We start from the raw sequence: 490,686 nt of genomic DNA, 5'->3' as shown, positions 1-490,686 counted from the left end.
CCAAAATAAAAGTTACAAATTATTTGTGTATCAAATAATATTTAACCTGGCATCAATGTCCCAAGAAAAACGTTTGTTTGTGCCATTCATATAAACAGATGGCAACCTATCTTATTCTGGGGGGCAGGGATAAAAGGGTTCTCACTACCAAATCCTAAAAAAATCCAATATATACACCAACAAGTTGCATTTTTTTCTTTTATAAAATGAATGACTTAATAGAAAATAAAATCTTCTGTTGATTCACTATACAACTTCTTAGCAGATGATTCACACCTTCTCCAGGCTCATCCAGCTTCCTTTCTCTCAAACCTTGGCAGATGATCTTGTTTCTAGTTTTACTGGGAAAAAAGAAAAGAGGAATGAATGAATGAATGGAGGGAAGAAGGAAAAAAGGAGGGAAGGAAGGAAGGAAAGAGAAGAAAGAAAGAAAGAAAGAAAGAAAGAAAGAAAGAAAGAAAGAAAGAAAGAAAGAGAAAGAAAGAAAGAAAAGGAAAAGAAGAAATGGCTTTATTTGTTATTTATTCCTTCATCTACCCTGCCTTCCAGTTCAACATTTCTCCATCTGTGGCAATACCTCCTCTGCCCCGTCCAGGAGGGCAATTAGTCCTGCCCCCTTTCCAGGACAAATATACCACTGAAGTTCTTGGTCCCAGTCATTTTGTTTTTTTTTCTTGTTTTTCATTGCTTTAACTAGCATCTTTACTGTTTCTATTTCCAATGGGCCCTTCTGCTCAGCTTCAAACACTTTATGTTAATCTCTATTTTAGGGGGAAAATCCTCCTTAAATTACAAAATCTTTTACAAAATCTTCTAGTTAACATTCCTTTGCTCTCTTTTTCACTGCAAACTTTTTTTTTTTTTTTTTTTTTTTTTTTTTTTAGAGAGAGAGAGGAAGGTAGGGAGGAGAGAGAGAAACTGATTTCTCGTTCCACTTATTTATGCATTCATTGGTTGATTCTTGTACGTGCCAAGGATTGAACCTGCAACCTTGGCATATCTGGATGATGCTGTAACCAATTGAGCTACATGGCCAGGATCACTGCAAAGTTTTCAAATGAGTGATCCTCACCCACAGTCAATAGTTCTCCACAGCCTTGCAATCTGACCTAGGGCCCTTTAAACTTCTTTCTTGAAGATCACCAGTGATGCCTTGATTTAATGGTGGTTTTACTGCATTTTTTTCTTCTGAGTCTTAATCTTAACAGCTTTGAATATTCTGGGCATCATCATCATCATTTTCTACCTCCTCTTGACTGCTTCTCTATCCCTATTACTGTCTGCTCTCTCTACTCCAACTTCCATTGTAGCTCTCCAAGGCCAGTCCATGGCGTGAGAAGGAAATCAGTCCCTCACACTTAAAAACTGGTTTGACACTTCCAGCAAGGCGATGGTGTTTTTTTATTTTTTTAAATTTTTTTTAAATTTTTTGTATTTTTCTGAAGCTGGAAACAGGGGAGAGCCCGCATGCGCCCCACCGGGGTTCACCTGGCACGCCCACCAGGGGCGATGCTCTGCCCACCAGGGGACGATGCTCTGCCCATCCGGGGGGTCGCTCTGTTGCCACCAGAGCCACTCTAGCGCCTGGGGCAGAGGCCAAGGAGCCATCCCCAGTGCCCGGGCCATCTTTGCTCCAATGGAGCCTCGGCTGCAGGAGGGGAAGAGAGAGACAGAGAGGAAGGAGAGGGGGAGGGGTGGAGAAGCAGATGGGCGCTTCTCCTGTGTGCCCTGGCTGGGAATCGAACCTGGGACTTCTGCACACCAGGCCGACGCTCTACCACTGAGCCAACCGGCCAGGGCGGCGATGGTGTTTTTAGGAATCCATCTGGCACTCATTGTTAGGCCTAGGTGTTCTCCTGTCAGACATAAACAATTCCACTGAACTCCAGCAATAGGCAAGACCACTTTATAACTACAAAGAAATGAGACAAAAAGAAGACGACTTTGAAATTTTGTCTAAACACATTGTAAAAACGAAGTCACTGCAACTCACAAAAGTAGTAAACATTCCCCCATCCTAGTTAATACCGACAACTGCTGCTTCTTTATAAATTATAGCTTTAGCTTTTTTTGTTCTAGTCTTCCCTCCTAGATAAGTTTCTTAAGATTCCCAATCATGAAATTACCCTTACAGCATCCTATTCAGCATTCCACCTTTTTGAACCATCCCCCAAATCACCTAACACAAGCCCAATTCTCTAAATCCTTTCCAACACGCTCATACTGAAATGTTACACAGTTTCCTGTGGTACCTGGTCTCCCTTATCTGCAATAAGCAATTAACTTGTTCTATTATAAGTATGTCCCTGAATGTCTTTGGCTAGAGGATGTTGATAGGCCCTTTGTTCTTTGGTTTCATGGCTTGAGCTATCATGTACCAAAGTAAAAGTTCATCCCTATCTTCCAACAAAAACTCTCATCTTATGTATATACCTGCCTAAAAGTTATTTCCATAAATATATGCAATATGTTTAAATTACAGCTACACATTTATTTAAGTTACAAGGCATACCTCCTACCATCCATATTTTTCTTAATCTCTTCATCACCCAGACTTGAAAAGTCCTATGCATCAATGCCTCATCCCTTTTATTGCCCATATACCTGCCTGCAATTAATGGATATACCCTATCAATACCTCCATTGCCCCAACCTTTCCTTTATTGACATTCCAAAGGTCACAATTTTAGCCCACACTGCCTACTACCTGTTGAAATAGTCTCCAAAATCTCTAACCAATTCTTGTCTGCATACCATTTCTAGACTAATATTCCTGAACAATAGCTTTAAGTGAACACATATTAATCCTAACCTTTTGAAGCCAGAGTCTTCATGAAGGTTAAGTTAGGAATTGCATATGAATAAATTGTGTGATGTGCCCCCTCCCAAAAGATAAATGACATTGCTGCATGCATGGTATGGGGAAAGCGAGAATGCCCTTGTAACCACACTGTTGTGTTTTATGCGTTGGGATCTAGTCTTTGAGAAATATAGGGAAAGTGAGATGCATTTAGAATATTCTGGATTAGATAAGAGCTGGAGCATGCCTTGTGAAGAATGGCTTACACTGGGATGTTTGGCTAAAAATGAACAATTTCTGTTACATTGGAGGATACCATAGTCATTTCAGGCATGTGTTAGAGAAATTAGATTATTTATTGCAATAGAATAAAGGCTAGAAGGTAGAAATTTGAGAGGATTACAGATTACAACTCACTATAAAGACTTGTAGCACAGTTATAGAGTCGATACCTCAGGAAATACTGAGTATCATCATTGAACATTCAAGTGTGGACTAATGATCACTTAGGTAAATATTTCCCTCAAGTTTGTGCCTTATTTAAATAGTTAATATTCACTTATCTTAGCTTAGACATCTGCCTTTTCTGGTACTCTCTGTGTTTTTACAATTAGCATGATTTCATTGATTTCACTTTTTATTTGCCTAATCAACTCCCTTTAGAATTTGTTTTAGTGGAGTTCTGTTTTGTGGTATTCTGTCTCTTTCCATCTGTCTTTCTCTTTTTGGCTGGACATTTAATTCTATCTTTTTACTTTAAAGATGTTATTTCATTTTATTATGGTTTCTGTTTCCCTAAGAAGTTAACTGATGGTCTTATTGTTACCATTTTAAAATTAAAGTCTTTTTAAAATTCTTCTCTCTTCTCTCTCTCTCTCTCTTTTTTTAGTCACTAATAATTCTAACATCTAGGTCATCTCTGGGTCTGGGTCTGGTTCTATTGACAATATTTATTATTCACACAAGTTTTTTTTCTTTCTTTAAAAAAACTAAATGTCAGATATCATGTGTGAAAGAACAATAGGAACTGACATTAAATTCTCAAACTCACTCTCTTATTCATATTATATGGTTTGGCATATATTTGAGGTCATGTTATAATAGAATTTATTTTTCTGTAAATTTTGATTGATTAGTCAACAAATATAATCTTGTTAGATATTGTAATTCTAAAGAGTTAAATTTCTTGGTACTCTTTAATCTAGTATATCTGTTTTATCTAAAGAGCAGAAAACCACAGATTAATGATTATAAAGAGCAAATCTTCAACTTAAAATAGAGATAAGTATACTGAATTTCTATTAAAGTTTATACCATTTGGATTAGATAATTTCTTTAACAGAGGAGTTTCATAGAGAGGCAAGTTGGATAAATGCATATTTGATTCAAATTAATATAGTAGTTGAACAATATATAGAAAATAAGTACAATAATACATGAAGCTAGTTAATCAAAAACACCCCGAACATAGATTTTAAGCTGGGTTCTCAATAGCTGGAGTGAGAGTGAACTCTGCTGATGGAAATGAAGAGGAAGTGACATTTTCAGCTAACAATTGTTGGCAAATAGCAAGAAGTTGGACATGGAAGTGTGTTAGCATTAAACAGTTTTATAATATGTAAAGAATAAATTTAAAAAGGAATATTATCTGAATTGATATTCAAAGGTAACTCATGCTGGATGGATTGAAAGAAGGAAGTGATGGGAGCTGAGTGATCTTTTAAAGAAGGAAGTTGAAATATGGTCACCAGATAAATGAGGCAGTAATGGAGGTCAAGTGAAAGGATTTGATTATTACTATAACTTGTGGATTCTTTCAGTGGAATAGATGGAGATGAAGACAGAAAAGAGTTTAAGAGAATAAATACAAGGAAGCCAAATACCATCTATTTACTTTTAAACTCTATTTTAAGACAATTTAGTTGAGGAAGGGACAAATTGTATTCTTGCAGATAATGGTAGGAGGGAACTTTATGGCAGTAAAGATAAAAGACTTGGCTGCTATCTTTGTCTTATTGAATTTCAGGGATAAATATCCATCTAAGATTAATTCACTTATTAATATAATAAGCACAATTGTTGAATAATTATATGTGTAAAGCATTCTAATAGATACTTATAGAGCTATCTTTGATGATTCTCAATCTTAAAGAATTTAAAGTTTTATAGGAGTGATGAGACAAAGTAGTAATTCAACTGTGGGAGAAAAGTAGAAAATGGCCATTTTTATTTCTGGCACGTAATAGTTGCTCAATAAAGTTTTGTTGAATGAATGATGTCACAGAGAGGCACATATAAATACTAAGAGTTGAAAAAAAAGTTATACATGGAAAGATCAAGAAAGGCTTTTATGCAAAATATGATAACTGAGTAAGACCATATATATCAGATACATCTAGATATGAGATTGCAGGGAGGGGATAATTACTGGTGGAGGTGAGAGTCCAGGAAATGAAAGCCAGAAAGTTCAGATGCATAGAGGGAAAGGTAGAGTTGAAGCGTGAAAGAGGAGGCTACAGGAAAATAAAGCTGATAAAGGAGTTCAGAACAAAGATCTGGAGGGCCTTGTAAGGTGTAAGGAACTTGGAGTTTATTCAGTAGGTAGTATTTAGCATTTGAAAGGTAAGATATGGCCTGACCTGTGGTGTGCAAGGGATGAAGCTTATTTTTAAATTATTATTATTATTATTATTATTATTATTATTATTATTTTATTTTTCTGAAGTGAGAAGCAGGGAGGCAGAGAGACAGCCTCCTGCATGAGCCCAACCAGGATCCACTTGGCATGCCCACCAGGGGGCGATGCTCTGCCCATCCAGGGCATTGCACCGTTGCAACCAGAGTCATTCTAGCACCTGAGGCAGAGGCCATGCAGTCATCCCCAGCACCCGGGCCATCTTTCCTCCAATGAGCTTTGGCTGTGAGAGAGGAAGAGAGAAATAGAGAGGAAGGAGAAGGGGAAGGGTGGAGAAGCAGATGGGCGCTTTTCCTGTGTGCCCTGGCTGGGAATTGAACCTGGGACTTCCACACGCTGGGTTGATGCTCTACTGCTGAGCTAGCCAGCCAGGGCCGGGAGTAAACCTTTGACCTGGAATGCTGAGGTCACTGGTTCAAACCCACAGGCTTGCCTGGTCAAAGCATATACGAGAAGCAACTACTACAAATTGATGCTTTCCACTCCTCCAGCTGCCTTTCTCTCTTTATCCTTTCTCTAAAATCAGTAAGTAAAATCTAAGAAAAGAGAATGGTAAGGTATGAATAATAAAATATTTAAATCACTTGAGGATATATGGTTAAGGTATAAAAAGAATTATTTTTAAAAAATGGAAGAGAGGAAGGAAAGAGAAAGCTTCATTGGAGTATACTTGGCAACTGAGACTGTGGAGGTCCAGAATAGGAAAGAAAACTCGAGGAATTCAGGATCAAAGGTATTTATAATGCAAAGGTGCAGATATAACCCTCCTTCGAGGGTAAGGCTCTTGCTGGAAGGATTTATGTTATTGAGCTTGTACAAGTATTATGCAATTTATTCTCTAACGCTTAAAAAAGATCCATTACTATCATTAGACTTAATTATGTTTTACAATGTGATATTCCTTATTAAATTTTTTTCAGAATCAGCAAATAAGAAGAGATAGCAGATAATTTCCTGGGAAAAGTAGTCTGTATTCACTTCCTTTGTTTCTATACTTTTCATTCAATCACTACCTAGTTCCTTGCAATCTGGATTTTGTCTCTCATTGCAGTAGAACTGCTTTCATTAAAGTCACCACAGACACCTTAATAGCCAATCCCAGTGGCACTGGGCTCAGCCACCATCCATCTCCTCTGGGAAGCCTTCCTTAATCTCAAAGAAAGGGCAAGATGCCTTTTCACCTGTTCTGCCAAAGCATTCTGAATCCACTTCTATTATAGCACCTACCATACTGTATGATAATTATGTACAGTTACATCATTTTATTCTGGACTGTGAATTTCATGAGGGTAGAAATTATGTTTTATTCAACTTTGTATCCCCAGTACCTGGTATGATGTTGTCTGAATTGTTGACAAATACAAACAATAAAAACCACTCTATTACCTCTTTCAATTATATCATCTAGATATACTTTTAGAAAAATACTGGAGACTTCCAAATGTATCAGAAAGAAACTTTTCCTCTGAGAACAGTACTTTTAGCTTCACTGGCACTGTACATATTGTAAACCATTAAATGATTAATATATGAATAAAGTTTAGATGTTTTACAACTGATTTTCTTGTCCCCTACCCTCACACATTGCCACAGCCTATTATCCATATATATATTGTGACTCTATTATATTGTGATTCCATTGGGTAAGAACTATTTTTTATTTAGCTAAATATTTTAAAATTATTTTTATTTTATTATTTATTTATTTTAGAGAAAAGAAACAGAGAGAGAGAGATAGACAGAGAGAGAGAGAGAGAGAGAGAGAGAGAGAGAGAAGGGGGGAGGAGAAGAAAGTATCAAATCTCATATGTGCCTTGACTGGTCAAGCCCAGGGTTTTGAACCAGTGACCTCAGCATTCCAGGTCAATGTTTTATCCACCGCCCTACCACTGGTCAGGCCCTTAGCTAAATATTTTTAAGTGTTTCTCATGTTCATATGTCTAGTTAGTGCTGGAGAGACAAAGATAAATAAGAATTAATATAAATAAATACCTTCTTAAGGGATTTATGCTAATAATTTTTAATAATTTAAAAAAATTTAATCTAACATAATTTTGTCTACTAATATAGCTCATAGTAAAGATGTTCAGCATTTTATTATTATTATTATTATTTTTTGTATTTTTTCCGAAGCTGGAAATGGGGAGGCAGTCAGACAGACTCCCGCATGCACCCAACCGGGATCCACCTGGCATGCCCATGAGGGGGCGATGCTCTGCCCATCTGGGGCGTTGCTCTGCTGCAACCAGAGCCATTCTAGCACCTGAGGCAGAGGCCATGGAGCCATCCTCAGCACCCGGGCCAACTTTGCTCCAATGGAGCCTCGGCTGCAGGAGGGGAAGAGAGAGACAGAGAGGAAGGAAAGGGGGAAGGGTGGAGAAGCAGATGGGCGCTTCTCCTGTGTGCCCTGGCCAGAATCAAACCCGGGACTCCTGCATGCCAGGCCAACGCTCTACCACCGAGCCAACTGGCCAGGGCTGTTTTGCCACATCTTTACATCTTTCAATTTATTTATTATTTTTTTACATCATGAATTTTAATATATGAAGACGACTATTGTCTTCATTTTCATAAACACACACACATGGCATGCCTACTCTCTCTTATCCAATTTTACAAATACTTTGAAAATTACCAGAATCTATATATGTGATAGTTTGGAATTACCTTTGGTTCTTTACTTTATTTCAGTTTTTGCCAAATTGTTTTTTTTTCATCGTCTACAAACTTCACACTTTTCATCCTTTTCTTTGACAAGTGGTAGAGCTAAGCTTTCGTGATTCTCACATAAAGACTTGGTTAGAGAAGAACCAAGTATAGGTGGGCTGAGGAGTAGAACAATGATGCCTCGATTTGATATTACTTGTAATATCCTAATGTCTTAAATGTATTATGTATATGTTTCATATTTCAATAAACATTTATCAAATTTCAAAAATATAGCTTAAGTGAAACACATTATGTAATAATAAAATACGTGACCAAAGGAATCTGTAAATGTATTGCTGTAACTTTTATTTTTGCTAAAAAAATTTCAGTTTAATAGTGCTGAAGATAGTTATTTTGAGTAAAGGAATTGAGTACACATCTATTTAAAAACATTTCTCATACTTATTTTTTAGAATAAATGAATATCTAAGCTTATATTAAAATTTAGTTTGTATATTTTCTTACTGTAAGAAAAATCAGTGAACAAAATTCATTTGGTTAAAGTTAACTTAAATATTGTTTTTGGAAATAGTGTCCTTGGTCCTTGGGAACAACTAGTCTGTTATAATGGGGGTAGCAGCAATGGAGGGTTGGGTTTTGCTTTTAAAATGGAGTGTTGAAGCATCTATGAACTAAAAGCTTAGAATGACTGCAACAGACTGAAGTAAAACAGGGATCAAAAATTCGTCTCTCAAACATACCTCATCCTAATATACATTTCAAACATACAACATTCCTTATGGAAACTTTTATTCTATTCATTCTCTACTTCTAACAAAGTAGAAACTATGCATACATGACAATGTTTACGAGTAAGAGAATCTTAGAAACGATTATCAGGAAATGCAATTTTAGGAAATACAATATTCTTTACCATGTACCATTTGTTAAAACAACCAAATTAACAATAAAATATATCAGCACAGCTTGGCTGTACCATTTATTTAATTAAGAGGATCTCAGAATTAATATATTACACAAAACCACTTATCCTTGCAAGTAAAGCATAACTGTTTGTCACAATTATTCTAATATACTTCTCTTCTAAGGGAAATTTTTAACTCAGGAAAGCAAGGTTTGGCATGGAAAGAGTTAAGAAACATGAAGCAACAGTAACCCCATTTAGATAAGGGGATAGATGGGTGGAGCAAGGGAACAATACACTAAAGTGCTTTTCTTTCACAGATCTTGGTTCAAATTAAGGTTAAATTCCACAGGAGGATGTGTTTTCCCCATATGGAGTCTTAAAGGACATGTCTTTGTTTCCAACTTCCCAGGGAAGATATATGTTAACACAAACAAAGCATTTCATAATAAATTTAACTTTTATAGAGTGACTAATGCCCTGTGGAGATAAGGTAGACTCCCAGTCACCTGTGTTTAATCCAGGCTGAAGAAATTATGCCAAGGGCACACTGACAAAATTTTATTCCTTGGCGAAGATGGCAGTAACTTGGTAGGCACAAGAAAGGGTCTTGGTTTTAAAAAGCCTCATTGGAATGACTCTCCCTTCCTCACTGTGAACACAGTTTAGCATTTATGTACTTTGGAAGGACAAAGAGGTGAGGTAAGCCTGCCAAAATTTGAACTTGTGTTTCTGGGAACCTGTTAGTAGGTCAACTGTTGCAAATGTATGAGAATCTGCAGAGGAGCAGTGGCTACTAGAGATCTGGGAGTGGGGCTACAAATAGCTTTACTAAAGTGTGCATACTGTATCTTCTTCTAGATCTCAAGAGATGACAGGATGTTTAAAATGTGACAGAGGATCACTATTATTCAATCAAATCTGGTTTGGGGGGAAGGGTAGGCATGGGAGGTGAAACAACAGAGGAAGAGACATCTTTTCCACTAGAAATATTTACTGTACCGTTTATAGATAGAAAAAGTGTCTTAAAATTTTTTACCTGGAGTCTTGTTAACCATAATTTATTAATGTATCTCTTCTTCTCAAAAGGAATAATTATTTATGTAAGTAGAACTTTCCCCCATTTTTTCTTTCTTTCATCCTTATTAACTAGAGGCTTAATTCTTAAATTTTTATGCTTGCAAAATGTCCCTGAACTGGTGGGTAGGTAACTCACTCATTGAACACGTACATCCCTTTCCATGTGCAGATTTCACTGACTTCAACTGAAGATTGTAAGAATCAGCCTGTGGCATGTGAACGGGTTCTTTTTTTAAGAGAGCAAAACCAAAACCTGTTTTGTATCTGTCGTGTCGGACATACCAGACTATCCAAGATGTAAGGTTTGAGATATATACACACACACACACACACACACACACACACACACACACACACACACACATAATCATTCTGACAACAGGAAGGAAATAGAAAATCTATTAAAATTTAAATAAAATAGAGTAGCATTTACCTCTCTTCCTGCACTTACTTCAAAAGAGGACACTGACATAGAAGAAACTTGATTTTAAGTTTATGAGGGTTTTTGAAACATCTCTTTAGTGTATCAGTCTGCAGGTCTCTGCTATTGATTCTAGATAAAATATCATTATTTATTCCAAGATATCTATTTCTTTATAGTCCTAATTTTCATCTTGTGCTCTGAATTAATTTTTTTTTAAACTTTCACTTTTTTATGTTAGTATCTAACAGAAGAAACTTTTCTGACCTTAGACTATTAGACAAGAATCATGACATTTCTCAGGCAAATCCAAAATTCAAAAAAATCAATGAACTATTCCAAGAGGAACACCACAAGGGGGCAGGTGAATCCAGGCTAGGTCCTAGGGGGAGGGTCTCAGCAGTGGGGATTCTGGTCAGAAGAGGGGAACGATGAGATGAAAATCAGAAACAACTCTAGAGATAATATTTCTTCATGAACTTAAGCATTTTATCTGGAACATCCAAGTGAAATTTTATTTAGAATCTATCCAAAGGCATTAATTACACAATATACAAAAAAAAATAGATGAAAGAGAGCAAACCAATGTAGCCCTAGTCACACACTGGCAGCGCTCACTGTATTTACAAGGCCGCTGGAATGTTTCTGGAAAAGGGAAAGGCTGCTGAGAAGGGAGCCAGGGTCTGCTTTGAATGCGTGGTAAGTATCACATAATTAAAAGATATGTGAGAAGGTATTTTTGTTTCAAAGTGATCCTAATAACCAACAATTTCACAACAGAAGTATAAACTTGGAATAATGGAGCTATATCACTTTCTTTTCTCACACAAAAAATTGAGAAATTAATTGTAGGCATTTCAGGAAAGATAAAAGCTACTTCTTTAAAAGGTTACTGAAAGGGTCTGCTTTCATTTTCATTAGAAATTAAACTTAACCTACCAATAAGAGGCAAAAATTGATATTAAAATGACTTCTTCTACAAATATTTTAAAATTGACACCAGACATCCTCTGTACAACTGTCAATGACCGTATCATCAATGACCAACACATTGCTACTTTTTATGCAAAGTGGGCAGGATTAATTCTATTTGGTAAAGCTGGAAATTCGCACCGGCCTTCCTCTTATATGTTCACAAAGGAAACACATTTAATTACTTGATGTGGTAAATAGGATATTATTTTATTTTTTATAAATTAATGAATTAAAATGCATAGGCATATATAACAATATATAGTATAATATAATATTATATATATTATAAATAGTATAGTATAATAAGATAATATTATACAATATAGTATAATTAAGTATACAAGTTTTGTTTCTTACTGGTAATTTTTATATAGTTTCTAATAACAATTAGAATCTTCAAAATGAACTTTTAAATAGTTTCTCTTATTTATGATAAAATTAACTTCTTATTTAGACCCTACAACAATTTTCTATAGTAACAACATAAAAATCACTCTTATTATAAATCTATTGCTTGATGAGGTCATCTCTTAATACACTTTAGAAAAAGTTAGGTTTTAGAACTTAGGGCACCAAGCTGAGTAATGTTTCTGTTACACCATTATATATTTTGGTATCATGGTACTGTAGGACTTAACATTAGTTGAACTATTAAGCCCCTTTTACAAGGAAACTTCTGGACTCAAAAGTAAATGCCCATTCTTAATGATTTTAACACTCTGTTTTTCTCAAATTCACTCATTTTTTTCTGTGTATATATGTATATACACACACACATTATACTATACACTCATACATATCTACATATGTACACACACACACATACTTGGTGCAATCCATCGATGGTGATATTTTAGGATAGTCTCGCTCCTCTTTTTGGTCTGTGAAGTAGCTTTTTCCTCCTTGTCTTTCTTTATCCCAAATAACTTCAGGGTCCCAAGTAACTGCAGGGTCCTCACATAAAGGACATGGAGACAGCTTCTGCAATGCTTGAAATGATAATGCTTTGATTTTTCAATGTGCAAAGTTGGATGGCTTTTAAAAGCTGACCAGTCCAGGGCTATTTGCACATAGTAGACATTCAATAAATATTTGTTGATTTGATTTATTCTAGAATAAAGAACTGGGTAACAACTCTTTTTTCTCTTCACTGATGTGCTATGGTTGAGCCTGTGTACAAACGCATTTATAGGTAAATATTAATAGTCATGGTCATTGAGAATGTTTTAGAAGAAAAAAATATCTAGATCTGCAGGCTATTAGGAATAACAATGATTGGGAGCATGTTTAATAAAACATTCTAAGTAGTTATAAAATAGTAGATGACAGACACCATAAAATAGGGTCTAACAGAAGAACATGCTGATAAATATTTGGAAACAAATAGCCACCCCATAGTATTTGAATCAACCACATGCTGAGGGTTTAAAGTTTTTGATTCTGTATACTAAGACAAAGGGTCTTTTCATTAAAAAAAAAATAGGGATAATATTTTGGCTCACTAAATTATAAAATTTACTGAGCATATTTAAACCATGTAACATTTTCTTTGGTACAGTCTCCCTTGTAATATTCACAAAAGTGTTTGTGTATATTTTATTGACAATTGAGAGGCTTTGAACATGCAACATGAGAATTTCTTCCAAATTTCAAATAATGTGTAACTTTGAAAGAGTTAAACTCTGTACTCCTACCATTCAAAAGAGCATAATTGATTTATTTCCTTTTCTGGTCACTAACAGTAAAAACTGTTTCTAAGCTTGCAACATGTTAAATTTTGGCTCAAGTAAAATTTACAACAGCAAGGTTTATGATAAAATCTGTCAAAACATTAACCACGAGGGCACAAATTTCAGCTCTTAAAAGAAACAGGGAAGCAGGAGCTTAGGAATGAATACACATTTGTACTTCTACCTCTAAATATGCCTGCTAATGTCACATTATGACAGTTATCTAATTCTTTGCTCTCATTTTACCAAAATGTGAAAGTTTCATAAGGTGACTATGTGTTTTAATTAATTAGTTTCAAAAAGATGAGATATCCTAATTCTAAATAAAAAAAATTACTAGCTAAGAGAACTTTAGATGTTCAGAGGAAAAGCTAAGACTCTATAGCATTTTCATTTCTCGCCTGATAAATTTCAAGAAAAGTTAAGTCTTTTTTTTTTTTTTTTTGTAAGTGAGAGGAGGGGAGATTGTGAGACAGATACTTGCATGCATCTGACAAGGATCCACCTGGCAACCCCATCTGGGGGCAATGCTTGGACCAACTGAGCTATCCTCAGTGTTGGGGCCAATGCTCAAACCAATGGCTGCAGGAGGGGGATAGAGAGAGAAGGGGGAGAGGGAAGGGAAAAGAAGCAGATGGTTGCTTCTCCTGTGTGCTCTGACCAGGGATTGAACCCAGGACGTCTGTACACTGGGTGACACTCTATCCACTAAATCAACTGGCCAGGGCCAACAAAAATGAAGTCTTAATGTAGGTAGTGTCTTAACACTTTTGCTACTGTAAGACAAAGATGGTTCATTTGGCTATGTGCCAAAATGTGAGCACTATTCATTAAGATGATTTTAATTTAAACAATGTTGGCAGTTCTGGTTTACTGTTGCTTGATGAATAAAAAAACTGTAGTTCTTAGAAAATTACAAATACTGTCATTGAAGGTGAATCACTCTGCTGGCAATCATTTGTAACCAAGATAGTGAAGAAGTACATGCTAGAAACAATTTTGGAGAAGGACATGCTATCCCGAAATATCATTTGATTAGACACAGCCAGGACAGGTTAATGAGAAAAAACTCTTCTTTAAGGAAATTAAAGGTGTTAATGTCATACGAGTAAAATGCAATGGCTATTCTATGCTTGAGTGTTTCAAAAAGCCTTTGATATAACTGACCTATGTGTTTATGTTTTTAAGCTTTAGGATTTTCATTCAGCAAGTAATGTGATGAGAATTGGTGGAGACTAAAGTAGAGAGGAAATAAAATTAGTAACTAAATATTAGTTTTGGAAGTTGTTGCTTGGTGGGTAATGTTCACGCACAAATTATGTTTACTCTCAAATATCTTATAGGATAGGTCAGGTATTGAAAAAATGATATAAAGCCAGAAAGTAAAATCTCAAGAAAGTTTATTAAAATAATCAGAATTCATAAAACTTTTGTTATTTTTTGGAAATAAGGAATCATTAAATTATGAACTAAAGTAGATTGAAGCACTATCAGAAGGCACCCAACCACACCAGCCTGGTTTATATATTGCTTTCCTTATTCCTGTCTTTGCCTGAACTTAAAATTTTGACACACTTAGTTCCAGAAGGCAATTTAGTTATTACCATTGTTCAGTAAAGATTTACATGGCAGATTTTGTGGTCTGGAGATTTTGTATAAACTTTCCAAGACAATGAAGCCATGTCTTCACTTTATCGTAGAATGGAATTTCAAACTTTAAACTGTGTGGAACAGCTACACAAGAAATTCTGATTTCAAAAACTAAATCTAGTTAAACCAAACCAACCAAACAGCCAAACAACCAAACAACCAACCAAACAAGCAAACAAAACCAACCAAAAAATCCCTAAGCCCACAAAACTTTTCACTTTAAATTGATTACAGTTAAAACTTAACATCTTCAGCTGAGCACAGTGTTTTACCTGCTATTGTGTCAGGTGCTGGATAACTTGGTATAATTGTGTATTTTAATACCACTGTTTGAGGAAAAGAGACTCGAATCTTAATCATTTAATGCCAGATACTTTTAGAAAGAGAGGCCATACAAATATTTGTAAAACAAAACTCTATTTTGAAAATTCAGGTTTTCATCATTAACAAGAATGATTATTCATCTGTGAAAAGAAATATGAATGAGACAATTTCTGATGTCCAGAGGCTGCCTTCTGCTGAGAGGTAGCACAGGAATACTGAAAAAGGGGGAAACGGAACTGTTCTAATAAGAGACAAGGAAGGGGCTACAAGCCATAGAGAAGAGATATTAACTGCAATTTGGCACTGGAGTCGGGTGGGGATTCAGAGAAAGCTCCATGCAGGGTCACATGTAAGTATTCTTGAAGAATGAATTTAAACACATGGAGGTGAATTTGATGGAGTAAAGGATATAACACACAGCAATGAATTAAATGAAGAAAGCACAGGGTAAGAACTAAAACGCAAAGGACACTTGAAGCATACAGGGTCTAAGGTTTTAGTAAGAATGAAATTTGCTTTTATTAATTTTCTTGCCATTCTTATAAAAACAGAATAACATGCCAGAACTTAAGTGATGATTTGGGCTATTGGTTCTTCGGGAAAAAAAAAAATCTAACCTAGGACCAGAAAAATCTTCTTAAAATCTAAAAAATAAAAGTACACACATTCCATTCTCTGATTCAAGAGCTGATGAAGTCACTTTTTGTCTTACTGCAACTTAAAGATAATATCTGCAATATTTAAACTTGCAGTTCACAGGATAGATTTATTTCTTGAAAATGGTGCCATTTTTATAAAAGCAGAGATAAAGATTATTTTGGTATGATTGAGGACTTGAAAGGAAACTTCTGATTTTAAAAGTTTTTCCTCACTTGTATTTGACAAACAAAATTACATACTTATATTCCTCTATGTCACCTAAATAAAAGTATATAACTACTCTTTATAATATACCAACAGTTTAAGAAGATAAGATGCAAAAAGCAACTTTAATTTTGCAAAGGGATAAGACTCTGATATGACAGTAATAATCAACGTACCTTAAGTAAAGCAGTAACACTGAGACACTTTATGTCAAATTATTTTATCACTGTTAAAATTATATTTGAACTGGTTTACGACTTGGAGAAGAAATTCATTCTCCTTAGTTTCAGTCACCTGGTTTTTGTTTCAAAACAATATGTTTAGAAGCAAAATGAGGCTGAGAGATTTAAAGTCAAAACTTGTCTTTAGCAAGCCAATGTGTACATAATCCATATGGGTTGAGAAACATTCTTTGTGACATTATCTGGAGGATCTCCCTAAGCAACCAAAGCTGTTGACTTGGAAGAAAAGGGCCACATGAGACAAAGTACATTTTCCAAGTGGATTTGGCAGCCCTCACCTTTTATGTAATTTTGGTTCTACGTTAGGCAAAGTTCCCAAGTCTCAAAGCAGGCACACATTTTGAAGTTTCTGTTACAATAGGTATGCTTTTTTGAAATGAGAGTCACCTCTTAATTTGAGCTTTCTTAGGTGCACTTTGGTTTGCTTCTTTAGTTTTCATAGTGTCAAAACTACTTTTTTGGGAATACCTGGACTAGACAGGCAAGAGCGTCTTACTTGCCTGAAGACCTATAAATTATATGGTTTTAATGCTAAAACCAGGAGTGTTGATTGTTACTGTTTTCTACGTCTTGCTTTGCATGGAGCCAGTGTTAAAAGTTTGTTAGCTAGAGCTTAGCAAACACATGGCTGAAAGAATGGAGTTACCATACAAGTGTTTAAATTCCACCACGGATCCCTAGCTACAATGGAGAAGAAAGTTCAAAAAACAAAAACAAAGTTGCAAGGTCTGAACTTGTGTGTCACGGATTCTTCTTACTCATCACCAGGCAGCTCTTATTCAGGGCAAGCAGGCCCTCCCAAAGCAACATGGTTAACTGAATACGGATCTTGAACATGTTGGCTGCAGATAAACCAAAGTGGCACATGGCTCATAACTCAAACATTTCATTTTGGGCAGCTGTTAGTTTTCTTGCCCAGGCTAATTTGGATTATTCAATCATAATTCTTTTCTCTAGTGGAAAATTGCTTGTAGTTACTGGTGGGGACAAAGAGCTGCAATTATGCCTCTTGGAAGATAATTTTATTATCTATTCATTTTCATCAGACACATAAGTTATATTAAATTGGGAACTAAATTCAGAACATTTTATTAGCAATACAGGTGTGCGTGTATATGTGTGTGTGTGAATTTAATAATATTTCACCCTGACTGCTGTTTCCTGCTAGGATGGACCTGGACTTGATAAGCAAGTAAAAATGCTGGTCAGAAAATGACAAACATAGTCTCAAATGCATCAATATGTTGGTAAGTTGGTAACTTGGAGAGATCAAAACCTAAGTAAAACTGGGAATCCTAAATGGTAAATGAAGCACAGGGTGTTTTTTTTGTTTTTGTTTTTATGTATTTTTCCGAAGTGAGAAGTGGGGTGGAGGCAGTAGACAGACAGACTCCCGCATACGCCTGACTGGGATCCACCCAACATGCCCACTAAGGGGCGATGCTTGGTCCATCTTGGGCATTGCTCTGCTGCAACCAGAGCTATTCTAGTGCCTGAGGTGGAGGCTTCCACATGTTGGGCTGACACTCTACCACTAAGCAAACCGGCCAGGGCCTAGAAGGTGTTTGTTGTTGTTTTTTTACCTTGAAAGCATTTGCCTTATGCTAGGGGTGAAGATGAGCTTGGATATTTATACTCTTCTACTGGAGCAAGGAATAAGGACACAGTCCAGCATTCACTCAAAAAGAGAATTCTTTAAGACAATATACAAAGCATTAAAAAAATTCCCTACTATATATATTTTTAAGATTCCACATGAGAGCATGCATTATTGGTCTTTCTCTCTTATTTCATTGTCCTTCCATATTGTTGCAAATGGAATGATTTTATTATTATATTTTTGAAGATTTTATTTATTGATTTTAGAGAGAGAAGAATGAGAGAGAAAGGGGAGAGGAGCAGGAAGCATCAACTCATAATAGTTGCTTCTCATATGTTCCTTGACCCGGCAAGCCCAGGGATTTGAACCAGCAACCTCAGCATTCCAAGTTGATACTTTATCCACTGCACCACCACAGGCCAGGCTATTATTTTTTATGGTTGAATTATATATATATATAATCACAGCTTCATTATGCATTCACCTTTTGATGGACACTTAAGATTGTTTCCATGTCTTGGTCATTGCTAATAAAGCTGCAGCAAACATGGGGGGGGGTGCAGATATCTTTTCAAGTTAGTATTTTTGTTTCCTTTGGATAAGTATCCAGAAGTGGAATTACTAGATCATATGTTAACTCTATTTTTAACCTTTAAGTATCCTCCATACTGTTTTCCATACTGTACCAGTTTATAATCACACCAAATTGTACAAGGATTTTCTTTTCTCCATACCCCCACCAGCATTTGTTTTATCTTTTGTCTTTTTGATGATGTCCATCTTTAAGAGGCATGAGGAGATATCACATTGTAGTTCTGATTGGCATTTCCCTCATGACTAGTGATGTTGAGCATTTTTTCATGTACTTGGTCTTTAATATATCTTCTTTGGCAAAAAAGTCTATTTGGGTCTTTTGCTCATTTTATTTTATTTTATAATTTTCATTCAGTGATAGGAGGGGAGGCAGTGAGGCAGACTCCTCTACAAACGCCCCAATCAGGACCCACCTGGAAAGCTCACTAGGGGGCGATGCTCTGCTCACCTGGAGCATTGCTCTGTTGCTCAGCTACCAAGCTTTCTTTAGTGCCTGAACTATAGGAACCATCCTCAGCACCTGGGGTCAATTCATTCCAATTAAGCCATGGCTGCAGGGGGGGGGGAGAGAAAGAGAGAGAGAGAAGCGAGAGAGGAAGGGGTAGGGAAGCAGATGGGGGCTTCTTCTATGTGCCCTTACTGGGAATTGAACCCAGGACACTCACACACTGGGTTTATGCTCTAACCCCTGTGCTGAGTCATTCCCCAAATCTAAAGTGGCCATTTTTCATGGGAGAAGCAAACTAGCAAAGGGAAGCAATTACCCTGCCCACTTAGAAGCAGGGGGCACATCAGGGATACAGGTTTTGAGTACTGAGGTCTAAGCTACACTGCCCCCTACTGCTAATTACGCACCAAAGGGCAGGCCTGGTGGTGGTGGGGGTGGTGTCCATGCCCAAGTGCCTGAGCAGGTGGTGGCAGCTGTGGGCCAGTAAGCAGACAACACATTGGGAAAATAGAGGCCACCTCTACTGGCCAAAAGTAGATAAAAGCCAGCCTAGGAGTGCAGTAGATATTTACAATGGCACCTGGGCCAAGTAGAGGCAGCCACAAATTCTGGATTGCCCGTAACTCCAAGAAGGTTGCTAAGGGCCAGTCATAGGGAGTGACCCCCCCAACCCACTGGTTTACACCAGGTTCCGGCCAGGGATGTCCAGGGATCCAGTGGCTAGATACAAAGAGCATCAGTTCAGGACCTAACAACCCTTGTTAAAGTGGTATCTTAAGAAAGGGCTCCTCACACCTGACCCAATTAAGGCATAGAAAACGCCAACACAAATAGCAAAAAGAACAGTAGCAGCAGACAAGTAGCCCACAGCTGATTACAAACAACAGCTGATGCCAACAAAAGAAGATCTAGAAACAACACAATGGGAAGCAGGAGGCTGACAACACCAACCCTATACTCAGCTAGCTACACAAACAGTACATCCAAAAAAGGAGTTTATACACAGACAAAATGGGAAGACAGAGAAATGCAATCCAAATGAATCAACAAGAGAAATCCCCAGAAAAAGAACAATGAGATGAAAATAACCAAGTTACCTGATGCAGAGTTTAAAATAATGATTGTTAGTATGCTCAAGGATCTTAGAGCAACAATGGATGTACATATGAGCACCTAAATAAAGAGATAGCAAACATCAAAAATGATATTCAAATCATAAAAAAGAATCAGTCAGAAATGACAAATACAGTATCAGAAATGAAGACTACACTAGAAGGAATTAACAGCAGGCTGGATGAAGCAGAGGATTGAATCAGTGATTTAGAGGACAAGATAAACAAAAGTATGGAAGCAGAACAGCAAAAAGAAAGAGGCTCAAAAAGTCTGAGGAAATTCTAAAATAGCTTTGTGACAACATGAAAAAAACAGCAACATCTGCATCATAGGGGTTTCTGAATGAGAAGAGAAAGAATAAGAAATAGAGAATCTGATTGAAGAAATAATAGCTGAAAACTTCCCTAAATAGATAAAGGGAAAAGTAACACAAGTTCAAGAAGCACAGAGAATCCCATTAAAGAGGAACCCAAAAAGACCTCCACCAACACACATCATATTAAAATACTAGTTAAGAGATAAAGAAAGAATAAAAAGGCTGCAAGAGAAAAACAGTCAATCACCTACAAAGGAACCCCCATAAGGATGACATCTGACTTTTCAACAGAAACACTTGAGGCCAGAAGAGAATGACAAGAAATATTCAAAGTAATGCATAACAAAAGCCTACAACCAATACTTCTTGATCCAGCAAGGCTATCATTTAAAATTGAAGGAGAAATAAAAAGCTTCCCAGGCAAAAAAAATAAAAAGTAAAAATAAAACCTTAAGAAATTCATTACAACCAAACCAATGTTGCAAGAAATGTTAAGGGGCCTGTTGTAAACAGAACAAAGGGGGAAAAAAATCTAGAAAAAGAGGAACGTATAATAGATTTAAGGAATAAAATGGCAATAAACAACTTCATATCAATAATAACCTTAAATGTAAATGGATTAAATGCTCAATCAAAAGACATAGAGTAGCTGCATGGATAAGAAAACAGGACCCATACATATGCTGTCTACAAGAGACCCACCTCAAAACAAAAGATATACATAGACTAAAAGTAAAGAGATGGAAAAAAATATTTTATGCAAATGGAAATGAAAGAAAGCCGGGGTAGCAATACTTATATTTGACAAAATAGACTTTAAAACAAAGGTTATAGTAAGGGCTTAATAACCAAAATTTATAAAGAACTTGTAAAACTCAACACCAGAAAGGTAAACAATCCAATAAAAAAATGGGCAAAAGAAATGAATAGACACTTCTACAAAGAGGACATACAAATGGCCAATAGGCATATAAAAAAATGTTCAACATCACTAATCATTAGAGAAATGCAAATTAAAACCACAATGAGATACCACCATACAGCTGTCAGAATGGTGCTCATTAATAAAACAATGCACAATAAGTGCTGACAAGGGTGTGGAGAAAAGGGGACCCTCCTGCACTGCTGGTGGGAATGCAGACTGGTGCAGACACTGTAGAAAACAGTATGAAGATTCCTAAAAAATTAAAAATGGAAATGCCTTTGGACCCAGCTATCCCACTTTTAGTAATATATCCTAAGAATACCATAGCACTGATTCAAAAGAAGAAATGCACCCCCATGTTTATGGCAGCATTGTTTATAATAGCCAAGACCTGGAAACAGCTCAAGTGTCCATCAGTGGACAAGTGGAATAAAAAGAAGTGGTACATATATACTATGGAATACTGTGCAGCCATGAAAAAGAAGAAAATCTTACCTTTTGCGACAACATGGATGGACGTGGAGACTACCATGCTAAGTGAAATAAGCCAGTTAGAGAAATAAAAATATCATATGACTTCACTCATTTGAGGAATCTAATGAACAATGTGAACTGAGAAACAGAATAGAGGCAGAGGCGGGTTCAAAGGTACCAGAGGGAAAGTGATCAGAGTGAAAGGGGATGAGAGGATGGGATCAGAGAAGGGAAAGAGATTAGTGAAATTATATATAATAACAGCGTTATAGAGAGCAGGACAGCAAATCCTGGAGGGAAGGGAGGAAGGCATTGGGGGGAGGGGCCAAGGGGGGTGTTGAGGGGTACATGGGGGGAGAGATATATTTGGAGGGACACTTGAATCTATGTAAACACAACAAATTATAATCAATAAAAATAAACAAACAAAATATCAGATATATAGATAAATGGAAGAGAATAGAGAGCCCCAAAATAAACAAACCTACACCTATATAATCACTTAATATTTGACAAAGGAGGGAAGAACATATTGTACAATGAGGTAATGGTACTCTATTCAATAAACAGTGTTGGGGGCCCTGACAGGTTGCTAAGTGGATAGAGTATCAGCCCTGCATATGGACATCCCAACGTCCATTCCCAGTCAGGGCACACAGTAGAAAAGACCATCTGCTTCTCCCCCACTCCCTCTCCCTCTTCTCCTCCTGCAGCCAGCGGTTCAATTGGTTCAAGGATGGCCCTAGGTGCTGAGAATAGCTCAGTTGGTCTGAGTGCTACAGTCTCAAGTGCTAAAAATAACTAGGTACTTGAACATTATCCACAAACAGGGTTGCCAATTGGATCTTGGTAAGGGCACATGCGGGAGTCGGCCTATCTCCCCTTGTCTCACCTAAAAAAAATGGTATTGGGATAATTGGATAGATACATCACAAAAAAAAAGAAAAGAAAAGAAACTGGACCACTTTCTTACACCATACACAAGAATAAACTTAAAATAGATTAAAGACTTAAATGTTAGATTCAAAACCATAAAAATCCTAGAAAACAGGCAGCAAAATCTCAGACATTTCTTGTAGCAATATTTTATTCTGATTTTTCATTTCAGGCAAGAAAAATAGAAAATCAGAGCCCTGGCAAAATAGCTTGATTGGTTGGAGTGTTGTCCCAGAGCATGGAGGATGCTAGTTCGATTCCCAGTTAGGGAATACAGGAACAGCCTGATGTTCCTGTCTCTCTAAATAAATAAATAAATAAATAAATGAAACAACTGGAAGTACATCAAACTAAAAAGTTTTGGCACAATAAAAGAAACCATCAACGAAATGAAAAGGCAGCCCATTAAATGGGTGAACATAACCGCCAATACATCTGGTAAGGGCTTAATAGCCAAAATTTACAAGGAACTTATAAAAATCAAGACCAAAAAGACAAATAATCTAATTATGATATAAACATAGGATTATTTTTTTTCTACTTCTGTAAAATATGTCATTGGAATCTTTTTTTTTTTTTTTTGAGAGGAAGTAGGAGGGACACACACACACACACACACACACACACACACACACAGGGAGAGAAGCATCAACTCATTGTTCCACTAGCTGTGCCATTGATTGCTTCTCATATGTGCCCTGACTGGGGCTCAAACTGGTGACCTTGGGCTTGAGCCAGAGATACTGGCATCCAATTGGCAATTTCAGTCTGCAGGAGGACGCTCTACTCACTGTGCCACTGGCAAGGGTTGCCATTGGAACCCTGATGGGGATTACATCAAATCTATAGACTTTTTTCTGTAGTATGTACATTTAAAAATATTAATATTTTCATTCCATAAACATGAAATTCGCTATCAATTTTTTTTTAGTTTTTTTTTTATTTATTCAATTTTCAGAATTTTCAAAATTCCTTTAAAAAAATTATTTATTGATTTACTGAGAGACAGAAATATCAATCTGCTCCTGTATGTGTCCTAAGGAATGAACTGGCTACCCCCGCTCTTCCAGATGATGCTTTAATGAACCGAGTTATCTGGCCAGGGCATAAATTTCAAATTAAGATTTTAAAAACACTCTAAAGCCTGTACATGGTCCCAGGTAACCGGCAGAAGCAAATGCAAAGCCTCTATGGGGGAAGCCACCTTATACCCAGGCCTTGAAAAGTCTCATTGAGGATAATTCTAAGAAAGAGAAGCTCAAATTCATGAATCACCAAACCTCCAAAAAAGTAGGCAACGTAAATGTAGCTAGCAGAAATAATACATAGCAAAACTGGAGCAGTAAATACTTGAGAGATTAAACTATTCAGAAATTAACTATAGAATAAACACATTTAAAATGTATAAGGAAATTAAAAACGGGATTGAAAATGAGATGGGAGCAAGAAACCATAAAAATTACCAAATAAATGGGGGAACGAACAGACTATAACCTCCAGAAATGAAAAATGTAACAGAAATGTAAAACTCACTGGAATTCTGCTTCCAGACACAACAGAGTAGTAGTTTGTGGCAGACCAATGCTCTTGCCAAGAACAACTAGAAAAGCTGGATAAAATACAAAATGTATTTGTTTAAAAGTATTATAGAGGAGCTGAAACAATGACAACGGGAGGGACTCAGATTCCAGAGAACACAGTGGTAAACTGATCTGCAGCTGCTCTTCCCTGGAGGCATTTGCTGGTTTTGAGTGAAGGTGACAGAATGATAATCTGGGCTCTGTCCTGGCAGAAGACTGTTGCTAGGGACAGAGACACCAGCAGCATTTTGGTAATCTTGAAGGGCTGGAGTGACAGACCTGGAGAGTCAAAGGGCCTGAAACACATGCCTAGTTTCCCTTTCAAAATACTTGGCAAATTCTGAGATGTCCTGAGAAGGTTAAAAAAAGCTTAGGTGAGAATAGCTAAAAGGGCCCCAGGGAAGATACCACTTTTATTTTTGAAAGCCCTGGTGAGCTATGCAATGGGAAGAGAGGCTAACCAGAGAAAGCTGAGCTTTATTCAAAATACAACCCAGCATCACTGGCACAGTAATTGACTGGATTAAGGTGACTCACTCTCACTCAATCTTCCCAATAGAAGAAAGGCTAAGTCCTCTTTGAAGGAAGATAAAACCATTGGAAGGTTCAGGATGTCTTACATTCAGTCAACAATTAAGAAGCATGCCAAGAGACAGGACCATGTATCTAAACATCAAGAAACAAAATAGACAGTAGAGGAAGACCCACAGGTGAGTCAGATAGTGGAGTTAGTAGACATAGACTTTTAAATAACCATGACTCAAATGTTCAAGAAAACAGAGGCAAAGTGGGGACAATACATTTATTTTAAAAGATGAGTATTTCACAGAATCTGAAATTAAAAATTAAATAAATGGCTTTAACAGGATTGGTGAAATGAAAGGTAATTTTGAAAACTCAAAACTAATGTACATAGAGTAAAAAAAGAACAACACCGAAGAAGGTGGAAACGATATATGGGAACAGGGTGAAAAAATACATATAATTTAAAAAAAGTACAGCAATGCCTGACCAGGCGGTGGTGCAGTGGACAGAGTATTGAACTGGGACACGAAAGACCCAGGTTCAAAACGCTGAGGTCGCCGGCTTGAGCACAGGCTCAAAAGCTTGAGTGCAGGGTCGCTGGCTTGAGCGTGGGATCACAGACATGAACCCATGGTCAGTGGATTGAAGCCCAAGGTTGCTGACTTGAGCAAGGGGTCACTCAGTCTGCTGTAGCCCCCCAGTCAAGGCACAACTTGAACAGCAATCAATGAACAACTAAGGAGCCGCAACAAAGAATTGATGCTTCTCATCTCTCTCCTTTCCTGTCTGTCTGTCCCTATCAAAAAATAATAATATATTATATATAATATATATTGTATAATCTCACAAGGAGGGGAAAAAGATATTGACCAGAGATTTCCTAAAATTGACAAAAGTTATCAAGTCAGTTTTAATAAGGTCTATGAACTCAGGCAAGAAATATACAAAGATCACATCTTTGCACACAGTAGAAGTGCCAAACAACAAAGAAACGGGAAAAAAAAATTGGAGAAAACAGAGACTTGACTTTAGGAGAAGAACATTAAGATTAACAGCTGATTTCTCAACAGAGAAGAGGGAAGCTGGATGTCCAGAGGATGACATTTTAAGAGAGTTATAGGAGGACAAAGGGAAATATCTTTAAAGCAGCCAGAGGACATATTATGTACAGAGAACAAAAATAAGAATGACAGCAAGAATAAAAACACAACCCAGAGATGATAGAGCAACATCTTGAAAATACTAAGAAAAAAAAAGGTTCACCTAAATTTCACTATCCTGCAAAAAATGTTTTCCACAGAATGAAGGCCAAAAATAGAGACATTTTCAAACATACAAAAGATGAAAGAATTCATTCCCTGTATTAGTATAAATGATAAATACTTGAGGAATAAGGTAAATAATAACAGGTAGAAATTTGGATCTACAAAAAGAGTACTGGAAATGATAAATATGTGGTAAATAGAAAATGTGTTATTTTAAAATCTCTAAAAATAGTTGACTGCTTAAAACAAAAATAACAATATTATTATTGTGTACCTATGTATTAGAAGTAAAATGTATGACAATAAGATTACGAGGGCCATACATGCATGGTGAGACATTGCTTTTATACGCTGTAATGATCATTATTACCAGTTTATAGACTCTTTGCCCTGATGACTTCTACTGCCCATCCCACCCTGGTTCTCTTTCAGCCACATACCCTAAGCTTTAAATTCTAATTTCAGTACAGGTGATGGTGTTACATAGTCTGCTTATATTTATCTTATGATTGAGTGATCAAACACAACAAAAGCAGTTTTTTGTTTTTTTTTTTAATTTCTGAAGCTGGAAACGGGGAGAGACAGTCAGACAGACTCCCGCATACGCCTGACCGGGATCCACCCAGCACGCTCACCAGGGGCGATGCTCTGCCCACCAGGGGGTGATGCTCTGCTCCTCCGGGGGGTCGCTCTGCCGAGACCAGAGCCACTCTAGTGCCTGGGGCAGAGGCCAAGGAGCCATCCCCAGCGCCCGGGCCATCTTTTGCTCCAATGGAGCCTTGGTTGCGGGAGGGGAAGAGAGAGACAGAGAGGAAGGAGGGGGGTGGAGAAGCAAATGGGTTCCTCTCCTATGTGCCCTGGCCGGGAATCGAACCCAGGTCCCCCGCACGCCAGGCCGACGCTCTACCGTCAGGCCGACGCTCTACCGCTGAGCCAACCGGCCAGGGCCAACAAAAGCAGTTTTTAAGAGTTCAACTGTTGGTTCAACAATAAGTAGAGGTGCTTTGTAGTAGACTTCTATCACTATTATTTTTTAACTAGAATTTGATCTTTCACCTTAGGTTTTTCTAAAATACTTACCAAAAACAATGTTTCTCTTTAATATTTTATTACTATAACTTTATTTTATATCTATGTAGTTTAGAAAGGTTCCTAAGGTACAAATTTTTCATATTGACTTTTATCTTTATTAAACTGGTTAAGGAAGTCAGACACAGCTTCCCAGTTTCACAGTGAACTTAATGTTTTCTTACTGCAATATACTTTATAGTGCATATCAAGTACAGTGTCTTCAGCATTATACACTTATAAATTTGATTAAGATCAATGTATAATAATTGCACTGAAATGTATAGAATTTGAAACAGGAAATTTTATGTGAATAAAAAGTAAATATATTTTAGCCCTGGTTGGATAGCTCAGTTGGTTAGAGCATAGTCTCAAAGTGCAGAGGTTGCTGGTTTGATCCCCGGTCAGGGCACACACAGGAGCAGCTAGATTCCTGTCTATCTCTCTCCCCCTACTTCTCTTGCTAAAAATCAATAAATTAAAATTTTTTTTAAAGAAGTAAATATATTTTAGATATTTGAGTTTGTGCATTAAAATGCACATTTGATAATAATTAAATAGTCAAGACACTGATGGCTTCCAAAGTACCAGCATACTCTAAAACTGTATTTAGAAAACAGCAAAAAAATAACAATATGTGTATTAAATTTCTGCAAAGAAATATCAATAGTATATATGTTAATAACTCTCAAAGATATATTTATCATTGTCAAATTCTAAAATTTTACATTAAAAATAGTAACTTCAACATTTATAAATTTAACTTAAACTACATAATAAAAAAGAAAACTTTTTGGAAAGGCTATTCTAGTAAAAGGATTACAAGTTTGGTAACTTGAGATGCTCTTCTGGAATGTATGCTACTAGTTCAAATGTGCAAGCTCCAACTTAACAAATGTTTAAAATATTTGAGTTTTTAAAACAGTGCCAAAATAAACCACGTATTTTCTAGAGATGACATATTTAGCTAAGCACAAGCAATATAAATCTTTCAACCATTCCATGTATTTGTTTAAAAACCTCAGAAACCACATGCATTTCTAATAAAATATAAACAAAATACTGAAATCACTGGAGCCTAACAGTTGACTTATAAATCAATTTTTTGAAAAGGCAAGTGCACTTTTTTGTGTGTGTCTGTGTGAATATAGATATATACATGTGGCATATATCTATGTATATAGATATGTATTATACATGTATGAAGATATGAATAGGCAGTTTAATTGTAAATAATAGTTGTCAACAACACAATACTTAATGTCTTGTGAACAATTTGTGTTCCATACACACTATATGAGGCAAGACAAAATGTGTAAGCCATGGTTATTTTATTATTACATTATGACACATTAATCACGAGTATTTGAAAATAGAAACTTTAAAAATAGTTATATTTAAAAATACTATACATAAAAGTGCTTTTTATGCAACTAAATCCAATCTAAAAACTACACATTTTAAATATTCTAACACTTGTTTTGTGAAAAAACAAAAACAATCTAATTCTGTCAGTAAGGAACATAATAAGAAGAGTCTTCAGTTTATTTGAATAAGGAAATATAGAAGGGCTCGTTTCTCATTAAAAAGAGGAAGATATTTTATTAGGTAAAATATTTATTGTTTTTATTTTTATAGAGATGCAGGGAGAGAGAAACAGAGAGAGAGAGAGAGAGAGAGAGAGAGAGAGAGGAACATCGAGCCACTCCTGTATGTGTCTGACCAGGAATCGAACCGGCAACCTCTGCCCTTCAGGATGATGCTCCAACTGAGCTGTCACCCAGGGTTTAGGTAAAATATTTTAAATAATTTTATCATATGACTCATTTATTAAAGTAGAATGAAATTTTCTCATTTAAAAATAATTAACTATTGAGTTCACTGTAACTGCTTATACTTTGCTTATAACAAATAATCTTGCTTAAAACTTGCCTATAACTGGTTTTATGTCTAGCAGCTGCTCCGAGGTAGAGCGAAGCCTTGAAGTTCAAACCTCTGTTTGATAAAATTACACCATCAGAAAAAAAAAAAATTACACCGTCAGGTCTTAGCAGAAGGCCAAATTAAATAGTAAAAAGCAACTCAAAGTTATTTTTTATTAACAATTAATTGTGACAATATTCCTAATTTGTGAAGACTAAGACAAAGCGTGTTACTATTATACCCCTATAGAGAACTCTTTACATACACGTGACTCTTTACATACATGTGATGCTCTTTACATACATGTGCAGTTCACATTATTATATTTCATTGAAAGAAATGCATACAATCTTGACTTTTTAGAGAATTCATACAAATGTGTTTAAAAGAAATGATACAATAACAGAAATTGTAAGAGTTAAAATCTTTATTAATTTTTTTTAATAGAAGTGTTTGGAGACCTATGGTTTGCCTGGAGTTTTAGTCGTAAGTCCTCAGTTGTAAGTCCTTGCCAGGCGTTGGCAAGTTCATAGCCTCCCTGGGTCTGCTTCTTCATCTGTAGAATGTATGTACTAATAACAGCAATAACACTAAAATTATCATTATCATGTGGCTAATATATGTATATAATAATGATAATAATATGGTTGTTAATAGGATCAAAAAGATAAATGTGAAAAAAATTTTGCAAATCATCAGGTGCTATGCATGTTTGTATTATCTTTTCTGCCTTTCTTCTGAACTACTTATTTTTACAAGAAGTGATTTCTCATGTTACTGTAGGAATTAGACATGATGTTTAAAGCAAACTCAAAGAAACATTTCTGGGTATCTTCAAATACTTCTGAAGTTGTTTTATTATTGAATATGTGATCTTCAGTGAGCAAGGTTATTCCTTCATACAAAAAATAAAAGACAATTTGAAAAACTGTTGGTGGACATTTTTAAGTGTAAATTTTAAGTAATTTTTTAATGATAATATCTGACTAAAATATTTAGCATATGTAATTTTGTAGACATTCACTTTCAAGGGGATGTGCGAGACTTTGGGGTGATTACCCACATTGAACAATAGTAGATGTTCCAATTGTTTTGTAAATTTAACTTTATAATATCAAATTCTACGAAAGATTTGGATATTGATAACAGGAATTGCTCTAATCTGATCATTTAGATTTAGAAAGAAATGTTTGGAAATTGTAAAATGCTACACTTTGTTTTATAAAAACACAATTTTGCAAAATTACTCTAGAAAAATTTCTCTCTTCTTTAGGACTAACCTGAAAATTCAAGTTTACTTGTTTTTGTTTTTTTATCATTTCTTCCTTTTCTTTGAATTTATTGGGTGACACTGGTTAACAAAATTATACCGGTTTCAGGTGCACAATTCTATAGTGCATCATCTGTACACTGTATCCACCACCCCAAGTCAAGTCTCCATCCATCACCATTTATCCCTCTCTCTTGCACCTCGACCCACTGTCCTTCCCCCCAATGGCATATGTAAGAATGGTGCATAAATGACTCTGTACTTGTCTTGAAAATAGATAGTGGTAGATAATTTAGTTTACTCTTAAAGATGAATTAAACAATTGTAGGGACTTGAGAAAAATTTTCATTTGCCAACAAAATTTTTTATGAATTCAATCTCTACTTATCTTTTTCAAAATCACCGCGTTTTCCGTGTCCATGAATTCTTTCTCCCTTTTTTGCTCAGTCACACCACTCCCAACCCCCACCCTCCTTACCCAGACACTGTCAGCCTGCTCTCTATTTATGAGTCTGTTTCCATCTCCCTTGCTAGCTGTGATTTATTTGAGGAGGATTCTGGAACGGACAATTTTGTGACAAGATCTGTTTCTCTTTACTTACCTTCATGACGTGAAAGGTGTTGTTGCTTCACATGTGCATGTTGCAGGTAAAGCCCAAAGAAAAGACTCCATGTATGACCAAATTATTTAAAATTTCTCTACTTATATAGTCACTAGTTTGTAAGAGGCTATACTTCTCTTTAGGACTATGGAGTAGATCGAGGTAGATTACTTTTAACTCCTGTTGTTCTTTATTTTCTAATTTTCATACTATAGTTTAAAAACTAAATAAAAGCAGGCAACATTAGTAAATTCTAAACTTAAATTCAACAGATGATTCTAACTCTTTATTAATTTAATGGATTTAGTAAGGAAGAAACTGAGTTGTTAGCAGTATGATTCTCTTGTTGCTCTGTGATAAAACACCTTACATCTTTCCGCAGAGTAAACAAAGTTCAAATGGATAACCTCCAATGGCATATGTAAGAATGGTGCATAAATGATTCCGCACTTGTCTTGAAAATAGATAGTGGTAGATAATTTAGTTTACTCTTAAAGATGAATTAAATAATTGTAGGCACTTGAGAAAAATTTTCATTTCCCAACAAAATTTTTTATGAATTCAATCTCTACTTATCTTTTTCATCCAGTTCTAGACATAGTCATTTTTTCTATAGGCTTCTCACCTATTCAATCTAAAAGAAAGATAATTTTCCTAGAGTCATATATACAAATCTTCATTTTACTAATAATTTCATATGGTTGGTTAGAAGTGACTGCTATGCTCTATTTTAAGTTATCTCTTAAATAATATAGGTAACCTGAATAAAACTGTAGGTTTGCTTTTTTCCAAGACCATATATTTTTACATTATAATTTTATTGCATATTACATATTGGATTCTCTTCTTCCACAAAAAAAATTTAAATGGTAACCTAAATGAAGATAATTAAAAAGAATACTTAACATGTCAGATGGCCTCTTGCATGCTGGCACAAATTTTCAAGCCAAAAGCATCCCAGTCTACTAGACAGACTTGGCAATATGTACAGCGTAAATAAAGTTTAGATAATTATTCAGACCAAACACGAAAAAGTATTGACAAAATGAATTTACATGTGCACATTAACAGTAACCTATATCCTCTTTTTATTGAAAACAGTCTGCATTATTTTTATGGAAACAAAAATCATGCCTTGATTAATGTAATTTTAATGTATCAATCTTTTATTAAAAATTATACATTTAATTCTTAGTACCTATACTTAATATTCTTTAATACTAACAAGTATTACATGCATGCACTGAAGGAAAACTCTATACTTATGTCTGAGCTTCTTACATCAGGTAAGAAATAAACTCTATATGGAAAAATGCATTTATCTAAAAATTTGACCTAACACAGTAGATTAAGGTTTGGACAATAGTGATTCTGCTGCATTTTGACTTGCAAAGGGCCACATGTGAAGATATGATCCTGACTAATTTCCCAATGTTTCTATAATAGTCTTTCAGTTAAAAAGAGTTACATTAAATATAGTGAGATAGAAAATAGTCACAAAATAAACTACAATTTTATAGCTACCCATTGGTAAAAGTTTGTAGTCAATATATTTAGATAAATAACTCAAGTCAGCAACAAAGTGGTTAAACATTTGTGATTTGATTTTATCTCAGCTTGGAATGTGGTTGGAGTGTCCCACTTCTAACAACTGTTTGCTAAGTTAAGGCTTTAGTGTTTACACAGTGTTGAATGAAGCAGCCTGGTCACCAGATGTGACTGCTTCCCAGACTGGCGTTTTGTTCAGTCAGATCACTGTCCTCACGGTCCCCATTCCAACCTTCTTCCTCAGGACGTCCACCAGCCTTTCCAACCTAATCAGAGGCAAGGAGGTGGAAAGGGAAAAAATGAATATAAGAAGTACAATTATTTTAGGACTGTTTTGGCTGAAAGTGGACAAGATTTGCCTGTGACCTTGAGTCCTGGTAGTCATGTTAAGAAACAAAGCATTACTGAAATCAAGAGACACTGGTACAGAGTGCCAAGTATTTGAGTTAAAAAACCCCAGCAACAACACAAACTTTAACCCAGATCTTCAGATTATGTCATCATTAGATGGTGTTTGAAAAATATACGCTATTCATTGCCATAATTATCTTATTTGCATTAAGGTTGTGAATCAATCATTTATTATGCAATGACAGGATAGCATATTAAACGTAAAGCAGTTTCAAACCGATTTTTACCTAAGAAGTACTTATTTCAATTCAGAAATACTAGCAGTCTTACACCTGCTACTTAGCTAAATAAATGACACATGGGTAGACTGTACAATTCTTATGCATTAATTTTTTTTCCCCACAGAGTCAACTGATGAAGATAAAGCCAGGAATTAGGTGGCTAGGGGGGAAAAACATCATGTCTCAGTGTTACAAAAATCACTTAAATAAATACAAATAATTTGATAATAATAAAACCAGACCTTCTGTACTACATTTAAAACTTTCTATTCCTGAGTAGTATAAATAAATAGGCTAGAAATAAATAATTTTTAGTTGATTAAAATTCACCAATTATACTGAAAATAGAGTGAAAAGTTCAGAAGCTCATTCTGTAGCATTTTTGGCTATTCTATGGGCGGGTTATCACATTCATGTGGATCAGTGAAAGTTTTGTTCGACAAAGGATGACAGAATCAGACCATTAATTGTTTTTTCTTTTATTTATTTTTTTACTGAAAGTATAAAGCGTAACTAAACACTTGCTTGATGTTATACACAGAGGAATCTCCATTATAAGCGAAAATCATGCCCAGCAGTTTTCATGTACACAATTTTCCCTCCTCGGAGACCGCAGAGACAGAGCCCAGTCTGCTCCAGCCTGCCTCATTTATATGGATCCATGCATGAGGGTCCTCTGCAAATAAACTTAGTACAGAGCTAGACATGAAAGGAATGAAGGTATTCTTAGTGTCATTCACTGGTTCAGATGGACTCATCAGTTGCATCCAACACTGAAAACCAGCTCAAGGTTATTGGATGACTCTGAATATACTGACTTTTGTAGAAAACAGGAATATGACATGAAAGAATTAGGTTCATTAAAACCTTTGCTTTTAGAAATGCGGTAATAATCTTAGAGTGAAAATGCAAATTTGTCTATTTGTTACTATAAAATTCTCAAATGTAAGCTACCCATAAGTATTATACATTCACTAAAACAGCTTCAGCTTAGTGGTGCAAATATTTAAACTAGAAGATTCACTGGAGAATTCACTCTATTCAAAGATCATCTGTATAAGTTGGACTAGTGATAAAAACTAGTGCTGTCTTAGACACTGAATATTATATATGATTCATAGGATTACATAAATCTTCTAATTAAGACAAAATTTCACCAACTTGAATTGTGCAGGAGGGGGAAGAAAACTGCCAGTATGAAATTTAAAGTGTATTGCTAAATTATGATAGTGACTTGAATATTGTTAACCAACAGTTGCCAGTTAAAACCCTGAGAAGACATTAAGAGCTTATCTCTGCATATATTGTAACAAGTCAGGAAATAATTACTTTCAAGTTGGTTAAATATAGACTTCCTCCACAAAATCATCTGCACTATTAAAAAAAAATTCCTTAGCTCTGGCTGGATAGCTCAGTTGGTAAGAGCAATGTCCCAAAGTGCAGAGGTTGTGGGGTCAATCCCCGGTCAGGACACATACAGGAATAGATCGATGCTTTTTTCTCTTTCTCCCTTCCTCTCTCTCAAATCAATTAGTAAAATAATAATAATTCTAAAAAAAAGAAAGGGTATTAAAGCCCTGGCTAAATAGTTCAGCTAGTTAGAGTTTCATCCTGGAGCGCAGAGGTTGCCAGTTGGATCCCTGGTCAGGGTACATGCAGGAACAGACTGATGTTCCTATCTCTCTCTTCAATCAATCAATCAATCAATCAATCAATTAAAAAATAAATTTCCTCATAATGTAAAATTAAGCTCTTTTCTGCATAAATACAGTGTGTCCGTAAAGTCATGGTGCACTTTTGATGGGCCACAGGAAAGCAACAAAAGACGATAGAAATGTGAAATCTGCACCAAATAAAAGGAAAACTCTCCCAGTTTCATACCTATTCAGTGCAGCTCCATGTGGGCTCACGCACAGATTTTTTAGGGCTCCTTAGGTAGCTATCCCGTATAGCCTCTACAGACTCATCACTGACTGATGGCCTACCAGAACGGGATTTCTTCACCAAACTGCCAGTTTCCTTCAACTGCTTATCCCACCGAGTAATGTTATTCCTATGTGTTGGCGCTTTGTTATAAACGGGCTGATATTCACGTTGCACTTGGGTCATGGATTCGAATTTAGTGAGCCAAAGAACACACTGAACTTTCCTCTGTACCGTCCACATCTCGACTGGCATGGCCATGGGCTGCTCCGCTGTATACATGGTGTTACGTCATCTGCACATGCTGCCACATCATCCTACAGAAACTGGGAGGTTTTCCTTTTATTTGGTGCAGATTTCACATTTCTATCGTCTTTTGTTGCTTTTCTGTGACCGGTTAAAAGTGCACCATGACTTTACGGACACACTGTATACTGCTTACAAAAATCAGGGGATATTTCAAAATGAATATGAAGCTATAAAATATCCCCTAATTTTTGTGAGCAGTTTATTATTATCACTATATATTCTGAATCAACAGAATCCCAAATTCCTGAGACAAATCCGTGAGTACTCCTTTTGACTTCTCCTTTACAGATAACCTCATCCTACTTTTGTTTCCTTTTTTATTCATTAGGACGCTTTCCCATTTAGAACTAGTACATCTTGCTAAGGGAAGAGGTTAGGAGGAAGTACTTAAATATCATGTTTTGCAATGTCTTTACTATATTTCAACAATTACCAGATCAACCACATTCTCAGTTCATCCAGGTTGAATGATTTATGAATATTCGATCTCAGAAATGAGAAAATGCCAATTACTTAGTTTTGTGAAAGCTTACCAATTTATGAAACACAATGAAGCACCTATTCCTTCCTGTAAGAAATGAAATGCACCTGCCAGATGTGGGCCATGCCAGCAGGAAGGGAGGCTGCGTGTCTGTTGAAGCACCTTGCAGGATGTGCCTGCAGGCTATTCTTTACTGTCCAAATCAGTAACATCTTTTCAAAAATGATGCTGCTTACTGAAATAGGCTTAACTTCTTTACATTTTACTAAACGATAGCTTCCCAGGGGCTTCATGAGATAGGAGAAAGGTTAGAGCTAGGATTAGCATTTCTCCATTTTAAATATGAAGAAATTAAAGTACAAATCAGGTTCTGTGTAAAACAGGGAAGCGCCTGTTCAAAGCCACTTCTGCTAGGGTTTGGGCTCCTGGAGAAGTGAACATTCAGATTCTAGGTCAATGAATTGTTTGTCTTAATAGTTTCATTACAATTTTTCCTCAAGTTCTTAAGTCAGGTTGGTGTATTTCATCTTCTATTTTAATAATACATTATAGAAAAGTAAATTATTAAATGACACCTAATTAGGAATTAGTTGTTACAATCTATTTTTGTTTTATTTTCTATATAAACTTGAAAAGTACCGTATTTTTCGCTCCATAAGATGCACTGTTTTACCCCCAAAGGAAAGGAGAAAATGCCCATGCGTCTTATGGAGCAAAAAATATGGTATTTTATTAAATATTTTAACACACCATTTGGTTCAGAATACTTTTTTCCTTATTTTCCTCCTTAAAACCCTAGGTGTGTCTTATGGTCAGGTGCATCTTATGGAGCAAAAAATATGCTATATTTTACATAGAAATCCTATTTTGCAATAAACATTATTTTTATATTTTCTATGTATCTAATAAGTATATAATACAATGAAATACATAATTTTAATTTTAATTGAATTTATTGGGATGACATGGTTCACAAAACCATGCAGGTTTCAAGTGTACAACTCAATAAAACACCATCTACACACTATCTCAGGTGCCCATTGCCCAAGAAAAGTCTCTTTCTGTCCCCATTTGTCCTCCCCCTAGCAACCTCCACCCAGCCCTTTCCCTCTGGCTGTCACTTCACTCTTGTCTGTGTCTCTGGAGATACATAGTTTCCTATCAAGTAGATGAACTATAAATTATTTACAATATTCCTAATAGGTGTAGTTCCAATATTCATTCTTAGAGATTATTGTGATATATTTTAAAAGGCAAAATACTATGTGCCAGGAACTATGAGAAATGATTTATGCACATATTTAATTTTCATTATAACTCCATGACAAAACCAAATGTAATTTGATCAAAGCCACACTGCTACGGAGTTCCAGACATGATACTAGGTTAATTGCCACATTCCTCATCTATCTGGTGTGCTATGCCATTTCCAAAAGCACGGTTGACTTTTAAGGTTTATTTTTAAATTTTAGTGGGCTTAAGTTACTCTTATTGACTTGATAATATTGTTGCAAAGTGAGAGAAAGGAATAAAAACAGAACAAATTCCTCCTCATCAACTATAGATTATATTTTTGAGAGTAATTTTTGTATTTGTCAATGTGAGAGTAGCATTCTTTTTTTTTTATTTTTTATTTTTCTGAAGCTGGAAACGGGGAGAGACAGTCAGACAGACTCCCGCATGCGCCCCACTGGGATCCACCAGGCACGCCCACCAGGGGGACACTCTGCCCACCAGGGGGCGATGCTCTGCCCCTCCGGGGCGTTGCTCTGTCACGACCAGAGCCACTCTAGCGCCTGGGGCAGAGGCCAAGGAGCCATCCCCAGCGCCCGGGCCATCTTTGCTCCAATGGAGCCTCGGCTGCAGGAGGGGAAGAGAGAGACAGAGAGGAAGGAGGGGGGGGGTGGAGAGGCAGATGGGCGCTTCTCCTGAGTGCCCTGGCCAGGAATCGTTGGCTCAGTGGTAGAGCGTCGGCCTGGCGTGCAGAGAGTAGCATTCTTATTGGCTACACAATTTTCTCCAGAAAAAAATTCCTATAATTTAGGCAATGAGGTTACTCCATCAAACACAGTTGACTAAATTTTTTTTTTTTTTTGCTTCAAAGAGAAAGAACAAGGGAAATTCAAGGGAGGAGATGAATAAAAATCATCCTCCCAGCAGAAGAGGCAGAAAACCCATGGAAAATGCCATCCTTAGAGTTTGTCATTAGTATAAAACATCTTGCCACCCTCTTTCAACCATGGCTGAGGGGTGAGAAGACTTTAAATGTATTTTATCATCTTTTCTTTATACTTTTTATGATTTACTCAAGAGATGTTATTTGCTCCCTGATTCCACTTCAATGCTCTGACTTCCAAATGCAGACCGCCACCTCCAAACTCTCTTCTCCACTGTCTTAAACGCATCTCCTCTTGCCCTTTCCAAAGGCCCTTGCTATGCAGCAGACCTAAAAATTTACCTTGCCTCCTTCATCAGTTTCAGTATTTCTTATCTTGATTAATGTTGCTATTCATTAATTCACTCAACCTTGAAGTTAAAAAAATTTAGGAAAACTTAATACATAAAATTATTTTTTTTTCTCACTTTGGCTTGGGCCTGTGAAAACTTTGTGATGGAACCACTAATGTAGGCTGTGGGAAGCAATGGAAGAGTTTGAACTCATTTGGTACCATTATTTTCGTTTTAGAAAGGTCATACTGGCAAGAATGTAGGGATGGGATGGAGGCAGTTTAGCTTATAGGAAGGAAGTCCAGATAGTTCCTTATTAAAATAATCCTAAGCAAAACAAGGTGAATGCACTTAAGGCCACAAAACTGTACACTTAAAAAGACTTAAAATAGTAAATTTTATGTCATGAAGTTTTAACACAATTAAAAAAATAATCCTAGTGAGACCTGAACCAGAGCTGCAGCAGTGTAGATGGGAGAAGGATACATCTGAAAGATTTCTAGAGTATAGAATCACAAGGACCTAGTGACTTTAGAGGGTAAAGTGGGGTGAGATGGAGTGGCCAGGAAGAGTGTTGTCTCTCAGGTGACTCCACAGACAGCAATACAGTGACCCAGACAGTGGAGAGGAGCAGCTTTGTGCTGGAGAGGATGTGTATGAGGAAGATGACTTCAGTTTGGTACATACACATTTGAAATGTTGATGGGACAGTAAGTGAGGATGTTAAGTAGGCACTGTGCATAACAGTATGTGTTAAAGAAAGAATTCCAGGTTTATGACACAGATTACAGTTCAATCAATAAGCATTCATTCTGTAATTCCAGGTATTGTTCTAGGCACTAGTTATTCAAAAGACAGAACATGGCCCCTGCCTATAAGGGGCAGTGAGGAGGGAAAGTAGATCTTTATATGGATCAGGTCAATAAGTAATGGGTAAATGCTATAATAAAAGGATATGCACAGGCGTTACACAGAAAGAGAAAGAGAAGCAGGGCCTGTAAAAGCTTCTGGTAATGCCTGCGTTAGATATCGAAGGAGAAGGAGGACAGAGGCACCTCGAGAAGGGCGGCACAGAGAGGGGCAGGTGAGCATTCCAAACAGAACAGGACACGTGTGAAGGCACTGAGACATGAACGCATGGTGTGTCGAGTCCTGGCAGGAAGGTGGTTCCTCAGGATCATGAGTAGAAGGTGGAGAATGGCAGGAATCAGGCTAGTGACCAGATATTGCTCTAGGTTGCAACTAAAAAGCCATGGAAGTGGAGGAAAATGTTTAAAGAGAGAAATATTAAAAGAGAGGTGAAGTGGGAAGAGGATGAACTATAATGAAAACAAATATTTATAGTTAAAGAGATTGATAAAAGAATTTGAGAAAACAGGGAAGTAAAAAATGGATCAAGAGTAGGTGTTGTAACAGGACCCAGACAAGAGAATCTCAAGAAGGGCGTGATCAACAGGGTTAAAGACTTAAACTAGATCAAAGTGAAAAGTGCCCATCTGAATAGGAAATGACAACATTTTCAGTGCAGTTTTATTTATTTTTTATTTTTCTGAAGTTGGAAATGGGGAGGCAGTCAGACAGACTCCCGCATGTGCCTGACCGGGATCTACCCGGCATGCCCACCAGAGGGCGATGCTCTGCCCATCGGGGGTGTTGCTCTGTTGTAACCAGAGCCACTCTAGCGCCTGAGGCAGAGGCCACAGAGCCATCCTCAGCGCCCGGGCCATCTTTGCTCCAATGGAGCCTTGGCTGCAGGAGGGGAAGAGAGAGACAGAGAGGAAAGAGAGGGGGAGGAGTGGAGAAGCAGATGGGCGCTTCTCCTGTGTGCCCTGGCCGGGAATCGAACCCGGGACTCCTGCACGCCAGGCTGACGCTCTACCACTGAGCCAACCGGCCAGGCCTTCAGTGCAGTTTTAATGGCATGATAGAAGTAGTAGAAAACCTGAATGGAATGTGAAAAGGTACAGAGTCATTGTAGGTTGTTTTCTAAGAGCTTGGTTAGGTCAGTCAGTGCACACAGGAGAAGCGCCCATCTGCTTCTCCACCCTTCCCCCTTTCCTTTCTTTCCCTCTGTCTCTCTCTTCCCCTCAGGCAGCCAAGGCTCCATTGGAGCAAAGTTGGCCCAGGTGCTGAGAATGGCTCCATGGCCTCCGCCTCAGGCCCTAGAATGGCTCAGTTGCAATGGAGCAATGGACAGAGCATCACCCCCTAGTGGGCATGCCAGGCAGATCCCAGTTGGGCACATGTGGGAGTCTCCCCACTTCTCACTGCAGAAAAATACAAAATAAATAAATAAATAAATAAAAGAGCTTGGTTAGAAAGTAAGAAGGAATGTGGTTATAGGAATGGTACGCTGAAGAAGTTTTTAAAGAAATGGATGGATGGCTATGAAATAGATTTATGGGCTATGAGAGAGGAGACTATAGGAAAACACTAAAGTATAAGGGATGAAATGATACCTTTTTAAGTAGGGTCTCACCGAATGGGATTATAAGCACAACTTCCAGTATAATCACTGAGAAGTAAGACTAGAGAATTTTTCCTTGGAGACTATAAGGGGAAGAATACAACTGTAGGATAATTTTGTAGGCATAGAGGAAATTAATTGAAAAACCTTATGCCTGTTAGATTCAGTTTTTCTCATGTAGTAGGAGGCAAAGTTCTCTGCTGAAAGCATAGATGGATAAAAAAAAGGCTGGAGGAGAATGGTGACAATTTAATGGGACAAGGGAGGTGATTTTGGGTGTGTGAAAGGAATGATACATGAAACCGATGATCCAGCTACAGCTAGACTATAAGATGTGTAGGAGACATCAATCATCATAGTAGTATGACCTTTTTCCTCATTAGCTGTATACTTTGGGGGTAGACGTGGGAAGGGAAAATTATAAAGAAAGAAGTAACATATAAGTATGACTTACAGAGCAAGTGGGCTGAGAAAGACAAGGTTATAAGAAGACTGTCTTGGGGAGAAACTGATTAAACCTAGAATCCAGACTGGGTGGAGAAGAAAGCAAGTGAAAGGGGCTGTTAGCTTAGGAAACAAATGCAGGAGTGAGGAACTGAGAGGTTGACTTGATTTGTGCTGAAACTGAACAGCAAGAATAGTTAAACTAAGGTTGCAGTTATTGTCAAAGAAGCAACTTTGCTCTTAGGATTTCAGATGGAGAAAAGTTCTGAGTGATGACAACAGCCAAGGTAGCTGAAGTGGAGAAGTAAAGGTCATTAACGTTCAGGAGGTAAAGAACAGGACAGATGATTGATATTGATACTGACGTTGCTTAGCATGAATGCAGAAGTTGGGGAAGAGAGGGAGAGATAATGAATCAGGTCCCTAAAACTCACATTAAAGGAATGGCACTGATCAGGTGATATCACTGAAGTGGAGAGATAGAGAGTGATAACGCTCAGTGTTCTAATCTGATCTTCTGTGGCATGGAAACAAGAGTTTCTAGGCTGTGATGATACTTGGCAAATATGGTGTTCGTAGAACACTGCTTGCTGAAGTTGATGTCATGCCTAATATGGTTTACTGCCCATAGCACTTACTCTATTTTTAAATTAAAATTTAATGATTGTTCTATGTTTCAACATTTAAGATATATTCACTAAGAAGTTTATGCAGTAAACAATATGTAGTTTTAAAGCATCATTACTAACCATTGACTGTGAAATTAGTTTGATTTCTACCATAAGTTTCACATTAACAAACATAATTCAATCCTTTTCCCAAAACTATTTTGCTGTATAAAAATAGTTCTGAGTTATTAGAATAAATGATATAAAGAAATTATATGGATAGATTAATTTGGCTTCTCAGATAGTCCATTATATCAAATGTTATCATTCATTAATTCAGAAATATTTCTTGAGTACTTATTCTATAAATGCCAACTTCTGAACAGCTGCATCCTAAAAAGTTTTTAGGTGTGCCCACTGTAGATATATGTAACACGAAGTCTCTTTACAAATACAAAATCCTCAGTAAAGATGGACTGTAAAAAAATTCTCAGCTATAGAAAGTTATAGTGATCTCTAGGTTAAACCTTTTGAAAATAGTTCTAAGGTTTTAAATTTTTTTTAATTTTTATTTATTCATTTTAGAGAGGAGAGGGAGAGACAGAGAGAGAGAGAGGAGAGACAGAGAGAGAGAAGGGGGGGAGGAGCTGGAAGCATCAACTCCCATATGTGCCTCAACCAGGCAAGCCCAGGGTTTCAAACTGGCGACCTCAGCATTTCTAGGTTGATGCTTTATCCACTGCGCCACCACAGGTCAGGCAGTTCTAAGGTTTTAAATACTGTGAACAAGATGGTGTGTTCCATAGGAAGATGATGAGGAAGTGGAAGTCTGCTGTACTAGGGTATCACAATTCCTGGGTCACTGTATTTACTATACTTTGTTTTGCTTTACCTTTAGACTTATATTAACATCAAGAAATTGCTTCCCACCTAGAAGTTAAGCAAGCCACTTGGATTTATCTTTGAACTTGAACAGAACATAGGAAAAGTCAGTATATGGATATTCAGATGTGCTGTGATTAGAAATATGACATTCCTGAGAGGGAAGATGTGACCAGGAAAGCAGTCAGGGAGAGAGAGAGAGAGATTGGAAAAAGGCTATTCAGCTGGCTCTGAAGACAGGGAAAAGAGCCATAGCCAAGGATACAGGTGGCTTCTAGAAAGAGATCCCCCTCATTGACTCCAGAATGGAGGCAGCCCATCAATTCCTTGACGCTAGCCCCGTGAAAATGATTTTGAACCTCTGATTTTTCAGAACTATTAAGATAATTTATACTGTTTTAAGCTCCCTACACACAAAAGAAATATGACATTCCTTATTTTTTTAATGGCACTAATATCTAAGGTAGACAGGCACTGAAATGTTACATATATATATAAATATATATTTTTTTTTACAGAGACAGAGAGAGAGTCAGAGAAAGGGATAGATAGGGACAGACAGACAGGAACGGAGAGAGATGAGAAGCATCAATCATTAGTTTTTCGTTGCGACACCTTAGTTGTTCATTGATTGCTTTCTCATATGTGCCTTGACGGGGGTGGGGGAGGGGGCTACAGCAGACTGAATGACCCCTTGCTTGAGCCAGCGACCTTGGGTCCGAGCTGGTGAGCTTTGCTCAAACCAGATGAGCTCACGCTCAAGCTGGCGACCTCGGGGTTTTGAACCTGGGTCCTTTGTGTCCCAGTCCGACGCTCTATCCACTGCGCCACTGCCTGGTCAGGCAAAATTTTATTTTAAACAGACTAACACTTGCTCTCTTTTATGCAACCTTGAAAAAAAAAACCTTGGCATTTTTTTCAGCCTCATTCCATTTAAAAATCAGAACATGGAGAAGGATTAAAACTATATTTCCTTCTTTACATATCTCTAAAGTAATTCTTTAGATAACTCTAAGTTTTAGATTATAATATAGTGACTCCAGTATAATCTATCCCAAGCTTAATTAAGAGTTTGTTAGTAAATCAGATGTCTAGACAGTTTGCTGGCTTCCAGTGAATTTATGGCAGCATTAGTGCAGTGGCTAATGCTATTAGGACAGTGTTTATAGGCCTTGGCAGGGTAGCTCAGTTGGTTAGAGAATTGTCTGGACATGCCAGGGTGATAGGTTTGATCCCTGGTCAGGGCTCACACAGGAATTAACCAATGAATGCATAAATAAGTGGAACAACAAATCGAGGTTTCTCTTTCTCCCTTCTTCTGTCTCCTTCTAAAAAAAAATCAGTAAATAAAAGATAATTGAGTTACTTTGCTAATGCCCCTAACTTAATAGCAGAAAGTGACTGAGATAGTAGGATGAATTAAGATCAAGTGACAATTTTTCGGGCTCTTTCACTTTGTCTGTCAGAGGATATTTACATCATGTAAGATTCCCAAGAACACTCAACACCAGTCACAAGCCCATGAGGCTCCATGAGGTCAGGGACAACGTGTATTTGGTTCATCACTGTATTCTTGGTTACTAGCAGAACAGGGTCTAGAACATCAATAAGATACTGTTTACTTGTTTATGAATAAATATCACACACACGTATACTGGGAATTAGGAGTAACTTCAATTACAGTTTCAATTATAATGTAATGGAATAAAATAAAAACAACCATTTTCCATTGATTTGAAAGAGAGAAGGGAAGGGAGAGAGAAAAGCATCAACTCGATGTTCCACTTAGTTGTGTCCTCACTGATTGCTTCTCACTGGTGCCCGAACTGGGGATGGGACCCATGGCCTGCGTGCGCTGGTCCGCGCTTTATCCCTTGAACCTCACGGCTCGGGACTAATGTAATGGAGTGAAATTCTGATGATGAATCCTAACAGCAGGTTTCAAGAATAAAGAAAGAAAATTACTTCTTGTGAAGATTTTCAGTAAATATTTCATTTAGTCCAGGGCCTTTGCAGAAGCACATCAAATGATAAAGCAATTATGTAAAAAGAATAGATTTATCCCACTTTAAATGGAGGGAGTTTAAGGGCTTGTTGGAAAATATGTTAAGTGAAATTTCAGTCTAAGTGAGAACTAAGTCAAAGTTATCCTTTTTGTATCAGTAGGAATTTAGTTAATGTGATAATAAATGACTAATTCTTAAAATCAGTATCTGCAGCCCTTCTTTTTGATTTCATCACGTCTCAGGAGGAGAAATGAAGCATACAAAGGACACTATGAGTTGCCATAGATGTGAATTACTTATGCATCTTCTGCAGGAGGGGCATCAGAGTCAGAAACAAGCAGGCTCATGCCAGAGTATGGGAAAAAAGTTGTTGAAAAGCACCACCATTTTAGTTATTCCATTCAAAACTCTTGATTTCTAAGAATTAAAACTGGTTATGCTTGTGGCATTTTTAAAAAGAATACAGATTAGTGGAAAGGTTTCTTTTTTTTTTGAGTTTTGCCCTGCTCCATTGCTTGAAGAACAGTCTGCCTAAGTTATACCTGAAGTCACATAGATCTTCATTTCCTTTAGCCTGAAATAAACTGTTTTTTTGGTTGTATCATAGTCCTATTTAAAATATAATTTTTACTACAGTAATTTTGTTAAAAATCAAGATTAAGTCGTTTCCTTTTTTTTTTTTTTTTTTAGTGAGAGAGAGAGAGACAGGGACAGACAGGAAGGGAGAGAGATGAGAAACATCAACTCAGAGTTGAGGCACTTTAGTTGTTCATTGATTGCTCTCTCATATGTGCCTTGATGGAGGGGGCCTCCAGCAGAGCCAGTGACCCCTTGCTCAAGCCAGTGACCTTTGGGCTCAAGCCAGCGACCATGGGGTCATGCCTATGATCCCATGCTCAAGCCAAGCCGGTGAGCTCAAAGTTTTGAACCTGGGTCCTCAGTACCTCAGGCTGATGCTCTATTCACTGCGCCACTGGTCAGGCATCAGGTCCTTCTTAAAGAAGTTTGAACATTGCTAAATTATACTGTACTAAAAGTCCTCCCCCGCCATGGAGAACTGATCTTTGGTTTTAAGATAAGGATACAGTAAACAGAAGTCTGAAATTTAGTCTCACTCATAATATTTTTAGACTGCTAGGTTGTCACTGCTTCTTTCTGGCAGTTTAAAATTGAATGTAATTGGACTTAAATATTTTACATAAAGCCCCACATTATTTGATGTGAGTAAAATAATCTTTCTAAAACATTAAAATTTAGTTAAGTAATATAATCACTAAAAGGCAAATTTCCCTAAGAAGTTTATGAGATATACTAGTCACAGAACATACATTACTTCATTAGAATCATTGTCACAACAATATAGAAAAGGTAAAATGTTATAAAAGTCTATACCACATATGAAGAATGAAACAGCTCTTATAGTTTATACATTTCAAAACTAGTCCATATTCCAAACATACACACGTTTTATACATTATAGAGGAGGAATTCTGCATGCACAGAAAGGCAGGCATTGGTGACCGAGTTTCATTTCTTTGTGATTTCTGATTTTTATATGCCAGCTGTAAATGCAATTTCCATTCTTAATACCCATTCACTTTACAGTTAATACTTTTCAAGCACCATAAGAGATTTGAAATTAAATCACATACATCTTTCTTTTATGTGTTAAAAGTGTTAGTGTTAAGGATTAATGGGCTTTATTCTCAGTATCCAGCGTAGATTATTCACTAGTAGTAAATTAGTGACATAGGAACACATTAACTCTTTTGAGCTGACAGAACACTATTTAGTAAATTGCTTTAGGGGACTGAGTTACAGTGATCTTAATTGTGAATTACACTTAATTGTGTGCAAATTTATTTACAGTGAGTAATTTGCTCACTGATATGGCTTTTTTCATATCATTTCCTCCAGGCTTATAATATTTGCACTCTAGAAACTACCTTAAATTTGGCAGCAAAGAAAACAAAGAAGGCCGCATATATTTATAATGATTATGATTTACAGTGTACTAGGTGGCATTCTGTAAGGCCAATGAAAACTATTCTTTTATCTTAATTGGTACAGCATTCCTATCTGGGTAGGAAGAATACAGTGTGTCCGTAAAGTCATGATGCACTTTTGACCGGTCACAGGAAAGCAACAAAAGACGACAGAAATGTGAAATCTGCACCAAATAAAAGGAAAACCCTCCCAGTTTCTGTAGGATGATGTGGCAGCATGTGCGCATGCGCAGATGATGATGTAACACAGTGTATACAGCGGCCAGCCTACGGCCATGCTAGTCGAGATGTGTACGGTACAGAGGAAAGTTCAGTGTATTCTGTGGCTCACTAAATTCGAATCCGTGACCAAAGTGCAACGTGAATATCGGCGCGTTTATAACGAAGCGCCAACACATAGGAATAACATTACTTGGTGGGATAAGCAGTTGAAGGAAACCGGCAGTTTGGTGGAGAAACCCTGTTCTGGTAGGCCATCAGTCAGTGACGAGTCTGTAGAGGCTATATGGGATAGCTACCTAAGGAGCCCTTAAAAATCTGTGTGTGAGTCCACATCGAACTGCACTGAATAGGTATGAAACTGGGAGAGTTTTCCTTTTATTTGGTGCAGATTTCACATTTCTATCGTCTTTTGTTGCTTTCCTGTGGCCCATCAAAAGTGCACCATGACTTTACGGACACACTGTAGAACCTTGTACCTGCCTCCTCATAAAATTGATAAAATCTTAAAGGTTTTTAAAATATTCTATAATGCATGATATCCTGGAGTTATAACTTAGTGTTATTTTCCCTTAGCTTGGTTTAGGTTTGGGCAACATGGTAGTAGTGTTTACACCTTCTGGTACACGTTTCATTAGATAAACTTGGTAGAAATACTTCTTTTGATTATATAACCTAGATGATATTAAGGAATAATTGCTATAAACCTTTGCTAATAGCCCAGCCTCAGCATGTGCCTTTTAAAATAAAATAATTATAAAAATTCTTTCTCATGCTGCTTTCAGCTGCTTGTATCTGGACTTTTAGACATCCATTCGCTCTCTGGTTTAGATAGTTCCTCTCGATGACATCGTCTCAGGAACCCATCTGCTGTTTGCCCAGGAGAGGAGTAATAGACTGCCTTTTAAAGAAACACTTCAAACCAGTCTTGACACTTGGCCTGTCATGAATGACTTGAGATATAGCTCTGAAGAATAATCTTTATCTATGAAATGACTGTAAACATTCTGACTTTCAGCACTAAACTCTACAGAAAAAGCTTAGTAATGTGGGAAATAGGGTCATATAATCTAAATTGCCATCATCCCAAAGATGTTCTCATGGGTATTTCTATTCTTCCCAGAGAAGAAGCCTTAGCAGCCCTTCCCTTCTTTTGCTCTTCAGTTTCTGGAAGCCAATTTTGATGAGTTTTATGTCTGTCATCACACAGCACTGTTCTCAACCTCAGTATCTTTTTCTCAAAAGTTCATAAATTAGGGTTACACAGAAAGAAAAATAAATTAGTTTTTAGCACTGAACTAAAGACATTCTGTTAATGGCACTGTGTTATTCCTATGTCTTAGGAAGAAATACTTTAAAATAGCAACTACTTCTTTGCTCCTCACATCTCTTGAGTCACCAGAGCATATGTTTTTCTCATTCGCATTTCTGATATGGATCCTTTCCTTCCATGCTTATTGCCACCAGCCTACACCAGCACACCAGTTGTCTACTCTACTATACTATATTATTATGATGGCTTCTTAGCTAGTACCGCATCCTCTACCCCAAACCTGCTTCAATTACTCTCCACAATGCTAAGTGAGACTGATATTCTTAAAATGCTATTCCCATCAATTATCCTTTGCTGTTTACAAAACTCTACAACAGCTTCTTATTCCTTCACTCATGAAATCTAAATGCCTTTGCCTGCTCTTGAAGGCACTCAGTAATTAAGCCTACCCTAGACTATCTGAGGTCATCACGGAACTGTGGCTGCTGCCGGGCTGACCTGGGGTCTGTCCTTCCTCAGAACCTCTGCTTCATTTATGCCCTTTCTTTCCTCTTTGCACTGTCTCCTTTCTTCTCTGCTTACTCTATCTCACCCGCTCTATAGCCAAGTTCAATTTCCTTGAGTCTTCCTTTTCTTTGCATTACCTGCATTGAATAATTAACAGGTTATTCATTACCGCTCTATTCTATAAAATAGGGCAAAATATCTTTATTTTTGAAAGTGAGGGGCAGGGAGATAAGATTCCTGCATGTGCCTCAACTGGGATCCAACTGGCAATCCCCATCTGGAGCAGATGCTCAAATCAACCTAGCTATCCTCAGTGCCCAGGGCCAACATTCGGACCAATCGAGCCACTGGCTGAGAGGGGAAGAGAGAGAGAAGAAGGAGAGAAGCAGATGGTCACTTCCCATATGTGCCCTGATCTGGAATCAAAACCAGGACGTCTATATGCCCAGCCAATGCTCTATCCACTGAGCCACCAGCCAGGGCTGGCAAAATATCTTAATAGTATATTACTAGCATTATATTAGATGCAAGATGTTAAATATTCTTTTACTCAACAATTCCACTTCTAGGAATTTGTGGCTTCTCTAAATATTTAGATACACTTATGTAAAATGAAGTAGTATTTGGAAATAACTAAATGCCAATGCTCTAAACTTATTATGGGCAAGAGCCATATAGCATACCTTTTATTGATTCCACCAAATTTAATAGAGAGCTAAGTACTTAGTTTTTTTGTGAGTTGTCTTTATATCTTATAATAACAACAGAGATGAAAACATAATCCCAACTTACTGCTTTTTCCCCCTAAACTGGTCCATATTTCTCACTAAAATATTATATATTTCCAATTTTAACTCCATATAGTATGTAGTCAGACTAACAAGGAACTTTTTGTGTTAGTGATTACAATGAAGTAGGAGAAGAGACACTTCCAACTTAAATGTAACAAGTAAAAAGACTTCATCTTATTCATATTTGTTACCCTTTTGCCAAAACGTTTCCATAGGCAGCGTGCCTCTAATGCTATGTACATATTCTCACAGGCTTAAGTCACTCATATTAATCTGTCAAAAGTGCTGGTCCACTCCTTTGACATGCTTGCGAGAACACAGGATGGCTTTTTATCCTCAGTGCAAGCTATTAACTCCTGTCAAAACTGTCTCTCTCAATCTGAACTATTCTATAGGGCCATTCTTTGATGGGAAGCACACTCTGCCTTTTTCTGCTTTACATCATTCTACTCTTATTATGTGCCAGTGTCTTTGAAGGGTATAAAAAAGCCAAATTAAAAAAGGATAGAAATTTTGAATAAAAGCTCACAGTTTCTGTACTGTAAGAAATACATCTAAATTAAATTCTAGCTATTGCTATATATCCTTATATACACCACTTTTATAATTTAGGACATTCTTATTATACACAGTATTTATGATAAAGCAATTGATAATTAGAGGGCAAAATGAAATACTAATCTATATAATATAAAAACTCCAGCACCATATACCCAAAGAGATTTAAAATCTGTAGTTTTTCAATTGCATCTTTAAAAGGAGTCTAATTGTGTTTCTAATTAATAGAAACCTTTTCTAACAATTCTAAGTAGTTCTTAACTCAATAATTCCACTTCTAAGAATTTGTGTACCCTGCAATAACTGCAGATATAGGCAAATTTTTAGCTGTAATTATGTTCATTACAGCTGTATCATAAAACAATGAAATAGTAACAATAATGAATTAGTTAAGTAAATTATCCACCATACAATAGATTTAAAGTCATTTTAATTATTTAGTAAAATAGTATCATAATGACATGGAAAGTTATCAATAATAGTAAATGAATCAGGTATTGTATGTGCTATAATGTTTTATAAAAAATTTTGAAAAACAATTTTGTAAAAATTCCAAGTTGCTTAGCAATAATAAAATTTTTTCTAAAATACATGTATCTTGTCTTATTAACTTGCAGAAATATATATTGTGGTTAAAAAGCATGTTCAGCCCTGGCCGGGGAGCTCAGTTAATTGGAGCATCCTCACAATATGCCAAGGTTCCCTGGTCAAGGAACATACAAGAATTGACTAAAGAATGCATAAATAAATGAATGGAATAACAAATCCGTTTCTCTTTCTCCCTTATATCAATTAAAAAAAATTTGAAAGAGCATTTTAAAAATGTTTGTAATATCAAAAACAAGATTATTTAATATTTTTTTCAATAAAGAGGAACACGTGTACTTTACTAAAGCAAACAACAAGGCATCTGAAAGAGAAAAATCCAGCCTCTTTCTCTTCCCATTCTTACTTACTTTTTGTTGAACTCTCCATAGGTTTGGGGATTCTATGAGGCTAACGGAAAGCCCAAGGCTTAAAAGTTACACGTGGCTATCAAGTATTTATATTCACTATGTATACTACACGTCTTACAGTTCTACTTAATAGCTAGAATTATTCTAGAGAAATAAAGAGGATCTATGGTACACAAAGATGAAAGAACTATGTATTTTGTTGTTCTTAACATCATGAATCCAGGCTGCACAACTTTACTAATTAAGTTTTGCAAATAAGACATGATGTGAACTGAAAGAGACACTTCCTTCTACAGCCAAAGCTATCGCAGGTACTTTCCTTTAATCTCCCACACCCAGATGTGGCCAATTCAGCACAGGAGAGTTCAAACCTCTTGCTGCGTTTTGATCCTGTTTGTTCACTCCTTGCAGGATATTTGCTTTGGAAGAGGAGATTTATGGCTGAGGAACGATGACTAAATAGCTTATTTACTAAGATAAACCACCCTGAATTAGCGTCAAGGTATAAAAACTATTATCCACTGAACTTCTGACTAATAAAAACAAGCTTCGGGTTAAAAGAAAAAAGAACACAAAGACCAAGTTTAAAAATAGTTTTCATACTTTTTTTCGGCACTTTAATTATAAATAAAAATCTCCAATAGGCAAATCAGAGAAGAACTACCTCAGTTATCCTAAAATGCCACTGTTCAACAAATAAACCTGACAATGTAAAAGAAAAATAAATACTTCTGTTTAAAAAAAAATAGGCAGAATTTTAAATAGGGATAAATGTTTATAGTTTATATAAAAAACAATAAAAAGTGAATTTATTTACCACCCAGAGTTTATATTAATCAATAAAAATTAACAGTCCAATATAAAAATGGAAAAAGGTCATGAACAGGCCGGTCACATAAAAAGAAAAATATATTGTAAATAAAAATATTGATATAAAAACTGCTTAACTTTATTCATAATTTAAGTTAAATAAGCATATTGAAGTGAAATATAATTTTTCATCTTTCTGACTAGACAGTTAAAAACTTTGATAACAGTAGACAGTGGAAAAGTTTGGGTAATCAGCTTTCTCATAGATTATCAGTTGTTCACATAACTTTTTAAAAGAACATTTTGATAATGCTTGGAATTAAAAAAAAGCACACACTTATTGAATCTTAAAATTTTCATTTCCAGGAATTTATCCTATAAAACTTCAAAAAATCATGTAGAAATATGTTTAAGAAAGGTTGTTCATTTGTAGCATTGTTTGTAACAGCAAATTAAAACAAAACCCAAGTAAACAAACCCCAATTTTTTTCTCACAGACTATGTACTCTAGTCTACATAATTTTTATGTATAATAAAGAGAGAGACAGAGAGAGGGACAGATAAGGACAGACAGGCAGGAAGAGAGAGAGACGAGAAGCATTAATTCTTTGTTGCGGCTCCTTAATTTCCTTAGTTGGTCACTGATTGCTTTCTAATATGTGCCTTGACCAGGAGGCTACAGCAGAGCAAATGACCCCTTGCTCAAGCCAGTCACTTTAGGCTCAAGCCAGTGACCTTGGGCTTCAAGCCAGAGACCTTGGGCTCAAGCCAGCGACCATGGGGTCATGACTATGCTCTTACGCTCAAGCCAGTGACCTCTCACTCAAGCTGGTGAGTACTTCCTCAAGCTGGATGAGCCCACACTCAAGCCAGGGACCTCAGGGTCTCGAACCTGGGTCCTCCACATGTGAGTCTGACGCTTTATCCACTGCAGCACCACCTGGTCAAGCTATGTATAGAGTAATTTTTTAAGATTGAAATGAAAAGTTTACAGTGTTTTGTACTGGCTGGAAATTAAGAGTCAGTGCTTATATCTTAAAAAGTCTGTAAAAAAATTGGTAATATATCAGAGGCTGAAATTTCAAAGTTTTCTTTAGCACTATTAAGATAGTTGGCACATCAGTATATATTCTTATTCATGGGTGGGCAAAATGCTTTGTTTAAAACAGAAGAGATTCACAGAAATGTGAAGAAAGAGATTTTAGGTGGAAGATCAAATCAGCTTGAATTTGGGCTAAAACTTGATGCTATAAAATACCTTTGTTTCTATAGTTAGTCCTCTCTTCTGTGGCCCATCCCTCAAAAGTGATCCTAAGGCTGTCATAAAAGAACATCTTTTCTAGAGAAAAACCACAAGTCTCTGTTTCAAAAAAATCCTTATGTGCGGCATTTGACTTTTTTTTTTTTAATTAACCAAACTAATAGGTACTTATGAATCTCACTAAACATAAAACAACCTTTAACAACAATAGAATAAAGTTTTGGGAAAATGATGAAATATACAAAGCTTCCACTGTGACAAAATCCTTGAAATAATAAATTCAGCCTAGATCATTAAGTTACTACGCTATCTGGTATTATAAATCAGCATACATCATACATACAACACTTAACCCTGACAGAGGTTTGACATATATTAGTTTGAAGAAACCATTATTTGATAAAGTTATTAAAAGACTTACTTAAAAATATTTATCACTCTTTTGTGAGTCTTCTGTCCCTAAAAAGTAAATTTTGATATGCCATAATCTCTTAGAAATATTATGGTAAAGAAGCGATTAGAGGAATATCCTCTACTTTTTCCCATTAATTCTCCAATCACTGAGGAATAGTCAATATACCATTATAGAGGAATGACTGAAATCTTCCCCTTAATCTCAAAGATTGATACTATAAGCGAAAAAATAATCTCAAGTCTTTATTGGGGAATCCATTTGTTTATTTGTCAGGTCCAATTACCTTTTTATGGGGGAAAAAAAGCTAGCTTCAGAATCCTTTAATATACAATTTCAAAATTTAGAAAGCTCCGAGAAAACCAGAAGTAGTTTTATATAAGTTTGCTGCAGATTCATGTAGCAGCTGCAGTCTGATCTAGGGTGACAATACATATATTTCACAGCAGATATATTCCTGTGTTTGGATATTAGGTGCTTTTCTAGAACTGAGGGTGTTATGCAAGAAAGAGAGTAGACATCATATTACCTTTATATACTTTTTTAGAAATTCTGAATTCTGAAACACATATAGCCCCAAGGAATTTAAATGAAGGATGTGTACCTGATTAGGTTCTGTGTTATTTCCTTAGGTGAATGTTGTACATATGCTATAGCATAATCCATATTTTAAAATAATAATTTAGGGAGTCTTGAATCTTTAATTTGTATTTTTACATACTTCTATTGAATTTATTGGGGTTACACTGGTTAATTAAATAGGTTTCAAGTGTATAATTCTGTAATACATCATCTATATATTGTATTGTGTGTTCACCATCCACGGTATAGTCTTCTGCCACCGTTCATCTCATTACCCTTTTATATCCGTTCCCTGACCCCCTTCCTCTGGTAATCACCATATTAATATTTGTGTCTGATTTTTTTTTCTTAATTCATTTACCTATTTCATCCAGCATACCCACCCTAACAGCTGTCAATCTGTTCTTTGAATCAATGAGTCTGTTTTTATTTTGTCCATTAGTTAATTCTGTCAATTAGATTCCGCATAAAAGTGAAATCACATGCTATTTGTCTTTCTCTGACTGGCTTATTTCACTTAGTATAATGCCCTCTAGGTCTAGCCATGCTGTTGCAAACAGTAAGATTTCATTCTTTATTTCAGCTGTATAGTAATCCATTGTGTAAATATACCACAGCTTTTTCATCCACCATCCACTGATGCGCACTTGGACTGCCTTTGCATCTTGGCTATTGTAAATAGCACCGCAATGAACTCAGGGGTGCATATATTCTTATGAATCAGTGTTTTGGGTTTCTTCAATTCCCAGAAGTGGTATCGCTGGTCATAAAGCAGCTCTATTTATAATTTTTTGAGGAAACTCCATACTGTTTTCCACAGTAGCTGCCCCAATTTGCATTCCTACCAACAGTGAAAGGTTCCCTTTTCTCTACATCCTTGCCAATACTGTTAATTTTATTTTGTTTTGAGAGAGAGACAGAGACAGGAAGGAAGATGAGAAGTATCTCAACCCGCACTCAAACTGGTGACCTCAGGGTTTCAAACCTGGGACTTCAGAGTCCCAGGTGAACATTTTATCCACTGTGCCACCACCAGTCGGGCTGTTCTTTGTTGGTAGCCATTTTGACAGGTGTAAGGTAGTATCTCATTGTGGTTTTAATTTGCATTTCTCTGATTAGTGACATTACACATCTTTTCATGTCTAATGTCAATCTGTATGTCCTCTTTGGAGAAGTATCTGTCTATACAGTTCCTCTGCCTCTCCCTTTTTATAAGACTATTTGTTTTCTTGGTGTTGAGTGGTTTGAGTTCCTAATAAATTTCGGATATTAACCCCTTATCAGATATAACATTGGTGAATGTGTTGTCTCATTCAGTGGGTTGTCTTTCATTTTGTTGATGGTTTGTTTCTTTTGCTGTGCAAAAGCTTTTTAGTTTGATGTAATCCTATTTGTTTGTTTGTTTATTTATTGTTTCCCTTGCCTGAGGAGATATGTGAGAAAAAATATTGCTATGAGAAATGTCTGATGTACTATCTCTGTTTTCTTCTAGGATTTAGTGGTTTTGAGTCTTACATTTAGTCTTTAATCCATTTTGAGTTTATTCTTATGTATGGCGTACAGAGGTTGTCTAGTTTCATTATTTTGCACATATCTGTCCATTTCTCCCAACACCATTTTTTAAATATACTATATTGACTCCATTATATGTTCTTGCCTTCTTTGCGAATATTAATTGACCATAAAGATGTGGGTTTATTTCTGGGCTATTCTGTTCTATTCATCTATATGCCTGTTTTTATGCCAGTACCAGTCTATTTTGATTACTATGGCTTTGTAGTATAGTTTGATATCAGGTAACATGATACCTCCAACATTGTTCTTTTTCAAGACTGCTGAAGCTATTCAGGGTCTTTTGTGGTTCCATATAAATTTTTGGAATATTTTTTTTCTAGTTCTTTGAAATATGCCATTGGTATTTTGACAGAAATTGTGTTGAATCTATAGAAATTCATAGTAAATACAGTCCTACCTCAAGAAGCAAGAAAAATCTCAATCAAACAATCTAACATTACACCTAATAAACTAGAAAAAGAACAACAAACAAAGCCCAAAGTAAGTAGAAGAAAGGAAATAATAAAGATTAGAGCAGAAATAAATGATATAGAGACTAAAAAATGAATATAAAAGATCAATGAAACCAAGAGCTGGTTCTTTGAAAAGGTAAACAAGATTTACAAGCCTTTAACCAGACTCATAAAGAAAAAAAGAGAGAGGACTCTGAATTTTTAATTTTAGACCAATTTTTATAACATTCAAGATTCCTAGCAACACAATCCACAGGGTTAACAGAACAGACATACTTTTCACAACTATGAAACTTCCCTGACTGACTGCAGTCTGAGAGAAGCATCCTTCCTAAGTACTTCCACAGTGCCACACACACACTCCCCTATAGTAATAGTCAATATTCCTTGCTAGATTTTAAGGTCAGTGATGGCAGGCGTTACCTCTTTATTTTTTCTTCTTAACCAGTAATTCCCAGAGTCTAACTTAATATTTGGTAATAGTACCTACTTGATTAAAAGAAAAATTGAATTAGAGAGTGGAAGATACAAATTTCAAATACATGTTCTAAGTACTTTCAAGTAATTCAATGTCCTTAGAAAAGGAGCGGCACTCTTCCAATCCAACTTTCATCTTTTCATTATTTAAAGCTCTTTTTGGTCTTATTTTACCAAACTATATTAACACCTGTCCATTCACTGACATTTCTATTGTGGTGATAATCATGTTTATTACTATTACTATTATTATTATTATTATTATTATTATTTGTATTTTTCCAAAGTTAGAAGCGGGGAGGCAGTCAAACAGACTCCCGCATGCATCTGACCAGGATCCACCCGGCATGCCCACCAGGGGGCGATGCTCTGCCCATCTGGGCATTGCTCTGTTGCGGCCGGAGCCATTCTACCACCTGAGGCAGAGGCCATGGAGCCGTCCTCAGCGCCCGGGCCCACTTTGCTCCAATGGAGCTTTGGCTGCAGGAGGGGAAAAGAGAGACAGAGAGGAAGGAGAGGGGGAGGGCTGGAGAAGCAGATGGGTGCTTCTCCTGTGTGCCCTGACCAGGAATCAAACCCAGGACTTCCACTTGCCGGGCTGACACTCTACTGCTGAGCCAGCCAGCCAGGGCCCATGTTTATTATTTTAACATATTTTTTGGAAATCTTTCTGGTCAATGATCAAAATTATTTCTTCTTTTAAAATAAGCACTAGTGTTTAAGTATTTACATTTGATAACTTAATATTTTGCTGAATTTCCATGGCTACAAAGTTAAAAAAAATTATGCTTATTATTAATACCATCAATATCAACCACAAAGAGTTTTGAAATAGCAATAAAATTGCTACACTTCTTTATTATATGCGGCTTAAGTGTCTGTTTGTCGCCGATAGCTTATTGGTTGCTTGCGTAACTGTACTAGCCAATGGGGTGAAGTTGCCACGGCTGAACGCAAATTGAGCGGGTCAGGGGGAAGGTGAACATTTGTTTGCATTGGCAATCATCTGTTTTACATAAAACTACGTTTAACGTAATTTCTTTTAAGAATGCCTCCTAGAAAATACAGCACTGAAGAGGAGAGAAAAGGAGCTAAAGCTGCACAAAAACGGCTTTCTCAACAAAAATAAACCACTGAGCAGAGAAAGACAAGGATTGCTTCAGTCGCAGAGCAAATGCGTCTTTCTCGGCAAAATGAGACTGATGAGCATAGAGAAACAAGGCTTGCCTCAGATGCAAGACAAAAAAGCCTGTCTCGACAAAATGAGTCCCTTGAACAAAGGCAGGAGAGAAATGCAAAAAAAAACGACAGAGTAATGCTGACCGAAATGCAAAAAGGATTAAAACAGTTTCAAATGGAGAAACTTTAATTTTTGAGCATTCCTCTGGTGACATGAATATTAAATGTGAACACTGTCAGTCCTTAAACTTCAAGTTAGAAACTAATCGATTTGACCGTGGCAAGAAAGGATTTTCTCAATGTTGCAAGTACAGAAACATTGTAAAAAATGATGGAAAGATCTACACAAGAAATGTTGTGTACAAAGAGATCTTTGACATGTGAATTAACATTTTATTATTTAAATCACCTTTATTTATTGAGCTAGCGGTGGCTCTTAAGAAATGTACCACCAGTGGTTTCCTTCATTGCACTCTACTTTAAGCAATTAAGCAAGTAGAAGGGGGAAACCCCGTGGGGCACTAAGCAAAGGGGCGTCCTTGCCGCCTGCCCTGGGTAATTCAGTTTGAATTAGCAGACACCTTTGCACAAATCATTTTAATTACAATTCATAATATCTAGAACAGCAGTCATTTTGTATGATCGCCAGGCTTTCTAGCCAACATATATTCAAATAATATTGACTGACTTTCCACATTCACCTCAGCTGAGCACTCACTGGCTCCCCCTAACCCATCACTCATTATTTTTGTCATTTTTACTAGTAGGACTGGTTTAAATCTTGACTCAGATTCTCTGTATTCATCTTGATTTGGAAGAGGTAAAAATCTAACTCATCCTTCCTTGTTTCTTCCAGTAGCTAGAGGCACATTGAACTTTACAATTCAAATTTATAAGTAGAAAGCTGGCCAGGACTGAGAGCAACAGAGAGATCCTGCTAACTGCCCTGTTCATGATCATTAGTTTCTGAATATGCATGATTCTTGGTAATTAATTTTGGCTCAGGCTTTCATTTCTTTAGAAGGTTTGACTCTGCCATGACCTTTGGTTTCTTTAGACAGGATCCTGTAGATTTTCAGAGGACTGTGATGGTATCCTTAGTTCAGACTGTGGTTGTCCATTTTCCCACAATTGTCCCTGCTCATGAAACAATCTAATTAACTGAATGTCTTACAGACCACCAATTTTCAGCTACCTAAGGCTTAATAAAACTAACAACTTTAAAAAACTTTGTGGGAGGCAGTTTCTAATTCTAAGCTGGCAATGATTCATGCCTGCTGGTATTCACAACACTGTGTGACCCCTCCTCGCTAGTGTGGACTGCATCTAGTGACTTGCTTCTAATAGACAGAACATGGCAAAAGTGACTGTCACTTTTATGATTGGTAACAAAAGGTTCTGACTTCCATTCTGCTAGTTCTCTCTCTCTCTCTCTCTCTCTTTCTCCCTCTCTGGCCCTCCTGTTGCTCATTCCAGTGAACCACCAGCCATGCTGTGAGATGCTGTATGGAGAACCCACACAGAAAAAAACCAGAGAAGCCCTTGATACCTTGAGTGTAAGAAGAGTGGAGGCTTTAGTCTAATGGCCTGTGAAAAGAGAATCCTGACAACAACCATGTGAGTTATCCAGAAAGTTCACCCTTCCCAGCGAGGCCTGGAGATTACTACATCCTATGAGAGACCCAGAGCCAGAGGACCAGCTAAGCTGCACCGAGATTCCAGATCCACAGAAACTGTGAAATAATCATAGCTGCTTTAAGTCACTAAGTTCTGGGGTAATTTGTTGTACATCAATAGATAGCTTAAACAAATGTAAACCTCAAAAGCAAGACAGGCCCTGGCCGGTTGGCTCAGTGGTAGGGCATCGGCCTAGTGTGCAGGAGTCCCGGGTTCGATTCCCGGCCAGGGCACACAGGAGAGGCGCCCATCTGCTTTTCCACCCCTCCCCCTTTCCTTCTTCTCTGTCTCTCTCTTCCCCTCCTGCAGCCAAGGCTCCATTGGAGCAAAGTTGGCCTGGGCACTGAGGATGGCTCTGCGGCCTCTGCCTCAGGCGCTAGAATGGCTCTGGATGCAACAGAACAACGCCCCAGATGGGCAAAGCATCGCCCCCTGGTGGGCATGTGGGGTGGATCCCCGTCGGGCGCATGCGGGAGTCTGTCTGACTGCCTCTCCGTTTCCAACTTCAGAAAAATACAAAAAAAAAAAAAAAAAAAAAAGCAAAAAAAAAAGCAAGACATTCTTTGTCCTAAAACAAAATATGACATAAAATTATGGTTTCAAATTATACTCATCTGATTAGTATGAATCTTTTGGTATGATTCGAGTTCATTATTAGCAGGGAAAACATATAGCAAAGGAGAGTTCTGATACAAAATGTTGACCTATATATGTGAATTACAGAGTTTCAAAACCTAAATTGATTCTTGGCAAGATGAGTCAATGAAAACTTTTTTGATAAAAATTATCTATCCTAGTTGTAGAAAAAAATATACTAAGTAGTGTTGTTACATTATGCTTTCTATTGTAGACATTAAACATTATGGGATGTTATCTAGCCTCCTCATATATCCTAATAGTACGGTTATCATGCAAGAGATTGCAGGTTATCCTCTTTTCATGAAAATATTTTACAATAGATATAATAAAAACACCAAATATTTTTATTTATTTATTTTTATTTTTTATTTTTTAATTTTTTTAAATTCTATTTATTTATTTATTTATTTATTTATTTATTTATTTATTTATTTATTTTGTATTTCTCTGAAGCTGGAAACAGGGAGAGACAGTCAGACAGACTCCCACATGCGCCCGACCGGGATCCACCCGGCACGCCCACCAGGGGCGACGCTTTGCCCACCAGGGGGCGATGCGTGTCACTCTGCCACGACCAGAGCCACTCTAGCTCCTGGGGCAGAGGCCAAGGAGCCATCCCCAGCGCCCGGGCCATCTTTGCTCCAATGGAGCCTTGGCTGCGGGAGGGGAAGAGAGAGACAGAGAGGAAGGAGGGGGGGGTGGAGAAGCAAATGGGCGCTTCTCCTATGTGCCCTGGCCGGGAATCGAACCCGGGCCCCCCCCCCCGCACGCCAGGCCGACGCTCTACCGCTGAGCCAACCGGCCAGGGCCTATTTTTATTTTTATTCATTTATTTTAGTGAGAGAGGAAGGGGGGGGGAGAGAGAGAGAGAGAGAGAGAGGAACATCAATCTGTTTCTGTACATGCCCTAAATGGGGATTGAACCGGTAACCTCTGTGCTTTGGGTGGATGCTCCAATCAACTGAGCCATCTGGCCTTAAAAAATTTAACAATTCTGTTAATAATTAATAATTCTGTGTCTTCAAAGGACCTATTAACAACTCTGAAGGGTTACCTGTTATAAGTATAAATCTTTGAGAAACTAAAATAGCGATATCTATTTAAATGTTTTGCATACCATTCAAATTTTACTCATTAAAAATGTCTTTCCATGTCAACTCTCTTTATCTCCTAGTCTTCCTAATCTCAATAAATGGTATTTCCAGCTATCACATTGCTCAAGACAAAAGCCTGGAAGTTCTTCTTAACACCCTGCATCCCATCTAGGAAGTTACTGCCTGGATGCCGTGAAGATTCCATGTCTCACTATTTCTTTCCATCTTAATCCAGGTCCCAGTCCTCACAATTTCTCCCTAGTACTATTCTTTCCTAATGAATCTTTCTACTTCTACTCCTGTCCCATTCCAATTTATCCCCCATACAGCAGCCAGGGTTAAGCTTTTAAATGCAAATCAGAACATGTCTCCTGATTAAAATCTATAAACTACTTCCACTGCTTGTAAGATAGTGTTAAAAAACAAAAACTAAAAAAGAAAAACCTTACTAAGGGTTACAGAGTCCTTTAAGACCTGACTCTGCATTTTATACCAGCTTCCTTACTTTGTTCCATGCTGGCTTTCTGGCCCCAAAGATATTCCTTCAGTTTCTGTGATGTGCCCTGTTCTTTGATTTGGCTTCCACATGGCAGGTTCCTTCCCTCTGGCTAACTTCTACTTATATTTCTGGTCCCAGCTTAGAAGAAAATATCTCCTCCTAACACAAATCTATATTAGATCTCCCTGTTATATTCTCTTTTTAGCTCTTAGGAATTTTTCTTTATGTCATTAAACACAATTTGTAATTCTATACTTATTTGTATGAATATTTAATACTTGTCTCTCCCAAAAGTCTTGCTTCATGAGGTCAAGGAACAGCTTGATTTTATTCACCAGTGCTTGTTTTTCTGCCTAACACACAGTACATTAAATATATATATAGCCTGACCAGGCGGTGACGCAGTGGATAGAGCGTCTGACTGGGATGCAGAGGACCCAGGTTTGAAACCCCAAGGTCGCCAGCTTGAGCGTGGGCTCATCTGGTTTGAGCAAAAGCTCACCAGCTTCAACCCAAGGTTGCTGGCTCGAGCAAGGGGTTACTCAACCTGCTGAAGACCCGCGGTCGAGGCACATATGAGAAAGCAATCAATGAACAATAAGGTGTTGCAACGCGCAACAAAAAACTAATGATTGATGCTTCTCAACTCTCCATTCCTGTCTCTGTCCCTGTCTATCCCTCTCTCTCTCTTTCTGTCTCTGAAAAAAAAAAAATATATATATATATATATATATATATATTTGTTGAATACAGACATGAATAAAATTGTTCAAGATCCTGCTTACTGTAATCATAATTGTAAATACAGTTAAATCATGGCCTTTTTTGTCTATTAGGAATTTTCTCATCTTTTTAGATTTAAAATGAAATACATTTGTTTTGGAGATATCTGGCATGGCTATTATAACTTATCTATTTACTTCTTCAATTAATTCAACTGTAATAATTTTTACTTATTTTGTTATTTTATAATATGTGTTAAGATGTGTTACTAATAACACATCTATGTCAACCAATTGTAAATACCAACAGTCACTTTCTAGTAGTCAAAAGGGCTATTTTTGAAAGTGATAAAATGTATCAGGAAAATGATATTAAAGCTATGTTATATCATAGGAGTGGAGTCTCATTAAAGAATTGGGCAGATGAGTTAGTAATTTTTTTTTTTTTTTTTTTTTTTTTTTTACACAGTCTACACGGATTTTGATGGTGAGCACAGGCCGGTGGGCCGCGGGGCGTTCCAACGGCGGTAACGTCCGCAGTGGGGCGTGGGGGGGGGTCTGGTTACTGTTGAGGCCGCGCATCCTCTCGGGCAGGTTTACGTAGTAGGCACCGAACCGGGCATACCGAGCTGTTCTGAGGTGGGTAGGGGTAAGGGGCTGGCTCGAGACAGCCCCCTCTGCCTGTGTTGGGCGCGCCTGAGGGCCGAGTTAGTTATTTAACACTTGGTCAAATTCTTGAGAAGGGGCAGTAAAGGGTACTGGGGTCAGAGATTATTAGACTTTGGGTGATAGGCACACAATGCAATATACTACTTGAAATGTATATCATCTTATTAACCAATGCCACCCCAATAACTTTAATAAAAAAAGAAAAATAACATGCCTGTACAAACACTTAAAAAAGAAGACTTGGTGAAATTTTAATGAGTAATGAAATATTACATTAAGCAGGAATTATTTTAAAATGAGCAAGATGGCATGATTGTTAAATAAATTCTTTGATGCATTCATTTTTTTATCCCTTTCTAAATACATTTATTTAATCAATGTAGAATTTACTGTGTTTAAATTATTGCTTAAATGTTATTTAAAACCCGACCTATGGTGGTGCAGTGGATAAAGTGTTGACATGGAACACTGAGGTCACCAGTTTGAAACCCTGGGGTTGCCTGGTCAAGGCACACGTGGGAGTTGATGCTTCATGCTCCTCCCCTCTCCTCTGGAAAAATACATAAATAAATTAAAAAAATGTTATTTAAAAGTTTTTAATGCATTTTTTGCTATCTATCATGATATAGAAAGTATAAAAGTCAATTACTAAGAATACAAATTTTAGTAACAGGTCCCAGTTTCACTCCTTAAATAAGAAATATAAACATGATTCATATCCATTAATTTGTTCAAAGATACACTAACATGTATCTCTTCAGAATAATTTTTTTTTAAAAGTGTACTCCTATGACATAAACATTTTTGTTTTACTATTCACTGAATTTATTATTCACAAAATTATGAGCAATACTATAACTAATTTTTACCACATAATAAATGATGTATTCTCTGAAAGGCATATGTTTTTAGAGTCACTATAATCACAACATATCTTTTTTGAACTCGTGTTCACTTACAGTTTGCTAATAACTGCTCCACAGAGCTAGGCATTTGTACATTACAAAAAGGTCTTATTGATTTATTAGTTATGAAATATACTAAGTGTACTCAGTAAACTGGAAAGGCTAGCTCTGGAGCAGGTATCATATAACAGCAAGTTGTAGAATATTTCAGAGCAAAATCAGAGTGCTGGCACAAGAAAGATAAACGGTATAAACTGGACTAGCAGAGACTAATATTTGTTAAGTTCGCAAACACAAATCAGGTCTTAAGGGTTGTACACTTTGCTCATGAGAAAAATATCTACTTAGCATTTTAAAAAAAGTCAATTATTCTATAATAAACTATAAAATTTTCTTTTTTGAAAATGTTCTTATTTCAAGATAAGTAAGAAACCATTAATATTTATTTAATATACTCTAACATACTTTTTCTAGCAGATGATTCCTTTCTTTCAATAACATTTCCTAATTTAAATAATTCAGGTATTTGGTTTGATTTTAATGTGTATTCGTGGGGAAACTGGTTAATAAATAACAAAAGTATTTTAAAATATGTTTTTGAGAAAATAAATATCTTTCTCTAATTTTTTAAAGTTTGTTGATTTTTAGAGAGAGAGCAGGAGGAGAGGGAGAAAGAGAGAGAGAGAGACTGAAAGACAGAAACATCAATAAATTCCTGTATGTGCCTTGACTGGAGGTTGAACCTGCAATGCCTACACATGAGGAGGGATGATTCTCCAACCAACTGAGCATCTGGCCAGGGCTTGAGGATATAAATATTTTTAAAAACTATATGTGTTAAAATCAACAAAGAGTAGAAAGGGATGCAAAACTATATATTGAAATTCTTGCAGGCATCATTTTTTCATTTTGTAATTTAAAAATTCACAGATGATGTAGCCAATGGTAGTAACATCTGTTCTGAGTTCTATTTTTAAAAAAAGTTTTCCATTGAGAAAGACAGGTAGGGAGGAGGGAGAGAGGCATCTCCTTCTCCACTTAGTTGTTCCATTTGTTGTATACTCATTGACTGCTTCTCACGCGTGCCCTGACTGGGGGTCCAACCCACGCCAGGATGGTCAGCTTTCTCCCCTGAGCCAACCCATCCAGGGCCTGAGTTCTATTTTTTTTTTTGAGCCAAAGCATAAAATTGGTATTAAACATTTTTCCTTTCCTTTTTATACATTATGACTTTTAAAATACTCTAGTTTGAGGACTTCTGAGTGTATATGAATGAGCAGAGAGGATGTTAAATGAAGTTCAGCATAGCATGTTCAGGACTATATCTCAGCTGACTTATCATTCAGCAGAACATACATGGTCAACATATTGCTGTCAAGCACATTTTTTTTTTCTTTCTCAGTTATAAGCTGGTTTTTTCCCACCACTGTTGGACCACTGAATACTTAGAGGAAACAAAAGTACACTGATGTTGAAATACAATTTAATAAAGGGTATAAAAACAAGTATGTAAATTCACCTCCAGATTCCCTTCAGCAGACCTCTAAATTGTGTTCCTTTGATCAAATTACTCACATCATTAATTTAGTAGCTGTTACTTAAAAAAAAAGTTAAAGAGAAAAAATTGGAGTAGTAATAATACATAAATTTAGTTTTATATATATTGAAGTAAAACCCCAAAACACCCATAATGTGCTATTTGTGGAAATATTCTAGCAAGTGAATGCTGAAAAACTATTTTCATTTTAAATGTAAAATGTTAAGAACTTCAAATATCATTTCACAAGCAGTTATTTAATGTCATAACATATTATTAAATTTTAATCAACTTTCTTATATGTATTGGTGCCTAAGTCAAACTTAATACCATTATAAAACTTAATAAATTATGCTTTTTCTTTTTACAACTGAAGGCAAATGCCATACAATGTTACATATTATGAATACCAAAGATTGTATTTTAATAAAATTTACAAAACACTCAATACAAATTAATTTCTTTATCTTATACCAATGCAAAAAAATAATGCTTAAAACTACCTAGGAATATGTATTACTATCAAGGGATTCACAAGTAAAAATAGGTTGGGAAACAGTGTAACATTGCTGAGGTCTTTGATCATTTTAAACCCAGAAAAAATTCAATTAAGGATAGAGAAAGTGAGTCACTGATTTTTATCCTGCCGAGTGAAATGCAGCAAGCTAGAAGAGCTGCTTAGTTTTATTAAGGTATCTTATTAAGATGGCTTACTAAGCTACTCACTATTGTTTTCACAGGGCTTTAGGCTGATACTAAACTTTAAAATGTAGGATTCTTTCCATCCTAACTTCATAAAAGTTATATATAATTAGCACTGAATGAAATTTTCTAATGTCAACACTTCAAATTTTGATTAACAAGGAATACAAATCAACCTTATTCAAAATTTATTTAAAAGACAGGCAACATCTTTTGGGAGACCAGTGGAGTAATATATCAAGGCACCTTCAAACTTCACACAAAGCCATGGGCCTACAAAGTAAAAGTAATATTCAACTTATTAAGCTGGCATTGTTCTCTTCTAAAGATTTATCTTTGATTTATAAAAACCATATATTCTCAAACTGAAATTAACATTAGGTTCAATAATACAATTACAACCCTACTGTTGATAGAAATGATGACTGATCTATGCAGGTAATGGAAATAAAAGCAAAGCAACAGTTGACAAAAGTGCAGGTAACGACTGTGAAGAAAGAAATTCAGACACTGGTAGGCTTTCTGGACAGTGTATCAGTAAAAACCCAGCCAGGTTCCACAAGGTGAGAACTCCATACATCACTGTCATGTCTGAACAGGAAACACCCTTCAGTAGAAATCATACAAGGCAGGGTTACTTTCCACTGTTATTGCTTTTTAAAAAAAATTAATTGTGTTTACATAGATTCTAGGTCGCCCCGAATGCATCCCCCCTCCTTTGTATTCCCCTCAACATCTCCCTTGCCCCCCTCCCAACAGCTCTCCCTCCTCCCTTCCCTTCAGGTTGATCCCATCCTATCATCCCCTTTCCCTCTGTCCTCTTTTCCTCTGGTCCCTTTGATCCCTCCTCTGTCTCAATTCCATTCCTCAATTCTCACTGTTCCTTAGATTCCTCAAATGAGTGAGGTCATATGATATTTTTCTTTCTCTGCCTGGGTTATTTCACTTAACATAATAGTTTCCAGGTCCATCCATGTTGTTGCAAAAGGTAGTATTTCCTTCTTTTTCATGGCCCCGTAGTATTCCATTGTGTGTATGTACCACTGTTTTTTAATCCACTCATCCACTGACAGACACTTGGGCTGTTTCCAGATCTTCGCTATTGTGAACAATGCTGCCATAAACATGGGGGTGTATTTCTTTTTTTCAGTCGGTGATATGGTGTCCTTGGGGTATATTCCTATAAGTGGGATAGCTGGGTCAAAGGCAGATCCATTTTTAATTTTTTGAGGAATCTCCATACTGTTTTCCACAGTGGCTGCACAGTCTGCATTTCCACCAGCAGTGCAGGAGGGTTCCCCTTTCTCCACATCCTCACCAGCACCTATCATGTGTTGTTTTGTTAATGATAGCCATTCTGACTGGTGTGAGAAATTTGCATTTCTCTAATGATTAGTGATGTTGAACATTTTTTCCTCTGTCTATTGGCCATCTGTATGTCCTCTTTGGAGAAGTGTCTATTCATTTCTTTTGCCCATTTTTTTTATTGAATTGTTTGTCTTCCTGGTGTTGAGTTTTACAAGTTCTTTATAAGTTATAAAGAACTTGTGATTGCTTTTGAATAAGGGTAAACTAGGAATGTTTCTTCCTCCATTAGTGTTTCTTTTCATCTTTTATAGAGTATTCAGGCTAGAACCAGGGAGAGGTGAATTAGGCACTAAATTTTGATGAAAAATTTAAGGGGATGTATAAAACCCCTCATTAATCAATCTAAATAATATCTTAGTGCAACACTGTAAAAATAAAAATTAACACAAAAACACTATAATAAGCAAAATATTAAAATTTAAATAAAAGATCAGTACCTAGTCTAATATTGATCAGGTCTCATACAAAACTTCTTTACATTGTCATAAGTTTCTTTAAAGATGAATTTTGATAAAAGCCTTAATGGTTTAGGTCTATCTGCTATTATTTACATAAGCACATATATTTGAGTAAAAAAAATTTCTAAAGTAAATTTAATAATAAATCCCTAAATATTGTTCAAAGGCATCTGATATCTTAAATCCCTATGTCTAAGCCCTCTTTGATTTTAAGCTTTAAATTCCCTGGTATATGCTAAGTAAGTTTTCCCAAACAAGACTGAGTGATTCTAATGCCAAAGTAGCTTCTTTTAACTCATTATGTGGCTGATGGATGGTCTTTGCTTGAATTGAGACTGAAGTTTATCAGGTGATTACCCTATCATTCTATCACAGATATTAACTGCCATTTATTCTGTACTAAAGGGGTTCTTCTTTTCCATCCTGCATCTTTTTTTAGTATCTTTATAGAATCTAAGAGGTAACAAGTAAATATTCCATAATCAAATACAGTTTAAAAAAAAATAAGTGAGAGCTGGGGAAGCAGAGACAGACTTCTGCATGGCTCCAACCAGGTTCCATCTGGTAAGTCCCCTACCAGGTGATGCTCTGCCTATCTGGGGCCACTGCTCTGTTGCTCAGCAATCGAGCTATTTTAGTGCTTCAGATGAGGCTATGGAACCATCCTCAGCACCTGGGGACAACTTTGCTCAAAAAATTTGAGCCATGGCTATGGGAGAAGAGAGAGAGAGAAGAGAGATGGGAGAGGGGTGGAGAAGCAGATGGGTGCTTCTCCTGCGTGCCCTGACCAGGAATCGAACCAGGACTTCCACATGCTGGGCCGATGCTCTACTGCTGAGCTAACCAGCCAGGGCTACAGTTTTTTTGTTTTATTTTTTTTATGCATAAGTTGTCCCAAATTTGGTCAATGGGAAACTTACCTAGCTGGTTGCCATGCTTTTTGAAATAACCCTATTAGTCTTTGAGTACTTCCTTGCTTTCTGGCACAAAAAAAAATATTCTAGATTCACTGAGATTTCCTTGCTACATAACTGAGACCTCTTTCATGGAAAATGTATTTAAAAACTAAAATCTGCATATTTGGTGTATCCATTGCTTCTAAGGCCTTTCAATGGATAGTGCTAAGAAAAAATACATAGTTATAAAAACATGAGTTCACACCGAATGGTTTCAATTCAAATTTAGTATTACAATTTCTTTGTCATAATGCCATTTATTTTATAGTGAAAACCTTGGCTTCTAATATTATTTATTTACTTAACTGTTCAGTCCAACATAAAATAGCTTCAAAATCTTAATAACCAGCTCAACTGAGTATGAATATACTGAGCAAAGTTTAAGATTTCTTTGCATTTCTTTTTGTCCATATCTTGTCAATTTGATATACAGTTAAGTATATTTATTTTTATTTGTATTCACTATCAGAGTTTGTTTTTATATTTTATTTTACTTTAATTTCTGAATATTTAAAACATATACACGGTTCAAAAGTCAAAACTATACAAAACAGCATAATCAGAAAAGTTGTACTCCTATCCTATGCCTGCACCTATTTCTCATCTACTTCCAAAGGTAACCATTTCTATTCAACTTATTCTGGTTTATACTTCCTGTTCCTTTTATTCTTATTTCTCATATAAAAAGTAGCATATTATAGGTACTAGATTTTTCTTCCAGTTAGCAATATGTTCTAGAGATCATCAATATCAGTTTATAGACATATTTTTCTTTTTTATAAATAAATTTTTATTTTAATGGGGTGACATCAACAAATCAGGGTACATATATTCAAAGAAAACCTTTCCAGGTTATCTTGTCATTTAGTTCTGTTGCATACCCATCACCCAAAGAGAGATCGTCCTCCGTCACCCTCTATCCAGTTTTCTTTGTACCCCTCTGCCTTCCCCTCTCCCTCTCCCTCCTTCCCTCCCCCCACCCCCCGCAACCACCACATTCCCGTCCATGTCTCTTAGTCTCACTTTTGTGTCCCACCAATGTATGGAATCCTGCAGTTCCTGCCTTTTTCCGATTCAGTTATTTCACTCCGCACAATGCTATCAAGATTCCACCATTCTGCCGCAAGTGATCCGATATCATCATCTCTTCTAGCCGAATAGTATATCATGGTGCATATGTGCCCCATCTTCTTTATCCAGTCTTCTATTTTTTTTACAGTGATTAAAAGCCTTTAAGCAAACTCGTGGCCAATACAGCAAGAATCCATAAAAGAGTAGTGTCCTTAACATGTTCACCAAGTCCAAGTTGGCCCCAACACCATGCCAAATCCCTGAAAAATGCAACCCAACCACAGTTCAGTCTGTAGGATCTGTCACAGGGAGCAGGAGTCCAGGAAAAGTCCACCTCCAGGAAAAGTCCGCATGGCACTGGAATTGTTGTCACCATTCTATACTTTGCAGCTCATGTCCAAGTCCCAATGACCGCTGCTTCTAGCTGGTAATGATTCAGGTAGACTGGAAAAGCCATTTGCAGCATGCGTGGATATGGAGCTTCTGTTCTCCTCTGCCTGGAGAGATGAGACCAGGGTGCTTTTCCCTGGAGCTCTGCGACTGTGGCGTGGTAAAGAGAACCTTGGGATACCCTACGCTGGGTGGCAAAGGTAGATTCAAAATAGAAGTTGGCAAAAGGGGGAAAGAGAGCTCTAAATTAGGAGTAGGTCCCAGCCTGAAATATGAGTGGGGCACTGAGGTAGGAGGGATAAAAAAACCACTATATATTAAGCAAAGTCACAGAAAATAGGATTATCAACACCCACAACAGAGATCTTTGAGGGAAGAATAGATAACCTGACTATTCAGGCAAAACATAGTTAAGTGGCCCTTATGCAAATGAGATCAGTTTACCTGCTTCTTGGAAGAAATACCCTAGGCTTGTCCACAGTGTTGTAGATGGGGCCTACGGCCCTGGGCACCTTCAGCCTTCAGTGGCAAACCCCAGCATTCTGGGCAAGGTTAGGTCATAGGTGGCTGGAGCAGGGCTGGGAAGAGACTGAACCCTCCCTTAGAGGAGTGAGGGGGAAGCCTACCTTCAAGTGTCCCTGTTTCCTCACAGCAGAGGCGTGTAAGCCTGGCAGGCTTTAGCTCAATGACCTTCCTTTCCACTATTGAAGCAGGACCCAGATGGCATCCTATGAGACCCCTTTGGGGCGTTGGAGCATTTAAGGGTGTATCCTAAAAGCTGGTAGTTCCCCTGATCTCTATTGGGCTTTTTCTGCCTCTAGGTATCTTAAAAGCCATGCTCAGAAGATCTCGCTGAGGGGTTTGAGGATCCCCATCCACCTATATAAATCTTTTCCATATATCTGGAGCTATTTGGAAAAAGACAAAACAGTGTTGTTAGCTGGATCTAATAAAGAAGGTAGTAGTTTGCAGGCAAAAAAGATTTGGTGTCTCCTGTTCATCAGCATTCAAAAGAAATGTAAATTTTTTTTTTTTAAGTAAAAAGCATGATATGGTAGACCCGTAGGAGTTCCAGGATATGACTACCCCCTTTAAAAAAATTTTTTTTTAAATTGACCTTAAAATGTTTGCTGAGTACACTTTAATAATACCTTAACTTTAAAGATTGTAAGCATGACAAAATACAGTAAATGCTTTTGCTCCATATGCAGGAGCATTTTCAGTTTAGCCAGTTTAGGAAATCCAATAATAGAACAATGCATACAGACAATGAGCTATAACATGCTTAGCAGCCTCTCCTGTTCTGACAGAGGTTACTATAGATCCGGAATATGTATCCACTATAATGTGGACATACGACTGTTTGCCAAATGAAGGTATATGAGTAACATCCATCTGCCAAAGTTGTCCTAGTAGGGACAACTCCAAATGAGGGTTAACTCCAAATGAAGGGGCAGTATAGGACCCCTTGGACAGGATTTCCCAATCTGCCATGATGCTTCCCGAGAAAGTTGAAACTGTTTACACTGGGCTGAAGTGTTCTGGTGATGAATAGTATGAGACTGACTCGCTCGGTCTGTCATGGTTGCTCCATATAATTTTCTTTTGGGTAGCTTGATCAACAAGGGCATTCCTAGGCCCTGGCCGGTTGGCTCAGTGCAGGATTCCTGAGTTTGATTCCCAGTCAGAGCACAGAGAAGAAGCGCCCATCTACTTCTCCATCCCTCCCCCTCTCCTTCCTCTCAGTCTCTCTCTGTCCCTCCCGCAGCCAGGGCTCCACCGGAGCAAAGCCACCCCGGGCACTAAGGATGGCCCCATGGCATCTGCCTCAGTCGCTAGAATGGCTCTGGTTGCAACAGAGCAACACCCCAGATGGGTAGAGCATTTCCCCCTGGTAGGCATGCCGGGTGGATCCCGGTCAGGCGCATGCGGGAGTCTGACTGCCTCCCCATTTTCATCTTCAGAAAAATACAAAAAATAAATAAATAAAAGAAAAAAATACAACAACAAGAAAAAAAAGTAAAGAAAAGAGAAAAAAAGAAAAGAAAAGAAAAAAAAAAAAGGACATTCCCTTGTGCTAAAGCTCCAGGGAGCATGGAGTGAGCTTGAGTATGTCCTATGAAACATGGAGCTCTATGTTGACATACAAGTCTTTGAAGAAGGAGGAACTGCTGAAATAGTTCATCAGCATTTGTCCCTAAGACAGCAGTCTTTATAGTAGAAATACCATAAGTAAATATTTGCTGTCTGTCTATAGATTAAAGGGGGAATATGGCAAATGCTGAAAAGCCATGATCTTTGTGCCTCTCCCCTCCCCCAAACTCCTCCCTCTCCTCCCCCCACCCTGTACCCCCAACACTGTTGTCCATGTCTCTGAGTCTCATCTTTATATCCCACCTATGTATGGAATCGTATAGTTCTTAGTTTTTTCTGATTTACTTCTTTCGCTCAGTATAATGTTATCAAGGCCCATCCATGTTTTTGTAAAAGATCTTATGTCATCATTTCTTATGGCTGAGTAGTATTCCATAGTATATATATACCAAAGCTTTTTAATCCACTCGTCCTCTGATGGACACTTGGGCTGTTTCCAGATCTTTGCTATTGTGAACAATGCTGCCATAAACATGGGGGTGCATTTCTTCTTTTCAAACAGTGCTATAGTGTTCTTGGGGTATATTCCTAACAGTGGGATAGCTGGGTCAAAAGGCAGTTCGATTTTTAATTTCTTGAGGAATCTCCATACTGTTTTCCACAGTGGCTGCACCAGTCTGCATTCCCACCAGCAGTGCAGTAGGGTTCCCTTTTCTCCACATCCTCGCCAGCACTTATTCTGTGTTGTTTTATTGATGAGCGCCATTCTGACTGGTGTGAGGTGATATCTCATTGTGGTTTTAATTTGCATTTCTCTAATCATTAGTGATGTTGAACATTTTTGCATATGCCTATTGACCATCTGTGTGTCCTCTTTGGAGAAGTGTCTATTCATTTCTTTTGCCCATTTTTGGATTGGATTGTTTGTCTTCCTGGTATTAAGTTTTACAAGTTCTTTATAAATTTTGGTTATTAACCCCTTATCAGATGCAATGTCAAATATATTCTCCCATTGTGTAGTTTGTCTTTTTATTCTGTTCTTATTGTCTTTAGCTGTGCAGAAGCTTTTTAGTTTGATAAAGTCCCATTTGTTTATCCTGTCTTTTATTTCACTTGCCTGTGGAGACAAATCAGCAAATATATTGCTGCGAGAGATGTCAGAGAGCATACTGCCTATGTATTCTTCTAAGATGCTTATGGTTTCACGGCTTACATTTAAGTCTTTTATTCATTTTGAGTTTATTTTTGTGAGTGGTGTAAATTGGTGGTCTAGTTTCATTTTTTTGCAGGTAGCTGTCCAATTTTCCCAACACCATTTGTTGAAGAGGCTGTCTTTACTCCATTGTATTTCCTTACTCCTTTGTCAAATATCAGTTGTCCATAGAGCTGTGGGTTTATTTCTGGGTTCTCTGTTCTGTTCCATTGATATATGTGCCTGTTCTTATGCCAGTACCATGCTGTTTTGAGTACAATGGCCTTATAATATAACTTGATATCCAGAAGTGTGATACCTCCTGCTTTATTCTTCCTTTTCAAGATTGCTGAGGCTATTCGTGTTCTCTTTTGGTTCCATATAAATTTTTGGAATATGAGTTCTATATCTTTGAAGTAAGTCCTTGGTATTTTAATCGGTATTGCATTGAATTTATAAATTGCTTTGGGTAATATAGACATTTTAATGATGTTTATTCTTCCTAACCATGAGCACGGTATATGCCTCCACTTATTCGTATCTTCCCTGATTTCTTTTATAAATGTTTTATAATTTTCCAAGTACAAGTCTTTAATCTCCTTGGTTAGATTTATTCCTAGGTACTTTATTTTTTTGGTTACAATGGTAAAGGGGATTGATTCCTTGATTTCTCTTTCTGACAGTTCATTATTAGTGTATAAAAATGCCTCTGATTTCTGAGTATTGATTTTATATCCTGCCACCTTGCCAAATTCATTTATCAGGTCTGGTAGTTTTTTGACTCAGACTTTAGGGTTTTCTATATACAATATCATATCATCTGCACATAATGATAGTTTTACTTCTTCTTTTCCAATTTGGATGCCTTTTATTTCTTTTTCTTGTCTGATTGCTGTGGCTAGGACTTCCAGAACTATGTTGAATAAGAGCAGTGAAAGGGGGCACCCCTGCCTTGTTCCTGATCTTAAGGGGATTGCTTTTAATTTTTGCCCATTGAGTATGATGTTGGCTGTGGGTTTGTAATAGATGGCCTTTATCATGTTGAGGTATGTTCCCTGTATTCCCACTTTGCTGAGAGTTTTGATCATGAATGGGTGCTGGATATTATCAAATGCTTTTTCTGCATCTATTGAAATTATCATGTGGTTTTTCTCCTTTCTTTTGTTTATATGATGAATCACATTGATTGATTTGCGAATATTGTACCAGTCTTGCCTCCCAAGAATAAATCCCACTTGATCATGGTGTACGATTTTTTTCATATATTGCTGGATCCGGTTTGCTAATATTTTGTTGAGGATTTTTGCATCTAAGTTCATCAGGGATATTGGCCTATAATTTTCTTTTTTTATGTTGTCTTTGCCTTGTTTGGGAATCAGAATTATGCTCGCCTCATAAAAGGAGTTTGGAAGTCTTCCTTCCTCTTGAATTTTTTGAAATAGCTTGAGAAGGATAGGAGTTAGTTCTTCTTTGAATATTTGGTAGAATTCAGTTGTGAAGCCATCAGGCCCAAGACTTTTCTTTTTTAGGAGTTTTTTGATAGCTGTTTCAATCTCATTTGTTGTAATTGGTCTGTTTAGGTTTTCTGATTCTTCCAGATTGATTTTTGGAAGATTTTATGATTCAAGGAATTTGTCCATTTCATCTAGGTTGTCTAGTTTTTTGGTGTACAGTTCTTCATAGTATTTTCTTACAATATTTTGTATTTCTGTTGTGTCAGTTGTTATTTCTCCACTCTCGTTTCTAATTTTATCTATTTGAGTCCTCTCTTTTTTTCTTGGTGAGTCGCATTAAAGGTTTATCGATCTTGTTTACCTTTTCAAAGAACCAGCTCCTGGTTTCATTGATCCTCTGTATTGTTTCTTTATCCTCTATGTCATTTATTTCTGTTCTGATCTTTATTATTTCCTTCCTTCTACTAGCTCTGGGCTTTACTTGTTCTTTTTCTAGTTCTTTTAGATGCAGGGTTAAGTTGTTTATTTGAGCTTTTTCTACCTTCTTGAGGTATGCCTGTAATGCTATAAACTTCCCTCTCAGGAGTGCTTTTGCTGTGTCCCATAAATTTTGAGTTGATGTAAGCTCATTATCATTTGTTTCTAGGAATTTTTAAATTTCTTCTTTGATCTCAATGTTAACCCATTCGTTATTTAATAACATGCTATTTAGTTTCCAACTGTTTGAATATTTTTCAATTTTTGTATTGTGGTTGATTTCTAGTTTAATGCCATTGTGATCAGAGAAAGTGCTCGATATGATTTCAATCTTCTTAAATTTGTTGAGACCGCTTTTGTGCCCTAACATGTGGTCTATTCTAGAGAATGTACCATGAGGACTTGAAAAGAATGTATATTCTGCTGTTTTAGGGTGAAAGGTTCTGAAGATATCTATTACATCAAGTTGATCTAATATGTCCTTTAAGTCTGCTGTTTCTTTGTTAATTTTCTTTCTTGAGGATCTATCTAATGATGTTAATGGGGTATTGAAATCCCCTACTATTATAGTATTGCTGTTGATCTCACCCTTTAAGTCCATCAAAGTCTGCTTTATATATTTAGGTGCTCCTATATTAGGTGCGTAGATATTTATAATGGTTATATCTTCCTTTTGGATTGCTCCCTTTATCATTATGTAGTGACCGTCTTTATCTCTAAATATGGTCTTTGTTTTAAAGTCCATTTTGTCTGATATAAGTATTGCTACCCCAGCTTTTTTTTCATTTCCATTTGTCTGAAATATTTTTTTCCATCCTTTTATCTTCAGTCCGTGTGCATCTTTTGATTTAAGGTGTGTCTCTTGTAGACAGCATATGTATGTGTCCTGTTTTCTTATCCACTCAGCTACCCTATGTCTCTTGATCGGATCATTTAATCCATTAACATTTAAGGTTATTACTGATACGTAATTGTTTATTGCCATTTTTTTCTTTAAAACTGTATTCCTCTTTTGCTATATTCTTTTTTTCCTTTGATCTGTTTACAACAGGTCCCTTAGCATTTCTTGCAGCCTTGGTTTGGTTGCAGTGAATTCCTTGAGTTTTTTTTTGTCTGTAAAGTTTTTTATTTCTCCTTCAATTTTAAATGATAGCCTTGCTGGATAAAGTAGTCTTGGTTGTAGGTTCTTGTTCTGCATTTCTTTGAATATTTCTTGCCATTCCCTTCTGACCTCAAGTGTTTCTGTTGGGAAGTCAGAAGTCATCCTTATGGGGGCTCCTTCGTAGGTGATAGTCTTTTTTTCTCTAGCAGCTTTTAATATTTTCTCTTTATCATTTAGCTTTGGTATTTTAATTATGATGTGTCTTGGTGTTGGTTTCTTTGGGTTTCTCCTTAATGGAGTTCTCTGTGCTTCCTGAACATGTGAAATGTTTTCCTGCCTTAATTGGGGGAAGTTTTCCACTATGATATGTTTGAACAAAGTCTCTATCCCTTGTTCTTTCTCTTCTTCTTCAGGAACCCCTATGATGCGGATGTTATTTCTCTTCATGTTGTCACAGAACTCTCTTAGAGTTTCCTCAGACTTTTTGAGTCTCTTTTCCTTTTTCTGCTCTGCTTCCATGCCTTTATCTATCATGTCCTCTAACTTGCTGATTCGATTCTCTGCTTCATCCATCCTGCTTTTAATTCCTTCCATTGTATTCTTTATTTCAGATATCGTATTTGTCATTTCTGACTGATTCTTTTTTATTATTTCAATGTCCTTTTTTATATTTGTTATCTCTTTATTTAGGTTTTCATAATGGCCATCTATGGTTGTTCTAATATCTTTGAGCATCCTAACAATCGTTATTTTAAACTCTGCATCTAGTAATTTGGTTATATCTGATTCACTTAAGTCCTTTTCTGGGGATTTCTCTTGGTTTATTTGTGTTGTATTTCTCTGCCTCCGCATTTCCTCTTCAGGGGAGTGGCTGTGATCACACGCTCGAGTGCACAAGCGTTGGTGGCCTTGGCCTTTGCCCCGCCCCCGTGTGTGACGTTATGCACGGTTCTGAGGGCACTGGTGAGCACCTTTGCTTAGCTGCAGGTCTCCGCCTGTTTCCGGGCTTTCGCCCTGCCCTTGCAGGAGGAGCCCACTCGAGGAATGGCTGCTAGCCTTGGCTCTACCGCCGGGCAGGACTGCGTGCCCAAGCTCAGCTCAGTAGCGGAACTCTGCCTCTTCTGGGCTTTTGGCTCCACCCCAGCGGGAGGAACCAGCTACCAAGTCAGACCGCAAGCCTGGGTTGCATGGGCGGGGCAAGGCTGTGCTCCTGTGCCCTTGCTCAGGGGCTGGTCTCCACCCTTTCCGGGGATCCCGCCCTTCTCCCGCAGGCTGGATTACAGGCTGCCGGCAGCTGAGCTTGACCGCTTTTGCATGCCCCCTTCTCCCCAGCCAGGCAAGATTGAGCTCACATCTGAGCCCAGTGGTGGCCAGCCGGCTTCCACCCCTGCCAGCAGAACCACGCTTTTGTCTCCCGCTGCCCCCGCCCTCCGGCGAGCCCTCACCCGCGTGGGTGGGGGCATTGCAGCTTGGACCCTAAGACTCACTACTGTAGACCCAAAAGCTCCCTCCTTCTATGCAACTCTGCTCTGAGTGCCGCGGGGGAGCTTGTTTGGCTGCTCTCCTGCTTCCCTTTGCTGGTATTGCTGTTTCTGGGGGAAATATTCACTTCAGCTTTGGGGAGTGACTCGTCCCAGGGGTTAGGGTGGCTATCTCCCAAAATGTTTCTCCCTGTGCCTCCTAGATTACACTCTCTTCCTGTTACTCTGGTCCTCTCCTCTCTCCCCATCCCTAGGAGCCCCGGGTGAGTGGTTGTGAGAGAGATGTTCTGCGCGGTCCCTGTAAGAAGGATCCTGGGTCTGAGAAATCAGGCTCTTTCTCACAAACAGTATCCTGACTTGTTTCCAGCTAAATTCTGTCCTTATGCCTCTTCTGGGCTCTGGGATGCAGGCTGGGGCTTTGTTCATGGGGCTCAGGACCCTTCCCCCTCTGCTAAACTCACTTCCCGCCATGTGAGTCTCTCCCTGCTGCTGTTAGCTCCGGGGAGCTGGGCAGTCCTCTCTGCATTTCTGCTTTTCCTACCAGTCTCGGTGTTGCTTCGTCAGTATTCCTTGGTTGAAGAGTCCTCTTAGTTTAGTCCAAAGTTGGTTTTTCCAGATGATAGTTCTTAAAATTAGTTTGTAATCCACTTTGGTTCTGGGAGGTAGATGTTGGTACGTCCGCCTACTCCAGCACCATCTTGTCTCCATATTTTTCTTTTTAATTAAATCTATTAGTGTGACATTAATAAAATATATAGGATTAAAGTGCACAATTCTCTGATACACCATCTGTATGTTGCATTGTATGCCCACCACCAAAAGTCAGATCTTCATCAATCACCATATAGTTGACCCCTTTATCCTTTACATTGCCCCCCTTCTTCCCTCTGGGAACCACCACACTATTGTCTTTGTAGAGACATCTTCTTTAGTCTTTTTTTTAATGATTGCATGGTATTCCACTATGTGAATGTGCCATGCTTTATTCGACTACTCTATTTATTTGAGTTGTTTCTGCTTGCTATTAAAAATAACAGTATAGTTCTTACATTGTTTAATATTCAGGATAGATTCCTAGGAGTGTTTTCCTTAGCCAAAGGGTAAATACATATATAATTTTGTTAGATATCATCAAATTCTTCTCTTAGAAGAATCATTTTACATTCTCACCAGTAATGTATAAGAACAAATAGAAGCCTCTTTAATTCCAGTTTCCAAGATCTATGTGAACTTTTCCAAAGTTATATGGTATTTACATTATGTCTCTGAGGCTAAAATATTATTTTTCTCATTTACTATTTCTGGTTCCAATGAGGTGATTATATATTTTATTTAAATGTGTAAGTAGAAGGTATTCTTTAGCCAATGACATATTTGTAGAGCACATTACACATTGCAAAGTACTTTTCAGCATATGCATTCTATCTGATCCTTGCAGCCATGATTTGCAGTAAATAGGGCAAGAATATCAGTTCTAACTTCCAGATGAGGAAACTGAAAAGAAAAACACAATTTAATGACTTGTACATACCCACTTTATGACAGTCAATGTTCTTGTTAATTCACTGATTACAACTAGATATTAAGTTGCCTCCCTTTTAACTTTCAATTCTAGCCTTTTAATTTATTATATGTTAGTGTCACTAGATAACAGTATTTGGAATTCAGACTTACTCATCATTTTCGCTTCACCCATAATAGAAATACGAAAGCTATTAAGTTATTTAAGTTCATATTTTAAACTTACTTTGGATAAGCTTAATTTGTTTGGGTTTGTCTCAAGAATTATACAAACTATAAAGTGCTAACCAAATCTAATAATAAAATTTATTCTGGAAAAATATAACGTGTTTAATTTAAAGGTTCAGTTATGCAAGCATAAGTAACAAGTTGAATACAGTAAAATGCCTTTTAATATATAAAAATTATAAAATTTCAAAATCTTAGAAAATCAAATGCTGTGTAACAAAAATGTAATTTCAAGACTGCATTAAAGTTCAAAGGTTACCTTTGCACTAAATAAAGTCTCTGTATTCTCAAGAGGGGTAAGAAAAAAAAATCTATGCCAAGTATAAAATACTTTGGCCTAAATTTTTAATTAGATTAATTCATCCTTGAAAATAGCAAGAGATATTTATCCTATCACACGAGCTTCAGAAACATATTAAAGGAGAACATTAACAAACATAAATTGAGAATCCTCAAATAGAAGCAATGAAATCAATGAGAGCAACTAATAAGCCCTCATTTTCGTTCCTTTTTCACAATGTAAACTGTTCTCCACAAAACACAATCTGTACCTTTGTCATTTATTTTTGAAGATGAATGTCATTTATTTTCCAAGTTGAAAAATAACAAAAAAGACTTTAGACCCACATTAAAAAGTATTCTTTTTTTATCCTTTCTGAGACATTGACCTGTATACTCATTTAAAAATGAACACCACATCTTTACGTTATTAAATCTTTGTTTTGATCTATTAGTATTCACCAAAGTGCCATTTTATAAAACCTCACACTGAATAGACAAGGCTGGAGGTGACCATCTGCAGCTTTAGAGTTCCCGTTTGAACTGATGAAAAGAGCTTTGTGCTTTCATTGCCAAGTTTGATTCTCCCAGTCATTAGGCATTCCTCTCAGACCCCATCAATGAAGCTGTGCTCTTACACCCATGTGTTAAATTCTCTTCTCCTCACAGTTTCCTTTGCCAGCAGCTACTCAAGAATGACTAGTGGGTCTTAGCCACATTCTTCTCACAGCTGTGTTAAAAAAGAGCATCAGAAAGTCTTCCCAAAACCCATATGTGTATCTGGTCACTTCTCTGTCTCAGGGTCACCTCACATTGTGGTGTGATTATACAGAGATTTATTCTTGTTCTTAAACTGTGCTACTCCCATCATTCTGGGAAAGATTCGGCCCTCCATTCAGCAGCAGAGAACTTCTTGGAAGACTAATGAAATATACACATAGTTCAGAAGGACTAGTTTAAGGAAGAAGATGTTTCAGGATTTTAAATATGTTTATATATTATTTTTACCACTATGTAGCTTGTCAAATGGCATATGGTAACATAGAGATAACATATGCTTTCACATGCTTTGAGAATACTGTTAAATGTGGCAAAGGAAAAAGTCAAATGATGATTATGGTCTTAGAATTATTAGTTTGAATGATATAAATGCAAAAGCAATTAAAAATTGAAATTAGTAAGTTTAGAAAATATTGTTAACTAGGTAATATTTGGAGTTTTATTTTTCACTTTTACTCAGTCTTTCTATAAAAACACCTGACAAAGTAATTTACACTATCAAAACTTTTTTTTTTTTCCCCTGAAGTTGGAAACAGGGAGGCAGTCAGACAGACTCCCGCATGCGCCCGACCGGGATCCACCAGCATGCCCACCAGGGGGCGATGCTCTGCCCATCTGGGGTGTTGCTCTGCTGCAACCAGAGCCATTCTAGCACCTGAGGCAGAGGCCACAGAGCCATCCTCAGCACCTGGGCCAACCTTGCTTCAATGGAGCCTTGGCTGCAGGAGGGGAAGAGAGAGACAGAGAGGAAGGAGAGGGGGAGGGGTGGAGAAGCAGATGGGCGCCTCTCCTGTGTGCCCTGGCTAGAAATCGAACCTGGGACTCCCGCACACCAGGCTGATGCTCTACCACTGAGCCAACCGGCCAGGGCCACACTATCAAAACATTTAAAAAGTTATACTCAGATTAAGAACTGAAGAAAAATAACTATACCTATTGAGTTGTTCAAGAATATAGGTGTGGGAAAAAAGTAGGTTTATGGTTGTAATACAAAGAAATAATGAAATAATTAATAATAATACAAGAAACGTTTTATGCACTCACAACTGTAAACCTACTTTTGCCCATTCTTGTACATAACAATAAAGGAAGAAAGAAAAAGCATTTCAGTTGCTATTATATACTACATTGTCATAGAGTAATTTTTTCTCTTAATGTAAATGATTAAGAATAAAGTTGATGCATGGACAATGTTTATGATTTCACTATCAGATAAAGTTACACTGTCATAAGCAAATGATTCTTTCCTTCTATATTTATCAAGGGCCAAATGTGCACATGGGCAAATCTCTGCCCAACTGAGGAGAAGTAAACATGGAGTCTTAGAATCCAGGTGAAGTTTGTATTTGTACTTGCTCTGGGGTACAATTTAGTTTTTTTCCAATTATATTTTGAAAGACAAACCTATACCATGGAAGGAAGTGTCCATAGATTTTAGGTGAATATACTAAGAATTTATTAAATGTAAAAAGACCCCGACTTATATAAACATGTACACATTTTCTACATTAACAGATACCTACATTATATTTGATCTTCTATGTGTTTAAGAATAGAGAAAGCAAAGGAGGAAGTTCTCAGTGATTTCTCAACTATAATGAGGTTGAGCAACATCCAAGCAAGAATTTATGAAAGCTTCTAAAAATCTAATTTCTATAATAGCTTTTTTCTCCTCCTTACTACAACAAAAGTACTCCTTTAAAAAATATTTTAAATTAATTTTAGTGAGAGAGGAAGGGAGAGAGAGACAGGAACATAAAGCCGTTCCTATATGTGTCCTGACCAGGGATCAAACCGGCAACCTCTGAACTTCCGGACGAAGATCTAACCAACCGAGCTGTCTGGCTGAGGTCAAAAGTATTCTTAAGTACACTAATGGTTAGTGCTATCATTACCTGTCCTGGGAAGTTTAAATCACTTATCTCTCTCTCTCTCTCCTTTTTTTTTTTTTTTATCACTTTTAAAACTATTCTCAGGTAAAATGGATGATCTCTCCTATATTCACAGAAGTGCCCAGGAGCTATGTAGCCTGCCAGCAGTTAAACAGTAAGAAGGCTTTAACTGGAGCTGAGAATAGAACTAAGGAAAGGACACTTGTTCAATTACAGGCCCACTCTAAGAATCTTGCATTGCATTTATATGTGTGAAAAGCACATATCTGAGGTACTATAAGAAAGAACTCCTGTTGTATCTTTTTAGCCTTGACTAGTTAAAATGTACCTGATTATCATTAGGTAGATCCTATAATTTCCCTAAAATTATAGGAACTCCATTTCTGATCCTTATTACTGTACCACTGAGGTTGATGAAAAACAACAAAACTTCCTGCATTTCATTTAGTTTTAAACCTAAAAAGTCATGGATCTCTTTCCTGTTTTAATCTTTTGGTTTTTTTCTCTCATTCCTTTCCAACATGTCTCAGCTATGCTAGCAGGCAGATGGGTATACTAGCCAAAGTCTAGGTCATCTACTAAAAGTTTCTGACAAAGAAGCAGATCAAATGTGAGAAGCCATGTGGTAATTTAATGTTTCGCCTCCACTTTCATGCTCTTTGTGAGGCATTCCATAAAGTTAACTGCAAAAGGGAACTTATCAGGAAAGGTGCTGATGAAAAAAGGGTAGCTTGGGGTCCCCTTTCTTCTTTAGCCTGGGTCCTTCACTTTCCCCACTGTGTTGGAATTTCTCAAATTCTGGTTTAGGCTCCAATTTTCATAATCCTATGTTAATCCTTCCTTGGTAGAAAGGAATGAGCTAGACAATTAAAACTGTTTCTTTTCATGTCAAAGTGAGATGCTTTCTCAAGCAAGGTGTAAACCCAAATTCTTTCGTTTTTATAAAGAAATGAATATAATTAAATATCGATCAAACAAGGTAGGTATTTCTATATAATAAAAGTAGCTCTTCAGAGACTCACTTTATATACTCGATGGATGAGAAAGGTGATCCACTATACAAATATGTAACAGAATTAAATTTGTAATAAAATACAAACTTATTTGAGAGTACAAGACATTTTCTAAGATAAATAATCCAAAGACATGTGTTATGATTTACAAATCTAGCATATTATGTTCTTAAATGGGTATCATTGTTCAAGAATAAAAATTAAGCATGTTAGATGTTGTACATCTTACAATGATTGCCTAGCAGTCTTGGGAATCTATCTTCCATATATAAATGACAATAAAGCTATTGAAATTAGATCTAGATTTAGAATGTATCTTCTAAAGCTGATTGGGATGTTCACTTGTATATAAATTATTAAAATAAATGCACTATTTGAGGAATTATTTGCTGAAGTATGTTTCATATTTCATAGAACTTTTAAATCTCAAACACAGTAATTTTTTGAAGACCAATTTAAGAAGAGTTCTAAATCCTCCATTTATTAGTAACACTAATAAATCAAAGTCAACTTTCAATATTATATTAAATATTGATTTAAACTTTATGCTGAGTTGAGAATTTATGAAACTTATTCTTTGACTCAATCAACAAGTATTTACAAAATGTTCAGACACATTTAAAATAACTTACAATCCAACCAATAATTTATAGGAAAAATATCACAGGTAATGTTGACAAGAAGCAGAATAATTTTAATGAAAAGACAATGCAATTACAGTGGTACCTTGAGATATGAGCAGACCAACATACTTTTTTTTAAGATACAAGCTATGACTTGGTTCATATTTTTGTTCGAGATCTGAGCGAAATTCCGAGATATGAGTCATGATTTGGGAAGCTGCTGCTAGTTGGCGCATTGGCGCACGGTTCCACTATTGGCAGCACAACACCAGCATCTCGTTCTTTCTCACATGTTACCCGCAGAATCAAGTCGAATCTCGTGCGCTGTACTCGTTCTTGCATCATTTTTGCATGTTTTACTAACTTTTTTTGTGTGCTATCAAGGGGCCAAAGAAAGTGAGTGTAAAGGACAGTGGTGAGAAGAAAAAGAGAATGATGTCGATAGAAGCAAAGCAAGAAATAATAGAAAAACATGAGCGTGGTGTACGAGTGATTGAACTAGCAAGGCTGTAGAACCACAATACATCTATAATTTGAACCATCCTTAAACAAAAGGATGCCATCAAAAGTGCAAATCCAGTGAAGGGAACTACAATTCTGTCCCAATTAAGGACAAATATCCATGAAGAAATGGAGAAGCTTCTGCTGGTGTGGGTGAAAGAGAAATAGCTGGCAGGAGATACAGTGACGGAGACTGTAATATGTGAAAAGGCACATATTATTTACGGCAACTTGAAGAAGAACCATCAACCTCAAAAGAGGCAGCAGAAGATACATTTAAGGTAAGTCACGGCTGGTTTGAAAGTTTTAAGAAGAGATCTGGCATCCACTCGGTGGTGAGGCATGGTGAAGCTGCGAGTGCTGACGTTAAGGCAACTGAGGAGTACATTGCACGTTTTTCTGCGCTTATCGCAAAGGAAGGCTATATCCCGAACAAGTGTTCAACTGTGACGAAACAGGATTGTTTTGGAAAAAAATACCCCAGAGGACTTTCATCACTGCAGAGGAAAAGAAGCTGCCAGGCCATAAACCTATGATGGACCTGTCTGACCATTACATTGTGTGCAAATGCTAGCGGTGATTGTAAAGTAAAGCCACTGCTAGTGTATCATTCCGAAAATCCTCAAGCCTTTAAGACTCACAAGATTCTTAAAAAAAAACCTGCAGGTTATGTGGCGCACCAATGCTAGGGCATGGGTTATGCCAGTGGTAGTCAAACTGGTCCCTACTACCCACTAGTGGGTCTTCCAGCTTTCATGGTGGGCGGTAGCAGAGCAACCAAAGTATAAATAAAAAGATAGATTTAACTATAGTAAGTTGTTTTATAAAGATTTATTCTGCCAAACAGCGAAAATCCGACATAAAGTACTTGGTAAGTAATTATTATTATATGCTTTAACTTGCTGTAACTCTGCTTTATAAACTTTATAAATTTTATAAAGTTACTTCCCTACTTTATAAATCACCATTACCGTGGAACCGGTGGGCAGTTAAGAGAATTTTACTACTAACAGAAATACAAAAGTGGGCGGTAGGTATAAAAAGGTTGACTACCCCTGGGTTATGTGGCAGTTTTTTTATTGAATGGGTAAATCTCGTCTTTGGTCCTGCAGTGAAGAAATATCTTCGAGAAAATAAACTCCTGATGAAAGAATTACTAATCCTTAATAATGCTCCACAGCCCACCCACCTGGTCTTGAAAATGACATTCTTGATAAGTTCAAATTCATGAGAGTCCTCTACCTCCCACCCAACATGACTTCAATCTTGCAACCTATGGATCAGCAGGTCATTTCCAACTTTAAAAAGCTTTACACAAAGTACTTGTTCCGGCGCTGCTTTGAGGTAACTGAATACACTGCTAACCCTTCGAGAGTTTTGGAAAGATCACTATAACATCGTGATATGTTTACACATTATTGACTTGGCATGGCAAGAGGTTACAAGAAGAACCTTGAACTCGGCATGGAAAAAGTTATGGCCTGATGTTGCAGACAGGGACTTCGAAGGATTCGAACCAGAGACCGAGATCGAGGTAGAAGTGTTGGAGGAGATTGTGTCCCTGGGAAAGTTGATGGGTCTGGAGGTAGATGAGGGTGATGTAAATTAGCTCATCAAGGAACATGAGGAGGAACTCTCAACTGAGGAGTTGAAGGAGCTACAGACGATGCAACATACGGAGCTTCTGCAAGAGATTAGTAGTGAGGAGGAGGTAGAGTTGGAGGAAGTGATTTCTACAAGTGAAATTAAAGACATGCTGGCAATGTGGGAGAAGCTTTCAAGTTTCATTGAAAGAAACACCCAGAAAAGTTTCAACTGGTTGTGCTTCAGCACTTTTTAATGACACCTGTTTGTCATATTTCCGTAACATTTTAAAAGGCAGACAAAAGCAAACCTCTTTGGATAGATTTTTATTCAAAAGTCCTGCAAGTGAAAGTGCCGAAAGTACAGCCAAATTAGGCAAAAACAGGTGATGATTAAATGAAAAATACGTAATGTTAAGCTTAGGTTAAGTTTAAAGTTAAGAAAGTGCATTTTTTTTACAATTAAGTGTTTGTGGTTTCATTTTAAGTAAAAAAAGGGCAGTTTTAGTTTTGTTTAAAGTAAAGAAAATGCAGTTTTAGTTTACATTTAGTGTTAAGAAAGGGCAGTTTCAGTTTACGTGTCTACAGTGCCTGCATCCCTTCCTCCCTCCCTCCTCCTCCACCATTCACCTCTGTTAGCCGCATTCATCTGTCTCCAAGGTAAGAATATAATACTAAATAACACTTTTTTCTTTTATTTTATATATTTTGCTATGCATTGGTAAAGTATACATGTGTATTTCTTAATTATGTGTGTTTCATAATTTAGGATGGTTTGGGGATGTTTCACAGGGCTGGAATGGATTAAATCAATTTCAGTTATTTTAAATGGGAGAAATTTGTTTGATATACAAGTTGACTGACTTACGAGCTGGGTCACAGAACAAATTAAACTCGTATCTCAAGGTACCACTGTATAAAGAATTCGCTGATGGCCTAACCAGGCGGTGGTGCAGTGGATAGAGCTTCGTACCGGGACAGGGAGGACCCAGCTTCGAAACCCTGAGGTTGCGGGCTTGAGCGTGGGCTCATCTAGTTTGAGCAAAGCTCACCAGCTTGAGCCCAAGGTTGCTGGCTTGAGCAAGGGGTCACTAGCTCTGCTGTAGCCCCACGGTCAAGGCACATATAAAAAAGCAATCAATGAACAACTAAGGTGCCACAATGAAGAATTGTTCCTTCTCATATTTCTCTTTTCCTGTCTCTCTGTCCCTGTCTGTCCCTCTCTCTGTCTCTCTCTGTTACAAAAAACCAAAAAACAAAAAAAGAATTCACTGATGGCTTTCATATTAAACTATATAAGAATATTTTAGCACAGCAATTATTTTTCATTATGGTTAAAATTAGAGTTTGGAACCAGCAACAAAACTAAAAATTATGGCTAAGTCTTTTGATGAAAATCATTTTTTTTTTGGCAAGCTTTATTTTCTTTTTTAAATCAAGAAACTGTAGAAATGCTCTGTTCCCTTTCCCTTCACCCAGAGCCATCCACCCTCCTTTATAATTCAATCTGCAAATAGATTAAGCAGCTGAGTTTGTGGAAAGTGTCTGCTCTCCGCTCAGAACTCTGGGTGACACTGTGGCAGTTCCCCTGACACCTCCGAGAGAGCTGCAGACCGCTCTTACCCAGCAGCAGGAAGCCAGGCTGAGAGCCCACCATCTCTATAACCTCAAACACTTCATAGAAGTCACCATTTGGCCAAAAGGCAAGAAAGAGTTTTTGTTAGCTTAATATGTCCTTCTTCATTTATTTTTTCTGTCAATATCACTCAAAAGACACAGTTTTTTTCTTGAAATTTTGTTTTAAAAGTTTGCTATTTTTTCCTACATAGTTTTTCCTATATATTCATTATCTGGTTATAATTTATGAGGGAATTTGAATCATTTTAGTGTAACTCTGGCCCACAGTAAAGATGGCATGTGATAGGAGATGTTTTATTGTGAAATCTAGATCTTTGATGGATAGTTTGACCTGATAAGCCTGGCTGCAAATATTTTTATTTTAAGTAACTATGTGTGGCTCAGACACGTTAAGTATAGTAAAATGCATTTTAAAAATCCTTTTGAAAACTTTTGTTCTACATAAAAATGAGACTAAGAGACAAGGACAAGAGTGTGGTGGTTACCGGGGGGGGGGGGGGGGGGAGGGAGGACGCGGGAGGGAAGGAGGTAAAGGGTTGGGGAGGGGCACAAAAAAATCTAGATAGAAGGTGACGGAGGACAATCTGACTTTGGGTGATGGGTATGCAACATAATTGAATGACAAGATAACCTAGACATGTTTTCTCTGAATATATGTACCCTGATTTATTAATGTCACCCCATTAACATTAATAAAAATTTATTTAAATTAAAAAAAAAAGAAAAAAAAAAGAAAATTTTTGTTCTAGGCCACAAGAAGCCTACCTATAGATGGAAGGCCAGACAAAATATAATACAGTATATAAAACCATAGAGTTTTAAATCTCTTTTGATGATGAGAACATCAATTAATGAATTGGTGTGTCAGTATTCTCTTTAATGAATGAGGTTCATGAATGGTCTTTGGAAAAACTACTAGGAGTTCCTGTACTTGTAACCTGCTCTTTAGTTCTTTCTATCTCCATGTAATTCTCCCTAACCATGTGTACCCAGGATCAGCAAATAACCATCTAAAAGCTAAATCACAATGGTCTCTTCTTCCATAGCATATATATTCTTTCTTTTTTTTTTTCTTTTTCTTTTTTTTTTGTATTTTTCTGAAGCTGGAAAAGGGGAGGCAGTCAAACAGACTCCTGCATGCACCCGACTGGGATCCACCTGGCACGTCCACCAGGGGGCGATGCTCTGCCCATCCGGGGCATCGCTCTGTCGAGACCAGAGCCACTCTAGTGCCTGGGGCAGAGGCCAAGGAGCCATCCCCAGCGCCTGGGCCATCTTTTGCTCCAATGGAGCCTCGGCTGCGGGAGATGAAGAGAGAGACAGAGAGGAAGGAAAGGGGGAGGGGTGGAGAAGCAGATGGGTGCCTCTCCTGTGTGCCTTGGCTGGGAATTGAACCCGGGACTTCCGCACGCCAGGCCGACACTATACCACTGAGCCAACCAGCCAGGGCCATTTTTTAAATATTTTTCCGAAGTTAGAACCTGGGATGCAAACAGACTCCTGTAAGTGCCCCACCAGGATCCACCTGGCTTGCCACCAGGGGGCGATGCTCTGCCCATCTGGGGCATTGCTCCATTGCAACCGGAGCCATTCTAGTGCCTGAGGCAGAGGCCATGGAGCCATCCTCAGTGCCTGGCTAACTTTGCTCCAATGGAGCCTTTGGCTGCGGGAGGGAGAAAGAGATAGAGAGGAAGGAGAGGGGGAAGGATGGAGAAGCAGATGGGCACTTCTCCTGTGTGCCCTGACTGGGAATCCAACCTAGGATTTCCACATGCTGGGTCGAAGCTCTACTGCTGAGCCAGATGGCCAGGGCAAAGCATATATATACATTCTTTAAAGAGACATACATAAGAGGAATAACCTAATGGAATAGATTGTCGCTGGTGAAACTTTAGGCTTTATGACACCTGGGCCAAGAAGTTATTTTTGGATAATGAGCTCTGGCATTTATTATATTTTACTCTATAAGTGACTATCTGCCTATTGACTTATGGATGGTAATTGTGTACAACTTTCCTTTCCGGTAAGACTCCTATAAATTAAAACATTTAAGATTTGTTTTGATTCTGAAAGGAAATAAGATATAAATGTAAATTTCTACTATTATTAGAAATAGTATACAGTCTCTCTCCACCATTACTAAAGATTTCAGGTATTTTCAATGTCGTTAAACTTGATGGAAGTTGGTGGTTAGAAGAAAAGTTCAAAGCTGGTCACTAGTAAGTACGAGACCCTCACTGAGGTGAGAGAGAGGCATGGAGGTGCCAGTGAGGGGATGGAGGCGTCAAGCACATAGTTCCTTATGAAACTGGTCAGCACTGGATACGGGGCTGGAACAAAAAAATTTTATCTAGGGCTTAAAGCAGATGAGAGTACCCCGGAAAATTTCCTGAATCGACCTGGTTTCACTTTGTTCCATCATTCTGTCACCCTATCGAATTGTCCTAGTTCACTGGTACAGAAGCATTTATGAGTGCTTACTTTACAGCAGGCCTTGGTGCGAGTGTTTGGAGGAGACGGCAATAAAAAGATGAACGGAGCAGTGTCCATGCCATGGGAAAGCTCAATGATGACTAATTTTGCAGAGCACAGTTAATAGGAAATAGATATAAAAAATGATGATTGCATGTAGATGATTAAGACCTCTAATAAATATATGAACTAAGTACTGTCACCACAACAAATAATGAAAACTAAAGAAACATTTTAGGTGAACATTTAGGCTGGACATTAATGGTAACAAAAATTTGGCTATGTACTGAGAGGGAGGCGCATGCTCTCAGAAAGAGAAATAGTCTGAGCAGAGATATTGTGATAAGGTTATGGGAAGAAATACTAGAAAAATGTTCATGCTTTAATTTGTAGGGGAGGAAGAGCCCCTGAAAGTGTTTTTATTATTATTATTGTTATTATTATTATTTTTTTTAATTTTAAGTGAAAGTAGGGGAGATGCAGAGACAGAATCATGCATGTTCCCCAACCGGGATCCTGCTGTCTAAATTATTAAATTAAGAAATTTTTGCTAAAAATTCGCTGGTATAGCCGTCAGGGCCTGGACTTTTATTTTTGGGGAGGTTTTTAATGGTTTTTTCTATTTCTTCTCTACTAATAGGTCTGTTTAGGCTTTCTGCATCTTCTTGACTCAGTCTAGGAAGGTTGTATTGTTCTAGGAATTTATCCATTTCTTCTAGGTTGTTGAATTTAGTGGCATAAAGTTTTTCATAGTATTCTACAATAATTCTTTGTATATCTACGGTGTCCGTGGTGATTTCTCCTCTTTCATTTTGGATTTTGTTTATATGAGTTCTTTCTCTTTTTTCCTTGGTAAGTCTTGCCAAGGGTTTGTCAATTTTGTTGATCTTTTCAAAGAACCAGCTCCTTGTTCTATTATTTTTCTATCGTTTTTCTGTTCTCTATTTCATTTATTTCTGCTCTGATTTTTATTATCTCCTTTCTTCGGCTGGTTTTGGGTTGTCTTTGTTCTTCTTTTTCTAGTTCCTTAAGGTGTGAAGTTAAATGGTTCACTTGGGCTCACTCTTGTTTGTTCATATATGCCTGAAGTGATATGAATTTCCCTCTTATCACTGCTTTTGCTGCATCCCATAGATTCTGATATGTTGTATTGTCATTTTCATTTGTCTGTATATATCTTTTGATCTCTGCACTTATTTCTTCTTTGACTCATTCATTTTTTAAAAGTATGTTGTTTAGTTTCCACATTTTGTGGGATTTTTTTCCTCTTCTTTGCGAATTTTATCAAACATTCAAAGAAGACTCGATTCCTATTCTACTGAAAGTCTTCCAAAAAATTGAAGAAGAAGCAATACTTCCAAACACATTTTATGAGGCCAACATAACCCTCATACCAAAACCAGTCAAGGATGGCACAAAAAAAGAAAACTACAGACCAATATCTCTAATGAATACAGATGCTAAAATACTAAACAACATACTAGCAAATCAAATACAACAACATATTAAAAAAATAATACATCACGATCAAGTGGGATTCATCCCAGAATCTCAAGGATGGTTCAACATACGTAAAAACGGTTAACGTAACACACCAGATCAACAAAACAAAGAACAAAAACCACATGATCTTATCAATAGATGCAGAAAAGGCTTTTGATAAAATACAACACAATTTTATGTTTAAGACTCTCAACAGGCCCTGGCCGGTTGGCTCAGCGGTAGAGCGTCGGCCTAGCGTGCGGAGGACCCGGGTTCGATTCCCGGCCAGGGCACACAGGAGAAGCGCCCATTTGCTTCTCCACCCCTCCGCCGCGCTTTCCTCTCTGTCTCTCTCTTCCCCTCCCGCAGCCAAGGCTCCATTGGAGCAAAGATGGCCCGGGCGCTGGGGATGGCTCCTCGGCCTCTGCCCCAGGCGCTAGAGTGGCTCTGGTCGCAATATGGCGACGCCCAGGATGGGCAGAGCATCGCCCCCTGGTGGGCAGAGCGCCGCCCCATGGTGGGCGTGCCGGGTGGATCCCGGTCGGGCGCATGCGGGAGTCTGTCTGACTGTCTCTCCCTGTTTCCAGCTTCAGAAAAATGAAAAAAAAAAAAAAAAAAAAAAAAAAAGACTCTCAACAAAATGGGTATAGAAGGAAAATATCTCAATATGATAAAGGCCATATATGATAAACCATCAGCTAACATCATATTAAATGGCACAAAACTGAAGGCTTTCCCCCTTAAATCAGGAACAAGACAGGGTTGTCCACTCTCTCCACTCTTATTTAATGTGGTACTAGAGGTTCTAGCCAGAGCAATCAGACAAGACAAAGAAATAAACGGCATCCATATCGGAAAATAAAAAGTAAAAGTATCACTTTTTGCAGATGATATGATCCTATATATCAAAAACCCCAAAGAATCCACAAAAAGACTACTAGAAACAATAAGCCAATACAGTAAGGTCTCAGGATACAAAATTAACATACAGAAGTCAATAGCCTTTCTATATGCCAACAATGAAACAATTGAGAACGAACTTAAAAGAATAATCCCCTTCACGATTGCAACAACAACAAAAAAAATACTTAGGAATAAACATAACAAAGAATGTAAAGGACTTATATAATGAAAACTATAAACCATTGTTAAGGGAAATCGAAAAAGATATAATGAGATGGAAGAATATTCCTTGTTCTTGGTTAGGAAAAATAAATAAAATCAAGATGGCCATATTATCCAAAGCAATATACAAATTTAATGCAATTACCATCAAAATTCTAATGACATTTTTTTAAAAAATGGAACAAAAAATCATCAGATTTATATGGAAATATAAAAAACTCCGAATAGCCAAAGCAATCCTAAAGAAAAAGAATGAAGCTGGGGGCATTACAATACCTGACTTCAAACTATATTATAGGGCCACGACAATCAAAACAGCATGGTATTGGCAGAAAAACAGACACTCAGACCAATGGAACAGAATAGAAAACCCAGAAATAAAACCACATATATATAGTCAAATAATTTTTGATAAAGGGGCCAACAACACACAATGGAGAAAAGAAAGCCTCTTCAATAAATGGTGCTGGGAAAACTGGAAAGCCACATGCAAAAGAATGAAACTGGACTATAGCTTGTCCCCCTGTACTAAAATTAACCCAAAATGGATCAAAGATCTAAACATAAGACCTGAAACAATAAAGTCATAGAAGAAGATATAGGTACTAAACTCATGGACCTGGGTTTTAAAGAGCATTTTATGAATTTGACTCCAAAGGCAAGAGAAGTGAAGGCAAAAATTAATGAATGGGACTACATCAGACTAAGAAGTTTTTGCTCAGCAAGAGAAACTGATAACAAAATAAACAGACAGCCAACTAAATGGGAAATGATATTTTCAAACAGCAGCTCAGATATGGGCCTAATATCCAAAATATACAAAGAACTCATAAAACTCAACAATAAACAAACAAACGATCCAATAAAAAAATGGGAAGAGGACATGAACAGACACTTCTCCCAGGAAGAAATACAAATGGCCAACAGATATATGAAAAGATGCTCATCTTCATTAGTTATTAGAGAAATGCAAATCAAAACTGCAATGAGATACCACCTCACACCTGTTAGATTAGCTATTATTAAGAAGACAGGTAATAGCAAATGTTGGAGAGGCTGTGGAGAAAAAGGAACCCTCATACACTGTTGGTGGGAATGTAAAGTAGTACAACCATTATGGAAGAAAGTATGGTGGTTCCTAAAAAAGCTGAAAATAGAACTACCTTATGACCCAGCAATCCCTCTACTGGGTATATACCCCCAAAACTCAGAAACATTGATACGTAAAGACACATGCAGCCCCATGTTCATTGCAGCATTGTTCTCAGTGGCCAGGACATGGAAACAACCAAAAAGCCCATCAATAGATGACTGGATAAAGAAGATGTGGCACATATACACTATGGAATACTACTTAGCCATAAGAAATGATGACATCGGATCATTTACAGCAAAATGGTGGGATCTTGATAACATTATACGAAGTGAAATAAGTAAATCAGAGAAAACCAGGAACTGTATTATTCCATACGTAGGTGGGACATAAAAGTGAAACTAAGAGACATTGATAAGAGTGTGGTGGTTACGGGGGGTGGGGGGAGAGGGAGAGGGAAAGGGGGAGGTGGAGGGGACAAAGAAAACTAGATAGAAGGTGACAGAGGACAATCTGACTTTGGGTGATGGGTATGCAACATAATTGAACAACAAGATAACCTGGGCTTGTTATCTTTGAATATATGTATCCTGATTTATTGATGTCACCCCATTAAAAAAATAAAATTATTAAAAAAACAACAACAACTTTTGCTTCTGGGGATTAAGTAATTTGCCCTGAACCTCACAGGAAACAAGTAGAAAAGCAGAGATTCAAACACAGGTCCGTCTGACTGGATGGCAAAGCCTGTCTTTATCCCCTATACTGCACTGAATCTCTTAGGAGTAAGTTTCTCACGGGGGTGGGGGTGGGGGGAGAGCAAAAGGCTCAAAGCTGAGGGACCACCCTGGCCGGTTGGCTCAGCGGTAGAGCGTCGGCCTAGCGTGCGGAGGACCCGGGTTCGATTCCCGGCCAGGGCACACAGGAGAAGCGCCCATTTACTTCTCCACCCCTCCGCCGCGCTTTCCTCTCTGTCTCTCTCTTCCCCTCCCGCAGCCAAGGCTCCATTGGAGCAAAGATGGCCCGGGCGCTGGGGATGGCTCTGTGGCCTCTGCCTCAGGCGCTAGAGTGGCTCTGGTCGCAACATGGCGACGCCCAGGATGGGCAGAGCATCGCCCCCTGGTGGGCAGAGCATCGCCCCTGGTGGGCGTGCCGGGTGGATCCCGGTCGGGCGCATGCGGGAGTCTGTCTGACTGTCTCTCCCTGTTTCCAGCTTCAGAAAAATGAAAAAAAAAAAAAAAAAAAAAAGCTGAGGGACCAATGTATATAAAGGCATTCAGTCTTGAAAAGACAGTGCGCTTCTGAAAAAGGAGAGAGTGCACTGTGGACCTTCAAAAATAATTGAGGGAAATTAAAAATGAAATATAATGGATTGAATATGAAAAAAAAGCCTAATAATATTCCGTCTAGGTCTTTGTTAGATAGCTAGAAACTGGAATAAAAGATTAAACACAAATTCAAATTTAACATTTAACTCATGCAAATGACATAATTGTTGCACTTCAACTCTATCCATGAATTGATGCCATTCCATTGAAAAGTTTTGATCTGTTGTGGTTAGATGTGAAAAATAAGGACAATATAGTATGCATCTTAAAGGTTAAACTTACTCAATTTAAACCATTATCTGATATGATGTTATTTTTACTTCTTGGTATATGAAGTTATTATTATTTTTTTTACAAAATGACAATGATAGTTGATGATAGCTAAGAAAATAAAGGTTGATACACATTTCTAAAGACTTTTTTAGAAATCTAATTAGCCCTGGTTGGTGGCTCAGTGGATAGAGTGTTGGCATAGCATATGGATGTTCAGGTTCTATTCTGGGTCAGGGCACACAGGGGAAGTGACCATCTGCTCCACCCCTTCTCCCTTTCTTCCCCTCCCATAGCCAGTGGCTCCGTAAGTTTGAACATGGCCCAGGCACTGAAGATAGCTCCATTGAAATGTGATAGACTCAGGCCTTAAAAATAGTGCAGTACTGCCTGACCAGGCGGTGGCGCAGTGGATAGAGCGTTGGACTGGGATGCGGAAGACCCAGGTTCGAGACCCTGAGGTCACCAGCTTGAACCCAAGGTCGCTGGCTCCAGCAAGGGGTTACTCGGTCTGCTGAAGGCCCGCGGTCAAGGCACATATGAGAAAGCAGTCAATGAACAACTAAGGTGTTGCAACATGCAATGAAAAACTGATGATTGATGCTTCTCATCTCTCTCCGTTCCTGTCTGTCTGTCCCTGTCTATCCCTCTCTCTGACTCACTCTCTGTCTCTGTAAAAAAAAAAAAAAGCTCAATACTCAGCTGCAGCCCTAGGCAAGAGGGGAGGGGGGAGGTGGTGGTGGGGAGGGATGCTGGGTGGATCAGGGTTGGGTGCATGCAGGAGTCTGCCTCACTATCTCACCCCCTCCCACCTAAAAAAGAAAAAAAATCTAATTGCTCTCTGGGAAACACTTGTAGGGAATTTTAGCTATTATAGAAATTAAAGGATTCCATATAAAGTATTATCTAAAAATGTAAAAATAATTGCACTTGAAATTTGTAATTATTTGTAGACTTTAAATAAACAGAGCTAAATCAGATCCTGTCAAAAATTACTGATCTACATTTTACAATGGAATAAAATCTAGCTATGTTAGTGTTCTTAGATTACTGATGTACATTATGAATAACTGATATGGTTTTTTACTGAACATAAACCTAATCTTTAAATCTACAGAAAAATATAATACCATAAATCACAAGTTTCTAGGCACACTGATAGTAAAGATTAATATGCATAATTTCTAATCTGTTTTAAAAGAATCTCGACTTAAGATTTACCTGACTATGGCTAATTACTCAAAATATAATTTCAGAAACATTGGGAGAATGGTTGAGAGGACTTATTTTTAAATAAAAAGTGGTAAGAAATAAGAAACCTTAAAGTTAGCACTACTTTTTCATATTATATAAAGTATATCCTGGAAATTGAAGGCAATTAGTTATGTGAATGATGTAACGCTACTAACAGTACATAAAGAAAGGCTCAGTTAGAATGATAAATTCTATTACATTAAAGCTGCCTTAGGAAGAAAATTCTGCTAGGATGTTCAAGTCCTATAGGTTAACAAGTGACTTTTTTGTTGGATAAATTATTTTGCTGGCTATCATAAGGACTGATTTATTACACAGCCTCATTTAAATTTTAATAAAAATGCAAAGATCACTGAAAATAAACAAATACAACTATGCACTGTGAAAAGCTGCACTGAATACATCAGAATAATAATACATGAAAATTAATTACACTGTACCTTATACTATGTCCCTAGAGGTCTCAGATTACAAGGTCACAGATGATCTGAACTCAAGCAGGATTACTGTGAGGCGAAAAGAGTCAAATTGGTCACTTGACTGCCTCTTCCCCTTGTTAATAACTTTATCTGTTACCTATGAAATTATTTTAATAGTATGGCTTCTGTGAACTGATGAAGATCAGATACCAAATAAAAATGGTTTGCCCTAAACAGCAACCATGATTCCCAAATTAATGGTTTTCTGATTCCAAATGTGGATATGATAAACAGTCTAAAGAAAGTTCACTTGGCTCAATGAACTTCTGTCTTAAACTATTAGTAGCATGAATAATAAGTAATATACTATTTAGTTGCTCAAAGAAAGTGTTTTTGTTTTGTTTCATATGTTTGAAATAGTGCAAGATCATTTCACTCACTTCTGAACTTTGTCACTGGCCGCCCGGGCAGCCTGGGTGGCGTGCTGGAGCTCGGACTCCAGGCTCGCTCGGTCTGCCAGAGCCTGCTGCAGCTGCGCCGCCAGCTCCTCGTTCTGCTGCTGAGTGAGGGAAACTATGTTCTCTCTGCTCTTCAAGGCTTCCTCGTAGGTACTGAGGGTATGCTTAAACTGATCTTTCAGATGCTCTTCCTGGGATAAAGACTGGTGCAAACTGGGGAAATAAAAAAGTAAATGATTTAGATATCAATATGTGGGCTGGCTGACCAATAAATTGTTGAACAAAAAATCTCCGGTAAGAAATACATATTTCTAAAGATCAATAAAGATATACTTAGTTAAGTAAATAAAAATGGTTTTTATATCACAATAGCATACACAATAATTATTCCATTTTGGTGCTCCTAGAATGAAAGCCACCCAGACAACTGATTATTGATGCTACCAGAGCATACCAAAACATGCTGCAAGATAGCAATGGAATTACACTGGGTAAATATTACATTCAATTTTCTTTAAAAGAAATAGCAAAAAATTGAAAAATAAAGTATATCTAAGGTAAATAGAATATCATAAGCTGAATGTAAAGAAGTGAGTAGTAATGAATGGGCATCAACAGCTGAGCAGATCCAGGGTCCATTCGGCTGAGCACGTAATGAGAATGAGTGAGTTCTGTACAGATACCAATTCACTTCAACAGCATTTTCTGCGCATCATAGTTGAGATATAAATGAAGTTAAAATCACTAGTCAGACAGTACAGAAGTAATACATATTCGGATATATTTTCTTTTTGTTAGTGAATCTTGTGACAAATATATCCATTCATTGTTATACAAAGAAATAGCATATAAATTAAGTCCAGATGAATACAGAAGAAAATGCAGACAAATAGAATCCTAAAATGCTAAAGGTCAAATCTTTGGTATGTCATTACACCCACCACCTGAGGTTATTTTGAAATGGCACCAAGCACCTCACTCAATTAAATAAAGACATTTTGAAAATATAAATATTTAATAAGGGAAATTTAAAATCCACACAGGAGATGTTCTTTTTTTATTAAATAAAATCATTTCAGTATATGAATACAAAAAACTGCCGATGGGCAGCTTAAAGTAAAACAACCTAACTATATAATACAGATTGATCATGTGAAAGGAAGTAATAAATTCTTGAAGCTGCAAAAAGCTAGTCAGAGAACTTGAGCACTAGCCGAGTAGTACCTCGTCTGATACTTTATCTAAAACTGTTCAAACTAAAATAATTATAAATTTCTTCTTCTTCTTTAAATAACCTATAAGCCTCAATAGTGTGCTCTTTTTGGAGAAGGTGTCACACACAAGTCAGAGGAACTTGAAATGCAGTTAGCATTCCCAAAAAAATCATTTCAGGATTCAAATTAGTTCTTAAGAGGAAATACTGCTGCTAAAATGTGGTCAATTGATTACTACATATAAAATAAGAATGGTGCCTCATTTATAGAGTGCAAAAAACTATAGTTTTCACCGTATTTATTTCATTTCATTTCCTCTAGTTCTTTCTATTAACCCACATGTTTAAAGACACCTGTCTCCTGTCCATTTTCATATTCTCTGTTCTTCACACTTTCTGCATCCTTCCTCTTCCAGCTTCAATTTCTGACAGCCCACCCTTTCCCTCTGAAAGATCCAAGAAAGAAACTAAGAACAAACAAAGCAAAAATACCTTTAAAAAGACAAGTATGTTTATGCTTTTTACCTTTAAAACATTATTAATTACATTTTAAGTGTTAATTATATTTTAAATCATATAAAGAGCACAAATTTAAAGTATTCAGCATGACAAAGTATAAAGAACAAAGCACAGAACAAACCCACCCGAAGGCTCCTGGCATTCCCTCCCTGTCCATTCCCTTCCCCCAATGTAAGCACCAGTCGACCTCTATAAAGGTTCCTATTGCCAGTTTCTGAACTTTTTGTCTGGCTTTCTTGCTTCACATTTAAGGTTCATGAGATTCACCATGCTCTTGCGTGTAGTTTGTTAATTTTTATTGCTACAAAGTATTCTGTTATAGAAATATCCCACAACTTCTTTAATCATTTCACTATTGTTGCTATTAATATTCTTGTACATGTCTTTTGATGGACCTAAGGACTCATTTTCCCTCTGCTTTGGCTGAGATATAACTCATAAAAATACTCCTCTCTGGAAAAGAATTTCCTCATAGGGTTCTGTGTGTGTAGACTTCGTGGATGCTACACACAGTCTTCCAAAGTTGTCCTACTAATCAAGATTCCCATCAGCAATATATGGGAGTTCTAGTTGTTCAAACAGCCTCCCTTAGAGCGGGACTGCCAGTCCTTTTAACGTTAGCTATGCTAGTAGGGGTGCCGTGACATTTCATTCTCTTAATATTGTATTGTGATGAATGCAAGTTCTGTATTTTAATGAAGTCCGACTTACCACTGTTTCTTAATGGCAGTGCTTTTTGTGGCCCATCTAGAAAATCTTAGCCTACCCCATTCCTTTATATTTTAACCTGCTGTACATGGTCTCACTTAAAACCCACTGTGGGTCATCTTAGTTTGGGACCTCTGCATTTATCTATGATATCTAAAACACTAGTTGATATACTCTAACCAATTAAATATTAAGAATCAATAATTCAGCTTTTAAAATTTCATCATTACAATCATGGGACCCCGACTTAATTCTCTAATTGTTCTTCACCTCCCATCTTCTATCATTTAATCTTATCTTTGGGGAAAATTTATACCTCATTTTAATTTTTCTCTCAGATGAACCTGTGACTTGAATGCTCAACAAGTTACTCATTATTCAAAATGCCTTGGAAATCTTTAAATTCCCATCAGAACTTTCACAAACAGGAGCAGTAGCCAGAGTAATCGTTGAAAAGAGAAATTAGATGATGACACTTAAAATTCTGCAATGGCTTTTTATTTCGCTCAGAATAAGTTTCTAAAAATGATAACAAATGATGTATTTTCACTCACTAAACCTCACAGCCTATGAGAAATCCTGTCAATGTTATTTTTTATTGATGAAGAGATTAAAACAAGGAGAGGTAAGAAACTGAATCAACCTCACACTCTTGGCAGAGCGAGAATCTGAACGCACAGCCCTTCTCCCTGGGCTGGAACACTCCTCTCTACTTGCCACGAGCTATGGGGCCTGTGTAGCTCTTATAATCAAGACCTTCTCACCTTATAGCCAGACCTTCAGTTTCTCCTATGCATCAAGCTTTCTCCTCCTGCTTGAGGCATCTGTTCAGAATGCCTTTCCCTCCTCTAACTGACAAACAAGGTCTCAGTACAAATACTGCTTTCCCAAATAAACTTTCCATCTAAATCTTGACATTCCCTCTCTGTGATTCTGTCTCATTAACCACAATCTTTTCTTTCTTAGAACTTATAATAATTTGCAGTTCTTTTTCACTTTCCACTTGTGCTTTACTTCCCAATTCCAATATTAATACTCCATTTACACAGGGTGATTTTATTGTATGGGAATAAAAAAACTTGTTCCTTAAGAACTTCAATAAATCAAAATGTTTACATTTCTTAAAAATATTTCCTTACAGGGATAAGGTGAAGTGCAGGATATATTCACAGCGGATATAAATCTATAACCAGTGAAGAATGCTTCTGTTTTAGTGCTTTTTCTCCTCAGAGTTCTCTTCCCTAAATTAACAACAGGGCTGCATTGTTGAATTTTTTCAGTCATATCCTATTTAACTTCTTTTCAAAGATGTTGCTCTTCAGATGTATTTTCAGTGTGATGACAGCAACATTCAATTTACTGGTGCTTATGTGATGTTGACTAGGGAAATCTTTTCAGTGATAGTGAGATATCATGATAAAACAACATCAGGAGAGCCATTAAATCACTTTCAAGAATTTCCAAAGCATGTAACCCTGTGTGGCTCACAAATATTGACAAAGGATGGTAACTTTGATTATCATGAAGGAAATGAGGTCATGGCATAAAGTTTCAATTCACTCTTTTAGTTTTTAAATTATGTAATTCTTAATAATCTTAATTTTTTTCTACTTTAGTATAGAAAATAAGATTTAAAACTATTCTTACTTGGTACTTACACATCATACCATACCAACAACTTGTTGGTTCTAACCCATACCACCCATACCAGGAAGACTGCACAGCACGTCCTGGGCTGCTCACCACAGGAACCACAGCAGGCCACGCAGGAAATGCTCTTCCATGGGCATTATCAGGTGAGTGGACTGGGATAGGTTTACCTTCTGAAGTGTGTCAGTGTCTCCCGGTCTGTGCCCTCATGTCTGTGGCTCTGACTATCTCCCTGGTCCCTGACTCTACCCTGTTTTAGCTTAAAATATCTTGGACTTTTCAGGTATATGACCCACTTTCCTGTTCTGCTTCAAGATACTTATGTTCTTCTCCACTTGTCTGCTAACTGGCTTGTGGAACTCTCTCACAATTGTAACGTCACACATGAATTCAGCTTATTCCTGCAATTAGTACTTTTCCATGTATACTGTCTTGATGTTACTTTTCCTGGCTCCCTTTCTTGCCTCCACGACAAAGTATCACTTAAGTCCTTGTATGAAATCACTTTACTCACCATCCCACAATACGCAATGACTCTTCTGCTTCATTTATTTACAGCAATAGCTAAATCAATACTGAGTCTATATAGATTGTTTTTTTTCCTTTTAGTAAGTGAGAGGTGGAGAGGCAGAGACAGACTCTTACATGAGCCCTGACTGGGACACCCAGCAAGCCCCTATTAGGTGATGCTCTGCCCAGCTAGGCAGCAGCTCTGCTGCTCAGCAAACAGTTTTAGTGCCTGAGGCTGAGGCTATGGAGCCATCCTCAGTGCCCAGGGCCAACTTTGCTGGAACCATTCAAGCCATGGCTGCAGGAGGGGAAGAGAGAGAGACAGATAGAGAGGGGGAGGCAGTGCAGAAGCAGATGTCACTTCTCCTGTGTGTTCTGACCAGGAATTGAACCTGGGACTTCCATACACCTTACCGATGCTCTACCGATCTAACTGGCCAGGGCTGTTTTTTAAAAATTGAATAAATGTTTTAGATTAAAAATTTAGAGGTAAGGTACTATAACATAGACCAGCGATTTTCAACCTTTTTCATCTCATGGCACACATAAACTAATTACTAAAATTCAGTGGCATACCAAAAATATATATTTTTTTCCAATCTGACAGAAAAACGGGTATAATTTTGATTCATTTACATCGAATGGCTACTGTGTTGGTTGTTGTCATTTTTTTATTTGACAATCTAAAAGAAAGAGGTCAGTGCCCCTGACTTAATAGTCAGGTATTGAATGTTTTAAAACTCTGTGCCATGGCATACCAGTTGAAAACTGCTGGTATAGACCAATAGTTTTTACCTAGGAGTAATTTTGTCCCTCAGGGGCATTTTGCAATATCTGGAGACATTCTTGGTTGCCACATCCCACCCTCTGGCATTTAGGGGGTAGGGGCTGTTAAACATCCTGCAATGCAGAGAATAGACCCTTACGACAAAGACTTATCCTATCTATGTCAAAAAGTCCAAATCTGATGTAAATGAAAAGATGCTGGATTTGGACTTTGAAGAAGTATTAATAGATTCAAATTTCAGTTTTGTCATTCACTTTGTATAGCTTTGAAAAAAATACCCATCTGAGTTTTAATTTCCTCAACTCTAACATAATGAGAAAAATCCCATGGAGTTAATATGAGAACAAAATGAGATAATATTTCTATGTGAAAATATCTAGGCTAGCATAATACCTGATAAAGAACAGCCATTCATACCTGCATACTTTTTAAAGGAAATAATTACCTTTGTATAAAATCTTATACAATACTCAGGCATTTTATATGTACTTTGATGAAAAATAGTTGCCTGTTTCTACAGGTTTTTTATGAATTGGGAAAGGTAAACTAGTTTTCCTAACCTTTATCACTCAACTGATAAAATTCTTAAATCATTCTGAAAAAATTAATAGGCAGGTTTGGCTTGTTTTTACTGAATTAAAATAAATAAAGACAAAGTAAGTATGAAAGGCAGAAGTATGCGCGACCTTGTCCTAGGTATACATTTTCTGAGACGACAGTCTCTGTTTTCATTTCCTGGTTTACCGTATCAATTAATTTGATCTCGCTTTCTGACCTATGAGATTTGCCTTCTCTCTGAAGAACTTCTTTTAACATTTCTTGCAAGGCAGATGTACTGATGCCAAATTCCCTCAGTTTTTTTTTTGTTAGAGACAGTATTTCTCCTACACTTTTAAAAGATCAGTTCACTGGATATGGAACTCTAGTTTGATGTCCCAAGGTTAGCGTGACATTCCAGGTGCTTCAAAATGCTGTTCTCTTTTTCTTTTCAGACTTCTTCTCATCTACCCTATGAAAAAATTTTATTCTAGCTGACTGGAAATATAAACTGCTTTTTTAGATGTCCTCATAATTTTCAGTTTGGGTTACTGCTCACACTGATGCCTTCAGACGAACGCTCTTTTCCTCTCCCTCGTGGATTCCTGTACTAGATCCAGGTGAACTGCGACAAGCATTACGAAGTCACATTCCATACCCGGCCAAAGAGATACACACCTTTCTCTCAGCTCCCTCACCCTTTCCATATCCCTTAAAATAGACTCATCACTTGATACTATCCTTTATCACTACCATGTCCCTGTTTTATCTTCCCTACTAGAATTTAATCCTGTCAAAGGAAGGGACTAGTATTGACTCTTCTCTGCTTCCTTCTAGGGTCTAACACAGTGGCTTCTCTGTGGGAGGCATAAAAGAAGTTTTTATTGAATATTGCTGCTTAAATGCTCCATTTGAACAAGTGGGCTCTGGTATTGTAAAAGAATCACGTGAATCTGAATTTTCTTCCTTTTCTTCTTATCTTCACGTGCAGCCTCATGCAGCCTGGTCCAGGCTCCACTGCTTTCCCTCACCCACATTTCATTCTGTTACATCTTTGGAGAATATTTTTAAAATACACTTTTTGTTGCCTTGTTTGTTATTTTTTCTTTGGTCTCCTTCGCCCAAGGAGATAACTGAGAAAAAAAATATTGCTACGAGAAATGTCTGGTTTAATTGCTGCTTATGTTTTCTTTCAGAATTTTTATGGTTTTGAGTTTTACATTTATTTTTAATCCATTTTGAGTTTGTCTTTTTTTTTTGTGACAGAGACAGAGAGTCAGAGAGAGATACAGATACGAACAGAGGGACAGGAAGGGAGAGAGATGAGAAGCATGAATTCTTTGTGTGGCACCTTAGTTGTTCATTGATTGCTTTCTCATATGTGCTTTGATGGGAGGGGGGGCTCCAGAAGAGCTAGAGACCCCTTGCTTAAACCAGCAACCCTGGGTGGGCTTCAAGCCAGCGACTTTGGGCTTAAGCCAGCGACCATGAGGTCATGTCTATCATCCCACGCTCAAGCCAGCAACCCTGCAATCAAGCCGATGAGCCTGCGCTCAAGCGAGCGACTTCAGGGTTTCAAACCTGGGTCCTCTGTATCCCAGTCTGATGCTCTACCCACTGTGCCACCACCTGGTCAGGCTTGAGTTTACCTTTGTTTATGGCCCAGTTTCTTTCTTTCTTTCTTTCTTTCTTTCTTTCTTCCTTCCTTCCTTCCTTCCTTCCTTCCTTCCTCCCTCCCTCCCTCCCTCCCTCCCTCCCTCCCTCCCTCCCTCCCTCCCTCCCTCCTTCCTTCCTTCCTTCCTTCCTTCTTTCTTTCTTTCTTTTTTTTTGCATACATTTGTCTGATCTGCCCAACACTATTTACTGATTAGACTATCTTTGCTCCATTGCATGCTTTGCCTCATTTGTCATTTATAAATTGAACAAAAAGGTATGAGTTTATTTCTGGGCTTTCCATTTTGTTCCATTGATCTATAAGTCTGTTTCATGCTAGTACCATGATGTTTTGATTACAATAACCTTGTAGTATAGTTTGATATCAGGTAGAGTGATGCCTCCAGCTTTGTTCTTCTTTCTCAAGACTGCTGAGGCTATTCAGGGTCTTTTGTGGTTCTATATTAATTTATTGAACTATATGTTCTAGTTCTATGAAATACACCATTGGTATCATGACAGGAATTGCCTTGAATCTATGATTTGCTTTGGGTAGTATGGACACTTTAATGATGTTAATTCTTCCTATCCATGAACACGGTGTACGCTTGCACTTATTTGTATCCTCCTCCATATCTTTCTTCAGCACTTGACTATTTCTGAGTACAGGTTTTTACCTCCTTGGTTAAATTTACTCCTACGTACCTTATTTTTATAGATGCAATGTTAAATGTGATTGTTTTCTTAGTTTCTCTTTCTGATAGTTCATTATTGGTGTATAAGTGCCACTGATATAAAAATATTAATATAGTATCATGCTACTTTATTGAATTCATTTATCAGTTTTAGTAGTTTCTTAGAAATTTTTACCCAGCAAAGGAAACCAACAACAAAATAAAAAGGCAACCCACTAAATGGGAGAACATATTTACCAATAATACATTTGATAAGGGGTTAATATCCAAAACTTTATAAAGAACTAATAATTCAACACAAAAAAGCCCAAACAATACCATTAAAAAATGGGCAAAGGATCTGAATAGGCACTTCTCCAAAGAGGACATACAGATGGCCAATAGAAATATGAAAAGATGCTCAACATCATTAATCATCAGAGAAATGCAAAATAAAATTACAATGAGGTACCATTTCATACCTGTCAGAATGGCTATCATTAATAAATCAACAAACAACAATGTTGGTGAAGATGTAGAGAATAGGGAACCTTTGTGCACTGTTGGTGGGAATGCAGACTGGTCCAGGCTCTGTGGGACTCAATATGGAGTTACCTCAAAAAGTTAAGAATGAAATTGCCTTATGACCCAGTGATTTCACTTCTGGGAATCTACCTAAAGAAACCTGAAATGCTGATCTGAAAGAATATACACCCCCTATGTCCAATGCAGCATATTTACAATAGCCAAGCTACGGAAACAACCCAAGTGTCTGTCAGTAGATGAGTGGACAAAAAGTTTTGGTAAATTTACACAATGGAATACTACTCAGCCATGAAAAGAATGAAATCCTACCATTTGCAACAGTATGGATGGGCCTAGAAGGTATTATGCTAAGTGAAATAAGCCAGTCAGAGAAAGGCAAACACCATATGATCATATATATATAAAATCTAATGAACAAAATAGACAAAATAGAAACAAACTCATAAATACAGAAAACAGACAGCTGTCAGAGGGGACAAGGACTAGGGGGGCTGGGTAAAATAGGTAAAGGGGTTAAGTAAAAAAACCTCATAAAAACAACAGTATGGTGCTTACTAGAGGGAAAGGGGAGGGGGGCTGGTAGAAGAGGGTAAATGGGGGATAAATGGTGACAGAAGAAGACTAGATTTCTTTTTTATTTTGAGAGTTCATTTATTAAACCTGGGGACAGTGAAACAAAGAAGGGTTTAGGATAGAAGAAGCAACAGGAGAGGTCCAGCAGGGCTTCTTTCAGCTCACCAAGTCAGAGAAAAGGGAGCACTGGGGGAGGGTTAGGAGGTTAGCCCAGCACCAGCTGCCGCTGCCCACTGCTCCCCTGGTTGCAAGTCTCGTAGGGACCCTTAGAGTTTAGGAGATGCACAACTGTGTGGGAAGATGAGAGAGCAGAGGAAGAGGAGAGTGTAGGAAAAGGCCTGTTCCTGGGAGGGAGAGCATGCAAAGAGAATAGACTTCGGAAGGTGAACACAAAATATATTACACAGATAATGTATTATAGAATTGTACATTTAAAACCTATATAATCTAACCAATGAATGCCAATAAATTCAATCAAAATTAAAATAAAATAAACTTTTAGTATTGAGATCCTTGTAGATTCATATGCAGCTGCAAGAAATTATATAGAAAGATCCCTGGTGTCTTTTACCAATTTTCCTCCAATGGTAACTTTTTAGAAATTATAGGACAATAGCACCATCAAGATAATGACATTGATATAGTCAAGATACAAAAGTTACATCACCACAAAGATCCCTCATGTTTCCTGACTTCCCTACTATCCCTACTCCTCCTTAAACCCTAATAACCACTGATCTGTTTTCCATTTCTATTAATATAATGTCATTTTTTTTCTGTGAGAGGAGGGAAGATAGTGAGACAGACTTCCGCATAAACCCTGACCGGGACCCACTGGGCAACCCCATGTGGCGCCATGCTCACATATTGAACTATTTTTTAGTGGCTGAGGCTGAGGTGCTCGGACCAACTAAGCCACTGGCTGCTGGTGGTGTAGAAGAAAGGGGAGAGAAGTAGAGGGTCACTTCTCTTGTGTGCTCTCACTGGGAATCAAACCTGAGACATCCATACTCCAGGCTGATACTGACCTGCTCTATCTACTGACCTTCCGGCCAGGGCCCCCTATGTCATTTAAAGAGGGTTATATAAATGGAAAGGCCTTTATCTACAGTGTGTCCGTAAAGTCATGGTGCACTTTTGACCAATCACGGGAAAACAACAAAAGATGATAGAAATGTGAAATCTGAACCAAATAAAAGGAAAACCCTCCCAGTTTCTGTAGGATGATGTGGCAGCATGTGTGCATGTGCAGATGATAACGTAACACCATGTATACAGAAGAGCAGCCCACGGCCATGCCAGTTGAGATGTGGATGGTACAGAGGAAAGTTCAGTGTGTTCTGTGGCTCGCTAAATTCAAATCCGTGACCAAAGTGCAATGTGAATATTGGTGCATTTATAACGAAGCGCCACCACATAGGAATAACATTACTCGGAGGGATAAGCAATTGAAGGACACCAGCAGTTTGGTGGAGAAACCCCGTTCTGGTAGGCCATCAGTCAGTGACATCAAGTCTGTAGAGGCTATACGGGATAGCTACCTAAGGAGCCCTAAAAAATCCGTGTGTGAGCCCACATCAAACTGCACTGAATAGGTAGGAAACTGGGAGAGTTTTCCTTTTATTTGGTGCAGATTTCACATTTCTATCATCTTTTGTTGCTTTCCTGTGACCGGTCAAAAGTGCACCATGACTTTACAGACACACTGTATTAAAGAAATAGAATAAAATACCATAATATTAAAAAAAAAGTACCAGGCCTAGCTGGATTCATCAAACATTTAAGAAAGAAATCATACCAATCTTCTACAATCTCTTTCAGAAAGCAGAAGCAGAGAAAACACTTTCTAACTCAATCTATGAGGTCTTCATTACCCTAACACTAAAATCAGATAAAGACATTACAAGAAAGGAAGACTTACAGACTAATATCTCTTGTGAATACAGATGCAAAAACGTCCCAACAAAATATTAGCAAATCAAACCCAACAACATAGATAAAAGATTAGTGTATCATGATCAAGTGGGATCTATTCCAGGTATGTGAGGGTGGTTCAACAGTCAAAATCAATGAATGTAATCCATCACAAACAATCTAAAGGGAAAAAAGCATTTGACAAAATCCAACACCCATTCATGGTAAAAAAACAAACAAACAAACAACAAAAACAAAAACAAAAAACTTTCAGCAAACTAGAAAAAGAGAAGAAATTTCTCACCTTGAAATAGAACATTTACAAAAAAAACTGATGCTAACTTCATATCTAATGGTAAAAGCATAAATGATTTCCCCCAAAGATCAGGATGTCTTCTCCTACCACTCTGTTCAACATAGTATTGAAACCCAAGCCAATGCAACAAGACAAGAAAAGGAAATTAAAAGTATACAAATTAGGAAGGAATAAAACTGTCTTTGTTCACAGATGACATAATTATCTATGTAGATAATCTCAAAGACTCAACAAAAAAACAACAACAAAAACTCCTAAAACTAATAAATGATACCAGCAAGGTTGCAGGAAAAAAGGGTAATATTAAGTCAATTCCTTTAACCATTAGCAACAATGAACAATTGCAATTTAAAATGAAAACATGATACCACTTATTATCACCTCCAAAGTAAAATATTTAGATATAAATCTAACAAAATATATACAGAATCTATATAAAGATAACTCAGATAAAAGAAATCAAAGACGGCCTAAATAAATAGAGATATATTCCATGTGCATGGATATGTTAGATGTTAGTTCTTAATTTGATCAATGGGTTCAACATGATTCCAATCAAAATCCCTGCAAATTATTTTTAGATGCTGACGAATTGATCCTAAAGTTTATATGGAGAGGCAAAAGGTCCCAAACAGTCACTCAGTTGATGGAGAGCAAATTCAGAGGAGTGTTACCACCCAACTTTAAGACTTATAAAGCTGCAGAAATCAAGAGAGCATGACACTGGTGAAAGATTAAACATATAGATCAATGGAAGAGAACAGAGCCTTGAAACAGAGCCACATAAATATGGTCAACTGATCTTTGATAAGGAAGCAAAGGCAATTCAATGAATACATGATAGCCTTTTTCAACAAGTGGTGCTGGAATTATTGAATGTCTATACAATAAAAAAAAATCTAGACAGAATACTTACACCTTTAACAAAAAATAACTAAAAATGGATTATAGACTCAATAAGTAAAATGCAAAACTACATAACTTCTAGAAGATAACACAGAAAAAAACCTGAGGTGACTTTGGATTAGTAATGAGTTTTAGATGCAATACCCAAAGCACGATCTATAAAAATATAGATATTAAACCTTATTAAAATGGAAAACATTTATTTTCTGCTGTAAGACACACAACAGAATGAACAGACAATTCACAGACTAAGAAAAAATCTTTTCAAAACACATACCTTACAAAGGACTAGTATGCAAAATATCCAAAGAACTTAAAACTCAACAATAAGAAAACAAACCCCTCAAAAATAGACAGAAAATCTGAACAGATACTTCACCAAAGAACTACAGATGGCAGATAAACATGCAAAGATGCCCAACATCATATATCATCAAGGAATTGCAAATTAAAACAATGAGATATCACTGTGCACTATTAGAATGGCTAAACCCAACAAAATTAACATCCAAATTCTGGTGAGGATGTGGAGCAACAGAAACTCTCATTTACTGGTGGTGGGGATGCAAAATAGTACAATCACTTTGAAAGACAGTTTGGCAATTTCTTACAAAAGTAAACATAATCTTACTATATGATCCAGTGACTGTGCTCCTTAGTATTTACCCAAAAGTGAGGAGAACCTATGCAGATACAAAAAAAACAACAACAATAAACAAAACCCTGCACATCTATGTTTATAGCAGTTTTATTCATAATTTCCCCAAAGTGGAAGCAACCAAGATGTCTTTCAACAAGTGAATGTATAAACTGTGGTACATCCATATAATGGAATACTCAGTGAGAAAAGAAGTCAGCTATCGCTGAGGTAGCCAGTTCGAAACTCCGGGCTTGCCTAGTCAAGACACATACAAGAGTTGCTGCTTCCTGCTTCTCCCCCCTTCTCTCTCTTCTCTAAAATAAGTAAATAAAAATCTTTTAAAAAGTAAGAAATGAAGGAAGAAAAGAAAGAAGGAAGGAAGGAAGGAAGGAAGGAAGGAAGGAAGGAAGGAAGGAAGGAAGGAAGAAATCAGTGATTAAGCCAGAAAAATACATGGAGGAACCTTGAATGCATATTACTTGTGAAAGAAGCAAGTCTGAAAGAAGCCAGCAGGAAGGCTATATATATACTGTGTGATTCCAACTATATGATATTGTGGAAGAGGCAAAACTATAGAGACAGTGAAGAAACCAGTGGTTGCCAAGGATTCAGGGGAAGGGGAAAAGGGATGAAGAGGCAAAACAGTGATTTTCTGTAAGTGCTGTGAAACTCTGTATGGTACATACATGACCTTTTGCATTTTTCAAAATCCACAGAACTGTGCAACACAATTAGTGAACCATAACGTAACCTATGGACTTTAGGTAATAATAGTTTATCAATATGGTTTTACTCATTGCAGCAAATGTGCCACATCAATAAAGACGTAAATAATAGGGGAAACTGTGTACACAGGAGGAAGTATATGAAAGATCTGTACTATTTGCTCAATTTTACTATAAATTTAAACTGTTTTAATAACTAAAGGCTATTAATTATCCCACAAACACACACACAGAGTAGGAGTGAAGATTAGCTAACTGTAAGTTTAGCAGGAATCAGAAGTAACATAGGACACAAAACAATAAGGGCCAACACGGCCAGCAATGGTACAGTGTCCAAATCAGAGCTAGCCACACCTGAATTCACTGTCCGTTATAATTCATTAGGGAAAAATTAAAGCGCCTTTACAGGAAGGTTTGTCAGGTTGGGTGAGCTATGTCTGTGATCAGCTATGTAGCCGCTAGACAACCTGTTAGAAGCAGTGTAGAAGAATTCCCGACACAATAACTGAAGGTTGGATTAAATGACCTCTCGACAGAAGTGATCTCACAATGCTGAGGCCTGGCTAAATTCTAATTTCTCATCCTAATTCTAGTAAAATGGGATAACCCATCTAAGAACAGTCACAAAAGATGAGTTCCAGCTGCCTACGGGTCAGTGCTGGACAAAAGGATTTCTGAGGAGCTAGCACACAATGCCAGTAGCCGCAGTTGCTCTGCTGTTGAATATTATGCTTTACACCATCTGCATAAATAAAATGATTATAGTAGAAATGTAAAAACAGCAAATAATCAACTGTTCTGACCTAGTGTAAATATTTTCAGTGAATGATCCATTTAACTCCCTTAAGAAGAGTAAATGAAGCCGTATTAAATATATAGTTCTATTTCACATTACATACAGCTTGAGTAGGATAAACACTGATACTGACCTCAGATATACGAGGTCTAACTAAATTCATTTTATGGGACCACCACAAGTGCAGAGTGCCTGCTACATAGCTGCTGACGAATAGCTAGCTGGTTAACTGAATTGCCAGTCAGGACATGCACATTGGAAATACGTGTTTTGTTTCACTTGACACTGGTTGGCTGCATTGTGATACCTCAAGATCTGCTTCCCTTTGTCACATAAATGAATGACTACTGTATGAGGGGCACTTTGCTGGAGTTAGAGAGGTGACCAAACATACATTTTAAATTAGTAATGCTGTAAAGGACAGATGAACATTTCAGTTGAGGTTTAAAGATAAGAGTAGGCATAATTAGGAGAAGGGGAGAGAAAGAACTTAAGGCACAGGGAAGAGCATGTGCAAAGAAAAGCCTTATAATAAGAGAAAGGGTGACCAACGGGGGGAAATAAAGCCCAGTTACACTGATGTAAGTGCTCAGAGACCAGAGAAAAAGTGGTTGGACTTAGGTCACACGGGGAGTTTTTGGAACATAAGAAGTGCTTTGGGGCCCTGGCCAGTTGGCTCAGTGGTAGAGCATCGGCCTGGCATGCAGGAGTCCCAGGTTCGATTCCTAGCCAGGACACACAGAAGCGCCCATCTGCTTCTTCACCTCTCCCCCTCTCCTTCCTCTCTGTCTCTCTATTCCCCTCCCATAGCCAAGGCCCCATTGGAGCAAAGTTGGCCCCGGGCACTGAGGACGGCTCCATGGCCTCTGCCTCAGGCACTAGAATGGCTCTGGTTGAGGCAGAGCAAGGCCCCAGATGGGCAGAGCATCACCCTCTGGTGGGCATGCTGGGTGGATCCCGGTTGGGCGCATGCAGGAGTCTGTCTGACTGCCTTCCCGTTTCCAACTTCAGAAAAATACAAAAAAAGAAAAAAGAAAAAAAGAAAAAAAAGAAGTGCTTTGGTCTTTGTTCTAAGGCGAACAAGAAACTAATGAAGGATTTTAAAGAGAGGGTAACAAGATTTGTCTTTTAAAGAAACTGCTCTGGCTAAAGTGTGTTCTTTGCATCTCCATTACTTGATAGGACAACAGCCTCTAATTGGCAAGACTTACCTTGTTCTTTCTCTGAGTGCCAAGGTACTTTCTCTGAGTACATTGAGGCTCAAATCTAGGAAACACTTTTTTGTTACCTGGGCTATATACACTACTCATGAAGAGTTTTTTGTTTGTTTACTACCAGAGATTCTAACTCACTAAGTTCTAAAGCTATTCTAGTACGGTCTTTTATTTTTTTTCCAGTATGGTCTTAAAAATTAGATTTCTCTTGGACCTAGTTTGGGATTACCAGCTTTTGAATATAATTGTGCTTACTGTCTTCACTTTCTCAACTTCTATTCAAGGCTCTCAAATCTGCTCTGTCCACAAGTGCTCCAATGATCTGGTTGTTAAATATAAAAACATATTAATCTTTATCTTATTTGACCTATCTGAAGCCAACTCTTTCTGGAAATGCTTTCTTTTTCTGCTTTCCCTGAAAATATACTTCTAGCTTTCTGTTTTTTCAAAAATATTTCTTAATGCTTCTCAATCCCCTTGGCGGCCTTTTCTCCGCTCTATTCAGCCCTTAATTATCGGTGTCTTCTCCTCTCATTCTTCCCACTTTCACTTGATGTCAACCCACTCTTGTGGCTTCACTTACTCAACTATATAGCTAATGACTCCTAACTCGGAAGTATTTCTCTGCAGCTCAGTTTTCTATCATGAGCACCAGATATACATAACCACTTAGCAGACATCTCCATTTGACCATTTTGCAAATATGTAACAACTCAGTATGTCTAATGCTGAATTCTTGATCTCATTATATTCTCTTCTCCATATCAGCCCTTGACTCTTTCTCCCCTCTCACCGGCGACAGCTATCAGCGTTCCATCACCAGACCTATGCGTCACCCTTGACATCTATTTCTTCCGCACAATCCAATGAATCCTTTTGATTAAAACTTAAATCTCCCTTGCATCTTTTGTTTCTTTCAGGCCCCATTACCACCATCTTAATTTAGAGTGCCTGCTATTATTTTCTTAAGTGGATCATTGCAACAGTCTTTCCTTTTTTTTATTTTTTGCCATGAGTGAATTTTCTAAAGCACAAATAGGAATGCATCACTACCCAAAATACAACTCTTCAGTGACTCCTCACTGTTCCTAGGATGACATCCAAATTCCTTAGACATCATTTACAATGCTCTTCAAGCTTCTCTTTCCAGCTCATTTCCCATGATTCACTATTTAGCTCTCTACACCAGCCAAGATGAACAGCCCCTGGAACACTGACCCTATCCACTTTTACTTAACTAGCTCCTCCTCGTCCTTTAGATATCAGCTTGGATTTGAGCTTCTCTAAGAAATCTGACCTGTTGTCCAGATTAGGTGATCCTTTCATGTGTCTGAAAGTCTTCTAACTTTTCAATTGAATGGATGTCAGACAATTATTGTCCTGCCCTCTCCCTCCCACACCATTTGATATCTAGTGCTTAGAAAAGTATTTAATATTTATATTTGTGGAATTTACTAATTACTGGTTCCTTAGGCCTGCTTCATGTGATTCTAAATTTTTTTTTATGTCTTAAGGGCCTACTAGAATCTTTGTGATTGGTGTGGGTCCTGCAGAGAATATAAGCTATGAATGTCTAGTGTGGTCTGTAGTTAATCAATAAGGCTTAAAGGTTGATTGCTTTGTGAACACTAAGAGTAATTAAAAGCCTAAGATTTCAAAAGCAAATGGAAGACATGAAAGTAAGAAAAAATAACTTCCATGAATTATTCTATTCTGGCGGAGTGTTTTCAATGGACTCTCATTATTACAGTATCACTGTGACTTCAGTGGTTTTCCTAGAGTACTAGAAACAAGTGCTACTGGAGGCCGCTCTGGTGGCTGAGGGAACACCTGTTTGTACTGGAATAAACCTTGAAAGGGGTCATTCATTCAATAAATATTTATTGAGAAACTATATATATATGTATGTGTATACATAGTGCCAAGGACATAGTAACTGCTTGGGAATACAACAGTAGCAAAGGTAGATAAAAATGTCTGATCTTATAGAGGTTTTGCTCACCATTTATCTTTTTTTTTTTTCATTTTTCTGAAGCTGGAAACAGGGAGAGACAGTCAGACAGACTCCCGCATGCGCCCGACCGGGATCCACCCGGCACGCCCACCAGGGGCGACGCTCTGCCCACCAGGGGGCAATGCTCTGCCCATCCTGGGTGTCGCCATGTTGCGACCAGAGCCACTCTAGCGCCTGAGGCAGAGGCCACAGAGCCATCCCCAGCGCCCGGGCCATCTTTGCTCCAATGGAGCCTTGGCTGCAGGAGGGGAAGAGAAAGACGGAGAGGAAAGTGCGGCGGAGGGGTGGAGAAGCAAATGGGCGCTTCTCCTGTGTGCCCTGGCCGGGAATCGAACCCGGGTCCGTCGCACGCTAGGCCGACGCTCTACCGCTGAGCCAACCGGCAAGGGCTCTCACCATTTATCTTAAGTGTTTGAAAGAACTGCTTACTAACTACTGGTAAATTAATTAATAATGTGGCTTAAGGCCAGCTTCTAATCTGGACTTCTTTCTGTCCTTCCTTCCATTCTGATGGCCTTCCATTCTAGGTGTGGTCCACAGAGAAGGCAGCGGCCGTGCCACATTCTCTCAGAGGTAACCTCTACATCTCTCCTGGCTTAGTTATTTCTCTGAGTTTAAAATCTTTTTTCTTTTTTACCATAAATTAGTGTTATCACCAATAAATATTAGCCTGTGAAGTTTAAAGTAGTTCTCTTTATAGTGAATAGAGCTATACAAAATTATCTTTCCTCATAACTTGATGATTCTGGCTGTGGTCATTATAGGGAAACGTTATTTGCAAAAAGTAGGGTAAGTCCTCAATTTTAGAAAATGCCACATGTGCTCTATATACTTTATTGAAAAGGAAATTGATTTATTATTTATCCTTAATTTTAGCAGTTTCTCTGTACCATATGTGAAAAATGAAGACTTGAATAAAATCAGCCCAAGCTTCTCTAAGACTACTTTATCTATATGCTTTAGGGATTATAAAGATAAAAGTAAGGTTATTGTTTCTTTGAGAGCTAACTACTCAGTAAAGCATTCATCCAGTTCTTTTCAAAAGGAATACTTTATCAGCAGCCTGATAACACTAAAACATGCCTTATGTCACATTTATGGACATCAGAATTCCTTTAAAAAATGTAGCTAGTAATCAGGATGAATGTCATTTACTTTTTGTTTTGGTCTCCAGGGAATATTTACTTTGCTTTAAAATTTATGTGAGTCATTTTGTTTATATGCCTTTTTTAATTAGCTTGAAGGAAGTAATCACTGGGGAGAAAGCGGAAATCAATCCTGATCCGATATTGATAGCTACTGTGCTGTAAACTGTGTGTCCTTTCTAATTAAATGTAAACATGGTCAGTTCTAAAGTCCAGCAGCAGTGACAACAGTCACTAAGAAAGATTGCCTAAGTACTGCTCAACTGATTTGTCTGGCCTTTATTTCTTTCATAGTTGTGCTTGTGCAATCATTGCTGGGGTGAATGCTGGCTGTAACTGGCTTTTTTTAGGTCATCTTTAGAGAAAAGATTTGACAAGAATGTAGAGAGCTCTGTAATATCTCAAGTTACTTATTAACTATGTCCTTCTGATAGCTAATCAATGGCACTGCTCGGAGTCAAATTTGTTGCACTAAACTGCCCCCCTGCCCAAAGCCAAGTCTCGGTAAATATTTAATGGCAGTAAAGGTGTTTTGCTAGTTAGCCAACTGATATATTAAAGGACTCTTAAAAGCAACTTTATCTTGCCTTGCCGTCTATAAATAATCTGCTCAGCAATATAGTGTACAGGTAGAAAAGCATTTGGATTTCATTTCGTTGAATATCTTGTTTAGAAAAAACCCGAGCAAAAATGAATATATATATATATATATATATTTTTTTTAAGGCTAATTTTAATCAGTACTATGTCACTTAAAAATAAGAGAGAAAACAAGCTACCACCAAACTCCTCTCCTTAGTGAAATGTCAATTTAAAGCATAAAAGAACCCAGGCCCTTTGCCTTCACTAAAGCGAACAGACTCAAGCCGCTGCACAGCTGCCCTCACAAGGAAACGCTGTGAGCTGCGGCTGCTTAGCGTCGCTGCATGCTCTGTAAGGAACAGAAGACACTTGGATTTTTGCTTTTCATTCAACACAGTAAAGGCTGGGTTTTACAACCAACCTTTTTACCTTTTTAACTACCTATTGAGTTTTAGATTTCCCTGCTTTACTTAATCTAACTCCTAACTAGGCAAGAAACAAAAAGACAGCTTTGTTTCTTAAATAAGAAAGATATATTTGAAGACTTAAGTTTTCCGACAATACTTGATAATTACTTAGGACCCCTCTAAAAAGAAGGCTGATTTAAAAAAAAAGTTGTACACTTATTTTTCATGCTTACAGATTTTTTAAAGAAAGTTAACACATTTTAAAATTTCTGGACTATATCTCTGTCTAAAAATTTAGTTATTAACTGACTTATGAAGAATGTTTTGCAACAGCCTAACTGAAGAAAGTCATAAATTATTTTCTATGTATCAAATAAGAGCTGGAGACTCAAAGCATTCTACTGTGTTAATAATTCTTCAAGATGTATCCTACCTCAAAAGGGTTAAAATTGAAAACAGAAGTGTGAGAATAAGGAGATTAAAGTTAAATTTTTAGAATGAAAAAATATTACAAATGTGCCTGATTTGAGCTAGAAATGCTGGATTTTGCAATATTGGGATGATCTGTTTATTTTACTTTGTGGTGACTTGGAAGGAATGTTTACATTTTTTTTCTTTTGCCGGACACACTGGATATGGAAGGGAAACAGCTTCCTGCAATCAGTGACAGCAAAGTTAATCTCTAAGATATTACTACTGATGGTCCAACTGCTCTGAAGGCAAGGCTTCTGAATTTTTCTTAAAATCATAGTGGATAATTAATAATATGGTGTTGTATACTTTGAGACCACAAGGTACCACGCTCCAACTTTAAAAGGAGTTTCATTTTGTCCATTGCTGACCTCAGTATGTCAACTTTTGGAAAGGTAGCATAGAATGTGTTTTTAAATGAATATTTCTGGTTTCATCTATTGAAGACGTCTACATTGGTTTTGATCTCTGAAGCGTTATGTGTTATAATGATATTTCACAACTTCTGAAATTTGGGCCAGGGACCTAAGTGAGATCGGAAGTAGGGGCAGGCCAAGAGGTGTGTCTGGGGCCTCAATTTAACATGGTCATAAAAAATCTCCCTGGACTGTCAGAGGGGTGGGATCACAGAAGGTGAAGGATTAGTGAAATTATATATACATAACACATAGATACAGATAGCAGGACAGCAAATCCCAGAGGGAAGGGGGAGGGAGCTAGGAGGAGGGGGACAAGGGGGTGTAAATAGGGACATGGGGGGTGGTGGTGGCGAGGGTGAGGATGTTATACTCAGTGAGACACTTGAATCCATGTTAACACAATAAATTAAAATTAATGAAAAATTTAAAAATCTCCCTGGAATACATTAAAAATATGGTACTAGTTACCTCCTGTTGCATAGGTGACCAGTCTTGTGTAAATGGAAAAATGTACATTGGCTGTCCAGCTGCTTAGATAGATATCTATCTCAATCAGAAATTTAAGACCGCCTTTTTTTTTTGGCTCTGATTCACAGTTGCATCTTATAATGTATAAGGACAAATCACATCCACTACTCTGTAACAGCCAGCTCATTTCTGAGACCGAAGAATATATGATGTGAAGTCACGGGTGATTTAATTCTCAAACATTTACTACATCTCTTCAGAAACTGTCTGGTTTGGAAAATTTCAAAAGATAGGCAGAAGCAGCTACGGGAGAACACAATAGGGGACCCAGCCCAGCTTGAGGAGAGGGGGGAAGAGGGCTTCTCGGAAACATGATGACTAAGCTGAGTCTTGGAAAATAATTAGAAGTTGCTCAAATAAGGGTAAATAAGGGGTATTCTAGCTAAAGAAGGTTGGTGTATCAACATGGTGGTATGAGAAGAAACTATATAACTCAGTACACACTTGCAAATATGGCCAGTCCTAAACACAGCCTTCAGATATTTGTAAAGTTGGGGAGGGAGAAATTAAGAAATGATCATAACCCTTTGAGTAGTGAGTTTTTTGTTAACCCTTTGAGTGAGGACGTACATGAACATTTGTACTACTCAAAGGGTTAAAAAGGGAAGAGTATTCTACTTTCCAGTAGTTTCTAAAACCAAGAGAGAGAATGGCTGGTGCTCTCGTGGCTGGGAGGCCAAAGTGAATACTCTTGTGTCTGGTTGAGGACATGCTCATTTTCACTGATACCATTCATTCTTTCATTCAGCAAATATTTATGGAAGATCTACTTTGAGCTAGGCACTAGGAATAGAGCAATGAATAAAACAGACCAAGCTCCCTACTCTTGTGGAACTCCAAGAATAAAGTGTATCCACTTTTAGCAAAGACCCACCTGGCAAGTAAGGTCCTTTCTGGAGACCTCAGCTGCATTACAGCCCTAGTCCAAGAGGCTCTAATTGCTCACCTGTTTTCCACTCTACCCTCCACATCAAGACTGCCAAATACCAAATGGTCGGTGTTTATAACTCAGACTTATTTCAAATTTTATGTTTTCATGATGACCCCTCTTTTTCTATTACATGTATCTCTGAAATAAATTTGATGTGAAAAAATTTTATATTGTTATAAGATGTTTGCATTTTTAAGTTTTTTTAATTTATTGATTTTAGAAAGAGAGAGAGAGAGACCATTCACTGATTGATTCTTATATGTGCCTTGACCAGGGATCAAACCCACAACTTTGGCATATTCAGTTTATGTTCTAACCAACAGAGCTATCTGGCAAGGACTATAATATGTTTCTTTTAAAAGTAAAGATATGGCCCTGGCCAGTTGGCTCAGCAGTAGAGCATCAGCCCAGGGTATGGAAGTCCTGGGTTTGATTCCCAGCCAGTGTACACAGAAGAAGTGCCCATCTACTTCACCCTTCCCTCTCCCCTTTTTCTCTATCTCTCTCTTCCTTTCCTGCAGCCAGGGCTCCACTGAAGTAAAGATGGCTCCATGATCTCCACCTCAGGCGCTAGAATGGCTCTAGCTGCAATGGAGCAACACCCAGATGGGCAGAGCATCACCCCTTGGTGGGCATGCTGGGTGGATCCCTGTCGGGTGTATGTGGGAGTTTGTCTGACTGCCTTCCTGCTCTAGCTTTGGAAAAATACAAAAAAAAAGATATATCAGAATATTATGCAAATACAAAAAATAATATTAGTTAGAATTTTTGAGAACTATTCAGTTTTCAAAACCATTTCTTGAAGGTAGCCTGTAAAGTGAGTTTTCATATATCTATGCATATTTTCCAAATGATGTGTTATTCTTATGAGAAAAAAATTAGGATGAACTGAACTATTTTGATACTATAAAAGGTCTGAAGTCATAATTAATAGATTTTATAATACTTTAATATCTCTATCTCTATTCGGGTAATCACTGCCTATAAGCGGTTTACTTTTGGGAGTCACAATACAACTACCAGATCTCTTTGAGGTAAGTAAATTATCAAAACAAACCAACTAATCTAACAAACTAACAGCTAAAGATATAACAAGGGAGTTTATTTTTGTCCTTAAAGGCCAATATTTAGCTAGTTTTGGATTGAAATAGTGAATTAGAGCAAGATAACACTGCTACTGAGCTTTCTGTAACAAAGAGGGTTGAGCTGCTTCCAATAAGCAGGATTCTATTTTCTTTAACTGAAAAATTCATAGATAGCTACAACACACATGATTTTTATTTATTAAGTTCCTATTACCGGTATGTATCGAACTTATCTATAATACAAGTATAAATTGGGTTCCAACTATCATTTGTTCTTTACTTGGAGAATATACTATCAATAAATGTCACTTAGCTATATTTATTTAAGTTGGGAAATATACAGCTGATTTTGTTCACTACTTAAAAAAATATATGCTAATTGAAAGATATGTTCAGCTAGGAAAAATATTGAATGGGTAAAGAACTGAAAGCTGGTCTTCCATTTATTCTGTTTGTTCCTGCTATGACATGATGAATTCACAAATAAGACGCTGCCAATATTAATATCATGTAGAATAAACCTGTAGTTTCATCTACATGATATTAATGAGACAGAGTTTCTGCAATAACATTGTCACCATATGCTATATTTTTGTAATTTATTGAAGCACACTGAAAAATGGAATACAATAACAAATGATTATTTTAATGAGAAAATGACATGTAAATAAAATAAATCCAATTTAGTATACATGAATTTTTCAAATTTGAGCTATTAAAGAGATAATTGATATCACAATAAAACACATTTTAAAAATTAAAAATAGTTTTCATGAATAAAACAATTTCTGAGAGTGCATGCATTTCAGGAACATTTGAGTGTCTATAATGTACCAAACATACTTACTACTAACCTTAGTGTTACATAGTGAATAAGAGCATCCCTACCCTTAAGAAATTCAGAGTGCAACTGTGAAAACCAATAATTATACTATAAACAGGGAGGAGGGATATCAAATTTGGCTGGTGAATGGGAGGTGAGGGAGGCAACAGCTAAATGGCTAAAAAAAGGCATGAGACAGCATAAATAAAAGCATAGTGGTAAGAAAAAGAACAGCATATAGGCAACTATAAACAGCCTAGTGTGGGTGGAGCCTCATGTAACTGGTGGGAAAAAGGCAAAAGAAAAAGCTGAGGAGGCAGTTGTGGGTAAATCTTTTTTTTTTTTCTGTGTGGGTGTGTGACAGAGACAGAGAGAGGGACAGACAGGCCGGGAGGGAGAGATGAGAAGCATCAATTCTTCATTGCAGCTCCTTAGTCTCTTAGTTATTCACTGATTGCTTTCTCTTATGTGCCTTGACTGAGGGGCTTCAGCAGATCGAGTGACCCTTTGTTCGAACCAGATGAGCCTGTGCTCAAGCTGGTGACCTCGGGGTTTTGAACCTGGGTCCTCTGCGCCCCAGTCCAATGTTCTATCCACTGCACCACCACCTGGTCAGGCCGTGGGGCAAATCTTTAAGAGCCTTAAAAATCATGACATTATCTTGGGAAATAGAGGACTATTTCTGAAAGGTTTTAAGAAGGGAAATGGCAGTCAGGCGTGGGGAATGGATCTGAAGAGAACAAAGCTGTACAGAAATGATTTAGGAAGCTAATGCAGTAGTTTAAGTGAGACAAAATGAGGATCCGAATAGGGTGGTGGTAGTCACTACAGAAGTGAGAAAATAGATTCAAGAAATATTTAAGAATAAAATAAGATGGACTTTATTGACTCAGGTATCTCAGAAAGAAGAGTAGCTTTTTTTAAAAAAACATAATATATGTATATTTTTTAAAATCTTATTTATACATTTTTTAAATGGGGGAGCGAGGAGAGAGAGAGAGAGAGAAGGGAGAGAAGCAGGAAGCATTAATTCCCAAATGTGCCTTGACCTGGTAAGCTTGGCGAAAGAAGAGTAGCTTTTTTTAAAAAAACATAATATATGTATATTTTTTAAAATCTTATTTATACATTTTTAAATGGGGGAGCGAGGAGAGAGAGAGAGAGAGAAGGGAGAGAAGCAGGAAGCATTAATTCCCAAATGTGCCTTGACCTGGTAAGCTTGGCGTTTCGAACCGGTGACCTTAGTGTTCCAAGAGTAGCTTTTTAAAGGAAGTTGCTGACGTGGGTTTTAGACATTCTGAGCTGGGGTGCCTATAAAATATCATGTGGAAATGTCTAGAAGATAGGAGTCATTAGCATATAGGTGAGGGTTAAAAACAGAGGAAAAATGGAGGCAGTCCAGGGAAAAGACTTTAAAAAAAGATATTATCACAAACAAAAAGTTGCTATAGATAGTTATAATAAAGTTACAGTAAGATTTTTTTTTTTTTTTTTTTTTTGGTGGAGATGCCGGGGATCGAACCCGGGGCCTCATACAACAGTAAGATTTTTTTCCCTAGAAGATAAATTGTCTTTTTTCTGATATTCTAAATGAAATAATCAAACATATTTATCCTCTAGCTCCCATGTGCTCAGTATTGAAAGAAATAAGAGAAATGTAAGACTTATTTCCTAGTTAGTGTTTTGGCAATACTTTATATATATATACAGTTATTTTTTCTATATAGCTCTCACATCACAATATAGAACTTAAACAAAATATTTTCATTATTTTTTTTATTTTAGGTCACTTGTTATTACTTGTCAGAAACAGGATCATGAGCAGTGACTGAGAGGTGAAAAAAGCTTGGGGTTTGTGGTCAAAGGACCTGGGCTCTTCCACGTACTATCTGTCTGACTTTGGGCAAATTACTTAAATGAGTTTTAGATTCCTCAACTGTAAAACAGGTAATACTCCTTACTTCACACAGCTGTTAGAGGATCAACTTAGATTATGACTATGAAAGCACTCTGCCAAAAGTAAAGCTTTATATAAGTATCAGTAACGCCATCACTACACTTTCTGTGGGAGACTACCTGGACCACGTGGGCTGGAAGATACTATCAAAACTGGCAAAGAACTAGCCCCAGGGAAGGCTGAACTCGGGTAGACCCAGAAGCCTATAATCCAGTAGAGGTGAGGGACCCGGAGCAATGAGCACAGCTCAGATCAGAGCGCGTGCAGAGTTAGCAACAGAGCCAGTAGACAGAACACAAGGTTCCACGGGTCGGCAGTTATTTATACTGGGGCAACTGCATGGCCTTTTATGGAAGTGTCTTACCTATTCTAGGTCAGAGCTAATCAGACCCACTTTATAGATTCTGATAAATAGCTAGTGAGAAACCTCTCTTGATTTAAAACATTTTTAAAAATTAATTTATTTTTAATTTATTGGGATGACATGGCTTGCCAACCCATCCAGTTTTCAAATGTACAATTCAATACAACACCATCTACACACTGCATTGTGCCTCTTCCGCCCCAAGCGAAGTCTCTTTCCCTGTACTTCGCCTCCTCCCCCTACTTCTATCCCCTCTTTCCCTCTGGCTATTGCCACCCTGTTGTCTGAATCTATCTGTAACTCTTAAAAAAGAACAGGCTCCTTTAAATCACTCATCATAAAAAATATATGGGATTCCAGCCTAAATGACAGATATGCAAATCTTATATTTCGGGGACAGAAAAAGAAAAGGATATTATTGAGTAATGTGAGTTTTCACCAATGAATAATTCTGACTAGCCTAAACAATTTCAATAATTAAGAGATAACCTTGCATATGTAAAGAACAACAAATCTGGGTAAGGTACTTTGGTTCTAATTCTATCCTCGCCACTAACAAGCCACATTTCCCTGCCTAATCCTGTTTAACTTCTCCAGGAAACAATCCAAATCTGCAGATAATAACAAAATGATTATTGTTTTACTGAATGCTTTCAATGTTCTGTGCATTCATTTGGACACTGAATATGCATTATACACATTATGTACAATAATCCTGAAAGGTACCTATCATTTCCATATAACATGAGAAAATGGAGGATAAAGAGGCTAAGTAATCTACCCAAGCAAGTAAATGGGTGAGCCAGGATTCCAAACAGGATATGCCTTCTTGCAAAATTATGTCATTTTTTTCTTCTTTTCCAAATGAGAGGAGGGGAGATAGAGACAGATTCCCACATCCACCTGGCAATCTCTGTCTGGGTTCGATGCTCTGCCCATCTGGGGCCATGTGTCATTTTTGATTTTTAAATCTTTTATTTTTATTTTTTAAGATTTTATTTATTCATTTTAGAGAGGAAAAAGAGAGTAAGGGAGGAGAGAGAGAAAGAGAGAGAGAGAGAAGGGGGGAAAGAGCAGGAAGCATCAACTCCCATATGTGCCTTGACCAGGCAAGCCCAGGGTTTTGAACTGGCGACCTCAGTGTTCTAGGTCTACGCTTTATCCACTGCGCCACTACAGGTCAGACTGTCATTTTTGTTTTTTAAAATATAATTTTCTTGAGATTCCTTTACCCTTAAGATTTTGAAAGATTAATGTTTAATCAAATACAATTAATACATGTTCTAAATTCTGTTATGTAATATATCGAAGACTAGTTATGGGATCCTAAGAAAACCACTAACCCTCTTCCTGTTTCACATTTTAAACCATTTTTACAAAGCTAGTAACTCATTCTATTAATTATCTCACAAGAGGGGGGAAATAAAAACTGTTTGTGAACTTCATGTAAAAAAATAAAGATTAGGAATAATATTGTAATTGCCTATCATATGTCTAAGAAAGCTTTCAAAATTTCTTAAAATTAAAAAAACCCGGCCTGACCTGTGGTGGCGCAGTGGATAAAGCGTCAACCTGGAAACGCTGAGGTTGCCGGTTCAAAACCCTGGGCTTGCCTGGTCAAGGCACATATGGGAGTTGATGCTTCCTGCTCCTCCCCCCCTTCTCTCTCTCTCTCTCTCCTCTCTATAATAAATAAATAAAATCTTTAAAAAAAAGAAAGAAAATAAATAAAATAAAAACAGTCTTCTCAAAAAACAAACAAACAAAAAACCCCCCATCTTTCGTCTGACCAGGCAGTGGTGCAGTGGATAGAGCATTTGACTGGGACTTGGAGGACCCAGGTTTGAAACCCTGAGGTTGCCAGCTTGTGCGCAGGCTCATCTGGTTTGAGCAAGGCTCACCAGCTTGACACCAAGGTCCCTAGCTCTGTCTCTCTCTCTGTTTCTGTCACACACAAAAACAAAACCATCTTCCATAGATAAATAAAATACATGTTAACATAATTCATCTTTCAACCCATTACTGCTGCTTCTTAATGCCATTGCCTAGTTTCTGAAAGGCGATTCCTTAGAAGGCCATTTAACCAAAAATACATAAGGAATAAAGCTTAAGGAAGAAAGAATGAACATCCTGCTACTTGACATTAATCACATTAACTCAGTACCTAACAGACAGCTACGGCATTACTCCTAACTGGAAGACACTGAAATTAAAGCACAGGGCTTTAAAGTTAATGGGAGTTACGCAACCAAAACACTGGTATGTCAACTTGATAACATGCCCCTAAGTTATTCTTCATGGATAGTGCTAGTCCTCTGTTTAATCAAGAGTTAAAGCATGTGCAGTAATTCCCGATTTTTACAATACTATTTCTGACAATAAAGATAAACCTAAGAGAACAGTTTTCAGCTGGCTAAACCTGATGTACTGGTTTTGTTAATAAAAAATTCATGACAATTAATGAAATGGATCTATTAAGACAGTCCCCCAAAGTAGTACTGCTGCCCCACCTACAAATGAACTTCTCATGACCTGTATTATCCAGAAAGAACTGTAGTAACTTGCTCTAAAAATTGTTACATACAAAAGGTTCAAACCAAATCAAAGCATTACTCAGAAGCTGGCAAGATACTTCAAGTGAGGAATGCTTGCTATGGTCACCTTTAATGAAATTTTCATTTGCTGTTCATATTCATAAGACTGTTTTTATAATTCATGCTTTTCTTGCATATTAGCTTTGAATAAATGCAAATCTACATTAAAATCATTTAAAGATATTAATAAATAAAACTTGGCTATGTTCCAGATTTCATCCTTTGTTATTCCAACTGCACTGAGGAGAGAGGCTGTTGAGTAGCCATATCTCTTTCTTTTCATCTCAAGTCCTTAGTGGTCAAGTGCTAGGCAAAGAGACTAGACAAAAGAACTCCAAGGTTCATAATGATTTGTTTGATATGCTTTGACAAATACAACCAAGCAGAACATTTATTTTATACAGTTTTCCCCCTAAATATAATCCTTTGTTTTAAGTCATGCTTTGATTTTTTAAAAATCCGTTGAATGTCAATTCTTTTTCTACTTATATACACATACTTTCTCATTAAACAAATCTATGCACAACAATGTGAATGTACTTAATGCCACTGAACTGCACACTTAAAAGTGGTTAAAATGGTAAGTTTTGTTATATATATTTTACCACAATTGAAAAAAATAAATGTGTGAACTTTTATGCAACTTTCTAATGGGAAAGTATTTCCCAGGAAAGTTCCTCTTAGCCAGTAGCTCTAGTGGAAGTTTTCTATCTACAGACAACTTATTTTTATTCTTGGAAATGGAAAGCTACTTAAAAGCAACAATGAGGAAGTAGGCAGCCTTATTATATTTATACGTGTAGGTGTTTCAAATCCACTGACACACAAAAAGAACTTTAAATAAAGTTGAAGAGGTTTCTAAAATCATATATTAGAAAGTTAAAGATTTAGAAAATATGAAGAGAAATATAAAATGATCAGTCTGGGAGAATAACATCTGGCAGTTAGGAAACCAGAAAGTGACATCCAGAGGAAAAGAAAAAAGAAGGGAGAAACTATCTTAAGGAGCATTTCTCAAAGATGAAGGACAAGAACCTTCAAATTGAAAGCACCTATAAGTACAGAACACAATAAATGAGAGACAATCCACTCTCTGACACCTCCTGATGAGACTGAAGAACACCAGTATGAAAAAAAAAAAATAGTATCTTTTATGAGGAAAGTCTTCAAAAAGAGACTGATTTAAATCATTCTGGGATAAGATAATGAAAGCAAAAAAAGAAAAGAGTGATACCTTAGAAATTCTGAAGACATGTACTTTTTAAATTTCAATTCTATATTCAGAAAACTCTTCCACCTCCCCTCCCTCCCCTTTTTTTGGAAGTTACTTGAACAGGGGCTAAAGCAAGAAAGAATCCTAGCAACAGTGAAACCCACCCCGTAGAGCAGTGAGGAGGAATGCTGGGATGACAGCTGGGCAGCAGCTGAGTGAGCCCCCAGTCAGTCCAGACTACAGCAGGAGGATAGGGCTCTGGCGAGAAAGGAACTACATAAAACAGAAAATAAGGGTGACAAGATGGGAAAAGCTGAAATAATAACGCACAAGATCCAAGAAAAAGAAAGGTAATTAGACATTTCAGACAGGATAAAACAACTGTACAAGAAAGTCATGGCTCAAATTTGAAACACAAAATAGGGTATGACTTCAAGTATGTGATGGAGGCAAAAAAACCACAAAACCCTTTTGTCTCAATCCAAAGAATATTCTCTCTTGGCACAGAGGCTGACAAATTCAATTCAAAACAAAGGAACTGGAATTCTTGAATACCACATGGCCAGCATGGTCAGTAATGTTGCTTCCTATTTTTCAAATAGAAAAATTTTAAATCTTAACATCAACTTGTATATAAACAGAAGAATTTCATTACTAGTTCTACTGAAGGACAGGTAGAGAAAATAAAATAAAATTCAAATTCTCCACCTTCATTCAACTTGTTGAATACTTAAAAATCTTTTCTTTTTGAAATTGATTTTTAGAAAGATAGGAAGGGAGAAAAAGCGAGAAAAACTGATTTGTTGTTCCACTTATTTATGCACTCATCGGTTGATTCTTCTACGTGCCCTGACCAGGGATTGACCCCACAACCTTGGTACATTGGAACAATGCTCTAACCAACTGAGCTATCTGGTCAGGGCTTGTTGAATACATTTACAACAATAAGAGTTCTTTAAATATCTATGTGTTTGCAATTTCAATGTTTTCCAGAGGTCTACATTTTGTTAGTATTTATATGATACACATAATTATTTAAAATATAATTTAAGCCCTGGCCAGTTGGCTCAGTGGTAGAGCATCGGCCTGGTGTGCAGGAGTCTTGGGTTCGATTTCCGGCCAGGGCACACAGAAGAGGCACCCATCTGCTTCTCCACCCCTCCCCCTCTCCTTCCTCTCTGTCTCTCTCTTCCCCTCCCGCAGCCAGGGCTCCATTGAAGCAGGGTTGGTCTGGGTGCTGAGGATGGCTCTATGGCCTCTGCCTCAGGCACTAGAATGGCTCTGGTTGCAACAGAGCAATGCCCCAGATGGGCAGAGCATTGCCCCCTGGTGGGCATGCTGGGTGGATCCTGGTGGGGCGCATGCGGGAGTCTGACTGCCTCCCTGTTTCCAACTTCAGAAAAATACAAAAAAAAAAAGTATATATCTATATATATATATATAATTTAAGTTTATGTATAACTTATTTGAGTACTGTGACAAGTGTCTGTGGACTATCTTTGCTACATATTTTTTCCAGTTTTAAAACTGATAATATCAATTGCAGAACCCTTTTAACAGGGAGATTAAAAGAAAGTGGAATAGAGCTATTGATTCTCAGACATGATTTTGACATGGCAAAAATGTCAGCAACCTGTCTGGTCAAGTACTGATGTATGGAATGTGAAAAATACTCCTCAGGTGACAGAACAAAGGATGTGATCTTGCTGCCATTCCCTTCTTTGTGGCACAAACCAACAGAAATTATTTTAAGGTGGTCTTTGAGAATGTCTTATGTGAGTAAGAAATTTTTGAAGGGTTACAAAAAAACAAATACCTAAAGAACTTAAACTTGAAATTGAAGATATAAAGAAACATGTCTGTCGTGGAATTTGAACATGTATATACTTATGAACAAATATTGATTAGTGCAAAGACTACGAGTGATCTCCATCCACAGGAAAGAGGGCTGATTTTGAAATTTGAGATTATGTTGATATTTTAGGATAATAGCGTAAAGGAATACTTAGTTCTCTAAGATCCCATTAGGAAGTTTCATCCCCTTGCTTAACTCTACCCTACTATTTTAAAAGGCCATAGCACAGTAAACAATATTAACTTTCTTGTAAAGATTTTAAGACTATTTTATATGTCAGAAACAAAGTATACTATTGAGACTTTGAAAGCTGCTAGTAATTTTGCTAGTTGATATTAAGATGTATTTATTGACAAATCGTTTAAGATTAAAAGTAGGCCCTGGCCAGTTGGCTCGTTGGCAGAGCGTTGGTCTGGCATGTGGAGGTCCCAGGTTCAATTCCCAGTCAGGGCACACAGGAGAAACAACCATCTGTTTCTCCACCTCTTCCCCTCCCTTTTTCTCTGTCTCTCTCTCTTCCTCTACTGCATTCATGGCTCGAATGGTTCAAGAAAGTTGGCCCCAGGCACTAGGATGTCTCCATGGCCTTCCCTCAGCCACTGAAATGGCTCGGCTGCCGAGCAACGGAGCAGCAGCCCCAGATGAGCAGAGCATCGCCCTGTGAGGGGTTTTCTGGGTGGATCCTGGTTGGGGTGCTGTAGGAGCCTGTCTCTCTGCCTCCCCACCTCCCTGCTTCTCACTTAAAAAAAAATAAAAGTCAAAAGTTCAGTCAGAACTTTCCTGTATATTAGAACTTACTTATAATAACATCAATTAAAACTAATGTAATTTCCTGCCAGTGACACAGTAGGCACTTTATAAATAAACTACTATAATACTATAACTTAGAAAGACTAGTTTCATACTAAGTAGCATATACAGGACACCCTGATTCCCATTCTTGTTTCAGAATATGTGTTGCCTTCTGCAATATTTCTCCAGTCCTACATTAGCCCACACTGGCTATTGCAGCTATTGCCATAGTAGAGACTGTCCCCCTTCAAAGGAAGGTGGACAAACTGAAGAGTTATAAAGGACAACCGGACCTAATTAGAATTATCTTTCTGTTGTAGTGATTAAAGTAATAACATGAAACACAGTTTTAAAGAGAAACATTTTATTTTCTGATAAACTTTTTTTTTTTTTAATTTAAGGGCATATCCAGTTTGCAGCCACGTGATGAGGGAGATATTCTATAACATAGCCTATTTCTTTAAGAACTGCTCCATAACATCAGCCATGAGAAGTCATGAACTCTGCCTCCAATTCTTGCTCTTCTGTATCAATGTTCAAGACACCTTACCTTTTTTAGTTCCTCTACAAACATTAATTACTGTCTACATACTCATATATTGAAAATATAGGCATCAATATCCTTTAACTTCTTTGAGTAAAATACTTGCATTATACTTATATTATTAAAAAAGAGAACTAACTAGAATTAAATATTCGGATAAATGAATATGTCGTGTTGACTCTCAGTGCTAGTGGGACTAAAATGCAAATCAGCAGCATCAACAAACAGCACTAAATTATCCACAGGCACACCTCATTGTTCTGCCTCTTGCTACTTTATTTAACATGTTCTTATTCTTGCAGCTTCTAATACATACAAATGCAATGACACAAAGAAATAGCTGCAAACTGTTAAGCATTTCAGTGCCAGATGAGTGTATCTGGAAGCTATGATTGGAAAGCTACCAAGATTCACACAGTGAAATGAGGGAACTAGAATCTGTCAAATTAGGTTGTATTTTATTGAAGCTAAAACATAGTGTGTATTGCCTTCTAAAAGTGTGATAAGCACCTCTCACTGAGACCAGAGCCAGAAACCAGGAGAACTATAGCCTAATCATTCATTCATTACACAAATAATCATTTAGCATCTCCTATCATCCAGACACTATATTGGATGATGGGAAAAAAATTCAAATAAGACAAAGTCTCTGTATAACGTAATTTTTGTGAATGATGTGAGATAGATGGCTTCATGTTAATTTTTGTATATAGGTATCTAGTTGTTCTATAACTACAGTGTGTCTGTAAAGTCATGGTGCACTTTTGACCAGTCACAGGAAAGCAACAAAAGATGACAGAAATGTGAAATCTGCACCAAATAAAAGGAAAACTCTCCCAGTTTCATACCTATTCAGTGCAGTTCCATGTGGGCTCACGCACAGATTTTTTAGGGCTCCTAATTAGGTAGCTATCCCGTATAGCCTCTACAGACTCGTCATTGACTGATGGCCTACCAGAAGGGGGTTTCTCCACCAAACTGCCAGTTTCCTTCAATTGCTTATCCCACCAAGTAATGTTATTCCTATGTGGTGGCGCTTCATTATAAACGCGACGATATTCACGTTGCACTTTGGTCACGGATTTGAATTTAGTGAGCCACAGAACACACTGAACTTTCCTCTGTACTGTCCACATCTCAACTGGCATGGCTGTGGGCTGCTCCGCTGTATACACGGTATTACGTCATCATCTGTGCAAGCGCACATGCTGCCACATCATCCTACAGAAACTAGGATGGTTTTCCTTTTATTTGGTGCAGATTTCACATTTCTATCATCTTTTGTTGCTTTCCTGTGACCGGTCAAAAGTGCACCATGACTTTACGGACACACTGTATTTGTTGAAGAGATTTTCCTTTTCCCTATGACTTTACTTTGCATTCATTGTTGAAAATAAACAGACCATCTATGTATGGGACTCCATTTTATTCCAGTGGTCATGTGCTACTTTTATCCATTACTATTTTTTTCCCATTACCAGTGTCCTGGTAATGACATCTGTGACTTCACAGAGTATAATTTAAATTCGGATAGTATAATTTCTCCAACTGTTTCTTTTATAAAATTCTTTTGGTAATTCTAAATTAATTGTATTTCAGAATTAGCTTGTCAAAATGTATAATAAAAAATGGTCTAGTCTGACCAGTGGTGGTACAGTAGATAAAGTGTCAACCTGGAACTCTGAGGTTCCTGGTTTGAAACCCTGAGGTCACCAGCTTGAATGTGGGCTTACTGGCTTGAGCACAGGATCATCCACATGTTCCCAAGGTCACTGGCTTGAGAAAGGGGTCACTGGCTAGGCTTAAGCCCTGCCACCCCCATCAAGGCACATATGAGAAGCAATCAATGCACAACTAAAGTGAAGCAACTACGAATTAGTTTTTCATCTTTCTCCTCTCTCTCTTCCTGTCTTTCTCTCTAACAACAACAAAAAAAAATGATGTAATTTTCATTAGGATAGTGTTGAATACACAGATCAATTTGGAGAGAATGAATTCCTTACTAATATTTAAGAAATAGAAAAGTCTTAACATTTAAGAACACAATTTCTTCATTTACTTAGATCTTCCATAATTCCTTTCAAGAACCTTTTGTAGTTTACAAGGTAGTGTTAAATTCATGCTTAAATTATCCATAATTTTGTATGTGACCATAAAAAAAATAAAATTTACAATTTCATTTTCCAGGTGTCTATTGCTTACAGATCAAAATACAATTGATTTTTGTATGCTGATCTGAATTAACTTATTCTAGTAGTTTATTGGAAGGCTCCATAGGATTTTTTTAATGTATACAAATCATATTCTATGAGAATAAAGGCACTTTCATTTCTTTTCAATTTTCAATGACTATAACTTTCTATAGGAAGCTGAACTGGTAGGTGGACATGCAGGCCTTTTTCTTGATCTTTCATAGAAAGCAGTGGTTATTAATCATTAATTAATATATTAGCTGTAAGTTTCCCTCTAGATGTTTTTTATCAGTCAGATTGAGCAGCTGAATTGAGTTTTATAATTTTTTTTCTATAACCAATCAGATGACTGTTTTCTTTTATGTTGTTTACATGGTGAAATATTTTTTTTTAAATTATTGATTTTAGAGAGAAAAGGAGAAACACTGATTTGTTGTTCCACTTACCTGGCATTCATTGGCAGATTCTTGTATGTGCCCTGACAGGGATCGAACCTGCAACCTCAGCCTATGGGGACAATGCTCTAATAAACTGAGCAACCTGGCCAGGGTCTCACATTGATTTTTAAATGTTAAACCAAAGTTGCATTGCCATAATGCAGTATACTTTTAAAATATTGTTGGATTTGATTTTCCAGTTTTTGCTGAGAAATTTTTGAATCTATGTTCACGAGGAACTGTAGTTTTTGTTTCTTGTAATGACTTCACCTGGTGTTCATACTAATGTAAAACTGATGTTATCAACTGATTTGGGAAGTATTGCCTTCTCCTCTAGTTTCTGAGAATTTGTTTAGGATAATTGTTTTATTTTATTTAAAAAAAAATAAATTTAATGGAGTGACATTTATCAATAAGAGTATACAGGTTTCAGGTGAATATTTCTATTATCTTCCTTAAATAGTTGACAAAATTCACTAGGAAGACAACTAGGTCTAGGATTTTATTGTAGAATGTTTTAAATTATGAATTCAATTTCTTTAATAGGCACTGCACTGTTAAGAGTTTCCACTTCGCCCTGGCCGGTTGGCTCAGTGGTAGAGCGTCGGCCTAGCGTGCGGAGGACCCGGGTTCTATTCCCGGCCAGGGCACACAGGAGAAGCGCCCATTTGCTTCTCCACCCCTCCGCCGCACTTTCCTCTCTGTCTCTCTCTTCCCCTCCTGCAGCCAAGGCTCCATTGGAGCAAAGATGGCCCGGGCGCTGGGGATGGCTCTGTGGCCTCTGCCTCAGGCGCTAGAGTGGCTCTGGTCGCAACATGGCGACACCCAGGATGGGCAGAGCATCGCCCCCTGGTGGGCAGAGCTTCGCCCCTGGTGGGCGTGCCGGGTGGATCCTGGTCAGGCGCATGCGGGAGTCTGTCTGACTGTCTCTCCCTGTTTCCAGCTTCAGAAAAATGAAAAAAAAAAAAAAAGAGTTTCCACTTCTTCTTATCTCAGGTTTGAGTTTACTTCTAGACTCTCAATTCCACTTAATTTATCTAGATGTCTATCCTTATGTTAATAACACACTCTTGATTAATATACCTTTGTAGTAAGGTTTTTTGTATGTGTGTTTTCTTCTTAAATTGAATTTATTGGGGTAAAACAATAGTTAATAAAATTATATGGATTTCAGGTGTACAGTTCTATAATACGTTATCTGCATTTTGTACTGTGTGTTCACCACCCCGTCAAGTCTCCTTCTGTCGCCATTTATGCCCCTTGCCCTCTTTTACCTCCCGCACCCCCTCGCCCTCTGGCAATCACCACACTACTGTCTGTGTGAGTCTGTCTACTTTGTTCTTTTTCAAGATCATTTTTGCTGTGCTGGGTCTCTTCCAATTGCCTATGCATTTCTACAAATTCACAAATTATATTGAATTTACAAATCAATTTTGAGAGTACTGCCATCTTAACAATATAGCCTTCTAACTCAGGAACATAGGATGTTTTCTAATTATTCAGATCTTTAATTTCTTTTAACAATGTTTTATAGTTTTCAAAGTGTAAATTCTGCACTTATTTAAAAAATTTGTGCCTAAGTAGTTTACTCTTTTTGATGTTATTATAAATGTTGTTTGCTTGATTTTATTTTTGGATTGCTCATTGCAAATGTATAATAATAAAATTGATTTTGCATTCTGCAACCTTATCAAAATTACCAGTTCTAACAGTGTTTTAGTGGATTTGTGGAACTTCCTTTATACATGATCATGTTATCTGCTATAATTTTACTTACTCTTTTCTGATCTTGAAGACTTTTATTTCATGTTCATGCTTTACTGCCCTTGCAATAACCTGCAGTTCAATATTAAATAGAAATGGTGAGAGTAGACTCTTTGTTTTGTTTGTGATAGAAGGAACAGAACACCCAACTTTTCACTGTTAATCATTATGTAACCTGTGGATTTTTCATAAATGCCCCTTCCCACTTTGAGAATATGCTCTTTTATTCCCAGTCTGTTGAGATTTTTTTTAAATCATGAAACACTGTTGGATATTATCAAATTATTTTCTGAATCTATTGAGATGATCCGTGTTTTTTAATTTTTATTTACCTTATACGTTACTTTGTTTATATTTAGTTTTGTGTTAATGTGTATGTAATGCCCATATAAATGTAATGATTAACTTTATATGTCAACTTGGCTGGGCTATGGTACTCAGATATTTGGTCAAATGTTATTGTAGATGTTTCAGGGTGGTTTTTGGATGAGATTAACGTTGAAATTGGTGAACTTTAGCCATGCAGATTAAGGCCTAAATAAAACCAAGACTGTCCTTCACCAAGCAAGGAATTCTGGTGGCAGGCTGCCTTTGGGCCCGCACTGCCACAATGGCTCTTCCCTGGGTCTCCAGCCTGATGAGTTATAAACTTGAACTTCAGGAAGACTAATAGCCTCTAAAATCTGGTAAATATTGGAGAAATATTACTTAAATATCTCTCCAAATATGATACATGTATACACACACCCTATTGCAGGGGTCAGGAACCTATGGCTGGTGAGCCAGATGTGGCTCTTTCGATGGCTGCAGCTGGCTCGCAGACAAATCTTTAATAATAGAAATAATAACGTTAAAAATGTAAAACATTCTCATGTATTACAATCCATTCATTTCCTACCGCTCATGTTCATGGTTGTGGGTGGCTGGAGCCAATCACAGCTGTTCTCCGGGACAACACCAAATTTTTATTGGATAATTCGTAATGTACACGGGTCATTTTGAGGTCAGGAAGTAAACTTCCCTCATTTTAACCAAGTAGTCAGCTAGCTAATTGCAGAAACCCTTTTGACGAGAAGATGGCTAAAAGAGAAAAAGATGACGAGTATCGATCGTGCTTTTCAGCAGGAAAGGACAGAGGAATTCGCCTTTGTGGAGAGAGCAGGTTCTGCAGTGTGTCTAATATGCAGTGATAAAACTGTATCAATGAAACGGTCAAATATAAAGTGGCACTTCGACACACCATACTACATTTGCATTGAAATATCCAGCGGAGGACAGCAGGAAGAAAGCATGTCAAGAGCTACTGTGCAGAGTGCAAACTAGTCAGCAGCAACTCTGTGTTTGGACCCAAAAAGGTGACCTGAATTCAGCTAGCTTTGCTGGTGCTGTAGCAATTGTGAGAAACGGAAAGCCATTCACAGATGGAGAGTATGCCAAAACATTCATGCTTGATGTTGCCAATGAACTTTTTGACGACTTTTTGGATAAAGACAAGATAATCAAACGAATAAAAGACATTCCTCTGTCAGCAAGAACTGTTCATGATTGTACCATCATGATGGCAAATCAAACTGAGGCAACACAAGTGAAGGACATAAATGCAGCACCATTCTTTTCTCTCCCTTTGGATGAGTCAACAGACGTAAGCCATTTATCCCAGTTCAACGTGATTGCAAGGTATGCTGTCAGTGACACATTACGTGAGGAAAGTCTTGCTGTTTTGCCTATGAAAGAAACATCAAGAAGGGAGAATTTATTCAAGTCTTTCACTGAGTTTGCTAAAAAAAAAAAAATCTATCAATGGATAAACTTATTTCCGTGTGTACTGATGGTGCTCCATGCATGGTGGGGAAAAACAGAGGATTCGTAGCGCTTCTCATAAACATGAAAAGAGACCCATCCTAAGTTTTCACTGAATCCTACATCAGGAGGCGCTTTGTGCTCAGATGTGTGGTGAGCAGCTTGGTGAGGTGATGTCACTGATCATTCGGGTGGTCAATTTTATTGTTGCCCGAGCTTTAAATGATCACCAGTTTATGCAACATAATTTAATGACAAGATAACCTAGACATGTTTTCTTTGAATATATGTATCCTGAATTATTAATGTCATCCCATTAACATTAATAAAAATTTATAAAAAAAAAAAAACACTGCTGGATGAAGTTGGGAATAATTATCCTGGTCTGAAGTTGGGAATTATTATCCTAGCAATGTGTGTTGGTTGTCAAGAGGGAAGGTGCTCAGCCATTTAGCATCTTGTTTGAGCAAAATCCGGACTTTTCTTTTCTTTTTTTTTTTTTCCCTGAAGCTGGAAACGAGGAGAGACAGTCAGACAGACTCCTGCATGCGCCCAACCGGGATCCACCCAGCACGCCCACCAGGGGTGACGCTCTGCCCACCAGGGGGCGATGCTCTGCCGCGACCAGAGCCACTCTAGCGCCTGGGGCAGAGGCCAAGGAGCCATCCCCAGCGCCCGGGCATCTTTGCTCCAATGGAGCCTTGGCTGCGGGAGGGGAAGAGAGAGACAGAGAGGAAGGAGGGGGGGGGGTGGAGAAGCAAATGGGCGCTTCTCCTATGTGCCCTGGCCGGGAATCAAACCCGGGTGCCCCGCACGCCAGGCCGACGCTCTACCGCTGAGCCAACCGGCCAGGGCCCGGACTTTTCTTGAAATGAAAAATGTCGAGCATCCTGAATTAGCTAACACTGAGTGGCTCCTGAAGTTCTACTATCTCGTGGACATGACTGAACATCTGAACCAGCTCAATGTGAAAATGCAAGGCATTGGAAATACAGTCTTATCCCTTCAACAAGCAGTGCTTGCATTTGAAAACAAGTTGGAACTCTTCATCACCAACATTGAAACAGGTCGTTTACTACACTTTGGAAAACTGGGAGAGTTTAAACATGCAGGCATAGCAAGTGACCCTGCTCAACATCGTGATCTCCAGCAGCTAGCAGACTTCACATCTAATCTCCTGCAGTCATTCAAAGCACGCTTTGGAGAATTTTGTGAGCGCACTCGTCTTTTTAAGTTCATCACCCATCCACACAAGTGTGCAGTGGACAGCACCAACCTGAGTTACATCCCGGTGTCTCCGTCAGAGATTTTGAGCTACAAGCTGCTGACCTGAAGGCCTCAGACATGTAGGGGAATAAGTTCAAGTCACTGAATGAAGATTTGGAAAGACTTGCATGACAGCAAGCAGAGTTGGCGAGCAAACACAAGTGGGGAGAAATGAAAAAACTTCAACCCGTGGTCCAGCTGATTGTCAAAACTTGGAACGCGCTTCCCATCACATACCACACACTGCAGTTTTGAGTATTGCTGTACTGACAATGTTTGGCTCTGTGTTGCATATGAGCAGTCTTTCTCACATCTAAAGTACGTTTAACAGATGGAAGTCTCAAAGCCTGCATGAAGCTTAACCTCACCACATATCAACCAGACTACAAAGCCATCAGCAAAACCATGCAGCAACAGAAGTCGCGTAGATGGTAAGAAGTACTTTATTCATCACTGGTTAGCAACAGCATAACAATGTTATTAAAAAGGATTCAGAGACTTATTGTAATTTAAAAGAGTTGGTCTTACATAAAATGCACACATTTACTTGTATTTAGTGTTAAACATATTGTATGGCTCTCACAGAATTACATTTTAAATTATGTGGCGGTCATGGCTCTCAGCCAAAAAGGTTCCCAACTCCTGCCCTATTGGTTCCGTTTCTCTGTAGATCTCTAACTCATATAGATTTTGGTACCAGGAGTGGGGTGCTGCTATAACAAATACAAGAAAAATGAGGAAGTGGTTTTGGAACTGGGTAAAGAATAGAGAAGAGTTTTGACCTGCATGTTAGTAAAAGCCAATATCTCCTTGAAGAGACTATTGGTAGAAATATGGATATTCAAGGAGATTTTGGTGAGATCTCACACGGACATGAATATGTGTTTGGAAACTGGAGGAAAGGCAAACCTTTAAAAAAAATTTTTTTCTGTTAATCTTTATTTTTATTTTTTAACTTACTGACTCTTTTTAAAGAGAGGAGAGAGAGAGAGAAGTTGGGGAAGAGTGGGAAGCATCAACTCTAGTAGTTACTTCTTGTATGTGCCTTGACTGGGCAAGGCTACGGTTTTGATCTGACGATCTCAACATTCCAGGTTGATGCTTTATCCACTGCAACACCATAGGTCAGGCTGAACCTTGTTTTAAAGTGGCAAACAACTGGGCTGAATTGTGTTCTAGTGTTTTGTGGAAAGTACAAATGTAAGTGATAAACCTGGATATCGAATTGGTTTCTAATAAAGTATTGAGGTGTGGCCTGGTTTCTCCTTGCTGCTTATAATAATGTGAGAGGAGAAAGATACATGGAAAGAATTGTTAAGCAAAAAGGAAAAAGAACTTGAAGACTTGGAAAATTCCCAGGATATCGATAATGCAAAAACTATGAAAGTGTTTTGGAGAGAACACTAAGATAGAAGAGCCACTCCATAAAGAGATTATGGATGTGACCTATAGATCTAACCAGCCATCTCAGCAGGAGCTAGGAACAGACATGGGGTTGTACCAGGAGAAGTACTGCCAGCTTGTTCTAAAGGGGGCAGAGACAGGACACTATGAAGGAAGGTTTTCTATAGGATCAGACAAGAGGCATATGTATCCTGCTGTACACATGTGTCGCCCTTCAAAAAAGAGAAGAATAACCTTGAATGTGATTTAGAGATCAGTAGGGCTGCCACTCAGGCCTAGGGGACAAGGCTGGCTCCTTCTCAGTTTCAGGGGGCAAGTTGCCACATAAGCCTTGGGGACAGAACTCTGACCAGGGTTAGGGGGTGATACTGTCAACCTAGTAGGCCTGGAGGACAGCACATTAAGGCAAGGAGGGTTATTTTACAGTCTTAAGATCTACTGGATTATGCCATGGTAGATCCTGGACTTGATTGGGACCTATGACCTTTTTCTTCTTTTTGATTTCTCCCTTTTGAAATGGTAGTGTCTATACTTTGACTATTTTACCACTGAATTTGGGAACCAGATAAATTGTGAGGTTTCACAGTCTCACAGCTGGAGAAGAATTTTGCTTCAGTGTGAATCATACCTCAACTTTCACCTGCACTTGATTCAGATGAATCTTAGGACTTAGAATTGATACTGTAATAGGTTAAGACTTTCAGGATTAGGAGTGAATGTATTTTGCAAGTAAAAAACCCATAAATTTTGGAGTGTTATAGACTGAATTCTGTGTTCCCTCCCCCCCTGCCAAATTCATTTGTCAAAGCCCTAGCTTCTAATAGCTCAGAATGTGACTGTCTTTTGAGATAGAGATTTTAACAAGGTAATTCAGTTAAAATGAGAACATTAGGGTTGGGCCATAGTCCAGCCTAACTGGTGAATTTATAGGAAGATGAGATTAGGACATATGGAGAGAGACCTCAGAGATGTGTGAGCACAGAAGAAAGGTCCCGCGAGAACACAGCAGTGAGGAGGTGTCCACCTGCATGTGAAGAAGACCACAGGAGATCCCAGACTTGCTGACACCTTGATCTTCAACTTGAAGGCTCCGAATAAAACTATGAAAAAAAAGTTTCTGTCGTTTGGAGTTACTTAGTCTAAGATATTTTGTTATGACAGCCCTAGCAAACTAATAAAGTGTATTCCATTTATTGATTTTCAGATGTTAAACCAACTTTGTATTCCTGGAATACATCCTTCTTAGTCATGGTAGATAATTACTTTTATACGCTGGTGGGCTCAGTCTGGTAGTATTTATTTTTCTTTAGAGTAAACATACATAATATATACCACTGGTGACATTTATTATATTCACAATGTTGTACAACCATCACCACTATTTGGTTTCAGCACATTTTCCTCATTCCCAGAGAAAACGTGTACCGATTAAGCAGTCACTGCCCATGCCTCACTATTACCACTCCTTCATGAAAACCACGATTCTGCTCTCCATCTCTACGAATCTGCTGATTCTGGATTTTCATATTATCAAATCCTGCAATAGGTGCCTGTGTATCTGATTTCTCTCACCAAGTTCATGCATGTAGTAGCATATATCAGCCTTTCGCTCATTTTTATTTGAGTAACATTCCATTATATAGACATATCATATTCTGTTTATTCATTAGTTGATGGACATTTTGGTTATTTCCACCTTTTTGTTATAGTGAACAATTCTGTTGTGAATACTGGTATTCAAGTTTTTGTTTAAATAGCTATTTTCAATTATTTGGTGAATATACCAGAAATGAAATTGCTACGTAACATGCTAATTCTACATTTAACTTATTAAGGAGCCACCAAACTGTTTTATACAGGGGCTGCACCATTTAACATTCCTACCAGCAAAATAACCAGAGTTCTGGATTTTATGCATACTCCCCCAAATTAGATATTTTCCATTTTTTATTATATTAATTCTGGTATCTAAAAATGTTAACTTTAATAACAGAACTTTGCTTTATTTTGAGTGGGTTTAGTATAAGACAGAGCTCTGTGAATGAGCACTCACTTCCGTGCCTGAGGTCATGGTTCAGGTGAATTGGCTACAGCTGTCTTTAAGGCTGATCTCATGGACTGTATTATGAAGCAGTCCCATGAGACCCATTATGACCAAATCTATGGAACAGTCTGTGAGTGGGGTGCCAGACACCTCTTTTATGAAGTTTCAAAGTCTAGTTCCAGATCAGAGGGGTCAAATGTTAGATAGGCATAGTATATTTATTTCAGTTTTTACCCTTTACCAGCTTTGAAGAATATGAAAGAAGCTAAGAATTATTGTTAATATACAGATAAAAAAGTATGAGATAATTCAGAAAATACAGTGCAATATATAGTGTAAGAAACCAGCATACACTTATTAATGAAATACTTTTGAAAATAAAAAGTACTATATAGCTAGACACAGGAAAAAAATTTAGAATTATATATTCCAAAATATCATGAAAACGTGAAACTAAATCTCACTTTTATTTTGTATTTTTGCATCTTATATTGTAAATATTATATATAAGTTTTGCTTGGATGCTAAAAATGTTATAAAATACTTTGCAGAAAATATTTATAATATACTTCCTGCTTTTTTCTTTAATATGTAGATTTCTAATTTTATAATATTAATGATGAATATCACATAATAACCAATAAAAGCATTTGAAGACTAGTGAAGGATGTACTTTCTAAAAACCAATAGCATCTATGTATGTGTGTGTGTGTGTGTATGAAATATTAGAAGTAGGTAAAGAGATAACTTGAAATGTTTATTGTGTTAACTGTCTCATGAGGAGGCAATCAGCAAAATTTCACCATGGAAACTGTACAGAACACAGAAACCAGTTTTTTAACAATTAAATTATAGCAAAAAGAATTAAGGTGCGGTGGAGCAAATAGACTAAAAACCTACGTATTAAACAATTGCAATGCATGGATTTTCTTTAAATTCCAATTAAAACCTACAAACTAATAAGATGTTATGACATTTATGGGACACCTGAAAGTTTGAACTCTGGCTCTTTGATATTAAAAAATTATTGTTAAATTGTTTTAACTATACTAATAGTATTATGGTTATGCTAAAATAAGAGTCCTAATTCTTTACATATACATAATAAAATATTTATAGGTGAAATCACATGGCATATGAAATGTACCTTAAATACCAGGTACGGGAACGTGTGTGAGGGTGGGTGGGACAGGACTGACCCGAAGCTGGTTTCTGGGTTGGGAGATGGGCGCAGGCGCAGGGCATTCAGTCTGCTTTTGATATGTTCCAAATTTAAAAATTCATTTAAGCTTTTAACATGCTTTCAATTTTATGTAAATTACAGAGGATATTATTTTAGTATAAATTTTATTTTAATGTTTTAAATAAAAAGTTATAGATTCCCAAGGCTCTCTATCCCTACAGAATACAGATTCAAAATTAAATGCATGTTAGTATTCCAATTCCCACAAATTTTTCTCAATCCCATAATGTAATACTATACACTTAAAACAACTTCTTCCCTTTCGCTTATACTATTCTTGTAGACTAGAATGCCTTTCTTCCTCCACCTATTAGAATCCTGTTTGCACCTCAATTCCCAAGCATTCCGTAAAACTTTGTCTATATCAGTCTATGATACACTCTTCCTTCTATGACTTTTCATGGTAATATCAATTTGTTTTACTATTTTTAAATAATTTTTAAAATAATTTTTATTTTTCAATTACAGTTGACATTCAATATCATATTCGTTTCAGGTGTACTTAATATAATTTATTAAGTGGTCATCCTGATAAATCTCATGCCTATCTGATACCATACATTGACCACATTCCCTATCCTGTACTTTTTTTTTTTTTTTTTTTTAAAGAGACAGAGAGTCAGAGAGAGGGATAGACAGGGACAGACAGACAGGAACGGAGGGATGAGAAGCATCAATCATTAGTTTTTCGTTACGCGTTGCAACTTCTTAGTTGTTCATTGATTGCTTTCTCATATGTGCCTTGACCGCGAGCCTTCAGCAGACCGAGTAACCCCTTGCTCAAGCCAGCGACCCTGGGTCCAAGCTGGTGAGCTTTTTGCTCAAGCCAGATGAGCCCGCGCTCAAGCTGGCGACCTCGGGGTCTTGAACGTGGGTCCTTCCACATCCCAGTCCAACGCTCTATCCACTGTGCCACCACCTGGTCAGGCCCTATCCTGTACTTTATATCCCCATGACTATTCTCCAATTACTTTATTAACAGCATTTAATCTTCCTTGCTCATTTTGAGAATATATTGTTTGTTTCTACTTAATTATAATTTATTTGAGGGTAGCCATTCCATACTACTATTTATTATTCTATCTTCCATAGGAGACTGCAAAGTCTGTACTAAAAAGTATGCTCTTCATAAAATTCATGCAAAACTGAAAATGGCTATTTGCTAATATTACTTCTCAATATGGTTAATGTTGTATTAAGTTATTGTGCCAGAGCAATGATAAAACAACAATATCAACTGTACAACATATAAGTAAAAACAATGATTGTGTGGATAAATTATGTCCAGGCACTGTATTTATCTTTAGTAGCCTGACATATGATATAATGCTAAAGCTTAAAGGTTCTAAAAGAAATTCAGGGGTAGACTATAAATCTAGATACTGACTGCAGTTGTAATCTGTACAGTTTGGTTGAACACAGACAAAGACAGTTCAATTTCAAATGGCTCAGATTCTACTATCATTTGAACAGGTCTTTAACTTGGTGTCAGAGGTGTATTTTATGGGATGAACTAGCAAGCATATCCAGATCAGGAAGTAATGCTGAATTAAGTACCAGTTGTGCCTCAGCAGCAGTAATTCCGAGAGAGGCAGGGCCAGGGGAAGCTTCTAGTAGATAGAGGAAAAGGCCCAAGTAGCAGATGGCTTAGGTAATATGTATTTATACTTCTGTTACTGGCACTGATGTAACCTAGGGCAGTTAAGTTCAGAGCTCTGTGTTTTAGTTTCCTCATCTACACAAAGATGAAAGAAGTTAAGGTATGTATGGAAATCCAAGCCAAAGTAGAAATAATTAGAAACAAAGCTTTATACCTCCTGATTATTTTTGAGGTAGATTTATATCAGAAAACATTGCATGAAGTGGTATATTTTGAATTTGTACTATATAAAAACATGTTTTAAAAGAGAAGATAAAAAGTGAAAATATTAATTTTGTAATTCTCAGAATTATGAGCAATAAATTCTGAACATTAAAATGTTCCCATGAGACTAAACAACTCCTGAAAATAGTTTTCCAAAAAGAGCCAAATGTAAGTTCAAGCACATCATTTTGACTAAATATATTTTTAAGTGTCCTACAACAAGAAAATAAACCCTCTAATTTCAGTGAAAACATATTACCATAAAAAAAAATCAAATGATTTCTCATTGTAATCACAATATTGGATATTTTGAGCCAAAAATTTGGAATGTATGAACAGAATCTCAAAGACAAGTGAATGATAGCTCAGTATAAAGTCAGCATAGGAATTACAATAACAAGAGTTCACATTTATTAAATACCTAAGTCTATTCCCAGGTATTGCTTTTGACATGCATTATTTCATTTTATTGTTTTCTCAAAAATGATATGAGGCAAGATATTATTTCAAATCCAATTTTACAGTGTAGGAAATTGAGGCTTAGAGAGGTTAATTATCAGAATCAACACCATCTGTCTTCCTGTAGTATTAGTTCTGAATTAAAACAATATATCAGGGGTCAGGAACCTTTTTGGCTGAGAGAGCCATGAATGGCACATATTTTAAAATGTAATTCCGTGAGAGCCATACAATATGTTTAACACTAAATACAAGTAAATATGTGTATTTTATGTAAGACCAACACTTTTAAAGTACAATAAGTCTCTGAATTCTTTTTAATAACGTCGTTATGCTGTTGCTAACCAATGATGAATAAAGTACTTATTACCATTAATGCAACTTCTGGTGCTGCATGGTTTTGCTGATGGCTTTGTAGTCTGGTTGATATGTGGTGAGGTTAAGCTTCATGCAGGCTTTGAGACTTCCATCTGTTAAACGTACTTTAGATGTGAGAAAGACTGCTCATATGCAACACAGAGCCAAACATTGTCAGTACAGCAATACTCAAAACTGCAGTGTGTGGTATGTGATGGGAAGCGCGTTCCAAGTTTTGACAATCAGCTGGACCACGGGTTGAAGTTTTATCATTTCTCCCCACTTGTGTTTGCTCGCCAACTCTGCTTGCTGTCGTGCAAGTCTTTCCAAATCTTCATTCAGTGGCTTGAACTTATTCACCCACATATCTGAGGCCTTCAGGTCAGCAGCTTGTAGCTCAAAATCTCTGACGGAGATACCGGGGATGTAACTCAGGTCGGCGCTGTCCACTGCACACTCGTGTGGATGGGTGATGAACTTAAAAAGACGAGTGCGCTCATGAAATTCTCTAAAGCGTGCTTTGAATGACTGCAGGAGATTAGATGTGAAGCCCTCTAGCTGCTGGAGATCAAGATGTTGAGCAGGGTCACTTGCTATGCCTGCATGTTTAAACTCTCCCAGTTTTCCAAAGTGTAGTAAACGACCTGTTTCAATGTCGGCGATGAAGAGTTCCAGCTTGTTTTCAAATGCAAGCACTGCTTGTTGAAGGGATAAGACTGTATTTCCAATGCCTTGCATTTTCACATTGAGCTGGTTCAGATGTTCAGTCATGTCCATGAGATAGTAGAACTTCAGGAGCCACTCAGTGTTAGCTAACTCAGGATGCTCGACATTTTTTCATTTCAAGAAAAGTCCGGATTTTGCTCAGACAAGCTGCGAAATGGCTGAGCACCTTCCCTCTTGACAACCAACGCACATTCCTGTTCAGAAGCAGACCAGGATAATTATTCCCAACTTCATCCACAGTGTTTTAAACTGGCGATCATTTAAAGCTCGGGCAACAAAATTGACCACTCGAATGATCAGTGACATCACCTCACCAGCTGCTCTCCACACATCTGAGCACAAAGCGCCTCCTGATGTAGGATGCAGTGAAAACTTAGGATGGGTCTCTTTTCATGTTTATGAGAAGTGCTACGAATCCTGTTTTTCCCCACCATGCACGGAGTACCATCAGTACACACGGAAATAAGTTTATCCATTGATAGATTTTTTTTTAGCGAACTCAGTGAAAGACTTGAATAAATTCTCCCTTCTTGATGTTTCTTTCATAGGCAAAACAGCAAGACTTTCCTCACGTAATGTGTCACTGACAGCATACCTTGCAATCACGTTGAACTGGGATAAATGGCTTACGTCTGTTGACTCATCCAAAGGGAGAGAAAAGAATGGTGCTGCATTTATGTCTTTCACTTGTGTTGCCTCAGTTTGATTTGCCATCATGATGGTACAATCATGAACAGTTCTTGCTGACAGAGGAATGTCTTTTATTCGTTTGATTATCTTGTCTTTATCCGAAAAGTCGTCAAAAAGTTCAATGGCAACATCAAGCATGAATGTTTTGGCATACTCTCCATCTGTGAATGGCTTTCCGTTTCTCACAATTGCTACAGTACCAGCAAAGCTAGCTGAATTCCAGTCACCTTTTTGGGTCCAAACACGGAGTTAGTTGCTGCTGACTAGCTTGCACTCTGCACAGTAGCTCTTGACATGCTTTCTTCCTGCTGTCCCCCACTGGATATTTCAATGCAAATGTAGTATGGTGTGTGTCGAAGTGCCGCTTTATATTTGACCGTTTCATTGATGCAGTTTTATCACTGCATTTAGACACACTGCAGAACCTGCTCTCTCCACAAAGGCGAATTCCTCTGTCCATTCCTGCTGAAAAGCACGATACTTGTCATCTTTTTCTCTTTTAGCCATCTTCTTTGTTGAAAGGGTTTCTGCAATTAGCTAGCTGACTACTTTATTAAAAGGAGGGAAGTTTACTTCCTGACCTCACAACGAGCTGTGTACGTTACATATTATCCAATAAAATTTTGGTGTTGTCCCGGAGGACAGCTGTGATTGGCTCCAGCCACCCACAACCATGAACATGAGCGGTAGGAAATGAATGGATTATAATACATGAGAATGTTTTATATTTTTAACGTTATTATTTCTTTTATTAAAGATTTCTCTGCGAGCTAGCTGCAGCCATCAAAAGAGCTACATTTGGCTCGCGAGCCATAGGTTCCGGACCCCTGCAATAATTATATCAAAAGAATGAATGCAAATAAAAACTGTAAAAATAAAAATATAAATAATGGCCTGACCTGTGGTGGCGCAATGGATAAAGCATCAACATTGAACACTGAGGTTGCCAGTTCGAAACCCTGGGCTTGCCTGGTCAAGGCACATATGGGAGTTGATGCTTCCTGTTCCTCCCCCTTTCTCTCTCTCTCTCTCTCTCTGTATCTCTATCTCTCCCTCCTCTCTAAAATGAATAAAAGAAAAAGATAAAAAATTAAAAAAATATATAAACAAAGGCCCAATTAAATCAGATTTATAAATTTTTCTTTATGCAACTTATAATTTGTCTATATTTATGTCACCTTTCAATCATGTTACTAATTATAAACCAAAAAGAAATACCTATTAAAAATAAAGTAAGGACACATAATACTAATATAGATAGTACTTGACTTTTTGGTTTCATCTTAGTTTTTTGGTAGGAGGAGAATAAGTAGATAAGTTATTATTTCAAATCTGAATAATATACAATAAAACAAAAGAAACAAATACAAGAAAGCAAATGAAACCAGACCAAACAAAATCAGAAAATATATACAGCTTACTTATGGCTCAACAGTGTGTCCAATTTTCTAGAACAAATTAATGTTTTAGAAAATTTTAGTTTTTACAGTTTAGAACAACTAAGTGAGGCTTATAGATCAACTACACCTTTCATGGGTTAAAGTAAATTAAAATAGTTATCAGATCAATAATGTTTAATAAAACTAAACAAAAAAAAATCCCCAGGCTTTTGACTTTCTTGTTTGGTTTGTATAGCAACTGAATATTGTTAATTTCTGATCTAATCAAAACTAGTTCTTTGGAGAAATAACTGACTCTATATTAATAGAATTCTGATAGTCATAAAGTCCTTCTAAGCCCAAAGGGAACAAGAGATACTGAACAACAATATTTAGAACTTAACAACTAAACAAAATAGGAAATTAAACCCTAATAAAATTAGAAGTTTCATAAATATCTTGTGTTTGAAAAAATTAAGAGGAACAAAATATTTTTATATTAATCTGAGCTCATGAAACACATTTTTGTTTGGAATTATAGGAAAAAAATTTAACTAAGCCTAATTTTACCTTTGCAAACTTTTGGAACATCAGTTTAAACTTTGGAGAACAGCTACCTCAAATTTAAAGAGTAAAAACTCTAGCTATTTCACATATAATTGAGACAGGAATATTTACACATTTACATGCCTAACAGCTAGGTAAACATTTGTCTTTTGGGGGATGGCCCAGGTGGAGGCCCCAGGGCAAAATGACTACGTTAGGTCCCGGATATCTGACTGTACTGCCAGTCCCACCAAGTCCTAAAAATACTGCTGGATCATCATCCTCGTCCTCCGTCAATATTTGCTAAGCTCCAATATTAGGACAGCAGTGGCATTAGAAAGTTTATAGAAATCAACAGTTGCTCAAAGATTTCTGTTTATTATATTTTGTTCTATATGTTAACACTGTTATTTATTGTTTTGGCAATGAATGAATCAGGATGTTTTCTGAACAAAGGTCTTCAATTATTAGCTGTTATTTTCATTTATCAAATATTTTAAAGTAGTTTAGATTGAATAAACGTTAATGCAATTTAATAATAAAAAATGTCATGTCTAGAAAGCAATGAGAAAACATTTTTAACTCAAATATGCTACATAAATTTTGTTTACTGAGTGAAGTCTCTTGAAATACGAAGGAATTCTTTCCTTTCATTGTCATTTCTGGTCATGGCTAATATTCACCAGATTAAGGTTTCTTAAAAGTCACTTTTTTTCCTCACTGACCTGTCATGGGCTCTTGCTTCTCCAAGTAGTAGAAGAATGCTAACACTTATTTAATAGTTGGTAATATTTTTCTTAATATTTTATTTTTAAAAGCCTAAGTGAGGTTATTGTTTTGTCATTTTCTTATATATCTCATCTTTTTTTGTAAACCACAGCACTAACCCATTAAAGAAAAGGAACTTCATTGTCAAACAGCACACATATCTTGTTTTAGAGTTGCTTATTTCTAGGAATCAAATATAAGTTGTGCAGGCTGTGGGTGGAGCGCAAAGTGCATTCCTAGCAGCTGTGGCTGATGCAATGCTGTGAAAATACTCCAGCTCCCAGAACCCTCCTGGGCATACCCAGGAAGGAAGCTCGCCCGCTATAAGAAGTGACTTAGGCCGGTTGGCTCAGTGGTAGAGCGTCGGCCTGGCGTGCGGAAGTCCCGGGTTCGATTCCCCGCCAGGGCATACAGGAGAGGTGCCCACCTGCTTCTCCACCCCTTCCCTTCTCCTTCCTCTCTGTCTCTCTCTTCCCCTCCCTCAGCTGAGGCTCCATTGGAGCAAAAGATGGCCTGGGCGCTGGGGATGGCTCCTTGGCCTCTGCCCCAGGCACTAGAGTGGCTCTGGTCGTGACAGAGCGACGCCCCAGATGGGCAGAGCATCGCCCCAGTGGGCGTGCCGGCTGGATCTGGTTGGGTGCATGCGGGAGTCTGTCTGACTGTCTCCCCGTTTCCAGCTTTGGAAAAATGCAAAAAAAAAAAAAAAGAAGTGACTTAGCGCCAACCACGCAGCTCCCTGATCTTTTCAGCCATTGGCTTTGAAGGATATGCTGCAACATCCTGTTGGCTGAACCCATGTATATAAAATAGCTTACTTCCTCAATAAAGTGGATCTGCATCACTGAACCTGGTCCCCAGAGTCGGGTCTTTGCGTCTCCATTGTCCTCACCCCTGGCAGGACTTGTCCACACAGGCTATTATAAATAAAGGTATTTTTAAATGTTACAAACTCAGCCTTGGCCAGTTGGCTCAGTGGTAGAGTATCAGCCCACCGTGTGGATGTCCTGGGTTCGATTCCCAGTCAGGGCACACAGGAGAAGTACCCATCTGCTTCTCCACCTCTCCCCCTCTTGCCTCTCTCTCTCTCTCTCTCTTCCCCTCCTGCAGCCATAGCTTGGTTGGGGGGAGTTGGCCCCAGGTGCAGAGGATGGCTCATGGCCTCTCCTCAGATGCTAAGAAGAGCTTGGTTGCTGAGCAACATGCCAAAAGGGCAGAGCATCGCCCCCCAGTGGGTTTGCTGGGTGGATCCCAGTTGGGGTGCATATGGGAGTCTGTCTCTTTGCCTTCCCTCCTCTCACTGAATTAAAAAAAAGAGAATAAAAAATATAAACTCATTTTTATATAAAAGTAACTTAAAAAATGCAAACATTTTATTAGGGTATAAAATGCAAGTTAAATTTTCCTCTACTCTCATTTACCACACAAGTAATAAATCTAACTGCTAGAGTGAGTCCCATTTCTCAGAAAGCCTGCTATTAGATTTCTGTTATATCACAATATTTAAGCATATATTCATATATTCAGAATATTTCTATCGACCCTGAAAGATGTGCTAAGTACCAACACAGATGAAAGACACAGTGGTAAACAAACAAAATCCTAGTCCTTGCAGAATTTAATTTCTAGAGGACAATCCACAAATATAGAATAGTGTTGTATGGCATGTGTACTATGAAGAAAAAGTAAGGAGGGCAACAAATAAGAGTGACGCAGTGAGTGGGTCGGCTGTTTTAGAGGTGGTTGGGGGCATTGAAGCAGAAAGTCGAACAAAGTAAAGGAGCAGACTTTTGGCCAGGACAGATCACTCCAGGCAGAGAAGAAAGCAGTCAAGGCCCTGAGATGGGCGCATTCTTAGGGATGTTTGAGATCAGGGAGCCAAAGAGACTGGAGTGAAGCAAGAGTAAGAAGCAAGTTAAGAAATGAGGTTAGAGAGGTATCCAGGGGTTAAGAAATACGACTATTTGTACAAATCCCTCTTTTATAAATAAATATGATCACAGCATACATCTGGGGTCACACATTTAAATGTTTCTATGACAACGACACGTGATTTTGAATGCACAAAGTTGGCAGGAGGGGAACTGTGCTGAATGGAGAGTTTATGCTCCTTTTAGATAAAGGAACTTCCAATGCACAGGTGCAATGGTTAATTTTATGTGCCAACTCATCTAGGCTGTTTGTTCAAATAGCAGTCTAGATGACGTTGTAAAGGTATTTTTTAGATATTATTCATATTTTTACCAGCAGACTTTGAGGAAAACAGGTTACTCTCCACAATATGAGTGGGCCTCATACAAGCTGCTGATGGCTTCAAAAGAAGAACGAGATTCTATAACGGTGGAAGGAATCTTGCATCTCAGGACGCCCGACTGCCTCATGGACTCTTCCGGGTGCCCAGCCAGCTGGCCTGCCCCACACATTTCGAACTGGTCAGTCCCCACAAGTGCAAGAGCCAATGTCTTCCCCACAGAGACAGCCCCATTGCTTCTGTTCCTTGGAAGAACGTGAATAACACACATGCCATGGCATAATTCTAAGGGTCCCATGTTGGCAGATATCCCACGTCTTATTTTGTCAATTAATATTTTTAAACTGTGGGCTGACTAAAGAAAACACCCATAGGAAAGATTCTAATTTATTTATTTTTCAGTATAAAAAACAATACTGCAATGAACATGGAATAATGGTATTGTTTCCTAAGGTGATTTTTTGTTTTGTTTTTTAATTCTGAATTTCTAGGAAGGTTAAATCCAAGCAAATGTTTCTGATGATGGTTTTCAAATGTGAACACTGTTTGCCTGGAAAAAATAAACTTGCTGGCAAATGATATACCACTTTACTATATGGAGACTGTATTTTGCCTGACAAATCCACAGATGACTAATATACCAGACAAGGTCCATGTTATTATGTTCAGTCATTTCATTTAACATCGAGCTCTGATTGTATGCACTGCACAGACTACTACTTTGCAGAAGAAACTTTTAATTTGAAGAAACTTTCAATCCACTGTTAAATTTGATTATTTTTTCATTTGTTTGGCAGATATTTATTGGGGCTTTCCTATGTATAATTCCCCTGATAGGGGAAGTAAGAGAAAGATTCATGCAACCATTCATGCATAAGCAGGAGTGATGTATTATGAGAGAGCCACTGTGAATAACTAGGAGAGTTGTAGGCAGGTTGAAATCACTTCTGTTTGAGAAGACTGGAAAAAGATCAGTAGAACAGTTGGTGTTTAAATTGTGTTCTGAAAGCTCAATAAGAATCTGATAGGTGGAGATGAAGTATTCCAAGAGGAACAGGTGATATAAAGGAAGGCACCAAAGTGAGAAATTTCTAGGCAGTACTGAATGATTCATGTTGAGAGTGCAAATAATAGTCAATGCACTATAACAAACATTTGTTGAATGCCTACTATGTGTGAGGCAGTGGTCTGGCACCAGTGACACATAGGAATGAAATTAAAAGGTAAAATGATAATTGGTGAAATATGAAATCAGAAGGAGAGTTGGCAGCAATATTAAGGACTCATGAATGTTAGGTTAAAGAATTTGGAATTTATTATACATGATAAATATGGTATTATTAAATACTGTCGGCTGAGTAAAAGGATGAAAATACTATACCTATTTCAGGAACCTTAAGAGGACTAAGAAATGAAGACAAATGGATAAAGTAAGAAAAGCTTGGGTATGAAATTATCTAAGTCTGGTCTAATGAGGGAACTTTGAAAAATAAGATGGCAAAAATAATAAGAATTATGAGAAAAAATTTAGCAAAATTTGGTTACTGATTAAATTTGTAAAAAAGAACAAATCAAAGATTACCTATGTTAAAACTGGTATCTGTGGAACTATAATAATGGTGATTCTAAGTGCCAAGACTAAGGGAGACACTTAATTTTTTTTTATCTAAGAAATACAAAATTAAATTTTCTCATGCTGATAGAAATAATGTGAATACAGTCCATGGCAAACCCCAGGAACTACACTTGGCAAGGCCATTCTAACTCTAGACCTTTTGCAAACCACAATTAATAAGTGGTTGTTTTTTTTTTTTACAGAGACAGAGAGAGTGAGAGAGAGGGATAGATAGGGACAGACACACAGGAATGGAGAGAGATGAGAAGCATCAATCATTAGTTTTTCACTGAGACACCTTAGTTGTTCATTGATTGCTTTCTCATATGTGCCTTGACCGTGGGCCTTCAGCAGACCGAGTAACCCCTTGCTTGAGCCAGCGACCTTGGGTCCAAGCTGGTGAGCTTTGCTCAAACTAGGTGAGCCTGTGCTCAAGCTGGCAACCTCAGGGTCTCGAGCCTGGGTCCTCCACATCCCAGTCCGACGCTCTATCCACTGCACCACCACCTGGTCAGGCAGTAAGTGGCAAAATATTTTATAAAGAGACCTTAAAAGAGCAGGCTGGGTCATTTTGTAGAATAATGGAGAATAGTTGAGATCTAATGATCAATTTTAGTCTTATTCTTGTAACTTACTGTTACAATAAGGCACAGAAAATAGTGAAATCCAATAATGCAAAAAATGTCCTGTGGATAAGAAGTCATAGAAGATATAAAATATTTCAGAGGAAATAGCCTCTTTACTAATTTAATTGTTGACTTATATTTCAATAAAGTAAAACTTTAAAAGTAATTTTATCAAAAATACTATTACTATATTTCTTTTGTATAGTGTTCTACGGTTTTTGAAAATATACAACATATTATCTTATTGATTTTCATAATAAGCAGGTCAGAAATGAGCTCTGTTTAGGTGTAAAGAAACAGACATTCAGAAGTTAACTTACCAAATGTCATGTTCCATAAAGTTGAGAGGAGGAAGAAAAGAATATTTCACAATTGTATTTCAAATCACTGGACTGATTAAAATTGAAAAAAACATTCACAAAAGGTTAGGATTAGAAAAAGCCCCATGTGTCAAAGTTAAAGAAACTGAAACTGGTTTAGCAGTATGGAACCATTAAGACAGATCCACAGACAGTTAATTCCTGTCGAAAATACAGATGTGACAAAATGTCTATGTCATGAGGTAGCTCAATTAGCACAAATGATTATAGCATAGAACTACTAAGGTCAGGATCCAGTATTCAACTGCTCTTGATGAGAGACTTGCATTGAGAAAAAGGTTGCTCCATGCCTAGAGTTTGTGTGCTATCTAATGAGCATGTAGTTCTGACTGAGAGAACATATGGTCCAGTGAGAAACTCTCATCACAATAAAATACCCAAACCAGATTCTAGCAACAGTTATATTTCTGATTGCAAAGAATTGCATACATACCATTAAAGAGTGTATATAAAAAGTCAAAGACTCATATTAAATAAAACTTATAAAAATGATGTAGAGAAGAAGCAAGACTTTCACTCTCTTTTCTAGTATATTTTACAGGGCCTCTATCTTTATGGTTTCTATAACTTTGAAATGTTCATTCTGAACCCTGTAAGAAAGGGTCATGTTTAATCTAGTTTTCACTATGTCAAACACATAAATATTCTATTATTTAAAAAACACTAGTACATTCATAGGAAACTTACTATCTTAAAATATTGAGCATTATATTAAATATTTTTGTCAAAAGTGAAATATATAATGTTCTGAATTACAACTTCCCACATGCAATTACACATAATAAAAATTTAAAACATAAACTGCTGTTATTATAAGTAAGTATATTAAATCCCAGTTTACTGGCACCTAACAACAGGCTCTAATTCTTATATACACATTTGAATTTACACCCTTTAAGTAAAAGAAAATATAAGGAAGCACTATAAAATCAGCCAACATTGAAACTGAGCATTCTCTTGATTAGGAAAGAGTTTGTTATGATTATGCCTCCTGAACTTAGGAATGCAGCACTACAGGTTTACAACAACAGGAAAAAGTCATTACCAAATACAAGTCTAACCCTTACCAGTCTAAGACGCTTCCCTGTTGAAACTGTTGAGATTTACAGTAATGAAGCTGTTGCAAATGAATTCAGCATTCAGCACAGCAACAAGGGATTACTAATATTTATACTTTTGTAATGCTTTTGTGGTAAATAAAATTTATTTTAAATCTTATATTGTTATTCCTCCCCTGCTATCCCTTCTGCTTAATGTAAAATAGCTGTCAGTTATAATGGTAAGTTTAGTATCCCTACCCATCCACCTCACTTGCCCCTGTCCCTAACGCCACCAAAGAAAACAAAGGCTAACCTTTCCTTTGCTTAATGCCCAAAGTTTTCTACAACACAAAGGAAACAAAGAGAATGGAGAAACTCGGAAAAATATATTTCTGTATTCCTTATATTCATACAGGGAAATGCAAGGCTTAAGTAACAGTAGTTCTTAGCATAACCTAGATAATAATTGTTATACTAATTATTTTGGGGGGGACAGGGGGTAAGGTCATATCACTAATTGGTAGAAGTAAAGGCAAAGTAAAGTGAAAGGCAGCAGCACATTTTATTCTGTCCCTAAAACTAAACATCCTCCTCTGCTTTGGCTGTTGCAAAGTTGAGAGCCAGACTTATTGTTGGGGCTTATCCTTTTGCTGTTTCATGGCATACAGCCCAAACAGAAACTCTGCACCCATAAACAGTCACTCTCCATCTCGCTTTCCCCCAGCTCCTGGCAACTGCCACTCCCCCTTCCCCAAGTCCCTGGTAATCTTTATTCTACTACCTGTTTCTATGAATTGGCCTATTCTGGGTACCTCATGGAAGTGGAATCATATCACTTTTGTCTTTTCTGTCTGGCTTATTTCAATTAACATGATGTATTTACAGGTCATCCATGTTGTCATGTATCAGAATTTCATTCCTTCATATGGCTGGATAATATTCCATTGTAGGTATATAACACAGTTTGTTTATCCCTGTATCTGTTGATGGACACTTGGGCTGTTTCCTGCTTTTGTATGTGAAAAATGCTGTAAGGAACATCGGTGTACAGGCATCTATTTGAGTCATTGCTTTCAATTATTTTGGAGAATTTATCTATGTGTGGAATTGCTGGCTCGTATGGGAGTTCTATGTTTAACTTTTTGAAGAACCACCAAACTTTTCCAGAACAGGTGCGTCTATATCAGTTTTTATCTGCATCAGTTTACATTCGCATCAGCAATGAGCAGAAGTTCTCTACCTTTTTGTTTGGATAAAATCGTGGATCTACCTGAAGGAGGTAACTTTATTATTGTTTGAGGGGATACAAGACATTTCTTCATGCATTACACACTGTACAGGTTTTTCTTTTACTGTGCCCTGACCGGGGACTGAACTTACGCTTGGTCACAACGATGCTCTAACTAACTGAGTTACTCAGCCAGGGCCAGTTTTCCTCTTCTGATACATCTATGTAGCTATTATTCACTCTTTATTTCCACCTGACCTTTATTCTATCTATTGTTAGGTCACTTTGCATTACAGCATTTAAAGTAAGCATTCCAATATATGTCAATAATTGTCAGAGACAATATCCAAATGGGTATTTAATACTTTTGTTTCATAAATCTTTGACTTCAGAGCTGGTGACCCTCACCTATTCTCAGTTCTTACCATCCACTTCCAAGGTACTGCTTTCAACAGTGTCATTGCTCAGACTGAGTGCTTGTCTCTAGATCTTAAACAGCAATGTTCCATTTTCTGACTATAACCTCAGCTCTTAAATTTTCTTATTCCCTCTACATTTACTCTATAATCCTAAAATTTATAATCCTATAACTATCATATAATTTATGGTTTCTTGATTCCTCCATTTTCTCTCATTACACATGTCCCTTCAATTTGATTTCCTGCCCCATTTAGCCTAAACTATCACTCATCATTTCAACAACTCTTCTGCTATTGGCCCCTTAACTACTCTCCTCACCATAACTTTAGTTCTGTAGATTCACAATCCTGAAACATTCTGATCCTTTAGGCCTTCTGTGCTGCTATGCAAGGACAGCGGAATGTACTGAATTACATAATTGTACAAACTAGAACGCATACAAATTTAAGGTATCTTTTCCCAGGTTGGTCTTCGAGATTGCTTGACTGTGTTCTCCTTGTCTTTACTCACTTCTTTTCTCCCATTCCTTTAGTAGCCAATCTCAGTTATTCCTTTCAAAGCTTCCTGCCTTCTCACTTCAGAAACCTACAGTGACCCTGACTTCACAGAAAAGAAGAAACTATTAATTATGAACGGAAACTTATTTACATCCCCAGCTATTCACATCTCCTTCACTCCTGTCTATGAGCACAGGTGATCATCCTTCCATTCAAGATAAACTCTTCTGCAGAGTCTAAATTTTATCTCATCCTGCTTCTTTAGAAATGCTGTTTCATAAAAATTCTCTCTATTGGCTCCTTCCAATTAGTCATAAACGTGTTCAAGTATCTGCCACTTTTCAAAAGACAAATGCCAAATCCTTAATCTACTTTCCTTTTGTCTCAGCTATCATTAACATCTTTCTGATTCATATTTCTTCAAGGACCACTCTATTACCCACATTACTGTTTCTTTATCTCTTATTACTCTTCAATTCACAGAAAACTGACTCATATCAAATACTTTATTAAAATCACTGAGGTGAAGGTCATTAATAATCATCTTATTTCAAACAGGCATTTTTGTCCTATCTTATGTAACCATTTAGCAATATCCCTTCCCCCTTTTAACACGTTTCTTGCCTTCAATTATATTGATTCCATTTCTACCTCACTGACTTCCTGTTGTAAAAAGAAATTTATCATAACATTGGTTGAACACTAAATATAAGACAAATCTGTGCTAAGATCTGTACATAACTTTAAACATTCTACTAGGTAAGTACTACAATTCTCATTTTACAAAAAGGAGGTGGTCTTGGAGAGGTTTGTTTATGTACAATCACAGAGGGAAGGGATGTCTAACAGCATATCACAGTAGACTTATTACACTGTAAGCAATTTTTTAAACAGTAACAGTGAAAGGGAGACTTGTGAAGATTATCTTTGTACCAATGATTGTTAACTAGTTATTTAGAAGAGACCGTTTAACCCTGTCAAATTCAAGTAGATTTACAAAAAAGCCTTTGAAAATAACTATTTAAGTTTTATAATTTTCAAATTTTTTCAGTAATCTCCTGCAATTTATCAGAGAAGGAGTGTCAAGATATGACATCAAGGGTTTTGGGGGTTTTTTTTGTCTAAAAGTAATGTCAGTTCATACAAGATTATTATAAACCTCCCTCCTTTTTATAATTGAATTTATTGGGGTGACACTGGTTATCATAATTATACAGGTTTCAGGTGCCCAATTCTACAGCACATCTCTGCACACCGTCTTCTGTGTTCACCCTCCCAAGTCCAGTCTTTGTCGGTCACCACTTATCGCCCTATGGCCTCCCCCCCTGCCCCCATCTCCAGCGATCACCACACTGTGGTCTGTATTCATGAATTCTTCTTTTCTCTCTTTTTCTAAAAATTTTATTTATTGATTTTAGCAAAAGAGAAAGGGAGAGAGAGACATACAGGAACAGATGATGGAACAGATGATGTTCCTGTATGTGCCCTGACTGAGGATCAAACTGGCAATCTCTGTGCTTTGGGATTATGCTCTAACCAACCGAGCTATCCCACCAGGGTGAGTTTTTCATTTTCTTGTCCTTTTTTGCTCAGTCCCACCACTCCACTCATCCAGTTCACCTCATACTTCTGAGAGATGTCAGTCTGTTCTCTATGTTTGAGTCTGTCTCTGTTTTGCTTCTTGGAGTTCTTGGACACTACCACTTTATCGATCGAACACCTACTGTTCTATCTCACATGGATGGCAGGAGAAGTTTCCATACAAATTTTCCCTTGTATAGGCAAAGCTACTATGTATCATCTAAAGCAGGGATCCCCAAACTTTTTACACAGGGGGCCAGTTCACTGTCCCTCAGACCGTTGGAGGGCCGGACTATAAAAAAACTATGAACAAATCCCTATGCACACTGACCACCAATGAAAGAGGTGCCCCTTCCGGAAGTGCGACGGGGGCCAGATAAATGGCCTCAGGGGGCCGCATGCGGCCCGTGGGCCGTAGTTTGGGGACCCCTGATCTAAAGACTGGGCACAAATCACACAGTATTCGCAAGTCTTAATAAAGGGTTTACTATATGTCTCTATTATTCTACCAAGAAGAGACCATACTTTAATGCAGCTAAATAAAATGTGTGTGTAAAGCAGTGGCCCTCAAACTTGGCACCATGTTGGAACTTTTAGGGAGCTTTAAAACACAGTGGTAGTGGCCTTGGCTGAGTAACTCAATGGCTAGAGCATCGTCCCAGCACTCCAAGGTCATGGCTTTGATCCATGATCAGGGAACATATGAGAAGCAACCAATAAGTGCACAACAACTAAGTGGAACAACAAGTTGATGCTTCTCTCTTCCCCTTCTTCCCTGTCTCCCTTCCTTTCCTCTCCCTCAAATCAATGAAAACACACACACACACACACACACACACACACACACACACACACACACACACACACATACACACACGCACACTGGTAGCTGAATCTTACCTCAAGAAACTCTGATGTAATTGGTCTGAGATGGGATACGGACCAGAATTTTTAGAGGGTCCTTAGGTGATCTAATGCCTAGCTACAGTGGAGAATCCACTGGCATAAACTATAGAGGAAAGATTGTCAGATTCACTCCACGGTTTTAAAAAAGGCTGAGTGGGTGGGTTGTCTTCTTCCACTATCAGGGTTCTGCTTACTCATATGGATACACATAGACACTGATTCTAGTTGCAAGCAAATGATTCCCCAGTCACCAACCAAACATACTTGGTATCTGATAACTGTATTAGTATTCTGTAGGTGCTGTAACAAAACACCACACACTGGGGGGCCTCAGATTGGTGGAAATTTATTGCCTCACAATTCTGGAAGCTACAATCCGAATGTCTGCTGGACTATGCGGGAGAATCCTCCCACACCTCTTCTAGCGTTTGGTGTTTTCTGCCAATCATTGGTGCTCCTTGGCTTGTACACACATCACGCCAGGGACGTTATCATTTCCTTGTGTCCTCATTATAGTCTCCCCCCATGCATGTGTCTCTGTTCAAATTCCCACTGTCATATTTGGTCAGAACCCACGCTAATGGCTTCATTTGATTACTCTGTAAAGACCCTTTTTTCAAATAAGGTCAAATTCTTAGGTACTAGACGTCAGGACTTCAACACATCCTTTCTGAGGGGCACAATTTAGCTCATAACAACAATCAACTATTTTATATGTCAGTAACACTGCTCCAAAGCAGGGACTCCTAACCTGGGGGTGGGAAAAAGATTTCATCTCTATTTTTCACTAACTCTCCTATAAACACAGAATTCCCTATAAACAGAGGCAACAAACTAAAATAGTGGTATAGGTGGTTCTTGAGAGTCTGTATCCATAGAAAGCACTTGTATTTTCATGTAACATTTCGGTGTGCAGCAGCTACCCCCAAAATACCATTTACAGTCATCATTGCTTAGAAATTAACAGTTGTTCATAGACTTATTGTTGGATCTAGTTGTTTAATGTATTAAAATGACACACATATATATTAATATACCATGAGACAATACTTTCATAATTGTATTTCAGTAAAACTGATTTGCATTTACATTTTATACCCTTAACATCGTTCTAAAAGGAAGGCCAAATTTTTAAAATTCTTTCAATAAGCTACAGCCCCAGTTAATGAAGTTTTATTATTATTTTTAAATTTCAGCATCAAAGAATATACAGGGCTTTGTAAATAATTTTTCAAATCCTTTTTTATGATCCACTATAAGAATATATATTTTATACATTGCACAATCTTAGCCTTCTCTTTCATGCAACAACATAAAACTGAAACAAAGTATCACAAAACAGTGTTTATCCTTACTACAGGAGGTGGATTCTGCCATTTTCTATTTTATTTCTTTCCATTAAAATATGCCAATGTAACTTATTGAATTAATTTTACAATGATTCTTATAGCATAAATTAAATAAATCTTAAAAAACCTTTAGTATTCCTGTAGAAAATCCTCATGTTACATTATAATAGGTGAAAGACTGTTAAAACTGATATTCATGTACTATTTTGAAAATACATGTCATCATTTTAGAGGTGGTATTTAGATAAGTCAATAGTTAACAGCTGACCAGGCTCCATTTAGACACTGGTTCAGAGTTATATATGTTTCATATATCTGATGGGAGTCTAAACATAAACCTTATCAAATACAGGAAGAAAAACAGTTGAAATAATAAAACATTTTATGCCTGAATCATTTTAAAGTTACAAAAATGTTTTAAGTGCATACATAATACTTTATTTCACTGAGCTATTTCCTCATTCACCACTGTAAAGTTGGGTACAAGCATTTCCCAAACCAACATTTACTTAGGACTAGGCAGAAAAGAATCGTACCTGTAGTAAACTCGAAGTGTCTGGATCTCTTCCTCCAGTTTCCTGTACTGCTGAACTGCAGTTTCTCTGGCGTGCTGCATGGCTAACAACTTTGCCTGCAAGCAACCAAGATTTTAAGAAATCTAATATTAGTTTGATATGTTAAAATACAGTAATATAGTATGAACAGAAGTTTTATATTTCTGGTAGTTTTAAACCTATCAATATTTTTAGGAGTGTTTTATAATTTCCCATAAAAATAACCTAATTACATCAATAACAGAAATACTACAGGCTTGAACATATTAAATCGACCAACTTTGCTCATAATTAAACTTCAACCTTATTCATCTGTACCATCAGATATATGCCCTTCTGCAATGTTTAACTTTATACACAGAATTCAGAATGTGGAACATGGGTTCAGAGCACTATCTAGAGAAGAGATAAGCATACTGGGTGTTCAGATACAAATTTAATGTGGCTCCACTGCCTGATCACACTAGGTTTTCTTTTAACTTTATTAATAGTAAAACTCAGAAAATTCTAAATATGTTGTTAAGCCATCTTTGATATTTAGCATGAAAAAAAATACACAAGACTGATTTCCACAGATATGATTTAACCTTTTCAGTTCCTTTTCTGTAGGAAAAAAAATCTCTAAAGGAAGAATGGCAGAGATATTGAATGTTAGAGATATTTTATTCAAGAAATGCTACTGTTCCTCTCTGCCTATAATATTCAAATTCTAAAGGGTCTGCAATCAGGTTTTCAATAGGATTCAAACCAGTAATTTAAAAAGAATTGCCACCTTCCAATCATCATTCCCACTGGAACTCAGAAATAGTCAAAATGTTCTCAATGCAACTTATAATACGGTACTGCTAATTCAGGTTTCAGTTTTGATTACTGAGTTTAATTTGCATGAAAAAGTTGTCTTGAACTTTAAAAGATGTTTGATAGATAACAGAGCTAATTGTCATCACACACCTCACAGACTACACTAATGGCAACAGAGGCAGAAATTCACTAATTTGCTGACCTAATATGATTTCACTGAAATTATTTTCTTGCAAAAGGATGAGGTCATAAGATAAACTGTGAAATCCTGATCATAGTGTAACATAATAAAATATTAGACAATGCCACCTTTTAATTTTAATTATGGAGAATGATAAAAACATGAAGCAGTTTGGATCTCCATATAAAATCAGGAATAAATTACTTTGTTCTCTACTTGAGCTAGCCAATTCTAACAAATAATTACCTTTAAATTAAATTTAAGATGTTTAAGTGCTTGTTGTAATATGTCACATTCTAGAATCATAGTTGAAACATTTTCATAAATTATTAAAGAGCATTTAAAATAAAAATAGGTGGCTGGTTGTAGATGTTAATAATTAACAACTTTGCCAATTTTCAGGATACTATAAAATGTGATTCAAATAGTAACTAGAAAGACATAGATACACATTGTGTCTGCGTCAAATAAAAAAGAATCGCACAAAAAAGAACGTGACACATTCAACTTACAAAACATCAGACACCCTTTCTATGTGTTTAAGAAATATCAAATATTAGACACCTAACAGAGAATTTTGCTAAATAAATGTTATCTTAATTGATTATTCTGATGTTAAACTGATACTTCTAGGAAAAAAAAAGACACACCAAAGATATAAATCCATCAATGTTCTGGCTGGAAAATGCCTTACTAAAGATTCTGTTTAAGAAATTCCTGCAATAAAAATGGGATCATGAAAACTTTATTTAAATTGCTGAGTTTTGGGGAATATTGAACATTTCTCTTCCCAAATGACTTGGTTATAATGATTTGGTGTTGCTTCACAGCAATCAGCTTAACGTATCAATTCCAAAATCTGATCTTCTGTCTAGGCCCTCGAGACTATCTTCAAAGCTGGGATGAACACCTGGCTTTACAACCTCTTTCCTCAATCAGGTATGTTCTTATCTGGTCAACACATTCTTTTTCTTGAGGAGGGGAATACCCTTATCCCATGGCTATTATGAACTGAGTTAGCTATGGTCCAGCTAATTCTATACCACTAGCCCCAAGGGAAAACAACCCTGATGACATGAGTGCCAGACATCCGGAAACACTTCTTGGACTTCCTGCATACAGTAATCCTTTTTTATTTCTTTTATGCTAGTGTGAGTTGGATTTATGTTATATGTAATGTAAGAAAACATAATTTAAAAAAATGACTAATTTAAATGTGCTGTTTCTATTGCATTTCCTAGTTTCATTAATAGTGTATAATTTCAACACATTACAGGTCAAAAATAAATCTCAACATATCATTGAGGAAATTAACAAACAAGTTATTTTTTCTGTTTATTTTTTTGCCATCATATTTCCTATATTTTTGGCAATTTTAAAATAATAACTGCATGCTTTCATTTATGTTTATACTCAAATAAAAATACACGCATTTAAAAAATAACTAGACTCAAAATATAAACAATAGAAACTGTAAAGTGAACCCTTCTGCCACCTCCAACCCTCAGTTGGAGGTAATACACCCTCCTGACATTACCATGTACCTGTTTGTTGCATATCCTTCCAGAGGTAGTGTACATACATGTGTATATTTGCAACTAAACACCCCTATTTACAATACTGATGGCACGCTACAGTTAGAAACCTTATTTGAAATTGGAAAATATTTTGCTGCTTTGCTTCCTTAAAAAAAAATCCTCCACCTCAATCCATGTATCACACTGACGACACATTCTTTCCCTGCGCTCCCAAAGTGGAACACTTGCATGAATCTGGGTTAATCATTTAAGAATATTTTATACTTCCACTACATAGTTATGAATTATAGATGACATCCCTTATTGCTTACATCCTTTATTTTTTTGTTTTTCTTTTTTAATATTTATTTATTTATTTAGTCACAGTGACAGAGTCAGAGAGAGGGACAGACAGGAAGGGAGAGGGATGAGAAGCATCAATTCTTCGTTGCGGCACCTTAGTTGTTCGTTGATTGCTTTCTCATATGTGCCTTGACTGGGGTGGGGGGTGGGTGGGATGGCTACAGCAGACTGAGTGACCCCTTGCTCGAGCTAGTGACCTTGGGCTCAAGCTGGTGAGCTTTGCTCAAACCAGATGAGCCCACACTCAACCTGGAGACCTTGGGGTCTCGAACCTGGGTCCTCCGCATCCCAGTCTGCCGCTCTGTTCACTGCGCCACCGCCTGGTCAGGCTGTTTACAGGTTTTTAAACATTATATAAATGATACTCTACATATCTCACAGACAATTGCTTTTTTGGTCCGTATTATATTTCTACTATTTATATTGACACAAGTATCCATTCTCATACTTACTTTTATATAAAATGTGCCCTTGTGCACACGACAGCCAACACCCTTACACTGCACTTAACCCTGTTAACTACTTATGTGGCTTTTATCCCTATGGTTTTGCCTTTTCTGGAATGTCATATAAAGATTCATATATGTAATAGGTAGCCTTTGAATTTGTCTTGTTTCCTTTAACTTAATGCTTTTGGGATTCATTTGTATCATCACATGTATCAGTTCATTCTTTTATATCACTGAGTAGTATTCCACTGTATGGCTATACCATTAGCTGTATTTCCGTTCATCAGTTGATGGACACTGGGGCTGTTTCCATTTTTTGGCAATTATTTAAAAAACTGCTATAATCATAGCACATAGGTAATTTTGTAGAAATATGCCTTCATTCCTCTTAAATAAATACCAAGGGGTAGAACTGCTGACTCATATAATATGTGTGTACTTACATTCTATATGTAATATATATATAATTTATAGAGTTATATACATTATAAAGAAACTGCCAGACTTACTACCTAAATTTATATAACCTTAAAGCATCTGTGTTTAATAACTATCAATGCCACTTGTTGAATCCCTATTATAGGAAGTTGGGCACTGTATCAAGTGCTTGAAATACATTACTCTAGTTTATCTTTATTACCACACTATGAGATAATTCCTATTATCCCATTTACAGGTGATAAAATGAGATTCATAGATAATAATCACTTGCAAATATAACACAGCTAGTGACTAATACAACTCAAATACAAATTCAGGCCTGTTTGCTCTAAAATACATACATATTTTTGCCCCTTACACACACACACACACACACACACACACACACACACACGTAAAATCAATTTATAGTCTCACAAACATGACAGTCAAAAAAATATTATTCAATAATTTGAAAAAGAATACAAATAATATGGGTTGACAAGCACTTGGTTAGTTTACAAATGTCACAGCCACACTTGCAGAGATAAGGACAAGCAGAGATGTACCAGACACTCTGGAGCATGCCACCTATTTGTTTATGTTGAGGCACAACTGACATACAATATTGTATTAGATTCAGGTATATAATAACACAGTGATTTGACATACACCACAATAAGTATAGTTAACATGTCATCATACAAAGTTAGTAAACTATTATCTATATTCCCTGCTGTGCATTACATTTCATGACTTGTATATCTTAAAACTAGAAGTTTGTACCTTTTGATCCCCTTCACCCATTCTGCCTAACCCTGAACCCACTGGCAAACATCTGTCCTATGTGTCTATAAAACTGGTTTTGCTTGCTCTTTTTTGTTCTGATAGATTCCACATATAAGTGAAATCAGATATGTCTTTTTATTTCCAACTTATTTTACTTAACATAATACTCCCAAGCTGCATCCACTTTGTTGCAAATGGCAAGATTTCATTTTTTATGGCTAACACTTCACCATGCAGCCCTGGCAGGTTAGCTCAGTAGGTCAGAGTAGTGTTCCAAAACACCAAGGTTGTGGATTCGATCCCTGCTCAGGGCACATATGGGAAGCACTCAATGAATATAAAACCAAGTGGAACAACAGATAAGTGCTTCTCTCTTTCTCTCCCTTCCTCTCTGTTTCTAAAAATCAATCAATAAAACATTTTATGGTGTATATATACCACATCTTTTTATCCCCATTCATATATTGATGTACACTTAAGTTGCTTTCATATTTTAGCTATTGTAGGTAATACTACAATGACCATAAGGGTGCATTTATTTTTTCCAATTAATGTTTTAATTTGCTTTGAATATATACAGAGATATAAAATTGCTGGATCATATGGTAGTTAACTGTTTGCATCTCTGTTATCAGCACTACATTTTCACTCCCTCTCATGTTTCAGATGCCAAATTTTACATCTTTCTTTTTTGTGTATCCCTTAACTAATTATTATAGTTATAGCTGTTTTTACTACTTTTGTCTTTTAACCTTCATACTAGATTTACATGCGGTTGACCCACTACCTTTTCTATATATTTGATTTTATATGGTAGAATTCCTTTCATATATTTTACTCCTAGTTATGGCCTTTTTTTGAAAAAAAAAAAAAGCTTAATAAAGTTCTTTAACATTTCTTGTAAGGCTGGTTTAGTGGTGATGAACTTCTTTAGCTTTTGCTTTTCTGGAAAACTTTCTTCTTCAATTCTGAATGATAACCTTGCTGGGTAGATTATTCTTAGTTGGAAGTTATGCCTATTAACATTTATTTTTGTATTTTTCTGAAGTGAGAAGCAGGGAGGCAGAGAGACAGACTCCCACATGTGCTCGACCACATGGCAAGCCCACTAGGGGGCGATGCTCTGCCAATCTAGGGTGTTGCTCTGTTGCAACCAGAGCCATTCTAGCGCCTGAGGCAGAGGACACGGAGCCATCCTCAGCACCTGGGCCCACTTTGCTCCAATGGCTGTGGGAGGGGATTAGAGAGATAGAGAGAAAAGAGAAGAGGAGGGGTAGAGAAGCAGATGGGCGCTTCTCCTCTGTGCCTTGGCCAGGAATTGAACCTGGGACTTCCACACAGCAGGCTGACATTCTACCACTGAGCTGGGCCTTCCTTTCAGCATTTTTAATGTATCATGCGATTCCCTTGTGGCTTGCATAATTTCTACTGAAAAAATTAGCAAACAGTCTTATGAGTTCCCTTATATGTAATTAATTGTTATTTTCTTCCTGCTCTTAAGATTCTTTATCTTTCACTTCTGACTTTAAATTATATTATGTCTTGGAGTGGATCTCTTTGGGTTCATCTTGGTTAGGACTCTTTGTGCTTCCTGGACAAATTTACCTGTTTCCTCCTCCAGGTTAGGTACCATATTTCCAACATATAAGACGCTCCCATGTATAAGACACACCTTAATTTTGGGGTCCAAAATTTAAAAAAAAAGTATTACATAAAGTTATTGAACTCAAGTTTTATTCATCATAAAATTCATACAACTCATCACTGTCAAAACTCCCATCCATTAGCTTGTCCTCATCTGTGTTTGATAACAAATCACTGTCTTCATATATTGCCTCATCCTCAGTTCCATCTATGGCATCTGAAATGCCACACTTCTTGAATGACTTGACAATGATCTCAATCTTGATATTATCCCAGGATCTTTTCACCCAGGTACAAACACTTCTCGTATAGTTGGTTTCTTTACTCTTTCTGCTAGTGAAGTCCCAGAAGACTTCATCCATTGGTTACATTCATCTCTCATGGCAGCTTTGAAGGGTTTGTTAATGCTGACATCAAGCGGTTGGAGCTGGGATGTCAAGCCTCCAGGTATGACAGTAAGTTTTGTTTTTTGCTCTGCAGCAATTTTCTTTGTGTTTTTTGTTATGTGTGCCTTGAACTGATCAAGCACAAACAGGGCAGGTTTGCATACGAGCCCACTTGATCTTCTCCTCCAAACTTTCTCAAACCAGATCTTCATCCCATCCTGATCTATCCAACCTTTGTCATGAACATGGACAATCACTCTTTGAGGAATGTCTTCTTTTGGTATTATTTTACATTTGAAAATTAGCAAAGGAGGCACTTGGTTCTGTCAGCACAACAAGCTGGAACAACTGTATAATGGCTCTTTTCATGTCCACTTGTCTTCACAGTTACAGTTTTACCCCCTTCTTATCAACAGTTCTGTTACTTGGGGCATCAAATTGAAGGGGAACTTAGTCCATATTTGCAATCTGTCCCAACTCAAACTGATGTGTCTTCCAACATTAAATGACAAAACGATGATATTCAAGGACCTTCTGCTCATAGCTTTCAGGCATCTTCTGGGCAAGTCTGGTGCATGTTCACATGCTTAATACATTCTACTTCATGAACCTGAAGCACCAATTGTGTCCTCCTTTGAAATCAGTAACTTCTTTTTCATCAGCAATTCTTCTTGCCTCATGCTGAACCATCTTTGTGGACACAGGAATTCCAATTGCCCTTTGCTCTTCAATCCATATCTTCAATTCTCTCTCTAAATCAGGCATTTGCTGAGTTGTCTCTCACAGCCTTCTGCCCTGGCATTTTCAGAAGGGTTTCTTCTTCCTGTAGCCAGTCTTGGATGATTTCTCAGTAGGAGGAGGATCACACTTACGTTCAGCAGCACTATTTCCATTCATTTTTGCAACTTGGATCACTTTTTTTTTTTTTTTTTCATTTTTCTGAAGCTGGAAACAGGGAGAGACAGTCAGACAGACTCCCGCATGCGCCCGACCGGGATCCACCCGGCACGCCCACCATGGGGCGATGCTCTGCCCACCAGGGGGCGATGCTCTGCCCATCTTGGGCGTCGCCATGTTGCGACCAGAGCTACTCTAGCGCCTGAGGCAGTGGCCACAGAGCCATCCCCAGCGCCCGGGCCATTTTTGCTCCAATGGAGCCTTGGCTGCGGGAGGGGAAGAGAGAGACAGAGAGGAAAGCGCGGTGGAGGGGTGGAGAAGCAAATGGGTGCTTCTCCTGTGTGCCCTGGCCAGGAATTGAACCCGGGGCCTCCGCACGCTAGGCCGACGCTCTACCGCTGAGCCAACCGGCCAGGGCACTTGGATCACTTTTAACCTGAATTGAGCACTGTAAAAAAATCTTTTCTGAGCCATTTCTGGGCACAATGTAGCAAAACATAACCTACCATAATATACTGCTAACAAGTGCGAAACAATGAGCGCAAAGGCTACAGGCACAAAAAAAGGGGGAAATGCAAGTAAAAAAATCTACAACTACTGTATAAGATGCACCCAGTTTTTAGACCCTAAATTTTTTTTAAAAAGGGTGTGTCTTATATATGGATAAATACAGTAAGTTATCAGCAATTATCTCCTCAAAAAAGTTTTCTGCCCTTTTCTCATTTCTTCTCCTTCTGTCATCCTTATAATGTGAAAGTTCATATGTCTAAAGCTGTTCTTCAAGTCCCTTAAGCTATCCTAATTAAAAAAAAAATTTTTTTTCTGTAGTGGTGCAGTGGGATAAAGTGTTGACCTGGAACACTGAGGTCGCCAGTTCGAAACCCTGGCCTTGCCTGGTCAAGGCACATATGGGAGTTGATGCTTCCTGCTCCTCCCCCTTCTCTCTCTCTCTCTCTCCGTCTTTCCCTCTCTCTCTCTCTCTCTCGGTCCTCCCTGAAAAAATATTGAATAAATAAAGACTTTAAAAATTATTAAAAAAAATGTTTCTTTCTGACTTTGGGTGATGGGTATGCAACAGAATTGAATGACAAGATAACCTGGACATGTTTTCTTTGAATATATGTACCCTGATTTATTGATGTCACCCTATTAAAATTAACAAAAATTTATTTATAAAAAAAATGTTTCTTTGTTTTTCTTGTTTTTTTGGGATAATTTCCACTACCACATATTTCAGATCACTGATCTGTTCTGTATCTTCTAGTCTGCTGCTGAGTTCCTCTTGTGTATTGTTCTGTTCAGTTATTGTATTTTTCTCTGTGAGTACTGTTTGATACTTTCTTATATATTCTCTTCATTGAAGTTCTCAATGTGTTCCTTCTTCCTTCTAGTTCACTGACCATATTTATGACCATATCACCATTACTTTGAACTCTTTATCAGGTAAAATCCTGTCTGCTGTTTCACTGAGGTTTCTTTCTGGGGTCTTACCTGTTCCTTTGTTTGGAACATGTTCTTTGTTTCCTCCTTTTGTGTGACTTTCTGTGTTTATTTCTGTGTATTTAACTAAACAGTTATGTGTTTGTCACATGTCTAGAAGGAGTGGTGCTATGTATGAGAAGAATCTTAACATTTAACCTTGCCCTATCTTTTGGTTGTCTGTCAAGCTCTTTTTGATTGTTTCAGACTTGAGTCCAAAAATGCAGCCCTCCTTGGCAAACTGATCCTGGTGCTCAATGGGCATCCCGCATCCTGTTTGTGAGTTGTGGGCTCTGGCAGGGTCCAGACTGCTGTGTGGGAGGCTGGAGCTGCTTGCCAGCCATGTCTGTCAGGTCATGTGAGTGACACAGGATGGGGGCCATGCAGTTTGCCTGCCTCTGTTAGCCAGTTAAAATGGGAGTACAATTGTTAAAGGAAATCGAAAAAGATATAATGAGATGGAAGAATATACCTTGTTCTTGGTTAGGAAGGATAAATATAATCAAGATGGCCATATTACCCAAAGCAATATACAAATTTAATGCAATTCCCATCAAAATTTCAATAACATTTTTTAAAGAAATGGAACAAAAAATCATCAGATTTATATGGAACTATAAAAAACCCCAAATAGCCAAAGCAATCCTAAAGAAAAAGAATGAAGCTGGGGGCATTACAATACCTGACTTCAAACTATATTATAGGGCCACGACAATCAAAACAGCATGGTATTGGCAGAAAAATAGACACTCAGACCAATGGAACAGAATAGAAAACCCAGAAATAAAACCACATACATATAGTCAAATAATTTTTGATAAAGGGGCCAACAACACACAATGGAGAAAAGAAAGCCTCTTCAATAAATGGTGCTGGAAAAACTGGAAAGCCACATGCAAAAGAATGAAACTGGACTACAGTCTGTCCCCCTGTACTAAAATTAACTCAAAATGGATCAAAGATCTAAACATAAGGCCTGAAATAATTAAGTACATAGAAGAAGACATAGGTACTAAACTCATGGACCTGGGTTTTAAAGAGCATTTTATGAATTTGACTCCAAAGGCAAGAGAAGTGAAGGCAAAAATTAATGAATGGGACTACATCAGACTAAGAAGTTTTTGCTCAGCAAGAGAAACTGATAACAAAATAAACAGACAGCCAACTAAATGGGAAATGATATTTTCAAACAGCAGCTCAGATAAGGGCTTAATATCCAAAATATACAAAGAACTCATAAAACTCAACAACAAACAAACAATCCAATAAAAAAATGGGAAGAGGACATGAATAGACACTTCTCCCAAGAAGAAATACAAATGGCCAACAGATATATGAAAAGATGCTCATCTTCTTTAGTTATTAGAGAAATGCAAATCAAAACTGCAATGAGATACCACCTAACACCTGTTAGATTAGCTATTATTAGCAAGACAGGTAATAGCAAATGTTGGAGAGGCTGTGGAGAAAAAGGAACCCTCATTCACTGTTGGTGGGAATGTAAAGTAGTACAACCATTATGGAAGAAAGTATGGTGGTTCCTCAAGAAACTGAAAATAGAACTACCTTAAGACCCAGCAATCCCTCTACTGGGTATATACCCCAAAAACTCAGAAACATTGATACGTAAAGACACATGCAGCCCTATGTTCATTGCAGCATTGTTCACAGTGGCCAGTACATGGAAACAACCAAAAAGCCCTTCAATAGATGACTGGATAAAGAAGATGTGGCACATATACACTATGGAATACTACTCAGCCATAAGAAATGATGGCATCGGATCACTTACAGCAAAACGGTGGGATCTTGATAACATTATACGAAATGAAATAAGTAAGTCAGAAAAAACCAGGAACTGCATTATTCCATACGTATGTGGGACATAAAAGTGAAACTAAGAGACATTGATAAGAGTGTGGTGGTTATGGGGGGAGGGAGGAGAGGAAGAGGGACAGGGAGAGGGGGAGGGGCACGGAGAAAACTAGATAGAAGGTGACGGAGGACAATCTGACTTTGGGTGATGGGTATGCAACATAATTGAACGACAAGATAACCTGGACTTGTTATCTTTGAATATATGTATCCTGATTTATTGATGTTGCCTCATTAAAAAAATAAAATTATTTCAAAAAAATGGGGGTACAAAATGACATCCATCTGCATTGGTGCCATCAAGGTAGAGCAGACTGGTAAAAATGATGCCTGCCAGTGTACCATTCCCAAAGAGAACCCCAACAGATTTCTGACCCTCTGGCAGATGCTTCAAGCCTAGGAGGTGAACTCTTTTACCTATTGTCCAGGTTCACCTCAAACTATTGCTTTTTGTGTCTTTGTTTGTTCTTTTTCTGGGGCAAGTCGGCCTCTGTTCCCTATACTCTTGTGTTTCTCCTGAGCGTGAGCATGGTTCTCAAAGCCAAATGTCTTGGGGACTCATCTTTCCAGTGTAGGAGCTGAGGGCTAGGGTACCGTACTTGTGTGAGGCTCAAAGCCCCTACCCCTTAAGGATAAAGTCCATTTATTTATATTTATATATATGTATTCTTTTTGTTTCTTGAGGTCCTCCCTAATATGGGTTATTGTACCAGGGAAGAAGTTTTTAGCAAGAGTATGTCTCTGCCTCTCCTACAAATCTCAACACAGCCATGGAGGTTCTCAGGTAGTTCTCAAGTTCTTTTCAGAGGGAACTGTTCCATATGTATTGTAGTTGTATACTTGTTGTATCATGGAGGAGGTGAGCTCAGGATCTTTCTGTGCCACTATTTTGAACTGCCTCCCCATGCTACCTTTTTATATATCACTGATGCCTTTCCACATATAATTTACACTGTTTTTTTTTTTTTTTAATTCTAACTCCTCAGTCTTACTCCACCCTCCACCTGAATCCTGCCCAAGGTAAAAATGCATTAAACTTCTTGCTGTACTTCCAATAATTACGTACATCACTTACATCCAGTTTCGATCCATATAATTTTATTGGCATGATGAATTCATACCTGGGAGTCACATGAATTTTCTCTTAGAAAGGGAATCATGACTGTACCTAACCTTAGCTGGATCTCCTGCTTCTCCATGCCATTACACACTGTGGTGGCTGCACCTCTCCCTAACTGTAGTAAGAATATAAATATTCTGCTGCTTACTCTGCCAAAATCTGTCTTAAAAGCATGTCTGGACAAAGATGTTCTTCTATGTCCCATAATTTTATTATGTAACAAAAAATATTCTGAAGCATATATAAGCACAATTATACTTTTAACATTCTCTAAGCAGATTATATAAAGTTATGACCAAATTTTATTGACTCTAAGATGCTATGAATTTCAAAACACACCATAATTTTAAAAATTTGAAAATCAGGCCAATTATACTTCTAAGATATCATCTCTTATAACAAGCATATAGCTCTGTTAGAGTGTGAAATGATATCTAAAATATTTCCCTCCTCAAAACAATAAAATTTTCACCAAAAAACTTTTCCTGCCTGTAGCATGTATTTTCAAATTTTTCTCATCTCTTCATCCTATTCACACAAAATCTCCACCTTGTCCTTTTCTGTTCAGTATTCTCCGTTAAATAAAGAAAATTACAATATTTCTAAACCTTTTTTTCCTTTACATAGGGGGAAACGTTTTGTCTGTCGTCTCCAGTGGTGTACTCTACCATTTTACACGTCTTCTCACTGCCTTTCATACTTGCCTCCTGACATGTAAAAGGCATTGTTTGAAACACCTGGAAGGAGCCGCTAAACTAATACCGGGTGAAATAATGGAACCAAATTGTCATCTGATAATAGTTATGGATAACAATGGAAGTTTACAATATAATCAGTATATGTTTTCCAAGTTCAGTATTCTCTCAGTATACCTTAAAATGTTTTTGGTAACATCTTTTGTTCCCTCCACTTTCATTGAGATATAATAGACCTACAACACTGTATTAGTTGTACAATATAATGATTGAATGTAAGTATGTATTGCAAAATGATTACCACATAAGTTTAGTTAACATTCATTACCTCACATAGTTACATTGTTTTTTTCTTGTGACTCTAAAATGTTCTCTCTTGGCAACTATCAAATATATGAGACTATAGTGTTAACTTTAGTTACTACACTGTACATTGCATCCCCAGAACTTATTTACCTAAATGACTGAAAAAATGCTGTTAAGTTAGTCATATAATTAAATGTCTCATTCTTAAAGTAATATCTTAAACAGTGCCATCAGATAGGACAATCATTTATACTTCCACTGCATTAGAAATAAGCTATATTGTTTCCTTAGAGTTTTGTCTAGTAATTTAGAATGACAGACAAAATTAACATCACTGAACACTTATTTGTTTTGGAGTCTGTGGAGAAACCACTTTTATCTGACTTTAAAATCTTGTTGTGTTTGGTTTGAATGTGTTTTTAATGGTAACAGTATTATATATGTAGTTAAGCCTTCCTTTGCTAACTCCAAGACCATTAATGTGTTTTTAATCAGAGAACAGAGGCATTTGATCTTATGTGTGATATCTGCTAAATAAAGAAACATACAGTATATAAATAAAGTCACAAAACCAAAAAATTTTAGACCTAAAAAGATCTTAGAGGTAATAAGAGTACCCTACTTTTATAGGTGAGAAAATTGTTGCTAATACAACATGTTTAGGAAAATATTTGGAAACTGTCCAAGGCTTCATAGCTGCTTAGAAAGGAAAGTAGGAACTAGAATAGGAGTACCTAAAACCATTGCTTACTCTACTCTGTGAAACTACATTTTCAATGTGATAGAATTTAATATGTATGTTAGTTGTTTTAACAGAACTGTTTTAAAGAGTAACTATAAATATATAGACTATATTATTAAGCACATCCATAAAATATCTAATTAGATATTTTCAAACAATAGGTTTAATTAAACAATTGCTCAAACAATATAACCATTGCCATCCTAGTATTTTTAGCCTCAGAAGCAAGTTAAAAACCTATTTAAAAAGATACTAAGTATCTTATAAAAGGATATCTAAAAAAAATTTAAAGCTACTATCAGAGGAATAAAAATAACCAGACTTCAATGACACCGCCCCTTTACAGAGACTTGGACTGCTTACCGCAATACACTACCAAAGTGTACTGCAGGGGTCTTTAAAGGTGTTTCCTCAGAGGTTGCTTATGTTTTGTCCCCCTCTCAAGCCTCCCAGAGAGGGATGAACCAGACTCCTACTCAAAAGCAGTCAGAGAGGCACTATCTAGCGATTCAGTGACATGAGAAAGGGAAGTAAACAGTTTGTAACAGAAACAGAAATTAAAACATTCACAGGCAGAGAATGATCAACGGGCAGGAAACAGAATCCAGACAAAGGGAGAGTCGAGAGAAGTATGCCAGAAATAGTACAGCACAATGATTAGGTAGGTTCACACGTGGGTTGGACGACCAGCAATTAGCTCTGTAACTCTTAAGTTAGGGCCTCTATACCTCACTTTTCTCTTTGGTAAGATGGGGGTGACAATTCCCATCTCAAGGATTATTATGCAAGGATAAAATGAGATAACTTATAATGTAGGCACATCAAAGTGAACAAATATGTAAGCTGTAAAATAGACACAATTGAACCTTCCATGTTAAGTTACTGTGGAAACTGATGTCAGTAAGGAATAGTATTGAATCAAGCAACAGGTGAATACAGTAGAAGAGATTGGGCTTAAAGTGCAAGTTCAAGTCGAGAGCAGAGTTATTAAGGTCCAGAGAGTAAATATTTTAGACTTGTAAGCTATAGTTTCTGGTACAACTCTCAACTGTTGTTGTAGATGAAAGCAGCCATAGATATTATGTAAATGATAGGCATAGCTTTGTACCAATAAAACTTTATTTACAAAACCAGGTAGCCAGTCCAAGGATCATAGTGTGCAGACTATGGATATAGAATATAAGAGAACACAGGTTTGCACAGAGCCCAGAATATCTCTGTTGGTCTTTATATGTTTTGGGTAACTTGTCAGGTACCTGAAAAAGTGAGACATGGATATGCTGTCCACATTTTCAATACACTTGTTTTGTCTAAAATGAACATGTTTCTAAAGCTAAGAAACGAAATACCTGAAATTCACACTGTTCTAGAACAGTTTCTTTAGGATATATACTGACAGTAAGGACAGAGGTAATTGTGGCATGACCACGTGCCTGCACGGTAGCACTGCACTGTGACAGGAAACCAGCTTGCCATGCAAGCATGATCTCACCTATTACAGAGCAAAGCAAATTTTAAAAATCCTGTAGCTTTACGTCACTTTAGTTTCTGTTAATTAAATGCTAGTGTAGTTTCAACAACATTCTTTTTATTAGTATTTTCATGGCATATCTTTTACAGTCCTTTTGATTTCAATCTCTTTTATATGCCTAGGTTTAGATATGATTTTTATAAATAGTGCATAGTATTTTCTTCAGCCTAACACTTTTTAAAATTGAATTTATTGGGGTGATATTGGTTAGTAAAACCATACAGGTTTCAAGTGTACAACTCTGTAATATATCATCTGCACACTGCATGGTGTCCTTGACATCCATGTATCTCCTTTGCCAATTCCCACTTCTCCCACCTGCTTTTACCTCTGGCAATCACCATACTGTTGTCTGTGTTTAATTTGGGGGGGGGGGGCTTCATCTCTTTTCTTTTTCACTCAGTCCCCAAAATACCCTCCCCTCTGACAGCTGTCAGTCTGTTCTCTGTATCAATGAGTCTGTTTCTGTTTTGTTATTTTGGTCATTATATGCCATGTATAAGTGAAATCATATGGTATTTGTCTTTCTCTGCCTCCAGTCTAACACTGTCTTTGAACCGGAACCTCTGATCCTCTCACATTTAACCCAATCACTAATAAATCTGGGGTTGAGTATCAAATTTTATTATGTTTTTTATTTATCCCACTAGTCCAATTACTTTTTAAAAAAAAATCATGTCATATTGCTATCTTTTGGATTATTTTATAGTCATCCCATTTCCCACTCTTCAGTTTTTGATGTTATACATTTCTTTACGTTCTTTTAATGGTTATCTCAGAAATTATAAGATATAAGACTGACATAAAAATTTATAATCCTCGAAAATGAGAGGACCTTAAAACCCTACCTATTTATTTGGTACTTTAAAACATGTATTCTTATTCATTATTTTTAGGTTTCAACCTCAAAGAACACAATATTATTTTTTAGACAATATGCATATATATTTGTCACTTCTCTTTTATGCTTCATTACTTCCAGTTGGGAGGGTGTTGTTGTTTTTTATAGAATCATGTTCCTAATTTTAAATAACAGCTCTTAAAAGATTTTTTAATACAAAGCTGAAGATGAGTTACTCAATTTTTAGCTGTCTGAAAATGTGTTTATTTCCTATCTTTCTTGGAGGATATCCATACTGGGTATTTAATTGTAAATTGCCAGTTATTTCCTTTCAGGACACTTAAAGTATTATTATAATGTGTCCCGATTTCCACTGCACTGTTGAAAAGACATCTTTAAGCCTAAGTGTTGTTCATTTAAAAGTAATCTGTCTTTTTTCTTTGGAGGGCTACTTACTCATTTTCTTTTTAATGTTAGAATTCTTCTATTTCATTATGAGCATTATGATGTGATGAGTATCTCTTTTTTATCTAGTAGATGAGTATCTTTTATCAGTTTCAGAAAAATGTCATTCATTTTCTATTCTAACAATGCTTTTCCTAGATTGTCTATACTTTCTTGTTTGGGAGCCAAATTAAATGCTTGTTGTACCATCTTACTCTAAATTTCCTAACTTTGTTTCATCTATTGGTGTTATATTGTGGGTAATTTTTCAGGTAGATCCCAATTCATATGTCTTGCAGCTCACTAATTCTTCAGTTTTGTGTAATCTGATATTTAACTTTTAGAGTATTTTATTTAAAAAAAATATTTTTAAAACCTGATGTGATTCTTTTATATATTTGCCTAGTGTTTCCTAGAAAAAGTTTGTGGTTTATTCACAGTTGAGATTCATATTATTTAAATATTCCTTGAAGCATTTCATAACATCTACTCTATAGTCTTTAGTTAACTTTATTGCTTGGTATGTATGCATACAGTATGAAAGTGTGTTCTTCCACTGGGTCTGTTGTGTCCGTTGACTGTCATTCATGATGGTTCTTTTCCTTATGTGCTTGATTGATCTTTGGTTGTGAATTTGTATTTTCCTGATTATCATCTATGGGAATCCTAACTAAATTGATGATCCTTTCCCATAAGAAGGGTTTGTGTCTGTTTCATCAGGGAACCAGGGGAGACAGTTCCTAAATAAAGTTCAAGAAGCCTGGCTTAAGAGTGAAATAAGTAAATCAGAAAAAAAAAAAAAACTAAGATGAATCCATACATAGAAGGGACATAAAACTGAGACTCAGAGACATGAACAAGAATGTGATGGCAACAGGGGCGGGAGGTTGGGGGAGGGGGGAGGGGCTGAAGAAGGAGAGAGGGGTTAGGGGAGGGGAGGGGCACAAAGAAAACCAGATAGAAGGTGACAGAAGACAATTTAACTTTGGGGGATGGGTATACAGCACAATCAAATGTCAAAATAATCTAGAGATATTTTCTCTCAACATATGTACCCTGATTTATCAATGTCACTGCATTAAATTTAAAAAAAAAAAAAAAAAAAAAAAAAGAAGCCTGGCTTAATGCTGGTGTTTCTGGCACAGGCTTCTACCCTTGCTGCTAGTCCAAGAGGTGGGACCCTAACTAAAGATGAAAGTACTTCTATACAGTTTTTCCCTTGGTACATCTGTGGACCATCTGTTTGCTTACTATTGAGAGGGGGTGTCTTTGGTTCAATTCCCAATGTTTTTTGGGTTTTTTTTTACAGAGACAGAGAGAGAGTCAGAAAGAGGGATAGATAGGGACAGACAGACAAGAATGGAGAGAGTAGAGAAGCATTAATCATTAGTTTTTCATTGCAACACCTTAGTTGTTCATTGATTGCTTTCTCATATGTGCCTTGACTGTGGGGCTACAGCAGACCGAGTAACCCCTTGCTCAAGCCAGCGACCTTGGGTCCAAGTTGGTGAGCTTTGCTCAAACCAGATAAGCCCGTGTTCAAGCTGGCGACCTCGGGGTCTGGAACCTGGGTCTTCCGCATCCCAGTCCGACACTCTATCCACTGCACCACCACCTGGCCAGGCTCGATTCCCGATTTTTGAAGTAAAGTTTTTGGAAGACTTCCTCTCTTTTTTTCTGAGTCTGGAGATGAAATTTACCTTTGTCCAGGACCTGGCACATGACCAGCAGGAGGGTCCCTGCAGTGTCTTTTCACCACACTGTAGGAAGTAGACTGCTATACTAAAATGTAACACAGATTATACTATCAAAAATAAATCAAATTGACTATAATTTAATGCTTGAATTTTTACATTTGGTCCATTCATTGGGATTATTTATTCTAATATTTTTCCCAAACTGCTTTTAAATGGAGAAATAAAAGGGAAGGTTTGGGACTGCCATTTGCAAGCCCTTCTCTGAAACAACCCACTGTGGGCTGGTCTTGTCTAAAACCCAAATGTATAAAACAAGTAAAAGTTTGGATTAGTTACCCTAATGATACTTTTTTCTTTTAACATTGATTTTATGGCAGTATCGAGATACAAAGATTGGCTACATAAGAATTTTGATCAGTTGGTTAAGAGTATCATAATATTAATTTCTAATATCCTATTAAGGTTTATATTAACTTGTGTGACACCATAGTATTTCTTTTGCTTCCTGTCTTTAAACGACAGTCTCTCTTATTCTACACTAAACACAACACAAACTAAGAATTAAAAGTACTTTAAACAGTTTAATGGTCAGAATCACTATAGCAGTGAGTACGATTGAGTGATAAACTCAATAAAGTCATAGCTTGTCATGTGTCTGATCTCCAATAACTGCCACATATAATTTAATACACAGAAGTTTTATAGTATTACCTTTTTAAAAAGGAAGAAGATAATTTAAATATATCATTTAACTGATAAAATGTTGAAAACTAGAGATTGAAACATTCCCCATAACTTCCCTTAACAGTAAGAACCCATGAGGAAAAAAGAATTCACAGGTTGGAAGAACCACTTGTTAGGAAATGATTTACCTAAATCCTCTCAGTTTTTCAGGTTATAAATAAAAGCGTCAGGACCAGAATCTGAACCCAGAACTCTTGACTTTCAGTTCAGTAAATAATCCTGAGTTAGTACATTGACTACTTTGCCAACCGCTCCTCCAAATTTAAACATGCCATAATATCCCAATGTGATGACTCCAGGGGTGATTCTGTTTACTCCCATTTCTAGTTCTTTTTCCATTCATTGTCATTTACTTTCAAATCTTCTCTTTGTATTTTTTATGCTTAAGCCATCATAAAATATTTGTATATCATTTACATTTTAAAAGTCATTAGTAATTTTACATATTTATTTTGAACCATTTCTTTGTGTATTAATTCAGACTGTGGAAGCTTTATCTTTTCATCGAATGAAACCCATTCTCAGGAAATACTATCATGATCTTATGTTTGTTGCTAGTTAGATCCAGTTAAATCAGGGGTCAGGAAACTTTTTGGCTGAGAGAGCCATGAACGCCACATATTTTAAAATGTAACTCCGTGAGAGCCATACAACGACCTGTGTACATTATGCATTATCCAATAAAAATTTGTTGTTGTCCCGGAGGACAGCTGTGATTGGCTCCAGCCACCCACAACCATGAACATGAGCGGTAGGAAATGAATGGATTGTAATACATGAGAATGTTTTATATTTTTAACATTACTTTTTTTTTATTAAAGATTTGTCTGCGGCCCTGGCCGGTTGGCTCAGTGGTAGAGCGTCGGCCTGGCGTGCAGAAGTCCCGGGTTCAATTCTTGGCCAGGGCACACAGGAGAAGCGCCCATCTGCTTCTCCATCCCTCCCCCTCTCCTTCCTCTCTGTCTCTCTCTTCCCCTCCCGCAGCCGAGGCTCCACTGGAGCAAAGATGGCCCGAGCACTGGGGATGGCTCCTTGGCCTCTGCCCCAGGTGCTAGAGTGGCTCTGGTCGCAACAGAGCGATGCCCTGGAGGGTCAGAGCATCGCCCCCTAGTGGGCAGAGCGTTGCCCCTGGTGGGCGTGCCAGGCGGATCCCGGTCGGGCACATGCGGGAGTCTGTCTGACTGTCTCTCCCCGTTTCCGGCTTCAGAAAAATACAGGAAAAAAAAAAAAAAAAGATTTGTCTGCGAGCCAGATGCAGCCATCAAAAGATCCACATCTGGCTCGCAAGCCATAGGTTCCTGACTCCTGAGTTAGATGCTTGGCCTCTGAGGCTTCACCCTGAAAGTGATTCATACATATGTACAAAATCACTGATTACTTCACTGGCTTTACTAATCAGCTACCTATCATTTAATGATATTTGCCACTTTTAACATCTAGAAAACAGGTATTTATAGTTCTCAGAAAACACCTATGAAATTATTGAGTTTATGTCTACCACACCCACTTATTCATGAAGTTATTTCCTCAGGGAAAAAAATATACGTAAGAAAAAAACACTTAAGGCATCAGTTGGTAAGTGTGTTCTCTCCAAAAGTCCATTTTCCTTTCTCATGGCACAATACATTCCTTTCACTAAGCTTGCTGCTTTCTATGGTACTACCTAAGAACATGAGCACACAGAGAAAATTAAATTCTTAAACTCAAGAAGCTAACATTTCCCAAAATGACAATATTCCCCTCCTTTATACTTGAGTCGTAAACATTTCTCTACATGCCAGTGCCCTTCTATTTTGTTAGAATTTTAGTCAGCAGTATTTTGTTTATTTGTTCAGGATCATGTATGTTTTTCCCCTACACCTGAACACCTGCTGAACTAAACTTGTCTTGCCAGCAAAAAATGTAAAATTATGCAATCTGCAATTCAGTCCATAGCAAGCACTTGGGTAGAATTTCTTCTATACCTTTCAACATACCAAACAACAATTAAAGATCTGTCTGCATAGAGATATTGCCAACTAAAAAGTTAGTGAAGTGAGTTTAATCAAGCAAGACTGACTAACAGTTTAGCTAAGGACTCTTCTGATACTCATATTAAATAACTAGCATAATTGTTTTCCATTCAATTACCTTAACAGTAGCATTTTATGAATGTGTTAAAAGGAAAATCAGTATATGTGATTTTTAAATTAATAAAAATAAATTTTTCTTTCATTACAAAGTTTTTATATACAGAGGCTATAAAGACAACCTAAAAGACCAGTGAAAGGGCTACTGACAAATTAGCCATGGTAACGAGAAAACTGTTCTTAAAGAAAACATCTCAATAAGTTATATTTCACATGCAAATTTTTAAAACAGGAGACAAGTAAGCAGATTTTTAAACATGTAATCATTAATATATAACTAGCAAAACTTATAATTATAAAAACATAAATATGAAGCTTTACAACCAAGGCTATATGATAGGTATTTTACTGAAACAGTTCATAATTAAATAGGGTGCTGGAAGAATCCAAATAAAAGAAATGTTCATTTATAAGTCATTTGTGAAACTGTTTTACTCAGGTTTCTAAGACTAGTCATTTATTAGAAAAATCAACATGAACTGAAGTTATCTGAATTAAAGGCAATTTTTGAAAAAAGACAAAAACACATTTTAAAGGAAAGCAGCACAAGCAAAATTTCATAAATAAGCTACAAGTTTTCTTGAATACGCTAAGTTGGCATACGGGCAGAAAAAAAGGTAAAGTTTTAAAACATGACAGTTTAGTGTTTAACCAAAGGAAGAGGAACTTCTAAACCTGACCACTTCTGTTAATATATAATCATTTAATCAAAAATTCTGTATATAAACGTGGAAATTTCTTGAGAGTTGTGTCGAAGCATGTGAAAGCATCAGAAAAGAGATTTCCCTGTTTCATTTTGGGTGAGGCAAACAACAGCAGCACAGCCTAGGGCACACTGCTGCGGATTTTAACTGTTGTATGGAACTACTCAAAATGCTTTTGATCCATTTTATCTTGCAAGTTAGCAAAGAAATGTTGCAATAAGAAACACCAACAAAGATCTGAAAAAGTTAAGCTCTGGATTACCATATTGTGTTCTCCTGCCATTCAATGCCCCATACAAAGGCAGTGGTGTTCAAAGTGGAAAAAAAAGTGGAGCGAGAAAGAAAAAAGAGAAACTGGCCTCAGAAAGCGCAAAGCACAAAGTAAATAATATTCTTCTACATCCCTTCTTTTTCACAGACTGGATGTTAAAAGAGTTGCAGCAATTAGACTTCTGTTAATTACCAGCTGTTGAAACAGATGTGTTGACTATCCTTATTAGTCAACAGCTGGGTGTGAAGAACAATTGATGCTCCCTAAAACCAACAGCCAGCTGCTCTGCAGTAATTATCTCCAATTAATAATACAGGTGATAAAGGCAAAAAGCTCCTATCCCTCTGTTTCAATAGCTTTGGTGGTTTCAATAACTATGGCTTTATCATTACACAGTTATAGAGAATACATTTATTACAAAAAAATGTTTTATATTAGAGTTGCATTAACTCAATGGTAGTTCCCGTAGTTCCTATTATGCAATTTCTGGAGAAGGAATCAGACAAGGGCTAAAAGTAGAAGCAGACATTCTGTAGGCTTTTATTTATCATATTTCAAATGTCACTGCCAACTTACTTCTCTAGTACTAACAATAATAGCTAAGCACTTAAGTTCTTTGAAAAGGAGAAGCATAACTAAAATCTTTTCTTTTTGATTTCCAGGTGTTTTCACTGATCATGTTTTATATTCAGTTCACTGAAGCAATATATTTTCTCTTGGTATGCCTAAATATCAGTGTCTTGTTCCCTAGCTTACATTTCCTAGGTGACTGGTAGAGGCAATTTTAGCGAACCCAAAAAGAATTCATTTCATAGCAGTCAACGTTATTTTATGTATACAAAGAGATCAGCAGAACAAACAAGCAAGCAGAAAAACAAAACGTAGAATCCTATTTTATTTTGTAGACACCATCTTATATATAATATTAAAGTTTCTGATTATGATGATGTTAAAAAGGAAATATAACAATGGCACATACTGGTAAAGTAACAATCATTACTTGTTTTTTAAAAATACTTTACCTAATTTCTATTGTTAAATGTTCACAGTAAAATTTCACTTAAATGTAAAACAAAGATTTAAACAAACCAGGCATCCATCTCTGTCCTATTCTACAATAGAGGTGTCTACAGGAATTTACAACCATATCTCTTCACTAATTAGAGAACACTTCCAGATACTGCTTTCTGAAAACAAGGATTAGAGCTGGATGAATACACTCTTTTCACAAACCTTTCTCACGTCTCTGTTGGGTCATCATAAGCAGCTTGTTCTTACAGCATTAAATAGAAAAGCCTCAGAATAATCAGTTCTGAATGACCCAGTTAGGCATCAGGATAATTAATAGGTACAGGAAACTTTAAATAACAGGTAAATAAGTCATGTCACCAAAAAGGTTGGTAATAGAAAAATGAACAAAACTTTCTATAGCAACTTTAGGTTGCCCCTTGTGCACTACAGCTTTCCAATATGAAAAATATTTGCTAGAGAGAATTATCTGACCACATTTCATGGAATTATGGGTTGTGAAATAAAAATTTCATCATTTATATAATTACAAATGAGGGATAAGCACATAAACAAAACAAAACAAACAAAAGACTATCCTTTTCAATAAAATCAACTCCCCGTGAGAATTTTGAATATTTAAAATTCTATAATTTATAGGGAATCTCCTGATATATAGATGCTAGCAAAATGAATAAGTAGAGGAATAAACAATTAGCTTTTAAGTTTCAAAATTTTCTTTGCGCCACAGAACTTACTCTGTGATGACTCAAGTCTAAGAGAAGACCAAATTTTTCAGCACAGTAGCAGTGAGAGCAAGTATGTTCTTTCTGTCTTGACCTTGGAGCATTGCTCCGCTCCTGCTACTGTGTGTAAGAATATCGGGGAGTGCACAGTGATACAGCAGCTGCTCACACTTCTCTCTTCTCTGTGGACGGGAACAGGTTGTGGTTACTGTCTACCAAGCCCAGTGTGTTTTATTCGCCATGGAGGACAACAGCCATGGCTCCTTCTGAAGATAATGTGCTGTACTCATCGCCCAGGTGACCCAAACAGGGCAGGCAGAAGGGAAACCTATTTTGAGGCCATAATTCCTAAGCTCATTGCGGTTTAAAAATAAGCCAAGAAATTGATATCCTCTCTCCAAAAAAATAAATAAAAACTAATGGCAATTTGTAGTGAACATATGATTGCTGACATAATTCATTTCAATGCTGGCTTTTTTGAAATTTAAAAATACCTAGACATAACCCAGAACGGTACAGAAAGAAGTATTCAGAACTGCTTTCAAAAGGGGATTCTTGAGAGATTTAATTTGCACAGCAATTTCGATTTAAGAATTTTACTGTATGATTGAATTACCTTGGACAAACACCTGCATTTTTGCATCCATAACCTATGTTCTCGCTGCTGAGCGTAACTTTCCACCTTGCTCACTGGCAGGCTTGGAAACCTCCTCCCCACTAAGTCTTTCGCACCCCCCACCCCAAACTGTCCTTTTTCTACGCTTCATTTCACCGTGTGTAGTATAGCCATCATAACATTCATCTCACTCAAAATACATTTTTGTACATTTACTTCCCCAACAGAGGGCATGTTTCTTTTCTTTTTGTATTTTCAGGATATAGTACATAAGAGCTCATGAAACATTTTCAGCAAAAAAATATAAATATTAAAAAAACATGGTGTCTTGGTCTAATAATTGTTCAAAAAGTAAACTTATAAATATATGCTTTAGTCTAGGTTGATACACCACGCAGAGCCCCACATATAGTAAAATCTGTCCTCTTGACTGAAAAAAATCAACATGGCTTTACTTACTCTCATAGTCAAGATACTAATTCAGTTTTATATCCCCTCATAATTGATATACTTATTAAAGGAAAAACTTTAAAAGCAAAAATAAGATTTTAAAAAATTATCCTGTATCCTTGCCTACCTCTCCTACAGCTTACTTGGTATAGTTTTAAATGGTTGTCCCAGAGTATATTTTGGGTTTTTCTTGTTGCATGTAGAGAATCCTTTATGAACGTATCACAATTAAAAATTATCTTAACACTGCTTTAAGACATACTGGCTTCCACTTATGATTATATATTGTCTTTCCCTCTTTTGAGATTTGTTATACTTTTTGTATTTTGGGGTGTTTTTTTTTTTTTGCTATCATACTTCAATTAATTCCACTGAAATTATAAATAGGTACTTTTTTACTTAGCCTTACTTGTTTAAAAAAAGTCTTTGTTTAGCCCTCTTGTATAAATGATACTTTGGTTAGAGGATCCTCAAATTGTAGTTATTTTCTTTAAGACTGATAAACACAGTTGCACTCCTTTCCAGTTCCGCAAATGAGAAATTTAGTAACTGTGTGATGTTCTTTTCTTTACAATCAATTTTACACTGGAAAGGTATAACATTTTCTCTTCAGCATTAAAGTACCGATTTTATCTAGATATGTTTATACACTTAACATATATATGAAAATTTACATAGGTAAGTATGCAATTTAAAATTTTATTCTACTCAGTTTTGATATATACTTTCTTTTTTATTTTATTTCTTCAAGTGAGAGGAGGGGAGATAAAAGAGACAGACTCCCACATATGCCCTGATTGGGATTCACCCAGCAACCCCCATCTGGGCCCAATGCTCAGATCAACTGAGCTGTCCTCAGCACCCGGGGCCAATGCTCAGCCCAATCAAGCCACTGGCTGTGAAGAGAAGAGGAAGAGAAGGGGAAGGGGGAGGGGGAGAGAAGCAGATAGTCACTTCTCTTCTGTGCTCCTATCTGGGATTGAGTGGCAGTATAGTCTTCCTTTTAGATCATAACATTCACTCCATAGGGAGTTAGCATTGGCCCTGCAGAGTGTTCACTGAACTTTGTCCTATCCTTATCAATGTGCTCCAGTCTTGGTGTTTTTAACTGTTGACTATGTACCTACTTTATACACTTCATGAAATACACCAAACCTCCAACTCAAATTTCCTTACCTTTCTATGCCTGTCCTAATTAATTTCATTAAAATATGTAAGATTACTTTTTTCCAACTTTGATATAATCAAGTTAATGTATCACCCCTCCAGAAGAAAAACCTTTAGAGCATGCCTAATTTCTACTTTACCAAATATGATCTCCCTTGTCTCACTTTGAGGAGCCCACTCCACATCAGAGTGGTCCATAGGGTGACCCACCATTTTGGGAAACTCCTCCATGGAATGTACAAAGTCCTGATTTTTGGCAACAGGTGCAGAGGTTGTGGGGAAATACAAACTCAACATGGTAGCCCAAAAAAGTACGGCTAAAAGCGATACTGGTTTCAGTGTCTGATAGATACAGCACAGATTATCTGCCTTCTGCCGTTGTTTCCTTTCCTGGCCACAAGGGTTAGCAACCATGATTTGTAGTTCATAACTATGGATCACCCACTACAGTATTGCATTACTCCTAGTGATGAGACTTAAGTTCAACATAAATGCACTGTCAATGTCAGAGCTCAAAGTTCATCTTTGACTTTTTCCGTGAATTCACTCGTGTTTTGTATCAAGACAGTACTACTTTTTTTTTTTTTTTTTTGTATTTTTCTGAAGTTGGAAACGGGGAGGTAGTCAGACAGACTCCTGCATGAGCCCGACCGGGATCCACCCAGCATGCCCACCAGAGGGTGCTGCTCTGTTGCAACCAGAGCCATTCTAGTGCCTGAGGCAGAGGCCACAGAGCCATCCTCAGCGCCTGGCCAACTTTGCTCCAATGGAGCCCTGGCTGTGGAGGGGAAGAGAGAGACAGAGAGGAAGGAGAGGGGGAGGGGTGGAGAAGCAGATGGGCGCTTCTCTTGTGTGCCCTGGCTGGGAATCGAACCTGGGACTCCTGCACACCAGGCTGATGCTCTACCACTGAGCCAACCGGCCAGGGCCTAATTTAATTTTTAACATTGTGAATATTATGAGGTGCTTTCCAAGAGTTCAGATAATGAAAATGATAAATAACAATGCCAGCATGACCCAGACATCATAAAAAATAAAGACTAAATGGAAGAACACATACAACTGGATTAAGGAAATAAATAACCAAAACAGAATATACTGCAAAATATGCAGAAAAGAATGGAATTGAGCATGCTGAAAATATAAAAGCACATATAAAAACTGAATCTCAGAAGTCTGGGGTGAGATAGGTAAGTATTTCTAAATCATTTAAAAGTATTTTTTTCTCCCCAGTTTACACCAGTAACAGCAGCTGCTGAGTTAGCCTGGGCATACTATATAGAACACACATTACTATATTGTTTCTTCAGTTATTCAACAAAACTGAGTTACATTACAGATTTTGACTCAGTGGCTGCAACTAACTATATATAAACAAAATATAAAATTTTGATATGAGATGTGCTGGCCCCTTACAATGTAGAGCTGACTCTGTTAGTACTTAATAGCAATCATGCTTTCTATAGTGTAGCTGGTGACATGCCAAATCACAATAACAAAAATCATCTTCTTACCTATTAGGTACTTTTATTTGAGAAAGAAAATTAAATCATTAACTGTATCCTTTACGATTTTGATTTGTTCTATCAATTACTGAGGGAGATAAGTTCAAATGAATTGCATGGTTGTATATCTGCCTTTTCCCATTCCATCCAAGTTTGCTTTACATATTTAGAAGCTACTACGAAGTGTACAGACTTAAATATCTCAACAATTTTTTAACATTTGCACAGTGTTTCTTTCTCCATCCTTGACTTTCAGCCTTTCGTGCTGTTATGATTTAAGATGTATTTCATGTAAGCAGTGCATAGTGGGATTTTGTTTTATTACACAGACTGACAAACTTTTGAGTTTTAATTGGGACACTTAGTTCTTTTGATTAAACAAATTATCTTTAACTTTACAATTATGTTTACTATTTTAATCTTGGTTTCCACCTGACCCATGTTTTTTATGTTTCCTTTTCTCTCCTTTATTATTATCTTCCTTTGGATTATTCAAGTATATTCTATTATACCTATAACCCCCTCCATTAGTTCCTAAATACACATTGTTTAGCATAATTTCATATACATTGTTTAGTATATTTATCTTAGAAATTCTAATTTGTTTTCCTGACTTAAAACTTACAAATAATATGAATAATTACTTTTATCACTTCCCCCACAAAACTTAGAGCATATAGACTCCATTACCCACTTCCAGGCATTAGGGTCATTTTTGCCATGCATTTTAATTATATATACACTTTGAACCTCATAAGACATTATTGTAATAAACAGGCTACATTAAGTTAATATGTTAATATTTGCTAACAGTTATACATTATGGTTGCCTTTCATTCCTTCCTCTATTTCTGTGTTTATGTTGTACTATTTTCCATTTGCCTGATGAACTCTGCTTACTATGTCTTCCAATGACTTATTCTTTCAGCTTTTGCCTGGAATATGTTTATACTGCACTTTATACTTTGAAGGGTATTAATCCGAGTATAGAATTCTGCATTGGTAATTTTCCCCCCCAGAGCTTTAATGTCACTCTACTCTCTTCAGATTTCCATTATTTCTATTGAGAATTCATCAGTTGCTCTTATGGCTGTTCTTTTACAATATTTTCTTTAGCCTGCTATTAAGATTTTTCTCCTTATCTCTGAAGTTCATCACTTTATTATATTGTGACTATGTGTGTTTTTCATTTATTTATTCAGCTTGGACTTCTTAGAACTTCATAAATTTGTGATTTCAAAGTCTTCCATCAGTTTTGGAAAAATCTTGGCTTATTATTTCTTCAACTTCTGCTTCTGTCCCACTGAATTCATTTCCTTCAAGGATTCCAACTACACATAAATTGGGCTATTTAAATCCCACTTGTCCCTTTGCAACTTTTCTTCCCCCCCTTCCAAATTCCTTTTATGTCTGTAATTCAATTTTAAAATTTACTGTCAACCTGTTATCTCGTTTACTAATCCTATCTTCTGTTGCTAAATCCATTTATTGTAATTTCAGATATCTCGTTCTTTGGTTCTGAAATTTCTATTTGATTCTTTTATAGAGAATCCAGTTTTCTGGTGAAATGTTTAATATAAGTATCCATTTTCTCCTTCATTTCCTCTATTTTGAATATTTTATCATAGTGATTACCAAGTCCTTGTCCATCTAACTCCAACATTTGGAACAACTTTGAGTTGGTTTATATAATATGCATTTCCCTTGGTTTTGGTCATGCGGTCTTATCTTTTTGTGTGTCTCGTAATTTATACATAATGAATGACTGCCATTATGTGTAAAATAATGATAGAGATTCAAGATAGTGCTTAGTCCATCCTGCTTTTCAGAGACTCTGTTTGTTTTTAATCTCCTAACGTGTAGCTCCTTATGTCTTGAAGGCACTAGTGGACACATGCTTGATGCCCCCTCCCCTTAACACTGCCACTCCAAACCTGGATTTTCTGTATCCCAGCAGTGACTAATTTTTAGATTTCTGCCTGCAGATATTAACAAATGCCTACAGGTAAAAGTGGCTGCCGACATCAGCTCTTCTTTCAGGTGTTCTGCTTCTACCATCTTAGTCACTCGAGATGTCATTTCTCCAACAGCTCTCTGATGTCTTCAAACAAATGATTTTTCTTTTACCGTTCTTCATGAACAGGGATTCTCAAGAATAACAAAACTAAGGCTCAGAAAAGAGGATGTAGACGATATACCATAAAAATAGATAAGAAAATAATTTTTAAAAACGTACATTAACCAACAGTCAAGGAATCCAGTTTAAAAACCACAGATACAGTCCATGCAGATCATATAATTTAGCCACTAATATGTATACACACACATTAGTATATCAATGTATGTACACAGACATATACGTGTTAAACTTGTGATTATCTTTTAAGAGTTGAAAAGGTAGTGAATAGAATCTAAATTCAGTTTTACTATATACCAGCATAAATATTTTTAGTCATATATTATTACGGTGAAAAGAGGTTTTTGGTTTGTTATACTACTCTTCATTCTTTCTTAGTTCTTCTGGTAAAATAATGTATCAAATTCCTTTTGGAGAACCATTTGTTTTACTCAGAGTTCTCTAGAGAAACACAGCCAATAAGGTTCTAAGAAATCTTATCTTCCATCTGCAAGTTGGGCATGCAGAAAAGCTGATTGTGTAGTTCAGTCTGAGTTTGAAGGCCTGAGAACCTGGCAGGGGGCAGGGAGGTCTATGTTATCCAAGCCTAAGTCTGACAGTCTTAGCAGTAAGAGAGCTTATAGAAATCCTGGTCTAAATGCAGGAGAAGACCTAAGCAGTAAGAGAGCTGATAGAAATCCTGGTCTAAATGCAGGAGACCAGTGTCCTAGCTCAGTCAAACACAGAAACAATGAATTCTTTCTTTCTCTGCCTTTTATTCCATTCAGGTTCTCAATGAACTGAGAGATGCTCACCCATGTTGGGGATGGTAATTTGCTTTACTGAGTTCACCAGTTCATGTTAACTTTTTCTGGAAAGACTCTAAAGGACACATCCAGAAATAATGTTTAGCCAAATATCTGGTACCCTGTGACTTAGCCAAATTGACACATAAAATTAATTATAATACCATCCCTCCCCCCATTCATACTCTGCCTTTAGGGACAGACTTAGATTGTCCTAAGGTAGTCACCATATATTTTTAAAATTTTTATTGAGTTTATTGGGTGACATTGGTTAATAAATTTACATAGGTTTCAGGTGTGCAATTCTACAGTACATCATCTTTATATTGTACTGTGTGTTCACTACCCACACTCAAGCCTTCCGTCACCATTCATCCCCCCTTTGCCTTTCTTCCTGCCTCCACCTCCTTTTCCCGCCAGTAATCAGCATACTGTTGTCTGAGTCTGAGTTTTCTTTTCCTTTCCTTTCTCTCTCTCCTTCTTTAGTTTCTTTCTTTCTTTTGCTTAATCTTTTCACCTTTTCACCCAGCCTCCCAAACCGCCTTATCCTCTGGCAGCTGTCAGTCCATTCTCTTTATCTATGAGCCTGTTTCTATTTTATTTGTTAGTATATTGTGTTCATTCGATTCAAGTAAAATCACATGGTAAGTGTCTTTCTCTGACTGGCTTATTTCACTTAGTATAATATATTACTCACAAAAAGTAGGGAATATTTCAAAATGACTATGAAGTGATAAAACATCCCCTAAATTTAGTGAGTAGTGTACTTTCCAGGTCCATCCATGCTGGTTCAAAAGAGATTTCCTTCTTTCTTAAGGCAGAATAGTATTCTATTGTATAAATTAGGGGTAGTCAACCTTTTTATACCTACCGCCCACTTTTGTATCTCTGTTAGTAGTAAAATTTTCTAACCACCCGCCGGTTCCACAGTAATGGTGATTTATAAAGTAGGGAAGTAACTTGACTTAATACAATTTATAAAGCAGAGTTACAGCAACTTAAAGCATATAATAATAATTATATGCTTTAAAAATGAGACTCAGACAAACCCTTGGCAAGACTTACCAAGGAAAAAAGAGAAAGAACTCATATAAACAAAATCCAAAATGAAAGAGGAGAAATCACCAGGACACCGTAGATATACAAAGAATTATTGTAGAATACTATGAAAAACTTTATGCCACTAAATTCAACAACCTAGAAGAAATGGATAAATTCCTAGAACAATACAATCTTCCTAGACTGAGTCAAGAAGAAGCAGAAAGCCTAAACAGACCTATTAGTAGAGAAGAAATAGAAAAAACCATTAAAAACCTCCCCAAAAATAAAAGTCCAGGCCCTGACGGCTATACCAGCGAATTTTATCAAACATTCAAAGAAGACTAGGTTCCTATTCTACTGAAAGTCTTCCAAAAAATTGAAGAAGAAGCAATACTTCCAAACACATTTTATGAGGCCAACATAACCCTCATACCAAAACCAGGCAAGGATGGCACAAAAAAAGAAAACTACAGACCAATATCTCTAATGAATACAGATGCTAAAATACTAAACAAAATACTAGCAAATCGAATACAACAACATATTAAAAAAATAATACATCATGATCAAGTGGGATTCATCCCAGAATCTCAAGGATGGTTCAACATACGTAAAACGGTTAATGTAACACACCATATCAACAAAGCAAAGAACAAAAACCACATGATCTTATCAATAGACGCAGAAAAGGCTTTCAATAAAATACAACACAATTTTATGTTTAAGACTCTCAACAAAATGGGTATAGAAGGAAAATACCTCAACATGATAAAGGCCATATATGATAAACCATCAGCTAACATCATATTAAATGGCACTAAACTGAAGGCTTTCCCCCTTAAATCAGGAACAAGACAGGGGTGTCCACTCTCTCCACTCTTATTTAATGTGGTACTAGAGGTTCTAGCCAGAGAAATCAGACAAGACAAAGAAATAAAAGGCATCCATATCGGAAAAGAAGAAGTAAAGGTATCACTTTTTGCAGATGATATGATCCTATATATTGAAAATCCCAAAGAATCCACAAAAAGACTACTAGAAACAATAAGCCAATATAGTAAGGTTGCAGGATACAAAATTAACATACAGAAGTCAATAGCCTTTCTATATGCCAACAATGAAACATTTGAGAACAAACTCAAAAGAATAATCCCCTTCACGATTGCAACAAAAAAAATAAAATACTTAGGAATAAACATAACAAAGAATGTAAAGGACTTATATAATGAAAACTATAAACCATTGTTAAGGGAAATCGAAAAAGATATAATGAGATGGAAGAATATACCTTGTTCTTGGTTAGGAAGAATAAATATAATCAAGATGGCCATATTACCCAAAGCAATATACAAATTTAATGCAATTCCCGTCAAAATTCCAATGACATTTTTTAAGGAAATAGAGCAAAAAATCATCAGATTTATATGGAAATATAAAAAACCCCGAATAGCCAAAGCAATCCTAAAGAAAAAGAATGAAGCTGGGGGCATTACAATACCTGACTTCAAACTATATTATAGGGCCACGACAATCAAAACAGCATGGTATTGGCAGAAAAACAGACACTCAGACCAATGGAACAGAATAGAAAACCCAGAAATAAAACCACATATATATACTCAAATAATTTTTGATAAAGGGGCCAACAACACACAATGGAGAAAAGAAAGCCTCTTCAATAAATGGTGCTGGAAAAACTGGAAAGCCACATGCAAAAGAATGAAACTGGACTACAGTTTGTCCCCTGTACTAAAAATAACTCAAAATGGATCAAAGATCTAAACGTAAGACCTGAAACAATTAAGTACATAGAAGAAGACATAGGTACTAAACTCATGGACCTGGGTTTTAAAGAGCATTTTATGAATTTGACTCCAAAGGCAAGAGAAGTGAAGGCAAAAATTAATGAATGGGACTACATCAGACTAAGAAGTTTTTGCTCAGCAAGAGAAACTGATAACAAAACAGACAGCCAACTAAATGGGAAATGATATTTTCAAACAGCAGCTCAGATAAGCGCCTAATATCCAAAATATACAAAGAACTCATAAAACTCAACAACAAACAAACAAACAATCCAATAAAAAAATGGGAAGAGGACATGAACAGACACTTCTCCCAGGAAGAAATACAAATGGCCAACAGATATATGAAAAGATGCTCATCTTCTTTAGTTATTAGAGAAATGCAAATCAAAACTGCAATGAGATACCACCTAACACCTGTTAGATTAGCTATTATTAACAAGACAGGTAATAGCAAATGTTGGAGAGGCTGTGGAGAAAAAGGAACCCTCATTCACTGTTGGTGGGAATGTAAAGTAGTACAACCATTATGGAAGAAAGTATGGTGGTTCCTCAAGAAACTGAAAATAGAACTACCTTATGACCCAGCAATCCCTCTACTGGGTATATACCTCAAAAACTCAGAAACATTGATACGTAAAGACACATGCAGCCCCATGTTCATTACAGCATTGTTCGCAGTGGCCAGGACATGGAAACAACCAAAAAGCCCGTCAATAGATGACTGGATAAAGAAGATGTGGCACATATACACTATGGAATACTACTCAGCCATAAGAAATGATGACATCGGATCATTTACAGCAAAATGGTGGGATCTTGATAACATTATACGAAGTGAAATAAGTAAATCAGAAAAAGCAGGAACTGCATTATTCCATACATAGGTGGGACATAAAAGTGGAACTAAGAGACATTGATAAGAGTGTGGTGGCTATGGGGGGAGGAGGGAGAGGGAGAGGGAAAGGGGGAGGGGGGGGCACAAAGAAAACTAGATAGAAGGTGATAGAGGACAATCTGACTTTGGGTGATAGGTATGCAACATAATTGAACGACAAGATAACCTGGACTTGTTATCTTTGAATATATGTATCCTGATTTATTGATGTCGCCCCATTAAAAAAATAAAATTATAAAAAAATGAGACTCAGAGACATGGACAAGAGTGTGGGGGTTACGGGGGTGGGGTGGAGGGGAGGAGAGGGAGGGGGTTGGTGGAGGGGAGGGGCACAAAGAAAACCAGTTAGAAGGTGACGGAAGACAATTGGACTTTGGGTGATGGGAAGGCAGCATAATCAAATGTCAAAATAACCTAGAGATGTTTTCTCTGAACCCTGATTTATAAATGTCACCCCATTATAATTAATAATAAAAAAAGAAAAAAAAATACTTACTTACCAAGTACTTTATATCAGATTTTTGCTAAGTTTGGCAGAATAAATCTTTATAAAACAACTTTCTATAGTTAAATCTATCTTTTTATTTATACTTTGGTTGTTCCACTACCACCTACCATGAAAGCTGGAATACCCACTAGTGGGCAGTAATGACCAGGTTGACTACCACTGGTATAAATGTACCACTGCTTTTTTATCCATTCTTCCACTGATGGGCACTTGGGCTGCTTCCAAATCTTGGTTATTCTAAGTAATACTGCAATGAACATACAGGTGCATATATTCTTATGAACCAGTTGTTTCAGGTTTATTAGGATATATTCCAAGAATTGGAAACACTAGGTGATAAGGCAGTTCCATTTTTAATTTTTTGAGGAATCTCCATACTGTTTTTTAGAGTAGCTGAATCAATCTGCATTGGCACCAACGGTACATGAAGAGTCCCTTTTCTCTACAACCTTGCCAACACTTGTTTGTTGATTTATTGACGATAATAATTCTGACAGGTGTGAAGTGATATTTCATTGTGGTTTAAGTTTGCATTTCTCTGAGGATTAGTGATGTTCAGCATCTTTTCATATGTCTATTGGCCATCTGTATGTCCTTTTTGGAGAAGTGTCTATTCCGGTCCTTTGTCCATCCTTTTTTTTTTTTTTTTTTTTTTTTTCTGAAGCTGGAAACGGGGAGAGACAGTCAGACAGACTCCCGCATGCGCCCGACCGGAATCCACCCGGCACGCCCACCAGGGGCAACGCTCTGCCCACCAGGGGGCGATGCTCTGCCCCTCCGGGGCGTCGCTCTGCCGCAACCAGAGCCACTCTAGCGCCTGGGGCAGAGGCCAAGGAGCCATCTCCAGCGCCCGGGGCCATCTTTGCTCCAATGGAGCCCTGGCTGCGGGAGGGGAAGAGAGAGACAGAGAGGAAGGAGGGGGGGGGGGTGGAGAAGCAAATGGGCTCCTCTCCTATGTGCCCTGGCTGGGAATCGAACCCGGGTCCTCTGCACACCAGGCCGACGCTCTACCGCTGAGCCAACCGGCCAGGGCCCTTTGTCCATCTTTTAATTGGATTGTTTGAGTTTTTGGTGTTGAGTTTTATAAATTTTTATAATTTTTGGATATTAACACCTTATCAGCTATATCATTGGTGAATATGTTCTCCCAATCAGTGGGTTTTCTTCCATTTTGTTGATGGTTTCCTTTGCTGTGCAAAAACTTTTTAAATTGATGTAGTCACATTTGTTTATATTCTCTTGTTTCCCTTGCCAGAGGGAATATGCCAGAATAATATTGCTATGAGAAATATCTGAGATTTTACTGTCTATGTTTTCTTCTATGATTTTTATGGTTTTGAATCTTACATTTAAGTCTTTAATCCATTTTGAGTCACTACATTTCATTCCTTTGGCTACAGCAATTATTTTAGAGATAAGTGAATAAGCATATAATGCCTAGTAGTTTAATCCAATTTAACAAGACCCAATACAGGTCTTTCTATATTTGATCATTTGTTTTTTTCCTTTAAGACTTCAACTGGGAATTACATAGGCTAAAGTTTCTACCTCCATGTAACCTAAAAATTAAGCCAATACATAGAGAAAAACAAAACCCAGAGATAAAACAAAATCTTTTGAGTCCTAAGCAAGACTCTCTTGAAGTTAAAAAGAAATGAACTACAACCTGACCAGGTGGTGGCACTGTGGATAAAGCATCGGACTGGGATGCGGAGGACCCAGGTTCGAGACCCCGAGGTCGCCAGCTTGAGCACGGGTTCATCTGGTTTGAGCAAAGCTCACTAGCTTGGACCAAAGGTCGCTGGCTTAAGCAAGGGGTTACTCGGTCTGCTATAGCCCCATGATCAAGGCACATATGAGAAAGCAATCAATAAATAACTAAAGTACCACAACAAAAAATTGATGCTTCTCATCTCTCTCCATTCCTGTCTGTCTGTCCCTATCTATCCCTCTCTCTGAAACTCTGTCTCAGTAAAAAGAAAAAAAAGAAATAAACTATAGCTAGATACAACATGGCTATATCTCAAAATCATCATGCTGAAAGAAGCCAGACACAAAAGAATACATATTATGTGATTGCATTAATGTAACATTCACTATAAATTTTATAATGATAAAAAGCAGATCAGGGGTTATCTAGTGGAGGAGTGAATAGTTGGAAAGCAAGATAATCTTTTGGTGGGGTGACTGAAATGTTCTGTACCTTTATTATGGTGGACATCTGTCAAAATGAATTAAACTGTATGCATACCTATAATGGGTACAACTTATTGTTTCTAAATTATACCTCAAAAAGCTGACTGAAATAAAAGTTAACAAATGAACAAAAAGTAATCTCTGGAAGTTAGCCCTATCCTTGATCTTTTAATTATGTGAATAAGTTTTATTTTTGCTTTGGCAGTTATGGGTGTGGTTTTCTGACCCTTAAAACAAGCAAACCCTACCTAATTCACTTACATTAGGTTCACAAAACTTATTATGCTAATCAAATGTATTAATACATGTTTGAATGACAGGCAATAATGGTTGAACAAAAAAGGCTTATAGATGCTTAATGACCCTGATTTCTTTTAAACAAAAAACACGATTCTCCAATAATGCTGATTAACTAGTTTTATTTTTAATCCTTTCTAAGGAGATAGTCCAACAATGCTTCTTAAGCTATTATGTTGTTTAGAAATTGTTACTACCTGATTTTTCCAATCATTGTTAGTATTTTTTCTGTTCATGCTTACTTCTAATTGGGCATGAAATAATATACCTGTATAATTCTCTAAATAACATTACCATACATTTGCACAATTATGAGCCACATTTTTGGCTTTCTCTCTTCTTGGTTCAATTGTCATAAATTAAATCTCAACACTTATTTAATGTTTAGAACATTTTTTTGAATCTTCAAGTTCTCCCATTTTCCTTTTATAATTATGTGGTAAAAATATTAGTTTTAGAGAAGTAGGAATTTTAAACACTCAACAGTTCAAGACTCAGAAAATCTGCCACATGTGTATAGAGAACTATGGTCTTATAAGTAGGGAAGCTGAGAGTGTGCTTGAGACACAATTATTATTAACTTTTCATTAAGGAATTATAAATCTTATGTAATATGACAAAGTTACTATACATGAATTATGCTGAAACTTAGGTCAGAGATATATACTCTCTAATGAGAATTGCTACCAGGACAAAAGTGACACACCCAAAAGAAATCCTATATCACATTTCATGACTTAAGTTAAGCAATTTGAGTTTCTGGAAACAAATGTGCTAAACTAAAAGAACGTTTTCTCCCTTTTACTTCCTCATCAGTAGAGTAGTCACAGAAAATAATAAAAATGGAAGACTTTAAATAAAATTATTCTTTTTCTCAGTGGTCTCATCTGATCAAAACAGTTCTTCTGATTTATGTTAAACTATACACAATATTGTAATATTATAAATCTCTGTTAAACTACTTTAGTTTTTTGTCATATAAATTATGCCACTTAAAATAATTCCACTGTTTTTCTTATATTAAAAACACTTTAAAAATTTTTATTCTGAATGCTTTCATATTTTGAAACCTCATTATTAGTTATTTTTCTCAAACTTTCTCTTCCAGGTGATACACATTATTATTATATACAATTGGGGACAGTCTGCTGCTGACCATTCATTATCCATCTAGATCAGGCATCCCCAAACTACAACCTGCGGGCCGCATGCGGCCCCCCTGAAGCCATTTATCTGGCCCCTGTCACACTTCCGGAGGAGGCACCTCTTTCACTGGTGGTCAGTGAGAGGAGCACTGTATGTGGCAGCCCTCCAACGTCTGAGGGACAGTGAACTGGCCCCTGTGTAAAAAGTTGGGGGACCCCTGAAGATAGATGCCAACACCAAAATGATTTAGGTTTTGAAGTGGAAAATCATTTTATTTGCAGCTTTTATGTAATAATATCAGTTGAATTTATTTAAAAAATAATAGGTTTATTGTAAATTGCTTCTGTCCATTATAATTATAGTATGGTGCTAGGTTGAGTACACTGATATTTGTGTAACTATCACAGAATAAATATAAAATATATTGTTAAAACAGTATTTATATTTAAAGATAGCAAAATCAGTTATTGCTTTTTGTTCAATATCTAACAGGGTAATTTGTACTACAAAGCACTGAATACTTTGAGTCTGTGATACGCTAGTGACTAGACTATCTGAACAACTATCTAAAAAATTAACAAGTAAAAAAAATGAGACCTAGAATAGGGGTTCTGAATCTGGAGCACCTGAATAGTCTTGGGAGGGGAATAAACTCCTTGAAACTGTATGAAAATTTCTGTGTATGTGTGTTCTCTTAGGGAAAATTTTCAAAATGTACATTGGTTTTTCAAAAAGATTTCAAAACACAAAATGTAAAAAAAATCCAAAACAGTTATATAGAGAAATAAAGAACAATGTCTTATCAAAAGATAAAATTATTCCTTTTACACATCAACCAGGCTTACAATTAACTGTGATCTCATGGAAATAACTTGCTACTGTAATCATGAATTTGAATGTAAAAGATACTCATCACAGAACATAAAATATCTGGCTTCTGTCTATATTATTTCCTCTATAATAAAAAAATTAAGATGACTGAAAACAAAAAAATTAAACCAGAGAAAACTAAATTTTGTTAAAGTGTTATTGCTAGGAATACCTCTATTGTAAAAATAATAAATTTTAATTAATATGTTGGTTTCATTTGAATATTATAAAATAAGAAATGTAGAAAATAATATTTGAAAAGCACATGTCTATAAATTGGAAATAATGACCACTAAGCAATGATAGGTAAATTGAAACATCGACCTATATTCAAACCACCAAACAAGACATAAAATAGCCTCAAAGGAAAATTACATTTGTAGATTTTTAAAAAAATACTTTAAAATCCCTTAAAAGCAAAAAAATATAAATGTAAGAAGGACTGAGAAGTTCCTACTAGAGGATAATAAACAAAATAACATAATAAATGTGAAGCCAGGTTCATTTCTCTCCAAAAAGGTGTTTAAATATTCCCTTTCATTTTTTTCACAAACTTCTTTAAATTATGAATTAAAATACATTTGTACAGTAAAATATTTTTCACTGTATTTTTCTAGTCAGTGAAAAGTAAAACAAATATTATATATAAATTAATGGCTTTGTTATATTATAATCCATAAATTACAAAAATCATGTATAATCTCATGCACACATTAAGTATATGAAGAGATAAAACGCATAAGAGTAGTAAATGCTTGCAACAGAAAACTGCAGTATAAAGGTTAGTTCTTTCCTGTATTATGAAAAACCCAGCCATCACGAAGGCCTGTGCCATTCTCAGGCCACTTTCAGGCCGAGTCTGAAAAGCTGGAAAGTAAACACAGGTGTTTTAAAACTGGAGCTGCTGTCAGGGACAACCACAAACACCCTTCACTCTGAGTGGCAACGCCTCTCTGCCCGGTTTCTTAAAGCAGTGCGCAAAGAGAAAATGTCAAATGTTTCACCTTTCAACACCTCAAAATAAGTAAGAGCTTAAAGTATTGTTTTGCAAATCTCTAGCAAATAGATAATTTTTCACTACTTTTAAATGAGGCTAATTAGATATAAATTGCATAAAATAAAGTTTTATTTCTGAAAGGATTACCCCCCCCCCCCAACAAACTTCATAGTTTTAGCATTTTCATTGATTTCTAAGAGCAAAATCTTTGGTTTAACCACAGTTTATTGTGTCATGGAAATTTTTACAGAAAATATCAATCTGTTCCTGCAAGTTTTAACACATAAGTCAGAAATAAACAATAATTTTTTAAAAAGGGAGCTAAGAATCTTTCATTGCTATGCAAGGGAAGATACAGACCTAGAAAAATTCAGAACTTGCAAATATGTAATTCTCGTTTAGAAAACTGTTGTCCTAATGGATACTTAAATAGGGGCAGGAATTGTTTACAGATAAAAAGCAAAAGAATTTCCAAACTGCTCTAGACATGAAACTCATATTCAAAAATCAATTTTCTAATACTGAAATATCATTTAGTTTTTATGATTGTATCAAACAGCCCTGCCCCAGAGAAGGGATAACATTCATTAACAATGTTATGAGCTACTCATAACAATGTCATGAGCAATGTTGATGACCTAACTAGTAAATACAAAAACCAAAGTGAATTTTTTTTATATTTTACCATAATCATCAAGAAACAGGTGTGTTCAGAAAATGGCCAAGTATCTTATCTATCAGTTCTAAATTAATCTTGGAGATTATTTTTTTTTGGGGGGGGGGTTCAGTCCTACCCTCAGAATTCCACGTGACTCTGTGTATAGTTCACATTAAGTACTTCTCTGTGAAATTCTCTGTGTGTATCTATCTGATCATTCATAATAATAGATCAGTAGTTTCTCAATGCTCTGGGTTTTTGTTTTTTTTTTATAAAGAAAGATGTTTGTCTTTCAAAATGATAAGAAAATGATAAAATTAATCATCAGGAATGAAAATGAAAGAGTCAATAACATTTTTATACTACTATTTTTTCCAAAAATTTTCTCGGAAATTTTGTAATTTGCTCTTGCATTACCTTTTTTTTCAACACATAAAGAACTAATATCAGAGTTGCAATGGTATTTGACTAATTGGAGGCAATCAACTGTAAATGAGAGAAAAACGAATAAATTTTTCCATCTTGTTCAGATCTATCCAGGCACGGCTCCATCTCACATGTGAAGGACAGTATGTAACATGAAGAGAGAGAATAATAATGTTAAGTTGTGACATAAACAAACAAAGTAAAGAAATTTAGAATTAAGTCGGACAGTTCCTGAGTCCACTGTCCTGTAGGTATTGCAACACACACACACGATACCTACAGGCACAAAGGCGCAAGGACGGGCAGTGTGTCAGGCTCAGAAGTTAATTTCCTTGCTTTTGTTGGTTTGTATCACCACCTAATATTACGTAAACAATCCGTTTCTAGGCAATTTGTTTTTTTCCTCTAACATAATAAGCTGAGTTCATTTGGACGCTAAATATCTTTCAGCATATAAAAATCCAGTTCAACAGCCACAGCAACCAAAGCACATTAAGGAATGTGAATTAAAAATTAAATTTACAAAAAAATATGATACAATATTCACTTAACTAGAAAGAACAGTATTCATATATTTTACAGCCTTTCAAAAAGTGGAGGTAATTAACACAACTGAATTTATTTTAAAAGATAAATGGTGTACCTTAGAATTTTTAGGGCTTATCAGCAATTCTTTTTTGGGTTTTCTAAAAGTAAAGTGATTACCTGAAAACTTATGGATCTAGATGAATATCAATATAAGTAACTAGCATAAGTCAGACTGAAAAATTTAGAATAAGTGAATTTCTGAAGTGGCACTCCGGGGTTGAAAGCTGATTGCCATATAATAATAGAGCAAAAATATAGTAGACAAATGTATGATTTGATCACTGTGATCATAACTTAATCTCACTATTCTCTTATTCTAGGAAAAGAAAAATAGTTACTCCAGAACTTAAAAAGAATAACTACATAATAATCAATTTTAAACATTGGCACTTTCAAAAAGAAAAACAAAAATGCTCATATATCTTCAGAGTAAAATGCTTAAAAATGATTCTGGACTTAAAATAGCAGGTATCAAAAAGAAGCGAAGATTTAACTGAGTGGTCCTCAACTACAAGTAACACTGGGAACAAGACACTGGATTATATTAGAAATGCTTCCACGGAATATATAAAACTACACAGCATGATTTTGTGAAATTATAAAGTAGAAATACAAGGTAATATAAATATCATTCAGATACAATTATGGTTATGCAAGCTTCAAAGTTAATATTTTCTAAAGACAGGGTTACAAGTTATTAAAACTCCTGAGACTGCTACTTATCTCTGAAAATTCTCAGTTTTTTCAAGACTTTGAAATATAGTCTAAAACTTATATTTAATATAAATATACAAGAATAAAAATATTGGTGATATGCTTTTTGTATTGAACTTTAAATATTAAACAGTAAATTACAGGATGTTTCAAAATGTGTCGATGAGTCACGAGACAAGAGTGACTTTTCAAGATGCCTATTTTTGTTTCAGTTAAAATTAAAATCCATGCTGTCTAATCCTTGGAGTCAATTTGTAATTAAGGGGATTTGATGAGAGACCAGGCACTGAATTAATGATAAAATTTAATATCTGTTTTAATGCATCAACATAAAAGAAAAACTAACCAACACTGAACAACATAATAAAGTCATATTGGTGTAGAGGGCATTGTGCTATGTCAATTGATGAATGTTAGATTTTTTTAAAAAATAATAAATGTACACGCTCAAGTTCTGTAGATGCATTCCTAAAACCTGTGTGTCTGGAGAAACACTCCTGTCGAAAATGCTACTAGAGTATTGCTTGGTACAGAAAACCACATTGTTAAATGTAGTGACTTTTACTTAGAATTTTATATAATCTCTTAGGAAAGACTTAACTGTTTTCTATCAGCAGGTCTCAAATCAGAAACATTTTTACTTAGTAGTCAAAGTAAATATATTGAATTTGATCATCTAAAGTTTGTTTTATAAAACATATTTTTAGTTTAGAAATGAGATGTGTATTTTAAAAACCATCAAATTTAATTTCATAATATTTTAAATAATGATCTGGATTTTGTACTATACTTCTCACAGTATTACTACACTGCAATGCACTAGAGAATTTAATATCACTCCAAATCACCATTACCTTGTATAGAATTTGGTTACTGTAAATGCTAAAAATAAAATAAAAATATTTCATTTTAGCCAGCATTCTCTGTTTAGCCTCAGCCAGCTTACCCCTAAAGTACCAAGAAAGCACTTTAAAAAAAGACATAAAACCACTTGACCAGGCAGTGGAGCAGTGGATAGAGTATCAGACTGGGATGTGGAAGACCCAGGTTCGAATCCCTGATGTTGCCAGCTTGAGCGTGAAGTCACTGGTTTGAGCATGGGATCTTAGACATGAACCCATGGTCGCTGGCTTGAGCCCAAGGTCACTGGCTTGAGCAGCGGGTCACTTGCTCTGCTGTAGCCCCCAGTCAAGGCACAGATGAGAAAGCAATCAATGATCAACTAAGGTGTCGCAATGAAGAATTGATGCTTCTCATCAAATGATGCATCTCCCTTCCTGTCTGTCTGTCCCTATCTGTCCCTCTCTGTCAAAAAGAAAAAAAAAGACATAAAACCAACAACCCATCAAAATATTGACATCAGCCCAACACCAAAATCAAGTAGAAAACTAACCAGAACTAAAATTAAAAAGCACAAGTAATAAAAAACAAATTGTTTTCAGAAAAATCAATAGGCATAAAATGTTAGGGAAATATTATGTTCCTATTTTACTTCCAAACACCAACTCTGTGTCAGCAAGGTTTTACATTCAGTATAAGATAGTCCAATTCAGCTGGCTTTGGGTCAGGCTCAGATATATAATTTTGAAAACGTCTTTTGATGATTTTAATACATGTCTCTTTTAAGAACCAATAACCTATGCTCATTACCTAACAATCAAGTGGGCCTTTATTCCTTTTAAAGGAATTCAGAGTTTGTTTTCAGCCATGTATCATGCGTAGCTGTTCTTCTCCATCTTCTCGGCCAGTGTACTCAAAGGCAGGGGAAAAGGCATGGAGACAATGAGGTGAGAGCTGAAGGTGAGGGGGTACTGCTAATGTGAGCAGGAGGAGGAGCCACTTGGGAGGGGAGGAAGTCTTCAGAGCACTGAGCGTTTGTCACACATTCCATTTCTTTTCATATCGGTGCTAATTTTATTAAAACAATTTCATTCTTCTACCCAAATCCCTTTCAGTTTGGCCACAGACAAGAGGAGTGCTGCCAAACTGAAGACAGAAAGAGTAGGTGCCATGTGGGCAAAGGAAGCAGGGCAGTAGGTAAGGGAGGGCATTTTAGTCAGAGGAGATACCAAGTCCAAAAACAAGGTCACACAAAGGTGACCTCCGGGGCCTCTCTAAACCAGCTCCCATAAACATAAATCTGGTGTGCTTAAAATTCCACCTCCTACAAGTTTGTGCCTTCATTCAAGTATTCATGTTGATTAATTTTTTGGCAAATTACACAATGTATAAAACAGTAGGAAAGAATTTAATTTTATTTTTCTATCATTATATATCAAACTAAAAATCTCAAATTCCTAAGACAATGAAACTAAACATTAGAAAAATGATAGTAAAGAATGTAAAGAGAAGTTAAATTTAAATATTTAAAAGTATTACAATTGTGGTTTGCTACTGATAACCTCTGCAAGTTTCCCAGAGTAATTTAGTATTACTTTGTTTAAGAAGTTATAGTTCACAGTTGTTTCATCTGTACCTCACCAGTTTTTATTGAGTCCTGATGGACTTGAACTTAAATAGGCTTTGATGATTTGGCTATGCCTGGTGCTATAATCAACAGAACCACCCTTCAGCATAATTGTGCATTTCAGAGACCTTATAATGACTGCTGTCATAGCAATTCCTCATTTGGTATGCAAAGACTGTAAACCCGGTCTAAAGACTCTCAAGAAAAAAAATTATGTATGGAAAACAAAGTCTGGCATGAGACTAGAATGCTGTTGGTAACCAGGACAGAAACTCCATTTCCCATGCTCAAAATTTTTTTTTTTTTAAAAAAACAACATTGGCTCCAACTTTTCTGACTGACTCCTTCATAACTTCAGATGCATATGGCCTACAGCAGACTACCTGGCCCCAAACCTACTTACCTCAGGACAGTTTTGCTTAGCATTCAAAGCTCACTGACCTATGCCTTCTGAGTTTCCAAATCCACATTATTAAATTATGATCAGATTTACCAATCTCTTTGAAACAGGACACAGAGGTTGGCATTAGCTGGCTTTGGCGAGTGGTAGTCAACCTGGTCCCTACCACCCACTAGTGGGCGTTCCAGCTTTCATGGTGGGTGGTAGCGGAGCAACCAAAGTATAAAGAGATAGATTTAACTATAGTAAGTTGTTTTATAAAGATTTATTCTGCCAAACTTAGCGAAAATCCGACATAATGTATTTGGTAAGTAATTATTATTATATGCTTTAACTTGCTGTAACTCTGCTTTATAAATTTTATAAAGTAAAGTTACTTTTCTACTTTATAAATCACCATTACTGTGGGACTGGTGGGCAGTTAGAAAATTTTATTACTAACAGTGATACAAAAGTGGGCGGTAAGTATAAAAAGTTTGACTACCCCCACAGTACTTAATTCCTTTTTTTTTTTTTTTTTTTTTTTTTTCATTTTTCTGAAGCTGGAAACGGGGAGAGACAGTCAGACAGACTCCCGCATGCGCCCGACTGACCGGGATCCACCCGGCACGCCCACCACGGGGCGACGCTCTGCCCACCAGGGGGCGATGCTCTGCCCATCCTGGGCGTCGCCATATTGCGACCAGAGCCACTCTAGCGCCTGGGGCAGAGGCCACAGAGCCATCCCCAGCGCCCGGGCCATCTTTGCTCCAATGGAGCCTTGGCTGCGGGAGGGGAAGAGAGAGACAGAGAGGAAAGTGCGGCAGAGGGGTGGAGAAGCAAATGGGCGCTTCTCCTGTGTGCCCTGGCCGGGAATCGAACCCGGGTCCTCCGCACGCTAGGCCGCTTAATTCCTTTTTATTGATACATAACATGCATTGTATACATAGTCTATATCAGGGGTAGTCAACCTTTTTATACCTACTGCCCACTTTTGTATCTGTTAGTAGTAAAACTTTCTAACCGGCCACTGATTCCACAGTAATAGTGATTTATAAAGTAGGGAAGTAACTTTACTTTATAAAATTTATAAAGCAGAGTTACAGCAAGTTAAAGAATATAATAATAACTACTTACCAAGTACTTGATGTCGGATTTTTGCTGTTTGGCAGAATAAATCTTTATAAAACAACTTACTATAGTTAAATCTATCTTTTTTATTTATACTTTGGTTGCTTCGCTACCACCCACCATGAAAGCTGGAACGCCCACTAGTGGGCGGTAAGGACCAGGTTGAATACCACTGAAGTACTGGTACATACTATAACATGAATGAACTTTGAAAATATTCTGTGTTAAGTGAGAGAAGCCAGTCATGAAGGACCAGAGGTATGACTTCTTTTATATGAAATATCCAGAACAGGTAACTCTGTAGAGATAGAAAGTACATTACTGATTGACTGAGAGTAAGAGAAGGATGTTTGGGGAATGAAAATTAATGTGTACCGAATATTTCACGTGGGTGTTGAAAATATTAAAAAATTAGATTGTGGTGATGGTTGAAAACACTGTAAATACTAAAATGATACACTCCAAATAAGTGGATTTTATGGTATATGTAATATATATCAATAAAGTTATAAAAAGCAAAAAATTACTGAGGGACAAAGGACCAAGAAAAAGCAAATAAAAACAAATACAAAAAATATGAGGGAAAAACATGAACAAATACATATATTTATATTCACATACACACACAGAGTAAACATATGAAAAATAATTCAAACAAGCTTAATTAGAGAAATACAAAGATAAAACAAGTCCTGATACAGTACAAAACAAAAACAAAATAAGCTCTAGCTTAACTTCATTTATATTGAATATGAACTCTGGAGACAGATGTCTGGGTTCAGATCTGACGTCCACCAATTACTACTGTCCATATAACATCAGTTAAGTTAGTTAAACCATACTCCTCAGTTTCTTCGCCAATAAAACTAGGAACCATTGTGCCAAGAGCCTCATAGGGTTACTCTGAGATGTAAATACGTTAATATATGCAAAGCACTCGAACCATGCCTGGCACTCAGTCAGTGCTATCTGAAGGTAGACTATTATAAATATAATTTTAAAAGTCAGTGACGGGGAAATAGTGACAAACCAATTCAACAGTTTATTTAAGGAATTGCTAAACATCAAAACCGCAAAAAATGTTTTTATATCCATTAATAAAAACTTAAAACATAATTCTAAAATGAAATTACTTAAATATGACAAAACAACATTTATCAAAATGCAAGAGTAGATGTGGTGTCGTCTATGCCTAGAATGCAAAAAGCTAAAACAACTGCCACTGTACAGCACCAAGAAAAAAGCTGAATAAAGCATAAGGTCATAACTTTTCTCAAGCTCATTAGAGAGCTAAGCTCACAGGAACACCAAACACTCTTAATTTCAAGGAAGAACAAGATTCCAAGGAGAAATGGAGATTTGTATTTACTGTAGGCTCTTTCCCACATAGCTCCTCTAGATGCTCAGAGAAATATCAAGGACTGAGTAGGAGGCCAGAGACAGCTTCCCACAGTGATGCACACCCGTGGGGTGCATGTGGTGGGGACTAGCTGCTGCTAAGGAAGGAGCAAAATCCTCCCCTCTCCTGCAAGCAGACCCCTCTGCAAATACAGTGAAGCCAGTATAGCTGGAAAAGGGGCAGCCAAACCCTCAAGGCACAGGAGAACCACAGTTGGGAACCGTAGAATACAGAACTCCCTCTATTCTGAGTGAGCAGCAGGATATAGCCCCGGGTCCAAGATTGTGTACTATTAGATAGCGTCTTTAACTGGGAGAGGGGCAGGAAACTGTCCTGTACCAGTATCTGCCACAGGTACAAGTGAGAGTTTGACTGACATAGAAAGGACGCCGAGACGCTCAAGAACAAAGACACTGTCAAGATTGAAGCTGAGAACACTTAGTCCCCCAACACCAGACAGTAAAACAGAATTCTTCTGCTGGAAGGAGGGCAAGAGTGTAGTGTGAGCATCCTCTGAGGTTCAAGTACATAGAGTCAACTGAAAACCAAGGGTGACGCATGAACATAGACAAACCCGCCAGCACCCAGCCTTCCATCTTGAGCACAAGGCAACAGCCACCTGTTACCAGACAATTAGAAACCACAGCAACAACAAAACATAAATCCAGCTACTCCTGTGTGGATCTACTCAATGCTCACACTACTAGCCTAAAGGGAGAATCACTGTTTTACTCACAATGTCCAGCATTCAATAATAATAGTAATAAAAGTATGAGACACATGAAAAACAAAAGTGAAACAAAAATATCAAATGACAAAGTAATCACAAAACTAGACTCAGTGATAACCCTTATATTGATAATATCAAACTCAGACTTGAAATTATGAAGGAAAACAGAAAGTCTCATGGTAAATATCAAACTAATTGGTGCAAAGTAGAATCCATTCCCACTAAAATTTTATGAGATTAGAGGCTTGTATCAACAAACAAGAGAGATCCCAGGTAAACTACCTAACATTACATCTGAAAGAACTAGAAAAAGAACAAAGGAAACTCAGAAGAAGAAAGGAGTAAAGAGGGACAAATAAATGGTGACAAAAAATGACTTGAGCCCTGGCTGGTTGGCGCAGTGGTAGAGCGTCGGCCTAGCATGCCGGTTCGATTCCCGGCCAGGGCACACAGGAGAAGCGTCCATCTGCTTCTTCACCCCTCCCCCTCTCCTTCCTCTCTGTCTCCCTCTTCCCCTCCTGCAGCCACGGCTCCATTGGAGCAAAGTTGGCCCAGGTGCTGAAGATGGCTACTTGGCCTTTGCCTCAGGTACTAGAATGGCTCTGGTTGCAACAGAGCAACGCCCCAGAGGGGCAGAGCATCACCCCCTGGTGGGCATGCCAGGTGGATCCCGGTCGGGCGCATGCGGGAGTCTGTCTGAATGCCTCCCTGTTTCCAACTTCAGAAAAATACAAAAAAAAAAAAAAAAAGACTTTTGGTGATGGGCACACAACATAATCAACAGTTCAAACGCTATAGAAATGTTCACCTGAAACCTATGTACTCTTATTGATCATTGTCAGCCCATTAAATTTATTTTCTAAATAAAATAAAATAAAAAAATTTTTAATTATTTTTATTTATTTATTCATTTTAGAGGAGAGAGAGAGAGAGAGAAAGAAAGAGAGAGAAGGGGGGAGGAGCAGGAAGCTTCAACTCCCATATGTGCCTTGACCAGGCAAGCCCAGGGTTTTGAACCGGCAACCTTAGCATTCCAGGTCGAGGCTTTATCCACTGCGCCACCACAGGTCCGGCTAAAAAAAAATTAAATTAGGTGAGATAGGTATATCCACTATTATAATTCCTAGTAAAGATTAATTAGAAAGAGGAATATTATTAGTTTATTTATAAAACTTAGCACTGTTTTCACTGGTGATGGTGAACATGCATAATTTTTTAATAACTTTCTTAAGAACTCATTCAAAATCCACAAGAACCTGCAAAGTGTTCCTGTGTAGCCTTCACTTTGCTCCTCCCAGTGATCATATCACATATGTACCATAGAATACTGTCCAAACCTGGAAACTGACAGAGGTACAATGTCAGATGTAGACCTTATTTGAATTTCATCTGTTTTTACATTTCTCTCCCTCCCTCCATCCCTCCCTGCTATATAATTCCATGACATTTTAAAATTACAAAATTGAAATACAAGTGTTACTGCACTAAAAAGAAATCCTGTTAGGCCCTGGCCGGTTGGCTCAGTGGTAGAGCATCAGCCTGGCGTGCAGGAGTCCCAGGTTCGATTCCCAGCCAGGGCACACAGAAGTGCCTATCTGCTTTTCCACCCCTCCCCCTCTCCTTCCTCTCTGTCTCTCTCTTCCCCTCCCACAGCCAGGGCTCCACTGGAGCAAAGTTGGCCCGAGCACTGAGGATGGCTCCATGGCCTCTGCCTCAGGCACTAGAATGGCTCTGGTTGTAGCAGAGCAATGCCCCAGATGGGCAGAGCATCGCCCCCTGGTGGACATGCCAGGTGGATCCCGGTCGGGCGCATGTGGGAGTCTGTCTGACTGCCTCCTCGTTTCCAACTTCAAAAAATCCAAAAAAATAAAAATAAAAATAAATAAAAAGAAATCCTGTTACCCTTACTTCAAGTATTTATTTATTTTATTATTTATTGATTGATTTTTAGAGAGCTAGAGAGAGGAAGGAAGAGAGAGAACGAAACATTGACTTCTCATTCCACTTAGCTGTACGTTCACTGGTCACTTCCTGTACGTGCTCTGATGTGTGATCAGACCTGCAATGTTGGCCTTTTGGGACAACACTCTAACTGACGAAGCTAACTGACCAGACCTTCTCACACCCCTCCCCCAACTGTTACCCTTTAGTAGACACACCCTGTTCCTCACCCTAACTCCAAAACACCAATGACCTTTTCTCCGTCATAATGATTTTGTCACGTTGGGACTTCTACATAAATTGAATCATATAGATAAAGCCCTTCAAAAAGGGCTTTTGTCATCCAGTATAGTACCCTTAGGAAGCATTGGGTTGTTCCAAGTATGGAACAGTTTTTCCTGTTTATTGCTAAGAAACAGTCGTTCATTGTGTGGATGTTGATCCACCGACTCACTGTAGTACATCTGTCTTCTTTTATTTGGGGCAATTTCAAATAAAAGCTGCTATGAACATTTGTGTATATGATTTTTGTGGATATACATTTTCATGTCTTTGAGGTAAGACCTAGGAATGCAATAGATGGGTTGTATGGTAATATATGTATATAAGAAACCGGCAAGCTTTCGCAGTGTCTACGTCATCCAGCAGTGTATGAGAGATTCCCTTTCTCCACATCCCATCAACATTTGGTACTAAGAGTATATTTTTATTTAACCATTCCAACAGGTGTGATGTGGTAGCTCATTGTTGTTTTAATGAACATGCTAATTTTAAGAGAAATTTAATTTTTAAAAGTTTCAAAAATAATAAAATTAAAATGCAGTATTTCTGGGTCCTTATGCCAAATATTCTGCTTCGGTAATCCTGAAATTAAATCCAGAAAATCTGAATTTAAATGTTCATACTGCTTATTCAAGTCCATTGCTCCTGAAAATCTATCCTGAAGAAATAGCAGATAGTCTTTAACAACTTAACTATCATGTGTCCTTTCTCAGGAAACTATTAGAAAATACACCTTACCAAAATGAAAGAATAAATCAAGTAGGAGAAAGAGAAAATCCAGGACACAGGTGACCCAAAATAAGAGAAACAAAAAGGATGCACCAGATGGCATTGAAGGTAGGTTCCAGGTAATGTCCTATAGAGCAATCAGTTCAAAGCCTAAAAATAAACAAACAAACAAACAAATAAATAAAGGCGATATTTTCAGGTCATCTGATAGACTTGACTGTATTATCAGGAGATTTATATATCTAGTAGAGAGTATAAAGATATACCAATGATAGATACAGACATACAAACTAAAAATCCGGACTATAATTCTGAGGATGACAAAATATTGAAAAATATGTGGTTTTTAAGAACTGTGAAGAGTCTGAGATTTGTATCCTACTTACACGTCTGCCAGTTCCATGCATGCTGGCAGAAGGCACAAGAACTCTGGGTCACAAAGAACTTTTATTTATTCAGGTACAGCATAGACAGCACAAACTTCATGTTTATACAGGCTGCCTTTGACCTTCAGCTCCCACGGGGCAACAAAGGGTGCAGCTGTAGGCTGCACACGTAGTGGGACTGCAGGACAGCTGAATTTCAAGCGTTGGGAAGCCCAAGTTGACTTTTGCCTGAGAGGGTGATATTGTGTTTATTGAACTGGACAATAATACCTTATGCAAGAAAATACTGTATTTTATTATACTGGATAATAAACAGTACTTCCTGCTTTAGAGGAAGTACTATCTCTATCTTCTAAAGCTGTTTGCTAAACAAATATCCCTTAAAACAGTTCAGAACAAAAAATACATTAGAAATGATAAATACACAGGGTGGGACAAAAGTGGGTTTCCAGTTTTGAGCATACAAAACACAAGATTTTATTCTTGTATTATTATTTATTAATTAATGTATTATTTTCCATATAAGCAAATGTAAATCTACTTTTGCCCCATCCCCTATAGTATAGGTTATATAGAAATACTAAAATGCCATGGGAGAACTGTCACCCAACATGGTTAATTTATTTTCTATTTTTTAAGTTAAAAAAAAATTGTCGATTATAGAGAGAGAGGAAGAGGGAGAAAGACGAGTGTGAGAAAGAAACATCTTTTTGTTGTTCCACTCATTTATGTATTCGTTGGTTGATTCTCATAAGTGCCCTGACTGGGGATCGAACCCACAACTTTGGCATATTGGACAATGTGCTAACCAACTGAGCTATCCAACCAGGGCCCAACATAGTTCATTTAGAGAGCCACGGCCACCATTAATTTTTAAAAAGTTAAATAGAATTTAAAATGCTTGAGTAGAAACGTCCTTGAAGTACGTATATCCTTATATTTTGCTTTAGTTTCAACCTCCTCATTTGAAGATATAAAATAATTTGACAAAGATGATATGGTTTGTTAATTGCAGAGCCAGGAAAAGAAGAGACGTCTGACACTTAATCCAATGTTTCTTCTACAACTATACCCAATGGAATGAAGGCGTAATGTGTCATACTTTATAAATTGATTGCCCATACATTTATGAATTGTAACAATATCTCCACTCTCATATTGATAGGGGGAACTCAAGAGTTAGAATTTTAGCTTGAGTAATGGTGGTTTTAATTATGGTCAGTGGGCATAATGGTAAAAGTTTTGTTCCAGAACATGGGATACCTGAACAGGCCAACACGACATGAGATCTGCAAGTGATCCACCTTTGTCAGGCCTACATGGCTTAAAGAGATCTGTAATCCACCTTGATGCCTCAGGGGATTGCAAGCAAAGTCTCTGTGCTCCAAGCACAAAACACCTGCTGACTTTGATCCAATTAACTTTGACTATAATCTGATTAAATCTCTCTTGAAACCCCAAACCCCTTACCTACCCTTTTCTTCCCCTTGTTAAAAGGCTGAGGAAAGGCAGTTGAGATGATTTGTGAATGTAATCCATCTCCTCCGATTGTTGGCCGTCTGAAAAAAGGGCCCATAAAGATTCAATCTCTGTCTCTGAATTGGTGACAGGCAGCACAAACTCCACTGTTCTTATGAATGTGGGCACCAATATTCAGAGAAGTTAACTGACTATCCAACGCTCTACAACTAGTAAGTGGGAAATTCAGAATTTTAAAACTCAAAACCCATTACTAGAGTTATCTACTAGAAATAATCCAAAACTATATCCCACGGAGAGCAAAAGGGTGGCATCACTTGGGAATAACAAGCACAATCCATTAATGCACTAACCTAACAGAAATGACTAATTGCTCACCTGACTAGATGGTTTCATCATAAGAAATTATAATATCATTTACTATCAAATTACAAAGGGTGTTTGCTATTGACTTAGTCTCCTAAAAAAGTGTATCCTTCAGTAACCCCTAAACAACAAAGGACAAAATAACCCCAAATCTCTTTTATCAAGAGTAAAAAACTAGAATTCCTGATATTGTTCAGTTCATGAGCAAAGAAACTTTAGCACAAAATAAAAATTCTTCTAGAGAGTTTTAGTTGGGCAGTTAATGACTATGAAGACAATATTATGCCAGAATAATTCCATGTCCTCCAGGTCTTAAACTTAAAAGATACTCAATAAACACGTTCACATCAACTAGGATAAATTAAAATTTATTTTTGATTTAAAAATCTTACTGGTCATGGAATATGTGTTCAACAAAGTGCTAAACCGCAACATGAAAAAGGTATTGATCCCTCATGATCAAGTTAAAGAAGATGACATGTAAGCAATCAGCTGGTATTAGGGACAGAATTAAATAAAAGCCATAACAGAAGTAAAGACTAGAGGAAATTAAAGAACATGACACATTTAGGACACTAAGTAGTGAGAGATAGTTGGGTTTTATCAATACTAAAGAGGGGAAAATGATTCCAAAAAAACCCAAACAGACAGACAGAAAGGAAAACCAAGCTAAAACTAGTGTTTAGGATAGTTAGATTATACTCTCTAGATAGCAGGCGGCAACAGAAAATTTATATTTACCTAACAATTATTTCACTCTTCTTCTCGACAATTACTTTCTCTTTGCATGTTTAAAAAATGATTCCCTTTGTTGCTCTCTGTGTATTTAAGGTATTATTTTATTATTACTGTTGAGTAGTCAGTGAATTTAACTGTCATTTGTTTATAAATATGTCTTTTCTAATGGTTGGTTTTAAGAGCTGTCTTTAAAACCAATGTTCCTGCAACTTCTTCAAAGTTGTCATACTTAGAATTCATTTGGTATCCCTAGATCTGAGGCTTGTGTGAATTGACAATTCTGGAAAATTCTCAGTCCTTCTTTCTTTGTATCTGCCTCTTCACTGTTCCCTATATTACCTCCTCTAGAACTCCTAATAGACTATTTTAGATCTTTTCACTATCTGTTGTGTCTTTTAAATTCTTTTTTTTTTTTTTTGTATTTTTTTGAAGTTGGAAACGGGGAGGCAGTCAGACAGACTCCTGCATGAGCCCGACCGGGATCTACCCGGCACACCCACCAGGGGGCGATGCTCTGCCCATCTGGGGCATTGGTCTGTTGCAATCAGAGCCATTCTAGCGCCTGAGGCAAAGGCCAAGGAGCCATCCTCAGCGCCCGGGCCAACTTTGCTCCAATGCAGCCTTGGCTGCAGGAGGGGAAGAGAGAGACAGAGAGGAAGGAGAGGGGGAGGGGTGGAGAAGCAGATGGGCGCTTCTGCTGTGTGCCCTGGCCGGGAATCGAACCCGAGACTTCTGCATGCCAGGCTGACACTCTACCACTGAACCAACCGGCCAGGGCTAACATATCTTTTATATTTTTTACTTCTTTGTCTCTCTGGCTTCCATTTTCATACTCAACATTTATCTTCCAGTTCACTATCAGTATCTTAAACTGTGAAATCTGCTGTTCAATCTGTTTGCTGTTTAATTTTAATTATTTTAATTTTAATTTCTATACGTTCAATCTAGTTTTTACCCAAACTCACTTGAACTATTTATTGAAGTATATGATTCTGCTGCCTGATGCGTTTATTGATGTTCACCAGAAGTGCCTTTTTCTCTAACATATTTTTGATAGTTCAGTGTCTTTGAAACTTTATAAGAAACAGTGAAGGCTTAACAGTAAGGTAATTTGCTTTGGTCTGTTGACAATGAGCCAGCCCTTCCAGGATAGGGCTACTTCAAATTAAATCCTCAGCTTTTAGAACCACAGACAACAAGAATTTAGGGAACCTGTATGGTTCTAAACCTGCCTGAAAGTGGGCTGTTGATGGTATTTTCTCAGTGCCATTTTCCTACTGTACAATCAAAAAAGTCAAGTTACCTCATTGTCTTATTTTGTACAGAGGGCTTGACTTACTCACCTGAACATTAATGCTGTGGCCATCTAGAGTGACAGCTTCAGGAGAGCATACCTCATGGCACCCTCTGGCTTACACAGGGTCTGGACTCTACTTCCTGTTTGTCTTCCCCTTGAAGTCATTAAAAATACAAACTGAAATGACCAGGTTTGAGGAACGCACTCAGGGTAAAAGAGCGCATCAGGCAACCCCTGGTTTTCCATGTCCCCTCCCCCCATCTCTACTTCGTCTCAGGCCTTTTCAAATTCCTTATCTCCCTGTCTTCTCAGGGATGTTGTGAAATGATCTTAAAATAGAAATTGTAACCATCCTTTTTCATTGTTTTTATCAGGAGGGTCATTTAGGATATCTCTGTTTTCCTATCCTGCTGAAAATGCAAGACTTCGTGAAGGTTTTTCAGTAGAAAGGTGTTACACCTCTGTTTTATAATGACAGTTAATGGAAGTGTAGCAGCTGATTAAAGAGGTGAGAACCTGGGGTCAAAAAGTTAAGTTAGGAGGGTACCATTACTGTCTAGATCATTAACCTGCCATAGGGTAGAGGTAGGATAATGAAGAGGAAAAGTAGGGGAGAAACCACTGTGGCAGAATTGACAAAAATGGATGGATGCTAAGTTGCTTTGTGACGGGTGAGCATTTGAAAGGTTATTAAAGACTATGTTAATTTCACTAGCTTAGGTCTAGGAGTAGAGCAGTGTCATTAATTAATAGATGTTAATTGATCAATCTAGAAGTACCACCGAAAACTATTAAGAATAATTTTAAATACAGGGCATTATTTCTGTCACCAGGGAAAGAAAGCAGGGTATGGGTGCTTAATGTTCTCAGAGCAAATCACTGGTAGAAGGGCTCAATGACGTCAAAGGCCAGCTTTTCCTGCATTTTCTTCATGGCCATAAAATGGCTGCTGCAGTTCCAGGTAAAAAAGAAGAAGGGAATGGTGCCTGATGCATCGGTCCTATGTCAGGAAAACAAAAACTTTTTCAGAAACATTCCAATTTCTTGTCCCACCCCTACTGTGTAATTCTTCTTATGCCTCATTGGCAAAAAGAAAGGCTGAGAAAGTGTTTAACTTCAACAGCTTCTATAGTAAAGGCAAACAAAGAAAAATACAATTAGGAATAAATCTTAAATGGACTCAGTTCCTGACTTTTTCTTAAGAAGAGAATGCTTAGGGAGTCAAATAAGGGATTTGGTTTCAAACTTGTTAAGGTTATGGAGACATTAAGGTATCCAAGTGGAAGGCGTATAAGGTAGTCATTAGAACATAAATGATAAGTGATATTATAAGAATAGATGCGATTTAAAAAGACAAGTCTACAATAAAAATTATATTATTACACACAATCCGGCAATTGTAGCTAATGGCATTTACCTAAATGAGTAGAAAAACCTATGTCCACATAAAAACCTTCACATGGCTATTTATAGCAGCTTTATTCATTATCTGGAAACAACCAAGATGTCCTTTAGTAGATGAGTGGTCCCTCGCCTGATCAGGTGGTGGTGCAGTGGATAGAGCATCGAATTGGGACGTGGAGGACCCAGGTTCGACACCCCGAGGTCGCCAGCTTGAGCGTGGGCTCATCTGGTTTGAGCAAAAGCTTGTACCCAAGGTCACTGGCTCCAGCAAGGTGTTACTCAATCTGCTGAAGACCCGCGGTCAAGGCACATATGAGAAAGCAATCAATGAACAACTAAGGTATCACAATGAAAAATTGATGATTGATGCTTCTCATCTCTCTCCGTTCCTGTGTGTCTGTCCCTATCTATCCCTCTCTCTGACTCTCTCTGTCTCTGAAAAAAAAACAACAACAAACAGTGGTCCCTCTTCTACGGTAGGGGTTAGGTTCCTGAACCCCCCGTGATAGGCAAATCCACAAAGTAGCAACCTTATATTTATTTTATTTTTTATACATATTTTAAGGCTTTATAAACCCTCCCCAAACTCTTATAAACCTTTCCCCCACTCTTATAAAAACTTCCTATGCTCTTAAAAACTTTCTACACTCTTAAACCTACATAATTTTCACAACATATAAGACTCTGAGAACTCACCAGTAAATACATTATTACACCTTTTACTTCGATTTAATATTCTTTTAACATGTTTTAATATTTTTTATATTTTTTTCTAATTTTTAGGCTAGAAAATGCTTATTTTACTGCAAAAATAACTAAAATAACAAATATATAAAAATACCTATAATACCACAAAATCCTGTGATATAGCGAAAAATCTGCAATACAAAATTAGATACATTGCCTGACCTGTGGTGGCGCAGTGGATAAAGCATCGACCTGGAAATGCTGAGGTCGCCGGTTCGAAACCCTGGGCTTGCCTGGTCAAGGCACATATGGGAGTTGATGCTTCCAGCTCCTCTCCCCCTTCTCTCTCTCTGTCTCTCCTCTTTCTCTCTCTCTCTCTCTCTCTCTCTCTCTCTCTCTGTCTCTCCCTCTCCTTTCTAAAATGAATAAATAAATAAATAATTAAAAAAAATTTAGATACATATAATTTAAAAATGCACCATATAGTGAGACCACAAAAAGTGAACCACAATATGGCGAGGGAAAATTGTAAACTGTTACATCCTGAAAATGGAATATTATTCAACACTGAAATGACATATGAAGCCCTATTAAAAGGTATGGAGGTGCTTAAATGCATACTCCTAAGTGAAAGAAGCCAATCTGAAAAGGCTACATACTGTATTAATTCCAACTCATGACATTACGGAAAAAGCAGAACTACAGAGATGATAAAGGATTCATGTTTGGCAGGTCCTGAGGGAGAGAGGAATTTATAGGTGGATCACAGAGAATTTTTGGTGTGAAACTTCTGCATGATACTGTAATGATAGATACACGTCAATTACATTTGTCAAAACCCATAGAATATACAACACTAACAGTGAACCCTAATGTGAATTATGGACTTTGAGTTACACGGATGTAGGTTCATGGATCATAACAAATGGACCACTCTCTTGCTGGATGCTGGGGGCATATACATGTAGGTGGTGAAGGAATGAGTGGAAACTGTTTTTACTCAATTTTTCCATGAACATAAAACTCCTCTAAAAAATAAAGATTTTTTTTAAAGAAAGAAAAATAAAATGTTAATCACATATGCCAGGGAATCATTTATATTTTAGGAACACATAGAAAAAAAGACATCAGCTGAAGACTAGCCATCAAAGATAAGAAAAATAATGAGGGTATAGTAACAGTGAACTAAAGGAAAGTATTTCAAGATGAGGAAGCCAAAAAAACTGAAATACGTTCTGGTTTAGGTGGACTGGGAGATGGAGTAGGACAAGGAATGGTAAGTTCTACAGGTGTAATCATCAGAGATCACTTATAACCTCAGAAAGAATGGGTTCCAATGGAATTACAGTGGAGAAGTTCAAGTGTAGGAAGTTAAAGATGTGTAATAAGAGAGGTAAATAAATAAAAGGGGGAAAACGGCATACACACACAATATATATATATATATATATATAATATATCTTACTAACTGATGTCTGCACATGTATGACTAATCTAAATTTATTTTAAAAACATATAAAGTCCCAAATGGTGTTTGTTCTTTAACAAATTAACTTTTTAACATAAATGGATAAATTTTATTGTAAAGAAATAAACTTTATTTTCTTTTCCACATAACTCTCAGCCTCTCATTCTAAGTGTACAACTGAGTTTTACTTGTTATTTGGGAAAACTGCAAACATTGTAAAAGCAGGGAAACAGCGTCATGCCAGCAATTTAGCTACTATAATAGTATAAATAATCATCAAATAATGTATAAATAATCACCAAAATTCAAATTTTATGCTCCATTACAAAAAGTGATTTAGAAAGAATTTTCTGGTTATTAGAATAAACACACTGTTATTCAAATAGCACAAGATTATTAAAAAGTACGTCCTTGTAAAATAATTGTATAATTGTCATAATTATTAATTAGAAAGTTCTATGTAATGTATGACCATGATTTTCTCCATAAGCATACCTCTAGGACTGGTTCCTTTAGAAATTATAGTGTAACATAATGAAATAAAACATGAATTTTTAGCTCTCACCATACTCAAATTTACCTTTATTAGTGATGTTAATAATATTATTCATGGTAAAATACTAGAAATATCTTTGGCAGGCTGAAAGCTTCTAGAGAAAGTAACTCTTTTTAAAAAGTCTTCCTAAAGCTCAATCAGATACTAACTAAATATTAAACCAGTTAGCAAACAAAAGGAATGATACTTGTAAGTGGATTGTAAAAGGTAAGTATTACTGCTCAGCAAAGAGATGAACAATTAATTCATCAGCTAGTTTGGTAGTAAAATGATTATTCCTAACTTATACAGCACCTTGAAGATACAGAATGCAATAATAAAGCACTAAATGAACAAAATAAGAATAAAACTTTAAAATGATTTAGAATAATTATATAATTTCATAATAATTTGTAATGTATTTTAAATGACCTAATTTTCATAAGTTTAAGGTTTCACAGAAGGAAATACAACATAAAACAACCAAAAACTTTCTTAAACAAGACAGACATTTTAAAAAGAGCTAAACTAAACACAGGAGATTCAGATATATTTTTTTAGATTTATTTTTTTTAATGCTATTCAGATTTTTTAGAGAGAGGAAACAGAGAGAAAGAGAGAGAGAGAAGGGGGAGGAGCAGAAAGCATCAACTCCCATATGTGCCTGGACCAGGCAAGTGCACGGTTTCAAACCTGTGACCTCATCATTCCATGTCGATGCTTTATCTACTGCACCACCACAGATCAGGCCTAAACACAGGGGATTTAAAAAGATTAAATTGACAACTTTTTAAAATTTATTTCTTCCTCCCCTCTTTACTTGACAAAAAATTTAAGTTGGCTTAATTAACGAATGAAGTTATGAAAGATTAAAAGACAAAAGAAAAGTTTGAGACCTGCAGAAAAAAATTAAGTAACTAGAAAAAATTTTAATATAGTATATTTGTCAGGAATAAAAATGTAGGTTTACTTATGTATTACTTTAAATTATATGGTGTACAGTTTACAGAGATTTTTATTTTATAGGGTTTAGGTTTTGTTTTCTCTTGAACTTCCAGGTTTCTTCTGGCCCACATCTTGCCTCCTAATTTTTTTTTTTCACAAGAGAGAGAAAGAGAAAGAGAAAGAGGAATAGGTAGTTAGAAAGGGAGAGAGATGAGAAGCATCAATTCTTTGTTGTAGCCCTTTAGTTGTTCATTGATTGCTTTCTCATATGTGCCTTAATGAGGTGGGGGCCTGCAATCAAGCCAGTGACCCCTTGCTCAAGTCAACAACCATGGGCTTCAGGCCAGTGACATTTGGGCTCAAGCCAGCGACCAAAGGGTCATGTCTATGATCCCATGCTCAAGCCAGGGATCCCGCACTCATGCTGGTGAGTCTGTGCTCAAGCCGGGTAAGCCTACACTCAAGCCTTAGGATTTTGAACCTGGGTCCTCTGTGTCCCAGTCTGATGCTCAATCCACTGTGCCACCGCCTGGTCAGGCTCTTGACTTCTAATTTCAATAACCTCTTAGAAATGTATACCTATTTCCATAAATAGCAGCTGTAATTTAATTCAATTTACCATAAATATACAACCAAATATATAACCCAAAATTCAAGAAAAAAGACTATGCAATTATTATGTACTTAACAAACTAGAATTTTCATATTAGGGTATGTAATAAGTGAAAATAGTGGTATCAGTATTAAGTGGAAATAGTGGTATCATGTAGAGCTATGAAGTCTGTCCCTTAACGCTGATAATAAATTAGCACACAAGAATGGAAGCTGCCTTTAAAACACTATTAATTTTGATTTGCAAGAATACATTTACAAATTATTCTACAAGAATAAATTTCTTGGGGTAGTTAATTCATAATCACAGAAATCTACAAGTCTTTTCTTTCCTATTTATTCTGATCTATCTATAAACTTGAGAACTAAGAAGAAAAAAGTACATTAAACGATAACAAAGCCCACTACTGATTGAGAGCTTCTAAATGACGCTAAATACATTTTGTAAAAAAATCAATTTTTACCAATCTCATACTTTTTGGACAGATTAAAAATATTTTTCATATCAAAATGTCAACATTTTCTCAATTTTGGTAGACAATTCAGGCTTAGTGAACTACACTGCTAATGCCATACTATTCTATAATCTGCAGCTGAAATGAATTCAACACAACAAAGCACTCAACAATCCTCCAGACAGCACATCTCCTTTAATTGCACAATTATAACAAGGATGGACTTTTTTTTTTGTTTCCTATGGATATGGTTTTGTTTTTATTTTTAATCCATTCAGGAGAATGTTAGTGCCTTGATTGCAGAGGGCATTAGTACATCACAGGCACTATGCTAGGAACTGGGGAAAAGATAAAAAAGGAGAACAGAAAGTCATAAACATCTTAAGAAAAAATATAAGAATCAAAATAATGTCTTTTTCACAATTACTGGAACTACATTATAATGAAACAGAAAATTCTTGTCATGAGATGTACACACTTGTTTCAAATTCTAGTAGAATTCTAGAATTCTATATATTCTAGTATAATATATAGAATATATATGTGTATATATATATATATATTTTTTTTTTTGGTAGTAACATTTTAAGTACTATTTCAATTTCAATTCCCAAACATATTCACATACCCTTTAAGGAATGTCAGTTGTGGTTTACAAAAACTCATTTAAAAATTAGTGATAAATATTTATGGGAAGTTCATGAATTAATTCTTTTCTTATAGTGTGGTCATGTTTTATTACTACAAAAGGTAACAATATATTACAAAAATCAGAAACAGCATGAACATGTACCAAAAGTGATTAATAGACCCCCCCACTCAACATTAAAAAATATGTTGTTTTCATGTATACATACACAAGATAAAATAACACCATGGCAGAAGGGTGCTGTATCTGTGTTTAAGGAAGGGGTTGTTGGCAAACACCACCGCTCTCTTCTGCTGAAATGTACACAACTGATATATGCAGCACAGAAAGCTGGCACCAAGGGCTTACAACCTTAATTTGCCTGCAAGAAGGAACAGAGATTTACCTTCAGAGCACGTTCCTGATTGTTTTCAGCAGTCAGATGTCTCACGTTGTTTGCTGAAGCCTGGCTCTGCTCTTTCAGACGACGAAGCTCCTGCTCCAGCCGTTTGCACTGCCACGGGGGAAGAATCCCATTAAGTAAAGGAGGTGTAGCATTTTTTTTCACCAAGCCACATGAATTAATGTAACTAATACCATTCTATTCTCTAAAAGAAAAGGCATCTTTTGCAACAAGAAGAGTAAGTTAAAAGTAATGCTGCCTATGAATAAAATAATATTTATTTATAAGTGTTTTGGCTATTCGACCGCAGATTTCAGGTTGGTTTTTACTAATCTAAATATCACCATGTACATTAGAAAATGCTACTTATTTTTATAAAATTAAGATCAAACTATATTTAACATTGTTTTTGTATTCACCAGTTTTCATTATATATCACTGGCTGAATATAAGAATGCTTCTAAAAATCATACTAGATTCTAAATAAATTATGATATGATATTGTTGTGAATTTTTATTTACTTAAAGATTTAAAGTATCATAAAATATATATAAGAAAAGGTTTTTCAGATTTTTAGAACTATCTTAAGAAAAATTGTGAGGGGGAAAAAGTAGCAACCATAGAGTGCTTTAAGACCCAGAAACAACTAAGGAAATAAGTGTTTTTAATTTCTATTTTGACTACACCTTATTTTTAGGTAAATCAAGTGATAACAAACATGTGAAATGACACTCTGACCTATGAGGAATATATGAGAAAAGGAGTAAAAAAAGAAACTATAAAGAAAAGCATAAATGGGCTAACAGACATTATCAATGTTCAAAAAAAATCATTAAAACATCAAGCCATTTGCATATAATATCTTAACGAATAAGCTGTAAATCAGAATCATATAAATATACATGGGAAAACTGACTTAAGAAATAAAATACTAAAATCATCTTTGAGGAAAAAATTAAAACTTCACTCTTTATTTTTAAATTAGAATATTTAATTAGCAACCAATAAGTAATTACACATATTGATTCAAGACCTAGGCAAAGTTACTTCTAGATTATTTCACAAATGGCTAGTTGTCATAGTGAATTAAAAATCATTATGCTATAATACAGATGCTGTCATAATCCAAACTTCGCAGTTCTTACTCCTGATTCTTTATGCCTCTGACCGCTATAACTGTCAGTATCACTATTTCCTAACCTTGAGTAATATACAAATCCTAGAGGATATCAGACTCTTGATACTAACTTAAATTATATTATAATGTTTATATATAAATCCATATGCCTCAACATATCAATACAATTAAGAAACCAGAACACATTTATAAATTAAATAATAATCCCCAAATCAAAACTTTTTTTGGTGAGAGAAAGGGAGATAGTGAGGCAAACTCTCGCATGTACCTGGACTGGGATCCACCTGCAACCCTATCTAGGGCAAATGATAAAGTAACAAGCTATTTTTAGGGCCTGAGGCCGATACACTCAACAGAGCTATCCTCAGTGACAGAGCTATCCTTAGCACACAGGGCCAACACTGGAACCAATTAAGCCACTGATTGCAAAAAGGGGATGAGGGAGAAGAAAAGAGGAGGGAGAAAGGAGAGGCAGATGGTGGCTTCTCTTATGTTCTCTGACCAGGAATCAAACCCGGGATGTTCATATGCCTGGCCAATGCTTTATCCACTGAGCCACCAGTCAGGACCCAACTCAAAAAATTTAAAATCAGTATTAATTAATTAGAGTTTTGGCTAAAACTAAGTTCTGCAAATATAACATAAAGTGGCAGGTGCTTTCATGTTGCCATATTTATTTCACCAGGTATGTGACAATTTAATTCATCCATCACATTTTAAAAATTATGAGAGTGAAGGGAGAAGACAAAATGGCAATGGAGTAGGGGAACGTACCAACTTCCACCTCCCAGAACCAAAGTGGATTAAACTAATTTTAAGAACCATAATCTGGAAAAACCAACTTTGGACTAAACTAAGAGGATTCTTCAACCAAGGAACACTGAAGAAGGCACACTGAGTCTGGTAGGAAAAGCAGAAATGCGGAGAGGGCTGCCCAGCTCCCCAGAGCGAACGGCAGTCAGGAGAGACTCAAGTGGCAGGAAGTGAGCTTAGCTGAGAGAAAAGGGTCCTGAGTCCCAGGAAAAAAGACCCAGCATGCAGCCCCAGAGCCTAGAAGAGGTGTATGGACAGTATTTAACTGGAAACAAGACAGGATACTGTTTGTGAGAAAGAGACTGATTTCTCAGACCCAGGATACTTCTTAAAGGGACCATGCAGAAAACCTCTCTCACAACCACTCACCCGAGGCTCCGGGGGACAGGGAAAGAGGAGAGGACCGGAGTAGTCGGAAGAGAGTGTATGTAATCTAGGAGGCACAGGAAGAAACATTTTGAGAGACAACCACCCTAGCCTCTGGGATGAGTCACTCCCCATATCTGAAGTGAATATTTCCCCTGGAAACAGCAATACCAGCAAAGGGAAGCAGGACACTAGAAGCTGAGAATTGAATCAGCGAGTTAGAGGACAATATAAATAAAGGCATGGAAGCAGAGCAGAAAAAAGAAAAGAGACTCAAAAAGTCTGAGGAAACTCTAAGAGAGCTCTGGGACAACATGAAGAGAAATAACATCTGCATCATAGGGGTTCCTGAAGAAGAAGAGAAAGAACAAGGGATAGAGACTTTGTTCAAACATATCATAGGTGAAAACTTCCCTCAATTAAGGCAGGAAAACATCTCACAAGTCCAAAAAGCACAGAGAACTCCATTAAGGAGAAACCCAAAGAAATCTACACCAAGACACATCATAATTAAAATACCAAAGCTAAGTGATAAAGAGAAAATATTAAAAGCTGCTAGAGAAAAAAAGACTATCACCTAGAAAGGAGCCCCCATAAGGATGACTTCCGACTTCTCAACAGAAACACTTGAGGCCAGAAGGGAATGGCAAGAAATATTCAAAGTAATGCAGAGCTAGAGGCTACAACCAAGACTACTTAATCCAGAAAGGCTAGCGTTTAACATTGAAGGAGAAATAAAAAGCTTTCCAGACCAAAAAAAACCCAAGGAATTCACTGCAACCAAACCAAGGCTGCAAGAAATGCTAAGGGGCCTGTTCTAAACAGATCAAAGGAGAAAAAGAATATAGCAAAAGAGGAATACAATTTTAAAGAATAAAATGGAAATAAACAATTACATATCAATAATGTTAAATGTAAATGGATTAAATGATCTGATCAAAAGACACAGGGTAGCTGTGTGTATAAGAAAACAGGACCCATACATATGCTATCTACAAGAGACACACCTTAAAACAAAAGATGCACATAGACTGAAGATAAAAGGATGGAAAAATATGTTTCACGCAAATGGAAATGAAAAAAAAGCTGGAGTAGCAATACTTACATCAGACAAAATGCAGTTTAAAACAAAGACTATAGTAAAAGATAAACAAGGTCACTACATAATGATAAAGGGAGCAATCCAACAGAAAGATATAACTGTTATAAATATCTATGCACCTAATATAGGAGCACCTAAATATATAAAGCAGTCTTTGATGGATTTAAAGAGCAAGAACAACAGCAATACTATAATAGTAGGGGATTTCAATACTCCACTAACATCACTAGATAGATCCTCAAGAAAGAAAATTAACAAAGAAACAGGACATACTAGATCAACTTGATTTAATAGATATCTTCAGAACCTTTCACCCTAAAGCAGCAGAATATACATTCTTTTCAAATGCTCATGGTACATTCTCTAGGATAGACCACATGTTAGGGCACAAAAGCAGCCTCCACAAATTTAAAAAGATTAAAATCATATCGAACACTTTCTCTGATCACAATGGTATGAAACTAGAAATCAACCAAAACAGAAAAATTAAAAAATACTCAAAACTTGGAAACTAAATAGCATGTTATTAAATAATGAATGGGTTAACAATGAGATCAAAGAAGAAATTTAAAAATTCCTAGAAACAAACAATAATGAGTGTACATCAACTCAAAATTTATGGGACAAGCAAAAGCAGTCCTGAGAGGGAAGTTCATAGCATTATAGGCATACCTCAAGAAGCTAGAAAAAGCTCAAATAAACAATTTGACCCTGCATCTAAAAGAACTAGATAAAGAACAGCACGTAAAGCCCAGAGCTAGTAGAAGGAAGAAAATAATAAAGATCAGAGCAGAAATAAATGACATAGAGGCTAAAGAAACAATACAGAGGATCAATGAAACCAGGAGCTGGTTCTTTGAAAAGGTAAACAAAATTGATGAACCATTAACCAAACTCACCAAGAAAAAAAAAGAGAGGACTCAAATAAATAAAATTAGAAATGAGAGTGGAGAAATAACTGACACAACAGAAATACAAAATATTGTAAGAAAATACTATGAAGAACTGTATGCCAAAAAACTAGACAACCTAGATGAAATGGACAAATTCCTTGAAACATACAATCTTCCAAAAATCAATCTGGAAGAATCAGAAAACCTAAACAGACCGATTACGCCAAATGAGATCGAAACAGTTATCAAAAAACTCCCAACAAAGAAAAGTCCTGGGCCTGATATCTTCACAAGTGAATTCTACCAAATATTCAAAGAAGAACTAACTTCTATCCTTCTCAAGCTATGTCAAAAAATTCAAGAGGAAGGAAGAATTCCAAGCTCCTTTTATGAGGCGAGTATAATTCTGATTCCAGAACCAGGCAAAGACAACACAAAGAAAGAAAATTATAGGTCAATATCCCTGATGAATTTAGATGCTAAAATCCTCAACAAAATATTAGCAAATAAGATCCAGCAATATATGAAAAAAATCATACACTATGATCAAGTGGGATTTATTCTTAGGAGGCAAGGCTGGTATAATATTCTCAAATCAATTAATGTGATTCATCACATAAACAAAAGGAAGGAAAAAAACCACATGATAATTTCAATAGATGCAGAAAAAGCATTTGATAAAATCCAGCACCCATTCATGATCAAAACTCTCAGCAAAGTGGGAATACAGGGAACATACCTCAACATGATAAAGGTCATCTATGACAAACCCACAGCCAACATCATACTCAATGGGCAAAAATTAAAAGTAATCTCCTTAAGATCAAGAACAAGGCAGGGGTGCCCCCTTTCACCACTCTTATTCAACATAGTTCTGGAAGTCCTAGCCACAGCAATCAGACAAGAAAAAGAAATAAAAGGCATCTAAATTGAAAAAGAGGAAGTAAAACTATCATTATTTGCTGATGATATGATACTATATATAGAAAACCCTAAAGTCTCAGTCAAAAAAATACTAGACCTGACAAATTAATTAGGCAAGATGGCAGGATATAAAATTAATACTCAGAAATCAGAGGCATTTTTATATACTAACAATGAACTGTCAGAAAGAGAAATTAAGGAAGCAATCCCTTTTACCATTGCAACCAAAAAAATAGAGTATCTAGGAATAAATTTAAGCAGGGAAATTAAAGACTTGTACTCGGAAAATTATAAAACATTGATAAAAGAAATCAGGGAAGATACAAACAAGTGGAAGCATATACTGTGCTCATGGATAGGAAGAATAAACATCATTAAAATGTCTATATTACCCAAAGCAATTTATAAATTCAATGCAATATTGATTAAAATACCAATGACTTACTTCAAAGATATAGAACATATATTCCAAAAATTTATATGGAACCAAAAGAGAACACGAATAGCCTCAACAATCTTGAAAAGGAAGAATAAAGTGGGAGGTATCACACTTCTGGATATCAAGTTATACTACAAGGCCATTGTACTCAAAACAGCCTGGTACTGGCATAAGAACAGGCATATAGATCAATGGAACAGAACTGAGAACACAGAAATAAACCCACACTTTTATGGACAACTGATATTTGACAAAGGAGGTAAGAGCATACATTGGAGTAAAGACAGCCTCTTCAACAAATGGTGTTGGGAAAATTGGACATCTACCTGCAAAAAAAATGAAACTATATCACCAACTTACACCATTCACAAAAATAAACTCAAAATGGATAAGACTTAAATGTAAGCCATAAAACCATAAGCATCTTTTAAGAAAAAACATAGGCAGTAAGCTCTCTGACATCTCTCGCAGCAATATATTTGCCGATTTATCTCCACGGGCAAGTGAAATAAAAGACAGGATAAACAAATGGGACTATATCAAACTAAAAAGCTTCTGCACAACTAAAGACAATAAGAACAGAACAAAAAGACAAACTACACAATGGGAGAATATATTTGACAATACGTCTGATAAGGGGTTAATAACCAAAATTTATAAAGAACTTGTAAAACTCAAAACCAGGAAGACAAACAATCCAATCCAAAAATGGGCAAAAGAAATGAATAGACACTTCTCCAGTGAGGACATACAGATGGCCAATAGGCATATGAAAAAATGCTCAACATCACTAATCATTAGAGAAATGCAAATTAAAACCACAATGGGATATCACCTCACACCAGCCAGAATGGTGCTCATCAACAAAACAACACAAAATAAGTGCTGGCGAGGATGTGGAGAAAAGGGAACCCTCCTGCACTGCTAGTGGGAATGCAGACTGGTTCAGCCACCGTGGAAATAGTATGGAGATTCCTCAAGAAATTAGAAATTGAACTGCCTTTTGACCCAGCTATCCCACGTTTAGGAATATACCCCAAGAACACCATAGACCTGTTCCAAAAGAAGAAATGCACCCCAATGGCAGCATTGTTCACAATAGCGAAGATCTGGAAACAGCCCAAGTGTTCGTCAGTGGACGAGTGGATTAAAAAGCTTTGGTACATATATACTATGGAATACTAATCAACCATAAGAAATGATGACATCGGATCATTTACAACAACATGGATGGACCTTGATAACATTATACTGAGTGAAATATGTAAATCAGAAAAAACTAAGAACTATATGATTCCATACATAGGTTGGACATAAAATTGAGACTCAGAGACATGGACAAGAGTGTGGGGGTTACGGGGAGTGGCGGGAGGAGAGGGAGGGGGTTGGGGGAGGGGAGGGGCACAAAGAAAACCAGTTAGAAGGTGACAGAAGACAATTGGACTTTGGGTGATGGGCATGCAGCATAATCAAATGTCAAAATAACCTAGAGTTGTTTTCTCTGAACATATGTACCCTGATTTATCAGTGTCACCCCATTAAAATTAATTTAAAAATAAAATAAAATAATGGCAAAAAAAATAAAAGCTAATATTTACTAAGAAAAAAATTATGTGAGTGGAATCTTTGTGACACAACATCATTTGGAAGGGAAACCCGAGTTACAAATTAAGCTCTGTGCCTGCCCTGTGGTGGCACAGTGGATAAAGCATCGATATGGAATGCTGAGGTCGCTGGTTCAAAACCCTGGGCTTGACCAGTCAAGGCACATATGAAAAGCAATGACTACTATAAGTTGATGCTTCACTCCTCCCCCTACCTTTTCTCTCTCTAAAATTATTAAGTAACATCTTTAAAAAAGTTAAGCTCTGGATCTGTCCCTTTTTAGCTTGTAACAAAATATTTGGCTGCAATGCAATCAAAGAACAAATATGTTTAGTGAAGACAAATCATGATGCATGATTAAGAAACAGCAATAAGCGTCACAATCTAGTAGGAATATTTTCTACTAGAATTATTCTCTACGTTTTCAATTTATTTTTGTACAAAATTATGCATTTATTATTAAAATGAAATGACTAAATATGAACTATGTGATGATAAGGTGGGGTAGATAACTGTGGCTATATGGAGCTACAAGAACATGTCGTGGACAAATTCCATCCAAGTGAAGCTTGTTCTGGATATGCGGTCTCAGAAAATAAAAGAGGAAGGTACAGGAGAAAAGGGATGAAGGTAGGAACATCCTGGGAAATAGCTGGTAACAGTAAGGAAGAACAGTCACAAGTTATATAAGTTATATGACCACTTATTTTTTGTATTCTCAAGCAAATTAGAAATGACCCAAGGTTACAGACTTCTTTTCTGTCTACAGGATTGCACAAAAAAGAGTTTACTCACTGTAGCTCAGACATGTTTAATTTATTTTAAGTTCTTCATGAGGTTTAAGTTCAACATTGACCTAGGAATCAAATTGAGGTGAGCCAACAATAACTTTGAACTGAATAAAAACATACATAAATGCTCTTGTCAAATATACTTTTGGATTTTTATTTAACTACATTTAACATTTCTTTACATTTATTCAACCCTATATTATTTCTTCATTTGATGTTCAGTCCTTTCTGAAATGATGGAAGAAAGGTACTCCTATTCCAATTTTTAAAAATATTGTAACCAAAGAGATAAGTGAAGCTAAGAACAATGCACTGAGGGCATTCATCCACACTGCATACGTGGGCTGATGCTACAGTCAGAAAGTGTAAGAGGGACAGAAGATAAGGCGCCACTCAAAACGGCAAGGGTCATTTTTTAATATTTTGAACTTCGTGGATTAGTCTGCAGGCCGCACAAAATTGTTCGGCGGGCTGCATGCGGCCTGCGGGCCGCGAGTTTGAGACCCCTGGTCTAAATGGCTTCAGCTTCAGGTGTTTAATGATTCCCCCTACTTTAATGAATGAAGACACAAGACAAATGCTAGAGAAGATGTCCCTAAATCAAGTAACCTATAATGGTTTTAGATAGTTTCCTTCTGAACTGACATTTAAATTTGCAAAATTTCTTCCTCATTCATATTCTGCCAAATATAAATGTTCTTAAAAGTGCATGAATTTAACCTAGGAATTTCTTATACATATTATACTTAAAATTTTTTAATACTGAAATTGATAAAGTACATGCTATCTGTATATTGTCACAAGTGTCCTTGAGAACTAAGAATCTCACTACAAAAGATACAGATGAAAGATTAAAAAGTTAAATAAAATTCTCTTCATTCAGAATTTGAACTAAAAGTATCAGTATGAAGACACGAACAGTTTCATCTTAAAATATGTGTGTGTGGGGAGGTCCTAGTTTTGCCCATGTGAAAAGGCTAGGAATAAGAGCAGACGCAGTAGCAATAAGCACCCCTAGTACCTGGACTGTGGTTCCAAGTCCTATTTCTGACTAAAGAATTTCATGGATATATGGCTGACTACAGGTCTTGAGCAAGAAATGTACACTATGATCCACAATCAACAGTTCTTGGCAGAAGTTTTATTTTTATTTATTTATTTATTTACTTTATTCAGTGAGAGGAAAGGAGACAGAGAGACAGACTCCTACATACGTCCTAACTGGGATCCACCTGATGAGCCTACTGGGGGGTGATGCTCTGCCCATCTGGGGCATTGCTCTGCTGCTCAGCAACTGAGCTCCTCTTAGCGCCTGAGACAGAGGCCATGAGCCATCCTCAGCACCCGGGGGCCAACTCACTCCAATCAAGCCATGGCCGCAGAAGGGGAAGAGAGGAGAGAGGGGCATAAAAAGGAGGGGTGGAGAAGCAGATCAGCACTTCTCCTGTGTGCGCTGACCAGGAATCAAACCTGGACACTCACATGCTGGGCTGATGCTTTACCACTGAGACAACCAGCCAGGACAGAAGTTTTGTATTAACTATCAAAACTGAGGAATATCAAAGAGACTCAGAAAGGACTTAGAAGCCAACTTGAAAAGCTCCTCACTAGATACAGATAAGTCAATCTGACATCAGTAAGGATAAAACTGCAATATATTTACACATAAAATACATTTAATTTATTGAGTATATAATAACAATAAAAACTAATTGTCATTGTTGAGTGAATTGTCAACATGAATAAACTAAATATACAGGGTGGGGCAAAAATATAGTTGTTCACATAAAAATAATACAATAATAAATAATATAAACTGTTTTGCATACTCATAACTATAAAGCTACTTTTGCCCTATCCTGTACAGTAAGCCAAGAATTTATCCACTTTCTTATATAACCTTTACTACTAGGTAATCAAAGATGACTATAAAAACATTCACAGTAATAAAGAGAAAGGGAATATCACAATTTTGAAGTCATAAATACACTAAGATATCTGGACACTGAGATTTGCTAATAACATACTTCTTTCACAACTTAACATGTGTTTCTAGATAAAAAATACAAAACTACATGTAAACAGGAATATATTAAGTGACATTACAGAGATGCAACAAATAAACTTGGAAAGTCTAAAAGAAAACTGACTCAGTTTGTTAAAAAAATAAATTAAAAAAAAGAGATAGGAGAATCTATAAAGTGTTAATAGTAAATTCAATAACATGCAAAGCGTGATTTTTATTTAGATACAGATTCAAAACAAAGAAAAAAAGTTGTGACATTTAAGAGATCATTTGAATTTGAAAACCAAGTATATAATTTAAAATATTAAAGAATTGTGCATATCTTTGGAGTGATAATGGTATCGTGGTTATGTTTTATACAATAGTCCCTATTTTTAAAAAATACACAATAAAAGTTATATATTAAAAGGGTATTATGGCCCTGGGTGGTTGGCTCAATGGTAGAGTGTCAGCCTGGCATGTGGAAGTCCCAGATTCGATTCCTAGCCAGGACACATAGGAGAAGCCCCATCTGCTTCTCCACCCTTTCCCCTCTCCTTCCTCTCTGTCTCTCTCTTCCTCTCCTGCAGCCAAGGCCCACTGGACCAAAGTTGGCCCGGGCGCTGAGGATGGCTCCATGGCCTCCACCTCAGGCGCTAGAATGGCTCGCGTTGCAACAGAAAAATGCCCCAGATGGGCATAGCATTGCCCACTGGTGGGCAGGCCAGATGGATCCCAGTCTGTCTCTCTGCCTCCCTGCTTCTCACTTCAGAAAAATACAAAAAAAAAAAAGGATATTATGGCCTGACCAGGCAGTGGTACAGTGAACAGAGCTTCGAACTCAGAGGTTGAGGACCCAGGTTCAAAACCCTGAGGTTGCTGGCTTCAGTGCAGGCTCATCGCCCTGAGCGCAGGCTCACTAGCTTAAGTGTGAGGTTGCTGGCTTGAGTATGGGATCATAGACATAACCCCATGGTTGCTGGCTGGAGCCCAAAGGTTGCTGGCTTGAAGCTCAAGGTTGCAGGCTTGAGCAAGGAGTCACTGGTTCCAACTGGAGCGCCCTGGTCAAGGCACACATGAGAAAGCAATCAATGAGCAATTAAAGTGCCACAACAAGAAGCTGACACTTCTCATCTCTCTCCCTTCCTGTCTGTCTGCCTCTTTCTAAAAAAAAGGATAGTTTGCCTGAGATTTCATGTAAAATAATATTAGAATGAGGAAATGAGTAGGACAATGCAGATAAAAAAGGATGAACAGTTGTAGCAGGGTAAAAATATCATGGGTTCATAACTGTTCTTGAAACTCACTGATGAAGAAAATAATTAAATTTGCCTCTGTAAACTAATGAAACTAATTATAGAGCATAAACTGAACTAAAATAACACACAGAAATATAAAAGATTTGAATAAAATAAATTTAGCCCACATTTACAATAAAATGTTTCGACTAGTGATTTCCTTTTACTCATTGTGATTTTTCTGAAGACTTTTATCAAGCAGGCAATACAATATGGTTCTGTTTTATGTTAACTTAGTGAAAGATAATGTCTTAAGTTTTTTTATTTTTCATTATTTTTTAATTTTTTATAATTTTGAAATTTCACACAGTCCCCCACTACCACAAATTATGCAGTCGAGTTTCCCACATTTGGGGAAATCGCAGGGGTCAGCACATCCGGAGTGCAATGGATAAGCCTCGCCCTGGGAAAACCACCTTCGTGATCATGGTATCTCCCCTGCCAGGTAAGTATCACATGTCTTAAGTTTTTAACAAAAACTTCTCTAGAACAGCTGCTGTTCCTCCTCCTCTACAATCTGCTTCCAGTCACAAATTATTTTGAGTGTATTATAATCAAACATCTTCCCACTTGGATCCGATACAATTCTTTCCTTTGCAGACAGAAAATAATACCAGACTCTTCCAGTCAAAACAGAAACAAAGTTTGGTGTCAATGTGAATCAAGTACTTTGAATTGCAGATGTTTAGAAGTACTTAGAATTATATAAATAAGTTTTTATTTCTCTTCATTTAGAGAAGATTTTAAAAATCATCGTAGATGTAAAATTAATAACTAAAATGTTTTCTCACCTGACAGTAATTTGGAATAGAGTTTTGAACTTCAAAAAATTTGAAAAGTTTCCCAATAGCGAAAGAGAACAATACAATCTGAGCACCAATAAGGATAGAAACTACAATATACTGACATATAAAATATATTGAACTTTGTTTCTTCAAAGCCCTGGCAAAATATAAATAACTTGGTTTAAGCAAATATTTATACAATACTCAGGAGTTTACACCAAAGATTAAAAAAGAAAAACAGACACTAAAGATGGCGACGGAGTTGGTGGACATACCAACTGCCACCTCCCAAGACCAAATTGGATTACAACCTAATTTACAAACAATCATCTTCAAAAACCAACTTTGGACTAAATGAGGAGGAATCTATAACCAAGAATCACAGAAGAAGCCACACTGGGACTGGTAGGAAGGGTGGAGACACGGAAAGGGCTGCCCTGCTTCCATGAGCGAGGGATGGCTGAAGGTCTGGACAGTCTTCATTGCAGGGATGGTTGCCCTATAAGGTGTGGGTCCTCAGCCCCAGGCCCAGAGCCCCAGCCTAGAGCCCCAGAGCCTAGAATAGGTGCCCACACAGCATTTGGAGGTGAAAAGAGCTGGACTTCTGTCTGCAAGAAAGAGAGAAGATGCAGACTTCGTCTTAAAGGGCCTGCACAAAAAATCTTGTTCACAGCCACTTAGGTGGGGCTCCGGTGGAGGGAGAGCTGAGAGGAATAGAGTTGCAAGAGAAGAGTGTCAAGCTGGAAGCCCAGGAAGAGACACAGTGGGGGGACGACCATCAAAACCTCTGTACAGAGTGATTCTCTAATACTGCAGTTGCCATCTTTCTTGGGTGGAGGAGTCCCCTCTAAGTGGCATCAGCCTGGGGAGAAGCAACTGCTCCACCCTCAGGAGTCTCTCTTACCCCAGTCAAAGAGACTGAGTTGTTCTGAGAGGCGAGAAAGCAGGGGGCACATCAGTGACTCAGTTTTCTGGTGTTGAGGCCAGAACTTTCCCCCACACACTCCTCAGTCTAAGACTGGTAATTTAGCCTCATGGAAGACTCAGTAGAAACTGTCCGAAGTGCAGGCAGACCACTGCCTGGGTCTCAGAGGCCACATCCAACAGACTCCTGGGGCCACTCCCTGCTGAGGTCTGTGGGAAAAGGTCTGGACAGACAGACACTTGGTGCTAAGGAGAGGAGACACACCCAACACCCTTCCTAATCCCTGAATTGCTACAGGCTCTAGACTCTACTAGAGGTTTTTTCAGTGGCAAAGCCCAACAGCAGCCAGCAGACAGAGGCTGTAGGAGACAGGACTCAGGAAACCTTGGCCTTTTAAGTGCACCTTCCCTCAGGCCCAGAGTGGGTAAAAGCCAGCCTAGGTGTGCAGGTGGTATTTCCATGTGCACCTGGGCCCAGCAGAGGCAGCCACAAACTATGGATTGCTTGTAGCTCCAAGATGGTTGCTGAGGGCAGTGTCTCCAATGGTGAGCGCTGGATTCCTTCCAGGGAGGCACAGGGCTGGCACATCCAGTGGCCAGCTGCGGAAAGCATCAGTTCAGGACCTAACAACCTTTGCTAGAGTGGTATCCTAAGAAAGGTCTCCTCACACCAGGCCCAGCTGAGGCGAGTTCTACTCTCTGATCAGCACCTGCACAGAGGCTCATGTGCATGGGATAGAGAGGAGCTCCACATTCAGCTGGCCTTGGTGCTAGATATCCTGCCCTGCTGGGCTAGATTCCACTGGGGGAAGGGAGAGAGGCTTGGAGCATGGACATTTAACGTACGGGTACCTGTGAGCCTATTGATGGATCTGGTCGAGGGGCTTAGCCACTTTCGGGGGGGGGGGCAGTCAGCCCCAGAAGAAGACTCTCTCAGGGTCTCACAGATGATAAAAACTTCTGCAGAGGAGACTGTTGGCCACACTTGATCTGAAACTACTGCTCACCTTGTTGGGGAGAAATTAAATTTGAGTATCAAGCAGTAGCTGAGGGATTAGACTCTAAAGTAGGGACCACATTCTCCATACTGAGCTCCTGACCAAGAGAGGCCCAAGCTAGGGTGTCCCAATAACATTGTATTACCAACCTCAGCTGCTCTAACCCACCAAGCTTGCAAACTGCAGAGGGGTTGGTTGGGGGAGGTCAGTCTGAGCCCACACTACAATCTCACTACAGAAGACTCTGTGGGAAGACCAGGCAGCTGTAAGAGGAAGAAGAGCCCCTGAAAAGTGAACACAAATCTTACAGAGCTTGGAGCTTTTACGGAGCTGCTGTCATCTCTAAGCAGGAGGAAGCTGATCCTTATACAAGGTTAGCTCCTCCCACACTATTCCAGTACAGAAGACGCAGACACAATCAGCAAAAAGAGCAGCAGATGCAGAAAGGTAGCCCACAGCGGTTTATAAACAATAGCTGACATCAACCTAAAATGATCTAGAGCCAATAAACCAGGTAGTGGGTTGCAGACAGCACCAACCCTGGACTCAGCTAGCTACACAAGGAGCACGCCCAAAGGAGGAGTCTAGCAGGCACCAGACACTGTGGAGAATCAATACGCAAAAACAGGACAGACATTGCACAGTTTGCAATACACATAATCAAGGTTGACCCGTAGAGCCAGCCAGCCTGAGGGATAAACAAACCCATGTAAGGACTAACTGCATTCAATACTCACATACAACAAGAGGGAAAATACTACCCTTAAGAAGCATTCCTAGAACAAGGAAACCAGGTGGCCTGGAGGTCAGTACAATGGAGCCCATGTTCCTCACAAAAAACACACAAAAATTTCAAAGTCAGACAGTGTTACCTAAGGCACAGATAAAATGGGCAGACAGAAAAATGCTACCCAAATGAGTCAACAAGTGAAATCCCCAGAAAAAAGAACTACATGAAATGGAAGTAACCAAACTACCAGATGCAGAGTTTAAAATAATGATTTTTAGGATGCTCACGGATCTTAGAGCAACAACAAATGGACATAATGAGAACCTAAAGAAACAGATAGCAAGCATCAAAAAGGACACTGAAATCATAAAAAAGAACAAATCAGAAACGACAAATATAATATTAGAAATGAAGAATGCACTAGAACGAATCAACAGCAGGCTGGATGAAGCAGATAATCAAGTCAGTAATTTAGAGCAGTGGTCCCCAACCTTTTTAGGCCATGGACTGGTTTAATGTCAGAAAATATTTTCACGGACCAGCCTTTAGGGTGGGACGGATAAATGTATCACGTGACCAAGACAAGCCTCAAGAGTGAGTCTTAGATGGATGTAAGAGGGAATCTGGTCATTTTTTTAAAAATAAAACATCATTCAGACTTAAATATAAATAAAACAGCAATAATGTAAGTTATTTATTCTTTCTCTGAGGACCGGTACCAAATGGCCCATGGACTGATACTGGTTTGCGGTCCGGGGGTTAGGGACCACTGATTTAGAAGACAAAATAAACGAAAACACAGAAGCAGAGCAACAAAAAGAAAAGAGACTCAAAAAGAATGAGGAAACTCTAAGAGACCTCTGCAACAACATGAAGAGAAACAACATCCGCATCATAAGGGTTCCAAAAGGAAAAGAGAAAGAACAAGGGATAGAGAACCTGTTTGAAGAAATCATAGCTGATAACTTCCTTAAACTCATAAAGGAAAAAGTCACAAAATTTCAAGTAGCATAGAGAATCCCATGAAAGAGGAACCCAAACAGGCCTATACCAAGACACATCATAATTAAAGTGTCAAAGTTAAGAGACAAAGAAAGAATACTAAAAGCTGCAAGAGAAAAGCAGTTAAAAGGTATAGAGGAGCCCCCATAACAATGATATCCGACTTCTCAACAGAAACACTTGAGGCCAGAAGGAATTGGCAAGAAATATTCAAAGTGATGCAAAACAAGAACCTACAACCAAGACTTCTTTATTCAGCAAGGCTATTGTTTAAAATTGAAGGAGAAATAAAAAGCTTCCCAGACAAAAAAATAAATCAAGGAATTCACTACAACCAAACCAGTACTGCAAGAAATGTTAAGGGGCCTGCTGTAAAAAGAGCAAAGGAAAAAAAGAAATCAAGAAAAAGAGAATTGTAGATTTAAAAAATAAAATGGCAATAAATAAGTACTTATCAATAATAACCTTAAATGTAATTTTTTTTATTTATTCATTTTAGAGAGGAGAAAGGGAGAGAGAGAGACAGAGAGGGAGAGAGAGAGGAGAAAGAGACAGAGAGAGAAGGTGGGGAGGAGCTGGAAGCATCAACTCCCCTATATGTGCCTTGACCAGGCAAGTCCAGGGTTTAGAACCGGCGACCTCAGCATTTCCAGGTCAACACTTTATCTATTGCGCCACAACAGGTCAGGCCAATAACCTTAAATGTAAATGAAAAGACATAGGGTAGCTTCAAGGAGAAGAAAACAGGACCCATACATGTTGTCTACAAGAGACCCACCTCAGAACAAAAGATATACATAGACTGAAATTGAATGGATGCAAAAAAGTATTTCATGCAAATCGAAATGATAAAAAGGCTGGGGTAGCAATACTTATATCTGGCAAAATAGACTTTAAAACAAAGGCTATACTAAGGGAAAAGAAGATAACTACATAATGATAAAGGGAGCAATCCAACAGGAGGATATAACTATTATAAATATTTGTGTGTTTAATATAGGAGCACCTAAATATATAAAGAAGATTTTGATGGACATATAGGGCACGAATGACAGAAAACTATAATAGTAGGGGATTTTAATACACCACTAACATCAATGAGTAGATATTCCAGACAGAAAATTTAAAAAGAAACAGCGGCCTTAAATGATACACTAGATCAACTGTATTTTATTGATATCTTCAGAACATTTTACCTCAAAGCAGCAGAATATACATTCTTTTCAAGTTCATACAGTACATTTCCTAGGATAAAACATGTTAGAAAACACAATGTCTCAATAAATTTAAGAAGCTTAAAATAGTATCAAGCATCTTCTCTGATCACAATGGCATGAAACTGGAAATAACCTACAATAGGAAAACTGAAAATCATTCAAACACTTGGAAGCTAAATAACATATAATTAAATAACAAATGGATTAACAATGAGATCAAGATATAAATAAAAATTTTAATTGAAACAAATGAAAATGAACATACCACAACTCAAAATTTAGAAAACACAGCAAAAGCAGTCTTGAGAAGGAAGACCACAGCATTACAGGCATACCTTAAGAAGGAAGAAAAAGCTCAAACAATTTAACCCTGCATCTAAAGACCCAGAAAAAGAACAAATAAAGCCCAGAGGATGTAGAAGGAAAAATAATAAAGATCAGAGTGGAAATAAATGACAGAGGCTAAAAAACAATACAAAAGATAAAAAAAAACCAAGACCTAGTTCTTTGAAAATGTAAACAAAATTGACGAACCTTTAACCAGACTCATCAAGAAAAAAACAGAGAGAACTCAAATAAAATTAGAAATGAAAATGGAGAAGTAACAACTGACACCTCAGAAATAAAACGGATTGTAAGAAAATACTCTGAAGATCTGTATGCCAAAAATTTGGACAACCTAGGCAAAATGGATAAATTTCTAGAAACATACAATCTTTCAAAACTCAACCTTGAAGAATCAGAAAACGTAAACAGACTAATTGCAACAAATGAAATTAAAAGTTATTTAAAAAGGCCTAGCAAACAAAAGTCCTGGACCGGATGGCTTCACAGGAATATTTTACCAAACATTCAAAGAAGAACTAACACCTATCCTTCTCAAGCTATTTCAAAAACTTCAAGCCCTGGCCAGTTGGCTCAGTGGTACAGCATTGGCCTGGCATGCAGGAGTCCCGGGTTTGATTCCCGGCCAGGGTACACAGGAGAAGCGCCTATTTGCTTCTCCCCCCCCCCTTTTTACTCTCTGTCTCTCTCTTCCCCTCCCGCAGCCAAGGCTCCACTGGAGCAAAGTTGGCCCGGTTGCTGAGGATGGCTCCGTGGCCTCTGCCTCAGGCGCTAGAATGGCTCGGGTCACAACAGAGCAACGCCCCAGATAGGCAGAGCATCGCCCCTGGTGGGCATGCCAGGTGGATCCTGGTCGGGCACATGCAGGAGTCTGTCTGACTGCTTCCCCGTTTCCAACTTCAGAAAAATACAAAACAAACAAACAAAAAAAAACTTCAAGAGGAGGGAAGACGTCCAGGCTTTTTTTTTTAAGAGGCAAGCATTATCTTCATTCCAGAACGAGGTAAGACACTACAAAGATAGAAAACTATAGACCAATATCCCTGATGAACATAGATGCTAAAATTCTCAACAAAATATTAACAAATTGGATCTATCAATATATTAAAAAAGTCATACATCATGACCAAGTAGGATTTATTCCAGGGAGGTAAGGCTGATACCATATTTGCAAATCAATCAATGTAATTCGATACAAAACAAAAGGAAGGATAAAAATCACGTTATATCAACAGATACAGAAAAAGCATTTGATAAAATCCAGCACCCATTTATAGTCTTATAGTCAAAACTCTCAGTAAAGTGGGAATACAGGGAACATACCTCAACATGATGAAGGCCATTTATGAGAAACCCACAGCCAACATCATACTCAATGGGCAAAAATGAAAAGCAATCCCCTTAAGATCAGAAACAAGGCAGAGGTACCCTCTTTAACCTCTCTTATTCAACATAGTTCTGGAAATTTTAGCCACAGCAATCAGACAAGAAAAAGAAATAAAAGGTATCCAAACTGGAAAGGAAAAAGTAAAATTATCATTATTTACTGATGACATGATACTGTACATAGAAAACCCTAAAGTCTCAATCAAAAAACTACTAGACCTGATAAATGAATTTGTCAAGATGGCAGGATATAAAATTAATATTCAGAAATCAGTGGCATTTTTATACACTAACAATAAACTGTCTGAAAGGAACGTAAGGAAACAATCCCCTTCACTATTGCAACAAAAAAAATAAAGCACCTCAGAGTAAATTTAATGAAGGAGGTAAAAGACTTGTAATCAGAAAATTACAAGACATTGTAAAAAAAAATCAAGGAAGATACAAACAAGTGGAAGCATATACCATGTTCATGGATAGGAACAATGAACATCATTAAAATGTCTATATTACCCAAAGCAATCTATAAATTCAATGCAATATCTATTAAAATAATAATGGCATACTTCTAAGATATAGAACAAATATTCCAAAAATTTATATGGAACCAAAAAAGAACACAAACAGCCTTAGCAATCTTGAAAATAAAGAATCAAGTGGGAGGTATCACACTTCCTGATATCAAGTATACTACAAGAAAATTGTAATCAAAACAGCTTGGTACGGGCATAAGAACAGGCATTCAGATCAATGGACAGAACAGAGAACTCAGAAATAAGTCCATGCCTTTATGGTCGACTGTACTTTGACAAAGGAATTAAGAGCATATAATGGAGTAAAGACAGTCTCTTTAATAATTGGTGTTGGGAAAATTGGACAGGCACATGTGAAAAAATGAAACTAGACAACCAATTTATACCATTAACAAAAATAAACTCAAAATGGATAAAAGACTTAAATTTAAGTCACAAAACCATAAACATCTTAAAAGAAAACATAGGCAGTAAACTCTCTGGTATCTCTTGTAGCAATATTTTTGCTGATATATCTCTATGGGCAAGTGAAATAAAGGACAAAATAAATAAATGGGACTATATGAAACTAAGAAGCTTTTGCACAGCAAAAGATACAATTAACAAAGTTAAAAGACAAACCACACAATGAGAGAACATATTCGCCAGTACATCTATAAACCAAAATTTATAAGGACTTCTGAAACTCAACACCAGGAAGGTAAACAATCCAATTAAAAAATGGGCAAAGGAACTTAATATACACTTCTCCAAAGAGGACATACAGATGGCCAATAGGTATATGATAAAATGTCCAACAACACTAATCATTAGAGAAATGCAAATTAAAACCACAATGAGATATCACCTCATACCTGTCAGAATGGCTTTCATTAACAAACCAACACACCATAAGTGCTGGTGAGGGTGTGGAGAAAAGGGAACCCTCCTGCACTGTTGGTGGGAATGCAGACTGGTGCAGCAGCTACTGTGGAAAATAGTATGGCATTTCCTCAAAAAATTAAAAAAGGAACTGCCTTTTGACCAAGTTATCCCACTTTTAAGAATATATCCTGCCTTACCTGCGGTGGCGCAGTGGGTAAAAGCATTGACCTGGAACACTGAGGTCGCTGGTTCAAAACCCTGGGCTTCCCTGGTCAAGGCGCATATGGGAGTTGATGCTTTCTGCTCCTCCCTCCCTTCTCTCTCTGTCTATCTCTCTCTCTCTCTCCCCCTCTGTCTTCTCTCTCTAAAATGAATAAATAAAATCTTAAAAAATATATTAAAAAAAAAGAATATATTCTAAAAATACCAAATCACTGATTCAAAAGAAGATATGCATTCCTATGTTTATTGCAGCATTGTTTACAATAGCCAAGATGTGGAAACAGTCCAAGTGTCCATCAGTGGACGAGTGGATTAAAAAGCAGTGGTACATATACACAATAGAATACTATGGGGCCATGAACAAGGAAATCTTACCTTTTGTGACAACATGGATGGACCTGGAAACTATTATGTTAAGTGAAATAGGCCAGGAAGAGAAAGAAAAATGTCATATGATCTAATGAACAGAGTGAACTGAAGAACGGAATAGAGACAGAGATGTGGTCATAGGGAGCAGAGGGACAGCAGTCAGAGGGAAGGGGGTTTAGGGGATAGGATCAGAGAAGGTGAAGGAATTTATGAAACTATACATACATAACACAGAGATACAGATAACAGGACAGCAAATCCCAGAGGAAAAGGAAAGGAAGTTTGGGGGAGAAGGTCAAAGAGGGTGTAATGGAGGACAAAGGGGTGGGGGTGATGGTGTTATATCAACTAGTGGGACACTTGAATCCATCTTAACACAATAAATGAAAATTAATAAATATTTTTTAAAAATTAAAAACAATAATTAGGTCAATGAGTCTGAAACCATGTATGTGCAGCTGATGTATGTGTGTGCTTATATAGGCATATACAAAAACACTCTGTATAAAATTGAAATTAGGTCTTCACATAAAAATGCCAAACATCCCTATTTCTCTTTGTACAAACTGTAAACTTCAGGAAGTTGGAGCCAAGAGTGTTTGTTCACTACTAAAAGGTAAGGTAGGTATCTGAAATGCAGATGGTATTAAATATGTATTTATTGCTTTACTGTATTCCTGGCTTATAAATGGTATTTATGCATTTATCCAACCCTGCTAAATCTGAAAATCATCCTAAGCTCTTGCTTATCCTTACCCTAAAAATAGACCAAGTGCCATTCCTTTAATATGCTTTATTCTCTATCCTCGCACTCATACCTTTCATTTGGCCTCCAAGTTTCTCATTAGCTGGTAGTGTCATACCTTCAGTCTCAAGACCTTCTAAAGGATTCTCTATTCTAGTTGTTTCCAAAGCTGGTTGCAAATCAGAATTACCAGGGCAGTTTCAAAAAGAATCAAACTAGACTACTACTTTTTTGTGTGACAGAGACAGAGAGAGGGACAGATAGGGACAGACAGACAGGAAGGGAGAGAGATGAGAAGCATCAATTCTTCGTTGCAGCACCTTAGTTGTTCATTGAATACTTTCTCATATGTGCCTTGACTATGGGGCTACAGCAGACCGAGTGACCCCTTGCTCAAGCCAGCAACCTTGGACTCAAGGTGGTGAGCCTTGCTCAAACCAGATGCGCCTGTGCTCAAATTGGGCGACTTCAGGGTTTCAAACCTGGTTCCTCTGCATCCCAGTTTGATGCTCTATCCACTGCGCTACCACCTGGTCAGGCCCAAACTATTGTTTTTTAAATATAAGATTTTTATTATAGGTGAAATTTATATAGAGTAAAACACAGATTCTGATTGTATAGTTGATAGATTTTGACAAATTTATATATTTGGGTAATCACTCTGATCATGATATAGAATACTTCTATCATATCAGAAAGGTCTTAGAGCTCCGTTTTAGACAATTTGTACTCATAGTAACCAGCTACCATTGTTCTGCTTTGTAATGCCATAAATTATTGTGCCTGTTCCTTAAGTTCACAAAAACCGGTAGAGCCTTTAAGTCTGTATTTTGTGTGACTTCTTTCAATCAACATATGTATTAGAGATTCATCTGTTTCTCTGTGCATGAGTTGTTCATTCTTTTCATGCAAAATAGTATTTCATTGTATGAATATAATTTGCCTGTTTTCTGTTAATGAAGTGACACAAGATATTTTCAGTATTGGATATTATGAATAATCTTCTAGAAACATTCCTCTAAGACTAAGTCTTACAGCATACTTTTTTTTTGTTTTACTTGCATAAATACCTAGAAATGGAGTTGCTAGGTCAGGGTATTTCCCCACTGTATAAGAAACTGTCAAGCAGTTTTCAAAACTGGTTGTACCATTTTGCATTCCCATTAACAAGAGATCATTGTTTAGAGTAGTGCGTATCCTCAAAAATATTTGCTGTTGGCTGTTTTCTTAATTTCAGATACCACAGTGCATGGCTACTAAAATGAACAATGCTGAAGACATTTCCATTACTGTAGAATGCTCTATTAAAGAGCACTGCATTTGGGATTAGTCCTTACTCTAAACAAGAATCAACTGAATGCCCAAGGTGCTCAGCAAGGTCTCTCCACTCTGGTTAGACCAGAACTAAAACTTCTCATTGAACTCAGCACTGTGACTGTGCTTCTAAACTACATCCATATAAAAAACTGACGTAAACAGAGTAACTCTAGGCAAGGACTGAAGGTGATAGGCATTGATGTTCCCCTCCAAACATATGTGTACAACTCCCTCTCATTTAATATCATCTGCAAAATCCAGCTGCTTCAAATACCCTGACTTAACTTTCTTCACCTTGAGTGCAGGGAAAGGAAGGCTCTGCCTAGATGCTACCTTTCTGAGTCAGCGAGAATGCCTCCAGGCATACTGCCTAGGAATCGGCCTGCTCACCACGGCACATTCCTGGGAAGTCTGCTCATGCATTTTTATCATTTTTAGAATTATTTTTGGAGAGGTGGTGAAATTGGTAATGATCGCTCTACCATGGCAAGGAGCCTCTATTGTTTTTCTAGGGACAAACAGTAATATTTCCTATTCAGGTAAAGGTACCTACCTGCAGGACAGACTGCCTGACAGATACTTTCATTTACTTCAAACTGAATAACCAGAGAAAACTTTCCCCTTCCAATATCCTATTGGTGAGATTCTAGAACAGCTAGTGAGATTCTAGAAACAAATATTCTAGTAACTTGGTGATATTCTAGAATAGCCAATGGGAAATGAAATTACATACACAAATTTCTAATTACTTCCTTAGTAGTGAAATTCTCCCCAGGTTTTGTAATATGTAAATGATAACAATTACTAAATTATGAGTAAATTAAAAGTAAATTAATAATACTCTATGTAAGGCCAGGAGCCGCCATCATGGCCATTCACATGCAGGTTCCCATTGGATTCGGGCAGACGGTAAAGAGATGGCAGAGTCGGAGGATGGTGGGCCATTCTGTTTATTGGTGTCTCACCAAGACAGGCAAACCACAAAAGAAGTCAAGGGAAAAGCAGAAAACCAACTTTTCCCATGAAGGGCAAGGGATCAGGGAAGCCCCTGCAATCGTGATAGCAGGAACTGTGTGAGAAAGCTCCTGGTCTGTCCCACTTTATAGAGTAGAAAACCAAAACCCTTAATCCAATATACAAACAAGGAAGTCTCTGATACAAAGTCACTTATCTGAGGCATAATTGGATTCCTCATGAGAGTGCATCACCCAGATCATACAATCAGTCAAGGGTGTGGGGAAAAGCTTAGTCTTAAAACTAAACCCTAGGCTACAATGACCCAGCCTGCTTATTGCCTGTCCCCACACCCAATATAAATCACAAGCGAGCAAACATATATATCATATTTACAAATTTATTTGACCAACACTCTATTTACTCAGCATTTGTGATTACAGACTCCTAACCAACCAAATGTGGTGACTGAGTAACAAAGTGGGAAGTTATAAAATCACCTTTTCTGGATTTTAATTAGAATACATTTATAAGTGACTCCTAACATTTGAGCTGGTAATAATATAGAAACTAAAAAAAAAGAAAAATTTCAATATGTCCCAATGTCATCTATGTTTTAACCCTTTAGATGCACTAACATTTGCCAGAAGTGTTAGCCAGTCAAAACTAACTTAACAAGAGTCCATTCAACCCTGACTCCTTCTTATCTCTTTTTTCTTGCATCCTAATTCTCTATGTATTCTTTAAAAATTTTTTTTATTTTGAAATTAAATGTAATAGGATGACATTGATTAATAAGAGTAATAGTTTTCAGGTGAACATCTCTGTAGCATTTGAACAATTGACTGTGTTGTGTGCCCATCACCCAAAGAAAAATCATTTCCAGTCACAATATATGTATTTGTCCCTCTTTGCTCCCCTCCCCCTGCCCTCAATAGGTTGTACAAAAAAAAAAAAAAAAAATTAAAAAATAAATAAATAAAAAAAATGGAGGACCAAAAACAAAAGCCACATAGTCCCTTAATTTCCATAGTATTTGCTGTACTGAGAAGAGTTACCCCTTCTGTCATACCCACAGTTCCTCAGGATCTCAATCTGCTGGAATTGAGGAAAGAAGAATATGGCAATCTAAACACCAAGGGTATTATATATCATATCTAACGTAAGACTTGTTAGTTATATTAATAATTATTAATGATATGGATTCATAATTATATTGAATACATTAAAGTTGAATTAGAAATGTTTGTATAGAATTTAACAGTATTTTGTTGGTAGTATCCATATATTTAAGATGGTTATCTAAAATCTTAGAGACTTAGTGACGTCAGAGAAATGGCGCTGTGAGGAGCGCGACCGACAAATCTTCCCAAAATTTCAACAAGTTCATTGACCAGAGACAGAAAAATCTATCCTTGGAGCGTCCAGGAGTTCCACACACTGAAGGCGAAGGTAGGATCGAGTGAAAAATTGACTAAATATATAATCAACTCTGAAGGAAATAAGTCGGACAAAGGAACACTCTGCCTATCTCACTAACCTGAGCAAAGGCTGCTTTCACTTGGACCTGAGAGTTGGGGGGGGGATAAGGGTGCGGAGGAAGCTAGGCTGCATGGACATTCGTTCAAGCCAAGGAAAAAGTGTGCCTGTGGTGAATCAGCCCACGCGAGCAAACACGCCACGAGCAGTAGCTGCCAGCGGCACGCAAGGAGTGCGCCAAAGCGAACTTCCCTACACCTGAGCTTCTCAAGGCGGGCCAGACGACTCACTCAGCCATTCAAGCTAACAATCAAGCATCAGGGGAGGGGCGCGCAGGCAGCTTGCAGTCCTTTCTGGAGCAGATCGGCAGATCCAATCACTGAAATTAGCTTATCTCACAGTCTGCTTACCTCCCATATGACCTATGCGGCTCTAATTGACAAGCTCTCTCAGTTCTTCGATCTAAAAAAATAGGCATGATATTTTTTAGTGCCTCTTGCTAAAGGGATGGGGGCAACTTCTGATTGGCAGAGCTTTCATACTCACGGATATATGCTAAAAAGAGAAACTTGGCGGATGTTAAGACCTCCTGTACTGCAGGCAGCAAGTAGGACATCTTCTTCCCAGCCAAAACAGGCTACAAAGTGCGGAAAGCCTGGGTAGAGTGGTCCCACAGAGTGCTAGGCATGCTGAACAGGCCGGGAGGCTCATAGAAAGTCACCTTGAGAGCAATTGGCTCCCAGCCCCACCTGATTACGCTGGCAGCTCTGACTGCCAGAGCCTTACCCAGAGCCCTGCATTGAGTGGGGATAGAGTGGGGATTTGCCAGCTCTTTGAGCCTCTTACTCCCAAGGAAGAGGCAGTGGCAACCTCATAGCTGGATCATCAGGCTGCTAATTCAGGAAGGAAAGACTAGGAGAGAGTCTCCAGGAAAACGGACTCTCTCAATGTCAGAGTCTGCAAATGCTAACGAGCCTTGACTACCAACGAGACTGAAGCCTAATATATGACATCGCCATAGAGTCTCATCAACTGCAAATCTCTACCTAAGCGTGCCACAGGGGCAAAGCCTGGGGTACAGAGTCACCGACCAGTAAGAGGGAAAGGAAAGAAAAAGGAAGAAGAAGTTAACCTCTCAAAATCAAGAAAAATCCACAGACTTTATAACTTGTTCCACTATTTTTTTGTCTCTTTCATCTTCTTGTCTTTATTATTATTATTTCTATTTCCTACACCTTGGTCCTTTTATTCTCTGCCAGTCTTATTCTTTCCTCTTCTTAAACTACACTATCCATACGTGTTACATTTTATTTCTTTTCTTCTTCCTTACTCTCCATGACGGTTACAATCCAAAACACTTAACTCTCTCTTTTTGTTTTTTTTCTTTTTTTCCTTTTCCCCTTTTTCTTATTTCTCCCTCTCTATTAGTTTCTTATTTTCTCCTTTTACTTTTCCTCTCATTCTGCTCTCAATCATGAACAAATTATTTAATTTGGGACTCAAGATTTTTGTTGGTGGCATTTTGGGTGCCTTTAACGTTGCTTTTTAACTCATTAGCATTCCTCCCAACCCAGGATCTCATTCTATTTAGTTTTTGCTCCACTTAATACAATAGTTCTTTTTTTCCTTTTTCCTGTTTCCCTCTTATCCTTCTCATATCTCTTAGTCGACCATCACTTAAAAGGAAATCATTTTATACTTGACCCAAATTTTTTCCTTTTTGATTTTCTGGGTCCCTACTTCCTTTTTTGCCCCTTGAACACTTCCCCGCAACTCAGGCCCTCCATTATAGGCAGTTTTTGTTCCATTTAGCACAATATAATTCACAGTTCATCAATATTTTTCTAAGGAGGAGGAGAGAGGAGGGGAAGAGAAGAAAGAAAAAGGGGGGGGGATAATAAATTATTATTGGGTTTGTTTTGTGGGGGGGGGGTTTCCAAAATTTTTTTCATTTTTTTTACTTTATTTTCAACTTTTTATTCTTTATTAATTCTTATTAGTGCTATCAACAAGACCAACCTCAGATGCCATTAAAAAAAAGGAAATCAAATATCATGGATACAAAAGATAGAGAAGCAGCACAGATAGATGTGGAAAATCTATGGAGAAAAATTTAATATATTGGAAACCTTGGAGCTAAATGACAGAGAATTTAAAATAGAAATCCTAAAAATACTGAGAGATATACAAGAAAACACAGAAAGGCAATTTAGGGAGCTCAGAAAACAACTCAACGAACACAAAGAATATATTACCAAGGAATTGAAACTATAAAAACAAATCAAACAGAGATGAAAAACTCAATTCATGAACTGAAAAACGAGGTAACAAGCTTAGCTAATAAAACAGGTTAGAAAGAATGTAGGATTAGTGACATAGAAAACAAGCAACTTCAGGCACAACAGAGAGAAGAAGAGAGACTCAAAAATTAAAAAAAATGAGAAAGCCCTACAGGAATTGTCTGACTCCATCAAAATGAATAAATAATAATAATAGGTATATCAGAGGGAGAAGAAAGAAAAAATGGAATGGAGAATATATACAAACAAATAATAGACGAGAACTTCCCAAGCCTGTGGAAAGAACTAAAGCCTCAAATTCAAGAAGCAAACAGAACACGAAGTTTTCTTAACCAAAACAAACCTACTCCAAGGCACATCATAATAAAAATGGCATGAACCAACGACAAAGAAAAAATTCTCAAGGCAGCCAGAGAAAAGAAGAATACAACATATAAAGGAAGGCCTATTAGATTATCATCAGATTTCTCAGCAAAAACTCTACAAGCTAGAAGAGAGTGGACTCCAATATTTAAAGCCCTGAAAGAGAGGAACTTTCAGCCAAGAATACTATACCCATCAAAGCTATCCTTCAAATATGAAGGAGAAATAAAAACATTCACAAATACAGAAAAGATGAGGGAATTTATCATCAGAAAACCCCCACTCCAGGAAATACTAAAGGAGGTTTTCCAACAAGATTCAAAACAAAACAAAACAAAACCACAAGTAAAAGCTCCACCAACAACACAATAAAACCAAATTTAAACTATGACAATAAAAGCAAAAAAAAGGGGAGAGGACGGAGATTAACAGTAGCAAAGGACGATGAAGTGCAGAAACACGCATACGATAGGGCATTACAATGAATATGGTAGGTACCCTTTTCATTACTTAACGGTAACCACCCTTGAAAAAACCACCACAGAAGCACATGACTAAAAAAAGGTAGCAACAGAGGAAAGAAGTATGAAATACAAACAAAAACAAATGATAGAAAAACAAAAGAGAAGAATCAAACAACATACAAAACTAACAGAAAGCAATTTAAATGGCAATAGGGAACCTACAAGTGTCAGTAATTGCACTAAATGTAAATGGATTAAACACACCAATAAAAAGACACAGAATAGCAGAATGAATTGAAAAAGAAAATCCAACTGTATGCTGCCTACAAGAAACACATCTAAGCAACAAGGATAAAAACAAATTCAAAGTGAAAGGCTGAAAAACAATACTGAAAGAAAATAACATCCAAAAAAAAAGCAGGTGTAGCAATACTCATACCTAATAATGCTGACTACAAGACAGCAAAAGTACTCAGAGACAAAAATGGTCATTTCATAATGATTAAGGGGACACTGAATCAAGAAGACAGAACAATTCTTAATATATATGCACCAAACCAAGGAGCACCAAAATATATAAGCCAGGTACTTATTGACCTAAAAACAAAAACTGACAAAAATACCATCATACTTGGAGACCTCAATACACCGCTGACGGCTCTAGATCGGTCATCCAAAAAGAGAATCAATAAAGATATACTGGCCTTAAACAAAACACTACAGCACTTGGATATAATAGACATCTACAGGACACTTCCTCCCAAAGCAACAGAGTATACATTTTTCTCTAGTGTACATGGAACATTCTAAAGAATTGACCATATGTTGGGCCACAAAAATAACATCAGCAAATTCAGAAAAATCGAAATTGTACCAAGCATATTTTCTGATCATAAAGCCTTGAAACTAGAATTCAACTGCAAAAAGGAGGGAAATAACCCACAAAAATGAGGAAACTAAACAACATACTTTTAAAAAATTAATGGGTCAAAGAAGAAATATGCGCAGAGATCAAAAGATATATGCAGACAAATGGAAATGACAATACGACATATCGAAATCTCTGGGATGCAGCAAAAGCAGTAATAAGAGGGAAGTTCATATCACTTCAGGCCTATATGAACAAACAAGAGAGAGCCCAAGTGAACCACTTAACTTCACACCTTAAGGAACTTTAAAAAGAGGAACAAAGACAACCCAAAAGCAGCCGAAAAAAGGAAATAATAAAAATCAGAGCAGAAATAAATAAAATAGAGAACAGAAGAACTATAGAAAAATTAATAAATCAAGGAGCTGATTCTATGAAAAGATCAACAAAATTGACAAACCCTTGGCAAGACTCACCAAGGAAAAAAGAGAAAGAACTCATATAAACAAAATCCAAAATGAAAGAGGAGAAATCACCACAGACATCATAGATATACAAAGAATTATTGTAGAATACCACAAAAAACTATATGCCACCAAATTCAACAATCTAGAAAAAATGGATAAATTCCTAGAACAATATAACCTTCCTAGACTGAGTCATGAAGAAGCAGAAAGCCTAAACAGACCAATTAGCAGGGAGGAAATAGAAAAACTAATTAAAAACCTCCCCAAAAATAAAAGTCCAGGCCCAGACGGTTATACTAGTGAATTCTATCAAACATTCAAACAAGACTTGGTTCCTAATCTACTCGAAGACTTCCAAAAAATTGAAGAACAAGCAATACTTCCAAACACATTTTTTTTTTGTATTTTTCTAAAGCTGGAAATGGGGAGGCAGTCAGACAGATGCCTGCACGCGCCAGACTGGGATCCACCAGGCTTGCCCACCAGGGGGCGATGCTCTGCCCATATGGGGCATCGCTCTGTTGCAACCAGAGCCAGTCTAGCACCTGAGGCAGAGGTCATGGAGCCATCCCCAAAGCCCGGGCCTTCTTTGCTCCAATGGAGCCTTGGCTGTGGGAGGGGAAGATAGAGACAGAGAGGAAGAAGAGGGGGAGGGGTGGAGAAGCAGATGGGTGCCCCTCCTGTGTGCCCTGGCTGGGAATCGAACCGAGGACTTCCGCACGCCAGGCCGACGCTCTACCACTGAGCCAACCGGCCAAGGCTTACTTCCAAACACATTTTATGAGGCCAACGTAACCCTCATACCAAAACCTGGCAAGGATGGCACAAAAAAAGAAAACTACAGACCTATGAATACAGATGCTAAAATACTAAACAAAATACTGGCAAATCAAATACAACAACATATTAAAAACAATAATACATCATGATCAAGTGGGATTCATCCTAGAATCTCAAGGATGGTTCAACATATGTAAAACGGTTAACATAATACACCATATCAACAAAACAAAGAACAAAAACCACATGATCTTATCAATAGATGCAGAAAAGGCATTCGATAAAATACAACACAACTTTATGTTTAAGACACTCAACAAAATGGATATAGAAGGAAAATATCTCAACATGATAAAGGCCATATATGATAAACCTTCAGCCAACATCATATTAAATGGCATAAAACTGAGGACTTTCCCCCTTAAATCAGGAACAAGACAGGGCTGTCCACTCTCTCCCCTCTTATTTAATGTGGTGCTAGAAGTTCTGGGCAGAGCAATCAGATAAGAGAAAGAAATAAAAGGCATCCATATCAGAAAAGAAGAAGTAAAGGTATCACTTTTTGCAGATGATATGATCCTATACATCGAAAACCCCAAAGACTCCACAAAAAGATAACTAGAAACAATAAACTAATACAGTAAGGTCTCTGGATACAAAATTAACATACAAAAGTCCACAGCCTTTCTATATGCCAACAATGAAATTTTAGAAAACGAACTCAAAAAAATAATCTCGTTCACGATTGCAACAACAAAAAATAAAATACCTAGGAATAAACATAACAAAGAATGTAAAGGACCTATATAACGAAAACTACAAAGCATTGTTAAGGGAAATTGAAAAAGATACAATGAGATGGAAAAATATTCCTTGTTCTTGGATAGGAAGAATAAATATAATCAAAATGGCCATATTACCCAAAGCAATTTATAAATTTAATGGAATTCCCATCAAAATTCCTATGACATTATTTAAAGAAATGGAACAAAAAATCATCAGATTTATATGGAACTATAAAAAACTCCGAATAGCCAAAGCAATCCTAAGGAAAAAGAATGAAGCTGGGAGCATTACAATACCTGACTTCAAACTATATTATAGAGCCATGACAATCAAAACAGCATGGTATTGGCAGAAAAACAGACACTCAGACCAATGGAACAGAATAGAAAGTCCAGAAATAAAACCACATATATATGGTCAAATAAAACCACATATATATGGCCAACAACACACAACGGAGAAAAGAAAGCCTCTTCAACAAATAGTGCTGGGAAAACTGGAAAGCCACATGCAAAAGAATAAAACTCGACTACAGCTTGTCCCCTTGTACTAAAATTAATTCAAAATGGATCAAAGACCTAAATATAAGACCTGAAACAATAAAGTACATAGAAGAAGACATAGGTACTAAACTCATGGACCTGGGTTTTAAAGAGCATTTTATGAATTTGACTCCAAAGGCAAGAGAAGTGAAGGCAAAGATAAATGAATGGGACTATATCAGACTAAGAAGTTTTTGCTCAGCAAGAGAAACTGACAACAAAATAAACAGACAGCCAACTAAATGGGAAATGATATTTTCAAACAACAGCTCAGATAAGGGCCTAATATCCAAAATATACAAAGAACTCATAAAACTCAACAATAAACTAACAAAAAATCCAATAAAAAAATGGGAAGAGGACATGAACAGACACTTCTCCCAGGAAGAAATACAAATGGCCAACAGATATATGAAAAGATGCTCATCTTCATTAGTTATTAGAGAAATGCAAATCAAAACTACAATGAGATACCACCTCACACCTGTTAGATTAGCTATTATCAACAAGACAGGTAATAGCAAATGTTGGAGAGGCTGTGGAGAAAAAGGAACCCTCATTCACTGTTGGTGGGAATGTAAAGTAGTATAGCCATTATGGAAGAAAGTATGGTGGTTCCTCAAAAACCTGAAAATAGAAGTACCTTATGACCCAGCAATCTCTCTACTGGGTATATACCCCAAAACTCAGACACATTGATATGTAAAGACACATGCAGCCCCATGTTCATTGCAGCATTGTTCACAGTGGCCAGGACATGGAAACAACCAAAAAGCCATTCAATAGAAGACTGGATAAAGAAGATGAGGCACATATACACTATGGAATACTACTCAGCCATAAGAAATGATAACATCGGATCATTTACAACAAAATGGTGGGATCTTGATAACATTATACAACGTGAAATAAGTAAATTCGAAAAAACCAAGAACTACATGATTCCATACATTCTTGGCACATAAAAACAAGACTAAGAGACATGGACAAGAGTGTGGTGGTTACGGGGGGGGGGGGGGGGGGGGGGAAAGGGGGAAAGGGGGAGGGGGAGGGACACAAAGAAAACTAGATAGAAGGTGACAGAGGACAATCTGACTTTGGGTGATGGGTATGCAACATAATTGAATGACAAGTTAACCTGGACATGTTTTCTTTGAATATATGTACCCTGATTTATTGATGTCACCCCATTAGCATTAATAAAAATTTATTTATAAAATGAAAAAGAAATAAAATCTGAGACTTGAGATGAGAATTCTAATAGATTAATTAAAAGTGGCAATTCATTAACATTTCTTCAAAATTTCAATAAAAATTCTAGAAGTGTTTTGAATTTTTGTTTTTATATAAGCTGTATCAGAAAAGTATTACATCTCTGTTGTTTAATATGAAAAACCAAAAAGTAATAAGATGTATACCTGTATTTTAAATTGAGATAATTAAAATTAAGACAATTATAAAATTATCACATGAAAGAGGCCTGATATAGCTAATTCATTCTGGATAATGTCTTCAGTGCTAGAAGGCATTTGCTTCTAAGATGATGACTTTACTTCTCGGGCTAATGCCACTAACTAGGAGGTGGTATTTTGATCCTTTATATATAGTTATAACCTTGTAATGCTGAATCCTGTAGTTAGCTAATGGCCAGGAAAACAAAATTCAGTAAATAATACCATTGTAATGAGTTGGTTCTTAAGTAAACTTTAACGGATTGTCTCAAAATCCAGAAACAAACAACTGTATAACCCAAATGTTAAGTTGGCAGTTATTATACAGAAGAATAGAGATGCTTCTTGGACTATTCTAAAAAAACACAAAGCAGGGTTCAGGAAGTGGTATTAGTACTCACTGGATGCTAGCCACAGTTTAATTGTTTATTAAGCTGTTTTTCAGCTATTGTATTCCTGGAATCACAGATGCCTCCTCCTGGTTTGCAAACTTTGTTTGCTGTTATAAATGTAATCTCAATAGAGCTGTCAATCAGTTAAGTGCTCATTCTTAATTTTTTTGTTGTATAATGAGTATTGCCCAAATATTGCTAAATCCTAGCAGAAGCCACTCCCAACTTCTAAGATTAAAACAGGAGAAAAACTTTAAAAATTGTATGACAAATCAAACTTTCAGCAAGTTGAATATTATATAAAAGTCATTCTCTTTCAGGGATAAGACTCTTATTATCTGTGAATATGTAAATACAATGACTTGTATTCTCCATAAAAAATCAGTAAATACTTGTGGACTGATTTGTTGACTTTTGTAACACAAGCTTTGGAAAGTCGGTATAGTTTTCAGGACACTTCCATGTTTTTCAATAAAAGCAATCAATTATGCTTTTTAAATTGTTTTAAATGTTCTTAAAATTGTTTTATTGGTGTTTATATGCAAGGCCAGGAGCATCAACTAAACCACTTAGAAGAGAGTAATTTAAGAACAATCTCAGTGAAAAATAGTTTACTTTCTATTTAGCTCCCCTAAAGTCAACTAAAACTCTAATTTTCTTCTGGCTTAAATGTTTCTCTTACCTACCTTCCTTGGATTTGGTCACTTGTGGTCTTTGGAAACACTTTTTCATTGCTAAGATACTTGCATATAGTTTTAAGCTTAATACCCTTTATTTATCAGCTCAATAAGAAAACCACCTCAGTCCCAGTGACACCTCTCTGAACTCTCTCTAGCAGAGCACAGCTCCTTTCACATGCTGTTTCTTCAGGGGCACGAATAAGAACTGCATCGTCCTGGTTCCCAATTGTCAGTTCTAGCCCAGTAATCCTTCATTAAACAATCCTTCCACTTTTCAAGTTTCTCTTGTGCACTCAGAGTGTGTGGTCCAGGGGCGAGCACTGTCGAAAGTGATACTGTGATGAAGCTAGCACTAACGTGCCGAGGAAGCAATTCAACATTTTAGAGGGATTTCACACAGCAATTGTATGGCCGTTGAACTGAACAACAACAAAAACGTATGCTTGAATTTTCCATTGTTTATGAATTTTCCATTGTTTAGTAATTTATGTTTTTATGCTATAAAAGCTATGGCCCTTCACCCAGAGAGTTTGAGAAACACTGATCTGGGTGGACGACTGGCTTCTCATCTGTGCCACTATGATCCAACAACAGAGGTTACTTTCCTACATTTAAAAGAAAAATTTCCTGCCAACATTCTAGATAAAAGGAAGATATTTTCTACAGTTTTTTGACTCATGTATTCTGTAAAATCTATCTTCAAACAATACCCACAACCAGGATCTTCTTAGTTCTCTTTAATCCTTAACTCTGAAACTCTGCTCTTGGATGATAATATTTTATCCTGTTTGCTTACTAAAACTGTTCTTTACAGTTCTTACGGAAAGAAGTCTTCCTCTGTTGCCTTCCTCAAATGCAATGCTTATGTAAAAACCACCATTCACAGACATACAGAATACCTGTACTACCATGGGATTCCACACAGCCCTGTTCCCATCAAGGAACTCACTTCAGAGCAAATAAAGAGTGACAATGGGCCCACTGCTCTTACCAATGTTCCCCTTAATCTTGATGCAAATGGCTTGATAAAACAGAGGGATAGATTTCAGTGGCAATACCTAGCGAGGCTAGGGTAAGGTTCTACATGGTAATGTACGTGCTCTAAATCAGAGCACCATATGCAGCTCTATTCATCGACAAAATTCACAGGTCCAGTAATTAAGGGGTAGAAATATGAGCCTCTATTCACTATTACCCATAGTAATTCATCAGCAAAATCTTTGCTTTCCATTTCTACAAATAGGTCCTGCTAACCCACTGGTCTTAGTTCCAAAGAGAGAAAAACTTTCACTTAGAGCAGGGGTTGGGAACCTATGGCTCGCGAGCCAGATGTGGCTCTTTTGATGGCTGCATCTGGCTCGCAGACAAATCTTTAATAAAAAAAAATAATGTTAAAAATATAAAACATTCTCATGTATTACAATCCATTCATTTCCTACCACTCATGTTCATGGTTGCAGGTGACTGGAGCCAATCACAGGTGTCCTCTGGGACAACACCAAATTTTTATTGGATAATGCATAACATACACGGGTCGTTGTATGGCTCTCACGGAATTACATTTTAAAATATGTGGCGTTCATGGCTCTCTCAGCCAAAAAGGTTCCTGACCCTTGACTTAGAGACATAAAAATTCTATTAACTGGGAAGTTGAAACTGTCACCTGACTGCTTAAGGCTCCTCACGCCTCTGAATCAATATGTAAGAAAGTAGGTTACTGAACTGGCTGGGGAAACTAATCCTGAACACCAGGGAGATCAGGTTGCTATTATACAATAGGGTAAGGAGGAATATATCTGAAATCCAGAAGACTCCCATAGGGCATCACTTATATCTAGCTTAAACAGTATATCCATCTATATCTAGTGAATATGTCTTTTAAAAATGAGGGTGAAACAAAGATATATTCAGATAAATGAGGACTGAACTCAACAGCAGCAGATGGGTATTAGAAAAGAGAAAAAAGAGGAAGGAGTAACACAGAGAGAGGGAAAAGAAGGAAAAAAGAAAATGCTAAAAGATGTTATTCAAGTTAAGAAAAAGACAACAAAATGAAAATTTATACTCACGTGAAGAAATAAAACATACCTAAATGATAACTGTACAAATAAACATAAAAGAATATTTTTACTTCTCATAATTTCTTTTAGATAACTTATTATTTGATTCAAAATAAATATTAAAATATATATCAATATATCTAAAGAATAAAGACATGAAATTGGACTATTTTAAGATTCTTACAATTTAAAGCATGTGGTACATTTATTAATATTAAGAAGATTATGAGAAATACCACAGATTGAAAAACTTAAAATTGTTAAGATGTCAATTTCTCTTCACTCTAATGATCTAGAGATTGAATCATACCCCAAAAGGCTTTTTATATAAATTGTAAATGTTATTTCAGTATTTATAGAAAAATGCAAAAAACCTATAATAACTTACAAAAAACCTTAAAAAATAACAAAGTTGAAGGACTGTCAATGCCTGACATAAAAATTCACAGTAATCAATGCAGCACAGCACTAACATAAGGACAAAAAAATCATTCCATTAAAGACCATGCCCATAAACAGACACATACTTATGTCAACTAAATGTAAAAAATGGCATCAAAGTCATTCAAAGTGGAAAAAAAAACATATTTTCAACAAATGGCTCTGGAACTGAATATTAACCTGTTAAGAAAATGAATACCAATCCTGATATTACATCATACACAATAGTTAAACTAAATAACAGATTAAAAGTAAAAATTAAAATAATAAAGCTTATAGAAAAACAGGACAGTATCTCTATGATCTTGGGGTGAGGAAAGATTTCTTAAACAAAATCCATTAAAATCCATTTATTAGACTTCAGACTTCATCAAAATTAAAAACTTTTGCACATCAACATATAGAACTAAGAAAATAAATAAGAAAATGGGAGAAAATAGTCTTAAAATACACATATCTGACAATAGACTTAGAACTATTAAAAATTAGTAATAAAAGTTTAAATTACCCAATTAAAAGAGAACAAAAGACCTGAACATATGTCCAAAAAAGAAAATACATGAATGGCCAAGACCATGAAACTGCACTCAACATCTTTAGTCACTGTCAGATGCAAATTAAAACCACAATAATATACCATTACACACCCTTAAAAACACTACAATTAAAAATACAGAAACCACCAAGTGTTGGTAAGTATATGAAGCAAACAGAACTCTCCAAAATTTCTGATGAGAGTGTAGAATGATACAGCAACATCAACCGTTTGCTAATTAAAAAAATAAGTAAATACCTACCAACCTATGACCCAGAAATTCTACTCTTAGGTATTTAACTCAGAGAATACAAATGTATGTCTACAAAAAGAATTTGCATAGTCATACTAGACAAAAAATAGTCACCTCCAAATAATAAATGCAATATTACACAATGAAATATTAATTATCAACAAAAGGAACAAACTACTTATACAAAGAATGAATGGAAGAATATCACAAATATCTTGCAGTCACTGTATGATTCCACTTATATGAAGTTCTAAAACAAGCAAAATAAATCTGTGGTGAAAAACATCAGAGAAGTTAGGTGAAACAGGATAAAATTAGCAGGGAACAAAATAAATGAGGAGACTTTCTGGAGTATGGAAATGTTTTACATCTTTATAAAGATTTGGTTACATGGGTATAGGTGTCTGTCAAAACTGATCATGTTGCTGACTTAATATTTATGTATTTTATAAGTATGTAAATTTTGCCTGAAATCACAATTGTGAACATATAAAAAGTAAACACAATGAAAAACTCAATGTGTAATGATCACTAAACCAAAGAACATACTCATGAAACTCTATACTACACTTATGATTTATAACTGTTTCTTGAACATGTTTCCCCAAAAATTACAATTTAAAAGTGTATCTTATTACATATTTTAAACTATTTATAAGATTATTACAATTTTATACCACAACAGGACAACTGTATAATGATGAGTTAAAATATAACTTTGGAATTTTTTTCAAGAAATTATAATACTGAAACAGGCTACCAGTAACAATAAGAACCACCTTGCCCTGAATCTTTACAAGGTATCCGCATTAATATTTAAATTAATTCTAGAAAGAGGTTTGGGAATCTGATCTTTTGTGATCCCAGAGCTTAGCATTTTGATAGATGAGTCAAGTAGCAATTAATCAAACAAACCTGTATGCAAATGCACAGGCAAAGCTAGGGAGGCATTTTCAAAAGAAGAGTGAAGCCCTTCACATACTATGTTGAGAATGCAAGTTTTATTTCAATGGTCCTGACACTTTGGACTACTGACAAGTAATTTGCTGTGAATGACATATGCTACAGACATATTTACATTCCTATTGCATATTTATGTAAGCATGGCATGTAATTTTACTAGTTATTTGGTTAAATGCACCTTTGTTTTTGAAGATTAAATTTAGCATAAATATAATCCAATAAATTGTTAACTGAAAAATTCCTTATGAAATCAAAGATGTACTAAAAAAAATCATAGAAATTTGAATTATTGTGCCCAAATAACAGTTTATATAATGAACTATCAAATATCAAGCTTTCTAATAATGCTACTACAAAGTTTTGTTCCCTTTAAAACATATTTTTAGACTAAAGATGCTCTCATGGTACAATTTTTCTAAGAAAGCAATTTAAAAATATTTATGTATTTTTTTTGTATTTTTCTGAAGTTGGAAATGGGGGGGCAGTCAGACAGACTCCCGCATGCGCTCGACCGGGATCCACCTGGCACGCCCACCAGGGGGCAATGCTCTGCCCATCTGGGGCGTGGCTCTGTTGCAATCAGAGCCATTCTAGCGCCTGAGGTAGAGGCCACAGAGCCATCCCCAGCGCCCGGGCCAACTTTGCTCCAATGGAGCCTTGTCTGCGGGAGGGAAAGGGAGAGACAGAGAAGGAGGAGAGGGGGAGGGGTGGAGAAGCAGATGGGCGCTTCTCCTATGTGTCCTGGCTGGAATCGAACCCAGGACTCCTGCACGCCAGGCTGACACTCTACCACTGAGCCAACCGGCCAGGGCCTAAAATATTTATGTATTTTAAAGTGTTTATATTCTTTGATCCAGTTTTTCTGCTCCAGGACTTTTCCCTAAGGAAATAAATATGATGCACATAAAAATTTAGTTATATAATGTTCACACTATCAAAAAAATACAAAAATAAAAATAGACCTCTCTCAGGCCCTGGCCAGGCAGATCAGTTGGTTAGAGAATCCTCCCATATACCAAAGTTGCAGTTTGGTTGATCCCCGGTCAGGGCACATACAAACATACAAGAATCAACCAAAGAATGCATAAATAAGTGAAATAACAAATCAGTATTTGTTTCTCCCTTCTTCTGCTTCTAAAATCAATCAATCAATCAATAAAAAATCAAATATCTTCTCAAATGGCAGATGAGTTCAACAAATCTTAATATATCCACATTATAAAATTATAAGAATATCTGACAAAACAGAAAATCAAAGTGAAAAATTATGTTACCAAGTAGTACATATGACATATTAAAAAAAAATTATTATTTACAGGAAATGAGTTTATAAGCAAATTCCCCTTCTTGTTTATCTGTATGTTATAAAGGTACCTATAGTTTTAAAAAGTTATATAAATTTTATAATTAAGAATATGAAGAGTTATTATGTAGATCAAATATAAGCATTTTAGCAAGATGGACTGGCAAAAAAAAAAAACATGCACAGGTAAATAACTGTATGAGAGGAAAGCAAATTAACAAACTGACAAGGGAAAATATTAATAAAAATTCTACACTTACTATAATAAAGGATGTTCAACACGCTTCCTACATTTCCAGAAGAATGAAACTCTAAATGTTATGATTTATTTTATTTTCAAGCACAAATTTTTTATCAAACTTCTAATATTTTGCATCTATTATATGGTAGGCACTATGCAAGTTATAAGGGATACAAAGTGAAGGCAATACTAACAACGGAGAGAGTAAGAGACTAGGTTGTCTTTTCCTCTGCTAATGTGGAAGTTTGACTTTGATGGTTATATCACTGGCCAAGATTTTGGGTTTGCTCTTCCAGTGGATTTGTTAGTATGTATTACACTTCCCGATCTGTTTTTTCCTAGTGAATTTTGGTCATACAGAATATCAAGTGAGACATGTTCAGAAATGTTCTAAAACAGATTTCTGGATCTCAAAATATGTCATTGTACTTATCTTCTCAGACCTTAATTTCTGTGCTTGGTACAATAAAGAGAATAATATTTTCTAATTTCTAAATTAGTTATGCCTTTCCTTCAGCTGTGTTCCCTCTTTTTTTTTTTTATCACTTCTGTATCTCTCTTGCTGATATGTGGTACAATATCCACCCTTTAGTCTTATTTTCCCATAAACCCATATAAAAATTACACAAAAATATCTGTAATATATTGATCCTACCAATTGCAACACCTTCAAAATCTTTCTTTCAAATTCCCTTTTCTCTTGACAACAACTCCCAACAGCACTCCAAGCTGCACGAAGAACTGTAGCACATGGACGTACCAATGCCTCACTGTCCTGAGTCCTACCTTGTGTGGTGCTGCACTCGCCTCAGTGCATTCTGCATCTCCACACTCCTCTTCCTCTCTACACAGGAGAGTCCACGGCCCATCCCTGTCATAACTCCCTAGCCCTTTATCCATTAAAATCAAATACGAACATCACACTACATTCTAGATCTGAATGTTGAAGAAACCATACAACTTTCCTCAAAGGTTTCACTTTAAATACATTACCCTAAATCAAAAATAGGCATTCTACTCTGCTTTGAAATCCTATGTTTCTCTAGTTTAATATATTTACACATAATCCAAGACAACAATTTCAAACCACTTCCTCTTTATAAATCTTCAGAAATATCCACTGACCCATCACACTGAGAATCTAAACAAACTTAACATTTCCATTGAGAAAAAGATGGACACCCCACCCCTTAGATTTTACAAACTTGCTGGCATCGTGCACCCATCCAAGTTCTATGGATTCCTGTTACAATCAAAGAAGTTTCCCTTATTCCTAGCAAAAAAAACCCTCTTCCACTTACATTTTAGATCCTCTCTGTTTTCCATCTATTGAATACTTATCTACTCCAGGATTTTCCTACTGTGATGATCTTTGCTCTCCCTGAAAATCACCAAACCTTCTTTCCTGCACAACAGGTAGTTGGTGCATTTCCATCAATGCACCAACTACATGTTCTAGAATCTCTCATTAATAAAAAAGAAAGAAAAAGAAAAAAGATAAATCCTTCCATGACACCATAAGCCCTTTCTCCATCTAATGCCAAAATCTCTACCTCTATTATAGGGGGCAGAGGAGAAAGGAAGGAGCTGTATGTTGTATACATTTACTATCTTCACATACGCATTCCATTCTCTCCTCAAACTACTCCAATGTGGCCTCTGTCCTGGACAAAACTCTCGCCAAGGCCCTCAATATCTTCCATGTGATTAGGTATAAAAATATCTCAGAGCCCTGGTCAGCTGGCTCAGCAGTAGACCGTGGGCCCGGCATGTGGAAGTCCGGGGGTCGATTCCCAGCCAGAGCACACAGGAGGAGCGCTTCTCCACCCTTCCCTTCCTCCTTTCTCTCTATCTCTCTCTTCCCCTCCCGTAGCCAAGGCTCCACTGGAGCAAAGTTGGCCTGGGTGCTGAGGATGGCTCCATGGCCTCCACTTCAGGCACTAGAATGGCTCAGATTGCAGCGGAGTAATGCCCCAGAGGGGCAAAGCATCACGCCCCTGGTGGGCATGCCGGTGGATCCCAGTCGGGTACATGTGAGAGTCTGTCTCCCCCACACCCCTGCCCTCCTCCGCCCCCGCTTCTCACTTTGGAAAAATACAAAAAATACATATATCTACAGTCCTCCCTAGATATCCACAGGAGATTGGTTCCAGGATCCCTGTGGATACCAAAATCCTCAGATATTCAAGTGTCCTACATAAAATGGTGCAGTATTTGCATAAATCCTACACACCATACTCCTATGTACTTTAAATCAGTGGTAGTCAACCTGGTCCCTACCACCCACTAGTAGGCATTCCAGCTTTCATGGTGGGCGGTAGCGGAGCAACCAAAGTATAAATAAAAAGATAGATTTAACTATAGTAAGTTGCTTTATAAAGATTTACTCTGGCCCTGGCTGGTTGGCTCAGTGGTAGAGCATCGGCCTGGCATGCAGGAGTCCCGGGTTCGATTCCCGGCCAGGGCACACAGGAGAAGCGCCCATCTGCTTCTCCACCCCCCCCTCTCCTTCCTCTCTGTCTCTCTCTTCCCCTCCCGCAGCCAAGGCTCCATCGGAGCAAAAAGTTGGCCTGCGCGCTGAGGATGGCTACATGGCCTCTGCCTCAGGCGCTAGAATGGCTCTGGTTGCAACAGAGCAATGCCCCAGATGGGCAGAGCATCGCCCCCTAGTGGGCATGCCAGGTGGATCCCGTTCGGGCGCCTCCCCATTTCCAACTTCAGAAAAATACAAAAAAAAAAAAATTATTCTGCCAAACTTAGCGAAAATCCAACATAAAGTACTTGGTGAGTAATTATTATTATATGCTTTAATTTGCTGTAACTCTGCTTTATAAATTTTATAAAGTAAAGTCACTTCCCTACTTTATAAATCACCATTATTGTAGAACTGGTGGGTGGTTAGAAAATTTTACTACTAACAGAGATACAAAAGTGGACGGTAGGTATAAAAAGGTTGACTAAACCTGCTTTAAATGATCTCCAGGTTAGTACCTAATACAATGTAAATGCTATGTAAGTAGTTGTTATACTGTATTATTCAGAGAATAAAAAAAGTCTACCTCTTTAGTACAGACACAATCATCATAGGCCTTACTATATAGTACACATCGGCAACAATGTAATTTTTTTCAGATATTTTCCAATTCAGTTCATTAAATCCACTGGCATAGGATCAGGGGCTAAAGATGGCTGACTATATTCCATCTTCACCTTGCATGATCAAGTCCAACTTTTGCAAACACCTTCTTCTCTTGCCTTCAGTGACAATACACCATCTTCAGTATTTTTTTTGCCTCATCTGCTATCCTTTCCAGTCTTCTTTGTGGACCTCTCTTATTTTGCTCAACTGCTAAATGTTGGCACATCAGAGAAAAAGGTCCTAGGCCCTCTTCTTTCTCAGTGATCTTCCCTCAGATTCACCTAGTTCCACAGCTTTAATTATCTACATGCTGATGGCTGCAATAACCAAGTACCTGCACAATTTTTCATCTGAGTCTTTAAGGATCATATAAAATATACCATATCTAAGAGAAAATGTAATACATTCCCCAAAAAACCTCCCCCCCAAAAAACTTTCCCATCACAATAAATGGAGCACATAGCTACACAGTGATAAAGCCAAAAATATAGTAGTCAGCCTTCAGTCTTCCCACTCCTTATGCCCAAATCCAACCTGTCTTTATGGCCTGCTCACTGTACTATAGAAACAGTTCCCAAATCTGTCTACTTCTTTAAATCTCTGCCTGCTCCTCTGAGCCACTATCAGTTTCACTTTTTGCTTAGACTACTGCAATACTCTTTCTCCTTCCCAGCTTCCACATTTTGTTATAATTTGTAGTGCCTACCATATCCTGTAAGACCTCACAGCTTCATCTGCTGCCTATCTCTTCTCCTTCATCACTTGCTACTATCTTCCTTGCTCACTACACTTCAACCACACTTAAGCTTGGTACATCTGTATCAGTACCTTAACCACAGTAAGCATGTTCCCTCTGAGGGCATTCTGAACTTTTCCACAGTTCTTTGTGTGGCTGGATCCTCCTCCCCTTTCAGGTGCAATTTAATCAGTCACATCAACAAAGAGCTCTGCCTTGATTACCCTATTTAAGGTACCAACCCCACTACCATTAGTTTTACTTTCCACCACCTTTTAATTCTCACCACATCACTTCCTTTATTCATTTGTTTGTTTACTATATTTCCATACTAAAATGTAAGTTCCATAAGAGTAAGGATCTTCTATATTTGGATCATTGCCAAATACCCAACACAAGGTACACAGAGGTATCAATAAAATGTAAATGAATGAATATTTCACTACCTTATTTTAGTTCAATGTATCTTGAAATAGTTCTAAAATAGCTAAACTCATCAGTTCATTAATTAAACAAAAAAATATTAAGTGCCTACTCTACCTTAAGGATTGTTATAGACACAGATAAAAGCAGTTCCTATCTTCAAGCCAGTAGAAAAGACAGACATAAAATCAATTAGCAGTAATGCAGTGTGACAAGTACAGTAACAGGATACAAAGTAAAATGAGGGCACAAAGGAGATACTTATAAATACTGTTTCATGTGAGAGAACTTTATGGAAGAGATTAAATTATACTTGAAGTAGCTGGCAGACAAATGTGCAACAAGTGGAGAGGAAGCATGTTCCAATGAGGGAGGGAGGAAACACACTTAAAGGCAGAAAGACTCTTAAAGTAACAAACCAACTGTAATTGTACTTTCTGTACACTGCTCAGCTGTCTTCCTAGAATTTTCTTCATTATGTTACTGGATTGGATTCACGTCTTCCTCTTTTTGGTTATTTTTCATATTGCTGGAGCTGGATTTTAATGTTTAGCTGTAGAGAAGAAGGAATCTAACTAGTCAAATTGTTAGCTGAATTTCTTTAATTTCCCTGATGATCACCCCTTAGTCCTTCCACATATTTCACATTTGTCAACGCTAGATTGGTAGGGCCTCAGAATCCACAGTTTTCGTTATAGTATTTGACAAAAACAAAGTAACTAAATTATATATATAAAAAAGGTGTGATTATTATATTTTGGTTAAAAAAGGCATGTAAGTATAGTACTATTTCAACAAAAACAATAAATAAAAGTATACAAATTTAAAGGGTTGATACTGAATTTGGTGTTTGGAATGACTCATTTCCAAAACTAGTAGTGAATGAAGATTCTGTGATTCAGGTATTAGAAATTTAGAATCACTGATTCAGCTTGGATTGACCAACAAACTGAAACTAACATCTAGAAGACAGCATGGTAAAAGGAAACCCGGGAAAAAGTTGAAGGATGCGAAACGTTTAACCTGGAAAGAGAAACCAGTGCTAGCTTCTGCTCTTGTCTGCCTGTGCTCTGATCCTCAAAAATTTTCCATTGTAAGCTCCTTTCCATGTAGTTCATGAAACTAATCATGATCAAGCCTGGCAATACAAAGTCTCATCCTTATCAGTTGGTGGGAGTAAAATTAGTTCAAGAGCTATAAGCATATTAGCCATAATGCCTGAAGTAGATTCCAAAAACCCATGTGCGTATAGAATTTACCACTTTCTTCCTTCATTCCTGCTGAATTGAAAATCTCTGCTTTAGTATTTCAAACATATCTTATTTTACCAATCACCCTTGCCCATTTGGCTCAAGTCCATATCCCAACCTCATTCCCATGCCTAATTTATTCAGCTCTCAAGGGCTGGGCCCCTACCCATGCAACAGATACTAGCAGGGTTCAAACCAGTGAAAATCTCTGTAATATCCTATCAACTTCAAGGATCAACCAAGTCCAAAGCCTCCTACTGCTAGGCCCTGCCCATCTATACGATCCTTGCAAATCAAAACTAGCCTAATTTAACCAGAACCGCTAAGGCTGGTGTGATGGTTAATTTTATGTTAAAACTTGACTGGGCAATAGGATGTCCAGATATTTGATTAAACATTATTTCTGGGTATATCTGTAATGATATTTCTGGATTAGATAAACATTTGAATCAGTAGACTGAGTAAAACAGATTTCCCTGCCTACTGTAGGTAGGTCTCATCTATATCCATTGGAGGCTTGAATAGAATAAAAGGCTAAGTAAGAATTTCTTCTCTCTAATTGTGTTTAAACTGGAATCTTCTCTGGCCTTCAGACTTGGACTAGAACTTACATCACTGGGTGTCCTGGTTCTCAGGCCTTCAGGCTCAGAATGGAAAGATGGCATGGATTCTCTTGGCTACCCAGCTTGCCTGCAGATTTGGACTTCTAAGCCTTCCTAACTGCATGAAACAATTCCTTGTAGTAAATCTCTATCTCCCTTTGGTTTCTTTTCTCTGGATATCCAGACTAATACAAATGGTTATCTGAATTGCTGTAGCTCACAATAAGGTCAGCCTTAAAAGTTAATAAAATTGCTAATCCTGGTTAGATATATGATTCTTCTGTGTGTACTGATGTCTGACCCGGATCCAATTGTGTCTTTAAGGTTAACCAATAAGACTGATATTATTATCACAAAGATGTTTGAATATATTTGAAGCAATATAATTTATCAGTCAAATGCTCTGAGGCCAATGCCAATACCAATGACTAGACATTAGAGCAGAGGTCCCCAAACTTTTTTTACACAGGGGGCCAGTTCATTGTCCCTCAGACTGTTGGAGGGCCCGACTATAAAAAAAACTATGAACAAATCCCTATGCACACTGCACATATCTTATTTTAAAGTAAAAAAACAAAACAGGAACAAATACAATATTTAAAATAAAGAACAAGTAAATTTAAATCAACAAACTGACCAGTATTTCAATGGGAACTATGGGCCTGCTTTTGGCTAATGAGATGGTCAATGTCCGGTTCCATATTTGTCACTGCTAGCCGTAACAAGTGATATGACGCACTTTCGGAGCCGTGACGCGTGCGTTCTGTGCTCCCCTCACTGACCACCAGTGAAAGAGGTGCCCCTTCCGGAAGTGCAGTGGGGGCCAGATAAATGACCTCAGGGGCCGCATGCGGCCTGTAGGCCATAGTTTGGGGACCCCTGCATTAGAGGAAATAAGTATTTGGTTAAAATAAAATTAGTCACAGATAAGATTCTGCAATGTAGTGGGTAGTTTAACAAGATGGTTTCTAGGGTCATATAAAATTTACAATAGGTATTTTTCAAATTTGAATAGACAATGTGAGCATTATAGACCCAAAAAATGATAAAGAAGAAAAAACAAATGTGACATAAGACAATTCCTTAATCAAACAAACGCTAACTATAAAAAAATTTTAATGCTTCCTATGAAAGACTTGAAGGCTTGCAACTGGTCCTTTGAAACAGAAAAAGATACAAAATAATTTTAATAAATAAGAGTATAGGGTTCATCTAAAAAGGATAAGATTTTAACAAGGCCAGTTCAAGTAAATAAATAATTTTAACTTGATTTGAAAAGTAAAGTTACTAAATGTATCAAAATCAAGAATTTGTCACAGAATTTAAGGATTTCCAGTAGCTACATAGAACAGGACTAAAAAGTTATCCTGGCATGATACTAAAGACATAACAATAGTTAGAAAATATCTGATGCTAAGTAATATTTTAAAATTAAAGTGAGATTTCTGTGATATTCTTTCCAAACGCACAAAATCTCAGCCTAATCACAAGAAAAACACTAGATGAACCCAAATTCAGAGACAATCCACAAAATGTTTAATAAGTATCCTAAAAACTGTCAAGGTCATAGAGGAAAATAAAAAAGAAGAGACTGGGGAGATATAACTAAACTCAGTGTGGTTTGCTGACATAAATCTTGGAACAGAAGGACTTGAATGAAAAAGTGGTAAGAGCTGAATGATGTCTGAAGTTAAGAGTAATGTATCAATGCGGGTTTCTTAATTTTGACAAATGTACCACAATAATAAAAAATGACAAAATCAGGGGAAACTGCCCCTGGGTGAAAGGTTTAGGGACACTCCGTACTCTAATGTCTTTGAAACATTTTTGTAAATCAAAACTATTCCATAATAAAAAGTTATTTTTAAATATATAAAAACATTTCCATTCAGAATTGTAAGATAGTAATTAAAAAGTATATGTTTATAGTGATTATGACATAAAACTTATAAAAATACCACTTGGGTCAGAGAGTTTGACAAATATATAAATTAAAATAAATAAGAACCGCTTCTCCAAAATATGTAATATTTGCAGTGATGGATAATAAATATATTGCCATGAGAAAAAATATTTAAAAAATTTTTTTATTGAGAGGAAGAGAGAAAGAGAGAGAGAGAAAGATAAAGAGAGGTAGGGAAAGAGACAATGATTTGTTGTCAATGCTCACTTATTTGAGCATTTATTAAATGCTCCTTGCATGTGCCCTGACCAGGGATCAAACCCACAACCTTGTGTGTCTTGACAATGCTCTAACCAACTGAGCCACCAGATCAGGGCTAGATAATAAGTACTGCTGAATAAAAAGACATGCTGGTAAATATTATGAAGTATCTACTTATATTTTATACTATGAAAGGCAGTGGGCAAAGAGGAAGAAAAAATGAATGGCAAGCAATATTTAATTAGGTGCTATATATTTATTTTTAGTTAACTTAAAAAATAAATGATAAAAAATCAAATATTTTAATTATTTCCAAGCACATAAAAAAAGAGTTTTGGCTATCTCTTCAATAACATATTGAATAATCCACAATTGAATACACTTGGTAGAGAACAAAAAGGTAAAAACAGTTGCCCGTCAAGATATAAATGGCAGATCACCACATCTAGACAGGATGAAATCACTGTGGCAGAACAATGCTCTAGCCCACAAGCCAGATGAATTAAAAAATCATCTGCAGACTGCTACTGCAACAATGAAATCAGAACTAAGTTCTGAAGAGGGGTTAACTGGAGAGAGGTGATCTGGAGATCAACAGTCACTCTCCACCCCATATTTAAAGATTGAACACATGGATCAGGGCAGAGAAATCAAGCTTTGACAACCCAGAGGGCTCCTGTTAGAGCACAGAGGAGTTACCTAAGCTTTCGGCAGTTTTACTGTAATGAACTGACAAAACTGAAGATCGGAGACTGTTTCCACTTCAAATCATTTGTTAAATCTCAAACCTGTATGGGGTTTGAAGTGGAAAAGCTAAGTCCCAAAACCTCTGAAAAGAGGTAATGGAGTTCTCCAGTTTTACAATGTCAAGGAGACAAACACTAGAATACAAAAGCTGCAAGGAACACAACAGTTCTCAGTTTGGGAAGGAAAATGCTGCGGTGAACCTCAAGGAGCCCAGAACTTAAAAAACATCCACCTGTTAGCATCCATGGAAGATACTAAAGCACTTTTGGCAGTGACAGAAATGAACTAATAGGAATCAGTTTATGAAGTATGAGAGAAAAGGGGTAACTGGGTAGGTGATAACCTTAAGCAGGCAAGAAACGCTGTGAACCAGTGTAGAAACAGAGGCTATCCTTAAACAGATGCACATGGTAAAAAAGAGAAATAAAGTAGAAAAGTCAGAGCATATGCATGCAAATGCAGGTAGGCTGGTGAAGGAAATAGTGGATAGCAGTTCTTTTGTTCCATTTGGAGGAAAGGACAGATATCTGAAAAGAAAGAAGAGATGAAATAGTCCCCTAGAGGGAAGAGTGAATGGACTAACAAAAAAGCAAGAAGTCTGTCAGGTCACATCAAGGGCCTACTTAAAGACAGTGGTCAGAAAGTTAAGGTAAGTGCACTTGGCAAATTTAGGTGATACTGTCTTGTCATATAAATCTGTGAAGATACAGAACAGGCAGAAATTTAAATTTGTAAGGCTTAGGTTTTGCAAGGTGATTAGGACTAAGGAAGAAAGGGCCAAGAGAAATAAGGTCATGATATTCAAGCTGGTGATAAATGACAGTGAGCCATGAAATCTAAGGTTGATAAAGAGGGCAGGGAGGACATCAGAGGCTCATGGGATAGGAGAGTAGGTGGGATAAGACCAATAGAAATAGACTCCAGTAAAGCTGAAAGTTTGCTAGAGTCAAAATTTTCGAGTAAGTGAGCTGGAAAAACGGGAAGTGTGGTCAGAAAGCAGGACGCTTGAAAATGAGCTGGTAATGATCAAGACTGGGAGGTGACCATAGAGTGGATGACAGGAGTAGTGTAGAAGACATGATGGTTAGAGGAGAGAAATTCAAGACGAGAAGCCAGGAGATTAAAAAAATCACCTACATAGATATTTAAACCATCAAGAATTATGACAGTGAAAGATCCTAAAATCTTTAAGAAATGAGGGAAGGGACGCAGGAGCAGGTACAGACTGCAACAGGAGTCAGTACGGGGTGGCACAGTCTGACGCAGGAACTTCCAAGCTGCAGCTGCTCAGAGGAAAACTGAACAATGATCTAAAACCAGTCATGAGGCAGGGGGCAGGGGCTGGGGAGGGGCAGTCACAACTGGAGAGGGCTGCAGTGGAAGCAGCGCCCTCAGGGAGGTAATCAGGTTCCATTAGAGAAGGAAAGTGGAAGTAATGTTCAGAAAAGAATACACTAAGAATTTGATTCATTTATCAATATTTACTAAAAGGCACTGAATTAGGCACTGGAAATAAAGAGTAATAAAGATATAATCTCAGCTCTCACAAAACTATGACTCAAGTAAGAAGTCTCAGATGAGTGATTACATGAAATAATATTACTATATTTTTATAACAGGCTAACAGTTTATTAAGAAAGTAGGATGCATATATATGAGGAATGAGATGACAAAAGATGTGATTATTCTAAATGTATTTATCACTGTATTAATTATATGGTAATAACTGATTTGAATTAAGACTGTGGGGAAACGTCATTGTTTAGTAAAGGAGAGGAGAATGGGAAGTATATGCTTGGACAGACACATGCAGTTACCTGAGACAAAGCAGCATCCCGTTCTTCCATCACTGCATTCATTTCTTCTGCAGTTATTCTCTCTTTACATGCCTTGGTCTTGTAGATTCTATCCACAATTACAGCACCATTCTGCTCAATAGCTATCCCTGTGTCGGCATTGTTTATTCTGTTCAGTAATTCCTGTAATGTCTACCAACATCATTATATGTTAGTCAGACATGAAATTTTAATATATTTTATTTAATATAGGGTTTTAATTAATAGGCACATGTGAACTGTAAATTGACTGAGTGAAGTTATTGAATTTTCATATTGCAGCAAAGATGTACATTATTAGTGTGTCAATTCTTCTTTTTCCCACATCTTAGTTCTGGAAACCCACTCAATTGAACTTAAGCCTCTAAGATATAAGACTGACATCAAGAAATCTCCTCAGAGAATGGCTTACCATGTCATTTTCTTCAGGGTTAATATTTTCTAGCCTAGAAAAAAGGGACACAGAAAGCCTGATCAGTAGCATTTCCTTAGTGCAGCAAAATGAGTTCGCTTTTTAAATCTTTAGAACCTCAAGTAATTTCATTCGACTAGTCTTTAGAGTCAACCATGACACTGAACATATTAAAGTGCCACCTGCTCGACTCCATCTTTCAATAAGGCGCCATATCTTCTGCGCTGACTTCAGACTGTTAAGTTATTAATGTTTACTGCTATATATGACTACAAGGATCAATTGTTCATATGTGCTTAGATGAAGGAAGTTCCCCAGCGATAGAAGCACTTTCTCATCATTGTATTTATTCCTGGACTTTCAATTCTTACCAGAAACTCTATTTCCTCTTTTCTTTTTTTATTTTTTGACATCACAAATAAAACAAGGCAAGTATTTTTACTACAAATTTTAACTATGTTACCTCAAAAGCAATTGACAAATAATTACTACTAAATTTGAACTGAAAATTTCTTGTTGCTACCAATGTTAAAAATTATATATAAGGTATAGAAAGGCTGACTGAAACTGAGCCACATTTTTAGAAGACTGTTATTTTTTTTCTATTACGTATATAGATTCATCCAATTAGGGACAAAGAAAGCAACTGGATCCCCTCAAAAATTAATTTTGTCTTGTAAGAGTTACAGTGCTTACAGAAATGATTGTTGATGTTGGTGAAGTGAAGAAAGGCAGTAAAGGGAAAAAAGTTTAAATGGCATTAAATGTCTGTAATATAATTTAGGCAATGTCTAAATTGGGTAAAATAAATAAAAATCTGTGAAGGGTATTAGTATAATGATATAGATTTTAGAAACAGCCTCAATTATTTTACCATTATACTAAAAAATTTAGATATACAAATTCCTGGTTTTTCAAGCTCCTCCACAATCTCCAATTTCTTTGCTGCTATGACTTAACAGTTACTACAAAAAAAAAGATTCTGGGAAGAGATAATAGAAGACGCTTAATAAATTTGCTACAAAAATGTTTCAAATTCTACATACAGTTCAATAAAATAGATAGAAAATTGATGTAAATAAAATTGGAAGAAGTCTAAATTTTAGAACATTGTGTCTTAACAGAAAAAAAGAGACTTAAAAAGAACTGTATCTACACATACTTAAGCAGTATAGTTAACAGGAAAGCACAGTAATTTTGAATTCTATAAACTTACTATGTTTCAAACTACTAAAGTCTACTTGGATTCACATTTTAATGAGGGCAAACACTCTCATCATTTCTCTTTTCTCTCCCCAAATAAATCAATAATTTCCAAACATCCTGCTTTATATAAGCTTCTTCTACAAAGAACTGTGAAGAAAATCACTTATTTTCACTCAATTAAAACAAAAAGTAGAAAAGTGCAGGATAACAGAAATTTTAGTTACTTATAATCATGTAAAAGCATTTGAAAAACATCAGGGGCATTCAAACATCAGTTATTGTTTGGCCAAATATGGCTTTAAAGGAAGCCATAGGTACTGAGAAACATTTACCTTAATGTTGTTCTTTTTCAATGAATAAGACTAAGTTAACTATGGCAATTGCTAAAAAAGATTCAACTAAAATTTTTAAACTTTATAATTAATTTATTAAACTTGATAATTTACAAATAGATTTTTTAAAATTAATTTTTTAGAGAGAGGAGAGAAGGGGAAAGAGAAAGAAAAGGGGAGGGAGGAGGAGAGGGAAGCATCCACTCAAAGTAGTTTCTTCTTGTATGTGCCCAGGGCTTCAAACCGGTGACCTCAGCATTCATGGTTGACACTTTACCAACTGCGCCACCACAGGTCAAGCAAACTTAATCATTTAAAAGGTAAAAAGATACACTAAAATTAAACATTTAGACTGTTGGTAGATTACTGTCAACTTCTGCAAAAAATAATCTCGTTCTCAAGATTATAAATCTCCCTTTTCTGTTTCAAAAATTACATATAATCAGGAAGAAAATAACTATATGTTCCAAATAATCAACAAAACAAAAAGTGTATGAAATTCCTATGTGAAACATAAGATTATTTTCAGACACTGCAATGTGAGGAATTATTACTTTAACAGAAGCATTTCAATGTTTTAATTAACACCTATTAACAGGACATGGTTAAGATACTTGTATGCAATCTAACATTAAATTTCCCTACCAATAACTAAAATTTTTAAAAATTAAAATACAATTTTTTTTTATCAAAGGTTATACTAAATCTTTGGCACACAAATTTAGCATTCAAACTATATTTGTGATTTCCTTTAGAAGTACATAATACACAATGATTGACCATTTTGCTGATGAATGGATTTGAATTGTGTCTGTAAGTGGGGCAGGTCTGACACAGAGCGTGTGAATGAGTAAGTCAACCACTGATCATCTGGGTCTCAATTTTGCTTCACTCAATTACACTTTAAAACTGAAGTCATTTGGAGAAAAATAAAGCTTCAATAAAAATAAATGACTCATTAATTTGGGATTTGAAAATTTATATAGAAACAAAGTAACTTTCAAAACAAATAAACCTGGAATGAGAAAAAGCCATTATAAATGCATTTCTCTATTTGTATGCATTTAAAAATCTAAAAAATACTTGTCATAGAAATCACAGATCAACTGCATTATAATTTAGTCTCAATTAGCTTACAGAGAGAGGGATCAGCAAACCTTTTCTGGAAAGGGTCAGGTAATATTTTAGGTTTTGCCATATGTTCTCTGTCACAGCTATGAAACTGCCACTGTAGCACAAAACCCTCCCAGTACTGTGTACATGAACAGCTGTGGTTGTCTTCCAATGACACTTTATTTACTCTGGCCTGTGGTGGTGCAGTGGATGAAGCATTGACCTGGAGTGCTGAGACTGCTGGTTCTAGACCCTGGGCTTGCCCGGTCCAGGCACATGTGAAAACCAATGACGAGTTGCTCCCCTTGCCTTTCTCTCTCTCTCCTCTCTCTAAAAATCAATAAATAAAAAATTTAAAAAAATTCTATTTATAAAAACAGCTAGAAGGCTGATTTTGTACCACAGGTCCTTTCTTTGTGGATCTCTAGTACAGAATATTGAAAAATGAAACCAGATTTTTATGTTAATACAGTATAAATGCTAATTCAGTATATTTGATACATTTTTCTGAGCTGGATCATTTACTATCTAAAGATTAATCCTCGACATCAGAGAAATGGTGCCATGAGGAGCGCTACCGATAAATCTCCCCAAAATTTCAACAAGTTCTTCAACCAGAGACAGAAAAATTTATCCTTGGAGCAACTGGAAATCCCACACGCTGAAAATGAAGGTATGATCCAGCGAAAAATTGACTAAATATATAATCAACCCTGAAGGAAATAAGACGGAGAAAGGATCACTCCACCTTCCTCACTAACCTGAGCAAGGGCTGCTTTCACTTGGAACTGAGAGAGAGTGGGGACTAAGGGTGTGGAGGGAGCCGGGCTGGCACACAGATGTCCAAGCCAAGGAAAGAGTGTGCCTGCTGCAACTCAGCCCACGCAAGCTAATGCCCGCACCGGACCCAGCAAAGACAGGCGGGCAGCAGCCGTCATTAGCCCTGATATCCTGGTCGGCGAGTGCAGATAGTGTGCGAGAGGTTGCTCCTAGCGCCCCAGGAGTGGGTGTCCGTGTTCCTGGACAGAAGGGCTGGGTCAGAGGCCTTTGCGTGGGCTGTGACCAGAGTCTCGGTCACAGGGATCAGTCCCTGAACCCTGAACAGCGCCGGTGTGCAGGGAGTGTGCGAAAGTGAACTTCCCTACACCCAGACTTCTCTGGGTGGGCGGGGCGCCTCACCCAGCCATTCAAGCTAACATCCCTGGGAAGAAAAAAATACCAAAGTGTTAGGAGGAGGGGCGCGCAAGCAGCTTGCAGTCTGTCTCTGGAGCAGATCTGCGGATCCAATCACAGAAATTAGCTTAACCCACAGTCTGCTCACCTCCTAACTGACCAACTCAGCTCTAACTGACAAGATCTCTCTCAGTTCAGTGATCTAAGACAAGAGGCATGATATTTTTTAGTACCTCTTGCTATGCACGTAGGAGTGGGGGCAACTTCTGATTGGCAGAGCTTTCATACTCAGGGCTGTGCACTAAAAAGAGGGACTTGGCAGCTTTTAAGACCTCCTGTTCTGCAGGCAGTGACTAGGGTATCTTCTTCCCAGCCAAAACAGGTTAAAAAGTGCAAAAGCCTGGGGACAGTGGTCCCACAGAGTGCTGAGGCATACTGGACACGCCTAGAGGTGCACAGAAAGGCACCTTGAGAGCAATTGGCTCCCAGCCCCGCCTGATTACGCTGGCAGCTCTGACTGACAGAGCCTTACCCAGACAGAGCCCTGTGCTGAGTGGGAACAGAGTGGGGATTTGCCAGCTCTTGAGTCTTTTATCTTCCAGGCAGAGGCAGCAGGAACCTCATAGCTGGAACATCAGGCTGCTAATTCAGGAAGGAGAGACTAGAAGAGAGGCTCCGGGAAAATGGACTCTCTCATTGTAAGAGCCTGCAAATGCTAACAAGCCTCAACTACCAGTGAGACTTAAGCCTAATATATGACATCGCCATAGAGACTTATCAATTGCAAATCTCTACCTAAGCATGCCACAGGGGCAGAGCCTGGGGTACAGAGTCATCGACCAGGAAGAGGGAGAAGAAAGAAAAAGGAAAAAGATAACATCTCAAAATCAAAAAAAATCCACAGATTTTATAACTTTTTCCATTCTTTTTGTTTCTTTCATCTTCTTGTCTTTATTATTTTTTTTTGTTCCACCTTGGTCCTTTTATTTTCTGCCTGACTATTCTTTCCTCTTCTTGAACTACAATACCCATAAGTGTTACATTTCCCATTTTCTTTCCTTTCTTCTTCCTTTCTCTCTATAAGGGTTAACTCCAAAACCCTTAACTCTCTCTATCTCTCTTTTTGTTCTTTTTTCTTCATTTCATTTTTCCCTTTTTCTTTCTTTTCCCTATTAGTTTCTTCTTTTCTCCTTTACTTTTCCTCTCATTCAATCCTCAATCACAAACAAATTATTTTATTTGGGACTCAAATTTTTTCTTTGTGGCATTTTGGGTGCTTTCTACTTCACTTTTTAACTCATTAGCATTCCTCCCAACTCCGGCTCTCCATTCTATCTAGTTTTTGCTCCACTTAATAAAATAGTAATTTTTTTTCCTTTCTCCTGTTTCCCTCTAATCCCTCTCATTATACCTCTTAGTTGACCATCACTTAAAAGAAAATCATTTTATTCTTGACCCAAATTTCTTTTTTTTTTTTGCATCTTTGTGGGTCCCTACCTCCTTTTTTGGCCCTTTATCACTTCTCCCCAACTCAGGCCCTCCGTTATAGATACTTCTTATTCCATTTAGCACAATAAAATTCAGTTTATCACGATATTTTCTCAAGGAGGAAGGGAGAGGAGAAGAAGAAAAAAAGGGGAAATAATAAATTTTCTTTTTTTCCCTTTTTTTTTTTACCTTTTAATCTTTATTAATTCTCATTAGTGCTATCAACTAACCACCCACAGATGCCATTAAGAAAAAGGAAATTGAATATCATGGATACAAAAGACAGAGATGTAGCACAGATAAATGAGGAAAAATCTATGAAGAAAAAATTTAATATATTAGAAACCTTGGATCTAAATGACAGAGAATTTAAAATAGAAATCCTAGAAATACTCAGAGATATACAGGAAAACACAGAAAGGCAATTTAGGGAGCTCAGAAAACAACTCAACAAACACAAAGAATATATTACCAAGGAAATTGAAACTATAAAAACAAATCAAACAGAGATGAAAAACTCAATCCATGAACTAAAAAGTGAGGTAACAAGCTTAGCTAATAGAACAGGCCAGACAGAAGGTAGGATTAGTGACAAAGAAGACAAGCAACTTGAGGCACAATAGAGAAGAAAAGAGAGACTGAAAAATTTTAAAAAATGAGAAAGCCCTATAGGAATTGTCTGAATCTATCAAAAAGACTAACATAAGAATAATAGGTATATCAGAAGGAAAAGAGAGAGATAATGGGATGGAGATCATATTGAAACAAATAATAGACGAGAACTTCCCAAGCCTGTGGAAAGAACTAAAGCCTCAAATTCAAAAAGCAAACAGAACATCAAGTTTTCTTAACCCAAACAAACCTACTCCAAGGCAAATCATAATGAAATTGGCACAAACCAATGACAAAGAAAAACTTCTCAAGGCAGCCAGGGAAAAGAAGAATACAACATATAAAGGAAGGCCTATTAGATTATCATCGGAATTCTCAGCAGAAACTCTACAAGCTAGAAGAGAGCGGACCTCAATATTTAAAGTCCTGAAAGATAGGAACTTTCAACCAAGAATACTATACCCATCAAAGCTATCCTTCAAATACGAAGGAGAAATAAAAACACTCACAGATACAATAAGATGAGGAAATTTATCATTAGAAAACCCCAACTCCAGGAAATACTAAAGAAATTTTTCCAACCGGATACAAAGAACAAAACAAAAGAAAACCATAAGTAAAAGTTCCACCAAGAACACAATAAAACCAAATTTAAATTGTAACAACAAAAACAAAAAAAAAAAGGAGGGAGAGGACGGAGATTAACAGTAGCAAAGGACGATGGAGTGCAAAAGTACTCATAAGATAGTGTACTGCAATGAATATAGTAGGTACCCTTTTCATTACTTAATGGTAACCACTCTTGAAAAAACCACCACAGAAGCACATAACTTAAAAAAGGTAGCAACAGAGAAAACAAGTATGAAATACAACCAAACAAAAACAAATGATAGAAAAACAAAAGAGAAGAATCAAACAAGATACAAAACAGAAAGCAATATATAAAATGGCAATAGGGAACCCACAAGTGTCAATAATTACACTAAATGTAAATGGATTAAACTCACCAATTAAAAGACACAGACTAGCAGAATGGATTAAGAAAGAAAATCCAACTGTATGCTGCCTACAAGAAACACATCTAAGCAAGAAGGATAAAAACAAATTCAAAGTGAAAGGCTGTAAAACAGTACTCTAAGCAAATATAATAAAAAAAAAAAGCAGGTATAGCAATACTCACATCTAATAATGCTGACTACAAGACAGCAAAAGTACTCAGAATCAAAAATGGTCGTTTCATAATGTTTAAGGGGACACTGAATCAAGAAGACAGAACAATTCTTAATATATATGTACCAAACCAAGGAGCACCAAAATATACAAGACAGCTACTTATTGACCTCAAAACAAAAACTGATAAAAATACCATCATACTTGGAGACCTCAATACACCACTGACAGCTCTAGATCATTCATCCAAACAGAAAATCAATAAAGATATATGGGCCTTAAACGAAACAATAGAGCAACTGGATATGACAGACATCTACAGGACACCTCATCCCAAAGTGAAAGAGTATATATTTTTCTATAGTATACATGGAACATTCTCAAGAACTGACCATATTTTGGGCCACAAAATTAACATCAGCAAATTCAGAAAAATCGAAATTATACCAAGCATATTTTCTGATCATAAAGCCTTGAAACTAGAATTCAACTGCAAAAATGAGGAAAAAACCCCACAAAAATGAGGAAACTAAACAACATACTTTTAAAAAATGAATGGGTCAAAGAAAAAATAAGCGCAGAGATCAAAAGATATATACAGACAAATGAAAATGACAATACGACATACATATCTGAATCTCTGGGATGCAGCAAAAGCAGTAATAAGAGGGAAGTTCATATCACTTCAGGCCTATATGAACAAACAGGAGAGAGCCCAAGTAATCCACTTAACCTCACACCTTAAGGAACTAGAAAAAGAACAAAAATACAACCCAAAACCAGCTGAAGAAAGGAAATAATAAAAATCAGAGCAGAAATAAATAAAATAGAGAACAGAAGAACTATAGAAAAATTAATAAAACAAGGAGATGGTTCTATGAAAAGACCAACAAAATTGACAAAACCTTGGCAAGACTTACCAAGGAAAAAAGAAAAAGGACTCATATAAACAAAATCCAAAATGAAAGAGGAGAAATCACCACAGACATCATAGATATACAAAGAATTATTGTAGAATACCACAAAAACTATACGCCACCAAATTCAACAATCTAGAAAAAATGGATAAATTCCTAGAACAATACAACCTTCCTAGACTGAGTCATGAAGAAGCAGAAAGCCTAAACAGACCAATTAGCAGGGAGGAAATAGAAAAAACTATTAAAAACTTCCCCAAAAATAAAAGTTCAGGCCCAGACGGTTATACTAGTGAATTCTATCAAACATTCAAAAAGACTTGGTTCCTATTCTACTCAAAGTCTTCCAAAAAATTGAAGAACAAGCAATACTTCCAAACGCATTTTATGAGGCCAACATAAACCTCATACTGAAACCTGACAAGGATGGCACAAAAAAAGAAAACTACAGATCAATATCTCTAATGAATACAGATGCTAAAATACTAAACAAAAAACTGGCAAATCGAATACAACAACATATTAAAAAAATAATACATCATGATCAAGTGGGATTCATCCTAGAGGATCATTCAACATAAGTAAAACAGTTAAAGAAATACACCATATCGCTCTGGCCGGTTGGCTCAGCGGTAGAGCGTTGGCCTGGCGTGCGGGGGACCCAGGTTCGATTCCCGGCCAGGGCACATAGGAGAAGCGCCCATTTGCTTCTCCACACCCCTCCCCTCCTTCCTCTCTGTCTCTTTCTTCCCCTCCCGCAGCCAAGGCTCCATTGGAGCAAGGATGGCCCGGGCGCTGGGGATGGCTCCTTGGCCTCTGCCCCAGGTGCTGGAGTGGCTCTGGTCGCGGCAGAGCGATGCCCCGGAGGGGCAGAGCATCGCCCCCTGGTGGGCAGAGCGTCGCCCCTGGTGGGCGTGCCGGGTGGATCCCGGTCGGGCGCATGCGGGATTCTGTCTGACTGTCTCTCCCCGTTTCCAGCTTCAGAAAAAAAAAAAAAAAGGAAATACACCATATCAACAAAACAAAGAACAAAAACCAAATGATGTTATGAATAGATGCAGAAAAGGCATTCGATAAAATACAACACAACTTTATGTTTAAGACACTCAACAAAATGGGTATAGAAGGAAAATATCTCAACATGATAAAGGCAATATATGATAAACCATCAGCCAACATCATATTAAATGGCATAAAACTGAGGACTTTCCCCCTTAAAACAGGAACAAGATAGATTGTCCACTCTCTCCACTCTTATTTAACATTGTGCTAGAAGTTCTAGCCAGAGCAATTAGACAAGTTAAAGAAATAAAAAGCATCCATATCGGAAAAGAAGAAGTAAAGGTATCACTTATTTTTCTTTTTTTTTGTATTTTTCTGAAGCTGGAAACGGGGAGAGACAGTCAGACAGACTCCCGCATGCGCCCGATAGGGATCCACCTGGCACGCCCACCAGGGGGCGATGCTCTGCCCAACAGGGGGCGATGCTCTGCCTCTCTGGGGCGTCCCTCTGTTGCGACCAGAGCCACTCCAGCGCCTGGGGCAGAGGCCAAGGAGCCATCCACAGCGCCCGGGCCATCTTTGCTCCAATGGAGCCTCGGCTGTGGCAGGGGAAGAGAGAGACAGAGAGGAAGGAGAGGGGGAGGGGTGGAGAAGCAGATGGGCGCTTCTCCTGTGTGCCCAGGCCGGGAATCGAACCCGGGACTTCTGCACGCCAGGCCAACGCTCTACCACTGAGCCAACCGGCCAGGGCCAAAGGTATCACTTTTTGCAGATGATATGATCCTATACATCGAAAACCCCAAAGACTCCAAAAAAAGATTACTAGAAACAATAAGTCAATACAGTAAGGTCGCAGGGTACAAAATTAACATACAAAAGTCCACAGTCTTTCTATATGCCAACAATGAAACATCAGAAAAGAACTCAAAAAAATAATCCCCTTCACGATTGCAACAAAAAAAATAAAATACTTAGGAATAAACATAAAGAATGTAAAGGACCTATTTAACGAAAACTACAAAGCATTGTTAAGGGAAATCAAAATATTCAATAGATACAATTAGATGAAAAAATGTTTTGTTCTTGGATATGAAGAATAAATATAATCAAAATGGCCATATTACCCAAAGCAATATACAAATTTAATGCAATTACCATCAAAATTCCAATGACATTTTTTAAACAAATAGAACAAAAAATAATCAGATTTATATGGAACTCTAAAAAACCCCGAATAGCCAAAGCAATCCTAAGGAAAAAGAATGAAGCTGGGAGCATTACAATACCTGACTTCAAACTATATTATAGAGCCACGACAAATTAAAAAAAAAAAAAGGTATTGGCATAAAAATAGACACTGAGACCAATGGAACAGAATAGAAAGTCGAGAAATAAAACGACATATATCATATATGGTCAAATAATTTTCAATAAAGGGGTCAACAACACACAATGGAGAAAAGAAGGCCTCTTTACGAAATGGTGCTGGGAAAACTGGAAATCCACATGCAAAAGAATGAAACTCGACTACAGTGTGTCCCCTTGTACTAAAATTAATTCAAAATGGATCAAAGACTTAAATATAAGACCTGAAACAATAATGTACATAGAAGAAGACATAGGTACTAAACTCATGAACCTTGGTTTTATTTTTTTTTTTTTTGTATTTTTCTGAAGCTGGAAACGGGAAGAGACAGACTCCCGCATGCGCCCGATAGAGATCCACCTGGCACGCCCACCAGGGGGCGACACTCTGCCCCTCTGGGGCAACACTCTGTCGCGACCAGAGCCACTCCAGCGCCTGGGGCAGAGGCCAAGGAGCCATCCCCAGCGCCTGGGCCATCTTTGCTCCAATGGAGCCTCAGCTGCAAGAGAGGAAGAGAGAGACAGAGAGGAAGGAGAGGGGGAGGGGTGGAGAAGCAGATGGGCGCTTCTCCTGTGTGCCCTGGCTGGGAATCGAATCCGGGACCCCTGCATGCCAGGCCGACGCTCTACCACTGAGCCAACCGGCCAGGGCTCATGAACCTTGGTTTTAAAGAGCATTTTATGAATTTGACTCCAACGGCAAGGGAAATGAAGGCAAAGATAAATGAATGGGACTATGTCAGACTAAGAAGTTTTTGCTCAGCAAGAGAAACTGACAACAAAATAAACAGACAACTAAATGGGAAATGATATTTTCAAACAATAGCTCAGATAAGGGCCTAATATCCAAAATATAGAAAGAACTCATAAAACTCAACAACAAACAAGCAAACAATCCAATAAAAAAATGGAAAGAGGACATGAACACACACTTCTCCCAGGAAGAAATACAAATGCCAACAGATAGATATATGAAAAGATGCTCACCTTCATTAGTTATTAGAGAAATGCAAATCAAAACTGCAATGAGATACCACCTAACACCTGTTAGATTAGCTATTATCAACAAGACAGGTAATAGCAAATGTTGGAGAGGCTGTGGAGAAAAAGGTACCCTCATTCACTGTTGGTGGGAATGTAAAGTAGTACAGCCATTATGGAAGAAAGTATGGTGGTTCCTCAAAAAACTGAAAATAGAACTACCTTATGACTCAGCAATCCCTCTACTGGGTATATACCCCAAAACTCAGAAACATTGATACATAAAGACACAAGTAGCCCCATGTTCACTGCAGCATTGTTCACAGTGGCCAAGACATGGAAACAACCAAAAAGCCATTCAATAGATGACTGGATAAAGAAGATGTGGCACATATACACTATGGAATACTACTCAGCCATAAGAAATGATGACATTGGGCTATTTACAACAAAATGGTTGGATCTTGATAACATTATACGGAGTGAAATAAATCAGAAAAAAACAAGAACTGCATGATTCCATATATAGGTAGGACATAAAAACGAGACTAAGAGACATGGACAAGAGTGTGGTGCTTATGGGGTGGGGGGAGGAGAGGGAGGGAGAGGGGAAGGGGGAGGAGGAGGGGCACAAAGAAAACTAGATAGAGGGTGACGGAGAACAATCTGACTTTGGGTGATGGGTATGCAACGTAATTGAATGACAAGATAACCTGGATATGTTTTCTTTGAACATATGTACCCTGATTTATTGATGTCACCCCATTAAAATTAATAAAAATTTATAAAAAAAAATAAAGCTAATGATGTTAAAAAAATAAAGATTAATCATCAAAAAAAGTGATTTTCAGAAAGTTAATTTCGGTCCTACAATAAGTATATCACTTACTTTATCATTTAAGAGAAAACATAAAAATCAGACAAAAACATAGCCCTTTAGAAAAAGGAAGACAATATAAAATAGTTATACAAAGCATTCAATTTTCTATATAAAATGACTTCTTAGGTTTAAGGTTTACTAACAGCATGTACAATATATATAGCTTTACTGGTTTAATAAAAACTTAAAATAATAGTGTTATATGAAATACAGAGGAGAAAGTATAAATTACAAAGCATTAATATAAGGTTTAGAACTATACACAAGAATTTCTACGTTTTGTAAACTCTAAATTATGCCTACAGTAGTCTAACTAGACATAGTCATGATAATTAGTAAGAATTTTGCTGAAGTAAATGTCCATGGGCTCAAGTTTCAATTGATTTCCTATATCATGCAAATTCTGACTGACAACCTTGCACTCTAAGTGAAAAGACCCATGCATGAAATGTCACATTTCTTGATTTATTCCTAAATCACTCAATATCATGTCTTTTGTGTCTTTCCATTCTGAACCTATTGTCATTCACCTTGTTCAATAGGAAAAAGCTAAACTGTGACCTCATATGATAAAAAGAACTAGTGATCTGCTAATCAGAAAGTTCTGGATTGTTCGTTTTTATTCTGTCCCATTTTGGCCCTGGCCGGTTGGCTCAGCGGTAGAGCGTCGGCCTGGCGTGCGGGGGACCTGGGTTCGATTCCCGGCCAGGGCACATAGGAGAAGCGCCCATTTGCTTCTTCACCCCCACCCCCTCCTTCCTCTCTGTCTCTCTATTCCCCTCCCACAGCCAAGGCTCCATTGGAGCAAAGATGGCCCAGGCGCTGGGGATGGCTCCTTGGCCTCTGCCCCAGGCGCTAGAGTGGCTCTGGTTGCAGCAGAGCGGTCCCCCGGAGGGGCAGAGCATCGCCCCCTGGTGGGCAGAGCGTTGCCCCTGGTGGGCGTGCCGGGTGGATCCCGGTTGGGCGCATGCGGGAGTCTGTCTGACTGTCTCTCTCCGTTTCCAGCTTCAGAAAAATACAAAAAATAAAAAAATAAAAATAAAATAAAAAACAACTTAACCCTGTATCTACAAGTATTAGCAAACTGGATCCAACAATATATGGAAAAAGTCATACACCATGATCAAGTGGGATTTATTCTGGGGAGGCAAGGCTGGTACAATTTCTGCAAATCAATCAATGTGATTCATCACATAAACAAAAGGAAGGAGAAAAACCACATGATAATTTCTATAGATGCAGAAAAAGCATTTGATAAAATCCAACATCCGTTCATGATCAAAACTCTCAGCAAAGTGGGAATACAGGGAACATACCTCAACATGATAAAAACCATCTATGACAAACCCACAGCCAACATCATACTCAATGGGCAAAATTAAAAGCAATCCCCTTAAGATCAGGAACAAGGCAGGGGTGCCCCCTTTCACCGCTCTTATTCAACATAGTCCTGGAAGTACTAGCCACAGCAATCAGACAAGAAGAAGAAATAAAAGGCATTCAAGTTGGAAAAGAAGTAAAACTATCATTATTTGCAGATGATATGATATTGTATATAGAAAACCCGAAAGTGAAAAAAAAAAAAAAAAATAGAAAACCCGAAAGTCTCTGTCAAAAAACTACTGGACCTGCCCTGGCTGGTTGGTTCAGTGGCAGAGCGTCGGCCTGGCGTGCAAAAGTCCCGGGTTCGATTCCCGGCCAGGGCACACAGGAGAAGCGCCCATCTGCTTCTCCACCCCTCCCCCTCTCCTTCCTCTCTGTCTCTCTCTTCCCCTCCCGCAGCCGAGGCTCCATTGGAGCAAAGATGGCCCGGGCGCTGGGGATGGCTCCTTGGCCTCTGCCCCAGGCGCTAGAATGGCTCTGGTTGCAACAGAGCGACGCCCCGAGGGGCAGAGCATCGCCCCCTGGTGGGCGTGCCAGGTGGATCCCTATCAGGCGCATGCAGGAGTCTGTCTGACTGTCTCTCCCCGTTTCTAGCTTCAGAAAAATACAAAAAACCCCACAAAAAACAAAAAAAAACTACTGGACCTGTTAAATGAATTTAGCAAAGTGGCAGGATATAAAATTAATACTCAGAAATCAGAGGCATTTTTATACGCCAACACTGAACAGTCAGAGAAATTACGGAAGCAATCCACTTCACTATTACAACCAAAAAAATAAAGTACCTAGGATTAAATTTAACCAAGGAGACTAAAGACTTGTACTCGGAGAATTGTAAAACATTGATAAAAGAAATCAAGGAAGATACAAACAAGTGGAAGCACATACCCTATCATGGTTAGGAAGAATAAACATTATTAAAATGTCTATACTACCCAAAGCAATCTATAAATTCAATGGAATACCAATTAAAATACCAATGACATACTTCAAAGATATAAATCACATATTCCAAAAATTTATATGAAACCAAAGAAGAACACAAATAGCCTCAGCAATCTTCAAAAAGAAGAATAGCCCTGGCCGGTTGGCTCAGTGGTAGAGCGTCGGCCTGGCGTGCAGAAGTCCCGGGTTCGATTCCCGGCCAGGGCACACAGGAGAAGCGCCCATTTGCTTCTCCACCCCTCCCCCTCTCCTTCCTCTCTGTCTCTCTCTTCCCCTCCTGCAGCCAAGGCTCCACTGGAGCAAACATGGCCCGGGCGCTGGGGATGGCTCCTTGGCCTCTGCCCCAGGCGCTATAGAGTGGCTCTGGTTGCAACACAGTGACGCCCTGGAGGGGCAGAGCTTTGCCCCCTGGTGGGCAGAGCGTCGCCCCTGGTGGGCGTGCCAGGTGGATCCTGGTCGGGTGCATGCGGGAGTCTGTCTGACTGTCTCTCCCTGTTTCCAACTTCAGAAAAATACAAAAAAAAAAAAAAAAAAAGAAGAATAAAGTTGGAGGTATCACTCTTCCTGATATCAAGTTATACTATAAAGCCATTGTACTCAAAACAGCCTGGTACTGGCATAAGAACAGGCATATAGATCAATGGAACTGAACAGAGAATCCAGTAATAAACCCACAGCTCTATGGACAACTGATATTTGACAAAGGAGGTAAGGAAATACAATGGAGTCAAGACAGCCTCTTTAATAAATGGTGTTGGGAAAATTGGACAGCTACCTGCAAAAAAATGAAACTAGACCACCAACTTACACCATTCACAAAAATAAACTCAAAATCGATAAAAGACTTAAATGAAAGCCATGAAACCATAAGCATCTTAGAAGATGCTTACATAGGCAGTAAGCATCTCTTGGAGCAATATATTTGCTGATTTATCTCCACAGGCAAGTGAAATAAAAGACAGGATAAACAAATGGGACTATATCAAACTAAAAAACTTTTGCACAGCTAAAGACAATAAGAACAGAATAAAAGGACAAACTACACAATGGGAGAACATATTTGACAATACGTCTGATAAGGCGTTAGTCAAAATTTATAAAGTACTTGTAAATCTCAACACCAGGAAGACAATCCAATCAAAAATGGGAAAAAGAAATGAATAGACACTTCTCCAAAGAGGACATACAGATGGCCAATAGGTATATGAAAACATGCTCAACATCATTAATCATTAGAGAAATGCAAATTAAAACCACAATGAGTTATCACCTCCCACCAGTCAGAATGGCGCTCATCAACAAAACAACACAGAATAAGTGCTAGTGAGGATGTGGAGAAAAGGGAACCCTCCTGCACTGCTGGAATGCAGACTGGTGCAGCCTCTATGGAAAACAGTATGGAGATTCCTCAAAAAATTGAAAATCAAACTGCCTTTTGACCCAGCTATCCCACTTTTAGGAATATACCCCAAGAACACCATAGACCTACTCCAAAAGGAGAAATGCACCCCCATATTTGTGGCAGCATTGTTCACAATAGTGAAGATCTGGAAACAGCCCAATGTCTGTCAGAGGACGAGTGGATTAAAAAGCTTTGGTATATATATACTATGGAATACTACTCAGCCAGAAGAAATGATGACATCGGATCATTTACAATTACATGGATGGACCTTGATAACATTATACGGAGTGAAATAAGTAAATCAGAAAAAAACTAAGAACTATATGAATCCATACATAGATGGGACATAAAAACGAGACTCAGAGACATAGAGAAGAATGTGATGGTAAGGGGGGGAACGAGGGGGGCAGGATAAAGGGGGGGTGGGGGAGGGGAGGGGCACAAAGAAAACCAGATAGAAGGTGAAAGAAGACAATTTGACTTTGGGTGAGGAGTATACAGCATAATCAAATGTCAAAATAATCTGGAGATGTTTTCTCTCAGCATATGTACCCTGATTTATCAATGTCACTGCATTAAATTTAATAATAATAATAAAAAAGAGTGGGAAAGGCTTAGTCCTAAAACCAAGCCCCAGGCTACAAGGATCCTGCCTGTCTACAGCCCGTCCCCAACACACATTAGTATCACCTGGGAGACGGGCTTCCACGTGGGCAGCGCCATTTTTAACAAAGTGAGCATAATATATCAATATTTTATCTGCCCAACACATGTGAAGTACTGAGAACAAGAACGGCATGAGGATTCTCAATAGCAATACTGAAGACTGGACAGCAGTGGAGCAATACCTTCAAATATTGCGGGAACATCATTTCCAGCCTAGTATTGTACATACAGGCTCTCCATCAAGGGAAAGAGTAGAATAAAAAACATTTTAAGTCATGAAAATTTGTAGCACTTTACTCCCTGTGCGCTCTTTCTCAGGAAGCTACTGGAGGACAAAAGAAAGGGGAAGATGGCGTTCACCATGGTGAGGAGTTCTTCAAGGAGAGAGTCAGGGAGATCCCAGGGAGATGATAGAGAGAGGCCCCAGGGAACAGCTGTGCTGTGAGCCTGGAAAGCTACCAGCCAAGACTGGAGCAGGAAGGCAGAGGTCTGGAAGGAATGCTAGGGCAGGAAAAACAGAAGGAGGAAGAAAAAATGAGAAATTAGCTGCAGTGTTTGACAACACTGAGAGAAGTTTTGTAGTTCTGGCAGCATGGTTAGGAATGAATTCGTTCTCAGTACACAGAAAACTAAACAAATGTAAAAACAAGGCAATTTCAGACTCAGAGAGAATATAAATACTTGTACAGTAAAAAGCCTGACCAGGCGGTGGTGCAGTGGATGGAGTGGCAGCCTAGGATGCAGACAGTGGTGGGATTCAAATAATTTAACAACCAATTTTCTGCCCTAGTGACTGTTTTAAGTATAAAAAAATATACCAAAAGGTAGTTTATTTCATGCATAGACTACTTAAATAAAAACAATAAAAAAGGTATACAAAACTAGATTATAAGAAAGTTTTAAAATATTAATGAAAAAATATTAAATAATACCTGACAAAAAAAAACAATAAAACTGCTATTTAAGATAAAGAAAAAAGAAAAGAATGAATTAATAAATTCAATTTTGGATATGCTAAGTTTGAGTTGCCAGTGTAAATCTGAGCTGGACAAGTCTTATAATGTGATTGACTGACTCTTTGAGCCAGTAGTTAACCAGTCAGATTTATTTTTTTCTTTACCTACAAAGCATGACTACGACCCATGCCTCAAGGAGTTACTGTATATATATAAAACTGATTTGTTATCTTTATCAGATACAGTTGATTTTTTAAAAGCAATACAATTTATTTAGAAGCAAATTACATGAGTAACATTGGCAATCAGGTGACAAGATTTATGATCATAAATTTCATGTAAATATATTGTAGAACTATGTGACAGTTGACAAACTGAATGCAATAGTACTTGCAATTCCCAAAGAAGAGTTCTCAAGTTATAATGGAAGCATTACTGAAATTAGAAAAAACAGGTTATCAACACTGAAAAGTATGTTGAAAAACATGGCCCTCACTGGTGTTTTTATAGATACAAACTAACTGTAAAAGGTATATGGAAAGACACAGGTACAAGAATAGCGAAAACAATTCTATAGTAAATGAGCAAAATTAGAGAACTGACATTATCCAATTTCATGATTTACTATAAATATTTAGTAATCCAGACTGTGTGGTATTGGCAAAGACATACAGATCAATGGAATCAAATAGAAAGTCCAGAAATTAACTCACACAAATACAGTCAACTGATTTTTGACTAATATACAAAAGAAGTTTTATGAAGAAACAATAGACTTTTCAACAAATGACGCTGGAATAAATAAATGTGCACATCTGAAAACAAAAACAAAAGTCCTTCATATGTACCAATCCCTTACACAAAAATTAACTTAAAATTGAGCACAAATCTAAATATAAAACATAACCTTTATAACCTCTAGATAGAAGAAAATACTAGAGAAATATCTGTGTGATCTTAAAAATAGCAATCAGTAATCTTTAAACTCAATACCAAAAGTACAATCCATGATAGAAAAAAATCAATTAATTATAGTTTGAGAAACTTATGTTTTGCTAAACACACTGTTAAAAGAGTAAAAGAAAAATTGGAGATTCTAAGAAAATATTTGAAAACCACGTATCTGATAAAGCAGTGGTCCCCAACCCCCGGGCCGCGAACTGGTACCGGTCCATGGGCCATTTGGTACTGGTCCGCAGAGAAAGAATAAATAACTTACATTATTTCTGTTTTATTTATATTTAAGTCTGAACGATGTTTTATTTTTAAAAAATGACCAGATTCCCTCTATTACATCCGTCTAAGACTCACTCTTGATGCTTGTATCGGTCACGTGATACATTTATCCGTCCCACCCTAAAGGCTGCTCTGTGAAAATACTTTCTGACATTAAACCAGTCCGTGGCCCAAAAAATGTTGGAGTCCACTGTGATAAAGGACTTACTGTAAAAAACAGGGTGGGGCAAAAATAGGTTTATAGATATTCATATGGAAAATAATACAACAAATAATAAAGATTATAGGAATAAACTCTGTGTTTTTGTGTTTTGAGTACTCACAATGGAGCAGGGTGGGAGCCAGGTTTCTTACTGTTGGTGACAAAAATTTCACATAAAAAGGGGGGAAAGCTAGAATAAGCTGGATTAGAATCAGAGACATTAGTATAAATTTAGGGTTAGCTTAATAAAGATGAGTAGATATAAAATTACAGTTATGTGTGTGTACACACACACATACATACATACATACATATATTTCCTAGTTCTTTCTTCTGATTGGGCCTAGAAGTAGTCACACCCAGCAACAATGAGCACAGCTGGCACCTAGATCTTGGTTTCCAATACCATTTTGCAATTAAAGGAATCAGGGCTCCTTTTAAGAATGGCTGACTCCCAGGCTAGAGGTTAGGATCGGAGGTAGGACACATCCCTATAAAACATGACCCTGGAGCATCCTGAAGTGCCAGAAAACAAGAAAGGGCTCAAAAATAAAAAGGATGAGTATATGTCAAAGGGATACAGACACCAACTGAAAGAGTTTCCAATGGCCAAGGTGGAAAGTTCCAATCAACAAAACAAATAACATAGTATCATATTACAAATGAATATAGAGTCTACATTGACAAACATACATACATAAATAAATAAGGGAGAAGAGACAGCTCTCTAGTCCCGAGAGTTATGTAGACATTCTTCCCTGGGGAAGCAGAGTTCTATTACCTCCTTTCTCCTCCTTCCTTGAATATGGGCTACATATCAGTGATTTGCTTCAAAGTGTAGAGTATGAAAGGGGAATCTGGGTAAGTCCCTTCACAGTGGAGAAACTCTGCAAGCTCCATCTTGGCTAGGTGATCAATATTAGCATCATCAGTTGTAAGTTATGTTGGTGACTTATAACCTTGAAATAGAGTGATGAGAACGGCACTTCACTCCTGTACTTTCTCCTAAACAACCAATACCTCAGTCTATGAAATGAAAAACACTTCATCCAAACTCAAATTGAGACATTCTATAAAACAGTTGACCATTACTCCTGAAAACTTTCAAAGTTATCAAAACAAGGAATTTCTGAGAAAATGTCACAGACCAGAGAAGGCAAAGACATAGCAACTAAATGTATATAGAATCCTGGATAGCAACCTTGAACATAAAAAGGACATAAGAGAAAAATTAGTGAAATCTGAATAAAGGGTAAAATTTAGTGAAGAGTTACGTACAATGCTGCTCTCTCCCTGTGACATGTATCACAGCATGTAAGACGAGGGAAACTGGGTGAGGGTTAGGCTGGAACTCTCTGTACTCTCCTTGGAACTTTTCTGTAAACCTAAAAGTATTGTTTTTTAAAAAGGTTTTCTTTTGGCCCTGGCCAGTTGGCTCAGTGGTAGAGCGTCAGCCTGGCGTGCAGGAGTCCCGGGTTCGATTCCCAGCCAGGGCACACAGGAGAAGCGCCCATCTGCTTCTCCACCCCTCCCCCACTCCTTCCTCTCTGTTTCTCTCTTCCCCTCCCGCAGCCGAGGCTCCATTGTTGCAAAGATGGCCTGGATGGCTCTGTGGCCTCTGCCCCAGGTGCTAGGCACTAGAGTGGCTCTGGATGCAACAGAGCGATGCCCCAGAGGGGCAGAGCATCACCCTCTGGTGGGCATGCCGGGTAGATCCCGGTTGGGCGCATGCGGGAGTCTGACTGCCTCCCCGTTTCCAGCTTCGGAAAAATGAAAAAAAAAAAAGGGGGGGTTTCTTTCGTTTTTGTGTTTGTTATTTTTTCTACACAGAGAGAGTCAGAGAGAGGGATAGATAGGAACAGACAGACAGGAATGGAGAGAGATGAGAAGCATCAATCATCAGTTTTTCGTTGCAACACCTTAGTTGTTCATTGATTGCTGTCTCATATGTGCCTTGACCACAGGCCTTCAGCAGACCGAGTAACCCCTTGCTTGAGCCAGCGACCTTCGGGTCCAAGCTGATGAGCTTTGCTCAAACCAGATGAGCCTGCGCTCAAGCTGGTGACCTCGGGGTCTCAAACCTGGGTCCTCTGTATCCCAGTCCAAGGCTCTATCCACTGTGTCACCGCCTGGTCAGGCATCGTTTTTGTTTTTGTTTTATGTGAGAGAACGGGAGATAGTGAGACAGACTCCCACATATGTTCCAATCGGGATCTACCCAGCAACCCCAATCTGAGGCTGAAACTCGAATCAACCAAGCTATCCTCAATGCCTGTGGTCGACGCTTGAACCAAATGAGCCACTGACTGCAGGAGAGGAAAAGAGAAATGGGGAGGAGGAAGGGAAGAGGAGCTGATGGTTGCTTGTCATGTGTGCCCTGACCAGGGATTGAACCTGGAACATCCACATGCCAGGCTGATGCTCTATCCATTGAGCCAATTGGCCAAGGCTTAAAAAAAATGTTTACTGGGGAAAAAAAAAAGCCCAAGGAAAAGGGATAAAGTAAGAGTTGAACACAGAAATCTATTTACCCTATCATATAAACACATGAATGAGTAAAAATGAATCAAATAGTAAAGAAAGTAGGACATTATGGAGTAATTTTTTAAAGTACGGACAGTGTAGAGGATGGAGAAATGATGATTTTGGCCAAGTTCACCATTTCCATATTAAAAAGAGGTATCAGAAAAGAGAACTCACCAAATCCTGAGAATTTTTCACTAATACCACACAGCTGAGAAATAACCTGAGACACCAAAGAGTTGAGTAGATAGCCCAAAGAAAAGGAAAGAAAATACTTCCTGAGCAACAGCTTGCATTGCTAAAGAATCTTTATAGAAGAAGCAAGAATCAACAGAAGTGGCCGTTTTCTACCATGCTGTGGAGTAAGTCAAAGTCCCAAAGTAGTATCTAAGGAATTAGGGTATACACAAGACCAGGTAAAGTGCAGACACCAAACAAAACCCCATAAGCAGAGAACAGAACCTCCAACAAAAGGGGCACACGGCGTCAGGCAGGACTTTTTAACTTCTATTCCCATCTCATTGCCCTATCCTCTGGTTGACAAACTGCGGCTCGCGAGCCATATGCGGCTTTTTGGCCCCTTGAGTGTGGCTCTTCCACAAAATACCAATGTGGGCGTTACCTCGATAAGAAATGTACCTACCTATGTAGTTTAAGTTTAAAAAATTTGGCTCTCAAGCCCTGGCCGGTTGGCTCAGCGGTAGAGCGTCGGCCTGGCGTGCGGGGGACCCGGGTTCGATTCCCGGCCAGGGCACATAGGAGAAACGCCCATTTGCTTCTCCACCCCACCCCCTCCTTCCTCTCTGTCTCTCTCTTCCCCTCCCACAGCCAAGGCTCCATTGGAGCAAAGATGGCCCGGGCACTGGGGATAGCTCCTTGGCCTCTGCCCCAGGCGCTAGAGTGGCTCTGGTCGCAGCAGAGCGACGCCCCGTAGGGGCAGAGCATCGCCCCCTGGTGGGCAGAGCATCGCCCCTGGTGGGCGTGCCGGGTGGATCCCGGTCGGGCACATGCGGGAGTCTGTCTGACTGTCTCTCCCCGTTTCCAGCTTCAGAAAAATACAAAAAAAAAAATACAAAAAAAAAAAAAAAATTTGGCTCTCAAAAGAAATGTCAATCATTGTACTGCTGATATTTGGTTCTGTTGGCTAATGAGACCACTGCCCTAGGGCTACATAGAAATGTGGCCAAAAAGCAGTATCTAGCCAAGAAGTTGCAGCTCAGAGAAGAAGACAAATAATGTCAAATAATATGAAATGTTTATCAAGAAAAATTCACTTGTACCATATAAAAAAGAAGAGCATGAGCTGTAATCATGAGCAAAACAGAGATGACATGTCTTACCTCAAACACGTGATAAAATACCACATAAAAGACATAAAGACCATAATAAAAGGCAACACCAGTTGGCTCAGTAGTCAAGCAACAACCCGGCTTGTGGATGTCCTGGGTTTGATTTCCAGTCAGGGTACACAGAAGCGACCATCTGTTTCTCCAGCCCCCTTCACTCTCTCTTTCTTCTTCTCCCACAGTCAATGGCTTGAATGATTGCAAGCGTGTTGGCCCTGGGTGTTGAGGATGGCTCCGTGGAGCCTCCACCTCGGGTGCTAGAAATAGCTTGGTTGCGAGCATGGCCCCAGATGGGCAGAGCATCAGCCCTAGATGGGGGCTGCCAGGTGGATCCTGGTAGGGGAGCATGCAGAAGTCTGTTCCCCTATTTCCCCTTCCATCTCTCATTTGGAAAAGAAGAAAAAAATGCTTATACATTTTATAGCTGAGAATCAAATATTGTTTAATTGAAACACTGCATGTTTCCAAAAGTTGAAAAAAGATTGATGACTACAAAACCTTAAGGTTTTTCACTCTCTTTTCTTAAATTTTGATTGCTCTTTAGGGAATTAATACATCTTATTGAGAGAAAATATTGTATGAAGTTCAAAAATTTATTCAGTTCCACTTCCATTAACTACTACCCTTAAATTATTATATAGCGCTTGCTACGAGTCAGGTACTTTTCAAGAATTATTAAATCGTTTAGTCTTTAAAACAACCTTTATAAAACAGACACCATTTATCCATTTTGAAGGCAAAAAAAATAACCCAAAACTGAGTCCCAGAGACTCAGCTAGGAAGCAACACAGCAAAAATGTAAACACAAATGCCTGGATTTTGAATCTGTGCTCTTAACCTCTACACGACAATGTCTCAAATAAAACAGCATGTAGAGAATGATTTGATTTTTACTAAATTAATTCGATGTATGTACCCACTCTGCCACCAACTACCCATCCTTCTATATAATAATGTTTAAGTATACAAGCAAAGAGAAATGTTTGGAATAATGTTTCCCTATTAAGATAGTTATTTGGGAGAAAGCAGTATAGAATTTAGGTTAAATTTTTTGTTCCTTTAGTTCTATTATTCAATGGGTGTAATGCTTTACACTAAGTCTCTATAAGCCCCCCCAAAGATGAAGCCATTAATTAATCTAAACAAAAACAAACCACATTACCTAATCACAACATAAATACTGTCATGTTATTTAATGACCTGTCTCCCTAATGAACCATGTTTTGATTGGGGCTTTATTGTGATCTCACACAAAGCCTAGCACAATGTTGAGCAGAGCAAACACACAATAAGTATATTGATGGGTCATAAATTATTAATTACTAAATTTTATCTATCTTACAAGTAATATATTTCTAGATGCTATAGGGCCTCTAACTAAAGTGAACCCTTTATAATAATATCATTTGGAAGCTTAAAAAAAAGTCAGACTATCAGGTTCCACTCCAGACCTATGAATAAGAATCTCAATTTTAACAACATTGCCCAAGTGAATGGGTGCATATTAAAATGGTGAAGTACTTATTTCTAGGGCTCTGTTTCCCTAACTGTGATCCATTATTTACCTCTATTAGAATCCTCTGGGTTACTTGTTAAAAATGGAGATTTTCAGGCTCCATTCCATTTCAGGTGTGACTAAAATTTAAGAGTCACAGCTAAAAGAAGTAAAATGTAGTGAAGAATAGAAATGAGCATATTAAGCAGAGAACAGTGAAAGAACCCAGGTAGCTGCAATATGGTCAAGAAAATGATAATAAGAAAGAGGGAAGAAAAAAGAAGTTCCAAAGAAAGGTAAGTAAGGACACTGACAACAGAACTATAAAGAAGTAAAGAAAATAACTGTTCTTGAAGTCTTGTGCATATCTTTTTTCTCGCTTTCTCTTTTTCTTTTGCATGAGTAACTGCTATTCCTGACATGCAAACAACAGGTCTAAAGTTTTAAACTGTGGGGATATGGAATTTACAATTTTAACATACAAAGATCAGAAACATGCCTGACCAGGTGGTGGTGCAGTGGACAGAGTGTCATGCTGGAACGCGGAGGACCCAGGTTAAAAACGCTGAGGTCGCCTGACCAGGCGGTGGTGCAGCAGATAGAGCACCAGACTAGGATGCGGAAAACCCAGGTTCGAGACCCCGAGGTCACTAGCTTGAGCATGGGCTCATCTGGTGTGAGCACACACACATAAAAAAAGCTCACCAGCTTGGACCCAAGATTGCTGGCTTGGGGTTACTTGGTCTGCTGTAGCCCCACGGTCAAGGCACATATGAGAAAGCAATCAATGAATAACTAAGGTGTTGCAATGAAAAACTGATGATTGATGTTTCTCATCTCTTTCCATTCCTTTCTGTCTGTCCCTATCTATCCCTCTCTCTGACTCTCGCTCTGTCTGTTAAAAAAACAAAACAAAACAAAACCCTGAGGTCACCGGCTTGAGCATGGGCTCACCAGCTTGAGCATGGGGTTGCTGGCTTGAGCGTGGGATCACAGATGTGACCCCATGGTCACTGGCTTGAGCCCAAAGGTCGCTGGCTTAAATAGGGGTCACTTGCTCTGATGCAGCCCTCATGTGTCAAGGCACATATGAGAAATCAATCAGTGAACAACTAAGGAGACTAAGGAGCCGAAACAAAGAATTGATGCTTCTCATTTCTCTCCTCTCTGTCCCTATCTGTCCCTCTCTATGTCTCTACCTCTTGTCTCTGTTACCAAATAAACAAACAAAGGATCGGTAACATACGCAACCACCATATAATGCATGCACTTTATGAATGCTTCAAGTGTCATATAGTTTTTAAATGTATACATACATTTTTAGAGACATTTCCATATGCTTGGCTCGTGCAACTGCTTCATCTCTCTCCTCATTGGCTAACTGTAGTCGGGACATAATAGCTTCATCACGTTTCCTCTGTGCAAAATACACCTCTTCAACCAGAGCTACCAAAACATACGACCCGTCATTAACGAAAGAAAATAAAGGAGACATGCATACTTTTAGCAAAAAAAAAAAAAAGCAAATGTTTATTTTATTCAACTAAATTGGTATCAATTACTCGGTTAAGAAAACATTATTCTTAAAAACTACTAGAAATATACCATTTCATACCCATAAAACCAAAAATTAAAAGGCCAGATAATAACAAACATTGTGAGCTAGTGCAATAAAGAAAACTCTCACATATACTGCAAATAGGCATATGAAGTTCTGCAACCATCAGGAAGAATTTGACAATGTTTGTTACAGTTTAAGATTTACATAACCTGTACCTTGACAAATCTACTGTTCGGTACGCACCCTACAGAAACTCTTGGACATGTACACATGGAATGTGTATAAAAATGCTTATTGCAGCATTATGTAACAGCCAAAACTCAGAAGTAACCCAAATGTCCAATAACAGGAGAATGAATAAATAAGCCACATTACATTCAAAATGTAATATGATCCAGCATTTAAAATGAATTTACTATAAACAAAGAGACAAATCCCCCAAATAAAACTCTGACAAAAATAGGAACTTGCAAAGTAAGACAACTCTATCTATTATTTATGAATGGACATAATTAGTAAATATATTAAAACAGCATGGAAATGATAAACACCAAAGTCAGGATGGTGGTTACCTCAGTAGGATGGTGGAAGGACAGAAAAGGACATGGGATTAAGGAAGAAGGGGCAGAGTTGTGAGGCTTCAGCACTGCATGTCTCCAGAAGCACCATTTATAGAGATTATAACACAAATGAAACCAACTAGATTTCTTTTTAGGTGAAAGAAGGGGAGATAGTGAGGCAGATCCCCATATGTGCCCCGATGGGGATCCACCTGGCTACCCCAAGTGGGGCCGATGCTTGAGCACCAAGTTATTTTTAGTGCCTGAGGCTGACTTGCTGGGACCAACTGAGCCATCCTCAGCACCAGGGGCCACGCTCGAAACGATCAAGACACTGAACTATGGGAGGCGAAGAGAAAGAGAAGAGGGAGAGGCATGGGAGAGAGAAGCAGATGGTCACTTCTGTGTACTCTGGCAATTGACACTGGGATATCCATATGCCAGGCTAACATTCTATCCATTGAGCCACCAGATAGGGCAAACTTGTGCGGCGCTATATAGGGAGCTTTGATTTTATCGAAAATTGTCATTTCTCAAGTATAATTTCTACTTGAAATCTTATATAACTTTTAAAATATACTGTGATGTTAGACAAAAATGGGCTCAGATACTTGGATTACCGAACCAAATTTTATTTACACTGTCAAACTACAAAAAAAATTTAGAAAAGTTGTTTGAAATGCTTGCTTTCTGAGTTCATAAAACATTGAGCTTCTGCTAGTATTTGTCAGATGAATATGACATTTTAATGTTAAGACATTTTTGCATTACATTGTATGTGGTAGAGAAGAAACAAACACTAAGTCACCCCTCAGTATCTGCTGAGGACTGGTTCTAGGGACTCTGTAGACACCAAAACCCTCTGATGCTCAAGGCCCTTATAAAAAATGGCAGTGTTTCAATATAACCATGCATATCAGTCCCACAGTAGGGTATGCTTACACAGTACTTCATTTGCATGGATTTACCATAGTGCTTGATGTATAGCAAACTCAAGTTTTGCTTTTCAGAACTTTCTGGGGATTTTTTTATAGCTGAAAACAGATACTACAGTTGATCTTAGCCAAAAGGCTGAAAAGCGATGTGGGGCTTTTTTTTTTTTTTTTTTGTCATTTTCTGAAGTGAGAAGCAGGGAGACAGAGAGAAAGCTCCTGCATGTGCCGGACCAGGTTTACCTGGCATGCCCACCAGGGGGCGATGCTATGCCCATCTGGGCATTGCTCCAACACAACGAGAGCCATTCTAGTGCCTGAGGCAGAGACCATGGAGCCATCCTCAGTGCTCGGGCCAATTTTGCTCCAGTGGAGCCTTGGCTGCAGGAGGGGAAGAGAGAGTGAGAAAGGAGAGAGTGAAGGGTGGAGAAGCTAACGGGCGCTTCTCCTGTGTGCCCTGGCTGGAGACTGAACCTGGGACATCCACATGCCGGGTCGACGCTCTACCGCTGAGCCAACTGGCCAGGGCAATGGAGGTTTTTTATTTAAATATTTTTTATCTGTGGTTGGTTGAAAACAAATGCAAAACCAGTGGATTTGAAGGGCCAACTGTATTATCTTTTGCATAATAGAATATAAAATGGAACATGAAATGGCAAAGCCAAAGCCAAAACCACTTCCAATATATTGAACCTAAGTGAAGAGAAATATTCATCCATCCATCCAGCAAATGTCTATTAAGCTTCTGTGGCAATCATCTATTGAGTTTTAAGGAATATGAATATAGTAGTCTAAAAAGTCCATCTCATCCTGGAGAGAACTATTAGGGAGAGAGAGAAAAAAACAGGCCCCAAATTAGGTAGGTAGGTAGGTAGGTAGGTAGGTAGGTAGGTAGGTAGGTAGATAGACAGATAGACAGATATAACAGTAAAGGCTTTGAAGGAAAATTAAGATGCATGAGTGTTTTAGCATATGAGGAATAAACTAAGCAATTTCTCAGTTTCTTAAAAAAATTAAACATATATACTTTAACACAAATATTCACTGCACCTTTATTTATAATAGCCAAAAATGAGAAACAACCTAAATTTCTATCAACAAATAATGGATAAACAAACTACATGACAAATTGTTCTAGAACAATTGGACATCTACTTGCATAAGATCAAATGCTTTTAAATCAACAATTTAGATAAGGTTAAGGAATTCTTGTTTTTAACCTAGTTCTTGGAAGAACCAGTACTTTTTAAAACAATTCTCAGGTTTTTTTTAAGATAGTATAATTCAGTGTTCTGTGGCTATATTATACTGTTACCATGTATCAATTTATCACACTATTTTCAAAGAAACTTCTGCCCATAATGTAGTACAAAATAATTAGTTTTATTTTTCCCTTGTAAATGTGTACAATCTCCTTCCAGGTAGAACACTCATAACAACTCAGAAAAAGCAACATGGTGTTCTAGGAAGAATATGGACTTTGATCTAGATCCCATGTGCTATACTAACCTCAGGAATTTGTTTTTGTATGGAGTGTATTTCTTAATTATTTTAGTTGCAGTTCGGGTGTATAAAATGGATAATACCACCATATGTGGCTGTGAGGAAAAAAATAAATGAGATAATATTAGAAAGCTCTCAGCCAAATAAAGTAGTTTCTCAACAAATATTAGTTCGTGCCATCACTATCATTACCACCCTCAATCCACAGACTCACAATCTGGCTTCATTTCTAGACCTAATAAAATGTGATTTTGATTGATTTGAACCATTTATGTATGTAAAAAGATACTATTCAACATTCCTCACTTTTTAGCATGCAAAAATTATAAACAGGAACTGAAAAATTACTCAGAACCCATTCTATATTGCATACTGTATGCTATAACAACATAATAGTTTATTTTAAAAATCATGATATAGTGAGGTTTTAAAATTTTTAAATTTAGAACATTTATAATTTGTAAGCCAGATAGGATGGACAAAATGACATCAAACAGTGATCAAAGTACAGATTAACATGTATATCACATTTTCCTGAAATATTCTGGCACATGGAAAGCTTAAAATGCTAATTACTAGGGCCCTGGCCAGTTGACTCAGTGGTAGAGCGTCGGCCTAGTGTGCAGGAGTCCCGGGTTCAATTCCCGGCCAAGGCACACAGGAGAAGCGCCCATCTGCTTCTTCACCCCTCCCCCCTCCTTCCTCTCTGTCTCTCTCTTCCCCTCCCGCAGCCAAGGCTCCATTGGAGCAAAGTTGGCCCGGTGCTGGGATGGCTCTATAGCCTCTGCCTCAGGCACTAGAATGGCTCTGGTTGCAACAGAGCAACGCCCCAGATGGGCAGAGCATCGCCCCCTGGTGGGCATGCCGGGTGGATCCCGGTTGGGTGCATGCGGGAGTCTGTCTGATTGCCTCACCGTTTCCAACTTCAGAAAAACACACACACACACAAAAATACTAATTACTAAACCTCAAATGTTGATAGGTTCCCTATCACTTCTGTAAAGTGTGATGAAATCTTTACAAAATGACATTTAATGTACACTGTGCTCCACTTTATATGCAATAACATTTGACAGAAGGGGTAAGGCTAGCAAGTCTTGGTATCTCTATATGTAAAGATAAATGTTTTACACCAATGGTTGGTTTGTTCCTGTGTGATTAAAAAAACATTATTTTCCCTCTATAATGTTATTATCAACTTTAAAAATGTAAATAATGTATTTAATAAATATTATCCTTTGAGTATACTAAGGTTACATTTTAAAATGCCAGAAGACATGCACATAAAATCAGATTACACATTTTATGAATGTTAAGAAATTATTCCAAAATTAAGGTACTACTAAATGATCATTTTAATACTTATTTGATTATATGTAAAATTTGATTATGAAAAACATGATTCTTTCTAAACTTCAGTACTTTTAAAGGATCAATATGTAACTCTCAAACATTTTTAGTAAAGAAAAGTTAATTGTAAACACTGAGCTTTTCCAAGGTAGATGACTATTACAAAGTTCACTAGAAAATCAATATAGCATTTTAGCTGGAATTTGCTCATTAAACACCCACAGCTCTAATGCAAATTATGATGGAATGAATAAAGCAAATACACATGCTTCTTTCTTTTTATTAAATGTAAAATCTACTGTTAATTGCATCTCGTATGTCATACAAACTTTTGTCCTTAACTATTAAATAGAAGCTTTAACAAAAGTCATTAGAGATTCTCTTTCTTTGACTTGAATAAATTTCAATATTTGTTCAGTAAAGGTTCACAGCAGTTAAATTACATTAACAAATATTATTAGCTACTATGTAAGCCAACCAAGTAAAATACTTATATTGTAGGTAAAACAAATCATTGGGTGTTTACAATAATATTTGGATATCTCCATTTTTAAACATGGTTATCAAATATCCTATAATTCTTAGACAAATTCAAAAAAGATTTAGAGAGGATCACCTCCCCCACCACCAAATACTCAAATTTGTTTAGTAAGCTAATTGTTTTCTAATATGGGCAAGAGTAAATATGAAGAAGCTGAACCATACTAAGTATGAGTTTACTGAGTCAAGACAGAGTACATATTTTCTTAGTAAAACACAAGTCTCTTGACAAACCCATATTGTACACTTCTCAAACTCCTTTTAAAATACCGCAGGAGACATATATTGGAAAACATTCTAGATTAAACATTGGGTCATGATTCTCTAAGTAACATAATTTGGAGGATAGACATTTCCCAGGAAAAGGAATCTGTTTATTATACCATCCTCAAGGTATTTAGGTAAATAGGAAAGGCTGAACTTAAAAGAGAGGAAAGAAGAAATCATTAGGATTTAAATGTGAAGCACATAAAATAATCACTGATTACAATTCATGTTCCAAAATTATAAGAACAATAGATAATAGCTTTGTAAAAGACAAGTCTTTAGTCTATATGAAAGAATGTCACATTGTCTGAATAGCTACTATTACTACTTTACAGGATGCTGAACAGATTCCTTACAAACAACTATCGATAGTGTTTTATGAAACCACCAAATACACTGCTCACAAAGATTAGGGGATCAGGGAACGTGCAGATACTCCAGCACCTTCAGGCTTTTGTATAGTGCATTTTCACCAATGAAATAAAAGTTGGTTTTGCATCTCATTTGCATAATCAAACAACTTTCTTTGACTTGTCATTTGCTTTTCTGATGTTCTTGTTTAATAAAAAAAAATCAAATACTTTTTTTAAGCGCTTCATATTCATTTTGAAAGATCTCTCACTTTTGTAAGCAGTATATATATTACAAAACCACAAACATTACATTAGGTCTTTTAATTTCCTTAAATTTTGTATTTTATCTCTCTTTGTATAAATTAGTTAATGGGAATTTAAACAAAGATAGAAAATGCCCCACACCAGAATTAACCAATCTGCTCTGCATAGTTGATGCTTTCATTTTTGCATTACAATGCTGGATTCAACTTTTTACTTCAGAACATCTTTTACAGAATAGACAATTATGTTTTTCTAAAATTGTATTTGAAAGTTCAATATTTTATATGATTTTTTCATGAAGATCTTTAAAAAGTAATATAGGTGAATTGTGTAAATGCGGAGATAAATATTTTACATAGTAAATATATATATATGTAAAATAAACAGAATATGTTCCTATATTCTTCAGTATTCTTAGAAAACATTTTACATGGAATTTTATCATTTAGACATGACTTTTTTTTTCCTTTTTATTGAATATTTTGGTGACACTGTTAACAAAATTATACAGGTTTTTGCTGCATACTTCTACAACATTTGATTGAACTAAAATGCTCTTAATATAAGATTTTATACTGTTCCTAAGTATTCACTATATAAACAACACTGTAACGAACATCTTTGTACATAAATCTTTATGCTTAGAAAAAATCCTACAAGTACAACTAATATATGAAAAATCAGGATTTTAAGCTCCTACTATATGCTTTAAATATTCTTCTGTTGTAGGCCAGCCAACTGGCTCAGTGGCTAGAATATTGGCCTGGTGTGCAGAAGTCCCAGGTTTGATTCCAGGTCAGGCCACACATGAGAAGCAACCATCTGCTTCTCTCCCCCTCCCTCTCCCACTTTTCTCTCTTTCCCTCTTGTAGCCAGTGGCTCAACTGGTTCAAGCACCAGCCTGGACACTGAGAATAGCTTGGTTGGTCTAAGTATCAGCCTCAGGTGCTGAGGTTAGCTTGATTCATTCAAGCATCGGCCCACCTGATGGGAGCTGTTGGCTGGATCCCAGTCAGGGTGCATGCAGGAGACTTCTCTACCTCCCTTCCTCTCACTTAAAAAAATCCTTCTGTAAAGGTGCTATAAATCTATTAAGTCCTCACTTAACATAGTTGATAGGTTCTGTGAATATAAGTAAAATGATAGATAAGGACACCAATTTTACCACAGGCTAAGTCAGGAGTCCCCAAACTACGGCCCGCGGGCCACATGCGGCCCCCTGAGGCCATTTATCCGGCCCCCACTGCACCTCCGATAGGGGCACCTCTTTCATTGGTGGTCAGTGAGAGGAGCACAGGATCCATCCTCATCCTGTGCTCCGGGAGTACTGTATGTGGCGGCCGCACAAAGCACAGCATGGCTCACGTACAGTACTACTTCCAGTGACGTGGGATGCACGCAACACGGCTCCGGAAGCGCGTCATATCACCTGTTACAGCTAGCAGTGACAAATATGGAACCGGACATTGACCATCTCATTAGCCGAAAGCAGGCCCATAGTTCCCATTGAAATACTGGTCAGTTTGTTGATTTAAATTTACTTGTTCTTTATTTTAAATATTGTATTTGTTCCCATTTTTTTTTACTTTAAAATAAGATATGTGCAGTGTGCGTAGGGATTTGTTCATAGTTTTTTTTATAGTCCGGCCCTCCAACGGTCTGAGGGACAGTGAACTGGCCCCCTGTGTAAAAAGTTTGGGGACCCCTGGGCTAAGTGATATAAACAAGAACCAAGTTTTTACAGCTTCTCATAAATGTTATAAGAAAATGTTATTCACGCTACTTATCAAAGGCATAGAAATTGCTAAAGATTAATTAGAAAATTATACAGAATATGCTTAAGTAGAAAAAGTATAAAACAAGAACTTGCTTTTGCTAAACCTCCAATTACTACATACAAGTATTTAGTACATAGAACTACAAGACTATGTAGGAACACTTTCTAAAAATATGCTACTTACTTTCAAACATTTAATATGTCATATTAGAGCATTAGTGCTACATTTTTTAAATTCTTTTTTAAAGATGATTGATTTTTATTTATTTTATTTATTTTTTATTTTTTTTGAAGCTGGAAACGGGGAGAGACAGTCAGACAGACTCCCGCATGCGCCCGACCAGGATCCACCCAGCACGCCCACCAGGGGCAACGCTCTGCCCACCAGGGGGCGATGCTCTGTCCCTACAGGGCGTTGCTCTGCCGCGACCAGAGCCACTCTAGCGCCTGGGGCAGAGGCCAAGGAGCCATCCCCAGCGCCCGGGCCATCTTTGCTCCAATGGAGCCTTAGCTGCGGGAGGGGAAGAGAGAGACAGAGAGGAAGGAGGGGGTGGGGTGGAGAAGCAAATGGGCGCTTCTCCTATGTGCCCTGGCCGGGAATCGAACCTGGGTCCCCCGCACGCCAGGCCGACATAGACCCTTTGCTCCACCTGCTCACTGATGACTCTGGCATAAGCCCCGACTGGGGTGGACCAGCACCTGGCACATGGGACGATGCTGAGCTATCCAACCAGCGCAGAACTACAGTATTTAATATGACAGAAAAATGCTTATCCCTAAAGAATTATAATTAATACCAATTATTTAATGTACTTTTGAAATACAATTTTAAGAAATACTTAAATTACTTTCTGTACAGATTATTTTAAATTTTAATAGATACCAATATGAAAATTCTGTAAAATATAACTGCTACCTAAACTTCTTAAAATTAAACATGCAGAAAATGATTTAAGATTTATTTTCTGAAAAGTGATTTTTGTTTTAAATACCCTAATTATTGATATGCTCTAAAATACTTAATATCATGCTAAATTCCATAGTATGCTATACCTAATAAAACATTATCAATTGAGTTATTGTTATGCATACTGGTTTCTCTACTTAATGCTTATTTTGTTTTCTCCAGAAAAACACAAACTTTTCTAGGAAGAGAGTTTATAACATTGGCTAAAAGCTACCCTGAAGTACTATTTGACTTGGCACTCATTGTAATTAATCCTGATTCATACCCTGGGATTCTGCTGGCACAGATAATAATATAATCAATTTCTAACTACCGATATTTCTAAGTACTGTATTTCAGAGATGGGCCTTGTTGTTTTTCCCTGTAATGATTGGTCATATTCTTGAAATCCCTTTTCTCTCCAAAATAAAACATGTAGATACAGATATATGTGTAATGCTCCATTGTAATTTAATACTGTTAAGGCATTAAGTATAAAATTAAAGAGAAGCGAGATTCCAATGTGTCATTTCTTAGAAGTGCATATTATATTATTTTCTATTCTCCTGATACACAAAACTAATTCATTTTTTTTACTTTTTAAAAAAATTTTTATTAATTTTAATTTATTGTGATAACATGGATTCAAGTGTCCCCCTCAATATAACACCCTCACCTCCCACCCCCAAACTAATTCATTCTTGTTCTTCTTAATTATTAGGTCATCAGTATCATCTGAGATACAGTAAAGGTAACAATTTTTTTTACATAAAAACATTTTCTATTACACAACAATTTTTATTTTTCCATGTTACTTAGTTGGGGTATCTTAACATATTTGATATAATGGTAAACTACCTAGCTATACATTTAACATTTACATGTTAACCTGAACAGAAAACCTTAAGGTATAAGTTTCAGGAATTTTATGTTCTGATGCCAAAAGCACAAGACAGTCAACAAAAGGGCACCAGAATATTTAACAAACTAGCATCCTCTGTAATAAAAAGGGTCTGACAAGATTTATAAAATATCACTCTGAATTTGAGCACATAGAAAAGAATCTATGTATAAAGGAAGAAAGCAGTTTAAACACTTGCAGAACAATACAGTAAGCTAAGCAGCAAATTACATAACCACTGAATTATATGTAAATTGCAACTAGGATAGATGATAGATAGATAGATAGATAGATAGATAGATAGATAGATAGATAGATAGATAGATTTATAAACATAAGACTTAGGAACTAAGGAGTTCTTTTGGCTAAAACCCAATATTGGCCTTATTTCAGTTTAATTGGAAGAGGATCTCAGACTCATCTTCTTCATGAGATATCAGGAACCTGGATTTATCTTTGTACCAAAGGTTAATAAGAAATGTGTCTGCAAAAGTCAAACAGCATTAAATACTAAAAACTGATTATTATTCTACAGGAGTTGTTCTGTCATTCATAATCTCTCCATGCTCCAGTCTTCCACAGCTAATCTTTAATGGATGACATGCAAGAGAGAAAAATAACTAACAGAGAAAGCAGAGACTCTAATATGAGCATTAAAAAAAAAGGCTTGTAAAGAAACAAATACTTTAAATATCACAAAAATAACTTAAAAAACATTTAAACCCTCATATAAAATTTAAATATCATCTATATATAGTCTTAATAGAGAAATAAAAATCAAGAGAAATTAAACACTAAACAATTCCCACTGAAACTATTTAGGAAAAATGAAAGGTTTAATTGACAAAATAATTTTTAAAGATTATAACCACAGTCCTGGCTGAATAGCGTGGTTAAGTAGAAAAGATCTAATTACTATATATTTTTCCCTTATTTTCTTTTTTTGTAGAGACTAAAGCATAATTTTCATATTTTCAAACTTTCTAAATTAAATCTGAAAATCAAGGAAAACTAACAACCCTGGAGAATAAAATAAAAATGCTTTGAAGCTATTTTTAAAAAGAAATACATATGTTATGTACATTTAGAATATGCCCTATTAGATCAAGAAGTCTTCAGAAAACAAGATGGTGACATCATCTTATCATCATAATTGCCTTCAATGGGTTGAGCACTTCATAAACATTATCTCACTTAAACGTCACCAACTTATAAAGTAAGGTTTAGTCAACATTTAGTGAGGCTGTCACATAGGATAAGTGGTTAAAAAAAAAAGTCTGACTTCAAAGTGTGAGCACTTAACCACTACCTACTGTAATGGTGCATTATAGGTAAGAAGAGATTGCACACAAAAACAAATTTTTGAAATTACTAACCTGTCTATTTGCTTATGTTCACCCAGTACCTAACACAAGTACCTAGTACATAATGGCCCTTGATAAATATTTCTTTTTTGAATTTTTAAAAAGTTAGCACAATTCTTATACAGTGCCTAATAAAATGTGTCGCTGATGATGGTGATGTAAATAAAGGAAAAGGTAAAGGAGTGAATCATTTGAGATTTTATCACAATAAATGATACAACTCAGTTTCAAACTCTCATGAGATCACATTACAATGATAGCATTCATATCATTTAAAAACCATCAGGGAAGCAAAGGAAACAGGCTACATGCTATTATTATAACAGTATACATGAAGATTTATCAGAGGTACACATTAGATTAAAGCTCAAATCCTTTGTATCCCATTTCTTGTATTTCAGATTCACATGTAAATAAAATGTACTAGTGCTAATAACTACATATATCTCAACAGTAATTTTCCTCATCATCTAATCCTTTGTATCCAATATTTTTCTTTCATTTTTCTGTTAATACACAGTGAAGCATTAATTTTAATTTAAAAACCAAACAGAACAAAAATCCTTTCAAGACTTCTGACATTATCAAAGGTTTAAGAATTTCATAAAAATAAAAATAATCAAATATTCATATTAGCTACAACTTACTGAGTACCATACAAGCTATATACTAGGTACTTTTATATATTCTCTTTAATCCCTAAAATAATATGGTAAATTAGTTAATATTCACATTTTCACATGGGAGAAAGTAAATCTGGAGAGGTTAATGAGTAACTTGCCCAAAGTAAATCTGCATTAAGTCAAAGCTGTGAGTTGAACTTGAGGCAATCTGATTCCAAGGCTCTTGGTCTTTCCATTACTTCATTCTGCCTCACACAGAACTGGGTACCTTTTGTTTTATGTTGTTTTGACTACACCACATTCTTATTCTTATAAATTATATAACCAGCTGAAAAGACAAGATGATTACTATAGACATAAGTTACATAACATACATAAAGATACAAATATAAGGGGCAATTCTGAAACACAGGGAAATAGCATTGGTAATGGTAAGATTTGATCACAGCCGTCATATAAATTTCATAAAATTCTGCTATATATGCCTCTGTATATGTCAAAATTATCACAGGAATTATTTTAAGATTAGAAAGCAAGTAACTTTTTCAAAAATCACATCTTTTTAAAGTAACACTTACTTTTTCTAATACAAAATCTAATCCATGGTCACTGAAGAAATCCTGAAAAGGCAGAAAACTATTGACTGAAACATTAATTCAGTCATTAATACTACAAAATTTGCCTCTTGTTTTATAAAATATACGTGTATATATACTTAAGTTTATATCATAAATACAACTTCCTTTACTTCTTTCATATCGTCATAAAGATTTTCTCACATCATCAAGGATTTTAAAAATTATTTTAATTATTGCATGATGTCCCACAGCATAAATGTCCCTTAATTAATTTAATAATTTTCTTATTATTTGATTTTAATTCTCTTGCTGTCATAATTAATTCTCATATGTGAATATCCTCTTATATAGAAATCTTTACATTTTATATACGGACAGTCCCCGAGTCACAGAATGAGGTAGGTTCTGTAGATTTGTTCTTATGTTGAATCTGTATGTAAGTTGGAATAGATACCTATTAAATGCAACTTAGATGATTATCTTAACATAGTATCTATTTTTACCTTTCTGTGCATGTAAATACTTAAACATTTTCAAATCTACAGAACCGATCTTGTTCGTAACCCAGGGGGTGCCTGTATTGAAAGGAAATGGCTTCCACTTTCCAGAGTACCTGAATTTTACTGACATTATATTTGAAAAATCTATAGACATATATTGATTTGTATCCTATCTACAATTTTCAATGTATAGTTCAGAATGTTTTTGCATGTATTTTTTAATGTAAAATATTTTGACTTTTTAAACATTTATATTCTGCTCAACTACATTAAAATACTTAAATATGTGTGTATATTTGTAACATACTTTCCCAAAAACACTTTTTATTTGCAATATAAAAATGAGCAGCAATAGAAACAAATATCCATGCCTATGTGGATTATTTGTTCTTTTGTAGAAACCTAAATAAAAACATGTAATCATAATCCTATAATGCTCCCTTTCTATTCAAGTACTGACATAGTCATTTTTGTTATGGTGTTTTGCTTTTTGACCTGATGCTAATGCACCAGGTAGAAGATAAGCTATTTAAAACTGTACGTGTAATAAGAAAATATGAAAAAGTTCATGAGTCAACTAAGGGTTAGTTAATAAATTTCTTGTAGTTTCAAACCAATGTATTTCTTAATTCAGATTTTTTATTTTCACATATTACAATAATAATTCTCTCTAAAGTCACAAATAAAACATCTTTAATCTTTTTTCCATAAAATAGTACTAAAACATTAAAAACTGAAGATATAATTCAGGAAATTTATACTTTAAAAACTATGTGGTTTTTAATCAACTAGATTGCTTTGTCCAGAGAAATTACATAGCACTATTATTTTCATCAGTTTAGGAGGCTATACAAACATACCAAACATGTTCCTAACATTTCATTTACTAAAAAAAATTAACAATAAATATTTGATTAACAAGAATCATAAAGCAAGCAAATTATTTCCATTTTATGCATGCATGATTCATGCTTTAGTCAAAGGGAACTCTTAAATATATACCAATAAATAAATATTTGAGGTATACGATTAGCTACATTATTATACAAAAGCTTGAAGAATAGGTAATATTGCTTAGTAAGTTTTCCCCTCCAAAAGATAAATGAGCTATATAAACATATTAATTCATGATTTTTCAGTAACCACAATGGTCTAAATCTTATTAAATTACTTCTTAAGACACATCCAAAATTAAATTATGATGCAGACATCTTAAAACAAATGTACATCTTATAATACCATCCTAGAAAACTATATATTTAACTACAAAAAGCTAAGAAATATTCAAGTTGTTCTAAATTTATACATGAATTATTCATTTTCAACATACTGTTAATTTTCATTAAAATACATTACTCTCATATTTCCACACTTAAAAAAATCATGGTAGTTTAAATTAATAAAAGAGCAATCGTACTAAATTTAGGACTAATGGTCATTTTGGTGTATATGTTCAGTGATGTTCAGTTCTACACTGCATAGTAAAATTTTAAAGAATGGCTATATCTGCTAATGTCTCTGATATAAAATACCATTATTATTTCATATATTCAACCATGCTTAAGTGGCTCATTAAGTATGAGTATAACTTCAAATTAATCACAAAATATAAAATTCCTTAAAATTATTGTAACTCATGAGGTTAAAATAAGCATTCTCTGAAATGCCTCTGAATGTTAATTGCTATTATTCTCCAAAATTTCTAACTCACTAGAACAGTGTGAGAAGATAGTCACAGTAACATATATATGTATACATATGAGATCATGATGACTGAGAATTACCTGATCATATCTTAACATATCACAGACATATTTAAAATTTTTCTCCTTGCAAAGACCTATAACATATTTAAGGCAGTCATTTATAATCTTAAACTTTGGCAATCTTTCACTTTAATCTTCTGAGAGAAAATTCCATCACCGTCCACATTATCAGATAAAAATTTATTTACTGAAAAAATCAGATTTTATAATCAAATGTAGGTTTCCAGTGGCAATAAATACAGGACAGTCTTCATACATATGAGAAGTATTTCCTTTCAACAAGCTAAACCAGTAAGTGGAATCTGAACTGCTGGCTGAAAGGTAGGAGCACTGGTAATCATTATGTCCCCTTGTTTGTTCAGGCCCTTCCAACAAAACAAACAACCTTTTTGTGATTGGATTGACATGGTGTTAACAATGCATTTAATGCCCAAATCAGTATGAATACAGGTAAAGCTCTCACTAATACCAGAGCCAGGATGTTAAAGCCACCTATTTTCTAAGCAGCCAAAAAATAAAAAATAAAAAAGGACAGAGCTTCCCCTCCTTTGGCAAATAGCTAGCATGCTAGTATTCAATTCACCAAACCACATAATAACCTTGTGTATTTTTCTTAAGGCCATATGTTAAAACTCATCCACCATACCTGCTGTCTTTTCAGCAATTTGAGCTTCTGTTGCTTTCTCCTGAAGTTCCAACTTAAGCTTTAGTTTTCTCTGTTCTTTATCTTCTTTAGAAAGTTTTTCTTGAAGCTTAAACACATTGAAAAAATCCCAGATTCTTATTTGACAAATTTCTTACACAAACATAATTAATCCCAAAATAAAATTATTTTTCCTAATATAAATAATATTACATTTAACTGCCTAAATATATAACTCTAGGAATTAAAAAAAAACACTAAGTTTTTAAGATAGTTTATAAAATATAATTATCAGTAACGACATACAAATTATAAAAATATTTTGATACAATGTTTGTGTGTTTGTGTGGGTGTGTGTGTGTCTGTGTAGGCAAATGAAATGAAAAAGGGCAGTATGACCTGTTCTACTGTATTAAATCCAAAGACTTGGAAGAGACTATCCTAAAAAAAGAATGACTATCACAGCTTCAGAGCTTCTCTTAGTATGTCTAATATCTTGAAATAAAATCAATTTATCTTAATTAATTTAATTAGTTAATCTTAATATCTGAAACAAATCTCCCTTTGAGAATGCTATCCCATCATATTTCATTTAAATTTGCACTGGCACTTGACTCGTAACTGGTGGATAGTAAACAACCACTACATAAGACATACAGAAATCCAGTCTCTCCAAGTGCACTTTTGTTTTAATTCTTCCCTCAGCTTTTGTCACTTGTACTGTTTTCCATCACACATGATCAACATCCTAATACCATAATTCAGTTTGATTAGCTCAACAACTAGAGTATTAAAATCAAACAAGTATATAGAGGTTAAAAAAGCAGAAAGCATTAAAAAAAACGAGCATTACTTAGTAACAGTATTTAATGCTCAAAGGAATGGAACTAAAAATAGAGTCAGAAATGATAAACCATGACATAAATTGGACTGGACAAAATTCAACTGTATAAGATAAGGTAAATAGAAGTATTGCCAAACTTTGCTACTTTAATTACTTATATTGTTGAGGTGAAATGTAGGGCAAAGATACCAATAAAAAAAATAGTTAAGAAAGTAACATGAGCCTTGGATGGATAGCTCATTTGGTTAGAGCATTGTCCAGATACACAGAGGTTACAAGTTTGATCCCCGGTCACAGCACATTAAGAAACAGGTCTCAAGAGAGAGAGAAACACTCCCTTTAAAATCAATAAATTAAAAAATAAAAAATAAAAACAGAAAAACAAAGTAACATGAAACCAGTGCATTAAATTTCTCATTCTCCAAGTTACTGAAATAAAGTTTTACCACAGTTAACCCTGAATGAATCTTTTTTTCCCTTTTTTATACCTACTTAAGGTACCATAGTTTTACAAAAAAGGAAGTGATATTACAGGCCAGCAAAGGCAAGCAACCAATCTCTCAACTCAATCATACCCTGATGGAATGATATGGAAACAGCATTAAGCTACTGTTAAAGGATTAGAGTACACAATAATACTGAATTACGATGACGACAAAGCAAATTTAGAAGGTCAACAGCTAAAAGCACACTTGACAATTACCAGATTTCCTATAAGGTACCTTTTTATTGCTTGCTCTGAGAATGTCCAATTCTGTTTGAAGAAACACTATAGTCTTCTCTTTGTTTAGGTCTGAAGTAACTTGAGAAGGAATCATACATTCATAGTGCAAATCATTATTTTTATGTTCCATAACACTGTAATAAAGAAAATAATTAAACAACATAAACATGATTTCTACTCTATAGGATCTATAAATTTTATACTCTAAACTTTTTTTTTTTTAACAGAGACAGAGTCAGAGAGAGGGATAGACAGGGACAGAGAGATGAGAAGCATCGATCATTAGTTTTTCATTGCGCATTGCAACACCCTAGTTGTTCATTGATTGCTTTCTCATATGTGCCTTGACCGCGGACCTTCAGCAGACCGAGTAACCCCTTGCTCAAGCCAGCGACCTTGGGTCCAAGCTGGTGAGATTTTGCTCAAACCAGATGAGCCCACACTCAAGCTAGCGACCTCGGAGTCTCGAACCTGGTTCCTTGGCATTCCAGTCCGACGCTCTATCCACTGCGCCACCGCCTGGTCAGGCTAAATTTTATACTCTAAAGGTGGGGGAGACAAATTTAATTTTAACAATAAATATATAAAGTCATTTAATTTTAAATTTCTTTTGTTATGCACCAAAAAAATCCTATAAGTAAAAAGAATAAATATATAAATTTCATAGAGGTGCTTACTCTATCAACTGAGGGACGTGAATCTGTACAAAGCATTTGATAACGTCTACAGAGACTCATGATTCAGTGTACTTAAAGAACTTAGCTTTCAGGGGCTATTAATAGCAATTCAATATGTACTTTTGGTCAGGACTAGATACATTTCTCACTTTTCTGAAAGTGGGGACAGTAATTGACATTTTTCAACTTGGTTGACAATATAATATTTAAAACATTAAAAATGAAGCCTGACCAGGTGGTGTCGCAGTGGATAGAGCATCACATTGCGACGTGGAGGACCCAGGTTCTAAACCCTGAGGTCGTCGGCTTGCGCAGAGGCTCATCTGGTTCGAGCAAGGCTCACCAGCTTGGACCCAAGGTCGCTGACTTGAGCAAGGGGTTACTCAGTCTGCTGAAGGCCCGCAGTCAAGGCACATATGAGAAAGCAATCAATAAACTACTAAGAAGTCACAACAAAGAATTGATGCTTCTCATCTGTCTCCCATCCTGTCTGCCAGTCCCTGTCTGTCCCTCTCTCTGTCTCTTTCTGTCTGTCATAAAATAAAATAACATAACATAACATAAAATAAAATAAAATAAAATAAAACATTAAAAATGAAAACCTTTTCCGGCAACATCTAAGGAACATATTAATATATCTACTGAATAATTTGTAAGTAAAGAAACTGCTGATCGTATGTAAAATTGTTTAAATATATCCTAAATAAAATTTTGTTTGGACTGAAAATTATATTAGTTACAGAAAGTTTTTCTAATTTAGTAGTATTTTCATAATACATGACTAATTATCAAAGTCCTTTCATCCTATAAGTAAAAGTCACAGATGTTACAAGTTCAAATCCCTTCATATAACAGGTAGGGAGGGTGAATGGGTAAAAGCCACAGAATGTAAAATAATAAAGATAGCAAATGGGAGTGTATAAGGCCAGCCTAAAAGTGTTCAAATTCATCACATGAAAATAATGCTCACCAAAACCACATCTTTGGGCTTTTGTTCTGGAAGTCTGACTGGGCTCTGATAAAAAAAATACCTCATTAATATCAACTCAACAGTTATTTCAAGATCCCTAATGAAAGGTCACAGAAAATAATATTTAACAAGAATAAATAAAACCTCATGGCTTTATTCAAATTCATCTTGTGTTTTTCACTTAGCGACCTCGACCACATGCAGTGGCAGGCACACTGGGGTGCCACAAGAACTTTCAAACATGGAATACCTGACTAGTTAGGGGCACTGACCTCTTTTCCTTTAGATGGTCAAATTAAACAATGACAACAATCAACACAACAATAGGTGTCCGGTGTCAATGAATCAAAATTATACCTATATTTTTGGTCAGATTGGTAAAAAAATATAACGTATATTTTGGTGTGCTGCAGTTTAGTAATTACTTTATCTATGCCATGAGATGAAAAAGGTTAAATATCAGTGATGTAGGCATGTATCGAAGTTATGGAAAGCAGTGGAAAACTCCGGTAAACACCCCAATTCTATTATGTTACTAATGCTATGTCAAACTGAGCTCACACCAAAAAGAAGGAAGGGAGGATGAAGGCAACAGAGTCCTCCCAGTTCCTACACTCTAAGTCTAGGGCTGTTGACTCACTTGGACTTTTCTGAAGAGCAGTAAGAGGTCTCATCATCAGGATAAGGAAAATTCTGTGACTTCTGCTCTGGCAGTTCTGAGTCTTCACATGTGGCTTCATGGATGAATTCATCGGGTTTGTGACTCATGCTTCCTTTAGAACCGTCGGGCAGTTGCTCATCTGGCTGCATACTTTTATTTCTCCCTGTAGCCTCTTGTTCAATAGAACTATGGGCTGTTTAAAATATAACAAAAACACATGATACATGAAACATCACAGCTACATACTGAATCGTTCAAATTAATATTTTGTGGAAATAAGTATTCTCTTAGTGTTAAATATGCAGACCACATCTTTTTTTTTTTTTTGGTATTTTTCTGAAGTGAAAAGCAGGGGCGGGGGCGGGGAGGGAGGCATACAGACCCCCTCATGCACCCGACCGGGATCCACCCAGCATGCCCACCAGGGGGCGATGCTCTGCCCATCTGGGGTGTTGCTTTGTTGCAATCGGAACCATTCTAACACCTGAAGTGGAGGCCATGGAACCATTTTCAGTGCCCGGGCCAACTTTGCTCCCATGGAGCCTTGGCTGTGGGAGGGGAAGAGAGAAATAGAGAGGAAGGAGAGGAGGAAGGGTGGAGAAGCAGATGGGTGCTTCTCCTGTGTGCCTTGGCCAGGAATCGAACCTGGGACTTCCATACACCAGGCCGACACTCTACCGCTAAGCCAATCGGCCAGGGTTCAGACCACATCTTATATTAATTAAATAGAAATCTCTGGGAGTGATCAGATGACTCCAGCATGCAATCAAACACGAAAAGTATCAATTTAGAGGTATTATTCATTATACTTTTCCCCCCCTAAATTTTGAAAACTAGGTTGCAATACATTATAGTGAAGTGATCATAGGCATGGAATTCTGATAGCAGACTGCCTGGGTCGGAATTCCAGCTTTGTCATGGGCATAACTTTCGGGCAAGTAACTTAAGTCATTCACACCTCAGTTTCTTGTTTTTAAAATGGGAACATAGTAACACTCACCTCAGTTGTTGTGAGGATTAACTAAGCTAATACATGCAAGCTACACACCCCCGTGTCTGGCACATTAAGAAATGTTAGCGATTATTTTTGTAATCATCGTATTATAAAAGGAATATAAGAATTATTTTAAACTCCCATTTTATCAGATATTATACATTATAGAATGTTTTGCAATGCCTGGCTATTTCACAAAAATTATTTTAAGCTGTAACTAATAAATAACAGCTATTTCAAAACAATAGTGTATGCCTGCTTTATTGGAAGAAAATGATGCACATACAAGTGCCAGAACCAACGCTTCCACCAGTAAATAACAAGCACAGATTCTGACTGCAACCAGGACATTATCACTTCCAACACAAACCTTAGTAAGTGGAACTGTAAAAAGCAGGAGCTTATTGATGATGCCATCTCCAATCTGCCGAACTTAAAATCCTTTGAGGCAGAAAGAGTACTTTTCATTAACTAATTAATTAATTTTGAGGGAGGCAGGGAGAGAGGAACATCAAGCTGCTCCTGTATGTGCCCTGACCCAGGAATCAAACCGGAAACCTCCAGGCTCTGGGATAATGCTACAACTGAGTCACCTGGCCAGGGCTTAATTTGTCTCTATTTACTGATTGATTTACAGAGAGATAGACAGAGGAAGGGAGAGGGGAGGGAGAAGGGAAGCACTCATTCGTTGTTCCACTCAGTTGTGCATTCATTGGTTGTTTCCTGTGTGCCCTGATCCCATATCTAACCTGCAACCTTGTCCTTTTGGGACAACTGAGCTAACTAGCCCGGGCTCAGAGAGAGTACTCTTTAAATAAAAACAAAATGAGGCAATTATAAATAAGGTATCTCTCACAAGGTATTCTTTCTTCAAGAAGCGATATATGCTGAAGATATGCTGAAATTAAGTACAGCCAGTTATAAACTCCAAGTCCTGGGCATGATCTTATTGGTGACTGAAGCTACATCAGAAATCATTATTTTTTGTTTTTTGGTATTTTTTCTGAAGTTGGAAATGGGGAGGCAGTCAGACAGACTCCCGCATGCGCCCAACCGGGATCCACCGGCATGCCCACCAGAGGGCGATAGTCTGCCCATCTGGGGCGTTGCTCTGTTGCAACCAGAGCCATTCTAGCACCTGAGGCAGAGGCTATGGAGCCATCCTCAGCGCCCAGGCCAACTTTGCTCCAATGGAGCCCTGGCTATGGGAGGGGAAGAGAGAGACAGAGAGGAAGGAGAGGGGGAGGGGTGGAGAAGCAGATGGGCACTTCTCCTGTGTGCCCTGGCCGGGAATTGCACCGGGGACTCCTGCACACCAGGCCGACGCTCTACCACTGAGCCAACCGGCCAGGGCCAGAAATCATTTTTAATAGATTACTCTTCACTTTATTTGAGGGAACAAATAGGAAGAATGTGCTATCTGAATTACATACTGTAAGAGATTTTTTTAAAATTTCAATATTATATTCTATTTTGATTTAAAATTTAACAATTTTACATTTCTGAGATTATTTATTGCATCCTGACATTTCAAAACGCTTACTTGGTTGGCTTTAGATGTTCACCATGCTCACTGGTCACATGCGACACCCAAAACCTGAGTAAGAGAATGTTAAAAATGGACCCTAAGGAACATCACTATATCATTAACAAACTATGCTTTCCAACACTCACAAGTAACTTACAAGTATTTCAAATGAAAGAAAAGTTTAAGTAGTTACTGAAAGCAGTAGCAAATACTGTCCCCATGTATAAGACGAACCCTTTTTTGAAATATTTGAGTTCTAAAAACTAGGTGCGTCTTATACAGTGGTTGTAGATTTTTTACTTGCATTTCCCACATTTTGTGCTTGTTTTTGCGCTCATTGTTGAAGACAGTGATTCGCCATCAGACACAGATGAGGACAAATTAATGGCTGGGAGTTTTGACAGTGATGAGTTATATGAATTTTATGATGAGTAAAACTTGAGTTCAATAACTTTATGTAATTTTTTTTTCAAATTTCAGGCCAAATTAAGTTGCGTCTTATACATGGGAGTGTCTTATACCTGAAAAAATATGTAACAAAAATTGTCCCCAGGGACGTATCAAATAGTAACAATGAGGGCCTATACTACTCTCAAATTTATGAGTTACAAAGATTCATCAGAAAGTAAAAGGATGTGCTAGGTATAAATACAAGTCCACAGGTGCATGTGCGTCAACACTACACCAACTAATTCAACTATTTGACCTGTTTTTGAGACCAAACTTTCTACCACCGACAAACTGTCCCATATTTTTACTTCTGTATTTCTGGATCTACTTTAGCAGTAGATCCTTTCTTTCTCCTTTCAGTTTTTTATTCTTAACCTTACCCCATCCCTCATATCTAATATCTATACTTGCTATTTACTTACTACACTTACAACACTCTCTAACTTCAGCTTAAGTAATGTGAAATTTTGTGATTTTTTTTATTTCTTGGGAAATCACTTCCTTTTCACCTATAACTCTGTAATAACTTCCAAACTCACAGCAGAGGTGGGAATTTCCCAGCAAGAGCACTCCTTGTTGATTTCTCTTCTGCATTATAGTAATTATAACCCTTTATAGTATTGTTAAAATGTACTAAGTCCTAATATACTTCTGGATTTCAATTCTAAGTGTTTAATATTTTTCAAGAACCCTGTATTGTGTGATATGGCTCTGGTTAACTCTGGATGTTTCCAATCTTGTTCTGTATTTTAGATTCCTATCTCTAACTGTTCATCAGACGTTTGGCACCTGCTTTGCAAATCAGACAATCTGTACTCTTCTACTGAGACTTTAATTTCACGTTAAAGTAAACAAAGTTGATTTATAAAATAGTCTGTTTCTGCTGGCCTTTTTTTTTTGATCAACTACTTTAGCAAAAGTTGCTTAAATTTCCTGAATGCTATTCTATTCTGTCATATCGCAGTGTCCTGTATCAGAATTCAACTTTTGTATAGAATGTGTGACCCCTTTGATTAATGTAAAAATAAGAACAGGATGAGCAGGCACAGAAGAGAAGAAAGAGCTTTAGGAAAAACACAAAGTCATCTCTTATACTGAAATGACAAGATGCTATAGTTAAGCAGTGAAAATTTCTAAAATGAGCAATATGTCAAAACAAAGTCTAAGAATGCAGTTCATCTGAGAATGGGTTGATAAAATAAATTGATGGTGAAGATACACGGAGAGGAGAAAATCGAGGACTCGGGGTAATGAAAAGTCAACTTAGACACGAAAGTTGTCCAGAAAAATGACAAGAAATGAAAAGGAGAAATGAGAACCAAGTGCAAAAAGTTTCGTGGGCTGCACAAACATCCCAAAGACAGATGAGAAAGGTGACAAAATATAATTATAGATGACAGTAATTTCTGTTTTCCTTTTTTATTTTGAAATTTCAGCCTTATAAAAGTTGCAAAAACAGTACAAAGAGCTCCTATGTAGCTTTCACCCAGATTCCCCAAATGTTCATATTTTACTACACTTGAATTATTAGTCAACCTCTCTGTATTTATTTATCTACCTACCTACAGATATATTATTTTTCTGACATTTGAGAGTAAGTTATAGACATGATTACTTTGACTTTTCAAATTTTCAGATTTTAAAGTATTACTCTGTCCTACTGCATCTTGCCAAAATTTCTTAACCTTATTCCAAGCCCAACGTAAATTCAGTTTCTGAGTTAGTACCTTCTCCAACCTTCTCCAATTTCCAAAGAAGAAAATAACACTTTGTGACTTTAATTCAGTTTTCAGTAATTTTTCCTGAACTGTCCAACCCAGGAGAAAGGGATGAAGCTATTAAAAGCTTTACTTGAGCTGTCTGAATATCATTTTAAAAAGAATTACATACAGAAATAAATATATACAAGTCAATAAAATGCAACAGAAAGTGAAGTTATGGGTCTGTTTTACACACTAGGCAACTGGATAAATGTTTAAAAGAACATTTATCTTTTAAAATAACACTTTTTAAAACTCTTATCTGTAGGGAGACGAAAGCTTAAAACTAAAAACTATTTCATTGTTTCCTCTCTCGCATGTCTCAAAATGGAAACTCTACTACCTTCTTTAGTAATTTGCTCTACTGTTTAATCAATGTAATTGTTAAGTGTTTCATCATTAAGACAATTACTACTTAAAATCACTTCTCTATGTGGACTTTGAGAATAGGTTATCAATCTCTTCATAATTCATAAGGCTATGAGGTCTTTCCTCCAAGTAAAACAACAGGAAATGTTTTATGATGACTGTCAGTCCCTTTGTTTGTTCTAATATGGGCATGCTGTATTATTTGGGTATCAGAATTCAACCATTTAAAACCAAATATATTCCTCAATTTTTGCTATTACTGCCATATAAACTTACCCTGTCACCATTTGAAAATGATGTCATAGAAGACTATTGATAGGTATTGTTCAAATGGCACCTATAGCTATTGTTATAGACAGTTTATTCACTTGGGTAAATGAGAGGAGTTAGTGAAGATAAATTTTGTAATCTTAATACATGTGCCTAGGTGGGCTGCATTATATGCTTTGAAGACCCTGTATCTCTAGGGACTTTCATGCTGTTTCCAATGGACCATTTTTATGATCTAACAGATTCTCTCTTTACTCCTGGAGGTGTCCATATTGCCAACTATCTCAGTGCTATCCTTTTTATTAAATTCAATTCCTTAGTCTAGAAATTAACAGTATTACACACCATTTCCTATTTAGGAAAGAAAGCTTTAGGATCCCCTTTGAGTTTAATTTTCCAGACAATCATACATTAGTCAATGTATAATATAGTCAGTTGAACTGATGCTACCCGCCTGACCTGTGGTGGCATAGTGGATAAAGCATCGACCTGGAATGCTGAGGTCAGTGGTTCAAAACCTCAAGCTTGCCTGGTCAAGGCCCATATGGGACCTGATGCTTACTGCTTCTCCCTCAGTTCTCTCTCTCATTCTCTCTCTCTCAAAATGAATAAAAAATAAAGAGTTCTAAAAAAATTGATGCTACCCAAAAAATCATGACTCATGACCTAAATAAAATGTTATTTCACAACTACTATGCAGAAGTGAGGAGGTGGCTAGAATCAAATATGGGATTCTTAGAAGCTGGGAAATTCTGTTCTGTCTGGCTTTGTAAATAGTTTGTGACAACTGGTATCTGTGTAAATGGATTTTATGGTCCCCGGGGTAGGCAGGGGGGTCAAAGCTGTTTACAGAGCTCTTTCTTCAGAGTGGTTGAGCTAGAATTGTCTCTAGGGATCTACTGGGGTTACTCAGAATAGCAACGTCCCAGCTACCTGTCAAAAAAGAGAAAGGGGAATAGAAGTACTATAGGCAAGTACATTCAAATAAACAGATCTCTTGCTCCTTCAGATGCAGGTGCTACTTAAGAAATTTGTATCTAAAATGAACTATTGAGGAAGTAATGTGTTACTGTGCTCTCTGACAATAGCTAACACAATTGGTCACCACTTCCTTAAAACTTCTTTTGAAAAGTTATTACTTATACTGTAACATCTGATTTCAAAAACATAAAAACCTCATGTTTATTGCTTCTTCTGGATATTGCCTATCACATTATGTATGAACATCAAAATAATATAAAACATTTTTAATATTAAATAGTGAAAACTATGTGATAATAAAATTACTATACCCCACATTTTAAACAAAAGATGTTGAATTTTCTCAATGGTTAAAGATTTTTCTAAATGAATATTAGTTTCAACATAATCAGAATAACAGTATCAGTTAGTTGCTCCTGATAACTTCTATCAATTCCTATCTACCAATCTGTATGTGTGCAACATACTACTAATTTCCTCTCTACTAAACATTTCTATTTTCTTTTTTGTTGAGGGAGGTTTAGCTTTACATATTTACATTTATGAGTTTTCCCCTCAAATATAAAGAAAAAAAATCAGGAACTTCTGCCATATCACAGTGGACCTACCTAATGCAAGTGCGTACAAGAGAAAAGTTTAGACTTTCCAACTAGAACACTGGTGTATTTAGGTCCTCCAAGCAGAACCAGAGTGCATGGGCTCTGAAGATGGTCTTCAGGGTTTTAATTCTGGCTCTACCACAAAGCTATATGACTTTTAGCAAATAACTCAACCTCTCACCAACTTCCCTATCAATGAAAAACACATAATAAAAGCAACCACTTCAAAAGTTTATGAGGATTAAATTATCTAAATTATAACCTCTTAGACCTGGCCGGTTGGCTCAGTGGTATAGTGTCGGTCTGGCGTGCAGGAGTCCCGGGTTCGATTCCTGGCCAGGGCACACAGGAGAAGCGCCCATCTGCTTCTCCACCCCTCCCCCTCTCCTTTCCCCTCTGTCTCTCTCTTCCCCTCCCGCAGCCAAGGGTCCATTGGAGCAAAGTTGGCCCGGGCGCTGAGGATGGCTCCATGGCCTCTGCCTCAGGCACTAGAATGGCTCTGGTTGCAGCAATGCCCCAGATGGGCAGAGCATCGCCCCCTGGTGGGCATGCCGGGTGGACCCTGGTTGGGCACATGCAGGAGTCTGTCTGACTGCCTCCCCGTTTCCAGCTTTGGAAAAATACAAAAAAATTAAAAAATAAATTAAAAAAATTATATAACCTCTTTAAAAAGTGTCATCACAGAATTCACATTCAATAAACTTGTTCTGCTAAAAGAAAACACTTATTAAAATATAAGAGTAATAGATATAAGAATGAAATTCTTATTAAAATATCAGCACACATGGAAATGGAAAATAAAATGCTACCTCATTAAATGAGAGAAACACACAATAAACAGAAAATGCTTAATGACATTAAAACTTATAATTAATAAATAATGCTTTAACGTTTGTATCAGATTATAAAACTAGTAAATTGCAGAAATAATAGGACTTCAAAATTTAGAAATCCTGGCCCTGGCCGGTTGGCTCAGCGGTAGAGCGCTGGCCTGGCATGCGGGGGACCTGGGGTCGATTCCCGGCCAGGGCACATAGAAGAAGCGCCCATTTGCTTCTCCACCTCCCCCCCTCCTTCCTCTCTGTCTCTCTCTTCCCCTCCCGCAGCCAAGGCTCCATTGGAGCAAAGATGGCCCGGGCGCTGGGGATGGCTCCTTGGCCTCTGCCCCAGGCGTGAGAGTGGCTCTGGTCACAGCAGAGCGACGCCCCGGAGGGGCAGAGCATCGCCCCCTGGTGGGCAGAGCGTCGCCCCTGGTGGGCATGCCGGGTGGATCCCGGTCGGGCGCATGTGGGAGTCTGTCTGACTGTCTCTCCCCGTTTCCAGCTTCGGAAAAATACAAAAAAAAAAAACAAAAAAAAATTAGAAATCCTGACATTAGCAAAAGATCCTGAAAGAAAATTCAATCCCATAGAAATAAAATTAAAGAGTATAATTCTATAAATTCAATCCCAAGGCAGGAAAAGAAGAAAGGTAAACAGCATGTTTCTGTAACATAATTGGATTATTTCCTATACTGGCACATGACATTAGATATTATAAGGATCACAGCTAGTAGATCACAGGTGCGTATCATTCACAGATTCTAACTTAGGAGTCACAGGGAATTAGGTAACTTTTGGATCCTGGACTTAAAAAATGTGAACTTGTTACTTAGATACTATATATTCTCTCTGGGGTTATAAATTATCTTTTCTTTTTATAGCTCGAAAGCCATAAGGAGAAGGGAAAAACACTGTAACTTTCCCTTTCATTGGTCTGCATACTCATTATCCACATTTCAAGTGTTCAAAGCCCCATGTTGCCACTGGCTACCATGTTGGAAAGAACACAGTCTCGAGCAGTTCTAAAAAAGTGTATTTCATATATATATAGGTGTATATATATATAAGAAGTCAAAATATATGGTGAAGAGAGGTTGGATATAGCTGTAAGATACTGAAGTAAGGTTTTATAAAGGTTTAAAAAGCTATAAAATCGTGAAACCTGTTAATATCACATAATTTAATCACAAGGACATGAGGGTTAGACATTCAAAATAAACTATATTCTTTACATTTCTGTACATGGTTGCATATCAAAATGAAGGGATGATAAAGTTATTCCATCTTGAATTAAGACAATTCGATGACAGTATATCACGTTACAAATTCTCCACTGGTTAGTCATGGAAATTACTGGATTGTGTTACTTGTGTTATTATAAAAAAGCTATTTAGAGTAGTGTCACTGCATCAAATTTTTAGAAGTTTTTGTTTGTTTCAACGAGTATAAAACAGTCATGAACCTGTCAGTATGAATGCCATAGGGAACAAGGTCAGATATCTGTGTAAAAACTAAGCTCTGTTGTAATGCTTCAGCTTCTAAACTTTTAACATCCATCCTTCATCATAGAAGGCTATGAACGCAGTGTAATCTCCTCAAGCTTAAGCTAATTAACTTATGAACATACCACATAAAATAAAGCTTTGTAAACCTAAATAGGGTGTAAAACACCCTATTTAAACCATTACAAATATGATTTAGGCTGAAATGATGGTGAAAATAATCTTAAAATTTGATTAGCTAAACTAATAATCTTTATTCTTTTTCTTCTCTAGTGATATCCACTATTTGGCTACTTACTACGTATTCCTAACCTGGTCAGTCTTCCTCAATTTTTCTTATTATAAGAATAATTTGTATAAAACAATTAAAATATAAATGAACCTAAATCTTAAATTTCTACAACTTCATGCAAAGTAAGTTTCATAATTATATATATATATATTTTTTGTTTAGGTATGAATACATACTGCTTACCCATGTATTCAACAATTTAATAAATCATTTACAGGAGGCAATGTTTTCAATAACTAGTATAAAAAAGAAAAAAAACCAAATTTCTTTATATGTGCCTTTCATTCACTTACGGGCATTTTTACATTTGGAAAACATAAAAGAATCAGCAGTCTGATACTAAGTGGAAACCACTGAAACACAATGTTAGTTCTAATGGATGGACGATTGTGTTTGGTCTTTTAAAACTTTGAAGTATAGGTAAGTCTTGATCACACAAATTAATAAATCCTAAAGCTGGAGTTAACAATAACCATTACACCCAAATTCTGCAGCTTAGTCCAGCCAATTTTTCAAAAGGTCAGGTTGTGAACTGGAGAAGATCAGGGAGGTCCACCGCATAGCTTTGTTGCCAGGCATTTCTAGTCTGGATTGTTGCAGGCATTTATTAGTATTCGTCAGCAGACTCAACAGAGCAAACAAGAAATTCAAGCAGGAATAATAAAACGAAATGCTGCTATATAACCCTTTGTCATTCAGCAAATATGGGACTTTTTAGCTACATTGTTCCTAAACCTGGGTTACTACTTTAATTTTTCTCCACAGTGCTGTCTGAATGAGTATGCATGTGTGTTAAATGCACAGCTCCCCTAACAACTGCAGGACTGCCATTTAATCTGTTGGTAGATAGACCATTTCCTGTGGGAACCCTAGCTATGATATCCAGATCCACCAAATAAATCTCAGATTAAGATTCCAAATGAAACCTGTCTTTGGCAGATAAAAAATGTCAAGATGAATATAAACAGTAAAATTATAAATTATGTAGGTGTTGCATGACAAACAAATGTTCAATTTTTTTTTGTTGTTGACATGTGCCCAGATATCAAAACTATATGAGACATTCATCAAATGTCACACTTTCACAATATCGGAGGCATCATTAAAACTGTTTGACTAAGGACCTCAAAGTGTTTAAGCAGTAGCTCAAAAGTATATTTGTGCAAAGTAGAAGAATAAATTTACATATCAGCAGCAGCTCATAAGGGATGGGTAAATATTCTGTTTATCTCTCATTGTAATTCAGGTTACTTGAAATACAAGGTTTTAGGAAATCATTATACTCTATATGGCATCATTACATAACTTTCTATGTAAATGATGTATGTTTTATTCAAATTCACCATTTGTTTTTCCAGCAAAAAAGTATCAAAAGAAGAGAAAGAAACTACCATTTTGTTAATCAACTGTGCCTCCTATACTAGTGACACATTAGTCAGTTACACTATAGCATCACCAGCCCCGTTATAGTATTTTCAACTTTTAAAAAGGTATTAAATACCCCAGATTTAAAAATGACTGTGAGAAGTTAATTTTATTAAAAAAAAATTAATGTGTTTATATCAAATGACTCAGCAGAGGGGCAGAGACTTTTAAAAAAGAAAAGGGTAATAAAGTACCAATATAGAACATGTTAGAGAGCAAATGGCCTATTAAAAATGCAGGGGAAGTCTCTGATGCCGGTCTCTACTGTATTCTCAGGAGATCAAGACTTGCCTTTCTAATAAAATTTTTTGTTTTGTCTTTGCTCTTCTTACCTGGACTAATGCAGCCTTGACCTGGTCTTTAACTCTATATTGGTTGATTATCAAATATAGGCAATGAAGGTTTCTAAAAGGAAACAATCCAATTTACAGAACTAAATTCATTAGTTTTTTTTTTAACTTCATACTCTTAAAAGTAATTACGTAAAAGGCGTTAGTAATTCCGAATTTTGCAACATTTGGTTTTTTTTTGTTGTTAATAAAGACTCAGAAACCACATAATCTCTTGAAAAATCCATTCAAATTGCAAATTCTTATATTAACCTGTGGAAAGAAGACAAAATACTCTATAGCCTATACCCAAACGTTAGAATTTATATGACAGCCTGATTCCTTAAGGACTATATGTATTTGTTCTCTTTCTTATCTTATTTCCTCCAATACATATGTTGATTCAAGCAAACTAATGCTGAATAACCCTACCTAGCTCAATTTGTTCAGAATATTTACCTGAAAATCTTGAATAAGAGCAGCAAAATAGTAAGAAAGCAAAACATTAATTAAAGAAAGAAAAAGAGTATCTTGTGCTTAACTTTGATTATATAGTACTCACAAAAATTAGGGGATATTTCAAAAATGAATATGAAGCAATAAAATATCCCCTAATTTTTGTGAGCAGTATATTTCTACCCTAAAAATGCTCAAAATCAATAAACACTTCTATGTTTTAGAATACATCAAATTACCTCAGGTATAGCCAGTGAAACTATTAAGAAAGCTAATTTAATTTTTAATTTAAAAATGTTAAATTTACAAAAACTAACATATTCACCATTTCTACAAATATAATTTTATCAATATGAACTGATTACTTTTAACTTTTTACCCACTAGCATCCTGAATTAAAAGTACCAAAAAGTTTTAATATGTGAAGGCTAGAATCACTCAAAAAATAAAAATGAAAGTTGAAATACAATTTTCTAAAATAACTACTTTTTACCAGACATCATCAACAGTTTTACCATTTACCAAAGGATTATCAATTTTACCCAAAAGTTAGATTGGAATACTTTTAACACAGTCATTTAGACTATGAAATAATCTATGCAACCAATTTAAAAATCTTGTGATCTACACTGTCGTTTACCTTTTCATATCTTACAAGAATAAAAAGACAAAAGACAAAGCAGAAAAATTGTATCTCAAACTTCTCCCCAAAAGAGTAAAATAATGTCCTACATGCTAATTTTTTATTAACACACACACACACACACACAAACTGGAGTTTGCTAACTTTTGATTAACACACACACACACACAACTGGAGTATTTGGCAACTCCCCCAAAGTATTTTATTCAACTATCAAATTTATTTATAATCAAAGATACTGAGTAAATGCAGTGAATGTAATGACATCAGTCCTACTCTACAGCTAGTCAACCAGAACTAATTGTGTAAATGGCCATAAATTCAGTCTATACAGCAATGTATGTAGATTCAGATCTGCAAAATCAAAAGAATGTCAATGTGCATGCAAGAATTTATCGTAAGAACACTAAAAGAGACAAATATAGTCACTGTGGAGGGCACAGCAATCATCTTAAATATGATAAACTGAAATTCTTATTTCTAGAATATTAAAGATTCCACATAATGTTAATATTTGTATTGTAAATATGTGTTCCTGGAATTCCCTTTGCACAAAAGAGATGGCCAGAGATGAGTGAGAACTTGTAACAAAGACCTCAGAATCTTAAGGCTGACGAATTAAAAACAAAGCAAAAACTTTTGAAAAATTCAAGTAGTGTTTTATACTTCAAAAAAATATATTCATATTTTCGTGGCCACAAAGAAATTCAAAAGAGCTTGCATATTAAAATTAGAGTCAGATACCCATAAGTCAAAGATAGTCACAAGTCGTACAAACAGAAGATTGTATCAAGAGTAGAGATAGGGAGGAGGAAACGCCCTATTTAAAAAAATTACCGTTTTTCTTGCTTATTCTTCTTAGCAACTATTATTTTTATAAAATGAAGCACCAAAGGTAGAGTAAGAATTCTATATTCAGTATAGACTGAATTTAAGTGTCACAAAGACCATTTACTGAGACATTTAACTGTGTATTAAAACTTTTAACGACATTACTTAATATTACTTCATACACAATTCAGTTGTCTGGATTGGAAGTGTGTAACAAGCCGCCTGATTTAAAACTCTAAATTTAGTAAAAAGAAATAAAGGTCCCTATTACCTCACAAACATTTCCCTTATTAAGAATTTACGGCCAGGTGCACTGAGTGCAGCACACACTCCACTGTAGTGAGGGGTGCTGACGGTGGGGAGGTTGTGCACACGTAGGGTTACGGAATGGGAACTCTGTACTTTGTTCTTCATTTTGCTGTGAACCTAAAACTTCTCTATAAATAAAGTCTATTTTAAAAAATGCATAACATACAATTTTGGGCATAAATTCACAAATGTGAATTATAAATATCAGAAACGATAAACCTCAAAATACAATTCATTACAAACTTTATAACTCGTTAGAAAACTAAGTTGCTCTTGTAATCATTTTGTTGTTCTTGTTTTTTCATTCCTCTTTCCTACCAAGGCCAAGAGTAGGAATGGAATCACTCATGTCAAGCTTAAAAATAAAGACACCCATTATCCCATTTACTTTAATAGAGTTATTTTAAATAAGAGAATTTTTAAAAATGAAATCGTATAACCTCAATCATTCTTTTAAGAATTGCCTTGGCCTTTCCTCTGGAAATGGAAGAATCCTTGCTGGCCTGCTGCCAGTAGTCCTAACACCGTTCTCTCAAATGCTAGATGGTAACATGTCAGAAGCTACCAGCAGTCTATGAAATTAGGCATTATAAAAATAAATAATAAGTTTAATCAGACCTCAGAAATGTCCTTTTTTAACTCCTCTACAGCATATGAAAAACAAAAAAATGCATTCTTAAATTCACACTGCCCAAAAGGAAAAGCCACAGAGTGGTGGTGTCAATAGCCTTAAGATTTTTTATTGCAATTGGGATTGCAATACAGACAATATTAGAATTTATCCTAAATGAATATTACTGATTTTATATTCTACTTAATCAAACATAAATACACTAAATATAAACTATGCAACTTTGAAAAAAATCAAGATTCTAATAATATTGTGTGAACATTATGTTTGAAGAGAATAGACTTCCTATAAAACTAGTAACTATTTCAAGCACTGTTATTTATGTTTCCTAATACTTTTAAAACTTTTTATATATTATATATCTACTTACACAACTGAATGGAATAACAAAGCCAACAACATTCACCATTTATTTAGGACCTGTAAAGTATGTCAATGATCTTTTTTTTTAATCTGTAAAAACCGCTATCACCATCACAGTACTGAATGAAAACAATCACTCTGTATATGAAATACATATTAAATAAATTCATTTCCTGTTTCAGGTACTATAGTAGGGCTTCTGCATACACATCCCTCATCTCCAAAACAGTCCTAGAGGAATTATCTCCTCTTATATACACAAGAAAACTCAGGATTCAAAATAATTACAAAATTTGCACCCAGGTAAGTAAGATAATAAGTGGAAGATTAAAAAAAGAAACCAGCAGGTCTATCAAGTTCCAAACTGGTATTCTTTCTACTATAACATTTTAGTGACATTATTAAATGCATTGGTTCTCCAGAGTAATTTACCTTCTGCTTTAAGTCAAACAAAAACAAATAACATTATGTATTTAGGGAAAAGACACTATTACTTACTAGAAAGCCAACTATTAAATACAATTCAAGTCCTATAATTCAATACAAAGTGATTAATTATCCAGATGTTTTTAAAACCTTGAATTTCATGATGCCTAAAAATCATTATTTTTCCTACCAACAATCTTGCTAGTAGAAATGGATGTCTAGTCTATGCAATTTGTCATTTAATTTCCTTATTCTTTAAAAGAAAAAAATTTTATTAAAATGATGGGAGATTCTACAATCATATTTCAGTCACAATGATCAAAGGCATTCAAAAGCATCCTCAATGTTTTTGTACAGATGTCTTTGTAAATTGCTTGCAACCTGTCTGATAGTTTTAGGTAAAATTCCATCCCAGAAGAATAGCTGGACAAAAAGAATATGTACTATGTGGAAAGACAGGAAGATAAATGAACCAATACAAGAAGAGATTGATGGTGGCACATAGGTTCCAAATGCCAAGCAAAAATAAATAGTATTCTGACTCAATAAGAAACTAATAAACCACTTACAAGTTATCCTTTGCTAGGTTTTAGTTCTATTTATTTATTTTGTTTGTAGAAAAACCATAAGAATCATGGTCACAAATGGTAATTGCTAGTTCAATTCTAAAATAAAGAGGACATTTGTTTTTAAGCAAAATTCAGCAAGATAAGATTTTAAAATATTTACTAGCCTCCAATAAACTACAACATGTAAGGACTTAATTAATGTAAGCAGTTCTAGAAGTAGTTCTTCATCTCAAATTTCAAGTGAGTATAATGATTTAGAATCATGCTTATTTTTTAAGCTTACAAGTTTTAAAACAATTCATATTTAAATTGAGATAACTAAGTGAAAATAACTAGTCTGTACATAAATACATAGTAAATATAATTTCCTAGAGTAATAAACCTAAAATAATGTTGAACCACAACACAGAAAGGATTTTGTTGAAAGCCTCCCCAAGCTGTGTGATTCTTACCTCCAACTGGCAGAGAAATACTTAAAATAGAGCAGACTTAGTATTTAATTTGGGTAGGCACAGTAACCTTTTTAACCTTTCTTAGGGAACACTGACCCCTAAAGGTTCTAAACTTAAATATGTTTTACAATATTATCAATTTTCTGACACCAAGACCTTATTTTTACCTACATTACTGTAGGTATGCATACTTATGGCATATATGTTTATTCATAAACAATATACAAGCTATTTCCAGTAGACTGCTGAGCACTATAAACTAACCTATGTTTCTGCTAATTTAATAAAACCCACCAAAATTTCATATCAGAAATTGTTTATACTGTTACAATTACTCGTAAGAGATTATTGACCTCATGTCTTTTTTCATAAACAGTTTTAGTAAATAATAAGTAAATGCTAAAAAGGGCTAAACAACCAATCATATAACAAATTTCTTTCTGAAGGCTGACTTTACACATACTTTTATTATAATTTTTTTTCCTTAAAAAGCAGAAAATAAAGAATCTTGAAAACCAAAGTCTTCATGAAAAGGCAAAACATTATTTACTTCTTAAGAAGCCAAATGAGTCAGACCAGGCAGTGGCGCAGTGGACAGAGCATGGAACTGGGATGCGGAGAACGCAGGTTTGAGACCCTGAGCTCGCCAGCTTGAGTGCGGGCTCATCTGCTTTGAGCAAGGCTCACCAGCTTGAGCCCAAAGTCGCTGGCTTGGGCAAGGGGTCAGTTGTTCTGCTGGAGCCCCCTGGTCAAGGCACATATGAGAAAGCAATCAATGAACAACTGAGGTGCTGCAACAAAGAACTGATGCTTCTCATCTCATTCCCTTCCCGTCTGTCCCTCTCTCTGTCTCTCTCTCTCTCTCTCTCTCACACACACACTCACACACACACACACACACACACAAAAGAAGCCAGATGATGTTACTAATGCTCATTGGGCATTTTACATTTAATCACTCATATACTGCTTCCATCAACTGAAAATTTCATTCATTCATTCAGGTTTATTTTTTTAACTACTTACAGAAACCTGAACAAGTTTTGTAGATGTCTTCCCCACCCTACCATCCCAACCAGAGCCTGACATTTTCCAAAATATCTATAATGACAAAAATAAATAAAAATGCAAATTGTTGTATTTGTTAACTTTATATATATTTGCCTTCAAGTATTTCAGCAATGTTTCTATAGTAAAACTAGGAAAAGAATGACCAGTTCTGCAGTTCTTACCATGAAATTTGTAAGATGACACAGAAGCAAATCTGTGTATAATACAAGTGTTTAATTAGCTCAATTTAAAAAAAGTAAAATATCATGAAACAATTGTTTGAGAGTAAACTATGAACATTTGTATAAGAAAGTTTTAAAGCAATTTGTACCTTATGATAAATCCCATGACCACTGATAGCAAAGAAATGACCATGTAGATCTTACTGGTTTAAATATGTTATCACTAACCTCAAAAGATATTACATTTACCTGTTTAATTTTATTTCTTAATAATGTTTCATTAACAGGCCCTTTATAAAATATATAATTGTCTTATTCCTATTTCCAATGTCAAAAACATGCTTGTATAAATGCAAAATTTGGGGGTGACGCAGTGGCATCTCTTGTGGTCTGCTCCTGCAGACTGTGCAGCCAGGCGGGAGCCCCGGCACCTGCCTGGTCAAAGCACCCGGAGCGGGACAGCTCCCTCCCCTCCTTTTCCCTGCTGATGCGACACTGAGTAGCACGTTTTCCTCCACAGCCTCTAACTCTTTAGCTAAATTAAAAATAATTCCTTTGGCTTAAAGATCTAGTAGTCAATAAGTTGTACAACACTTTTCACAACAACGTGACCTGTGAAGGGAACATAAGTAACAGGGGCATCACCATTTAGTTTCTCTTTTCTTATTTTGTACATAAATTGTGTAAAACTGCTTTAGGCTCTTCAAGAAAAGACTGTCTGCTTGTTTGTTTATTTGCATAAACGAATAAAAAGAGCTGTAAGAAATTAGTTCCCAGCTTCACACCTATGTATCCTCATCACAAACTTGAATGTAGAATAGATCCAAATTAAGTGTCACAAAGTCCATTCACAGGGACATTTAACTGTATTAAAACTTTTAACTACATTACTTAATATTACTTCATACACAATTCAGTTGTCTGGATTGGAAGTATGTAACAAGCCACCTAAAATCACAAATAAGAAAAGTTGCTAATGGTAGATATAAATTACAAAAAAATTTCTAACGGTTTGTAAATCAAAAACAAATGTAGGAATCAGAAAAGCACAGCCTCCTTCTATTCCTGAAAAGAATGTGTAGCTATTAATTTATTTAGTACAATGATGATAGAACAATCCCCCAAAATGGCCTTTGACCTTCTGACAAAGGTAACAGTTGATAAAATGTTAAAAAGGAGCCCAGCTGGGGAAAGGGAATCCAAAAAGAGATGTGTGCAATGTGTTGTTAACAATCCTGTTTTAAATTATAAAATTAGAGGAAATAAAAACAATATACATAAGGTTTAAGCCTCATCTATAAGTAATACTAAATTCAGATTGATGTTTCCCAAGGATTCCAGATTTGCAACATTTTACTGTAAGAAACCTTAATTAAAAACCTAACAATTTTTAAACCTCTCTCTTTATGGCTCTGTCTTGCTCTATGTATAGATGTTCTCTCTCTGTCTGCCTCTCAAATTGTGTTTCTGTGCCTGACTGCTCTCTCCCTGTGCCTCTGCAGACCTGTGTCCTTTTCTCTGTCTCTGACTGTGTTAGTGTCTCTCTCTGCATGTCTCTGTCGCTCTGGCTCTCCTGTCCCTCTGACACCATCTCTCTGTGAGTGTCTCTTTCTGGGTGTGCCTTTTGATCTGCAAGTGTCTCTACATGTGTCTCTAGCTGTGTGTCCTGGTCTGTTCCTTTGTATGCATCTGTCTGTCTGTCTCTGTATACGTGTCTATCTTCTATGTCTTTCTCACTGTGTCCCTTGCCTGGGTCTTTTTCTGAAAGTGTCTGCATGCCTATGCCTCTCTCCCTCTCTCATTGTATGTCTGTCTCTGTGTTTCTCTGTCTGGGTGCACATGTCTCTGCGTGTGTATCTACACATGTGTGTCTTTCTCTGTGTCTCCCTACTTGAGTGCAGAATCTCCCTAACTGTGTTTTTCTCTGATTGCCCCTCCTTTTTGCATCTCTCCTCCCAGTCACTCTCAATCTCCACTACTTTGTGTGTCAGTGTCTTTCTCTCCCTTCCTGTATGTCTCCCTGCTTTTCTCTCAACCTTTCTTCTTCTCTGTGTCATTCTTTGTGTCTCTTTTTCAGTATGTGGGTCTCTTTGTGTGTGCCTCCTTCTTTGTGGGTGTGGGTGCGTAAGTGTGTGTGTGCTTGTCTGCCCCTGTCTAATATATTGGTTAGAACAAACATACTTCATTCAGTGCCTTCAACTAGCACAACACCTGGGGTTTGGTATTAATACCTTCAAAGTCCTTACCTTTTGACCAGTCCTCCATTTGTACTTCTGGTCTTGTTTGCTCTGGCAATGTCTCTGCTTTTTGCTCCAAGATTTGAAGCTAAAATAAAGTCAACTCTAGATAAATAAACTTAAAACAATATATCAGAACACGCCTAAGCCTTACCTTTGTTTAAGAGAATTTACAGGATAAATGGTTTTCTAAAACATTTATAATGCAACAATTAACTGTGTTATTTCAACGGGTAAAATTAAATCTTTTTCTCAGAAAAACGGTCTTTCCTTGACACTTATATTTTACCAAATACAGTTCAGGTTCAGCTTCTAGACAGTCTTGCACCTTTGGTTAGAGAACCAAACAATTTATTTAACTTAAGTCTTCTCCAACTATAACAATTTAAGAAAAATAAAATTCCTAGTCTAGTTGTCATCAACTTTATACCAAAAATTTCTAACTTACTAATTTGAATTTATTAATTTAAATTTCATATAAAATGTCATACTTGAAAAAGTCATTTCAAAATATTTTCCTGATTAAAAAAACCTTAAGGACTATTAACTTGTGGAATTATTAGTATTTCTCCCTGTATTTAGTTTCATAATAAATAAGACAAAAGTTATGCCAGTTTATTTTTTGTGTGTGTGAAGGCTTTTAAGGAGAATAAAACTAGATTTACCTCCCAGCAAGAACTCTGCATTCTTTAAAAAGTCTTCATATAAAGCTGTAGTAAGCTCTTCTTTTCCAATTTTCTCAAAATATGTTGATCTGGAGTTGGCAATCTTTTTCTAAGTTCCTCATTTACTTTTGGATTAGCTGAAAATATAGGAAGTTATTAATATCAAAGAAATATGTTCTTGTCATTGAAGCCATTTCCCTACATATTGCCCAAAAAGGTTAATAATAATTGCAGTCTTTTAATAAGAGATTCATATAGCAAGACGTGTAGAAAAGACAGTCTTTAATAACCTCAGGAGTATTTTAAAACATGTCTTACAGGCCTTAATGTGCTCAGTAATATACTATTTAAAACCATAATTTTATCTCTCTGTAATATACAGTCACTCTTCCTCATCATTTACCCAGCTAATGAATGCCAGCAATTAGTAAAATGTAATCCCACTGCACAATCATTTTAATGCTTTTAGCACTCAGAAAAGTAAACACCAAATTAATACTGCTCAAGCCATATCAGATCCTAGTTGGAAGCAAGCAATTATAGTTCAGCTCCTCAGGTGTAATTAAATGATTGGAATGATTTAGTTCCATAAATGCAAGTTAATTCATAAGCAAGCAACAAATATACTGGGAGTAATTACAAGAAACATTGACAGTCTAAGCAGGGCTAATTGAGGCTGACACAGTAAAATGCTGCCCTCTGCTGGGCATATGTGTGAATATCTCAGAGCTGAAAACAACCATCCCCTGCCACAAACCTATAGTCAATGTATCAATTTGATTTCACTACTTATATAAGAATTTTAATTAAAATATTTTAAAATTTAAGAATTAAGTTATATAATTTCTACACACCCTGGATTTTCCAATCAAACTCTGAATATAAATCCTAAAACATACCAGGCTATTCCTAAATGTCTAATGAAATGAACTCATTCATACATAACATTAAGAGATTGCAAGAGAAACTTCTAGTACCCATCTAGATTGCCAGACCAATGCTTATATTCTCAATGGTGAACCTCAAGTGGACAATTACAGATAATAACTAAATTATGCTTTTAAAGCATTAAAATTCAAAAGAAATATAATCTCTGAAAAGTATTCAACAAAATATATTTTGTGGTCTGAAATTGTTTTTATTGAACTTTAATAATAAAACCCGTAACACTGGAATAATGTCATTATAACTGTATTTTAAAACATAAAGAATAATAGTACAAAAAATAAAACTCATCTCAGTTTTATTCAAGCCATGCCCAAGTTTACTTTCTTAGGCTAAAATACAGAATAAACTTGTGTACTGTTCAGATGGTTCTCAACTAAACTTGTCACACTAAACTTTTAGAAGCTTCTTTATCATACACATGAGTTATGCTATAACCAGTAAGTCTTGTGAACACATGTATTTCTATCACTACATCCAACCAGAATCATCTCTTTGACTTTCTGTAAAATCAAACATTTCCTTAAATATTACCAATAACACACAAATGTTTTAATTCTCCAATAAATACCAATGATACTTGCAGAGGATAATGTTTAAACACAACTAATATTTTTGGGGAGAGCAGGAGTATTACTGCCCTCCTAATATGCTTTCATATGCATTAATGTAACCATATTCTCAAACTATAAATTAATTCAAAATATTAAAAACTCCTGCCACTAAGTTTAAAATGTACAGCACATTTCCTCTGCCCTTGATGTCACAGTCTTATTTTTCAATTCATATCTTGTACACTGTAAGTTAATTGCTTTTGGAAAGTACTTATTATTCATGTAAAAATTAATGTGCCAATGTGTTTAAATCCTCTTAAATGACCATTCATACATTTTCTTCTTTAAGTACCAACGAAACCTGTCAAAAGACATCAATGCAAATGATCTTAACGAAAGTTCTAACAGATTTTTTTTTGTGCTAACACAAGATTTTCATATTCACTAAATTTACTTAAATTCCATTAATTTTTTAAGCTACTTTTAATAAATTCACTAAGTAAAATTTTTAGGCCCCATAGTCTGTCATTTGTGTTCCAGCTGACATGATGAATATTAATAACAGTGTTATCCTGATTAAATAGGCTTCATATGAAATCCCTGTGAATCCTATAGCTCAGACATCTCATTTTTCCAACTCTTTATGAATTTGGATTCTGACATTAAACTGGAAAAAATCTTTAAAAACAGATTTAATGGCACATTTGCATATTGTCAAGCAAAAATTAGATGTTCTCATGAATCAAGTAATTATAACATATGTATCTACATATTGTGATAGAATATTCCTGTAAACATGTGACATATTTTACATTTCCATTCATTTTAGGACAAAGGATTAAGGCTAATAAAACACTAACTCATTTTCTTACACTCACCACAAACACTTGATATCAATACATGTTTCAATCAGAAATTACGTATGCATTTACTAAAACTAAAGGGATGATTTTACAGTGGACATCAGATAAATTAGGCTTCTTAAACAAAATGCTAACTTATAAAACACAGACAAAATGTAAGTTCATTGTTTTACCATTGTTTGTGTATACCAGGTTCAAGTAGTAACATAAAACTGATTTCCAACTAAAGTTTGTTTATAAGGTGACCAGTCGTCCTCCCTCGGAAAGTGTCCTCCTACATGTCCTCCTTTTTGATATCGGAAGACTAATCTGTAAATGTCCATATTTGATCGATGCAGAGTCAATCCATTGCGTGTGATGCGATGTATTTTGTATCTAAATTAGTACTTTTTTCTTACAAATATTATTAAAAATTAATAGGCATGTAAGCATAATTACACTATAAAATATTATAAATGTTTTTATTATGCATTTATCATATACTGTATTATTGTTGCAATAAATAAGATTTTTCTTTTATTTACGATATTGTTTTCTTCCATTTATTTTTGTCCTCCTTTTCATTGTAAAAAAGTTGGTCACCTTATTTATAAGTGTGCTGGAAAAAATTACCTGTGTCAAAAATAGAAAAAGAAAATCTCTAACAGACAAAATATACCACATTAGCATCTGTTAAATCAAAATCTTCTCCACCACATATTCCTATCCCTAACCTCATTCCAAACTGTTCTTACCTCTCGAAGGAAGTGAGTCTTGTTAGGTAGAAGAGGAAACAGAACCGCATACACCCTTCTCTTCATCTGTAGATGAGAATATGAATATACGTCAGTTTTATAACTTCACCTTATCAAAAATGTAGATTAAAAAATTTAAACAAATCTCGCTCTGCTCTCAAATGTGTTTGAGTTTAAGCAACAGTAAAACACCACATGAAGCAAAATTTGTTCTTTGACCAGTCTAAAAATTCCTAACCTACCTAAAAAATTATCAGTGATTCTGACATTTATCCTTTAAAATTAAATGCCTTTTTAATAGGCATTTAAAAAATGGAATTTCAATCCCCAATGTCACAACACCCAGAATTATTTTAAACTTACTTTAAATGTGAGGTGTCATTGCTACCTTCCTTCACAAAAGCCACATTGTGGCAAAGGTTTTGGGCTGACTCTGGTTAATGACATTTTTCCCTAATGCTTCCTTATTTTAATCACAAATTTGTATAAATTGAATCCAATGGTGTCAAACTAGGAATCATTTCTAATACTGACTGATATTCAACTATAATGCTATTAACTCCAAATACTGTATTTCCTAGCTTAAGGAAAGTTGATATTTCTGCACTGAAATAATTTCACTAAAAAGGCCAAGGAGCCTGACCTGTGGTGGCGCAGTGGGATAAAGCATCGACCTGGAACACTGAGGTCCCCAGTTCGAAACCCTGGGCTTGCCTGGTCAAGGCACATATGGGAGTTGATGCTTCCTGCTCCTCCCCCTTCTCTCTCTCTCTCTCTCTCTCCTCTGAAAACTGAATAAAGTCTTTTAAAAGGCCAAAGGAGCACCAAATGTTTTATCACATAAATCAACATATACAATATAGAGACATGTTCCACTGCTGGATATCCATCTTAATAAGAAAAGTCTCAGAAACAGTCACATTCCAACACACTCTCCCCCTCCCACTCACAGTGCCTCACATCCCAGCCCACTCCCTCCCTCCTGAGCTCAGGACAGCCCAAGTCCCTCCGAGTTAGGGAAAACAAGAGGTTTAGAGTGAAAGGATACGGATAAAAGTGGCCCCACACCTCAGCTCCCAAAATTTAAACCTGCAGATACTATCTGAACGCTCAGTTCCGCTGCTAAAAGGATTTAGAAGAATATGTCAGACGTATTTAACATCTGAAGATATTCACTGAAGCGATATTGATTTGTAAGAGAAATGACTCATGCTGTGGTCACCGACTTCTTTCTGTTCACTGAACTCACCAAGCTTTCACCGGTCTTGGAACTTTCATACTTCCTATTCTATCTGCTCAGAATCCTTTTTTCTAGATCTCTAAACCATTTTCTCACCATGTTAGGCCTTGCTCAACAGTCATTTCCTCAAAATGATTTTGCCTGGCTATCTTATTAAATAAAACAGTTCTTAGGGTTCATGTGGGTGCCAATTTCTAATGCAATGACACACTCCATACAACCAAGTAAAATTCTTACAAATCAAGAGTAGAAAAGTTTTGTAGCAAGTTAAATTGATAGATAATAACTAATATAAGCAGCCATTTGAAACAAAATCAGACAATTGCTATAGAAAATGTCTTTCTAAAATAAAGTAAAAATAATCCTATATGGTCTTAATTCATACATCATAAGGCATACTAAGAGGGTTGTTTTTTTTTAACAAAAAGCACACATTTGAGAATCAATATAATCTAATAACAAGCTATATTTTTTCATTTTAAACACTTGATAGCAATCCATACCTTGCATAATACAATGTTTATATAATTTGCTAAAATTATAGTATCTAATCATTCCTAATGAACAGTATTACATGCAAACTATACATTTTATATAATGTTAATAACAACTTCTTGGTTGTAAACAGTTACTAGAAACAAAATATTTACGGAAAGTGAAAATAAATGCTAGGTTTACAGCTTTAATTTCTTATTCCATATTAAAAAGGTCACAGTCATCAGCCTCAGTTATTGAGGAATTACAAAAGTTTGTAATTTCCTAGGAATCAGTCTTCATAAATGTTTTCATTAGTGAAAAGTATTTAATAATAACATGGCCCTAAAATAGTTAATTTATAATTAAGGTAGAATAAAAGTACAATATGGAAAAAATATTTGAAACCAAAATATATATAGAAATTTCCTTCAATAAACACTTATTCTTCTTGCATTAAAAATTATAATTTAAACTACATCTTATATTTAAGTACTGTACTATCTTTTCTGTTCATCACACTATGAAAGGTTTTTCAGGACCTAGAAATATATGTTCATTAAAAATTTATTTCAGCCCTGGCCGGTTGGCTCAGCAGTAGAGCATGAGACTGGCGTGCGGGGACCCGGGTTCGATTCCCGGCCAGGGCACATAGGAGAAGCGCCCATTTGCTTCTCCACCCCCCCTCCTCCTTCCTCTCTGTCTCTCTCTTCCCCTCCCGCAGCCAAGGCTCCATTGGAGCAAAGATGGCCCGGGCGCTGGGGATGGCTCCTTGGCCTCTGCCCCAGGCACTAGAGTGGCTCTGGTCGTGGCAGAGCGACACCCCGGAGGGGCAGAGCATCGCCCCCTGGTGGGCAGAGCTTCGCCCCTGATGGGTGTGCCGGGTGGATTCTGGTCGGGCACATGCGGGAGTCTGTCTGACTGTCTCTCCCCGTTTCCAGTTTCAGAAAAATACAAAAAAAAAAAAAAAAAAAGTATTTCAGCCTGACTAGGTGTTAGCACAGTGGATAGTCAGACTGGGGCACGGAGGACCCAGGTTCAAAACCCAGAGGTGGCAGGCTTGAGCGCGGGCCCATCTTGCTTGAGCATGGGATCACAGACATGACCCGATGGTTGCTGGCTTGAGCCCACCGTCGCTGGCTTGAGCAAGGGGTCACTCACTCTGCTGTAGCCCGTTGGGTCAAGGCAGATATGAGAAAGCAACCAATGAACAACTAAGGAAACTAAGGAGCAACAACGAAGAATTGATGCTTCTCATCTCTCCCTTCCTGCCTGTCTGTCTCTCTCTCTCACTCTCTCTCTGTCACACAAAAAAAAAATATTTCAGAAAATGCATTAAAATAAATTCCTAAATGGTAAATCAACTAAATTATAAATATTACTGGTACTTACAAAACTGATAGCAATGCAACTGTGCAGTGTTACAAAGTATTCAGTAAATTAAGCATGTGTGATGTTAATTTTTAAGACACTTTTCCAAAAAAACTGATCTTTCATTTAAAAGATAAAAATTTTACTTCTTTCAAGAAAATTCCAGCCTGATTGGTGGTGGCACAGTGGATACAGCATCAACCTGGGACACCTAGGATCCAGCTTTAAAACCCTGAGGTCGCCACCTTGAGTGCAGGATCATAGATATGACCCCATGGTTGCTGGCCTGAGCAAGGGGTCACTGGCTCGGCTTCAGCCGCATCACCCTGTCAAGGCACACATAAGCAATCAATGAACAACTGAGGTGAAGCAGCTACGAGTTGATGCTTCTCATTCCTTTCCCTCCCTCTGTCTGCCTGTCTCTCGCTCGCCAAAAAAAAAAAGAAAGAACAGCTTGACCAGGCAGTGGTGCAGTGGAAAGAGTGTTGGTTTGGGATGCAGAAGACCCAGGTTCGAAACCTCGAGTTCGCCGGCTGGAGTGCGGGCTCATCTGGCTGGAGCGCAGGATTGCCAACTTGAGTGCAAGCTCACTTGCTTGAGTGTGGGACCACAAACATGATCCCATAGTCGCTGACTAGAGCCCAAAGGTCGCTGGCTTGAGCAAGGGGTCACTGGCTTGGCTGCAGCCCCCCCCCCCCCAAGGTACATATGAGAAAGCAATCAATGAACAACTAAGGTGTCGCAACGAAGAATTGATGCTTCTCATCTCTCTCCCTTCCTGTCTGTCTGTCCCTAGCTGTCCATCTGTCTCTCTTGCTAAAAAAAAAATAACACTCCAACTCTATTATGTTGATTTATATAATATAATAACAATTACTACAAAAGGACTAAATGAATAATCTGATATTTAACAAACCTATTTGTGTAAGATAACATTTTATAAACTGAAATAAATAAGAGACTCAAATCTAAAGCTTATCTTGTCATGAATTATTAAAAATATTACAAAACAGCAATCAAACGTTACAAGCCTCCTGGTGGAAGTGTGTATAACACTAACTAATACATATTATCCTGGCGTGAGAATGGGGTATGGAGAACTAGATTCACAGGGCAGGCAGAATATGAGGGTGTAGATAAATTAACTAACGTGAACACTAAAGAACTGTTGAAGCTGGGTAATGAGTACATACGGGTTCCTATCCTCAATATTTGCATTTTCCATAGTAGGTAGTTAAAAATACATATTAAACAAAGAGAATATATAGCATTACTTACCTTCTAGCAAAAGTCATCAAAGTCTTTCAAATAGTCTTTCTCAGAACCAGCAAAGATTAGTTCATTTTATATTAGAAAGTTATAAAAACCCTATCCATTTCATCTCTGATATATATGTACATATATACACATAATAAATATTGCACAACCTCGCTCACAAATACACACACACACACACACACATACTCCTCACATGGATGCTATACTGCATGTCATCTAGAAAAGACTACAAATGTCATCTATGCCAAAAAGAAAATATGATCAGCTGAGGGATACGAATTTTGTTAAAATGCTTTGGAATTCTTTCCTGACCTTAAAATTTGGCAACTCTCTGAAGTTACCAATAACCTAGTGCATATGGGTAATAGTTTAGGTACACTTTGTCAACTTTAACAAACATTTTCCTCATGGAGCTACTCAGAGATTGTCTCCTACACTGAAAGGCAACATCTCAGCTGATCCTACTGACTTGCAACATAAGTAATCAAGTTTATCATTTGTTAGACTCATAACAATATGACTAATGCTAAAAAAAAAAAACACTGGTGAAAGAAAAAAGATTGAAATAAACGGAGAAGCATGTATGTTCATGAAGGAAGATTCAACAAAGTAAATATGTCAGTTCCCTTGCAAAGTAATCAATATATTAAATGCAATACCAACTAAAATCACAGCAGGATATGTTATAGATATAGACAAAGTGATTCTAAAAATAAAATAAAAACTCAAAAGAACAAAAATTGCTAAAACAATTCTGAAATGAAAGACCAAAACTGGAAAAAGCATATTACCCAACTTTAATATTTATTATAGAGCAACAGTAATCACAAAAGCATAAAAAAGACACCTAAGTCAAAGAAACAAATTAGGGAGTCCAGAAATAAACCCAAATAAATATGGCCATTTGATCTCTACCAAAGGTGCAAAAATAATTCAATGAAGAAAGACTAGCTTTCCAACAAATAACTGTTGATACATCCACACGTAAAAAAAACCAAATTACCCATGGACTAAACTTCATATCATATGTGGAATGGGTCATAGATGTAAGAAGCAAATCTATAATTTTTTTTTTTTGTATTTTTCCGAACCTGGAAATGGGGAGGCAGTCAGACAGACTCCCGCATGCGCCCGACCAGGATCCAACCAGCATGCCCACCAGGGGGCAATGCTCTGCCCATCTTGGGGTGTCGCTCTTCCACAATCAGAGCCATTCTAAGCGCCTGAAGCAGAGGCCACAGAGCCATCCTCAGCGCCTGGGCCAACTTTGCTCCAGTGGAGCCTTGGCTGCGGGAGGGGAAGAGAGAGACAGAGAGGAAGGAGGGGGGGAGGGGGGGAGAAGCAGATGGGCGCTTCTCCTGTGTGCCCTGGCTGGGAATCGAACCCGGGACTCCTGCACACCAGGCCGATGCTCTACCACTGAACCAACCGGCCAGGGCCTATAATTTTTTTAGAAGAAATATAAAATACTTTTTTATATACCAGCAATGTTCAATTGGTACTTCAAATGAGGTATAAATCTAACAGAATATGGATACATATCTATATAGGAGGACAAGTACAAAACTCAGATAAAAACAAACCAGAGATATGAACAGGGAGATGCTACATGTACAGGGAGATTCAATATCGTCAAGACATCAGTTCTTTCCAACTTGATCTATTCCAATCAGAACTCAAGCAAGTATTCTTTTTTTTCCCCTGAGGACACAATCCACATTTTATTTACATTTTAAGACTAACTTTAATCTCAGAGTCACATATCTATATACCTATTTCCTTTACAGCTGATTTCCCTTAAACTTAAATGCATGGTTTGTCAAACAGAGACTATAAACAAATATTTACTATGTTACATGTAACATACAGAAACAGCTTTTAAGAGAAATTTATTGACCTTCCCCAGGACATTTTTTAAAAAATAGATACAGGTATCTACACAATGCTGAACATATTTTTGATGCTATTGGTGTTCAGCATCCACATCACTTCAAAAATTAAAACAATACTGACAATACTAAAACTACCTTAGACCATTTAAACTGAAGCTCTTTCACTAAGCAAGATGGATAAACATACCATTCCTTTTTCCTTCTTGAGATTTCACTTTTTAGAAACATACATGCCTCCATAGCTATCTGACACTTCTCACCATAATTTCATCTTGTAAACCTGAATTCTATTTTGAATATTCCAAGTTTATGTTTAAATGACTTAAAAAAATTGTGCTGCACTTTTTCCTCCCATTACCTGAAAACATAATGTGTATACATATATTAAACATATTCTTATACATGTCCAGGTCATGTTTAGCAGCTAGAATTCTTTTACTTAATATGTGGATATTTTGCATTGTGACATTTAATCAAGACATTAACATGAGTAGAAGATTTAAGACAAGTTTGAGATCCACTAAAATTAATTGTATGTTTGTCCTTCTGGTGGATGGGGAAGCTTCATATTTTCTTTGGACATAATTAAACGTCTAGCTCTTTTTTTTTCTGTTTTTTTTAAAATTAATTTTAATGGGGTGACATTGATAAATCAGGGTGCATATGTTCAGAGAAAACATCTCTAGGTTATTTTGACATTTGATTATGCTGCATTCCCATCACCCAAAGTCCAATTGTCTTCTGTCACCTTCTAACTGGTTTTCTTTGTACCCTTACCCTCTCCCAACCCCCTCCCTCTCCTCCCCCCACCCCGAAATCCTCACACTCTAGTCCATGTCTCTGAGTCTCATTTTTATGTCTCACCTATGTATGGAATCATATAGTTCTTAGTTTTTTCTGATTTACTTATTTCGCTCAGTATAATGTTATCAAGGTCCATCCATGTTGTGATCCGATGTCATCATTTCTTATGGCTGAGTAGTATTCCATAGTATATATGTACCAAAACTTTTTAATGCACTTGTCCACTGACGGACACTTAGGCTGTTTCCAGATCTTCGCTATTGTGAACAATGCTACCATAAACATGGGGGTGCATTTCTTCTTTTCAAACAGTGCTATGGTGTTCTTGGGGTATATTCCTAAAAGTGGTATAGCTGGGTCAAAAGGTAGTTCAATTTTTAATTTCGTGAGGAATCTCCATACTGTTCTCCACAGTGGCATTCTCAGTCTGCATTCTCACCCACAGTGTAGGAGGGTTCCCTTTTCTCCACATCCTCGCCAGCACTTATTCTGTGTTGTTCTGTTGACGAGTGCCATTCTGACAGGTGTGAGGTGATATCTCATTGTGGTTTTAATTTGCATTTCTCTAATGATTAGTGATGTTGAGCATTTTTTCATATGCCTACTGGCCATCTGTATGTCCTCTTTGGAGAAGTATCTATTCATTTCTTTCGCCCATTTTTTGATTGGATTGTTTGTCTTCCTGGTATTGAGTTTTACAAGTACTTTATAAATTTTGGTTATTAACCCCTTATCAGACGTATTGTCAAAAACGTCTTAGTTCTTGAAGTACAACTTTAATGCTATATGAATTTTGCCATTTTGCTAACACTGGTATGCTCTGTGCATCTACCATTCCACTGGAATTATTTATTCCATTCATATTAATTTTGGTTACAAATCTAACCAATGGAAGATCTTCTGGGTACACATTCTACTTTCAAGCTATATAGTCTGTTCTCATAATTTGTCCTTGGTGGCCCAATAATCATGTCTGTCCACCTTGTAAGTGTCATATCTTCATCATCTTCAAGGCCCCAGCTAACTGTACCATCACCTACTCCTTTTTTTCCTTCTTCAAGTTCTTCCAACAAGCAAAAATTACGAGGAATTTTAACTCCTGTGGAAACCGCCATCTGCTGCCTCAAGCAAGTATTCTTTATGATGACCGATAAACTCATTTTAAAGTTTACGTGGAGAGACAAAAGACCCAGAATAGCCAACACTATACTGAAAGAGAACCAAGTCAGAAGATAATCAAGACAGTGTGGTATTAACAAATGAACAGACAAGTAGGTCAATGGAACAGTATACAGAGCCCAGAAATAGACCCACACAAATAGAGTCAAGTGATCTTTGGAAGAGGAATACAGGCAATTCAAGAGAAAAAGGATAGTTTTTCAACATAGTGCTGGAACAACTGGACATCTAAATGCAAAAAAATAAATCGAGGCGCAGGTAGTACACCTTTTACAAAAATTAACTCAAAGCCTGACCAGGCGGTGGCGCAGTAGATAGAGCGCCGGACTGGGATGCAGAGGAGCCAGGTTCGAAATCATGAGGTCGCCAGCTTGAGCCCAAGGTTGCTGGCTTGAGCAGTGGGTCCCTTGGCCTGCTGTAGCCCCCTTTCCCCCCCGCGTCGAGGCACATATGAGAAAACAATCAATGAACAACTAAGGTGTCACAACAAAGAATTGATGCTTCTCACCTCTCTCCCTTCCTGTCTGTCTGTCCCTATCTGTCCTTCTCTCTGTCTCTCTCTCTGTCACATACACATACAAACACAAATTAATTCAAAATGAATCACAGACCTAAAAAGTAAAACAGAGTGATAAAACTAGAATATTTCACATACAGAAAAATGTAAGTAATCTTAGGTTTGGCAATGACAGTTTAGATAACGTGAAAAACAATCCTGTGAAAGAATAAATTGATAAACTAGACTTCTCTAAAATTAAACACTTCTGCACAGTGAAGGACATTGTTAAAAGAATGAAATAACAAGCCAAAGACTTTGAGAAAATATTTGCAAAACACACATCTGACAAAGGACTAATATCCAATATATGCAAAGCACTCTTAAATCTCAAAAATAAAAAAGCAAACAATCCAATCTGAAAATGGGCAAAAGATCTCAACCTCACCAAGACGATACACAGATGGTAAATAAGTAAATGAAACGATGCTGAACATCACATGTCACTAGGTAATTGCAAAAACAGTGAGATACTACTACACACTATTAGAATGGCTAAAATCCAAAATATTGACAACACCAAAACCTGACAATGATGTGCAGCAACAAGAACTTTTATTCACTGCTGGTGCAAATGTAAATGGTAACGCCACTGTGGAAGACAGTTTGAAAGAGTCTTATAAAACTAAACAGATTCTTACCATACTATCCAGCAATCACACTCCTGATACCAATCACAGTCCTTGATATTTATGCAAATGAGTTGAAAACGTATGTCCACACAAACATCTATACACAATTATTAATAGCAGCTTTATTCATAATTACCAACACTATGAAGCAACCAAGATGTCCTTCAACAGGTGAATGGATAAACAAATAATGGTACAGCCAGACAAGAGAATGCTATTTAACAATAGAAAGAAATGGTCTATCCAGCCATGAAAAGGCATGGGGGACCTTAACTGCGTATTTCTAAACAAAACAAACAAAAAAAACCTCAATCCTTGAAACAACTTAGGTAAATCTCAAAAACATTAAGATGGATGAAAGAAGTCAGCTTCAAAAATTGCACGCTTCTGATTCCATGTATATAACCTTCTTGGACTTAAGTGACTACAGTCATGGACAACAGGAGTGCTTGCCAAACAGAGCGGACGAAGGGAAGACGTGATTGTCAGGGAGAGACCCAGGCTATGTTCTGAGGTGACAACATGCTCTGTTTTCTGATTGTAGTGGTGGCTATATGAATCTTTCATGTTTCAAAATCCACTGGACTGTGCACCAAAGTTCAGAGCAGCACTATTCATAATAGGCAAGAGATGCAGACAGTTATATGGTCCATCAAGAGATGAATGGATAACCAAAATGTGGTATGCAGATGTAAGAAATATACTGCTCACAAAAATTAGGAGATATTTTAAAAATGAATATGAAGCTATAAAATGTCCCCTAATTATTGAGAGCAGTATTCAGTCTTTAAAAAGACTGACACATGGTACAACATAGAAACTGAAAACAGTAAGAGGCCAGACACAAATGGACAAATATTGTAGAGATTCTACTTGTATGAGAGCCTAGAATAGTCAAATTCATAAAGAAAGTCAAATACTAGTTACCAGGGGCTGAGGAAGGAAGAGTAAGGACTCACTGTTCAGTGGGTATGAAGTTCCTGTTTGGAATGATGAAAAAGTTATAGAAATAGTGGTAATTATACCCAACAATGTGAATCCAGTTAATGCCATTAAATTGTTCACTAAAATGGTTAAAATGGTAAAATTTTGTTTTATACATTTTACCACAATAAAAAATTCATACAAATATACAACAAATGAAAAAGAAATAAATCTGCATAATTAAAATTAAAAAAATTGCTGGACAAGATTTTTTTGTTGTTGTTGTTGGACAAGATTTTTAAAAACCATCTACATGTTTATAATAGACTCATCGAAAATGAAAGGGATCAGAAAAGTTAAACAAAGAAAGGATGTAAACCACGTAAATATTAAATAAAAGACTTTAAAAAATATAAAAATTCTAAATGTAAGCATACAGGCAGTCCCCAGGTTATGAACGAGATGGATTCTCTAGGTTTGTTCTTAAGTTGAATTGGTATGCAAGTTGGAACAGGTCCATTTACCTACAGAATGCAACTTAGATGTTTTTCTTAACATAGTATTATTCATTTTACCTTTCTGTGCATATAAATACTTAAACATTTTCTTTTATTGACTGGGTTGCCACAGGCACAGTTTTTCCTCAGCTTGGATCTCCGTGCCATTGCCTGGTTCAGCCGTTTGTGCCGCGGCCTGGATCTATTCACCCACTTTGCCTGCCTCAGTTTCTATATTCTCAGTTCCCAGTGAAAGAAGCCCTATTTAGGTTAGTGAGGAAGGTGGAGCATTTCTTACTCCCTATTTCCTTCGGGGTTTGATTATATATTTAGCCAATTTTTCGCTCGACCATACCTTCGGGTGTATTGTGAAACATCTGGAGGCTCCAAGGATAGGTTTTTCTGTTTCTGGTTGAAGATCTTGTTGAGTTTTGGGGGAGATTTATCGGTATCGCTTCCTACCGCACCATTACTCTGACATCATCTCAATACTTAAACATTTTCAAATCAACCTTAAACAATCTTGGATGATGAGGAAGATGACGGACTTGTTGGAGAGGGCGGGACTGGTGTTAGAGTCAGGGTCTGAGTCTGCTGGAGCCAGTTTCTTGAAGTAGGCCTCAGGGAGGTTTGCACAGAGCTTTCCTTTTTCTCCTAAGTGGCCCTGTAGCATCTCAGGCCTTCGATAACAGCATGGTTAGTTCTTTGCCATGGGAGTTGAGTAACTCTGTAATATTATTTTCACTGATGTCCAACTGCAGCTGATGACCAAGAGCCCTTATGGTGCTCCGTTTGTAAGTACAAGCTATACCTAAGTTGGACGTTTTTAACTCGGGAACTTACTGTAATTTTAAGATTGATCATAAAATCTATTTGTCCCTAACCCCACTAAATAAATGTCCAACTAATATTGATAGGTTGAAAAGGGCTATCCACCTGACCTGTGGTGGTGCAGTGGATAAAGCACTGACCTTGAACACTGAGGACGCTGGTTTGAAGCCCTGCGCTTGTCCAGTCAAGGCACACACGGCTAGCAAGCAATGAACAACTAAAATGGAGCAACTATGAGTTGATACTTCTGGCTCCCCCCATCTCTCTCCTCTCTGTAAAACCAATAAATAAAAATTTTTGAAAAGAAAAGGGCTATCCATTTATGCTATCTATGCATAACTTCACAAGAACACTTGTCACATTGTATATTACTTACTTATCTGTCCCTCCCAATTAAGCAATCTGATTGAAGAAGGCTTACGTTTCTCATTATTTCTGACTCACAACACTCAAGAAATGTATGCTGTGCTGAATTAATAAAGTCTCATTTTATAGATAAGGTTCTAAAAGCTGTTAATTGATCAGGTTATAATCTGATGACTAAGAAGTAGCAAAGCTACTCAATTTATTTATTCAGCAAATGTTTACTGTTCTTGGTCCTAGATTCTAGGACTAAAACCTAGACCTTCTAACTCCTATTGCAGTGTTCTTTCCATAAACGTAGAAGAGAAAACATCTACCTTTGTTTAGTAATGAACTTACTTTCAGAGGATTACAGCAGGGGATGAGAAATTCCCACGAGAGGAACTAACTCACTACTGAACCAAAATGCCCATCCTGCATATCTAGAGGAAGACAACCCATTGCTAGTTTGGTATTTATATGCCCTCATCAGTTACAACAGCATATAAAGCTATAAAAATTAGATAGCAATATTGAGAGAAACAATTTTAAAATTACTAAGCATTTAAGTAAATTCAATTTAGCTTCAATTCAGGACAGCTGGCATTTTCATGTAAATTTTTTCTAGACACTATTTCTTGGTTATAAGCATCAAAATGTGAAACTTGTACATTTGTAGTCACAATGCTACCCAAAAGCACCTTTTATACAGAACTTCCAGAATTCCAAGCAATTTCTGCCCCATAAACAAGTACAAAATCTAGTTTATTTCCACAGCTTTCTCACTCACACCTAATGTGTGATGGCAATTTTTTTAAGCAATTCATCTTTACTGAGTGTTACGAAACATTCACTTAAGTTTTTATAAGAACACTCTATTCCCATTAGCTTATTTAGATATAATTACATGATCTAATTAATGAGCACAAATATAACTGGTATAAACAGGTTCTGGGACAAGCACAAGTAACTCTTGGTGAGTGTATAAATGAACTGAAACCATAGGAGCTGAAGCATCTGTAAGTGTATCAATGCACCAGTCTGAGCATTAAGCACACCATAGGCCTCAATCAGTATGTTTTTATCAAGGGAATGCAGGATGTTAGTTATTCTGGTATATCATTAAGTAGAAGCCATTTAAGGTAATTTCAACTGTATATTTAATATAAAAATATTTTTGCCCATTAGGGTACTGACAAAGTATAAGGACAGACCACGAGAAACTAAGCAACTCTAACCAAGAAAAAATCCACTCTACACATTCCCGACAGATGACTAGTAAATAACATTTTTAGGTATCAGGGATAAAATTCTATTATACTTATAGTTATACAACAAACAGACCAATTATTTAATTGTATTAATATACGGGTTCCTTAAGTTTAACCTTAGCAATACAGACATATCTTGAAGATCGGCTTTGATCTAAACAACCACTGAAAGGTAAGTTACATGAAGTTTTTGATTTCCCAGTGCATAGAAAAGTTCATTTACACTATTCTGTAGTGTATTAAGTGTATAATAGCATTATGTCTAAAAAAAAGTGTACATACCTTAATTTAAAAATACTTTATTGCTAACAAATGCTAACTGTCATCTGAACCTTAGCAAGTCATAACCGCTTTTATGATGGAGGGTCTTATCTTCAATTTGTTTAAAAAATATATATCTACAAAGTGGAATAAAGCAAAGAGCAATAAAACAAGGTGTGCCTGTGTCTTATCAGCTGGTATGTGACCTTGGTAGAGCAACATCATTTGTATATAGCTCCATCTAGTGGAGAAATATACAAACATTCCCAAAGCTTAAAGGCAGTCTTTTTTTTTACAGGTACAGATAGAGAGTCAGAGAGAGGGATAGACAGGGACAGACAGACAGGAACGGAGAGAGATGAGAAGCATCAATCATCAGTTTTTCGTTGTGACACCTTAGTTGTTCATTGATTGCTTTCTCATATGTGCCTAGACCACGGGCCTTCAGCAGACCGATTAACCCCTTGCTCTAGCCAGCGACCTTGGGTCCAAGTTGGTGAGCTTTTTGCTCAAACCAGATGAGCCTCACGCTCAAGCTGATGACCTCAGGGTCTCAAACCTGGGTCCTCCGTATCCCAGTCCAACGCTCTATCCATTGCGCCACCGCCTGGTCAGGCTCTTTGTTCTTGATTTAATTAAAATAAATATTAATTAGTTCATGACTAATAAAACAATAGTACATTAATATTTTAATACTAAGGAATTAATACTGCTCTAATTTGTATCTCTAGTGTTGAACACAGTATTTAGCAAAAAAGTATATATTTTAAATGAACAATTCAATATAAAAATTTTTGACAAAGATGCCGGCTTATTTTGGGAACTCTAACAACAATTTCAACTTTATAACTTTTCTTTGTTTAGGTGCTTATTTTATCAAATCTAATTGTCTTAATTTATCTTCCTTTTGGATATGATGAAAGACTAAAACTTTGAAGCCATGTATTTACTCTAATAAACTAAGTTTTAAGTTTTATTTCAGACTTTTGACCTGGCCTGAAAGGATGAGGTGAGGATAGTATCAATGATTGCAAGAAAGAGAATAAACTTGCTAGAGAACAAGAACCATATCCCACAGGTAAGCCAATATGGGTTTTCTGTTATCCTTGGTAACTGTCAGATACTACAAATTCCCCATTTATCAAAATTACCATCTTATCTAGACCCTAAGAATAAACCATTTATTCCATTTATAACAAAAATAAATAAAAGTTTCCTTTTCAGTTAAGATAAGGTTGGAATATTTTCCTAAAGGAGATTTGGTCAGACATTAGGAAGGCCTCTAATTATTCAGAATTAGGAAGCCTTAAGATGGTGACTGAACTCAAAGATTGCTGTCTCTCTCTCCCCAAAAATCAACCTAGGAAAACTAGAACAGACAAGGCATTATGGACCCAAGGAACCAACCAAAAACTTCAAGAAATCTGAGAGTCTCAGCTATCCTGAAGGGAGCTTGTGGGAGAGGACAGTAGCCTTGAGCGAAAAGCAGACACAGGTGAAACTACAGGTTAGGTTAGAGAAAAATCCTGCCACTCGTGTCTCCTGCATGCTGCTTTGGGACAATTTGTGTCTGCACACCAGTAACCCAGTAACCCAAGCTGCAAGTGCCATGTGGGTAACATCACGGGAGGGCAAAAATCCTATTGGGCTAATGAAAAGAGATGAGATCTGTCTTAGAACGTTTGGGCTTCTAAAACAAAAATACCAGAAGGATGGCTTATAAACAACAGGAATTTATTCCACAGTTCTAGAGCCTGGAAGCCTGAGATCAGGGTGACAGTACTGTTGAGTTCTGGTGAGAGTCCTCTTCTGGGTTGCAGATGGTCCACTTCTCACTATATTCTCACATGGGAGACAGCACAGAGCGGAAGCAAGCTGTCTGGTAACTCTTACAAAGGCACTAAGTTCATTCATAAGGGCTCTGCCCTCCTTACCTTATCAAATCCTAATTATCATCCAAAGACTCCATGTCCTAATATCAGCATATGAATGGAGGCACAAAAATTTAATGCATAACAAGATCTAAGCATCATTTACTGTTCTACCTTTTCCCCCTTCCCAACCCCAGACTAGCTGGCCTATAATTATAGCAATTCCTGTTCCCGAATGTACAGAAAAATTGCACTTCCTAGCCTTCTTGTCACTTGGGTCATGTGATTGAGTTGTAGCAAAAATTGTGTGGGCATAAGTGATATAAACCAATTTCAAAACTCGCCTTTAAGACATTCTATGAGATCCTTGAGCCCTTTTTTTCTCCTCCTGAACAACCCTGAAAATCACACTTGATATAGTGGCACCACAAGATAGAAGGTACTCTGATTTGTAAGCTAAATTCTGTATAAGTGAGAAATAAACTTGTGTTGTATAAAGTCACAGCTTAGGGGTTATTAGTGCAACCCAGTCTTTCTGCTACTAGTACACAACTTAGAAACTGCCACTGTTCCACCTGCAATTCTATCCAGAGGAGTTCCTTGGTGCACTAACAACAATGTCAACAGTGACCCTGTGGTGCCTGAAACCTTCTAAGGCCAAGCTCCTCCCATTCCCTCTCTTCCCTCTTCTAAAAACACATACATCTCTCTCACTCTCTGTCTAACTCGCTCACATTTCATTGCCAGATATTAGAAACTAACTAGTCATTTTTAAGAACTTCTCAAAAATAACAGGGAAACTTTTTTATATACTTACTTTTCAATCTTCTGACAACCCAGAAGATTTCAAAGGGTTTAAAAATCATTATTTCCTTTAAAACAAATACACTGGTTATACTCTAAATATAATCACTAGAGGTCAGAGCTGACCCAAGATTAATATCAAATGATACTGCATTCCTGACTTTGTAGAGATTATTAAAGATAGAAGAAAATTAGATATAAATTCTAGGCACTGTTTAAATGACCATATCCTCTAGAAAATAGTCCAGAATACACTAAAACAAAAATAGAAAGAAGGAAAAAATATCACTCCTTACATTCACAAATAAAAAATAAAGTATTTTTAAAATCTTAGTGTGGTCCCTTTGTCATTTTTGCTTTACATACTAATATGTAATAAATACGTACAGACACTTGATTTTTTGCAATATTACATCATAAACACATTTCTTAAAATCACTTTAACGGTTGTTTAATATCCCACTGATGACAATATCATAGTTTTCTGTCATGAACAGCACTGGAGAAAACATCTTGATGGCAGCTTTTAAAAATCCCATTAACATTAAATGTGACAATGTTAAGAAGTAGTCTAAATTTTTATCCACTAATAGGCAAATAGTATGGTATCTTGTTTTTCACAAAGTATTTCCTAAAATTAAGACCATATTTGAGAAGATAAACTATTCCAAAAAACTTTAGTGAAGAAAATAATTTTTCTAATATTGAAGGTAGACTAAACATGAGCTTCCAGAACAATCGGTTAGTATTCATGTAACAAAATATTTTAAATGAGATTTTAATTCTAAGATGGCAAATAAAAACATGCATTTAAAGATGTAAACTCAGATTTTAATTTAAATGGAGATAAAATTAATCATCTGCATGCAATAAAGATGGTAGAAATGAAGCCACTAAAATCCTAAACTGAGTTTCTGACCAGTGCAGAAAGAAACCCAGATAGCGAGCTCCTGTATATGGACTTCCTGAGCTACAGTTCACTTACTTGAGTGAATTAGAAAAATCCTGCCCACTGTGCCAGCTCGTGCCGCTGAATAAAATGTTCTGCTTTGGGATACCATAAGCTACATCACACCATACCTGCAGCTTCCACCCTGGTAATAAGCTATTTTGACATTATTAAGGAACCAGATTCAATTTACATAAAGTTTAAAAGATAATAAAAGTACTAAAGTACTAATTAGTTTTGAGACATGCTGTTTAAGAAAGTCTGTCATACATCAGAAAATATTTTATTAAAAAGAGGAATTTAAATATTTTTTAAAAATTAGGTTACATGACACGGTTGAGATTTAATGCAACTCAGCATTTCAACACTCAAAAGCAAACGGTATATATAACATTACCATTCAAATACCAACCAAGTAGAGTAATAATGCAAAAAGCCTTCTAAGTATGTGATGAATACCTACTTTTATCCTTGTACCCTAACATAAAATTACATGAGCTTAGGTCATACTTAATAAGACATACTTTCTAAGATTAAAACATTATTTAAAATAACAAATACATAAGTAACAAAATACACACCTTAGGGGAGGAAAAACTTTTTTCTCAATCCTCTTAAAATCCCCAGCTGGAACTGAATATTAAACTAACAACATAGATTAACAGGACAAAAGCATACACATTTATTTAATATAAGTTTTGCATAACAAAGGAGTCTTCACAAGGAAATAAAGACCTGAGAAATGGTTTAGGCCTGAGCCTTTTAATAAAAAGTGGAAAGTCCTAGAAATAAAGGACAAAATAAAGGGCACTATAGCAAACTAAAAAGCTTTTACACAGCAAAAGACACCATGAACAAAATAAAAAGACAACCCACACAATGGGAAAACATCTTCACCAATACATCTGATAAAGGGTTAGTAACCAAAATTTATAAAGAACTTGTAAAACTCAATACCAGGAAGATAAACAATCCAACTAAAAAATGGGCAAAGAACTAAAGAAACACTTCTCCAAAGAGAACATACAGATGGCCAATAGGCAGATGAAAAAAAAGTTCAACATCACTAATCATTAGAGAAATGCAAAATAAAACCACAATGAGATATCACTTCACACCTGTCAGAATGGGGCTCATCAACAAAACAACACACGATAGGTGCTGGCGAGGATGTGGAGAAAAGGGAACCCTCCTGCACTGCTGGTGGGAATGCAGACTGGTGCAGCCACTGTGGAGAACAGTATGGCGTTTCTTCAAAAAATTAAAAATAAAACTGCCTTTTGACCCAGCCATCCCACTTTTAGGAATATATCTTAAAAATACTAAATCACTGATTCAAAAGAAGATATGCTCCCCCGTGTTATTGCAGCATTGTTTACAACATGCAAGGTCTGGAAACAGCCCACGTGTCCGTCAGTGGACGAGTGGATTAAAAAGCTGTGGGCCCTGGCCGGTTGGCTCAGTGGTAGAGCGTCGGCCTGGCATGCAGGAGTCCCGGGTTCAATTCCCAGCCAGGGAACACAGGAGAAGCGCCCATCTGCTTCTCCACCCCGCCCCCTCACCTTCTTCTCTGTCTCTCTCTTCCCCTCCCGCAGCCAAAGCTCCATTGGAGCAAAAAGTTGGCCCGGGTGCTGAGGATGGCTCTGTGGCCTCTGCCTCAGGCGCTAGAATGGCTCTGGTTGCAGCAGAGCGACACCCCAGATGGGCAGAGCACTGCCCCCTGGTGTGCATGCTGGGTGGATCCCGGTCGGGAGCATGCGGGAGTCTGTCTGACTGCCTCCCCGTTTCCAACTTCAGAAAAAAAAAAAAAAAAAAAAAAGCTGTGGTACATATACACAATGGAATACTTTGCAGCCGTGAAAAGAAGGAATTCTTACCTTTTGCAATGGCATGGATGGACCTGGAGATTATTATGCTAAGTGAAATAAACCAGGCAGAGAAAGACAAATATCCTATGATCTCACTTATATGTGGAATCTAATGAACAAAGTGAACTGAGGAACGGAATAGAGGCAGAGGTGGGGTCACAGGGAGCAGAGGGACAGCTGTCAGAGGGAAGAGGGATGAGGGGATGGGATCAGAGAAGATGAAGGATTAGTGAAATTATATATACGTAACACATAGATACAGATAACAGGAGAGCAAATCCCAGAGGGAAGGGTGGAGGGAGTTAGGATGAGGGGAAAATAGGGTGCAATGGGGGACAAATGGGATGGGAGGTGAGGATGTTATATTGAGTGGGACACTTGAATCTATGTTAATACAATAAATTAAAATTATTAAAAATTTTAAAAAAAAGGCCCTGGCCGGTTGGCTCAGTGGTAGAGCGTCGGACTGGCGTGCAGAAGTCCCGGGTTCGATTCCCGGCCAGGGCACACAGGAGAAGTGCCCATCTGCTTCTCCACCCCTCCCCCTCTCCTTCCTGTCTCTCTCTTCCCCTCCCGCAGCCGAGGCTCCACTGGAGCAAAGATGGCCCGGGCGCTGGGAATGGCTCCTTGGCCTCTGCCCCAGGCGCTAGAGTGGCTCTGGTCGCGACAGAGCGACGCCCCGGAGGGGCAGAGCATCGCCCCTTGTGGGCGTGCCAGGTGGATCCCGGTCGGGCGCATGCGGGAGTCTGTCTGACTGTCTCTCCCCGTTTCCAGCTTCAGAAAAATACAAAAAAAAAAAATAAAAAATAAAAATAAAAAAATTAAAAAAAAAAAAGAAAACATGGAAGAGCCAAGAGTAGTAAACTGGGGGAAACAAGGCAAGGCCTGCTCCTTTGAATTCCACTATGTATCCTTATCCCTCTGTCTCTTAGGTTTCATTTCTTTAACCCTGCCGGCAAGAGTTTCGTTTCAGGGCTTGCAGCAGGTGACCAACCACAAAGGAATGTCTGATGAAGTCACGGACAGTTGAAACTGCTGACGATTGAAAATCCACCAACATCCATAATTGGTGAAAGCACCCCTGCACCCAGTGATAGCGAAGGCCAATCAGCAAATGCCCTGCTACCCTCCTTACTTCCCTATCCTTACCCTTAAAAGTGGCTTAAAGACTGCAGCCACTGCTGCTCTTCCATACCAGACAGCCTGGCAGGTTTCCTTTCATTAAAGCCTGTTACACTGGTCTTTCGGACTCCGATGGATTCTATCAGTCTCTGGAGGTAAGGATGTTCCTTCCTTCTGGGTATACAGAGGCCACCTCTCCCATGAAGTTCATGTACGACATATTCTAGGGGAGAAGAGGCAGGTCAGAGAGTCCTTGCAACTGCCATTTCTCAAATGTCTTCACCTTTAAGTATTCAGTATGCCAGTGCCCTATTCTATCACCTTGTGTATATGTTCTGAACCCTGTCAATACAAAAAGAAAATGTTCTACAAATTACCCTTTCTTAATGATACATTGTTTAGGATAATAACCATAGTGGAGGGAAAATAAAAGCATGAAAGTACTAATCAAAAGTGGCTATATTGATATTAAACAATTAAAACAAGAAATATTACCAAAACTAAAGAAGTACAGCCTGGTCAGGTGGTGGCGCAGTGGATAGAGCGTCGGACTGGGATGCAGAAGACCCAGGTTTGAGACCCCGAGGTCACCAGCTTGAGCGTGGGCTCATCTGGTTTGAGCAAAGCTCACCAGCTTGAGCCCAAGGTCACTGGCTCGAGCAAGGGGTTACTCCATCTGCTGAAGGCCCACGGTCAAGGCACATATGAGAAAGCAATCAATGAACAACTAAGGTGTTGCAACACACAACAAAAAACTAATGATTGATGCTTCTCATCTCTCCGTTCCTGTCTGTCTCTGACTCTCTCTTTCTTCCTCTGTCTCTAAAAAAAAACCAAAAAACAAACTAAAGAAGTACAATAAAGGATTTAATTCACTAACAAGACATAAACAATCCTAAATATTTAAGTACTTAACAAGAGTGTCAAATGCATAAGTTATGATGAAAAACTATCAGACAGATACCTAATTAGTCAGAAACCTCACCACACCTTTAGCAATCAGGAAAGTAAGTATTCAGAAGCTCAGCAAGGATATATAAGGCTCAGTATATCAATCAACTTGAACTGACTGACATTTATAGAAAACCCTACCCAATGTGGCAGAGTACATAAACTTTTCAAATGCACATGGCACATTTATCAGGAAAAAAAAACCTATTTTAGTTCATATAACAAACCTCAACACATTTATAAAAACTGAAATTCTACAAACTGTGTTCTTATACTACAACAGAAATGAACTAGAAATCAGTAACAGAAAGGTCTCTTGAAAATCCCCAAATGCTTCTAAATAACCCATGGTACAAAAAGAAGTAGAAAGGGAAATTGTACAGTATTTTGAAGTATAAAAAAGTAGAAATAAATTATCAAAATGTATGAGATGTAGCCTGATCAGTGCTTGGAGAGAAATTTATGGTACTAAACATATAGATGTAAAGAGGAAGAAAACCTCTTAATAATTAAGCATCCGCTTAAAAAACATAATATACAAAATTAAGAGAAAATAAATCCAAATCAAACACAATGAAGGAAATAATAGCAAAAATCAATGAAATTGAAAATATAAAAATCAACATGGAAAAGATCAATAAAACCAAAAGCTGGTTCTTTGAAGTGAAACTGACAGACTTCTTTCCAGAATGATCAAAATACAGACATAAATTGCCAGAATGAGGACATTAAACCAAACCCACAGACATTAGAAAGATAAAAAGGTAATATCACAAACAGCTTTATACCTACAAATTTGACAAGTTCCTTAGAAAACACAATTTATCAAAGCTAACTCAGTAAGAACAGATAACCAAAATAGTCCTGTATCGCCATGGCCGGTTGGCTCAGTGGTAGAGTGTCATCCTGGCATGCAGGAGTCCCAGGTTCGATTCCCGGCCAGGGCACATAGGGGAAGCGCCCATCTGCTTCTCCACCCCGCCCCCTCTCCTTCCTCTCTGTCTCTCTCTTCCCCTCCCGCAGCCAAGGCTCCATTGGAGCAAAAAGTTGGCCCGGGCACTGAGGATGGCTCTATGGCCTCTGCCTCAGGCGCTAGAATGGCTCTGGTTGCAGCAGAGTGACACCCCAGATGGGCAGAGCATCGCCCCCTGGTGGGAGTGCTGGGTGGAACCCGGTCCGGCGCATGTGGGAGTCTGTCTGACTGCCTCCCCATTTCCAACTTCAGAAAAATACAAAAAAATAAAAATAAATAAAAAATAGTCCTGTATCTATTAAAGCAATGATTGTATTTTTCACTCCATTAAGACACATCTGATCATGAGACACACCTAGGGTTTTAAGGAGGAAGACAAAAATATATATATATTCTGAACCAAATGGTGTTAAAATATTTAATAAAATACTGTAATTTTTGCTCCATAAGACACATGGGCATTTCCCCCTCCACTTATAGAGGAAAAAAAGTGTGTCTTATGGAATGAAAAATACGGTAAATTCATAGTTTAAAAACTCCTCCAGCCCTGGCCGGTTGGCTCAGCGGTAGAGCGTCGGCCTAGCGTGCGGAGGACCCGGGTTCGATTCCCGGCCAGGGCACACAGGAGAAGCGCCCATTTGCTTCTCCACCCCTCCGCCGCGCTTTCCTCTCTGTCTCTCTCTTCCCCTCCCACAGCCAAGGCTCCATTGGAGCAAAGATGGCCCGGGCGCTGGGGATGGCTCTGTGGCCGCTGCCTCAGGCGCTAGAGTGGCTCTGGTCGCAACATGGCGACGCCCAGGATGGGCAGAGCATCGCCCCCTGGTGGGCAGAGCGTCGCCCCATGGTGGGCGTGCCGGGTGGATCCCGGTCGGGCACATGCGGGAGTCTGTCTGACTGTCTCTCCCCGTTTCCAGCTTCAGAGAAATACAAAAAAAAAAAAAAAAAAAAAGAAATAGCACTAATATCTACCAACTAGGGTCTGGGTCAGGGGTCGGGAACCTTTTTGGCTGAGAGAGCCATAAACGCCACATATTTTAAAATTTAATTCCATGAGAGCCATACAATGACCCGTGTACGTTATGCATTATCAGTAAAAATTTGGTGTTGTCCTGGAGGACAGCTGTGATTGGCTCCAGCCATCCGCAACCATGAACATGAGTGGTAGGAAATGAATGGATTGTAATATATGAGAATGTTTTATATTTTTAATGTTATTTTTTTTTTTTTTTTTTTTTTTTTTTTTTTTTTTTTTTTGGTATTTTTCTGAAGCTGGAAACGGGGAGAGACAGTCAGACAGACTCCCGCATGCGCCCGACCGGGATCCACCCGGCACGCCCACCAGGGGGCGATGCTCTGCCCCTGGGGGGGGGGGTCGCTCTGCAGCGACCAGAGCCACTCTAGCGCCTGGGGCAGAGGCCAAGGAGCCATCCCCAGCGCCCGGGGCCATCTTTGCTCCAATGGAGCCTTGGCTGCGGGAGGGGAAGAGAGAGACAGAGAGGAAGGAGGGGGAGGGGGTGGAGAAGCAAATGGGCGCTTCTCCTATGTGCCCTGGCCGGGAATCAAACCCGGGTCCCCCGCACGCCAGGCCGACGCTCTACCGCTGAGCCAACCGGCCAGGGCTATTATTATTTTTTTTTTATTAAAGATTTGTCTGCGAGCCAGATGCAGCCATCAAAAGAGCCACATCTGGCTCACGAGCCATGGGTTCCCAAACCCTGGTCTGGGTAAACCAACTATGGTACATAACATAAATACTATAAATGCTATGTATACATACATTGATGTATAAAATCTTCTTAAATGAAAGAGGTAGTTGTAAATAAAACATAACCATTATTGGCTCTGGTCGGTTGGCTCAGTGGTAGAGAGTCAGCCCGGCGTGTGGAAGTCCCGCGTTCGATTCCCAGCCAAGGCACACAGAAGAAGTGCCCATCTGCTTCTCCACCTTTCCCCCTCTCCTTTCTCTCTGTCTCTCTCTTCCCCTTCCGCAGCCAAGGCTCCATGGAAGCAGTTGGCCCGGGAGCTGAGAATGGCTCCATGGCCTCTGCCTCAGGTGCTAGAATGGCTCCAATTGTAGCAGAGTTAACACCCCAGATGGGCATGCTGGGTGGATCCCGGTGGGGCACATGCGGGAGTCTGTCTGCCTCCCCCCCTACTTCTCACTTTGCAAAAATACCAAAAAAAAAACCCCAAAAACATAACCATTGTTATATTTAAAAAACCAAAAAGGCAAAAAAGGAAACAAAATAAAAACAAACCAGTGTTGAGATACATAGACACAAGTAAGGAAATGCATCAAGAAAGATCTGAAAAGATACATCCCAGGATGCAATAGTCTCTACAATAACCATTAAAAGAATGGTAAAGCATGTGTAATTTCCAAAGTAACAGAGGGTAAAAGTGATATAATACAAAATATGAATGGGTAAAACATACAAATACTAAATGCTCTAATTATAAAACAAGAAAGTACTGCTGGATTTTAAGAAATCCAATTCTATGCACCCATTAACCAAAAGGGCGCTGCCAGAGCTATGTCAAAATCATAGCCTGGAGAAGACTCAGGAAAGATGGCAGCTAAGTACAGTATGGGATCTGGATTGGGTCCTACAACAGAAAAAGAATGCTAATGGAAAAAGTAATGATATCTGGGTAAAGTGCATAATTTAGTGCAGGGGTCAGGAACCTATGGCTCACAAGCCAGATGTGGCTCTTTTGATGATTGCATCTGGCTCGCAGACAAATCTTTAATAAAAATAATAACGTTAAAAATATAAAACATTCTCATGTATTACAATCCATTCATTTCCCACTGCTCATGTTCATGGTTGCGGGTGGCTGGAGCCAATCACAGCTGTCCTCCGGGACAACACCAAATTTTTATTGGATAACGCGTAACATACACGGGTCGTTGTATGGCTCTCACGAAATTCCATTTTAAAATATGTGGAGTCATGGCTCTCTCAGCCAAAAAGATTCCTGACCCCTGATTTAGTGTATGGTACTGTAACAATATTAATTCTTGGTTTTGATGATTGTACCATGATTATGCATTACATTAACATTAGAAGTACAGTGCAGGGTTTACAGAAACTTTCTGTACTATTTATGCAACTTTTTGATAAGGCTAAAAATATTTCAAAGTAAAAAGTATAAAAATCAGACTTAACTTGAACACAAAAAGCGAGATTAGAGATAAAAAGGTATAATTATTAGTGGGGGAAAAAGTTAAATTCAGACAAATGATAAAATTGGATGCTTCTAATAACGCAACCTCAATATAAATAAACCAAACAATGAACAGCACTACAAGGAGAACAGAATTCACAACTACATAGGGAGAGTCAGCACACAGTAAATTGTCAGTCAATCACACACACACATAAATCCATAAGAAAAGAGAAGATTTTCCACAAATTTCCCCCCTCAAGGCTTTGCTAAGTGTGTCTCTAAACAGGTCAACTCATAACATAGCAGCTGGCTTCCTCAAAGTGCACAAGCAGGGTCCTGCCAGTGGAAAGGAAGTTCTAGTCTTTTGTAACCTACCTAATCCACAATGACACTGACCATTTCTGCCATGTTCTTTTAGAAGTGAGCTTCTAGATCCAGTCTACCTTAAGGGGAAAGGATTATACAAGAGTGTGAATACCAGGGTTATCTACCACAGCTAGCATAAAGAGAAAAGAAACTGAAATTCAAGTTAGGAGAACTGGGTTTCAGTAGGTATGTGACTAAATACAATCTCAAGGCCTCAGTGTCTTCACTGAAAAAACAAAAAAACAAAACAAAAAAAATTGAGGGTAGCTTAAATGACCTCCAGGGTCATTTAAAGTCTAAGTTCTAAATTCTGTATTTTCCTACTGTGACTTTAGTAAAGATTATTATAGATACTTGGTCAAAATGCCTCATTTTACAAAAGAGCTAAGTCTGGAAAAAGTCAACACAGGTAGTAAGCTATGCTTATCTCTGCTCTTATGCCCAGTGCCTTTCGCTGTAGTGCACTGCTCTTACAATTCATGTCCTAAAACAGCCCTATCCTCTCTTTAAGTCTCAAAATCCATTAAATTAAAAAGGAAGAGAGGATAACACAGTACTAACAACAGCAGCAAGAACTGATTAATGTTCTGAGCTCTCTCTTTTTCTCTCATCAACGCTAAAGCCATCTCTGTAGGTGGCATGTTGGAAGAAAGTGAGCTAGCCTCTCTGCCCATCCTTGTCCCAGGTATCTGGACATTTTAGTAATAACATTATTTGATGGAAGTAAAGTGTAAAAGCAACAGATAATAGAGCATAACAGAGAAAAAGTCATCTTAAACAAAGTAAACCTAAATGAAGTTATCTAAAAACAGAAACTGGCCTGACCAGGCGGTGGCGCAGTGGATAGAGCGTCGGACTGGGATGCAAAGGACTCAGGTTCGAAACCCCGAGGTCACCAGCTTGAGCGCAGGCTCATCTGGTTTGAGGAAAAGCTCACCAGCTTGGACCCAAGGTCGCTGGCTCGAGCAAGGGGTTACTCGGTCTGCTGAAGGCCCGCGGTCAAGGCACATATGAGAAAGCAATCAATGAACAGCTCAAGTGTCGCAATGCGCAACGAAAAACTAATGATTGATGCTTCTCATCTCTCCATTCCTGTCTGTCTGTCCCTGTCTATCCCTCTCTCTGACTCTCTCTCTGTCCCTGTAAAAAAACAAAACAAAAAAAACCCCCAAAAAACAACAACAAAAAAACCCAAACAAACTGCAACCAGAAAAAGGCAAGCTTTGTTTCCACTCAGAATCCTGGAAAATGGTGTCAGGGGGGTCCATCACTGGCAATAGCAGGCAGGCAATGTCCAGGAAGTAGGTACTCTAAGAAGCTAATCACAACAATTGGAATGACAAATATATCCTTACCATACAGAAGCATTAATCAAGCTCTAGTACCATTAAATATCTGTACTACATAAACACATATTAACTTCCGCATGAGGTCAGGGACCAAGATGGGACAGGGGACTCACTTGCTAGAAAATCCCCTCCACAGCACACATCCTTTATCCTTTACCAGCCATCATTTGTAATAACTCTAACTCTGGTTCAAGAAGTGCATTGAAAACCTTGTATATAAGTACAATTATATCGTGTGGCAATTATAAAGCAGGAAGGTATTTATACTAGTCAAATTATGTGTGTATGTATGTGAATATATGCTTATAGAAATACATAACTGCATCCATAATTTCTCTGTAAGAAAGGCTCAGGGATAGTAGTGGGTTGTTGGTAGAAGCTGAGGCCAAGTGGTATATCTTAAATCTGTTTGCTGATTTCAATTATCTGCATCAAAGAAAAATCACACTGATAGAGATTTCCTGCAAGCTTCTTGTTAGTTTTAGCCTCTCTCTAAATATATATACCTAAATTCACTTCTATAAACCACCTAGAATAAAAAAAGTGTTAGCTTCTAATGTTAATATAGGGGCTCAGGGAACATGCAGATACTCCAGCCCCTTCAGGCTTTTGTACAGTGCATTTTCACCAATGAAATCAAAGTTGGTTTTGCATCTCATATGCATACTTGAACAACTTTCTTTGACTTGTTGTTTGCTTCTCTTATGTTCTTGTTTAATTAAAAAAAATCAAATGCTTCTTTTTTTTATCGCTTCATATTCATTTTGAAATATCCCCTAATTTTTGTGAGCAGTACAATATTCAAAAAAAGTTTTCAAAACTATCAAAAGTTTTTTGGTACTGAGTGAAAGGCAGGGAACCAAAATAAGAGAAATGACCTGGACAGCCCAATGGGGCACTTAAGGGAGAGAGAACTTCTATCCTGGGCAGGGGTGCCCAGGTGAGCTGCATGGCTGAAGCTCTTGGTTATGACTTCCTATATTATCAATCTACTCAATTGGTAGACATAAATTTCTTTCTTTTTTAAAAAAATTAAGCGAGAGGCGGGGAGGCAAAGACAGACTCCCAAATGCACCCTGTCCAGGATCTACAGGGAAGCCTCCTACCAGCAAAGCTCTGCCTATGCTGAGCTATTTTAGCACCTAAGGCAAGGTCATGGAGCCATCCTCAGCACCTGGGGCCAACTGAGCTCCAACCATTGAGCCATAGCTGCAGGAGAGGAGAGAGAGAGAGATAGGAGGAGGAGGGGTGGAGCAGTAGATGGTCACTTCTCCTGTGTGTCCTGACTGGAATTCGAACACGGGCCTTCCAGAATTGCTTAGATATTTACCCTTGCCCTAAACTTTTCTACAATACCAAAGAAGGCTTGTATCTCCTTTCTCTTCTCACTCTTCCCATTCATTTGTCCCTCAGGAGAGGAGCAATAGGAACAGATTAGTGCTGTCTCAAACAGGTCTCTAATTAGTCATGAGTAAAATGGTAAAAAACAAAGAAAGTATGATTAGGGGTTTAAAATTTAACTCCAAATACTACAGTACACATTACTTAATACTATTAGGTATTTATACTTTTTTGATTTAGCCCATCTCAGTTAATAATTTCACCACCACTACTGAAATGATTACAGTCATTTCTGAACAGTCCTTTTTCCACATAGCAGGGGTTAGAAAATTATGAAACAAGAAAGAAAGTAGGGAGAGAAGGACAGAGGCAGGCAGGCCGGCAAACAAGCACACAGACAAAAAAGAAAGGAAAGGAAGGCAGGAAAGGAAAGAGGGAGGAAGGGAGGCAAGGAGGAAGGGAAGAAAAGGGAGGGAGGGAGAGAGGGAGGAAATAAGAGAGAAAAAAGAAAATAAGAAAAAGGAAGAAAGAGAGGGAGGGAGGGAGGGAAAGAAGGAAGGAAGGAAATAGAGATTGCATATGGCCTGCAAAGCCTAGTACAGGCAGTCCCAGCTTCACACAGTACTGCTTTAACTGCACCTTGACAAAGCAAAGACTGCCTGTATTTACTATCTAGCCCTTAACATAAAATTTCATGATCCTTGCAATAAAGGATATCCGAATGGCCAGTAAATGTATTAAAGAAGTGTTAAATTTATTAGTCCTTAGGAAAATCCGGGAAAACCCCAGTGTGATATCACTATATATACCCACCAAAATGACTAAAATAAGTAAGATAATACTAACTGTGGAAAGCATTTAGAGGAGCCAGAATTCTGAAACACTCCTAAAAGAAGTGTTAACTGACACAACTAATTTGAAAAACTTTTTGGTAGTTAAACCAGAACTACATTCCTGTATATCCTAGAATACAGCCATTTAGCCAGTAGGTATATATCCAACAGAAATGTATACATATGTTCACCAAATTACTTATAAAAATGTTCATAGGAACCTTATTGGTACTAGCCAAAAACTGGATGGAACACCGTACAGCATAAGAACAAACTACTGTTACATAACTTGTATAAATCTCACAAATACAATATGGGCAAAAGTGAGACACAACGAACTATATACTGTATGATTCAACTAATGTAAAGTTAATAAATTCATTGATGATGTTAAAAATCAACATAATGGTTACCTTTGGACAGGAGGCGCAAAGTGGGGCTTCTGAGACATGGCTCTTTTCCAATCTGGGACTGGATATGCTTCGTGAAAATTCAGTGAGCTCTACAATTATGATTCATGCTCTTTTCTGGAGCTCTATTACCCTTTAAAAATTAACACATCAAACAATTTCTATAAACTAGGTCTTTGAAGGAAAACTGTGCATATCTCCCATTCACTTTTCTTATTTGCCATCATGACCTCGCACCCATGAGATACAGTATCTTTAATTCCTGTTACCTAATCCAGAAGTCAGCTCTGTTTTAATTGATTTTTTTTTTTGGTATACTATTGCATAGGATACCCAAATGAATATGTAGCTTTATTTCACACTAGATCCCAAGGAGAAATTCTGAAAAGCCAACACCCTGTGACAGCATGTTAAAATTACCTGGGGAAGAAAGGAAAACTTCCCTGAAATGTAGTTTTGTTTTGCCCCTTGTTTTGGTTTACCTTTGTCCACTAATACAGTGATTTAATCAGCATAAATGTTCAAAAGAAGTTTTCAAAAAGCCTGTTCTTGAGGAAAGTTTTTCTTTCTACCATCCTGTCTAATAATGCTGCTATCTTGTGTTTATCCAGTTCCTTCCATCCATGGAGCTTAAAGTACTTCACAAATACTGCTGGGTGGTGTCACCTTCCAGTTAGAGAAATTTAGGCCAAGAGACATTAGTATCTTTCTACAGCTTGGCTCTGTGTGCTTAAAGATACCGCATTCCTTGCCGAAAAGTTACTAGTGTGAGAACTGAAATAACAAAACGATTGACTCTCAAGGGCACAGAGTCGGTCACAGAGGTTGAACCAGGACTATACCCTCTAACTCACTACCACTGAAGGGAAAAACAAACACAATCCTACAGCCGTGAACACAATGCTCGGCTGCCGAACTCCGATGGGAAAAGTGGAGATGCCTCCATCAGGCGCAGAAAGAAGACCCGTGGCTCCTGGCGACGCTGACCTTCCGGGGAGCCCCGCCACCCCGGCGCCTCGGGCCGACCTTCCCCGCAGACCCCGCGCTGCCGCTTCCCCTTCTCCACAGAGGCTGCGGCCGGAATCTCCAGGCTGCTCGCAGCCCACCCTCCTCTCCGGGAGCCCAGCCCTGCCAAGAACACACGTTTACCTGAGGAGCGCCGGCACCGCCCGGGAGCCGACTCTGCGCTCCAGTCCGGCACGAGCCGCCGCGCCAGCCAATCGCTACTCTCCGGAGCGTCGGCCCGGGCTCAACGGCGCGCGCCCGGAGGCACCGGCGGGGCGCGGCGGAGGGAGCCGACCGCAAGGCGCGGGGGTCCGCGGGGGCCGAGGCGGGTCGGGCGGGCGGTGCGCGCCGGGCATGCGCGTGCCGCGCCGGGGCCTCGGGGCGGGGTCTCGGGGCGCGGGGGAGAGCTTGCGAGTCCTCGGGAGACTTGGGAGAAGAAAGAAGGCGGTCTTGCTAGTTTTGCTTTGTAGCTGCAGACCAGATGCGACGACTGTCGGGTCCGAGAACAACTCCGCGATCTGCGAGAGCAAAACACTGTCTGGACAAAACCCCGTCTGGGTAGAGGAGGAAAACCGCGTGGTTAAAATCGCGTCCTGTAGCGTCTTCTTTAACGTCGCCGGGTCTTCCCGGGAGCCTGCGGCGTTGTGGCTTCCGGTGGTGTCCGTGCGTGGGGTGAGGTGAGAGGAGGATGGGTGGCACGCCGGGGGCTGGAGCAGGGCGCGCTACGAACTGACGGTTGAATGACAAGGGCCGAAGTTGGAGTCCAGTTCGGTGTCAAAAGCGGTACCTATCTCCTGGCCAGTGAATGCTTCCACCCAAAGTTGGAGGTGTAATCTTTTTGATTTAAGGACTAGAAAAAGATCTGGATGCTTCAAGTTTGTTATGTATCTTTAAGACAGCATGTTGAACTGTCCAAGAATTAAAAAATTGTCTTCAATTCCTGGATCTCTGTGTTGAACAAGGAATGACAGGCATAATTAATTAGCTGTTAGTAATTCAGATGTGGTTCTCTTGTTTCACAGATTAGTATTGATTTTAGAAATGTCCCGTTAACTCCTTCAGACACTAAATATTTTATTTATTCAGACACCAAATATATGTTGAGCACATACAGTGAGCCAGGTTCTCCTCAGAGTGTTGGATAATAAGAAATAATAGTTTTTACAAGTAATAGGAATAATATAAAGTTTGGCAGTTTTCCAAATTAGAAAAGTTAATGAAAGGAACTTACACTGTAGTAAGTGTAAAAGAGGGGAATGAATAAAGAAGACGTGAAAAAATTGGATGTAAGTTACTTGGAACAAAATAAGTTAGAAAATTCATGAACTCTGTTGTATTGTAATGAACGGACATTGTTCTGAAGAGGGGTTTTTTTTACAGAATAAACTTTGAAAATTCATTTTTCTTTAATTCAGCCAAGTTGAATCAGATATTTGTAGACACAAAGTACCATAAAAATATATGGGGGGCGGGGGGAGAAGAGCGGTCTAGTTTGTCAGAGTAGGTGGGAAGTGCTCTCCAATCAGGAACAATGACTTATGAAAAGGTTCAAGACCAACTCAAATTGAGAGTAAAATAAAGGAAAAGCTGCTTTTCCTAGGTAAGGAATAAAAAGATTTAAGAAGGAATAGTGACCACAACATTAAGAAAATTCAAATCAAATAATGAATTTGTAGGTTAAATTTAGAGAAAGTGGTTATACTATTTTTTGGGGGGTAAAGGTACATTATTAAGCCTAGTTTTTTAAAGCTCATTTTCTGGGTGATGAAAGTTTCCAGGGTAAAGAGAAAACCCATGTTTTATTTCTTTTTGGTAACCTGTTTTTTCCTTCTGTCTTTATTTAATGAGTTCAGACATTTTTCTCCCTAGTCCTTCCTCTGAGATAACTTTTTAATATTCTTTTCCTGAATTTTACAGACAATAGCTAATTTTTCCCAACCCCCTTCACACCACCACCTCATTCACATATGGAGTATATGGATTTCTTATACTCCATCCTGCTAACAGTTGCCAGTCTACAAGAAGTGAAAGCGACCAATTAGCTCTTGCTTTTCTCAAGTTGGTTATTTCAAAGATGTCTGTCCTCAATCCTACTACAAGTAGCACTTTTGAGGAAAATGGGTAAGGATGAGAGGGAAAAGAAAATGAACCCTCTTTTCATTACAGGAGAGACAAGAAGGTCAGATGGTGAACACTCTTAAAGTCTGTAAATATCATCAGCCTCCAAAAAGTGTACCAAGCACTTCAATCAGTTCTGAAAAAGAAACAATGAAGAAAAGGAGCTGAGAATGCCTTGTATATTAGCTCACTCTAGAGAAACAGAACAACAACACATATACACATGTACACTATACAAATACACAGAAATTTTTGTTGTAAGGGATATTTTAATTTTCAATTCTCTGATATGATATCGGACATTTTTCATACGTTTATTTCCCATCTGTTTATCTTCACTGATGAGATGTATATTCAGATGTTTTGCCCATAATTGTGTTTTTATTACTGAGTTTTAAGACTTCTTTGCATATTTTGTATATATATCCTTTATCAGATATGCAATTTGCAAATATTGGCTCCCACTCTAGCTAGTCTTCCCATTTTCTTAATAGTGTATTTAACAGAGCAGAAAAAATTAATTTTAATGAAGTTCAACTTCCCAAATTTTTCTTTTATATATTAGGGTTTTGATGTTGTAGATAAAAAGTCATTGCCAAACCCAAGATTACTTAGATTTTTATGTGAAATATTCTAGGAGTTTTATCACTTTGTATTTCACATTTAGGTCTGTGATCCATATTGAATTAATTTTTATAAAAAGTGCACTGCCTGTGTCTAGATTTATTTATTTATTTTATTTTATTTTATTTTATTCTGCATTTTTCTGAAGCTGGAAACGGGGAGAGACAGTCAGACAGACTCCCGCATGCGCCCGACCGGGATCCACCCGGCACGCCCACCAGGGGGCAATGCTCTGCCCACCAGGGAGCGACACTCTGCCCCTCCGGGTCGTCGCTCTGTTGCGACCAGAGCCACTCCAGCACCTGGGGCAGAGGCCAAGGAGCCATCCCCAGCGCCCGGGCCATCTTTGCTCCAATGGAGCCTCGGCTGTGGGAGGGGAAGAGAGAGACAGAGAGGAAGGAGAAGGGGAGGGGTGGAGAAGTAGATGGGCGCTTCTCCTGTGTGCCCTGGCCTGGAATCGAACCCGGGACTTCTGCACGCCAGGCCGACGCTCTACCACAGAGCCAACCGGCCAGGGCTAGATTTATTTATTTGCATGTGGATGTCCAGTGTTCCAGCACTGTATTGAAAACCTATCCTTTTCCTATTGAATTGCCTTTGCTCCTCTATCAAAGATTACTTAACTCTATTTGTATGGATCTAATTTTGGGCTCTCTACTTACTCTGTTCCATTGACCTATTTGTCTGTTCATTCACTAATACCACACTGTCTTGGTCATTACAGCTTTATAGGAGTCTTAAAGATAGGTAGTGTTAATATTCTGACTTTGATTTTCCCCTTAAATATTGTGTTGGCTATTCTGGGTCTTTTGCCTCTCCATATAAAATTTAGGATCAATTTATCAGTAGTCATAAAAAGACTTGCTACAGTTTTGATTGGGATTGCATTTAAGCTGCAGATTATGTTGGAAGGAACTTATATCTTGGTCGATATTTAGTCTTTTTACCGTATACATTTGACTCTTGAACAACATGGGTTTGAACTGTATGTCTCCACTTACATGCAGATTTTTTTCAATAAATATATGGTGGCCTACACTATCTCCAGGTTTTGCATCTGTGTGTTCAATCAACTGCATATGTAGGGAGCCATCTTAAGTGATAGGCAGATTTTGACTGCATCAGAGGTTGGTAACCCAACCCAAGTGTTATTCAAAGGTCAATTGTACATGTAAGTGCTCTTTGTCTTCTTTGATATTTAGCATCAAAGGCTTATAGTTTTCCTCATATAGAGCTTGTTCACATTTAGTTAAAATTTATACCTAAATTAATTTTTTTTAGTCTAATGGTATTGTGCTGTTAACTTCAGGTTCCAGTTGTACTTTGCTGATATATAGGAAAACAGTTGACTTTTATATATTAACCTTGTCTCCTACAACTTTGCTATAATCACTTATTAGTTCTAGGAGGTTTTCTTTGTTGATGCTTTAAAAAAGACTTTTATGAACACAATCAAGTCATCTGAAAACAAAGACAGTTTTATTTTATTCCTTCTCAACCTGTATCTATTCATGATTTATTTTCAGTTATCACATATGTTTCTTTTGTAAAACCAAGCTTAATTCTCTCCTGATCTCAGCATGCATTTCTTGTCCTTCACCATTTTATTTCTGATGCACCTAATAACAGATCTTCAAAATACATAAAGCAAAATGTGTTAGAACTGCAGAGAGAAATCCACACTTAATATAAAATTATAGTCAGAGATTTCATACTTACCTCTTACTAGTTGATAAAACAAACAGATAATCAGTATGGGTATAAGGTTTGAACACTATCATACTACTTAATTGACATTTATAGAACGCCACATATTAACATCAGGATACACATTTAGGTCTGCATGGAATATTTATCAAGGCAGACCATAATTGAGACCATAAAACAAATATAAATTCATTTAAAAGGATTCAAGTTAGGAGTGACATCAGCAAGATGGCAAAATAGGCAGCTTCAGACTCTCCTATGAAGACACAAATTTAACAATACATGGACCATTTACATTGTGAGAAATCTAGTAGATACCAGTGAAGTGGGTTTCTGCACCCAAGGCAAGTGTGAAAACAACTGTGTCAAAGCCCAGTAGGAAAATTCATAGCATTCACTTGCAAATTGCTCACCCCCAGCATGACTTGATTTTGGAAGATACCATCAACTCCCAACATCTCCCTGGTGAGAAAAAGAAATGGAATGTATATCCAATGTTCTGACTTTTCAGGGGGTTGCCTGAGAGACTGGGTTCTATCTTTTCTAAATCTAAGCACTGACAAGAATGAGTGGCTAGTGTGGGAGCTGATGAGAATAAAGACAGTCAATGTGCAACCGAGTCCACAGTACTGCTGACAGGAGCTAGGTGGAAGTCCAGTACGACAGTATATTACAGCATCACAGAGGCTGCAGTTTTGCTGACAGATGACTGGGGAAGATCCTGAGTAGAAACTGACAAACCTCTTCAATTATAAGATTATGTACACAAATCCAAAAGAGTTCATAATCCTGAGTAAGGTTTACGGGTCTCCAAAATCTCTAACCAGAATGATGAAGAAAGTCCTCCTTGTATAAAACCAGACTGTGAAAGCTGGGAGAGGTAGCTGATTTTTCAAATGCTGAAGTCCTAACGGAAGATAACAAAACATTCAAAGAAACAAGGAAACATGGCCATTGCAAAGAACAAATTAATTCTCTTGATACCTACCCAAAGAAACAGATATGTAGAATACCAAATAATTCAAAATAACCATCATATGGGTCCTCAGTGAATTAAAAGAGATCAGAGACAACTAACAAAAATGAATGAGAACATTAACAAAGACAGAAACTATGAAGAAGACCTAAACAGGAATTCTGAAACTAAAGACTACAATGACTGAATTGAATCCAGAGGAATTCAATGTCAGACTTGACCAAACAGAAGAATCAACAAACTCAAAGGAGTTTAATAAAAACTACCAAGGCAGAGGAGCAAAACGAACTGAGAATGAAAAATTAAGAGATGCTATAAAACTTATGGGACACCAGCATGTGGAACAATGTATGTGTTATGAAAACTCCAGAAGAAGAAGAAAAAAAAGAAGGTCAGAGAGCCTATTTGAAGAAATAATAACCTCAATGTCACCAAATTTCAGGAGAGAAATGGACCAACAAATTCAGGACATTCAAGAACTCCACCTAGAATAAATCTAGAGACCTTATACTGAGACACATTATTGTTAATGTTCAGGGTTTCATGAAGAGGAGCCACAAAAGAATGAGGCAGCAACAACAATACTGCAAGTGGAAGACCCCAATCTCTCCAGGATTGAGGTGCCTTGGAGAGATCAGTTATCCAATTTAGTAAGCAGAAATATGTCATCTTGTAGAAGAAACTAACAAGCAGAATACAATGTACAATTTTATTGCTTAGATTTGCAAAACTGATTAGATCTCTCTTGCTCTTTCTGAGACATAACACCACACCATTTTCTGTCTGGTTCCTGACCTCCAGAAAGCTCCAGTTGGGCTAAACACCCAAGTCCTTGGGCCTTCCCTGAACCCAACTGCTTTCAGTCATGAGTGCTTGGCCTCAACCTTCACTTCCTCAGGATGGGAACAGAAAGTCACTTGGTGCTTTGGCTTTCCTCCAATATTTCCCCCTTTTTTGTTTAACTCATTCTGCAACATTATGGTGTACAAGGAGGCTCGTCCTTCGGAATGTCGTAAGTTGCTTCTGCTCCTTCTCCCAACTAAGCAAATACAAAAACATAAAACAGCAATGACAATTAATGCACTTATTGTAGAAGCTCCTAATAATTGTAAATGTTTAACAGGGTTTAGTTCAGATAGTCCATCAGCAATACTACGTAATAAAGGTGCACCAGGAAGCAATTCCAATTTTTTTTCTGAAAGTGTCATACAGATCTTGTTGCTAGTGTTGTATTTCATAGATATATAAAATATTACCTTGATTAAGCAAATGTCTTTTAACTTTATCCCAAGGAAAATTAGTCTCATTATATTGTTGTGGGGTTACACAAAAGGTAGTAATATTCCAATCACATTTAAGTTTTATTTGATGTAAGCTTACCAATCGGTCTCCCAATAGTACTACCACCTGTTGTAAATCTGTTTGACTCTCAATATGACTATCAATCAATCTTTGATTCTTCCATTTTTTCAGTGTTCATGCCAGTTTTGGACAAACTCTGTGTTTTATATAGATTGATGAAGAGCTACTCCTGCTGCCACCACAGTGGCTATGATAGCTAAAATTCCAATAATAGCAGCAATTAACATACCTATAAAACGTTTTCCTCTGCATAATATCTTTTTTTTTAGAGCCTCATCTGTTAAATATATTTCAGGTGAGTTTTGCCATTGTCTATGCATCTGAACAGGGATCCAGACTCCTGTTCTAGCTTTAAGTATATACACAGAATCAACAAATTGATTATAATTAATAGAGGAATTGAGACATGTATAAAAAGAACAATTCATGCAGGTAAAGAGTTTAATTGATTCATTTCAGAACACAGGACCAATCATGAACATATAAGGTAGACCTACACAAGCCTGTATATTATGAGATTCATTGCATGTAAATGTCAAATAGTTTTCTGATTGATAAATATATGAACCTTTCCATGCATTCATAGGGTGTAAACCTATTCCAATTTTCCATAAATCTGTATGTGTAGGTCCTCCTATAAAGTGAGGAGCCATGGGAGACATTTCTCCACCATGCCATACAATAGGCTCTCCAGTGCTATTGGTAGATATGGTGGTGTTATTATCTCTTTTCCAGGTTAACGTATGTAAAGAATATTTGGTCTGCCCTGGCCGGTTGGCTCAGCGGTAGAGCGTCGGCCTAGCGTGCGGAGGACCCAGGTTCGATTCCCGGCCAGGGCACATAGGAGAAGTGCCCATTTGCTTCTCCACCCCTCCGCCGCGCTTTCCTCTCTGTCTCTCTCTTCCCCTCCCGCAGCCAAGGCTCCATTGGAGCAAAGATGGCCCGGGCACTGGGCATGGCTCTGTGGCCTCTGCCTCAGGCGCTAGAGTGGCTCTGGTCGCAACATGGCGACGCCCAGGATGGGTAGAGCATCGCCCCCTGGTGGGCAGAGCATCGCCCCCTGGTGGGCGTGCCGGGTGGATCCCGGTCGGGCGCATGCGGGAGTCTGTCTGACTGTCTCTCCCTGTTTCCAGCTTCAGAAAAAGGAAAAAAAAAAAAAAAAAAGAAAAAGAATATTTGGTCTGAGCAGAGGCACCTGGGGCCCAATCAATGACTCTTCCATAGGAAGTATTAAGAAGTACTCTTCTAATTTCTCCTTTACATGTTTCCCACATTATCCAAATATCTATACTATTAGCATGCCTTTGTTGACAATTAGGAAGATTGGGAGCACTATCAGTGGTACCATTAGATGACTCATTCTGAAAGGTCCACCTTTGAATATATAAAGAATGATGTGACCCATTTTTTATAGTAGATAACCAACCCTTTAAGCAATGATCTCCTGCACCTATACAAATGGGTAATCTATCTGAACCCAGGATAATTTGATATAACCCGTCCTTCTTTTACAGGCCTTAAGGGTCCACAGCCGTCAAATGGTCCTGGGAGCCAAAAAGAGTCATTAACATATACAGAAAAAGGGCTGTCTTCCCAATTAACAGGGTCTATTTAAAGGAGGATTAGGGGCCCTGGCCGGTTGGCTCAGCGGTAGAGCGTTGGCCTGGCGTGTGGGGGACCCAGGTTTGATTCCCGGCCAGGGCACATAGGAGAAGCGCCCATTTGCTTCTCCACCCCCACCCCCTCCTTCCTTTCTGTCTCTCTCTTCCCCTCCCACAGCCAAGGCTCCATTGGAGCAAAGATGGCGCTGGGGATGGCTCCTTGGCCTCTGCCCCAGGCACTAGAGTGGCTCTGGTCGCAGCAGAGCGATGCCCCAGAGGGGCAGAGCATTGCCCCCTAGTGGGCAGAGCGTCGCCCCTGGTGGGCGTGCAGGGTGGGCGTGCAGGGTGGATCCTGGTCGGGCGCATGCGGGAGTCTGACTGTCTCTCCCCGTTTCCAGCTTCAGAAAAAATAAATAAATAAATAAATAAAAATAAAGGAGGATTAGGAATACAAACCCAATAAGAATAGTTAGTTCCGCTTACTCTTATAGGCACAATAGCCAACATTGCCAGAAACAGAGTCAAGGACGTTTTTGGAGTCTTAGTCCCAATTAAGACATTCATTAAGACATTCTCTGCATCCTGGGTAAGTTTCTTCAGTTGCCCCCAAATAGGCGGTTCAGCTTTTTGTTTCGCAGTTGTCTTCATCTTCACTTCTCTAATGACCTTTGGCTATCAGCTTAGTCTCTCCATTTCTTCTGGCAGCTCAAAGATGTCAAATCGCCCTCTCTTCCACTTCCGACTCATGCTGAGGCTTCAATCTTCTGGTTGGTATCCACTGGTCTCCTGTACCTGTGGAGATAAGAGCAAATCCTTTCCCCCATGTTTTGACTAATCCCTTTTTCCATTGCCCATTATCTTCTTTCCAATAAATGGGCTGTGATATAATAGTCAAAGGCTATTTCAGGTAGTGTCTTTCAGCAGCTATATCAGTGGCATCATTTCTTCTTTTTTTTTCTCTTTTGTTTTTTTCTTTTTTTCCAGAGACAGAGAGAGAGTGAGAGAGAAGGATAGATAAGGACAGACAGACAGGAATGCAGAGAAATGAGAAGCATAAATCATCAGTTTTTCGTTGTGGCACTTTAGTTGTTCATTGATTGCTTTCTCATATATGCCTTGATCAGGGAGCTACAGCAGACTGAGTGACCCCTTGCTCAAGCCAGCGACCTTGGGTCCAACCTGGTGAGCTTTTTGCTCAAACCAGATGAACCCACGCTCAAGCTGATGACCTCAGGGTCTCAAACCTGGGTCCTCCTCATCCCAGTCCGATGCTCTATCCACTGCACCACTGCCTGGTCAGGCAGTGGCATCATTTCTGATATCTAAAAATTTTAAAGTAAAAAGAGCTCTAGCTAATTGTATCCTGGGGAGTTCTCCCTTATTCCCCCTTTTTTGTTTAACATGGCTTCAATGTGTGATGAGCTCTTTCAACAATGGCTTGCCCTTGAGAGTTATAAGAGAAACCTGTTGTATGTTTAATTTGCCATTGTTGACAAAACTAATGAAATGCAGAGGAAGCATATGCAGGACCATTGTCAGTTTTAATGCTCAAAGGGATGTCTATGACATCAAATGTTTCTAAAAAGTGTTGGATAAAGTAGCAGGTGTGACCCTTAGAAATCCTGAGAAAGTGTCAATGGAAACAAGAACATAGGAGGGTTTCTCAAATGAAGGAACATGGGTCACATCTGTTTGCCAAACCTGATTAGGATGCAAGCCACGAGGATTAACTCCTCCTGAAAAGGGTATAATGGTAAGAGGACTACAGGTGAGGCAAGGGCTCACAGTCTTTCCAGCCCTTTGTCTAGTAAGAGAAAACCTTTTGGGGAGGCCAGCAGAATTAAGATGAGTAAGCGCATGGAAATCTGTAGCTGAGGAGACATTACCTATAAGCAATTGATCAATAAATTTGATTACCTGCAGCCAAAGGAACTGGTAAATTAGAATGAGAACGAATATGAACAATATATAGAGGATTAGAATGAGTGCAAATAGTATTTTGTAAGTCAGAGAAAAGAGAAAAAAGTGTATCATTAACAGAAGATCTAGATAAGGTAACAGTTTTAAGACATCAAACAGCACTGGTAGAGTACTGAGAATCAGAAACTATATTAATAGAATCTGCTACATCTGACAATAACATAAGGATGGCAAACAATTCAGCCTTCTGGACAGATTTATAACCTGAGAAACAACGTTGCTGTTGTGGGCCAAAGTAAGCTGAAAAGCCATCCTTATTAGCATCAGTGAAATAAGTGTCACCTTGAACTGGAGAATCTTTAACAATTTTTGGTAGAATAAAAGCAGTTCTCTTAAGGTCCTGGTCGGTTTGCTCAGTGGTAGAGCGTCGGCCTGGCGTGCAGGAGTCCCGGGTTCGATTCCTGGCCAGGGCACACAGGAGAAGCGCCCATCTGCTTCTCCACCCCTCCCCCTCTCCTTCCTCTCTGTCTCTCTCTTCCCCTCCCGCAGCCAAGGCTCCATTGGAGCAAAAGATGGCCTGGGCACTGGGGATGGCTCTGTGGCCTCTGCCCCAGGCGCTACAGTGGCTCTGGTCGCAACAGAGCGACGCCCAGATGGGCAGAGCATCGCCCCCTGGTGGGCGTGCAGGGTGGATCCCAGTCGGGCGCATGCGGGAGTCTGTCTGACTGCCTCCCCATTTCCAGCTTCAGAAAAATACAAAAAAAAAAAGTTCTTTTAAGAAAATCAATGAGTTTAGATTTGGGATAATGATTGTCATTTTGTCCCACAAAATCAGCAAAAGCCAATTGCTGTTGAAGGTTCTTTTCAAAAGCCATCTAAACTTAAAGTATTATTCAGAGAAACAACAATATAGCTGGATCTTGAGCTATAATTTCTTGAAGGCGTTTACTCCCACGAAATATTATCAAGCCAATTATATCTAAGCAAATTCGTAGGCACTTGGTACTTTTATGGGGTAAAAAAATCCATTCAATTATTGCCTGTTCTTGCCATAAAATTCCTGTAGGAGAATGCAGCTTGGGCATGATTAATAAATATATGGGCAAAGTAGGATCTATACATTGAATTGAGCATTGGGAAATTTGTTCCTCAACCCACTGTATTTCTCGTAAAACTTCAGGTGTTGTCGTGGACTGTTCAAATCAGATTCACCTTTTAATATATCAAATAAATGAATAAGTTGATAAGTGGGGACACCTAACATGGGACAAAACCAATTATGTCTCCTAATAGTTTCTGAAAATTATTTAATATAGGTAATGTATTTTTTTGAATCTGAACTTTTTGAGGAACTATAATATCTCTATCAATAGTATTGCCTAAATATTGAATAGGAAATGTCCTTTGAATTTTTTCTTCCGCAATTATTAAACCAAACTCTTTCAAAATCTTTTTAGCTTGTGAAAACATTAGAGATAATTCTCCTTGCTTATGAGTGGCATATAAAATGTCATCCATATAATGAATTATCATACAGGATGCAACCTGTTCCCTCAACTTTTTTAAGGGTTGACCTACAAATGCTTGACACAAAGTAGGGCTATTAAGCATTCCTTGGGGAAGTACTTTCCACTGATAATCTTTCTGTTGGAGTTTGGTGATTTGGAGAAGCTATAGTAAAGGCAAATTTCTCTCTATCATGGGGCTGTAAAGAAATTGTAAAAAGCAATCTTTTAGATCAATGACAATAAGAGGCCAATCTTTAGGTATGGCTGAGGGGGTAGGAAGTCCAGGTTGTAACGCTCCTATAGGTTGAATTACTTATTAATAGCTCTTATATCCATTAGCATTCTTCATTCTCCTGTTTTTTTCCTTTATAACAAACACAGGAGAGTTCCAAGAGCTAGTCGAGGGTTCTATATGGCTGCTTCTAATTGTTCTTTGGTTAGTTGTTTAAGTACCTCCAGTTTTTCTTTAGATAAAGGCCACTGCCCTACCCCCACTGGCTTGTCTGTAAACCACTTCCAGGACAATATGTATTGGGAGGAGGCTTCTCTTTGAATGGTGGCCACTAGTCTAAATTTGGAAACCCAATCCCGGCTCTATCTAATTTTGGTTCTGCCTGAATAATTTCAGTGGGATTGGGGTTGTTTTTACCAAGATCAATATAGGGATTATATCCCATATTATATCCCATAATGTTCTTTGCCTGAAGGAATATCTCAGGTATATGAAGGTAAACTCCATTGTTGTAACAAATCTCTACCCCACAAATTAATGGCAACATCTGCAACATAGGGTTGCAGAGTTGTCTGTTGACCTTCTGGTCCTTGGCACTTCAAAATTTTTACACTGTGTTGAATACCTGCTAATATACCAATGTCAGTAAATATTGTATTGATATTAACAAGAGGCCAATTTTTTGGCCAGTAATGAGAAGACATTAGGGAAACATCAACTCGTGTGTCTAAAACTCCCTTGAATGTTTTTCCTTCTATTTGTATAGTAATTTCTGGTCTCTGATCTCCAATAAAGGTTTGCCAATAAATTTCTTTCCCGTGCTTCCAAATCCCCCTTCTCTCTGAATGGGTTCAGCACATCGTTTAATATGAGGCAGAATAAGTAATTGAGCTATCTTATCTCCAGGAGTAATGGTATAAAGAGCATCTACAGACATCACTACTAAAATTTCTCCTTCATAATCACTGTCTATTACACCGGGATGTACTTGAATCCCTTGAGAAGTCAAACTGCTTCTCCCTATTGTAAGTCCTACTGTTCCTTTTTGTAGTGGTCCATAAATCCCTGTTTTAATTTTAACTACTCCCTTAGATGGATGTAACACAACAGGGTCTAGTGCCGATTGATCTAAGGCTGCACTCCCTGCTGTTGCATGGTGGAGGTAGCAGATCCACTTTCTTGAGCCCACTGATTCATCAACCCATTGCTGACTGGCTATATGCTCACATTGTTTGTCGCCCCAAGCTGAGCCCATCTTGGTGGTTTCCCGAAGGCAGATTATTCTTATGTAACTGAGATCTACATTCACTGGCCCAGTGAAATCCCTTTTGGCACCAAGGTCAAAGATTAGGAGGTTTTGGTTTAGAATTTGGATTTGATTTATTTTGATTAGGTAGATCAGTCTCTCGTTTTTTCAGATCCTTGCGACAATCCTTTTTCATATGCCCTAACTTTCCACAATTGAAACAGTCTTTGAATCATAAGGACTAACTCCCTTAATTGCTGCAGCCAAAAGATTCATGTTATATAAAGGGGTGCCAATATCAGCACAAGCCTTAACATAATCTGCTGTATTACCACCATTGGCACAGATGGGACATAGGCCCTTTGACATTCAGTATTAGCATTGTCAAAAGCAACTACTGGAAGTAGCATGTCTCTAAGTCCTACTTACGGGATCATTTTAGCTAACACATCATGGAGTCTTGCAAGAAAATCAACAGAAGGCTCAGAGATTCCTTGTTTAACATTAATGAAGAAAGCTACCCCTGGGGTAGCTATTCTCTGCCAAACATTTTTACAGCATAATCTAAGTTGTTTCACAACACAATCACTCATCCCACGTTGTTGTTGTAAATCAGCAAACTGTCCCTGTCCAAAAAGCTCATTTTGTGTAATATTAACAGGAGGGTTAGCGTTAGCCCAATTCACTTGATTATGAGCCTGATCCTCCCACCAAGTCATAAATTGTAAATATTCCACTCTGGCAAGAACAGTCTGAGCTAACATCTCCCAATCTTTTGGGATTAAACGTTCAGAGTCTGCGAAGGAGGATAGCAGTGCCTGCGTATAAGAATAGTTAGTTCCATATTGGGAGTAAGCCATTTTTTTTTTTTTTTTTTCCATTTTTCTGAAGCTGGAAACGGGGAGAGACAGTCAGACAGACTCCCGCATGCGCCCGACTGGTATCCACCCGGCATGCCCACCAGGGGCGACGCTCTGCCCACCAGGGGGCGATGCTCTGCCCATCCTGGGCGTCGCCATGTTGCGACCAGAGCCACTCTAGCGCCTGAGGCAGAGGCCAAGGAGCCATCCCCAGCGCCCGGGACATCTTTGCTCCAATGGAGCCTTGGCTGCGGGAGGGGAAGAGAGAGACAGAGAGGAAAGCTTGGCGGAGGGGTGGAGAAGCAAATGGGCGCTTCTCCTGTATGCCCTGGCCGGGAATCGAACCCGGGTCCTCTGCACGCTAGGCCGACGCTCTACCGCTGAGCCAACCGGCCAGGGCTGAGTAAGACATTTTTAACTCTTTAAGAGTTTTGACAGGGATTTGGTCATACTGAACATGCAAACCTCCTTGGGGGAATTGTGGATTAGGTCCAAATGGAGTGAGTGTGACAGAAAAAGCTTCTAATTCTGTACTTATGAATTCTAAATCCCCTTCTTGTCTAGCCTGCATTATCCCTCTCATAAGAGATATAAGAATAGGTTTCTTAGCTTATTTTTTCAGGTACAACAATAGGTACTGAATCTACAAATGGATTTGCAGAGGGGCTTCTGTGGGTAGGGCTGGATACAATGAAAATGGTGGTGGAGCAGAGAGAGCAACAGAAGGAGGAGGCAGAGGCCAATTGTCTTGGTCAGTTTTGAAAGGGTTAATACTATGTCGAACCTCCATGTCAGAAAGTTTAGACTGTAATTCAAAAAGTTGCTTCTTTCATTATTTAGAAGAAAAATGTTCTTCTTCATCAGAGGCCAAATGACCCTTGTCATCCAACAAAGACCTAGGCATTTCACAAGAACTTCAAGAATTTTCATCTTCCCCTGAATCTGACTGTAAATCAGGGCCATTTCAATTAAAGTATACAAGGACCAGACTTTTAAAGGAATGGTTTCTCTGCTCTGATGAGCTATCCGAAGAGACTTCATTATTAATCTCCATTGTCATAAGTTAAGTAAATTATTTCCTGTGGGAGTAAACCAATAGCAATGCCTTCTAACTAAATACCACAGTTTGTCTACAGTTTCTCTCTTAACTTTGACTCCTGAACTATATAACAATGTCTTAAGCAACTGTGAATAAGCTTTGTAAGTTGGTTGATGGGGAATTCCCCACTACTTCTCTATCCCAGAGTAGGGACTTACCTCTCCTCACGAATCCCTCTAGTTCCTCCAAGCTGAAAACCAAAAGCAGTCTCAAAGAATTATTTCCTCTTCATGTCCCTGTTGAGGCACCACTTGTTAATGTTCAGGGCTTCTTGAAGAGGAGCCACAAAGGAATGAGGCAGCAACAACAATACTGCAAGTGGAAGACCCCAATCTCTCTAGGATTGAGGTGCCTAGGAGAGATCAGAATTTAGTAAGCAGAAATATGTCATCTTGCAGAAGAAACTAACAAGCAAAATACAGTGTACAATTTTATTGTTTAGTTTTGCAAACTGATTAGATTTCTCTTGCCCTTTCTGAGACATAACACCACCCCATCTGCTGTCTTTCCTGACCTGCAGAAAGCTCCAGTTGGGCTAAACACCCAAGTCCTTGAGCCTTCCCTGGACCCAACTGCTTTCAGTCACCAGTGCTTGGCCTCGACCTTCACTTTCACAGGATGGGAACAGAAAGTCACTCAGTGCTTTGGCTTTCCTCCAACACATGATAACCAAACTATCAAAAGTCACAGCGAAAGAAGAAAATTTGTAAAGCAGCAGAATGAAGGCAAACTTGTCATGTACAAAGGAGATTCTATGAGATAATCGGATTTGTCAGCTGAGACCTTGAAGGCTGCAAGGTAGTAGACTGATATATTTAAAATGCTGGAAAAAAAACCTGTTAGTCAAAAATATTATATTCTGAAAAACTGTCCTTCAATCTTGAAAAATAAATTAAGACTTTCCTAAATCTGGAGTAGTTCATCACCACTAGACCTACACTATATGAAATGCTGATGGGAACCATTCAAGGTGAAGCAACAAGATGATAAACAGCACTGCATAACCATGTAAAAATATAAACCTTCCTGGTAAAGGGAAATGTATAGACAAATATAGAATCCTTAGTATTGTAATGTAGGTGAATAAATCACTTTTAAGTGTGGTGGGGAATTTAAAAAACAAAAGCATAAAAAGTAATTGCAAATCTATGTTAATGACTATGTAACATAAAGTAATTTTTGTCATCAGTCACATCAAGGGTGGGTCAGAGATGTAGTTTTATATGTGGCTGAATTTAAGTTATTAAGTTAAAAAAGATTTTTTTGTAATTCTAAGATGATATATGTAATTGTAAGGTGACCACTAGAAAAAAGTATATAGATTATATACAATAGGAATTGAGAAGAGAATCAAAACCTGTCACAAAAAAATAAAATAAAATAATCAATAAAACAAAATAATTGAGAGGACAAAGGAAAGCATTGGGAAAAAATTACAAGACATACAGAAAGCAATGAACAAAATGGCAATAGTAAGTCCTTCTTGATCAGTAATTACTTTAAATGCAAATATATTAAATGCCCCATTTTAAATACATTGATCAGCTGAATGGATGAGAAAGCAAGATCCTGCTATATGCTGCTTACAAGGAACTGATTTTAGATCTGAGGAAGCATAGGCTAGATGTGAAAGAATGGGAAAAGATGTTTTATGAAAACAAGACCTAAAGAGAGCAGGGTGGTCAATACTTATGTCAGAAACTGTCACAAGGGATAAAGGGCATTATATGATGATAAAAGGGTAAATTCACACATACTATATAATAAATTATAAATATATATACACCTACATTAGAATTTTAAGATACAGGGGTGGGCAAAAGTAGGTTTATAGTTGTGAGTATGCAAAACAGTTACTAAAGCTATTATAATAATTATAACCTGCATGTCTTTTTACATACAAACAACTGTAAACCTGTATTAGCCAACCTCTATATATGAAATGAACATTGAGAGAACTTAAGGGAGAAATAGATTACAATAGAATTTTGATATTTAACTTTCAATTATGGATAGAATAAGACAGAAGATCAGTAAAGAAACAGAAGAGTTGAATGACACTATAGACCACTTAGACCTAACAGACATAAAGAACACTACACATAACAATATCAGAATATATAATCTTCTCAAGCACACATGGAACATTCTCTAACATATGTTAGGCTACAAAACAAGTCTTAACAAATTTGAGAAGACTGAAATAATTCAAAGTATCTTCTCTGACCACAATGAAATAAAGCTAGAAAATCAATAGCAGAAGGAAAACAGGAAAATCTGCAAATATATGGACGTTAAACAATTCACTCTTAACCAATAGGTCAAAGAAGAAATCACAAGAGAATTTAGAAATCTGGAAACAAATGAAAATAAAAACTTTATATATATCAAAACTATGGGATACATACTGCAAAAAGGAGTATTAAGAAGGAAGTTTATAGTAGTAAATACATGTATTAAAAATAAAGATCTCAAGTCAGCAACCTAACTTCATACCTCAAGGACTAGGAAAAGAGAAATAAACTAAACCTGAAGTTATAGCAAGAGAGGAACTAATAAAGATTAGAGGAGAGATAAATAGAAAATAGAAAAATCAAGGAATTCAAAAGTTGATTTGTAAAAACAAATCTCATTGATTTGAGAAAAAGAGGAAAAGAGTATGAAAGAGAGAGAGAGAGAGAAAGAGAGAGAAAGAGAGAGAGAGAGAGAGAAGCATCAACTCATCCCACTTAGTTCCATTTAGTTGTGCACTCATTGATTGCTTCTCATATGTATCCTGATCAGGAATTGAACCTGAGACCTCCATTTGCTGGGACAACATTCTATCCACTGAGCAATCTGGCCATAGCAAGTTTATTTTTAGTAATAGCAAAAAATAAAAAATTGATATGCCCTTAGCCCTGGCCAGTTGGCTCAGTGGTAGAGCGTCAGCCTGGCGTGCAGGAGTCCTGGGTTCGATTCCTGGCCAGGGCACACAGGAGAAGCGCCCATCTGCTTCTCCACCCCTCCCCCTCTCCTTCCACTCTGTCTCTCTCTTTCCCTCCTGCAGCCAAGGCTCCATTGGAGCAAAGTTGGCCCAGGCGCTGAGGATGGCTCTGTGGCCTCTGCCTCAGGCGCCAGAATGGCTCTGGTTGCAACAGAGCGACACCCCAGATGGGCAGAGCATCACCCCCTGGTGGGCGTGCCAGGTGTATCCTGGTCGGGCACATGCGGGAGTCTGTCTGACTGCCTCCCCATTTCCAACTTCAGAAAAATACAAAAAATAAAATAAAATAAAATAAAATAAAATTGACATGCCCTTAGCGAGATTAAGAGAAGAAGACTCTAATAACTAAAATTACAAATGAAAGGGGACATTGCCACTCATGTTACAGTATTAAAAAGGATTATAAGAAACTACATACTGTGAATAACTGTACACCAACAAATTGGTTAACCTGGAAGAAATTGATCAATTCCTACAAACATGTAACCTACCAATACTGAAACAAAAGGAAATATTTTAAAAAGTGAACTGATCTGTAACTAGGAAGGAGATTGAAGCAGTAATGAAAAACCTCCCAATGAAGAAATGTCCAGAAGTAGGTGGCTTCACTTGAGAATTCTAAATAAATAAGAATTAACAGCATTTCCTCTAAACCTCTTCCACAGAATTGAAGAACACTTCAAAACTCATTTGATGAGACCAGCATACTCTGATACCAAAACCAAAGACATAGAAAGATAAATGAAAACCAATATCTCTGATGAATATTGATGAAAAGTTCTCAACAAAATACTAGTAAATTGAATTCAGTAGCACAGTAGAGGGATTTACCATGACACATTGAACAAACTGACAGCTGTTAGAAGGAAGGAAGGTTGGGGGACTGGGTGAAAGAAGGAGAGAGGACTAAGCAAACACACAAATAATACCCTAATGACCTCATTTTAATTTGTTTACTCTGTAAAGACCCTATTTCCAAATAAGGCCATACTGAGGTTCTGAGGGTTAGGACTGCAACACATGTTTTAGGGGAACAAAACCTTTAACAATATCTGGAGCAACATGAAAATGAAAATACAACATACCAAAAGGTATAGGATGCAGCAAAAGCAGTGCTAAAAGGAAAATTTATAGCTGTAGATGCATATATGAAATATTCAGAACAGGCAAATCCATTGAGACAGAAATTATATTAGTGTTTGCCAGGGGATGGGAGAAGGGTAAATGGAAAATGATTACTTAAAGGGTATGAGGTGTTTTTCCGCTGTGACTGATTCATTCACAGAATTAATATTTCTTATTTGCCTACTATGTTCCGGGCACTATTTCAGTCACCTTTGCAAGGATTTTTGCATTCAAAAGGAGGAAAAGACTAAGAATAAACAATACAGAATACATCTAAGTGTTGAAAATTGTAATGAAGGGAAATAAATCCGCCTACCTAAAGAGTGAAAAGGTTGAGGAGAAGTGCAGTTTTAGACAAATAGAAGCTGCCTATTGAAGTAATGTTTGTACAGATGCTTGAGGGTTGTAAAGAAAAAAATCATGGTAATATCTAGGAAAAGAACATTCCTGGAATGCAAAGAGGGGAGCATGCTTAGGAATGTTGAAAGGAATGCCAAGAAAATCAGTGTGATAAGAGCAGAGTGAAAGGGTGTTAGGAAATGAGTCTGGAGAGGTAGGGAAGCCAAATTCTGTAGGATCTTTTGGGCTATTGCTAGGACTTTGGATTCAATTCTAAGGATGACAGGAAGCCACTAGATAGCTTAGAACAGGTGAAAAATATCTGAAACATTCTTTAAACAGATCACTATTGGTGCTGTAACTACAGTATTCAATTTATGGTAGTGTCCCAGACATCAATGTCTAGATGATCAGTTTTAAAATCAGGAAATGTCTGGCTTTCCCACCCAACTCTTCCCCTAAGTAGTTTAGTAAATTAGACGAGGGCCTCAATCTCTTCCCATCACCTAAGGAACTGATCTCTTCCAGGTCTATCATTCTATGGTTTTAGAAAGTTAAAACAGACCTCACTTACTAGCACTTTAACGTAACCAGTTATTCTTAGCTAAGGGCAGTTTTGCCTACAAGGGACATTTGGCATATCTGAAGACATTTTCGATTGTTACAACTGGGGAGTGAGTTACTCCTGGCAGCTGGTGGGCAGAGGCCAGGGATGCTGCTGAATACCCTGCATTGCTCAGGGTATCTGGCAGCACTCCCACAACAAGGAAGTATCTGTCCCCAAATGTCAGTGTTGCTGTTATTGAGAAACTCTGACATAATAAATGGAAAATTCACACCATTCACATTTACATGACTTATAGCACTGAAGTAAAGTGTTTTTCTAACTGCAGATATATAAGGGTTTTGATCCAGCTTATCAATGCATTGTTTCTCAAAGTCAGGGATGACACAAGCTTTTTACTATGAATAAATTTACATCTTGATTCTTTTCTGTATGGGTAAAAAGCTGAAATTAAAATTAGACTATAATAACAAGGTAGGGATTCAGAAAGAGGCCTCTAAATTATACATACTTAGGTTCAAATAATACCTCAGTAAAATACTCAGTGTGACTTTAGGCAAGATACTTAATCTCTGTGACAGAGTTTCTTCATTTGTAAAATGAAGATAAGAATATCTTTGTTAAAGGGATATTGTGAATGAGATAACAGGTTACAAAATGCTTAGTCCAATGCATGGCATAAGGCGGCTGTTTTCAACCTTTTTGCACTTGGGGACTGGTGAAAATAGAATTATTTCGGGGACTGCTAAGGCAGAAATCACCCTGAGCATAAGTGAATTCAACTTAAGATCACTGGGTCTATAATCTTAATACAACATCAGGGTGGTTAACTCTCTTGTGGACCAGCATGAAATTTCTGGCAGTCCAGTCTGTGGACTGACAGTTGAAAAACACTGGCATAAGGTAAACATTAAACAAATGTTGTAATTATTACAATTTGCTAGGTAGGTGGAATGTGGCCTGGAGGTTGCAAGTTGCTCTTCACTCTCCTAGAATCTTCCTGATTTTCCCCTCCCCTATTCGCTTTTGTTCTTTCTAATTTGCCATGAAACAAGATATTACATATCCACCCTACCAACCTTTTAGAATTGTGTCTAAAATTAGTTATAAGTGAAGACCTGATAGGTTCCTAGGAGGAAAGTGCATGAATTTCTACATGTTGACTGCTCAAGGCCTTAATTCCTAGATTCCCAGCTGTGTCCCAAATAAGATAACTGTCATATAGGGGTAAGGAAAAGTAGGCTTACAGTTGTTAAGTACATGAAAGTATATTCTTGTATTATTATGTATTAATTATAGTATTTTCCATACAAACAACGAAACCTACCTTTGCCCACCCTGTATAAATGACCTCCATGTGTTGTTTCTATTATATCACAATAAAATACTGAAAAAAGTTTTCCAAGTCATTCTTTTGTCACACTGCCCAGTAAAATTTCTTGGAATTTAGAAATGCTCTGTTAGGTGATGGGATACTCTAATACCCCCGAACCTAAGACATGTCCTAAATAATAACAGGATGGCTTAGTATTTGTACGTGATAAGCCACTGAGACCTTACTTAGAGCAGTGATGCTCAGAGCCACAGGTTTTAAAGCACATAAGAGTCTTCCTTGCAAACAGCACATTTTAATACTTCTAATACTTTTGCATAAGAATAATATACAATAATCTTTTACATAGTTCAAGAGTTATAATCTCTTCTACAGAGTGAGGCAAAAGCCGGCTTACATTTGTAAACCTGTTCCATGAATGCCAAATTTTGCATTTGTGTGTCTATATATGCACAGTGTAGACATATAAAGGAAGAATCTCTGGGCCTGCGACAGCTATGTATCTTTCAGTGAATGGTATTTTAAAATGTGTTTCCAGTCATAGTATGTTGAGTACCATAAGATTATATTGTATCTTCTAGTTATACATTGATTAAGATAAACTTTAGACTGGAGGAGAACAAACTCTTCTAGTTAGACATTGATGAAGGCAAACTTTAGACTGGAGAACAAAAACTTTCAATGTGAGCAAATACTGACATTTTAAAGGATGGTTCTTCATTCCCTAACTTTTCCCTAAACTGTGGTGGACACTGCTGGTTCTCCATGTTTTCCCCTTCTTGCATATATATATATTATTTATTATTTATTTTTTAATTTATTTTCCTGTAAACACTGCAACCCAGCACAATACTACTTTCCCCAGTCTAGGGATAGCTCTCATGACCAAGTGAGATTTGTATAATTTCCAGGGCTTTCTTTATTCTTGTCACCTTTCTTCCTCTCTGCTGGATGGAGCCTTATTTCATGGCTTACAATTAGTCTATTAAATGAGGGAGAAAGTACATTTCTGTCTTGTGTAAGCCACTATTATTTTGGTCTTGAACAATAGCTGATCCAAAGACCTAATAACAAAAATTTTATTGAAAAAGACATTGAAGAAATTGTCAGAAGATTTAGTTTCCAGCCACTCAGCAAACTGATAAATCAATAATTCAATTATGTAATTCTGAACAAAGATCAGCTAAATAAATCAATAATTTTAAAAATATAAGCTTGATACATTAGCACTTTTCTCTAATCTCAAGATATTGCATATTATATAAAATAATTATATAAAATGAGTATGTGATAGAATGTAGGGAAAATGAAATAGTAGTAAATCAAGTACATTTTATTATTGTTTTTCTCCAGTGCTAAATTTCCCAGCATTACAGAGATATATCCTATAACCAGAGAGCCCTTAGAACATTGGGTATTTGTTGACTTTGAATTGACACTGGCTGATTCCCAAACTCCAGAATGTTCTTCATTATTTATTTATTTATCCAAGAAAGAGGGAGATAGACTCCCACAAGCACCCCCACCCAGCAAACCCTTATGGGGGGCCATGCTTGCAACAGAGCTATCTTGACCACCTCAGGCAGAGGCTCCAGAGAGCCATCCTCAGCACCTGGGGCCAATGTGCTCAACCATGGATGTGGGAGGGGAAGGGAGAGAGAGGAGGGGGATGGATGGAGAAGCAGATGGTCCCTTCTCCTGTGTGCCCTGACCAGAATCAATCTGGGACATCCATGTACCGGGCTGATGCTCTACCACTGAGCCAACTAGCCAGGACCCAGAACAGTCTTATACCTAGATTGCGCAACTATTCTAGAAATGTTCAACTAGCTTACATGTGATATCAGGTCTTTTTTACTCAAAGAAATCTGTTCTAGTCGAGAATTTTAAGAGGTGGCAATTTTCTAACAAGGTATTTGGAAGGATGTCTGTGAGGGTCTTCTGAATGAATCCATCAGGGTCTTGAGAGATTGAGGGTTTAGTGAGATTGCAAACATGTATCTACCTCCTCAGGTTAAGATTTAGATTTTAAGATACTTACTCATAGAAATAATACATTATTAACATCAAAAGCCTGCTTTTAAATCTTTATTGACCTGAGTATTATTGTTTTTCCTAAAATAATCTAGAGAAGGCACAATTTTACTTACATTGCAAGATGGTAGGAATATGCGCTCCGCTAGGGATTCTAACTGTTACATTGCCAGCACATAGAAAAGTGATGAAATTTAGTAAATTCTCAATGAATGAATGAATGTAGAATTTGGTTCACTGTATTCCTTGGGGTTTAATAGTTGTGACAATTTTTTTTTTTTACTTTAAAATATCCCTTCTTGCCCTGGCCGGTTGGCTCAGCGGTAGAGCGTCGGCCTAGCGTGCGGAGGACCCGGGTTCGATTCCCGGCCAGGGCACACAGGAGAAGCGCCCATTTGCTTCTCCACCCCTCCGCCGCGCTTTCCTCTCTGTCTCTCTCTTCCCCTCCCGCAGCCAAGGCTCCACTGGAGCAAAGATGGCCCGGGCGCTGGGGATGGCTCTGTGGCCTCTGCCTCAGGCGCTAGAGTGGCTCTGGTCGCAACATGGCGACGCCCAGGATGGGCAGATTATCGCCCCCTGGTGGGCAGAGCGTAGCCCCTGGTGGGCGTGCCGGGTGGATCCCGGTCGGGCGCATGCGGGAGTCTGTCTGACTGTCTCTCCCCGTTTCCAGCTTCAGAAAAATGAAAAAAAAAAAAAAAAGAATAAAATATCCCTTCTTATATAATATTAATAAAAAATTAATTTGGGGGACATTTAATTATTTTAAACTTCTGTGTGATAGAATGTAATTTGGCTTGTGGTTAATATTTAAATATATAATCCCATTGCTATTAGGAGAGGAAATCCTGGAATTGAATTCCACCTATATTTTTTACTCATTGTGTGATCTTGGGAAACTCAGTTTCCTCATTGGAAAGTGAGGAAAATGTTTTCTATAAGCTCTGAGATTTTGACTTTAGTGCTTAATATATTATAGGTTCTCAATATTTGTTGAATAAGTAATTCTTTATTGCACTCAAGACCTAATTTTTAAGTAGTAAAAGACTGAGAGTGCTAAAAAGCTTTATCTGAATAGGAAAAATGTTTGAAAACTATTTCTTGGTAAACATTTCAAACTTAGTAATTTTATTTTTATTATTTTTTTAATTTTAAGGGTTTATCTCATGACTAATTTTTAGAGAGATGAGAGAGAGAGAAGGGAGGGGGAGAGGAGCAGAAAGAATCAACTCATAGTTGCTTCCCACATGTGCCTTGACTCTGCAAGCCCAGGGTTTTGAACCTGAGACCTCAGCATTCCAGCTCGACGCTTTATCCACTGCGCCAGCACAGCTCAGGCCAAACTTAGTACTTTTAATAAAAACTATAATCAAATGAGAAACTAGCAGTAAGTCCCCCCAATTTATCACTAAATTTGCCAGTTAGGTATCATCATTAACAGCTTTTATTTTATTTATTTTATTTTTTATTTTTTTCATTAAGCTGGAAATGGGGAGAGACAGTCAGACAGACTCCCGCATACGCCCGACCGGGATCCACCCGGCACGCCCACCAGGGGCGATGCTCTGCCCACCAGGGGGCGATGCTCTGCCACTCTGGGGCGTCGCTCTGCCGTGACCAGAGCCACTCTAGCGCCTGGGGCAGAGGCCAAGGAGCCATCCCAGCGCGCCCAGGCCATCTTCGCTCCAATGGAGCCTTGGCTGCGGGAGGGGAAGAGAGAGACAGAGAGGAAGGAGGGGAAGGGGTGGAGAAGCAAATGGGCGCCTCTCCTATGTGCCCTGGCCGGGAATCGAACCCGGGACTTCTGCACGCCAGGCCAACGCTCTACCGCTGAGCCAACCGGCCAGGGCTCATTAACAGCTTTTAATAGTTCAGCCTAAGAAATAAAAATGTATGAACCAGTGTTTGGTGTTTGTTTTGTGCATTTAACTGGAAGTTATATATATCAAATTGAACCATACTATATTGCCGATATTCATGATATTTTGGCCTTCAAAAAATGGCAATTTTATGTTTCAAACGAAATATATTTAGTACTGTATATCATGTTTAAGAAATAATATAATGGGGTACAAATGTTTCTTGTTTTCCCTTGTACTCATATCATGCCTGTTAAGAGGTGTGTTATTTTTCTAAAATTTTATCTTTACTTTCAATTTTATTTCGTATGTTTCAGGTGTATAGCTTAGTGGTTTGACAATATATATACTTTACATATTGTTCCCTTCCATATTTCCATTACTGCAACATACAGTTATCACAGTATTGACTGTATTTCCTGTGCTTTACTTATTTCTCTGTGACTATTTTGTAGTTACCAATTTGTTTCTTAGTCCCTTCACCCCCTTCACCCAGTTCTGCAACCCTCCCTTCCCTCTGGCAACCACCAGTTCTGTGTCCGAGTCTGTTTCAATTTTGTTTGTTCATTTTTTAGATTCCATATATAAGTGAAATCAGATAGTATTAGAATCTGTTTTTCTCCTGCATAGTATTTGCAAGTTGTGGTTTAAAGAGTATAAATTAGTATTTCTCTTTTGCCAACTATCCTAAAGGGGTGGTAATTAAACTTTTTATAGAGAGACTACACTGGTATTTCCTTAACTTCCTTGATTATTTAGGTCAGTGGTTCACAAACTTCAGTGTGTGATAACAATCACTGGAGAACGTATTCAAGCACAGGTGAGCCCTATGTCCAGAGATTCTGGTTCCGTAGGTCCTGGTGGGATCATGAATTTGCCTTTCTTATAAAGTCCCACATCACGCTGATGCTGCCTGGGATATTTTGAAAACCACTGACCTCTAGGGTACAGAAGACACTTACTTGTCATAATGCCTCTTCTACCCTTTTTTTTTTTTCCTTTTTGATCTTTCAGTAAATAAAACTCAATTTAATGAGGTTTAAGATAAATTTCCTTAAGCCAAAACCATTTTTGGTATAGTTACTATATTAGCTCAATTGTATGACAATTGTAAATTGGATTTGCTCTGAGTTAGTTGCTACAGTCCACAATTTCCGGACAGCTAACTGCAGGGAGTTTGTCCACCTGTCCTATCTTTAGAACCGCACTGTGTGTGGCTTGCCAGGAGGAGCAAGGGTCGCGGCAGCACTGCGGAGGGAACTCCAGACCAGGGCCACTTCTCCACTTGCTTTATCAGAGGCGGCACGTGCAGCCTGACAAACTGCAGGACGCTCCCGATAGGGAAGCGTGTGGGCGCCAATCTAGGAGCCCAAACCCGACCTGCTGCGGTTGGCCGAGCCGAGCCCCTCCGCGCGTCTCCTCCGCTCCAGAGTCCCTCGTGGAGCCAGCCGAGCCAAGCGGGGACGAGAAGGAGCCCCTGCAGCAGCGCGGCGGGCCGGCTCCGACCCGCGGGAAATCGCGCAGTGAGTCTGCGCGCGGAACCGCAGCTCCCGAGCAGTCGCGGGGTCGCCGCTGCTCGGTGCCTGGCCCAGCCTAGCGCGGCTCCCAGGCTCCGGAGCCCCGGCTCTGCAGGCCGGCGTTCAGCCCGCGAGCTCGTCCCGCAGCTCAGCCCGCTCCGCCGTCCCGGCTGCGGAGATGTCGGCCCAGACCGACGTCGGCTTCGCGAAAGAGGCTTCTCGGCAGATCCTGGCCGGTGGTTCCGCTGGTAAGGTTGCCCTGCCGGGGACTCGTCGCTTTTCATTTTTACGTGTCCTCAAAACGTTTCTCGGACAAGCTTCCCGACTGAAGTTTCCACTTCTTCCCCGAAAGTCCGAGCGGCCGACGCTGAGTCTGAGCCGGCGGAGAATGAATGCAAAGCAGGCCGGGAGCGGGCGGCGAGGGCGGGTGCCCCGGGGTCAAGGCGCCGGGCGCTCTCGGCGGTCGCTCTCAAGTTCCCCTCCTTCTCGGTTCCTAGCCTGAGAAGCAAGGCAGGCGGCCCTGGGCCTGCAACTTGGAGGAGGCCTCTTTGCCTGGCTGGGTGTTTGACTTGAAATGATCCCGTTTCTGGTAGACTTAGTTTTGCTATCAATTGTAGCCTCTTTCTTCGGAGTTAACTCACATCTTGCAACTCCTCTCTCATTCAAGTGTGTACCTCAGGACTCCACAGGTCTTACTGTATACTGTTCTTGCTGGAGGCTATACGTGTCTTAAATAGGCATATTAAAATTAAATGCATATGTTAACACATATAAACACCTTTAATAGAATGGGCTCACATTAATTTATGGAGAGTTATGCTATGGAAAAAAAAATGTTTAGGAAAAAAATCTGTGAAACTAATCGTGGAAATAATTACTAAGTGTGGCTAGAGAAAGTTACCCATGAGATTATGTTATGTGAACATATTTTAAAGATATTCTAAAATATAAATTATGAGTTGATTGAAAAATTAATCGTACTGTGATGCACTTTTATTATAAGTAAATTACTATAATTCACTCCTCACTAGAAAACATTTATATAAATGTAGATGTTTTCTTAATAAATTATATTATGGTAGCGCTAATAAATCATATTAATTGCAATGACTAGATGTCTAATGTTTAACTTCTACTAGTAAAATTTACATTATTTTCAAACAAATTTGGACTTTTTATAAGGCACTACTAAAAATTATGACCAGTGTCCATTATATCATAAACTTCATGAACTGCTTGCATCTCAGGGGTACCACAAGCAGCCAGATGTATCACTTAAAATCTGTACATTTTCATAAAGATGGTATTTCATTAATATGGTAACAAGGCATGAATTTATTACTGTAATTGTGCTATGTCTCTCCATTATTATGATATTAGTGGCTCCACTGTCTACTCTTTTAGTTGTTTCCCTATAGAGATGAATTTGCACCAATTTAGTAGCCATTTTGGTCAAATTCCACAATGTTCAAGATTCTACCAGCTGTCCTTGATTCACTTGATTCGGAGCCCCTGATCAAAGAAAACTGGCCCAATAGGAAAGTGAAATTAGTTGGTGAACATCCTAAATAATGACTATTTATTCATGATCATCAGTATATTTGCTTAGATAATCATACTCTGTATTAAATACAGCTCAACTCAAGGGATGTTAAAAGTAGATAAAATTCTAATCCTACTTACATTGTTTTGTTGGATGATAAATATTTGACACAAATATAACGTGATTTCACCATGTTCTTATAATTTTAACTAATATGAATGAAAAATAGTACATTTATAAGATAAATTAAACATTGCATAGTTGATTTATACATTTAGTACTATGGAATTGTTGGTAAATGATGAGTAATTTACACTTTCATCACAGTGAAAAAAAAGTCATTCTCTTTTTCGGTTGGCCAATAACATTTTCATAAAATTTTATATTTATTGGACTTTAATAAGTGCAAGCTAATCTTATTCCATATGCCTGGTCAGGGCCAAAAAGAAGTTAATATACAAGAGAATTAGAATTTTAATAAATACAAAAAATGCATTAGAGTTTTGATTACAGATGCTGCCATCAAATGGAACACTTCTGTCTGTGTATACATTATATGATCTTTTGATGGTAAAGACTAATATACATTCTAGAGTACTTAAGGGGAAAGAAAAAGTAGCTGTGGAGGCTTATTAGAGAAATAGCAGGGTATTTTATGGAATTCAGCCTCTGGGATGCATTCCTGGAACAGAGTGGAATCAGGAGCTGCAGCACTAAGAGGAACTCAGAAAATGAACTCTCTCTCTCTTTTAATTGATTTGAGAGAGAGAGAGAGAGAATTGATTTGTTGTTCGTTATATGCATTCATTGGTTGATTTCTTGCATGTGTCCTGAACGGGAATCGAACCCGGCACCTTGGCATATTGGGACAATGCTCTAACCAGCTGAGTTAGCTGGCCAGGGCCAAAAGTGAACTCTTGCCATCTCTTCCTTTTTGTCTTTGTCAAATAGTTAAGCATTTCCAAGGTAGCATGGTGGTGGCTAATAATAGGGTCACAAGTAATATTACTACAGCTGTTAGAATGGCTTGCTATACTTTCATAGACTTTCCTGGTAAGGAGTAAAATTGCCCAAATGGATTCAGACATTTAATTACTTACACAGACCGCAAAAACAAGTCATTATGTTGTCAGTTCCCCATGTCCCTTGTTCCACAGCTAAAATACCAAACGGAACAGGCAGATGATGGACGGTATGAGCGTTAGTTTTCTCTGCTGTTGGTCCCTCAGAACCACAGCCAGAAAGTTTTATAGATTTGCACTGAAGTCTGCAGCTTTATCCTAAGTAGGAGTGAGGTGGAAAAGTCTTGTGCTCAGCTCAACAGAGGGAGATTGATGAGAAATGGCCTTGTGAAAGCCTTCCACACGATGACTCTCAGCAGCTCCTCAGCAGGCAGCTAATCTTTCCTTAGGCTAGAAGAAACAGCGAACCAGCAAGGCTAGTAATTCCAGGTCCTGAGTGGGAACTGCGTGGAATATGCTTAAAGAAATAAAAGGATGGGTTTGGGAGGGCTCTGCAATGCTGCTAGCAAGAATAGAGCACGCTCAAAAACCACTTCCTCCTTATTTATAGAGCAAAGTGGACCATTAGCAAATCAATGAGATCTCTGATCTTATCTCCAAGGCAACCCAAGAATTTTACCAAGTGCAGAAAACCCACCATACATAACATCTTAACTTCACACAAAACAGGATAGAAGAAACTTGCCTTCAGTCTTTCCGGGTGACATGGGGGTAGGATGAGTATAAACAATCCAGCACCACAGCTTAACAGCCTTTGGTAACTTCACAGAACAAGTGAGGTGGGGGGTTGGGCAGACTGTTAACTTACAGCCAGTTCCCTACACCTCTGTCCCCCCAAAGTCTAAACTGCAAAAACCCTGTTGGCTTTTCAGTTCCCAACATTTCCAAGACTCAGGTCAGGCTGTGGTTTAAGCCTTGCCTCATGGCCGATGTGGAGATGTGCAAGGTTGTCAGGGGCCACACTGTGGGTCTGTTTCCTGATGCTTTTCTGATGTCTCTGTCAGTCTTCTTTTCTGCACTTGTCTGCTCTTCAGTCCACAGAACAGAAGATGTTCCCCAGCAGCTCCTGATTTATGTGACTTTGATTTCTGTTCTGTAGGGAGAGCAAGAGACTGACTGGCTATTTTCAGTTCTAGTGTAAAATCCTAAGGAAAGACTCAGAATAACCAAGTATTAGTCAGGGACCCACCTCTGCACCAATCAATTACAGCTAGTGCCCATGTGGATGGTTGGGGCAAGGGTGGGATGGGGATCTTAGATGAGATTTTTTCCAGAGAAGTTTCACACATCATGAGAGGGGTTATAGATGTCTTTTATAATGACATAAGCCTATCTTATATTAAAAAATGGTTTGTAATATTTGTATTAAAAGACCAAAGAGATTGGTGCACTGACAGTTGCTTAGACAGTGCCCTTCTGAAGACTGGCCTTGAGTTTGTTGCTAGCTCTTTTACATAGATATTGTTCTCAATGGCAACTTGGTTTTATATGATAAAAGCTGTGCTTAGGACAAGTCAATATATACTGGAGTTTTACAGGCTTCTAGTCTGCATTCTCAGCTTCATGTAGTAGCATAAGCTTCAGGTGAGAGAACAAAAGCCAAAGATAAGAGCTTTAGGAAGATCACTAAGGCCTAACAGCATAGAGGGGTTAAGGATGAGAAATGAGGAGAGAACATGGGATCAGACCCTTGGTACTCAACATGGTCCAGGGATAAGCAGCAGGGGCATGATATAGCACCTGGAAGCTTGGAAAAAATGTAGGATTTCAGGTCTCACTCCAGACCTACCATATCAGAATCTACATTTTAGGAAGGTCCCCGGGTCATTGGTTTGTACTTCCAAGTTTTAGAAGCACTGCACTAGAAGACCTTTGAGAAAAGAGAGTCCATAGGGATGCAAAGAGTTGCCAGTTAAATTCCTTGGTTTTTATTTCTGACTAGAGAGAGAGAGGAATGAACTCTGCATGCCTTAATTGCTCTCAATTTACATAACTTTCAGGTTTATTTTCTACCCTTCTCCTACACATTCCATTTGTTTTCTGCTAAATAGATCTGTTAACCATTCTTGAATGTTGCCTGTACCTTTCCACCTTTATTTCCAATGCCTGGAATGCCTTCCCCTTGTTTTCTCTACCTATTGAAATCCTATCCATTTTCCAAGGCTTAGCTTGAAAAGTATTTTCTGTATAAATGTTTCCCAGATGGCCTCTACAGCCCCATCCAGCTTTAACTTTCTCATTAACATGTGAAAATAATAAAAATGGCTAACATTTATTGAGTCAATACTAAATGCCAGAGCCAGTTCTAAGCTTTACATGTATTAACATTTTTAATCCTTATTGCAATTCCAGGATGAAGAAACTGAGGCACAAAGGGCCTAATTAACTTGCCTATGGTTGCACAAGCATGCAACCATTTTTGTAGAAAATCAGGTTAGGAGAAGGACTAGTAGAATACTATTTCCATTAGAAGTTGGAGAGATCAAGTCAAGTATGCTATCGCTTATAATTTCTGTACCTCTTATTAGTTTATGTCTCTTAGAAGAACTTTTATCTATGAATACAATCTTTATCATCTTTATGCTAAATAGTATCTTGCTCTTTCCAAATAGTTTCATGTGTGGGGGCACAAATTAGCTTTTAGCCAAAAGAAAATTCTCAGTCCACCCAGGGCCTCTATGTGCAGTTGGACGGATGGTTGCCTTCAAAAGGACTGGCCATGGTGCAAGTGGGAACCAAAATGTGGCCCATTCTCTGATTCATCATCTATTAATACCTGAGCAGAGATTTGTCCACCTAGAGTAGAAGGGACACCTTTTTCTGTTTCTAACAAAAGACACCAAATGGGTTGGCGGCAAACCTGATGGCAACAGTGATTGAATTTCCCCAAACTAGCTAGAGCCTCTGAGGTCCCTGGGCCTCAAGACCCCTCAGATCCTACATCATTACACTGCTCATCAGCATAGCTCCAGAAAGTTTCTCTTTTATGCACATCTCTTCCTTGGAGCCAGGAATATCGCTCATCTCAGACATGGTCCCTAATGCCCAGTGTGGCTTTTCCACGTGTTTCCAAATCGCATGTGGTCCTTATGTCAGGTAAAAACCTGTGAGGCCCACTCAGATGAGTTTTCCCTACAAGTTCTCATAGGGTTTTTGCATCCAAGGTCATCTGCTAGGGTCTCTAATGAATTCCCCTTGGAGCTCTGAGAGACCCAGCTCTTACCAGGCTTGTCAGGCTCCTTCTTGAGGGCATGCCGAGGACCTGTCCATTCTGAGTTCCCTTCAAACACTGGTATTTCCAGGACCCTCCTGCTTTTGCCTCCCAGAATCTTATATTCCTCCAAGTCTGTAAATTCCATTCAGACTATTTCCTAGAACATTCCCCCTCTAGATATCACTGACACAATCCGGGCTGCTGTCTCTTCCTCTCCAGCCCTTCCCTAGTCCCTGGATTCTGTAGGCGCACACGCCAATTACTGTCTTTATTTTGTGCATCTCCCTGGAGAAGTTTTAGTCAAATTGTTCAATCAAAGTATCTTGGAAACAAGTTCTCCAGTTTTGCATTAGACACAATTTTAAGTACTTTGTGCAGTTTATCTAATTAATCACTTTCAAGGAGTGAAATGAGGAAGTGGAAAGAAAGACCTTCTATGTGGGGAGGGAAACCTGGGTTCATGGACAGGCTTCTGGGACGTTAACTATTGAGAGTATACGTATATGACGTGCATTGAACTGATGTGCAGGAGTCTCAGGCTTTCAACCCGGATAGGTTACTAAAAAGGTAGAGGTTAATTATAAATCTTATTTTTTTTTTAAACTCCTGATCTTATTTACTGTATTTCCCCATATATAAGATGCAACTTTTTTCAAAAAATTTGGGGCCTAAAAACTGAGTGAATCTTAGATAGTGGTTATAGAAGTATGGCATTTCAAATGCCATAGATGGAGCTCAGGATGACGCAATATATGAAGACAGTGATTTGTCATCAGACACAGATGAAGACAAGCTAATGGATGGGAGTTTTGACAGTGATGAGGAGTTGTGTGAATTTTATGATGAATAAAACTTGAGTTCAATAACTTTATGTAATACATTTTTTTTTCCAAATTTTGGACCCCAAAATTAAGGCGCGTCTTATACATGGGAGCATCTTATATGTGGGGAAATACGGTATCTTCCTTTTCACAAGATTTCTACCTTTTTTCACCCTAACCCATAATAGTTAAAATGCAGTAAAGAAAATGCCTTAATGGGCAGTATGTATACTAGTAGTCCTCTGGATTTTAATTTGGACTAGGTAATAAAAGGCCTGATGCACCCAGGGTGGTAATCAAGTTTAAAATTTTGATCAAGGAACATTCTTTTTCAGAGTGGGTACAAAGGGGACACACATGTGATTTGGATAAATGGCACCTTTGGAAATTCAGAATTTTGGAAAATGCAATTGTTTGATAATAAATAGCAGGTTGTGGTGAAACAGGTGAGCCTTTATGACACATCAAAGGGAGGCTGGAACCCATTATCTGGGTAATTAGGGAGGGAAAATATCTCCTTATTTCAACAACATAGGAGGAAGCAACTCTACTGCTCAAATTAATTATAAAATACCTTTAGGGATGTGTTTTAATTAAAATGTAGTCCTATCTCTTAAAGAAAATCTTGATCTCCAAAGTATGAATTTAAGAACAAATGAAATGTGAATTGCATAGCCACATTTCAAAGCATTTCTTATTTTACTATCCTTAGCTGAAAGACATTTTAGAGGTATAAGTGTAGTGTCTGGGTACATGATTCAGTTGACATAAAATAGCTTCTATACAACATTTTAGGAAAACCTTGTTAGAGCAGCCCCTTTTCACCCCCTCCTCCTGCACCCCTCCCATTCTGTTCTTGACTACACATCTCAGAGCAATGAGGACCTGGTGTTTTAGGTATACTACAGTAGGTACACAGAAATGATTGTTGACTGTATTAGTGAGTAAATATCAGAAGCACAAGCCACGGAATATTATTCTTAGGGTTCTAGTCATCAGACAGTACTTTTAGCAATACGTTCTTTCATTGTAATCATTCAGTAAACTAGGTAAAAAAAATTGCCTTCAGGTCTAAAATCTCTGCCGTCTTCTGAGAGAGGCCCATGGTCATTTTTTAAAATTTATGTATCATTTTTCATTCCAGGACCCAAACTGAAAAGAGATGCAAAAATCACTTTCAAATGTTGTCACGGTTAAAGTAGGGGGCATTTTAAAATGGCAATTTAATGACACAATAAACTGAGGAACAAAATAGAAACAAAGGCAGGGTCACAGGGAGCAGATGGACAGCTGTCAGAGGGAAAGGGGGAAGAGAGAGTGGGATCAAGGAAGGTGAAGGGATTAGCCAAGTTATGTGTACAGAACATATAGACACAGACAACAGGGTATCAAGTCCCGGAGGGAAAGGGGGATGGATGTAGGGTAGGGGGACTAAAGGGGGTAAAATGGGAATGGTAAGAGTCTTTGCATGGGTCATGGGGGCACGATGCAGGGGTTGAGGGTGTTATAGTGAATAGGACACTTTAAACCATGTCAACACAATAAATTAAAAATTAGAAATAGCAATAAATGAAACCAGGTTAAGGGACTTCTACAGGATTATTCATAATTATTCTAGATAGTAACTGATTTTTCTTCCTAATTGTCTTTTCCTTTTGCTTTTGAATTACTGTATTATGTTTGTGTCAATGATTTCCATACTTTGATGTGATTATGGTATGCTCATCATAATTATTCTGTTAGGTCTGTATCTTTTGGATTGTTATCGATAGTCTGTATTAGTTTGCCAGGGATGTTTGAACAGTGTTCCACAAACTGGTTGGCTCATAATGACAGGACTTTATTGTCTCACAGTCCTGGAGATTGTAAATCTGAAACCAAAGTGTGGGCAGGGCTGGTTCCTTCTGGAGGCACTGAGAGAGAATCTGTGCCGTGGTACTCTTCTAGCTTTTGGCGGTTTCCAATAATCCCTGTGTTCTTTGGCTGCTGACAGGTGGCTTTCTCTCCCTCTTTGCCTCTGTGTCCACATTTCTCTCTTCTGATGAGGACAGCACTCATTGGATTAGGGCCCACTCTAATCCAGTATCACCTCATCTTCACCTGATTGCTTCTGCAAAGACCTTATTTTCAAATAAGGTCACATTTTCAGATACCAGAAGTTAGGAATTAAACATTTCTTTTTTGGGGACACAATTCAACCTACAGTAGGCATTCAGTTGTATTTTTACCTTCATAATTGTGTTTCTCAAATTCATGTCACATATCTGAAGCTATGGTCCTGTGTTTCTTTTCCTTTTCATGTAAAACTTTGTGAAAAGTTTCTCACTCAATTTTCAACTACTGTAGTTGGCATATCTGACTTTCTGCTGAAACTGTTAACTACTGGTTTTCATTTTTAATTTTATTTAATATTTGTAGAATTTCACATGTCTGACCAATTTTTCCCTTTCAAGTTGCCTCTGCTGTTGATTTTTACCCCCTTCTTCATATCTCATCACTTTCTTATTGTTCCTCTTCTTTCTCATTCCTCAAAAATGCTGTCCTGCTTTCCGTCAAGGTGGTGGCATAGGTAAACACTGTACTCATCTCCTCCCACAACCACATCACATTACAACCAAACTACAGAACCGCCACCATTTAGAACCACCTGTAATCTAGCTGAACAGAAGTTCTGTAATTTAAAGATATACAGAAAAAGCCATGTCAGCCTGGAAGAAGGGGCAGAGACTGGGGTCAGGGTGGCCTCACGCCCATGTGTGGCAGTTAGAAATTGGGAGGGGCACCTAACTCTGAAAGTCTTCCCTGAGTAGTGAGGGGTCCCAGCCCCATACCAGGCCTCACAGCCCAGGGCTCCAGTGTCAAGAAGAGAAGTCCTCATAACTTCTGATTTTGAAAACCATCAGGGATTGTGGCTGAGTGGCTGATTGTAGACAGTGACTGGAGTCCCAGGCATTTCTTTTAATGGCCTCACAAATGAACTTGAACTTACTTGCTCTGAACTCCAGAGCTGGGCAGCAGCTCGAAAGCCATCAGAGACATAGGGAGAGGACCTGGATTGCCTGGTTTGACATGAGGGCTAGAGGGGCAGCTTTCTCTCAGACACAAGAGATGGCAGAGGCGATTGTTCCTTTGCTGAGCCCTCACATTGCAGGCACAGGCTGGGTCATATCTGAGTCTCTGTCATATCTTTTAGTTCCTCCCTGGTGTTTTTCTGAGACCCTGCTTTGCCCAACATGCAAGTGCTGCCTACAAAGAAACTTACTTCTGGTTGGATGGCACACATAGTAAAGGGATGGAAAAAGATATTTCATGAAAATGGAAACAGCAACATGCTGGGTAGCAATACGTATACCAGACAAACTAGACCTTAAAATAAAGGCTATCACAAGAGGCAGAGAAGGACCCAGCATCACCACTTCAGGTATTTATCTAAAGAAACCCAAAACAATCGAAAAGACATATGCATCTATATGTTCATTGCAGTATTATTTACAGTAGCTAAGCTATGGAAGCAACTTAAGTGTCCATCGTTTGATGAAAGGGTAAAGAAGAAGTGGTGCATATATACCATAAAATATGAGTCCACCCTAAAAATGAATGAAATTTTTCCATCTGCAACAACATGGGTTGTGTTGAATAATATAAGTCAGACAGAGAAAGACAAATGTCATACGATTCCATATAGCAGAATCTAAACAAAATAAATGAATGAACAAAATAGAAACAGACTTATAGATACAGAGAACATTTTGACAGTTGCCATATGAGAAAAGGTTTAGGAGGATGGGTAACAAGGTGAAGGGATCATGAAGTACAAATTGGTAGTTACAGATAGTCATGGGGATGCAAAGTATAGCACAGGGAAGAATATAGTCAATAAAATTGTAATAACTATATGTGGTGTCAGATGGGTATTAGTTTTATTGAGGTGAAAACTTCCTAAGTTATATAAATGTCTAATTGGTGAGTTGTATACCTGAAACTAGTAATAATATTGTATTTCAAGTGTAATTGAAAAATAACACTTTTTTTTTTCAAAATTATGTTCTACAGTGTTTTAAAGTTCTTTGCCCTATATCCGCTATTATTTCCATGAACAAGCCTATATGCTTTCTGGCTTCAGCATTATCCATTTTCAAATAACTCTTGGATTTATATATCCAAATCCTCTCTGCCCTGCAGACAAATTTCTAACTTGTACAGTTAAAATAGCGTGGAATCAACAGTCATGTGGACTAATGATTTTCAAGAAATGTTTCAGAGCTAAGTTTTGAAACTGATATTAGGTGCTCAGATATCATATTCTCTTTTTTGTATAGTTGAACTCATACTTATTTTGAGTTCAGTCCTTTTCATTCATTCTTTTTTGCTATCTTAAGAAGTTACATGCCTGACCAATGGTGGCACAATGGATAGAGCATTGACCTAGAATGCTGAAGTCCCAGGTTTGAAACCCTGGGTTGCCAGCCTGAGCGTGGGCTCATGCAGCTTGAGCGTAGGGCCACCAGCTTAAGAGTGGGATCACCAGCTTGAGCATGGGATCATAGACATGACCCCATTTGAGCCCAAGATCACTGGCTTGAGCAAGGGGTCACTGGCTGAGCTGGAGCCTCCCAGTCAAGGCACATATGAGAAGCAATCAATGAACAACTAATATGCACAATTACTAGTTGATACTTCTCATCTCCCTCCTGTCTCTCTTGCTGTTTCTCACTCATTCGCTCTCATGTGCGTGCACGCAAAATAAATAAATAAATGTGGGTGTTTGTTTGGGTTAGGTGGATCAGACCTAATTAGTCAATAATTTTGATAAGGCTAATGGGAAACTGAGATAAATCTTTAGTACTAACATTCCTTGGATGATTACTGTGTGCAGGGCATCTTACTTGACTTAAATCATCAATATTTTGTAATTTCTTAAGTATGAGGAAAGAAATTAAATAACTTGCTTGAGACCAGTTACAGAGCATGAACTCAACTCTGTTTTCCTTGCTTTCAAAGCTTGTACTCCTACCCACTACCCCACCCTGCCTCACAGTGTGCAGAACAAAAAAATCAGGTTGACAGCTGCATACAGCATATTACCTTCCTAAGGCCTCTTGTCTTTCTGTTTGGGGTAAATATTGCCGCTGCTCTTGAGCTCGAGTACTGATGCACAAGCAGGGTCTGCCCTTGGTAAAACAGGGCATTTCTTGTGTTATCCAGGTCTCTAATGCCAGCCACAGCATAAGTATGAAGTCCTCCATGTCACCCAGCAAGGGCTCTGTCATCGTCAGTGGGTTCCCTCTTTTCTGCCGGCTCCTACAAGCAATTCATTAGGAATGAACTGAATCTCAGTCCTCAAGTAGTTGAACCCTTGTGAAACTAGGCAGGACACCAGAATGACTCACTGTAATGAGAACAGCCCGAAAGCAGACTGGACAAACCTGACTATGAAAAAGGGGGGAATTTAATTTGAATAAAATAGGTGTCATGAGCCTTTTTGTTTGCATGAATCTGGTAGCTTTAGGTTAGAAGCAAGGGTGAGTTTAGTTGAATGTCCATAAAAACTAGAATGGATGCCTGACCAGGTGGTGGCGCAGTAGATAGATCATCGAACTGGGATGCGGAAGGACCCAGGTTCGAGACCCCGAGGTCGCCTGCTTGAGTGCGGGCTCATCTGGTTTGAGCAAGGCTCACCAGCTTGAGCCCAAGGTCGCTGGCTCGAGCAAGGGGTCACTCAGTCTGCTGTAGCCCCGGTGGTCAAGGCACATATGAGAAATCAATCAATGAACAACTAAGGAACCGCAACGAAGAATTGATGTTTTTCATCTCTCTCCCTTCCTGTCTGTCTGTCCCTATCTGTCCCTCTCTCTGTCTCTGCCAAAAAAAACACACAAAACAAACAAACAAACAAAAAAACTAGACTATTGTAGGAGGAAGATATCACTTTGGGGAAGTATAATAAAATATGTATTTAGTAGAACTGAATGACAACTAAAATAGAATTGTGGCACAAAATTTGAGAGAGAGAGAGAGAGAGAGAGAGAGAGAAGAAGAAGAAGAAGAAGAAGAAGAAGAAGAAGAAAGAAGAAAGAAGAAGAAAGAAGAAGAAAGAAGAAGAAAGAAGAAGAGAGAAAGAGGAAGGAGAAACTGAAAGAAAAAAACCTGACCAGTGGTGGCACAGTGGCTAGAGCGTCAACCTGGGAGGCTGTGATCCCAGTTGCAAAACGCCAAGGTCACTGGCTTGAGTGCAGGCTTATCTGGCTTTAGCGCAGGATCATCATGATCCCAAGGTCACTTGGCTTGAGTCCCCTGCCCCCACCCCGTAGGCACATATGAGAATCAGTCAATGAACAACTAAAGTGATGCAACTACAAGTTGATGCTTCTCATCTCTCCCCCTTTCTCTTTTGGGATGGGGGGAGAGAAGAGACATGCCATCAAGTGTGCAAAATCAGAGGAACACAATTATAGGAAACATTGGTTTTTAATATTGTTGCTGTGATTGTTATTATTATAATCATTACTTTGGAGAATGATTATAGAGATAAATTAAAACACTGAAATAAATTACAGGTACTTCTCCAGAGTTTTAAGATTGAGCAGGGTTGTTTTAGAGCAGTGGTTCTCAACCTTTCTAATGCTGTGACCCCGCAATACAGTTCCTCATGTTGTGGTGACCCCAAACCAAAAAATAATTTTGGTAGCTACTTCATAACTGTAATTTTGCTACAGTTATGAATTCGGAATGTAAATACCTGATATGCATTATGTATTCTCATTGCTACAAATCAAACATAATTTAAACAGTGATTAATCACAAAAACAATATTTAATTATATATTGAGAAATATTTATTACTAATGGACCTCCTTACCTAGTGTATTGGGGCTACCATTCTGTAAATAGCTGCTTAACTAATGGATCTGTTTTTTCCAGATTAGTGGCAAGTTTTCTATATAGAACAGTGTGAACTACGTCATAGGATACACTGCAGTTTCTGCACAGCATGGTATCTTTCTGGGCTCTTTCACACTATAAAGCAGCGGTTTCTGTGGTGGAATCCACATCTCATTTACTTTAATGGGAGACCCATGTATTCCACAGAAGAGAGATCCCCTGTACGGCAGAAACGCAGTTCCGACACATTTCTTCCTCTCCTATTCAAGTCAATGGGAGGCCGCAGCAGATTCCGCTCAAATATAGAGCATGTTGCTTAATTTTTTCCACACTAGAACTTTTCCTAGAGCAGAAAAATTCCAAAGGTGGAATCCGCCACCCCCAATAGACTTCTATAGGAGGCAGATCTTTTACACTGCAGAATCCGCACAGCAGATTCCTCAGTGTGAGGCCTCTTTCAGTCTATTGGGAGGCAAATCTATAGGAGGCAGATCTTTTACACTGCAGAATCCACACAGCAGATTCCTCAGTGTGAGGCCTCTTTCAGTCTATTGGGGGTGGCGGATTCCACCTTTGGAATTTTTCTGCTCTAGGAAAAGTTCTAGCGTGGAAAAAATTAAGCAACATGCTCTATATTTGAGCGGAATCTGCTGCGGCCTCCCATTGACTTGAATAGGAGAGGAAGAAATGTGTCGAAAACTGTCATTTCTCTGCCTCTTATTGAAATCAAAAGGAGGCTGCGGTGGATTGTGTGGTAACCCGAGATTCTCAGGAGCTCTCTTCCACAAAATCCGCCGCACTCCCAATGAAATCAATAGGAGGTGGATTCAATGCCGGAAACCGCTGATTTCAGCAGTTTCCTCATTCAGAATATGGGGAAATAGTGGGAGATATGGGAGATAATTATACATTGGGGAACAGTGTGAACTACATCTTATAGTGGTCTCTTATAGTATAAGACTGATGTAGTTCACACTGTGTAAATGTATGGTGCTTTGTGTAAGTGTAAGCTGCTTTGTGTACTGTGTAATGATTGCACACAAAGCACCTTACACTTACACAGTATTGTGTGTATGGTGTGTGTACTGTTTTTACATTATTAACCTTTTTTACACCAGCAGGCTGTCTCGCAGGCTCTCTTGGCTCTCCGCCTCTTGCCTCTCAGCCTCCTAGGCTTCTGTCCTCCGGCGCTTGCTGCACCTGCCCACTGATGACGTCAGCAAGCGCCGGACACACACAGTGTCCTGCTATGGATTGTGGAGCATTCCCCCCCTCTTCCCCCGCCCCTTAGGCCCCCAACGGATGATGCAATCACGTCTGCGCATGACCGCAGGCATTCAGTTTGGAACGCACATCCATAACGGCGTGTGTTCAAGCTGCATAGTGCTACTGTGGACGCTAGCACGGCTTCTCAGCGGCTAAAGCCATCGGGAAATATGTATTTTCCGATGGCTTTAGGCGACCCCTGTGTTTTGTTCCTTCGACCCCCGCCGGGGTCACGACCCACAGGTTGGGAACCGCTGAGAGCTTCCTTCTAGGGCAGTTAGTTACATTTGCTTTGCTACTATGTCACAGTGGGCAGTCACATCCAAAACTAAGAACTCCATTCACTACTTGTGTATACCTATAGATGGCGCTGTCTTCCTAGAATTTTGGTGATTTGCTAAAAAAAGAAAAAAAGGCTTTCTGCAAATATTTGTAAAAGTGTATTAACTTCTAATTAGATTTTAGCTTCCACTGTTGTAAAACATTTGGATCAGTTGCTTTGCATAGATCATAGAGGATTATACATTTGAAAAATATAAAGGACTATAGTTTTTAATTAATTTTTTAACTTATGATTCTTATTTTTGGAAAAATAGGTTCATGTATCTAAGTAAAGGAGCTAGAAGGAACAGTGTTGCTATAATATTTATTTTCTTTTTTTTTTAATTATTTTTTTAACTTTATTCAGTTTTATTTTTAGAGAGACAGAGAGAGAGAGAGAAAGAGAGAGAGAGAGAAGGAGAGAAGGGAGAGGAGCAGAAAGCATCAACTCTCATATGTGCCTTGGCCAGGCAAGCCCAGGGTTTTGAACCGGCGACCTCAGTGTTCCCAGGTCGACACTTTATCCACTGCGCCACCACAGGTCAGGCAATATTTATTTTCTTTGTGGTGATTTTGCTTTCATAATTTGAGTACTAGGCCAAACAAAATTGTTGATGAGATTAGCAAAAATGTCATATTAATTTAATTTAATTACTTGTCGGTCTTGGAGATTCCTTGTGAAGGTGAAACTCCTAGATTACAGAATTTTGTTTCTTTAAATTTTCGGTTAGAGTGTATATTACACTAATAGTAAGTATAAGCTTCAGTGAGCAGGGTCAGGATTGCTGAATGTATAGTTCTTTATTTCTCTCTGAGGCAGCCACTCAGAATGACATTTTTGTTTTGTTTTGTTTTAATCTAGCAGGCTTTAACATAAGAAAGTAAGTAAGATATGTGAAGAATATATTTTTCTTAAACGTAAGTTCCAAACAGGAAAATATTTTTTTTAGATTAATACACACTGTACTATAGAGTTAAAGGGAAATACCAGAAGTCCTTGCTCATGTAAATGAATTTTTAACCACAAGATGGCAATATAACTTTCCCATATCTCTTAAAACATTTTTAAAAAATGATTACTAAATTAAAGTATTTTTTTCTTAATGAGAAGTCTATGCAGCTATGACATTTTAGGAAAATTATAAAAAAGGTGAATATTGAAAGTACTTAATATAAGAAATGCTAAAGATCCAGTGATTCATTTTTCTTTGAGCAATTATAATTGCACTAAGAAAATTTTTATTTTATATTAAGTTGAAAGTGGGAATGTGATGGTATCAAAATTATAAGATATATCAGCATCTTTCTTTTAGATAGCAATATAATCTCATGTTTTCCTGATGGGGCATCAAGAAATAAGACTTTTTTTCCCAGTTTCCTTAATGTTTTCATGGAGATCTGCATTGGCCTGTTCCTTCTATTCTTTCAAGCACACATATGCTGGAGATTAGAAGGTCAAAACAGAGAAGCAAAGAAGGGGGAAAAACAGTAGAGACACGGGCATCAAATTTATTTAAAAAAGAAAAAGCAGTGGTAATAATATCTATGAGACCCTTACTGGATTTATATTTTCCAAAATTTAAAATGTATTATTTGTCCATTCAATAGTGGGTATTTATTTTTTATTTTATTTATTTATTTATTTTTATTTTTTTACAGAGAGAAAGTCAGAGTGAGGGATAGACAGGGATAGACAGACAGGAACAGAGAGATGAAAAGCATCAATCATTAGTTTTTCGTTGCGCATTGCGACACCTTAGTTGTTCATTGATTGCTTTCTCATATGTGCCTTGACTGTGGGCCTTCAGCAGACTGAATAACCCCTTGCTCGAGCCAGCGACCTTGGGTTCAAGCTGGTGAGCTTTTTGCTCAAGCCAGATGAGCCTGCGCTCAAACTGGCAACCTCGGGGTCTCGAACCTGGGTCTTCTGCATCCCAGTCTGACGCTCTATCCACTGCGCCACCGCCTGGTCAGGCAATAGTGGGTATTTAAATAGCCATTATCTAGTATTATATGTATTTATAATGCTTTTGTTGGTATGCTGACATATTGCATAGTATTATGGTTTACTCTACATGGATGCTTGCCACAATTACTTTATTTTTTTATTATTATATATGATTAATTAAAAAGATTGTATTGGAGCTATTTCTTGTTCTTTTTTTTTTTTTAAGTAATGACCAAGTTTTATTTATTTTTTTATCTCCAGGCCTATTGCAGTGTTTAGACTATAGTAGCCACTCAATAAATCTGTTTTTATTCAAATTGCATTTGTCACCAAGCAATACAATTCTACTGAGATCTGTTTTGCTAATGTGTCATTAATGTGGGAGAGGTGAACACAATGCCTTCAAGTTCAGAAGCCAAGTACTCTGAACTCTTACATAGCATCTTATTTTGCTGATCATGGAGAGAATGTTCCTTACAGGAGTGATAGTTTCACATAACAGCACTGAAAGTAAAACTTTTGACCTAAGGTGTTTCTCAGTGCAAATGGACCTGTGCTAGACAGCATGATTTCTAGAATGGAATATAGGATGTATAACCAATATAAGATGCCCAATGGCTGTTTGTATGTAACTGTACACAGAAATACTTTGTATTGTAAACTCAAAAGGGAAGTCTGTTACTTTCCATGATTTATGTAAGTTAGAAATGGATGGCAAGTTTTTTTTGTAAGCAAGTTACATGAAAAAAACAGATGAATGGTTACCATGTATAGGAAAAACATAGAAGACAACTATATAAGAAAAAATAGGAAATGCAGTTACTATGGATTAGAAAAAATATAGTTTCATGTAACACTATAAATGTCTGGATAATGTACCAGAAATCTCTAGTTTTAGGTTAGTTATTTGCAATCAGGGTGCATTTCCCTCTAGAACAATGTTATGTAATTTGTGGGTGAGCCATGAAAACCTTATTATTTTAAACTTGTACTAAGTGTGTAAATACCACTAATAGAAGCCCTGAACCTCAGGGCATTTAGGACCCTTAACCCCAATTCTTGGGTCCTTCAGAGGTTTACTTCCGTGAACATTTCCAGGGATCTAAGCAGTAGGGAAAGAGAGTGAGCGACTCACATGTGCAGATTGCCTGGTGTCTTTTCTTTGGCAATGAGATAGGAATGTGCCAGAAGCCAAGAGGAAAAGGGTGTGAGCAGGACCAGGAGGGCCATTGGAATGAGGCTTCACATTCACAAAGAGGACCTCATAAATGTAAACTTTTGACATTGCTTTTAAATAAATCTAGACACAAAGTCATTGTCTTTGTCATTGCAATTGTATGTGTTAAAAGCATTTACATGTAAAATGTAGGTATCTAAAACGACATTTTAATAAGTCTGTTAGTTGGCATTTCTTTTTTGCATATTGAGAGTCTTAGTAAATAGAAGTGTCTTAGGTCTCTTTCAACCTCTGTGAGACTCTGGTCCTAAGGGAAAAGGGTAAATGGATCCCAGAGGTTCCTGGCACATACAGACTTGTGCAGTGTGAATAATGGATGGATGGATAAGTGTATGTATGTATGTGTGTATGTATGTATGTTGAATATTCAGACAGCAGCGGAGGATCAAAGGGGATGTGGAAACCAAAGAATTGTAATAGAGGAGGCTTCAAGGTTGGAGAAAATGGGGGTTGTAGTGGTCATTGATATGTATAAGTTGTTAGCAAATTAACTATTTCTACATCGGAATATGTCCGCTTTTGGTTTTACTTTGTGCAGTTTATATGAATTCATATATTCTTGTATTTGAGGAAACATGAGAGAGGTCATACTTTTAATACATTTATATATATTTTTAGCATTGTGTAGCTAAGAAAAGAACCCTATATTTAATTTTCAAAAAATTCTAGTTTTTATATTGTGTTGAACTGTAACATCGACATGTTTATTTAAATGTAAAAATGCATAATATTAGTTGTTAAATAAACTTGATGTAGAATAGTGTCAGATATTAAAATTCTCTTCTTATTTCTATCAGTAAATGATAAACTCCCTGAAGATAAGAATCATGGTCTGTTTGGTACCCTGCTATATCCCCAGTGCCTAAAACAGAACCTGGCATAGGATAGCTACTCAATCAATATTTGTTGAATGAATGAATGAATGAATGTCCAATTTATTTTGGTTCTCAATTTTGAATGTTAACTTAAAAAACTTTAAACCTTTCATCCAGATACTGGAGCATGTATTGCTTCCAAAATGATCTGGAGGAGTCGGTGCATATCCCTCCATGCCTAATGCATGTCATGGGTGATGAAGAGAATCATTGCTACTCACCTGCCCCCAACGTCAGACATTACCCCGGAAACCACACACTACTACTTATTTTATTCCTGATAGCTTGGAAAGGGAAAAAAGGAAATCCAAAGAATCTTAGTTTTCTTGCTCTGGTTACACTAAGTAGGAGTAAATCTTGGAGGGACTTTAATCCTAGGTACTTAAATTCTCATTGATTCTGCACTCCTGAATGCATGTCTTCCTGGACCTTGACTATGCATGGATATAGATCTCTTTCTTCCCAATATCTGGTTCCCTTGGAATGTTAATAAGAAATATGGACTATCTAATTGTTAAGTTGCTTACTGTTGGAGGTAGTTTTATTTTCTCTAGTTCAAAGGCCACTGCATTAGTTGTATTTGCCCCACTCTCCCTCAGGAGGAACTGAGTCACTCCCGCTTGTGTTGTAGACACAGAGAGAAACATGTAGTCACATGATGGACACTTCAGTGGGTTCAACGTAACCTAATATTTTTAATTTTTTAAAGATTTTAAATAGAGAAGAAAGGAGAGAGAAAGAAACATCAATTTGTTGTTCCACTTATTTATGCGTTCATTGGTTGATTCTTGTATTTGCCCTGACTGTGGATTGAACCCACAACCTTGGCATGTTGGGATGATGCTCTCTAACTAACCCAGCTAGGGCCACAGAAACTTAATCTTTTTTTTTTTTTTTTGTAACAGACAGAGAGAGGGACAGATAAGGACAGACAGACAGAAGGGGAGAGAGATGAGAAGCATCAATTCTTCGTTGTGGCTCTTTTGTCTCCTTAGTTGTTCATTGATTGATTTCTCATATGTGCCTTGATGAAGAGGGGCTACAGCAGAGCAAGTGACCCCTTGCTTAAGCCAGCGACCTTGGGCTTCAAGCCAGTGACCCTGTGCTTCATGCCAGTGACCTTAGGCTCAAGCCAGCAACCATGGCGTCATGTCTATGATCCCATGCTCAAGACAGCGACCCCGCACTCAAGCTGGTGAGCCCCTGCTCAAGCCAGATGAGCCTTCACTCAAGCTAGCGACCTCAGAGTTTTGAACCTGGGTCCTTCATGTCCCAGTCCTACACTCTATCTACTGCGCCACCTCTTTGTCAGGCCATAGCAACCTAATCTTAATTTTCTCTTCTGGTCTGTTAATTTTCTACTCTGGTGTCCCAAGGAGTTATTTAACCCATTTGTGTGTGTGTGTGTGTGTGTGTGTGTGTGTGTGTGTGTGTGTGTGTATTTTCTTCACACACACACACAAATTGATCGACCTTATTTTTGTTCTCAGGTCTTTGTTTTGGAATTACATAGCTTTCCAAAAATAATTACATAGATGGCAAACTTTTGAGTACACTTATGGGAGTTAAGCAATTAAATAGGTACAAATGAGATCAACAAAGAAGGAAATATGCCACCCTATCCAGAGGCACTCATGTTTTAATAGTGAACTTTACCTTATAAAGAGAGTAGAGGTAATACAGGTAGTAGTGTCCTGAGGGCATCCTGATGCTTTACCTGGCATCAGATTCTGACTCTGATACTCACTAGCTATGCTACCTTGAGCAGGCAGTTTAACATTTCTGTGCTTCATCCATAAAATAGAGATACATAGCAATCTACTTTATAAGGGCGTTGGAAGGATCAGTTGGGTTAATACATGAAAGTGCTTATAATTGTGCCCAGCACTCAGTTAGTGGTAGTTACTATTAATGAAGAGGAAAAATGTAGGAGTATTTAGGCATATTCCAAACATTTAAAAATATCTTCATAGATGAGTGACACATTATATGAACATATGCTAAATGTAATTCTCTTCTACAATTTATAATGTAAACTGTATTTTTTTGTTTACTTTCTAGAAACCTAATCTTATTTTTGCTTAATTCTAATTTGGGGTGGTAAAGTTTTGTTTTGTTCTCAAACCTGGATATCATTAATATAATTTTAGTTTTCACCAGATGTAGTGGTCTTTCTATTCCCAAATAGAGTCATTAGGTTGCTTCTGGGAATTTCCTTTTCAATATTCCTTAGAGAGTCTATGAGAGTGATTTTCAAATCACATTCCAGGGTCACCTATCAAATAACTTGAGTCATTCCCTTCCCTCATGACCAACTTTTTTTTTTTTTAGTGAGAGAGACAGAGAGAGAGATAGGGACAGACAGACAAAAAGGGAGAGAGATGAGAAGCATCAATTCTTCATTGCAGCACCTTAGTTATTCATTGATTGCTTTCTCAAATGTGCCTTGACTAGGGGGGCTGCAGCTAAGCCAGTGACCCATTGCTCAAGCCAGTGACCTTGGGCTCAAGCCAGCGACCATGAAGTCATATCTATGATTCCACGCTCAATCCAGTGACCCCGCACTCAAGCTGGTGAGCCCACGCTCAAGCCGGATGAGCCTGCGCTCAAGCCAGATGAGCCCGTGCTCAAAGCCAGCGACCATAGGTATTTGAACCTGGGTCCTCTGCGTCCCAGGCCGACGCTTTATTCACTGTGCCACCACCTGGACAGGCACAACCTACTTTCTTAAAAAGAAAAAGGCATTTATATTTTTGTGGGTATTCAATTATATTTGTCATTCATAGTAACTTTTGGGATTTTAAAATTGGAGAGTATTATTTGGAGCAAATTTTATCAAGCATTATTAACCAAGACAAATAATAAAGGCCTTGTCCTTAATTTATAATAGTTATTTCAATATCTCACCCAAGTGATAGAGACCAAGTGATTGACAACTGCTTATTTATAGATTAACTAGGATCGTCAGTCCTTTTCCCAGGATTTGAAAGCAAAATTATTACCAAAATATGTAATTTACTGTTTATCCTTTTCTCATTAGTTTCTGTGTTTTTTCCTGATCCCTCAACCCCAGTGTTGAGTATTCTCACTCGGGGACTGTCCAGGGCTATCCTCCGTGGCATCCCATACTTTTCTGGCTCTTGTCAATAGCAGTCTAACCTGATTTTTTTAAGTGAGAAGAGGGGAGATAGAGAAACAGACTCCTGCATGCGCCCCACCAGGATCCACCCAGTGGGGTTGCAGATGCTCGAATCAACTGAGGTATTTTTAGCACCTAAAGCTGTCATGCTGGGACAAACTGAGTTATCCTCAGCACCAAGTGGCATACTCAAACCAAGCAAAACCACTGGCTGCAGGAGGGGAAAGAGAGAGAAGGGGGAGAGGGTGGGTGAGAGAAGCAGATGGTCACTTCTCTTCTATGCCTTGTCCAGGGATTGTACCCAGGACATCTGTATGCCCGGTGATGCTCTATCCACTGGCCCAACTGACCAGGGCCCTAATCTGATTTTTTAAGACCCTGTTTTTACTCTAGGAAAATTCTATTGTTGTAGCTAAATTGATAAATTTAATTATTTATATTTTATTCCATGGGATGGGGTCTAAACAGTGCCTTTCCCCACAAAAACTCAAAGTTATGACAGGACAATCAGGGAAAAGGCTTTTGAGCCACCTATAAGATAAAGTGGTCCTGTCTGTTTCATTGCCCCAAATGTTGGAGAAAACACAATAGGTATCTTTCATGGAAACCCAAGTATCTGATTCTTGCTGCTAATGGTTACACAATTGTCAGTTAAATGCCTTCTCATCTTTTCCTCTTAGTTTCTTCCAAGCAACACACACACACACACACACACACACACACACACACACACACACACACACACGCGTGTGCGTGCGCACGTAAATAAGCATATACACCAAAGTACTTTTTAGCTGGGCTTTAAGCTGCTGACCTATTATTTACATGATGCCATTATTGTCACTGTGGATATAATTTTATTTTCAGAAAACTTTTTTGAATTAGTTTTTCCCAATGTCCATGAATTCATTCAGAAAACATTTCTTTTCTTTTTTGGGGTGGGGGTGGGACATCAGGGAGAGAAATGAGAATCATCAACTTATAGTTGTGGCACTTTACTTGTTCATTGACTACTTTCTAATATGTGCCTTGACTGGGGGCCTTCAGGCAAACCAGTGACCCCTTGCTCAAGCCAGCAACCTTGGGCTCAAGCCAGTGACCATGGGTTTATATGTATGATCCCAAGCTCAAGCCAGGGACCTCACGCCCCAACTGGTGAGCCCATGCTCAAGTCCTTGACCTTGTGGTCTCAAACCTGGGTCCTCAGCATCCCAGTCGATGCTTTATCCACTGCGCTACCATTTGGTCAGGCTCAGAAAGCATTTCTTAAGTGTCATTTGTATACCCGGCCCTGTGATAACAGGTATGTGTGCCTGATCGGACTTTTTTTTTTTTTTTTTTAAGATTTTATTTATCCATTTTTATTGGTGAGAGGGGGGGGGGGAAGAGATAGAACAAGGGAAGGAGCAGGAAGCATCAATTCCCATATGTGCCTTGACAGGCAAGCCCAGGGTTTTGAACTAGCAACCTCAGCATTCCAGGTCGACGCTTTACCCACTGTGCCACCACAGATCAGGCCTGATCGGATTTTAACCATGAAGAATGTGCAGCATGGAAAGGCTGATAACAGTTGACTAGTCTGCTTGCCAGGAGATTGGTGCTTAGTTTACCAAGCTTCACTAAAATGTGGTATTTTGATTTTGTAAGCTGGTTAGAAACATTGCATTAAAATACTGCCAAATTTTGTCCCTTTTTGGCCAAACTTTTTCTTTTTAACTTGAAAAAGGAATTTCAGTGTGTAAAACTTTCCATTATAAGGCCACCTGTAAACTTAAAACAATGAAGCTGCTTTTTCAGCTGGCTGCATCTCTGTTTCTCAACTGACTAATATTGACAGATAAAGATGGCTTCCCCCTGAGAAAGACTGTCTTGTTTGTGGTTATTCTGTCACGACCAGGAGGAACAGGTCTCCGGATTTGAAGGGAATGCAGAGATGCAGTTTACACACAGAATCATATGCTGGCTAGCAACTGAAAAATAATAGTCAAATAATGATTTCATTGTTCCTTTCTGTGTCCATGACGACCGAGAGGTATGCAGCTGGACTAGAACACTGCCTAGGAATGTTCTTTGCTTCAAATACTACACTTTTGAAAAAGTTTGCAATTTATTCTACAATCAGGGTAAGGAGAAAACTGGATTAGAAAACATTTCTAATATCTTGCTAATTTTAGTGCTTTTATATCCCTGAAGGTAATTTTTCTGTCACTTCTCTTCACTGTGACTCTGACATCCCCTTATAAAAGAATGTGATGTATGGCATAGCTTCTACTATGATGGCAGTCAGTCATGAAGAGATACCACCTGGGCATTGGATGGAGCTGTCATTGAGTTCTTTCAGCTGGTGAACAGCAGTAGTGGGCAATTTCTTAATTTTTCTAATTGTCATGTGCTTATTGATAAAGTAGGAGTTAGTAACAGTCTTTTCCCATAAGGTTGTTGCAAGTTAAATGAGATATTACACGAAATGCTTAGCCTGCTGCTTGGCATAAGTATGTACTGCATAAATAGGTGGTTTGTTGGTTTTTTAAGTAATCTTCCCTCCAAGACTGGAAACTTCCATCAAGGCAGTGGTTTTCAGCCTGGATGGCACCTTAGAAACACCTGGGTAACTTGAAAAGATACTGATACTCAGGGCCACACCCCAGATTGACTAAATCAGCATCTTTGGGGGAGGGCAGATTTGGCCCAGGATTTAGAATTTTTAAAATTGCTCCAGCCCCTCCTTCTCCTCTTCTCTTCCTCTTCTCCTCCCGTAGCCAGTGGCTTGATTGGTTTGAGCATGGCCCTGGTTACTAAGGATAGCTGGTTGAAGTGCATCAGTCTCAGGTGCTAAAAATAGATCGGTACTCTAGCATCAGCCCCAGATGGGGTTGCTAGGTATATCTGGTCGAGACGCATGCAGGAGGAGTCTGTCTCACTATCTCCCCTCCTCTCACCTAAAAAAAAAAAAAAATTGCTCTAGCTGATTCCAATGTGCAGTCCGTTGAAATCAGGTTGAGAAATACTGTCCCTGAAGATGGGGTCTATATCATATTAAAACATTTAGATGAAAATGTGTGAAAAACTCACTGATGTGAATATTTTGAAAAAGTAAAACTCAGGCCCTGGCTGGTTGGCTCAGTGGTAGAGCGTCGACCTGGCGTGCAAGAGTCCCGGGTTTGATTCCCAGCCAGGGCACATAGGAGAAGTGCCCATCTGCTTCTCCACCCCTCCGCCTCTCCTTCCTCTCTGTCTCTCAGTTCCCCTCCTGCAGCCAAGGCTCCACTGGAGCAAAGTTGGCCCGGGCGCTGAGGATGGCTCTGTGGCCTCTGCCTCAGGTGCTAGAATGGCTCTGGTTGCAACAGAGCGATGCCCCAGATGGGCATGCTGGGTGGATCCCGGTCGGGCGCATGCAGAAGTCTGTCTGACTGCTTCCCCGTTTCCAACTTCAGAAAAATACAAAAAAAAAAAAAAAGTTAAAAAAATAAATAATAAAACTCAGCATGATCTAGAACAGGGGTTGGAAACCTTTTTGGCTGAGAGCCATGAACGCCACATATTTTAAAATGTAATTCCGTGAGAGCCATACAACGACTCGTGTATGTTACGCATTATCCAATAAAAATTTGGTGTTGTGGCCCTGGCCGGTTGGCTCAGTGGTAGAGCATCGGCCTGGCATGCAGGAGTCCCAGATTTGATTCCCGGCCAGGGCACACAGGAGAAGCGCCCATCTGCTTCTCCACCCCTCCCTCCTCCTTCCTCTCTGTCTCTCTCTTCCCCTCCCGCAGCCAAGGCTCCATTGGAGCAAAGTTGGCCCAGGTGCTGAGGATGGCTCTATGGCCTCTGCCTCAGGCGCTAGAATGGCTCTGGTTGCAACAGAGCAACGGCCCAGATGGGCGGAGCTTTGCCCCCCCCCCCCCCGTGGGTATGCTGGGTGGATCCCCGTCAGGCACATGCTGGAGTCTGTCTGACTGCCTCCCCATTTCCAACTTCAGAAAAATACAAAAAAAAAAAAATTTTGGTATTGTCCCGGAGGACAGCTGTGATTGGCTCCAGCCACCCGCAACCATGAACATGAGCAGTAGGAAATGAATGGATTGTAATACATGAGAATGTTTTTTATTTTTAACATTATTTTTTTATTAAAGATTTGTCTGCGAGCCAGATGCAGCTATCAAAAGAGCCACATCTGGCTCGCAAGCCATAGGTTCCCGACCCCTGATCTAGAAAAAGAGTGACACAGTACCCTGCATATCTTGTTACAGGTATTTTGAGTAACTGAATGGGGAAAGCTAAATTAAGTAATTTTTCAAGGGACCACTTGCTATCACATCATGTAGAGCAAATCCACTGAGAAAGGAATGGAAAATTATAAAAGATATGGGAACCCAAATTTTGAATGTGAGAGTACACAAATGGAAACTATACTAAAGCCAAATTATTTTTTTATAGTTTAGTATTTTTAAAATGAGTTAATTGAAAGAAATAATAATAAAATAAATCTGTTTTATTTTAACACAAAGATCTTCAAACACTTCCTACTTAGATCATATCATATCTGTGCTTGTTTAAATTTTGGGGAAAACACAAGAATATGTGCTTTTTATATTGCTTATGCTGAATAGTCATCTTTAGCCACCTAGTATAGCATTAAATCTTTAGGAATGGGAAGGCTAAAATCTGGGATAAACTCAGTTGTATTAACTATATAAGAAAACTTGAATTTCTTACTGGTAATCTAAAAAAACATTAATTATTAAGTTTTCAAGATCTTATGAAGTTTAAAACAATGCTATCACAAGACTTAACATTTTTGAAGGGATTTCTTAGCCTCCCCCCCCCCCCAGTTCTTCATTTCCAAAGTGAATTTCTCTATATTTCAACTTATTACATTATTTTGGTAAGCAAGCTAACTCAATTTTAAGCTTCTTCAAAAGAATATTTTAAATAAATACGTTATCTCACATTCAGTATTTGTTTCCCTGCATATACAGTTTTAACCTGCATATACAGGGTGGGAAAAAAGTAGGTTTATGGTTGCTCATATGGAAAATAATACAATAATTAATAAATAATAGCCTGACCTGTGGTGGCGCAGTGGATAAAGCGTCGACCTGGAAATGCTAAGGTCGCCGGTTCGAAACCCTGGGCTTGCCTGGTCAAGGCACATATGGGAGTTGATGCTTCCAGCTCCTCCCCCCCTTCTCTCTCTCTGTCTCGCTCTCCTCTCTCTCTCTCTCTCTGTTTTTCTCTCTCTCCTCTCTAAAAATGAATAAATAAAAAAAAATAAAAAAAAAAAAAATAAAATAAAATAATGCAAGAATAAACTGTTTCAGCTACTCACAACTGTAAACCTACTTTTGCCCCATTCTGTATTGCTGCTAATCATCATAATAACTACACTGGTTTACTATGTGAGTTTTCCAGATACTTTTGTATATAATATACATCTCTTATTCATTTTTCACAAAAACTCACTGACGATGGATGTCAAAAATTAGCCTCATTTTATAGGTGGGAAATCTAAGGCAGTTTATTAGTAGGCAGTTTTAACTGAAGCGGGCAAATTTTTAAAAAATTTTTAGTCAGATGTTTCTTTCATTAACTCATTTATTTACCAAGCATCACCAAGCTGCTGATATGTGTCAGATGCAGTTTTAGGCTATGGGCATCCAAGATGAGTAAGACAGACACACTTCATGACTTTAAGTAGTTCCATACACAGTGCCATCAAGTTCTTAGCCTGAATCTATTACCGAGGTGAATACATGACCTGAAATTGCCATAGCCCATGCTACCACCTCTTCTAAAACATAGGCAGAAAGAAGAAAAGAACTGAGATGGTTCAGAAAAACCATAACTACCACCTTCTATGGTTACATACTGTGACAGCCTACTAGATGCAAGATCAGCCTGGACTCTAAATACCATTTTCAGCCGTACTTCTTGGTGATTTCTGCTGTGGTGTTTTATTTTTTATTTTTTTGCTTTGTTTTCTTTTTAAATGTATTATTCAGTAATGTTTTAATTTGTTTTTTTTTTCCAGCTTTTCAACTGCTAATGTTTGTTTACTTTTTAGAAACTGTTTTGAAGATTAAGTATTTTGGTTTATTTTTAATGCTAATTCAACTCACATATTAGCTGGCTTTTGAAGTAATCCTGTGGCTGAATTAAAATACTCTCTCTAGACACAGATGAAAATCTACAATAAGGTATAGAGTTTAAATTTCATTAAGTTGTCTTTAAAATATATTAATTTTTTTGCTGATTGTAAAGTCTTGGAGTGAAGTTATTGCCTTAACTGTCTTTTGTAATTAGCCATATTTATTTTATTTTAAAACATAAAGCAGGATTCAATTAAATGAATAGAGCTATTTTAGTTCTTGTTAAGTATTCATATTTGCCTTAAAGGAAGGAAAGTTCAGAAAAAATATCATTAGTATTTTAGTTACTGAGTGGAAACATTTTATGTCTTGAAAATTTTTCTTAAACTATTTTTGCATTTAAGAATATATGAAGAGATAAAGGAATAAGGTATGATGTTGGAAAGTTAAAACATAAGTATTATTAAGCAACAAATAAATGAAATATTTTTGTATGAAACTAGTTTAAGTTAATGTCAATAAAGTTTAAATTAGTTCAGACTTTTCTTATTAGAATAAATGTTTCCTTTTAAAATGCATGATAATCATAATCAAGACAAATTTGTCCTGTTATTTATTTTCAAAATGATTGTACATGTTTAGCAGACTTTTGATTTAAGTCCCCAGTGATATATTGGAGACAGATGTTTAGATGACCTCATGTTTAAAGTAATGTTATATTTAGAAACAAGATTAAATTTTCCTTAAAATCTTTCCTTATAAGCTAAACTGTGTGATAGTATACAAAAACTAATCAATGATTTGCAGTGGATTAATGCAATTCCTGGATTTTAAATAAAATTTTCTATCTTTTATGAAATTCCACATAGTACAAAAGAGCTGATTATGAAACAGCTGTTTACAAATGAAAATATTGTTTTTGGCTGACCAGCTAAATGGGAAACAGATTTGAAAAGTTCCATGAATTTGAATGCAAATGTACCATATCATTTATATCAAACCAAAAACATTGGTAAAAAGCTGCAACATGGTTTACCAAAAAAATTCAGTTCAAGACTGTTTCATAGGATATAATATAAACATTTAAAATAGCTTTTCCTTTTTCAAAATGAATTTTTCCTTATGAAAATCAATATAACTCAATATGTAGTTAACGTGTATTGGGAAGGTTTTTAAGGAACTCATGAGCAATATTTAACATTTCAGTGAAGAGCAATTAGCAGACCAAGTTATTAGAAGTGTACAGGCAATTGAGTAGCATGAAATAGATAAAAGATAAGAGATATTGCTTAAAGCCAGCAAATTAATATATGTGGCAAATGTGTGTAAGGTAGAGCTATATAGATATTAGAATATTGTCATTTTCAGCAGTGGCTAGAATGTTATATTGAAAATCACATTAATTTGGAAATTATAATTTCAAAAACTTGGTACAATGGAAACCTTAACCTTTTCTCTGAAACTTTCAAGTTATTAAGAATTGTTTACTTTGAACATTAGTTTACATAAAAAGAGATTATTTAAAGTCCTTAGGAATTGTGAATATGACTATTGAATGCTAAAGTAAGTACATAGCCTACTTGGGGCAGTTCATGATTTAAAACTTCTAGAAGACCTAGTGTTTCTTTCTTTTATTTATTTGTTTATCTCTTCTACTGTCTTTGTTTTTGTCTTCATTTTCTAAAAGTGTGATCATGTTTCTGTAGTAGCTTTTTAAAAAATCACCTGGGGAATTAATGCCTTTTGGGGGGAGGGATATTACATTTAGTTCTGTTGTCACTACACTATAACAAAGTGACTGATGATCACTTAAGAGAGAAGCAAGTGGAATATGTGCAGATATTTTCAGAAACAAAATTTGGGGCAAAACAAAGACAAAAAGAATCTAGGAATGCAAGCAACATAAGTAAAAGCACTTTAAACTGGGATACTATTTTTTTGATATTGATGAATGAGCCCATACCTGACTTGTTTTCGACATAGCCTGTTGAGTGTCAGTAGTCAATGAATACTTGTAAAATTCATTAACTGACATCAGACGTGCTAAATGGTAATGGACTGTAAATTATGAAAAAGGGTTGGTGCCTCATGGCTCCTTTAATGAGTTAGCCTTTACTTTTGAGACTAGCAGAGCTCATTGCCACTTCTTGATAAGGGTGACTATATCATTGTGCTGGCTTATATCGCATCATCCCATTCTTTGTGCTTCACTCATAATCCTATAATGCAGCAGTGTATAAAAATCAAGCAGCTGGCACAAATGATGCATTTAAGAGCCACTAAAAAAAGTTTTCTTATTTGCTTATATTTCAGCGTAATATAGTCACACACTTGACATAAACAAAAGAAATTTTTACAGAAAATCAGCTTATGTCTATGTTTCTAACAAGGGGCTAAAATTGGAATTTTTGTATATGGCCATAGTCAAATTTTGGAAAGAAATGTACTTGACACATGAATAAATAAAAATTCTTAAACATAAATGTAACATTTTAATACTAGTACAGTATTTAAAAAGCATTACCATACTGATTTTGTCAAATGTTTCATTGTCTTAAAATTCTCTGTTATACCTATGTATCTCTCCCCCCACCCCATATAACCCCTGACAGCTATGACCTTTTTACTATCTATATTATTTTCCTTTTCTGGTATCTGTCATACAATATGTTGCCTTTTCAGACTGGTTTCTTTCACTAAGAAATATGCATTTAAGGAATCCCCTGTCTTTTCATGCCTAATAACAGTCCATTGTATGAGATACACCACAGTTTGTTCACTGATTTACCTACCTATTGAAGATGTCTTAGTTGCTTTCAAGTTTTGACTATTTGAATAAAAGCTGCTATAAACATTTGTATGCAGATTTTTGTGTGGGTATCTTTTAAATTTATTTGGATAAATACCTAGGAGTGTGCTTGCTAGATTGTTGAGATATATATTAGAGACAGGAGGAGGAGAGAAATGAGAAGCATCAACTCGTAGTGCCTTCACTTTAGTTGTTCATTGATTGCTTTTCGTATGTGACTTGACCAGGGTACTCAAGCTGAGCCAGTGAAACCTTGCTCAAGTCAGTGGCTTTGGGCTCAAGCCAGCAACCTTGGGATCTTGTCAAGGATCCTAAATCAAGCTGGCGACCCTGCGCTCAAGCTGTTGACTTCAGTTTCAAACCAGGGACCTCAGCATTCTGGGTCAACTTAACTGTAATAATGACTCTGATACATAGAAATATCCGCAATTTTAATAGTAAGAGAGGCAAAAATTCGTTTCCTGTATTCATATAGTTGATTTTTAAATAAATACTTTTTGTTTCTTCCTACATAGAATGCATAGGAATGATAAGCTATTTAAATTTATGCTTTTCCACTGTTTGTTTATTTTTTATGGTATGTCAGTGTAAGATCAACTAATAATTTGATAAGACCCTTAAAATTAATAGTTGAGGATGATTCATCTTAAAGATAGTGGAGAACAGGGCACATAATAAGATGACTAAAAGTCATCATATTATTAGTTATAATAGAATTTATTTATTTATTTATTTTTGTAGTTTTCTTGAGTGAGAAGCAAGGAAGCAGAGAAACAGACTCTTCAGTGTACCCGACTGGGATCCACCTGGTAAGCCCACTAGGGGGTGATGTTCTGTCCATCTGGGGCCCTTGCTCTGTTGCAACCAGAGCCATATTAGCTCCTGAGGTGGAGGCCATGGAGCCATCCTCAGTGCCTGGGCCAACTTGCTCCAGTGGAGCCTTGGCTGCAAGAGAGGAAGAGAGAGACAGAGGAAAGGAGAGGGGGAAGGGTGGAGAAGCAGATGGACACTTCTCTTGTGTGCCCAGACTGGGAATCGAACCTGGGACATCAACAAGCTGGGCTGATGCTCTACCACTGAGCAAACTGACCAGGGATAGTAGAATTTAGTTCTGTGCTAAGTATTATTCAGAACTTTTGATTCAATGTACATCCTCTATCCTCCATCCCTCCAAATAATCAAGGAATTTATAAGCTAAGGTAGATATCAGTAATATAGATATTCAAGATATCTATATTACTTGAATGGATATATTATATCCATTAATATAGATATTATATATACTTGATGGATATATAGATATTATATCTATATATAGTAATATAGATATTATATATACTTGTATATATATTATATAAAAGTAATATAGATATTATATATACTTGATGGATTTAGTCACTGAATTATCACAACTATACAAATGACAATTATTTATATAATTTTCACAATGCCTAACATTATTAAGCACTTACCATGTGCTTAATAAAGACATGTCATTTTTCTTTCTTTCTTTCTTTATTTTTTTTTTAAGTGAGAGGAGGGGAGATAGTGAGACAGACTCCCACATGCACCCTGACTGGGATCCACCTGGGAACCCCTATCTTGGGCCGATGCTTGAATCAGCCAAGCTATCCTCAGCACCCGGGCCAATGCTCAAACCAGTTGAGCCACATGCTGTGAGAGGGGAAAGAGAAAGGGGGAAGGGTGGGGGAAAAAAGCAGATGGTCGCTTCTCATGTATGCCCTGACCTGGGATTGAACCTGGGGCATCTGCACACTGGGCTGATGCTTTATGTACTGAGATAACTGGGCAGGGCCCATAATTTTTATTTCATTGTGGTCAGAATACTTCTCTCACTGCACTGGCCAGTGCCAACAATGATATATACCTACGAGGTCCTCCACATATGTCTGCTAACTGACAACTGCATTGGTTAGTACCAGTCAATAAAACATCGTGTTTAGAATACAGCAATGAACTTGGGCTAATAGCACCAGAATGTTCACAAAGGGACTTAGTAAATGAAATGTCATCATAACAGCACATGTCTGACTCAATGACATGGGCTAGCATTACACTAAATAAAGTCTTTTGCTTCTTTCATAGACACCCACAAAAATTCTGAGGTTAGTCAGTATGACTGTTAAGGTGGGAAGTGCTTAATTTCTTTACATTAAAAAAAAATTTAAGTTTGACATTTACACATAAAAATACACAGATTTTTAAGTATAAAGCTGGACAAATTATTTCAAGTTTACAGATTTGTGTAGCCATTTCCCCAGTCAAGAAATTGAGTACTCTAATCAGGCAGTGGTGCAGTGGATGGAGCATCATCCTGGGACACAGAGGACCCAGGTTCGAAACCCCAAAGTCGCCGGCTTGAGTGTGGCCTCACCAACTTGAGTGCAAAGTTGCTGGCTTGAGTGTGGGATCATAGACATGACCCCAGGGTTCCTAGTTTGAGCCCAAGGTCACTGGCTTGAGCAAGGGATCACTCACTCTTCTGTAGCCCCCCCCCCCCATCAAGGCACATACGAGAGAGCAATTATTGAACAACTAAGGTGCCACAACTATGAGTTGATGCTTCACATCTCCCTTCCTGTCTGTCTATCTCAATCTCTCTCCTTCACTTAAAAAAAATAGAAATAGAGTATTACCAGCAACCCAGAAGCCTCGCCGTGGGCCTTCCTCCAATCATTACCTTCTTTTTCTCCCCTAGTAGTAGGGCATTTAACTTTGGCTCTTTCTTTTTAGCAGCCAGATATCCCCAAGCCTTCTTTGATGAGGCATATTTTGCTTGCCCTTTAGGAGAACCCTTTACAATCTGACCAAAGCCGGCACCTCCTTTCTATGGTTATTTTCCCCATCTGTTTAGAGCTCATATCCACAGTGTATTGTTGTTGCCTCGTTTAATCAAGCAAGGAATGTCTCAGAAGTATGTGTTTCATAAACTACTTAATTATCTGAAATAGTCACTGCCAGAGGCTTAGTGAGAGGCCACCAAATCTTTGGCTCTATGTCTTGATCGGGGCTGATGTTTCTCAAAAAGAGCCATGCCATACACATAAGCTTCTGTGAATTTTAAGAAATAATTTCCTTTAATTTTTGCTTAGGTCAGAGTTCCTACCATATTTTTAGTTGTAGTAATATATTGTATTATTTTTTCTTAGATTTATGCTTTTAATACCATAACATGTTGCATAAGCTTGTTATAAGTAGAAAAGTTAAAAGTTATCAAAGGGCAGATCCAGTTCTCATGTTAAACACAGCAAACGTGTTCTGCTGCTGTCTCGAGGATCTATGTCATGCCATCTATAGACTCAGACAGGCCATTGCTTTCTTTTAGTGAGATACTCTGTTACAGAATGAATCTAGGCTGCCTTAACAGCAGGATTCAGCTTTATTTTTATTCTTTGTCATTCTTACAGTATACTATCGGTATTGAGCTCTTGTTTAGAAAAAAAATGTCTTTTAAAAGTTTTTGATAAATGCCCAAAACATTGGTCTTAAGAAAAATTATTGAAATACTTTTCTTCTTCTTTTTTATAAGTGAGAGGAGAGGAGCTACAGAGACAGATTCCCATAGGCACTCCCACCGGGATCAATGCAGCAACCCTTGTTCTGGACCAATGCTCCCAACTGAGCTATTTTTAGCACCTGAGGCAGAGTCTCCTTGGAGCCATGTGTTCAAACCAATTGAGCTATGGCTGTGGGAGGGGAAGAGAGAGTAAGAGAGAAGGGGAGGGGAAGGGATGGAGAAGCAGATGGTTGCTTCTCTTGTGTGCCCTGACCAGGAATTGAACCCAGGATATCCACATGCTGGGCCCTGAATTTTTGTGAATTTTTGGCCCTGGCCAGTTGGCTCAGTGGTAGAGTGTCGGCCTGGTGTGCAGGAGTCCCGGGTTCGATTCCCGGCCAGGGCACACAGGAGAAGCACCCATCTGCTTCTCCACCCTCCCCCTCTCCTACCATTGAGCCAACTGACTAGAGCCTTAAGATACTTTTCAAATGAATTTGGAGACTTTAATTCAGGCAAGAAACAAATATGCATTCTTTAATTATATTTATGAGAACTTTGTAACCATATAATATAATCAGAAAAGACTCAAACCTATTTTGAAAGCTATAGGCACACTGGAGTATTGATTGTCTGCCTTCTGGGTGAACTGTTTTGAGCACTCATTTAAAATGTACTTAATACAGTGTTTCTATCTGAATGACAGAATGTGGGAATTTGAGAAATATGTAGCTTCTCTCTATTCAGAATCAATCCTTTTATTATCTCAAGGGTTTAATTATGGTTTTTGTGAAGTTCAGGGCTGTTGCTGGTATAAATGTGCTTCTTAGTCACTTAAGAATAATCCTGAAAGGAATACTGGGTAAGTCTGGGTCATTGCTGAAGGGGGAATATCATGTTTTCCTTTTTCTCACCCCAACAATTATGTTCCAATCCAGACAAATGGGAGTACACAAAGTAGCTTGCCAGCAGGAAGGTCCAGACAATAGCATTGCCAGACTAGATGGTGACTTGAAGCTGGTGTGTAATAAAGCACCAGTAGTTAGGTTCCTCTTGGTCGTCAATCCAAGAAAGTGATATTTATGGGACTGTGGAGTATGGCTGTCATTATACAAGTGTTCTGAAGTTAGCATTGGAGGATAAGCTGGGAATTTCTGTAAATAGCAGCTGTGGTTGTAGCAGTGATTCCCTGCTCTCTGTCTCTTGTCCTTCTAGACCATCATTTTCCAGTGGGTCTCTCTGCATTGATAGAAGTGCTCGACATCTGTGCTGTCCAACATGGTAGTTACTAGCTACATGTGGCTACTGAACATTTAAAATGTGGCCAGTGAAATTGAAAAAGTGAATTTTTGGCCCTGGCCGGTTGGCTCAGTGGTAGAGTGTTGGCCTGGTGTGCAGGAGTCCCGGGTTCGATTCCCGGCCAGGGCACACAGGAGAAGCACCCATCTGCTTCTCCACCCCTCCCCCTCTCCTTCCTCTCTGTCTCTCTCTTCCCCTCCCGCAGCTAAGGCTCCGTTGGAGCAAAGTTGGCCCAGGCGCTGAGGATGGCTCTGTGGCCTCTGCCTCAGGCGCTAGAATGGCCCTGGTTGCAATAGAGCAACGTCTCAGATGGGCAGAGCATCGCCCCCTGGTGGGCATGCTGGGTGGATCCCGTCGGGCACATGCTGGAGTCTGTCTGTCTGCCTCCCCATTTCCAACTTCAGAAAAATACAAAAAAAAAAAAAGAAAAAGTGAATTTTTCATCTTATTTCAATATTAGCATTAATTCAAATAACCATGTGTGACACTGGTAGCTACTGTATTGGTGGCACCATTTAGATTATGCATTTGTGAAAACCAAGAAATAATTGTTTCGGATATAGAATAATGGACCACATTGACTTGGAGACTTACAGTTCTTTGGACTGCGGGGGGGGGGGGGGTTCCTTTGTATAACACATCAAAATAATGTAATGCAGTCTAACTCATGCTTCACTTTAAGAGAGAAATCTTTGCTAAACAACCTAATTTTGGGGGACTTAAAGCACCAGATAGTTATTGTCTCAGTTCTGGAGGCTAGAAGTCTAAATGTTTCAACAGGGTTGGTTCCTTCTGGAGGCAGTGGGGAGAAGCTACTCTGTGCCTCCCCGGCTTCTGGTGGTGGCTGGTGAGGCTAGGCACTTTCTGGCTTAATTTGAACATAGGATTTTTAAACCATTGCAGTGTGGGTATTTCTGAGGAATGCCTGTTGATCTGAAAGTAAGGAGATACAGACAGGAATTTCTGTTTCTATAGGAATGGTGGTATTTAACACAGGCCAGATAAAATCATCTTCCAACTGCTAAAGAGAGAGTATAATATGACTTTGCTCTTGGTAAGTTTGCTTGTTGAAGTCTTAGGTTTTTTTATATTAGAATTGCATTCTCATTGCTTTTTTGGCCAATAGAAAAATATTTGGTTTCTTCTTGTCTTTAAAAAATTTAATAGCCTCTTCTCCTTATGACAACTTGATACAGCCCTTACTAATGTCAGTGTAACCCATCCCTACCAAAATAAATCCACAGCTATTCAAAACTGGAATAATAAATGATGTTGGTTTTAGTCCACTCTGGCTCCCTGAACAGATTTTTAGTGTTGAGTGTTCTACGTGCCAGTGTATATGGCTTGAGACAAGACAATTGAATGTAGCAGGCAGCTAGAGAACTAACTGGTCTTTGTGGTCTTGAAACTTTACTTTGCATTGATCAGTGAAAGTATAGAATTTTAGTTTTATAAAAGTTAAAAAGAGCAATTTGAAACCCATTCTGATTCCGTGCCAATAATTAGTAATTGCCACATACTCTTTCAAGCGTTTGCCTTTGAGGGGGGAAAAGGCAAGAGAATCACTAGTTGTGAAAGAGAAGGTCTCAGTTACAGAGAACTGAGGGTGCTGGAAATGCCTTATGTAGCATCAAATTAAAGTTCAAATCCAAGAACTTTGTTTCGACTACATGGGAGCTATTCACATAGGTATCCATAGAGGGGTCTTTCTGGAGAGGCAACTGATGAGCAGAAATTACTGGAGTTTGGAGTGAGACATTCCTGGCTTCGAGTCCTGGTTCTGCCACTCATAACTATGTGTCCTCGGGCAAATTTCCTAAGCCCTTTGGGCCTCAGTTCCTTCATTTGTACAACAGGGTAAAAATACCCACTTTTCAGGGTATATAGAATAATGCTTGTAAATATGCTTTGGATTAGTTGACATTCAAACAAGGTAGTTTTTATTATTAGTCCTACCTAATTTGGGGCTGTGTTATTATAACAAGTGCTACTTCTACCACTATGTTGCTTTTCTCTTTTGCTTCACTTTAAATGAACCCAATGCTCTTCAAATCAGACTGGACAAGAAATTGCCCTTTAACATTAGTGTTGTAGAAACGTGTTTCAGTTGGCTATTTTTTTCAAAGCAGACCTAGTTCCATGGTCTTTTTTCCCAAACACAGGCCTGGAGCAAAAAGTACAAATTATTAGTTTACAGAAGAACCTCTTTCTGTGAATTCCATTAAAGAAAAAGATAAAAGAACCATGGATTTTTAGGATTTTCTTCACGAGGGAAACTCCTTGAGGGTAGAGAGGTGACTAACATATCCTGAATGTTCCTTTGTGCCTGTATCTAGCAGCTAGTTTATAAATGCTTGTTAAATTGTATCAGACTGACAAGTCCTGTGAGCTTTTAGCTATAACTGAACTACACATGGAAAACAAGGTGGTGACAGACAGCTTCTTACTTTTTGTTGCATTGCATATATTGCATAATTTTGCCAAAAATATAAAATTACACACATGTACATTCTTCCTTGCTACAGATTCTTTTGACTGTCTCAGTAGCTTGTAATGTGAAATATACACATTGGCAAAGTGACATCACAAACAGAGAGTGAAGGTTAAATACTATGTGTATAATTAAGTTCTGCAAATGAGTTTCCTCCCTTAATTTAGGTATAGAATGATAAGGGCATGGATATTGGTCAGATTCCATTTCAGTGACTCTAGTAAAGCATCAGTGCTATCAAGCCTTGATTGATGGCTTCGTAATGATGGCCTGTTGATCCAATGTCTGAACTCCCACTTCCATGACAGGCAGTACAACGAATGCTCGTTCCAGCCCTCATTAATGACAAAGCTATTGAATTCCTGATTATAGTGTATACATAGCAGGGAGGAAAGCCCTCAGCCAGGTCACAGTGGAGCAGTGCCCTGACTTATGAGTCAAATTAGAACATAGACAATATTTTTAACCTAAGTTGTGTATAGAATAATAAGAAATATGATGAAAGACCTTGGGACTACTTCCTTATATATTACCCATATTTTTGAAAATTTTGTTATCATCCATGGGACTATAGTTCAAATAACATAGTTACTGCTAATATATCTGAGCAAAAAATACTTCTTCTAAATTGTTAGGTGTAAAGCCAGTAGCCACGGCCGCCATCACAGCTGCCTGGCCCGTGCAGGTTCACATTTGATTCAGACAGACAGTTATGAAACAACGGAGCCAAGAACGCGGGTGAGAAATACACACAGTGGGAAAACACTTCCCTTTCCATTCAGGGCTCCCAAAGCCACTGACTCATCCCAGTATTCCTAGAATCAAAGGTTTCTAACTCACCAGCCTTATTCATCTCTGTTCCCATCTCCTTCTCTCTGCACAAACTCTCTTCTCCTTCAGCATTCCACTGTCTTGACTACCTCTCTTCTGCAATGCCAATGGCAGGAACCGAGAGAGAAAGTGCCATGTTTTATAGTGTAGAAATGGAGGCCTTTAAGCCAGCAGTTCTCAACCTGTAGGTCGCGACCCACAGGTTGAGAACTGCTGCTTCAAGCCAATATACAAATAAGGAAGTCTCTGATACAGAGCCACTCATCTGACGCATAAATGGGATTCCTCATAAGAATGCACCACCCCACATCATGCAACAGTTAAGGGTGTGGGGAAAAGCTTAGTTTTGAAAAGATCTTAGTATTAAAAGGATGGGAAAGGCTTAGTCTTAAAATTAAGCCTTACCAGGGGTCCCCAAACTTTTTACACAGGGGGCCAGTTCACTGTCCCTCAGACCATTGGAGGGCCGGACTATAAAAAAACTATGAACAAATCCCTATGCACACTGCACATATCTTATTTTAAAGTAAAAAAAAACAACAAAAAACGGGAACAAATATAATATTTAAAATAAAGAACAAGTAAATTTAAATCAACAAACTGACCAGTATTTCAATGGGAACTATGCTCCTCTCACTGACCACCAATGAAAGAGGTGCCCCTTCCGGAAGTGCAGCAGGGGCCGGATAAATGGCCTCAGGGGGCCACATGTGGCCCGCGGGCCGTAGTTTGGGGACCCCTGCCTTAGGCTATAAGGACCTTGCCGACTTACAGCCTATCCCCCACACCCAATGCAAACTATAAGTGAGCAAACATAGATATCATATTTACAAACTTATTTGACTGACATTAGGTTTCCTGAGTTCCTCTTGACAATACAATGAGGTCTTGCCATAGATTTGGGCAGTCTTCAAAGTAACTGAAATTCTGCGTATCCCAGTAGGCTCCTCCTCACTGTGCTAAACCATAAAAACATAATGGCTGTTTCATGGGTCCATAGACTTGGAGTCTTTTAAAACACCAAAAGAAAGGGATTTTGAAAAACTAGAATTCTCCCTGAAGACTGTCTACTCCTGATCATCCTTGTTCAGATAGAACAACAGTAATTATAACTCATAAAGTAAATATTTAATAAGAACTTGCAAGCGGCCAAAAAGTGCTAGGTGGGTATGCCTCTGGAGCTAATTATTATATGTAAAGTAATATTTAGCATTTGGATAAATGATTTTCTGCCTCTTAACCTAATTATAATTGTTCTGTGTTTTTAAATAATTGCTATCCTCCCATCAACTGGAGTGCAGGAGTTACCCTCACTTATCTAACTCCACCAAATAACACAATTAAAGAAAATCTAACCCAATGTAAAAACAAAAAAGTCAGAGAATTTTATGATTATTTTAATCCTTTTTTTTACCTTGTTTCCTATTTGTCCTCACTAGATTCATATTTGAAATCCAAATAATAGACATTTCTGTCTGTCTGACTCTGTCTGTCTACCTACCTACCTACCTACCTATCTACCTACCTATCTGTTTTTAAGAATAAACAATATGCCTTGGCCGGATGGCTTAGCTGGTTAGAGCAGTGGTAGTCAACCTGGTCCCTACCGCCCACTAGTGGGCGTTCCAGCTTTCATGGTGGGCGGTAGCGGAGCAACCAAAGTATAAATAAAAGATAGATTTAACTATAGTAAGTTGTTTTATAAAGATTTATTCTGCCAAACTTAGCGAAAATCTGACATAAAGTACTTGGTAAGTAATTGTTATTATATGCTTTAACTTGCTGTAACTCTGCTTTATAAATTTTATAAAGTCAAGTCACTTCCCTACTTTATAAATCACCATTACTGTGGAACCGGTGAGCGGTTAGAAAATGTTACTACTAACAGAGATACAAAAGTGGGCAGTAGGTATAAAAAGGTTGACTACTCCTGGGTTAGAGTGTCATCCTGAAGAGGTTGCATGTTCGATCCTTGGTCAGGCACAAACAGGAACAGATCGGTGTGTCTGTCTCAGTTTCTTCCTTCCTTTCTCTCTGAAATCAATAAAATATCAAATAAAAAAAAAGTGTGTCATTAAAAAAAAGTAAGCAATATATTGTGAGATTTAAAAGCTTGGGCATTGGAAACAGATGCACCTGAGTTTTGCTCAGTAACTTTCAGAAAATAATTTCTTTAAGCTTTAGTTTCCTCTCCTGTAAATTGGTGTAACGATAATGTCTACCTTAAAGGATTATTATGATGGTTAAATGACATAATCCATAAAGAGTGTACACAGTGCCTGGTTCATGCCTTATGTTCAACTCATGTTAGCTCTTACTAGTTTTGCTTACTAATTGCTACATAGGTTGGAAAATAGTGACCCACAGGTAGACATCTGAGGGGGTGCTATAGTACTGTGACATGACTTTTACCAAGCGCAGAGCTCTTTCTGTTGCCAATATTTGCATAACAGTAACATCTGTATGCAAAAAAGACCCAAAAAGAGGTCTGATGTTGGTTTAGTATTATTGCATTATTTTACTGATTACTGACGAATGACTTCTCTGGCCAGGTAAGTTTTCCTTCCACGTGCTTCTGTAGTACTTTGTTATTTCATGTATTTGTTTTTGTCCTTATATTAATTCTCTCTTATAAATCTTTCCCATTTCTGGTGGGAAGATTTTTAAGAATATTGATAAAATAGAAGATACACTTAAATGGATGACAAAGATGACAAAGGGTCTTAGGAACCATTTCTGATGGGAAGGTGTTTAGTCTGGAAAATAAAACATAACGAAGGATTATACCATGAAAGTTAGATTGGACTTCTGTGTAGCTCTACAATGCATAGTTTGAATCTGTGGGTAAGGGTTACAGCTCCTGGTATGTAATGAAGCTAGCACTTTCTAATTTAAAATGGATTACATGCTGGAATCAATAAGTTATAAATTATGTGCCCCTCTTGCTCTTTTTTCCATTTTCCTTTACTCATTTGCATTTACAGGTCAGTGAAATTAGGAATTTGGGATTAATTGAGCTCATGTTCATACAATGACCACAGGGTGAAAATCATGCGCCATCCTGACATCAGCCAAAAGGATGGGCCCAATACCGAAGACATGATCATTCCAATAGAGTATTATGAAAGCCAGGGCCACGCTATTCATAAATTGTCATAAGCTGTACCTAGGAGGAAGTGTGGTCGTTAAACTAGACCCAGCAGAAGTGATCTAGAGTTCTGGAAAAATTTGAAAGCCACTTTTAAAGGGTGCACGGTCACCCTCAGTATGCCATTTGGGCATTTTATGAAGTCACTAAGATTAAAAGGCCTGTATTAGCTATGATACAGTTTGCAAAGAAACGTTTATTTGGCCCTTTTATTAGTTTCAGACTGTCCTGTCCTCATTTAGCAAGTGACCTCAGTTCTATAACACCCACAGAGTTCTTTGAGTTTCCCCTTTGTAAGAGGAAATAATGAAGGATGAAGCTGACAGTGTTTATACTAGTCAGGACATTTTCACTCCTCAAGGTGCAGCATATATATTTTTTCCTACTGAGTTTATATATGGAGAAACTTTGGGTTGTGTTCTTTTATTATTACTGCTGGGCCTGCCAATGGGAATGCTGCCACTTCCTAACACCAGGAAGAGGGCACTAGATAAAATAGCCCAGCTCTGTTTCCCTCCACTATTTTTTTTTTCTTTTGTATTTTTCTGAAGTTGGAAATGGGGAGGCAGTCAGACAGACTCCCGCATGTACCCGACTGGGATCCACCTGGCACGCCCACCAGGGGGCGATGCTCTGCCCATCTGGGGCGTTGCTCTGTTGCGACCAGAACCATTCTAGCCCCTGAGGCAGAGGCCATGGAGCCATCCTCAGTGCCTGGGCCAACTTTGCTCCAATGGAGCCTTGGCTGCGGGAGGGGAAGAGAGAGACAGAGAGGAAGGAGAGGGGGAGGGGTGGAGAAGCAGATGGGCGCTTCTCCTGTGTGCCCTGGCCGGGAATCGAACCCGGGACTCCTGCACGCCAGGCTGACGCTCTACCACTGAGCCAACCGGCCAGGGCCTCCCTCCACTATTTTTAACCCCACAATTGAGCCAACATGCCTGGCAGTGAAACTTGAGGAATGGCAGACATTGTAGTCTACAGTGGCTTTTTATTCAAGACACCAAGGTGAAGTCCACAGACCTGATGCTCCATGTGCTGCACTGTTGCCCACCTGTGCCCTCTGCATCGCCGTGTGGTGACTATGCTTAGTGTTCTATGTTTCTAACTCCGGATGAATTCTAAAACTAGGCATTGCTTTCTCAGAGAACTAAAGGCAATCTTTTTTTTTCTTTATTTTTTCTTTTCTTTTAATTTTTATCTGAAGCTGGAAACGGGGAGAGACAGTCAGACAGACTCCCGCATGCGCCTGACCGGGATCCACCCGGCACGCCCACCAGGGGCGACGCTCTGCCCACCAGGGGGCGATGCTCTGCCCTTCCGGGGCGTCGCTCTGCCGTGACCAGAGCCACTCTAGCGCCTGGGGCAGAGGCCAAGGAGCCATGCCCAGCGCCCGGGCCATCTTTGCTCCAATGGAGCCTTGGCTGCGGGAGGGGAAGAGAGAGACAGAGCGGAAGGAGGGGGTGGGGGTGGAGAAGCAAATGGGCGCTTCTCCTATGTGCCCTGGCCGGGAATTGAACCCGGGTCCCCCGCACGCTAGGCCGACGCTCTACCGCTGAGCCAACCGGCCAGGGCCTAAAGGCAATCTTGATAAATGTTAAGTCCCCTTTGGTTATTTAAAAACATTTGCCATTTTTACTTTTTGTAATACATTTCATAATAAATTTCCAAGACAGATTTGTTCAAATGACATTAAATGCATGAAGAATATATGTTTCTCATTCAAAGATCTAAGGCCCAAATGTTTAAAACACAGATTAAACTTGGAAGTGGTAGGTGAAAAGATAATTTGCTCCAGTAACTTTTACATAAAAATTCCTAGTTATTAGAGGAAAGGGAAACTACTGTTACATCTAATTAATTTCATAGTCAGTTTACATAAAGAAAAACTTCAAGTTTTGAATTACTGAATTTAGAAGGTATAAAAACATTATCATATCATTATATTTTGTGGTTAAATTTTAATACAATTTATGTAGTTTATGTGAAGTGTGTTCTTCATTTGATAGAGTCACAGAAATATTCCCATCTTATTTTCTATTTCCAAAGTCTGAACCTGCATCTTTGCAGCACTTATGTTGTTAGTGTCGGTCCTCTATGACTTCTTCGTAGAAGAGAGCACATCCTCTTTCTCCCTTGTGGATCAGTGGCCCTTCTTCAGTTTGGACCCCACCTTTAAGTATGTGGGCTTTTTGTGTATTAGGTCAACAGAGCTGTTCTGTTGATGAGTAAACTGTCCAACAGCTAACAGGAAGGTAACTTTCCTGGTTCCTTTTAGACTTCTCTCATAGATCTCAATATGCCAGTGGGAGAAAAAGGGTTTTGCTTTTGTGAGAGTGCACATGGTGGAGCAGTGCCCCGCCCAGCTCTGACCCAGGCTGATTCTGAATGTGTCCATTCCTCCTTGCTTTGGATCTGAGAAATGACGACAGCAGTAATCTATCTAGTTTGGGAACGAGGGATTCCAAATTAGCATATTTTTGAATAAGATAAGTTGCTCAAAAAGTTATTGCTTTAACAAATCCAGTGCTTTAATATTTATTTTTGCTAAATATATTTTTTACTCTAGTCAACTGAGATTGTGTTGCACTTTATACTACAGGGGTTTTTCCCTGTAAGTTCTATTAATGTAACACCAAAATGGTTCCCTGAAAAGCACTCTTCACCTTGACATTCCCATTCTGCTTCTCTTCACCCACTCAGTTTGATAACGGCCCCCTGTTTGCCACAATGGTCTTCTCTCTTCAGCTAAACCATACCCTCAAGGACCCAACACTAGGATAATCTTCTAATTTATCAAGATCAGTAAAGTGGAGTTTTTAAATAATTATTCTGGGAGAAGAGGCATCAGCTGGCACTGTCCAGGAATTGACTGTCACCCTAAAGCAGAACAAGGCATAGTGAGATCTATGGCATTGATATAAATCACACATTTACTTCTAGTTGTATGTCAGGAGAGTTTAAAGCTTTCAGTTAAAAAGGGATTATAATGGTGGATTTTCAGGTATCAATTTCTAGGTAAGGAAACCATTAGAGTCAGAAAATAATGAGCCTGTAAAATACAACTCACTGAATTACTCTGCTGAAATTTAAGGCTAACTTCATTGACTGCCTGAGTAGTCGTCTCAATCCTTAAATATCTTCAAAATAAGAAAAATAACTTGAACTGTTATCAATGATACATTGAATAAGTTAGCTATATATTTTGCCTTTTGGGGGGAGGAGGGAATCTAGAAAAAATATTAGTCATATTGTAGTTAAAATATTTGTTGATTTAATAGAACATATATACTGTCTTAGTGATTGGACCTCCTTCCAAATTGACAAACATAAAAATGATGTGTTTGGTGAATAGGATGTTTCCAGTAGCTACTAATTTTTCTTGGTTATTCTGTATTTTTATCCTGAGATTTTTCCTTGTATTTTAACATTTAAGAAGGAGATGGCAGTATTGAGCTTTGGCTCTAACTTGACACTTTGAAAGAGCTTAGAAATAATCATAAAGAAGTATCTCTTTAGCTAAATTCAATTTCATCTCTTGAGATTTTATTTTCTACCCTTACTTCCCTCTGTAATTCCATCTGGAGAATGAAAGAGTGCTCTAATATATGTTATATTAGATCTGTCACACAAGATACTATTAAATTTCTTATTCTCATTTCTGCACATCTAAGAGTGCTGTTGATTTATGGAACACACAGAAACAACCCCTTCTGAAATAAAACAAGGGCCAGCTCTAGAATGCAAAAGTGTGTTTACGATGTGCCCGTTTTCCTAAGGCTTTGACAGGAAGAATTAACTGTACATTTCCAGAACACAAAACACTTCACTGAGCCACATCGTGTAGTAAATAAACTGCTCTCTGGGAATAAATTTTTCGTTATTTCTTTTCTTAGGTCAATAGGCAACTGCTAAGAAGATAACTTTCTCCAGGGCTGATGCCCTGAAACAAGGTTTAGATGATGAGAGGAATTATTTACTTAGTCTCCATTCACATCCACTGTTTTGCCTGCATTCCAAGTTTCAATAGAATGATTCATGTGCCTTTTAGCTTCATGTTCAAAAATAAAATCAGTAACAATGCCCTTTGTCAATATCAAAAGTAAGTTAACAGTGCATTTTTTAGGTTATAAACTCTGAGAAAGATAGAATGCTATCACGTAAAGTTGTAGTAAGTTGTTTTTAAAAGTATAAGCCAAGATTAACAAACTAAGCTGCCATGTCAAAGGATCTTGAAATGGCAGTTGGAATAGCACCCAATACTCCAGGTTAATGTTTTGAAACACTGTCCTGCCATGCTTAAAATATGTAAGAACAATATGTGAGATTATGTGGCTTTCTTTGAAATCTGGGCAATTAAATCACATACAAAAAAAAAGATGTGTAATTGTTTAGTTTGATTATCATTGAGTGTGGGATTTTCTTTTGTACCTTTATTTTTATGTTTAAAATTATTGTTGAAATGCTATGCGACGAATAATTTATGGATTTAGCTAAGCCAGCAAGCCTCTTTGGTTTCCCTTACAAGTGAAGGACCCAACAACAACATCTTCATTTCATATTGTTCCGATAAATTTAATGACATTATTATTATTATTATTTGAACCAAAAGGAAATTTCTTCTCAGCTGGATTCTTTCACTGTAGGTTTTAATCGCAAACTTTGAAAATGAGAACATAGTTATTATTTTTTATTAAAAGGATAGTTAGTTCCTTTCTGGTTAGTTTGGAAAGGTCTGTCTGGTAAGGGTTTCCAATAATGTTTCTAAGGACCTAAAAAATGTAATGCTGAGTTAGAGAATGTAACATAGACCTTTAGTATCGGTGTATCTTGTGGGCTGTAAGATGCACACACAATGAATGTATAGGCATAAGACAGTTCTTAAAATTCCCAAAACTCTCATTAAGAGTAGGCTACTTGGCCCTGGCCGGTTGGCTCAGCGGTAGAGCGTCGGCCTGGCGAGCGGGAGACCCGGGTTCGATTCCCGGCCAGGGCACACAGGAGAAGCGCCCATTTGCTTCTCCACCCCCACCCCCCCTCCTTCCTCTCTGTCTCTCTCTTCCCCTCCTGCAGCCGAGGCTCCATTGGAGCAAAAGATGGCCCGGGCGCTGGGGACGGCTCCTTGGCCTCTGCCCCAGGCACTAGAGTGGCTCTGGTCGTGGCAGAGCGACCCCCCGGAGGGGCAGAGCATCGCCCCCTGGTGGGCAGAGCATCGCCCCTGGTGGGCAGAGCATCGCCCCTGGTGGGCGTGCCGGGTGGATCCCGGTCGGGCGCATGCGGGAGTCTGTCTGACTGTCTCTCCCCGTTTCCAGCTTCAGAAAAATACAGAAAAAAAAAAAAATTTTTTTTAAAGAGTAGGCTACTTAAAGATTAGCTACTCTGGTGAGGACATAGGTCTGTGCATTCGGGACCATGCTCATCTGTGAGGTGGGTACAAGTGAGAGGTTGTACGTTGCCACCATGACCCTTGTAAATGCAGTGTCTTATATATAACATATGTTCACCTAAGGTTTGTTGATCAATGTAAGTTTTGTGACTATCCTTGCTCAATTTTAACTTTTCTTTTAAAGAGCTGAGCTCATCATTGAAAAATCTTTTTCAACTTTCCTATCCTTTGTTATAGAATTGTTCTTCTGGTCTTATTTTACATAAATAAGTCTAAATATATTTTATTACATGTATTTTTAAATTTTAATTCTTAATGTCAATTTAAGTAGAGGAAATACTTCAAATCTTTAAATATTTTACTTGAAGTGCTAAATAATTACAATTATAATATCTGAGGCATTTCTTGGTTTTTCGTTCAATTAGAATGTGCTTTAGCTTTACTAGATATGAAACCTTTATAGAATGAAACAATTCATTAGACTTGATGTTTCTTCCTTGCTTTAGTTATCACACCAGAATTTTAAGCCACTTAAATATCTGGAGACTGAATGCAGTTATCAGTTGAATTTCCTTAACTCTTTTGTCAGCAGCTTGAATAGGCATGATATGAAATATAGTCTCCTAACCCCAGGAGGGTTTCTAGGAGGAACAATTGATATTAGGAAAATGCTCTTTACTTTTAATGTTTATACATAAAGTAAATAAACCTTGAGAAAAGGCTTTGAGTACTTTGGAGTTACTCAATAATGAGATTTTAAAAATCAGTGCGTTTTCTAAACCCTTTCTTCCAGTCCTTCCTGTGTCTTCTGTGCACAGGAAGGCTTTCGATACTTTTGCCAGTGATGTGTGATCTTTATGGGAAACAATTCCTCTCGATGTTTATTTATTAATGTGTTCATCAAACTTTCCTACAAACTAGTGAAGCAGAGAAGGAGACCTGAGAAGGGCCCTGTCCTGTTTCTAATTCTATGTACGATCAATTCTTGGCCAACTTCACTGGGACCTTGGCAGTGCTGCTCTCCCAGACCTGTGCCTCACTGTCATGTGTTAAAGAGCCACCTCTCTTAGCCAGGCTTGCGAGGATATAGCCCAGGGAGAAGATGTCAAAGAGCTTAGGACACTTGGTTTTGAAGAAACTCTCTTTGATTGAGTGGTCATGGTATACACATTAGCCAAAGACTTGGTGATATGCTCTTATCTGGCAAGCCCACATTTGGGGCAGGATATTATTCTGGATAAAAAGGACATTATTTCAATCTCTTTGGAGCCAGAACAACTGTTATCTTCAGCTGAAGTGCCTATAGTATCTAGATATGTACCCAAAAGAACTCACCAGAATACCATAGAATTTGTTTCTGAAAAACAAAAATAAAAACAAACAATAACCCTCCCCAATAAAATGACATTCAGTTTAAGTTGCCCCACACTTCCTCACAGCTACTTCCTTTCATATGCTAATTTGAAGAAACTCTATGATATACTGATAGTGTGAAATTAAACAGATTGTTTACTCTTAAAAATAGCATGTTTTATTAGAACAACATCAGAGGGCCATTAGAAAAATGATTTAAGTATTGCACAACAACAAATAATAGTGTCTAGTAAAACTGGATCTATTTTTTATCTTTGAAATTTCTAATATAGTTGGTCTATTTAGAAAAATGTATTTACTTGTTCATCTCTTAAATATGTCTATTAAGTTCAGTTTTAGCTACAGTACAAATAAATTGGTCTTAGTTACATTGACTTCTTGCAAACATCATTTCAAAGTAGGGCTTACTGTGGTTGAACATATTGCCAGAGCAGTCATCTTATTTTTGTCTGAGGGTGGTTGATTACATCTATCTTTTCCAGCTTACAAATGCCAATATATTTAGAAGAATGCAAACCCAACGGAGACCATTTGTCATCACACGTTGATTGTAACTCTGTTTTATTATGGTACGTAGGAGGAAAAGCAAACAATGAAAGTCTGAAGAAAAATGAAGTGTCAAGACATGCTAAACACTTTTATTATACTACCATGTATTTTTTTATATTTAAGTCTGAACGATGTTTTATTTTTAATTAAATTATTTTTAATTAATTTTAATGGGGTGACATGGATAAATCAGGGTACATATGTTCAGAGAAAACATCTCTAGGTTATTTTGACATTTGATTATGCTGCATTCCCATCACCCAAAGTCCAATTGTCTTCTGTCACCTCTATGTGGTTTTCTTTGTGCCCCTTCCCTCCCCCAACCCTCTTCTCCCTCCCACCCCGTAACCCCCACACTCTTGTCCATGTCTCTGAATTTCATTTTTATGTCCCACCTATGTATGTAATCATATAGTTCTTAGTTTTTTCTGATTTACTTATTTCACTCAGTATAATGTTATCAAAGTCCATCCATGTTGTTGTAAATGATCCGATGTCATCATTTCTTATGGCTGAGTAGTATTCCATAGTATATATGTACCAAAGCTTTTTAATCCACTCGTCCTCTGACGGACACTTGGGCTGTTTCCAGATCTTCGCTATTGTGAACAATGCTGCCATAAACATGGGGGTACATTTCTTCTTTTCAAACAGTGCTATGGTGTTCTTGGGGTATATTCCTAAAAGTGGTATAGCTGGGTCAAAAGGCAGTTCGATTTTTAATTTTTTGAGGAATCTCCATACTGTTTTCCACAGTGGCTGCACCAGTTTAACATTTTTTTCTCTACCACTTTTGATGCTTAATGACCTGGATTATTAAAATATATATAAGTATTTTTTCATGTTGAACTCATAAATAGCTTTCAATATCTTAGTAGTAAATATTCAAGCAGATATAAAACATAATGAATGTATGAGTTCAAAGCATAAGATTTAAATATTATATATGGTATTCTCCAAATAACTAGAGAAAAGTCTCCGAGGAAGAAAGGCAATCTCAGTAATAAAATATAATTGGTTTGTGCCTACATATATACTGTATTCTGTGCCTGTATTTGCCCAGTTCATGTACACAGTCTTTGTAATTGACTCTATCACTATTTTACTGTCATGAGGAATGAAACAAAAAAGTAAAGAGGAGAGGATAAAGGGGTGATAAATAGTAATGGAAAGAGATAGGACTTGGAGTGGTGAACACAGAATACCATAGACAGATGGTAGAAGGAACACAGAATCCCATATACAACCATATCAAGATGGTAGAAGGAATTTATATTAATCAGAGTATAATCTAAGCTTCCATAACAAAAAGACTCTAAAATACAGTGACACAAAAGAAAGAAGACACACAGGAGTTTCTTTTCCATAAGGTCAAGGAATAGAGGTTACTTTAATTTTTTTTGATTTCCCTAGAATATGATCCCCACATGCATAAAACTAGCTGGATTACCACCACTGTGTCTTTGTACCAGCCTGCATCGGTGGTGACGGAGTCATAAGGGGGTTGGGAACGCAACTTTCTTAATAAAGATGTGAACTGAAATTGCTTATATTGCATTGGCTGGAAATTAGTCATTTGGCCATGACTGGCTACAAGGGAATCTGGGATGTATAGTTGGGGATAGGCAATTATGTGCCCAAAAGGAAGGAAGGACTATTGGAGAGCTCTTTCTGGGCTCTGCCAAAGCTGTCTCTGACAACGGTGATCTTATCTAATTCAAATTTCTGATTTTATTTATATTTTATTTTTAAGATATGGTCTATTTAAAAAAATTTTGAGTAAGTGAATTTATTGGGGATGACATTGGTTTGCAAAACCATACTGGTTTCAAGTGTACAACTCTGATTTTCTTTATTTCCTTTCCCCTCCCCGCCTTCATTCTTATTCTTCTTTGCTTTCACTCCCTTGTTTTATACTATAGTAATGACAGTGCTAATATTTAACCTAAATAGCTAGGGTTCACCAGTGTCTTGTTCTTTACAAAGAAGGCTATAGTGTTTCTCTGGGCCTGCAAACTTTAAGTTAATTTTTTATTTCATAGAATATATTGCCCTTGTCAGCTTTAGTTCTTTATGGAAAAAGGTGAAATATAGCAAAGAGAAGGAGGAAGGGAGAAAAGAAAGAGAGAAAAAGAAAAAAATAAAGGAAAAGAATGAATAAAGGAAACAATGAGAATATGCATAAGCTTTATGAAGGCAGGTATTTTTGTCTGTTTCATAGCTATATTTCCAACATTTCAAATATTTCCCAGCTCATTGGTGCTCAAATAATATTTGTTAAATAAATGAATGAAACATTTTTTTCCCGTCTCACTAAGTTATCCTCAAGTTTGTTTCAAACTTTCATCAAACACACTAGTTTTTCATTAAAAAGATCTTTCCTGAATGCCAAATAGTAGGAATTTGCTATCTGCAGATTCAGCTTAATATTGTCTTGAACTGCCGCTTGATAACGGACTTAACTCTGTTTTAGTTTGGACTTCATTTTTCTTTCTTTTTTTCTTCTTTTCCAACTGAGAGGAGGGGAGATAGACAGACAGACTCCCGCATGTGCCCTGACTGGGATCCACCTGGCAGCCCCTGTCTGGGGCCAATGATCTGCCCATCTAGGGCTAGGCTTGCAACTGAGCTGTTTTTAGCACCTGAGGTGGAGGCTCCTTGGAACCATCCTTAGTGCCTGGGCCAATGTGCTTGAACCAGTGGAGCCATGGCTGCGGGAGGTGAAGAGAGAGACAAAGAGAATGAGAGAAGGAAGAGGGGAAGGGGTGGAGAAGGAGATGGTGGCTTCCCCTGTGTGCCCTGACCAGGAATTGAACCCGGGACATACACACGCCAGGTAGATAATCTACCACTGAGCCAACTAGCCAGGGCCAGATTTCATCTTTCAATTTAGTTATTGCTCTAAGGCAGTGAGTGGTCCCCAATCCCTGGGCCGTGGACCAGTACTGGTCTGTGGGCCATTTGGTACTGGTCCGCAGAGAAAGAATAAATAACTTACATTATTTTCATTTTATTTATATTTAAGTCTGAACAATGTTTTATTTTTTAAAAATGACCAGATTCCCTCTGTTACATCCGTCTAAGACTCACTCTTTTTTTTTTTTTTTTTTGTATTTTTCCGAAGCTGGAAACGGGGAGAGACAGTCAGACAGACTCCCGCATACGCCTGACCGAGATCCACCTGGCACGCCCACCAGGGGGCGACGCTCTGCCCACGGGGGGGGGGGGGTGATGCTCTGCCCCTCCGGGGCGTCGCTCTGTCGTGACCAGAGCCACCCTAGCGCCTGGGGCAGAGGCCAAGGAGCCAACCCCAGCGCTCGGGCCACCTTTGCTCCAATGGAGCCTCGCTGCGGGAGGGGAGGGGAAGAGAGAGACAGAGAGGAAGGAGAGGGGGAGGGGTGGAGAAGCAGATGGGCGCTTCTCCTGTGTGCCCTGGCCGGGAATCAAACCCGGGACCCCTGCATGCCAGGCCGACGCTCTACCACTGAGCCAACCGGCCAGGGCCCTAAGACTCACTCTTGACACTTGTCTTGGTCATGTGATGCATTTATCCGTCCCACACTAAAGGCCGGTCCGTGAAAATATTTTCTGACATTAAACCGGTCTGTGGCCCAAAAAAGGTTGGGGACCACTGCTCTAAAGGATGTTTGGGATAGGCTTACTATATACCAGAGGAAATGTACTGGAGGCACCCTATGCCTTAAACATCCTTTGGTTTTCTGTGGAGAGTGACCTAACACAGATAATAATATGACATTCATTGCAATAAAATTATTCTTTCTAATTGACTCTATTATTTGACTATTCTGGGTTTTCAAACCAAAAGTAAGTGGTAGAGAAAATGGGTTTCCTAAAACAAGGCCCCAGTAGCCAGAGTCTAGAAACACTAGAGATGGCCATCAATGCCTTCCCTTTCTCTTTATCTTACACTCTTTTCCAGAGCCTCAGACAGCTCATTATCAGCCTTTAAAAACTAGTATCTGCTTTATTTATCTTCTTTTTCATCCACATGGAGTTACAGAAGGTACCTTAGAGATTCTAAAGCTTAGTGATTTGCAGTCCGAACTGGGGGCTAGACAGGAGGGTGATAGGCGTAGCTCGGGTTTCCTGTGCTCCTTCCAACCAGAGCGCGTTCGCTCATCATTTGAACAGGTTGGGTTTGTTAGTACATTTTGCTGAAAAAAAGAAAGAGAGTTTTTATTTTAACAAAAGTTTAGAAACCCTCCATTGAGCTCAACTGCCTGACTCTGTACATTAAAATGTTGAGACTGGTAGAGAATTAATTTTTCAAAGATTTCAAAAGCAGAGCCAGGCCCAGAATTTCCTTCTCCTTGCTCCTGGGCTGCATATCTTCCATGACGTTGGGCATGCACTGACTCCAAAGCATCCTTGTATCAGTGACTTGTCAGTATTCAAAAATGAATGGTTTTAGTTTCTGGAATTAAATAGTGAGGTATGGCATAAAATAGGGAACCAAGCACTTCCAGTATCTTAAAACCAGATAACATGTGATAAGTGTTGGTTTAAACAGTCTATTGCTCCACTGTGAATATTATCAGTTACCAATAAAGTTATTTAGGAGTGAAATATTTTCATTGCCATGCATTTAACTGACAATGATTAAGCACAATGTGATGGGGCCCTTTATAGAACTGGATCATATATTGTATAAAGTTATGTAACTATATATAACTGCTGGGGAGATCCTGTGGGTGGAGTTGACCCTGGCGAAGTAAGCACAGAGGCTGGCCTAAGGAGATGTGGTTAGGCGTGATCCCATGGTCCTCTCTCCTGTGCTTGTCAACCCAAGCTAGCACTATCGTCCTTGTATCTTTACCATATCTTGTATCTGTACATGTTATGTTTCGAGTTCTGTGAAATAAAAGATGAAGATTCCTTCATACTTAGAAGAGTCTATCTATGCCCCGTTTCAAGAGGATGTGCTTAATACTAGAGTCTGATGATAATTACCTGTTCTCTGTAAACCTGTTAGGTAATTTTGGTAAAACTGAAAGTTGCTTTCATCCTACTATTTAATATCTTATTTTGCATTTAATAATGAAGCAAGTTCTCTAGGAACTAGTTTTCTTACTAACTAATGCCTTTGCAAACCAATATAACCTCCTAACATAAAACATAATTGCCTGTCTGGATAGCTCAGGTGGTTAGAATCGTCCTGAAGCACAGAGATTGCCGGTTTGATCCCCGGTCAGGTACATACAAGAAAAGATCGATGTTCCTGTCTCTCTTTATCCCTTTCTCTCTCACTAAAATCCATAAAATAAACATTAAAAATAATTAAAAAAATAAAACATAATTAATATGCCCTGGCCGGTTGGCTCGGTTGGTTGGAGCATCGCCCTGAAGCACAGAGGTTGCCAATTCAATCCCTGGTCAGGGCACATACAGGAACAGGTCGATGTTCCTGGCTCTCTCTCTCTCTGTCTCTCTCCCTTCCTCTCTCTAAAATCAATGAAATAAAAATTTTAAAAAATATATAACTAATAGAAATTCACAAAAAATGAGCTCTTTGATTCCATAGAACATGGTTAGAAAGTCTGAAGGTAGTGTTCACAAACTATTGTTTTATAACAAGTATATAGTTTTTTCACAAGTATTGAAATGTTCCTTATAGAAAGCAGAGGTCAACAAAGTCATAAGCTTTGGTTCTGGAATACTATGAAGTTATAAAAAATACTCTCTCTCTCTCTCTCTCTCTCTCTATATATATATATATATATATATATACACACACACATACATATATATATTTTTGAGAGAGAGGGACAGACAAAGGGAGAGAGATGAGAAGCATTAATTCTTCATTGCAGCACCTTAGTTGTTCATTGATTGCTTGCTCATATGTGCCTTGACTGGGGGGGCTGTAGCAGAGCGAGTGACCCATTTGTCAAGCCAAGGACCTTGGGTTCAAGCCAGCGACCTTGGGCTTCAAGCCAGCAACCTTTGGGCTCAAGCCAGCGACTGTAGGGTCATGTCTATGATCCCACGCTCAAGCCAGCAACCCTATGCTCAAGCTGGTGACCCTATGCTCAAGCCCATGAACCTGCGCTCAAGCTGGGTGACCCTGCACTTAAGCCAGTGACTTCGGGGTTTTGAACTTGGGTCCTCTGCATCCCAGTCTGACACTCTATCCACTGTGCCACCACTGGTCAGGCTCAAAATATTTTTAATAATATGTATTATAATCTTTTACTTTCATTATAAGCGTTTAAGCTATTTTGATTTTAGACATGCAGTGTTAATAATTTTCACATCTTTGTGAGAGATCTAACTGGAAAAATATTATTCATTAAATTTATGGGGTTTTTTCTTTCATAAAGACCCCAGATTATCAGTAAAAAACAATTAGTCAACTGTATGACAGTTTTACAATGTGAAATTTGTGAAAGAGTGTAGTTATAATCCCTACAATTATTCCCATTCTGAGAGATGCCTCAGGAACCATGACAAAACCCAGGTCTATAAAAACCAGGTGACTTGCTTGTTCTTAGGCAAGTGTTAGAAGTAGAGCTAAGGCACATACCGACTGTATGACATCATTTACTGTCACAAGCACTCTTTATAACAGGTAAAGATGAAAAGACTTTTCAAAAAGCCAAAATTGTTTTTATATATATTGGCTTTGTATTTCTCATTCTAATGCCTAACAAATCAAATTTCATTGGAGCAATAAATTGGGAAATGTCTCAAATCTGACATGTATGTTTTAGATGCTGAAAGGTTTTCTCCTTTCCTCCTTCCATTTCTCTTTTTCTCCCTTCCTTTGGTTTTTTCTTTTTCTTATTGATCAGAGATTTATTGCTTAACTGAAGTAGAGTTAGTTGTTACGGTAATACCCCACCCCCAAAGCAAGGTAGAATAGTCCACACCATCATATATCCTTGTCTCAGTCTAAAGCATTTATTAAGAGCCCTCCGTTCACATGATATATTGTGACTTACAAAGCTGGGAATTTTATAGGGATTAACTGATTGAGACTTCTCAATTTATAGGTGAGGAAATTGACCCAAATTCTGCTTTTGTGAAGTGGGACAAGTTTAAGAATAAACACAATGAATATATTTAAATTTATTTTCTTATTTTCAATCAAGGAGATGAGTACACTTAATGAGATGATAAATTAAAATGGAATAAAGGAAGTTATAGACTATGATGAAATGGTCAGTATGTCAGAAATTAAGGTGTGGGGAATGAATGGATGGATATAGGGAACCAGAAGTTGAAAACTGAGGATGTAATATCTTATCCATTTTAGATGTTCCCCCTTCTATTGTGAATTTGCAGATCAAAAAATCAGAACACAAAGAGGTTCACACATACACATACATGTACAAGTCATGATAGAGCTCACACTGTTTAATTCCTGATATGTAGATGATTTTCTGAATTTTGACTCATTGCTAGAGCAACAAGGTCTCAATAGCCTTTTTCTTTGTAGAGTGCATATGTAGCTTTTCTCTCTGATGAATTACTGAGCAGTACTAGCCTTTTAAATTATTTTAAATATCAAGACAGTTTATTTTTAAATTCTGGTCCTTTTTCTTGTGTATGTGGAAATAATGAGTCAACCAGAAAGTGGATATTATATAATGAAATTAACAAAGCTTTCTTTTCAAGTTTCTTTACATAGTTTCTGATTCAGTAATAATGGTTAAGAATGACTTCATGATTTGTTTGTGCTCTTTTCTGACACCAAGGTTTCTATTACAAATGTTTGTTTTGTAACAATAAAATAAAAGGCATTATGTACTCATGAACAAAAAGTTTGTTAACAAATTTAATGCATCTCCCTTCATACACTGCACATGATGGGAGTTCAGCAGTTCTAGAAGTTTCCTATACAGCAGTTTGACACTTGTAACACTTCAAAATATTTTACATTTATATTCTTCTTCATAATAACACAATAATATCATCTTGGAAAGCAGGAAGAGAGCAAACATTAGCATTCCCAATTTTCACATAGGGAAATTATGGATAACAAAGCTTAAGAGGTTCTCCCAAGGTAGTGGAATAGAGCTTTTCTAACAGGTCAACTCTGTAATCTCTTGCCCAAACTTGGACATTATTGACATTGACAAGAGCTGCTATTGATAATTAAACTGGGATAAGAGATATGAAGTTGGACTGTCTCAGGGAAACTGAGACTTGTTGCCACTTTACTAGGATCCACAGCTGATTCTCACATATTTCTCGGTGGTTCTTAGACTTCACCTGCGTTGTATGAATATGCGAGTACAAGCAAAGGCATGTAATGGTTATAGGAGAGGGAATAGTCAAGTTTCTACTCTAGAAACCTCACTAATTGATGTGAGTTCTTGGGCACACCTCAAGCATGTTAACCCCTCTCTGCTTCAGTTCTTTCTTAGTGAAATAGGGATGGGTAATAATAATAAGAATAATAATAATAGTAATACTTATGGGGATGATATAGTACTTGAATGAGAAAAAATCTTGAAGTAGTAGTGTCTTGTACTTAGTAGGCACTATGTGTATTTGATAAATAAAAACACGAATATTGACCTTGGTAACTACTTTTTTTAAAAAACTTAATTCATTTTGGAGAGGAGAGAGAGAGAGAGAGAGAGAGAGAGAGAGAAGGGGGGAAGGAGCAGGAAGCATCAACTCCCATATGTGCCTTGACCAGGCAAGCCCAGGGTTTTGACCCGGAGATCTCAGTGTTCCCGGTCGACGTTTTATCCACTGCGCCACCACAGGTCAGGCAGTAACTACTTTTTTAATAGGAGAATTTAGAAGCTGTTTAGCTACGAATATTAGTTTTATTTCCGGGCCACATTTCTGAATCAATTCTTGGAATATTGTCTACTTCATACTTTCAAAGCTAAATCAGCTTTTTATCTAAAGCTATATAAAATTACTAATGTCTATTTTAATGCCATTGAGGGCTCTGATCTGATTATTGTTTTATTATGTAGCACTATTCACAGATACATGGTCAGACAGCAGTAGCAAGCTAATTCTCATCTTGGACTATTCTGAATTTGTGATTAAATAAAATTTCATCATAATCTATAATTTTATGAATTTTACTAATAGAATTCTATTATTTCAGTTCTGTTTTATAGATCTTTATGTCTTTATGATATATACTATGTTACACTTGTATTACTTAGTTTCTTCATCTTAATAACTCAGAATATCTGGGGTTTTTTTTCTTTTGGAATAGATAACCTTATTTCTGAAAATTAAAAATAGAAACAAAGATGGGAAACATAAAGAAAGGCATTTACCCTGCAGTTAGTGTCGTGGTGACTTGTCACTGAGAAATATAACCCACATGTCTGGGTCATTTTTTTTTTGTCTCTACTGGGACACCTCGGGCTTCTGTTTTGTGTTCAGTGTTGGACACCTCATTCCCTCTTAGCCCTTTGGTTTGCCCAGGCAGAGGCAGTTCAGTCAGGCTGCCTCTGCCTGAAGTTATTGCTGATATGATGTCCAATACTCTGAGATGTTCATTATCTATTTTATTTGGTGTGTGAATGATTCTAAACCTACTGTTTTCCTGTGCTTCAGAGTTTTCTTTGCTCCCTGTTATGTGGCTAAAATGGAATCCAGTTCTGAATATTCTATTTGATCTCCTTTCTATCTCCTTCCATAAACTACCACCCTTCTTAATACTTCCCCAGCTTTCCCAGTGATAACAATGCCACAGCTAGAAGATGGAGGTGAAGGAGAAGAAATCCTAGGGAACTGGTCAAAGTCCCAGAAGAAAGAACTATATGTGTATTATGTTTTCTTTAACACTTGTAAACAAACAGGTAAATTTTCCAATCCTAACTGCTGTAATCATATATGTAATAAAGTTATATTGTTTTCTAATAATTTAATATTTAAACATTACCTTTAAAATTTATCAATTATTTTAATATTTTTTAATGATACATTAAATAATACTTGTGAAACAGATATTCTCATTATCTTTATTTTACAGATAAGGAAACTGAAATGTCAGGGAATTCACATAAGTTATTTAACACAGTTAATAAAATTAAAATCTAGTACTATTTATAATAAGGAAAATAAAACACCCATAATTTATTTTATTATCCATTTTAACATTTAGTGCATTTTTTGTTGCTTTTATTATACATATAATGTTGGTATAAATATATTTAAATACACAGTAACTTTACATAGTTAAAAGCATTTCTGTATTCTGATTTTTAAAATTACCATTGTGTTAAAATGTCATTTAAAAATCTTTGCAAACAATTATCAAAATTCCATTGTACAGGTAGAAAGTTTATTAGACCAGTCTCCTATTATTGAACATTTACTTAATTTTTTTTAATAATTAGAAATAACATTATAATGGATGGCTTTGAATGTGAGTAGTTTCCATTTACCCAGTTATTACATTTTAATAGATGTTGAAGGTTTTTAAAGTGTAGGATGGTATCCTCACCCACTGACACCTCTTGTGATCAATGATTTTCATCAGTAGCATTGGCCAAGATTTGGGGTATATTCTGCCGCCATCAGTGAACAATCTACTTGCAAAGGGAGTGAGTTTATGACTTTGGCCTCATCAACCTTTTCTGTGTTCATGCAGAGTCAGACAAGCAGACTTAGAAGAAATACGAAAGGAAAAATAAAAACGACCCGGGTTCAATTCCTGGCCATGGCACACAGGAGAAGCGCCCATTTGCTTCTCCACTCCTCCGCTGCGCTTTCCTCTCTGTCTCTCTCTTCCTCTCCCACAGCCAAGGATCCATTGGAGCAAAGATGGCCCGGGCGCTGGGGTTGGCTCCTTGGCCTCTGCCCCAGGCGCTAGAGTGGCTCTGGTCGCAACATGGCGACGCCCAGGATGGGCAGAGCATCGCCCCCTGGTGGGCAGAGCTTCGCCCCATGGTGGGCGTGCCGGGTGGATCCCAGTCGGGCGCATGCGGGAGTCTGTCTGACTGTCTCTCCCTGTTTCCAGCTTCAGAAAAATGAAAAAAAATAAAAAAATAAAAACGAAGAGTTTAGAAAAATGTTAAAGGTGAAGAAGAAGAGCTATATCTATGTTGGGAGAAAAGAGTGGTCAATTAATAATTGTGCTTAGTGTAAAACTTCTCAACATTCTAAACCTGTTTGGTCAGGCATTTTTAGATAGCATTAATACATTACTTCACAATACATGATAAAACGTCTTCATAGTATGTGAAACAATTATATTAGATCATTTCATTAAATTTGTAAGTTTATAATGGCTAATTAAGTTGTTTAGCAATGAAAGAGGAACAAATAGGCTGGATGAGACAGAGAATGATACTAATAGCTTATATTTATTGAACTCAATTTTTACATGTAATGTCTACAATATAAATCATGTTCTGCAACTATCCAATCAGGTAGGTATTTTCCTCATTTCATTCATATGAAAACCGAGGTTAAGTAAATTGTCCAAAGTCAACTGGGTGGGCTGAGTCCATTGTCTAATCACTTGACTACTGTTTCATACTGTCTCCAATGGCCAGCTTTACTTTACTGGTCTGTGTTCCAAAGGAAATATACACTCAATAGGAAGTAGAGAAGTAGGCTTCCAGCCTGAGTGATGTTGAGTGCAGGAGGTGATCTGCTTATTTTAGCTTACCCTATGTCCAGTGCCTAGAATGGATAATGAACCATGAATGACATCTGCACCTCAATCTCAACTAGGAGATATCCAGTTTAACAGACATCTATTAAGTGTCTACTCTGGGTTGGGGTCTGGTAAGACAAAGATGAATAAGACATAACCCTGACTCAAGAAACTCATAGTCTAAAAGGAAAATGGATATGAAAACTATTATTATATTACAGTGTGCTGTGACAAAGAAGGATGTACAGTACAGCAAAGAGGAGGGAAACCTTGGGAAAGGAGGTGACATTTGAATTGGGAGGAATAAAGTTTGCCTGGAGATAAGGGTGAGAGGGTCTGCTAATGATGCTTGTAGCTACAGAAGTTAAAGCATCACCTGTTGTTTGTTTTCATTTAATTTAGAAGGCATGCTGTGCTGTATTTGGAGTTAGTCTCACACTTTTTAAACTATGGGATTTCAGATAAATTATTTAATTTCACAGAGTTTTGGGTTCTGAATCTGCAAAATTAGGGGAAAGTATGCTTATCTCAATTTGAAGATTAAAGAAGATACATATACATTCTTTGCCTGCCATTGTTGATGCCCTGCAAATAGTGATTATATAACAAAAAGAACTTTTAAAAAGTGTCTCAGAACAAAGACTTTCTTACCTTAGGGCAGAAAAGCCTGGCAAGGTCTACCAAATAAGTGAGGAATAATAAAAATAAATAGCTATCCTTCTGGAGTTCAGATTCTATTTATGACTGCTAAATGGAGACTGCTAAGAATAAAAGGCCTTAAAAAGACTCAGGAGGATTCTTATGACAACAAATGACTGTTACAACCGAATATTTCGATGCATTAAGTGTAAATTACTCAGAAGCATGTGGATTAAATTTCCTTTCAGCAGTTCACAGGCCGAAACGTTAAGGGGAAAGAGATGTGAGAACAGGCCCTACTGGGTTAGGCCCAGGAGGGGTCTAGGTAGACGCAGAGACCCAGCTGACAGTGCTCCCTGGGGAGGGGAGGGAGCAGAAGGGGCAGGGAAAGAATACCATACCCTTAGTCCAATTTTGGGGAAGTTCATATTATTCGGAATCAATGTGGGCTTAGCTTCAAAGGTTTAAGAAACATTTAATTACAAAAAAAAATTAGGTTTCTTTCTTCCAGTTTTATTGAGAAATACATAATTGACAAACATCACTGTGTAAGTTTAAGGCATGCAGCATGATGGTTTGATTTACATATATTGTGAAATAATTACTACAATAGGTTTGGCTAACATCCATCTTCTAATATAGATACAATAAAAAAAAAAGAAATAAAGCCTTGGCCGGTTGGCTCAGCGGTAGAGCATCGGCCTGGCGTGCGGGGGACCCGGGTACGATTCCCCGCCAGGGCACATAGGAGAAGCGCCCATTTGCTTCTCCACCCTGCCCCCCTCCTTCCTCTCTGTCTCTCTCTTCCCCTCCCTCAGCCAAGGCTCCATTGGAGCAAGGATGGCCCGGGCGCTGAGGATGGCTCCTTGGCCTCTGCCCCAGGCGCTAGAGTGGCTCTGAGGGGCAGAGCATCGCCCCCTGGTGGGCAGAGCATTGCCCCTGGTGGGCGTGCCGGGTGGATCCTGGTCGGGCGCATGCGGGAGTCTGTCTGACTGTCTCTCCCCGTTTCCAGCTTCAGAAAAATGCAAAAAAAAAAAACAAAAAAAAAACAAACTAAAAAGAAAAAAAGAAAAGAAATAAAAACCATTTAAATTTGTATCAGGAGATTAGATGACAGTCTTTGGCCCTGAAAATTATAAAATACAGAAGAACTCTTCATGTTAAAGGAGATAATATCCTGGAAAACCAAACTTCTTTTGCAGCGAAAATGGACTTGTAAAAAATCATGGTTGCAGTCTCTCATTTTTGAGACGAGATTTGAGGCCCAAGGAAGTGAAATGACTGGTCCAGCATCCCCAGTGAGTTTTTGACAGGGTTGGGAATAGAAACTGAGGTTGTCTAAGGACTTTCAGACTCAAGAAAATCACTTAGCTTGGTCAAGACCACACCCTGAGCAGAGTGGGCACTGATGGGATGTTAGTCCATGTCTTTCAGACTCCAGAAGGGCACACACTGACTCCACTCTGCTGCTTTAAAATTAATTGGCATTGCCTTTATTACAAAGGTAGTTCATGTTAAATTAGATGGTATATGGATATTAAATGAGAGCCAAGAATCTCCCTTCCTCTCAACAATCCCATACCCCACCCCACCCCCAAAACCATGCATTTCCATTCCCTGGAGCTAAATACTGTGACGTTTTTTGGTATTTACTTATAGAAATTGCATGTATGTATCTTTTTAAAGAGTTTTTATTTAGGAAAAAGCTCAAACTTACAAAAAAGTTGGAAGAAGTATAGAAAAAATCTTTTACTCAGATTCATTGCTGTTGACATTTTTCCTTATTTGATTTATCATTTCTTCTTTAAAGTTCTGTCTCTCCATATGCCCATCTATCCATCTTTTCGTCCATCCATCCATCCATCCATCCATCCATCCATCCATGTATCCATTCATCCATATTATTTCTTTCTGAACCAATTGAAAGCAAACTGTGAACATTGTGGTCTTTAATGTCTGTCTTAAACTATTTGGGCTGCTTTAATGAAATATCATAGACTGGTGGCTTATAAACAACAGAAATTTATTTCTCACAGTTCTGGAGGCTGGGAAATCCAAGGTCAAAGTACAGGCAGATTCAGTGTCTACTAAGGATCAGCTTCTTGGTCCATATATGGTTGTCCTTCTTCTCACTGTGTCCTTATGTGGTTCAAGGGTGATACTCTCTGGCATCTTTTCTTATAAGGGCACTAATCTCATTCATGAGAGCTCCACACCAATGACCTAGCCATCTCTCTAAGGCCTCACCTCCAAATATTGTCACATTGGGCATTAGGATTGAACATATGAATTTGGTAGAGACATAATCATTAAATCTATAGCAGTCCCTAAATATTTCAGCTTGTATTTCCTGTGATTAAGGATATTCATAAACACCATACTGTTGTCAATTTCAATATAACTTCAATAACTTTGTCATTGATAAAAAACTTATAAAGATTGGTCCAACAAGATACTGTATGGTATCTTTTCAGTATTGTCTAGTTTAGCCTCATGTATTGTACTTTGTTGTTATATCTCATTAGTCCCTGTTAAACTGGAACAGTTTTTCAGCAGTTATTTAACATTGGCATTTTTGAAGAATTTAATCAACTGATTCTTTTTTTTTTTCATTTTTCCGAAGCTGGAAACAGGGGAGGCAGTCATACAGTCTCCCGCATGCGCCCGACCAGGATCAACCCGGCATGCCCACCAGGGGGCGATGCTCTGCCCTTCTGGGGCGTCGCTCTGTTGCATCCAGAGCCATTCTAGCGCCTGAGGCAGAGGCCACAGAGCCATCCTCAGCGCCCGGGCCATCTTTGCTCCAATGGAGCCTCGGCTGCGGGAGGGGAAGAGAGAGACAGAGAGGAAGGAGAGGGGGAGGGGTGGAGAAGCAGATGGGCGCTTCTTCTGTGTGCCCTGGCCGGGAATCGAACCCGGGACTCCTACACGCCAGGCTGACGCTCTACCGCTGAGCCAACCGGCCAGGGCCTCAACTGATTCTTGTTTTGGGTTTGTGTGATGTTTCTTTATGCATTCTTGGGTGGAATACTATATAAGTGATAATGTGTTCTTGTAGGATACCATAACTAGACACACACATGTTCATGGGTGCCTCATTTGTGATGCTAATTTTGAACACTGGGTCAAGGTGTTGTTAATTTCTGTCTTTTCTATTCATGCCTTTTCTGCAGTATCTTTTTACTGAATATCATAGTTATTTCAATTCAACAGTATTTATTGAGGTACTGTGTGCTATATGGTGTTCTAGAGCCAGATGATAGAACAGTGATCAAAATAGACAAAATTTCTGCTTCTCATTGGCGTATATTTTATTTTGGACATGTATTTTGTATATATTCCATATATTTCAATATGGAAAGTGATTTCATTTTTCAAAAAACTGGATATTAGTATTTTACTTTGCTGCACTTACATCCTATAATTTATTTAATCAATCACCATGATGACCATTAGATTGTTTCCACTTTTGTTTTTCTTTTTTGTTATTACCAACCATGGTGCAATAAGCACCCTGCAATGTGGTATCTTCATTTAGATGCACGTGTGTACCTGTATGTATGTGTGAGTATATGTATATATCTGTATGTGAGAATGCTTGTATATGTGTACGTATACAAACTTATGTATCCGTAGCATAAGTTCCTAGAGGAGAAATTTATGGTTCAAACACATTTGGTTTTTACATTTTGATGCTACAATTTTTCTCTAATTTTTGTTCTCAGGACAGTGTATTTTGTTCTCAGCACAGCACTGATGTCATCCTTTTCTCACCAAACTGGATACTATCAGCTGTTTTCATCTTTTCCCTACTAACAGGAATCATCTTAGCTGGATGGTAATGAAGAGTCCAACGTTTTCCTAGTCTGGTGTGTAGACCGCCTGTCTGCTGCAGTTCTCCTAGTCTGTAGTCCTATAGAGACCTGCCTCTGGTGAACAGGACAGATCACGGGTGGCAACTTTAGAAAAATTGCCTAATTCTTTTTTTTTTCATTCTATCCTTAATGAGATATACTAGACAAATAAAAACTGTATGTATTGAAGATGTACCATGTAATGTTTTGATACATGTATACATTATGAAATGGTTAGCATAGTAAGCCAATTAATATATCCTTTACCTCACACAGTTACATTTTTGTGTATGTGAAAACAATTAAGATGTACTCCCTTAGATTTCAAGTATACAGTACAATATTGTTGAGTATAGTTACCATGGTTTACATTAGGTCTCCAGACCTTGTTTATCCTACATATCTGAGCCTGTACCCTTTGACCAAGAATTCTTCGTTTCCCCCTTCCTGCTACCTGGTAATTACCATTCTCTTTGCTCCTAAGAGTTCAACTTTTTAGATTCTGCATGTGAATGAGAACATGTAGTATTTGTCTTTCCGTATCTGGCTTTATCTTGCTTTGTGTAATGTTCTCCACATTCATCTGGATTGTTGCAAATAACAAGATTTTATTTTTTAAAGCTGAATGATATTCCATTATATTTACATATACATATCTTATCTGTTTATCTGCTGATGAACAAACACTTAGGTAGTTTCACATAACATATGAAGTGCTTTTTCATTGCGGTTTTGATTTGCACTTTCCATAGTACTTTTTCATATAACTGTTATCTTCTTTTGAAAAATGTCTATTCATGTCCTTTGTTTTATTTATTATTTATTTATTTATTTATTTTTATTATCATTTAAGTAAGAGGAGGAGAGAGAGAGAGACAGACTCTCACATGTGCCCCCACTGGAGTTCACACAGCAGCCCCCATCTGGGGACTATGCTCTGCCTATCTGGTGTCATGCATAAATGAGCTATTTTTAGCATCTGAGGTAGAGACTCCATGGAGTTATCCTTAGTGCCTTGGACCAATGCGCTTGAGTCAATCGAGCCATGGCTGTGGGAGGAGAAGTGAGAGAGAGACAAAGAGAGAAAAGGGTGGAGGGGTGGAGAAGCAGATGGTCACTTCTCCTGTGTGCCCTGACTGGGAATCAAACCTGGGACTTCCACACATTGGATCAACAATCCACCACTGAGCCAACCAGCCAGAGCCTCCTTTGTCTGTTTTTAAATTGGGTTGCTTGTTTTCTTGCTGTTATTTGAGTTCCTTATATATTTTGGATATTAACTCCTTATCAGATGGTTTGCAAATATTTTCTTCCATTCTGCAGATTGTTGCTTCACTCTGTGGATTATTTCCTTTGTGGTGCAGAAGCTTATTAGTTTGATGCTGTCCTATGTATCTATTTTTTAATTTTGTTGCTTGTGCTTTGGGGTTTATATTAAAAAACTCATTGCTCAGACCAATGTCAAGAAGCATTTTTCCTGTTTCCTTCTAGTAGCTTTAGTTTCAGGTTTTATGTTTAAGTCTTTAATCCATTTTGAAATGATTTTTGTACATGGTGTGAGATAATGGTCCAATTTCATTTTTCTGCATGTGTTTGTGCAGTTTTCTCAACACCATTTAATGAAGAGACTGTCCTCTTCCCCTTGAGTGTTCTTGGAACCTGTGTCAAAGATCAGCTAGATAGAAATATGTAGATTTACTTCTAAGCTCTGTACTCAGTTCCGTTGCTGTTCTGTAACTGTTTTTGTGCCAGTTGCGTGCTGTTATGATTACTCTAGCTTTTGTGCATTCTGAAATCAGGCAGTGTGATGCCTCCTGCTTTGCTCTTCTTGCTCAAGATTGCTTTGGCTTCTGAGGGCCTTTTGTCGTCCTATAGGAATTTTAGAATTGATTTCTTCTATTTCTGTAAAAATTGCCATTGGAATGTTGATAAGAATTGCATTGATTTGTAGATCATATTGGTGGTACAGACATTTTAACACCTAAGTCTCAATTGAAGTCTGTTATGGAAAGAAATCTTTAAAATTTAAATTCCACACTTGACCACATTACTATGATATAGGAATGTTATCTAGGGCTTAGAGACATTTTTGTAGGAAGCTAATGAAATAGTGTAATTATGGATTAATAACTGAAAAAAATACACATTTTAAGTACAACTCTTATGCAATTTCTATATGATATGAAGAATGTGTTAAAATAGTCTCCAAAACTGCTAGTGTATTACTCAAATATTTCTGAAACATATATGAAACTAAAGAGAAAATATTTGTTTATGGACCATCTTCCTTAGAATTATTTAAACTGTTTAGCTAGATGGCCTGAGCTCTCTTTAAGGTTATTACTGTAGTTTATTTTGTGGGGGCTGATTGGGTGGAATTCTACCACTTTGGGAGAAAAAGCAGATTAAATTATTTGTTTGTTGAAGAAACCATTAATTTTTCCATTTACGTCTTATCCCTTCACACCTCCCCCCTTTTTCCTGTAAGTCCTCTCTTTTCCATTCATCCTCCAAAAGGGAGGTGTGGATATTTTGAAAAGGAAGCCTCTTTCTTACATGCTATGAATTGTGCCTACAATGGGCTAATTGCCAAAGCAGTTGGCCACCTGTGGGAGTAATTAGTCACTTGTCAGTCCTTCTGAGGTTAGTCAATTGCAGTTGCAATTTATTATACACACAGTGTTGCATCCGCAAATAACTATGGCTGTTAAAACCACCCATAGAGGGAGAAAAAAAGCTGGGGAAAAATTTTAAAAAGTTGGGGTATTACTTTACATTTATAAATGAAGCTTGATTTTCAGACTAGGGCACTATCTTACTAAAATAACTCAGAGGGAAATCTAAGGCCACTGTATATGTATGAATGTATATACAGTTGATCCTCATTATTTGCAGATTTAGTACTTGTGAATTTGCCTACTTGCCAAAATTTATTTGTAATCTCAAAACCAATATGTGCGGTGTTTTCATGGTCATTCACAGATGTGCAGAATTATAAAAAATTTTAGTCATCTGAAGTCATGTTTCCAGCTAAGGTTGAATAAGATGACACTCTGTCTTCCTGTTTAACTCTTATACTGTGAACAAGTGGCCCTTTTATGGTCTATTTAGTGCAGTGTTTTTCACATTTTGTTGCTTTTTTGGTTGGTGATTTTACTGTTTAACGTGGTCCCCACGCATAGTGCTGAAATGCTGTCTAGTGTTCCTAAAAACGCAAGAAGGCTGTGATGTATCATGAGAATATTCATGTGTCTGATAAGCTTTATTCAAGGGTGAGGTATAGTGCTGTTGGTTGTGAGGTCAATGTTAATAAATCAACAATATATAAAATAAGGTGTCTTTAAACAGATAACACAAAACACACATAAAATAAGGTTGCATACCAATCAGTTTATGAAAAGGATGAGACCAGAGGCTCACGGGAACTTAACCTAGGTTCAGAATTCACTAATTCAGTGCTCATGTTGACTTTACGGAGTGTAACTCAGACAAAAATGAGAAGATGGTGCTTATGTGGCTGCACTTATGAATGAAGAAACGGTTACCTGGTTCTAATACCCAGGAAGGGAATTAACTACAGAGTCCCAGTATGTAATGGTGTAAACCAGGGGTAGTCAACCTTTTTATACATACCGCTCACTTTTGTATCTCTGTTAGTAGTAAAATTTTTTAACCGCCCACCGGTTCCACAATAATGGTGATTTATAAAGTAGGGAAGTAACTTTGCTTTATAAAATTTATAAAGCAGAGTTACAGCAAGTTAAAGCATATAATAATAATTACTTACCAAGTACTTTATGTGGGCTTTTTGCCAAGTTTGGCAGAATAAATCTTTATAAAACAACTTACTATAGTTAAATCTTTTTATTTATACTTTGGTTGCTCCGCTACCGCCCACTAGTGGGCGGTAGGGACCAGGTTGACTACCACTGGTGTAAACATTCATTTTTATTCCTCTTGGTTGAAAGAAAGGAGTTCAGAGTTTCTAAGTAGTCTATTTGAGGGTCATACCCAGTCTATCTGCAAGCTATCTTTCTCTCCATCTGGGCCCTTCCAACTAGACCCTCTTTAGCTTCTCTGAAATTATAGGCCAGGACTTACAAGCTTCAACCAAATATTGAAAGCTAAGCAGCATCAGCTTCCTAGGATGCATTTAAAAATAACACATGATGAAATTCCCAATCTCATCACAGACCACATTTGTTACCTTTTTTGCACTTATATCCTCAATGAAATGCAGTAAACCTTTGAGCTGCAACAGGAGATCACAAGAGTGAGCCCCGCTAACTAAATCGTTCTGGGTAGTGTGTGAAGGTGTCTTCTGTATCTGGGGCTCTGCTTGCATCATTCCATTTGGCTTTTGTTTCTCTCAGGCTTGGGGCTATGTTGCCAGCAGCAAGTATGCTGACTGAAAACTGTCACAACAGAGATCATTACAATCCGGGAGTTGAATTTGACTGGAACATATGTCTTCAATTTTAATAGCTCAGCTTCCCAGATGCCCTAAAGGAGAATATTGCCTGAGAAGGAGCTTTTCATGTAAGAATAATTTGTGTTAAGTAGCTCAGTGATCTGTTTGTTAGGTTAGAGCTGACAGTTTGTTTATATTTCTAAAGGGGTATGATGAATGGGGGAGAAGTTGATGCTAATTAGCCTAAATTGTTCCTAAGAATGTAGAGGGTTTTGCCAGTTTCATTGTTTCTGTTTCTTTGCACATTTTAAATAATTGAATGGAGCTCAGACCATTCATCATACTATCAGGCAAGATGGAAATAAATGAATTTAGCACGGGTCCATATGTGTGATGGAAGATGTCACTATAGGGCAATTAGATAAGACATCAACTTGGGGCTAATGCAGACTATTCTAATCCATTTGCATAAAAATATCAAACATGAATGTTTTCATTTACTCTATTAATTATCTCTGTCATCATAGGAGAATATAATCCTTCTTTTTGAAAACCCACCTACCTGCATTAAACAAGTAATGCCGTGGAATGAAATTTTGGCCCGTGGCTTCTGGACAAGATCTCAGGCCATAATTTCTAAGAAAGGTCCCTCCCCTCTCCCTGATGTCATCAAGTACCATTAGGAAACCTGTTTGAGGATGAGCTCAGCATCTGGCCATGTAGGTAACAGAAAAGGCAGCCGAGGAACATTTTTGAAAGTTGGGAATCATGTAATGGCATGAATTCTAATTGAATTCACAGTAAGAGCTAAAGTACCAGTAGGGCATATTTTAGCTATTTCTCAAGAGTTGTCATATGTTTATTTCTCATATATGCTGGTTACATGGGCCTGAGTTGAGCCAGCATTTCCTCTAGGTAATAAGGCTAACATGAATGGATTATTTTATGAGTGTAGGAAAATATATTTGTTATATATATTTTGTTAACACACATATTTTGAGAATTAAAATAAGAAAAAGGATATGAAATTTAGAAAGTCTATAGTATTTTTCAACCTTTTAATTCTCATTGGAGGCCATTCTTTTTTAATTTATGCACATAAAACACCACAGGAAGAGATGGTATAAATCTGTGGACTGTGGAGAATGAGTGAACATTTTTGAATCAGGATCTTTAAAAGGGGTGAAATTTGAGTATGATTAAGTTAGGAAAAAGCCTCGCTTACGGCGGAAGTCAGAGACTCTGTATACATTATGGGCATGTCATGGCTTTTAAAAAGTTATGTTAGACTTCTATACAAATTGTGAAGGAATTTGTATAACCCCAAACAAAATTCTGTGTGGTTCTGAACTTTTCCAAAGTTGAAAAAAAGAGGGAGAGAAATAATACTGGTTGGTATTCCGATCAGAAGCAAGTCTTACTGTCGGGTGGGCTGGTCACTTGCACTGCCTGGGTGTTTTCTTGGTCACCAGTTTTCTCAGAAGGAAGTGATCCGATGGCTTATGCTAGCCACGTCTGTGCATATATGCCCTATAATTGGCATTTACTAAGGAGACCTTCAGTTTGATGGATGACTGTCAGAGCCGGGCTTGCTGGCTTTGAAGAGAGTTGACTTTGCTTGAGTTTTGTTATATTAACTCATTAGGACTCTGCACTGCTTCAACCCGCTCTTTGTTTACTTTCTTATAATTAAGATTTTCGAACAATCGATTTTCAGAGACTTGGCAGGGATCCATTCTCAACCCAGAGACGTTGCCTGACAGAAAAGTCTGCAGCAGACCTGTATTCACAGGAAGAACCCTTGAGCATTAGGAAGGGTTTTGTACTCTTTCATTTAGCTGCCCAGTTAGCTAATTGATTTTAAACATAAAATGATTTATTAATTATCTTTACTTTATAGCATTACCTCTATAATTATCTTTATGTTATATCATTATTCCTCAACTTTTTTAAAAAAGTGAATCCTACAGAGACAGCATCTGCAAATTAGAGTATTTAAAATTAGAGCTTGTTAGGTATTATGATATTTTAACAACAACTTAAGCAAATAATTAGAAAATAATTAGGGATATATGTTTCTCTTGAAAAGATACATTTTTCAAGAGAAACATTCTAATATATACTTAAACATTCAACTGTGAATTTTCAATAAGTCCCAACTGTGTTTTTAATTTTATGATATGAAAATCCCCAAAGCTGTAGTGACATATTTAATGTTAAAACTGATTGACTTTCTTTTTGGAAACCCCAAAGAAAGTGCACCTGAAAATGAGGGTCTTTTCCAGTATGCATTGGTGAGGCAGTGTTTCCTGTAGGGTTCGACGTAACTCCCACAAACTACGTGGAGAGGCATAAAACGATGATGTTGTGTTCGATGTATGTGTTTTTAAAAATAGTTTTAGCTGCTATCTAGAAAAACTAAGGGCTTGAAAAGAAAGGACGTGCTTTTACAAAAAGCAAACATGGTTAGAGTGTTTGCACTACGATTACAGACTAACTCATGGTTGTCTCATTTCTGACTTGTTATAACTAGTTGATGAGTTGATTATCTGTGATGTCTGTTTAACAGAGAAGGTAGCTTGATGAGTAGATGCATTCATCATGTCATCCCAGTATCTAGATGAGTGAGAAAGGAAAATAAAGAATGAATGAGGAAGGAAAATAAATAACCTCTGTTTGTGAAAATGATGTGGTGCTAGATCATACCTGGTAGGCAATGCTCTAAGTAATGAGTTCTTTTAGAGTAATTTTATGAGGAGTGCTTCTTTAGAACTGTAGTAGGTCTCTTGACTAGCCTTTACAGAAGAAAAGGGAAAATGAAACTCGTTGTTTTCAGGTCACAGATAATTCAACTTTCCTTACTTTCTAAAAGGAACTTGAATTAGCAGAACAATGTTTAGACTCCTTTGCCAATGAAGACAACCTTTTAAGTTTAGTGATGAAGTTGATTCATTTTTATTTCAGTCAGATGATGGAAAACATAACTAATTGCCTCCTTATTTGGTCCATGATGCTCAGTTAATGTATTCAAAGTTATTACTAGATTAAAAAAAATGAATTCACAGGTCAAAACTTCTTTTATTGTGGAGGAAACTGGCAGTCATCAAAAGGGCCATTAAAAAACAGTTTAATGAAGAAATATGTGACTGTTTAAGGAAAGCGTCTAGTCTAAACTTAGCAGGAGGGCCAAGGATTCTTTTTTTTCTACTAGGTTGCAAAAGTATAAGAAAACAATCTTGCATCTTTTAGGTTTCTGCCTAAATTTTCCTTTCAGAAAGGCATTACTTTAGCTGCAAAAATAGAGTATTATTATACATTAAAAATCTGAGGCTAAAATCAAGTCTTCCTACTCATTTTATATTAAAATGTGTGAAATGGTATCTTTTTATTTTTAATTGATGTATTAGTGGTAACTAAGCCTTTAATTTTAAGTCTTTTTCCTTTCAATCTAAAAAAATGGCTAGCACTTATTGATAGCATCCTCTGTAACAAGCACTGTTTTAAGTACCCCACATGAATTAATTTATTTAATCATCAAAACCCTTTGAGATGGGTACTGTTATTATCTTTACCTTAAAAGTTCATAAAAATGAGGTATAGAAAGGATAAGTAAATTGAACAACGTGGCAGTGAGTAAATGCTAGGTTGGGGATTCGAACATAGGCATTCTGACTTCAGATCCAAAGCCTTTAACCATCTGTAAAGCAGCCTTTAGTTTGGTTAAGTAGCTGAGGAGCTACACAAAATCTCAATCCACCAAATTTATCATTCAAAAGATATTATGGAACAGTATTCCAAAGAATATAAGGGATATTATGTTAAAATAACTGTACATATAGTAATATCCTTTTTTTCTTAACTTTCATATCCCAGCTTATGACTAACTAAAAGGTTATAGGCTAACAATGTGATCAAGTTTATACTATGTATGATTGTCATGTTTTGGGAGGGACAGGATTTGACCTGTGGCCTACCTAAACAATTATAATATTGAACCACATTATGACAGAGTTCTGCTTTGTTTTAAATATATAACTATTATTTTGAAAAGGAGATAAAATAACAATAATAAAAAGAAAATCTAGACTCTAAGAAGTAGTTTCTATAAAAATTTGTCAAGTTTTCAAAAGTGAATGTTTTGAAATCTGTTTAACAAAGTCCAGAAATATTTAGGTTCAATAAAGGAGACTGGTTTTTATCACTAGGCTAGAGTAATGAATTCTGGTATAATCTAAGCTGATTAGCTTTAAAAAATTTTGTTTTATTTTTGTAACATTAAGAAAGAAACATTGCAGAATTGAATGGATTACAACTCATAAGCCTCATTGAAGACAATGAATGCAAAGGTATAAAATTTCATACATTTTTTTTTTAATTTTAAACTCCTAGACAAAGGGATTTTGATTGTCCAAATATCTTTGAAGTTTCTAGCAGAATATGATGTCCACATACCCCTGATGAGAAGAGTCAGATCAATGTTTTTATCTCAAAGTAAAAAGAAAACAAAAACAAATTGTGCACAAAGATAAAACTATTTTTAAATCATTTTTGTAGGCGAATGTAAGCAATAGCTATTATTTTTTTTTGCTATTTTTTTTAATGTTTATTTATTCACCAAAAATTGACTGAATGTATACCAGAATGAACAAGGCAGGTAGTCCTTTAATGAACTAATATTCTAATAAAGGAGAATAAACATTCTAATAAAAAGAATAAACAAAGCAAGAATATAATATTTAAAATGATAAAAGTTATGAAGAAAGTAAAGCTAAATAAGGGGATAGAAAGTGATGTCATTTGGGGCATGAAGTGGTATCTATTCTAAAAAGAGTGGTTAGAGAATGTTTCTGAGATGCTGATATTTGAGCAAAATCTAAATAATAAAACAAAGCAACTGACATTTCTAGACTAGCACCTAGGATGAATAATTTTTAATATTCACCTCCTCTTTAACCAAAATTATTTTTAGGAGTAATCAGGTAATGAAAAGAATGATAATAATAGCCAGAAATAAATATTACAGGAGAGTAATGGATTAGTACTTTTTAATGACATTGTCTTTTTTTAGAAGGGGAAAATAACATATCTTACATAGTATGCTGTTTGCATTGTGCTTCAGTGTTTTAAACCTCTATTATTTGAACAACTCTGTTGAGATACACATACTATTTAATAAATTTGCTCTCATTTATGACCAGCATCTTTCACTTAACATCATGTTTTGAATGTTCATTTGTATTGTAGTATGTATCAGTATTCATTCTTTTTCATTGCTGAATAATATTCTAGTATGGGTATACCACATTTTATTTATCCATTCATCAATTGGTAGACATTTTGGGTTGTTTCCACAGTTTTGTTATTATGGATACTTAATGCTACTATAAACACTAATATACAAGTTTTTATGTGAACACATGTTTGTAGTTTGGAGTGTATATAACCAGAGTGGAATTGCCAGGTTATATGGCAACTTTATGTTAAATCTTTTGAGGAACTGCCAGAATGTTTTCCAGACTGAATGATACCCTATTTTACATTCCCACCAGCAATGTATGAGGGTTCTAACTTTTTCATATCCTTGTCAATACTTGTTATTATCTTGACATTTTGATTCTGTGCATCCTAGTGGGTATGAAGTGGTAGTTCATTGTGATTTTGATTTGTGTTTCCATGATGACTAATGATGTCAAGCATCTTTTCATTTTCTTACTGGCATTTGTATATTTTCTTTGCCTATTTTTAATTGCGTTATTTGTCTTTTTATTATTGAGTTGTAAAGATTATTTATATATTTTAGATACAAGTTCTATATCAGATATATAATTTACAATATTTTCTCTATTGGCTGTCTTTTGCTCTTTTTGATGGTATCCTTTCAAGGTAAATGTTTTCAATTTTCATGAATTAATTTTCCCTTTGTTGTTTGTGCTGTTGGTGTAATACCTAAGAAACTGTAATTTAATCCAAGCCTGACCTGTGGTGGCATAGTAGATAAAGCATCGGCCTGGAACGCTGAGGTCACTGGTTCAAAACCCTGGCTTCCCTGGTCCAGGCACATATGAGAATTGAGGCTTCCTGCTCCTCCCCCTGCTTCTCTCTCTCTCTCTCCTCTCTAAAATCAATACATCTTTAAAAAAAGAAAGTTTTAAAAGATATTATAAAGATTTAAACCTATGTTCTTTTATTATATACTCTTATATTGTTTATATTTTTTCAATTTTTTATTTTATATTCCTTAGTTGCACACCAATTTCAAAAGCTATATGCCTCCTGTGTTCAATTGTAGCATTATTTACAATAGCCAAGATATGGAAACAACCTAAATATATGCCTCTCGTCTTTTCAAAAGTTTTATAGTTTGAGCTCTTGCATTTAGGTCTTTGGTACATTTTGAGTTGATTTGAGACACAGATCCAACTTTATTCTTCTGCATATGGATATCCAGTTGTTCCAGCACTATGTGCTGAAACCACTTTTTTCCCCATTGAATTGTTTTGGCACTTTTGTCAAAAATTAATTGAGTGTAAATGTGAGCATTTATTTCTGTACTCTCAACTCCATTTCAATGACATATGTGACAGTCCTGATGCCAGTACCACATTGTCTTGATTACTGCAGCTTTGAGGAAATTTTTGAAATTGAGAAGTGTGAATTCCCCAACTTTGTTTCTTTTGAAGACCATTTTGGCTATTCTGGCTCCCTTGGATTTCCCTATGTTTTAAATATTGAACACAAATAAAAATCACAAGAAGTTAAAAACAAGCATGACAGAACTAAAGTAACTCAAGTTCTGTTTCTTCATCTTTTCAATCACTGTGCTACCACAATTTATTTCGATTTTATTGCTTAAACTGAGCAATGTGGTAACATAGGGTTTAGAGACACAAGCTACTCAAAATATAACTATTCTAAGTCTATTAGTGATTTTCTTTTGAGATGAATGTAATTATCTATGTCTTTGTTTGTTGAAGTCCATCTGTATACCTGGGATTTCTCCAAATTAGCTTCCTTGAAGAATACAATGTTTATTAAAGGGCAAGTAACAATTTTGGGAGGGGGGGAAGGGAGCAGTATATTTTCACTAACATTATTAAGAATTGCTGATGACCGTGTTCTAGTTGCTTTTACTATTGTTATAAAATTCTCTAAATTACCTGTACACAGGGTGGCTGCTCCTATCATCTCACTCTTGGGGTGCCACTGAGGAGGAGCAGATCATTCTGAGATCTAGAGGACGAGCCTCCCCGGAAGAAGGAACAGAAGTGTTAAGCCCTTTCATTACGAGTGAGTTTGAAAATGAAAGGAACTGAAAGAAAACTATGATTGTCGCTAGTGCACAGAAGTGACGGAGGAATGGGAGAACATGAAGTTGAAGAGAGTGGCACCAGGGCAAGGAGTGGTTTATAGGTAGGGCCGCCCTGTGATTTCTAACCCAAACTATGGCACTTGTGAGAGTGAAAGGTTACAGCTAATTATATCAAGGCAACAAGTTTGATGGGGCTGTGCCAGGAGAATTACGATGCATAGTCATCCTGCTTAAAGAATATGGTGCAAAGTTGTATTTTCACCAACCCAAAAGGACAACTGCGATGAAAGCTAAAATTCTTAAATGCAAGCAAGCAATAATATGATCTAGTACCATTAGTAATTTGTGAATTAGGGAAGCTAAAAAGCATATGTAGAATAGTGGTTTAGAGCAACACTGATCCAACTTTAGCGTGCATAAGATCACATGGAGGGCTTGTCAAAACCCATGGCTGGGCCACACTTCTTGAGATTATGATTCAGTAGTTTCTGTATTTTTAACAAGCTCCCAGGAGCTGTTGACACTGCCAGCCCATGGAGGATCAGACTTTGAGTTGCCTGATTTAGACTTTAGAGACTTGGTTTGTATTTGGGTTTGTTTTGGTTGTCAGCTGGGTGACCTTGGACGCATTAAATATTCTTTCCACATCTTTTTTTCTTCATCTGGTAAAATGGGGACTATAATAACTCCTGCCTTATATAATTGTTGTGAAGAGTAAATGATGTAAAGTACTTGGTATTATAGTAAGTACTTAGCATATGTTGTTGTTATAGTTAGGAAGAAGACTAATCATGGTGGATAATACTTGTTAGATAAAACTATGAACGTGTTTCAGATACTACATTATCTCTAGAAGTACATACATGTACATGGCCTAGAACAGTGTATCAGTGCCTGACATATAGTAGGCTCAATATACTCTTTGAATGAATAAACAAATTTGTGAATCCACTTTATAGTACTGTGTGGACTGAAAGAATTGATTCCTGTTCTGTTATAACTCTTATTCTCAGGGTAAACAAACCTTCAACAAAATGAAGAGACAACCCACTGAATGGGAGAATATATTCACCAGTGATACATTTGATAAGTGGTTAATATCCAAAATTTATAAGGAATTTATACAACTCAACACCAAAAAAAACCACAAAAAAACAAAAAAAACCCAACTTCCAAAACAATGAATTAAAAAATGGGCAACAAACCTGAATAGACACTTCTCCAAAGAAGACATACAGATGGCCAATAGGCAGATGAAAAAATGCTCAACATCACTAATCATTAGAGAAATGCAAATTAAAACCACCATGAGCTATCACCTCACACCTGTCAGAATGGCTACCATTTATCTCTAAACCAGCAAACAACAAGTGTTGGTGAGGATGTGGAGAAAAGGCAACCCTTGTGGCCTGCTGGTGGGAATGCAGACTGGTGCAGCCGATATTGAAAACAATATGAAATTACCTCAAAAAATTAAAAATGAAACTGCCTATGACACAGCAGTAGATGAGCATATAAAAGTACTGTGGTACATTTACACAACGGGATACTACTCAGCTATAGAAAAAAAGAAGGAAATCTTAACTTTTGCAACAGCATGGATGGACCTGGAGATTATTATGTTAAGTGAAATAAGCCAGACAGAGAAAGACAAATATCATATGATTTTACTCATATATGGAATCTAATGAACAAAATAGAAACAGCCTCAAAGATGTAGAGAACAGACTGACAGCTATCAGAGGGGTGGGGGGCTGGGAGGCTTGGTGTGAAAGGTGAAGGTATTAAGCAAAAAAAAAAAAATTACAGACAGGGTTGGGGGGAGATTGAAGAGGGTATAGTGGAGATAAATGGTGATGGTAGGAGGCTTGACTTGGAGTGGTAAACACAATACAATATACAGATGATATATTTTAGAATTGTACACCTGAAACCTATATAAAGTTTTATTAAACAATAAGTGGTTTTACTTAGGTTGCTGTACTGAATTTTAGCTGTGTTAAACACAAAATTATAAAATACCCCTTATTTATTATTGTGGAAGAACCACTTAAAAAAAAACAATAATCCCTAATTTCTATAGGAAAAATAATATACCAAACTGCTGCGAAGATGACCTACAGAATGAAACCTGCTAAGATCAGATCTGAATGTTTCCTGTTTTGTCCAGTGGCTGTGTGATTTCCACATGGTAAATGTAGGTACCTGAGGGGGACTTGAGAACGGAATAAGGAAGAAAACAAACATTTTTTGAATACTTACTATGGGCTAGGTCCTTTACTTGTGCCAGGAGATTTATAGGTACTAATTCAGTGCTCGCAGTCATCATGTGAGATAGGCAGGCATCACCACTCCCTTTTGCCAAAGCTTTAAGGAGACAGGGCGAAATAGGTGGAATCAAAGTTCTAGACTAGGTGTGTTTACAAAGCCCACTCTTTTACTACTACCTTTGGAAGGGCCACTTAGAAAGTCACTATGGTTTTCCAAGCAGTGTGGCAGAGTTGCTGCATTTTTATACTCTCCTAGCTTTATTCTAAAGACAACTTAGGTACCGAGGAGTTTCTAATGTGGTGTTTAGTTGCAGTTAATATGGCAAACGTGGTCTCTGTTGTCATGGAACATAAAGTGAAGAAGACACTGTACACAATTACAACAGTATGTGATGAGTGATACAATAGAAGTTAGCGTGATTTACAAGCATAGCCAGGACCTTGATCTAGGTTTACGCAAAGAAAGATGGCCTTAAAAAGGTGACATTTGAATTGGGGATTGCAGTGAGAACAGTATGTTTCAGCTGAAAGTATGGCAGGTTCTGGGGACTGAAGGATGCTCAATGTGAATGGGAAGGAAACGAAATAAAGTTGAAGCAGCTGGGAAGTGGCACAGGTTAGATAAAGTCTTTTAAATGAAGGTGTTTAGACTTGATTATAGCATAATGAGAAATTACTGAGGAGCATTAACGGAGTGTCATGGCCAGATTTGTGTTTCATGAGGATTAATTACTTCAAGAAGGATTCCCACAAGGGTTTTGTGAGAGTAAATGGGTTCGATAGGAGTAATATTAGTGGCAAATAGACTGACTAGGATGCTGTTTCGGCAAAATTGGTAGAGATAGTAATGACTTAGGATCATGGTGGAGATAGAGATAAATAGATATCAAAGTGATATTTGAGAAGGCAGGTTGACAGGGCTTGGTCATGACTAGGATGAGACAGAAGAGTCAAAGAGATCCTTGGATTAAATCATTTGTGCTACATGCATAGACACTGAAGACAGGGAACATAGGGGGAAAGCTGGGGAAGGGAAGAGACAGGGAAGAAGGACATGAGTTCACTTCTGAACATGATGCATTGGAGGGCTTATGAGATACCAAGTAAGCTGTTGTTTATTAGAAATTTAGATGAGCAGGTCCAAAGAAGGTGACTACTAGTACATGGATGGTAATTGAAGCTCTGGAAGTCAGTGCAGTTACACAAAGTGCATAGGATGAGAAAAATAGGCCCTATGTTGTATTTTCTGAAGTTGGAAACGGGGAGGCAGTCAGACAGACTCCTGCATGCGCCCAACCGGGATCCACCCGGCACACCAGGGGGCGATGCTCTGCCCATCTGGGGCGTTGCTGTGTTGCAACCAGAGCCATTCTAGCACCTGAGGCAGAGGCCATAGAGCCATCCTCAGTGCCCGGGCCAACTTTGCTCCAATGGAGCCTCAGCTGCAGTAGGGGAAGAGAGAGACAGAGAGGAAGGAGAGGGGGAGGGGTGGAGAAGCAGATGGGTGCTTCTCCTGTGTGCCCTGGCCGAGAATCGAACCCGGGACTCCTGCACATCAGGCCGATGCTCTACCACTGAGCCAACTGGCCAGGGCTAAAGGATCTTTTTCAAAGTGATGATTTATTTATTTTTTTAGCAAGAGAAATTGAAAGAGAGATACCAGAAGGGAGAGAGATGAAAAGCATCAACTTGTAGTTGTGGCATTTGAGTTGTTCATTGATTGCTTTCTCCTATGTGCCTTGACTGTAGAGCTACAACTGAGCCAAGTGACACCCTGCTCAAGCCAGCAACCTGGGCTCAAGCAAGTGACCATGAGGTCATGTCTATGATCCCATGCTCAAGTCACTGATCCTGCACTCAAGCTGGTGAGCCTGTGCTCAAGCCAGATGAGCCCAAGCTGGCGACCTTGGGGTTTTGAATCTGTGTCCTCAGCGTCCTAGGCTGAAGCTCTATCCTTAGTGTCACCACTTGGTCAGGCTTAAAGTGCTGATTTAAAGATAATATTAGGGTGAAAACAATTCTAAAATTTTTTTTTTTTTGTATTTTTCTGAAGCTGGAAACGGGGAGAGACAGTCAGACAGACTCCCACATGCGCCCGACCGGGATCCACCCGGCACGCCCACCAGGGGGCGACGCTCTGCCCACCAGGGGGCGATGCTCTGCCCCTCCGGGGCGTCACTCTGCCGCGACCAGAGCCACTCTAGCGCCTGGGGCAGAGGCCAAGGAGCCATCCCCAGCGCCCGGACCATCTCTGCTCCAATGGAGCCTTGGCTGCGGGAGGGGAAGAGAGAGACAGAGAGGAAGGAGGGGGGCGGGGGTGGAGAAGCAGATGCACGCTTCTCCTATGTGCCCTGGCCGGGAATCGAACCCGGGTCCCCCACACGCCAGGCCGACGCTCTACCGCTGAGCCAACCGGCCAGGGCCAATTCTAAAATATTTTAAGAAAAAGAGGAAGTCTTGTGAGCCTGACTGTTTCCTTTCTTTTTCAGAATTGATTTCCTTTTTACTTCCACCTCAAGTGAAGTCATACAAGTTCTAAGTCAGAGTCTCTTCTGTTGTGGTTAAATTGATTCTTGAACACAAACCATTTTAAAACATGAGATGAAAAATATGGAAAACGAAGGAAAACCAAAGCATCAAATTATTCATGCCTAAAACTTTTTGAATTTAGCACCGCATCAAAGCAATCAGGAAAGGGAGTACTGCCAACATTCGGTGATGGCGAAGAAGGACCTTGCTCCTTTCCCTCTTTCTACTCCTGACTTCCAGTATCCTTCCCTTTAAAAAATCCTTCAGAGATAGGGATCTCTTTGTATTCTCTCCCATCTGGATGTCACAGGTGTGTGGCAGAAACCAAGAACAATGGCTCTCAACTAGCTCTTTAAAGCAGGTTCTCTGACTAAATGGCAAAGCCAATCTTCTGTTTTATTTATTTATTTATTTTTATTTTTTTGTATTTTTCCAAAGCTGGAAACGGGGAGGCAGTCAGACAGACTCCCGCATGCGCCTGACCGGGATCCACCAGCATGCCCACCAGGGGGCGATGCTCTGCCCATCTTGGGGCGTCGCTCTGCCGCAATCAGAGCCATTCTAGCACCTGAGGCAGAGGCCACAGAGCCGTCCCCAGCACCCGGGCAGACCTTGCTCCAATGGAGCCTTGGCTGCGGGAGGGGAAGAGAGAGACAGAGAGGAAGGAGAGGGGGAGGGGTGGAGAAGCAGATGGGCGCTTCTCCTGTGTGCCCTGGCTGGGAATCGAACCCGGGACTCCTGCATGCCAGGCCAACGCTCCACCACTGAGCAAACTGGCCAGGGCCGCCAATCTTCTGTTTTATGTGGACAAATGCATGTCCTCAAAATTTGATCTTTGGTGGGATTGCCTGGACCCTTCTTCCTTAAACACATGGTGTATCTATTCCTTATCCTGACATATCATCCAACTTTGTTTCTGTTTTCGCCTCTGGGGAAGATAATGTGGTTTACATTCTTTTAGAAGTCTTGGATACCAAGAATGTTGAGGTCAGCTCAACTGGGGAAGTGAAGAAAATGTCAGCTAACCCAGTGGTGAAGCCTTGGGAGTGTGCTTGTATAGGCTATTTTCTCCATTTTCCTTTTCTTTGGTTTTCTTTTTCCTTTTGTGTGTGTGTGTGTGTGTGTGTGTGTGTGTGTGTGTGTGTGTGTTTTAATTTTTTTTATTTTTCCTAAGTGAGAAGCGGGGAAGCAGAGAGACAGACTCCCGCATGTGCCAGACTGGGATCCACCCAGCATGCCCACCAGGGGGTGATCTCTGCCCATTTGGGGCGTTGTTCCATTGCAACCGGAGCCATTCTAGCACCTGAGGTGGAGGCCATGGAGCCTTCCTCAGCGCCCGGGCCAACTTTGCTCCAATGGAGCCTTGACTGCGGGAGGGGAGGAGAAAGATAGAAAGAAAGGAACAGGGGAAGGATGGAGAAGCAGATGGGCGCTTCTCCTGTGTGCCCTGGCCAGGAATCAAACCTGGGACTTCCACACGCTGGGCTGACGCTCTGCTGCTGAGCCAATCGGCCAGGGCCTCCTTTTGTATATTAACCACAAATAACCTAAGTGTTTAAAATCAGTTTTATAAGAAGCCACCAAAAATGTTGGAAGCTTCTCAACAGGTTTTCAAGGAAGCCCTGAATAAAACTGATTTTGTATCATGACCGATAGATCAGCTTTCTTTCTTTACCTGATGTCTCCTGTTGATGCAAAATTTATGGAAATCTCAAATCAAGAAGTGTAGCAGAAGAAATGGTTACATTTCTCTAAGGTAATTTTTATTAAATGAAATAAAGATTGCTTAGTCAGAAAGATCAAGGAATGAGAGACTTGTATGCCCTTCACAGTAATTGGACACTGGTGTGTTTTATGGGCAGCTCTCACTGAATACAAAGAAATAGCTTTCTTTAAAAATTTAGAAAACATTTATAAAATGTCTTTGGTTTTAAGTCCTTTTGACTTAAGAAGAAAGAAGGCAAATTCCAGTATAGTATATTAACATTGAGGATGTTGTTCCCAGCAGATTTTAGTGTCCCTGCTTTTTTTTTTTTTTTTCAAAATTTGGGGATTTACTGAACATTATTTAATACTCTCATTTGGGTTTGGGAAAAACACAGCAACACTCTTACACATACACACATACATAAAAGTAAAAATTATTTATTTTTCTTTAAGAAATACTTTCATACTATCTAGCAAAAATTATGAATGGCATGTAAATAACTGGTGCTGGATGGTTTTGGAAAGAACGATACATGCTTTTGAGTATTTTTATGGAGGGGTGTGCTCCTTATACACCTGGCTTTTGTTTTGAGGCATATTTCCATATACTGTGTCCCATGTTCTAAAATCCCTTTGTTATTCTTGCCATAGAGATTTTCATGGGTTCATAGATGGTGCCTCAGTGTATAACTTAGGGAAAGTAAAGCAATTCCCTTGAAATCCAGAGACCTTTCCAATGCCGAAAAGTAAGTAAAAGCAGATGTTGTAAAGTTTAGAAAATCAAGACATTATTTTCCTGTTTCCATTGAATTTTTTCTAAACACATTATAAATAAGCTTTGAAGTAATACAAAGTCCTCTGTTTATTTGATAGCATCTTTTGTAAAACACTTTATCAATGATTGTTTGAGTTACAGACTGACTGACAGTCGGTAAAAGAACTGTGTCTGCTAGTAAATACTGTACAACACGACAATGCTGAAATTACCTACAATGTCTGAGTCACTTAGGTTTCTTTCATTAAACCTTTGGGGGTTTAATGTTAAACAGCTCAAATATGCTATAAGAATACAAATATGGAACCTCAATATTTTATTATCACATTTAATTTGATATTTGTGGATACATTAGTTTACTATGCAGTAGAGAGAACCTGATTTATTAATCTTTAGAATTATTCTGAAGAGGGTGGCCCAGGAATTTGAAGATAAGGCTATGTAGGCCACACTCTTGCCTTCCCCTCATTCTCTGAAGCAGACTCCTATTAAACTTTTAAAACTCTTACAATGTGGTCTCTAGAGAGGAAGGCTATTTAAATGAACTGTCATTCTCTAGACTGCTTCTAAAGCTTAATATTTAAAAGAACCCCAGGGAGAGACCATTGCCAGAGTAAGGTGTTGGCCAGCTCGGGGAAGGCCCAGGACAGGTGCCCATCCTCACACGTCCCCCCTGGCGCTCACCATTTAGAGTCACTGAATGTCTTCCAGCTGTTAGAGGATGTCCCAGACTCAGGACAGCATCCCTGGTGGGGATGTTTTCAGGGTCTAAAGCCAATTCTGGAAATGACTGGCTGCTAAAATAAGAAATGAGGGAAATCAGTTCATATCCATGACATCTACCTTCATCTGTCTGTTATTATATTCATTCAGCTGGGTCACATATGGCTCAATAATCAAATTACCACCCTATATATCTTCAATCTGCAGGTTCATTTAACTACCATGTGAACATGGGAAAACAAAGATAATCTAGGCTGTCTTCTCTTTATTTTTTCTTTTAAATATATCTTTTTTTTCATATGTAAGTAAAATTCTTATAGCATTTCCTTTTTTTAATTATTTTTTTTAAGTGAGAGGCAGGGAGGCATAGAGATAGACTCCCACATGCATCCTGACCCAGATCTACCCTGCAAGTCCCCTACTGGGTGATGCTCTGCCTGTCTGGGGCTGCTGCTCCCTAGCTTGGTAATTGAGCTACTTCAGTGCCTGAGGCGAGGCCATGAGGCCATGGTGCCATCCTCAGTGCCTGGGGCCAACTTACTCCAACAGAACCATGGTTATGAGAGGAGAAGAGAGAAATATGGAGAGGGAAGGGGAGGGAAGGGGATAAGCAGATGGTCACTTCTCCTGTGTGCCCTGACTGGGAATTGTACCCGGGACTTCCACACAATGGACCAATGTTCTGCTGCTGTGCCAACTGGCCAGGGGATAACATTTCAAAAATTGTATAATATAGAAAGCTAATATCTGCAGTGGCGTCCTTTCTCCATTCTCATTTCTTGACTTATATATATTGTTAACAGTTTGGTGTGTATCAAGTACTTTTGAATGATGAATGGAATTTTCTATTATAATACTATTATGGCTTTTTAAAATTAATTTAAATGAAAAATGAGCTGGATCTATCAAAATTTCAAAGATATATAAAATTTAAGTGGGGGGGGAAGCAATCTGTTTTTTTGTTTATTTGTTATTTATACTTCAAATTCTTTTAAGTACCATTTGCAACAGCTTACAGTAAAAAAACTAGGGCAAAGGAAAACGTGGCCAAGGATTATTCAGTGAGTGGAAAGGAAAGGAAAGAAAAGGAAAGGGAGATATTCAGTGAAGAAGAGAAATGCTAAGGCAAGAAGTGCTAGTGTTGGAAAGCTATACTATTCGATAAAAAACATTGCACAAAGTTTCAGAGGGGTCTTTGCACTTCTTTCTGGGTTGCAAAAGGAAACCAGTTCCTTTGAGAAAAATTTGTATGAATAACTCATCTACAGTGAAAATATGACCTGCATAGGGTCCACATAATCAACAATGCTGCTTTTAGGCAGGGACAGGGCCTCACACAACTTTGTGTTTCCAGGACCTTGCTGTCCAACAGCCCTAAACGTTTGATAGAACAGTAGATGAATGGGATACTGAATGAAGCAATGGGAGTGTATATTTATAATGCACATGTGTTCTAACTGATTGTTTCTTATTGCTTCATTACCCATTAAATTCAAGAGCATGATGCTAAGTTTGTTAATTTTTTTAAACAAATATTATTTAGTCTCACAGTTTTAGGGGCTATAAATACTAATGTGTGTAAGTTAGTGTGTGCCTTCATAGAGCTTATAATCTAGTGGCACAATAGATAAGTTAATAAAAACACCCAGCTATACTAGAGAGAGAGACTAGACAGCCAGTTCTGGGTGCGGGGAGAGCCCTCAGGAAGAGTAGCTCCTGCAAACCAGGTAAAGGGAGGAGTCACATACCAGCTCTGCAGGGGGTGAGCAGAGTTTGAGGCATATAGCTTCCTTGTCATCTGCCCAAGTGAGGATAACAGCACTTGGATTCTTGAAGAGAGAGTGGTCCTCTTCACTGTCAGATATTTCAGGCAGGATTTCACAGTAG

At 37.6% G+C, this 490,686-nt stretch overlaps 2 protein-coding genes, 1 long non-coding RNA gene, 2 other non-coding genes and 1 pseudogene across 5 annotated transcripts in view; 2 read left to right on the top strand and 4 right to left on the bottom strand.

The window, feature by feature from the left end:
• Nucleotides 1-11,217: 11,217 nt before the first annotated feature.
• Nucleotides 11,218-29,011, top strand: LOC136377577 (uncharacterized). Its single transcript, XR_010746330.1, has 3 exons — nt 11,218-11,269; nt 17,524-17,602; nt 28,838-29,011. It is a non-coding gene; the product is annotated as an uncharacterized lncRNA (long non-coding RNA).
• Nucleotides 29,012-29,281: 270 nt separating this feature from the next.
• MIPOL1 (mirror-image polydactyly 1) lies at nt 29,282-376,514 on the bottom strand. Its single transcript, XM_066344523.1, has 14 exons — nt 376,360-376,514; nt 345,651-345,716; nt 342,555-342,691; nt 341,899-341,977; nt 322,400-322,613; nt 320,111-320,246; nt 318,548-318,653; nt 303,433-303,562; nt 277,721-277,754; nt 277,291-277,461; nt 226,282-226,389; nt 163,217-163,311; nt 98,229-98,459; nt 29,282-32,808 (listed from the first exon to the last, which is right to left on the bottom strand). Exons 3-14 carry the CDS (start codon nt 342,573-342,575, stop codon nt 32,742-32,744), a joined length of 1,392 nt encoding a protein of 463 aa, XP_066200620.1. The 5' UTR covers nt 342,576-342,691; nt 345,651-345,716; nt 376,360-376,514; the 3' UTR covers nt 29,282-32,741.
• LOC136377678 (U1 spliceosomal RNA) lies at nt 237,947-238,106 on the bottom strand. Its single transcript, XR_010746355.1, has one exon. It is a non-coding gene; the product is annotated as a U1 spliceosomal RNA (small nuclear RNA).
• Nucleotides 305,196-305,320, bottom strand: LOC136377716 (U2 spliceosomal RNA; annotated as a pseudogene).
• A 26,751-nt stretch (nt 376,515-403,265) lies between the features above and the next one.
• The window catches only part of SLC25A21 (solute carrier family 25 member 21), a 531,270-nt gene continuing 443,849 nt past the window's right edge, over nt 403,266-490,686 (top strand). Inside the window, exon 1 of the mRNA XM_066344492.1 lies at nt 403,266-403,471. Coding sequence (XP_066200589.1) covers nt 403,402-403,471 — 70 coding nt within the window. The 5' untranslated portion in view covers nt 403,266-403,401. The remainder of the gene's footprint in view (nt 403,472-490,686) is intronic.
• On the bottom strand, nt 484,584-484,659 carry TRNAI-GAU (transfer RNA isoleucine (anticodon GAU)). The gene has a single exon. It is a non-coding gene; the product is annotated as a tRNA-Ile (tRNA).

This window comes from Saccopteryx leptura, chromosome 6, assembly GCF_036850995.1.
Source record: "Saccopteryx leptura isolate mSacLep1 chromosome 6, mSacLep1_pri_phased_curated, whole genome shotgun sequence".
NCBI lineage: Eukaryota > Metazoa > Chordata > Mammalia > Chiroptera > Emballonuridae > Saccopteryx > Saccopteryx leptura.
This window is presented reverse-complemented; position numbering and strand designations above follow the sequence as displayed.

Coding starts and splice junctions, on each gene's coding strand:
- MIPOL1 (XM_066344523.1), bottom strand. CDS start 342,575: ATGCAGAGTTCTTGCTGGGAG. Junction 277,755..303,432: donor ATGGAAATGTCTCTAAAAAT/GTATGTATACAT, acceptor CCTTTTTTCTAG/GCTAGAAAATATTAACCCTG. Junction 32,809..98,228: donor GCCAGTGACAAAGTTCAGAA/GTGAGTGAAATG, acceptor GCCTCTGATTAG/GTTGGAAAGGCTGGTGGACG.